The sequence below is a fragment of the Schistocerca gregaria genome, chromosome 7, assembly GCF_023897955.1.
Source record: "Schistocerca gregaria isolate iqSchGreg1 chromosome 7, iqSchGreg1.2, whole genome shotgun sequence".
Taxonomy (NCBI): Eukaryota; Metazoa; Arthropoda; class Insecta; order Orthoptera; family Acrididae; genus Schistocerca; species Schistocerca gregaria.
The window spans coordinates 261,198,732-261,742,730 of record NC_064926.1 but is presented as its reverse complement, the minus strand read 5'-3'; the positions used below and the strand labels follow the sequence as shown (position 1 = coordinate 261,742,730).

The 543,999-nt window shown below is 41.8% G+C and overlaps 3 protein-coding genes and 1 non-coding gene across 6 annotated transcripts; 2 read left to right on the top strand and 2 right to left on the bottom strand.

The window, feature by feature from the left end:
- Nucleotides 1–77,216: 77,216 nt before the first annotated feature.
- On the bottom strand, nt 77,217–377,082 carry LOC126281163 (uncharacterized). The gene is made up of 10 exons (XM_049979834.1): nt 376,979–377,082; nt 237,703–237,941; nt 228,749–228,981; nt 205,527–205,792; nt 172,643–172,860; nt 152,654–152,932; nt 134,800–135,029; nt 113,266–113,480; nt 92,510–92,723; nt 77,217–81,888 (listed from the first exon to the last, which is right to left on the bottom strand). The coding sequence occupies exons 1-10, from the start codon at nt 377,064–377,066 to the stop codon at nt 81,525–81,527; spliced, it is 2,346 nt and encodes a 781-aa protein (XP_049835791.1). The 5' UTR covers nt 377,067–377,082; the 3' UTR covers nt 77,217–81,524.
- An 83,268-nt stretch (nt 377,083–460,350) lies between these two features.
- On the bottom strand, nt 460,351–519,314 carry LOC126281160 (FAST kinase domain-containing protein 1, mitochondrial). Of its 3 annotated transcripts, XM_049979829.1 has the most exons (10): nt 518,176–519,314; nt 510,417–510,703; nt 498,752–499,119; nt 498,194–498,676; nt 492,599–492,838; nt 492,368–492,518; nt 488,631–488,754; nt 461,989–462,102; nt 461,295–461,367; nt 460,351–460,599 (listed from the first exon to the last, which is right to left on the bottom strand). In XM_049979829.1, the coding sequence occupies exons 1-10, from the start codon at nt 519,020–519,022 to the stop codon at nt 460,371–460,373; spliced, it is 2,916 nt and encodes a 971-aa protein (XP_049835786.1). In that variant the 5' UTR covers nt 519,023–519,314; the 3' UTR covers nt 460,351–460,370. The 3 variants fall into 3 exon arrangements, with proteins under 3 accessions (XP_049835786.1, XP_049835787.1, XP_049835788.1); XM_049979830.1 differs by lacking the exon at nt 498,194–498,676 and having other exon boundaries at nt 518,176–519,310; XM_049979831.1 differs by lacking the exons at nt 460,351–460,599; nt 461,295–461,367; nt 461,989–462,102 and having other exon boundaries at nt 488,637–488,777; nt 518,176–519,260.
- On the top strand, nt 500,992–501,066 carry Trnas-uga (transfer RNA serine (anticodon UGA)). The gene has a single exon. It is a non-coding gene; the product is annotated as a tRNA-Ser (tRNA).
- Nucleotides 519,315–519,396: 82 nt separating the features above from the next.
- On the top strand, nt 519,397–520,578 carry LOC126281162 (uncharacterized). The gene is made up of 3 exons (XM_049979833.1): nt 519,397–519,680; nt 519,762–519,989; nt 520,221–520,578. The coding sequence occupies exons 1-3, from the start codon at nt 519,528–519,530 to the stop codon at nt 520,347–520,349; spliced, it is 510 nt and encodes a 169-aa protein (XP_049835790.1). The 5' UTR covers nt 519,397–519,527; the 3' UTR covers nt 520,350–520,578.
- The last annotated feature ends 23,421 nt before the right edge of the window (nt 520,579–543,999 follow it).

Here is a 543,999-nt window from a genome sequence, read left to right as displayed (position 1 = left end):
GGATTCTCTTGTAACGTAAAAACGTTTACTGAATGGTGTCGTTTTCTCCAAATGACAAAAAATGATAGTAAACACCACAAGACCTGACATTTTACAGAAACACGTCGTATACCTATCCGACAGGTAGAGTTTGCTTCCCCACATTTTCAGCCAAATCGGTGAATGTGAAATGTAGGAAACCTATATGGAATGCAGTATCTGTAGTTTAAGAGAAAACCACACAGACGTGATGATAAATCCCAACACAGGAGAAGCCAATTCTATAATTGTTGCAAAATCTGAGCCACAAACGGCAAGAATCTTCAACACGTTTACTTTTGAAGCAAAAGTTAAGCAAAAATTAAGATTTGTGTGTAAAACTTTGTTAAAGTATAGTTCTATGTAATAATGTTTCAGGTAACAAATCTTAATGTTATAAAATTAGTAGTTTACGTAAAATTCACGTTTTGAAAGAAAAATAGGAGGCGCTAAATAATGACGCTAGGAAGCCAAAATTTGGTGAGAAGGTGCAGTAAGAAGTCATTAATGAGTGGTGCTGGTTTCCAAAACCATAAAACTAAAATTGACTCCAGAATCCGCGTTTTTCGGAAAAATCAGAGGCGCGAAATAATAGAGCTACAATATTGAAAATTGGTAGGATGCTTCAGTTCACCCTAATAATAATAATGGAAATACCACAATCAGTTACCTCTTCTAGTTTTTTAGTAATTTAGTAAAAACTACTTTTGTGAGTAAAATGTACATAAGCATTATAGATTAAGTACTTTAAATTTTAATGATAAAACAAATTCTTTAAGACCAATGATCAGATAGGACAATTAACAAAGCTACACCAAGTTTTAGTCTTGTAGCATAATTAACAGCTGATACAAGTCTTGATAAAGCTATGGTTCAGAGGTAACAATCTACCGTTAGTTCCATTGTAAAAATTCTAGAGAGTAAAGTTTTAATTTTAGCGGGTTGAGATTTTCTACGTGCTTCTGTACTGCTCAGATGTATGTATACAAAAATTGAGAAGTTTGTAAAGCTATTATTAAATGTGATATTTAAGATTATGTGCCTGAGATAGCGATCATTTTGGCTGCAGGCGTCTGCATAGGAACGAAAAGAACAGATGCTCTCTTGGCGGTACGCGCCGGAGCTATATAAAAAGAGCGGCAGAGGCAGTAGTAAGCTCACTCCGCATTAGACCAACGCCTAGTCCACGCGAGCTTAACGTCCGATCGCGCCTCGCCTCGGGTGACGTCATAGCGGGCTGTGACATGCGCGTACTTAGCAATGTAAACGGACATTAAAAATCGCGAGGACTGTACACCGTCCTGGATCGTTTAGACTTCGGTAACAAACTGTTATTGTGCCGTCCGTGTGAAGTATAATTCCGCGTGGCAAGTGGTGACTAACTCCACTTTTAAGGCGAGCATTAATCTTTTTTTTTTAACATTATTGCGAACTATTAATAGAGCACCGTTAGTTAGAGTAATGAACTATTCGGGAGGAACTTGCTGTAGAAGTAGCCTCTGAACTATTAAACGATTGGCTGAATTAACAATATTTAATGTCTTTAGCATTTTCAGAAGTTTCGAGTAATTTGTGTGAGCCTTTAAGATAATAAAATCTTGTTTGGAACTTTAAATTTTATTGAAGCAGCCCTAATCCCGTGAAGAACTATGGATATTTTTCGTTTAGCTGGGCTGTACAGGAATGTGGCCGTGCAGACTGGGAACTAAGGTCAGTAAGTTTCCCTTCGCTTTCTGACTGGCCACCAAATTAGTTGCCAGGCTCGCGTGATTTAAGGTGGCAATGTTCAACTTTCATTCAACATTCGACAACTTCTTCGCCGCCCCACATATTTACAAAAATATTCATGACTTATAGAGTTGAGTGAAGTGTAAAACAGGGTGGATCATAGAACTCCATAAAAATTTTTTAGTGTGTCAAGAAACGTGCTTTTGATAATAACAACAAACAACAACAAAATTATATGCTTCTCATGAATTAAATGTGTTTATATTCACTTACTTTCAGAGGAATTAGCTGCAAATATAAACATATTCCAAAGTATTTCTGTGGAGATTCTATGCTATAGAAGTGTGGACCAAGAAGGTTGGGCATGAATGGCAAATAATGTTTTGAATACAATCGAAAAATTTTTATATATTTATTGCGTCTATGGGGTTTATTACAGCTCTTTAATCAAATACTTCTAGGTAAACTTGACGCTACAAATAATAGAGGTTTTAAATAAATGGTTTAGGTCTTATCTACAGACAGAGTGCCAAGGATGGAATATCTCAAATTCCATGTGGCTCAAATTAAGTGGTGAAACGTCTTTCAGATCAAAAATATCTGAACACTGCAGTCCCTCAAGGGAGTGTGTTAAGCACAATATTTTTTCTCATTTACATTAATGACTTCCCCTGTAGGTCACGCAAGGAGAAACTTCATTATTTGCTGATGACACTAAAATAATAATTATAGATAAGACACCAGAAATGATAGAAGTAAAAGCTGGAAAGGCACTTAGGGCAGTCCACAACTGGTCAAATAACAATAAAGTTACTCTTAATGCAAAAAAAGGGTAATAGTATAAACTCCTACACAAATGAAAACCTAAAGTAGATAATGAAACCATACAGTGTGTAGCTGCTACAAAAAATTAGTTATGTATCGTGATAAACGATAAAAATGAGATGAGCATATCAGGGTACTTGGAAAAGGAATTAACACAGCATGCTATGCCTTATGAATATCAAAGACAGTGTGTAAGAGCTCATGCCTAAAGACAATATTTTTTGCACATATACATTCTATCATCACTTATGACATAATATCCTAGGGTGTAACGTTCAGAATGTGTAAAATATGTTCAAACTGCAAAAATGAGTCATCAAATAATAAGCATGAGTCACAAAAGGAATCGCTGCATTAAGCTAATCAAGAAATTAGGTGTTCTGACAGTGCTGAGAGAATACATGTTTCAGACAGCAGTTTTGATACAAAAAGATTGGACATTTATGCACAAAACATCTCCATACTTGATCATCAAACCAAATAATGCAATTGCCTGTACCTAGACAGGATGAACAGAGCAAAGACACAAACCACTATGTCTTACCAAAAGGTCAAGATAAATAATAAAATTGCCAAAAGAGATTAGAAACATAAAGTAAGAAAAGCATCTCTCTAAATTTAAGACATACCTTAAAGATGATAAATTCTTCTCGGGTTGGCAGCCAAGTCAATGCGTTGTTCTCCAGCAACGTTTCAGCAAGTTTCTTACTTGCCATCTTCAGGCGAAGTGACACTTTGCCTGAAGATGGCAAGTAAGAAACTTGCTGAAATGTTGCTGGAGAACAACGCATTGACTCGGCTGTCAAGTCGAGGAGAATTTATCATCAAGATTCGCTGAGAAAGCCTGCATTCTCATATACCTTAAAGATGAAATTTATTTCACGCAACCTAAAACCAAGATTCATTACCAGAGGAGTTTTATGATCTATTTCTTTTACTAGAAGTATGTTCTTTCTGCCTTATGTAATTCAGTACCTAACAGAACTTTTTATGTATATCCTGTTTTTCCATTATCATATGTACCTCTGCTATAAATGACACATAATGTGTGTCTAATGACGATATTCATACAAAGGAATTTGTCTACAGATGAATGAAGAAATAAATAAATTAATGACTATCATCAACAATTTCTACCACTAATCTGCTTTTTTATACTTATTTATTGTCTTCATCCCTATTATCTGAAATCTTAGTATCTTGCACAGAAGCAAGTTAATTCACTGGTATTTGTACTGTTTGTGAGGGGATTTATATGGGCAGCACAGAATGATAAACAAAACATTTAACATCCCACACTGCAACACAAAGCTCATCACAAGCAACTGTTAACACCATATCAATTGGAAAAATTCAGTATCCAAACATACTTTCACCACATGAAAATAATTACACAACATGTACCAAAAAGAAATCGGAATATGATAACAGAATTAAGTAACTGGCTATGATGAAGTCGATTAATAGCTAAAGCAAACTTCGCAATGAATGACCAGAAACCTCTCAGGTTTCCAGGTGCCTGAGTGCATCAAAATGATGCGACATTTCAGTAAGTGGTACTCCTATTATCTTATGGTGAGGTGTTGACACTACTTTTTTCACTTCAAGGAACAGAGCAGTTCATTATAGTCAAGTGTACAGGCGCTGACTTCATGGCGTCTGAGGGGGCCCAAGCCCCTCAAAAATTCGTGTGGGGGGCCAGTGCCCCCCCCCCCTCAATAATTTAAGAAAATTATTAGTTATATTACGGTTTGTGAAACCACAAAATTATGTTGGAATTTTTATTTTCCTGGTATGACGATAGTTACCTTTTAAAATGCATTCAGTAATGAGCTAAGACAAATGATTATTACCGAAGTAAGCAGGTTAACTGAAAACGAGTGGTGTGAATCATGATAGTGCTACAGTGCTGTGAGCACACTTAGCATTGTCTGGTTGAGCGAACCTTATGGGTTAAGTCTGGTGCTGAAGGGCTAGCACTGCGGCCACAGTGACATCAAAGGGACTGGAGCAGAAGCGCCTGAAACCCTCCACCTCATGTCACATTGACACTTCTAGAGATTACGACACAGTCGCTATATAAAGCCCACTCTGCTGTAACAGTCATTCAGTGTGGATAGTTTCGCTCAGTGCATGCTGCAGACATGTTTAGAGTTCTAACTTTAGTATCTAGTGGACTATTTTATGAGACTATATTTTATTCATTTACTTTAGTCTCTTAGTGCATTGTGAATTAAGTTTGCAGTGGATAAATTTGTTACCAAACAGGCGGGCTTGGAAGTTGACGATACTGCAAGTCAACCCCCAACAATTATTGTTTATTCAATTGCTTCGAAGTCTCCAGGCGAGAACCATTCACAGCCGAAACCTGGACAATCTAGTAATGGAAGATCGTTTCAGAAGTCTTGGTTGATCAAATAAATGTGGCTAGAATATGAAGCATCTACCAAAAACATTTTTTGCAAAACCTTCAAAGAAGCAGATGCTAAAAATCTACTACTATTTTCTTCAAAAGAAAGAAGATGGACTTACTTTTGAAGGGTTCTCTAACTGGAAAAAAGTTTTGGAAAAATTCTGTTTTTATGAAAATATATTTACACAAAAAGAACGTGTTCTGAAACTAAAGTCTATCACTAACCAAAATGTGGCCTCTCAATTGAATGAACAGTTAGATAGTGATATGAAGAAAGGCCGTTTATCTCTTGAGAGAATTTTTACTACCATGCAATTTCTATGCCGACAGGGACTAGCAACTAGAGGGCACGAAGATGTAAACTCAATTTTTTTTCAATTGTTGGAACTCAGAAAGAATGACATACTTGAGTTTAAAGATTGGTTAGGGCCTTCAGAGTATAAGTGGACATCCCATGATATTCAAAACGAGATCATTGATCTACTAGGAAAGTGTGTGTTGAGAAAGGTATTGCCTTCAATCGAAAAGACTGAACAGTTTCCTATTATGGTTGACGAAACAAGTGATTCTTTAATTCACTAACAAGTGTCATTTTGTATACGTACTGTTGGTGATTCCTTAATCATCAACAAAGACTTTATTGCTTATACGAGACCTCTAGCACTGATTCACAAACTCTGTTTAGTATTTTAAAAGATGTTTTTGCTCGTATTGATTTGCAATGGATAACTTATGAGGACAGTGCTATGATGGTGCCTCGAATATGAGAGGTACATTGAAAGGCCTAAAAAGGTTAGTTTTAGATATACACCCAAAAGCACATTATGTGCACTTCACTGCTCACAGTTTAAACATGCCAGTTGCAGACAGTTTCCACCACCTTACATCTACGAGGTGCATTCAAGTTCTAAGGCCTCCGATTTTTTTTCTAATTAACTACTCACCCGAAATCGATGAAACTGGGGTTACGTCTCGACGTAATCGCCCTGCAGACGTACACATTTTTCACAACGCTGACGCCATGGTTCCATGGCAGCGGCGAAGGCTTTTTAGGAGTCTGTTTTGACCACTGGAAAATTGCTGAGGCAATAGCAGCACGGCTGGTGAATGTGCAGCCACGGAGAGTGTCTTTCATTGTTGGAAAAAGCCAAAAGTCACTAGGAGCCAGTTCAGGTGAGTAGGGAGCATGAGGAATCATTTCAAAGTTGTCTTGGTGAAACAGCACACGCACAGCCATTCCCGGACGTTTTTGTTGCAGTACAGGAAGGAATTTGCTCTTCAAAACATTTCTGAAGGATGCACCTGTTACCGTAGTGCCCTTTGGAACGCAATGGGTAAGGATTACGCCCTCGCTGTCCCAGAACATGGACACCATCATTTTTTCAGCACTGGCGGTTACCCGAAATTTTTTTGGTGGCGGTGAATCTGTGTGCTTCCATTGAGCTGACTGGCGCTTTGTTTCTGGATTGAAAAATGGCATCCACGTCTCATCCATTGCCACAACCGACGAAAAGAAAGTCCCATTCATGCTGTCGTTGCGCGTCAACATTGCTTGGCAAATGCCACACGGGCAGCCATGTGGTCGTCCGTCAGCATTCGTGGCACCCACCTGGATGACACTTTTCGCATTTTCAGGTCGTCATGCAGGATTGTGTGCACAGAACCCACTGAAATGCCAACTCTGGAGGCGATCTGTTCTACAGTCATTCAGCGATCCCCCAAGACAATTCTCTCCACTTTCTCGATCATGTCGTCAGACCGGCTTGTGCGAGCCCGAGGTTGTTTCGGTTTGTTGTCACACGATATTCTGCCTTCATTAAACTGTCGCACCCACGAACGCACTCTCGACACATCCATAACTCCATCACCACATGTCTCCTTCAACTGTCGATGAATTTCAATTGGTTTCACACAACGCAAATTCAGAAAACGAATGATTGTACGCAGTTCAAGTAAGGAAAACGTCGCCATTTTAAGTATTTAAAACAGTTCTCATTCTCGCCGCTGGCGGTAAAATTCCATCTGCCGTACGGTGCTGCCATCTCTGGACGTATTGACAATGAACGTGGCCTCATTTTAAAACAATCGCATGTTTCTATCTCTTTCAAGTCCGGAGAAAAAAATTGGAGGCCTTAGAACTTGAATGCACCTCGTATTAGGGATATTATGGTTTTAGCCATGGACTTAATAAGCACCTTAAGGGAATCCAGCAAAAGGATGGGACTTTTCAGAAGCATACACTGTGAGAGCGCCAACGACCAAGCTGGTCTATGACACCATTGCCTGACTTGATGGAGCTTCTAGTATCTTGGGTATACTGAAAAATTTTGAAGAACTTCTAGAGTTCTTTGAAATATTTTCTACAGAGGACAAAACAGAGGCAGGTTACAAATGTGCAGGCTATCATGAGTCAATGTAACAATTCAAGACACATTTCTTTTTATGTCTTTATTGCCATGCAATGAACCCAGTAGAGGGTGTTAGTCAAAATATTCAGTGCACTCATCTAAGTGTTGCTGATCTGGAAAAAATATATGCAGCATTGATTTGTGAATTGAATGGAAGGCTTGATAGTTTTGAACAGTTTTGGGAATTGTGTTTAAAAGAAAAACCTTCACAAGTTGATGATCCTTCACTTCCGTGGAATCGAAGTATACCAAAGAAGTATGAAAGCAATGAAGCCAGCTCACTGCACACTTTCAAAAACCCAAAGGAGTACTTTAAAGCTATTTACATTGAAGTTTGTGAAATGGTGCAATCTTGCATTATTGAGCGGTTTGTTTCAATTGGATTCACACAGGTCATTGCATTTGAACAAGAGTGCTTCATTTTAGTAAACAGAGGTGAAACAAATTTGGAAAAATCAACTGAGTTTTTCAAAAATGATCTAGAAATTGAGAGACTGCACTTACACTTGAATATATTAGCCAATATCGCTAATTAAAAAAAACTGGTCTTAAAAACATGCATGATGTAAGAAAGTACATTGCACAAGAGCCTACAGTTGGAGAAATGTTACGTGAAGTATTGAAGTGCATTAAGCTTCTCCAAGTAGTTCCAATCATGACAGCAACAGCAGAACAGTCATTTAGCGTACTTAGACATCTGAAGTCATATCTCCAACCAACAATGGGACAGAAGTGATTGCACGACTTGGCTGTTCTTCATGCCCACCTAGATGTTTTGGATGAATTGGAAGTCTGACAAGTCATCAACTACTTAATATTCAGTAATCCAGTCAGACGGTCGACATTTGCACCTTTCTGAAGACACTCTAGCCCTAATAATGTCATTTAGAGAAATATTAAAAATCTTTGTACAACAGATAATTAAATACATACATAATGTTAAATTTTCAGTTTCAAAAGATTAGTACTAGTTTACTACTGTAATTCTGTATAAATTATTTTCAAACACTTAAAAGTTTTTAGGGTGTAAGACCCAATTAAAACCTGCTATTTGCATACTTTTTGACCAAAAGAATAAGGCATACTGCATTAATTTTAATAACTGCGCTAAAGAATTGACTTTGAGATATTGTTCTTATTTAATGAACCCTGAGCCTTATTCAAAGTAAGCTTAAATTAGCTATTTCACTTATTAATCAAAGTGCTATTTCTGTGTGATAGCAGTATTTCATATTTTATTCTTTTAATGATAGTTTAAGATTCATTTAAATATAATTTCAGTATTTTCAGACCTATATACTCATTGATCTCTAAAATGCCTAAAAACTTTAAAATTCACTATTTTTCATCTAAAATTTAGAAAATTTCCCAGGGCAAGACCCACAGTATGGGTCCTCACAATATTTTTTTTGAAGTCGGCGTCCCTGGTCAGGTGTCTTGGCTGTATGCACTACAGCAAGGCGAGCTACCCGCTTACTTGGCCCCTGATTAGGTGGTAGTAGGAGACTGGCAGCACTCAAGTCCTGGTGTGGGTGTTCACTTGTGTCTAGCTCCTGACATGCCACCACAGCTCCAAACATACAAAGCAAGCCGAGCTTAGGCAGAAAACACGAAATCAGTGATTTTAGTGTTCCACAAACATGAAGTTAACTTGACAGCTACACTGTGTTATCATTGAACGAATATGTTAACCTACTGCAATTAAATGTATTTGCAAAAGGAACTTCTTTTGCTATACATTTGTCACATACTCAATCTCTGCTGATGACACAAACTGATTTCAAAACTGTACTATACATAGTAGCTTCTTTCTCCATGTTGTTGGAACTCAAGCCACATACTGTCTTTTTTAATTGTTGTAACTAAGCTTTTAGCACAAATACAAAGTTTTAAGAAAGAGATAGAAACACAACACTGTGCAACATAAAGCAAAGCGTAAATATAAGTTCTCCAATAGAAACAACTTGTCCTTCCTGAATCAGATTTCCCACTGTCTTGTGCACTTTGGCTTCTCTTTCCCTTGATTTATTTTTTATTCATATATTTTTTCTCTATACTTTGTCAATGTACCATGAAAAATAGTTCTCCCTGGTTCTTCCAGCTGCAAAAGCCAAATATTATAAAATGAGATAGATAGTCAGATAGTTCGATATGTGTTCCATAGGTCACTTGATTGATACTCTTAGCAAAATGATGTGGAACAAGTGCTTACAGGAAATTTCATACATGAAACTTCCTGGCAGATTAAAACTGTTTGCCGGACTGAGACTCGAACTCGGGACCTTTCCCTTTCATGGGCAAGTGCTCTACCAACTGAGCTACCTAAGCACGACTCACGCCCCGTCCTCACAGCTTTACTTCTGCCAATACCTCGTCTCCTACCGTCCAAACTTTACAGAAGCTCTCCTGCGAACCTTGCAGAACTAGCACTCCTGAAAGAAAGGATACTGCGGAGACATGGCTTAGCCACAGCCTGGGGGATGTTCCCAGAATGAGATTTTTACTGTGCAGAGGAGTGTGCGCTGATATGAAACTTCCTGGCAGATTAAAACTGTATGCCGGACCGAGACTCGATGTCGGGACCTTTCCCTTTCGCGGGCAAGTGCTCTACCATGTCTCTGCAATATCCTTTCTTTCACGGGTGCTAGTTCTGCAAGGTTCGCAGGAGAGCTTCTGTAAAGTTTGGAAGGTAGAAGACGAGGTGCTGGCAGAAGTAAAGCGGTGAGGGCGGGGCGTGAGTCGTGCTCGGGTTGCTTAGTTGGTAGAGCACTTGCCTGTGAAAGGGAAAGGTCCCGAGTTCGAGTCTCGGTCCGGTACACAGTTTCAAACTTCCAGGAAGTTTCATATCAGCGCACACTCCTCTGCAGAGTGAAAATCTCATTCTGGAAACATCCCCCAGGCTGTGGCTAAGCCATGTCTCCGCAATATCCTTCCTTTCAGGAGTGCTAGTTCTGCGAGGTTCGCAGGAGAGCTTCTGTAAAGTTTGGAAGGTAGGAGACGAGGTACTAGCAGAAGTAAAGCCTTGCGGACGGGGAGTCAGTCGTGCTTGGGTAGCTCAGTTGGTAGAGCAAATGCCCGCGAAAGGGGAAGGTCCCGAGTTCGAGTCTTGGTCCGGCACACAGTTTAATTCTGCCAGGAAGTTTCATATCAGCGCACACTCCGCTGCAGAATGAAAATCTCATTCTGGAAGTTTCATACATGAGCTGGCTGGTGTGGCCGAGCGGTTCCTAACGCTTCAGTCTGGAACCACGCGATCACTATGGTCGCAGGTTCGAATCCTGCCTCTGTCATGGATGTGTGTGATTTCCTTAGGTTAGTTAGGTTTAAGTAGTTGTAAGTTCTAGGGGACTGATGACCTCAGATATTAAGTCCCATAGTGCTCAGAGCCATTTGAAACATACATGCTTAATAGCAACATTAACAAACACATTATTTATTACTGCTACTCATGCAACTCCACTTAAAAACAGTTTTTTCCAGGAATCAGCTTTTAAAAATAAAGTCGTCCATGGAATAGAGGGAGTTGTCCAGGAGAAATGATTTTTCGTTAGGTTTGAAATGTCCTTTGCTACCTGTCAGATATTGGGTAAATGTTCATCAACTTTTGTTGTTGCATAATAGATTTTTTTCTAAGCCACTGACAGTTTTAGTAATCAATAATAAATTCGTTTTCCCTCTAGTGGTGTATATATTATGGACACCATTGTTCTTCTCAAATTGTGATATATTATTTAGTATTAATTCCATTTCTATATATATGTACAGTGACAGTGAGTTTAAAATGTTTTACTTCTTGAAGAGATGTCTACATGACGACTACAGCTGAAGACCACCACGTATTACTCTTACTGCTCGCTTTTGGGCAATCAGTATTTTCTAAGTGATGAGTTACTCCAGAAAATTATTCTATGAGATACGAGGATTGAATGAAAAGTAATGCCTCCACCTTCGTAATTCTTCAACAGTTGGCAACACTGGTATGCGGCAGGTACTGGTTTGTTCTGTAGCCTCTTCTCTACAGCGTCAGCTGGCGGGAAGCCTCCGCATTGAACGGATGTGTTGTTGCAGTGTAAAGTAAGGAACCTTGCGCAGGCGGTCTGTCAATGCGGTTTAAGCAAAGTGCAGTCATTGAATTCTTGACAGTAGAACATGTCACCCCAAAGGAGATTCATCAGAGAATGAAAGCAGTTTATGGTGATTGTGTTTATGTGAGTACTGTGCGTCGTTGGGCGAGTAAGTTTGAAGATGGTGAGGCGGGAACATCTGACCTGCGTGACAAACAAGGAGTTGGACGTTCTGTGATAGCAACCACCGTGTTTCACAACCAAAATGTTGACAGATTGTTCAAAACGATCGTCGTATCACTCAGGGAGAAATTGGAAGCATAATTGGCATTCCACAAGAACGTGTGCGTCACATAATTGCTTTGCTTGGCTATCTGAAGATCTGTGCACGATGGGTACCCCAGATGCTGACTCCTGAAATGAAAGCACACAGACCTGAAATTTGGCAGGAACTCCTCTCGCGTTACAAGAATGAAGGTGAGGCCTTTCTCCATTCAATTGTGACAGGAGACGAAACGTGGGTACACCGTTACAACCTGGAGACGAAACGTTAGTCTATGGTATATCGACACAAAGACTAGCCCCAGTAAAAGAAATTCAAGATGCAGCCCTCAGCTGGAAAAATCATGGCCACAGCGTTCTGTGACGCAGATGGTGTTATCCAACTTGATTTCCTAGATCATGGAACAACAATAAATTCAGAGCGTTACATCACAATGCTGCGAACTCTGAAACGGCAGCTAACAAGTGTCTGAAAGGAAAAGGGAAATGTTTTCCTGCAGCATGACAATGCCAAACCATACACTTCAACTGCCACCACAGCAGAACTTCAGAGACTGAATCTCACCACCATACAGCATCCTCCACCAGTCCAGATTTAGCACCATCTGACTTCTGTCTGTTCCCGATAATGAAAGATGATCTTTGGGGACATCATTATGCTTCTGATGAAGACTTTGAGAGAACTGTGAGACTGTGGTTGCTGAAACAGAGTGTCGACTTCTTCCGTGATGGCTTCAGAAAACTTGTTCGTCGTTGGCACAAATGTATCCAATTGGATGGTGATTATGTGGAAAACTGAATACTGGTTACTAAAAATTACATTCGAAGGATTATTTCTGCGTTTGATTTATTACAATATTCCCATCCTAACCCAATTAACGAAGGTGGAGGCATTATTTTTCATTCAACCCTCGTACTATTGAGATGATATACGCAAAATTTGTCAGAATATCCATTTGCTTGTTCCCAAGATTGGCAATTACGCGAAAATCAAAAGTAGCTGAACTTAACTGTCTAAGAAACTCAGTAATATGATGCTTCAGTTCGAATTATCATCAGCACATAGGCCAAACATTTTGGGGCGTTCTACCCTATTTACTGAGTTCTGTTCATGTGCTACATCAGTTGTTGGTATGACTCAAGAATTGCAAAAGAACAGGTCTAACAACATTCTGCACATATCGACCACTGGTTAGTGTGCCCTCCAGAAACACCAAAGATGAAAAAGAGTTCTGGCTTGTTGCACCTCAGATCAGAAGACTTGAGGTGGAGCCAGTATGTCTTGGGCGAATGCACTCTATGAGACAACACTCACTAGGTCTACATTTTATCCGTCTTTCAAGCGACCCTCTGATGGCACCAGTCGAGCTGTGCACGTTGCTGACGTATCGTGAGTGGAAGATGGGCTAGAGGTATACACACTCATAGTCTCACTACTAACAACCGGTCCACAACAATCTGTATTGACATTCCTGGGCTCATAAGCCTTCTTATCTGTATTGAGTAGCTGTTCAGTCTGCCACTGCCGTGCATATAACCATCCTGGTGGGCGTTTGTGCTGCGAGGTCATCCAGAACATCATGTAAGGGGGCAGAATGTTCATGTGATCACTGACACCAGCATCATTGCACAAATGATTCAGCACATCCAACTAGTATGGCAATTTTCCGAAAGCCCATCCTGCCATTTGGAAGACCATAATTTGATCCTTTTCAATCTCGCTCAGTTGGCTGTTGAAAGCATGGTGTGTCTATGAGAGTAGTGGAAGAAAGCTGAAGCTAGGACAGACTGCATTGTTGCCAAATTAATTCAAGATAGCAGCTGTCTCCCACCCTCTCACCCTGGGAGTAGATAAGGCAATGTCACATTGTTGACATCACCAATCTCATACGTCCTCCTCCCACACATCCCTTTCCCTCCCCCACTTTCCCCCTCCCTCCCCTACTCCCCTTCCTCTTACTACTTGCGAATTGGTAGGAAAAAGTTTCAGGCTGTGCTGAGCTGCTGGAGAGGAAGGATGTAAGGTAGTAACTTTATTTATTTACTTTTAGTAGTTTTGGAGACATTTTTTTGCTGAAGTATTTCATAATTTTGGGGGGAAACAGAGCTGATAGTTGCCCCACAGCAGTGATGTTTAAAATTGGCAGGACGATAGAAAAACACACACCACTCATGAAAAAATAATGGGCTACACATAGAAAAACGCTCTGGAAATTGTTCTAAAACGATAACTGAAATAAAAGTATAAACTGGGTACACATCAAAAAACTCCGAAAAAGAATGCTTTATAAACTGTCTGATCATAACACAAGACAAAACCACGTATCACGTTAAAACTGCTACTAATGCAGTACACACAACCACACCAACCACCATTAAACATGATCATATTTTTAAATAAAAATCACTTGGGGAGCCTTGTCACCTGGCTGCCAGCATATGTCCAGCTGGATTCATGGCTCACTACCGTCTGACACCTGGGGGCCACCACTTTGTAATCGGATCTGGCGGCCGCTACCCAAACTAGCGCACAAACGGCAATTCGATTGGTCCGCTATGGACTGTAACGTGGTACCTGCTCGAGCCTTTTTCCCATTATCTGCTCGCGGCCAGCTAGGACACCTCTCGCCACATTCTGTACTTTGTCACCTGCTCAGGGCCACTTTGTCACGGCTTGGGCTTGTGTTTGTGAACCCCATCCTGTGAGACATCCGTCACAGTTGCTACCACAGAAGACCGCCGTATCCTCCCGCGGTTTGAAGTATACACCAAAAAATTGAAACACAGCAAAACGTTGAAGCTGATACCGATCTACTGCCTCCTTCTAGGAAGGAATATGGCGTTGGCTCCTTTACAAATACCCAGAGCCACCCTGGGAAAGTACGAATTTACTTCCTGTGTGTGTGGGAAGTAGCAGTTTTGTTTGAAACACGAAAACTTATATCGCTAGCAATCTACCTCAAAGGTTTCCAGATCATCCAACAGAAGTCGGTAGCACTCTGCTTGTCACACACGATGGGAAATTATGTACGTCTAGCATTCATCTGTAGACTTATCCTAACTTGTCCACTGTTCCTGCAATCCTATTGGCGTTGTGGAAATAGTGGGGTGAGCAGAGGTTACACAAACCCTCGTCCTGATGCACTCGCCCTCATTCTGCCTCTGTCTACAGTTCTGCTCATTTGGAGTTCTCACCATCTAGATGAAATTCTCACCTTCAACATCTTCAATCACTGGCAGTGCCAATGGCAAATGGTCGAGACTGGATAAAGATGAATTCCCATCTAAGTACATACTTTCATCTTCATTGTGGGTTTCCGTTCAGATTTAGAAACGGGTAGCTCTCATTAAAAAAACGACTGTTATTTCTTCGGATTTAGTATCACACGTTAAACAGGTGTTATTTCATTTTAAGGTTTTCCAGAAGAATTTCTTTGCATCCCTTCTACTAATGTCTTAGATTGGTCAGAGCTACTCTTTGGTCCTTCTTACTGCTGAAACTTCTATGCCTATACCCGACAGAAACTTCTATGGTCTCTCTTTCATCTAATTTAGTATCATCATGTTGGATCCTAGTAGCTCTCTCTCTCTCTCTCTTTCTCTCTCTCTGTCAATCTGTGTGTGTGTGTGTGTGTGTGTGTGTGTGTGTGTATGTGTGTGTGTGTGTGTGTGAGAGAGAGTGTGTGTGTGTTTTGAAAATAATCTCATTAAAAACAACTATGTTATTTGCACCATGCAGCTGCATGTTTTTGTGTTTAATATACTATATTCTCGTTCGGATTTAGCAGTACTGTGTTCTCCAAATATTTTTTTTCTTTTCATTCCAGCACACATTCATGAAGTGCAGGAGCATCTAATTTGTTAACTGGAAGCTGAAAGAGAAGTAGTGGTTGCACACCATCAGGAACAGCCTCCTCCAGCTGTGCTTCCACTGGTGCATCAACCTTGACACAACATAATTTTTTCGTTTTTACATCTTTAGTACATTTACATTAGAAGAAGAATGTCTTTACATTTCTTTTTCTTTGTGACAGTTCCTGTTGTTCTTGTTACAGTCGCCATAGATCAATGGCTACATGAGGGTGGCGAGCCACTGGAGGAGTTAGATGATTAGCAATGACTTTCTTATGGTTCAAACATGTAGGATGTGAGATGATCCTGCCAGGGGGGGGGGGCTTTGAGTTAGGTAACTGCTATACATAATCGATGTTCTTGCTTTCTTTGTAGTAGTAGTAGCATACACACATCCTTATTCTCTCTCTCTTCACAGCTACACCATCACAGTACATTGTGCAAAGGCAGGCAGTAACACCATCAACAAAACGTGGTCCCATAAGGCATGTCTCTCACTGCAGGATGAGGCCACCTCCACCTCCACCGCTCCAGTACCACTCTGGTGTCCATGGGTGATGCTAACTTCTCTGGCTGCCAGAGCACCACCACAGGCAACTGGATCTGGGGTAGCTACATCATGTAACAGTCTTGCATCGCTCCAGCCTAGCAGCTCCCACCAGTCTGATGCAGGTGAATCCACACCCCTATCATTCCAAAGACCTTCATCACCCAATCGCAGATGTTTTGACTGGGGTAACGAAGACTACCGACAGCAACCCATGACTAGTCACAGTGTTTCAACAGTTCGTAGCAGCTCCCTCTCCTTTCCTATTAGCGATGGGCATCGTGTCAGTAACGTCATGACACAGCGGAACTATGTGGTGATCGTGGATGCTTTTGATGAGCATATTTCTTTCTCCAGGATTGAGAATCTAGTAGAGGGGTATAGAGATCCAATAGAATTTCTAAAATCTTGCTTCCTCCTGCTGGTCAATCATTGGCCCTACTCCTCCATTATGTGCAATGCAGTGTTGTTTTGCAAAGTCACACATTGCTCAGAACAAAGTAGTACTGTACAGAAGAGCAACATTATTTACATTTGGGAGAGAACTGATGGAGCAGTAACACGGATCATGTCAGTCTCCCACATTGTTCAAAGATTTCACCCTGAATGCAATACGGGGAAGTTTTCAACGATGGGACTTAGAGGTTTCGGTAAGACACTCAGCTGAATAATACACCTCGACATCCATACAGTATCCATGAGCCAGTCAATGGTGGGTCCAGCTATATCAAACTCCCTGGTGATATAGTTAACAAGAAGCCATGTATTAATGTCAAAAATGACGATCAGTATTGCTTTGCGTCGTCACTCCTACTTCTAAGAGAAATTATAAGTTGCGTCTAGAGCCTTTATCTCTCGGTACAGTTGTAATATTGATGTTTCTGGTTTTTATAACTTTGATGGTCTTAACGTCTCTGTGAAACCACTGAAATTCCTAAATTTGAAGCACAGGGTCATGATATATCAGTTCATGTTTATACCCTGGACGATCGCAAGTCAGATGATGGTAAAGTTTCGAACAAAGTTGTCAAATCTGTCCATTTTTCTAAATTTACAGATCAGCACAAAATCCATGTGAATATGCTTCTCTTCTCAGATGGAAAAAATAAAGAGAAAGGTAATTATTATTACTGGTGGAACAGGGACATGTCACATCTTCTTTCGACCTAACTGAGTAAATGTGCCACAAACAACACTTTTGCTTGAAATGTCTCAAAGCTTTTTCCTCAAACGAGCAAATCATCAAGCTGACTGCTCAACCAAGAAACTGGTACATGCTGTAATGCCCATGAGGAAAACAAAATCTTAAAGTTTAAGAATGCTGCCATCAGGAGCGTTGCCCTTCTGTAGTGTATGTTGATTTTGAGTGCCTCCTCGCCCCTGTGACCCTATAACTTAACACCATCGTAGAGAAATCCATACCATATGTGGTAGAGCACCAGCTGTGTTCAAATGAGTCAACTCTTTGCTGCCACAAATCATACTTTGGGGATAAACTTGTGATTTGACTGCATACTGTGCTGGAAAAACTTTCATAGGGGGTTTATAAGCTTTACAGCACCAACATTCCCATGACAGAGTCAAAAGAGAATGATGATATGTACAAGAAGGCAGTTAACTGTCGTATCGTAGGCAGCTGTTTAGACAAAGTTGTAACTCCTCACATGGTCCTTTGCCATATAATGGGGAAGTTCTACTATGGCGCCCTTAACACTTACAACCTGAAGTATAAATTACCACTGCACACCACAGTCTAAGAGGATATGATGCTCACTTTCTTGTTGAGCACTTGGATGATTTTGGTGTAGAGAGGTTCAGGTCACTGCCCTGCCTGAGAGCACGGAGAAACATATTTTATTATCCAAACAAATGATATTGAGAATTACTCTCCGCTTCCTGGACTCATAACGTTTTATACAGACACTACTCCAGAAAACTGTCGGAACTCTGCTTCAGCAGGATATGCACACTACTCAAGGTGCATATTCCGATGACATGAAGTTTCAACTTGTGACAAGGAAAGGGTTTTTCCCATACAAGTACTTGGATTGTATGAGGAAACTCAACGAAACCAGACTGCCCAACATAACTGCATTCACAAGTAACCATACAGGTGATGCCATATTGGATGTAGAGTGTGAGTATGCTGCGAATTTCTGGCATTAGTTTAACATCCCAAATTTGGGAGAGTGTGCAAAACTTTACATGGACATAGACGTGTGCTTGCTTGCTGATGTTTTCGAAACGTTCGGGAGTTTATGCATGACCACCGATGCTCTGGGCCCTGGCTTCTACTACACAGCATCAGAGGAATAAGCAGAGATAAGTGCTACATTATCATAATCTCCAACGATGTTTCAGTTTAGGTATGGAGCTAATTGCAGGTAGGCAAGCTGTCTCCTTCAAGCAATCCCCCCAGTTGAAAGACTATATTGATTTGAACACGAAACAGATGGCATCCGCGAAAAATGATTTCGAGAAAGAGTTTTTTGAATTAATGAGCAATGTAGTTTTCGCCAAGACGATGGAGAATTTGAGAAAACATCGCGAAATTCCTATTAGAACGAAATGGGATGGGCGTTATTGTGTAAGAAAGTGTATCTCCAGACCAAATTTCAAATGGGTCACAATCTTCAATAAGAACTTAGTTGCTGTGGGAGATGGCGAAGACTACAGTGGAGTTCATGAAACCTGACTATATGGGAATGTGCATACTAGATCTCTCCAAACTCTGCATGTACAGATTCCACTATAAGTTGGCGGAAATACATTTCACTAATCCAAAGTTACTTTATATGGATACAGATTACCTATTGGGTGATGGGCTGCAATCCATATGAAGTAATGAAGTACCACCCCAATGCATTCGCCATGTCTTCCTATACAGCCGATATTCTTTACAATATTGTTCCTCAGAACAAGAAGGCTATTGGCCTTATTAAAGACGAGGAGAATTGGTTGTGGATCGTGGAGTTTGTGGGTCTTAGATCCAAGATGTATGCACATCGCACATTGGAATATGACATCCAGAGGCAGGCAAAGGGTGTGTGTCATGTGGCATCATGGGTCCTTGATGTCGAAGATACTTGCAGGGTCTACGGCCGCTGCAAATGGTGCAGCAAACTCGTATTCAATCTCGAGGGCATGAAATGTTCACTGCGCTACAATTTAGAATCAGTTTGTTGGCGTTTTCCAATGAATGCGTCATTTGTGAAGACGGCATTTAAACTCGCCCCGACTCACACTGTTCACTAGATAAGAGTGGTGTGTGTGTGTGTGTGTGTGTGTGTGTGTGTGTGTGAGAGAGAGAGAGAGAGAGAGAGAGGGTAGCATGTCTGTGGAATAGCATCGCTCATTTATCGCAGTGCAGATAATTTTAGTGAAAATAATTATTTTACACACTGTGTGTGTGTCTTTTGTTGTGTATTACGTGTAATATAAATATATTTGAACACCATGTGTGATTTGTTGTGCAATATGTGCATGTGTTAATACATGCCAACCGCATACTCAGATTACTTTGTAAGGCAGATACTTTTCAGTCCACTATGTCTCTGGAAAAACAATTGTAAAAGCTCTTAACCGGTCTAGTGAAAATTGTGACTATTCTCATCCAGTGCTACTGAAACAATTGCGAATATTCTCAAGTGGTCCTAGTGAAAAATTATGGGTCATATTTAATAACGTATCTCTGCATTGTAGTCCTAGTTATTAGTATCGTATCTGTGCTGCCCACTTGCATATCGCCATCATCAATCCTGTGCACTATATTGTTAGCGAATGTCTCTCGTGCAGCAATGGTAGTGGCGCTGAGGGGTTGCCGCGTTTGAATTTTGTATGGATAAAGGTGTAAACTGTGGCGCACGAGACGATACGTGGACGTTGGCGTCATTTGGACCGCAGCTGCAACACGGCGAACGGAAACCCGAGGCCGCTGTTGGATCACGTGCTGCACTAGCTGCGCGTTGCCCTCTGTGGTTGCCGTACGCGGTCGCCCTACCTTTCCAGCACATTCATCCGTCACGTTCCCAGTCCGTTGAAATTTTTCAAACAGATCCTTTATTGTATCGCTTTTCGGTCCTTTGGTTACATTAAACCTCCGCTGAAAACTTCGTCTTGTTGCAGCAACACTGTGTTCTAGGCCGTGGAATTCCAACACCAGAAAAATCCTCTGTTTTAAGGAATAAACCATGTTGTCCACAGCGCACTTGCACGTTGTGAACAGCACACGCTTACAGCAGAAAGACGACGTACAGAATGGCGCACCCACAGACTGCGTTGTCTTCTATATCTTTCACATCACTTACAGCGCCATCTGTTGTTGAAAATTGTAACTACTGTAATTTGGAATGTTTGTCCACCTGAAAATGTACTGTTGTCCCAAGCATATTGCAACAAACGGTGTATTTCTATCGCTACTCGTTTAGTTTTTATTGCCGTTTCAAATATACCGGTCATTTTTGAAACACCTTGTAAGACACAAATGACATTAGTTTTGAACATGAGTGCTGCTACTGTGTTTAAGACGGAGAATGACAAAATGCATGAACAGTTGCATAGGACTATGCATATCATGCAGAATGTGGGAGCAGGTGGCATGTGACCACATTAGTTTCCAGAGACATATAACACTTATGTCTAAAATTATGTCTCCTGTACTTGAGGACAGCCACAGACATGCTATTTGGGCAAAGTTACATAGTAAAAAAAAATGAGCTACATGAGAGGTAATTTTTTTTATTTTTATCCAACTTAAAAATAATTTTAGATTTTTTTAATTTTTTATTTTTTGCTAGCAGACAGATCATTATTTTCACACAACGTCTTCTTGTTGAATTGATGAAGAGGACACCTGTAGAATTCTAGATCTTGAACAGATGCAAACTTGAAGATTCAGTGCGTCCATGAGATCTTCTCCTCACATTTGACATAGATGATGGTACCCACATGGTCGAATAACGAAGCGATGTCACCATATCCTTGTAAGGTGTACCGGCATCACCCCACTGAATTCCTTGCCAGAAACAGGTTAACCACTTTGCACTCCTCCATTTTTAGCACACTTTACACCCTTTACCCTTCCCCATGAACCATGGACCTTGCCGTTGGTGGGGAGGCTTGCATGCCTCAGTGATACAGATGGCCGTATCGTAGGTGCAACCACAACGGAGGGGTATCTGTTGAGAGGCCAGGCAAAAGTGTGGTTTCTGAGGAGGGGCAGCAGTCTTCTCAGTAGTTGCAGGGGCAACAGTCCGGATGATTGACTGACCTGGCCTTGCAACATTAACCAAGTAGGTAAAAAGACGAGGGCTAGTAGAACTCCTTGGGTAACAGAAGAAATATTGAACTTAATTGACGAAAGGAGAAAATATAAAAATGCAGTAAATGAAGCAGGCATAAAGGAATACAGACGACTCAAAAATGAGATCGACAGGAAGTGCAAAATGGCTAAGCAGGGATGGCTAGAGGACAAATGTAAGGATGTAGAGGCTCATCTCACTAGGGGTAAGATAGATACAGCCTACAGGAAAATTAAACAGACCTTTGGAGAAAAGAGAGCCTCTTGTATGAATATCAAGAGCTCAGGTGGAAACCCAGTTCTAAGCAAAGAAGGGAATGCAGAAAGGTGGCAGGAGTATATAGAGGGTTTATACAAGGGCAATGTACTTGAGGACAATATTATGGAAATGGAAGAGGGTGTAGATGAAGATGAAATGGGAGGTACGATACTGCGTGAACAGTTTGACAGAGCACTGAAAGACCTAAGTCGACACAAGGCCCCAGGTGTAGACAACATTCCATTAGAACTACTGATGTCCTTGGGAGAGCCAGTCCTGACAAAACTCTATCATCTGGTGAGCAAGATGTGTGAGACAAGGGAAATACCGTCAGACTTCAAAAAGAATATAATAATTCCAATCCCAAAGAAAGCAGGTGAAATGGAAAAATGGATTGTGAAAATTACCGAACTATTAGTTTAATAACTCACAGCTGCAAAATACTAATGCGAATTCTTTACAGACGAATGGAAAAGCTAGTAGAAGCTGACCTCGGGCAAGATCAGATTGGATTCCGTAGAAATATTGGAACACGTGAGGCAATACTGACCTTACGACTTATGTTAGAAGTAAGATTAAGGAAAGGCAAACCTACGTTTCTAGCATTTGTAGAAAGCTTTTGACAATGTTGACTGGAATACTTTCTTTCAAATTCTAAAGGTTACAGGGGTAAAATACAGGGAGCGTAAGGCTATTTACAATTTGTACAGAAACCAGACGGCAGTATTAAGAGTCGAGGGGTATGAAAGGGAAGCAGTGGTTGGGAAGGAAGTGAGACAGGGTTGTAGCCTCTCCCCGATGTTATTCAATCTGTATATTGAGCAAGCAGTAAACGAAACAAAAGAAAAATTCGGAGTAGGAATCAAAATCCATGGAGAAGAAATAGAAACTTCGAGGTTCGCCGATGACATTGTAATTCTATCAGAGACAGCAAAGGACTTGGAAGAGCAGTTGAACGGAATGGCCAGTGTCTTGAAAGGAGGATATAAGATGAACATCAACAAAAGCAAAACGAGGATAATGGAATGTAGTCGAATTAAGTCAGGTGATGCTGGGGGAATTAGATTAGGAAATGAGACACTTAAGTAGTAAAGGAGTAAAATAACTGATGATGGTCCAAGTAAAGAAGATATAAAATGTAGACTGGCAATGGCAAGGAAAGCGTTTCTGAAGAAGAGAAATTTGTTAACATAGGGTATTGATTTAAGTGTCAGGAAGTCGTTTCTGAAAGTATTTGTATGGAATTTAGCCATGTATGGAAGTTAAACATGAACGACAAATAGTTTGGACAAGAAGAGAAGAGAAGCTTTCGAAATGTAGTGCTACAGAAAAATGCTGAAGATTAGATGGGTAGATCACATAACTAATGATGAAGTATTGAACAGAATTGGGGAGAAGAGGAGTATGTGGCACAACTTGACAAAAAGAAGGGACTGGTTAGTAGGACATGTTCTGTGGCATCAAGGGATCACAAATTTAGCATTGGAGGGCTGCATGGAGGGTAAAAATCGTAGAGGGAGACCAAGAGATGAATACACTAAGCAGATTCCAGATTCAGAAGGGTGTGGGTTGCAGTAAGTACTGGGAGATGAAGAAGCTTGCACAGGATAGTGTAGCATGGAGAGCTGCATCAAACCAGTCTCAAGACTGAAGACCACAACAACAACAACATCCTTTACATTCTATGCAACCGATTATATGGAAAATCGTCAGCTTCAATACAACAGTTTTGTGTCGCAGGAAAAACAATTCATTTAAATAGTACTCCTATTCCCTGGACGTCTTACAACTAGTTCTGTGAGAAGCACATCTGGTTCTGAGCACTCCTGTATCTCCTCTGTGTAGAACCATCCTGAAATATGAATACCTTTTAGACGTAAGTTCTGGGATTTGTTCTCTGCACTTCGGAAACAGTGAATAATCAGTTTGGGAGGTACGAGTCTTCATATATTGTATTGTGTTTTGAGACACATACCAAATCATCCACATTAACCCTTTACCTATCATCGGACCTCAAAGTCAAATCTGTGATGTTTAATATCTTCTCTGTTAGTAAATATACATTTTATTTTAATGAAACTTTATGGCTTTTGCTAACTTTTGAAGTTGGTCATATTTTGAGAAGAAATTATAAAAATGTATCTATGCATTTATGGTAAAGTATTTGTGTATGTTTCCTCCCATATGGGCCCCACAGGCTCATGCAGTTAGAAGCAATTTTTCAATGACAAGATATCTGTCTGTGCAGTATCTTTTATATCTTTTTCCATTGTTGGCTCGCATTATGATTTTTTCAGTGTTCAACAGTCCTCCTTATGATGAGCACATGTTTATTTTGGTGCATTATTTCATAACAGTTGTCTACTTGACAAACTGAAAATGTTATGGAGAAGATGGTTACCAGATGAGGACATACGGGAATCGTTGAAGTAGTCTTCTGATTCTGAAAAGGCACCTAGTGAATGTGAATCTTCCAGTGATGATGATAATGAGGTAGATACCGTTGAAAACTCAGAACTACACGAAGATGAGATCATGGAGGACCCCCAAATCAAATTGGAGAAGAACAATTTAGAGCAAATTCTGTTGAATGTGACTTATTGTTTACTCATAATAGATATGAAGTACGATCCACAGTTTCCCAAGCTGGAATTTCTGGTAGGCAGAGCAAAAAGGATATATTGAAAGAAGACCAAGGATTTAAAATTTATTCGCTTAGCTACTGTGATAATGAGGGAATCTTATTTTATGTTGTTCTTTCATGTACCCCTCACTGAAAAAGTGTATATGTGGACCAACAAGGAAGGTCGCTCGAAAACTGGCAGAAAATGTAAAGAGATTCTGGATGTATGCTAAGTATGCTAGCAGCAAGACACAATCAATTCCTTCTCTGCACAATAGCAATGGAAATACTATCGACGACAGCGCTGTCAAAGCAAAGTTACAAAACACAGCTTTCAAAAATTCCTTCGCCAAAGAAGATGAAGTAAACACTCCAAAATTCGAATCAAGAACAGCTGTCACATGAGTAACTTTCTCCGAGTAGTGAAGCAACTTGAATCACTTAATAAGATCAAGTCTTCTGGTCCAGACTGTATACCAGCTAGCCTTCTTTCAAGGTATGCTGATACAATAGCACCATATCTAACAATCATATACAACTGATAACTTAACAACGCATCTGTACCCAGAGACTGGGAAACTGCACAAGTCACACAAGTATTCAAGAAAGGTAGAGAGAGTAATCCACTAAATTACAGGCCCACATCATTGATGTCGATATGCAGCAGGATATTGGAGCATATATTGTGTTCAAACATTATGTATTGCCTCGAAGGAATGGTGGATTCAACACGGATTTAGAAAACATCGTTATTGTGAAACACAACTAGCGCTTTACACACACGAAGTGTCGAGTGCTGTTGACGAGGGATATCAAATGGATTACATATTTCTACGTTTCCAGAAGGCTTTTGTCACTGTACAACACAAGCGGCTTGTAGTGTAATCGTGGGCATATGGAATATCATCTCAGTTATATTAATGGCTTCGTGATTTCCTGTCAGATAGGTCACAGATCGTAGTAATTGATGGGAAGTCATTGAGCAAAACAGATGTGATTTCTGGCGTTCCTCAAAGTAGTGTTGTAGGCCCTCTGCTATTTCTTATCTGTATAACAGGAATTGGATTCTTGATTAATAGGAAGGCAGTGTAGAGAGTGTGTTACTGTGAACAGTTCAGTGATAGTGTTGTTCTTATCAGAATCGAAAGCAAACCCACACCAACAACGATAGTTCAGGTATAAATGTCGGCGTAGCAAGCTGAAGATGAAGAGATAGAGAAAGTGTATAAGGATACTGAAATAGTAATACAGTATGTCAAGGAATATGAAAATCTAATAGTCACGGAAGACTGGAATGCAGTTGTAGGGGAAGGAGTAGAACAAAAGATTACAGGAGAATATGGGCTTGGGACAAGGTTGAGAGAGGAGAAAGACTAATTGAGTTCTGTGACAAGATTCAGCTAGTAATAGCGAATACACTATTCTAGAATCAGATACATGGAAAAAGGCTGGGTGACACAGGAAGATTTCAGTTACATTACATCATGGTCCCGAAATCAGATACTGGATTGTAATGTGTACCCAGGAGCAGATACAGACTCAGATCACAACATAGTTGTGATGAAGAGTAGGCTGAAGTTTAAAACATTAGTCACAATGAATCAATACGCAAAGAAGTGGGTTACGGAAGTACTAAGGAATGACGAGATACAGTTGAAGTTCTCTATTGCTATAGATACAGCAACAAGGAATAGCTCAGTAAGCAGCACAGTTGAAGGGGAATGGACATCTCAAAAAAGTGCCATCACAGAAGTTGGGAAGGAAAACATTGGTACAAAGAAGGTAACGACGAAGAAACCATGGGTAACAGAAGAAATGCTTCAATAGCTCGATGAAAGGAGGAAGTACAAAAATGTTCCAGGAAACTCAGGAATACAGAAATACAAGTCGCTGAAGAATGAAATATATAGGAAGTACAGGGAAGCTAAGACGAAATGGCGCAGGAAAAATGTGAAGACATCGAAAAGGAAATGATCGTTGAAAGGACAGACTCAGCACATAGGAAAGTCAAAATAACCTTTGGTGACTTTAAAAAAATAAGGACGATAACATAAAGAGTGCAATGGGAATTTCACTGTTAAATGCAAAGAGAGAGGGGATAGGTGGAAAGAATACATTGAAAGCTTCTATGAGGGGGAAGATTTGTCTGATGTGACAGAAGAAGAAACATGAGTAGATTTTGAAGCGATAGGAGATCCAGTATTAGAATCAGAATTTAAAAGAGCTTTGGAGGACTTAAGATCAAATAAGGCAGAAGGGATAGATAACATTCTATCTGAGTTTCTAAAATCGTTGGAGGAAGTGGTAACAAAACGACTATTCATGTTGGTATGTATAATTTATGAGTCTGGCGGTATACCATCTGACTTTCGGAAAAGCATCATCCACATAATTCCGAAGACAGGAAGAGCTGACAAGTGCAAGAATTATCGCTCAATCAGTTTAATAGCTCAAGCATCCAAGTTACTTACAAGAGTAATATACAGAAGAATGGAAAAGAAGATTGAGGATGCGTTAGATGACCATCCATTTGGCTTTAGGAAAGGTAAAGGCAAGAGAGAGGCAACTCTGACATTGCAGTTAATAATGGAAGCAAGACTAAAGAAAAATCAAGACATGTCCATAGAATTTGTCAACGTGGAAAAAGAGTTCCACAATGTAAATGGTGCAAGGTGTTCGAAATTCTGAAAAAATGTAGGGGTAAACTATAGAGAGAGAGACAGGTTATATACAAAATATACAACAGCCAAGAGGGATTAATAAAAGTGGACAACCAAGAACGAAGTGCTCTTGTTAAAAAGGGTGTAAGACAACGATATAACCTTTCATCCCTAATGTTCAATCTGTACATTGAGGAAGCAATGATGGAAATAAAAGAAAGGTTTAGGAGTGGAATTAAAATTCAAGATGAAAGGGTATGAGTGAAATGATTCGATGATGACATTCCTGTCCTGGGTGAAAGTGAAGAAGAATTACATGATCTGCTGAACAAAATAAACAGTCTAATGAGTACAGAGTATGGATTCAGAGTAAATCAAAGAAAGACGAAGGTAATGAGAAGTAGTAGAAATGAGAACGGTGAGAAACTTAACATGAGGATTCATGGCCATAAAGTAGATGAAGTTAAGGAATTCTGCTACTTAGGCAGCAAAATAACCAATGATGGGCAGAACATGGAGGGCATCAAGAGCAGACTAGCAATGGCAAAAAGGACATCCCTGGCCAAGAGAAATCTACTAATATAAAATTTTTGAGATTTGGTGCTACAGACGAATGTTGAAAATTAGATGGACTGATAAGGTAAGGAATGAGGAGGTTCTGTGCAGAATCGCAGAAGAAAAGAGTATGTGGAAAACACTGATAAGGAGTAGGGACAATGAGATAGAACATTTGTTAAGACATAAGGGAATGACTTCTGCTGTACTAGAGGGACCTATTGAGGGCAAAAACTGTAGAGGAGGGTAGAGATTGAAATACATCCAGCAAATAATTGAGGACGTAGGTTGCAACTGCTAATCTGGGATGAAGAGGTAGGACAGGAGAGGAATTCGTGGTGGGCCATATCAAACCAGTCAGAAGACATATGTTAAAAAAGTAAATAAATAAATGATGTAGTAGACAATCTGAACAGCCATCTTAGGTTGTTTACAGTTGATGCTGTCGTTTATCGTCTAGCAAAGTTGTCAGAAGATCAAAACAAATTGTAAAACGATTGAGAAAAGATGTCTGTATTGTGTCTAAATTGGCAGTTGACCTTAAGTAATGAAAGTGTGAGGGGCTAAAAGGAATTCGTTAAACTTCGATTAAGTGATAAATCAGTCGAATCTCAAGGCTGTAAGTTCAGTTAAATACCTAAGAATTACACTCATGAAAAACCTAAATTGGAAAGAACACATAGAAAATGTCGTGGTGATGGGAAACCAAAGACTGAGTTTTATTGGCAGAACATTTACAAAATGTAACAGATCTCCTACCCTTGTCCGTCCACTTTTGGAGTACTGATGCACAACCTGGGATCCTTACCAGCTATATTTAATGGAGTAGATCGAGAGAGTTAAGAGCACCACGTTTTGTACTATCGCGAAATAGGGCAGAGAGTGTCTCTGACATGACACAGGATTTGGGATGTACGTCAAAATACAAAGCCGTTTTTCGTTGTTTTGGAGTCTTCTCACGAAATTTCAATCACCAACTTTCTCCTCCAAATATTTTGTTCACGCTGACCTGCATAGGGAGAAACGATCATCGCAATAAAATAAGGGAAATCAGAGCTCGCACGGAAAGATGTAGGTGTTTCTTTCTTCCTACGCTGTTCTAGATTGGAATAAGAGTGAATTATTGTGCAGATGGTTCGATGAAGTCTCTGCCAGACGCTTAAGTGTAATTTGCAGGGTATCTATGTAGATATATACGTAAAAATTGTCTCACAACCGATTCCATGCTACTCTGAGGGTGTCGTGCCTTGACAATGCAGCAGCCCGATGTGAACATAGGTCGGATGACAAATAAGAACCAGTCAGAGAAGTTTTTGAGAAGTGGGAAATTACCATTAGGGATGCCTGCATTCCAGATGGCGCATGACCGTGGATCAACAGTTGATCACATTTCAAGGTCTCTGTCCATTCCAACAATACATCCCATCAAAACCTGGTAGATGCAGAATAATATTCTAAGCAGTTTGTGACACTGGAACAAGCTACTGCTGCAAGATTGCAGTGTATATGGAGAAAGAGAAACTAACCCGAGCTGTGCGACTTGGAAAGAACGTTGGGGAAACCCTGGTTAGTGAACTTGAAAAATCTGGATGTAATAGTATATGTGATGATCTTTTCACACCTCTAGTTTTACCTCATTATTTGCTGTCAAAAGATTTGATACTAGTCGTTACTATCCGAAAAAACACAGGTGAACTGCCTCCCATTATTATTACATCTAAAGGACGCGCAGTATACTCCACATTATTCGGTTTCCAACCAGATGTGATGATAGCCTCTTACATTTCTAAGAAAAACAAAGTTGTTACCGCCTTAGATTTCTTCATTACCAATCAATGGTGCCAACATCACAAGTAAAGAAGCCTGACGTTATAATGACATACAATGTCCCAAAGGATGGCGTTGACACCATGGTGCAGAATATGTGATGCTACAGTGTGAAGAGAAAAACAAGACACTGGCCATAGGTGGTTTCCTTCAACAAGATCGATGTGAGAGTAATGAATATGTACATCATTTGGATGATGCTGGCTACCAATAAAAAATAGTGATGCCAGACTTTCATTATCCATTTGGAAAAGCAACTAGCAAAGGTAAATATGTCAATGAATCCATTAACAGTCATGGATCCAGGAAGTGCTGGGAAACCAACAGCTAAGAAACGGAGAAGATGTGCATATTGTGTAGAAAAGAAAGATAGAAAAAGTCAGATTACATATTGTAAGTGCAGCAAACCTGTAGGCTCGGAACATTCTTCTATTGTCTTTAGACACTGCGAGAATTTGCAATTAGAGCAAAAGCCACCAGTAAAAGTATAAAAATAGTGTCTTTTAAAATGTAAACTCTCAGTAAATAGAATTATTTTAAAAGTATTTATACTTCAAATGTCATTCACGACATAATTAGTCAAAATAATGCCAGTTTATGTCCATTTAAACAATACAGGCCAGAGAGAACCGACAGGTGGGCACCCCTGTACGGATTTTCTAGTAAGGAGAGTGTTAAAGATCTGTTTATACCGACCTTGCATTTTAATATGATAGTACAACGTTTCTATGAATCCATTATCATGAACATCGATAAGTCTCATTTTTATTGTATGACATTTTGTTCGATTTGACATGTGTGGTTATGCAGGGGAGGATATCTACCCATTTATGTGGATCACAGAGATTAAACTACATCAACATATTAGTTTCACTGTTGTGTTCACACAGTACTCAACTTCAGGTGGTTATATTCCATACTATTCCATCACACACTAGAAATATCTATTATAAAACTCACCACCATGCTCGGATTAAAAGTTGTCTGGATATTGTTTCATCCCTGTCTGCAACACTTACTCAAACACCCATTCAACAGCCCTCCCTGTTATAGTTTTAACTGATAATGCCCAGGCAAATTTAGAGTATGTATCAATGGACAGTAAAATATATTTGAATCCATTATTGGCCTGTGAATATTCCTGCACATTACAAGATCTGCCTGATATAAGTCATCCAAGCCTTTAATCGCTACATGTATATGAGGCTATGTTCGTGTGCTGGTTTGTGCAGTTCTCGAACTACTGTCTTACATTTATTCGATTATACATCTCTCTTTGAACTCCAAAAGCACTGAAACAACCCCATTCGAAGAAGCAGTATTATCAACGGTAACTGATGCCATAAGCAGTCATACTCCTTCTTTTAGCTCATTGGGATGTGCGTAAGGTATATACTGTGGGGGTCGATTGCTTACTCTTTTAACAGAATGTCAATACCATCACCAGTGCTATATCAAGCTTCTAATAGTAGTTTTTAACGGTTTTGTAGTTTTCATTTCTGCTTTCCTTTGTACGGTGGTCAATTGTTACATTTTAACACACATATCAAGATATTTGGGTGAATAATTTACAGTTTTTGCTGGTTTTACAGAAATGAGGTTCATTAGACCAGATGTTCTTTGAAATTCGCTTTTAAACTACTATTCTGTGTGTCCACCACGTATCGTTTTACAACACTGACAATGAATACTTTTACCTATCCTAACATCGCTGTGGCGGTTAATGAAATCAACAACCTCATCATCATTGTGTAGTTTCACCAAAGTTTCCCGAGAGATCCAGTAACTGATTAAAGGTTTCTATCAGTGTCTGCTCTTGATCCAAAAGTCCTGATCTTAGCAGCTTTCCAAAAGCCTTCCATCATTCGATGTCCTTGGTCGACTTCTTGTTATACACTGAGCAGACTCCTTAATAGACTGCAACTTACATATGCTCTGTCCAATTCCAGCAGCCTTTACAGTTAAGTCATGTACATTCATTTCAGTTCCATTAACGAAATCATATGCTTTCTTTCTCAGAATGATCCAGGTGTATGTCTCTATTTTCTTAACCCTAGTTATCGATCATTCTGAGAAGAGTCTGGGCATGCATCTCTAGGTCCTTAACTTTACATTCCTCTAGCTCCTTGACTTTACATTCTAGAGATTAAAATTTTTCATCTATGTATTGATGTGATCTCTGTCTATGTACACATATGATCTTGGACTGAGTGCCTGACACACATGTAAACTTGTCCGTGATGTCATGTAAACTAATGTATTCAACACTTTTTCCACAGTTATATACAAATAAACTCCTGGAAATCCATACAATGTGTGGTTCCAGAAATCTTCACATGTTTTTACAAATTCAATGAATGGCGTATCAGTTCCTACATACACTTGGTAAAAGTTTTAAATTGGCTTGTTTGGAAGCTATAATAAGGTTTAAATTATCTTGCACCATCTGTTTCAGAATTTTAGAATATGTCTGACTCAAATAAAATAAGTCTGCACCCATATGACGACCAAAATAGAAATGTTGTAGAATTTCATCCTGATTTTCCACAGCAATATCGTCAAATTGGAGCACAATGTTTGACTTTACTTTACCTGATGGGGGGATGTGACTGCTTTGACTGAATGTTGTTTATGTTACACAATTTACATCTTGAAGTATCTTCTGCAAGCGCTTGGGTTGAAACAGCGTTTTTCTACATACTTATATATGCTCAAAATGGACTTCATCTGGGGGTGTTAGCAATAATGTCAATGGAACACTGCTGGATGTACCTACAGTTATAATGCATGTATTATCAAGAAGGAGTATCCAATTCTTCTTCTTCTGGTCTCCTTCAGCATGATCACCAGACCAGGCACTTACAATAAATTGTTTGTGGTGAGGATGTTTCACTTACCCTGCCACGATACCGACTACATCAGGTATTGATGTGCAATGGGCTTTTATAGACAAACAAATATTGTTTGTAGCCACTACAGCGCAGTCAGTACCTAAAAACTGAGCTACAATTGCTACAGTATAATGTGGGTGGGTTATGAAGTAAAGAAAAGACATACAATAATATATTTTATTTTCTGTTCAGCAATCATACACAGTATGCAGTACATCATCATAAAAAAAATCCACTGGTTCATTCTTTATATTCACGCCAGTACGGTATTTAGTAAATAATGGTTTCTTCTATGCACAAAATTCAACACCTATTTCCTTCAGCTTGTTGGATGCAACATAAAACTCAGGTATTCTACCCTTGAATTTATCATGGGTGGCTTCTATGTGTGTCGAGGTCGACTTTGGCACTGCATTGATACATGAATTGAAACACTGTTCCAAATCGTCCACATGCACACTATGCACATACAGATAGTTCACAGTTTGAGTGTAGTCATCTTGAATACATGGCATAGATGTTCAGTATTTCCAACACAAGAGATGACAAGATACTTAATCCAACTAAGTTCATAACAGTGGAATGTTGTAGATTTAGGGACATGTCCCTAATTTCATCCAGAGCATAGCATCATCATACATTGCTGTGATGGACAGTGTCAGACCAGCACAATAACTATCAGGAGGAGAACGAGATGGATAATACTCCAGAGTCTTCTGTTGACTGATGTAGGGTTCTGCATGATACAATTCGTCCCATTCCAACTCAGTAAACAGCACTTTTACACTGTTGGTAACATTTTCGATCTCCATCACAACACACCTGACACTATCTGCTGCTGCTTCTACACCAGTACTTAAACGCTTTGAACCGCTAGGTGTCAAATTATAAGTTTAAGTCAAAAGCAGTAGAGCACTGGGAGCAATTACCACCTTCTCATCCATAGTATGTACACTCTGTTCTTCCAGTAACACTTGAGTGTTCTGGGATGGTGCATAAGTTAGAGCCCAATACTGACCTGCACCATGATACTTGAGACCCTAAGTGCTCTGATGCTGCTGAGACACATGCTGGGTGCCTTCATTACACAAATCGATGAGTGCCACCAACTTTAGTAACTCACTTTTCGCTTCAAAATGCTGACCAGGAGGATCCCACACATTGGAAGAGGGGGTAGCCACGCGGTCTACGGCGCCTTGTCACGTTCTGTGCGACTCTCCCTGGTGGAGGTTCGAGTCTCCCTCAGACATGGGTATGTGTGCTGTCCATAGCGTAAGTTATTTTAAGTTAGATTAAGTAGTGTGTAAGTTTAGGGACCGACGATCTAAGCAGTTTGACCCATAAGATCTTACCACAAATTTACAATTTAATTGGAAGAGGTTGAGGCTGCCATTGGTTCCAACATGCTGAAGGTCACTGTCACTGCTGTTGGTCCTGACAGACTGGAGCTTATCATCACTGTTGCAGCTTCCAACATCCTGGGAGCCGATGTCAAAGTTGCAGGTCCTGACATACCAGAGGCTGATGCTGCCACTGTTAGACCTAACACACCAAAGTTCACGGAACACAGAAGGCACAATAAGCATCCAAACACACACACACACACACACACACACACACACACACACACACACACACACACACTCACAAGTTGAACAAAGATACAGTGTTGCACAAACACATTTAATTTGTACTGTTTCTCTGCTTCTTCAGCATGCCTGACGATGATGGTATCACTTGCTGTTGGTGCTTCGTTCTTCTTCTTCTTCTTCTTCTTCTGCTGACTGACTGAATGCAACTGAGACTGGTGGGGCTACTGCATCAGCCTTACACCCCTTCAGGGGCATGGGGAAGGGACAGGGATTGCGTTCCTATTGGCTTCCAGGGGGAGTGGAGGGTTGACGAAACACCCTCTGTGGCAATTTTGTGAACTAACACAGTCGAGCTCCACACACCAAGGTGAGCAGTCACACCATCTTAGCCATTGGAATGGGATGAGGTTGTCTCCTGTAATGTGGACTGACTAGCCTTTTCAAAAAACATGAATAGCTCCAAAATGGGCAGTAGTCTCTATGAGTTGAAAAATGTGTCTTCAGTCCATACTAGTCCGTCCCGCTGCATCTTCATTATTTGCAAAAAATTATTCTCCTTATGCACAATCGGAAAAGTGGGGGCGGGCAGACAGTGGAAAGTGGAGGAGAGTGGAAGTGGCTGTAGGACAATCTAGTAGCAGATAACTCCCTCAAAACAGAATAAAGTATGTAAATAAAGAAACTATTTTACATCCTTCCTCTCCACCAGCTCAGCACAGATTGAGCATTTTTCCTACCAATCCAGAAATGGAGGAGGGAGGGCAACCAGAGGATGGGAGTGTGAGTGGGCTAGGGGAAGCGAGGGAGTTGCAGGAGCAGGGGTGGCCATGTCAATAGTGTGAAATTGCCACACCTCACCTCCCAGGGTGAGGGCAGCCAACATCTTGAATAAATATGGCAATGATGCAGGCTGTCCTAAATTCAGCTTTGTTCCATTACTTCCATGGCATCGTTGCCTGCTTGCTTCACACATCTGCACCACACAGAGCCATCTGGCTGTGAACATTTCCTGTCAAAGGGTAGACACAGATGGCATTCTGGTTGTCATGCCACTACTCTGTTGGCAAACAAAGTTCAAACATTTATCAGTACATCTCCTATCCTCTAAGTGACATATGCCTCCATCTCATCATAATCGATATCGTCTTTCCAGGTATACTGACTTATAATGTCCTGAATGGTGGCATAAAAAGAATTGCCGACTGACGGTATCTGAAGTAAGTATGATTCACACTTTTTTAATGATTAAGTAACATGTTTCTTTCAGTCTGATGCTTCTACTTACTGATTCTCTAGAAAAATTCGAATTCAGTCTCTTCTGAAATGACCGGCAGACTGTGTTTCAATTTAACGTGATCAAAACAGTATTTCTGAGAAACCACTGATAGATTGCACAATAGGTATTTTATTTTATCAGTCATTCTCTGATGCAAATATATTTCTTTTGTTGACATTAATTTATGATCTTGGTTAAACTGTTTTTCTCATAACCTACACTAATTTTTGAACTCTTAATTGTCGTGTGATACGCTCAACTTCCCTGGATTTCCTTAGATACCTTTTTTTATTAGCTTCATGTTGCAAGATTTGAATTTTTTATCTTCAGTCACCTTGTTTGGGATACTGCAATCATAGTTCGGATCAAATAAGGAGAATAATCATGCTCCACACCACAATAAGTTCATGGGATGTTAACAAAAGCTACTCAGTTAAGATGTACACAAAACAGATACCTTGCATTACAAGGCATTAATACTAAATCACTGAACAGCATGTGTTTACGTCTGCTGTCTTGTAGAGCTTTAGCTGTCCCTCTGAGAGATCAATTCCTTGCGCAGCAGTTATTACATGTAGACACCATGAACCAGTGCTCCAAGCCCTAATAGAAAGCACTGAAGTTCAAATAGTTATAGGTACAGAAAGCTGGGAAATAAGCTCAGCACAATTTTTTTCTAACCATCTATCAGGGTTCAGAAAGGGTAGATTAAATACGATTGGTGGTAGAGCTTTTATTGCCACCAATAGTAGTTTGCCTTGTATTGAAATTGAAGTATATAGTTCCTGCAAAATAGTATTGGTAAAGGTTATACTTGACATCGGACTAAACTATTAATTGGGTCGTTTTACTGACCCCCGGCTCAGAAGATGTAGTTGATGAACAGTTCAAAGAAAACTTGAGTCTCATTTCAAATAAGTAGCCACTCACACAATTATAGTTGGTGGTGCCTTTAATCTACCCTCGATATGCTGGAAAAATTATACGTGTAAAGCCGGCGGCAGACATAAAACGTCATCGGAAATTGTACTGGATGCTTTCTGAAAAACTGATTTTGAACAATTAGTTTGTCAGCCCACTCGAAGGGTAAATGGTTGCAAAAGCAATCTTGACCTCTTAGCAACAAATAATCCTGGACAAATAGGGAGTATCATGATGAATACAGGGATTAGCGACCACAAGGCAGTTGCTGCTAGGCTCAATACTGTAAGACCCACAACAATCAAAAAGAAACCCAAAGTACATCCATTTAAAAAAGCTGACAAATGTGCTCTTAACGCCACTTTAAGAGACAGTCTCCACTCACGCAAGCATAGAAAAGATGTGGAGTGATTTCAGAGAGATAGATGGATGGCAGTTGAGAGATATATACCACATACATTAATGTGATGGTACTGATCACACATGGTACACAAAACGGGTCAGATCACTGTTGCAGAAGCAATGGAAAAAGCATGCCAAATTTAAAAGAACCCAAAATCCCGAGGATTGGCGAAGTTTTGCGGAAGTTCGAAATATAGCGTGTGCATCAATGCGAGATGCTTTTAATAATTTCCACAACGAAAATCTGTCTCGAAATCTGGAAGAAAACCCAAAGAGATTCTGGTCATACATAAAGCACACCAGTGGCGAGACGCAATCAATACCTTCACTGCGCGATAACAAAGGTGAAGTCACTGATGACAGTGCCACTAAAGCAAAGTTATGAAACACGGTTTTCCGAAACTCTTACATCAAAGAATACGAAGTAAATATTCCTGAATTCCAATCTAGAACAACTGTCAAGATGAGAAACATAAAAGTAGATATCCTCAGTGTAACAAAGCAGTTAAATCACTTAATAAAGGCAAGGCCTCCGGTCCAGATTGTGTACCAGTCAGGTTCCTCTCAGAATATGCTTATAAAATAGCTCCATATTTAGCAGTTATATAAAACAGCTCGCTCACAGAAAGATCCGTACCTAAAGATTGGAAAGTTGCATAAGTCACACTAATACCCAAAAGGGGGAAATAGGAAATTAAACTTACGTCTCAGTGCTCACATATTGCCTTACCTCAAGGACCCACAGCCTAGAAATCCTGACTTATATTTTGTCTAATTATCATCTGGGGCAACAACACAATAACCGCCATATAACAAGCTAAATATATCCACAGGTGTTATGTATTTGAGATTTCTCGTTATTAATCATTAGAATGCATGATGTCTGTTCCTTTGAAAGACAGATACCACATTATTAGTTAAGAACTGAGGTAACACCATGAACACAAACAATAGGTAGATCTCTAGATGACAACAAAAACACCAGACTTCCAGGAAAAGAGACCATTGCCTGAATGAGCAGGCAATATCTTTCCATAAAATATTTTTCACCTTATCACCAAAATAGGTTGCACCTTTTCAGAGGAAGCCAACAGTAGCCCCCCCTCCCCCCCCCCCCATCCACAACACCTTTACTTTGTCACTGCCATCTTTTCAACTCAAAAAATTCTCTTTTATAGTTTTGCCAACCAAAGCCAAATTTGAAATCAACTCCAGTGTGCTAAACACCTTACTGTCATGTTCACAGACAGGTACTGTGTTCCAAACCTATCCTGCAAACAGATACCCTGTGTTATATCGACAAACACACCAACCAGGTTCTCTGTGAAAGCAGTCAAGTCATATGCCAATTCTCCTTTCACTTCTGCACAAGTTTTTATGTTGGCATGACCACCAACCCTGTGTCCTCCCAAATGAATGGCTGTTGCCAGACTCCGACCAAGAACAGATTTCACCACCAAGTGCAGAATGCAGTGGAACACAATGTACTTGACTTCCTTGGCTGCTTCTCAGCTTGTGCCATTTGGATCCTCTCTGCCTAAAAATTCACTCTGACACATTTCTATCCTAGCTTGTTTGCTTCCCTCCCCTCACTTGATTTGATGCAGCCCTTCGCCCAAGTTTCATGCTGCAGTGGTGAGAGAATGTAGTCATCTGTCACAACCTAACAGTAACTTCTCCAAGTCGTGACTTTGGCGCTGAAAAGCAGACAGTCGCCATTTATTTCTAAACTGCTCTCTGAAAACTGTCCCTGGCAATACAACAGTGTTCCTGCTGACGATGGAGGGTTCAATAGACTACGGTCACGGCATGGATATTAGTTTATAATTTCAGATAATTGTAAATACTAATTTTTATTGGTGTAGCCATTCATCAAATAAATAAAATATATCTGACTGTGAATAAGTATGTGTATTTTTTGCTTATTAGTTCAGAAGATGCACACTGTCTTTAGGTTCAATCAGATTTTCAATCTTGCTCAGATGTCTGTCAAGTGCTCAGTGACTGAACTGTGAAGTGAATGGTTATCATTACTTTTGCCATTATTAGTATTTCATTTTAGACCTTCCAGAATTTTATTATTGCTAAACCGATTCGTGCTGTATATGATCCACTTATCTTAAGAATCACCCATTGAGAATATATATGGCCTATTAGAACGGTATGAAACTTGGATGTAAGTGCAAGATATGAAGTCCAGTAGGTAATGCTACTGTTTTATTTACATCTAAAGTAAGTCATGCTGCTAGCGTTGCAGCATAAAAGTATCCTGTGCCTGAAAGGTCGGTTCAAACATGATTGAACATCAACTTAAAAAAAATGGCTCTGAGCACTGTGGGACTTAACATCTTAGGTCATCAGTCCCTAGAACTTAGAAATACTTAAACCTAACTAACCTAAGGACATCACACAACACCCAGCCATTACGAGGCAGGGAAAATCCCTGACCCCGCCGGGAATCGAACCCGGTAACCCGGGCATGGGAAGCCAGAACGCTACCACACGACCACGAGATGCGAGCGAACATGAAATTATTCCACCATGTATTTAAAACGTGCTCTTCAAACAGGCCATCAACAGAATGGAAATTAAATGTCAAAGTTTCTCAGGAAGAAATTTTTGCCATTGACGTGGGTGGGAGGGAGGTGGGTGGTGTCATCATCTGCTAACATCGGAATTTAAAATAATTTTCGTTGCTCATTCTTGATATCATAATGGAATTTATGCTTTGCAGTCTCCTTAATTTTTATTTCATTATGTTTTTGTGACACACTGCAAATGTTGCACGGCGACTTAGATATTTTTTCGCGACTATTTTCTACAAGAGAGGCCAACTATCTGCAACAGAAAAAGAATTTCGATTTTATAGGACCTGGACAGAGACAAAGCTTACACTTCATATAAGTAAGGACAAATACTGATGAAATGTTTTTTGTTAAATACATCTTTAAACTGTGAAAGGGTCAGCTCTATTGAATAAGAAAAAACAGTTCTTTTTGACAATATTTAGTAGTTAGAAAGTAAACATGAAGAAGGTAAAAAGGCTATATATTACACTCTAATGTTGTTTTATGTATTTGTATGTATATATTTTTTCTAAAAATAAATAATGTTTTGAAATATTTGAACTACACTTTTCATATTGTTTCACTATCTCTCGGTTTACATTACAAATACTATTAAGAAGATCCATTACGAAATTATGGTGGCTGCCAACGTAGCCTCTGAGTCGGAAGTTCCATGCGGCTTTTCGCGGATGATGCTGTAGTATACAGAGAAGTTGCAGCATTAGAAAATTGTAGTGAAATGCAGGAAGATCTGCAGTGGATAGCCACTTGGTACAGGGAAGTGGCAACTGACCCTTAACATAGACAAATGAAATGTATTGCGAATATATAGAAAGAAGGATCCTTTATTGTATGATTATATGATAGCGGAACAAACACTGGCAGCAGTTACCTCTGTAAAATATCTGGGAGTATGCGTGCGGAACGATTTGAAGTGGAATGATCATATAAAATTAATTGTTGGTAAGGCAGGTACCAGGTTGAGATTCATTGGGAGAGTCCTTAGAAAATGTAATCCATCAACGAAGGAGGTGGCTTACAAAACACTTGTTCGACCTATACTTGAGTATTGCTCATCAGTGTGGGGTCCATACCAGATCGGGTTGATGGAGGAGATAGAGAAGATCCAAAGAAGAGCGGCGCGTTTAGTCACAGGGTTATTTGGTAACCGTGATAGCGTTACAGAGATGTTTAGCAAACTTAAGTTGCAGACTCTGCAAGAGAGGCGCTCTGCATCGCCGTGTAGCTTGCTCGCCAGGCTTCGAGACGGTGCGTTTCTGGATGAGGTATCGAATATATTGCTTCTCCCTACTTATACCTCCCGAGGAGATCGCGAATGTAAAATTAGAGAGATGCGAGCGCGCACGGAGACTTTCAGACAGTCGTTCTTCCCGCGAACCATACGCGACTGGAACAGAAAAGCGAGGTAATGAAAGTGGCACGTAAAGTGCCCTCCGCTACACACAGTTGGGTGGCTTGTGGAGTATAAACGTTGATGCAGATGTAGCCTCGATTATTAGGCCACAATACACTCTAAGCACGTCCATCCAGGAGACATTTGTATGGAACATGAGATGGAACCTTATTGACCATCTACATCTATATCTACGTGATTACTCTGCTATACACAATTAAGTGCCAAGCAGAGGGTTCAATGAACCAACTTCAAGCTGTCCCTCTACCATTCCAGACTCGAACGGCTCATGGGAAAAACGTGCACTAACATTTTTCTGTGCAAGCCCTGATTTCTCTTATTTCATCGTGATAATCATTTCCCTCTATGTAGATGGCTGCCAACAGAATGTTTTCGCAGTCGGAGAAGAAAACTGGTGGTTGAAATTTCAAGAGAAGATCCCGTCACAACGAAGAGTCCGGCCAGTTAATGTGCATCCAGCACAGAAGAAAAAGGTCAATGGCCGGTTCTTTTAGGCACAACAGATACCATCTTGATAGTTAAGGCTAACTGGCCATTGATCACCCCCTATGCTGGATACACACACACTGCCCAAACCTTTTGGAACTCGGTAAGATTGTCTGCCACGAGTAATGAGTGTAATGGGCAGGGGAATTATGAATGTAGCGTGTGGACATTAGGTAGCGAATGTGGGTCTCACAGGAAGCGTGCAAGGGATGAATACCTGCAATCACACTATCCCCTGTGCCCTCGGTGGCTAAGATGGATAGAGCGTCTGCCATGTAAGCAGGGTTCAAGTTCTGGTTGGGGCACACATTTTCAACTGACCCCATTGATATATATCAACACCTGTCGACAGCTTAGGGAATTGATTTCATTATCATCTCATTTTAATAATTGTTATGTGGACTCGCTCGACTCCTCCATTTCCTTCAGAGTGTGCTGATGTAGTCCTTAACTGAGTTATTTGCATGAGCTTAGAAGTCTGTTTAAGTAATTCACTCATAAATATCATTCCTGGATCACTAATTATAATTAATGGTGATACAAACTTAAGAATCCATTCTTTTACAAAAACTTTAGCTATAGTCTCAGTGCTCTGATCAGGTATTGGTATCATGAGAAGGTATCTAGAGAAATGATCTAAAATTGTCAATAGGTATTTGTTTCCATCTTTAGTCTTAGGCAATGGTCCTACGACATCTAGTCCTACTCCTTCAAATGGTTCACTTGTCTCTGGCAGTTCTTTCAATGGTGCTCTACATTTTCCTACATCATTCCATCTGTTACAGGAACCACATTGTGAAACAAACTCGAAACCGTCAGCTTTGCGGCTCGCCCACCAAAACATTTGAGGTATTTTAATGTGTGTAGCATTTTTACCGCAATATACTTATAATAAAGAATCATATTGTTCTCTTATGATTTGCTTTTTCATGCTTTCTGGAATATCTAGGCGGTTTCCTTTACTAGTGATTTTGTACAATAATCCATCTATTTCGACAAAACTTTGATCATTTTTCAATTTGCATTGTGGATGTTCTTCTTGAGCTGTCTTTAACTCTTCTTCTTGAAATATTGTAGCACAAACATTGAGTTTTCGAACCACTGCATCAGCTTTCACATGTTGTTCACCCGATCGGTGAATAACCTTAACCTGGTACTCACTCAGTCTTAATGCCCATCTTGTTAATCTGGAACTCATATCCTTTAAGCTCAATAACCATTTAACTGCGGCATGATCTATAATAACTGTAAATTCTCTTCCTGTTAAGAAACATCTGTTATGTGTTATACCAAAACCAAAGCACAAAGCTCCTTCTCAGTAGTAGTATAATTACGTTCTGCTTTGTTTAATTGTCTGGAAGCAGATAGGATTGGATGTTATGACCATCAACTTCTTGACACAAGATTGCACCTATGGCAAAATTGGATGCATCTGTTGAAAGCAGAAAATTTTACTGAAATCCGGATAGGCTAACACTGGGGCTGTGGTTAGAGAAGTTTTAAGTTCTTCCATTGCCATTTTGCACTCTGTTGACCACTTAATGTGGCTCCTTTCATCAGTAGCTGTGTCACTGGATGTGATACGTTCACTTAACTGGCTGTAAATAGTCTGTCGAAATTTGACAGTCCCAAGAATGATTGTGGTTCTTTCAAGTTCTGTGGTTCAGAAAAATTCTTTACATCTTCTATTGATTTTGGATCAGGTCGACCATCTTCACAGGTTATAACATGACCAATATCGTTAATTTTACTTTCAGCAAAATGACATTTATCTATTGATAAAGACAGGTTTGTGCTTTTTATATGCTTTAAAACAGCTTGTAGTCTCTCAGTATACTGCTTCATGTTTTCACCAAAAAATGTTACATCATCAAGGAAAACAGGTGTCTGTGTGGGGTGAGCCCTTGTAAAACTGAATCCATGAGGTGTTGAAATGTAGCTGGAGCATTGCAAATTCCAAAAGCCATATGCAGATACTTGTATACTCCTGTTACTGTTACAAATGAAGTTTTTGCTTAATCATCTGGATGCACTGTTAACTGGTGAAAACCACTTATTAAATCACATACTGAAAAAATTTGACATCTGCTCACATAATCCAAGGTTTCCACTAAATTTGGTAAGCGGTAAATATCGGGTGTGGTCTCACTGCATTCAAGATTGGTAATCAACACAAAAACGGAACTGTGGTTCTCCAGAAATTGATTTTTTCTTTACAATTACAACAGTTGAACACCATGGTGGGTCTGAAGGATCTTTGGTTTTATAATTCTGGCTTCTAATTGTTCTTTAACCACGTCTTCTACCAACTCTCCTTGACTAAATGGTATTTGTAAGATATCTGTGTGATTGGGGTTGCATTCCCTGTGTGAATATGATGCTGAACTAAATGAGTGACAGGTGTATTTGCATGTTCTCGGAATAAATCTGCAGACACCAACAAAACAGGCCCTAAAATCTTCTGTTCCTCAGTTGTCAGATATTCTATGTTCTTCCAAATCTTGCGCTATAGTTCATTATTAACTTCGTCTACTCGTTACAATATTTCAGTACTGTTACAAAAATCTGTGTTTATAGCTACAACATTTGTTGCCTCATCTGGAATCTGTATCATTTCACTTTTACTTATGCTCAGCACTTCAGCGACTTTCGTTCCTTGTGGCAAAACAACATCCTCATTGCCCATATTCATTATTGTAACCGAGACTTTTGCGACATTCTGTCTCACCATTGTAGCGACACCTATACTGCTAGCAATATAACAATGCATTGTATTCAGTAACTCACTTTCCTCAGATCGCTCAATTAATAACAAAGTTCTTTCCTTGCATCGGGGTGACAACTTCAACGTATTGCATAGGGGTGACAACTTCAACGTAGATTGTTTTTCCTACTCTCTTGGGAATTTGATGAGGCTGATCAGTTTGAACATCGAGTGGGACAGTTTGAACTGATGCATTGTTAGGGCGGTCCATTCCCATGATGTCAGTACTGCTTAACTCTCTCCTTTTTAATAGCGGTAGTTTCAATTTTATCCCGTTTATCTATGCCACACCACATTAATGAGGTCTGTGCTCCTGTGTCAATAAGTAGTCTGATGTTTCTTCCACGATATACAGCACTTATAACGAAGTCATTTTCGGTCTGATTTCCACTGGAACTAACAAGAACCACTGCGTTTGGCAATAGGCGGACAGAGTGGTGGTCTGTGCGACCCCTTACTCGTTTAAAGATCTGGCAGGTTGTCTGTTGTTTGCATTTATTTTCTCCTTGTTGCTATAGTCTCTCGAAACATGACCCTGCATTCCGCAATGATAACAGATTCGATTCTATTTTCAATCCTTACGCTTGTGAGGCAGCTTCTTGCATCTGTAGTATTGTACTGTTGTGTTGAAAACTCTGCTTTCTTGTTTGTGCATCTCATTCGGTCTTCTTAGCGCTTCAACGAAACCAACAACTGATTCTTCTGCTTCCTGAAACGTTTTACATCGTGCCAATCAAACAGCTTTCCTTTCTTCCTCATCATGAAACTTCATGATTGAATGTGCCCAAGGCTCTCTGGTCAGTTTTTAACGACTGAATGTGATTTTCATTTTCTTCTACTAACTCGTACTATTGAGCGTTGATGTTTCGAATTCTGTCGGCAAACTGCTCGATAGATACGTCTTGTCGCTTTCGCAAACTGTAAAGCTGCTCTCTGTAAAATCTGATTGCGTTTTTACGTTTAAACCTCTCAACAACAATGGTCCTAAACTTATTGTGATCTTCTGTTTTCACACAAGTACGCTGCACACTAATGAAATCTTGTGCTGCTCCCTGATTTCTTAATTAGGCAACCACTATCTTATCGGAATCTGTTCATGATCCTAACGGGACGGCACCTTCAAGTTTACGAAAGAATACCTTCACATCATCTTCGGGTTTCCAGCTACACTTGTACTGATAGCAATAATGAAAAATTCTTTGTTGTAGTTGTACGTGTACCGCGTGAACTATCACTGGACAAGTCTTTTGAAATGCTGCGCTCGCTTCTTTCTGCTTTTAGCTGCCGATTTCTTCTTGCAGTTCATTAATAGCGAATAATTTGTGGATCGACAACGTTACTCTGACAGGATTGCGACATTTCGTCTAATTTAACGCCAATGAGCCACTCAAATGTAAAATAAAAATCCATCACTGCCTTTCGTATTCTAGCCATACTGGAGTAGACCAACCTGAATTGCAGCATTGGATGTCCCTGCATAGTTGAAGATGTTCATGCTGTTGCTGCTGCTCGAAGTTCAAATTGTGCTGCACCTCTTCAGGAATGTAGATTTTCCATAATTATCCCACTTCTGACACCACTTCTATAAGGGGGTTATTTGTTTTGTTGCCCCAGATGATAATTAGATGAAATATTTGTCAGGATTGTAAACAGTGGGCCTTTGAGGTATGGCAATACGCGAGCACCGAGAAGTAAGTGTTTTATTAACAAAGGCTGATTATAAAACACGCACGCTACGCGCAGTCATTACACTCGTATCGAAAGGCTGCATGGTGAGCTAAGGAAAGAGACATATTCGCACTTGAGGCCACGCTAGCTGATACGGCGCGCTGCGGACGGCGTCCAGACCCTTACTCCCCGCATCGCACTGCGGCCGAACGCACGTGTACCGACCAAGCAAATTGTCAGCATTCCATATCATAATTAATCGTTTATTTACGTTCCATACTTAAACAAGAACAAATTGATGCACTGACCAACTGAATATGTATTTGCCTCTGTGAGTCATTGTTGCCTGCTTCACCATAGGCAAAATTAATGTAACACCATCTTGTAATCACGTGCACCTCTCTCGAGCTGACCACAACAACCTCTCAAGCTGGGTGCCCACAGCCATGAAATGAATGCGTCTCCCTACTACTAACCTTACATACAAGTTAGCGTTTGCATATGCTGAAGATGCAAATGCTACTTACATGACTTTCAAGATGGCAACAAGTGAAGTTATTCGTTGGGAGAAGCTAGTGTCACCCAAACCTTACCAGTATACTTCTGATGAAGCTCGCTTCTTCCTTACTTATATTGTAGTAAATATGGGTGCACAGCTTTTATCCAAAGATCTTATATTGATGTTGATGAAGGAAAAAGACAGACTAACAAATGTTGGTAATGAAAATGGGTATCCCGCAGGAATAGTTTGTAGACATCCAGTATGCTAATAATGGAGCTATCTACTCAGGATGAAAACCATTTTTGAATGTAAAACCAATTTTTCATTCCTTTCGAACCACAATTCTCGCTCTATACAAAAATCTGTGCGAGATGCAATGGTATCTCATATTAAATTACAAGTAACTTTGCGACATCTGGGAACTGGAGACACTATCATCACTGCCGTACATGTATTGCACTCTGAAGACCACTATTTATAATTTTTTATATTAATTACTTGAATTCTGTCTACAATACACTGAAGGTACATCAACAAGTAAGGTTTTGTCTCAACAGTTCTGCTCCACTTTTATTTTTAGAGTTAGCCAAGAATCTCTAGGGTTTAAGGTGCTGCAACTAACATCTTTATGGGTGACGAACCTAACTTTGTAATCAAACTTTGTACTAGTGTAAAGCACAGTCATTACTTAGTGACTGTGACCACATGAACACTATTATTTTTATACAAGATTTTAATTAGGACCAAAAGTAGCTTTAAATCTCTAAAAACCCAAACAAATGTTATATTCCACTTCACCATAATATATACATTCAATAACAAAAGCAAAAAATAGTATCATTGTACTGTGATAAACATACATTTACAGCACTGACTGTTATACAGTAATTTGAAACTCAGAAAGACCATACTCTCAATTATAATACATTTCAAACCTGCACATCACTTCAAAAGATGCTATGTTACTTTATTACAAATAAGTGATTACAAGGAATTGCTGAATGCTAGAGTGAGATTCGTGTCACAGTTTAAAGACATTTTGTCACCATATAAAGCATTTATTTATTTAGTTGATGATTAAGCCCATTGTGTTGTGATGTCCCTAACAATTCACACACATAAACAGATGATTCAAGATAAGTAATTTCCAATGAATTGGAGCAAAATGTGAGCAGATATACCTAGTGGCAGTTGCTGAAGATCATAAGTGATGGTGTAACAAATGATATCATGCAAAAAGGTTAAACATCTCTTAAATTTCGTATCTCGGGTGTAATTTGCCATGGCAGTGTGCAAGTAGGGCGTTCCACAGGTTAAATTACATACGAAATTGTTGATGTGGGCTTGCACATGTAAATAATTTATGCCTGTGGAAACACAGCCTCACACAAGTATTGTGCAAGTTTAAACTATGCTGATGGCTGATAATACATACAGTTCGGTGCATCATAACGACATTGAGGATGCCTCATAAATTGGCAGCTCTGACTGCATGCAAATGGAGTTTATGGTGCTTTGATTGAACTGAGTTAACAGTGATGGAAAGGTCTAACAATACGAAGAAGGAAAATCATTATAAAAATGCGAAAATAAAGATCTAACATAGTGTTATCACGATGTACATCAAACGATCCCAGTTGATTAGAGGATTAAAGAACAGTGCTTCGAATTTGCCTAGGCAAGTATTATGAAAGTTATGAGTACCGGTATGTTTTTATCGATGTTTTCGCTAATGAATAGTAATTAATGCTTCCTCATTTAAGTGAGACTGGCGGCCAGAAAGGAGGTAATTTTATATCCTGCATCGCTTGAAATACATTAATTGCTTCAAAATGTTTTTCAATAAAGTGACGAAATTAACATGTGCAGATTTCTCACATCTGATTTTGCAGGATGATTTGATGTAAGCCATTACCCATCTAAGCTCCAACACCTGTTAAAAGAGCTGGGAATGAGCTTTAAAACTGAAATCAAATACGAAAAATGGAACCACATGAAGGAAGCTGATAATGTAAATGCAAGCAAAAAAAAAGCGATATGAAATGGAGTGGATAACGACAAGCAATTTTGTCTAGTGACAAAAATTGTGGATCTGGTACAACATAACCAATTTTTGCATTATAGAATTTAACACATGACAAAGAATAGAGATCAATTTGGAATAGATCGATTGTTCACAGTCAGTCTCAGATTAACGAAAGGCACACCATATTAATGAAATTTTTTCACAATCTTGTGTACAAATTTTTATTTGCTGCTAGCTAATTAGCCCCTCTAGGGGGCCCAATTTCAGGATAGAGTAGCATGAAGAGCTGCACGAACCCAGTCTGCGGACTAAAGACCACAACAAAACAAAAGGAAATTTCCACCATTGACTGCTAATTGTTCATTTATTTTACAAAATTATGATGTTGGCTTTGTAGCCATTCTCAAGTGTTTGTTGAAATGATAAAATATGTCTGACCTGTCTATAACTTGTCATCGTTGAAAGAAGGCACAGCTTGGATCACTTGAGTGGTATCATTTTTAGCCACAACACAAAAGTTAAAAGTGGTTTAATTTTTTGATGCCATTTTCCTTCTCCAGCTACCAATTAATCATCTTTGACAGTTTTCATATTTATAGTTTTATATTGCGAAAATATGTTGTTTCCTTTACACACCACATTCAGGACCCCTACAAAGTGAGTTGTTTTAATCATGGTTTATTGTGCTGCAGTGGTAGGCCAGATTTCCACATGCTTGAATTACTGACCCACCACCACTCACTAACTAAACTTACACGTGAAAACACTATTTACATTGTCATACCAACTTATGCATAAGTTACAAAAGGTAAAAGGTGTTTAACTTTCTTCCCCCAGCATCGCCTATGAACTTCAGCAACTACAAAAGGTGAAACTGCTCTCAGTCTGCTCTTGTTTGTTCGACAGTACAGATCTAGAATCACATGTTTATATATGTGAAAAATTCATGTTATGTCAGAATAATCGGCTTAGTCTTCAGATTAGTAAATCAATACTTCCTAAAGTGGCAAAATGGTTTTAAACAGTGCAACAGAAATATCATTCTAGCATTCACAATTACTTATAATCGTTTATCCGTAATAGAGTACTACTATCTACGAAATGGATTCAAAAATATAGTAATTGAGAGGATATACTCGGCGAGGTTAAAATTAATGCTGAACAATCAACACTGTAAACGTAGTTTTAGTTTCAGTGTAATGATAATATTTTTTTTGTTTTAGTCATTGAGTGTAAATATTACAATGAAATGGAAATTTATTGTGGCTTTAGAGATTTAAAACTACTCTTGCCAATATTGAAAGTTCTACATAAATATAACAATGTCTGTGTTGGCACCATCATTAAATAATAACTGTTCTGCACAGTAGTACAAAGCTTCCTTACAAAATTGTGATACTAGTAAAACAAACACGTGTTTACAGCATGTGTGACCGATCAGAACTTCGAATAACCCTGAAAATAAAAACGAAGGTAAAATTTTGGCCAAAAATCTTACTTTCCAATGTACCTTCAGTGTATTCAAGGCAACATAGAAATTTAGAAACAATTCTCTTTGGAATGCACTACATATTATATAGTAATGGCACAAGATTTCAAAATTTATCTTACTCGTTCGAAAATGATTGTCGAGCAACATGTGCTCTTTAGCAGACAACACTCTTATTAATGTATTGTATGTTCCGAAACGATACTACGATGTGCCCACTGCTATACCCAGAATTTGTAGCTCCGTTTTTTTGTTCATCAGCATCGCTATAAGTTCTTCAGATAGAATTCATATATGAATATTTTCACTTGTCACCATATTGAAAGTCGCATAACCAGCACTTCCAACTCTGGCGTGTTAAAGCCCTAACTTGCTTGTAAGGGCAGTGGTTTGGCTGATACACACAAAAGAAATTTGTGGCTGCAACTTTGGTAGGGGAAGGTTTTGACATTGCGGTTGTGAGAACATAATGGTTCATTTATGTGGTGAAAGTATATGATTTTTTATTGTGTGATGCATGGATAAAATTTGTGTGTGAGTGAAGATGTATTATTTAATTAGTTAAATGTGGTTTGTGATTCTGCAACTGCTCACTATATTTTAAAATGAATGTAAACTAATGGAGTGTTGGCAGTATATTCATATAATAGATACTAATACTGGAAAATTCAGTGCTCTTTAAACCTGTGCCTAGTGTATTTGAGAATAGTAGTAACAACAAGGTCCCCAGTAGCTGTGTTACATTAGATTGAGTGTAGCTTTTAATTAAGGAAATCGAGTGTATTACAGTGTCATTTAGTGCACTTGCACGAAGTGTATCTCCAAAATTTGGTTTAGGATAAACTTAATATTTCATGATATTTAACTGATGTTGATTGCAAGAGTTGAAATATTTGTTTTTAAATGATTATTTAGGGCAATATATATGGCATCCAACATATCACGCAAACACTTTGAAATTGCACTTTTGAGAACGTGGTATATGCCTAAATATTGGAAAGATGTAATTAATATATATCAAATATCAGAAGTATCACTTCTAGTTTTACTTGAGATAAGACTGCCTCTTAATGCGAGTATCGGATTTTTTAGTAGAGCTCGAAACACTACTTTTCCCATACTCGAAATTAGCTTTCATCATCTGAAAGTGATTCATGTACAGGTCTTCATTTAGGAGTGCCACATCTGTTACTTTGTTTGACACCACTGTGTCATAAGTGTGTAAATTCCAGTTCCAGATCCACTATTAGGAATTTCTGCTTTGCTTATTGGATTTTAGCTACAGTTCTAATATCATAACTCAAATGATGACTCCAATGTTCATAACATATAGGAATAACCCATCTAACCACATATTGTAAAAAGTGTCACCACAATTTTGGCAGGAGCATGTGAAAACAGCAGCACATGGCATCACTGCCCAGCCATCAAGCCACCTGCTGTGGCATCACTATTGTTGCACATGAAAACCTGGTTTAACCTACAGTTCGCGAGACTTCACACTCACATGATATCATTTTGACTTTACGCATATTGTTGAAGATAAAAAGAGCTGTCTGTTGACTTTCGTGTTTGGTTGGTTCACAAGACATTGGGTGGACATGTTATTCAGAACAAAGACATTTAAGCCAAGTATAGAGAACTGGATGTAACACTTCTTCTTTACTACTGGGTATATTATCCTCAAAGTTACATTGTTTTTAAATGTATAAAGTTCTACATTCATGTGGGCTGGGCAGAGATTAAGAGAGAGAGATGGAAGTGTTTGGTGGAATTAATTCCGAAACTTGTTGAAAAAATTGCATGAACTATTTTTTATTATTCATAAACCATGATAGTATGGGCCGAGCGGTTCTAGGTGCTTCAGTCTTGAACCGCGCGATCGCTACGGTCGCAGGTTCGAATCCTGCCTTGGGCATGGATGAGTGTGATGTCCTCAGGTTAGTTAGGTTTAAGTAGTTCTAAGTTCTAGGGGACTGATGACCTCCGATGTTAAGTCCCATAGTGCTCGGAGCCATTTGAACCATTTTGAACAATGAAAGTGTGATGACTTCCAGATTCATAGCAAACAACAAGCTGAAACCATCCAACATTGCGTCTAATAATGTAAGTACCCAGCAGTGTTTATTCACGTTCTCAGCAACATAAGTTTTTATATACAAACTGTGAAAACTAGTTTCTGGAGTTGGTATATAATTAGAAACAACAGGTAGCCATTCTAGCAGGCAAATTAAAGCAGCAGCTCATTCCTCTTATTCCCTATGTTTCAAAACACAAACACAATGAGGGTTTCTCGAAAAGGGGTTCATTTTGGTAAAATGCTAGTAAAAACTATTATACTTGTACGTCATGAGACACCACACATATAAGAGTGAAATCTGTGAAGTGCGTTTTATTTTTGTTTTACCAGATGATTACCATGTTTTGAATACTGTCTCGCATTTGTGTGCTTGATGCAAATTTGTAAGTTGTTTACACGAACAATTCACTCCTGAGTGTGTGTGTGTGTGTGTGTGTGAGAGAGAGAGAGAGAGAGAGAGAGAGAGAGAAAGTTAAGACTGAGACCACACTTATATGTACATAATGTCGAATATTACAGAACATACTTCTGTTAAATAGAAAGTCCCAACACCTTTTAGAAATGGGAAGGCGAAAAAAAAAATCCGACATGGCAGGACGCAAAAGAGCTACTCGATATTTTTTAACCCCACACTTATACTAACTACACCACAATGAACTCACACTTCAGCCTTTATGTCGTAACTTAGATCTCATGAAGGCTTTATCCACCAATACATTTAATTATAACAGTTTGCACCAGAAACATGTTTTCATAAATATTCAGTGTTCCATTGCCTTGCAACAGCATACTTTCATAACACACAAGTTATGATATGAAAACTATCAACTATGGAATCCATTATGGTGTTACCTAAGCACCCTACATCGAACGCTAATGAAAGTCCTTAGCAAATCCTGCCTTCATATACATTGAAGAGCCAAGGAAACTAATACATCTGCCTAAAGTCGTGTAGGGCTCCTGTGAGCATGCAGAAGTGCCGCAACATGACGTGGCATGGACTCCACTAACGTCTGAAGTAATGCTGGAGGGAACTGACACTATGAATCCTGCGGGACTGTCCTTAAGAGTATGGTAGAGTGCAGATTTCTTCTGACCAGCACGCTGCAAGTCATGCCAGATATGCTCAATAATGTTCATGTCTGGGGAGATTGATGGCCAGCGGAAGTGTTTAAAGTCAGAAGAGTGTTCCTGGAACCACTCTGTAACAATTCTGGAGTGTCGCATTGTTCCGTAGGAATTGCCCACGTCTGTCGAAATGCACAATGGACATGAATGGATGAAGGTGATCAGACAGGATCGTCAGGGTCGTATCTAGACGTATCAGGGGTCCCATATCACTTCAGCTGCACACGCCTACACAATTACAGAGTCTCCACCAGCTTGAACAGTCCTCTGCTGACCAGAAGGGTCCATGGATTTATGAGGTTGTCTCCATATCAGCATAGGTCCATCCGCTCAATAGAATTCTCGTCCGACCAGGCAATATGTTTCCAGTCAACGGTCTGGACTGGCAGGCCTAGGTGAAATATAAAGCTTTTGTCATGCGATTATCAAGGGTACACGAATGTGCTTTTGGCTCCTAAAGCCCATATCGATGATGTTTTATTGAATGGTTCACACGCTGACGCTTGTTGATGGCCCAGCATTGAAATCTGCAGCAGTTTGCGCAAGGGTTGCATTTCCATCAAGTTGAACGATTCTCTTATGTCTTCATTGGTCCCGTTCTTTCAGGATCTTTTTCCAGTCGCAGTAATGTCGGAGATTTGATGTTTAAGCAGAGTCCTGATATTCATGGTACACTGGTGAAATAGTCATATGGGAAAATCCCCACTTCATTGCTACCTCAGAGATGTGGTGTCCCATTGCTCGTGGGCCAACTTAAACACCACGTTCAACCTGGCTTAAATCTCGATAACCTGCCATTGTAGCTGCAGTAACCGATCTAACAACTGCGCCAGACACTTGTTGTCATCTATAGGCGTTACCGACAGCAGCGCCGTATTCTGCTAGTTTGCATATCTCTGTATTTGAATATGCATGCTTGTACCAGTTTATTTGGCACTTCATTGTGTAACTTCATGAGACATCAAAATTTCATGAGATGTGCACAAGGTGTAGTGAACTGTAGATTAGCCTGAAGCGATCATCACGTAACGAGGCAGCTAATGTTGATGGGCACATGGATAGGATATCCAACATCTCAAGTCAAAGCGACATCAGCACACAGGATGAGCTGCTTAACGTGATTTTGCGCTTTCAGCGCTCTCCAGCGGTATTTGTTGGATTTATTAGTTTGCAAACAATGCAGTTTGTTCACGAAAATCGACACATGTAAAATTCCTGCATTAACTCTATTAGTATGCAGATTTCATCCCTTGTCCATATGCTAGTCATGTTGTTCTGTCTCTGGTATAGATAAGTAAAAACATTAGTACCTATGAACATGTAAAAAGATGAAAAGGAATGACACATGTCATAAGTAAGGACATTGGCTCATAAAAGTTCACAAATTCGAACAAATTCACTCCTGACACATGTCATATTCACATAAGATAAAAAATCACAGAAGGTATTTCTATTGATTTCGTAATGAAGTCCCATAACCCTTTAGAAAGAGCGAAGATGACAAAAAAATAATATTGGATGCAGTAGGATACAAACCGTTCTAGGTACAAACCTTGTTATTCCATGATGTGCCACTTCTACAAACTATACTACATTTAAGTTCTGCGATTTTCGACCTTGAATTTCATTTTACAGTATTCTAAAGAGTTTAATCACGGATATGTTATTAATTGACACTTAATCATAACAACATTTTGACAAGAACGACACGTTTTTATGATCCTTCAGCGTGCCATTGCCTTAAAACGGCTTAGTTTCATAACAAACAACCTATAACGTGAAAATAACCAAATAAGATAATTCTTGAACCACCAATATGACATAACCCATCATTTTATCACTACAAATCGTATCTATAACGACGCGTTCTATACAAATTAAATGTTCTTGGGCTTAGAAACAGCATGTATTCATTAAACCCACCGAGTATGGGCGCCTAACAAACATGAAAAACACAATAAGATGTCTCACTTGTTCTGCTTGTGACATAAGAGCGTTCTTGCTTCTTATTTGTTCTACTTTGTGGGCACGGTGCCAAAACATCTTAGAACTTATTTTGTGTTTCGTATGATGAAATGTCTCCTCAATGTGGAACAGCAGTAAGTGAAGTCACAAAATTCGCAGAGCTTCAAATCAACATTAGCTAACGTGTCCCATGTGATGACGTCCTTAGGGATGAGATGACTGACAAGCAATACAAATAGTGTTTTCTCCAGTCAGTAAAATCTTAAGAAAACCATGAAATGCTGTAAAAACGTGGAGTAACAACAGTCAACGTCTGTAGCAGTTTGTGTTGGAGGAGGATACATTTTATAAATCTTCTGATTATGGGCAAAATAGAATATTACAAATCACACACTCTCCTATGGAGTTTCTGTGGCAAGTAATCCCTGTATTCGCTCATATAAGCGTTGTTTGACAATTCAAGTTTGTCTCAATTGTGTCTTAAAATGTACTTTTTACATGTGTATATCATATGAAATAATACATTTTATAAGCATTTGTAACGATTACAGATGAACTTCAAACATGAAGCTATATTATCATTAGACTATTATTTTTCCATTTAAACCACATGTGTCTTACCAGCATCATGAAACACTAAGTGAAATTATGGTTTTTGTTTGTGTGTAGTTAAATAAGGTAGACTACCTTATGTATGGAATTAGAACAGCTAATATTTTGATTCTTCTTGGTGTCAACATTGTTGATCAAATGGGGCACAGCAGGCATGACAATATAGTCATTGTTGTTTAACACCTCGCTTCATTTCAATGATATGTAATTTGTAGCTGTGAATATTATTTTTGCTACAACTCTTATGCTATTATGTATCCCCGATCTGACACAAGTAGTAATTATTCACTGTAAGAAAACCCTTGGAACAGTGGCTAACAAAGCAGTTGTTTCAGTATAAGTCAAAACACTGGGTACAACTTTAATATTCAGTTGTTTCCGGTCACTAACAGATATAGCTTTTAATATTGAATGTAAAACGTATCATCATTGAACGTCTCAATAAATTTAAAAGATCGCAAATTCAGTAACATACAAAATTGCTTCATGTTATGTCTGCTTTTATTTAGAAGTACATAGATGCACTGAACATAGCATAATCCGCTAGCTAACATTCACTGAATAAATGCATTTCTATATCTCAGAATGATTTGCAAAACTAACTTACATTATTTTCACATAATGTAACATATCACTTAACTGATCGATTTACAATTATTCCGTTTTAATATTCCCTTTTTTTCGTTTCTTTCTTTTAGGCGCTAAGGCTACGCAACCTCCAGGAATCTCCTGCAATGCCCCAGCCTAGTTACTCCCTTATTCCAATACTTCAAGCGGTCTGTGGCCCTCCTGGAGGGGCTAATTAGCTAGCAGCAAATAAAAACTTGCACACAAGATAGTGAAAAAATTTCATTAATATGGTGTGCCTTTCGTTAATCTGAGACTGACTGTGAACAATCGATCTATTCCAAATTGATCACAACAAGCGAAATCTCTATTCTTTGTCATATGTTAAATTCTATAATGCAAAAATTGGTTATGTTGTACCAGATCCACAATTTTTGTCACTAGACAAAATTGCTTGTCGTTATCCATTCCATTTCATATCGCTTTTTTTTGCTTGCATTTACATTATCAGCTTCCTTCATGTGGTTCCATTTTTCGTATTTGATTTCAGTTTTAAAGCCCATTCCCAGCTCTTTTAACATGTGTTGGAGCTTAGATGGGTAATGGCTTACATCAAATCATCCTGCAAAATCAGATGTGAGAAATCTGCACATGTTAATTTCGTCACTTTATTGAAAAACATTTTGAAGCAATTAATGTATTTCAAGCGATGCAGGATATCAAATTACCTCCTTTCTGGCCGCCAGTCTCACTTAAATGAGGAAGCATTAATTACTATTCATTAGCGAAAACATCGATAAAAACATACCGGTACCCATAACTTTCGTAATACTTGCCTGGGAAAATTCGAAGCACTGTCCTTTAATCCTCTAATCAACTGGGATCGTTTGATGTACATCATGATAGCACTGTGTTAGATCTTTATTTTCGCATTTTTATAATGATTTTCCTTCTTCGTATTGTTAGACCTTTCCATCACTGTTAACTCAGTTCAATCAAAGCACCATAAACTCCATTTGCATGCAGTCAGAGCTGCCAATTTATGAGGCATCCTCAATGTCGTTATGATGCACCGAACTGTATGTATTATCAGCCATCAGCATAGTTTAAACTTGCACAATACTTAATTTGAATCATGAGGCATGCTGTAATTCTGATGCAGGGCTTGTCTGACACCAGGGGAATGACATCATTAGTACGTAGAACAAAAGCACTAGCTTCAGCTGTAGAAGGGGGGTATTGCGCAGTAGCATTTGTGTGAGGCTTTGTTTCCACAGGCATAAATTATTTACATGTGCAAGCCCACAGCAACAGTTTCATATGTAATTTAACCCGTGGAACGCCCTACTTGCACACTGCCATGGCAAATTACACCTGAGATACGAAATTTAAGAGATGTTTAACCTTTTTGCATGATATCATTTGTTACACCATCACTTATGATCTTCAGCAACTGCCACTAGGTATATCTGCTCACATTTTGCTCCCATTCATTGGAAATTACTTATCTTGAATCATCTGTTTATGTGTGTGAATTGTTAGGGACATCACAACACAATGGGCTTAATCATCAACTAAATAAATAAATGCTTTATATGGTGACAAAATGTCTTTAAACTGTGACAGGAATCTCACTCTAGCATTCAGCAATTCCTTGTAATCACTTATTTGTAATAAAGTAACATAGCATCTTTTGAAGCGATGTGCAGGTTTGAAATGTATTATAATTGAGAGTATGGTCTTTCTGAGTTTCAAATTACTGTATAACAGTCAGTGCTGTAAATGTATGTTTATCACAGTACAATGATACTATTTTTTGCTTTCGTTATTGAATGTATATATTATGGTGAAGTGGAATATAACATTTGTTTGGGTTTTTAGAGATTTAAAGCTACTTTTGGTCCTAATTGAAATCTTGTATAAAAATAATAGTGTTCATGTGGCCACAGTCACTAAGTAATGACTGTGCTTTACACTAGTACAAAGTTTGATTACAAAGTTAGGTTCGTCACCCATAAAGATGTTAGTTGCAGCACCTTAAACCCTAGAGATTCTTGGCTAACTCTAAAAATAAAAGTGGAGCAGAACTGTTGAGACAAAACCTTACTTGTTGATGTACCTTCAGTGTATTGTAGACAGAATTCAAGTAATTAATATAAAAAATTATAAATAGTGGTCTTCAGAGTGCAATACATGTACGGCAGTGATGATAGTGTCTCCAGTTCCCAGATGTCGCAAAGTTACTTGTAATTTAATATGAGATACCATTGCATCTCGCACAGATTTTTGTATAGAGCGAGAAATGTGGTTCGAAAGGAATGAAAAATTGGTTTTACATTCAAAAATGGTTTTCATCCTGAGTAGATAGCTCCATTATTAGCATACTGGATGTCTACAAACTATTCCTGCGGGATACCCATTTTCATTACCAACATTTGTCAGTCTGTCTTTTTCCTTCATCAACATCAATATAAGATCTTTGGATAAAAGCTGTGCACCCATATTAACTACAATATAAGTAAGGAAGAAGCGAGCTTCATCAGAAGTATACTGGTAAGGTTTGGGTGACACTAGCTTCTCCCAACGAATAACTTCACTTGTTGCCATCTTGAAAGTCATGTAAGTAGCATTTGCATCTTCAGCATATGCAAACGCTAACTTGTATGTAAGGTTAGTAGTAGGGAGACGCATTCATTTCATGGCTGTGGGCACCCAGCTTGAGAGGTTGTTGTGGTCAGCTCGAGAGAGGTGCACGTGATTACAAGACGGTGTTACATTAATTTTGCCTATGGTGAAGCAGGCAACAATGACTCACAGAGGCAAATACATATTCAGTTGGTCAGTGCATCAATTTGTTCTTGTTTAAGTATGGAACGTAAATAAACGATTAATTATGATATGGAATGCTGACAATTTGCTTGGTCGGTACACGTGCGTTCGGCCGCAGTGCGATGCAGGGAGTAAGGGTCTGGCCGCCGTCCGCAGCGCGCCGTATTAGCTAGCGTGGCCTCAAGTGCGAATATGTCTCTTTCCTTAGCTCACCATGCAGCCTTTCGATACGACCGTAATGACTGCGCGTAGCGTGCGTGTTTTATAATCAGCCTTTGTTAATAAAACACTTACTTCTCGGTGCTCGCGTATTGCCATACCTCAAAGGCCCACTGTTTACAATCGTGACAAATATTTCATCTAATTATCATCTGGGCAACAAAACAAATAACCCCCTTATAGAAGTGGTGTCAGAAGTGGGATAATTATGGAAAATCTACATTCCTGAAGAGGTGCAGCACAATTTGAAATTCGAGCAGCAGCAACAGCATGAACATCTTCAACTATGCAGGGACATCCAATGCTGCAATTCAGGTTGGTCTACTCCAGTATGGCTAGAATACGAAAGGCAGTGATGGATTTTTATTTTACATTTGAGTGGCTCATTGGCGTTAAATTAGACGAAATGTCGCAATCCTGTCAGAGTAACGTTGTCGATCTACAAATTATTCGCTATTAATGAACTGCAAGAAGAAATCGGCAGCTAAAAGCAGAAAGAAGCGAGCGCAGCATTTCAAAAGACTTGTCAAGTGATAGTTCACGCGGTACACGTACAACTACAACAAAGAATTTTTCATTATTGCTATCAGTACAAGTGTAGCTGGAAACCCGAAGAATATGTGAAGGTGCAGCACAAGATTTCATTAGGGTGCAGCGTACTTGTGTGAAAACAGAAGATTACAATAAGTTTGGGACCATTGTTGTTGAGAGATTTAAACGTAAAAACGCAATCAGATTTTACAGAGAGCAGCTTTACAGTTTGCGAAAGCGACAAGACGTATCTATCGAGGAGTTTGCCGACAGAATTCGAAACATCAACGCTCAATCGTACGAGTTAGTAGAAGAAAATGAAAATCACATCCAGTCATTAAAAACTGACCAGAGAGCCTTGGGCACATTCAATCATGAACTGCATGGAGAGGAAGTAAGCAAAGCTGTTGGATTGGCACGATGTAAAACATTTCAAGAAGCAGTAGAATCTGTTGTTGGTTTCGTTGAAGCGCTAAGAAGACCGAATGAGATGCAGAAACAAGAACGCACAGTTTTCAACACAACAGTACAATGCTACAGATGCAATAAGCTGGCTCACAAGCGTAAGGATTGTAAAGAAAATTGAATCTGTTATCATTGCGGAATGCAGGGTCATGTATCGAGAGATTTTAGCAACAAGAAGAAAATAAATGCAAACAACAGACAACCTGCCAGATCGTTAAACGAGTAAGGGGTCGTACAGGCCACCACTCCAGTCGCCTCTTGCAAACGTAGTGGTTCTTGTTAGTTCCAGTGGAAATCAGACCGAAAATGACTTCGTGATAGGTGCTGTATATCGTGGAAGAAACATCAGACTACTTATTGACACAGGAGCACAGACCTCATTAATGTGGTGTGGCATAGATAAACGGGATAAAATTGAAACTACCGCTATTAAAAAGGAGAGAGTTAAGCAGTACTGGCATCATGGGAATGGACCGCCCTAACAATGCATCAGTTCAAACTGTCCCACTCGATGTTCAAACTGATCAGCCTCAGCAAATTCCCTAGGGAGTAGGAAAAACAATCTACGTTGAAGTTGTCACCCCTATGCAATACGTTGAAGTTGTCACCCCGATGCAAGGAAAGAACTTTGTTATTAATTGAGCAATCTGAGGAAAGTGAGTTACTGAATACAATGCATTGTTATATTGCTAGCAGTATAGGTGTCGCTACAATGGTGAGACAGAATGTCGCAAAAGTCTCGGTTACAATAATGAATATGGGCAATGAGGATGTTGTTTTGCCACAAGGAATGAAAGTCGCTGAAGTGCTGAGCATAAGTAAAAGTGAAATGATACAGATTCCAGATGAGGCAACAAATGTTGGAGCTATAAACACAGATTTTTGTAACAGTACTGAAATATTGTAACGAGTAGACGAAGTCAATAATGAACTATAGCGCAAGATTTGGAAGAACATAGAATATCTGACAACTGAGGAACAGAAGATTTTAGGGCCTGTTTTGTTGGTGTCTGCAGATTTATTCCGAGAACATGCAAATACACCTGTCACTCATTTAGATCAGCATCATATTCACACAGGGAATGCAGCCCCAATCACACAGATACTTTACAAATACCATTTAGTCAAAGAGAGTTGGTAGAAGATGTGGTTAAAGAACAATTAGAAGCCAGAATTATAAAACCAAAGATCCTTCAGACCCACCGTAGTGTTCACCTGTTGTAATTGTAATGAAGAAATTAATTTCTGGAGAACCACAGTTCCGTTTTTGTGTTGATTACCAATCTTGAATGCGATGAGACCACACCCGATATTTACGCCTTACCAAATTTAGTGGAAACCTTGGATTATGTGAGCAGATGTCAAATTTTTTTCAGTATGTGATTTAATAAGTGGTTTTCACCAGTTAACAGTGCATCCAGATGATTAAGCAAAAACTTCATTTGTAACAGTAACAGGAGTATACAAGTATCTGCATATGGCTTTTGGAATTTGCAATGCTCCAGCTACATTTCAACACCTGATGGATTCAGTTTTACAAGGGCTCACCCCACACAGACACCTGTTTTCCTTGATGATGTAACAATTTTTGGTGAAAACATGAAGCAGCATACTGAGAGACTACAAGCTGTTTTAAAGCATATAAAAAACACAAACCCGTCTTTATCAGTAGATAAATGTCATTTTGCTGAAAGTAAAATTAACTATATTGGTCATGTTATACCCTGTGATGGTGGTCGACCTGATCCAAAATCAATAGAAGATGTAAAGAATTTTTCTGAACCACAGAACTTGAAAGAACCACAATCATTCTTGGGACTGTCAACTTTCGACAGACTATTTACAGCCAGTTAAGTGAACGTAGCACATCCAGTGACACAGCTATTGATGAAAGGAGCCACATTAAGTGGTCAACAGAGTGCAAAATGGCAATGGAAGAACTTAAAACTGCTCTAACCATAGCCCCAGTGTTAGCCTATCCGGATTTCAGTAAAATTTTCTACTTTCAACAGATGCATCCAATTTTGCCATAGGTGCAATCTTGTCTCAAGAAGTTGATGGTCATAACATCCAATCTCATCTGCTTCCAGACAATTAAACAAAGTAGAACGTAATTATACTACTACTGAGAAGGAGCTTTGTGGTTTGGTTTTGGTATAACACATAACAGATGTTTCTTAACAGGAAGAGTATTTACAGTTATTATAGATCATGCTGCAGTTAGATGGTTATTGAACTTAAAGGATCTGAGTTCCAGATTAACAAGATGGGCATTAAGACTGAGTGAGTACCAAGTTAAGGTTATTCATCGACCGGGTAAATAACATGTGAAAGCTGATGCAGTGGTTCAAAAAGTCAATGTTTGTGCTACAATATTTCAAGAAGAAGAGTTAAAGACAGCTCAAGAAGAACATCCACAATGCAAATTGAAAAATGATCAAAGTTTTGTCGAAATAGATGGATTATTGTACAAAATCACTAGTAAAGGAAACCGCCTAGATATTCCAGAAAGCATGAAAAAGCAAATCATAAGAGAACAATATGATTCTTTATTATAAGTATATTGCGGTAAAAATGCTACACACATTAAAATACCTCAAATGTTTTGGTGGGCGAGCCGCAAAGCTGACGGTTTCGAGTTTGTTTCACAATGTGGTTCCTGTAACAGATGGAATGATGTAGGAAAATGTAGAGCACCATTGAAAGAACTGCCAGAGACAAGTGAACCATTTGAAGGAGTAGGACTAGATGTCGTAGGACCATTGCCTAAGACTAAAGATGGAAACAAATACCTATTGACAATTTTAGATCATTTCTCTAGATACCTTCTCATGATACCAATACCTGATCAGAGCACTGAGACTATAGCTAAAGTTTTTGTAAAAGAATGGATTCTTAAGTTTGTATCACCATTAATTATAATTAGTGATCCAGGAATGATATTTATGAGTGAATTACTTAAACAGACTTCTAAGCTCATGCAAATAACTCAGTTAAGGACTACATCAGCACACTCTGAAGGAAATGGAGGAGTCGAGCGAGTCCACATAACAATTATTAAAATGAGATGATAATGAAATCAATTCCCTAAGCTGTCGACAGGTGTTGATATATATCAATGGGGTCAGTTGAGAATGTGTGCCCCAATCAGAACTTGAACCCTGCTTACATGGCAGACACTCTATCCATCTAAGCCACCGAGGGCACAGAGGATAGTATGACTGCAGGGATTTATCGCATGCATGCTCTCCGTGAGACCCACATGCCCTACCTAATGTCCACACACTACATTCATAGTTCCCCTGCCCACTACACTCATTACTCGTGGCAGACAATCTTACCGAGTTCCAAAAGAGTTTGGGCAGTGTGTGTGTATCCAGCATAGAAGAAGAAGATGAGGAATGAGTGTAGGGTGTAGGGGCACTACGAATGTAGTGTGTGGACATTAAGTTGGAATGTGGCTCAGTGGATTAATCTTCAATGCCACACATTGTGATTTATCATGTGAACTGTTTGATATGCCTAGTGTACTGCCAACTACATTTCATGCAACTGGACAGTTGCCATTAACGAGAATGTTATCTGTTTATTACAATGATTCATACATGGAAATATGGATTCATATATGGAAAGCATCCCTTATCAAGTTTTGAATGTAAATGTTTTCATCTTATCTTCCTGAAGTAGGTGTGACTCTGGGGTTGGACACCCTTTCTTCAAATTTCATGTCATTCAGTTCCTTGAAAACAAAAGCTCCTTCAAGGAAGTAATGATGTAACTTGAAAGCATTACATGAGTGCTTGCACAAGGCGGAGTATCATCCTTATTCAGTAAACACAGAACAACTACTGTAAGTAAGAGAAATCTAAAAAGATGACACTACAGGAACAGGCCTCTCATTTCATAGAAGCACATGGAAACATGGCTAGGACAGCCTGTATCCCATCTTCTGTTACTAGTAGTGACAAAATGGTTGCCATGGCATGCTTTAGTTATTAAGCTTTCACAGTTTGACTTCCCTCTAGTGCTGCGATTTAGAAGAAATAACACAAGCTAATGTCTTTCACACTCATTTGATTTGATTTCTTTATTAATCCATGTAACAATTTACATTGTGTGGATTTCGTCAGCAAAATCATATACAATACAATATACCTACAAATTATGCACATAAAATTAATATTTACACAAATTTTTAAAGTATGTTACATTAGTTTTATATCCTTATGTAATTTTCTTATAGTACTGTAAAATTTTGGATTTCATATTTTAATTATTTCCTCATGTATTACAATGCAGGCTACTTTAATTTCACTACATGTTTTAATTCAGATAGTCCGTTACTGCACAATAACTTTTATTTAATAAAAATTTTTTTAGTTTTGTTTTGAACTGTCCAATTGTGTCAATATCTTTTATATTTTGGGGTAATTTATTATACAATTTAACAGCATTGTACAACAAGCTCTGCTGCGTTTTAACTTTATTTTTTCTCTCTAGATGCAGATTGTATTGGTTTCTGGTTCCATAGCTGTGTACTAAAGAATTTTTAACATAGCAGTCAATATTTTTCTTTACATACATAATACTTTGAAAAATGTATTCACAGGGGACAGTTAGGATTTCCAGCTTTTGGAAATGTTCAAGGCAGTGAGCCCTACTGCCATTCTTGGTTATTATACGAATTGCTCTTTTCTGTAATTTGAAAACTATTTGAATATTTTTACTGTTGACTCCCCAAAATATTATTCCATAGGTAATAACAGAGTGGATATAAAAAAAAATATACAGATCTGACACATGTAGTATCACACAACTGCAGTCAGAATTCTGAGAGCATAGCATGCTGTAGCGATTCTGTTACTAAGTATTTTAATATGTTCCTCCCACTTTAACTGATTATCAACATGCATACCAAGAAATTTTGTGTAGTCTACACATTCTATAGTTTCATCGTTTAACTTAAAGTTGTTATAGTGTGGTTTTTTGCAGACATAGAAGTTTACAGCATTTGTTTTTTTTTTTAATTTAGTGTTAGTTTATTATTGGATGCCCACTCACGTACACTGTTTAGTGTTTGTTCGGCTTTTTCTTTCAGTGCATCTGGTGATTTGTCATTGATTAGTACATTTGAGTCATCTGCAAACAATATTGTTTGTCCATGCTTGATGCTCTGTGGGAAGTCATTTATGTAAATGAGGAATAGTATTGGGCCAAGGACACTACCCTGTGGGATACCTGTATTTACATAATTTGGGTCTGAAGTATACTTTACAATATAGTTTGAGCGACTTGAAATATGTGAGATTTCAGTTATCTGTCTTCTATTTTTTAGATATGACTGGAACCACTTTTTCACAAGTCCCCTTATTCCCAGTTCATCTAACTTATTTAACAAAATGTTGTGGTCTACTGTATCAAACGCTTTAGTTAGATCAAGAAATATACCTGTTGTGTAGTTCCCTTTATCTAACGCTTCTAGAATGTGATTTGTGAGGTGTGCTGTTGCTGATTCTGTGCTTTTCTCTGATCGAAATCCAAACTGGTCAACAGACAGTAAGTTGTATTTATTTAAATAATTCATTAGCCTATCTTTCATAATAGTTTCTAATATTTTTGCAAAGCATGAGAGTAGAGAAATTGGCCTATAATTTTCAATTTTTCCTGCATCACCTTTTTTGAAGAGAGGTAGTAATTTAGCATATTTTAAATAGTCTGGAAAGTAGCCCTGCTTGAAAGATTGATTTATAATATCAACTAAAGGTGGAAGTAGGCTCTTGATACAGTCCTTAATTATAAAAATGGGGACTTCATCCAGATCAGCTGAGTTTTTGTTTTTCAGTTTGCTGACTGCTTTGTAGACTTCTTCCTGTGTTGTAGGGAATAACACCATCGAGTGTGATACACCATTATTTGGCTTTTTGACCTGAGGGGCTGTTAAAAAATTTTCCTGTAATTTTTTTCCTATGCTACTAAAATAATCATTTATTTAGGTTGCCAAATATATTGGGTCTTTTATTACAGTCCCTTCCTCTTTGATTTTCAGGTTTGACAGATTCACTTTCCTGGTACCAGTTTCCTGCTTTACAATTTTCCACACTGCCTTATTTTTGTTTTCAGCAGAGAGCACCAGTTTGGAGTTATGAGCTCTCTTTGCTGCAAGCAATATTTCCCTATATGTTTTCCTGTATCTTTTATAAAAGAGTGAGAAAGCAGGATTAGTTTGGCTGTGTTTAATGGAGCTCAGGTACTTTAGTGTTTCAGACGATTTTGTGATGCCTTTTGTGACCCACTTGTTTTTTCCTGCTGTTGATAATGGACATAACGCTTTGGGAAATGTTTCTTCAAAATTTAATTTAAACAATGTCATGAAATTTTTGAATTTTTCATTTGCATCTACCTCTGAGTATACTGAGTCCCATGTTAGTCCTGCTATCTGTTTGGCAAACTCATATCTATTTTGTTTAGAAAAAATTCGTCTGTAAATATGCCTTTTCTTTGTTTCTTCTGGAGCCACTTTTATAGTAATGATTTGACCTGAGTGATCAGATAATCCTAGCTCTGCTATCACCACCTCACAGTTTTCTTTACCTAAATCTGTTAATACCTGATCAACAGCTGTCTTTGAGTATTTTGTTATTCTTGTTACACTGTTAACCATTGGAACTAGATTGAAACTTTGAGCAAGACTTAGTAATGAGTCCCATGTAGCATCAGGATTCAGTTTATCTACATTTAGGTCTCCACATATGAGAATGTGGTTCTTTGGAGTGGATATCTTGTCAAGAACATGATTAAGTTTAGAGAGAAAGATGTTGAAGTCTCCACTAGGAGATCTGTATATACATAAGATAATCAAATTCCTACACCTGTATTTGTCTCTGATTTCAACTGCTGCCAGTTCAAAATGTTGCTCTTCACTGATTACACATAAGTCGCTTCTGGTCTAATACTGATAATTTTGTTTTACATAAATACAACACCCTCCACACTTCATAGAAGTCCTACAGTATGCACATGCTAAATTATAAGACTGCAAAACTAATTGATTAATTTCAGCCTCATTGCACCAATGCTCAGTGAGACAAACAAATGAGCACTCTGTAGACTCCAGCTCCACATCTAGCTGTTGGGTCTTGTTTGCTAGGGAACATATATTTTGGTGAACAACTGTTAAGTAATTTTTGCTAACTCACTGACAAAAGTGGATAAAGCTTTATTGTGAAAATAATCATTGCTGCTGCTACTAGTGAATCTCGACACTGGCACGACTTTAAGACTTATAAAAAATGATAGACACTCTTAAATATGCTTATGATCTGTTATGATTTGAGAAAAAATGGTAGAGTGAATTCAAGCATAGCAAAGTAATCTTTGCAGTATGATGCCTCTCATAAAATGTCAGCCACAATTATATCAATAAAAATAGACATCAGAGAAATAGTAATAACATTTCTACGAACATTTCAAGTATTAAATATTAAATAGTGTGGTTGATAACTAGGAATTCAGGTGGGAAGAACTGGGATCAGGTCACCCTATTGGAAGGATTGGGGTCACCACATAATGGGATATTTATTACATATCTTGATTTTATTAAAGTGAAACAAGTTTTAAAACAATTGATAGTAAACCTGACTGAGCAGACTTGAGAAAAATAACTTTCAAACAGCTGCCATTACTTATGAGCCATCAGCCATGCACTATACACCAAAGTACATAATTTTAAAAACAATTAACTACAGTTAGCAAAATTAATTGAGCAGTTTCTTTAACTAAATGACCTTTAAACAGCTTCCATTACTTACGAATCCACTCAGTAGACAGAAAAGGTACAGAATTTTAAAAACAATTAACACTCACTGAATACGCAGCTACAGTTACTCGAAGTTCACTGATCAGATTTTAAGCAAATGATTTATCAATTATGGACCCACTGTCATTCAGTACACACCAAAATATTGCTGTTGTGGTCTTCTGTGCAAAGACTGGTTTGATGCAGCTCTCCTTGCTACTCTATCCTGTGCAAGCCTCTTCATCTCTGAGTAGCTACTGCAACCTACATCCTTTTGAACCTGCTTACTGTATTTGTCTCTTGGTCTCCTTCTACAATTTTTACCCTCAACACTTCCCTCCAATACTAAATTGCTGGTCCTTTGATGGACCAGAATGTGTCCTATCAACCGATCCATTCTTCTAGTCAAGTTGTGCCACAAATTCCACTTCTCCCCAATTCTGTTCAGTGCCTCCTCATTAGTTGTGTGATTTACCCATCTAATCTTCAGCATTCTTCTGTAGCACCACATTTCAAAAGCTTGTATGCTCTTCTTGTCTAAACTGTTCATCATCCATGTTTCACATCCATACCTGGCTCTACTCCATACAATTACTTTCAGAAAAGACTTCCTGACACTTAAATCTATACTTGATGTTAACAAATTTTCTCTTCTTCAGAAACGCTTTCCTTGCCATTGCCAGTCTACATTTTATATCCTCTCTACTTCGACCATCATCAGTTATTTTGCTCCCCAAACAGCAAAACTCATTTACTACTTTAAGCACCTCATTTCGTAATCCAGTACCCTCAGCATCACCTGATTTAATTCAACTACATTCCACTACCCTTGTTTTGCTTTTGATGATGTTAATCTTATATCCTCCTTTAAAGACACTGTCCATTCCATTCAACTGTTCTTCCAAATCCTTTGCTGTCTCTGGCAGAATTACAAAGTCATAAGCAAATCTCAAGGTTTTTATTTCTTCTCCCTGGATTTTAAACCCTACTCCAAATTTTTCTTTTATTTCCTTTACTGCTTGTTTAATGTACAGGTTGAATAACATCAGTGATATGATGTCTCACTTCCTCCTCAACCATTGCTTCCATTTCATGCCCCTCGAGTCTTATAGGTGCCATCTCACTTCTATCACAGTCACTTTCGGTATTTTTTCTTCTTCATGGGCTATTATTATTTATGTATTGTTGCTGTTGTCTTCCAGGGATGAGCTGGTATTATCTGAAGCATACATTGCCATCAATGTGAGAATCAGTTTCTTTTGATGAACTTTGGCTATCGTTAGTTTTTTTAATATATTTGAAGATGGCTGTCGACATGCTCTGAAGTGCATCAGTTTTGGCCTGTTTTGTTTTTTTTTCTCCTGAAATACACTTTTTCTTTTAGATGTACCAACTCCTCTAGGCATATTTATATTTTTAAGGCTTTGGTACATGTAGCTTAAAAAAAGAATATTCTCAATTAATGTAAGGTTCTCACATATTCAAAATATATTTATCTGTAGGATTGTAGGTATACATTTCATAATAAACACATTTTTAACAAATAAATACACTACCCATGTTAACAAGTGACTGTTCTCCATAAGCATTAGTTGTTCATATGTTCTGTGAAAATTGCTTAAGTTACTTTGTGAAGACCATGTGCTGAAAGGCAGAGACAAACAGATACTTGTTAATGCTTTCAAGTTTCCAGGAAAATATTAGTGCATCTATACTTCATCCTAATTTCAAGACAGTGGCCTCTCATCAGGGCTACCTGTATTCCAACAAAAGGTGACTGTTTCTTGGGAAATTTCACTTACTTAGCCCAGCAGAAAGTTGGCTCACCTAGATGATTACTTCTGCAGAATGAAATGAAATTCTTCTTGCTACATGTATTAAGAAGCATAACACTACATACCATAAATAATATAGTAATATTACAACCAGTTTTGGTTGGCATAAGCCATCCATTTTTTAAAAAGTTACATGTTGTGATTTATGATGTGTGTGCCTGGATAGCATACATCTCATTCATAAACTGTAACAGAAGTGGTACTGTTAGCATGCACAAGCTGAACACAATGTTCTTAATTATCAAATGATTATGAACACTTCTGTTATGATTTATGTGTGTGACTGCCCATGCACTGGCAAGTCATGTTTTTTTTATGTATCCTTTGAAAATATATACCTTATCGTAACTGAAACTGACGTAGAATAAATTCCTTTCCAAGTACAACTGGTGACTATATTTTTCACTCTCAAATGCGTCACAGTTCCTGAAGCAATGACAGTCATGTATGTCTTACTGATATATTTTGTTACAAATTATTAAACTATGAAGTCAACTTATCTTGGTTTTAGTTTTATACAAAATATCTTTCAGCCCTTTTATAACACACTGTCAAAATAACAGTGATTCACATGATATCAGCCACAGTTCACAACATGAAAGAAACAAGAAATGAAACAACCAACAAGCAAAATGGTTTTGGGATGACCCAAACCAAGCCACAGAGCGTTGAAAATAAAAACAACACACAGGGTGTCCATTACAGTCTGTCCAATCTATAGTGAGCTCAAACACTGAAGTTTTATTCCACAGAATTTTCCATACTTCACGATTTCTATCACAGCTCTCAATTTAGTGATCTATTTCTCGCTATGAAGCATAGTTACTAGAATGCATTCCAGTAATGGGAGTACGAAGTATTGCATGTGAACTATGTGTGTTGTAGTACTGCCATATTGTAAAATATGAGCATCTTTAAAATGCACTTCCACAATTGTTGTAGTTCCATGAGGTGTTTCTACCATAGCAAATGATCTGATGAAAACTGAGCTGTCAGTATTGCACAAGACACTGTCACCCACACTACAGTCCTCATGTGGGAGGAAATGTAATCTTCCCCTCTCTGCACAAACTCCATTAAGATAACTCACTATAGATAGACAGACTATAAGTTTGGTTCAGAATTCTACCTACTCGGCGTGCCCTAAACAGAATGTCAAGCTTAAGAAAGAAGTAACATTGCTTAGTTATCGTATGGGTGGTACCTGTAGCTACACTATTGCATAGGTGAATACAGGCCCCATATCCACATCCTGCTTCATTTACATGATTTGCAAACATTTTGAAAACATTCTCATACTTTTTCATGGGGTAAAACTGGATGCAGACAGATGGTGTGCACAAATTCTAACCTTGGGGGAGGGGTAGAGGTGTCAGGAAGGGCATCCAGCTAACCTCCAGCACTACCATTGCCAAGTCCAAAAATTCAAAAGTCACCTTTGTGAAGATATGGGATTAAGGCTAGGAAACAGAAAGAAATAAGATTTTGTTTTGCCTTGCAGTACAGTACTACATATTGTTTCACTTCCTTTGACACTATCCAGTTCTTATGTATTTATTCTGAACATAAGGACATAATCTTACTGGTTAAATAAAGATTCTTAAAGATTCTTGTAAGAAACAGTTTGGTTGTGTGTTTAATTAAAATGTACCTTGTGTACTCCGCAGTATTTGTTATGTACAATTATGCATAGTCAAATGGCTGTTTTATGTGTGGATGAATTGGGGAAAATTTTAAATTATATCTTGCTTTCTCAGGTATTTAAAATACCGTAAAATAGGTTCTTTCTTTAGTTTTTTTCATTTATTTCAAGTTTGACTCAAGACCAGGTGAAGCTGATAGGAGAGAAGATATTGAGGCTGTGGATGAATTAAGGTAAAGTCTTGCACCTCCCTCATTACCCAGTATCAGCCTGGACTGGAACAGCTTAATCAAATTCTTTGGCAGGGCTTTGACTAACTTTCATCATGGCTTTTTCCAAAGTAGTATTCCTCTGCCCATCCAGTGTAAGAATGATTCTAGACCATCCCTATGCTACATCTATTCCCAACCTCTTTCCAGATTGCTCTTAATGCTGAGGAAGACGAAGGTGGAAGACTTGTGTGATGTACCAATACAGAACAAATTATTGCATGCATATACTACCCTGTCAGAGGCAGGGCCCCCTGTGAAAGCAGCATTTCTATAGTAGCTGTACCATAACTTCTGGCAGAAGTTTGAACTGAAGTGCCACATGGTTCGGTCTTAGGTCCGTTTCTGTTTGTCATTGCAGTTAACAATCTGCCTAATCATGTAGAAGCAGATTCCTTAGTGTGTTGCACTGATGACACAACACTGCTCAGTACCCACCATGACATGAAAGAACAGCATCTAGCAACACAGGAAAAATTATGCCTACCAATGAATTAGTTTTCTTCCAATGAACTCCTATGCAATCCTGATAAAACACAGGAACTTAGAAGCATGTGGCTACAGCTATGGGAAGTGAATCAGCAATGTTGTTAGTCTTCCACATTGATTTGAAGTTAAACTGTGAGTGACATATTAGCCATGTCTGCAAGAGAATAACAAGAGTAAGCTATTTCATCTGGATATTTACAGATCCAGTCACTGGTGACTTTCTGAAGGTTGCATATTTTGGTCTATTTCAATCACTTATATCCTGCAGCATACTGCTATGGGGATCTTCCAGCTGAGTCAGGATCACTGCTGTCCCCTCTTTATCAAGCTCCAGATATTAACTGTTGTTAATCTGTACAAATACTCAGTGTTGCTTTATGTCACGTGAATGAGTTCAATGCTAGAGAGATGATACACCCTTACAATGCCAGAGGCAAATCTTGGTATACAGAGACACAGACTCCAAAGATTGCAGGCTCACACAAAATAACACAAATTAAATTTTTTTTAATAAACTTCCTGCTACTTATAATATTTTCAAGAGAGCCAAAATATTTGAAATAAGCATGATTCACATTAGTACTTAAGGATATTTCTAAAAGATATGAAATTAAATTGTAAAAACTTCACTGTAAGATTTATTCTTAATTGTATATTTAATGTTCAAACCTATTTCACTGTAAGTGGTCAGTGGTGAATAAACTGAATACTGCATACCGAATACTGCAGTCTTTTATGTAGGCATGACTGCCAACAAGCTGTCCAGCTGAAAGGAAGGCTACTGCCAGGCTGTGGCCACAGGCAGAGTTCATCACCCAGTGACTGAACATGCTACCGGACACAAGGAGCTCAATTTCAATGTCTGATTCATAAATTTAAACCACTGATTTAATTTAAATGGGATTTAACATGTAAATTTTTTGAAAGGTCAACATAATATTAAATGAGGGAGGGGGAGTTGTAGGAACCCCCTGCTGTCTCACAAAAGCTTTCAATTTGGTAAGCTACACATTGACTATCCACAAATTAGACACATATAGTGTCTGTAGAGGAAAACCAGTCCTAGAAGATAACCATACTTATATGAAGAACAACAAATGCTTTGTGAAATTATGTGAATAGAAATCAGTAAACATCTTATTGTAATTTTGTTGTAAATTAATGACGTATTCAGAAGAATGTGTCTTGCGTATTGTACAAATAACTTTAATCATTACTGTTTCTTTGTACATGTGTAGTGTACCATTCGATGTTTAATAAAGCTATTATTATTATTATTATTATTATTATTATTATTATTATCTCCCTGTAGACAGGCTGTAATAAGAGCAACGATGCACTTTTCTTAGATGATAGTGATATCTTTTAAGATGAGACTGCACTTATCAGTTGGGCACATATTGCATAGGACTGGTTGAAAGAAGGTGGCGCAAACTGTTAGCATCTTGATTAGGTCTCCAGTTTCCTGAAATCTATGATACTGAACATGTCTCAGGTGTAATACAATGTGCACATCAATGAGTCATAACATTCCATGTTGTGAGTACAACAGGCTATGAGAATAGCACCTGGGTCTCTCTCTCAACCTGGAATCTGAGTAACCTGCCTCTTCCTCCTAAACTTCCCCATCCTCTCTCTCTCTTTCCCATCTGAGGAAGAAACTAATAGTTCCAGGAGTAAAGTGGAGATTTCTGCTATGATGTGTATATCTTAATACTTAAAATTTTACACACTGTAGGTAAATGACCATCCTGTCTTCCTGTAGTTTTACAATTTCCTCAAGAGAATTTTCATTGAGTTTTTGGCATGTTTTGTTCATGCACTTCATTCCAAGCTTGTATTTAGTGGCAAATGGAAAGCCTCACAGCCAACATAATTAGTTCATCGTAGGGTGCTAGTGCTCTGCCTGGAGGCTGTAAGTGGATCAATTTTTTTCTCTATAGAGTTTTACAATCAAGAGGAGTGGATATAGCAGTACAGAAGAGCCCCAATAATTTGAGCTAATTGGGGCCGAGGCTACCATGAAGTACAAAAAGCTCTGATAATATGGAAATATCACTAAATCAGTGTGTAAATAAAAAAAGTTTAATGAGCACGATAATGATTAAAAAAACAATATAGTACATACCTGTGTTGTATGTACATATATGGGCACATATTTCCAAGTTGCAAAAATATGTTAGATTCTACAGAAATTGTCCATAGTCCTTTGATTTAAAAAATAGCTTCATTTTTTAGCAGCAATGTCATGCCATCTTTAAAAAAGCATGGCATCAGTTGGGGTAGCTTCCACTTGTAATGCAATGCCACATCTAGCACTGCCAAACCCTATGTGTGAATGTCACTGGTACAATCTCTTCAGACAATTCCTCAACATCACTGTCTGTAGCAGTTTTGTTAACCAATTGCAAGATTACTCACTTCAAACTGTGCATCACTGTTCATCCATTTTCAAATATCACTTCCATTCAATTTGGCACATCCAACAAGCTTTTTCATCAGTTTGCCAATGGTAGGTCATCTTCGCCTGGACAGTGGATACCTGTTTCATCCTTTAGAATCTGGTTCCATGACTTTTTTTTAGTGTATCTGCCTTTATTTCAAACAATTAACCAACTATCCAGTACACTACATATTTTATCATCGTGTTTTTTTAGAAATTCTTTGATGGTTCCTTCACCTCTTGTTATTTGTAGAAGCATATGTAGCAAACAACAACGATACCTTTTTTTTCAGGCATTGTAAAACACCTTGGTCCATAGGGTGTATTAAACTCATCACATTAGGGTGTAAGAACAATGCATAAATACTGTCACATTGTAATTATTCCTCATCAGGGTGTGAACCAGCACTGTCAAGCATTGCTTTGGAAGACAAGCACTATTTCTTTACATATCTTTTGGTCTGTGGAACAAAATCTTAAAAAAACCACTTCTTAAAAATATTTTTGACCATCCAAGCAGATTTTTGGTGGAGAAATGTAACAAACAGGCAGTGCAGAAGCAGTGATATTTTTTAATGTGCTAGGCTTAGCAGACTTCCCTATTACCAGCAGCTTCAGCTTATGGCCTCTACTTACTTTCAATGAATTCGATGAAGCAAGAAGTGTTAAACTCTCTCTCCGTTTTTTGTAGCCAAGGGCAGCCTTTTCTTCTTTTGCAGCTACAATTTTAGATGGAAGCATTTTATGATTTAGCTCTGTTTCATCACAGTTATACAGTTGATCAGGAGTAAGATTTTCTTCTTGTATAATTTTCCTTAATTTCTCACAAAATTGTGTAACAATTTGAGAATCAGCAGGAAGGTTTTCACTGCAAATTTCAAGCTGTATTATGTTGTATAGCTTCTTACACCTATCCAACCATGCTGAACTTGCAATAAAATTGTCCTCATCTTCCTTTAACTCATTTATAAAGAATAGAGATTTTTTTTTGCAGAATAGGTCCTGAAATTGTATTTCCTTTCTGTTTTTGTTTTGCAAACCAAACAAACAAAGCTTCTCTCAGTTTTTCACACTCAGGTTTCTTCACTGACTTCTGCTCAAATGACAAAATAGAACACGTGTCTGATGAAAACCATACATACAACACTTTAAAATTAATGTTAAACAAGTGGCTTCATATTACAGCACAGATGTTACTACACAACCAACTACAGGACATACAGCAAAGGTCAGCCAATGTTGCAAGATGCATACTGTGTTTTACTTAGGTAAACTGTATTTTAATGACCACTGCTGCTGGGTAGGCACAACAAAGTGGAAACAATAAGGGTAGTACGCACTGTACAACTGACTGTCAGGTGGTCCCACTTGGTAAAGTGTCGACAAAGAAAGAACAACCACACTCCTCAAAACCTATTGTATCTGTTTGGTAATAGAAATGCATTAGCAGTCTGAGGCCAAGATTATTTTTGTATATTATGAACGAAAACGCTAAGTGGGGCAGTTTTAACTGTATTGCACACAGAAAATTTAAAGGAAGTTCTAAATGTAACACATTTGAATGTGTTTGAAACATACATGTGGACAATGTATGAAAATGGGTTTTTACTATAGTTCTATGTAAAATTTTAATTTTTTTAAGACCAGGTGTAATTACACAGAACATCGAAATACTGGGTCCTTGAAATATGGTGACTCTACCGTATACAATTGCTCATCATTAAAGGGTGCACCATTGTCCTGGTTTGAACACCAAAGTTATATCAAATATCTCACTGAGTAGGGACACATTTCACTGTTAATGTGAGCAGTATGATGCATGGAAACAGAAATCTTGATTGTTCACTTGGAGTTAATAAAGGGGAGCAGGCTATTTGTCAGCATCAGGTTTTGCCTGCCATTTTCATTACTTGCATTGCTTACACATGGATTACAATACACACACACACACACACCCACACAAAAAACACTATAGTGCACCAGAATTCATCATAATACATATACACATTCGACACAATAGTAACAAGTTGTAGGAAGGGAACAGCAAACAGTCTCCACTAGGACCAATGATTCCTTCATTCACCTTAAGTTCAGAAACACATGACTGATTCCAGTATGCAAATGATGAAAGGTGCTGATCATAGCAGTAAACATAATAATATTGATATGTAAAAACATGTAATAATTTCATCCAAGAAACATTATTTATTAAACATAACAGTTACAAACATTTTGAGACATAATTCAGTTTCACATGTTCCCATACAAATCTGATTTTATTCAGGGAAACAAAATGTAAAAAGAAGTCATGGTACCTCATAACTGACAGTGATTAATGTTTTAGGTAATAGTGTGTTTTTGCATATTTAGTGAAAAATAATAATTAATTATTGGTAGGTGACAAATTTGATGGTACAGGGTGTTGTGGCAGTGACAGTTTTATAGCAGTAACAATTTAGAGTGCTGTGTACTATGGGAGAGAACACCTTCAATAAACATAATGTAACTGGACAGATAAAAAATCTGCTCGCCAAGTGGTGCCAGAAGAACACACACATATAATGGTTAAGGAAATACACAACCTTTCAGAGCAAATGGCTCCTTCTTGTGGCAAAAATGCAGAAGACAAAGGAAGAGGGATGATGAAAAAGGACTGGTGAGGTTTAGGAAATAGGGAGTGTTTGAGAAAGTCGCCCAGAACCTCGGGTCAGCAGAGACTTACCGGATGGCATGAGAAGGATCCCGTCCTGTATATCTCCCTTGATCTGGGGTTCTGGGCAACTTACCCAAACTCTCCCTGTTTTCTAAATCTCACCAATACTTTTCCTTCATCCTTCTTCTTTCACTTTCAACCCCTATGTCAGGAGAAAAAGCCACTGGCTCCAAAGGCTTGCAGATTTCCTTAACTTTTATGTGTGTGTGTTCTCCTGCCCCCCCCCCCCCCCCTTTCCACACCCAGTGAGTAGATTTTTTATTTATCCAGTTACACTACATTTTCAAAAATTGACTATTTTCATTGATATGTTCAATAAACAGTTATTCTACCACTTATTCACAATTTGACAAAACAATACTACTTATGAAATATTATAGCTGAATCATTGGAAGCCGTTATTGAACTAGCTATGACGATATGTAAAAGTGATAATGCAGTGGCTTCTGGCACTTTTGATAGAAATGATCTAGTACCATCCATTACCAGGAAACTGTTATACTGTCACTTCCATATGTTTCTCAGTGACAAGTAAATTATTCAAAACAATATGCAGTTTTCAAACTTTTCATTTTACAATAGATAATGAATCCTGCAGTGCTGCAGCAAAATGTAGCCTATTCCTGGCATCCTATCTATCGCACAGTACCATTACATAAAAATATGTATTTCTGATTGTTTACCTCAGCTTTTTTGTCGGCTAAATTTATTGATTATAGATGGTCTTGTGATATTGGAAATTCCAGGATGAAAACAACAAACAAATAAACAAAAAATGAGGACAGACTTACGCACATAGATGATGTGCAGGCACATAGGTACACTTAATAGATCTCCCTTCTTTCTATGAAAACAAACAAACAAACAAACAAACAAACAAACAAACAAACACACACACACACACACACACACACACACACACACACACACATGGGTATCATTCCTTTCAGGTTCCATACATAAAATCAAGATTATTGTAAATATAGCCTTGCTCCAAACTGGAGATGACAGAGAAGTAGGAAAGATGGAGAAAAGATAGAAAGAAATAATATTTCATTCTTCTTATAATTTGCAGCTGTTGTTCCTTAACATCCACCTCACTCACAAACATCTTGAAGAAACTGAAATTTAATTTTAAATCTGCTATTGTAATAGATGAGATACTAAACATCTGCAAACGAAATCATCTCTAAAACAAAACTATAGTTTCTTTTAAGATGGATTCTTTTTAAAGTTTGCAAACTAGTGTTAAAACTGACAAGTGTCACAAGTGCAAGTGAGAAGAACTAGGGTTTCATTCATTCAGAAACAGAGTGTAAAAGATTTTTGTCTAATCTTGGCCTTCTGTCTTCTCACACTGTTGACTTCTCTATTATTACCAGTGTCTCAACTTTTTTAGTAGTTTGTAAAAACTTGCAGTGCAAAATACTCACTGCAGACACAGTACATTGTGTGTCTATTCAAACAACATGAAGAAAATATATCGAACACATATTTTTAATTGTATATTGAGCAGATACAAAAATTACAGGCATTATTATTTTTAAACTGTCTGTGCTAGAGCACCTGTATTTATTGGGAACATTATGAACTGAATAATGCTTCACACCAAGTAAAATTTCTAAAGACAAAGAAAAAACCACATGAAATTGCTGACATGTTGATCTGCTTTACCATGAGCTATAGAAAATATGTAGATACAGATATTCATTGAAGCATACTTTTTGCTGATAAATGAATGTAAATGAAACTGAAGCACTACCAGTAGGTATGTGGTAAGCATTTTGGGATGTAGGCTGCAGTAGAGTAATATGCATTTCCATTTTTCTGATCTACACAGAAACATGTTGTAAAATGTATCCACGTAACTTCAAAACACAAAAGCTATTCAAAGAAAATTGACATCAGCTTATAACACTGTTCATTACATTTTGTAGCTGTGGGATTCATTCATGAATTGAAGATGATTATGTACAATATTTACTTGGTCTCAGACACATGGTGTACAGTGATACTGTTAAAGAATGAACTGCATTCTCAACATATGGTACAATGTGGAATTGTGGGAACAGTGTATCACCCCAATCTTCCACACAAAGAGACCCAGTGTTCACATCTTGACTTACCATAATTGCAATCATAGGTCTGATGTGCAAGATGTTTTTAATTTGTTTAAAGTCATTTACTCCAAGATAAAATCTGGAGAGTAGCTACTAGAAAATGGTGTAATACAGTTATCATGGAAGTTTGGAAGTTTAGTTTCTAACTGGAAGTTCAGCAATCTCATGTAATAACATAATATTATCATACATTATGGTGTATAAGGTAGGTATGTTTCTGAAGTGGATGATACCTGGAAGAAGGACACTGACTAACTAATTCAACTTCCAACTCCATGTGAAGAGTTCAGTGTGTTCATATTTGTAGCCCAAACATACTTAAAAATTAATTTCGCATTTTTGTTAGGGGCAGTTTTTTCACATTAGGGATTCAACTATTACTGTGCAACACATTGTCTATTGATGATTATGTTGGGTATATTGGGGCAGTCTCTGATTGTAACAAAATACTCAAACAGTGAGTGGATTATTTCCCTTAACTGGATCAACCATAAAGAGCAAAGCCTCATTTGGAATCTACAAAATGTTAAAAGGTTGAGAAGCGAGAGCCTCTGGCACTACAGTAGATCTAATTTATTTATTTATTTATTCATCCTTTGTTGTTCCAACTATGACCCTCTCTTGCTGCTTGTTGCACCATGCTCTTGAAAGAGAGTTGGTTTTTACCTGCACAAAATAATGACTGTTTGAATGCAACTTGAATGTAGATTTATTGGACACAACTTATTCGTGAGTGGATGTTTCAAATTTCAGTTTTTGCTTGTGTGCTGTTTTGAACACCATGGAGAAACCCACACTTATGATACAGTGAAAAAAGAAATTTCTCATTTTAGTCTGTAGAAAAATTATATGAGTTGTAGCACAGGCCTCTTCACAGTAATAAGATTGTAGGTTGGTGTGCTGTTTTGAAATCAGGAATTGCTAGTTCTTACTTTTTTGAAGAAGTAAGAGCAGCTGCAGTAATGGTGACATGTGTGTTACAATTTTTTTATGTTCATGCTTTTTAAGGCTGTGGCTCTAGGAAGATACAGCCAAAGCCCACATCACAAGAGCTGTAACAAAGGTTGTTTGATAAAGGTTGTTCAGTAAATAGTTTCCCAACATATAATGACGTATTTTGGTAATCCTTATTAATATCTGACTTCAACAAATACATTGTTTATATAACTTCTAAATGAAAAAGTCTATAAAATGCAGTCTACAATATACAGTAGATTAGCTAGAAGTTGTCATTTTTATTGAAATTCCAGCTATATTGAAAGTAATGCTGAGGTATGGGATTTGAGTCTTTCCAAAGAGGCTCTGAGTCAACTCTCTGGTGTAATGGCCTAAAATCGAGACAATATGTGTATCTTTTGCCAATTATTCTGGTTTATTAATAAATTTTATCAATGAGAATCAACTGCAGTAATAAAAAATCATGCATTTAGTTTTACCTTCTTCATAGACACTTGCCTTATTTTTTCAAGTAACAACAGTATATTTAAGCCTACATTGTATAACAGATAGCACGTCTGAAAGTTTGGTGTAATTGTTTTGCTTCATGACAAGACACAGTCTTGTATTTCTGCTGAAACACACAGAAAAAATCTTGGCCTCTGTTGCTTGGCTCACTCTAAATGTGACAGTGCTCTAACTGTTAACTTGTCTAACAAAAATTACTTTCAATTGCTTACATTATTTGTATATTATGAAGAATTGTAAAAATATGTGAAATAAAGGATATTCCTTTAGTTATGAATGCTGTGAACCAAGGCTATGAAGTAAGAAGTGTGAGGGGATCTATGGCAAAAAGTGAAAAAAAGAATATTTATGGAACCGTATAAAATAATTTTTGTGCCTTATACTTTATTTTGTCATAATTTACTTTTGGTCCATATTTTATACCATATCTTGAACAACAGTTCCATACCAACTGTACCTCAAAAACCTAATATGCCTCTTTGTCTATGAAAGCAAGATCATCAACATTACTAAACATTTGAAGAGACATAATAATAATATACTAGCTACACTGAAACTAACTAACGTAAGTCAGAACAATATACAAGATTTATCTGTTTACATTTGGCAACTGCCTGCATTACTGCAGCATCTGAGGGTGTTTAAATTGTAAGGCCTTTCAAGTTTACCTATCAAATCTGATATGTGGGATGAAATTAATAAGTGTGCTTCAGTTATATACCATACTTATAAACATACCATCTTCTCATCTTTACTCTGCAATATTCATGCTGTAAAATTATTTTAGATGGGCCAACTGAGTTCATGTATGATATCCATTGTCTCTGTATTTGGCTAGCATATGTCATTCCCATCAAGTGGTATTTAAATTATGTTAGTTCAAATGTAACAATTTCAGTTGTAGCAACAGGCTCATGAAGAAATACGACCGTGAAATTCTTTGCTCTTTGACTATGCATCATGTACTAGGATCCTTGGGCTACGTTTTAGATGAAGTGCTTCCAGGAAGAGTAACAGGTGGCTGTGCACTGTCAGAAAACTTCTGCAGCTCCTCCTTTATGGCAGCAATGAGAGGTACAGCAGGATCAGAGGGTGCAAGTCGAGAATCACAGAGTACCAGAGCACAGTCCACCTCTGGAGCAGTTGGTAAACGTGGACGGTGGAAAGGACCAGCACTTAATGGCCTTGAACGACCTGCACTTGAGAGTGGAGAGTGTTCCACTGTTCCCCAAGCTCCACGTGGCCTGGCTGCTGCAGTTAGAGGTGTAGATGCTGTTGCAGGTCGTCGAAGCTCCGTGGTGTGTGGCCGCTGCGCAGATACACCCGGTGGCCCACCCACTGGCCTGATAAGATAGTAATACACTTAGTACTACACAGAGTTTGCTAATTAAATAAAATACAATTTAATGTAGTAATAATTCTGTAGTATATCTGTTGTCATTGGGTGCATAATTCCAGTGATAGTCTGAGATTTCATTAAAATGTAACACTGATAATAAACAGTAAGCATGACAGTTAAAATCAGTCAAGATATGCTGATAAATTCTGGGGAGAATGCCATGCCTGGGACAGCTTACAGTGCAACTGTTAACATACCTTTAAGAAGAGGGAAAAGGTTTTCCAGCTGAACTGAACAAATGATCAATTATTGGGGACTGCACATTGGTTGGTCATGATGTCAGGTAGAAAACACCACTGGAGTTCCCCAAAGTCTAATTTAAAACTGTGAATTCAATAACACTACCAAAATCATCTAATCACAGGGGCAGTAATCTTACTCATAATCTTACATAATGAAACATTTGGCAAAATGCAACTGAAGTGCATCAAGTCTTAGATAAATCAGAAGGTTACAGAATGTTAACTCAAAATGTTGTTATGAAGTTGTGAACTCTGAGCACATGCGTTCCTAATACATGACCCACTAAGCTAAAAATAATACTACAGATGGCGGCCCAGAAAAGAGGCTATATTTTGCTTTCTGAAAAGTGAGCATCCAGCATATAGCCTTTGCATCATATTTATGCACAAAACATCATCACAGCAGTAGACTACCATTATGATTATGAGTTAGCACTAGCACATATTCTCACCTCCACATTATCTGAAATGGTTATTTAACAGCTTGAAGGCACAGTAGCAAATATCCTCTGAGCTTTTATTCAGGCATATGATGAGTGTGACTGGTTATTTATTCTTTTTTATGGATAACAGTGCTCTTTATGGAGTGCATTGCTATAATGTGAGGGTATAATTTGAATGTGAAGGCATTTCTGTGTGTCAGATTTGTTTACACTGAATGACAATGGGGCGAGGGTGGTGCTGAAGAGTAATAATTACAGGAGTAAAAAATAAAAATTACTAAATTTTTTATTTGTTTATATGAACTGTAGCCAACAGAACATTACGTGCAATTAAATGCTAAAAACATAAAAGACCATATTTCCACACCTAGTAACAGAATCTCAAGTGTGAAATGCTATTAATAAATTAAAAATAAAATGTTTAGTGGTATCAACAGAATTCCAGACAAGGTAATCAAACATAATTCCATCAGTTTAGATTCTCAGCTAGCTGTTGTTGTTGTTGTCTTCAGTCCTGAGACTGGTTTGATGCAGCTCTCCATGCTACTCTATCCTGTGCAAGCTTCTTCATATTCCAGTACCTATTGCAACCTACAACCTTCTGAATCTGCTTAGTGTATTCATCTCTTGGTCTCCCTCTACGATTTTTACCCTCCATGCAGCCCTCCAATACTAAATTGGTGATCCTTTGATGCCTCAGAACATGTCCTACCAACCGATCCCTTCTTCTAGTCAAGGTGTGCCACAAATTTCTCTTCTCCCTTATTTTATTCAATACCTCCTCATTAGTTATGTGATCTACCCATCTAATCTTCAGCATTCTTCTGTAGCACCACATTTCGAAAGCTTCTATTCTTTTTTTGTCTAAACTATTTATCGTCCACATTGCACTTCCATACATGAGCACACTCCATACAAATACTTACAGAAATGACTTCCTGACATGTAAATCTCTACTTGATGTTAACAAATTTCTCTTCTTCAGAAACACTTTCCTTGCCATTGCTAGTCTCTACTTTGACCATCTTCAGTTATTTTGCTACCCAAATAGCAAAACTCGTATACTAATTTAAGTGTCTCTTTCCTAATCTAAATATCTCAGAATTAACTCATTTAATTCAACTACATTCCACTATCCTCTTTTTGCTTTTGATGATGTTAATCTTTTATCCTCCTTTCAAGACACTGTCCATTCCATTCAACTGTTCTTCCAAATCCTTTGCTGTCTCTGGCAGAATTACAATGTCATGAGCAAATCTCAAGGTTTTTATTTCTTCTCCCTGGATTTTAATTCCTACACCATATTTTTCTTTTGTTTCCTTTACTGCTTGTTTAATGTACAGGTTGAATAACATCAACGATATGATGTCTCACTCCCTCCTCAACTATTGCTTCTATTTCGTGTCTCTTGACTCTTATAGCTGCCGTCTCATTTCTGTCACAGTCATTTTCATTATTTTTTCCAGTTTGTCTTCTTCATGGGTTATTATTATTTCTGTATTGTTGCTGTAGCCTTCCAGGGATGAGCTGGTATTATCTGAAGCATACATTGCCATCAATCTTAGAATCAGTTTCTTTTGATGAACTTTGGCTATCGTTAGTTTTTTGAAAATATTTGAAGTGTCCTGTCCACCAATCCATTCTTCTAGTCAAGTTGTGCCACAAATTCCACTTCTCCTCAATTCTGTTCAGTGCCTCCTCATTAGTTATGTGATTTACCCATCTAATCTTCAGCATTATTCTGTAGCACCACATTTCAAAAGCTTCTATTCTCTTCTTGTCTAAACTGTTCATCATCCATGTTTCACATTCATACCTAGCTCTACTCCATACAATTACTTTCAGAAAAGACTTCCTGACACTTAAATCTATACTTGATGTTAACAAATTTTCTCTTCTTCAGAAACGCTTTCCTTGCCATTGCCAGTCTACATTTTATATCCTCTCTACTTCGACCATCATCAGTTATTTTGCTCCCCAAACAGCAAAACTCATTTACTACTTTAAGCACCTCATTTCATAATCCAATACCCTCAGCATCACCTGATTTAATTCGACTATGTTCCATTACCCTCGTTTTGCTTTTGATTATGTTCATCTTATATCCTCCTTTCAAGACACTGTCCAGTCCGTTCAGCTGCTCTTCCAGGTCCTTTGCTGTCTGTGAAAGAATTACAATGTCATCAGCGAGTCTCAAAGTTGTTATTTTCTCTCCATGGATTTTAATTCCTACTCCAAATTTTTCTTTGCTTCCTTTACTGCTTGCACAATATGCAGATTGAATGACATCAGGGATAGGCTTCAACCATGTCTCACTCCCTTCCCAACCACTGCTTCCATTTCATGGCCCTCGATTCTTATAACTGCCATCTGGTTTTTGTACAAATTGTAAATAGCCTTTCGCTCCCTGTATTTTACCCCTGCCATCTTCAGAATTTGAAAGAGATTATCCTAGTCAACATTGTCAAAAGCTTTCTCTAAGTCTACAAATGCTAGAAACATAGGTTTGCCTTTCCTTAATCTATTTTCTAAGATAAGTCGTAGGGTCCAAAATTTTATGGAATTCAAGCAGATCTTTGCCGAGGTTGGCTTCTGCCAGTTTTCCCATTTATCTGTAAAGAATTCATGTTAATATTTTGCAGCCATGGCTTATTAAACTGATAGTTCAGTAATTTTCACATCTGTGAACACCTGCTTTCCTTGGGATTGGAATTATTATCTTATTCTTGAAGTCTGAGGGTATTTCGCCTGTCTCATACACCTTGCTCACCAGATGGTAGAGTTTTGTCTGGGCTGGCTCTCCTAAGGCTATCAGTAGTTCTAATGGAATGTTGTCTGCTCCTGGAGCCTTGTTTCAGCTTAGGTCCGCTAGCTGACATTATTAATACTTCTTTCAGGACAGAGGTGTTTCCATCAGAACTAAAGTTATCCATTATAAAGCCACTCTACAAAAAGAATAGATCAGCTGACATAAAAACAATTATAGACCAGTGTCACAATAGACAGGTTTTTCTAAAGTATTAGAAAGAGTAATGAATGAATGGCTAGGCGATCTCCTGAACAAAAATAAAATACTCATCAGTGCTCAAAATGGGTTTAGGAAGAACAAATCAATGGCAACAGCAGTCTTGGATAGGAATGAACTAAGCTGTGGGATATTCTTGGATTTATCCAAAGCATTTAACCTAATCAGCCACGATTTACTGCTTGTGAAATTATATTGTTATGGGGTTTGAGGAATGGCTTTCAAATGGTTCAAATCTGATAGACAACAGAGAGTACAAATATGTTTACATAGGCAAGGAATACCTTGCAGCTTACAAAATACTAGATATGGAGTGTGTGAGGGCTCTGTATTAGGCTCTCTGTTGTTCCTGGTATATATAAATGATTTGCCAAACCATCAGAGTGCTGCAGACACACTGATGTTTGCTGACAACATGGACATTTTCGTGAAAGAATATATGGAGGATAACCTACAGCAGAATGTCTCTTAGACAATAGATGAGGCAGGAAAATGGTTGAGGGTTAATGCTTTGGCCATAAATAAGGAAAATGTGATATGGATAAATTTCTGTAATATTAGAAATTAAGCTAGAAGCAGCATAAAAGCTGAGTTAGGTAACTATGTTATCGCGTAAGCTCCATCTACAAAATGTCTAGGCATGTGGGTGGATAATCACTTGAGATGGGAGAAGCATCTAGAATTTCTGTACAAAACACTAAGTAACTGCTGTCAAGTGCTAAGAATCCTTTGGGACTGCTGCAGTGTTGAATTACTGTTGTGTGCTTATTATGCTTAAGCGAACAGCATCCTTAGATATTGTGTGATCTTCTGGGGAAATACAAGTACGGCAAGACAAACTTTCAAACTTAAAAAAAAAGTGTTGTTAAAGTAATGAAAGAAGTTCAGTGTAGAGAGTCATGTACGGAAATGATGACACTCCTGGCTGACACATGTATAAATGTATGTGCTTTCTGAAAATTCATCAGGAATTTTCAGCTCTGAAAATCAAGTTCATAATTAAATAACAGGAAACAGACACTTTCACAGAGACAACCACAGAAAAGCTCTTTACCAGGAAGTGTACATTATCAACCAACAATATGTTTTTTGCACATTGCCTGGCACAATAAACAAAATTGAAGAATTTCATAAATACAGAGTAGAGCTAAAACAATTTTTAATAATGCATAGCTTTCATGACACTGAAGAATAGCTGAATGTTAAAAAATAAAATTATTTATGTATAATGGTGTAAGAAGATTGTATTTTTATGTAAGACTGCAAACAACTTAAATATAAGAAATTTTATTGAAACTAGCCATAGCTATGTATTACCTTCATCCATACAACATACATTGTCAATCTGTGGATAAAGAAATTGAACTGGATTGAGAAAGGTGTCCCAGAAGAATTGTCAGTATTCAGGGATATGACAGGAATGATCATTTGGAGCAAAAACATCTACTAAACAAGGGCCCTAAAATATATACCTTAAGAGATACAACCATTTCTTCATCTTTCATACTGTGAAACAAATGTCTTCTTTGACAAGCTCTTTGCTTTCCATATTTTGGAAGGAGGTTGTGTGGACCAAAGTAAGAAAAATTTTCTAGTAAACAAGGGCTCTGAAATGCATGCCTTAAGGGCTATGAACACTTGTTTAGTAGACGAGATGTGTTTCATAGCAGCAAAGATGAACAAGTTCTCATACTTCTTAAGGTGAGTATTTTAAAGCTCAAGTTTACCAGACTTTTTTTCTTGTTTTGGTCCATACTACCACCTCTCAAAATATGTGAAGCAAAGAGCCTGCAGTAGAAGAGATCTGTTTCTTAGTATCAAAGATGAAGAAGTGTTCAGGCTCTTAGGATATGCATTTCAGAAACCATGTTTACTAGACATTTTTGCTTCAAATGATAATTCCTGTCGTAAACTTGAATATTGACTGTTCCTCCTCTGACTCCCTGTATAAATAAAAAAATACCGTGACCAGCATTTGGAATTTCAGCTTTAAAAATTGAAATTTATGGAAAGGTAATAGTTATAGCCTCAACAAAAGTCTTGCTACTTTTATAAGCTCTTTTACTTCTAAACTGAAAGTTGTTATACTAATTTCAATTATTATTTCCTCAATGATAATTATTAAAGAATTTTTTGTTATTTTGTATAATCTAATTCCCCTCAGAAACCCATACCAATGTTGTGAGAACCAGCTTCACCGATACTGACAATATTTTCTTAGATATATATCCACATTTCAGAATCATAGTTTAATATACAGTCTCAATTACTAGCTTCTAATATCAGTGCATGACATAAACAACAGCAAAAAGAGACAAATACATAATCACTGGCTAATATGAAATCTGTATGTTAATAGTCTTCATGGTTTTGCCGCTGGATCCCATAGTGCAAATTCCCCAACATTTCCTTGGCGCAACTGTCCGACATCTTCAGGTGGTTCAACCTTGCTGGTGGCTAGGTATGACTGAGAAGAAGATTATTTACAACACATCCACCAGGAAACTTTGAAGAGTCACATGAAATCTGTTGTTTTAGAATACTAATATCCATATAAGTAGATTAAACCCTCTTAAATCTTGTGTTGTAAGTGGCATCAGAATGTAACTGCTGAAATTACATTACAAATTTGGTTATAAAATTCTAAGAAAAGTGATGAAAAGTTTTTGTAACAGTGAGATAATCACTATCAGTGACATATCTTAAAATGTGACTGGCAAAACAAATGAAAGCAATTAGGAAACTGCATTAAATTTAAATAAGAGCTGGCATCTTATAGCCCTCAAAATTTCAGAGAATTTTAATATATTTTTTTCTCTCAGTAGAAGATAACTTACATTTGAACAGTTCCTTAGTGGGTAGTGTTCAGTTTTTACGAAGAGAGTCCCAGAAGATACCTGATAAAACTCTGCATATTAAATCTCCAACACAGTTGTATTTCATCATAGTCACCATATTGTGGCTGTATAGGACACTCCATCTTCAAGGTCATACAGGCACTGAACTGTTAATTTGTTACTGTGTCCAGTGTGAATCATGAGCACTTGACTTGGAGAAAACTGCTGCTACCAGAGAAAAGTAACACGAGGAACAATGTTTTTATGACAGAGGTTGTTGTCCACTATTGTAAACTGTAACAGTAAATAGACCAAGTACACTGCAGAAAATAATACACAATTCAGTACTGAAGAACTGATGAGGATCATGTTATCCAGTACTGTTGGTTCTAGAAACCACTGCCCCACATACAAAAAATCAACTCTTGCTCAGTCAGACCTCAACAAATCAATCAACTCTTCTAGACACATTCATAACATACTACAGTATATACATCAGCTGCAAAAATGACTTCAAAGACGTATAAATATTCAAGTCCTGTAGAAAAGAATCAGGTAACAGGCCCCACAGAATATGTAGTGAGGAAAGGATGTAGTGAAAACTTTCAGGATTCCACCATTCATGCTGTTTGGCAATCCTGAAAAGTCAGATTGCTGTATAAATGTCATATAGTGGGAGGCAGTTGACCTGGCAAGGTGAGATCTTGTATCCTGAAGAATGTTCACTGAAATGGCTTAAGGACGAAACGTATCCATCAGAGACAATATGCTTAAATAAAAGGTTAAGTTCTTCACTATTGGTCTTGTCACTGAAGGGTTCACTAACTTCACTAACTTTGAATAAGACATAACATTGTGTTTACAAATGTACAAAAACATAGATTGGTGCTTACCATAAAAATGATACATTAAGGCACAATTAAAAGACACTTACAGGCTTCATAAGTAAAAGAGAAACACACATCATTCATGCAAATAAGCAAGTACACCTCTTTAACTTGTGCTTATCTGCAACTTAACATATCACCTATATGGTAATTAGCAATCTATCTTTTCCTACACTGTTGATATTCCTACCTGGATTTTCCATTATTTGACAGTTTTTAGGAAGATTGTTGTAGAAATAATGAGTTTTGTTCATATAGTGTGTTTGGCTTGGAAAAAAGAACTAGGAAGCCAATTGGAAAATCACAATTCATGTAATGTGCTCAGTAATGATGAAAAGTAACTTTCTGAATGGCTTCTTGACCAACCAATGATCTCTGTAGACAAAAAAGTCACAGGGTAAAACATAAAAACTAAAACCATTTATGATAGCAAACAACCAGATCTGATTCCACCCTTGGCCCCGGAACAGGTAAACTCACAACTGGAAATGTTATTCATGTACATTCTTAAAATGGTGGTGGCCAATGGTGTATTTTCATCATTGGTCACTATAAAAAATGCACTTCACTAGGCTCACTTGGAGTTACTGAAGCAGAAAAATCACTGATTTACTTGCAAAATAAAATTGAATTTTTATTATGTGTTTTTGGCAGTTTATTTGCATCTTTGGTGTAAAATATTGAGAAAACAAAATTTGTGAGAAAGTGCTGGTAGAATGTAAATACTTTTGGATTAAAGAAGACCACTCACTGTAAAGCAGAAGCAGTAAGTCATGAACAGGTACACTCAAAAAGAAAGAAAACTTGCTAGCTTTTGGAGTAATCTTTTTTGAGATAAATAAAGCACACACACACTCACACACACACACACACACACACACACACACACATATGTAAACATACATATACATATGTGCTTACACACACCCATGCCACTACAAGAAGAGAGGGCTGCAAAAGTGTACATGACTTAGTAATGGTAGATGAAAAACTTGAAAACTTCATACAGATATCCCAGTAGCACTTCAATTATCATTAAAAAAAAAAATGGAAACTATGACCCAGTCACCCACAAAAAGAAAAATTCTTGGATTAACCCCAATAGGCATTAAAACATCCTCAGTAAAAATGAGGCTACTGGACAGTGAAAAGTTGGAAGAGTTTAATTTGCACTTTAAAAAATACTCATAGAAGAGTGATTAAAGCAGCAAAAAAGGATTACAATGATAACCCCTTTAGGAACTCCACTAACAAATGGAAGACAATATGGAGCATAATAAATGACCAAACTGGAAGAAAGAGACCTGTAGAGGACAAATTAAGTTGAACACAGAAGGACAAAAAACAGAAAATATACATAAAATTGGCAATGGTTTTAACAAACACTTTCCGGAAATTTCACAAATTGTATTGCCAGCCTGTTCAAACACCATGTACACTCTCATCCTAATAATGATATTCCCTTGAACTCTGTTTTCCTATCTCCAACAACACCTTATGAAGGTACAGGGAAAAGAATCAAAAAATTTTCTCTGCCAGCTGTGATATGGTATAGTGATTTTTACTTGAAAAGTGATCAAGTTTCATCTGTGGACCCCTGTCTAATATCATTAACACCTCTTTTGAGGAGGGAATGATTACTGACCAGTTAAAAATTTCTAAAATTATACCATTGTACAAGAAAGGAGAGAAAACTGCCATGGAAAATTATAGGCCTGTTGCAATATTATCCAAATTTTTGAATATTGTGTTTCCATAAAATTAGAAAGCCTTTCAAACTCCAACAACATTATAACATCTTCTCAATATGGATTTTGCAAAAATAGGTCAACCATAAATGCACTATATGAGATTTTAGAGAAGTGTTCAAGTCTAATTGATCACAAACAGCCTGTTGTTGGTGTGTTCCTTGACCAACCCAAAGCCTCTGATATAAGTTGCTCCTCGGAAAGCTTGAGAAATTTGGAATCAGGGGTACTGCCCACAGCTGGTTTAGTAGCTATCTAAGTGAAAGGAGAAACTATGCAGAAATCATAAACCCCCAGGATTCTACATACTGCAGATCAGATACCCTAAATATGACTTGTGATGTCCCATTGTGATCTGTTCTTCGCCCAGTCCTTTTCATGTTGTTCACTGATGACTTCCCAGAAAACATCCTTACTGCTAATTATTTTTTGTATGCTGATGATACAAACATTTTAATTTCCGACAGAGAAGATGCACTTCAAGAAACAGGCAATGAAACTACCTGTCACATAAAACCTTGGTTTGAGGCAAACAGACTGCTAGTAAACTGTCAGAAAACTGTAAGCATGAACTTTCACACAAGACAGAATGTTATCCCTTCAGTGCAGACATATATGCTGGCAAAGATGAAATTGTCAGTATGCAGGACGCATTCAGTTTGGTGTTAACATTTCTCCTCTGTGACCAGTTTGATTTTTAGTTGGGACACAAAATTTTTCAAAGAGTTACATTGTGACATTCTAACTGTGACAGTTTATTTCTTATTGACTTTATTTTTATGTGAAAGAAGGAAAGAACATGGAAGAAATTCTGGCAAACCTAACTCAGATCATCTATTGCATAGCAGCTGCATAAGACGTTGACTGTTATTCTTATATTCAATAATTTTAAGACTTTTGTTTTGTATTTCAAACTAGAGTCCATATTTTGTACTTTACATTGCTCCCTTTATATCAGTTGTTTGGCCTCTTTTGGGACATTTATAAATTTACCTGCTTTTGCCACGAGAGAAAAAATTATTTAAATTGTTGAGATTTCAAGATTATTAGCAACACTGAAATATTTTAAATGAGGTTGAATGAAGTCTTTTTCTGGAAAGATTGAGATGAGACCAAGTGTACCATTCATGCAAGAAGACAACAGTGCAATATACTATGATAATGAATAAAAAGTTATGTTGAAACAGTCTCATATCTTTTCTGCCACAAGTCATACACATTTTGCTTTGTACTTACATATTTGCATGCATCCACTTTCTGTACCGTTTTGTCTCACAGGTTTTTGCAGACAAATGGGTATCAATAGTGCTTTCTGTGATAAGCTAGTGTGATTTAGTAGGTGCATTAAGCTTACAGTGATACAAATTTGATTGCTATCCTCACCTGACAATTGCTGAATGGACTCTGTGCAACATAGGAGGGCTGCTGGTTCCATCTTCCAGTCCAGGACTTTCACTGCGACTTCCAAACAGGCTAAAAGCATCATCCAACAGCTCATGGAAACGACGCCTCATATGACCTACATTTGAACCTGCTGTCTCTGGCTGTGTTATTTCTTCAGGAATTTCTTCTGTATCTGTATTTTCTTCCGTGCCCCCTGGAATGTGAATGTGAATCTAAGTGATTACCTTTCCAGAGTCTGTGGTGTTCCACGTAATCTGGGAAGCTTTGATGCTCGAAACAAGATAAGTTTTGCTTTAGTGGTATGTTAATTTCAAGCAAGCGTGGCCTCCATTTCACCTTTAAAAACATGCATTCATCGCAAAACAAAGATAAATTAAGAATAAAATTTACACCCAGCAGAAAAATTGTGCAACTGCAGACAGCGTGTAATCAAAATTAATACAGCACAATGCTGTCTGTGAAGGCTGCAATATCTGTCAGAAATGAACTGAGAATACCGTATCATCACTGAAATTAACAGTGTCAATATGTGGCATTGGTGTCTTCAAATATGTGCATTTGGATCATCTTTCATGTGGCTATGCAACAGTGGGCTAAAAGTGCCTATAAATAAAGGTGAACTGATGAAAATTATGTTCAATAAGTTGTATAATGTGGCATTTTTCATTAAAAGCATCTGAGCCATTCAGAACAGCTGGCTGATTCAGTACACAGGAGAAGTGATGAAATGCAGAAAACTGTATTATCTGACCACCAGTCAGTTTACCATTGTCATCATACACTTTTGTCTGCAGGTTATTTGTGTAGGAAAATGGGAAGGTAAAGGAAAAGTAGAGGAAAGGGTGGGGAGTCGTAGGAAGTCCCATGATATGAAGGGGAGGACACAGAATATGTAAAATAAACAACTGAATGTGTTGAATGGATTACGAACTCCAATATTCCCAGAGTAACAATGGGTGAAATGTGAAAAAATCAATGAGAAAATGATACTGACTGCAGCATCTGTGTAAGGTGAGTTAAACGAACAAACAATAGCAACAATAAAAAGACATAAATGTTGTTGCCAAAAATTGCAAAAATTCAGAGTGATTTCCACAGATGATATTCTCGTAAATCACATATAATTCCACCAATGAATGTTTATGAAGCAAATCGCATGTTCATGATATGATGAAACTTCAGTTCTGTTTATATGACTTTGTCTCAGAATGGGGAAGGGAACTGAATATGCCGATTTTAAGGAATTTGGTTGGAATTTGCGTGCACTAACTCAGGGCAACTATTGAAAACTAAGAGAATAGCTGAACTTGGATGTGAATCACATGTCTCCTAAATGCAAGTCTTAATATTAGACAACAATCTTCTCAAACAGCATACACCCAATTCAATACTAATCTGTCCTGAAGACGCACATTGTGGGAGGGTCTTTCACATGTACAATTGTCAGATAATATTTGCATTAATGTATTAGGTAAAAATATGAAAGATAAGTAAGTAATGATGAACTTGATAGTACAATGGAAAAGTTGCACATTTTGTTCAATCATCACTAGAATGAGTCTGAATCAGACAGACTAACAGGAAAAGTATTTCACAAGCTTTCCTTAAGAAACTAAAGATTTATGATCTTGACTTTGATGGAAATTCCAAGCACACAGTTACTTCTAATTTACATTCTTGGAAGAAACTACAGTGTAAGTAGTGGCAGACAGATGCTCTTCCTTCTTTCAATTCACCAATGAAAAAGATACGGTTATGCAAATAATGTGTGATGATGCAAACATCTGAACATGTAATCAGAAGTGTGGACTATCTTTGTGACATGTGGCAAGATACCTAAAAGCAGATTTGGTTATGTTTAACAATGTTGATTCAGTTTCTCTACATTTTTTCCCCTGAGTTTTTACTCCTTTATTTTTGATACAGAAATAAAGTGTATAGTACTTGCAGTAAATTTATTCAGTTATGGATCATAGTGCCCACAAATGATGTCTCCTACCATGGGAGATGACAAGCAAATCAAGAGTGAAATCACTTTGCCAACTACATGGATATTTGTCGTGTTTTTTAGATGACCTGCAGACTATCCTACAACCAATGTTAATTTCTGGACAAGTGCTGGGCACTACATGTTTTAAGCAGCTCACTGACAGTTCAACACTATGCTACTTCACACCTCCCAGGTCGCTTAGCAAATTCATTGCACTGCTGTACCTGCGGCGACAGCTTGATCTTTGAGAGTGTGGCAGATATGATACACGAGTTGGGATGGAAGTCATTACAGCATAGACGTTTTTCGTCGCGGCGAGACCTTTTTACGAAATTTCAGTCACCAACTTTCTCTTCCGAATGCGAAAATATTTTGTTGAGCCCAACCTACATAGGTAGGAATGATCATCAAAATAAAATAAGAGAAATCAGAGCTCGAACAGAAAGGTTTAGGTGTTTGTTTTTCCCGCTCGCTGTTCGCGAGTGGAATAGTAGAGAGATAGTATGATTGTGGTTCGATGAACCCTCTGCCAAGCACTTAAATGTGAATTGCAGAGTAGTCATGTAGATGTAGATGTAGATGTAGATGATTCCAGCTCCTTGAACTTTTCTTTAAGGCCTGTGGCAACTCAGATGATAACATGCAATTCATCTGCACTATTGGAGCACTGGACTCACAAAAAATTGTTGTTATTATTAGATGATGTGCACAAAACATCTCTTGGGGCTAAATATACACACATCAAGAACAGTGTGCTTCACCGAGGGTGCAAACTTATGAACATCTACATTCAACAAGTGCTGCAAACTGAAATAACTGATGACAAGTTCCTTCCATTTTTTGGTATCACCTGAGATCACTGGTTTCCACGACTGAGGTTTCTGATTCAGCATACAAACAGATTTGGGTGAGCCATTTACATTTTGTGGTGAAAAGTGCACTGATTTCCATTACGTTGCAGTTACTGACTGCAGATCAAATTGTCATGTTCCATTACAAGATGATGCAATTGAGCCCTATATATGGACAACGTGACATCGTGGGTAAGGTTACGGCCACTACCACAAAGGAGCAGCAGTTTCCACTTGCAGAACAAGTGAATGTGCTACAATGCAGCTTCAGTGTTATCCAGTGGCAACTCCGAGGAGTGTGAGCCAATCCCAGCAGCACTCAACCTACCAGACAATGTGGCGTATGAAGTAATGTCAGCCAGTGCACAAAACTGTGTTCGTATCATCGACACTTCAGACAGCTGGAATGTAAATGCACACTGCCATGCAATTACTCAAATGGAGACAGCGACTGAAATTAAGCACAATTGATCACTCCACTCAGCAGTGCCTACCCACCACTATAAATGAGTCTGCCTCTGCTCATACTCCACCACATGGTAGAAACATAGTCCTTTGTACTGGCAATGTAACTGTCTCAAACACAGCTGACAGGCAGTCTATTCTTCACAGTGTTCCTACATCACATGGGTTGTGAGGACATGTGTAACAAGCTGTTTCATTTAACTGACGCAGGCTCAGACATCAGTGTCCTCCCTGCTACATAAGGAAAACCATGTCTCTGCAGTATCCTTTCTTTCAGGAGTGCTAGTTCTGCTAGGTTCGCAGGAGAGCTTCTGTAAAGTTTGGAAGGTAGGAGACGAGATACTGGTAGAAGTAAAGTTGTGAGGACCGGGCATGAGTCGTGCTTTGGTAGCTCATATGGCAGAGCGCTTCCCCGCGAAAGGCAAAGGTCCTGAATTCGAGTCTCGGTCGGGCACACAGTTTTAATCTGCTTGGAAGTTTCATAAGGAAAACTGTTAATCCATAAAATCATGGCCCACAGCATTGAACAATTTGGGAATTCCTACATTTGGTCACAAAAAGCAGTTGCGAATTTGGGATTCTCATAGAATTTTTGAAGGACTTTCCAGACCTCTTATGCCACTGAATCCATACTCAGATGGATTTTATCCACTGTTATAACTGTGTCCATATGGAAGGCTACATTTCACTTGAACAATGAAATCATACATAGTCTTGCAATAACTCTACGAGAAGCTTCTGTGTCGCCAATAACTGCACTCTCACCCAAAAGAACTCCAGTTGTTCAGTGGTAAATGCAAAAATACCACTGTTAAAGGAACTCTTTACCTTCTCTAATCCAATTTCAAAAAATTACAATAGTGGAACAATAGAAAATACACATCCTTGCAGACATTAAATTCTTACACACTAGTGCCACCAAACATGCTATGGCTCAAGGACACCTATGTGCTCAGAGATGGTGTAACTATTGGTAAAACACTTTATGCAACAAAATGCCAGTCCACACCACAATTCCAAGTACAACATAAAACAGCATGTCATATTCCCACTATGCCAAGGTTGCCAGATACTTACAAGGTCCATCAGTTAGCTCCTGGTAAGTATGCTGCTGTAAATAAAGAGTTTGAAGGATTTCTGGCTATGTGGGTTGTCAGATGTTCTGAAAGCCCTTGGGTGTCTCCTCTACATGAGGTTTCAGGTATAAACAGCATATTCCTACTAGAAGTGGTGACGGTACTAAGGGCTCTACTTATGCGGAACACCTCGTGCAAACGGCTCATGCGCCGAGCCCTCCAGTTAACATCGAGTTACTTCATGCCAAGGTCAAGGGCTTAAAACTGGATGTTTTGGAAGAAATGTAGATCTTTAAGCATCTGCAACATGCTAAGAACAATATACTTAATGACCAACTCCTACTAAGAAACAAAAATTTTTTTGAAGGTTTCGCAGCTTTAATTTGTTCTTCATAATTGTAAATCTGATGATCTGGGGATTTTCACATGCGTGCACTGATTGGCGAGTGCAGTTGGTGAAACCATTCATCTTCTTTCTTTTTATCTTCATTTTTCCTTTTATGATGAAGGTGATTTAGCCTGTTGAACACCTCATGTTTTATCCCTATATCTTTATTACCACGGCGTCTTTAGCTTCATATATGTTTTTTTCCTAGCATAAGCAACTGTGTGCAGTTATTTTTAGGTTTCATCTCCTATTTAGCTCGTCACTTATTCTATCCATTCCATTTTTTGATATACATTGATCCATGGTTGGGAATATATGGGCTATTTAGCCCCGACCCATGTATAAACTTTCTCGTATTTGTATGCGCATGTGCATTCAAGTAACTTCCCTTGTCTTGTGCATGTGCATAGGTAGTGGGTTGGGCTTGTAAATGAGTGACTGTTTGTAGCTGCAGTTTATGGCGGGTCATGGCCCATCGAACATAGGCCAGTGTGAGGTGGAGCATACACTATTAAGTTAAGTAATGGTTTTGACTTTGTGCATATGTACTGTTTGTGTTTCCTTTTCTTTTTTGTTTATAAATGTATAGCTATGGTGTTCTTTTAATCATTGACAAAGGTCTTCTTAGGCACTTGTGGGTTTTATTGTTGTTCTGAAGAAGGTGTAGTTATCTACGCCAAAACCTGGGTTAACACTAGGCGCTTTTTTCGAAATCGAGAGGGGTTTTTTAGTTTTTTAATATATTAACCAACTATTGCTGACACACTGCGATGTTGAAGGTCCTCTATATGAAGTTCAAAACAAAGACAGTTCATGGTGTCTGTGTGGGGACTATTGCACCCTAAATGCATGCACCATATGAGCTGCTATCCTGTTCTCCACTTACATGGTCTTATGGTAGCTAATATTTAATGTCACTGACTTCCAGAAAGCTTATCATCAAATTCCATTAGCATCAGTGGATGTGCAAATCGCAGAAATAATCACACCTTGCGGCCTTTTTGAATATGTGTGGATACCATTCGGCCTTAAGAATGCCATGCAAACAGCACAATATTTCATTCACTAGGTCCTCTGTGGCTGGAATTTCTGCTTCGCCTACATTGGCAACATGTAGATATTTTCTGCATCTAGTTTTGAGTGCAAAATTCATCTATGGGCTATTTTTGAAAGACTTTCTGATTATGGGGTGAAATTAAAGAGCAACAAGTGTGAAGTGTGTGCTTCACAGACACGTAGTGGACTCTTTGGGACATCGAGTAAATATTGAAGGTATTAAGCCCTTACATTCTAAAGTTGACTTGCTTCAGTTGATTCCCCTTCCTGAAACATATCAGCAATTGTGGCATTTTCCTACGTGTGGTTAATTTCTACAGGTGCCACGTCCCATGAGCAGCAGTGATCCAAGCACCACTCACAGCAGTGCTTTCAAGCATCACTTCATGAGGACAACACTCTCTTGCATGGACACCTGAAATGTCATCTGCTTTTCAAAAAGTCAAATCCTCCTTGCAAGAGTAAAACTTCTTGTTCACCCTCTGTCTTCAACATTACTGGCTGTGGTCATCAAAGCTAGTCAGACTGCTATAGGGGTGGTGCCACAGCAGAGGGTAAAAGGTTCAAGGCAGACCCTCGACTTTTTTCCTGTAAGTTGTCTGACACACAGACTAAGTAGGGTGCGTACCACCATGACCTGTTAGTGGTCTACAAAGTAATTAGACATTTCCAACCACAAACTAAGCCATGCTACTTCACTATCTTTTTCTTCTTTCTTCTTCTTTTAGTGTTCAAACCTGAGGTTGGTTTGCAGCACAGCGCCATTCCTCTCTTCTGCCTGCCTTCCTCTTTATTTCCACATATGTGTTACATCCAGTGTCATTAATGATCTGTTGCATGTATGATATCCTTTGTCACCCCCGCCACTTCCTTCCCTCAACAGCTCCTTCTGCTATTGTTCCAATGATGTAGTTGTGTCATAGGATGTGCCCTACAAGTTTGTCTCTTCTTGTTTGGATGTTCCTCCACAGAGATCTGGTTTCCTGTACTCTTCTAAGCACCTCTTCATTTGTTACTTTATCTCTCCAGCTGATCTTCATCATCCTTCTACAGCACCACATCTCCAGGGCCTCTAGCCATCTTCTCTCTTCTCTTCCAATTGTCCAAGTTTCACATCTGTACAGGGCCACACTCCAAATGAAACCTTTCATGATACGTTTCCTTATTTTCAGACTGATGTTGTTGCTGGCGAGTAAGTTCCTTCTCCAATTAAATGCAATTTTGGCCTTTTGTATTCTGGTTGAAATTTCTTTTTGGCTTCTATCATCTCTTGTGATTTTGCTTCCCAGGTAAGTAAATTCCTCTATCACTTCCAGCTCCTCTCTTTCAATTCTCATTCTCAGAGGTTCATATTCTGCTCCTGTACTGCATACTGTCACTTTAGTCTTTTTCTTGTTTATTCTCGTTCCGTAATGATTGCATAGAATTTTTTCCGTTGTCCTGAGGACTTCCTCTAGATCTTCTTTTGTCTCCATGACTATAGCAATATCATCTGCATAATGTAGCACATCTATCTTCTGCCCATTAATTTTGATCCCCGCCTCAGTAGTTTCTCGAACTTGGTCTATAGCTTCCTGGATGTAAGCATTGAATATAAGAGGAGAGAGAGTACATCCTTGTCTTACCCGTTTTCTAATATTTGCTTCTTGTTCTTGGTGACAGTTCCTAATCACTGCCACCTCATTCCTATAGAAACTGAGTATCACATGGATGTCTTTGTACTTTATTCCCCTTTTCCTCAGCACTCTGAACATCTCTTGCCAAATAATGTTATCAAATGCCCTTTCCATGTCTGCAAAGGCAATATAAGTGGGTTTATTTTTCTGTACTTGCTTTTCGATAATGAGTGTAAGTGCCAGAATTACCTCTCTTGTTCCAAATCCCCTTCTGAAACCAAACTGATCTCCACTCAGGATATCCTCCACCTTCTCTTCAATTCTCTTCATAACTATTTTTATGAGAATTTTGATGCATGTGATATTAGGCTTAGAGTTCAGTACTGTTCGCATTTTGTAGCTGCTACCTTCTTTGGTATAAGAACAATGATACATTTCTGCAAGTCTGTTGGTATCTCTCCTGTGTTATAGATGGACCTAATAAGTTTAAGCAGCATAATTGTCATACTGTCACGAGCATTCTTTATTAGTTCTGCAGGGATGTTATCGATACCCATTGCTTTGTTGTCTCGTAGTTATTTTACGGCTCTGTCAAATTCTTCTTGCAGAATGTCATCTACCTTGTCATCATCGTCTACTTGCTCCTCTCTTCCTATTACTTCCTCTGTAAGAGGTGTTCCGGCATACAACTCCTCTATGTCCTCTTTCCGTCTCTTCACAATGTCTTCACCAAACATCATTTTCCCTTCTTTATTTTCTATTGTGCCTGAGAATGTTGTTTTACATTTGTTAAAAAATTGATTTGCTGTTCTGTAGGCTAAATCAGTTCTTCTGTTTTGCATATTTTCTTCCACTTCTCTGCACATTTCTTCAAGAAAATTTTCTTTTGTTTTCCTACCTTCTCTATTAACTAAATTCCTTAGTCTTCTGTATTAAGCTTTTCCTTGTTCATCAGTTACATTTTTGTATAATTTCCTGTTTTCTATAAGCTCATCAATATCTGCTGTAATCCATTTCCTCTTGTTTTTGGGTTCAGTTCTTCTAACTACCTGTTCTGCTGCTTTGTATATACCAGATTTAATTTGATTCCAGTCTTCATTTACTCCACCATGTTGAAAATTCCTAGCTAGGTTGTCTGTTTCATGAACATAGCACTTTGACAGTCCCTCAGTTTTCAGTTTTTGTAGTTCCCATTTAAGTTTTACTGGCCTCTCCTTCAAATGTTCGAATCTTGGTGAACTTTTCATGAGAACCTATGTCTGCAGATGGATAGCTCCTGCAATCTTTTATCTGATTCCTAAAATGTGCTTTCACTAGAATGTAATCAATCTGTTGTCTCCTCAGGTCTCCAGGGGCCTTCCATGTGTATCTTATTTGTTTGTGATGTTGGAAAAATGTGTTTGCAACAACTAATTGGTTCCTCAAGCAGAACTTGATAAGTCAATCTCCTCTTTCATTTCTTCTTCCAAGTCAATATTTGCCAACAATTCCTTCCCCCAGTTCTTCAGCTACAATCATGTTCCAGTCACCCATAGCAATCAGGTGTTTTTACAGACACATCATCACCAGTGTTCTGCCTAAAAGCAGGTTTTCACATGGAAGTTCTCCAGGCTGTCCGGTCTTCTGCCATCCTCTTCAGGTCTGCATAATTTCCTCTTCCCTTTATGTCATCTATCATCTTGTATCTCCTTCCTCCTCTCAGTCTTCTCCCACAAACCAATCCTTCCAAAGCATCTACTAACAAGCACTCCCTTCTCAATGAATGTCCCAACCAGTTCTTTTTCCTTTCTCTTACAACCTTCAGCAGACATCTTCTCTCACCAACCCTTTCCAATACTCTTTCATTACTCACTCTTTCCACCCAGCTTATTCTCTCCATTCTCCTCCACATCCACATCTCAAACGCTTCTAACCTTTTTTCATCTTCTAGTCTCAGTGTCCATGATTCTGTCCCATATAGTGCCACACTCCAGACAAAACATTTGCCAAGCCTTTTCCTTAGTCCTTTATCTAATTTGCCACATAAGAGTCTCCTCTTTCTGTTAAAGGCCTCCTTCGCTATGGCAATTCCGAGTTTTCACCTCCTGGTGACATCTCAAGTCTTCAGTTATTGTGCTTCAGAGATATTTAAATTCGCTTACTTGGCTAATGGAAGATTGTCCTATTTTAATATTGGACAGTCTGTGTCTTGTACTGATGACCATACTCTTTGTTTTTGCTGTGTTTATTTGCATCCCATATCCCACACAAGCTTCATTCAGATCTTTGAGCATGTTATTCACTGTCCGCTCACGCTCTGCCTCTATTACCATGTCATCAGCAAATCTTATACATTCTATTCTCTTTCCATCAATACATATTCCTCTTTTTCCCATCTAAGATTTTCGAATAATCTTTTCAAGGTATGTGTTAAACAACAGTGGGGAAAGGCAACAACCTTGTCTAACACCTCGTCCAATACTGCTTCCTTCTGACATTTCATTTCCAATCCTTATCCTTGCTTTCTGGTGTAAATATAGATTCTGTATCAGTCATCTCTCTTTCCCATCTACTCCTTTCCTCTTCAAAATATCCATTAGCTTGTTCCACTGAACTCTGTCAAAAGCCTGCTCTAAATCTATAAAAACAGCAAAGATTTCTCTACCCTTTTCCATATATCTTTCCCCTATAGTTCTTAGCAGGCCAATAGCATGTCTTGTTCCTTTTCCTCTTCTAAATCCGAATTGCTCCTCTGCAATCCCTCTATCCAGCTTGCCATATAAACTTCTATTCAACACTCTCAGCAAGACTTTAGCTGCATGAGAAATGAGACTGATGGTCCAGTGCTCTTCACATTTTTTAGTGTTTCTCTTTTTCTCTATTGGTATCATAACTGTTGCAGTGAAGTCAAAAGGCCATTCCCCTTTATCATATATCTCGTTACAGAGGTAGACTATTTCTTTTATTGCTTTGTTTCCCAGACTCATCAACAGTTCTGCTGACAAATCATCTATTCCTCATGCCTTCCTATTCTTCATCTCCTTCAACACCTTTTCTACTTCTGCTTCCTAGATGGTAAATCCCTTTCCATCTTCTGGCACATATTGCTCCTCTTTAACCTTAATTTCTCTTCACATTTCATCCCCATTATAAAGACATTCAATATATTCTTGCCATCTGTCCAAAACCTCATGTGGTTCTTCTGCTAGAGTACCATTCGCTCTTTCTATTTCCATGTTCTTCCTCTTTCTTTCAGATTCAAAAATTATCTTACTAGCTAGTCTATACATCGTTTCAAACTTTCCCTCTCTCTCCATTTTCTCTATTTCTTCGCATTTCTGTTTCATCCATTTTTCTTTTGCTTTTTCAGCTTCTCTTCTTAATTCATTATTCAGTTTCCTGTATCTCTTTTTGCCTTCTTCAGTTTCTGCACTTTTCTACTTTCTGTTCTCTTCCATCTTTTTCAACATGTGTCTGTTATCCATTCTTTCCTGGTGCTTTGGGATACCCTAATTCCTAGTACTGCTTTGGCAGAGTCCACGAGTCCTTCCCTCATTTTTATCTACTTGTCATTAACACTTTCATCAACACCTCTTTGCCATTTTCCCATAAATCTGTTCTCCAAATCTGATGCCTTTCCTACCTCTTTGAGTCTTTCTACGTTTAGTCTTTCCTTTGCTTTACCTCTCCAGACTTTTTTCAACTTCACTTGTATTTCTCCCATCACTAGGTTGTGGTCTGAATTTATATCCACTTCTGGATAAGCTTTAGCATTCTTCAAACAGTTTCTAAACCTTTTTTGTATCAGGATGTAGTCCAGTTGATATCTTTCCCTATTCAAATTTGATATCCATGTGTAACATCTCCTTTTGTGGTGTTCAAATAATGTGTTACCCACTGCTGATGAATTTTCTTTACAGAAACTAATTAGTCATTCACCTCTCTCATTTCTTATTCCTAATCCAAATTATCCTACTGTATCTTCATCTCTTCCTTCACCTACCACTGCATTCCAGTCCCCCATGATGATAATGCAGGCATTTCTATTTTCTTTCTAGATGAGTTCTTGTATTTTCTCATAATATTCTTCCACTTCCTCATCTCTGTGCTGGCTGGTTGGCATATATGCCTGTATTAACACCAAATCTTTTGAACTACCCTTCAGTCGTATCATCATCAGTCTTCCATCAATATAATGTACCTTCATTACCTTATTTTTCAACTTTTGCCCTATCAATATTCCTACTCCGTTTTCACCACTCTTGATTTCCCCTGAGTAAAAGAGTTTATAATCTCCACTTTCTATCTCCCCATTCTCTCCCCATCTCATTTCACACAAACCGAGGGCATCTAATCTGTTCCTTTCCATCTCCTGTTTTGCATTCTCTAGCTTTCCTGTTTGCAGAAGAATCCTCACATTCCATGTTCCAATCCATATCTTTCCTCCCTTCACTGTCCCTTTCTTCCTTTCAAATATGTCTACTCTCAATGTGTTCCCCTCCCGGAGATCTGAATGAGGGGAAGTTTTAACTCCGGAACCTTTCACATGGAGAGACATACCATGTACTGCTTGGGAATGTAATGTGGTAGTTTCCTGTTACTTTCCACATAGGCAGTAGGATGCCCAGCCTAAAGTTATCCGCTCACCATGAGTCAGACGCTGTCTGTAGCTGCCCCTCTGGGGTTCAGTCGCTACTTGTACTCTTTTTGTACCCAAAGAGAAAAGGTGCCTCTTCTGCCAGCTCCGTCATACCAAAGCCCATCTTCTCCACTTTCGCTGTCGTTGAGACACAAAACCATTTCTTTGGCATTTAATAAACCTCTCTGTTCCTTCACTCCTTGGCAGTTTTACCATTTGGAGCTCATTGTGCAATTCACTACTGATTTCCTTCACCTGTAAGGAGCTGATAACGTGGTTGCCAACTATTTCGCGAGAATCAATGTACTCTCACCAAGAGTGGATCTAATCCAGCTAGCTGTGGCACAGGAAACTGTTTATGTTCCTTATGAAACAAATGATGGGAATGAAGTGGAAACAATTACCTATGGGCAACTTCCTTGCCTGGTGTGATGTTTCTCATTGGCAACGACAACCTTTTGTAACTTTCTATTGTAGAAATGGGTTTTTGACACCTTTAATAGCCTCACACATTCTGGATCCAACATAACTATTCAGATGATAACAGACAGATATTTTTGTCTGAGGGTATGACATGGTTGTCATTTATGGGTTAAAACCTCTTTACCTTGTCAACTGGCTGAAGTTGGATACCATGTCCACAACTCTCTCGATTCCTTTTGAGAACTGATATGCTTTTTTTCTCATGTCTCATAGACTTTGAGGGCTTCTATTCCTAGTGCAAGGATTCGAATATATTCTCACCACTACTGAGAGGTCTACCCACTTACTGAAGCTATGACAATTATGGTTATTTCAGTCAAATGACACTGCACAACAGCAGCTTCTCTGTTGACCATGCCTGCTTCTAGATCTTCCCCTGTTGGTCAGGCCTCCACTCCAATGGCCCCACCTTCCTCCTGCCATCATCGATCAATGGAGTCAGTTGTCACAGATGCCCACAGTCTACCAGGCTCTACTTCTAACAACGAGCCCCCTCAGTCACTGATACCAGTGCTGGTCCACATGGGACTGGGGAGGATTATTTGGCACGAGTTGCCTTTGATCCCCCAGGGCTCCAGTCTAGAGGAAGGGTGTGTGGGGACACAAGCATTCAGACATGTAATGAAAAGTGTCAGCTATCTTTGTGCCTTTGTGGCAGACTATCTAGTAGCATCTTTGGTTATGTTTAATGACTGTGCTTCAGTTTCTCTCTGATTTTTCTCATGAGCTTTGGTTCCTTGATTTTTGCATCTGTTACAGTACAGCACTTATACTACCTTTAGTTAATTGTGGAACTGAGTCAAGAACAGCTGCCAACATGAGTACAAGTAGATATCCTCGAACCAGACTGTGAACTAGTCAGGTTCCTTTCAGAGTATGCTGATACAATACCTCCTTACTTAGTAATCTTACACAACCACTCACTCTATGAAAGATCCATACCTAACACTGGGAAGTTGCATATGTCACAACAAAACCCAAACACATATACTGTTTTCAACCATCATGAATTACCTTGAAGAAAACTATTTATTGATAAACAGCCAACACGGATCCAGGAAATATAATTCTTGTGGAATACATCTAACTCTTTACTTTCATGAAGTAATTAGTGCTATTAACAGAGGATATCCAAGTGATTTCATATTTTGAGATGTCCACAAGGCTTTTGACACTGTTCATCATAAGCAACTTCTAATTAAATTGCCCAGCTATAGTTTCTTCTCAGATGTGTGATTAGATTCCTGTCAGAAAGGCCATAGTTCATAGTAATTGATGGCAAGTCATCAAGTAAAACAGAAATACGTGGTCCAGTCACATTAATGAGACCACCGCCTACATTCGACGTCAACATGCAATAACCACTCACAGGCGGCAAGTGGTAATGGAGGATGTATAAAGCATGTAGTGGGGATATGGGAAACAGTGCAGTCGTTATAGTAATGCAGAAAAGGAGTGATTTATCTGACACTCAAAAGGGCATGATCACTTTCTATCGAGCCAAGGGTGGAAGCATTTCCAAAATGGGTAAGTTTGTAGACTGTTCGCATGCTGCCTTGGTTAAAGTACTCCATGCATGGCATAATGACACTACCCAAAGCTAGCACTGAGGCAACTACATTGCACCATGGGCCACTGATAACAGGGGTGAAAGATGGCTGCAGAGATGAGTATCAGCAAATGAGCATACGACCATTGAGCAACTGACTGCACAGATAAACCGAGCATTTACCAACAGTGTCTCCTGCAGGACTGCTCAGTGAACGTTGCTGCTTATGGGCCTCTGCAGCAGGAACTTGGTTCCTGCACCCACGCTGCCTGCTGTCCATCTGCAATGAAGGCTGGAATTTGCATGACAGTACTGAAACTGTACATCCTGTGAATGGCGACAAGTGGCCTTTTCACATTACAGAAAACCATTGGCATATTCGGCATGAAACATCTGAAAGCATACACTCTGTATCAATTCCCAGAAAGAACCAGTTCAGAGAAGGGAGTTTTATTGTCTGGGGAATGTTTTTCTTGCATTCCCTGGGTGATCTCATCATTCTGGAAGGCACAATGGATCAACACAAGTATGCATATATCCTTGGGCAGGACACATAAAAAATGCAACAGGTCTGCTGAAGAGGCTGCTTGCACTATGCCTGTCTGTCCTCTAGGGGAGTAGTGTTGCATGATGTGGGATGCGCATCAGATAGGATAGAAGGGGGACATCAAAAAAGTTCAAAGAAGGGCAGTTATCTTGAGTAAAGGAGAGAGAGTGCCACGGTTATGATACATTAATTGGGGTGGCAATTTTTTTTGTGATGGCAGGTTCTCCTCATGAAGTTTAACACACTAACTTTCTCCACAGAATGTGAAAATATTTCCTTTGCACCCACCTACATAGAGAGAAATCATCATCGTAATAAAATAACAGAAATCAGAGCTCACACATAAAAATTTAAATGGTAATTTTTCCTGTGTGCTGTTTGAGAAAGGAATGGTAGAGAAATAGCTTGAAGGTGGCTTGATGAACCTTCTGCCAGGCACTTAATTGCAAATTGCAGAGTAATCATGTAGATGGAGATAGAGTACCCACAAATGGAAACACATACATTCTGGAGTACATATGTCTTTGTAAGATGGTTACACTGATCGTTCAGTAGTTATGACCATTGTTTGCACTATCAGTGAAAACTGTTAGGTCAGTAGTGAGCTAGTGCCGATGCAATTGGTTAGGCATAAGTGAGGCAGAATGGGAGACCTATCTGACTTCTGTCTTGCACAGACTTACATCAAGATTGAATCGACAAAGTAAGAGGAGAAAACTAGTTCACAGAAAGTGGGGTTGTCGAGTGATGAACAAGGCTGACAAGGAATCATACAGCTGATATCGCAATCTGATCTCCACAAAAGAACATTTCTGGCCACCAGGTATTGCATAAGAGTGACATGAAATCAGTTGAGACATTACACATGAATAAATGAAGACTGGAAGACAATAGGCCTAATACTAAGTGAACTGTCATCCTTCACATTGTTTTCAGTAAATTGTTAGACTGAGGTATAATGGATGCCTAAAAAAAAGCTTATACATCTAGCTGACTTCCTGACATAGTTAGGTTTATGAATTTGTAAAAATGCGTGCATCATGATCACAGTTTTTTGTTGTTTTTGTCAGTCAAGAAAGACAAACTATAACTACAGATTTGTAGGCATTTTACTGAGCAAGAGGATGCAATGATCAGGAAATGTATTCAGGAGCTGTTGGCTTTAGATACCCATTTGGACATGCTGATCTAAGTTTTCCAAAAACTAAACTAAACTCCGCCCAAACAGGTCAAGAGGACCCAGTGGTACTGACCGGCTGCTGTATCACCCTCAGCCCATAGGCATCACTGGATACAGATATGGTGGGGTGTGTGGCCAGCACACTGCTCTCTCGGGCATATGTCAGTTTACAAGACTGGAGCCGTTACTTCTCAATTAAGTAGTTCTTCAGTTAGTCTCACAAGGGCTGAGTGTACCTCACTTGCCAACAGTGCTCAGCAGACCTGATGGTGACCCATCCAAGTGCTAGCCCAGCTTGACAATGCTTAACTTTGGTGATCTGATGGGAACCGGTGTTACCACTCTTGCAAAGCCATTGGCTCTACATTTGCCATGATTTTTGTAAATAGCTTCCAATGAAAGCCAGAACAGTTCCTTGAATGAAAACATAGCAAAATTCCTGCCTCACCTTCATCAACATACGCTAGATCTTGGCCTATAGTGACATAAGGTAGTTGGTACATTAAACTCGAACCTACCCTCCTTTCTGACGAGAGATGGAGGAGTAGCTCAGAATGTAAAAGTGCGTAAAAGGGAGTATGTAGCTAGCTCATGTTCTTTTCAAAGAAACCGTCACACCATTTGGCATATGCAATTTAGGGAAACAGTAGTAAACTTAAATAAAACAACTGAATGGTAACCACTCACCCACAGTAGACATGTACTTGGAACATAGGAACAGTCACTGGAAATAGACATGTACATGGTACATAGGAACAGTCACTGGAAATAATATTCACACTACTGTATCTTTTGAGCTCTCGTGCTTTATCTACTAAAAGTACACACATTCACACATACAACCATGCAGATACCCAAACACACACTCCTGTGCCCACACTGAGACTGATATAATTTATTTTGGTGTCTTCGTGTACTTTTGCTAGAAAATGAGCAAGAGCTCAGAAGCTCGTGTGAGCGCTGTTGCTAGTTATGTGTTTCTCAGATCCACACGTCAGTCCATTGTCAATGAGTGGTTGCCTTTCCATTATTGTAAGTAGTGTTTCAGCATGGAATTTCCATTATTGTTGTAAAACATAAATCTTGACGGGTGCATGAGGATTTGAACCGCAGTCCTCCTTATCCAGTAAGCCACATCACGCAGTGCATCCAGTGTTACCAAAGACACTGCCTTCCATGATGACTATGCTCCATGATATAAAAGTGTATTTTGATCAGAATATGGGATAATAAAGTACTGACAAGTCTCTGATGAAATATTGAGAGTCATGCGATTTCAGCAGGCTGCTTGTGATTGTACCCACGTATTTAATCAAGTCATGTCTCAGTGGGCTCAGTGAAACTGACTGAATCCTGTTCTATTCTAGGCCTGCCTTATGAAATAAAAAATTGATGTGGTCAGAGGGAACTGAACTCGCGACCGCTGCACCAACTAGATACCGAAAGTCTACTTCAGTATTTTCGAGGTCTTGCACCCTATGTCATCCAAAATTAACAATATCGATTGTCTATGGTGTGTTTGATAAATTTTAGTACAGAGAAAGCCCAGCACAGCACTAGGAATTAAATACCTCCATGCCTGGTGAATGGCACAATATAAATTGACTCTGGAAAATTTTTAAGAGTTGTGTGCAAAGTTGCGTGCAAATACTGGTAATTTGTGCACAGATACAAGTGGAAGGAAGTCTAGCAACCGTTCAAAGTCATGATAGTCATGTTCACTGTGGCGTTCATTTTTTTTCCGATGTACATCTACGTCTACTTACATACCGCGAAAGCCGCCGTACGGCGAGTGGCAGAGGGTATCCTGCAGAAGTAATAGTGACTTCCTTTCCAGCTCCACTACCAAATAGGGGGAAAATGATATGCCTCCATAGAAGTCCTAATTTCTCATATCTTATCTTTGTGGTTCTGACGCAAAATGTATGTTGGCGGCAGTAGCATAGTTTTGCAGTCAGCTTCAAATTTCAGTTCTCTAAATTTTTTCAACAGTGTTCCTCGAAAAGATCATTGTCTTCCCTCCAGGGATTCCCATTTGGGGTTCCACGGCATGTCCATAATACTTGCACATTGTTCAAATCTACAGGTAACAAATCTAGCAGCCCACCTCCAGACTGCTTTGATATCTTCCCTCAATCTGACATGGTGCATATCCTAAGCACTCAAGCAGTACTCAAGAGTGGGGCAATCTAGTGTCCTATAAGCTGTCTCCTTTAAGATGAACCACACTTTCCCAGAATTCTCCAAATAAACTGATGCCGACCATTCGCCTTCCCTACCACAGTCCTTACATTCTCGTTCCATTTCATATCACTCTGCAATGCTACATCCAGATATTTAAAAGATGTGATTGTGTCATTCAGGACAATACTAATGCTTTCTACATTTAGCTTTAGTTGCCATTCATCACAGCAACTAGAAACGGTGTCTAAATCACCGTGTTTCCTCCTACAGTAACCAAACGATGACACATTACCGTACATCCCAGCATCATCAGCAAACAACCACAGATTGTTGCCCACCTTGCCCGCCAGATCATTTACATAAATAGAGAACAACAGCAGTCCTATCACACTTCCCTGGGGCACTCCTGACGATACCCTTGTTTCTTGCGAGCACTTGCCATTGAGTACGACATACTGATTTCTGTTACTTAAGAAGCATTTGAGGCGTTCAGACATCTGAGAACCTGTTACATATGCTTGCGCCTTTGTTAACAGTCTGCATTGAGGTATCCATGTCACATGTTCTAGGAAATGTAGGAATATGGAATCTACCTGTTGTGCTTCATCCATATATCATGTGTGGAAATGGTAAGCTGAGTTTCACAAGAGTGATGCTTTCTAAAGCTGTGGCCATTTGTGGACACAAGGTTTTTCAGTCTCGAGGAAATTTGTTCAAGGATTTAGCAGGAAATCGATGTTAATGAGATTGGTCTGTGGTTTTGCGTGTCTTTTCTTTCACCCTTCTAATATACAGGATTCACATGCACTTTTTTATGGTCACTTGGCACTTTGCGCTGGGCGAGAGATTCCCGGTAAATGCAAATTAAGTGAGGGGCCAACGGTAGAATACTCTGTAACACCAAAGTGAGATTTCATCTAGACCTCGCGACTTATTTTTTTTAAGCCCTTCAGCTGTTCCTCTACGCCAGCGATGTCTAATGACTATGTCGTCCATATGGGAGTCTGTGCGATGGCTAATCGGCTCTCCTGTGTCAACGATGTCTTAAACGTGAAATTTACAACTTCAGCTTTTCTTTTGCTGCCTTCTACATCTACATCTACATACATACTCCGCAATCCACCGTACAGTGCGTGGCTGACGGTACTCGTACCACAACTAGCATCTTCTCTCCCTGTTCCACTCCCAAACAGAACGAGGGAAAAATGACTGCCTATGTGCCTCTGTACGAGCCCTAATCTTATCTTTGTGGTCTTTCCGCGAAATATAAGTTGGCGGCAGTAAAATTGTACTGCAGTCGACCTCAAATGCTGGTTCTCTAAATTTCCTCAATAGCGATTCATGAAAAGAACGCCTCCTTTCCTCTAGAGACTCCCACCCGATTTCCTGAAGCATTTCCGTAACACTCGCGTGATGATCAAACCTACCAGTAACAAATCTAGCAGCCCGCCTCTGAATTGCTTCTATTACCTCCCTCAATCCGACCTGATAGGGATCCCAAACGCTCGAGCAGTACTCACGAATAGGTCGTATTAGTGTTTTATAAGCGGTCTCCTTTACAGATGAACATCTTCCCAAAATTCTACCAATGAACCGAAGACGACTATCCGCCTTCCCCACAACTGCCATTACATGCTTGTCCCACTTCATATCGCTCTGCAATGTTACGCCCAAATATTTAATTGACTGTGTCAAGCACTACACTACTAATGGAGTATTCATACATTACGGGATTCTTTTTCCTATTCATCTGCATTAATTTACATTTATCTATATTTAGAGTTAGCTGCCATTCTTTACACCAATCACAAATCCTGTCCAAGTCATCTTGTATCCTCCTACAGTCACTCAATGAGGACACCTTCCCGCACACCACAGCATCATCAGCAAACAGCCGCACATTGCTATCTACCCTATCCAAAAGATCATTTACGTAGATAGAAAACAACAGCAGACCTACCACACTTCCCTGGGGCACTCCAGATGATACCCTCACCTCCGATGAACACTCACCATCGAGGACAACTACTGGGTTCTATTACTTAAGAAGCCTTCGAGCCACTCACATACTTGGGAACCAATCCCACCTGCTCGTACCTTAGTTAGGAGTCTGCAGTGGGGCACCGAGTCAAACGCTTTCCGGAAGTCAAAGAATAAGGCATCCGTCTGATACCCTTCATCCATGGTTCGCAAGATATCATGTAAATAAGGGCGAGTTGCATTTCGCAGGAGCGATGCTTTCTAAAGCCGTGCTGATGCATGGACAGCAACTTCTCTGTCTCAAGGAAATTCATTATATCCGAACTGAGAATATGTTCGGGAATCCTGCAACAAACCTATGTTAAGGATATTGGTCCGTAATTTTGAGGATCTGTCCTTCTACCCTTCTTCTACTGCCACACAAGTCAGGTCAACGAGTGACTGGAAATAAGCCTTAGATCAGCTTAGCGATTTTACATAGAACTAATTGTTCGTGCACGGTGTACTTTGCAGTGCAATAGATTGTGTTTTGAAGTCTATAAAATAGAAATACGGTTCAACATTGACAGCCACTGAAAAAAGCACAAATGGCTTCTTCGTTAGTCCTCTTGCAGTCTGCGTAACACGCATGTTCTTGGGTACCTGGAGCTGATTAGAATGGGTGACATTTTGGGAATGTTGTCTCCTAACGTATCCAAGAGAGACGCTAACCATCAACAGGTGTCCGCCATATTGGTGAGGCGCGTACTCACCGTGCTGGTGCTGCTGCTGCTGCTGCTGCAACTGGCGGCAGTGCAGCTGCCAGACGAGCGGCCCCACGACGCCGGGGTCGCCACCGCCGGTGCTGCCGTGGCGGGCCAGGCGCCTAGCCGCCCCTGGGGCGACACCGCCCATCGCATCGCAGTCCAGGTGGCGTACGCTCACCGGCTCCAGGACGCGCGCCAGCGGCTCCGGGATGTTGGCACCCCTGTGGTGAATGTCAATCTTTTCAGCTTACACTACAGCCTCGTTGCTGACATTGTGGTGCTCGCACAGACATATACAAGGTGGAATTCAAAATTTTCGGGACTGGTGGTGCCATCTGGAAAGTAGGAGTAGTAGATCTTTGCACCGCTAGGTGGCGAGAGCTGCATATCTGATGAGGCAGTGTGCGGAGTGGCATTCAGCTGGGAGGACGTGCTGCATGCCCACAGTGATTTCTGTAATACTCTGTGTTTGGTGTGAGGCGATTTTACGATGGATCCGCGAACAGAACAGAGCGTGTGTGTGTAATTCGTCAGACCGCATCTGATGATCCAACCTTCTCGTCATGGTTTATCACCGGCGAAGTGAGCTGGATTTACAGTTATGACAGAGAGACAAAGCCGGCCGGTGTGGCCGAGTGGTTCTAGGTGCTACAGTCGGGAACTGCGCGACCGCTACGGTCGCAGGTTCGAATCCTGCCTCGGGCATGGATGTGTGCAGTGTCCTTAGTTTAGGTAGATTTAAGTAGTTTTAAGTTCTAGGGGACTGATGACCTCAGAAGTTAAGTCCCATAGTGCTCAGAGCCATTTGAACCCAGAGACAAAGCAACAATCGTCCCAGTGGAAGAGCCCGGGCTCTCCAAGACCCAAAAAAGCGAGACAGGTGAAGAGCAAAGTGAAGAGCACGTGATAAAATTTTAGCTACAGTGCGACGAGAGGAAATTATTCCTGTAACAGTTATAAACATTGTCTATTCGACATATGAAAAAATAGTGAATTAATTATTTATATAATATTCTATGATTGGATATATCGATGTGTATTATACAAAGACAATGATAATTGTAAATTCCTTTTATGATCTGCGATTGTCTTTTTTTGTTTTTACCTTTTGTTGGTTGGCTTTTGTAGGTTCAGCACGCAAGACACATATAAAACTGAGGTCTGTTAAGAAATTGTAATTATTTGTTAATTATTACTTGAAAATAGAGTTCATTATTATTATAAACATGAGCGAATAATTATTTGTAACTGTAATTCCTCTCTCAGTAAGCATTATCTGTGTTAATTATTTCTTTCCGCTGCAAGGAGCGCAGCCATTGATGATAGCGATTTGTATCGCGTTTTTGTCTGTGTTTTCCGTAGAAACAAATCAAATGTTCGCTTGATGAAGTCTAAATAGTGGACAATACGAAAGTAGAGTTTCTGTAAAGTTTAATAGGCAGTAAAAATACTTATTTAGTCTAACAATAGAAAGTCTCTATCAATTGTCTGCCGCCATCTTAACAATTGTCTCAGTGGCAAATTCAAATTACGCAACTCTGCAGACATAAATGCTGAACGTAATACAAATGTGTAAAAATAAATGTGCACCGGTGGACCCAAACTCATTTGAATGAAAATGATTCGAATCAGATTGGTTCTTAAAAAACAGTGCTCACAGCACAAACGTTATAACAAACTTTTCTAGCTGATGTATGGAGCCGAAATTAATCACGCACGAGTTGCGAAGAATATTGTTTCAGGTAACATACGTCAGTGTTGTGCGCGGCTGATATTCGGTGGTTTTAATGATCATTTTGCTGAAGATAACTGCTTCCATCTTAATCAATAGTTGTATAGAATCTGTTGTATGAACTGTGATTTAGTGACACTTACACAACTTACAGACAACACTTTAACACGACGTTAACTCGGAGTTCTTTAGCAACTAGATCAAATCTTTAGCTGGGAGAAAAATTACACTCCTGGAAATTGAAATAAGAACACCGTGAATTCATTGTCCCAGGAAGGGGAAACTTTATTGACACATTCCTGGGGTCAGATACATCACATAATCACACTGACAGAACCACAGGCATATAGACACAGGCAACAGAGCATGCACAATGTCGGCAAGAGTTCAGTGTATATCCACCTTTCACAGCAATGCAGGCTGCTATTCTCGTAGAGATGCTCGATGTAGTCCTGTGGAACGGCTTGCCATGCCATTTCCACCTGGCGCCTCAGTTGGACCAGCGTTCGTGCTCGACGTGCAGACCGCGTGAGACAACGCTTCATCCAGTCCCAAACATGCTCAATGGGGGACAGATCCGGAGATCTTGCTGGCCAGGATAGTTGACTTACACCTTCTAGAGCACGTTGGGTGGCACGGGATACATGCGGACGTGCACTGTCCTGTTGGAACAGCAAGTTCCCTTGCCGGTCTAGGAATGGTAGAACGATGGGTTCGATGACGGTTTGGATGTACCGTGCACTATTCAGTGTCCCCTCGACGATCACCAGAGGTATACGGCCAGTGTAGGAGATCGCTCCCCACACCATGATGCCGGTTGTTGGCCCTGTGTGCCTCGGTCGTATGCAGTCCGGCTTGTGGCGCTCACCTGCACGGCGCCAAACACTCATACGACCATCATTGGCACCAAGGCAGAAGCGACTCTCATCGCTTAAGACGACACGTCTCCATTCGTCCCTCCATTCACGCCTGTCGCGACACCACTGGAGGCGGGCTGCACGATGTTGGGGCGTGAGCGGAAGACGGCCTAACGGTGTGCGGGACCGTAGCCCAGCTTCATGGAGACGGTTGCGAATGATCCTCGCCAATACCCCAGAAGCAACAGTGTCCCTAATTTGCTGGGAAGTGTCGGTGTGGTCCCCTACGGCACTGCGTAGGATCCTACGGTCTTGGCGTGCATCCGTGCGTCGCTGCGGTCCGGTCCCAGGTCGAAGGGCACATGCACCTTCTGCCGACCCCTGGCGACAACATCGATGTACTGTGGAGACCTCACGCCCCACGTATTGAGCAATTCGGCGGTACGTCCACCCGGCCTCCCGCATGCCCACTATACGCCCTCGCTCAAAGTCCGTCAACTGCACATACGGTTCACGTCCACGCTGTCGCGGCATGCTACCAGTGTTAAAGACTGCGATGGAGCTCCGTATGCCAAGGCAAACTGGCTGACACTGACGGCGGCGGTGCACAAATGCTGCGCAGCTAGCGCCATTCGACGGCCAACACCGCGGTTCCTGGTGTGTCCGCTGTGCCGTGCGTGTGATCATTGCTTGTACAGCCCTCTCGCAGTGTCCGGAGCAAGTATGGTGGGTCTGACACACCGGTGTCAATGTGTTCTTTTTTCCATTTCCAGGAGTGTATTTAGTAATTACTCAATGTAATAAAATACGATTTTCATTTCCATTTACAAATTTGTTAAATACCAAACCACCGAATAAAACAGCGATCGCCACAGCATGATCATCGTTTTCTTTGATACCAAGGGATTTGTGCAGAAAGAATTCGTCCCGCCCAACCAGACAGTGAATTCCGAGTACTACTGTGACGTTTTGCGACAGCTCTGTGGAAACGTGCGGTGACGACGTCCCGTACTGACTGCTGCATCACGCCCTTGCTCACCAGGACGTTTTTGGCGAAAAACAACATGGCGGCTGTACCCCATCCACCGTACTCGCCAGATTTGGCACCTTGCCACTTCGCGCTATTCCCAAAACTGAAACTCAAGTTGAAAGGCCGTCGGTTCGATGCTCTACAGAGGATTCAAGAAGCATCACTGGCGGTGATAAACACCCTCAAAGAACGGGACATCCAGAAAACGTTTGAGCAATGGCAGAAGTGCTGGGATTCGTGTGTACGTGCGGATGGGAACTACTTCGAGAGTAATGGTGACCATTACACCAAAGGTAAGGTTTTCAACAGATGGCAGCACCAGTCCCGAAAATAGCACCTCATATTACTAGACTGGCAATACCGAATACAGTAAGTATCATTGGTGTCACTGAAGCCAGCACAGTAGAATCGTAAAATGGCGGCGTGCGCAAAGGACGTTTAAACAGCTTTTTGATTAGTGATAAAACAATCGTAATAAATGAGGGCAAACTGATATAACTTCTTTACCTTTAGAGTTTCGACGTAATGGTAAATACATGCATCATGTTTGACAGTAATTTTTCGTACAGCAGTCGGAAGACACAAGGAAAGGAACATGTCTCAATGCAAGCATAACAAGAAATATCTTACGTATTTTTGCTTTTGTACTGTATGTAAGCATAAATACTTACATTGCAGTTCGTCTTATTTGAGAACTGGCAGTGTTTAAATAGATCACGTATCTACATTTGAAGGTGTCTAATCAAATGTAGTATTAGCGGATGTAGCTCAGTGATGTGCTTTTAATCAGCCTGATGTAGGCCTACGTCTCGCAACACGACTCACGATTCTACAATGTAGGTGTTAAACTCAACTAGTATGCAAACATTTGCTCAACGGCAGATTTGTTTGCATCACTTCGTAAAGTTTACAACGTCATTTTGTTTCAGAAAATCGTAGTAGTACCGCTCGCATACTTCCCGACGCTGCCATCTTACTTCACCAAACATCGGGCTTCAGTAAACGATGAGTCTTCGCGAATCTAGTTACGCTTGTCTGTAGCTGTTCGTGGGGCTATATCCACAGACGTACATTACTAGGCAAGCAAAGATGGACCTTTTATAGGGAGTCTGATGTTTGGTGAGGTAAGATGGCGGCATCAGGAAGCTTGTATATGGTACTACTATGATTTTCTGAAACGAGATGTCGATGTAAGCTTTATGGGGTGGCCTAACAAGTTCTACAGCTGAGCAAATGTTTGCGTACTAGTTGAGTTTAACACATACATTGCAGAATCGTGTTATGAGTGAAACATAAAGTTACATATACACACGTTTAAAGCAGATATAGTTTTCGTAAGAACTCTCAAATGAAAAAATGCACCTGTTATCAACGACAAATAGCACGTTTTACTTAAAGAAGAACTTTCATAACAAGCATAATATTCGAAGAAAATCCGAAGTTGATCAAAAGTGGTTAACAATTCATCTTTAAGTTACGTCTGCAAATGTTAGATTTATTAAAGCCATTAAAATATACATCAACCATTTAAACATTGTCAAAGTATTCGTAACAAAGCTCCCGAATTTACTGCCCTCCAGGAAAGTTCCTGCGCTTAAATTATTCTTGGCTAAATCTCGAAGTGGAAAGCTCTGAGATATTTAGAAAGTCTTGCATCTTATATGGGGAAGACAGATTAGAGATCATAGGAGGGGGGAGTGTTCACTGCAGCTGACAAAAGTATTGTCTCTATTGAGGTCAAAGTTGAGTGTGAAAGTGAAGGTATCTGGTCCCATACAAAAGGTGTAGGTGAAACCAAGTTAATTGTTGGATGTTCTTACCGGCCACTCGATTCTTCCGTGACAGTACTTGAGTCATTCAAAGAAAGTCTACGGTCATTAGTGCATCAATACCCAGATCACAGAATAGTAGTTGGAGGTGACTTTAACCTAACGAGTATAGGGCGGATGTCTAAGGATTCATTACTGGGGGTATAGACAGACAGTCCTGCGAAATACTTTTGAAAGCGTTTTCTGAAAACTGTCTTAATCATCTAGTTCGGCAGCCCACACGCAGTGGAAATATCTTAGACCTTGCAGCTACAAACAGACCAGACCTTATCGACAACGTCAGTATAGAAACGGGGATTAGCGATCATGATGTCATTATAGCAACTATGGTTACGAAAGTTTGTGAATCGGTAGAGAAGGCTAGGAGAATGTTTTCAGGCAGATAAGCAGTTGCTGGCATCTCACTTAGACAGTGAATTGACATTACTTAGTTCAAGTAAGTTGGGCGCAGAGGAATCATGGGCAAAGTTTAAGCAGACTGTAAATCGGGGACTGGCCAGTAATGTGTCTAGTAAGAGAATTGAGGATGGAAAAGACCCACCATGGTTTAATAATGAAATACAGAAAATATTAATGAAGCAGAGGCTGATGCACTCTCGGTTGAAAAGACAATGCACAAATGATGACAAGAGATTCGTGCGTATGTAAAAAGGTCTAAGCGCGAATTATACAAGTACCACAGTTATACCTTGGCAAAGGATATGACAGAGAACCCGAGAAAATTCCGGTCGTACTTAAAATCGTTAAGCGAGTCTACGGCTGCCATCCAGTTCGTTGTTCAGCAGTCTGGTGCGGCAGTTCAAGATAAGGAAACTGAAGCCGAAGTTTTAAATTTCTCGTTAAAGAAATCGATCACGCAGGAGATTCGTACAAGCCTATCATCGTTTGATCATCGGACACTCTCGTATGGACGACATAGTAATCAGATGTAGATAATCAATTGAAAGATATGAAAGCAAGGCCCGGATGGAATCCCAATTCGGTTTTACAAAGAGTACTCTATCATTGGTCCCTCACTTAGCTTGCATTTATTGCGAATCTCTTGCCCAGCGCAAAGTCCCAAGCGAATGGAAAAAAGGCGCAATTGAATCCTATGTATAAGAAGGGTAAGAGAACGGACCAGCAAAATTACGGCCCCATATCTCTAACATCGGTTTGCTACAGGATCCTTGAACATATTCTCATTTCGAATATGACAAATATCCTTGAGACCGAGAAGCCTATTTCCAAGAATCAGAACAGTTTTAGGAAGTATTTCCCGTCCGAAACTCAGCCTGCCCTTTTCTCATATGATATACTGTGAACTATGGATGAAGGGCAACAGGCAGATTCCAAATTTCTGTATTTCCGGAAAGCATTTGATACGGTGCCCCATTGCAGGCTGTAAACGTAGGTACGAGCATACGGAATGGGTTCACAGGCATGTGAGTGGCTCGAAGACTTTTTAAGTTACAGTTTCCAGTATGTTGTCGTCTACGGCGAGTGTTCAAATGGTTCAAATGGCTCTGAGCACTATGGGACTTAACATCTGTGGTCATCAGTCCCCTAGAACGTAGAACTACTTAAACCTAACTAACCTAAGGACATGACACACATCCATGGCCGAGGCAGGATTCGTGTGCCCAGGGATAGAAAGAGACTGCCGCGAATGGACGAGAACTTGCAAGCGTTGCCAACTTTGCAAAATCACTCGCCACATTCATCCCCCAATAGAAAAGTTCCCGGACACTTATTCATGCTTCCCCCATGTTCATCTTGATGTGGTAGGACCACTTCCTCCATCGGATGGCCAGCGGTACATATTCACAATGACTGACAGATATATGCGATGGCCTGAAGCAGTAACTACGCACATCTCCGCAGAAACACTTGCCACCGCTTTCACATCAACCTGGCTGGCGAGAGTCGGCTGTCCGCTCCATATCACCACCGGCAGAGGCCGACAGTTCGAGTCAGATTTGTACACACAGTTGGCGAAGTTCTGTGACTACGTCCATCACAGAACGACCAGTTATCATCCGGCCAGCAATGGCATGCTTGAACATTGGCATCGAACGCTGAAGGCTGCGCTAATGTGCCCTGGGACATCTTGGACGTCTGCATTACTCATAGTCCTGCTGGGTCTACGAGCCACATACAAACCAGTTATAGAGTCCTCAGCAGCTGAATTGGTTTATGGCAAGACTCTGCGCCTACTAGGGAGTTTGTTGACACATGACTACTGTCAGAAACGGACGACCAACCGGAGTTCCTTCGCAAGTTACGGGAACAGTAAGCCAAATAAAACTCACAAACGCCTCCAGGCAAGATTGTCCAAAAACTTTTGTGCATAACAACCTCGAAAGCTGTTCGCACGTTATGTTACGTACCTACAGACTGCATCAAGCCACCACTGCAGCCATCGTATACTGGACCACATCGCGTCCTGCGCAGAGACGCACATGACGGTCATCATAGTAAACGGCAAGCAGGCCACCGTGTCTCTTAGCAGAGTGAAGCCGGCTTACATTTTCAAGGAGGCATCATCCACATTAAGGTCAAGAGCTGAACGCCCGACAGATGCAACACCTCGACTTCCAGCACCGCCGCCACAACGGGTCGATGCAGAGGCTGCACGCACCATCCGTTCCGGGCGACATGTCCACTTCCAGGCCAGGTTCAGAGAAGACGCACCACGCTCCGCTTTCATCAGTGCGGCTCCTTGTGGCGACCGCTACTCACGTCCACTGCTGTGTCCGCACACGTTAGTTCCGTTTGCGCCATCCGTAGATACAGTTGTGTCGCGAATTCAGTGACTACACGGCAAGAAATGAATTGCGTAAACAGCCAGGTTTAGTTCCGCCGCTTGGAGCGCTGAATAGCGTTGTTGCCTACTCCTTTACATCGCGAGGCGGCACGTTTCGCCTGCGCAAGCGAAATATCTTTGACTTCGCGTTGCTCCACGGCGAGCGTGGAAATGTAAGAAAATCGGTAAGTGACCAAACTTTGTTGCTAGATAGTATAAGGAGCAGTTGAACGGAATGGATAGTGTCTTGAAAGGAGGATATAATATGAATATCAACAAAAGCAAAACGAGGATAATGGAATGTAGTCGAATTAAGTCGGGTGATGCTGAGGGAATTAGGTTAGGAAATGAGACAATTAAAGTAGTAAAGGAGTTTTGCTATTTGGGGAGCAAACTAACTGATGATGGTCGAAGTAGAGAGGATATAAAATGTAGACTGGCAATGGCAAGGAAAGCGTTTCTGAAGAAGAGAAATTTGTTAACATCGAGTATAGATTTAAGTGTCAGGAAGTCATTTCTGAAAGTATTTGTATGGAGTGTAGCCATGTATGGAAGTGAAACATGGACGATAACTAGTTTGGACAAGAAGAGAATAGAAGCTTTCGAAATGTGGTGCTACAGAAGAATGCTGAAGATTAGATGGGTAGATCACATAACTAATGAGGAAGTATTGAATAGGATTGGAGAGAAGAGAAGTTTGTGGCACAACTTGACCAGAAGAAGGGATCGGTTGGTAGGACATGTTCTGAGGCATCAAGGGATCACCAATTTAGTATTAGAGGGCAGCGTGGAGGGTAAAAATCGTAGAGGGAGACCAAGAGATGAATAAGCAGATTCAGAAGGATGTAGGTTGCAGTGGGTACTGGGAGATGAAGAAGCTTACACAAGATAGAGTAGCATGGAGAGCTGCGTCAAACCAGTCTCAGGACTGAAGACCACAACAACAACAGTATAAGAAGAGGACTCGTATGAAGTGTGTGCAATGAAACAGTCATTCTTAGCCGCTTTATTGTATAATTTGTGTTTTTTGAGATCCACAAGTGGTATGTAAAGTTAATGTGTAGTTTAGTAACAGCCATAATATAGTCTAGCACATTTCAAAGGTAATTTCGTGTATTTAATTTTGATCAAAAGATTCTGTGATGAGCTGTAAAGTACGACAAGCTTGTATAGGGCTTCGAACATTTGGTGGGCCATGTTTGCTGTAGAACCTGCTTCAATAACAGGGGCATAAGCAGAGAGAAAGCTTTCTCTGCTAAAAACAAACTCATTTCACTCGCAGACAATCATCGAATGGCAGTATCCCAGTTCGAGAAGATCCTATAGAACTTTTCTTTCTCTTACATTTCAAGAATTTTACAGGCGACCGTCGGAGTCGGCAGCTGCTTCTACACAACGACAGTAACTTGTCTACGTGTACTAAATTACGCACGTTTTGTGAGTTGTCGATGCCGCTTTGGAAATTGATGTTGCCCTTCATGGATATGCAAACAGAGACACTACACACACTATTACGGTATACTGATAATTTTTACTTTATGGACCGTGTGACTACAACTGAATTAAACACAATTTTCGTGCCATACGCGTTTCGCCTTTATTTTCTGCAAGGCATCTTCAGTGGCCTCGAATATCTACAGGTATTTACATATGTCCATATATGTAAGTAAAGCTTGTCGTACGTTACAGTTCATCACAGAATCTGTTGATCAAAATTAAATACACGAAATTACCTTTGAAATGCACTAGACTGTATTATGGCTGTTACTAAACTCCACATTAACGTTACGTATCGCTTGGGAACCTTAAAAAACACAAATTATACAATATGGAGGCTAACAATGACTGTTGCTAGTGTAGCTTCTGAACAGTCTCACATGTCTGCTATTCAGGCGAAACTTTTAGCTGAGCATGCTAATACGTCTGCTGCTCAAGCGAATATGTCAGCTGTGCAGGCGGCTATTTCTGCAAATGTAGACACCATAACTATGAAACAGGCGATATAGTGGCTGAAGTAACAAATGTGACCACCACTTTGAGCAATTAAGTTACAGAACTGGCAGAGTTAGCCAAGAAAGTAAAGGGTATAACCAATAAAGTGAACGAACTGCCCACAAGGGCATTTGTTAAAGTATTATCTGATGTGAGTACTTTGACAAATCGACAGGAGAGAAATGAATAGTATGAAGGAAACACAAGAACAATTTCCGATCGAAATAAACAGAGTAAACAGTGAAATGGGTACCGGGGGGGGATAACAAAAGATAGACGTTGAGGTACAAAACGTGGCCTCAACATTAAAGGAAATAGCGCCCGGATGTGAAGGACGAATGGATCAATAGTTCCAAGAAAACACCCAGCAGTTTAAGCAACAATTAGACGACTGGGTAGTGGATAAGAAACAGCAAGTGATATTGTCTGTTAATAAAGGTATGAAAGAAGCGGTAGAGAATATTTGTGCGAGAAGGCCTACCCCTACCTCGCCAAATAGATCTAGAGTTGAAGTAAGTTCGCGAGCGGATAGGAAGCGAGTTCCAAAGATGGAAAGGAGAAGTTATACAGAATTTGCAAACGTGCATTCAAAGAATAGAAGAACTATGGGGGGCGTCTACTGAAGAAAGAAAGGAAGCCAGCCCAGAGTGGAGATCTAGGGGTAGAAATCAGGGCTCGATGTATACTTATGGGGGTGATGAGCTGTACCCAGACACAAGCCCAAACGAACTGATGTATGGAAGTATGTCACCTATGAGTGATTATACCAGATCTATCATGGAAGAGAAAATGTTAAAACATAGGCAATTCCAAATATTTTTTCCGGAAAATAAGACATTAAATCCTGCCGTATTTATCAGACAATTCAGAAGAGTGTTACCACGAGCTTGGTCTGATCGACAGAAAATCGAATATGTGTGAGGTTAGAACCAAGACGATGGTAGTCTGTGGATGACTGACGTAACAGACAAGTGTCACACCTACGAAGAATTTGAGAAGGCATTCCTAAATACATATTGGTCAAGAGGCATTCAGGAGAGATTGAAGAAGTACTTAACCCGGCACCCTTCTCTTACCGAAACGGCCTTTTGTGATACTTTGAAAAATATTTGAATAAAGCAAGATATTGGAATCAACCAACAGATCATAAAAGTGTGATAAGGTTCATCAAAAGTCCGATTCCGATGGAGATCAGGGAAAAACTGCTGCATGTTCCAGAAGGTGATCTAGATTCAATCGATTTGCTACAAGAGGAACAAAGAGGAAGAAATAATTACAATAAATCCTATCAAATGGAAAATAGGCAGACAGGTTATAACAGTAATAACGGAAGACTGAATGGAAGACAAATGGATAATTTTCGTCGAACCAATATGAATAATGGTTACAACAACAGAGCAAACTGTATGTAACAGCAGAATAACGGAAGAAATTATGAGCCGAACAGAAACAGAGGCGATATGAAAGGAGGTACAATCCTGTATATAATGACCGTAGAAATCAAGAACAAAGTAACAAACCACATACGAGGCGAGGCCAAACCCAACAAATAATGAAGCCTGGAAAGAACAACCACCGGTCATAGTCTAAGTAACCGATGACAACAACGGACCAGCTGGACCGGGCAATTTAAACTGGATCCGACCGGATTACGCCCCAGAGGTCCCAGAGATAACAGAACGCAGCACGTCATTCTCAATGGAGAGAAGTCTTCCGAAGTAAGAGTGATTTCAGGTGTGCCGCAGGGGAGTGTCATAGGACCGTTGCTATTCACAATATACATAAATGACCTGGTGGATGACATCGGAAGTTCACTGAGGCTTTTTGCAGATGATGCTGTGGTGTATCGAGAGGTTGAAACAATGGAAAATTGTACTGACATGCAGGAGGATCTGCAGCGAATTGACGCATGGTGCACGGAATGGCAATTGAATCTCAATGTAGCGAAGTGTAATGTGATGCGAATACATAGAAAGATAGGTCCCTTATCATTTAGCTACAAAATAGCAGGTCAGCAACTGGAAGCAGTTAATTCCATAAATTATCTGGGAGTACGCATTAGGAGTGATTTAAAATGGAATGATCATATAAAGTTGATCGTCGGTAAAGCAGATGCCAGACTGAGATTCATTGGAAGAATCCTAATGAAATGCAATCCGACAACAAAGGAAGTAGGTTACAGTACGCTTGTTCGCCCAATGCTTGAATACTGCTCAGCAGTGTGGGATCCGCACCAGGTAGGGTTGATAGAAGAGATAGAGAAGATCCAACGGAGAGCAGCGCGCTTCGTTACAGGATCATTTAGTAATTGCGAAAGCGTTACGGAGATGATAGATAAACTCCAGTGGAAGACTCTGCAGGAGAGACGCTCAGTAGCTCGGTACGGGCTTTTGTTGAAGTTTCGAGAACATACCTTCACCGAAGAGTCAAGCAGTATATTGCTCCCTCCTACGTATATCTCGCGAAGAGACCATGAGGATAAAATCAGAGAGATTAGAGCCCACACAGAAGCATACCGACAGTCCTTCTTTCCACGTACAATACGAGACTGGAATAGAAGGGAGAACCGATAGAGGTACTCAGGGTACCCTCCACCACACACCGTCAGGTGGCTTGCGGAGTACGGATGTAGATGTAGATGTAGATGTAGATCCCTTAATCGGGCAGGTAGGTTGTTGTTGTTGTTGTTGTTGTCTTCAGTCCTGAGACTGGTTTGATGCAGCTCTCCATGCTACTCTATCCTGTGCAAGCTGCTTCATCTCCCAGTACCGACTGCAACCTACATCCTTCTGAATCTGCTTAGTGTACTCATCTCTCGGTCTCCCTCTACGATTTTTACCCTCCACGCTGCCCTCCAATGCTAAATTTGTGATCCCTTGATGCCTCAAAACATGTCCTACCAACCGATCCCTTCTTCTAGTCAAGTTGTGCCACAAACTTCTCTTCTCCCCAATCCTATTCAATACCTCCTCATTAGTTACGTGATCTATCCACCTTATCTTCAGTATTCTTCTGTAGCACCACATTTCGAAAGCTTCTATTCTCTTCTTGTCCAAACTAGTTATCGTCCATGTTTCACTTCCATACATGGCTACACTCCAAACAAATACTTTCAGAAACGACTTCCTGATACATAAATCTATATTCGATGTTAACAAATTTCTCTTCTTCAGAAACGCTTTCCTTGCCATTGCCAGTCTACATTTTATATCCTCTCTACTTCGACCATCATCAGTTATTTTACTTCCTAAATAGCAAAACTCCTTTACTACTTTAAGTGTCTCATTTCCTAATCTAATTCCCTCAGCATCACCCGATTTAATTTGACTACATTCCATTATCCTCGTTTTGCTTTTGTTAATGTTCATCTTATATCCTCCTTTCAAGACACTGTCCATTCCGTTCAACTGCTCTTCCAAGTCCTTTGCCGTCTCTGACAGAATTACAATGTCATCGGCGAACCTCAAAGTTTTTACTTCGTCTCCATGAATTTTAATACCTACTCCTAATTTTTCTTTTGTTTCCTTTACTGCTTGCTCAATATACAGATTGAATAACATCGGGGAGAGGCTACAACCCTGTCTCACTCCTTTCCCAACCACTGCTTCCCTTTCATGCCCCTCGACTCTTATTACTGCCATCTGGTTTCTGTACAAATTATAAATAGCCTTTCGCTCCCTGTATTTTACCCCTGCCACCTTTAGAATTTGAAAAAGAGTATTCCAGTCAACATTGTCAAAAGCTTTCTCTAAGTCTACAAATGCTAGAAACGTAGGTTTGCCTTTTCTTACTCTTTCTTCTAAGATAAGTCGTAAGGTCAATTTTGCCTCACGTGTTCCAACATTTCGACGGAATCCAAACTGATCCTCCCCGAGGTCTGCATCTACCAGTTTTTCCATTCGTCTGTAAAGAATTCGCGTTAGTATTTTGCAGCCGTGGCTTATTAAACTGATAGTTCGGTAATTTTCACATCTGTCAGCACCTGCTTTCTTTGGGATTGGAATTATTATATTCTTCTTGAAGTCTGAGGGTATTTCGCCTGTCTCATACATCTTGCTCACCAGCTGGTAGAGTTTTGTCATGACTGGCTCTCCCAAGGCCGTCAGTAGTTCTAATGGAATGTTGTCTACTCCGGGCGCCTTGTTTCGACTCAGGTCTTTCAGTGCTCTGTCAAACTCTTCACGCAGTATCGTATCTCCCATTTCGTCTTCATCTACATCCTCTTCTATTTCCATAATATTGTCCTCAAATACATCGCCCTTGTATAAACCTTCTATATACTCCTTCCACCTTTCTGCCTTCCCTTCTTTGCTTAGAACTGGGCTGCCATCTGAGCTCTTGATATTCATACACGTGGTTCTCTTCTCTCCAAAGGTCTCTTTAATTTTCCTGTAGGCAGTATCTATCTTACCCCTAGTGCGATAAGCTTCTACATCCTTACATTTGTCCTCTAGCCATCCCTGTTTAGCCATTTTGCACTTCCTGTCGATCTCATTTTTGAGACGTTTGTATTCCTTTTTGTCTGCTTCATTTACTGCATTTTTATATTTTCTCCTTTCATCAATTAAATTCAATATTTCTTCTGTCACCCAAGGATTTCTAGCAGCCCTCGTCTTTGTACCTACTTTATCCTCTGCTGCCTTCACTACTACATCCCTCAGAGCTACCCATTCTTCTTCTACTGTATTTCTTTCCCCTATTCCTGTCAATTGTTCCCTTATGCTCTCTCTGAAACTCTGTACAACCTCTGGTTCTTTCAGTTTATCCAGGTCCCATCTCCTTAATTTCCCACATTTTTGCAGTTTCTTCAGTTTTAATCTACAGGTCATAACCAATAGATTGTGGTCAGAGTCCACATCTGTCCCTGGAAATGTCTTACAACTTAAAACCTGGTTCCTAAATCTCTGTCTTACCATTATATAATCTATCTGATACCTTTTAGTATCTCCAGGGTTCTTCCACGTATACAACCTTCTTTCATGATTCTTAAACCAAGTGTTAGCTATGATTAAGTTGTGCTCTGTGCAAAATTCTACTAGGCGGCTTCCTCTTTCATTTCTTAGCCCCAATCCATATTCACCTACTATGTTTCCTTCTCTCCCTTTTCCTACACTCGAATTCCAGTCACCCATTACTATTAAATTTTCGTCTCCCTTCACTATCTGAATAATTTCTTTTATTTCATCGTACATTTCTTCTATTTCTTCATCATCTGCAGAGCTAGTTGGCATATAAACTTGTACTACTGTAGTAGGTGTGGGCTTCGTATCTATCTTGGCCACAATAATGCGTTCACTATGCTGTTTGTAGTAGCTTACCCGCATTCCTATTTTCCTATTCATTATTAAACCTACTCCTGCATTACCCCTATTTGATTTTGTGTTTATAACCCTGTAGTCACCTGACCAGAAGTCTTGTTCCTCCTGCCACCGAACTTCACTAATTCCCACTATATCTAACTTCAACCTATCCATTTCCCTTTTTAAATTTTCTAACCTACCTGCCCGATTAAGGGATCTGACATTCCACGCTCCGATCCGTAGAACGCCAGTTTTCTTTCTCCTGATAACGACATCCTCCTGAGTAGTCCCCGCCCGGAGATCCGAATGGGGGACTATTTTACCTCCGGAATATTTTGCCCAAGAGGATGCCATCATCATTTAATCATACAGTAAAGCTGCATGTCCTCGGGAAAAATTACGGCTGTAGTTTCCCCTTGCTTTCAGCCGTTCGCAGTACCAGCACAGCAAGGCCGTTTTGGTTAATGTTGCAAGGCCAGATCAGTCAATCATCCAGACTTAGGTTAGAAAATTTAAATAGGGAAATTGAGAGGTTAAAGTTAGATATAGTGGGAATTAGCGAAGTTTGCTGGCATGAGGAACAAGATATTTGGTCAGGTGAATAAGGAAAGGGTTATAAGTAGAAAATCCAGTAGGGGTAAGGCAGAACAGGTTTAATAATGAATAAAAAAATACAAACGCGAGTAGGCGTAGTGGACGTATTATTATAGCCAAGACAGACACGAAGCCCACTCCTACCACACCAGTACAAGTTTATGTGCCAACTGGCTCCGCAGATGTGGGAGAGATCGAAGAAATGTAGGATGAGATGAAAGAAATCATTCAGATAGTGAGAGGAGACAAATTTAATAGTGATGGGGGACTGGTTCAAATGGTTCTGAGCACTATGGGACTTAACATATGTGGTCATCAGTCCCCTAGAACTTAGAACTACTTAAACCTAACTAACCTAAGCACATCACACACATCCATGCCCGAGGCAGTATTCGAACCGGCGACCGTAGCGATCACGCGGTTCCAGACTGAAGCGCCTAGAACCGCACAGCCACACCGGCCGGCTGATGGGGGACTGAAATTCGATAGTGGGAAAAGGAAAAGAACGAAAAGTAGTAGGTGAATATGGAATGGGGATAAGGAATGAAAAAGGAAGCCGCCTGGTAGAATTTCAGGTTTTAAAATGTAAGACATTTACAGGGTCAGATGTGGACTCTGACCACAAATTATTGGTTATGAACTGTAGATTAAAACTGAAGAAACTGCAAAAAGGTAGGAATTTAAGGAAATGGGACGTGGATAAACTGAAAGAAGCAGAGGTTGTAGACAGTTTCAAAGAGAGCATTAGGGAACGATTGACAAGATCAGGAGAAAGAAATATACTAGAAGAAGAATGAGTAGCTTTGAGAGATGAAACAGTGAAGGCAGCACAGGATCAAGTAGGTAAAAAGACGAGGGCTGGTAGAAATCCTTGGGTAACAGAAGAGATATTGAATTTAATCGAGGAAAGGAGAAAATATCAAAATACAGTAAATGAAGCACGCCAAAGGAATACAAACGTCTCAAAAATGAGATCGACAGGATGTGGAAAATGGCTAAGCAGGGATGGCTAGAGGACTAATATAAGGATGTAGAAGCATACATAACTATGGGCAAGATAGATACCGCCTACAGGAAAATTAGAGACACCTTTTGAGAAAAAGAGAACCACCTACACGAATATCACGAGCTCAGATGGAAAACCAGTCCTAAGCAAAGAAGGGAAAAGGGCGGAAGGAGTATATAGAGGGTCTATGTAAGAGCGATGTACTGGAGGGCAGTAGTTCGGAAATGGAAGAGGACGTAGATGAAGGTCAAATGGGAGATAGGATACTGCGTGACGAGTTTGAAAGAGCATTGAAAGGCCTGAGTCGAAACTAGGACCTGGGAGTAGACAACATTCCATTAGAACTACTGACAGCCTTGGGAGAGCCAGCCCTGACAAAACTCTACCATCTGGTCAGCAAGATGTATGAGACATGCGGAATACCCTCAGACTTCTAGAAGAATACAAAACGTCCAATCCGAAAGAAAGTAGGTATTGACAGGTGTGAAAATTACCGAACTATCGGTTTAATAAGTCACGGCTGCAAAATACTAACACGAATTCTTTACAGACGAATGGAAAAACCGGTAGAAGCTGACCTTGGGGAAGATCAATTTGGATTCCGGAGAAATGTTGGAACACGTTAGGCAATACTGTCCCTACGACTTATTAGGTAGATTAATGAAAGGTGAACTTACGTTGCTAGCATGTATAGACTCAGAGAAAGCTTTTGAGAGTGTGAACTGGAATACTCTCTTTCAGATTCTGAAGGTGGCAGGGGTCAAGTACAGGGAGCGAAAAGCTATTTACAATTTGTACAGAAACCAAATGGTAGTTATATGAGTCGAGGGGCATGTAAGGGAAGCAATGATTGGGAAGGGAGTGAGACAGGGTTGTAGCCAGTCCCCGACGTTATTTAATATGCATACTGAGCAAGCAGTAAAGGAAAAATTTGGAGTAGGAATTAAAATCCATGGAGAAGAAATAAAAACTTTGAGGTTGCAGATTACACTGTAATTCTGTAAGAGGCAGGAAAGGGCCTGGAAGAGCAGTTGAACGGAATGGACAGTGTCTTGAAAGGAGGATATAAGATGAACATCAACAAAAATAAAACGAGGATAATGGAATAAAGCTGAATGAAATCAATTGATGCTGGGGGAATCAGATTAAGAAATGAGACACTAAAAAGTAGTAGATGAGTTTTGCTATTTGGGGAGCATAATAATTGATGATGGTCGAGGTAGGGAGGATATAAAATATAGACTGGCAATCGCAAGGAAAGAGTTTCTGATGAAGAGAAATTTGTTAACATCGAGTATAGATTTAAGTGTCGGGAAGTCTTTTCTGAAAGTATTTGTATGGAGTGTGGCCATGTATGGAAGTGAAACATGGACGATAAATAGTTTGAACAAGAAGAGAATAGGGGCTTTAGAAATGTGGTGCTACAGAAGAATGCTGAAGATTAGATGGATATATCACGTAACTAATGAGGAAGTACTGAATAGAACAGGGGAAGAGGAATTTGTGGCACAACTTGATTAGAAGAAGCGATCGGTTGGTAGGACACATGCTGAGGTGTTAAGGGATTGCCAATTTAGTATTTGAGAGCAGTGTGGAGAGTAAAAATCGTAGAGGGAGCCCAAGAGATGAATGCACTAAGCAGATTCAGAAGCATGTAGATTGCGGTAGGTATTTGGAGATGGAGAAGCTTGCACAGGATAGGATAGCATGGAGCGCTGCATCACACCAGTCTCTGGACTGAAGACCACAACGACAACAACAATTGGTCGATTGTAAGATTTTTGCCTCTAAACAGTCTTTTTTATTTTTGGTCCTAATACGTCTTGAGGTCCCTGAAGAGTGATATAAAGCTGCGTAAACGGCAATCCTCTCATATTTATCTCTAGCATTATTGTAGAGGAATGTGTTGTAGCATTAATCGATCACACAATAGACTCTGTCTATTTTCGCCTTGAAATGATGAAGTGCGGCTTGCTCGCAGCTATAATTTATTTGTTCCTTTGGAAGTAAGATCTGGAAGCTGGAGAGATCTGGAGGGATTGAATAAGAGTCTCGGAGAGTTCTTCCCTTCAACCTTTCGTCTTCTGAAGTTGTGTCCCCAGTGCAGAAGACAGCTCGTCGGTCGTAGGATCTTTTTCGGCGGAGGCTGCTACGATGTAATTTCGAACCTGTGTTTGTGCTTTTTGCGGGATGCCACTTGCCCAGGTTAGTCTCGGTATGGACAGAGCGTTGTAACTGCGACCAGGACGGTGGCGGGGTTGAATGACGGAAAGAGTGGCGGGACCTGCAGAAAGGCCTGCGAACAACAACACAACGGGAGAGGACGGCATGACCACCGAAGGACAGAATGAACAACAACGAGATCGAACAGTGGAGTCATAAGGAAACCTAACAACCACGTCCTCTCGTACACAGAACAAGAAAGTAAGTAAACTGTCTAACGCGACGCGATGTGTCCACAGCCGTACGCGAGATTAGACTGGCTGGCTGAACTTTTTTTTCCTTTATTGTGACTTCACTTCCCTGCCTCATATGGGCAGTGGAGGGTTGTCATCGGCACAATCCGCTGCTCTTCAGCAGAGTGACATGACAACTAAAACAAGAATAAAATGATACATACATAAGGAGATAAAAAAGGGGAACATAAAACAGAGTAAGGGGAGAAAATGGAGGTAAAAATACACGGAGATGGAGACATTCATGGGGGACAGGTAAAAAAGTCACCAGAAAGTTAAAAAACACAGTTGGCGATTTTTAAGACACAGAGAAGACACTGAATGCGCATGCACAGGTTAAAGGTCGGCCACAGTATTAAAAACACTTCGGAACAAGACACTGAAAACCCACTTGGAGCACACACGATGAAGAATAAAACTGCCAGGTGGGACCTGCCGAGGGAAAGGTCAGAGAGGATGGAAAAGGAGGGGAGAGCATGGGGGTTCTGGGGAAGCGGCGGGATGAAGAGAGGAGGGGCATCAGTGGGTTCAACGAACAGGCAGGAGACATGTGGGGTGGGAGAGGAAGAGGGAAGACAGGGCAGGAGGGAGCGCAGAGACACTGAAAGGAGGCACAGGAGATGGAGGGGGAGTAGGAGGGGAAAGTCGCTCAGGAGGAGGGAGGGGGAGGAGAGGGAGCCCTGAGGAGGAGGCAGGAAGATGGGGTTAGAGTTGGTAGGAAGGGTAGATGTCAGGGCAAAGCTCACCATCCGGGAGTGGTAGACGGTGGAAGTTGTGTTGGGAAAGGAGATGGAGGGTGTGGAGATGGAGAGTGCGTGGAACACAATGGTAAAGGCGCAGCAACTAGTTGGGGGTGGAGAGGAAGGGAGACACCAAGGGGTGAGGGGGATCAAGGCGGCGGACAATATGTAGTGTGCGGATGTGTTCAAGGAAAAGGAGAAGGTGGGGGAAGGGGATGAGGTCGTAGAGGATGCAAATGGGGTACGGAAGGCGGATGTGGAAGGCGAGGCGGAGCGTATGGCGTTTGAGGATTTGGAGGGCTTTATAGAACTGGGGAGGGGCGGAAATCCTAGCGATGCTGTCATAACAAAGGATTGGGCAGATCAAAGATTTGTGGGTGTGAAGGATGGTGGAAGGATGCAGACCCCACGTCTGGCCGGACAGGAGTTTCAGGAGGCGGAGGTGGTTGTGAGCTTTGTTTTGGATGGTAAGGAGATGGGGAGTCCAGGTGAGGTGGCGGTCGAGTGTGAGGCCAAAGTATTTGAGGGTAGGAGTGAGGTGGACAGGACAGCCATAAATGGTGAGATAGAAATCATGGAGGCGGGTGGTGCGGCCTATGGTGATCACCTGGGTCTTGGAGGGATTAACACGGAAGAACCACTGGTTGCACCAAGCGGTGAATTGGTCAAGGTGGGTTTGGAGGGTCCGTTGGGACCGTTGAAGGGTAGAATAACATGCCAGGAAGGTGTTGTCATCAGCAAACTGGAGAAGATGAACAGGAGGGGGAGGTACTGGCTGAACGAGAGGCAGGCGCTTAAGTACTCTAGGGTTGGGGGCGGCGCTATTAGCCGCTGGAACCACATTTTCCACTGTGGCGCCCTCACACTAGAAGCGGGCCAGGAGGCGCGCGCTGCCACGGCTTACGGCTCGATGGTGCAGAGAGATCTACGGATCTTCGACGTCCATGACGTCTGGCGGGGATTGAAATTCCGCTGCGCGCGGTACCAGACAGAGGGCAAGATCTGTAGTACTGTCAATGATGGTAGGCTACACTTCTCATTAATTTATCCTGTTTGGTTATTATTAAAATATTCACACATTTATACTGCCTTTTACATCACTCGTCATAGATTTCTTAATTGTATGGTAACTTTTCCATTCAACTTCCGAAATATGATACACGGATTGGACTGTTCCCTTGTTAGACGTTGTACAGACCTCCACATTCTGCGCACTCACCTGGGGAAAGCCTTAATGGACGGCATGGAGAGGAAGGAGTTGGGGCTGACAGCGCTGGAGATCCGGACGAGTTGCGCGGGCAGGTCCTCCGGCACGTCTGCGGCGGCCTCGTCGCCCACTGGGCGGGCCCCGCCGTCTGCCATGTCCTCCGCCTCTGGCTCCTCCACACTTGTTGCGGCGGGGCGTGGCCGCTTCTTCGCAGCTCCTTCTACCGCCTGCTGCTGCTGCTCCTGCAGTTGATGACAGTAAAAATACTGCGAATGCAGTCTCCGTGTTACACGACGTGAGATGAACCCATGAGGTCTGTGATTACTGTGGACAAGCTCACGGGAAAAAAAATATTAGTCACCCTCTTACAAGAGCACACTGATAGATTTGAATAGCCGATATGAGGGGGGGGGGGGGAGGGGGGAGGTGGAGGGAGGAGAACTACACTTTAAGACAAGAAAAGACGACGCACCACGAACACATTATCTGAATGAGACGGCAATTGGTTTGTATGATGTATGTGTACAGACAAACAAATGTCACAATTTCAGAAAAAATAAATGATTTGTTCGAGAGGAAGAGTTTTACAAATTGGGAAAGTCAATAAAACATTGGTCCATCTCTGTCCCTTATGCAAGCAGCTATTCGGCTTGGCATTTCTTTACATACGAGGATCATTCCAAAAGAAATGCACACTATTTTTTTTAAATCCATTTTTTATTCTACATGTTCGAAAGTTTTACAGTGTGTAGATACATCCTTTAGGAACAATATTTTCGTTTCTCCACATAATTTCCATCCCTCTCAATTGCCTTACGCCACCTTGGAACCAGCGCCTGTATACCCGTACGGTAAAATTCTGGACCAACCTGTTGGAGCCACTGTTTGGGAGCGTGCACAAGGGAGTTATCATCTTTAAACCTTGTTCCATGAAGAGAGTTTTTCAGTTTCCCAAAGAGATGATAGTCATATGGAGCCAGGTCAAGACTGTAAGGCGGGTGTTTCAGTGTTGTCCATCCGAGTTTTGTGATCGCTTCCATGGTTTTTTGACTGAAATGTGGCCGTGCATTGTCGTGCAACAGCAAAACATCCTCCTTTTGCCGATGTGGTCGAACACGACTCAGCCGAGCTTGAAGTTTCTTCAGTGTCGTCACATATGCATCAGAATTTATGGTGGTTCCACTTGGCATGATGTCCACAAGCAAAAGTCCTTCGGAATAAAAAAACACCGTACCCATAACTTTTACAGCAGAAGGTGTGGTTTTGAATTTTTTTTCTTGGGTGAATTTGCATCATGCCACTCCATTGACTGCCTCTTCGTCTCTGGTGAAAAATGATGGGGCCATGTTTCATCACCTGTCACAATTCTTCCAAGAAATTCATCTCCAACATTTTCGTACTGTTCCAAAAGTTCACTGCATACCATTTTTCTTGTTTCTTTGTGAGCCACTGTCAACATCCTGGGAACCCACCTGGCACAAACCTTTTTTAACGTCAACACTTTTCTGCAAACACTTCCTTCCCCTATCCAACGAAGGGTGACAATTCGTTCACTGTGATGCGTCTGTCAGCAGTCACCAATTCGTTAAGTCTCTGCACATTGTCTGGAGTGTGTGCTGTACGAGGCCTGCCGCTGCCCACTTTCATACCACGTAACCTGCTTGCCCACCGACTAACTGTACTGCGATCGACAGCAGCATCTCCATACACCTTTTTCAACCTCTTGTGGATATTTCCCATTGTCTCGTTTTCACAGCAGGAATTCTATGACAGCACATTGCTTCTGGCGAACGTCAAGTGTAGCAGCCATCTTGAAGACATGTTCTGACGGCGCCACTCATGGCAACAGGTTGAACTAAGTTTGAAAACAAGCGGGAACGATGTAAAACTGTATTTTTACAAAAATAGTGTGCATTTCTTTTGGAGTGACCCTCGTAGTTGCTGGATGTCCTCCTGAGGGGTATCATGCAACATTCTGTCCAGTTGGTGTGTTAGATAGTCAGAATCCCGAGGTGGTCGGAGAAACCTGTCCATAAACCTCTAAATGTTCTCAACTGAAAAGAGATCCGGCTACATTGCTGGTCAAGCTGGGGTTTGGCAAGCACGAAGACAAGCAGTAGAAATTCTCGCTATGATGTTGGGGTTTATCTTTCAGGATTGTAGCCCCAGGTGAGCCTACCATGAAGGTGAACAAAACGGGACACAGAATATCGTCTACGTAAGTGTTGTGCTGTAAGAGTGCAGCAGGTGACCACCAAAGGGGTCCTTCCATGAAAAGAAATGGCCTGGTTGTCTGGTGGTATGGTGCGGGCGACAGTCAGGCTGATATTCGACCACTGTCTGGTGTGTGTTGGGAGACATATTCGCTGGTATCAGGTCTGTTGGAGGCGTGACGTATCATTCAAGACATTTCTACTCCAGTCAATAAGATGCCAGGCCGACAGCTGCGGGATACCAACCTGACTATCGCCCGCCATATAACCCGACAGCCATGAGTGGCGGTCTGAGGTGGTACTTCATTTCGTAACAGGACCTCTTCTGATGTCAGCCTCTGCACCCTTACAGCACAGAGGTAGGTCGACAATATTATATGCCCCGTTTTGTTGCCCTTCATGGCAAGCCATCCTCAGCAACGTTTCAGAAAGATACTGCAAGCTCGCACAAGGTGAGCGTTCCTAGTGCTTGTCTTTGTACTTGCCAAATCATACCTTGGCCAGCGAGGTCGCCGGATCTCTCCACAATTGAGAACGTTTGAGCATAATGGGCAGGGCCCTTCAACCAACTCGGGATTTTGACTATCTAACACACCAATTGGACAGAATTTGGCAAAATATCCCTCAAGTGGGCGTCTTACAACTCTGTTAATCAATGCCAAGCCGAATAATTGACGGCCAGAGGTGGAAGCTCTTTCTTTAGAATAAATTATCCAATTTTTCTGAAATTGGTGTCATTTGTTTATCTGTACATGTACATCACATCTACCGATTTCCGCCCATTAGGATAATTCCTTCTTGGTGCGACCTTTTTTTGTCTTAATGTGTAGTACCGGGAGGTCATGTGCTCATCCACGGTGGACATAGATCATGGTAGTGAAGCAGCATGTATGTGTTGGTCGGTTGTGTGGAATCAGATCTTTCGACTTGAGGACATGACAGAAACGAGCTATTGTGTTTGGACGGGCTGAGGACAATATCGTCGTATACTCCTAGCTCACTCATTTGTTACATAGTTTAATTCTTAATTTCTTTGCGTGTTTTTGGTACTTGCATTGTTTAATTCATAAATTTCGGGCGTATTATAGTATTTGAGAGTTGTAGCATCGCGTTTTAGTACCTGAATAATGTAAAATTGCGTAGTCTCCTTCCGCCGCTGAGCAGTGTGTCAGCAGTGCGCAAGTAGCAGCATTAGTGCATTTACTAGGCAATCTTGTATTTTAATAACCGTTTAAATTTTGTGTCGATTTGTTTGCGCTCTCTGTAGATTATTTCAGATGTTCTTTGCACAACAGTTTTTAGCATGGATAGGGACTGCAACTGCTGTGTTCGGATGCAGGCTGAGTTGGCATCCCTTCGCTCCACCTTCAGGCAGTGTTGGCTTCGGTCACACAGCTTGAGGCGGTTGCCAATGGGCATCACTGTGGGGTCCGGATGGGGGTTTGTCGGGGACGGCCAGCTCGTCCCACGCATTCCCCCGATCGGACTACGACTGGTTGCCTGGGATACTGCCCGCATTGACGCTGATCCCTCACTTGTGGTAGAGTGGGACGTCGTCTCAAGGTGTGGCAGGGGGCGAAAGACATTCCAGAGGGCTGAACGGAAGGCCTCTCCAGTTTGTCTGACGAACCGGTTTCAGGCTCTGTCTGTCTCTGGGCGGTCGCAGAGGGTGGGCTTACTGGTAGTTGGGAGCTCCAACGTCAGGCGCATAATGGGGCCCCTTAGGGGTATGGCAGCAAGAGGTGGGAAGAAAACCAATGTGCACTCCGTGTGCATACCGGGGGGGGGGGGGGGGGGGGAGACATTCCAGATGTGCAAAGGGTCCTTCCAGATGCCACGAAGGGTACAGGGAGCACCCATCTGCAGGTGGTCGCTCATGTCGGCACCAATGATGTGTGTCGCTATGGATCGGAGGAAATCCTCTCTGGCTTCCGGCGGCTATCTGATTTGGTGAAGACTGCCAGTCTCGCTAAGCGGGATGAAAGCAGAGCTCACCATCTGCAGCATCGTCGACAGGACTGACTGCGAACCTTTGGTACAGAGCCGAGTGGAGGGTCTGAATCAGAGGCTGAGACGGTTCTGCGACCGTGTGGGCTGCAGATTCCTCGACTTGCGCCATAGGGTGGTGGGGTTTCGGGTTCCGCTGGATAGGTCAGGAGTCCACTACACGCAGCAAGCGGCTCCACGGGTAGCAGGGGTTGTGTGGCGTGGACTAGGCGGTTTTTTAGGTTAGATGGCCTCGGGCAAGTACAGAAAGGGCAACAGCCTCAAAGGGTGCGGGGCAAAGTCAGGACATGCGGGTACCAAGCAGCAATCGGTATTGTAATTGTAAACAGTCGAAACTGCATTGATAAAGTACCGGAACTTCAAGCGCTGATAGAAAGCACCGAAGCTGAAATCGTTATAGGTACAGAAAGCTGGCTGAAGCCAGGGATAAATTCTGCCAAAATTTTTACAAAGACGTTAAAGTAACCTCTGGCATGCCACAGGGGAGTGTTATGGGACCATTGCTTTTCACAATATATATAAATGACATGGTAGATAGTGTCGGAAGTTCCATGCGGCTTTCCGCGGATGATGCTGTAGTATACAGAGAAGTTGCAGCATTAGAAAATTGTAGCGAAATGCAGAAAGATCTGCAGCGGATAGGCAATTGGTGCAGGAAGTGGCAACTGACCCTTAACATAGACAAATGTAATGTATTGCGAATACATAGAAAGAAGCATCCTTTATTGTATGATTACATGATAGCGGAACAAACACTGGTAGCAGTTACTTCTGTAAAATATCTGGGAGTATGCTTGGGGTACGATTTGAAGTGGAATGATCATATAAAATTAATTGTTGGTAAGGCGGGTACCAGGCTGAGATTTATTGGGAGAGTCCTTAGAAAATGTAGTCCATCAACAAAGGAGGTGGCTTACAAAACACTCGTTCTACCTATACTTGAGTATTGCTCATCAGTGTGGGATCCGTACCAGATCGGGTTGACGGAGGAGGTAGAGATGGTCCAAAGAAGAACGGCGCGTTTTGTCACAGGTTTATTTGGTAACCGTGATAGCGTTACGGAGATGTTGAGCAAATTCAAGTGGCAGACTCTGCAAGAGAGGCGCTCACCAGGTTTCAAGAGGGTGCGTTTCTGGATGAGGTATCGAATATATTGCTTCCCCCTACTTATACCTCCCGTGGAGATCACGAATGTAAAATTAGAGAGATTCGAGCGCGCACGGAGGCTTTCAGACAGTTGTTCTTCTCGCGAATCATACGCGACTGGAACAGAAAAGGGAGGTAATGACAGTGGCATGTAAAGTGCCCTCCGCCACACACCGTTGGGTGACTTGCGGAGTATAAATGTAGATGTAGATGTAGATCGTGATTTAAGTTGCTCGATTTGCTGTTGTCCAACACAGAAGAGGAGACGGTCCACTGTGTCTACAACGAATGGTGCATCACTCTCAGCCATGTAACACTGCGTTAGATCAGTGGTCGTAAAAAGTTCCTAAACCTAGAGACCAGAGACAAATGACAGACTCGACAGTGATTGGTGTGGCCAGTGAATGTAGGTCCGTATCAACCAGTTTCCGAGCAAACACTATGCAGGGAACTGCTTGCCACGGACATCTGGATGCATGTAAAGGTGCCCAACCAACACAGAAGCTGGATAGTAGCTGACAGCAGGCGTGTACTGTGGTCCAGTGAGTTGCAACGTTTGTTGTTCTTTCAAACGGTGGAAAGCGTCGAGTGCACCGTGGTCCTATGTGGCATGTAAAGCGCGGCTTGTGGAGCGTCTAGTTTAGGACGTTGGAAATTCTTTGATGTTTTGGGAGGACTTTTAGTATCATGACTTGGACATTCTCATTCATGTTACCGTGAAAACAAACCTGGCTGTTTATTTCAACATTCTCGGTGATCAAATGTTACCATTTTGTCTAGACATACTCATTGTCTGCCTCGGTCACTCCCATCTTGCAAGATGACAATGGTGTGTTCACAGGTAAATACGCGCACGATCCAAGTTTCACAAATACTCCGCGAGCTTACACGTGTAGAAAGTAAGCTATCTGGGAGTATGAAGAACATGAAGTAAAACGTAGATAGCTATACGAGATCGGCAAAATATCTTGCATTCAGTTCCGAAGATAGAACGAGCACATAAGACCGAGAACTATCACATAATCAGCTTCACAGCCGATGCATGGAAGTTGCTGACAAGGATAATGTACAGAACAACAGAAAACAAAACTGAGAAACCGTCAGATGACGATCAGTTTAAATTTAGGAAAGGTAAAGGCACTAGAGAAGCAGTCCTGACGTTACTCTGACAATAGAAGCAAGACTGAAGACAAATCAGGACAAGGTCGTAGGACCTGTCGATCTAGAAAAAGCGTTTGACTATGCCAAATGGCGCAATATGTTCGAATTTCTGAAGAAAATAAGAGTACGCTATATAGAAAGACGTGTAACATACAATACGTACAAGAAGCAAGACGGAACAATAAGGTCGGAAGACCAATAACGAAGTGCTCGGATTAAAAACGGTGGAAGACAGCGATGCTGTTATCGTCCCTGCTGTTCGGTCTATACATTGAAAAAGCAACAACGGAAGTAAAAGACAAGTTCAAGAGTGGGATTATAACTCGGGGTGAAAGGATATCAGTGATACGATTCGCTGATGATATTGCTATCCCTCGGTGAAAGGGAAGAAGAATTACAAGATCTCTCCAATGAGTACAGCATATGGAATGAGAGTAAACTGACGAAAGACAAAAGTAAAGAGAAGTTGGAAAAACGAGAATACCGAGAAACTTAACATCAAAATCGATGATCACTAAGTGCACGAGGTTAAGCATGTTTGCTACGCACGAAGCAATAGTAATGACGGAAGAAGCAAGGACGACATAAAAAGCAGAGACAACGTAAGGAAAGACGGGATTCCATACCAAAATAAGTCTACAAACATAGTTGTTAATTTGAGGGAAATATTTGTGAGAAGGTACGGTTAGAGCACAGAATGGTACGGTAGTAATTCGTGGAGAGTGGGAAAACGGGAAAAGAAGAGAATCGAAGCGTTCGAGATGTGCTGCTGAAGAATATTGAAAATTAGGTGAACTGATAAAGAAAGGAATGAGGAGGTTCTCCTCAGACTCGGCGATGAAAGAAAGAAATGGAGAACACTGACAAGAAGAAGGGACACGTATTAGACCTTAGGGAATAACTTCCATGACACTAGAGAGAACTGTTGATGTTAAAAGCTGTTGACGAAGACGGAGACTGGAATACATCCAACAAATAATTGAGGATACAGGGTGCAACTGTATACGGCAAACCTGAAGAAGCCTGTGAAGTCGAAATGCTTTACTCGGTATTAGCTGGTGTCTCCTGGAGGTGACAATTTTCTTTCTGACCTGATTAAGTTTTTATGTTCTCGGACTGTTCTCAGAGGAGATGTACGCTTTTTGACACGGTACAGTCGATTTCACAGACAAATAAAAGCCCAAGATAGTCAAAGTTGCGTAACTCTACTCTAAATGACTAATAACTGAATTTAGATACACTAATGTTCAGAAAAAAGTGTAGTTTTAGTAGTGCAGCTTTGGTGTTTTATAATACAGAAATGTCTACGTTTACAGAGCCGTACACTACCTTTTAGAATTCTGTATGGGCCGCAGCCTCCACGTACTGTAATTATAGCCTCTAAACTTCGTGGCCGAGGATCAAACATGGCTTGGATATGTTAATACGAAATTTCCTTTGTACTGGAGTCCTTAAAACATTAGCAGTAGTTAGTGGAGAACCATGACGAATAAGTTACTGACCGACTATACTCCAAACACGTTCGACTGGCGACATGTAAAGTAAATGTTCTGGCCATGGAAACACTGATACTGGTCGTTCTTTGAAGACCTGCATATTTATCGTCATGTGCGGTCGCGGTTTTGAAATACAATCTGAATTGTTGGCCAAAGAAGGCGCAGGGACTAGGGCTATAATACATTCTTGACGTATAACTGTGGTTCCCTACTTTTCTAACACTATTACCACTGACCCAGACCATGTATCACCCAATATCCCCAAAAAAAGAGTAGGGTCTATCTAACAAAAAACTTTTTTTTTTTTTTTTTTGAAAACTCGAATTTTTATCAAGATGAAACGCATACAAGATTTAGTTAACCGTCAAAGAAATAAAACTCACTTATGTGTAGCAGTATCATTAAATAATACATCTTCTTTTGTGACACTCTTATCTTATATTCTGCTTGGATTCCGCCGATGTACATCGTTGGATTCCAAGTTCGTCCAGTTTCATTTTGTTGGTTGCCGACTCTAGTCAATCACCGGCACACAAGTGTAGATATTTTTATTCTATGTACAACAGGTTACTCAAGTTAGGTCTCAGACTGAAAGCTTGAAAAAGGAAATTGATATTATCATGCAGTTTGGCCGTGCCAATGATTATTCCGATACCTTTATGCGTGACAGTGAAAAAAAAAAAGTCTCCGGCAAAAGAGATTTTCAGTGTAACCCAGCCTCAGAAAGATCACTATATGCTTCTGTCTCTTATCCAGGACCACATAGTGAGACTATTGCACGGACATTTAGGAAAGTGAAATATCAAATTAGTTTTCGTACGTGAAAAAATTAGGTGTTTAGTTGCGAAATTCTGTTTATGTCAAAGGTGACTGTACAAGTCAGGCGTCTTCAAAATTAAATATGGTTCCTGTGATTCAATTTACGTGGGTTAGACTAGAAGAAACTTAGTCGATGGGTTTCGTGAGCACACGTATAAAAATAATTCTGCACTTCGTTGCCATTCATCAAAGGGTTGAGGGCCAGAGAACCTTATGTTACCCAGAAATAAGAGGCCCTTCGGATACTCCACGTTGAGCCGAAAAGGGTGAACTGGAAAGATTAGAGAAATTAGAAATCTTTATACACCAACAGCGCAACCATCTTTAATTTTGAACGAACAGCTGTCTCCTAGACGCAAGTGGTTTTTTAAAATATTCAGTGAATTATTGGGCCTGTAATTCCAAGCATTACCGCATATATTATCCTGTTGCTTATCTCTCTACCTGAGTGTAGCCGTTTCCTATGCTTATCGCTTTTGTTATATGTGTTTCTTGAGGGCTCGAGTAACCGACATCCTTGACACCTAACTGATAACAATTAATACTTACGTGCCGAATAGGTTGTTGTTACCACTTAGCCTAATACTTACGGAAATTTTAATACGTCTTCTATTTCCCTTTGCGTCCCTATGATCTATTATTATTACATTATGTATTTTATCTTTTAATGAGTTTTACTTGCACGATCTGCCTCACATAATCGTGGGAGTGTTTGACCCCCTTGTCCTATCTTAGGATTGCCTTTATTATTTCTGTTTTATTGTACCTTTCTAAATTGTTTTCCTTTACTTGTTTTATTTATTTAGTTTTGTTCAAAAATGGTTCAAATGGCTCTGAGCACTATGGGACTCAACTGCTGTGGTCATCAGTCCCCTAGAACTTACAACTGCTTAAACCTAACCAACCTAAGGACATCACACACATCCATGCCCGAGGCAGGATTCGAGCCTGCGACCGTAGCAGTCGCAAGGTTCCGGACTGCGCGCCTAGAACCGCGAGACCACCGCGGCCGGCTTTAGTTTTGTGTGAAAATATGAATTTATGTAACTGTTCTGGAATTTTTAATCCGTTTATCTGTCAGTTTACAAATATGTCTTTTTGTCAATGGTACTATTTATGTAATTGCGAATTTCCCTCACTCTGTAAACTTTTGTAAATGTTTAATTTTTTGTGCTTCAAGTCTAATGAAAATGACAATTTTTTCTGCTTTTGTCGCTACGTGGCGCTACTATCTCATCTTTTTGGGGCTGCATACTGAATGAATCTATTGAAATACCAGTGGCGGACTGGCTGATCAACAGAGACACTGGGTTTACGCTCAGCAAAGCTTGGGATCCAGGACTCAGCCAACTAAAATCACAGCCTGGGCCGACAGCAACTTCCGTGCCCGACGCAGGCCACAGGAGTACTGAGGAACCAGAGTTAGTGCCCAGCTTCCGTCCGCGCCGTCGCCCCCCCCCCCCCCCCCCCGTCCCCCTCTTCTCATCCCCACCACCTCTCCACCCGTCGTGGTGTGCGACCGGCAGTGGAGAAAGAGTTGGGGAGGGGGCGGCGATAAGGGAGGCGGGATGTAGTAAAGATACTCATCCACAGGTGTCACCTGAAGATGACGGCATGGGACGCTGTCGAAATATCGTGTTTCGAAAACGACTGCACCCGGCTGGACACCTGACAACAGTATAAACATTATGACACTAGTTTGGACAAACATAATTTTATCTAAATTTATGTTTACACAGCCTGTTTGCACATGTGGGACCCACTTGTTTTTGAAGCTACTGCCCTGGCAAAGTCTGTAACTCTTAGGATTAGGGCAGCACGATGACGACGACGAAAACCTGGACTTGTTGGGTTCGACCGTGGCTGGGGAGGAAAGAAGGGAGGGACATACATCCTCCACTAACGAAGAACTGAGGCAGAAGGTCCGCAGGAATTAAGGGACTTTACGAGAATGGAAGCGTCTTGTTATGACCAGCTACTGCCGATAATGCAGGAAGAAATTCGCTCAATTGACACAGTAATGTAGAAGGAAATGTCAAACAGGCGGAAGTAAGCATTAAACGATTTCTTTATTCATTTCGTGCAGTTTTCTCCTTCCTGGCATGATGAAATAAAGCAAAAGCTGCAATCAAACTAAACGCGAACTTTCGTCAATTAAGGTGCGCGAAAATCACACACCTAAAGTTATATACATATATTTACTCGAAATAAACGACTGCCGACGCAACTCATTATGATACAATGGGTCGCGAGGATCATGCAGACGCCTTTCCTCACTAGCCTACTCGATTAGGACGCTTGATGATTGTTTGCTCCGGTCGATTTCTGAATGTAGAACACGATGCGGTAGTGAAAAAAAAAAGTGTTGTGACGGACAAAGAAACACTTCAGACATTCCCGCCGGAATAGCAGTAGGTTCTAGCAAGCCTAGATTTACTTTTGGAAGAGATCGAGTGGATACTACAACACATATAAGATATTAGATCATTTTATGAAAACCTGAACAAAATACACACATCAAAAAAAGTTTTGCATCACCCTGGTTCCCAGAACAACTGAAGACAGACGTTGACTGTGGATATTGTATCACAGACACAGTCCCTTTGACTGTTTAGAGATGTCACTAAACCCACCATAAGATGTAAATAACCATGCATGAGCAGCGCCTATTAGACGGAGAGGGTCTGACAGCTGATCGGTTTCAGTCATTCCACCAGGAAGGAGGTACACGGCTCGTGTTGTCTGTAGTTCAAACATGCCTAGACGGTCAATAACGAGGCTCGATCGCTTACGCATTGTTACTTTGTGCCAGGAAGGGCTCTCAAGAAGGGAAGTGTCCAGGCGCCTCGAAATGAACCAAAGCGATGTTGTTTGGACATGTAGGACATACAGAGAGACAGGAACTGTCGATGACATGCCTCGCTAAGGCCGCCAAAGGACTGCTAGTGCAATGGATGACCGCTACCTACAGTTTATGGCTCAGAGGAACCCTTACAGCAACGCAACCATGTTGAATAATGCTTTTAGACAGCCACAGGACGTCGTGTTACGACTCAAACTGTGCGCAATAGGCTGCATGATGCTTAACTTCACTCCCGACGTCCATGGCGAAGGCCAACTTTGCAACCATGGGCATCATGCAGCGCGGTACAGATGGGCCCAACAACATGTCGAATGGGACGCTCAGAATTGGTATGACGTTCTCTTCACCAATGAGTGTCGCATGTGCTTTCAACCAGACAATCGTTGGAGACGTGTTTGGAGGCAACCCAGCCAGGCTGAACGCCTAAGACCCACTGTCCAGCGAGCGCAGCAAGGTGACGTTCCCTCCTTTTCTGGGATGGCATTATGTGGGGCCGACGTACGCTGCTGGTGGTCGTGGAAGGCGCTGTAACGGCTGTACGATACGTGAATGCCATCCTCCGACCGATAGTGCAACCATATAGGCAGCATATTGGAGAGGCATTCGTGTTCATGGACAACTGGCGCCCTCATCGTGCACTTCTTGTGAATGACTTCCTTCAGGATAATGACATAGTTAGACTAGAGTGGCTAGCATGTTCTTCAGACATGAACCCTATCGACCATGCCTGGGATAGATTTAAAAGGGTTGTTTATGGACGACGTGACCTACCAACCACTCTGAGGGATCTACGCCGAATTGCCGTTGATGAGTGGGACAATCTGGACAAACAATGTTTTGATGAACTTGTGGATAGTATGCCATGACGAATACAGGCAAAAATCAACGCAAGAGGACGTGCTACTTGGTATTAGAGGTACCGGTGTGTACAGCAATATGGACCACCACCTCTGAAGGTCTCGCTGTATGGTGGTACAAATGCAGTGTGTGGTTTTCATGAGCAATAAAAAGGGTGGAGCCGGCCGCAGTGGCCGAGCGGGTCTAGGCACTTCAGTCCGGTACCGCACGACCGCTAAGATCGCAGGTTCGAATCCTGCCTCGGGCATGGATGTCCTTAGGTTAGTTAGGTTTAAGTAGTTCTAAGTTAAGTCCCATAGTGCTCAGAGCCATTTGCACCAAAACGGCGGAAATGATGTTTATGTTGATCTCTCTTCCAATTTGCTCCAGTTTCCGGGATGCTCGGAACCGAGGAGATACAAAACTTTTTTTATGTCTGTAGAATACTTGCAAACAATCAATGTCTAGAGGATGACAAAATGTATTTCTTATTGTTGTTGAACTCTATGACTTTTATCCCTCGAGACAATACAGAACGATAATTTCATATTTCAGTGTACACTAAAGTTGACTATGAACTTCGATACGGTGCTGACTTCTAATACAACTCGTGCTGCTGGGTCTGAAGTTAAACGATGCTGTCGTCAGCGATGGTGCAGATTCAGCTGAACAGCACTACGCTCTGACGTAAGTAATCTTGCGATCTTGCGGCAGCGGCGGTGGCTTATGGAACCTCCTGAGGCATTTGTTGCTGCATCAGTCAGCGATTGTCCTTACTTGTGGTTCCGTCGTGAGGTACTAATTTTGATGTGGGACCTCGTTCTTCGGACAACGCCACAGAATGCTTTTCACAAACAGCTCGTACAATAGAAATTTTGCCGGCAAAAAATATTTGTTTTGTGCTGCATTTGTGAATATTTACTCTGAAGAATGTTCAAAAGCTCCAGTATGAAAACCTGAAGTTAGCTGCTGGGCACATTCTCAAAAATAAAATCAATAATTAGCAGAAAAAACAACTGGAGTACTCCCTACTTTACCCGAGCCGCGTACCGCCGTCCATTGCGCATGCGCGGATTCACGGGAGTTCAGAACTGATTTCCTTGCGCAGATGATCTACCGCTAGGTGTCAGTCACGCTAGACCCATTTCGTTTGTGGCGGATCGTCGTGTTATAGCCCCTCTGGGCCCACGACAGGTACAGGCCCCACAACGAACTTGTGACGTCATACTAGTTGCCTAGCCCGCCAAACTTCGCGAAAGCTCTGCTCCGTGCAGGGACTACGGGAAACCTACAGGGGATAGGCAAAATAATGTGAACAGTGGTAGTAATGGGATGGTTGTGTTTCACGATCAACAACGTAGGTAAGGCACGTGCGCGATGGACTGTGCGTGTTCAGTACAGACTAGGCACCAGTGCACACTTCGTATTTGCATTAAGAGGCCGTGGTCGACATGCAATGAAAGACCTAACAGAGTTCCAGAGAGGGCAGATTGCGGGGTGTCAATTAGCTGGAGCGTCAGTAACCAAGGCAGCCAACTTATTGAATGTTTCAAGAGCAACTATTTCAACAGTCATGACAGCCTACACAAAACATGGAAAGACATAATCGTGTAAACGTAATAGTGGGCGTAAGTCCAAATTAAATGACAGAGATCCACGAATTGTGTCAAAACAACACAAAAGCACGCCTGCTAAAGTGACTGCAGAGCTCAAGAACCATTTTCGAGACCGCGTATCCATCGACACTGTCCGCCGTGATCTCCATAAAGCGAATATTCATGGACGAGCTGCTATACCAAACCATTAGTGACGACAACCAACACAAAGAAGCGTAAAACGTGGTGCCAGGAGCATAAATCCTGGACGGCTGATCAGTGAAAACACGTCATCACTTATAAACTCATAAGGGAAGTATTTTATTTTTATTAAATATAATCTACACGGGCTGAAAATTTTAAAATTTTTAAGTGCATTGCTTCAAGATCTAATAAAATTGGTAATTTTTTTTATATAGTCGGCTGTGGATTGCAGTGTTATAAAGGTCATGTCCAGAAGAGGATGTGCACCAGGTTGAGGAAGCTGAAACGAAGTTTGAGAGACAAGAAACTTTCTGATGGTAAAACCATAAGAAGCAGGCTGATAGACAAAATGATTGATGAACTACAGCAGTATTACGGGATGGCCATTAGAAATAATACTGAGGATCTGTTGAAAATGAAGCAGGCAGTATGGGCTACCTTCTTTCACAGACTGACAACTGATGAAAAACCATTACACCACCTTTGCCCTCCTGGACCTGATTCACGGTGCAATCACCGCAATGCCCAGTACTCAAACAATTTATACAGCCATAAACATTCCATCTCAGCAGCAGTCATAGAGATCATAAAACCTATTTACAGAGACCTGGCAAATCCTGAATTACTGGAGAAGTTTCTGCATGGTCAGACTCAAAATACCAATGAGTCGTTCAGTAATCTTATATGGACTCGCTTACGAAAAACGTTTTTGTTGGAATGAAGACACTAAAGTGGGGGGTCAGTGATGCTGTTATTGCTTTTAATGACGGCAGCATTGGTAGGGCGAAAGTGCTACAGCGTATAGGAATTAATCCTGGAACAAACCGCATCAAAGAACTTGAACGGATGGACAAGGTCCGCATTGATAAAGGGGAGTATGTAGCACAGTTGGCAACTAACGAGTCCCGAAAGAAGGGCAGAAAAAACTTGGGAAAAGATCAAGAGGATATATACAGTATGGTGCAGGGTGCTTCTTAGTGATTAAAAATAAAAAACATAAAGCATGTATTAAGTGAGTTACAGTCTTTTGAAACTTTAGACCGTTCCTGAAAATTTACATTGTCTCTTGCATTTTTCCCTATATCTCAGAAACCACTTCGAGCAAAGTATTCAAATTTTCAGGGAGTAAAAACATACATATCCTTAGTCTACTGAACTAAAAGAAGAACGTAATGTTACGTATAATCAAAATTATTTAGGATAACGTACAAAAAAGTACACAATATTTTAGCTGTGTAATTAAAAAATTGTATTTCGAAAAGTAGAGGTTGAAATGCAATTATTGTAGTTCAGTAGACTCAGAACATGTAGTTTAATGTCCTGTAAAAGTTTTATGTAAATGGCTACAGTGTTCCTGAAATACAGGGAAGACAAGTCATTAAATTTAACATTGTCAGGACAGGGCGTTCCAATTCTCCTCAAGTATGGAGGCGGAAGTGTGACGGTGTGGCCAGTCATGTCATGGTATTCTGCTGGACCCATTATGACTCTCATAGGCCGTGTTAGAGCCAATGAGTATGTGAACATTTTAGGTGATCAGATGCACCCCATGATTCAAATGCTGTTCCCCAACAATGATGCCAAATTTCAGGACGATAATACACCCAGGACAGTACAGTCGAGGAACGAGAAGCATGCAACTGAACTGCAGCGTCTTCTCTGACCAGCACAGTCCGCGTACTTGAACATTATCGTACCCTTGTGGGCGGCATTGGAGTACAGACTCCGGAGCAGATTTCTGCCTCCCCCGTCACTGCAGGATTTAGAAGAGGTTCTGATCGAAGAGTGGCATAGCATTCCACTGGAGACTATATGATCATTATATGCCAGTATTCCAAGAAGAATCGTAGCTGTATTACTGGCAAATGGGGGTCCAACCTCTTATTAATAAACCACTCCCAAATAAGTACAGGCGTTTACATTATACACTCCTGGAAATGGAAAAAAGAACACATTGACACCGGTGTGTCAGACCCACCATACTTGCTCCGGATCACACGCACGGCACAGCGGACACACCAGGAACCGCGGTGTTGGCCGTCGAATGGCGCTAGCTGCGCAGCATTTGGGCACCGCCGCCGTCAGTGTCAGCCAGTTTGCCGTGGCATACGGAGCTCTATCGCAGTCTTTAACACTGGTAGCATGCCGCGACAGCGTGGACGTGAACCGTATGTGCAGTTGACGGACTTTGAGCGAGGTCGTATAGTGGGCATGCGGGAGGCCGGGTGGACGTACCGCCGAATTGCTCAACACGTGGGGCGTGAGGTCTCCACAGTACATCGATGTTGTCGCCAGTGGTCGGCGGAAGGTGCACGTGCCCGTCGACCTGGGACCGGACCGCAGCGACGTACGGATGCACGCCAAGACCGTAGGGTCCTACGCAGTGCCGTAGGGGACCGCATCGCCACTTCCCAGCAAATTAGGGTCACTGTTGCTCCTGGGGTATCGGCGACGACCATTCGCAACCGTCTCCACGAAGCTGGGCTATGGTCCCGCACACCGTTAGGCCGTCTTCCGCTCACGCCCCAACATCGTGCAGCCCGCCTCCAGTGGTATCGCGACAGGCGTGAATGGAGGGACGAATGGAGACGTGTCGTCTTCAGCGATGAGAGTCGCTTCTGCCTTGGTGCCAATGATGGTCGTAGGCGTGTTTGGCGCCGTGCAGGTGAGCGCCACAATCCGGACTGCATACGACCGAGGCACACAGGGCCAACACCCGGCATCATGGTGTGGGGAGCGATCTCCTACACTGGCCGTACGCCTCTGGTGATCGTCGAGGGGACACTGAATAGTGCACGGTACATCCAAACCGTCATCGAACCCATCGTTCTACCATTCCTAGACCGGCAAGGGAACTTGCTGTTCCAACAGGACAATGCACGTCCGCATGTATCCCGTGCCACCCAACGTGCTCTAGAAGGTGTAAGTCACCTACCCTGGCCAGCAAGAACACCGGATCTGTCCCACATTGAGCATGTTTGGGACTGGATGAAGCGTCGTCTCACGCGGTCTGAACGTCCAGCACGAACGCTGGTCCAACTGAGGCGCCAGGTGGAAATGGCATGGCAAGCCGTTCCACAGGACTACATCCAGCATCTCTACTATCGTCTCCGTGGGAGAATAGCAGCCTGCATTGCTGCGAAAGGTGGATATACACTGTACTAGTGCCGACATTGTGCATGCTCTGTTGCCTGTGTCTATGTGCCTGTGGTTCTGTCAGTGTGATATGTGATGTATCTGACCCCAGGAATGTGTCAATAAAGTTTCCCCTTCCTGGGACAATGAATTCACGGTGTTCTTATTTCAATTTCCAGGAGTGTATTTCCTATTTCCTGTAGACATCCATGAAAAGGTACACACTGAAGGTCTTGACTTTGCCATGTGCTATCGAGAGCTCGCGTGCATTTAAACGCACGGTTAAAAGAGTTATTAAGGTCTCCCCGTCGGAGACTGCTACTGGCACTCTGCAGTATCACACGGTGTGAGGTACGCCTGCCTTTGCTCGAGCAGTGCGCGGTGGCCTACCTGCGCCTGCCGGCGGCGGTGGTGCTGGTCGTGGTGGTGGCGGTGCTTGCGGTGGTGGTGCGCGGGCTGGGCGCGGCGCCGGACCAGCGAGGCCCTGGCAGAGGAGCAGGCGCCGCTGCTGGAGCCGCTGGAGCCACTGGCGGGCCGCCGCGGAGTCTGCGTCTGCTCCTCGCGCACGGAGGCGGCCACTGGGGGCGGAGGACCCGGGGGCGGCGCCACCCCGGGCAGGCGCGGCGAGGGGCGTCGGCGGCCGCTCTCCTCAGCGCGCTCCTCCGTACGCTGTCAGCAGACCGTACGGCGGCGGTCGAATCAAAAACACGTGTCTACATCTACACGTATCTGATTACTCTGCAATTCACGATGAAGTAGGGGAAGTCTGACTCAAATGAAATGCCGTTTTGTTTTTAGGTCATTATTACGCCATAAAACATGTTATTAAACAAAATTTGTATCAGGACCGTGCCTCATTTACTTGTAGATATCTCCAACTTGGTGTCATGTTTTTAAATTGATATAAACCGTATGTTTTTGACATTCTGGTAATAAGTGCATAATATGTCATTTTATATCGATGTCAGTGTAAAATGACATAAGAGTAAGAAAAGTAAGAATCCACAGAAGTTAACAAGTTTCAATGTACGCCTCACATTATTAAGTACATCACCAGAAGTATGCTCTACAACTATTTTGCTGCAGCTAGTTGCGATTGTGTCGTCATTATCTGGCAGGCTAGTCGGGTGTGGTCGTCTAGTGTGGTAAAGCGAGTGCCTTAACCCGAGATTAGTCTACAAGAACATTACATATTTGATATATTTAATAGATTTATATTTAACAAATAAAAGACTACTCCTGAAACAATTCTTCAACAGAATCAATTAAAGTTTCTGTTGTGTACATAGTTCCGCGTAGTCAGCGCGTACACAACTTTCCCACTAGAGCACGCCCCGCTAAGCACAACAGCGCAGGCGCAGCGCTCGTCTGTCTCCGCACTACGAGATGGCGCTGCCTTAGAGAGGGACCAAATTCTGCTTCCGCTGATCTGCGTATTAATATGTAACTCAGCCAATGAGATTGCTGCTAACGTAGAACCTTTTCTCCTCGCGGATCACACTTGCGTAGTGACACCTGAACGTGCATGGTATTATAACAAATGTATAGACCTCCGATTAGTCAGTCTGCATTTGTCTGCACCAGTCTGCATTAGTCTGTACCAGTCTGTACTCGAGTTTCAGTCTGAACCTAAGAAGATTATCATATTCCTGTATATAGCCATGAAGATAAATGTATAGACACTTTGGCAAGTATCAGAGATATATGTGAGAATAAGATTAATGTACCAAGACCAAAGGAACTTCAGATTGTCAATTGTAAATAGCATCCAGAATCAAGTTATGTAATGTTTATGCTTGTTATTATTTTAATAAATGCGTGTGAAAATTAATCAAGTTCGGTTTAAAGTTGGTCACCATCAATCTGCTACTCTAAGCATGCAAGTGGCGTTTCTATCGTCTGACCTAACGGCAGAAGATAAACACGCCACGATAAGACCACGAGACATATTGCTGACACTCGCCTACTTCGTTAGACCGACAAGTCAAATAATCTGATGGTGTGTGTACCGATGCTCTTTCAGTATGCACACCACAGTTTCTTAGTTCAGTCGTACAAAAAGTGAAGACTGAAGGTACAATTACGAACGCGAGTCCATGAAGTTGGATGAGGTAATTCTCACCAATCCTACATATTTGAAGACATCATAAATAAAGTTTTTTATTCTGTGGCCTGTTCCTGCACATTCAGTGTGTGTCCACAAATTACACTGCTGAAACGTTAACCAGCGTTCTCCGGGTTTTGATCGCGAGTATAGGTCCAAACAGTACAAACAGTGACTATCTACGGACGCAGCATTGCTGTCACCAAAAAGGTCTTGTTTGTACGATATTTCTTTCCCAAAACAAAGTTACCTCTTTGCTTTCCTAGGCTATTTGGAATGCGTGTTGCCTCACCTCCTTTATAGTCATACCAAGCATGTACGACTCCAATAGTTTCAGGTGTCATATCAGTTCACGCTCCAATACAGTGTTGAAAGTTGGCTGGAATCTACCCAGTACTTTCTGAACATCGTTGAAAATTTTGTTCGTATTCTCAGTTCGTCTTCTAAGTGTAGCTTGGGGAGCTCGAAGGCTTTCGACCCCCACAGCCACTCCATCCCACCGCTGGTAGCAGCATCCAAAGCCTGCTGCATCAGCACGGCATCCCAAGACTTTCTTGACGTGTTCCTTACTTTATTGCCTACCATTGGAAAGGGAAAAATTCATGTTCTCGTATCTGTCCTACGTAAATTCATTGCATTTGTGTATCATCGCACATTTATATACTCATGTTTAGTACTTCGTTTAATTTCTTTTATTACAGAATTACCTGCTGCTATTGATGTTAAATTTAAACAGATACGTACAACACGTAGCTTAATTAATGTCAAAGATCACACAGAATAGAACTAGAGTCCACATGGTATGTCACTGTAGCCTGAAATGCCTTCTTTGATGCATTGGAGAAACGTTCAACTGCTGCGTGCTCTAGCAGAATCTTCTATCTCTAAAAAAATGTTCAAATGTGTGTGAAATCTTATGGGACTTAACTGCTAAGGTCATCAGTCCATAATCTTACACACTACTTAACCTACAAACACACACACACCCATACCCGAGGGAGGACTCGAACGTCCGCCGGGACCAGCCGCACAGTCCGTGACTGCAGCGCCTCAGACCGCTCGGCTAATCCCGCACGGCTTCTACCTCTTAAAACATAGCTAAAAGTATGCTTTACAAGACAACTTGTACTTTCCTCATACATGCAATTATCTATAATACTAATGAAGGAATATGTGTGAATAAAATAAAATATTAGAGGCTTGCCTATAAGGTTTTCGTTCACAGTACCAAGACAAAAGCTGGCATCTCGTCACCGTGAATGTTGGAACAAAGATGCCTATAGACTTTTCTAAACAGCTTATTGCAGATGCCACCACTCAACTGTTTCGTCCATAGCCTTGCTATGTCATTTTACCCGGGCATATCATTATAGCCTGGCTTCCATTACTTATGAATTTCTTAGCCAAGAAGCTATATTGTGGATAACCGGTTCGGTAAAACTAAATTACCATCTTCAGAACTTCATAAAGGTTATTAGAAACAGCTTGTGCCAGCTACACAAAAAAAATATTTCCGTATACATTGGCACGTCAAAATTATAATTACTGCGTACATCACAATTCTCCAAAACATCATTCACATAACATAGCACGTGATGCCTACAACGACAACACAAGACTGTTGTTAAACTCGTCTGAAATAGCAAGATGCGAGAAAAAGGCCAAAGCTCAGAAGTCCATGTGATGCGTAATGTGGGTTAATGATGCCACACTAACAACAAATTTCACCACAATTCTGCCCAACGCCAGCGCGAACGTGTCACACGATGGGGAGGACGTCACAAGCAGTCTTACCAACATTTCACACCTTCTTCTGAAGCCTCTGCAGAATCGCCCAACACCACCTTGGACGTGTCACAGTCCCTCTTAGCCACATTTCACCCCTTCTCTTCACGCCTCTGCGATGGCGTCACAACCGAGGCGACCTGCGATTAAATCACGCGGTGTTCTTATGAGTGGCCGAGGAAATTATTTTGGACAAACTGCAGCTCACAATCTACAAAAAATGCCACAGACGATGGGATAAAGTGCGTCAATGAACCACCCATTCCCTAGTGATGTTGATTCGGACACATTTCGCAGTGCGATGGGCAACAGGGCGACGCTCTTGGTAACCTTTGACACTGTTTACACATCCTGGGCGATTCATTCCTTCTCTACAGATGTCATGAGGCTACAACCCTAATGACTGCATTCTGACCTCTTTGGAGTGTAGAGCGATCGCAATTTTTGCTCTGCTGTACAGGGTGGGACTGCCAGGAACCGTTCAAAACCATTAAACGAAACTGGAGCGTGATATGAAGCAGCAAACGCTGTTTACACGTTTTCCGCCCTCCTGTCTGAAGCCCTAGTGGCTCTACTGCATACACCAGAGCAGATATGGCGGTTACACTGCACCTTGCTGTCTGAAGCGTTGTCGAGCCCGAGGGTGACGTCACAGGGCGCTACGCTGTTGAACCGTTACAGAGGACGTCTGTGAGCACCTTTGAGTCAAATTTGCCGGCTGGAGTGACCGAGCGGTTCTAGGCGCTACAGTCTGGAACCGCGCGACCGCTACGGTCCCAGGTTCGAATCCTGCCTCGCGCATGGATGTGTGTGATGTCCTTAGGTTAGTTAAGTTTAAGTAGTTCTAAGTTCTAGGGGACTGATGACCACAGCAGTTTTTTAAGTCCCATAGTGCTCACAGCCATTTTTTGAGTCAAATTTCAAATTCAAGTGTTGCAAAAGGAGACAATTATGGGGTTTAGAAAAATTGATCCTTTAATCCTGCTGTGCAGTGTAATCACAGTTGCAGTGTTCTGTGTGCGGCAGAATGGCTACCATGGTGGAGAGTACGTGTTTAGTGTCGTTACCAGGCCTAGTAGTGTATACAGGGATGCGAAGAGCGCTTGAATGGTCACTGTGAAGGACGTAGAGTTGCCACGTACTCGTCTGAGGCAGCATTATCAGCACCTGACGACTTTGAAAGGACCCTCATAGTGTGTCTCCATCTGGCCGGATGGTCGAATTGTGCATTATCCAGGTTTGTGGGGCATTCGGATGTCACAGTGGCCAGATGTTGGATTGCAGGGAAAGGGTACGCATACTGGTCATCAAGGTTCTGCTCGACCATGTCTGACCATCACAAGAGAGAACCGCTGTATTGCTCACCAATTAACACTGTAAACTCCTCACATCTGCGCCTGCCATTAGAGAACAAGTAATGTACTGCCACCAACATTCTGAGTCATCCTGCAACAATGGTCGGAGACTAACAACAGTCGGACAGGGGAATTAATGTCCTAAGCATAGCCGGCCGTTAACACCACAACACAAGCGGGTGCATCTGGCGAAGTTCCGTGACGAGGAAACATAGGCCGATGATAAACGACGTCGCTTTGTGTCCTGTCACAAAATGGTTCAAATGGGTCTGAGCACTATTGCACTTAACTTCTGAGGTCATCAGTCCCCTAGAACATAGAACTACTTAAACCTAAGTAACCTAAGGAATCACACACATCCATGCCCGAGGCAGGATTCGAATCTGCGACTGTAGCGGTCGCGCGGTTCCAGACTGTAGCGCCTAGAACCGCTCGGCCACTCTGGCCGGCTGTCCTGTCACAAAATGCGGTTCTACACTACCCCAGATGACCATTGTTGGCGACTATGGCTACGACCTACTCAGAGGTACCATTCTTTCGATGTTTTCGAGAGGCACAGTGGTGCTATTCCTGGCGTCGTGGGGCGGGGAACCACCGCATATGACTTCAAGTCTGTTGGAGACTGATGGAATTCTGATGGCACAGCAGTACATCACGGATATTCTGCATCCTCACACGACACTATCGAGGTGCCCTCTCTTCAACAGGACTATTCTTCTCCACACTTTCAAGTGTTTCTATGATGTTGAGATACTTCAGTGGCTAGCAAGATCCCCAGACCTATCCTCAATAGAACATGTGTGGAACCAGCTTGGACGTCATTTCTGCCCCAGTGCTAGTATCCGGGATATGACGGACCAGTTACAACAGTTGTGGGGTAGCTTGCCTCAGCAGAGGATACAATGGCTTTATGACACGCTTCCCAATCAAATCAGTGCTTGCATCCAGGCCAGATGGGGTACAACGTCATACTGGTTGGACTTATACTGGCAAGTCTTTTGTAAATTTGACTCGATTTAGTAATCACTGAAATAACAACTGTAAATGTGAAGAAGAAATAATTAAATGTGGATTCCAGGAACCTCCAAGAAGGGAACTGGGAAGGCCATGAACTACAGAAAGTGAGAAGTGAGAAACGGCTTTATAGGTAAATACCTTCCAAACATCTGTATACAATTACTGAATGCTTAGATACCTCAAATACTTTTATTCAGTTATTCCCCTCTGCGAATGTAAATAATTAATTGCTATTAAAATTTGTTACTTTAACAAACAAATAATGTAGAGTGCTATCACATTTTCTTTGTTTACTTCTCGATCAGCAGTCTTTCATGTATCCCTAGTACTGGTTCCCATGGCTCAACGCTGTTTCTGTTTGTTAATGTGCCGTGAATTAGGTGTGAAATGGCGTGCTGTTACAATGAGGAGCAGTCTGGCATACAGACGTGATCCAGCAGCATCAATGTGGAGCCAGCACTGGGCGCCCTGGGCAGCAGTGGAGGAGTCTTCGAGTTCATGGCACTCTGGATGAGTCTGTGTCCCGGTGTGGCTGGCCCATGGAGTTAGCGATACTGTTATGGAGTTACTGGCAGCAGCCCTTGTACGCAGGATAGGGCGGCCGTTCAAATCATCAGAGTGGAGCCTCGACGGAGCAGAGCGAATTGTTGGAAGATAGCCAGTGAAAAGATGACACTTCTAGCAACTTTCGAGGAGAGTGGCCTGCTGGATGTAGTGAAGCGGAGACTAGTAGAACAAAGCATCGAGGCAGCGTGATGGGTCTGGCGAAGGCTTTCTGTCAAAATGGGGTGACGTTCCAGGCTAGAGCAGCTAATGGTGCTTCGTCTCATAGATCCAGTAAATGCAGCGTGGCCAGGAGTCTAGTATTGTTAGGTGTTATGTGATTTGAGCTATGACAGTTAAAGGAAATTGCGCTGGGTTTGATCAGTGAAGTCTTGTAGCGCAGATGGCCTAATAAAGTTACCAAAAGATCACAGTTTTCAACTATGACAGGACTGTTGTAATGACTAGAGGGGTTGAAGTTGGAGAAGTCAATTTTATTGTTGTTCTCTTCAGTAAAACTTTAAGGCTCATTGTTGCTGATGTTCATTGTTTTGTTATTGTCATTTATTGTGGCCAGCAAAGAGTAACATGGGTTGGCATATTCGATTGCTGATATTCACTCCTTGTTAATAGGTGTGTCCGCTTTGATTGGGTGTATTTCAGGCTTTGATATTACGGTCTAATATTATTGTGCATTTTTTTGTTCTCATTATTCTGTTGTGCAGTTATTTAAGTTTAATATTTCTTGTCTCCTATATTACAAAGTTGGTGAAATTCAAAGGGGCAGATTACTGCATAGTGTGTCCTATTGTGTTAGATATGAAGTTCCATATTTCGGTAAACTGTGCGCTGAATACCTGACCTGTCGTCTGAAGACGCTCAGTGTTGCTGAAATTGGTTAGTAAATACATTTAAATATTTTTGAGTATTTACGCCCACATCAGCCCCAGCCGATTTCCACTGCCTCCGTTTCCTGCATCACAGTAAAAAAATTATTAATGCTAAGGCAGGGGAATGATAAACTACACTGACAAAATTTCTGTGAATGTTCAAGGATATTTTGTTGGCTCTCACACAAAAAAAAAAAATATTTTCTGAGTATTTTGATGGAAGGTACCGGTGGCTCATCAGAGACCACTAATATAATTATGATTTATACGGTTTGTTACACAATTATTATTTTCTGTGAAACTACCCTCACCACAGCGAAAAAGATTGTTACGTGCAATCACTATAATATACACAACAAAACGCAAGTATGTAGCAGTCCTCGAACGAAACACCTACACTTTTATCACAGTGTGTTCAATGTGTCCTGTGCCATTTTACAGTACAATAGATATAAGAAGTCTACACCAGCCAACTCTCTATCAGTAAACATACACATACTGCTGTATACCACTATTAATGTACCGGAATAACAAACCTGAGACAGAAAGAAGCAGCACTGAATGCATATTTCAAGGAGAGGAGTGAAGTGGGTATTAGTTTTACCAACAGCAAGTACTATGAACGCAGGTGGCAAGTTTATCTGCAAAGAAGACAGGAAGTATACCATCGACTGTTTTGCAGATAAATTCACTGAAAAAAAGGTGAAGCACCCAGAGATGGAGAAGGAAACGAAATGAAACCTTGCAAATAGAGGGAATCTGTGATGTTATTTCAATGATTACAATATCAAGTCAAATTTACAAAGAATTTGGCACAAGAGTACCTAAATATCAAGCTGACAGTTCTTAGAGACATATGTGGTGTGTGGACGAGCATTCATCTACTGAAAAATGGCATCATTATAGTCTCATATAAGAGGTAACACACGAGGACAGTGGATGTCATGATATATCGTTGTGTCAACAGAGTTCCCACATTCATTACCAGCTCTGACCTGAAATTATACAGCCGGCCGCTGTGGCCGAGCGGTTATAGGCGCTTCAGTCCGGAACCGCTGCTGCTACGGTCATAGTTTCGAATCCTGCCTCGGGCATAGATGTCTGTGATGTCCTTAGGTCAGTTAGGTTTGAATAGTTCTGAGTCTAGGGGACTGATGATCTCAGATGTTAAAGTCTCATAGTGCTTAGAGCCATTTGAACCATTTTCAAACCATACACGATGGTCCCCACACCATGATAGCTACAGTAACACTGGTGTGCTGCTCAAAAATATTTGAAGAATGGAATATCTCCGTAGTTCGCCTCCACACCCGCCAACGATGGTCATCCAGGATAGTGCAGAAGCGCGATTCCTCTTTGAACATAATGTGACGCCATTCGCCAGCAGTCCATGCTTCCCAGTCATGGCATCGCTCCAATTGCAGCCATTTGTGATGTGGTGTTACCAGCAGCTTACACATGGGACAGCAATTCCGTTGTCTGGTTGCTGCTAGTCTCGAATCAATAATATGGAATGAAACACAGTATTGCAGAGAGTCGATTATTTGTTCTCAGGTGGCGGATGCAGATGTGATGGGTTATGATGTGCTTGGAGCATAATATGGCGATTCTCCATTGCTTTGGTCAGGTGAGATAGACTGGAACCTTGCCTGCTTTCAGGCTTCCATTGTCACATCCGAATGCCTCACAAATCTGTATACTGCACAGTTCGATCAACCGGATAAATGGAGACACACAATGAGGTCCCTTTCAAACTCTGATATATGTTGACAACATTTTCTCACACGAGTATGCAGCATCTTCATACCCTTCATAGTATTTATTCAACATCTGATGCTGTTCAAGACCTTTATGTACCCTAACAGTTTTGACAACAATACTACACACAAACAACAGTAAATATACCTAGTGGCTGTTCTGCTTTTCTCTCTATGGCCATATATTTCCCCCTCCTCTCTCAGACTATATCCTCCTTCCCCTTTCTCTTTCCATCTACAGCTCCTCTACCTCCTTTTCCATCTGCCCAGTATCCTATACACCTTTCACCTACCTCACACATGTGCCCCCTTCTCCCCTCTCTCTGTCCATTTCCTCCTCCCCCTCGCTCTGTACATTCTTTCCTCTATCCATCTCAACCTGTCTCCAGCTGTGCTCATTGGCACCAGTAACCCCTGCAATACAGTTCAATAAAGCAAGCTGATAATGCTCCAACTAGACGTCTGTCATACAGGGCTGGCTACATCAGAGGTTATAAAATCATTTATTTGCCCCTTACATACAAGCTGCCATGCAAGATCGATAAAGCAGACTGATACTACTTTGACACAAAATGCACCTCATGCAGGGCAGCCTACATCTCGGACTGAAAAATCATTTCTTGCCTTTACATGTAGATTGATTTGTCAGGCCGATACTGTTCCCATGCAACATACCTGTTGTTCAGGGCGACCTACATACCAGGGGCTGAGTGAAACACGTTTTCCCCCCATCTCCGCCGCTATTGGAGCTGATACATGCAAGGACTGTTGTTACTGTGCCAAATTTGCTTGAAATTGGTCCAAAGATTTGGGGAAGATCCCAGACATACACACATACACTCTGCTTCGTATTTATAATAGACAGATAAAGAAATGGATGTATGTGTATCTAGTGTATGTATGTACGAATTTATGTTCCACATCTCCATAAAAATAAACTTATTGTTTCTAAAGAAGTCATGTGAAAGGAGGAACTACCTAGCTCCTATACAGGTGGGATGGTGGTGAAAATGACTAGGAAACAAAACAAAGTAAGTAGGTTACAGTACGCTTGTTCGCCCACTGCTTGAATACTGCTCAGCAGTGTGGGATCCGTACCAGATAGGGTTGATAGAAGAGTTAGAGAAGGTCCAACGGAGAGCAGCGCGCTTCGTTACAGGATCATTTAGTAATTGCGAAAGCGTTACGGAGATGATAGATAAACTCCAGTGGAAGACTCTGCAGGAGAGACGCTCAGTAGCTCGGTACGGGCTTTTTTTAAAGTTTCGAGAACATGCCTTCACCGAAGAGTCAAGCAGTATATTGCTCCCTCCTTCGTATATCTCTCGAAGAGATCATGAGGATAAAACCAGAGAGATTAGAGCCCACACAGAAGCATACCTCAATCCTTCTTTCCACGAACAATACGAGACTGGAATAGAAGGGAGAACCGATAGAGGTACTCAGGGTACCCTCCGCCACACACCGTCAGGTGGCTTGCAGAGTATGGATGTAGATGTAGATGTAGAATACTTGATATCTAGGCTGCCCTGCATAACTGGTTTGTTGTGGGGGGCCCATCGTAATGTATGTGTGTACATGGTCATGTCTAAGTATAGAGAAAGGGAAGAGGAGGAGATGTACAGACATAGAGTGAGGAGGAGATGAACAGAGAGAGGAAGAAGGAGATGTAAAGAAAGGAGGAGGAGGAGGAGGAGAAGGACAAAGGAAGAGATGCAGTATATATGCAGGGGCGAAGCCATGGATAAAATCGGTGCAAGCCACTGTACAGTGCATGATGGAAAATGCTCTCTGTTCTACGTGACTCAGATATGATTCGAAGAAAAATGTGCTTTCGCCGTACTTCCATGTGATTACTTAATATAAAGAGATCCCAAAAATGTCAAAAAATAATTTATTATGATCGAACTACTACACTGGAATAAAAGAGAAATAATTATTATCCTTGTACTATTAGTTATTGTTAAGGTAATTAAAATCCTAGTTAAACGTACTACAGAACTTGTAAGATTTTCCACATAGTAAGTCTGTGAATAAGGCTGTACTGCTGTACCTACAACAACAACAACGATAATAAATTTGATCAGAATTCTTAAATATGCATTAAAAAAAATTAAACAAGAAATTTAAGTTTTTAAACCTGAGGCTGTTAACAGAAATATGCTTTTAACCAGTTAATATTTATGTTTCTCATCTTTAAAAAGAAAGACTATCCACTATCTTCTACTCGTTTTCTTCTTCTTTCATAACATACTGCCATGGAGGTCCTACAAAAGCAGATGCGTTAATAACCAGTTACGAATGCCTTTACTTTCCGTAGAGTTACGGAACGGAGACTATTCGTTGTTCCCAGACTGACGCGATGCACGGCAATGTGAGCATACTTGGATCAAAGCGAGAGCGTCTCCTGTTCAGCATTCGGCAAGCACGCATAGCGTGCTCGACGAATGCTGCATGTCTGTCGCCATGTATCCACCCATGGCCGAGCCGTTCACAGTGGCTTTGAAGGATATATCCGTGCGCAGCATCCTGTGGCTTGTAGCCAATGGGAATGGCGATTTCGATGCCGGCAGGTGTTACAACGCTAGTGAAGCTTCGTCTATTAGTTGGTACCTCTCGTCAGTCAAAATAATTTATTCTTGGTCAGTTATAGCGTTTTTCATCTTTATATTGCTAAGAACAAAAATTATGGTAGCTATCCTGAAGAGTAAATAAGTTCTAGAATTGTTATGGACCTGGCTCATGATTTTCTCGGCACGGGTTATTACATTCAACTCGGTAGCCGGTACACTAATCAAGATTTGTTTGACAAACTACAGAGTAAAAATACTGACGTTGTCGGCACACTGCTGCAGAACAGGAAGTATTTCCCTGACATCATTAAAATTGAAAAACTCAATGGGGACGAATATGTCATGTCGTCCAGAAAGAAGCAGCTGTTGATGAAGTCGAATGACAAGCGAGACATCGTATGGCCAGCACATTCCATGACGAGACATTTCAAGACTTAAATTAAAAGAATGCCCCCGTGCAAAAGCCAAGTGTTGTGGATTACGACAAGAATACGGAGATATGTATAGGAGCGATTCTCAATTTCAGAGCCGCCGAATGGACAGGAGCAGAAAGAAAAAATATTTTCAGGAGATTTTTCGCCATGTATTGGACGTTTCACGCTTCAGTGCAGACGATCTTGGAATTCTTGATCAGTCTCGGGAAACAGTTGGCCGTATTCTCTCCGCAACATCGTCAATTGTACACCCACTTCGAACACCAAAATAGACTCGTCTCATAGCCAGCAGTTTTCCAGTATTTGTCCCAAACTCAACGAAGGAAAGACCGACAACAAGGTGTGGAGTATGCACGAGAAGAGGTATTCGAAAAGAGATATGTTTCTGGCATGCAGAATGTGAAATTCCTCGCCGTGAAGCTCCATGTTTTAAAACATTTCACACAGAAAACATGTAACTAAGTGAAAATAAAATGTCGTTCTCTTTGTTAGTACGTAACATTCGATCCTAATATAATTTAGTTTAGGTCCTTAATTCCTCAATCTCGCCCTTAGACTTCATCAAAGAAAAACTTATAATTGTGGTAAATGCACTGTTCTAGGACTAAATACGACTAAAATACTAAATTTAAAAAGTGGATGTGACTCGCAAAAATTAAGGACTTGTTGTCTGTGAATCTCTACTTATGTAGAGTAGTAAATAAGTAAAACAAACTCAGCACTCATAAAGGTCAGTAGTAAACACTTGAAAATTATGAAAGCAACGCCAGCGGAAAGTGAAGGTATAGATCGTTGCGGAATGTAGACCCAAACGTACATGGATAGAAATTAAGTCCCTATATTGTTGTGATGGAAGAAGAAATCATTTACTCGACAGTGTATAGGGTATATTGGCATATAACAGCGTACACACACACACACACACACACACACACACACACACACACACAAAATGGTTCAAAGGCTCTAAGCACTATGGGACTTAACATCTGAGGTCATAAGTCCCCTAGACTTAGAACTACTTAAACCTAACTAACCTAAGGACATCACACACATCCCTGCCCGAGCCAGGATTCGAAACTGCTACCGTAGCAGCAGTGCAGTTCCGGACTGAAGCGCCTAGAACCGCTCGGTCACATCGGCCGGCCGTGCGCAAAAAAAGAGATAATGCACGGAAAGAATATGGTGTATAATATACTCTGTTCGTTCTAAAGTATCGAGGAAGCTATTATCCTGTCTGTACTAGGTCAGAACAGATCTCGGAAGACCCAACGGTACCGATGACTGTTGTGTCGTCATCAGCCGATAGGCGTAATTGGATGCGGATATGGAGGGGCATGTGAACAGCACACCGCTCTCCCAGCCGTTGTCAGTTTTCGTGACCAGAGCCGCTTCTTCTCAATCAAGTAGCTCCTCAATTGTCCTCACAAGGGCTGAGAGAAATCCACTTGGAAACAGCGCTTGGCAGACTCGGACGGTCACCAGTCCAACTGCTAGTCCGACAGCACCTAACTTCGGTGATCTGACGGGGACCGGTGTTACCACTGTGGCAACGCCTTTGGCGAGACAGCTACAGTGGACATTAATATCGGACGTGTTCACCCTTCGCCTTTATGATGACTTGCACTCTGCTGGGGACACTTTCAACGATATTTGTGAATTTATATGGAGGAATGGCAACCAGTTCTTCCTCAAAACTCGAAACCAGAGAAGGTGGTAATGTTAGACGCGCAGGATCTGGAGGGAAATAGACGTTCTGACTCGTCCCAAAGGTGTTCCAACGAGTTCAAGTGAGGACTCCGGGTCGGCCAGTTCATTTCAGGAATGTAGTGTCCACAATCCCTAGCCTCATAGATACTACACTCCTGGAAATGGAAAAAAGAACACATTGACACCAGTGTGTCAGACCCACCATACTTGCTCCGGACACTGCGAGAAGGCTGTAAAAGCAATGATCACACGCACGGCACAGCGGACACACCAGGAACCGCGGGTTTTGGCCGTCGAATGGCGCTAGCTGCGCAGCATTTGTGCACCGCCGCCGTCAGTGTCAGCCAGTTTGCCGTGGCATACGGAGCTCCATCGCAGTCTTCGACACTGGTAGCATGCCGCAACAGCGTGGACGTGAACCGTATGTGCAGTTGACGGACTTTGAGCGAGGTCGTATAGTGGGCATGCGGGAGGCCGGGTGGACGTACCGCCGAATTGCTCAACACGTGGGGCGTGAGGTCTCCACAGTACATCGATGTTGTCGCCAGTGGTCGGCGGAAGGTGCACGTGCCCGTCGACCTGGGACCGGACAGCAGCGACGCACGGATGCACGCCAAGACCGTAGGGTCCTACGCAGTGCCGTAGGGGACCGCACCGACACTTCCCAGCAAATTAGGGTCACTGTTGCTCCTGGGGTATCGGCGACGACCATTCGCAACCGTCTCCATGAAGCTGGGCTACGGTCCCGCACACCGTTAGGCCGTCTTCCGCTCACGCCCCAACATCGTGCAGCCCGCCTCCAGAGGTGTCGCGACAGGCGTGAATGGAGGGACGAATGGAGACGTGTCGTCTTCAGCGATGAGAGTCGCTTCTGCCTTGGTGCCAATGATGGTCGTATGCGTGTTTGGCGCCGTGCAGGTGAGTGCCACAATCAGGACTGCATACGACCGAGGCACACAGGGCCAACACCCGGCATCATGGTGTGGGGAGCGATCTCCTACACTGGCCGTACACTTCTGGTGATCGTCGAGGGGACACTGAATAGAGCACGGTACATCCAAACCGTCATCGAACCCATCGTTCTACCATTCCTAGACCGGCAAGGGAACTTGCTGTTCCAACAGGACAATGCACGTCCGCATGTATACCGTGCCGCCCACAGCGTGCTCTAGAAGGTGTAAGTCAACTACCCTGGCCAGCAAGATCTCCGGATCTGTCCCCCATTGAGCATGTTTGGGACTGGATGAAGCGTCGTCTCACGCGGTCTGCACGTCCAGCACGAACGCTGGTCCAACTGAGGCGGCAGGTGGAAATGGCATGGCAAGCCGTTCCACAGGACTACATCCAGCATCTCTACGATCGTCTCCATGGGAGAATAGCAGCCTGCATTGCTGCGAAAGGTGGATATACACTGTACTAGTGCCGACATTGTGCATGCTCTGTTGCCTGTGTCTATGTGCCTGTGGTTCTGTCAGTGTGATCATGTGATGTATCTGACCCCAGGAATGTGTCAATAAAGTTTCCCCTTCCTGGGACAGTGAATTCACGGTGTTCTTATTTCAATTTCCAGGAGTGTATGTTATGACGGGGTGTATCGTCATGCTGGTACAGACAATTAACATATGCGAACTATTCCTCTACTGTAAACAATGCAGTAAAATGTGTTCATATCCTTCCGCATTAAGCGTTTTCTTGATGGCAATAAGGGGTCCGACGCCTGACCACGAAAAACGCCTCCATACCTAACACCAACTCCTCCATGCATCATTGTTCGCACTACGCTTGATGGCAGGTAACGTTTTCCAAGCATTCGCCAAACCCAAACCCTTCCATCGGTATTCCACAACATGATTCATCACTCCAAATCATTTGTGTCGAATCATCCACCGTCCAGTGGCCTCGCTGTTTACACCATCTCATCTGTCGCTTAGCACTGGCTATAGAATGTAAACAAACGTCTGGAGCACAGCATTGTATGGTAGTGGAGAACAGAAGAGAATTGGAGCATTTAGATGTGATGATAAGGTAAGGAATGAGGAGGGCTGCGCACCATCGGGACAGGAAAGGAATATATGGAAGACACCAATAAGAAGAAGGGACATCTGTTATGACATCAGGGAAAAACTCCCATGGTTTTAGAGAGAGCAGCAGAGGGTAAAAACTGTAGAGGAAGGCAGAAATTGGAATACATACACCAAATAATTGACGACGTAGGTTGCAGGTGTTACTTTGAGATGAAGAAATTGCCAGAGGAGGAGAATTAGTGGCACGACGCGCGCGGCATCAAACCAATCAAGAGGTTGATGACTTTGATTTTTTTTTAAAAAAAAAAACTGCTGGAGTATATCCAGTAGCATTTTGGAACTCGCGAGTGATTCCTTCCGTTCATTTCATGTGATTTTTTTTACAACCACCCTCTGCAATGCTCGATAGTTCCTGTCTTGTCAGTAGATGAGGTCTGCCTGGTCGCGGTTTACCTGTGATTGTTCCTTCGCGATTCCACTTCACAGACATATTAGCAGCAGTTCACTTGAGCAGCTTTAGAAGGGCTGAAATGTCCCTGATGGACTTGTTACTCAGGTGACATTCAATGACTAGTTCACGTTCGAAACCATTAACGTCTCCTGACCGATCCATTGTGCTGTCGCAGCTTCTTTGCTGACAGCACAGTACTTACAGCGTCCATTATGATGGCCATTCTATCTCTCGTGACATCTAGCGGCCAATTCCGCATCACCCAGGCGTGTGCGTACGCTACTGATCAGTCAGTGTATGCTACAGGAGTTGAGAGGTTAGTTTATTTTCTAAGCTCGAAAAAAGTAATAAAAGTCAGATGTAACGTATACGCTACATAAGGATAGAGGAGTATAAACGAAAATCAGCTAATAAGGAAACAGTTCTAAGTGTAAGTTGATGGCCTTGATGAAACTTAACTGGTGTGTAGAGGGAGCAAAATAATGCAGTACGTATTTTATTGTTATGTCCAATTTAAGTGTTTTTTAGTTTACCATTTCACGTACGTTTGTTTCGTTAACTGAAAATAATTAGTAACTCATGATTACGATACAAAATCATTACAATAATGCCAATCTGTAAAGAAATGGTTAAAACATAATTTTTGAACGAATTTTCTTCACATAATACACACGACGGCGATCATAATCAAAAACAAAATTCTAAAGGATCGCAGGTGCCCCTGTAAGTATCCTGATTTGTATCAGACATATTTCAGCATGAGTTTGGATCGGGAATTCGAGAATCTCTTTTTAAATCAAAAATGTCCTGATAACGGCATCGAAATTTATTAAACGACCGTCTGGCGAGGTCAAAAGATATGTGAAAGACGTTTTCATGCCTGTGAGGGAGAAAAATCTGTATTATTTTTAGATTCTTGGTGTGGTCGATATGAAAAAAATCGCTTAGAGCATCGTACCTGAGGACAAGGAACTCTTTCATTTGGTGATCTCAAAGAGCTCGACGGAATAGGGACGTATACGGCTTTCGGTGTTGGAAGTATTTTTTGAGAACATTTTCAGTTCTAGTTTTGTTGGATAATTGTGCCGTCAGGTTCCGCTTGAGAGGCAATATAATCAAGCTGTAACCACTAGTACATAATCAATCCTTCTTTTCGCCAAGGTTTTCGAACGTACTGAAATATATCTGATACAAATCAGGATATTCAGAGTATAACCTGTGACAAGTTGCAATCCTGGCCAATTTCGTTTTATATTTTGCTCTCTGTCGTGTATATTACGTGGAGAAATTTCCTTAATTTCATATGCATGATCTTAAAAAAAGTTATGTCTTCAGCATTATCATTATGGCAATTATTTTCTATCATCATAATGAGCTAAGTGTAATCTTCAATTAACAAAATACACGTCTGTCAAACGGTAAGCAAAAAAAAACTATGATCGTAATACTAAAAAATAATTTAAAACATATAGCAAATATAAGTAAAATAACTAATTAGAATAGTAATGAATGTTTAGATATTTTAATTAGGTATGTTGAAAGTGCTCCTGTGTACAATTTAGTTTCCAAAAATGGTATTTCAGAAACCTGCTTTTTACATATGGATCTATATGACTTGAAAGTTTATTTCATATATGTTGCAACAAAAGTTTTCATATTTTCAAAATTAATTAATTGTGGTGGAGTATTTTACAAAATTTCAAGTTATTACTAAAGTTGATTGCACAATTTTTAAGAACGTTAATCACACATCATATTTTATACGAAAACAATTTGTATAAAGAAACAGTCTCATCCGCAATGTTATATTTATTGTAAAGAAAATAGTTTTGCAAATGAGACTGTTTCTTCGTGCAATGATGAAAAACGTTTGCTGTACAGGTTCATGGAGTGGAATGACCTTAAAAAACAATTTTTATGTATCATCGTTTCGAGATATTGCCTGTAAACCTAACATGCCACCTTCTTTTCTGGGTGTCTTTTACCCTTTAAAAGTGAAATTGAACACAAACGACAAAACACATATCGCATTATTCTGCCCCCTCTACACACCCGCTAAATTTCATCACGGTAGTTTATTCACACTGAGGTGACAAACATCGTAGGATACCGCCTAATATCATTTTTCCCGGTGCAGTGCAGCAACTCGACGTGGCATGGACTCAACAAGTCGTTGAAAGCGCCATGCAGAAATATTGAGCCATTCTGCCTCTATAGCCGTCCATAACTGGGAAACTTAACGGTGCAGAAATTCGTGCACGCAGTGACCTCTCGTTTATGTTACGCAAATTTTCGATGCGGTTCACGTTGGGCGATCTGGGTGGCCAAACCATTCGCTCGAAATGTTCAGAGAGTTCTTCAAACCAATCGCCAACAAGTATGGCCCGGTGACAAGGGAGATTGTCATCAGCAAAAATTCCATCGTTGTTTGGGAACTTCCTGTCCATGAATGGCTGTAAATGGTCTGGAAGTAGCGGAACATAACCATTTATAATCAATCATCGGTTCAGTTGGACCCGTTCCATTCCCAGTAAACGCAGCCCACACCGCTATGGAGCCATTACCAGCTTCACCGTACCTTGAGGACAACTTCGGTCGATGGCTTCGTGCGGTCTGAGCCACACTCGAACCCTACCAGCAGTTATTAGCAACTGAAATCTGCACTCATCTGACCATACCACAGTTTTCCAGTCATCAAGAGTCCAAGTAACATGGTTACGAGCCCAATAGATGTGTTGCTGTGGATGCCGTGCTGTTAGCAAAGGTAGTTGCGTCGGTCGTCTGCTGCCACACTGTGCTAACGGATACGTTCTTCGTACGTCCCACACTCATTTTTGCAGTAATTTCACGCGGTGACAACTCTACGCAAACGCCGCTGCTCTCGGTAGTTAAGTGAAGGCTGTCGGTCGCTGTGTTGTCCATGGTGAGAGGTAATTCCTGACATCCTCGGCACGCTCTTCGCACTGTGGATCTCGGAATATTGAATTCCCTAACGATTTCCGAAATGGAATGTCTCATGCGTCTAACTGCACCTATCATTGCGCGTACAAAGTCTATTATCTTCGTAGCCGCGCGGTCTGAGGCGCCTTGCCACGGTCCGTGCGGCTCCTCCGTCGAAGGTTCGAGTTCTCCACGGGCATTGGTGTGTGTGTTGTCCATAGCGTAAGTTAGTTTAAGTTAGATTAAGTAGTGTCTAAACTTATGGACCGATGATATCGGCAGTTTGGTCCCATAAGGCCTTACCACAAATTACCGATTTCCAAATTGTCGTCGTGCGGTTGTAATCACGCCGTAAGCTTTTTCACGTGTGTCATCTGAGGACAAATGACCGCTACGCCAATGCACTGCCCGTTTGTATCTTGTGTACGCGATACTACCGCCATCTATATATGTGCATATCGGTACCCCATGACTTTTGTCACCTCAGTGTTGTTCAAATGGCTCTGAGCACTATGGGACTTAACTTCTGAGGTCATCAATCCCCTAGAACGTAGAACTACTTAAACCTAACTAACCTAAGGACATTACACACTGTAGCGCCTAGAACCGCTCGGCCACCCCGGCAGTTCCCTTTTGTGAAAGGTGTTAATAAGTGAACGAGGCACGTGGCGCGATAGGCGAAATCAGCCACTGAAAATACCAAGTTTAGAGGTAAAGGAACGCTGACGTACCTATCGAGGTGCTCTGGAGGAGTGGCCGGTGCGGTGGTCAGAGCGGAAGAGTCGGCGGCACTCACCTGCGCGCCCTCCGAGTCCACGAACGCCCTGTTGTCGGCGCCGCCAGCCCCGGGCGCCTGCGCGTCGCTGACGACGCGCCGCTTGCCGCGCTTGCGCTTGCCCATGCCGAGCGCGAGCAGCACGGCGAACAGCAGCAGCAGGCACGCCGCCGCCGCCGCCGCCCCCGCCAGCAGCCACGTGTCGCCCACCAGCGGCTCCGCCGCCGGCTTCAGGAACGCTGCACACGCCGGTACGTCCACGTCCACGTACACTCACACACTTACACGTACACGTACACCGCATCGATCACAAGGGAAGGGGGCAGGGGGTAGGAGGGGGTGCGAGGGCGGCGACGGCCCGCGACGTCGCCGACCCTATTTATCTCATCTATCGATGGCCTATCGCGACACTACCTCACGATGATGCGGTGATTTTCCGGCGGAAGGAGAAGGTCGTATTCTAGAGACGACAGCCAGTTATTGGGTATCGCACGCAACAGTGAACACTATTTACCAGAGCATCTGGCCTCCCTGTAAAGAGCTTCATTTACGAAAGGCGCAAAGGGAAACGGACAGAAAGAAATTGGATGAGAACACTTCTTCAAACGCTGCCGCAGTGTTAGAAAACATCACACCTACCTACCAAGAAAATATTCACTCGGAGAGTGTTGTGGACCTACAATCGCGGTGCGTATAACCAAAATGTTCGTGTGGAATGAAACTACCGTCAGGAGGTGTTCACAGAAAACTGGCTCGCCGCGCGGGGTTAGCCTTGCGATTTAAGGCGCTGCAGTCATGGACTGTGCTGCTGGTCCCGGCGGAGGATCGAGTCCTCCTTCGGGCGTGGGTGTGTGTGTTTGTCCTTAGGATAAAGCTTAGGGACATGACCTTAGTAGTTAAGTCCCATAAGATTTCAACATTTGAGCATTTTTTGAAACTGGCTCAAGGTTAGTCAGATATCCGAAATAGTGAAATATCCCACATCAAAGCACTGACAGCAGCAGTTGTCGAAACAAGAAACGCCATATTTGAAACACTGGATGTACATCACGAGGCAAAATCAACATACACTCATATGCCGGGACATTATGACTGCTACCTAATAGCCGGTATGTGCACCTTGAAAGGTCTCTGTTGGATTTCTTTCATGTTAATTTCTTAAATATGTTGTCATTTACGGCATAAATTCCACTTCTAAATTTACTGTGCTGTTTCTGACTCCATCTGGCAGGAGACTGAGCAGTGCAACGTGTTACTTTAACACATAATGAAGAACAATCTGTCACACTACTACACTTTAAAACACAGTTTATATGTAATTCAGGTCACACAATCTCATACGGAACCTACATCCGCTTTCTTTTATATACTGTATGTGATAAGATACTGTCATCCCCCTTCCCTTCTGTGTGAAAGGATGAATGAGCAAATGTATTTCTAGTTGCATGCTTGATTGTAACAGACAAGCCTGTCTGCTAGAGAACAGTAGGACCAACGTCGGAACAGATAGGTTCAAACGGCTGTGAGCACTATGGGACTCAACTGCTGTGGTCATTAGTCCTCAAGAACTTAGAACTACTTAAACCTAACTAACCTAAGGACAACACACACATCCATGCCCGAGGCAGGATTCGAACCTAAGACCGTAGCAGTCGCACGGTTCCGGACTGCGCGCCTAGAACCGCGAGACCACCGCGGCCGGCGGAACAGGTAGCTACGCTTTCTAAAAGCAGAGAGGTTTCTGTTCTTAGTATGGTCCTGTTCGTCCCTTGTCATGTTGGTACAGGAAGCTGCCTCCCTGGTCACTTCCGTTTGTATCTCTGAAGCACCCTCAGTAGGGGCACAGGCAGTGGGTCCGCGGCGAGCGTCTGAAGTGGTAAGATCTCCGGCTAAGCGCGTCTCTCCTAAGTCCGTAGGACAATATACTCGTATTTCTTAAGTTCAGCCTAACTGAAAATTTAGATCTAATGTTATCTTAAATTGCAACACAGTGTAATTCGAGTGTGAAGTTCAGAATATCTTCCAGTAGTTGCTTTGTCACTACTTTGTGAGTAAAGTGGAACCACGTGTGGATGATCCGTAACTCTAACTGAGATCATCAATCTTAAATGCGAATGTGCGTGAAATTATAACATCTTGTCTTGACAATATTTTTCAATATAGCAACTTTTCTTTATGTTCAATCCACGTGGGGAGTACTTTGTGAGACCAGTACCACGTGCTTATAGAATTGTTTAACCCATCAGGTTAATAGTAAGACGATAGTAACCAGTTCGAGGTTTTTCTTTTGTAATTTGCGTTTCGATGTAATTTATTTTAATTATCAAAATTATTGTGGAGTTACACTCTTTGTGTAAACCAAGTTGACCACTTGAAGCATGTGGTGTAATCATCAAAGTAGCCCTCAGCTATTCTTTTCGGGAACATTTCACAGAGAGTTAGTATGAATTTAGTATATCAGTGTGTGATAATTTCATGACGGACAGGATTGCGCTACAATCGTAAGTTCTTTGGGTGAAAATTGAATCGGTTGGTTGTGGTTAATTTCCTCTTGCATATGTTTCAACGTTCTTCGTGTGTTATTTTATGAATGCAGTGTTGTATGCAGTCTCCCAATCTTGGCTCCATAAATGGTTCAAATGGCTGTAAGCACTATGGGACAACTTCTGAGGTCGTCAGTCCCCTAGAACTTAGAACTACATAAACCTAAGTAACCTAAGGACATCACACACACCCATGCCCAATGCAGGATTCGAACCTGCGACCATAGCGGTCGCGCGGTTCCAGACTGTAACGCCTAGAACCGTTCGACCACTCCGGCCGGATTGGCTCCATTTTTTATGTGTTCCGTAAGATTACAAACTCACATTTTCACAATCCTAAATAAGGTACCAGTTTAGTTATGAATCAAGTTTAATATGCTGAAATTTTAACGGAACAATGATCAATGTTCAAATAAATGTCCAAATATAAACTGATTTATTTTTTTAATTTAAATTCTCTTTTTACATATATATCACCGGTTATTGTAAGGTGACTACTAAAAGATTATAATTAATGTTAGTCTGGTTGGGAATTTGGTAAGCTAGACTGGATACCTGGTGAAACAGTTGCTTAGTAATGCAAGGTTAACTTCCCCAGATAGCTCACAGCTTTGAACCCACTTTTATGATCTTGAATATCAGCACCGCTTTCAGAACAAATTAAAGCATTAACTTACAACCTTTGGCAAGGATAACAGCGACGTCGCGTCGTGGCAAGGAAGCAATGGGACCTTGGTAGGTCGCTGGAGGGAGCTGGCACTGCATCTGTACGCACAATTCCCGTAAATTCCGGGGAGGGCGGCGATGAGCTCTGAAGCCAGGTTCAATCACATCCCAGATGTGTCCGATCGGGTTCAGATCTGGCGAGTTGAGAGGGGGGGGGGGGGGCGGGAGAGGGGCACCACATCAATCGGAACTGGCCACTGCGTTCTTCGAACCAGTCCATCACACTCCTGGCCTTGTGATATGACGCATTATCTTGTTGAAAATGACACTCCAGTAGGGAAACATGACCGTCATGAAGGGGTGTACATGGTTTGCAAGCAGTGTACGATACTCCCCGACCGCGCCACTACTACGGTCGCAGGATCGAATCCTGCCTGGGGCATGGATGTGTGTGATGTCCTTGGGTTAGTTAGGTTTAAGTAGTTCTAAGTTCTAAGGGACTGATGACCTCAGATGTTAAGTCCCATAGTGCTCAGAGCCATTTGATACTCCTCGGCCTTCATGGTGTCTTGCACGAGCTCTGCCGGGCCCACGCATGCCCACGTGAATTATAAAATTATAAAGAATGTAGCAACCAGTCGCGGAAACATAATTTATTTATCTTGTTGCAAATCGATTTCGACTGATACCAGTCATCATCGGCGCATTTTTCGAACCGGTACTTGCCATAAGCAGAAGTACTGTCCTTGTCTGATTTCTATCACGAATGTTCCCCAGAGCATAGTGGAGCCGCCGCCCGCTTGTATCTGCCCCGCAGTACGGGTGTCAAGGTACTGTGCCCCTGCAAGTCGACGGATTCGTGCTCTCCCATCGGCATGATGAAGGGGGGTACCGGCATTTATCTGATCATGCAACGCTCTGCCACTGAGCCAATGTCCAGAGAGGATGGTCACATATCCATTTCAGTCAAAGTTGCCGATGTCGTGGTGATAACACTTGCAAATGCATGCGCCGTCGGCTGCGGAGGCCCACCGTTAGGAGGGTTCGGTGACTGTGTATTCAGATAAACTTGTATTCTGATCAGTATTTAAGCCTGAAGTTAGTTCCGTCACAGTTCGCCGCCTGTCCTATTTTACTAATGTACCCAGCCTACGTCGACATCTGTAATGATAGGTGGCTGCACAGATCCATAACGCCTGGACTTGCATACAGTACAAAGAGAAAAAGAATAAGTAAACAACAATCAAACTTTTGGAAAAAAAAGTTAGTAGGGTGCACTCAAACAAAATTATTACTCGCTTAACAAAAGTAAAAATATTTCAAGAAATTAAAAGAAAAATAGTCAAATAAAATTTAAAAAGAAAGAACGCAGGCCTATTATGACCACAAGAACTTTTCTATTGTTTATAAATAAAGACAAATACTGAACGTGTATTCCAATAAATGTGTTATATTATCGTCTTTTACCGCGCGGAGTGGCCGCTCGGTCTTGGGGCGCAATGTCACGGATTGCGCGGTCCCTACCGCCGGAGGTTCGAGTCCTCCCCCGGGCATGGGTGTGTGTTGTTCTTAGAATAAGTTACTTCAAGTGAGGTTAAGTAGTGTATACGTCTAGGGACCGATCACATCAGCAGTTTGGTCCCTTAGGAATTCACACGCATATTGTCTTTTGTTTCTTACTGTCTTGGCTGCGCCACGTGTTGAAGACACTCTTCACAGCACTCCTCGAACACCCGACAAGTCGTGCAGTTTCCGAAATGCTCGTGTCGAGCCTCTGGACTATCTCAATCTGCCCTCGGTCAGACTCAGATAAATTGCACGCATTCCCTATTCTGTTCACTGATACTCCATACACCGAGTGTGTGTCTGACTAGCAGTTATTACTCGTCAGACGATGCGTCTATCGCCTGAACGGATTTATATCGACAGTAGTCGGTGGTCATAGCGTTCTGGCTGATCATTGTATTGACACACTAGATGAAAAGTTCCTTGAATCTGGTCATAGATACAGGGTGATTCAGTTGTCCCTACCGATGTCATTTTATGTACCCATCAATGTTATACCTGACACTGGGTTACGTTTCATCTATGATAATAGATACAGGTCGAAGCAATGAATTAAAATTTGTACCAAGGCCGGGATTCGAACGTGGGTGTCCTGCTAGTATTTCGCTACAGGTAGTGGCTTTCGAGTAATTCAAGAAAAACGAACAGAAGTGCTCTTGAAACGCACTCCCACTCACACACTCAGCGCCACCTGGTAGGATTTCTAGTATGTTGCTCATGCACTTCCTTCTGTCACTGTACACAAATTTGCAACTGCACGAGTTATTTCCCACATTCGACCTTTTTTATCTTCAGTCAGTACTCGAGTATTTACAAATTGTGAAACTGACTATTGTGTAAATTTTACCCGACAATTTTGTGAATTTTAACAGAATAAAATAAACAATTACATAGTTGTATTCAATAGGTCTTCTGGCTGCGAAACTGCTGTGCTTCTAAGTTTGGATCGAATTGCCAACGTAATTAGTTTTAGTGAAACGTTCACAAAAGTCTTTTTCTTTCATTGTCCTCATGGGCACATTTAAATTAATAATGTTAACGAAACAGCCTAGTATGCTGACTGTGTAATAGCCTTACCAATAAAGAAAAAATGGGTGGAATGTCGGGAATAGTTTCTGTAGGCATACTAGAAATGGTGGGGGATGGTGAGGGATGAGTGTGGGGATGGAAGTTCGTTTGAAGGTCACTTTTGTATATTAAATATCTCGAAAACCGTGGCCTTCAGCGAAAATGTATTCCAGCACTAAATTTAACTATGTTAAATTTTCAACAAAAAGGTCCTGTCCATTTTTTTCTGTAGAACTAATAGCTTGCGCGTAGCAAGCAAGGGAATGGCAAAATCTCGTGCCTCAATTTTGAAGACCAGATATAACATTGCACGTTACATAAAGGCCCATATGACTCACCCTGTATATAAAAAGAACAAACTTGCTGTTTGCGGCATCGTGTGAGACAATTCAGAAAGCTTTTTGTGGATTTTTTTTTGAAAGAATTCCTTTCGTTCTGTTTCAGGTGGTACCAGAAATATCTATATTTCAGGAGAGAGCGCTCTGTGTGTATGGTATGGTATGCAGAAACAAAGTCACACTTTGCTGCCTGAAGAGATTTCGGACGTGACTTTCAAAGGAAGCCACCAGACGTTAAGACTGTTAATGCTTGGTATGGTAAGTTGTTAACCACTAGAAATGTGAACAGTCGAGTTCTTGAAGGAAACACACATCTGATGGAATGGTAGAAGAGACCAGGGAGATCTTTCAAAGAAACCTGTCAAAGTCAGTTAACCGATTATCACGAGAGTTAAACATCCTTAGCTCAACAGCTCACAAGGTGTTGCGTAACGACTTCGTTTGCGTACTTACAAAGTTCAAATAGTACGAGCATTGAAGCGAAACTTGGAAATTTTGGACCTGCATGGCAAAACCCCTAACTATCTAGGAAATGTCGTTTTATCTGACGATCGATACAACATTCGCATGTGGAGTTGGGAAAACCTCCATAATTTTTGAAAAATATCAGAGACAGAGAAATGACGAACATGGGGTGCGTGCTGATGAAACAAGGCATAGTTTTATCGTTTTTCATCATCGATAATACAGTAACAGGAACCATTTTTGGAATTGCCTGTGGAATTTGCTGTCTCTCGGCTGGTTCCCCTTGAGCTAATACCGATCTTCCAGCAGGATGATGCAACTTAGGATTGTAGTTTACGTGTTCGTGGCTTCCTGGACCGAACATTTCCATAGCGGTGAATACGACATGTTGGACCAACCATTTGGCATCGCGATCACCGGACACAATCCGCCTGAATTTCTTCCTGTGGGATTATCTGAAAGACATTGTGTATGCCTCGCCTGTACTTGATCTTGTTGACCTCCTTGGGCGTAACATTGCAGAGCGATATGAAGTGGGACAAGCATGTAATGGCAGTTGTGGGGAAGGCGGATAGTCGTCTTCAATTCGTTGGTAGAATTTTGGGAAGATGTGGTTCGTCTGTGAAGGAGACCGCTTATAAAACACTAATACGACCTAGCCTTGAGTACTGCTCGAGCGTTTGGGATCCCTATCAGGTCGTATTGAGGGAGGACATAGAAGCAATTCAAAGGCGGGCTGCTAGATTTGTTACTGGTAGGATCGATCATCACGCGAGTATTACGGAAATGCTTCAGGAACTCGGGTGGGAGTGTCTAGAGGAAAGGAGGCGTTCCCTTCATGAATCGCTTCTGAGGAAATTCAGAGAACCAGCATTTGAGGCTGACTGCAGTACAATGTTCTGCCTCGTGATGGCTGGGTGTTGTGTGATGTCCTTAGGTTAGTTAGGTTTAAGTAGTTCTAAGTTCTAGCGGACTGATGACCACAGTAGTTAAGTCCCATAGTGCTCAGAGCCAGTTGTACCAAGTACAATTTTACTGCCGCCAACTTACATTTCGCGGAAAGATCACAAAAATAAGATAAGAGAGATTAGGGCTCGTACAGAGGCATTTAGGCAGTCATTTTTCCCTCGTTCTGTTTGTGAGAGGAACAGGGAGATAAGATGCTAGTTGTGGTACGAAGGCCGGCCGGAGTGGCCTTACTGTTCTAGGCACTACAGTCTGGAGCCGAGCGACCGCTATGGTCGCAGGTTCGAATCCTGCCTTGGGCATGGATGTGTGTGATGTCTTTAGGGTAGTTAGGTTTAATTAGTTCTAAGTTCTAGGCGACTGATGACCTCAGAAGTTAAATCGCATAGCGCTCAGAGCCATTTGAACCATTTTTTTGTGGTACGAGGTACCCTCCGCCACGCACTGTATGGTGGATTGTGGAGTAGGTATGCAGATGTAGATGTAGAATTGTGGATGTAACAGCCCCCATCACCCCCGACATGATTTTGCGCATGTGGGTTGAGATATCGTTCAGATATTTTACGGATTAAAAAAGGATCCTGCGTAAAAGTGTTCTAATCCCTGTACAGAAATTTTTGAGTTACTGTACATGATGCCGCAAACGGCGCGTATCTATGTCTCACAGACATTTAAAAAAATATTGGAATTGGATATCAGAGAGGTTTCATGTGGACATCCCGTATCGCATAATTTTATAAAACTGGTATGAGGATCTTCGATGTTCGCAACAATAGTATTTACAGTTTTTTCGGTTTTTAGGTTATTCATTACAATTGCTTCAGACCGAGAATCGACAGTCGTGCAGCAACAGCTGATTAAGTGTAGGCAGCACTGAAAAATAATATTTGCCTGTTGATAATGGTTTATGAATTATCACTGTAGTTTTTGTTGCGTGCGCGTGAAGAAAATACACCCATTTCGATCTCATGCTCGGTTTGATAATTCACGCCGCGTTTCCAATACACCTGTCTTTTCGGTGTGAAGGAGCTATGGCATCTACACCAGCCAACGCTCTTATTGTTGAAAACAACGAACCCTCCACTATACTTGAGAAGGAAATAACTCAGCCATAAATTTATTGCCAAATGTGCGCCATTTTCTCAGGACAAAGTGGTAGAAGACTTACACAACCCCTCATTTAGGCGCCTGTCTGAAAGATACTGGATGAACAAGAACATGCCGTCCATTCCATATACATGCATGGATACTATGAACGATATACTCAACAAAATTTCTCTGTCGCGAATACCACTACAACAGTTCGATCTTAGAACTAGACCAGTCATTGACTCTAAAACCAACAAATTCTTTCGACATAGAAGAACTAGTATCTGGTTTTCATAGTACAACCTTTATTTATATAGATGGATCCAAGAATGAAGATGGCGCAGGCAGCGAATATTGAGAGAATTATATAAGGCAATATGGTGCAAAAATTTAAACTAGCAAAGGACAACATAATCAGCACAGTTGAACTAAACAAAATCCTGGAAGCTTTTCTTTCTATTCAATATACTTCTGGAAAAATACCATTATTCCATTATTCTAAATAACTCCATGACTGTCTAAAGATCAACAACACCTGAAAAGTGAGTCATCCCATAGCACACACAATAGTTGTTGTATTGAGATAGATTCAAAACAATAAATGGCGAGTCAAAATGTATTAGCTGAAAGACCACTGTCGGATGAAAGGAAGCGCAACTGCAGATAGTCTGGCGAAGAAAAGCATCCTAAAATAGCGGTAGACGACTTTCTACAAAAATTTAGACGACTAACAAGAAATGAATGGAATAAAGAGTGGGCACTACCCTCGAAATCAAGAGGGGGTGCCGAAATGTAATGTCTCCGTATCTTTTTATCTGAAAACTCTTAAAGCGTTTTAAAGAACAAGCTTCATTAACATCCTACTTTTTTATTTTTCGTGTCTACATATTTATTTATCAACATTGTCACCCTGGCGACGAACACATTCCTCCCAACGAGGGACCAGTTTGACCATACCGTCACTGTAGAAAGTTTGAGCCACAACCTCACCTCTGCTTGCGCGGCTTCATCGTTATTAAAGTGAAGTCCTCGAATGTGTTTTTGAAGTTTTGGAGACAGATAAAAAGCGGAGAAGATCAAGTCGGGACTGTATGGAGGATGCTATCTTCACGTTGAGTGTCAGCGCATTTGCTCACATCAACATCCGCGGTTACGAAGAGGGCACACACGCAGATACATACAGAAGCCGAGAGCGTCGACTAAAATATCACAATTTTAAACGTGCCTGACGGCAGCAACAACAAATTTTCAATAAATAAGACATACCGTCAACTCGTTGTATAAACTATTTAAAAGTCTTGACAAGTTTCAATCCACTAAGGATATCATATTCACAAGGAAAGTCACCTATAACCTTTTAAACATATTTTTTTTATTGTTATTTCGCAACCCCCCCCCCAGCGCTCCATATGGGCGGGAGGTGGGCTGTGAGAGGTACAGACAACCCGTTCTTCAGGCAAAGGATAACAAAATGCTAAAGTAGACGAAAAAACAACAGATAACGCAGAGATATACACTGATTTTAAAACTTTTTAAAAGGAAATGGAAATTTTAAGATAAACGATGGATGCCTTTATTTACTGTTAGTTAAAACCAGTAATAATAAAAGGTAAAATGAAATACAACAAGCGAACGTTTAAAACATGTTGCCGAAACAGTGATATGTAAATGAAGTACTTTCCCGTCACTATAAATTGAAAGGACCTGCCACGGGATCGCGCAGTTTTAGATGGGGAAAATGTTGGTCGGTGAAGAGGGTAGGTATGTGGTGCTATAAGGATGGAGGGTAAGAGTGGCTGTTGGGATAGGAGAGGGGGTGGAATAAATGGGAAATTGGAGACACTAATAGTTGTTGGAAAGAAGGGGGTGGGGAAAGAAATGTTAAAGGGAATGAAAAGGGTAAAGATATGTGGAGATAGGAGGCAGAGGAAGCCCTGACACGATGTGTTGGGTGGGGTTAGTCCTATAGCTGATATGAAGGGTAAATGTTGCGATGGACTTCATCATCTGGGAGGGGGAGATGGGGTTTCTTTGAGAGAGCATGTGGATGGTGCGTAAGTGGAGGGTCGGTGGACTGTGTTAGTAAAGATGCGGCAGTGTATGAAGATTGGAAAGTACTGAGAAAAGGATAGTATTATTGGAATCAAGTTTGCGGATGGTGTAGATTGTTTAGAGGTCTTCAATATGAGTGAGGAGAGGCGGGAACGTGGTGAGTTGGTAACGGATCCTTGTGGAGGAAGGTAAACGGATGCAGAAAGCGAGGTGGAGATGATGGCGTTTGAGGGTCTGGATGGACACATAGAACTTGGGACGGGCGGATATCCATGCAACATTTGTGTAGCAAAGAGTGGTGCGGATTAGAGATTTGTACGTGTGAAGAGCAGTGAACGGGTGCAGTCCTCATGTTCAGACATTTAGTAGTTTTTGACTATTGTGGGCGTTCTGTTGGATGATTAGTAGGTGGAGTTTACACGTTACTTGCCAGTCGAAGGTTAGTCTAAGGTATTTTAGTGTGTTAGTTAACTGGGACGGTGAAAAACAGTGAGGTAAATGTCATGGAGACGGAAGGTGCAGGTAGTGCGTCATTAATTATTGCCTGGGTTTTGGTGGGGTTAATCTTAAGGAGCCATTGGTTGCACTAGGAGGTAAGGTGAGTGATATGGATTTGAAGGGGTCGTTACGATTTCTGGAATGTATGATAGAGGGCGAGGAAAGTGGTGTTATCAGCATACTGAAAGAGGTGCATGGGAGTTAGTGTTTTCGTCATACCAGCAGTGTACAAGAAGTGAAGGAGGGGAGAGAGAACGGAACTTTGCGGCACTCCTGCAGTGGATGGAAGGTACGGGAATTGGTGTTGTTAATATAGACATAGGATAGGCGATGGAATAGGATGGATGCAATAAGGCGGACATAGTTGATGGGACTCTGGAGTTCGAACAGAAGACCGGAATGCCATACAAGGTCGTATACTTTCTCTATGTCAAGGGAGACAAAGGTGGCGGATTTGCGGTTGTTGAGCTGTTGGAATAGGAAATGGGTGAGGTTCAGGAGTTGATCATTAGCAAAGAAGAAGGGACGGAAGCCACGCTGGGCAATAGGAAGCAGATGATGCTGGTGCAGATGACGGTGGATGCGACGGGAGAGGAGGGATTCATAGACTTTAAACGTACTACAAAGTAAACGTCTAAAATACTTAATACTTCAGACACTGAAATGGCGTACATGGAATAAAACTGGTACTTACGTAAATTACATGACGTTAAAATTGTAAACAAACATGATGATCTAAGATCAAGTCACACAGCAGAAAATGTAGACTACATGGGAACAGTAAAAATTGTAACACAGGTACAACTTGTTAAAAGAGAAGACTTTGGACCGAACGTGTGGCAACTAACTGCGATGCCAGTGAACGTGGTGTAGAGTGCGCCAGTTACTGAGCGCTAATAGCGTGATAAACGCTCAACCGTATAAAATACGCATCTGTTACAGTAAGACACCAGTATGATATATATTTAGATATTTTAAACAGAGTGAACTGTGTGTAGTATAAAAGAAAGGCTGTATAAAAGACACAAAAAATAATATTTATAAAAATGACTACGACAACAGGTAGCATAATCTGAAAGAGTTGTTAATTACAAATATCTGTTGAGAATAAAGGACATACTATAGTAGTGGTTTATCAAGTTCTTACAATATGCTAGAAGGGGGGAATATGCTTCACATAAAATCTGCGAACAGAATTGGTACTGAAACCTAGTCCAGATTTTTACAGTACGCTTATGCAATCGGTTGGCTGTATATCTTATTTATTGAAATCGTTCAGAACATACAATTATCATTTGAAAATGTACAGTAAGATAATAATCGGCCTCACTATTCATAGAGGAAAGAAGTACACTACTACAGAATGTATATATGTATCTTAACAACAGAATCAGGCGCCATACATCAGCGCACAAAGTAGCTGCTACTCTACTTGAATATACCACCTGTCCAAAAGGTTCCGACAATGATTATACTCCTGGTGTACAAGCGACGTTAACGCAGTAACTACGATGGCATCTTCAACTGACAACAGTAAACAAGAGATGTGCCTTCTACAAGTCAGTTGTGAGGAGGCAGTGTTTAGTAGTGAACGTGCCGTCGTGGTGCCTCACGTCATAAATCGCACTGTCGTAAGTCGCAACATCCCTAAATCAAGTGTTCAAGACATTCTCAAGAATGCAAAGAGCAAAAATACACACGAAGGATAAACGCTTTGACGACATAACCGACGTTCAAGCCAGTGTGACGCATGAGTTGAACAATATTCGAAAGAGAGCTTCTCTGAACGGTTCACATGGTTGTACAAATTTTCTGAGAGTTGCACTCTAGTGCGGAGAGGTTACGTAGAACACCTGATCAGTAAAACCACCACCTTAATCTTTTCTGCTTTTTATTAATCCAGTCTCGAAACTTTTTGGACTGAGCATGCATGTTTTTCCAGTAATTTCCGCTGTCTCTGCATAAAAAAATTTCTTATTGTTCTGACTTTCTCGTATACGGCAAGTTTACCACGACTGTACTGCCAATGAAATACTTTCCTTCCGAGCCCCGACAGCGTCCCGTGACAGGAGGTACGTGCAACAGTAGGCGGAAGCCTCCTGGACTTGCAGCATCGCACATATTGTCTCATTTCCTGCAACCACGTCATCTCTATTACGGAGACATTACCACTCACATACTGTTGTCACACAGGTAAATGAAAAATTATTTCTGGCACCTGCTTTACAAAGTATCTCTCGCTATAGCAAAACGTTGTTGGCAAAAATCTTTGCACAAAATAATTTTTCAGGTTCAGTCATTTTTATGTACCAAAATTTATTGTTAACGGCGCGTTTTGGCATTATGCTGTTTTCATTAAGTGTTTCACAGCCTGTATTCTTAGTGTACGTGCTGTCTTAGCAAATGGCAGGTTTTATCTTAGTAGTTACGAATATCCGAAATGTAAACAATAGTACGCGAAAGTGTGAAATGACGGAGTTGTTTGTTTTTGTGCAGTATGTACCGGACAAGGATTTATTCAGCAACAACGTAAGTAGAGATATCACTGAGGTTATCTGAATATGCAACACTCTTAATGGTGCACACAGAAGTACAATGTGTCCGTAATTAAAGTTTCAGTTTCAGAACGCTATAGAAAGAGAACCACTTCTCATAATGACGTAAAATTTGAACAGCATGTTATTGACGAAGGGGTAAAAGACATGAAAAAAAAAACAATTTTACCTTTAGATGTCACTGTAAGCGTTTGAATGTAAATGGGGTCGGCTACAAATGACAAATGAGTAGCAGTATGGTTTGACTTGCACATTATACCATCCGTACTGTTCAATGTGCATGACTGCACAATTGTAGCACTGTTAGTGAGGTAAGCCCATCCATCACGGCATGGTCGTACCGCATCTGATGCGCCATCTTGCATAAAAATGATCTTACATACACACTCACGCTGTTGAAGGGTTGGAATAACGTCGGTTCGCAAAAAACAAAAACACTCACAGCATTTACCACTGGTGGTAGAGGAGCCGCAGACCTCATGTCTTCGGATGAATACGGTTCCACGACAAACGACGGCTTCAACCCGCACCACAAAGTCAAAAAATGGTTCAAATGGCTCTGAGGACTATGGGACTTAATATCTGAGGTCATCAGTCTCCTAGACTTACAGCTACCTAAACCTAACCAACCCGAGGACATCACACACATCCATGTCTGCGGCAGGATTCGAACCTGCGACCGTAGCAGCAGCGCTTTTCCGGAGTTAAGCGCCTAGAACCGCTCGGCCACAACGGCCGGCTCAAAGTCACCTTTGCAGAATGTAGTGGTACCGGCTGATGAGCATGCAGTTTATCCGTTGCCCATATTCTGTAATTCTGTGTATTGACATGTCCTTGGAGATGGAAATGGGCTTCGTCTGTCCACATAATGTTCTATGGTCATACATTGTCTGTAGAATGAAGGCTTTCACGACCGGGTGACATGGCTGTTGATATACTTTCCGGGATGTGAGGTCGTGGTCCCAGAACTTTTCTGCTCCTTACGTTTCGTCCAGGACTGCGCTGGACTTCTTCAGAGGCGCTGCTCTGCTGAGTCTTGCCGACTGACTGGTCGGGTGTCTGAGGGCGACTGAAAGAGTATAAAAGTCTTTGTCGACTTGGAAAAATAGAAAAATCAGCTGTAGCGGAACATGCTCTTCAACCAGGCAACCACCAAGTGAAGTTTTCGGATACCGAAGTTTTATCTACAACGTTAAATTACTATCCACGGCTATACAGAGAAGCTATTGAAATTTATAAACATCACGATAATTTTAATAGGGAAGAGGAGGCTATGAAACTCAGCGATATATGGACAGTGGCTCTACAAAATTGGTAACAATTTTTATCTTGACAAGGTGGTAATCGATAGTCAACCTTATCTTTGCTATCGATTATCACTGCTCATCACGTGCACCTGAACCACGCCCCCCTTTCTCACAATATGTAAGTCGCTCTCAGACACCCGCCCAGTCAGTCGGCAAGACTCAGCGGAGCAGCGCCTCTGAAGAAGTCCAGCGCAGTCCTGGACGAAACGTAAGGAGCAGAAAAGTTCTTGGACCACGACCTCACATCCCGGAAAGTATATCAACACCCATTCATTGTCTACTTCCAAGCGAGCAAAAAATTCCAGAGCGAACATTTGTCTTGCTCGCAAGTCAGCAATAAGCAACTTCTGAACATGGGTGGTTTTGTATGGATAGCAATGCAAGATGTTTCGTAGGATTTTATACACCGTGCTCCTAGGCATGTCTGACGTTCGGGTAATTCCCCGTGCACTGCAAGCTTGCACACCACCGCTCTAACCGCCCTGAAATGCTGTGGTTACGTCTTCGACAGACGTCGTATCAACTGTTTTCGTCTCTCTGCTACGTAGCACTTCAAAAGAATCCGTCTTTTCGAATTTTGTAACCATTTTCCCCAGACCCTCAGCAGGCATCAGTCCAAATCCTTTTTTCATACTCTTGAGTGTCCGGAACTTCTGCGGGGTTACTGACACAGTTTCACCGTAATTGTAAAAGAGCATTCCCAGTAGCGTGCGATCCTTCATGGAGCTAGTCATGTTGGGCGTTTTGGACGCAAACTGAGGAAGTGCCGTGTGCCGTGCGTCTGTTGCTGTGCGTATTCTGTCACTTACAGCTTTGTCTGTTGGTCAAATTTTCTTTAATCTTTTTTCTTCGATGATGTTTCCCACTACGTGAAAAATATGCTGTTCAAATTTGACGTCATTCCGAGCAGTGGTTCTCTTTCTACAGCGTTTTGAAAGAAAAACTTTAATTGCGGACGCCCTGTAAATAAATCTTTCTGAACAGCGACAAATTTCTGTATATTGCCTCTTGAGCACATTGAGCAAACAGACATCACACTTTTAAAAAATCTATAATAAAAAATTTGTGTGTGTATGGCACCTGATGACGCCAGCATGCTGCCGAAACGCGTCGTACATTTAAATATGGCTTAATTAAAGTGACTGAAGATGTAAAATCGTTTCATAAAATTTGTAATACAATCTTAGATCTTAAAAAATGTGAATTAATTTCAGTTTAAAATTGTTTTTCCTGATATGTAATAACTAGGTAAAAAAATGATAATTTCAGTATGTAAACCTGCTCAAAAGAATTAGTGGAACGTGACTCGGGGCGTCTGCCATACTCCACTGAGCAATAACTTAAGAGTGAGTATTTTACCATATTATACCTTTTCATTCACAGGTTGCGTACACAACAAAACATAATTACATCGTCGAACGTTTGCATACAAAAGGACTGAAATTTCCGACAGGTGTCAGAAACGAAGTGGAAAAATCATACAAGTTATCCTCGGTGCTTTTCATCTTAGAGCTTCAATAACGTGTATGCCTCCCGTGAGTATTTACCATTGACTCGCGACTACTTGGCACGCTCCGTATTATTCTATGGAGGTCACCCTGCGGTACCCGTTCACATTCTTCAACGAGAGCCCGTGTGAGCTTTTGGAGAGTCTGTGGTGGAACAAGACGACCACGAACACGTTTATCAAAAGTGTCCCACACATGCACGATGAGGCTTAGGTCTGGTCTCACTGCCAGCCCGTCCATTAGTTCAAGAAACAGGCTTTGCAAGAGATCGCTGCTGACGACCCGACAAGATCTCTTCGTTGTACTGCCTGGCAGTAAGGCAACCATGACAACGACAAGATATGTATGGCTGTCAACACGGATGCCTCCCCACAATACCAAGGAAACGTGGAAATTTATCGATTTCCTGCACTAAATTTGGCAGATACCGCTCACCACGGGTCTCCGCACACGAACAAGGCCATCACCTTGTCTCAGCGGATACCTGGACTCAGCGTGAATAAATGTTACGCCAGTGACGATGTTGGTAGTCGATAAGGGAGCTGCAGAACTAAAGGCGAGCTCAAAGATTATGTCGTGTCGACCGGGGTACTCTGGCTCTTAGGGTCGCTTCTCGTAACTTGTTCGTTGCAGTCTATAGTGCGTTTAAGATCAGATGCGACTTTGGACAGTTCAGTTCAGAGTGAGTGAAGGGAACCGTAGTTGCCAGCGTGTGTTGAACGCGTCAGCAGGCAACGGTAAAGCCAGGCCTGCTCGGCGAGTAACCCGCCAGCCGCGCTAGCTGACCGATCTGCAGTCTTTCTCTAAAGATTAAAAACATTTTTTTAAGGAAAATGTACGCTAATAAACTCTGAGTCTTGCACATCTCATAGCTTCATTCGCCAGCTTCATTACCTACCATTTCAATAATGGACACAGTAATTGTGATATTTAGGTATTAGCTAAACTACTGCGAGAAATTCTTAAAGTTTACAGTGAAATACAGGTGTCGCTATGGGTGTGCGCTTGGTGTATCTTAGGACATACTTTGCTGTAAATGAAATTTAGATTACACATTAAATTGTTCTTTAAACCTCGAAGGACATCGCTATCCATCTCCAATGTCGAGAAAATGGAATATGTGCAAAGGGCTCCGTCACGAAAGCTAGAATGAAATATTCACGACTCCCTCGTATCTCCTAACGGTCTGAGATATCGGAACAAGATTTAAGCAAATGATAGCACGCAAAGAGAACGGTATTTTTCCATATGATTAATATGCGAAACTTCCACATCTACCGCGATATTCAAGCAACTACATATTTTTTTAAACGAAATATTTTAATTTTTAAGGGGCATCAATAGACTGTGACACGAGAATTGCTGTGGGTTTTACAACAATTTAAGAGAAGAAGCTGCACATTTATTTTTATACTGATAATGAGCTTCCCCATAACTGTTGGTAAGTCTCGCACTCAGTTAACAGTTTAATAATACGCTGTTTTAGGATTCTGCAACAATTTCAACTGTATTAGAATGTTAGTGAGATGTCTATCTGCAAACTCTGCTGTGTTTAAGCAAAACAAGCAGATGTTAACACAGCAGTAAGAAAATTAACGTGTTCCTTCAAAACTCAACACTGCCCTTCATGAATCCGTGTCTCCTCATCTGCTTTCTTGGTATGGCTGACAACTTGAGACCAGTCCTCTGATGTAACATTTGCTACGACTTCTTTTGTCAGCGCTTCAGCCACGCTGAGCTTAAATTTCTTGTTGTTTTTTGGCACATTACTTTTCACCTATGCCATATATTCTAGTCGGATTTAAACGAGCATGATGCGGGGGAAGCCAGTTTAAACTATGCTCTTTAGCGTTAGCCATTTCGACGATCTGATATCGTGGAGTTTCTAGCTTGTACAGTACTACAAGTTCCATTAACTTCGCCTTACGCAAGCTAGGTTCAACTTTATCCAATCGAAGATTTCTTTGTACCCAAAGAAAAACAAACGCTTTCCCCCGCTACATTATTGGAGCTTCATCCATCACAGCCGAGTGGTATTGCGCATTGACCACTACTGTTGTCGAATTCGAAAGAATATTTTGGAACGTAACGGTATCTTCACAGCCGGTAAACGTGCTCTTAGACGCCCACTTATATTGAGAACCTCGTGTTCAGACATGCTGCGCTGTTATTATTAACGCAGCGCCAAAACGAATACGTGACGACTATAGAACGCTTCAACGGCAGAAAATATCATTTTGCAACGTGAGCTAATGAACGTAGGTGCCTCTAATGCGTGACACCACGTGGTACTGTGTATCCACGGCGTAGCAACTTGCGCGCTTTACCAACCAAACTGCTGGCGACGTGGATGGGAAATCCGGCTCGCCATTGTTTTACCTGGTCAACGGCGTCAGGTCACCTCCGGTGAGCCAAACGTCAAAACTCGCAACTAAGTTTAAACGCACAATAATCGGACACAGCGACTCGCGTAGCCCTTCTGAGATAGTCTTGCAGTGTTCTGGTGGTATATGTATCACACCTCAACGCATAGATGGCCAGTACCAGAAAGCACAGTGATAAGCTCACGGAATTGGGGCGGAATGACTTGTTATCCTACTGTCTGGTAGGATACAGATCATGGATAATTATTTTTTCGTCCGGATGTTCACTTCCTCAAACGCACATAAAGAACAATCTTTACAAAACACTGATCGCCTGGACTCCTAGCAATAGATGCAATAGATTCCGATGAGCGCTAGTGTGGCTTTATTAGGCGGATTTAAAACTGTGGTGTTAGAACGAAGGTTAACAACGTAAATAATGGAAGGCTTATAATTTCCTGACGAATTATTTGTACGTTAAAGGGGTGTCATAAATAATTTTGGTGAATTCGTTTCAAAGTGAATTTGCAATCCATTTAACTGTCCGTACTGAGCAAAGTAACATACGGGGGTTATTCGGAAAGTAAGGAACGATCGGTCGCAAAATGGAAACGACAGTGAAAATCCGATGAAGTTTTGCGCAGGTGTGTTGGGCACTGTCTCTAGTACGCCCGTCGATCGCGTTACGTCGTTCTTTGCAGTTTTGAGCACACAGGGAGCACTCGTTCTTTTCAGTTTTGAGCACACAGGGAGCACATAAAGATACCTAGAACAATAGTGTCTCCCTCCAAGTACGAGGGCCTGGTGAGAAATTTCGCCTGAAGCTATGCAGCCAACATTACATAACTGTCGTGCGTTTTCTTCTTCAAGTCAGTTCCCAGCTGCACTCTGCTGGGGCAATGAAAGTGCTCCTGCATCGTTTTCAATTGGAAATGTTTCATTACCCACAATGGAGCCCGTAATTGTCTTCGTCTGAGTTTCATCTCTGCTTACATGAACCGCTGGCTATGAAGACAACATTTTGGCACAGACAACGAGCTGTAGGCCAGCGTAGAGAATTGGCGGAAATCAATGGCAGCTGCCTTCTATAACGAGGTATTGTAAAGTTGGTAGAACGTTACGACCAACGTCTAAGTCGGATCGGCAACTAAGGATATAAGTAGCTGCAAGTTGTAGCTAACTGTTGCAGATAAAACAGTTTTGATTTTCACTATTGTTTCAATTTCGCGACCTATCGTTCTTTTTTTTCGACCAGCCCTCGTATATCAGTACGTCGGTCGATAGGGGGAAAAAATTGTTCAAATGGCTCTGAGCACTATGAAACTTAACTGCTGTGGTCATCAGTCCCCTAGAACTCAGAACTACTTAAACCTAACTAACCTAAGGACATCACAAACATCCATGACCGAGGCAGGATTCGAACCTGCTACCGTAGCAGTGATGCGGCTCCAGACTGTAGCGCCTAGAACCGCACGGCCACGATAGGGAAAAACTGGTAGTAGGAAGTGGGAGAGTAACAGCTATAAAGTCACGAAAGTAGTGATGCTGAGATGACCAGAAAGTGGAATTAATACAGTAGAGCAATTGAAGCAGTCATACAGTTACACACTGAATGTTAAGTGATATCGAAGTTGAGGTGTTTAGCGTGACGTACGACCTGAAACAAAATTCAGGTTATCCAGCTAGTTAATACAGGAATTATTGACGGCAATGGGAATTACACGCACCGTTAAAGTAGAAGAAGTTGTAACAGTAGTAGATGTTGTGTTACTTCTATCCCGATCGTTTAGATGGGTATTAATCATCACCAGATTGTTCGTCACTAATCGCTACGATTTTCCTCATGATCGTGAACCTAGTACTACTTGTTATGTCCGTTGTTTACGAGGTAGCTTAAAACATATGAAATAAATAAAATATTCAAGCATTTATTACAGTATGTACAAGTTGAAATATTGCTTGTGCATCAATCTGAATGCTACGAGTCCTTCAGCAGTGCTATGATAGGTCATCTTCTGAATTTTCCTTCTTACAAACTGGTTCACTAGCTAGCGGTTATAAAATACAATACAATCACTGGCTATCGGTTAAGATTAGTCGCATCGTACTGTAAGTGTGAGGTGATCCACATGAGTTCCAAAAGAAATCCGTTGGAATTCGATTACTCGATAAATAGTACAATTCTCAAGGCTGTCAATTCAACTAAGTACCTGGGTGTTAAAATTACGAACAACTTAAGTTGGAAAGACCACATAGATAATATTGTGGGGAAGCCGAGCCAAAGGTTGCGTTTCATTGGCAGGACACTTAGAAGATGCAACAAGTCCACTAAAGAGACAGCTTACACTACACTCGTTCGTCCTCTGTTAGAATATTGCTGCGCGGTATGGGATCCTTACCAGGTGGGATTGACGGAGGACATCGAAAGGGTGCAAAAAAGGGCAGCTCGTTTTGTATTATCACGTTATAGGGGAGAGAGTATGGCAGATATGATACACGAGTTGGGATGGAAGTCATTACAGCATAGACGTTTTTCGTCGCGGCGAGACCTTTTTACGAAATTTCAGTCACCAACTTTCTCTTCCGAATGCGAAAAGATTTTGTTGAGCCCAACCTACACAGGTAGGAATGATCATCAAAATAAAATAAGAGAAATCAGAGCTCGAACAGAAAGGTTTAGGTGTTCGTTTTTACCGCTCGCTGTTCGGGAGTGGAATAGTAGAGAGATAGTATGATTGTGGTTCGATGAACCCTCTGCAGAGCACTTAAATGTGAATTGCAGAGTACTCATGTAGATGTAGAACGATGTATTCTGACTGCAGTTTTCCGAGACCTGGGAGCGGCGGTCAGTGCGCGGCGTCTTAAAAAGGACTTGCGGAGGGAACGAATGAATGCAGACAGTGATGCTAAGACGACGTCCTCTGGTGGTGTCCACGGCGCCGCGCATAGGAGACGGGGAGCGCTGGAGAGACCGCGGCTTGCGGTGTCGGAAAAAAGGCTATAAGCACTATGGGACTTAACATCTGAGGTCATCACTACCCTAGACTTAGAACTGCTTAAACATAACTAACCTAAGGACATCACACACATCCATGCCCGAGGCAGGAGTCGAACCTGCGACCGTAGCGCAGCCACAACGGCCGGCAGCTGGGTCACAAGTGTAAGGATTGTAAAGAGAATCGGATCTGCTACCATTGCGGGATGCAGGGTCATGTTTCGAGAGATTGTCGCAACAAGAAGAAAAGTAATGCAAACAACAGACAACCTGCCAGATCTTTAAACGAGTACGGGAACGTAAGGGCCACCAGTCCCGTCCGTTCCCCACCAGATACAGTAATTCCTGTTCGTTCCAGTGAAAGTCAGACCGAAAATGACTTCGTGATAGGTGCTTATAACGTGGAAGAAACATCAGACCACTTTTTGACACAGGCGCATAGACCTCATTAATGTGGTGTGGCATAAATAATCGGGATAAATTGAAACCGCTGTTATTAAAAGTGCGAGGGTTAAACGGAGGAAAAACTACTTAACTATGGAGAAGATGAAGTAGAATTATTTCTTGCCCAAAGACAAGATGAAGATGAAAGTAAAGATAAATACACAGTAAGGGTGCAAGTAGTTTCAAATAACGAAACGCGTTATGACGGTGTACTTGGATTTGATTTCTTGTCCGCTAACGAGGCAGAGATATTTGTCGCAGAAAAAAAAAGATCAGTCTAGGTCGTAGCAACTACAACCTAGGAAACTGTTCTTCAGATCGTACTCAAAGAAGCAGCAATACTGACGTCGTGGGAATGGACCTCCCAAACGAAGCATCAGTTCAAACCACCCGAGTCGATGTTCAAATTGATCAGACTCAACAAATTCCCAAGGGAGCAGGAAAGACAATCTACGTTGAAGTTAAGTCACCCCAATGCAAGGAAGGAACTTTGTTATTAATTGAGCGATTCGAGGAAAGTGAGTTACTGGGTTCAATGCATTGTTATGTTGCTAGAAGTGTAGGTGTCGCTACAATGGTGAGACAGAATGTCGCAAAAGTCCCGGTCACAATAACGAATATGAGCAATGAGGATGTTGTTTTGTCATGAACGAAAGTTGCTGAAGTGTCGAGTAAAAGCGACGTAAAACAGATTCCAGACGCTGCAGTTATAAACACAGACTTTCGTAACAGTACCGCAAAACTGCAACGAGGAGACGAAGTTAATAATGAAATAAAGCGCAAGATTTGGAAGAAGATAGAACATTTGAAGCTGGTGAACAGACGATTTTAGCGCCTGTTTTGTTGGAGTATGCAAATTTATTACGAGAACGTGCAGATTTACCTATCACTCATTTAGTTCAGCACAGTATTCATACAGGGAATGCAGCCCCAATCACACGAAAACCTTACCGAATACCATTTAGTCAAAGAGGGTTAGTAGAAGACATGGTTAAAGAACAATCATAACACGGACTTATAAAACCAAGAGATCCTTCAGACCCATCGTGGTGTTCGCCTGATGTAACTGTAAAGAAGAAATCAATTTCTGGAGAACCATAGTTCCGTTTTTGTGTTGATTACCTATCTTTGAATTATGTGACCACACCCGCCATTTACGCATTACCAAATTTAGTGCAAACCTTGGATTACCTGGGAGATGTCGAATTTTTTCGGTGTGTGATTTAACAATTGGTTATCACGAGTTAACAGTGCATCCAGATGATCAAGCAAAAACTTCATTTGTAACAGTAACAGGAGTATACAATTATCTTCATATGGCGTTTGGAATTTGTAATGCTCCAGCTACATTTCAACGCCTGATGGATTCAGTTTTACGAGGGCTTATCCCCAACACAAGCACTTGTTTACCTTGATGATGTAACAATTTTTGGTGAAAACATGAAGCGCCATACTGAGAGACTACAAGCTGTTTTTGAGCATATAAGAAGCACAAACCTGCCTTTATCAATAGATAAATGTCATTTTGCACAAAGTAAAGTTAACTATCTTGGTCAGGTTATAACCAGTGAAAGTGTTCGACCTGATCAAAATTTAATTGAAGATGTAAAGAATTTTCCTGAACCACATAAATTGAAAGAATTACAATCATTCTTGGGATTGTCAAATTTCGACAGACGATTTATAGCCGGTTATGTGAAAATAGCGCGTTCAATGACACAGCTACTGAAGATATGGGCCACATTTAATTGGTCAACAGAGTGCAAAAAGGAAACAGAAGAACTTAAAACTGCTCCAACCACAGCCCCAGTGTTAGCCTATCCGGAGTTCGGTAAACCCTTTATTCTTTCTACAGATGCATCCAATTTTGCCATACGTGCAATCTTGTCTCGAGAAGTTGATGGTCATGAACATCCAATCTCATTTGCTACCAGACAATTAAACAAAGCAGAATGTAATTATACTACTACTGAGAAGGAGTTTTGTGCTTTGGTTTTTGGTATAACACATAAAAGATGTTTCTTAACAGGAAGAGAATTTGCAATTATTACAGATCATGCCGCACTTAAATGGTTATTGAGCTTAGAGGATCCAAGTTCCAGATTAACAAGTTGGGCATTGAGTGAGTACCAATTTAAGGTTATTCACCGACCTGGTAAAGAACATATGAATGCTTATGCAATGAGTCGAAACGTCTGTGTTTGTGTGACAATAAGTCGACAAGAAGAGTTAAAGGCAGTTCAAGAGGAAGATCCACAATGCAAATTATGGAAAATTTATCAACGTTTTGTTGAAATAGATGGATTATTGTACAAAATCACTAGTAAAGGAAACCGCCTAGTTATTCCAGAAAGAGCAAATAATGAGAGAACTACATGATTATTTATTATCAGGACATTAGGGTAAAAAGGCAACAAACATTAAAACAGTTCAAATGTTTTGGTGGCCAAGCCGCAAAGCTGACGTTTTCGAGTTTGTTTCACAATGTGATTCCTGTAACAGACGGAATAATGTAGGAAAAAGTAGAGCACCATTGCAAGAACTGCCAGAGGCAAGTGAACCATTTGAAGGAGTAGGACTAGATGTCATAGGACCATTGCCTAAGACTAAAGATGGAAACAAATACCTATTGACAATTTTAGATCATTTCTCTAGATACCTTCTCATGATATCAATACTGATCAAAGAGCTGAAACTAAAGTTTTTATAAAAGAATGGATTCTTAAGTTTGAAATACCATTAAGTGTAATTAGTGATCAAGGAACGAATTCTATGAGCGAATTACTTAAACAGACTTGTAAGCTCATGCAAATAACTCAGTTAAGGACTACACCAGCACACCCTGAAGGAAATGGAAGAGTCGAGCGAGTCCACAGAACAATTATTAAAATGGTTATCCATTATGTGAGCAGCAAACACAATTGGGATGTCTGTTTACCATACTTGGCAAGTTGATACAGTGCCAAAATGCACTGCTCAACTGGCCTCAAAAGTCCACATGAGATCGTCTACGGAAGAAAGATGCATTCGCCCTTGGACTTCGCACGATCGACTGCAGGCATCAGCAATGAACATGTAAGGGACCTAGCATGCAAGCTAAAGGAAACATGGAGGGGAGTGAAACAGCGAAATCATCAATCCTTTCTTCAACAAGCAAGATAACACGACCGCCAAGCAGCACTGCCACAGTATCGAGATGGAGATCTTGTGTATCTGAGCAACATGGTGTTAAAGAAGAATCAAGTCAAAAAGCTTCAGAAGTGTTAAAAAGGACCATCTTAGAGGTGTTGTCGTCAGTCACTCTTAAGCTCCAATTGCCCTTTCGTTCGATTGTCATTCATGTCAATCGTGTAAAGCCATTTCTAGGTAGATTTCCTGTAGTATCGCAAGACGACGAGGACCGACTGAGAGGCAGACCTGCTGTTCTCAAACCCAGGAAGCGAGAATCGTGAGGGCGCAGTCCAGACTTCGAGGCCGAGGCACCGCCACGTTCCGAGCGATCCTGTTACAGACACCCCTACAATCTGCGTAAACGTGGGTAGTGTGTGAGAGTTCAATGCATGTGTTTATTTCAGCCTTGTGATTATGTGAATGTTTTGTGAAAATTTAGTATTGAAGCCATTACACGAATGCACACAGGTTACCGCAAGAAACTCATTAATTTTATGTTCATTGTTAACTCTAGTATTTAGAACTAATTAACCATGTTCATTTTTATTCTAATGTTTGGTATGATACAGAGTACAGATGTTTTGTTTGAACCCCACTCAAATATGGTAGTTTCAACCAGAAATGCCAAACTTGTACTCAAGTACAATCTGAGTGAAATCCAGCAGCAGTTCAATTCGGTAAGAAACAAATTTATCTAATTCGTTTTGTTAAGGTAATGATACAATTTTGGAAATGGGTACATCTTAGCGTAATAACTGGATCACAGCCAAAATGCAGATAGAGTCTACATTTGCTAATTATGAACAAGAGATTTACTGTTTTTTAAAGCTTTGCCATACAAAACTTTAATTAGGCGTCAACGTCCCTGGTTTGATTTTGGAGGGAGTATTCTTCGTACTGTATTTGGTGCTTTAACTAGCCCAGATCTACGGTAAGTTAAAGGCAAAATATTAGCTCTTGAACAACAGTCCAGTACAGATTCAACTAACCTCTCTAACGAAATTATCGTATTAAAGAATATGCAAAGAACCATTACTATATTTTCTTAAAGTTTTATGAGCAAAATCGGTATAGCTTTTACATTCGACTGCAGGATACAATTCGCATCTCATTATTTTGCGACGTCCAACGAAGTGCACTACCACCGATCACAAATGATAAGCAGAGATACGTCCAACCCGAGGAAAAAAGTCAGGAAAAAATCTTCGACTATTTTGCTGCGAAAATTACCGACCACCGAAAATGTCCTCGAAACTGTCATCGGAGTAAAGAAAAAGCGAGAATTTAAACTTCAAAGAAAAACCATCTGTATTAAGCAACTTCTTTCAGCTTTATGCACAAATTAGACGACCTGAGAGTGTCTCTTGCGTTCAAATCAGTGTCTGTAAATAAACTGTCATGCAAGTGTGTATTACAAACATTTCAGACACGTGAAATAACATTAGAGAATACAATCTTTCACCCCATTTGCTCAGATGTCTTAAAAAACCACGATCGAATACAATCGTTCACCCCATTTGCTCAGATGTCGGAAAAGAAACCACAATCATTTCGCATTCAACAATAACAAGCTACAATTCAAGAGGACGTAGCTGTTTTGCACACTATCGCAGATCTCTATGTACCAGTGCAGTAGTATGTCACACTGGCGTTAACATTAGAAATCGCGAAAGCATGTCTTATAATAGAACCCCCTGTAAGATTTTACCACATGTCTCTCCCTCCTGCAATATCAAAACCAGTTACCGTCTGTAGGCTTACATTTGACATTCTTGACGCGTAAATCACCTCTACCGGCATGTCTGTAAAGTTTCTATCATACTGCAGAAGCATATTCTCGCATTCTAGTTTTGTTAGCAATTTGATCATCACAGTCTGTTTCATGCAATCCGCTCACATGTCGGGAAAAAACTATCATTTCTAGGTTCTATAACGAGCTAAAATTCAAGTGATGTCTACTTTATAATTGGAGGTTATCAAGTATGAAATAACATAGGACGTGCCGTAACACCTAATTTTTAAACCGGCTGTCATGATTCCGCAAGAATAGGTACAGCCGATTCCTATTAGTTTAATGAGCAAAATCGGAGTAGTTTTGAGAGAACTATCTCCATCCAAACTTAAACCAGTTACAGCACTCCTTGTAGTAGAAACTTCTACAAGAATTTATTGTGTCTCTCTCTTTCGATATATCGAAAAACTATTACCGTCTGCGCGTTGGACATCTACGTCACAAAATAGCGGAATGGGGACGATTATGTTCCATCATCGTGGATATTTAAGAATATACAAGCAGGCGTTATAGGCACAACAGGATGCCACGGTTTGTTGTTATTACTGGAGAATCTCCATAATATTGTTACGAAATATCGGTAATATAACATGCATCGGAGATTTATTCGCTTTAGAAGGATGTTTAAATGTGCTTACATTGCCTACGAATCACTCTGTGAAGTGTTTTTCGCTATTTGCTGGGCTGCAGCACAGTCGAAAATAACGTACAAGCGGTTGAAATCGAGACTTCGCGATTGGTTACAGGCATGGACAGTCTCTATATGCATGTGTGTAGTGCTGTCAGCGAAGGATGGTTGCAGTTCGAATGCATAACTTGCTAACTGTTCGTCTATCAATTACACTGCCGGGAATGAGCACTCTGTAGTTATGGGGAGGGGAACCTCTCACGGTCCAGAAAGCTAAGTGCAGTCGACACACTGTCAGCTACCGAATAACTTATTACTAGAATAAAAAATACCCTAAATCTACAGTTTGTAGATGTCCTGACGTGGTTGTGGGGGCGTATCAGAGCTGGACGGTGCGAAAAAAAAAAGTAGCGAAGTTTGACGGTGATATATATAGTCCTCAGCTGTATGCTTACATATGATACACTTGCATCACGTCAGTTGAACATATTTCCCTCCAAAAAGAATGAAGATTCTACCTTACACCGCAATCTTTTTCCCGCCAGTTTGTAGGTGAAGGATAGAGTTAGAGTGTGGCTGTCACTAGTTTGGGTGGTATTAAAAAAATTTTCCCAGAAGGATAGCACCAGTTGTATGGTATCGTCCATTTTTGAGCTGCATTACGATTTAGGCAGTCCTTGCGTGGCACTATGGGTACAGTTGTGTAATTAGGATGGTTTGTATGATTAATTACGTAATTAGGAGCGATATGTGCGTCAGTTTCCCAACCAAAAAAAAGTACACTAACCTGAACTTCATCTCCTTTTTCTGGACAGTTTCTGTATGTTGGGTGGTGCACTTGGGATTTCTATCCAGAAGGACCAGAGTTCTAGTCCCAGAAAAGGCAACGCTATTTTTAATTTCACGCCAATTTCAAGCGCCTCTGCTTGTATAATTGCATTAGGGGAGTGCACTTGGGCTTTTCTTCCAAGAGTACCACGGTTCGAGTCCCAGAAAGAGCACTGCCATTTTCAATTTTCCACCAATTCCCAGATGAGGGGTTGTGTGCAATGTGAGTACAACCCTGGAACAAAGAAATTTCCGCCAAAATTCGAAATTGCCATCAAAATTTGAAATTGGCACAAAAATTCGAAATTCCCGCCATTAGGGTAGGTGGGGAAATGGTTGGGTGGGGGAGGGAGCTGGGACCCAGGAGAAGGCTGACGAGAAAACATTATGTCATACGGGGGTGGGGGTGGGAATGGCTGTGGGGTAATTAATTGCTCAATTTAATTAATTTCCATATCAATTTGATATCAAAAGTGGGCTTGTGCCCCCGTCTCCTTACTACTATAACCATGCAGAGAATGTTTTTTTACTCTCTTGGTAAGATGCTAACTGATTATGCTCTCAATGAGCGAAGTGTCATGTACATCTGTCAAGGTCACCGGAGACTAAGCCAACTGTCTAAGATGGCCTTTTTGCTCCACGACAACGCCCCTGCACATTCTACATGGGAAACAGTGAAACATGCTGTTGGCTTAGTCTATCAGGTTTTGCCTAACCTCCTCCTCCTCCCCCCCCCCCCCCCCCCCAGATTCACCAGACACGACGCTGAGTGGCATCTTCCTCTTTCCCTGGGCGAAAAAAATCATTGCATGGCAGGCATTTGCTGAATGACGTCGACGTGATTTTCGAGATGGATCTTTCCTTAAACGACCGGTGCCTTCCAACAAGTCATCCACCGATGGGACAAATATGTACCGTCAGGTTTCACGGTCAAGGCTTTTTTGTTTGTTCGAGTTGGTAATTAAAACCACTCATCATATTCCTGAAAGGCATAGGGCGCAGGAATTCATAATAGCAACGTGAAATGTGGGCAAACTAATGGGAAATGCCTCCTTTGAAGCAAAGGAAAATGCAGAACGCACGTTGGGAAACCCTACAGGCATTATGCGAGCTCGTGAAATAATTTAGGGATTGTTATTTGTGTATTCCGAGATTTTGCTACCAAAAGAATGGAAAAGAAAATTGAGAATCTCTTAGTTGACGGTCAATTGTGCTTTAGGGAAGGTAAAGGGGTTGGAGAGAGTATTGCGCTTGGTAATAGAAGCAAGATTTAAGAAAACTTAAGACATGTTCATAGGAAGCGTTCGGCAATTTAAAATGGTCCAAGATTTTCAAAATTCTGAGGAAAGTAGACTAACCTATAGGGATATACAGGTAATATGTAATCGGTATAAGAAGAAAAATGGGATCAAAAATGGTTCAAATGGCTCTGAGCACTATGGGACTCAACTGCTGTGGTCATCATTCCCCTAGAACCTAGAACTACTTAAACCTAACTAACCTAAGGACATCACATACACCCATGCCCGAGGCAGGATTCGAACCTGCGACCGTAGCAGCAGCGCGGCTCCGGACTAGAGCGCCTAGAACCGCACGGCCACCGCGGCCGGCGAAAATGGGATCGGAAGACGAAGAACGAAACACTCAGAATGAAAAGGGTGTAAACCAAGAGTGCAGCCTTTCTCCCTTACTTTTAATATTTACATCTGAGAAGCAAGAAGAGAAGTAAATAAGAGGTTCAGGAAAGGGACTAAAACTCAGGATGAAAGAATATTAATGATAAACTTCGCCGATGACGTTACTATCATCAGTGAAACAGAGAAAGAATTACAGGAGATACTGACTGAACGAACAGTATATTGAGCGTAAATTGAAAAGAGATGAATGTAATGACGAGTAGCAGCAATGATAATAGTGTGTAAATTACCATCAAAATTGGGAACAACGGAGTGGACGAAGTAAAGGAATTCTACTACAGTACGTTGGAAGCAAAAAAATGTATAATGGAAGAAGAAGGAGGACCTAAAAGGAAGATTCGCACCGCAAAGAGGGTATTCCTGGCCAAAAGCAGTAAAGTGTTATTAGACATTGGCTGAACACAGGTGCAAGCAGTTTGTGAGAATGTGCAGCTGGAGCACAGCATTACATGGAAGTTATCATAGAATATGGGAAAACCGGAAAAGAAGAAAATAGAGTCGATTGAAATGTGTGCTATAGCAGCATGTTGAAAATTTGGTGTGCTAATGACATATGAGGATGTACTCCGCAGAATCGGCAAGGAATGAAATATGTGGAAAATAGTGACAAGAAAACGGGACAGGGTGATAGGAAATGCGTCATCGGGTAATAACTTGTACGGTACAAGAGGCAGCTCTATAGTTGTGAAAGCAGTATGGAATCACAAAGATTTGAATACACTACTGGCCATTAAAATTGCTACACCACGAAGATGACGTGCTACAGATTCGAAACTTAACCGACAGGAAGAAGATGCTGTGATACGCAAATGATTAGCTTTTCAGAACATTCACACAAGGTTGACGCCGGTGCCGACACGTGCAACGTGCTGATATGAGGAAAGTTTCCAACCGATTTCTCATACAGAAACAGCAGTTGACCGGCGTTGCCTGGTAAAACGTTGTTGTGATGCTTCGTGTAAGGAGCAGAAAAGCGTACCATCACGTTTCCGACTTTGATAAGTGTCGGATTGTAGCCTATCGCGATTGCGGTTTATCGTGTCGCGACACTGTTGCTCGCATTGGTCGAGACCCAATGACTGATAGCAGAATATGGAATCGGTGGGTTCAGGAGGGTAATACGGAACGCCGTGCTGGATCCCAACGGCCTCGTATCACTAGCAGTCGAGATGACAGGCATCTTACCCGCCTGGCTGTAACGCATCGTGCAGCCACGTGTCGATCCCTGAGTCAGCAGATGGGGACGTTTGCAAGACAACAACCATCTGCACGAACAGTTCGGCGACGTTTGCAGCAGTACGGACTATCAGCTCCAAGACATGGCTGCGGTTACGGTTGACGCTGCATCAGAGACAGGAGCGCCTGCGATGGTGTACTCAACGAAGAACCTGGGTGCACGAATGGCAAAACGTCATTTTTTCGGATGAATCGAGGTTCTGTTTACAGCACCATGATACTTGCCTCCGTGTTTGGCGACATCGCGGAGAACGCACATTGTAAGCGTGTATTCGTCATCGCCATACTGGCGTATCACCCAGCGTGATGGTATGGGGTGCCATTGGTTACACGTCTCGGTCACCTGTTGTTCGCATTGACGGCACTTTGTACAGTGGACGTTGCATTTCAGATGTGTTACGACCCTTGGCTCTACCCTTCATTCGATCGCTGCAAAACCCTACATTTCAACAGGATAATGCACGACCGCATGTTGCAGGTCCTGTACGGGCATTTCTGGATACGGAAAATGTTCGACTGCTGCCCTGGACAGCACATTCTCCAGATCTCTCACCAATTGAAAACGTCTGGTCAATGGTGGCCGAGCAACTGGCTCCTCACGTTACGCCAGTCACTACTCTTGATGAACTGTGATATCGTGTTGAAGCCGCATGGGCAGCTGTACCTGTATACGCCATCCAAGCTGTGTTTCACGGCCAGAGGTGGTTGTTCTGGGATTTATGCACCCAAATTGCGTGAAAACGTAATCACATGGCAGTTCTAGTATAATATATTTGTCCAATGGATACCCGTTTATCATCTGCATTTCTTCTTGGTGTGGCAATTTTAATGGACAATAGTGTAATTCCAATAAATAATTGAGGTCGTGAGGTGTAAGTGCTACAGGAGAGCAAGTCGTCGCGGGGTAGATCAAACCAGTCGGAGGTCTGGTGACCTTAAAGAAAAATGAGTAGTAATTGTGCCAAATGCTATCTACTCAGTGCATCGGGAGATGTGGTATGTCGTGAAGCGTACAGCGTCGTGAGAAGCGTGGGCGGCGCGGCGAGTGAGTGCAGAAGCCAGGCTGCGGACAGTAGCGGCGGCAGCGGCAGCGGCAGCGGCAGCGGAGGACGGTGGAGGCGCGGACTCACGCTCTGCCTTGGTGAGCACGGGCATGCCCAGCTCGGCGGACACCTCGGCGTCGGAGAGCAGCCGCATGTCGTAGGCGGCGGCGACGGCGGGCACGGGCCGGCCGCCCACGCTGACGGCGTACACGAGGCGCAGCGGCGCGTCGTCGCCGGCCAGCGGCGCCGCCTCCAGCAGCCGCACCGACACCGGCCCGGCCGGCGCCCGCCGCAGCCGACCCGCCGGCGCCGGCGCCGACGCGTTCCCCAGGCCCAGGTGCCGCTCCTGCTGCCTGCGCACAGCCACACGCCATTTACCTGCCGAGCCCTTCCGCATGTTACGTATTCTGTGAATCTACGACAGCAGAGGTACGAAGTGGAAAAATAAACTGAATGAAAAAGTGAAATTACAATGAAATGAACACACTTAGCTGCTTACAGGCGTTGACATACGTCAACGGGGACAGATGAAAATGTGTGGCACCGGGACTCGAACCCGGGGTCTCCTGCTTCCATTTCATTGTAATTTCATTCTAACGAGCTGCATGGTTACCGATGGTACAGGGTGTTTCAAAAATGACCGGTATATTTGAAACATCAATACAAACTAAACGAGCAGCGATAGAAATACACCGTTTGTTGTAATATGCTTGGGACAACAATACATTTTCAGGCAGACAAACTTTCGAAATTACTGTAGTTACAATTGTCAACAACACATGGCGCTGCGGTCTCGGAAACACTATAGTACGGTATTTTCCACACATCCACCATGCGTAGAAATAATATGGCGTAGTCTCTGAATGAAATTACACGAAACCTTTGACAACGTGTCTGGCGGAATGGCTTCAAATGCAGATGAGATGTACTGCTTCAGCTGTTCAATTGTTTCTGGATTCTGGCGGTACACCTGGTCTTTCAAGTGTCCCCACAGAAAGAAGTCACAGGGGTTCATGTCTGGCGAATAGGGAGGCCAATCCACGCCGCATCCTGTATGTTTCGGATAGCCCAAAGCAATCACACGATCATCGAAATATTCATTCAGGAAATTAAAGACGTCGGCCGTGCGATGTGGCCGGGAACCATCTTGCATAAACCACGAGGTGTTCGCAGAGTCGTCTAAGGCAGTTTGTACCGCCACAAATTCACGAAGAATGTCCAGATAGCGTGATGCAGTAATCGTTTCGGATCTGAAAAATGGGCCAATGACTCCTCTGGAAGAAATGGCGGCCCAGACCAGTACTTTTTGAGGATGCAGGGACGATGGGACTGCAACATGGGGCTTTTCGGTTCCCCATATGCGCCAGTTCTGTTTATTGACGAAGCCGTCCAGGTAAAAATAAGCTTCGTCAGTAAACCAAATGCTGCCCACATGCATATCGCCGTCATCAATCCTGTGCACTATATCGTTAGCGAATGTCTCTCGTGCAGCAATGGTAGCGGCGCTGAGAGGTTGCCGCGTTTGAATTTTGTATGGATAAAGGTGTAAACTCTGGCGCATGAGACGATACGTGGACGTTGGCGTCATTTGGACCGCAGCTGCAACACGGCGAACGGAAACCCGAGGCCGCTGTTGGATCACCTGCTGCACTAGCTGCGCGTTGCTCTGTGTGGTTGCCGTACGTGGTCGCCCTACCTTTCCAGCACGTTCATCCGTCACGTTCCCAGTCCGTTGAAATTTTTCAAACAGATCCTTTATTGTATCGCTTTTCGGTCCTTTGGTTACATTAAACCTCCGCTGAAAACTTCGTCTTGTTGCACCAACACTGTGTTCTAGGCAGTGGAATTCCAACACCAGAAAAATCCTCTGTTTTAACGAATAAATCATGTTGTCCACAGCGCACTTGCACGTTGTGAACAGCACACGCTTACAGCAGAAAGACGACGTACAGAATGGCGCACCCACAGACTGCGTTGTCTTCTATATCTTTCACATCACTTGCAGCGCCATCTGTTGTTGAAAATTGTAACTACTTTAATTTCGAAAGTTTGTCTGCCTGAAAATGTACTGTTGTCCCAAGCATATTGCAACAAACGGTGTATTTCTATCGCTGCTCGTTTAGTTTTTATTGCCGTTTCAAATATACCGGTCATTTTTGAAACACCCTGTATCTGTTCTTACGGACATGTCCGAGAGACCAGATACCATCTTAGTATACATATATTAATTAAAAAGAGCGCAACACGAAAAAACGTAGGGTAGTGAAATTTCGGCAATATGCAGGGTGCATCAAAAAGAATGATCCGATTTGGCACGTCTCTATTTCTGAAACTGAGCCGTAGTAAAGTTAGCTTTGAAAAGCGCAGCGCGTAGCGTGAAGCAGTCGCCGTCCGTTCCTGGCGGTGGCGCCGTTGTCGCAATTGAAGGCTTCGGTGTCTCCATCTAGCGCGAAAGGGGAAAAGTGGGCTGTTCGCATGAATGTAAGAAGTGCCTGTATGGCCTCTCGTGAAGAGTTGGCAGTTGGGGGCATCAAGAAGCCACTTCTCTGCCGGTGCTAGAAGGACAGCATGCAGACCGCGGCATCAGCGTAAGCGGCGCGAGCAGCGGCTCCGTGGCATGGGGCGTTAACTGCTCGTCGCGAAAGGAATCTTCCTGAGCGTGGGTCCGCAAGGGGCCTAATCTGCAGTTCGGCCGTATGCTGTCGACCGGCGAGGAGGTTCTGAAAATCGGCGCTCCTTCCTTCGTCCGTTGAAACGGCTGGCAGCGGGCGGCTCGGCAGAGCATTTGGAGGTGATGCGTTGGTTCAGTCCTGGGAGTCGTAACGCACCAGAAGTTGGGTATTGATTGTCAACAGATTTTATGAAGTTTAATTTAATTCAATTTACTTATTCCTGCTAATTATACCAGCCGTATTTCTTTTTTTTGGGGGGGGAGGGAGGGGGGGTTTACCGCCATTCCTTTGCGTCTGCCACACGCGGGAAGGTGGTAATATTAGAAAGGGTGGTCCATTTCTCCCATTTTGAGGACGAAAGGGGGGAGTCAGAGTAAATCTATGGTTCAGATTGCTTCTTTCCCCTCTTATCTTACCTAAGGGTTTATTCGACTGTAGCCTTTGCCATGTCTGTGAAAGTCTAAGGCACCAATGACTGTACTGTTTAAAATGCAAGGCACTAAGACCTGATCCTTTCTCTCACCTGCCATAACTAGTATTCTTAGACTCACGTGTATAAGGTACTCAAAGAAAGAAGAAAAATTCCTTTTGCCTCGTGGTGAGAAGTAGTCAATTGCATAACGAAGTCCTGCTCATCTGGAAGCTGTAACTTACGTAAATTTGTGTTTATGTATATTTGGCTATAATCAAGCAAGGTTAATGTACGCCGAAGTGGATTTTTTATATTGTTTCTAGTCAGCAAAAACTGTTGTGTGTCTTTCAAAGCCGGTCGGGGTGGCCGAGCGGTTCTAGGCGCTACAATCCGGAACCGCGCGACCGCTATGGACGCAGGTTCGAATCCTGCCTCGGGCATGGATGTGTGTGATGTCCTTAGGTTAGTTAGGTCTAAGTAGTTCTAAGTTCTAGGGGATTGATGACCTCAGAAGTTAAGTCATATAGTGCTCAGAGCCATTTGAGCCATTTTCGTTTTTTCAATTCAATACCTTGGAATTTAAGGAGATGGGACCTGGATAAACTATAAGAACCAGAGGTTGTACGGAGTTTCAAGGAGAGCATAAGGGAGCAATTGACAGGAATGGGGGAAAGAAATACAATAGAAGAAGAATGGGTAGCTTTGAGGGATGAAGTGGTGAAGGCAGCAGAGGATCAAGTAGGTAAAAAGACGAGGGCTATTAGAAATCCTTGGGTAACAGAAGAAATATTGAATTTAATTGATGAAAGGAGAAAATATAAAAATGCAGTAAATGAAGCAGGCAAAAAGGAATACAAACGTCTCAAAAATGAGATTGACAGGAAGTGCAAAATGGCTAAGCAGGGATGGCTAGAGGACAAATGTAAGGATGTAGATGCTTATCTCACTAGGGGTAAGATAGATACTGCCTACAGGAAAATTAAAGAGACCTTTGGAGAAAAGAGGACCACTTGTATGAATATTAAGAGCTCAGATGGAAACACAGTTCTAACCAAAGAAGGGAAAGCAGAAAGGTGGAAGGAGTATATAGAGGGTCTATACAAGGGCGATGTACTTGAGGACAATATTATGGAAATGGAAGAGGATGTAGATGAAGATGAAGTGGGAGATACGATACTGCGTGAAGAGTTTGACAGAGCACTGAAAGACCTGAGTCGAAACAAGGCCCCCAGAGTAGACAACATTCCATTGGAACTACTGACGGCCTTGGGAGACCCAGTCCTGACAAAACTCTACCATCTGGTGAGCAAGATGTATGAGACAGGCGAAATACCCTCAGACTTCAAGAAGAATATAATAATTCCAATCCCAAAGAAAGCAGGTGTTGACAGATGTGAAAATTACCGAACTATCAGTTTAATAAGTCACAGCTGCAAAATACTAACGCGAGTTCTTTACAGACGAATGGAAAAACTAGTAGAAGCCGACCTCTGGGAAGATCAGTTTGGACTCCGTAGAAATGTTGGAACACGTGAGGCAATACTGACCCTACGACTTATCTTAGAAGCTAGATTAAGGAAGGGCAAACCTACGTTTCTAGCATTTGTAGACTTAGAGAAAGCTTTTGACAATGTTGACTGGAATACTCTCTTTCAAATTCTGAAGGTGGCAGGGGTAAAATACAGGGACATATTTACAATTTGTACAGAAACCAGATGGCAGTTATAAGAGTCGAGGGACATGAAAGGGAAGCAGTGGTTGGGAAGGGAGTGAGACAGGGCTGTAGTCTATCCCCGATGTTATTCAATCTGTATATTGAGCAAGCAGTGAAGGTAACAAAAGAAAAATTCGGAGTAGGTATTAAAATCCATGGAGAAGAAATAAAAACTTTGAGGCTCGCTGATGACATTGTAATTCTGTCAGAGACAGCAAAGGACTTGGAAGAGCAGTTGAATGGAATGGACAGTGTCTTGAGAGGAGTATATAAGATGAACATCAACAAAAGCAAAACGAGGTTAATGGAATGTAGTCGAATTAAGTCGGGTGATGCTGAGGGAATTAGATTAGGAAGTGAGACACTTAAAGTAGTAAAGGAGTTTTGCTATTTGGGGAGCAAAATAACTGATGATGTCGAAGTAGGGAGGATATAAAATGTAGACTGGCAATGGCAAGGAAAGCGTTTCTGAAGAAGAGAAGTTTGTTAACATCAAGTATAGATTTAAGTGTCAGGAAGACATTTCTGAAAGTATTTGTATGGAGTGTAGCGATGTATGGAAGTGAAACATGGACGATAAATAGTTTGGACAAGAAGAGAATAGAAGCTTTTGAAATGTGGTGCTACAGAAGAATTCTGAAGATTAGATGGTTAGATCACATAACTAATGAGGAAGTATTGAATCGGATTGGGGAGAAGAGAAGTTTGTGGCACAACTTGACCAGAAGAAGGGATCGGTTGGTAGGACATGTTCTGAGGCATCAAGGGATCACCAATTTAGTATTGGAGGGCAGCGTGGAGGGTAAAAATCGTAGAGGGAGACCAAGAGATGACTACACTAAGCAGATTCAAAAGGATGTAGGTTGCAGTAGGTACTGGGAGATGAAGAAGCTTGCACAGGATAGAGTAGCATGGAGAGCTGCATCAAACCAGTTTCAGGACTAAAGACCACAACAACAACAACACCTTTTAAGGCTTTTACCCAACGTGCTTATGTGTTTTATACGGGTAGTTGGTTATTAGTGTGTCTTCTTGCCATGCAAAAGTTTGGCAGTTCCTTACGGATAGAAATTGTTGCCTTGAAATGAGAACGTTCTAAAAGTTCGCAAGTCCTACCTGGCGAGCGCGTGTGTTTGTCAGTTAACTGGCAGAAGATTGTAAAATTCGTTTTTTTATATATTTTTTCGATATTTTAATGCTATTAACTGTGAATGTTCCCCCGTGTGCATGTCTCATGCGTTTTGGTACTTCTAATTTGAGAATTTTTGTAAACAGGATTGTCTTTATATGTTGCAGACAAGTTAGATTCTGCGCCATTTAATGAATGGAGTGAAATTCACCTGTAATTTAGCTGAGCTTGAAATATTATACAGCGTCGGGTTGTATACGTTATATTGCTTGCCTGTACTTGCCTTTTACTGGCTTGAAATTTTTTATAATAATTTAAAAGTCCTTTCCTATCGTAAATTGTGACTTATTTGTTAAATGATTGTTATTTTTTTAAATATCGTAAAGTCTTGCACCAAATTTGAATAAAGAGTGTTACTCAAAGTTGTGTGCAATTTCACCAGTTATTCCTTGGCCCTACTTCCACTTTACATTTTGTGTACTGATCGAGATTAATAACCTTTGGCGAACCAGTAGTAATTTTACGGTTCAGAAACTAATTAACATATACAATGAATTTTGTTTTTCGATGAACGGGAAACTCAAAAAGGCTTTTTGTACCTTTTCATAGATGTTCAATATGTCATCTTGAGATGCACGGCACACACTAAGTGATCAGAAGTATCCGGACACCCCCAAAAACATACGTTTTTCAAATTAGGTGCATTGTGCTGCCACTTACTGCCACGTACTCCATATCAGCGACCTCAGTAGTCATTAGATATCGCGAGAGAGCAGAACTGAGCGCTCCGCTGAACTCACGGACATCGAATGTTGTCAGGTGATTGGGTGTCACTTGTGTCATACGTCTGTACGCGACATTCCCACACTCATAAACATCCCTTGGTCCACTGTTTCCGATGTGATAGTGGAGTGGAAACGTGAAGGGGAACGTACAGCACAAAAGCGTACAGGCCGACCTCGTCTGTTGACTGACAGAGACCGCCGACAGTTGAAGAGGGTCGCAATGTATAATAGGCAGACATCCATCCAGACCATCACACAGGAGTTCCAGACTGCATCGAGATCCACTGCAAGTACTATTACAGTTAGGCGGGAGCTGCGAAAACTTGGATTTCATGGTCCAGCGGCTGCTCAAAAGCCACAAATCACGGCAGTAAATGCCAAATGACGACTCGCTTGGTGCAAGGAGCGTAAACATTGGACGATTGAACCGTGGAAAACGTAGTGAGGAGTGGAGCATCACGGTACACAACGTGGCGATCCGATGGCAGGGCCTGAGTATGATGAATGCCTGGTGAACGTCATCTGCCAGCGTGTGTAGTGCCAACAGTCAAATTCGGAGGTGGGGGTGTTATGGTGTGGTCGTGTTTTTCATGGAGGGGGCTTGCACCCCTTGTTGTTTTGCGTGGCACTATCACAGCACAGGCCTGATTGATGTTTTAAGCACCTTCCTGCTTCCCACTGCTGAAAAGTATTTCGGGGATGGCGACTGCATCTTTCAACACTATCGAGCACCTGTTTATAATGAACGGCCTGTGGCGGAGTGGTTGCACGACAGTAACATTCCTGTAATGGACTGTCTTGCACTGAGTCCTGACCTGAATCCTATAGAACACCTTGGGATTGCTGGAACGCCGACTTCGTGCCAGGTCTAACAGACCGACATCGATACCTCTCTTCAGTGCAGCACTCCGTGAAGAATGGGCTGCCATTTCCCACGAAACCTTCCAGCACCTGATTGAAGGTATGCCTGCGAGAGTGGAAGCTCGATGGCTAAGGGTGGGCCAAAACCATACTGAGTTCCAGCGTTATCGATGGAGGGCGCCACGAAATTGTAAGTCATTTTCAGCAAGACGTCCAGATTATTTCGGTTATAAAGTGTATGTAAATTCGGTATTCAAATTTTTCCCACACTGCAGCGAGTATGGTATTTAGATTGTTCCCACACTGCAGCGAGAATGTCTTGAGTCACAGCTTCCACAGCTGCTGTTACGTCAGTTTTCGGTTCACTTATTGTTGTTGGTAACGGAGACACATAAACAGTCTTTCATCAGCCTCGACAAGAAATAATCACATAAAGTCAGGTCCGGTGACGCTGAAGGCCTGTAACGCAAGGCTGAATCATTTAGTCCTGTGCGACAGATCCATCGATCAGTAATCCTTTGATTTAAAAATTCCCGCGCTTCCAGATGCCAGTTTGACGGTGCCTCATCCTTTTGGTAAATGAAGTAGTTCGAATCAGTGGGGGAAGGAAGTTCTCAAGCATATCGAGATATGCGCTTCCTGTAACAGTGTTCTCGGCAAAGAAAAATGGCCCGTACACCTTCTCACGTGAAACTGCACAAAAAACATTAAATTTTGGATCGTCCCTGTCACGTCGTACAACTTCATGTTGTTGTTCCGTACTCCATACTCTCACATTATGACAGTTGACCTGTCCATTGAAATGAAATGTCGCCTCGTCACTAAACACTAGGCATGGAAGAAAACTGTCATCCTCCATCTTGCCAAGTACGAATTACAGAACTCCACACATTGTTGTTTGTCATCTTCACGAAGAACTTGTAGTAGCTGAATTTTGCATGGTTTCATGAGTAAACGTCGACGCAACACACGCCAGAAGGAAGTCGGGAACATGTTGAACTGTCGAGCTGCACGACGAACGGATTTCTGCGCATTCCTTGTGAAACTATGGCGGACCGGCCATTTGTCTTTACACGAACAACCTGTTTCTTGTAACTGTTCAGCCATCGTCGAATTCTCTGCGCTGTAGGAGGATCCACACCGTACCTAGCACGGAAGTCACGCTGAACAGTTATTACTGACCCGTACTGCGCAAAACGTAGAACACAAAACGCTTTCTGTTGTCCCGACACCATTTTTACTAGAACTGAGGTTGACGAACACTGCTGCTACCCTGCGGGAATCTTGTAAAACTCGAGAGTTTGCTCTTTCCAACAGTACATTGTTCACGCACATGTCTCAAATAACATAACAGTTATGTTTTTTTAAAAACGGATGATCCTTTTTGATACACCCTGTATTTGTCTAGGTAACACATTTAAGTGATTAACAAGGCAAGATCACACGATAGTGTAAGAGCGAAATAATCCACTACAAACGTGAAAAGCTGGTACATTAATAACCAACGTAACCGCCAGAATGTTGAATGCAAGCATACAAACGTGCTTGCATTGTGTTGTACAGGTGCAAGCTGTCATCTTGTGCGATGGAGCTCCGTGCCTGCTGCATTTGGTAGTTCACTACAGGAGTGATTAATGCTGACTGTGGATGACACTGGAATTGTCGTCCGATGATGTCCCATATGTGCTCGATTGGAGACAGATCTGGGTGTTATCCTGTTGGAAAATACTCCCTAGAATGCTGACCCAAGAATGGCACCAAACTGACGTATAAATTTGCAGTCAGGGAACGTGGAATAACCAGGAGAGTGCTTCTGCAGTCTAACGAATCGCGCCCCAGACTATAACTCCATGTGTAGGTCCAGTGTGCCTAACACACAGACAGGTTGGTTGCAGGCCCTTCACTGGTCTGCTTCTAATCAACACATGGGCATCAGTGGCAACGTAGCAGAACCAGCTTTCCCCATAAAACACAACAGACCTTCACCCTCCCATCCAGTGAGCTCTCGCTTGACATCAATGTAGTCGTAAAATGCGGTGGTTTGGGGTCTGTGGAACTCACGCTACGGGGCGTCTGGCTCGAGGTTGTCGTTAAAGTAACCGATGTAACAGTTTGTTGGTCACCGTAGTGCCAAATGCTGCTGCAGATGCAGTACGATGCGCAAGAGGTATAAACCCAACACGGTGGTCTTCCGTCCCGGTAGCGCCAAATGGCCGCCAGGAGTCAAATCTTATTGCGACCACACATTCCCGTGACCACCAAATGGTTCAAATGGCTCTGAGCACTATGGGACTTACCATCTGTGGTCATCAGTCCCCTAGAACTGAGAACTACTTAAACCTAACTAACCTAAGGACATCACACACATCCATTCTCGAGGCAGGATTCGAACCTGGGACCGTAGCGGTCACGCGGTTCCAGACCGAAGCGCCTAGAACAGCACTGCCACAGCGGCTGACCCGTGACTGCCGCTGCCAGCAATCATGTACAGTGACTGCATTCCTGCCAACCCTTTCTGCAGTATTAGAGAAGGAACATCCAGCTTATCGTAACACTATTACACGACCTCGTTAAAACTCAGTGAGGTGTTGATAATGCTGTCTTTGTCGCTTTAAAGGCATTCTTGACTAACATCAAGTCAGCACGTCCAATTTCAAGGGTAATAAACGCTCACCAGCGTTATGGCGTGTATTCATAGCAAACTTGATTTGCATCCTCATAGTGCCGCTATTAGCGCCGTTCTTATGGGACTGGCGAAAAAAATGAATATAAATCGTCTTTCAGGTGTAGAAACACGCCTGCCAACTTTCGTTTGTGTCGCTTTTTTTTCATGAGTGTAGTCAGAAATTTATCTGTAACTAGCGGCATGTTCCGGCTTCAAACAGGTAGCACTGAGATTCTATGGCCAGTCGATATGCGTACTGTAGGGGTGATATTGTGTACAGACTACTGCGTAGAGTTAGGGTTAAAAGCCAGAGGAAAATATTAGGTAAGCGAATTTTATCACTATCATATAACTTAAACGCTTAAGCAGACTGTAGCGCCTAGAACCGCACGCCCACTCCGGCCGGCAACTTTCATATCAACACACACTCTATTGTACATAGAAAAATACTGCATTCTGTATACGTTAGCAGTCCTCTCTCCTGCAGTGCTCTTTACTCCCATTAATTGTGGCCGAGCGGTTCTAGGCGCTTCAGTCCGGAACAGCGCTGCTACTACTGTCGCAGGTTCGAATCCTGCCTCAGTCACGGATGTGTGCGATGTCCTTAGGTTAGTTAGGTTTAAGTAATTCTGAGTCTAGGGCACAGATGACCTCAGATGTTCAGTCTCATAGTGCTCAGAGCCATTTGAACCATTTGAACTCCCATTAAACCAGGGCTGGCCACACTGTGCCAAACCGCTCGCGTGCCGAGTGTGCAAGCTGCGGTCGGGCCGAGGCTCGGTCTGTCTCGGCTTTGCTCAGCCCTTCTCGGAAGTACCCCGTGCAGTGCGACATTTCATTTAATGCAGCTATGTGGCATATTCCGATCGGCACAACTCTCTTCATTTCGCCAGAATCGTAATGACAGCGCCGTTTTCCCTTCGCTGTTTGCTCGTGGTATGATAGACATTCACAGGTTCAGTAGCTGTTTACATAAAAAGAGGCACTCGACCGGTCTGTCGCCAAAAGCCTTCACAACTGAATGGGAATGACAAAAGAGATGGATGAGAATTATCAGTATGTATTACGGAGTCACATAATCGACGATTATTGCTGATATCATCTATTCATTCTTTCAGCAACCGCACCGGCACCGAAACGGAAGATAACAGAGAGAAGGCCGAAATACTGAATTCGGTCTTCCGTGATTTTTTCACCGTGGAAGATTGTAACACTTTATTTCAATCGTCGTGAGAACGTCGAAATGGCAGATATTGAGATAACCGAGCGCGGAATTGGAAAGCAGCTACAATCGCTTAGTATTCGAAAGGTGTCAGGACCAGATGTGATACTTAAAAGATTCTATAAAGATTTTGCGATCGAACTTGCTCCCCTTCTAGCAGTAATTTATCGTAGATCGCTTGAGCAACGAAAGGTACCTAACGACTGGAAGAAAGCGCAGGTCATTCCCGTTTTTAAGAAAGGCCATAAGACAGATCCACACAATTATAGACCTATATTGTTGATGTCCATCTGTTGTGGAATTATGGACGTTTTTGGAATATGAACATCTCCTCAACAAAAATCAACATGGATTCCGCAAACAGAGACCCTGCGAAACTCAGCTCGCTCTGTTCCTCCAGGAGATCCACAGCGCAGTGGTCAACGGCGCTCAGGTTCATGCCATGTTCCTTGATTTCAGTAAGGTGTTTGAGACCATCTCGCGGTGCCGTTTAATGAAAAAAATAAGAGCTTACGGAGTATCGGAGCAGACCTGCGGTTGGATTCAAGACTTTCTTGCAGACAGAACTCAACATGTCGCTCTTAACGGAACAAAATCGAAGAGTGTAAATGTAATATCAGAAGTACCACAGGGAAGTGTGATAGGATCGTTGCTGTTTACAATATATACAATAAGGTGAGTCACTAACTATTGCCACCAAGAATAACTCCGAAAGTACGATAGGAGCTGAAAAGTTTGTGGGACAAATGTTGCATAGGACAACGGGGACCATAATATGACGTTAGTTTTTTGTTGCTAGATGGGTTCGCTTCAGGGCTATCGAGACGAGATGTGTAATAGTAAGGTCTTTGAAGGTCAACGAAGTTCACAAAGGTGGCATGAACGTCCATTTACAGAAGGTGTTCGAAGTGATGACCATTGGTATCAATGCAGTGCCGCAATTTTCTTATCATAGATTGAGTGGTATACCTTATCACCTAGCCTTCAGAGTACTAAGTGGGGTCAGTCGAGACGCCAAAGCTATATTTGTTCTTATATTGACGTGAAATCGGAAATCATACTTGATGACACGTTTTGTTTTGTCAGGTACGCTCCATTTCTTCATGTATCTTGTGTTCGTTACATAACTAAGCGAAAAAGATCAAAATAATATTTATTTTTATCGAGTGGGGTTCTCAGTACCACGGACGTACGACGTTAAAGATAGAAGTGGCAACACAGTTTCGGGAAGAACAAAAGATATGGAAATTTATAAGGAAAATTTTGAGGAGCTTTTAAATGCTGAAGATAGAAGTACAGAAATGGGGGAGCAACGTAAACATCAGAACAGAGAATCCTTAGTAGCACCGCCAACACTCGAAGTGACAATAGAGGCAATCAGAATACTAAAAAACATGAAAGCTCTAGGGAGATATGGAATAACAGCTGAGCTACTTAAGAAGGGAGAAGATACAATTGCTAAACAAGTACACGAACTAGCGACTAACATTCTAAATGAAGAAAGAATGTCATGTGTGTGGAAAGAAGCGGTCGTAATACCAATCCATAAAAAGAATGATAAACAAGCATGCAGAAATTATAAAGCTATCGCGTTAATTAGCACAGCCTACAAGGTGCTCTCTAAGATTCTTCACAAAAGTATGGAACCATATTTAAAAGAGATAACCGATGAGAAGCAATCGGAATTTACGAAAATCTGTGCACCATTTATCAGATATTTGTAATGAAAAAAGCCATATCAAAATATTACGTTCAAAATGGTTCAATTGGCTCTGAGGACTACAGCACTTAACTTCTGAGGTCATCAGTCCCATAGAACTTAGAACTACTTAAACCTAACTAACCTAAGGACATCACTCACACCCATGCCCGAGGCAGGATTCGAACCTGCAACCGTAGCTGTCGCGCGGTTCAGGACTGTAGCGCCTAGAACCGCTCGGCCACCCCGGCCGGCAAAATATTAGGAATACAGCAAAATAATAGGAATATTGTTTGCTGATTTATAATAGCCTACGACAGCAAAAAAGAGATAAGTAACGGGAGAAAATGCAGCAGTTCGGAATACCAAAATTACGCTGAAAGTCTCAACAGGTGTAATGAAAATGGGTAGAGAATAATCCCGACTTTTAACATAAAAACAGATGTCAGACACGGAGATGTAATATCACCCCTCTTGTCAATATAATAACACAGTAAGCACTGGATGCAAGAAGTGAAGCAGAGGAGGGAATTAGCTTAGAAATAACAATGAGTGTTTTGGCCTTTGCGGATGATGTAGTATTAATTGCTGGAACTCCAGATAATCAGGAAATACTGGCGAGAAAGCTATTTTAAAAAGAAAGAGAAGTTGGATTAAAGGTAACTGAAGAGAAAATAAAATTCACAAGGATAGAGAGAAGTTATAAAACAAAAAGGCGGGAAACCATACAGATTAATGACCAAGTGTTTGAAGAATTAGAAGAGTTTAAATACCTGGGGGTTAGAGTAAATAACAAAACTGATTAAAAAACAAGAAACAAAAATGCGGCATCCAGACCATCATATTTATTAAACAAACTATTTTCATACAAAATTTTACCAAGATGAATCAAAATAAGGACATATAAATCTATAATCAGGCAAGTATTCCAATATGGAGCAGAAATCTGGAGAACAGATAAGGATACAGAGAGAAAGATAACGGTTTTCAAAAATAAGATCCTGTTGAAGGTGTTTAGACCAATTTGTGAGGGAGAAGAAAGGAGAAGAAGAAAAAAAAAACAACGAACCTTAGGGAGGTATATAATGATCCAAATACTGTTGCGGAAGCCAAGATAAGGAGGCTGAGATGGATTGGGCACGTCTACAGAAGAGAGGAGGGGTAAAAATTGAGAGGCGTCGGAGAAGAAACCCGAACAACGAAGACCTTTAGGCAAAAACAAAATAAGATGGAGAGGCCAGCTGGCCAAGGATCTTCAGATATTTGGAGCAAGGGAAGAACATGCCGAGGAGAGAACGGTGTGGAGGAGACTACTTGACGAGGCCAACTACCGACTGTGGTTCGTGGGACCAAGGGAGTACGAGTAACTACGAGTGGGTCTCTGTTTACCCATTTGGTAGTCGGCGTTATGCATAAAGTTCTTTATCAGGATAGGATTTCTTTTCCTTCCGTTGGTAATAATCAGGCCGCTAATAATCATTCAGTATGTCAATTGTTGGCAGCATAAACAGTCTGTGTAGTTTTGTCTGATTTCGTTTAGTTGATTACTCGGCATTGTTGTGAGAGGTAACAAGGGCTGTTCGTGCCAGTGAAATAAAAAAGTAAGAAAAGGAGCGTGACAGGGATCTAAATAACCCAGAGCATTTCCGTGATACAGAATGTTAGTGTCTGTAAAGAACAAAATAGGGACAATGAATCAGAATCATCAGAAAATGTGAATGTGTTAGACGTAGAAGAACAAACAGCACATGAAATAGAGATGAAGATGATATTGATAATATAGCAACTGATAAAAATTATGTAAGTAAATATGGAATAGCTTGGTCTATAAACCCAATAAAAGCTATGTGTCGAGCAATTCATAACCTTACTGACGGACTTACAGGAGCATCTAGTGCGGTGGTCCCCAACTTGGGGACAATTTCTCCCTGCGGGATACAGTGAACCTTTCTGAGGGGTTGAACCAAAATGGGTTCAGTGATGATTTAGTAACCATTCTAGATCATTCTTTTGGAAGTAATCACTATTATCACTCTTACGTTGGACTCCAATAAGTAATGCATCATTATCATAAAACATTTAACATCAACTGCTGGAAAAAGGCTCCTCTTGGTATTTCCAGGCATTACAATCTTCCACACTGCGAATCCCTGCTGCTCCTCCTTATTTTATATTGCTATCTACTTGTTTACCTTTCATTACATCCTCTTCTGCTATTTCTTTGTATCCAGAATAGAACATCCTCTGGCTACGTACCATCCCTCTTCCAGCCCACCTCCACTTTTGTCACCACTGCCATAGTTACGTCTTTCGTTCCAGTCTATTCCTCAGTCCATTTGTTTGCTTTTCTGTCTCGCCTACTACTCTGAAACATGCATGTCATCATCGACCGCTGGGCTGCCCTCTTATTTTGAATGGTTTTCGTATTAAAAGGTTCTTTCTCACTGTCGTGGAATAGTAAAACCGTTAACACAACTGTTTGAAAACGTTCAGTTTCACGGACAGGAAAAACTTCATTTTAAAATTTTATTTACTTTATCAACAGCATTCGACACGATTGTTACTCCTATTTATTTCTTTTGGTGGTCATCCAGAGGTAGCAGTTACCACTCGCAGTCATTAATAAATTGTAATGGCAACTATTTTTCTGATTTGGAGAACGGACAAGTAAATAGCCGTGTTCTCTAAGACCAGTTTCTGTGAATGAAAGAATATATTCAGAGCGTGAAACTGGTGCGAAAACACAATTTCTTGAACCTCGAAGAGGCAACACACTCCAAAATGTATTTCCCTGAAACGGCACTGATATGATTAGAAACTATTATTGGAGGAACATTTAAGAATACCAATTCCATCCACAACATACAAGTGTGTACGTAGACTCTCCATTACGGTAGCACACTGGACTCGCATTCGGGAGGACGACGGTTCAATCCCGTCTCCGGCCATCCTGATTTAGGTTTTCCGTGATTTCCCTAAATCGCTTCAGGCAAATGCCGGGATGGTTCCTTTGAAAGGGCACGGCCGATTTCCTTCCCCATCCTTCCCTCACCCGAGCTTGCGCTCCGTCCCTAATGACCTCGTTGTCGACGGGACGTTAAACACTGATCTCCTCCCCCCCCCCCCCCCCCCCTCCATTACGGTAGTAATGAAAACAAAAATGAATAACTGAATGAACTTTGCGCGTGACTTAACGACGTGCAGTGGTGAACTCCAGACCAGATATAAAAAAAAAAAAAATAATGTTGGCAATAAATACAACCCAACACCCCATTCAGGCATTATTTCTCGGTGCAGTGAAAAACGTAGGAAACGTATGTTTCATTTGTTTGATTATTAACTAAATATTATAAACAATTTGTCACTTTATCATTCTAATGCTTAATTAGATCCCAAATGTTGTTAGGGGATACTGGAAGTCATCTGATCTCGTTCAGGGGTAATGGTCTCACAAAGATCGGGAACCATTGATCTAGTGGGATTGAATCAGTAAGTGATGCTTTCAAGCTGTTATTTAATGGCAGTATTTTAAAAATTATTGTGGACTGTACTAATATAAAGGCACAGCCATATTATGAGGAATGGAACGTGAGATATCCAGAAAAGCAGAAACAATGATTGCCGACAGATCTTGATCAGAAGAACTCATCTTTACGGGTCCTGATAAGTATGGGTGTTCTGAAAGCTAAACAGCTGTTGTGGACCACTGATCCTGTCTCCAAAGATGACATTTTCCTTGCTTCATTGTCTCAAACTCGATTTCAGCAGTTATCTAGGTTCATCAGATTTGAGGACATCACAACAAGTAACTAAAGGAAATGAATGATAAACTCGCTGATATCAGAGATGTTTCCACATTGTTTGTCAACAACGCCAGATCTGATTACAATCCTCATTCGCATCTTATAATAGATGAACAATCTATTCCTTTCCGAGGGAATGTCTGTTTGTTGCTTCGATGAAGTCAAAACATGCTGAGTACGGATTGAAAGTATGGGCATTCGTTGATGCCAGATAAAATTATGCACTGAACTTATAAGTGTATACTGGAAAACAGAGGAATGCTTCAGAAAAAAATCAAGGACCTAACGAGCTGTGTTAGAGGAGGTTACGGCATCAGCACTGATAATTTTTTGACGTCACTTCCACTTGAAATTGAACTTTCCAAAAGAAGTTTGACTCTTCATTAAACGATGAGGAAGGATAAGCAAGACATACTTGAAGTTTTGTTGCCGAACTCTATCAAGAAACTGTCATCTGTCTTCGGTTTATACTAATGACGTTATCTTGGTGTCCTATGTCCCGAAAAAGAGTAGTGCTATGGTTTTACTTATCACCGTACATCATGACACGAAAGTAAGACATTATACTTAATGTTACAAACCAGATATCATTTTGCATTATAACACCATAATTGGCGGTGACGATAAAATGGATAAGAGGGTCAATGAATATACCGTGAAAAGAAACACAGTATGGCCTTACGTCTAACCTCTCAACTTTGTCAACACAGTGGCTCTGAATGCTCATATATTATGGAAGACAAAAAAATTATCACCTTCTTTCAATTTCCATGCATGGGAGGATAAATTTTCTCCTCAATCTTGGCAAGGAGTTAATCATTCCGCAAATGAACCGAGGACTTGAACGACCCTTAGGACTTACGAAGACGATAGTAACAGCAATGAAAAATCTTGTTTCAGAAGCAGGAGCTACGAGAAAATAAGATGGTTCAAATGGCTCCGAGCACTGTGGGACTTAACATCTGAGGTCATCAGTCCCCTAGAACTTAGAACTACTTAAACCTAACTAACCTAAGGACATCACACACATCCATGCCCAAAGCAGGATTCGAACCTGTGACCGTAGCGAGAAAATAAGATGGTGAACCTCTTCTAAAGTAGCTTTCAGAAAGAAACCGGTGAAGCTGTGTGCAAGAAAATTCGTCAGATGCTGTGTAGTGTATGAAGTGAGTCATGTGAAAAATTTATAGGCACAAAACATTTGGAAAATAATTACAGAAACTGTATGTGTTCCATGCAGTGACGACATGACGTAGACAAATGCTTGGAAATTTGATAGCATCTTTTATATTCAGTTTGTTCTCATTTTCTCATTTTTGTTTTGTTTCGATGGGAAAAGTTTAGTTATTATGAGATTTTTTATAGACGTAATTCAGTTTTTAAGTATTTGTAGAGGAGAGAGGAAAAATACCGAAACAGTTGCTATCTTAACCTTTGTACTCACAGCACTATATCCTTAATCAATTATTTAAATGTGTTATATTAACAAATAAAGCATATTTGTCATTTGATTCTGGTAATTGCTGTTGGTCCTGGAACTTGGCAAACCAAAGGCTAGCTAAGTGCTGAGGTATTTTGGCACACATAAAGAATATATTAATTAAGTGAACTGATCGTTTAAAGGTGATAGAACTTTATGACAACTATCGTAAATTAGATGTTAGTAAATTTCTCTTTTCCAGAAAGTATTCTCTTGCAGTTGCTAGTCTGAATTTTATACCGTCCGTCGTGAGTTATCTTGCTGCCAATATAACAAAACTCATCTTCTACTTTTATTTTCTCAAATCCTAATCCAGTCGGCGGAAATAATTTTACTACACTTCATTCCCCTCAATTACTTTTGTTGATTTCGTTTTATAACCTCTTTTCAGGGTACTATCTGCTCTGTTTAACTGCTCTTCCAAATCCATTTCCTTCTCTGACATAATTATAATGTCATCACCAAACCATAAAATTTAAAAGTTCCTGTCTGTGAACTCTTTCAATTTTCTTGGTTACAGCCTTGTCCCACCCCGTCTCAGTTATTCTTTCCCTTCTTTTGAATGCAATCAGTTGTGGATACGTACTAAGGGATTCTTCTCGGGAAATAAAACGAGTAATATTTTCTTAGGCAGATGAAAAGTAAGAAACCTGTCGAAAAGTAGCTCTGAAACGAAGGTATTACTCGGGTGAATTCCCAAGAAAACTCCATCAATGCAGTTCGTTGAACAAGCCTGAAATCACACAAGTTTATAACCTTTCGCTTGTTTAAGCATATCCTTGCTACCTTCTAAATTTCAAATTGTTGAAAGCTTTCTCTGTACCTACACATGCTATAAATGTAGGTTTGCGTTTCTTGTGTCACGTAAAATAAGTCAGAGGTCAATACTGCCTCGCGTGATGCTACATTTTTCCAGAACTCAACTGATAATCCCCAGAGTCAGCAAATAGCAGTATTTCCATTCTTCTGTAAATAATTCATATCAGTGTTTTGCAGCTATTATTTATTAAACTGACGATTTGGAAATGTTGAACCCTTCAGCCTTCTTTTTAATTATGTCGTTCTTACTGAAGTCTGCTGGTTTTCGCCAGTCTCATATTTATTTAATATCAGGTGGAATAGTTTTCTCATGGTTGGTTCGTAAGATGCTTATCCTAGTAATTCTGATGGAATGTCGTTCAATCCATGTTCTTGTTTCGACTTAGGTCTTTCTTTTCTCTATTAGATTCTCACAGCAATATTTTGCTTTCCTCTAACTTTCGTTTATATTCTCTACCCTTTTCACAATGTTGTCTTCAAGTTCTTTTCTTCTGCACGCATCTCCTACATACCCCTTCCGTCTTTCAGCCTTCCCTTTTCTTTGAACTAGCTTGTCACCTGCACTCTTGATTCTGATACAGCTGTTTTTCTTTACTCTACCATTAGAGCAGTTTCACTTTTGAAATCTTTTTTTAAGTTTTGCAATATACATGGTGAGTACAAAGTCTTGCCCTGATTATAACAATTTATTACAGAATAACCGCTTGACATAATAATTTACATTTGATGCCGTTACATAGGTTAGTGTTACTAGTTTTTTTTTTAAAGACCACTTACGTTAGGAAACCTCAAAGTGTGTTCCCTTGGTAGCTCGGAGAATGTTGAGGCGGTATTCCAGTCCCCCCCCCCCCCCCAGGTGTTTCTTAACATGTGTTCTGTCACAGTACCCACAGCAGCTTGTATCCTAGCCTTCAGTTCATCGACGTCAGCAACTCGTGTGATGAAGACTCTGTCCTTGATATAGCCCCAGAAAAAAAAGTAAAGGGGCGTAATGTCTGGAGAGCGGGGTGGCCAGCAGGGTGTTGGACCGTTCCTTCCAATCCACCTATCCGTAAATGTTTCATCCAGGAAATCACGCACTATCAATTACACATACGATTTTAACCAACAATATTACATAATGATGATGTTATTTGCAGAAGATCAGGTTTTAATCTTGAATAGTGAAGGCGGACTACGGAGAGAAGTCCATGAACTACCCAAAATATGTCAATATCAATACAAAAACAAAAGAGAGAAATGCGCACGTCGTTTTTGAGGCGCGCTTGTGCGATACCAATAGCAGCCGCTCTGCACAGCATACGGTAAGAGAATCTGCTTATTGGAGGGACAATGTGCTGTCATATACCTTCCCAGTGGTTTTTATCATGGGAGCAGAAGCGGCAGCCTGGTCTGACAACTGCTGGTGGTCAGATTCCTATCTGAATTCGAGCCAATAGCAGTCAGCCATTTGACGGATGGGAACCTGGCCTGGAATTTCTTCTCATCTAAAACCTGTTCGAATCTTTACGGCGAGCACCCAGCTCCATCACTGGGCAGCTATTTGAGCTTGTTAAACAGGTGTCCCGAGCCGCTGTCACCCTGATCATATGGCACCTTGCAATTGTGTTTTCTGTGGCGTGCATACAGGCAGTATTTTGTCTCTGGCGAAGCAGGCTTAAACCGTGAAACGTAGGTACGCATGTAAGTGAGGATCAATTTGATGACGCAGCAAGAACTATTGGCTGAAAACGTCATGAGGCCCGAAGTCAGCAGGAGTCAAAGCATCCACTTTCTGTGGATCGTAGGAGTGTAGCTGCATTTCCCGTACCACTCACCACGCAGTGCTCCGTGAAAGTGATCCATTACTGATTGAAGGCGCGTAATTCACTAGAGCAAGCACTGCATTTTCTAAGTCGGGAGACCATGTAGTTTGTCATCCTCCACTGTCACTGTTCTGTGATACCACTTTCTCTGCCCTGTCTCACATAATTGTTGGAACAGTCTTGGGAACGAGGTGTGAGCTACTGGTACAGCCTTTCCGCTTCTCTGCTACTTCCATTTGCTTGCTCAAATACGAAAATCCTATCTACAGTTTCCGTCATTGGCAACAACTCTTTCTGGTTATGGCCTATCGGCGTCAGTACTTCTACTTGTAAACACATACACTGCACACCAGGACTGCTGATGTGGGTATGTAGTAAGCCATCAATCTCCACATCTAAGTGCTCGTTGGTTTTCCCTACCGTGCACTCTTAGCAACAACATTACTGGTACATACAAGACCAGGCACATTAACGGGACCACCTCCTATGTGTGGCAGAAACCTGCAACAACCACTCACAGACGGCAGATGGCAGCATTAGCTGTGAAGAGTGTATAAAGCGTGTCGGAGGGACGCGGAAAATGGTGCAGCCGTTGTTGTAATAGAGAAACGGAGTGATTTATCGGACGACCGAGAGAGCACGATCACTGGCTTTCAGTCAAAGAGCCGGCCCTGGTGGCCGAGTGGTTCTAGGCGCTTCAGTCTGGAACCGCGCGACCGCTACGGTCGCAGGTTCGAATCCTGCCTTGGGCATGGATGTATGTGATGTCCTGAGGTCAGGTTTAAGTAGTTTTAAGTTCTAGGGGAGTGATGACCTCAGATGTTAAGCCCCATAATGCTCAGAGCCATTTGAACCATTTCAGTCAAAGAGGGAAGCATTCTCGAAACGGCCAAGTTTGTAAACTGTTCGCGTGCTGCCGTGGATAACGTGCATGGCAAAATGGGCGATGAGTCAAATGTGTCACACCAATACTGCTGCGCAGATGTGTATGGCGGAATAGACCTGCAACTGCTGAGTAACTGAACGCCGACATGAACCAAGTGGCTACCAACAGCGTCTCCCCTACGACCGTTCTGCGAACTTTGCTATATATGGCCCTCTGCAGCGGGCATCTGGTTCGTGCATCTATTCTGCATGTTGTTCATTGGCGACCAATGAGGGGCGACAGGTGACCTTGTCCGGTGAATCACGTTTCATGCTCCATCGGACAGATGGCCGTTGGTGTATACGGCGTGGGACGTCTGAAAGCAAACTGTCGTCGACCGGAGGAGGGATCGTTCGGGTCTGGAGCACGTTTCGCGGCATTCCATGTGTGATCTCGTAATTGTGGAAAGCACAATACTATTCATCAGGTACCCTAGATTCAGAGGCTGTTGCACGCAGTGACTGTTACTGACTTGTAAATAATAGATTTCAGCTGTCAGTCGTCCTTTTGAAATTTTATTGGCAGATCTAGATTTCAGCTAGAAACGAGCCATTCTCAATGCACTATCATTTTTTATCAATGCATGTAATGCCTGTTGGTCGGGCTTCATTCACAGTTCATTGAATACTAATCAATAGTATTCAGTGAACAATGAGTGGCCGGCCGGGGTGGCCGAGCGGTTCTACGCGCTTCAGTCTGGAACCGCGCGACCGCTACGCTGCGGTCGCAGGTTCGAATCCTGCCTCGGGCATGGATGTGTGTTATGTCTTTAGGTTAGTTAGGTTTAAGTAGTTCTAAGTTCTAGGGGACTGATGACCTTAGATGTTAAGTCCCATAGTGCTCAGAGCCATTTGAACCATTTTTGATTTGAACAGTGAATGAAGCCCGACCAACAGGCATTACATGCATTGATCAAAAATGATAGTGCATAGAGAATGGCTAGTTTCTAGCTGACATCTAGATCTGCAAATAAAATGTCAAAAGGACGACTGATAGCTGAAATCTACTATTTACAATAGTATTCATCTATCCTTGAGGACCACATCGTCAGAGGTATCGGAACGATTTTCGCATCGCCTAGGTCGTTTCTGGACCAGGGCTCCTTACTTCAGATTGATACGTTTACTCTTCCCAATCATCCCATACTCCGCAAGTAAAAGATTCATCGGAAAACAATGCATGACTCAAGAAGAAGAAACGAAGTCCAGCTCACAGCGCCCAGGTCGTGAGCACCTGCATACGGGAGGCAAGAATCGACTGAATGGGAGGAAGACTGCAGGTGCAGTGGGGCCAGAGGACAGAAGAGAAGTGAAGTCACCTGTCGAAGGCGATGCGGTAGAGGCGAGCGAGGCGCGCCTCCAGCTCCCGCAGCGTGGGCGGCGGCCGGCCCGGGGGCTGCTTGACCACGGTGAGCAGCCAGTAGCGCTGCTCCGCCGTCCAGCCGGGGTCGGGCTCCGTGGGCGCGGGCGGCGGAGGCGGCGGGGGCGGCGGCGCAGAGCTGGAGGGGCCGCCTGGCGCCAGCGTCGGCGTAGGGCGGATGCTCGTCGCTGGCTGATCACACCACAAGCGTTTCAACACTTCCTTCACTCCACCTCATCAGGGCTTTCAGGCCCTCTCTTACATCACAGTAAGGTTTTACACAAATCGTACCTTTTAAGTCGTAGTTACTAAAGACGTGACAATAACAATTGTTTCCATACACATAATAAAAATGAATGTTTATATTCGCGTATACTGGGCAGGCTGTATGGTATTTGAATCCGTTTCCGTTGAGACACTACAGGATTTTATGGAAAATTTGACTGTTCTTTTGCGCCACCTCCGTACTGCCGGTGGTGGACATTCCGAAAAGGTTGTGATATGACTGCAAAGACTGCTTGCAGAGGACGAGTTTAATTATGCACGCTGATGCTGTATGAGCTGCACAGCGAACAGCGCCATCTGTTAGCAGCTTTTCGAACTATTTCGGAACTTCTGTAGAGCTTTGTATAACATTTTTACAGCTTTCGCAGTAAAAATATCTTTCGTTGAAGTCGTACATCGAATTCAGTTTTCGAGATACTTAATTTTGAACTCAGGGGCTCCTTCGTTCGTCACTCTCTATAGTAGTCAAACAGCCTGTATTTTGATTAGCAGCAGCAGTATTAATTGTTATAGAGATTGTAATTAGTTACATTAATATCACTCTAATTCTATTAACACCATTCTATTTTTATTCATTTTTCTCTGAATACCCCGTTTTGCCTGGGTTTGTATTAATTCCGATCTTCTACAGTCCACCTCCTCCTCCCTCTTTGTGTCCATCTACTCCTCACTCCCCGCCCCCCATCTCTGTCCATCTCCTCCTTCCCCTCTCTCTGTCAACTGCCTCTGCACCCTCCTCGTCCATCTCCACCTACCTGTCTCTCTGTCCATCTGATCCTCCCCCTCTGTCCGTCTGCTCCTTCCTCACTGTCCATCTTCTGCTCCTCCCTCCCTTGCACTTCCTCCACACTCCTCCCTACGTCCATCTCCTCCTCCTTCTCCTCACACTGTCCATGTTCTCCCAATCTCGAGGTTCATCTCCTCCTGCCTCCTCTCTCTCTGTCTCTCGTTCTCTTTTCATTCTCTGCCCGTCTTCGTCACACATCTCTCTCTCTCTCTCTCTCTCTCTCTTTCACTGTGTCTCTCCATCTCCTCCTCTCTGTCCATTCCCTCATCTCCTCTCTATATCTTCTCCTTCCCCTTCTCTGTCTGCCCATCTCCTCCTACCCCCACCTCAATGAAAGGGTGGTGGTCCTTAGTCACGTAACTAATATGTGTCTCAAATTTGGTTGAAACTGTTCCAGATATTTATGATGAACTTTTTGTCCATGGCTTTGCCCACATATGTACATGTCAAATGTATTTCACATACATTTACCACGTTTCATTCGTATTTCGACACATACTTCTCCTGTATCTGTATGGCATTATTCGCTGCTGTTTCATTTTCACACATTTCATTATTCATGAGGTGGTAGCTACTGAGCTTTATGTCGTAGTATCATATTCTTCTGTTGATACATTCAGTGGAAGATGAGAATACTGTGTGCAAAATGTGTCATGAATTCAGTTAACAGTAAAAATGTAGTAAGCTAAAATGTCAGCTGCCCCACACCGAAACCAGGATTATTGTGCGGTTCGGCCCCCAGTAGATCCCCCCCCCCCCCCTGGAATGTCTCATTCCAAACAAGTGTAATCCCAAATCTCTGCGTGGTAGAGTAATTATGGTGTACACGTGCATGGAGACAGTGTTTGTGTACCACTTGCCGACATTGTGTAACAGAGGCAGAATATGAGGAACCAGCCCGCATTCGCCAAGCCAGACGGAAAACCGCCTTAAAAACGATCCACAGGCTGGCCTGCCCATAGGACCTCGACACTATTCCGCCAGGCGGATTCGTGCCGGGGACCAGCGCGCCTTCCCGCTCGGGAGACAGCGCGTTAGACAGCGTGGTTAGCCGGGCGGGCTCATGCGGCAGTTACTGAGACAGAGTAGTCAGCTACACTGCTTTTTCACCCTCACCCACGGCTCTTTGATAAGTAGATGGTTCTTACCCCTAGTGTGGTTGAAATCTGTTCATTGTTTAGGAGGATATATAGAACATACAATAATAGAATAAAGAACTGCTTCAGTTGCCGGTAATTTCTTGATTTATTCCAAGACCGCTTTCAAAGCACGAAGCTTCATCTTCAGATGCCACCAAATAATAACGGGAACACAAATGTGTGGCGGTCGGCCTGTCAGTCATGAGGGATCACATCCATGTCAAACTAACACCTGGGAGCGTAGGACCAGCAACCACAGCACCCACCTGGACAGCACGGCATACCGACCACCGACCGCCACAGATTTATGTAGCCATGCCACCTGAAGATGAAGCTTTATGCTTCGAGATTGCTCGTGGAATAAAACAAGAAATTACTGGCAACTGAAGCGGATTTTTATTCTATAAATAAACTTCAGAACAATTACATTGCAACAACTGCTCCGTAGGTAGTTTTCAGCACGTTTCCTCATTAATGCCTGTAGATGTTAAAAAATACCAAGCGTGTAACAAATCCTTCACAACCACACACCATGCGTTCCCAGAATTCATCAACGCTTTCAACAGGGCTGGAATATACCAAAGTTTTAAATATCCACATACACAAAAATCGAATGGTATCAATTCAGGGGAGCTGGGAGACGATGGTATTGTCGATGCATGACTGATAAATTTGTTACTGAAAATTTGTGGTACATATTCTAAACCAACAAAGGCAAAATGTTCTGATGCATCATCACGTATGTACCCCATATGCATTCTTTCACCATAAGGAACGTCATCAAATGCTTTGTAACATTGGCACAACTGCACTTGTGCATTCTCAGTATTGGGGGAAACCATTGGTTTCCAGACCTATTTGTATTAAGATTATTTGCTTGTTTGATTGTCCTCTATTCGCCCCTTTCGTTTGTACCCCTAGAAGGCAAAGACCAAAAAAATGGTTCAAATGGCTCTGAGCACTATTGGACTTAACATCCATGGTTATCAGTCCCCTAGAACTTAGAACTACTTAAACCTAACTAACTTAAGGACATCACACAACACCCAGTCATCACGAGGCAGAGAAAATCCATGACCCCACCGGGAATCGATCCCGGGAACCCGGGCATGAGAAGCGAGAACGCTACCGCACGACCACGAGCTGCGGACAGCAAGACAGTATTATAGATATAAAGCAGAATATACATGTGTCTGTCCAGGGTCTTCTCCTAAACTCTTCAATAGATTGCAACAAAATATGGGATGGGAACAGTATCAGCAGTATGGGGTTTATAAACTCCTAGCCCCTATAGGAGTGGAGGTGTGGGCAAAAATGTGTTTTTTCCAGCTTCTAGCTCATAGGTTGCTTTGCATGACAGGCATGTTGTGTGGGAACAGTATCAGAGTGCCAAATCAACCTGATTTGCAGGGCACACTACATGTAAGGCACAAGAAACGATTTTACAGACCCTGACATGTAGGCCTCCCTGCTTGAAAAGCGTGTTGTGTTGGAGCACTATCGACCCGCTTAGTATGGCGACCTTATGTCAGGGTCAAATAAATGATTTTCAACCCCTGATGTTTAGCTTGCCATTGCATGACAAGCATGTGAGAAAATTACCAGCGTGCTTTACTGAAGTGACTGACGGGGATACGTGTGCTGATGAGCATCGCTGGAAACAGATTGAGAGGGATAGAGGAAGGGATGGACAGAACGAGAGGGAGGAGGAAATGAACAGAGAGATGAAAGGAGAGGGAGATGCCTTATGCAAGTGGAACGTACAGAGGGGTAGTGGGCAGATGGAAAAGAAACAGGGGGAGGAGGAGATTGAAAAAGAGTGGGGAAGGAGAGTCTGGTTAGAGGGAAGGCGAGGAAGATATCGTCAGAGAAAGGGAGTGGAGGAAATAGACAGAAAGAGGGGCAAAGGAGATGAAGACAGAGAAAGAGAGAGAGGAGAGAGAGATAGGTAGCGGTGTTAGGCTTAGGTAAACAGAGGGAGGAAGGGGTGTACACAGAGAGGAGGAGGAAGAGGTGAGTTCAGTATACATGTCCAATGTATACATGGGCAAAGCTGCAGGGGAAAGGCTAGTATATATACACTGAAGAGCGAAAGAAATTGGCATACCTGTCTAACATCGTTTAGGTTCCCCGCGAGCACGCACAAGTGCCGCAACACGATGTGGCATGAACTCGACCAACGTCTGAAGTAGTGCTTGAGTGGATTCACACCATGAATCTTGCAGGGCTGTTCCTAAATCCGTAAGAGTACGAGAGGGTGGAGATCTCTTCCGAACAGCACCTTGCAAGGCATCCCAGATATGCTCAATAATGTTTATGTCTGGGGAGGTTGGTGCCAGCGGAAGAGTTTAAACTCAGAAGAGCGATCCTGGAACCACTGTGTAGCAACTCTAGACGTGTGGGGTGTCGCATTGTCCTGCTGGAACTGCCCAATTGTCGGAATGCACAATGGACATGAAAGGATGCAGGCGATCAGACAGGATGGTTACGTATGTGTCACCTGTCAGAGTGGTATCTAGGCGCCTCAGGGGTCCCATATCACTTCAACTGCACACGCCCCACGCCATTACAGAGCCTTCACTAGTTTGTACAGTCCCCTGCTGATATGCAGGGTCCATGGATTCATGAGGTTGTATTCATACCCGTACACGTCCATCCGCTCGATACAATTTGAAATGAGAGTCGTCAAACTAGGTAACATAGTTCCAGTCATTAACAGTTCAATGTCGGTGTTGACGGGTCCAGGCGAGGCGTAAAGCTTTGTGTCGAGCAGTCATCAAGGGTACACGAATGGGCCTTCGGCTCCGTAAGCCCACATCGATGATGATTCATTGCATGGTACACATTCTGACACTTGTTGATGGCCCAGCACTGAAGTCTTCAGCAATGAGCGGAAGAGTAGCACTTCTGTCACATTGAACGGTTCTCCTCAGTCGTCGTTGGTCCCGTTCCTGCAGGATCTTTTTCCGGCCGCAGCGATGTGGGAGATTTGATATTCACGGTACACTCTTGAAATGGTCGTACGGGAAAATGCCCATTTCATCGCTACCTGAGAGATACTGTGTCCCATCGCTCGTGCGCCGACTAGAACGCCAAGTTCAAATTCACTTAGGTCTTTACAACCTGTCATTATAGGAGCAGTAACCGATCTAACAATATGGATACGCAGAGTTTCTTTGTCGCTTCAGTTATAAAAATGACTTGGTTTGTGTAGTTTTTTCAGAATTGCAACAACATACCGAATATTTCATTTTTCAGCAGACACCACCTTACTGGCGCCCACATATGAGTATTCCTTAACAGAGAGCTGCTTCAACGATAGATGGACCCTAAGAGATGTACTCCACAGTTGTCATCTAAGGTCACCTGATATCATGGTATATCGTTTTTGTATGGGTTTTTTAAACACTCAATTCCCCCCCCCCCCCCCCCCCCGCCGCCCTCGCCACCCCATCGCGCAGTAACTACGCTCCTGGAAATGGAAAAAAGAATACATTGACACCGGTGTGTCAGACCCACCATACTTGCTCCGGACATTGCGAGAGGGCTGTACAAGCAACGATCACACGCACGGCACAGCGGACACACCAGGAACCGCGGTGTTGGCAGTCGAATGGCGCTAGCTGCGCAGCTTTTGTGCACCGCCGCCGTCAGTGTCAGCCAGTTTGCCGTGGCATACGGAGCTCCATCGCAGTCTTTAACACTGGCAGCATGCCGCGACAGCGTGGACGTGAACCGTATGTGCAGTTGACGGACTTTGAGCGAGGGCGTATAATGGGCATGTGGGAGGCCGGGTGGACGTACCGCCGAATTGCTCAACACGTGGGGCGTGAGGTCTCCACAGTACATCGATGTTGTCGCCAGTGGTAGGCGGAAGGTGCACGTGCCTATCGACCTGGGACTGGACCCCAGCGACGCACGGATGCGCACCAAGACCATAGGATCCTACGCAATGCCGTAGGGGACCGCACCGCCACTTCCCAGCAAATTAGGGCCACTGTTGCTCCTGGGGTATCGACGAGGACCAATCGCAACCGTCTCCATGAAGCTGGGCTACGGTCCCGCACACCGTTAGGTCGTCTTCCGCTCACGCCCCAACATCGTGCAGCCCGCCTCCAGTGGTGTCGCGACAGGCGTGAATGGAGGGACGAATGGAGACGTGTCGTCTTCAGCAATGAGAGTCGCTTCTGCCTTGGTGCCAATGATGGTCGTATGCGTGTTTGGCGCCGTGCAGGTGAGCGCCACAATCAGGACTGCATACGACCGAGGCACACAGGGCCAACACCCGGCATCATGGTGTGGAGAGCGATCTCCTACACTGGCCGTACACCTCTGGTGATCGTCGAGGGGACACTGAATAGTGCACGGTACATCCAAACCGTCATCGAACCCATCGTTCTACCATTCCTAGACCGGCAATGGAACTTGCTGTTCCAACAGGACAATGCACGTCCGCATATATCCCGTGCCACCCAACGTGCTCTAGAAGGTGTAAAGTCAACTACCCTGGCCAGCAAGATCTCCGGATCTGTCCCCCATTGAGCATGTTTGGGACTGGATGAAGCGTCGTCTCACGCGGTCTGCACATCCAGCACGAACGCTGGGCCAACTGAGGCGCCAAGTGGAAATGGCATGGCAAGCCGTTCCACAGGACTACATCCAGCGTCTCTACGATCGTCTCCATGGGAGAATAGCAGCCTGCATTGCTGCGAAAGGTGGATATACACTGTACTAGTGCCGACATTGTGCATGCTCTGTTGCCTGTGTCTATGTTCCTGTGGTTCTGTCAGTGGGATCATGTGATGTATCTGACCCCAGGAATGTGTCAATAAAGTTTCTCCTTCCTGGGACAATGAATTCACGGTGTTCTTATTTCCATTTCCAGGAGTGTATTATGAAGAGCAGCCCCTCATATTACCTCATATTAACAGCAACGAATGCTGAACCTCCTGAGATGCTTGTGAAAGTATAGGATGTTTTTGACTATTGTTCGAATGTCTGCATGCATCCATGGAGGGCACATTGAACATCCGTGAAAGGTAAGTGAAAACTGTCGTTTTGAATGTACTTGAAAAAGTATTCCAATGTTTCACAGGCAGCATGAAAACTTGTATCACTGTAACGATTCTTTTGAAATTAAATACCATTTAGTCGCAAATATCTATGCATAATGCTGCTTGGGCAAGTTAAGTGAATGATGAAATAAACTACACTACTGGCCATTAAAATTGATACACCACGAAGATGACGCGCTAGAGACGCGAAATTTAACCGACAGGAAGAAGATGCTGTAATATGCAAATGATTAGCTTTTCAGAGCATTCACACAAGGTAGGCGCCGGTGGCGACATCTACAACGTGGTGACATGAGGAAAGTTTCCAACCGATTTCACTTACACAAACAACAGTTGACCGGCGTTTCCTGGTGACACGTTGGTGTGATGCCTCGTGTAAGGAGGAGAAACGCGAGGAGAAAAACGTTTCCGACTTTGATAAAGGTAGGATTGTAGCCTATCGCGATTGCGGTTTATCGTATCGCGACATTCTTACTCGCATTGGTCGAGATCCAATGACTGTTAGCAGAATATGGAATCGATGGGTTCAGGAGGGTAGTACGGAACGCCGTGCTGGATCCCAACGGCCTCGCATCACTAGCAGTCAAGACGACAGGCATTTTATCCGCATGGCTGTAAAGGATCGTGCAACCACGTCTCGATCCCTGAGTCAACAGATGGGGACGTTTGCAAGACAACAACAATCTGCACGTTAGTTCGACGACGTTTGCAGCAGTATGGACTATCAGCTCCAAGACATGACTGCGGTTACGCTTGACGCTGCATCACAGACAGGAGGGCCTACGATGGTGTACTCAACGACGAACCTGGGTGCACGAATGTCAAAACGTCATTTTTTCGGATGAATCGAGGTTCTGTTTACAGCATCATGATGCTCGCTTCCGTGTTTGGCGACATCGCGGTGAACGCATATTGGAAGCGTGTATTCGTCATCGCTATACTGGCGTATCACCCAGCGTGATGGTATGGGGTGCCATTGGTTACACGTCTCGGTCACCTCTTGTTCGCATTGGTGGCACTTTGAACAGTGCACGTTACATTTAAGATGTGTTACGACCCTTGGATCTACCCATCATTCGAGCCCTGCGAAACCCTACATTTCAACAGGATAATGCACGACCGCATGTTGCAGGTCCTGTACGGGCCTTACTGGATACGGAAAATGTTCGACTGCTGCCCTGGACAGCACATTCTCCAGATCTCTCACCAATTGAAAACGTCTGGTCAATGGTGGCCGAGCAAATGGCTCATCACAATACACCAGTCACTACTCTTGATGAACTGTGGTATCGTGTTGAAGCTGCATGGGCAGCTGTACCTGTACAGCGGTACCTGTACAGAGGTGGTTGTTCTGGGTACTGATTTCTCAGGATCTATGTACCCAAATTACGTGAAAATTAATCACATGTCATTTCTAGTATAATATATTTGTCCAATGAATACCCGTTTATCATCTGCATTTCTTGTTGGTGTAGCAATTTTAATGGCCAGTAGTGTAAAAGACGCACAATAATAAATAATTGCTGTGTTTGCCTTCGATGCTGTACAGTAACTCTGGTTGTCTTTTCTACTAGTGTCAGATCATCATGCATTATTTCTGGCTGGAGATTTTCGCCGGCGCACTTACCGGGCTAACTACCGGCGAGCTGGTAACGACGACGACCACGAGCGTGGGCGTGCTGGTGGGGAAGACGGTGGTGAGCACGGTGGTGGTGCGGAACACGGTGGTGGTGGCGGGTGCGTGGGCGCCGGAGGCGGCCGGCCCCTGGCCGGGGCCCGGGGGCAGCGCGCCGTCGCCCGACCCCGTCCACAGGAAGTCCTCCAGCCGGTAGGCGCGCCGCATCGGCCACTCGCCCTCCTCGCCCTCTGTGAACCGGACCACTCTGCTCTCACCTCTACTCGCCTTTTCAAGGGGCACACTGTACGATGACGAAGTAGAAAAAGTGGCTCTGAGCACTATGGGACTTAACTTCTGAGGTCATCAGTCCCCTAGAACTTAGAACTACTTAAACCTAACTAACCTAAGGACATCACACACATCCATGCCCGAGGCATGATTCGAACCTGCGACTGTAGCGGACGTGCGGTTCCAGACTGAAGTGCCTAGAACCGCTCGGCCACTCCGGCCGGTCCGACGAAGTTGAATTTCTGTCATTAGGCGTGACACCGAAGTAAATTCGATGGTGACCGTGAACATTTGTGTCTGACTGGTACTCGAGCTCGAATTTTCCGCTTTACACGAGCGGTCACCATAACAACTACGGATATCTGAGCACACTTCACGTGCAATCCAGTTCCCCCACACGGCCCACACTACACATGTAGCATCTTTTGTCCGTTACCGTCGCACTGATTACCTAAAGAGGTTTGACGTAGAGTTTATCTGCACTGAATATGTGGAGGAAGAGATACCACACATATAAACATATGCACCTTGATGCCATTAATGATCATTCACTCTCATCTGACCGCTTGCAACAATCAGCGTGAGGCTTCGAGCAGTGAGGGTGGTGAACGGGGGACCCCCTACATATGAGTATGCAGTGTGGAGATGTTGGTGAAACTGGGTTGGAGCGAAGCATGCTCAGATAGCCAAAGCGATTACTCGCGTCAAGTGGGAAATCTTCCTACGACTCCCAGTCCGGCACAAATTTTCACTATTCTCCATTGAATTTAGCCTGATTCCTGCTAATATTGGAATAGAGAGGTACAAATTGACACACATGCTAGGAATGGCATGGGGTTTTATTAGAACCAAAAACATATAAAAGTTCAAAAAATGTCCGACAGATAGCGCTTCATCTGATCAGAATAGCAATAGTTAGCATAACAAAGTAAGACAAAGTAAGGATGATGTTCTTTACAGGAAATTCTCAACATCTCCACCATCATTCCTCAACAATAGCTGTAGTGAAGGAATAATGTTGTGAACAGCACTGTAAAGCGTGTCCGGAGTTATGGTGAGGCATTGGCGTCGGATGTTGTCTTTCAGCATCCCTAGATATGTCGGTCCATCACGATACACTTGCGATGTCAGGTAACCCCAAAGCCAATAATCGCACGGACTGACGTCTGGGGACCTGGGAGGCCAAGCATGACAAAAGTGGCGGCTGAGCACACGATCACCACCAAACGACGCGCGCAAGAGGTCTTTCACGCGTCTAGCTATATGGGGTGGAGCGCCATCCTGCATAAACATCGTACGTTCCGGTAGGTGTTTATCAGCCAGGCTGGGGATGATGCGATTCTGTAACATATCGGCGTAGCTCTCACCCGTCACGGTAGCTGTTAAAATCCCAGAATCACTCATTTCCTCGAAGAAAAAAGGTCCAATAACGGTAGATGTGGTACATCCAACCCATATCGTGACTTTCTCGTCGTGCAATGGAGTTTCCACGACAGTTCTAGGATTTTCGGTAGCCCAAATTCTGCAGTTGTGGGCGTTGACAGACCCTCGCAGCGCGAAATGAGCTTCGTCGGTCCACAACACGTTACTCAAGTGGCTTCGAACTTCGAAATCATTCTCGCCACAGCTGCTTTTGTCAAACGGTTCTAATGGCTCTGAGCACTATGAGACTCAACATCGATGGTCATAAGTCCCCTAGAACTTAGAACTACTTAAACCTAACTAACCTAAGGACAGCACACAACACCCAGCCATCCCGAGGCAGAGAAAATCCCTGACCCCGCCGGGAATCGAACCCGGTAACGCGGGCGTGGGAAACGAGAACGCTACCGCACGACCACGAGATGTGGGCCTGCTTTTGTCAACGGACCTTTACCCGTTGGAATCCCCTTCCTATGGCGTTTGGATCGTAAAGCTGAACTAGCACATTCTCCATTCTGTTAATACAGCTTGACTAAAAGCGCCTTTTCAGGTAACGTTAACATGCTGCGACTGCTGGCGCATCTGATTCTCTCTCTCATTACAGCTCCTTTTAGACACGATTGTCATGCGGAGTCACTGACGTTTTGCTGTCCAGCGCCATCTGTCGGACATTTTGTGAAGTTTTTTTAGGTTCTAATAAAACCCCATGTCATTCCAAGCATGTGTGTCAATTTTTACCTTTCTATCTACATTATTCCGTGGTTTATTAAGTTTTCAAATTTATACTGTCTTTTTGATCACCCGTTATATAAAAAAAATATAGCACACTTTATGCCAATTTGACGTCTCTTAGGTGCCACCTTCACGGTAATGCACTGTACAAGGTTACTGTAGGTCACTGAAGAGACTTCATAAAGTTACTGTACCTACATTAATTGACATATTGTCAAAAAACTAAACACTCATATAGATAAACTCAAAAATATAGGTATTATTGCAGCCACACTTCAGATTTCTACCACGTGAGTGTAGCAGTGAGCAGAAAGTGTATGTTGTGCTTGAAATGCAGGACGAGGAGGAGGAGGAGGAGGGGGGAGATTAGTGTTTAACATCCCGTCGACAACGAGATCATTAGTGACGGAGGACAAGCTCGGATTAGGGCAGGATGGAGAAGGAAAGCGACCGTGCCCTTTCGAAGGAACCATATCTGCGTTTGTCTTAAGTGATTTAGAGAAATCACGGAAAACCTATATTAAGAGACGCGGGTTTGAACCGTCGTAATCCCGAATACCCCTGAAATGCGCTCATGTCATGGCCTCAATTCTCTACCGACCTAATCCCGCATGACTTCTGTGAGTGAGGTACATTGAAAAATACAGTGGTCATGCATCCACAACCAACAAACCTACCGCATTAACAGTGCTTTACAACAAACTAACAGGGACATGCTGCTTTTGAACAACTTGACAGGGATATGCTGCGCTGAAGATCGGAAGAACTTGGTTTTCGACTTGATATCTGCAGAATCAGTATGGGAGAACATATAGTGCACTTGTAATGTGTCTAAAAAAGACTTTATTAGGCTTTCTATATCTCTATGATAATACACACATCAAAAAAAGTTTTGAGTCACCCCTGTTCCCAGAACTCTTCAACATAGACGTTGAAACTAAACCCGCCCAAAGATGTAAATAACCATGCATGAGCAGCGCCTATTAGACGGAGGGCGCCCGATAGCCGATCAGTTCTAGTCATTCCACCAGAAAGGAGGTACACTGACCGTGTTATCAGTAGTTCAACCATGTCCGTGTTGTCAGTAGTTCACCCATGCCTAGACGGTGAATACCACGGTCCGATGTCGTCCGCATTGTTACTTTGTGCCAGGAAGGGCTCTCAACAAGGGAAGTGTCCAGGCGTCTCCAAGTGAACCAAAGCGATGTTGTTCGGACGTGGAGGAGATACAGAGAGACCGGGCTACGACTTCAATGGATGACCGCTACCTACGGATTATGGCTCGGAAGAGCTCTGACAGCAACGACACCATGTTGAATAACGCTTTTCGTGCAGCCACAGGACATTGTGTTACGACTCAAACTGTGCGCAATAGGCTGCACGATGCGCATCTTCACCCCCGACGTCCATGGCGAGGTCTATCTTTGCAACCACGACACCATGGAGTGCGGTACAGATGAGCCCAACAATATTCCGAATGGACTGCTCAGGACTGGCATTACGTTCTCTTCACCGATGAGTGTCGCATATTCCTTCAACCAGACAATCGTCGGAGACATGTCTGGAGGCAACCCGATCAGGGTGAAAGCCTTAGGCACACCGTCCAGTGACTGCAGCAAGCTGGAGGTTCCCTGTTGTTTCGGGGTGGCATTATGTGGGGCCGACGTACGCCACTGGTGGTCACGGAAGGCACCGTAACGGCTGTACGATACGTGAATGCCATCCTCCGACTGATAGTGCAACCATATCGGCAGCATATTGGCGAGGCATTCGTCTTCATGGACGACAATTCGCGCTCCCATCGTGCGCATCTTGTGAATCATTTCCTTCAGGATAACGACATCTCTCGTCTAGGGTGGCCAGCATGTTCTCCAGACATGAACGCTATCGAACATTCGTAGGATATACTGAAAAGGGTTGTTTATGGACAACGTGACCCACCAACCACTATGAGGGATCTACGCCGAATCGCCGTTGAGGAGTGGGACAATCTGGACCGACAGTGCATTGATGAATTTGTCGATAGTATGCCACGACGAATACGGACTTGCATCAATGCCAGCGGACATGCTACTGGGTATTAGAGGTATCGGTGTGTACAGCAATCTGGACCAGTACCCCTGAAGGTGTAGCTGTATGGTTGTACAACATGCAATCTGTGGTTTTCATGAGCAATAAGAAGGGCAGAAATGACGTTTATGTTGATCTGTGTTCCAATTTTCTGTACAGATTTTGGAACTCTCGGAATAGAAATGATGCAAGACTTTTTTTGTTGGGTGTATGTCAAATACAGAGAGCTGACAGAAGTCATGGAATTGCGATATGAACATACACAGTCAGCGGTAGTATGGCGTACGTAGAGTATAAAAGGGCAGTGCGTTGGCAGGGCCGTCATTTATACTTAGATGATTCATGTGATTAGGTTTCCGAAGTGATTATGGCCACACGAAGGAAATTAACACACTTTGAACGCGGAATGCTCGTTGAAGCTAGATGCATGGGACATTCCGTTTCGGAAATCGTTAGGATCCACCGTGTCAAGAGTGTACCGAGAATATCAAATTTCAGGCATTGACTCTCACCACGGTAACGCCGTGTCCGACGGCCTTCACTTAACGACCGAGAGTACCGGCGTTTGCGTAGAGTTGTCAGTCCTAACAGACAAGTAATACTGCGTGAAATTATTGCAGAAATCAATGTAGGGCTGAACGACCAACGTATCTGTTTCGATAGTGCGTAGAAATATGGCGTTAATGGGCTGTGGCACCAGGCGACCGATGCGACTGCCTTTGCTTAACAGAACGTCATCGCCTGCAGCGCCTCTCATCCGCTCGTGACCATATCGGTTGGAACCTAGACCTTGGAAAATCGTGACCTCCTTAGACGCGTCCCGGTAGTTGGTAAGAGGTGGTGGTAGGGTTCGAGTGTGGCACATACTCTATGACGTCGTGGACCCAAGTTGTCAACGAAGCACTGTGTAAGCTGGTGATGGTTCCATAATGTCGTGGGCAACTATTTTATAATTACCTTTAAAACATGCAAATTCTCTTTCTTAAAATAATATTTCGACTACGCTAAAAGTGTCACTGTGAATCTTACTACTTATAATTTACGACATTCTCAGAACAGTAACTAAATGCCGGCCGCGGTGGTCTCGCGGTTCTAGGCGCGCAGTCCGGAACCGTGCGACTTCTACGGTCGCAGGTTAGAATCCTGCCTCGGGCATGGATGTGTATGATGTCCTTAGGTTAGTTAGGTTTAAGTAGATTTAAGTTCTAGGGGACTGATGACCACAGCTGTTAAGTCCCATAGTGCTCAGAGCCATTTGAACCATTTTGCGGATGCGGATACGGAGGGGCTTGAGGCCAGCACACCGCTATCCCGGCCGTATGTCAGTTTCCGAGACCGGAGCCGCTACTTCTGAATCAAGTACCTCCTCAGTTTGCCTCACAAGGGCTGAGTGCACCCCGCCAACTAACAGCGCTCGGCAAACCGGATGGTCACCCATCCAAGTGCTAGACCAGCTCGACAGGTCTTAACTTCGGTGATCTGTCGGGAACCGGTGTTACACTGCGTCAAGGCCGTTGGCTATACAATCTAAGCAGTCTGACAATATAACAATAATGCATGTCATTATTTTTATGTAATTAACTGATGGTTTAGGACAATTAATCTCAAAGCCTAAGCCTTAATGTACTTTTAAAAGTAATTTTGTCCAGTATTGAGACTCTTTTAAGGTAGACTTCAAGAAACTTGAGGAAACGAATTACTAAAGACTAAGATATTTTAATAATTTGTATCTGCTTTCGGCAACAACTATAAGTATGGTAGGTGGTCTTCCATTTCGCATTTCATCGTCACCATTTTAATAAGCTATAAAGCATTTTCTTATCGTTTTATTACTCATAGTGTTTTCTCCATAAACTTCACTAATCTGCCGATGAATTTCGATTGCCTTGGTACAACTCGCCTCACCTCTACGTCCTCTAGCAAATGGAACCCAAAAAAGTTGATGTCGTACAATGTCTCCTTGGAAGTATCTGACTCGATCGTACGAGGGCATGCTGAAAAGTGAAGTCTCCGAATTTTTATGTGAAAAATCTTAAGGCTTTTTAAATAAAACAAGCCATATTAGCATTCTAAATCTTTATTCTTTATGTCTACATATTTGTAGTCCTCTGCCGCTAGAGGGCTCCGAATCGTAGTATGCAAAATGGCGGTGTGTCATGAAAACAATATCTGTGCGTGAGAAATAGCGTTGTGTAATCGTGTTTCGAATTCGAAGAGTTTGTACACACATGGAGGACCCTCTTCTTCGGCATGAGAATGTCACCACAGGCAAGCGCTGCGACATCTGCAACAATCCGACGCCTTGGGTTCACTATTACAACTATCCTCTATATAGTCCCGACTTGCCCCCAACCGATTTTCAGCCCTTTCCAAAACTTATAACATCTTCACGGACTTCACTTTGATATTGATGAAGCAGTGCAAGCACAGGTGATGTGGCCCTGTCAACAAAGTCAAACATTCTTTAGTGACGGTACCGAGGAACTGGTCTGTCGGGAAAAAGTGTTCGTCGCCTGGGTGACATGAAGAATAAACATGTAGACTGTTGATAACCTTTGTTTTATTTAGAAGGTATGAAATGTTTTTACATAAAAAATTCGGACGTATTAATTTTTATCGCACCCTCGTACTTGCAGTCGTAAATCAAGCAGTTAATATCAATTATCAAAGCTTGTCTTGGGTATGTGTGAACTTGCCTCATTAATTCCACATTTAAGATTTACATACAAACAGTAAAACGATTATTTAGGAACAAAGTCAGGAAGTAATGATGCACTATCAATATGTAGCATCAGGTTTCACATGTGATAAAGCATCGGTTAAAAATAAAAGTTACAAAATGATATTCAGGTAGCCACTATAGGATTGAGACGGCCGATAGAGAGAAATATACCAATGAGGAACTGACTGCGCTGCCCCTCCTGCCGGAGGTTCGAGTCCTCCGTCGGGCATGGGTGTGCGTGATGTTCTTAGCATAAGTTAGTTTACTTTAGTTTAACTACTAAGTAGGTCTAGGGACCGATGACCTGAGCAGTTTCGTCCCTTAGAAATTCACACACATTTGAACATATTTTTCAGGAACAATGGTGGAGCTCGATGACGTGATACCTAGCCTACATGGTCTAGCATCTCACCGTGTTATGCACACGGCGGCCGGTGGTTGTCTTTCGATCGCGTGCACAACGCGGACCACTTACGGCTAGCTAATGGGAAACGTCACACCCGATTTTCAAAGGCTCTAACTACGACTATTAAGTGCGTGAGGACTACAGCCATACCTCCGTCAATAAGGCACCTTGCACGATTCTTCTGTAATGGACGCTGACTACTGCTCGTAACGCGTCATTTTTCGGAGAATGATGGGTTACGCTTGCGGTCCTTCTAATTGATGAAAGATGATAATGACATTTAATTAACGTTTTTATTAGTGGTTAAGTTTCGAACTGCATATTGTCAGAGAACTGGTTTATTATTAAGTGCGGGTAATACGAGTTACATGGATGCAGCATATCTGTAAGACGGGACGACAGGTTTTAGCGTGTCCATCTGCTGTAGGCCGCTTGTTCTTAGACGTCGCGGCTTGGAGGTGTGTTACGACCAGGGAAGAACGGCGCTCACAGTAGGAATAGTGACATAGAAGCAAGCACAAAAGAAGTTGTCATTCTGTGTTGGGTTCTTGGTCGATTTTCTTGTCAAAATACATTCTTGTTGTGCTAGATATTTGTATCCAACCATTTGTGATACGACTGTAATATTCTTACCTTATGATAATTACTTGAAAGTACTAAGAAGAATAAACAGATTGGTGTTGAAAGAAGAAATGTTGATGGTCAGTATATAAAATCGAGAAGGATTCCATATTTCTTTCAGCGTCTAACACTGAAAAGAAGTCTGCTAGCACGAGCAAAAGAAACGTGTTTATCCAGATTTCTACCAGTTGGTCCAGACAGTAGTTAATTTTATGAAATAGACGACTGCGGAGGACATACTGCACAACGAGATGGAGTAAACCCAAAAATATATACATTACACTCCATTTTATCTCAGTTTCGCAACAGGGCTGAGTAAAATAGCTAGCACCTGTGACAGGACTGAGTAAAGAAATTTACACTCCACTACCTGGATCATTAGTGCTGACTGCTCCGGGACACCGACAAAAGTGAGGCTGAGTGACCCACCTGCACCCCATTTAAAGACTCAGGCCCAGCAAGAATCCAATGGACTCTCATGGTAGGCAATATCATCCATTGTCACACTATACGGGTCTTCCTACAGAAGATATGTCTGTCTTAAAAGCGCATCCTGAGGGAACTCTCCAGTGACGTTTCAACCAACTGTCTCATGCTAACCACCAACTGCTTCCCCCAATTGTGTCGCTGCCCTTCTGGGGTCCTTCTTCAAACCAATGAGCCCCTATAATGGTCATCGCCATCTTTCTGGCCACCTATAATGTAAGAGTTTTTATTTTAATTTACAGCTTAATTCTCCAACGGAATAAATGCAAAAAAAATTGTTCAAATGGCTCTGAGCACTATGGGACCTAAGGACATTACACACATCCATGCCCGAAGCAGGATTCGAACCTGCGACCATAGCAGTTGCGCTGTTCCGGACTGAAGCGCCTAGAATCGCTGTGCCACCAAGGCCGGCAAGGAATAAATGCAGTACCACTAAACCAACGACTGCGCTTGTTTCACATTCGCCAAGAATTTTTACTAAATGAGATAATCTAAATACAAAAGAAAAACTCGGAGTAGGAATTAAAATCTATGTCGAAGAAATAAAAACTATGAGGTTTGCCGATTACATTGTAATTCTGAGAGAGACAGCAAAAGACCTGGAAGAGCAGTTGAATGGGATGGACAGTGTCGTGAAAGGAGAATATAAGATGAACATCAACAAAAGCAAGACGAGGATAATGGAATGTAGTCGAATTAAATCGGGTGATATTGAGGGAATTAGAATAGGAAATGAGACAATTAATGTAGTAGATGCGTATTGCTATTTGGGGATCATAATAACTGATGATGGTCGAAGTAGAAATGATATAAAATTTACATTGGCAATAACAAGGAACGCGTTTCTGAAGAAGAGAAATTTGTTAAAATCGAGTATAGATTTAAGTGTCAGGAAGTCGTTTCTGAAAGTATTTGTATGGAGTGTAGCCATATATGGAAGTAAAAATGGAAAAATAGTTTAGACAAGAAGAGAATGGAAGCTGTAGAAATATGGTGCTACAAAAGAACGCTGAAGATTAGATGGGTAGATAACATAACTAATGAGGAGGTACTGAATACTATTAGGGAGAAGAGAAATTTGTGGCACAAATTGACTAGAAGAAGGGATTGGTTGTAGGACATGTTCTGAGGCGTCAAGAGATCACCAATTTACTATTGGAGGACAGCGTGGAGGGTAAAAATCGTAGAGGGAGACCAAGAGATAAATACACTAAGCAGATTCAGAAGGATGTAGGTTGCAGTTGGTACTGGGAGATGAAGAAGCTTGTAAAGGATACAGTAGCATGGAGAGCTGCATCAAACCAGTCTCTGGACTGAAGACCACAACATCAACAACATTTTAAATAAGCGCAAACAACCATAAATATGGACTAATGCTTGCGCTATGGTGTCTGTGAGCGGACAATAAATGAAAATGATCGTAGTAGAGCGGTGACCATATTTTAAAACGATATTTACGTAAACAACAACTTTCGTAGAATCCAGAGTGTTATATCTACACCTACATCTATATTCTGAAAACCTCTGTGAAGTGCATGATAAATGTTCTACAGAAACTACATTACCTCTGCGAAGCGTTACAGGACCTGTTATGTTCTCTGTCCATGTGAACGATTTATCAGCTAGGGTCAGTAGTATTATCAGCTGTGTCTACAGTCAAGTGTCACTTTTAAGTAAGCACAGCGTAACTTACATGGAAATGTCACTGGTTTACTGACTGGAAATTAATTTTAAATATGGATACTAGATAATCCCCATTAAAAATTGAGACAACCCGGTACTTTTAGATTTTAGGGTTACTGACAAACTTCTGGAGCCTGTAACATCTTTTAAATATCTGTGGTTTTATTTACAAAGCTATGTCACAAACAATGAATACGCAAAGTCAGTAATAGTGAAGGCTAATGAAAGACAGATTCTTTGGGAGAGGTTTGTGATAGAGTATTACAGCAGTAAATGAAACCCCATAAAAAAACTTTACTGCGACTACCTGTAGCATACTGTTCTTGCGTTTGGAGTCTCTACCAAGTAAGAATGGCACACGACACGGAACACATTCAGAAATGCCTTACTAGGCCCATAATACCTTGAGGCGACAAAGAAGCTGGTACAGGCATACAGAGAGATGCAAACAGGTAGAATACGGCGCTGCGCCTATATAGAGCAACAAGTGGCACAGTTGTTAGATCGGTTACTGCTGCTACAATGCCAGGTTATCACGACTTTTAAGTTTCAGCGTGGTCTTATAATCGAGGCACGAGCGATGGGACACAGCGTCTCTCAGATATCGACGAAGTGGGAATTTTCCCGTACGACCATTTCACGAGTGTGCCGAGAATATCAGGAATCCAGTAAAACATCAAATCCTCGACACCGCTGCAGCCGGAAAAACATCCTGCAATAATGGGACCAACGACGACTGAAGAAATCGCTCGACGTGACAGAAGTGCAGCCCTTCCACGAACTGCTGCATATTTCAGTACTGGGCCGTGCGTGGGCCAGCGTGCGAACCATTCAACGAAACATCATCAATATGATGTGATTCTTGAGTTTTTCCCGGCGTATTTGATAATCAAAATATCCACGGGTGTACTGCCGGTCTATAGTGTCCAACGGGCACAATATTTCGGCGATCAAACATGTCGCCATCATCAGGTGAACTGACGGACTGAGCTCCTGTGAACGCGCCGGCACGAAGATCCGTACGCTATGGCTGCTCAGGGGGAACTGGGTTCGGTGTCAATGTGGCAAGTCGTATATTGGTCAGACGATACGTACCATCGAGGATCGATGCCGTGAACACCAGAGGCACACTCGACTGATGTATCCGAGCAAGTCGGCGGTCGCTGAACATTGTTTGTCGGAAAATCACGCTATGGAGTATGACCGCATGAGGATTCTGGTACAGACGTCGAGATACTGGAACAGCGTTGTTAGAGAGGCCATAGAAATTCGCACCAATGACGACCTCATAAACCGTGACTGTGGCTATAATCTTAGCAAGGCTTGGGAACCAGCGATTTGGTTAATCAAGAGTAAATCGAGCAAACGCATAGTTGTGACGACCACGGCGGACAGAGCCATCACACCGACGTCATCTCAGACGCCGTCGCAATCTGTTCCACCGCGCTACCGTGGCGCGGGGCGCGGACGGCGGAGTGAGCGCGCCGCGGTCGGAGGGTATTTAAATCGGCCGCCGCCGCGACCGAACCCAGTTCACCCTGAGCAGCCATAGCGTACGGGTCTCCGTGCCGGCGCGTTCACAAGAGCTCAGTCCGTCAGTTCACCTGATGATGGCGACATGTTTGATCGCCGAAATATTGTGCCCATTGGACACTATAGACCGGCAGTACACCCGTGGATATTTTGATTATCATCAATATGAGTTTTCAGAGACGAAAGCCCACTCGTGTACCCTTGATGACTGCACGACAGAAAGCTTTGCGCCTCGCCTGGGGTCGTCGACATTGACGTTGAATTGCTGATGACTGGAACCATGTTACCCAGTCGGACGCGTCTCGTACAAATTGTATCGAGTGGATGGACGTGTACAGGTATGGAGACAATCTCACGAGTTCATGCACCCTGTGTATCAGCAGGGGAATGGTCAGACTAGTGGAGGCTCTGTAATGGTGGAGGGCGTGTACAGTTGGAGAGATATGGGACAACTGAGGCGTCTGGATACGACGCTGGCAGGTGACACTTACATAAGCAACCTGTCTGATCACCTGTATCCATTCATGTCCGTTGTGCATTCCGGCGAACTTGGGCAATTCCATCGGACAATGCGACACCCCACTCGTGTAGAATTGCTACGCTGTGCTCCAGGAACACTCTTCTGAGTTTCAACGCTTCCGCTGCCCATCAAACTCCCCAGACATAAACATTATTGAGCACATCTGGGATGCCTTGAAAGGTGGTGCTCCGAAGAGATCTTCGAGATTTCTGGACGGCCCTGCAGAATTCATGGTGCCAATTCCCTCCACCACTACTTGAGACATCAGTCGAGTCCATGACACGTCGTGTTGCGGCACTTGTGCGTGCCCGCGGGGGGCCCTGCATGATATTAGGCAGGTGTACCAGTTTCTTTGGCTAGTAATTGTATGTTCATTTTTGTAATATTACTGACAGAGGAGAACAGAGAGGACATTACTTCTCCTACGTTTTTTTTTCTCCTGCCTTCTCTCTATCGACCTCTCTTCTATAAACATATTAAGTCATGCGCTGCGGTTTCTGTCTTTGTGTTCAGGCTAATTTCAGGAACTTTTTGGGGATTTTGATAAGGTTTTCACTAACACACAGAATATTTCACTAGGAAAGGTTGTGTGTACAATTTATAATTGTTTCGTGTAAATTAGCTGAACTATGACGAATTAGAGTCCTCCACGACTGTCGAAACAATGCCAATGCCATCTATCGATGAATGACAGGATTCCTCTGAATCATTGATACTTTATCTGTTAGCACCGCGCCATGACAGTTGTCAAAAACAGTATAACCTCGATATTTCATGGCAGACGGTACTTCGATCCGATGTTACATGGCAGAGGGTGCTCCGTAAGAACGTTATGTAGCGAAGGATGCTCTGTACTGATGTTGCGTAGCAGAGGGAGCTTCGTAACAATGAAGCATGGCGGAAAGTGCTTCGTACTGATGTTGCTTGTCAAAGATACTTCACACCAATGTAGCGTGGCGAAATATGGTTTGTACTGAAATTTCGTGGCAGTAGGGGCTTCGTATCGATGTTGCATGGTGGACTGCGCTTCATACCGATGTTGCGTACCAGATGGTACTGCGTACCATTATTGCGTGGCAGAGGATGTTGCCAGTACTTTGTAGTACAAGGCGCTTTGTACCAAGGTTGTATGGCGGAGTGTGCCTTATACCGATGGCGTGTCCCAGATAGTACTTCGCACTAATGTTACGTGGCAGAGGGTGTTTCGTACCAATACTTCGTGGTACAGTTGTTTTGTACCACGGTTGTATGGCGGATGGTGCTTCACACCGACGTAGCGTGTTAGATGTTAGTGCAACAACAAATATTATTGCAGTCGAACGAGCACATAAATTGTTTAATGTCTAAATCGCTTTCGACTGATATAAAATTTTCCGTACCCTCACAAATAAAAAGGATGAACTTGTGATCAGTTTCATGCACACATTCAGAGTTATAACATTCATGAATTAAATAACTAAGTCACTAGTCGGCACACAAATTAAAAGTGCTACCAAAGGCACATTAGAATATGGGTTCCGACTGTGTATAAACACAGACGTACATGTATGTCTGAAGAAAATTGTACTGTGAAGATGTAGACTTTGTATTAACACAGTCATTGTAACTATCAATGATGTACGATGCTGCAGTGCTTGTGTCTTGTGTGTTTCAAAGATGTATCCATGCACTGTAGGGCTAAAATGAAGATAGAATATTTGCCTCCCTATGCAGGAATCACGAATTGTACGAGCGTAAGGATTGTGACTACGTGACATACGCAAGTTTGGATCGGTCCAGGAGGTGTGCTCTGCTATACGATTTTGTAGAAACGAACATTACCATTTTTCGTTTTTTAAAACGAGTAAATAAAAATGTAAATATTTATGAGTTCAGAACCTTATATCTTCATAAGTTCTTCACCGATTACTATGAAATTATGACACAACATTGCATTCGATTACGTGCGTGGTTTTATATACTTATTTTAATATATGTAATGTATAAATAAATACGTAATATATAAGGGGAAACGTTATTACCAAAAATTTCGAGAAGCTCTTGACCGATTTATTTTAAATTTTTCGCAATGCTCTAGTGAGCATTCGGGGTAACATAGACTATATATTTGTAATATATATGATACAGAAAATACGTAATAATGAAACGTTGTTAGCACACAGTTAAGTACTGTTTACGACTTGTTGGCTTATGATTATAACACTACTGCAGAAATGGAATATACACTAACAACAAACAAGGCTCAAGACCAGAGAGTGTGGGGAAGATGATATGGACGTAGGGGTGGATGGAAACGGAGATAGAAAGCGGAAAGGGGAGATGGGCTGAGAGAAAGAGAGGATGGAGAGAGAGGAGTAGGAGAAGATGTACATAGAAAGGGGGCAAGGAGGTGCTGTACAGGCAGCTGGAGATGGAGAGAGATAAGGGAGGACAAAATGGACAGAAAGAGGGGGCAGAAGGTGATGGAGAGGAAAGGGAAAGGGACGAGCAGGAGGAGAAAATGGACAAAGGGAAGGGGGAAGAAGTGTTTGATTGGAAACAGGGAAGGAGGTAGAGGAGGATAAAGAGTGAGGCGAAGGATATGGACGTAGACGTGAGAGAGAAGAAGATTAGGACATATATCCAATTGCGACACATATTAGAAGCGTGTGCTTTCCCTTTTCTTTGTTTTCCATTTAATCAGACTCAGCCACAGCAACGCGTGGCTGGAAACAGCTAGACGATAACGAAGGTTAGTTGGCGAGAAAAATAAAGATGAAAAGGTTACTGAAAACATCACACTAAACTGAAAGTGTTATGTAGCAAGCAGGGGTGGGGTGGGAGGGTGACGTATCACACGATTCGTCCGTTGGGAGAGGACTTGAAGCTAGTGGCTGATCTGATGCTGTTCGAGACGGGTAGGCCATGTCCTGGAATAGGAGTTTCATTCCTTCTCTTCTCTCTCGGCATCATCAACAATAAAATCAATGATAAACACTAAATTACATTTCTTGCGTGATCATCAGATTCACCGTAACCAAACAGTGACACTCAGAGGATTTTTGGCACGCAAACTTCCACAATGGCCTCGCTAGAAAGGCTTTCATCAGGCACATAGGAGCAGAGGAGCAATCAGCAAATTCACAAAACATTGCGATATGGCTCTAATGGCAGCCCAGGAATATTTCATGATAGCAAAATGCCTAATAAATCTAACATTGTTGCTTACAAGACTCCGTTTTTAATATATCTCAGAACCCCGCTGCTACCAATAATTAAGAAATGCTGGAACATCGTTTGCTTGTCTTGCAAACCACAAATTAATCACCGCGGACGGAAATTAACGCAGCCCGACGGGAAAGCACTGAGGGAGCGGTTACGTTTGCGTGTCGAAATGGGCTGCGGATAACAACACGCAATGTCGGAAAATTAAGGCAGACTTTCAGCTACGAGTAACTTACGACCATTTGTTAGAGAGTAATCTCGGTGAGAGCCTCATGTCTCCGTTGCGTGGATTCCTGGGGGCTGCCAACGGGGGAGCCACAATGCCACGTGGTCCCCTCTGTCCCATGCAGCGACATCTCGGGCAGTACATCCTTGCTATTGATTGTACCTACGACCCCTCCCTCCGAAGGCACGACATCTCTCCTCGAAGTTTTCGTCGAGTTACTTGGACGACTCGTATCGTAAATGTTGACAAAACCCTGTGACTACCTTGGGTAGGGATTGTTTATTAAGAACACTACTAACTGTACCGTTAACAGCAACCACTAATCAATATAGTGGAAATACTTGAACTAACATGATCAATACGACGTCGAACAAACTTTAAAATGTCATAGGCGATCAGCTTATCACGCAGTGGGTACATACTGATAAGGTGCAGTCAAATGAAAACCGACCCCCCCCCCCCCCCAACGGAACCATGGAATGGTTCCAATCAAAAGTAATCACCACATGCGTTACCCCATTGGGAGAAGAGACGATCAATTTCTGTTTCGTAGAACGCGGTCGGCCGCTAACCGACCCACAACCGCACCCACTCTCGCTCTTCCTGCCGGCCGCTGTGGCCGAACGGAACCGCGCTGCTGCTATGGGCGCAGGTTCGAATCCTGCATCGGGTATGAATGAGTGTGATGTCCTTAGGTTAGTTAGGTTTAAGTAGTTCTAAGTCTAGGGGACTGTTGACCTCAGATGTTAAGTCCCATAGCGCTTAGAGGCATTTGAACCATTTTATGAACATGGAAACGAACTATTTCCGGTCATAGGTTCCTATGCAAATCTTACGGGCTTTGCCTCCGCCTACAAATAAGTGCGAAGTTGCTAGGTTCACAGGCATGGCGAACTGTTTTAGGCGTTTTGTCCCAAATTTTGCTCAGCTGGCGGCACCCTTGAACGAGTTGGGCCGGAAGGGCGTGCGTTTTGAATGGGGACCCGCCGAGGAGGCTGCGTTCGAGCACATTAAGGCAGCCATACCCGGTCCTCCGGTCCTCGGAGTACCAGACTTTAATAAAAGGTTTGTTGTCCAAACTGACGCATCTAATGCTGGTATTTCAGCTCTTCTCCTCCATGAGTTCGAAGGGCAGAGGCAGCCATTAGCTTACGCGTCTCGTCGGTGAACTAGTGCCGTACTTAAGTACTTCGTCCACGACTGCGAGGCGATGGCCGTTTAGTTCCCATTGGAGAAGTACCGCTTCTACTTTGAACATCGAGGTTTTCAGCTAGAAACCGACAATCAGGCATTGAGCTGGTTGTTGGCTAGGCCGCGTAAAACTGGCCGTATTGCCAGGTGGGCATTACGCAATTCGGCATTTCAATTTGAAGTTAAACACGTGAGAGGCTCTGCAAATATTCTTGCGGATGTCCTCAGCCGGATGTTCTCCGAATCTACTCCTAGTGAGGGAACCCGGGAGACAGAAGGAGACAGTCTTAACTGTATTGTGTTGGGTGAAACTCTCCTCTTGTTCGATGATGTCGCTCAGCATCAGGATCAGGACCCTATCTGGGGCTCGATTAAGAAACGCCTGTTGGCAGGAGAGCTGTCGGATGAGTATGTTGTTAAGAGTGGTGTTCTCTGTAAGAGGTTGGGGATGCTAAGGAGTGCAATATCTATTTGCCAGTAGCTTTGGTGCGTCCGGTCGTTCGTTCTACAGCGACACCTTCAGAGGTGGAGGTCCAGCTTGCTGTGCACGCCGGTACCTCTAATACCCAGGAGCATGTCTGCTTGCATTGATGCATGCCTGTATTCGTCGTGGAATACTATCCACAAGTTCATCAAGCCACTGTTGGTCCAGATTGTCCCACTCCTCAATGGCGATTCGGCGTAGATCTCTCAGAGTGACTGGTGGGTCACGTCATCCATAAACAGCCCTTTTCAGACTATTCCAGGCATGTCCGATAGGGTTCATGTCTGGAGAACATGCTGGCCCCTATAGTCGAGCGATGTCGTCATCCTGAAAGATGTCATTCACAAGATGTGCACGAAGGGGGCGCGAATTGTCATCAATGAAGACGAATGTCTCGCCAATATGCTGCCGACATGGTTGAACTATCCGTCGGACGATGGCATTCACGTATCATACAGCCTTTACACCGCCTTCCATGACCAACAGCGGCGTACGTCTGTCCCACATAATGCCACTCCAAAACAGCAAGGAACCTTCGCCTTGCTGCACTCGCTGGACAGTGTGTCTAAGGCGTTCAGCCTGACCGGGTTGCCTCCAAACACTTCTCCGACGAATGTCTGGTTGAGGGGGTGAAGAGAACTTGATGCCAACCCTGTGCGGTCCATTCGGCATGCTGTTGGGCCCATCTGTAGCGCGTTGCATGGTGTCGTGGTTGCTAAGATGGACCTCGCCATGGACGTCAGGAGTGAAGTTGCGCACCATGCAGCCTATTGCTCACAGTTTGAGTCGTAACACGACGTCCTGTGGCTCCACTAAAAGCGATATTCAACATGGTGGCGTTGCTGTCAGGGTTCCTCCGAGCCATAACCCGTAGGTAGTGGTCATCCACTGCAGTCATAGCCCTTGGGCGGCCTGAGTGAGGCATGTCATCGGTAGTTCCTGTCTCTCTGTATCTCTTGTATGTCCCAACATCGCTTTGGTTCGCTCGGAGACGCCTGGACGCTTCCGTTGTTGAGACCCCATACGGGGGGCACACAGCAACAATGCGCTCGCGATCGAACCGCGGTAATGAGCGTCTAGGCATGGGTGAACTACGGACAAGACGAGATGTGTACCTCCTTAATGGTAGAAGGACTGGATCCGATCGGCTGTCGGACCCACTCCGTCTAATAGGCGCTGTTCATGCATGGTTGTTTACATCTTTGGGCGGGTTTAGTGACTTCTCTGAACAGTCAAAGGGACTGTGTCTGTGATACAATATCCACAGTCAACAACTATCTTCAAGAGTTCTGGGAACCAGGGTGATGCAAAACATTTTTTGATGTGTGTCCAGAAAGCTGAAATATGTAAGCATAAAAGAAATAAGCAAATAGGTCAGCCTAAGCATAAAACATCTAGGACATAGAACATTTTTAGTTATATCAACAGCAAAACTCATTTGTTATTCCTTGCTCGCGAGAACGCACGACATTTGTTCAACAATATATGAAGGAAAATAGTTACTGACTGCTTCGCGAATGAAACTGTTAATGTAGACAAAAATTTACGTGTATAGTACACAGCTAAATCTGTCGCTGGATCTGCTTCTAGCTCCAGCTTTAAAATGAAAATAATTCTTATTATAATATTAACTTAAAATCAGTTTTAACTGACTTCATAAACTACACACGAAAGAGAAGCACGACCCACAAATCCGCCTAGTGCGTGGCCGTAACGTTGAATGTTGCGTGTCGTTGTTCGTCACGGCCAAACGTCAAAATATTTCACTTATTTAATTCAAATGGTTCAAATGGCTCTGAGCGCTATGGGACTTAACTTCTGAGGTCATCAGTCCCCTAGAACTTAGAACTACTTAAACCTAACTAACCTAAGGACATCTCACACATCCATGCCCGAGGCAGGATTCGAACCTGCGACCGTAGCGGTCACGCGGTTCCAGACTGTAACGCCTAGAACCGCACGGCCACTATGGCCGACTCACTTATTTAGTCTGATTGTATTCTTCACTGTAGACTTATCAAAATATACCTAGTGGTTTACTTATTTGGAAATATCTCCGTAACTATGAGCTGTAACAAAAATAAAACCAGTTCACTATCAAACGGTAATGTCCGACTATAAGCTACTGAAAAATGAATTTTTTGCCTAATATTTTCATAAAAATGGAATGTGAAAGACTGAAAAGCGGAGAACACGCGCTGGCCGCTGTGGCCGAACGGTTCTAGGCGTTTCATTCCGGAATCCCGCTGCTGCTACGGTCGCCAGTTCGAATCCTGCCTCGGGCATGGATGTGTGTGATGTCCTTAGGTTAGTTAGGTTTAAGTAGTTCTAAGTATAGGGGACTGATAACTTCAAATGTTAAGTCCCATAGTGCTTAGAGCCATTTGGAGAACACGCGCGAATCCCAAAACAGTGGTTTTTAATTTCTTACGCCAAAATTTTTAATGGGGAACTATCTACCGAGACGGACGTAGCCTCATCTACACAAAACAAGTTTTTTAGGCACATCGGATAACTTTAAATTAATGGAAGCAGCAACGCGGTACTTGAACGTCTCCGCGAGGCATCCTTCCGACGCGCTACTCGTGGCGACAAACCGACGGAGCGGGCCATAAGCTACCCGTTCCCACAGCGCGTTCTCTCTGTGAACTGCTTCACCTGTTAACATGAAAGTGGCGTGAAAGAGTGCCACGTCCCAGCCATACGTCCGCGTCTCGCCATTTCTCTGCGAATTGAGTCCAACACGTCGGGTTTCTTTTTGAGCTGAATGCGCAGAGGAGACTACTTCTCGTTTGGACAGTTTTCGAGCCGGCCGCGGTGGTCTAGCGGTTCTAGGCGCGCAGTCCAGAACCGCGCGACTGCTATGGTCGCAGGTTCGAATCCTGCCTCGGGCATGGATGTGTGTGATGTCCTTATGTTTGTTAGGTCCCATAGTTCTCAGAGCCCTTTGAACCATCTCAACAGTTTTGGATAGGTTTTTTACAAGAGAAACTCGCCATCGCATCCCTTCAGATTTAGAGGTAAAATCGCCCAGTGAATAGCCCGTCTAAAAATGATCACAGATCAAGCATGAAAACAGGAAAAAGATGTCATAAACTGTGAGAAAAAGGAACAAAATCGAAACAGTGAGGGATCCAAGCTGAAGATGTGTAACATCGAGGGTACTGTAGGAACCACAGCGTCGTGGTTGTGTGGTTACGGTTTTGAACTGCGAAACGGGAGATCCGTCTTCAAATCTCCCTCGTGCCCCATTTTTTTTCACAAAATTATGAACTTTCCTTAGTCTTGGCATTTGTCATACTATACATTGTTATAGAATATGAGTCAAGTAAATGTCATGAATAGTGAGAGCAGGTGAGATGCAACAGGGATCTGTCACAGAAATAAAACAACAAACAAAAAGATGTGATTTATGTTACCATAAAGGAATTCAAGAATCAAAAATTCCAAAACGGAACGCAAGAACATGTGGTAGTTATGTAGGACAAAGAGGAGTTAACCTATGTCTGGTGGTCCCTTCATTACATCTCGCTGTTGTAAGACATAGACACAAATTTGAATACAGCGAACAGACACGTCAATGACCGGAAGGACAGTTCATAATCTTGTGAAAAAAATGCATATGGGGCACGAGCGAGACTTGAAAGAGGATCGCCTCCTTCGCAGTCCGCCACCATGACCGGATAATCAAGAAGCCGTACTGGTCGAATTTGCTCGATGTTGCACACCTTGAGCTCGGACCATTCACTGTTTATATTTTGTTTCTTTTTTCACAATTCAGTGCACCTTCTTTCTGTTTTCATGTTTGATCTGTGCTCAGTTATTTATGGACTATCCACTGGACCATCTTACACTAAATCTGAAGGGGTTGCCATGTGGAGTTTCCCTTGTGTGTGACGTTTGGTTGACAATAACGTCTTCCAATTGCCGCCAGAACCTCTTGCCTAGCACCTCCCCAGTGTATTCACGTGCGAAGGTCTATTCAAACTGCGCACGAAGATCTCCCTTACAATCAAGTAAGTCGTCAAGGAGAAATTCACTAACATCTGAATTACTTAAGAACGGAACCAGCAGAAATTATAGACAGTAGCTCTACATTGGGGAATCATTACTGTCTTGGTATCTCATGTTGATGCTCGTAAAGTACACACAATCATGAATCAAATCATAGTCAAAATTAATGAATATCATCGCTACCCTCAAAGGCTTGTTACTCTGTAATTAACTTAATACTGAGGTGACTGTAATACTTTGCCGTCTCTGTAGAGTGCGGCATCGCAAGCTCTAGACAATTGCAGCAGTCTACAGGCATTCGAACTTACTTTCTGTGTTCAAGCCTTGCTCTACCCCTACAGCTTTTACCTGACATTTCCTGCAATTACCAAATTAATCGTTTCTCGGTGTACAGAGATGAGCCTTACGCCCTGTCCGTTCTTTTAGTGAAGTTGCATTATAAAGTTCTTTTCTTCTCGGTTTGATTCAGTACCGCTAAATATGGTACTAATACTATTCATATTATTTTTGGCATTTTTCGTAGTAAGTACTGCACAGCCACCAGATACGCAATCGCCTTATACGAGAAGGGAGTCAAACGAAAAATTAAAATACTTTTTATTTTTTATTGAACGAAAGTGTAACAAGTGTATAATTTTTTGACATAGTCTCCCTGTTGTTCAACACACTTCCTTCAACACATAGAAAGCGCACCGATTTCCGCGAGAGGATAAAAATATATATATTTTGCTCGTATGCGCAGCCACATGTGCACCGCCAGTTGCACCACTCGGCCGGAACGAAATTCCTTTCCTCGCATCGCCTCATTGAGTGGTCGAAACACGCGGTAATCACTCGGCGCGAGGTCTGGAGAGCATGGCGGATGTGACAGAACATTAATCTTCCAATTCTGGAGTGAGCAGCTGTGGCACACACTTGCAGACACTTTGAGAAACTTAACCACTTTGTGAATGATGTGATGTGCTGAGCCATGGCTAGTGTTCAGATTTGCGGCTGTTTCATTCACCGTCACACGGCGATTTCCCATCACACCGGTTTCAGCTGTTGCAGTAGACGATGGTATCACAACACCTGGGCGCTGAGCGTCTGTCGCCGAAGTCACGCCATTTCCCGACTTCCTACTCCACTCATTCACTTACTGGAGCGACATACATGCATCACCATACTGGACCTTCATTCGCCGATGGATTTCACTAGGTTTCGTACCTTCACTCCTCAGAAAACTCATGATACGAGCTGTTGTTCTTTGGTGCGCATCACAAACCGGACAGTCACTTTGAACTGGTATGCTTATTGCGTTTCGGTTGTCTGTAGTACGCTACCGCTTGTAGAGCCTTACTTATACAATTCGTAACAGTTCTGCTAACTTACAGAAGAAAGGTGCGAAAAATAGATTTTTAATTACACTTTTAAGGTTTACGTTTGATTCCTTCTCGTACATGAAACGCAAACGGAAACTTTGCTGGTTTGTTTGAGATAATTTTCAACAGATTTTACTTTGGAAACAATTTTTTGGTCAGTTGCATTGTTTTCACCAGAGATATTGTTCTTTTAGACTTTTCGTTAGTCGATGGAATTTCGTGTAACAATAAACTGAATATAACGACGCACCAAAGAACACACGCTCGGCAACTACCTGTGCAATAAGAAGATTATCGGTGGGAGGAAAGAACGAACATTTTGGTTTAACTTCCTGTAAATGATGAGCTTAGTAGGAGCGGAACATAAGCTCGTGTTGGGAAAAGACATGAAAGGAAAAGGACCGTGACCTGTTCAAAGGAACTGTCTCTGCGTTTACCCTAAGCGATTCAGGAAATCAGGTCCTAGTTGGCTCTGATATGTGCAGACCTGTAGATCTGCTCTCCGACGGAACATTTGATCGTGTGCACATAGAGTACTATTCCTTGCAGCAGAATTAATGGCACGGTGATTTTTGCGACCTGATGCAAGCCCGGCTGGACCTTGGAGACGAGGAGGACCTTCGATTGCAAGCAAGGCTGGGATTTGCCAAACGATTTCTGCTGCAAATGGCTTATGCATGGGCCGACTTTGCAGCCATAGAATGTAACTCGCAATTGTTGCAAGGAAAATTACTGAAACTGCATCCAATAGACTTAGGAAGTAAATGTGGGAATCAAATTGTCTTGACGTCACGAGTGTAACGAAGCATTGCACGACGCTGTTTGAACTCTAGTTTTCTATAAATGTTGATTGAACAGACACTTTAAATTGTATGGATGACACATCAATGCTGCCACTGTCATAATGTATATGTCAAAGTGGAGCTGAAGCATACAATAAACACGCACTAAGCTAGTTTAGCTGGAACTTAACTAGGATTTTGATTACCACTACTCTCTTAAACTGACCGAGCTCAGAAGATTTCACAAAAACGCGTACCATGATGCCAATACATGTTACACTAAAAGTTTCTCCCTAAATGACGAGGGCGATGATGACCCTTGTTTCTGAGCCACTGAGCAATATTGACAATGTAACGGAATTACACTGATTTCTAAAGCACTGCCGAAGACTAAGAGAACACGAATAAACGATTAATGAAATCACTTTATTTTAAAATGGGCTCGTGGCGAATCTGGGAAGTACTGCGGATTCGCCTATTACATCATAGACCGGGGAGTTATGGAGGAACTGTTTTATTGATCGAGCGCCACAGTGCGATAGCTAAACTGCAGCAGGCAATTAAAACTGTTGGTGAAACCCCTCCTGTGTGTGAGGCTCGCTTAAAAGTCGGAACAGCACGCAGCCGCGCCCAGTGGGGAGCCGATGAACGTCCCCTGAACACGCACTTGCCACTGCGTAACGCACTCCACGCATTAAACGACCGGCCACGGGATGGAATCTAAGGGATTAACATTGAAGGAGACGCCGGGCGCTTTTGGCTTATTTCGTCTTTAGTGTACCTGAAAATACACAGGAGAACCAAAACGTTATTACCACTGCCCGCGACGGGACTGACTGCCTCGTGGTGACGTTGCGGGCGACGCCCACGAGAAAGACAGGCCACGGCGCGCACGTCACAGCACCTGGCACTGCAGGTCTTACCAGGGCCAGCGGTCGAAAAGCCATCTCCTGAGGTAAGCGAGTTCAATGACTCTCTAAATGAAACAACGAGTTAACTGTTACCAGTCACTATTTATCTCCACGACGCTTTTCAAAGGTTTAAACCTCCATCATAAGGTGGATTTACATTTGTTAATATGACATTTGTGTGTGTGTGTTGTGTTACGATTTTTTGGCACTGTCTAGTGGAGAAACAAAACACTATATCAGAACATGCTTTTGGGTTTCTTTGGACAAAAAATTAAACGTATATCTAACGGTAAACATAAAATAAGTGAAATGAAGTACTTTCAGTGGTCACAGGTTCCTTTAACAGTCGTAACACATCACATGTATACTATCATATTTTGTAAACAAGTATGACTTCGGAATCTATTGGGTGCATGGATCGCATAGCAGAAGAGAAAATATTGTCACAAAGTCCAAAGAATATACGTCCTAACAACAAGGGGTAAAAGCTGTTGGTGTGATGATATACCTGTAAATCATCACACCAGCAGCTTTTACCCCTTGTCAGGTTGAAACTATGTGTACAAGTACTGTCACAAACTGCACATCCATCTGCCATATTTGTTTACAAAATATGATGGTATACATGTGATGTGTTACAACTGTGAAAGGAACCTGTGTCCACTGAAAGTACTTCATTTTACTTATTTTATGTTTACCGTTAGATACAAGATTAATTTTTTGCCAAAAGAAACCCAAAATCATGTTATGAAATAGTGTTTTATTTATCCACTAGACAGTGCCACAAGTTCCTCCAAAGAATCGTAACACAACACACACACAAATGTCACATTAACAGATGTGCGTCTAAACCTTTGAAACGCGTCGTGGTGATAATTAAACAGTGACTGGTAACAGTAAACTTGTTTCATTTAATGTCGATAACAGTCACGCCTTTACCCAAAACTAAAATGTTCGCATTCGAAGTTAATAACTCTTAATTGTGTTTTTACATGCTTGCAAGCTCTCAATAGCAAAGTTAAGACCTTTAGTCGGTATCTTTTTATTGACATATCGATTTTACGTGGGCCCTGCACGGACCCGAGCGTTTGCGGACAAGGCGACTAGTGTGACATCACAAGTTCGTTGCGGGTCCTGTATTTCTAGTGGGTCCCTGTCGCGGGCATGTGACGCAATAGTATAGAGGTTGTTTAACAATTCATTTTGCACACTTCCAGAAGTTGAAGAGGGGACTTAGTTGATCAAGATTTGCATAGGAACCCCTGTGCTTCGTTTCCATGTTACAAGGAAAACAAAAGATAATCGCGCGCTAGATGTTTCTTACGCAGTTTGCCTGTTAGGCTACTCACATTTATGAGTGGTACAATGACTCGATGTCATGTGATGTCCTCTGTTTCCATTTGCTTCCGTTTTCATGCTTCCTGGTAATGCGTCAGTTGACATTACGGAGACTAGTACAGCAGTAAACAGATGCCTGAGTACATATTCGTAGAGATCACCCTTCTATGTTGTTAGTTTACGGTGAAGCTCGTAGTAATGGAAAAGGAGCTCAACGACTGTACCACGAGTACTTTCCAAATCGTGTGAATGCATCTCATCCTACGTTTGCAAGAGAAGATTAACGGCTGCAGGAAATTTTGATATTCACAAGCCATAGAGCAAACTGTGATGCTACAAGAAGGTGAAGCAGTGTCGTATTGGAAGAGGAAGTGCTTCATCAAGCTGAAGAGAACCCATCGAAGAGTACTCGAGCCGTTGCACGTGACTCGCATGTGTCTCACTCTGGTGTGTTCTGTAAGAACAACGACTCTACCGATGTCACCCTCGGAAGTTACACGTCATGCTCCCGGAGAATTTTGTGCCACATGCAAATCTCTGTACTTGGTTTGGTGTGGATTTTCCTCAGCTCCCAAAGCGAATTTTGTTCACCGTATTTCAACAGCGAAGGTGTTTTGAACGCTCTAAATAGCCGCAATGGGATCATGAAAACCCATAAGTCACGTGCACACAAAGATTTCAGCACACATTCGACATCAGTATCCGGGAAACGATATCTGCAATGGTCGTGTGATTGCAACGTACATTCTTCCTCCCAACCTAACTGCCAGGTACTTGATATACCTGCAACACGTACTGGTGGGTTTTTTGGCAGATGTTCCACTGGACAGTGGGCACGAATTGTGGTTCCAGCATGCGCGGCAGTAAATTTTATAGTTCGCGTCCGAAATCATCTGAGCGTGGTCTACAGGGACGGGTGGATCGGTCGAGGTGGACCACCAAGATCCCCGGATTAAACTCCAATGGACTTTTCCTTGTGGGGCCACATTAAGAGTCTTGATTACGAGATCTATGTCCAGTCGGAGGAAGATCTGGTTGCGCGGATCACAGTTGCAACCCTGCACTATGCCTGTTGGAAAGAGTTTACGCGAACTTACTGCAAAGATATACTGTGTGCACCGAACTTGGTGGTCGTCAAATCGGACAGCTGTTGTAATACCACAGTAAACAGGAGTGAAATCTGTACATCATACTTTCCTTGTGAGATGGAAATGAACTGTTTAAGGTCATGGGTTCCTATGCAAATCTTGGTGTACTAAGTCCCCTCTACAGCCTCTAAAAGTGTGTAACATGAATTGTGAAACATCCTGTGTAAACTCGACACTACACGACACACGTATCATATACAAGTCTGCACCAGCAGCATCCCAAGTGTACATGGCGGAAATCATAAACTTTTCCATTAGCCCTGTTACACGATACACGTAATGTCTGAACCAACGCCCAATGGGTACATTTTCGGAAATGCAGACTTTTTTATGTCGATAAGCGTGAAATTTTATATTTTTGTAAAGTTGATATCTACTCATATTGAAACTTCTGAGAGATCTGAGTTCGTATTTAGTAAGCAGTAATTGTTATCTGCCGGACCGAGTGGCCGAGCGGTTCTAGGCGCTTCAGTCTGGAACCACGCGACCGCTACGGTCGCAGGTTCGAATCCTACCTCGGGCATGGATTTGTGTGATGTCCTTAGGTTAGTTAGGTTTAAGCAGTTCTAGGGGACTGATGACCTCAGAATTAAGTTCCATAGTGCTCAGAGCCATTTGAACCATTTCTGAATTGTTATCTCCTGCAGCTAGAATCAAATTACGTTATGATTATACAGAATTATGGACTGAAGTGGCAACGGCCTTGCCGCAGTGGATACACCGGTTCCCGCCAGATCACCGAAGTTCAGCGCCGTTGGGCGTGGCCGGTACTTGGACGGGTGACCATCCGGGGCACCATGCGATCTTGCCATTTTTCGGAGTGCACTCAGCCTCGTGATGCCAATTGAGGAGCTACTCCACCGAATAGCAGCGCCTCCGGTCACAGAAAACCATCATAACGTTCGGGAGACCGGTGTGCTGACCACACGCCCCTCCTATCTGCATCCTCATCTGAGGATGACACGGCGGCCGGATGGTCCCGATGGGCCACTTGTGGCCAGTAGACGGAACGCATGCACTGAAGTATTCGCTTTGCGTCATGCTCCTAGAAGCAAATGGTTATCTATGCTTATGTTTCACAGCAATACAGACCTGGAGGATGCAGCTGTCTATGCAGCATTTCCCGTGGCAGTGTCCGCCTTAGTCGTTAGGGAGACGGGCACAACGACAACGTAATGCCAGGAGTAGTAATTGGATCGTCTCTGGCCGGGAAGAAGGGTTGAAGACAGGTTCATACACTCCTCGTTAATGAAGGAGCAGAGGCTCAAAGATCCATAGAAATTTAGGGACGTGGATTTGTATTGTTTTGACAAGCTGCTATCGGTCGTACATGACGGGATTCGTGCAAGTGACACGGTAATGAAGAAAGCTATGTCACAAAAGTGTGGTGTCACCGCCAGACACCACACTTGCTACGTGGTAGTCTTTAAATCGGCCGCGGTCCGGTAGTATACGTCGGACCCGCGTGTCGCCACTATCAGTGATTGCAGACCGAGCGCAGCCACACGGCAGGTCTAGAGAGACTTCCTAGCACTCGCCCAGTTGTACAGTCGACTTTGCTAGCGATGGTTCACTGACAAAATACGCTCTCATTTGCCGAGACGATAGTTAGCACAGCCTTCAGCTACGTTATTTGCTACGACCTAGCTAGGCGCCAGTATCCGTACTATTGATATTGTGAATCATGTACCATAAAGAGCGACGTTCATCATTAATGGATTAAAGTTAAGTATTCCACCAGCTACGTCCGTTTTTCTCAATTCTAATTCCCTTGTCATGTTCCAGACCTCACGCCAGCCTGCGTGAGCTGAGACGCGTACATTTTGGCCTCCTTTAGTAATACGGTGTTGGCTCTCCTGCCAACCACAACAAAAAGTACGATCACAAAGATGCAAAACGCCTTTTACAGTCCTCGCCGCACGCGGACAGCTCAAATGTTCAAATGTGTGTGAAATCTTAGGGGACTTAACTGCTAAGGTCATCAGTCCCTAAGCTCATACACTACTTAATCTAAATTATCCTAAGGACAAGCGCACACACCCGTGCCCGAGGGAGGACTCGAACCTTCGCCGCGTCCAGCCGCACAGTCCATGACCACAGCCCCTCAGACCGCTCGGCTAATCCCGAGCGGCAGTCGCGCACAGCACAACTACTCGGAGTCTCATAGCTATTCTCACAAATAAACTCTGAAATAGTACAAAAGATGCAATAAAATCAAACACGTACGGTACTTTCACCATTTAAGGTAACACGAGGAGTGTTCAGTAACTAATGCAAGATATTTCTTTCTGAAAGGAGACTGGTTTTATTCAGTATTCCAATACACCATATTATTTCACACTCTTTTGGTTACCAATCCCCCCTTTTTTTTTTCAACATAATGCAACGGCCATATGGCACGCATCTGAGATGGGATGTATGCTCGCATGGTCAACAGGTCGACATAGGAGCCAACGTCTTGCTGCATCAATAACCTTACCATCGTCAACGTACTGCTTTCTGTGGGGTCCATCCTTCATTGGGCCATACAAATGGAAGTCAAAAGCTGCGAGGTCTGGGATGTGGGGCGGATGAGGAACAATAGTCCAGAAAAGTTTTGTGAGCGCCTCTCGGAGGTGCAGACTTGTGTGAGGTCTTGCAATGTCATGAAGAAGGAGAAGTTCGCTGGCACTTTTTGTGGCGACGAACATTGATGTAAAACATATGAACTCAGAATCAGACATTTGTAGGCATTCCTTATTGTGTTACAACTTGTCAAGAGGATCACATCGACACCCATCCTTGCTGTATGTCTCAATAAGCATGCTTGTAGCTTCTTTGTTTCATTCCATTTCTACAACAAGAAGCAGTCGTTAGATACACAGCTGGTCTCAACCAAAATACAAAACAGAGAATTTTAGTTTGTTTTATTAAGATATTTATAGAAAATTGCTCAGTGAAAATGTGTTTCTAGTCTGCTGACCATAAGTGAAAATAAATACAAGCATAAAGACCACGCAAAATGCTGTGTACTCTTACAGCTCGCGTACGGTTCTTGTATGTGCACGCATGGATTGATGACAGAACACAGGAGTTCCTATTTCGTGTAATTTGAAGATAGAGGTGGAAAGGGAAGGGACTAGTGATGTCAGCTGCATCGGAACTTACGCAGAATCAGCGACGACAAACGAAAATGTGTCCCACACTGGGATTCAAACTCTGCGTCTCCTGCTTACTAGGCAGTTGCGTGAACCACTGCACCACTCAGACACACTGTTCAACTCACCTGCGTGAGCTACATAGTTCCTATTTCTCCCGGCGAATAAACCGTCTTCTAAAATCGCACCTTCACCCGTTCTGCTACTAGATGGCAGTCCGTCTACACATGACTTGTACACGTTAGGTGCTTTATGTAATACCCGCTTAAGCGGAGCAGAGACGCATGGGGAATCATTTCTGGGGACGGTACGGGTTGCAAACGGGAACACTCAGTGACATATATGACTTTGATAAAGAGCAGATTTCGATGGCCAATGCCACATAACAAGCATCTCGGAAAGGATGAAACTGGTATGTTGTTAGTGTGCCACTTTCACAAGCAGCTGTGGACAGTGATTGAAGCACAGTGAAACCCTGAGTAGGAATGCTCACTCTGAAAAGCAGGACAGGAAGCTCTGCTATAGACACCAGTGTTTCAGAGAGCGCACCATTTAGCACACACTGTTGAACACAGAGCCACGCACCAGACGATCCGTGTGTGTTCCCATGGTGACCAACGACACTGACGACTGCTCTTGCAGTGGACAGGGTGTAAGGTGTCAAACAAGTAACACACCTTGCACTGAATCCCTGAAACAATTCCGGTTAACTCGATATGTCACACGACATAGTTACGTGAAATTGAATGAATTTTATTAATCTGCAGATGTAATAAATAAGCCAGCATTTCATGAATATAAACCACTAACACTGGTAATTGCATGCAAATGATTTCTTCGACCCGAGCTACAAGGCGCAGGTTTGAGGGAAAGCAGAATTTTACCACAGCACATCGTCCCGCACAGCTAAAAAACTCACCAAGGGATACCTAGCAGACATAATGAGGCGTCGCACATACAGCGTAGGCCACCGGCAAAAGTAGTCCTTCAAATGGCTCTGAGCACTATGGGACTTAATATCTGTGGTCATCAGTCCCCCTAGAAAAAATGGTTCAAATGGCTCTGAGCACTATGGGACTCAACTGCTGTGGTCATTAGTCCCCTAGAACTTAGAACTACTTAAACCTAACTAACCTAAGGACATCACACACAACCATGCCCGAGCCAGGATTCGAACCTGCGACCGTAGCAGTCACCCGGTTCCGGACTGAGTGCCTTAACCGCGAGACCACCGCCGCCGGCAGTAGTCCTTGTCCCTGCCTTTAATGAAAACCCTCCGGAAATCGTTTCTACAGGAACACCGTGGGAGACCCCAGATAAAATATCCGGAGAAGCCCAACTCAAAACATTGGTGACTCACTGTAGCCATGTCCATTAAAACTCGCATGAAAGAAAAAGCTGTTTATCTCAGTATGACATAGCAGAAGTTAAGCTCTACCCTAAGAAAGAAACGATACCTGTGGTATGCTGCAAAAACTCTAATGGGTGGAGTTACAACTACGAACGCCCTGATTGGCCAGACAGGAAACACGTGGCCACTAGCTTTAATATGGGCATATTGCAGACAGAGTAATTAGCTCTTCTCTTGCAGAAAATTGTCGTGTGTTTGAGCAAGGCGACTTGCGCTGCACTGAGACGATTGCGAGAGTCAGTATGAGAACACTTGTTTACAGGCTCGTCTTAACTCGTAAGGCGTTAAACTGCAAAGCCTCCTGGAATGGAGAATCCTCCAAGCACTGACAGTTAAAGATTGCGAATGATTTGAGAGCAACGACATATGCGCTGTTCCACCGAACAGCGTGTACCATGCCAATTAACTTACCAAAGGAATAACTAGGGGTCTCGGCTTCACCGAAGGCGTAGGAAATGTATCCGACTGGTGTTTAACAGCCGAGAGAGATTTAGAATAGATTCTCGGGTTAACAGCTCGCGCGGACAGCCGCCCGTCTCGCCACCGATGCAGGGTAAACACACGCGCGCTCGTACCACGCCAGCAAGTGATAGTCAATTGACACTCAGAAATGCAATCGTCTCCGTCTCTCCTACTTTTTTTCTTTTTTTTGTACAATCAACCATGACCTGCAGTCAAACATATTCACGATTGTCGGGCCTAACTGAAGCAGAAACACGAAGTGTCCGATCTAGTGAAAAGGACTGATCAGCCACTGAAAAGTTATGAATTGTTTTAATTGTGTACTACTTTCTGATTGCTCTTTATCGACCCCCATTCAGTTTTGGGTATTTTAATTGTGCATTTTAGCGTAATTGATATCTTTGGCTCCAACTGTATTTAATTTGTTCGTATTTTTACCGACCCTCAGACGTGGTCACCAACCGTCTTTCCATTAAACAACTAAAGTTACGAATTTCTCTTCACAGTTGTGAAAACCCAGTGTCAATATTTTACCATACAGTATCTAATTTTGCTAACGTTGCTACGTCATGAAGTCATACTTAAGAGTAAAAATAAACCTTAATAACGAAAATCTAAGATTTTCATTTTTGGCTAACACACACCTTAACCCATACACTAATTTCTGTTAGCGATAACATTTACACTCCTGGAAATGGAAAAAAGAACACATTGACACCGGTGTGTCAGATCCACCATACTTGCTCCGGACACTGCGAGAGGGCTGTACAAGCAATGATTACACGCACGGCACAGCGGACACACCAGGAACCGCGGTGTTGGCCGTCGAATGGCGCTAGCTTCGCAGCATTTGTGCACCGCCGCCGTCAGTGTCAGCCAGTTTGCCGTGGCATACGGAGCTCCATCGCAGTCTTTAACACTGGTAGCATGCCGCGACAGAGTGGACGTGAACCGTATGTGCAGTTGACGGACTTTGAGCGAGGGCGTATAGTGGGCATGCGGGAGGCCGGGTGGACGTACCGCCGAATTGCTCAACACGTGGGGCGTGAGGTCTCCACAGTACATCGATGTTGTCGCCAGTGGTCGGCGGAAGGTGCACGTGCCCGTCTACCTGGGACCGGACCGCAGCGACGCACGGATGCACGGCAAGACCGTAGGATCCTACGAAGTGCCGTAGGGGACCGCACCGCCACTTCCCAGCAAATTAGGGACACTGTTGCTCCTGGGGTATCGGCGAGGACCATTCGCAACCGTCTCCATGAAGCTGGGCTACGGTCCCGCACACCGTTAGGCCGTCTTCCGCTCACGCCCCAACATCGTGCAGCCCGCCTCCAGTGGTGTCGCGACAGGCGTGAATGGAGGGACGAATGGAGACTTGTCGTCTTCAGCGATGAGAGTCGCTTCTGCCTTGGTGCCAATGATGGTCGTATGCGTGTTTGGTGCCGTGCAGGTGAGCGCCACAATCAGGACTGCATACGACCGAGGCACACAGGGCCAACACCCGGCATCATGGTGTGGGGAGAGATCTCCTACACTGGCCGTACACCTCTGGTGATCGTCGAGGGGACACTGAATAGTGCACGGTACATCTAAACCGTCATCGAACCCATCGTTCTACCATTCCTAGACCGGCAAGGGAACTTGCTGTTCCAACAGGACAATGCACGTCCGCATGTATCCCGTGCCACCCAACGTGCTCTAGAAGGTATAAGTCAACTGCCATGGCCAGCAAGATCTCCAGATCTGTCCCCCATTGAGCATGTTTGGGACTGGATGAAGCGTCGTCTCACGCGGTCTGCACGTCCAGCACGAACGCTGGTCCATTTGAGGCGCCAGGTGGAAATGGCATGGCAAGCCGTTCCACAGGACTACATCCAGCATCTCTACGATCGTCTCCATGGGAGAATAGCAAGCTGCATTGCTGCGAAAGGTGGATATACACTGTACTAGTGCCGACATTGTGCATGCTCTGTTGCCTGTGTCTATGTGCCTGTGGTTCTGTCAGTGTGATCATGTGATTTATCTGACCCCAGGAATGTGTCAGTAAAGTTTCCCCTTCCTGGGACAATGAATTCACGGTGTTCTTATTTCAATTTCCAGGAGTGTACTTTACAGGGAGTGCAGCGGAACTGACATTGAGATCATTGCCTGATTACATCACTGTTCATACTGCTGCACTCTTCTGAACTTAATATGTGTGAGATGGTATCTTCCTACCCTGCAGGCCGTAGGTTCAACACCAAATTCCTACAGCACTCAAAGAGGTGTTGTGTGCCGTCTTTAGGTTAGTTAGGTTTAAGTAGTTCTAAGTTCTAGGGGACTGATGACCATAGATGTTTAGTCCCATAGTGCTCAGAGCCGTTTGAACCATTTGAACCACTCACAGAGCGTCCTTGCCCAATTTTGGTAGGAAGACAGATCAGAACCAGCCCCATACGTGTTAGAAGAAAGATCATCAGGATAGGTCCGCGGACGAATGGAAACGTGTCACCATGGTTAAATGCATCACGTTTTTATTACAGCAGGTCGATGGTCGTGTCCAGATATAACATCATCTAGGAAATGGCTGTTCGAAAAAACACAACGTGCTCTGGGCAGGCCTGTGGAACGGTATCATACTACAGGGGTGCCATGGTACACTACTGGCCATTAAAATTGCTACAACACGAAGATGACGTGCTACAGACACGAAATTTAACCGAGAGGAAGATGATGATGTGATACGCAAATGATTAGCTTTTCAGAGCATTCACACAAGGCTGTCGCCCGTGGCGACACCTACAACGTGCTGACATGATGAAAGTTTCCAACCGATTTCTCATACACAAACAGCAGTTGACCGGCGTTGCCTGATAAAAAGTTGTTGTGATGCCTCGTGTAAGGAGGAGAAATGCGTACCATCACGTATCCGACTTTGATAAAGATCGGATTGTAGCCTATCGCGATTGCGGTTTATCGTATCGCCACATTGCTACTCGCGTTGGTCGAGATCCAATGACTGTTAGCAGAATATGGAATCGGTGGGTTCAGAGGGGTAACACGGAACGCCCAGCTGGATACCAAGGGCCTCGTATCACTAGCAGTCGAGATGACAGGCAGCTTATCCTCATGGCTGTAACGGATCGTGCAGCCACGTCTCGATCCCTGAGTCAACGGACGGGGACGTTTGCAAGACAACAACCATCTGCACGAACAGTTCGGCGACGTTTGCAGCAGCATGGACTATCATCTCGGAGACCATGGCTTCGCTTACCCTTGACGCTGCATCATAGACAGGAGCGCCTCCGATAGTGTACTCAACGACGAACCTGGGTGCACGAATGGCAAAACGTCGGATGAATCCAGGTTATATTTACAGCATCATGATGGTCTCATCCGTGTTTGGCGACATCGCGGTGAACGCACAATGGAAGCGTGTATTCTTCATCGTCATACTAGCTTATCACCCAACGTGATGGTACGGGGTGCCATTGGTTACAGGTCTCGGTCACCTCTTGTTCGCATTGGTGGCACTTTGAACTGTGGATGTTACATTTCAGATGTGTTACGACCCGTGGCTCTACCCTTCAACCGATCCCTGTGAAACCCTACATTTCAGCAGGATTATTGCACGACCGCATGTTGCAGGTCCTGTATGGGCCTTTCTGGATACAGAAAATGTTCGACTGTTGCCCTGGCTAGCACATTCTCCAGATCTCTCACCAACTGAAAACGTCTGGTCAATGGTGGCCGAGCAACTGGCTCGTCACAATACTCCAGTCACTACTCTTGATGAACTGTGGTATCGTGTTGAAGCTGCATGGGCAGCTGTACCTGTACAAATGCCCAGGTTTATCAAGGCCGTTATTATGGCTAGAGGTAGTTGTTCTGGGTACTGATTTCTCAGGATCTATGCACCCAAACTGCGTGAAAATGTAATCACATGTCAGTTCTAGTATAATATATTTTTCCAATGAATACCCGTTTATCATCTGCACTTCTTCTTGCTGTAGCAATTTTAATGACCAGTAGTGTATTTACATCTACATCCACATCTATATCTCTACATATCCATTACCACTCTGCAATTCATACTTAAAGAGCCTGACAGAGGGTTCTCCAAACCACGTTCACAGTATATCTCAACTGTTCCACTCTCTGACAGCGCGTGAAAAAACTGAGTACTTAAATCTTTCTGTAAGAGCTCGATGATCTTTTCTCCCTATGTGCTTTGGCAACAATAAAATATTTTCACATTCACAGGAGAAGACTGGTTACCGAAATTTCGTGAAAAGATCTCGCCGTAACGAAAAACACCTTTTTTTTAGCGATACCCACCTCAGCTCGCCTATCATACGTGTGACGCTCTCTCCCCTATTTTGCTCTAATACAAAACAAGCTGCCCTTCTTTGAACTTTATCGATGTCGTCCATCAATGCTATCAGGTAAAGATCCCATACCGCACATCAGTACTCTGGCAGAGGACGAACAAGCGTAGTGTAGGCACACTCTTTAATACACCTACTGCCTCTTAAATATGGGGTCCTGCCCACTCGTCTCGTATAGGGCGCCTAAAGGATGCTGCGCTCTCGGAATGCTACACAACAATTCAAGCAAATCACATTAATAGTTTTTATTACAATACTTAACTTTTTATCTATAAGAACGGGTCGCAAGCGATGGGCATCATGCAAGCAAGTAATGTTCTTCGTTATAGGCAATGTCCATGTAAGCTATGGATATGGATGACTAATAGCTGCTATCGTAGTGTCGGTCTACAACTGTGCTGGTCTGCTAGTCCCTGTCTGGTAATGTGCGGCTAAGGCTGGCAGGAGCAGCACTTACATTCTCTTCTTGTAGATGCCGCTCCTGTCGGTTGCGGTCCTAGACAGCAGGCTATTGGCTGACGTCGTCTCGCAGCCTTCGCTCCTCTTGTGTTCATCTTCGTGCAGGAGCTCAGTTCGTCCGCGCACCTGACGATGGCTACATGTCTGATCGCCGAAATATTGTGCCCGTTGGACACTTTGGACTGGCAGTACGCCCCGAACTGTTCGAGCAAGAAACACGCCGGGAGAGACAAGAATCACATACCTGCGCCCCTTCACGCTTGTACGTTTCCGATGGTGATGATATCTTCCAGCAGGAAAAAAAATGGCTCTGAGCACTACGGGACTTAACTTCTGAGGTCATCAGTCCCCTAGAACTTAGGACTACTTAAACCTAACTAACCTAAGGACATCACACACATCCATGCCCGAGGCAGGATTCGCGCGGTTCCAGATTGTAGCGCCTAGAATCGCTCGGCCACACCGGCCGGCAATGGCGAGTGTAGCTTACGTCTTTGCCTCTGTTCTGAACGCAACGTAAAACATCTGGGACACTATCAGGTGTCAGCTCCGCGCTTGGAAACCATAGGCCGGTAATTCACTGGTATGGGAGACCTGTGCGCAGACCTGTGATCTCACGTACCTTCTGAAACCGACTAAGGACTGGTCGAATTCATGCTGTATTGCATTCCTAAGATAGTCCAAGTAGACGCCCATAATATTTTGACTCATGAGTGTATCAGAATTATGGCATATTAGCATTGCATCAACGACTGCCGCCAGACTACAAAACATGATAGTTAAATCAGTCAATGGTTTCTGACATCGTAAAAATGTAGCCTTTTTTTTTTTTTTTTATTGAAAACCCATGAAGTCGGAACACACATGTATGTACGATCTTGAGTCCATGTGTTTTCAATCCCTGAGATAAACAAATTCTTCAGTAGTTTATAGTTGTGAAAAAGGTATTGTGGGCACACAAATTTTCTGGGGTAAGGCTCCGCAATGGAAGCTAACCATTAGAGGGTCGCGCAGCGTAAATGATGGGTGGTTATAATTAAAGTGCAGCTACTCACAGAGGTCTAGTGTGGGCTGTACTTACTGTATGGCGGCGAAACTTGGTAGATATCCTAATGCATTAATTCGGAACCGATGTCAGGTGGAAAAAAAATGGTTAAAATTTTGCCCAGCATGTGCAAACCGGGTGCTGTGAATGCAAGAAAGACGTACAGAAATGCGTCATTTGTAATGGATTAGGATCGGCACATGAGCAAACAAAATTCAAACAAGTGAGAAAGGCATAATGTTGATTTTATTATTAACCTAAAACATCCGTAAAACGACAAGATCAACAGTTGCTCGCAGCAGTTCCGGTGGAATCTGAGCAACGTGTTCCTGTATACTGGCCTTCAGATCAGTTAGAGGTCGAACGTATCCCTGGTAAACGCATTCTTTTATATATCCACAAAACCAAAAGTCACATGGATTCAGGTCAGGTAATCTTGCAGCATCTAGAAAATCTCTGGGGTTAACACGATCATGGAAGATTCCATTAAGCAGATATTCCACTGGCCGAGTGACACTATGCGTTGCCCTATCTTGCATGAAAACAGTGGTTCTCACACAGTTGCGCTCTTCCAAAGCAGGAATCACGTGCCGTACAAGGTCTGGATAACATGTAGACGTCACGGTACACCTGACAGGCCCTCTGGGTGTATTCTCTTCAAAGAAGAATGGACAGAGAATAAAGGTGCTTGTGAATCCACAACACACAGTCACATATGACGAGTGCTATGGTTCTTCTTGCGTAACACACGGTTTAACCAAAATCGGCATTTCTGTGTATTCGCTGTACCCTATAATAGGAAATTCAGAACGTTGCTGCGGTTCATGAAGTTTCAGTTGCTGCGGCATCTGGATCTTCTACAGGAACCAGTGTGAAAACGACCGCAAAATTTTCCGCACTGTTGACCCGGGGTTGGACAATTCTCTCGACATTCCACGAGCAATATCACTACACGGCGCAAGTGGTGCAATGTCAGTTACAGCAACAGTAACCTCGTCAATCTACATCTACATCTACATCCATACTCCGCAAGCCACCTGACGGTGTGTGGCGGAGGGTACCTTCAGTATCTCCATCTGTTCTCCCTTCTATTCCAGTCTCGTATTGTTCGTGGAAAGAAGGATTGTCGGTATGCCTCTGTGTGGGCTCTAATCTCTCTGATTTATCCTCATGGTCTCTTCGCGAGATATACGCAGGAGGGAACAATATACTGCTTGACTCCTCGGTGAAGGTATGTTCTCGAAACTTCAACAAAAGCCCGTACCGAGCAACTGAGCGTCTCTCCTGCAGAGTCTTCCACTGGAGTTTATCTATCATCTCCGTAACGCTTTCGCGATTACTAAATGATCCTGTAACGAAGCGCGCTGTTCTCCGATGGATCTTCTCTGTCTCTTCTATCAACCCTATCTGGTACGGATCCCACACTGCTGAGCGGTATTCAAGCAGTGGGCGAAGAAGCGTACTGTAACCTACTTCCTTTGTTTTCCGATTGCATTTCTTTAGGATTCTTCCAATGAATCTCAGTCTGGCATCTGCTTTACCGACGATCAACTTGATATGATCATTCCATTTTAAATCACTCCTAATGCGTACTCCCAGATAATTTATGGAATTAACTGCTTCCAGTTGCTGACCTGCTATATTGTAGCTAAATGATAAGGGATCTTTCTTTATATGTATTCGCAGCAGATCCTCCTGCATTTCAGTACAATTTTCCATTGTTACAACCTCTCGATATACCACAGCATCATCCGCAAAAAGCCTCAGTGAACTTCCGATGTCATCCACAAGGTCATTTATGTATATTGTGAATAGTTACGGTCCTAGGACACTCCCCTGAGGCACTCTTACTTCGGAAGACTTCTCTCCATTGAAAATAACATGATGCGTTCTGTTATCTAGTAACTCTTCAATCCAATCACACAATTGGTCTGATACTCCATATTCTCTTACTTTGTTCATTAAACGACTGTGGGGAACTGTATCGAACGCCTTGCGGAAGTCAAGAAACACGGCATCTACCTGGGAACCCGTGTCTATGGCCCTCTGAGTCTCGTGGACGAATAGCGCGAGCTGGGTTTCACACGACCGTCTTTTTCGAAACCCATGCTGATTCCTACAGGGTAGATTTCTAGTCTCCAGAAAAGTCATTATACTCGAACATAATACGTGTTCCAAAATTCTACAACTTACAGCGGGATAGGACGCCTCCCTCTTCCAGGTGCCACACCAATCTCACCGGTGTTTTCGAATTTCATGATCATCTTCGTTAAACCACTCAATGACTTCGAGGCTGTCCTCAGTCCTTGTAGTCGGCGGTGCTCTCGATGCGGCACTGTAATTGCTACCATTTGCATAAACAAGTTTCACTAACAGAGCACGGTCTCTCTTCTCGATAGCCATATTCTTCACTCACATTATGACTGGTCAAATAGTGCGGATCTCATTTTCTAGTCTCAAACAATGAACAATGAGGCTACAGTTACTACTTATATTAACGAGACAGACGTGTGAAACATACATGTGGAAAGAAAAAACACGCAGAGTCCGGTGCAGTGCAGTGTTGGGCGAGGCGTCACTGCATGAAGCCACAGTCAGACCGATTGTGTGGGCGGCCACCGTGGGAAACTGCCGACAATGGCAGCGCGGCTGCAGCGCGGTCCCGCTACCAGCTACTGTAGCCGTTCGACTCCCACCGGTACATCGACAGCGTCCCCGTTACGCCATCGCGTCTCCGTCGCGGAAAGGTTTCATAACCAGCATAATTTCCGTAATAACTGTTTTATGACACACCGCATATTTCTCGATACCCTATGTGAACAACTTCGAGTTAAAACATTTATGCAAACGTGTGTCCAGTATCTAATGGATGTTCAGTTATAGTTGCCTATGTGTTACTCATAAACTAAATTTCATAAAACTATTTTTGTGCAGGATTTTTACATTTAGATTATCTGATAGAGTTTTTACGAAGCGTGAATTGTACATAAGGCGAATGACCAATTAGTCCTGTGTGCGTATAATTTTTCTGTAAAGTCTTTCGTCCTTTAAAACTGTATCTCCATTGCCGAAAAAAATTCAGTACCCTCAAGAACAAGCTCATTTTATTGGCAAGTGAGGTCACAAGCAGTTTATCGTTGTAGGAGTATGTGATAACACATTCAGACCACATGAAACACACGTGTTACAGCACAGGGCGCTTAAACATAGCATCAGTACGCATTATATCATCTCTGGCGGGACCGCAGGCGTGTTTTCTTGCAAGCAAACGATCGTAAAGATGCGGAATAGCATTCGGCGATAGATTGCCCCAAGCGTCTCGCACCTTTTATTGAATTGCGACACTGGTTCTCGTAGGACCTGGAGAACAATTAAGATCTCCCTTCCTCATGTCCCATGCGTTTCGTCGATAAACCTGGTGATGCACAGCAGGAAGAGCACGTCGTGTCGTAACAGTCCTATGTGGACGTGCATTGTCCTGCTGAAAAAAAAGCATATCACCTTCCTGACTAGGAAATGGTGGTAGAACGGAGATAACTGTCTGAGCAATGTAGGAGACAATGCCTTGAAAGTCTCTTCGGGTTTGCTGCCGAATACTAAAATCAACTCTATTCAATATTTTGGCGATCCAACTGTTCATCATCTTCAGGATGCTTCTGCTGCTCAGTCCTGCTGAGAACTGGTTACTTCGCGCCCACCGAGAAGCCTGAGATGGGACCTGGGTGTCGCGGGCGAATGCTCGCTGGGACAGACAGCTCACCAGGTCTACGCTGTACACTCGTACGTCCATCCGTTGCATGTAGATAGATCCTGCTCTCATCACTCCATTCCACTCTCCAGTCTTTTACGACACGAGCCTAGTCATGATTGGAGGTATCGTGGTGTCAGCAGTAGGCTGACCAGAGGCACACGTGATCTTTATCCTGCTGCAAGCTGACGTTTCCCAATGACCACAGATGACACAGCGTGTGCAACACGTGCCCGGGTTCCTTTCCTAGATGATGTTCAGCCCGCCACCACTGCCCGCACAATGCTTCGATTTTGATGTGCGTCTGCGTAGACGTCCAGAACCTAGTCTACAGGTGTAGGCATGTTCTACAGATCACTGCTCATAGCGGCGATACATCACGACCACACTGTGCCCAACAAGTGCAGAAGACCATCAATACATCCATCCAGTTTCCTGCAGATCCACAACGGGATGTGACCCCATTCAAATCAATGAAGGTGTTCGAGATGAGTAGTTACTTGTTGATGGGGCATGGTTGCACCCTAGAATGACTGACACACATTTCGCCTTTACACTTACCACAGTTACTGCCTGCACAGTCAAAACAGAGGGTGCACTGACATGCCTCCTGAGCCCCATCTGATAGCCGATGACAATGACAAGTGAATCACTAGCACCACAACTGCTCAGTTCAAATGGCTCTGAGCACAATGGGACTTAGCATCTGAGGTCATCAGTCCCCTAGAACTTAGAACTACTTAAACCTAACTAACCTAAGGACATCACACAACACCCAGCCATCACGAGGCAGAGAAAATCCCTGACCCCGCCGTGAATGGAACCCGGGAACTTTCTGTCATGTTGTTCCGACATAAGCGTTAAGGATGAGGAGAGATATGAGGACAATGTACATTTATAAGGCAGTAGATGAGACAGAGTGTATGGTAATCTCTGCGTTTGTCTGCACGCAGCCAGGACAGTTTTGCATATGCTGGTGAAATGTGATCAAAAAATTGAACTTCACAGATATATCGGACGCAGGCATTCATAACCAGTTCCAGACATCGCGAATTTTCCTGAGAGGCCTTGTAGGATAATATCGCTGTAGTCAATGATTGGGAGTATAAGCGTGCTCAGAGCCGTTTGAACCATGACAGAAACACACGTTCCCATCATAATAAAATCCTCTCTGTTCCACTGCATCGCTCAGTCACCTTCTACAAGTCCTCTACAGTAGCGGGAACCCGACTCTGGAATAACCTCCCTCGTTATGTTAGAGAACTTAAAAACATGTCCGGCTACAAAAAACATTTAATGACGTATCTACTTAAAAAACAGTAATGCCTTCCTCTGTACATGAATGGACTTAACCTCATTACTTCCCTCTTTCCCCCGCCTTAAATCTCCCTTCCCCAAAACTCGCTATATTAGTAAACATCTACTTTACACACCAAGATATTAATGTACATCTGCACATATCTTCATTACTATTCCCAATTTTTCTCATGTTTATCATTATTATTTGATTTTGTCTTTTTACTGTTATTATTATTGCTTGTATCATAATGTGTATGTATAGCATCTGTTGTAAAAATACTGTCAGCATTTACTTTATTAGGTCTTAGCCATTACTCTTTATTCATATTGTCACTAGAGTAATCTAATTTTCTTATTTAAACTATTGTCATGATGTAACTCTGATGTGTGAAATGCTACATGTGTGTAACACTGGTCCGATGTAAGACATGGCCCTAATCAAATCACTCGCTCCCAGTAATACATTGCCCTGTTTCAGTGCTTTTTACACAACTTCAGCGCCACTTATCAGTGAGTACAGGTATGTGTTGGTTTTTAAGGAGCTGCTCGACCATAACACTCCATTCCTACAGCACATCTGTTGTGCTAACTGGGCTGCTGGTAGCACTCGTCTGTTTCTCTCCGTCAGTACACGAGGAGGTCTCATCTTGGTGTAGGTATGGTGTTCCCCCGCGTTTCCATTTCACAATCACATTATCAGCAGTCGACCTGGGGAGTTTTAAACTAAAAACTGAACTCCTGCCGAACAGGCCATGAAGGCCCAACAGTATCGACCGGCTGCCGGGTCATCCTCAACCCACAGGTGTCACTGGATGCAGAAATGGAGGGGCATGTGGTCAGCACACCGCTCTCCTGGTCATATATCAGTTTCCGAGACCAGAGCCACTAATTGTAAATCAAATAGCTCCTCAGCTTGCCTTACAAGGGCTGAGTGCACCCGGCTTGCCAACAGCGCTCGGCAGACCGGATGGTCACCCATCCAAGTGCTAGCCCAGCCCGAGATCGCTTAATTTCGGTGATCTAACGGGAACTAGTGTTACCACTGCGGCAAGGGCGTTAGCCTGGGGAGTTTTAGAAGGGTTAAAATGTCCCTGATAGGTTCGATACTTTGGTGCTATCCTTTGTCGAGTCCACATTCGAAATCACTGTACTCACCTGATGTACCCATTCTGCCGTCACCGCTGGTCTAATGAAAACACAGAACTCCCCGCCTCCATTTATACTGGCTGGCCCGCCTCTCGTGACCTCTAGTTGTCAATTCAGCTTTACATAGGGTGTACAGGTATTTTCAGTCTGATACTATATGGTAGAGGCGGATAGGTCTTATGTTTATGTTTCTCACGGACAAGGTCGTATCCCTCAGAATAATATTTCGATGGCCCCATTTCAAGTGAAGCGACTGTGGCGTTCGCAGAATTTGGCAGTTGGCCAATAACATAAGAGGAAATTGCAGGGCACGCGCTGCTAATTTCCGTGCATCGGCGCACGTCAGACCTCTGGCGCTGTACCGGCGAAAGTGGGGCGGAGGTGGAGGCGGCGTCGGCGTCCCCGTGTCAGGCGGAGACTCGCGGCGCCTAGCGGCCATCGATCTAGGCATCCACCCCCAACCCCCCCGCCCCTCTTACCTGTTCGGAACAGTCGCGCACGCCGCCCGCTTGTAAGTCGCATGGGTCAGCAGACCACATCCCGGCGTATAGGTTCTGTAAATACACACTGTCCAGTCACATTAATGAACCCACTTATCAAAAGACAGAACCACTTTTTGCAGTGCGGACCACTGCCAGACTTGCAGGGAGTGAGTAAATGACGTTCTGGAAGGTATTGACAGGATGTGGAGCTATACCGACTCGAAAGCTGTGACCAGCTGCCGTGGGTTTCCCGGATGAGGATCCAGACACTAACAGCCCGACAGAAGTGGTCCCACAGATTCTCGATTGGGAAGTTTGGTCGCCAGGGGCGTCCGGTCAACTCATCCTGATGCTCTCCGAACCATGCACGTACACTGTGAGCTGTGTGACACGTTGCATTGTCTTGCTGGTAGATGCCATCGTGCCAAGGAAAAAAAAAACTGCATGTAAGGGCGGACACGGTCCCCAATAATAGACGTTGGCCCGTTGTAGTTTCCAGAATGACGAGATCACCCAGGGAATGCCACGAAAATATTTCCCAGATCGGGCTGGATGCTTTGCTTTTAGAAGTTTCATGCTTCATCTAAACAGTCAGTTGGTCAATGGTTGCACTTCTATTCGCCCGTACACAGCTGCGCAGTCGTCGTTCACGCCTACACAAAGGGTGTACATTTTAAGTTGACAAACCACGATAACTCGAAAAATAAGCTTCACACTTAAAAATGTGCAGAATCCAAAGTTGATTGTTTTCGAGGGGGACATCTGCTGGTGCAAAAATTAGCCCGCTACCCCAGCTCCTTGGGGGTGGGGCGTGGGGCAACTTTAAAACGTTGACCCGATGTGAATCTGCGGAAAAAATTAATATTTAGGTCAGCATTTGTAAAACTCTTAATTCCTATCTCTCCAACTCCATCCTATGGGCAGAGAGAGAGAGAGAGAGTTTTAGTTTTAGCAAATCAAAATTTACGAAGTAAATAAGAATTTTTTATTCATCCGTAACCATTTTCCACTCAAAAATGAGAACATGGATTTTCTTGAATTACAGAGCCAACTACCAACAATCAAAACAAATGTTTAACACAAAATGTACGTAGTTTTTTATGTAGAATCTGATTCTGCAATAAAAATGGGGGCTCCCACTTGAAATGTCAAAGTTGCCTCCAGCCCCACCCCCAAGGGGCTGGGGTGGCGGGCTAATTTTAGCACCAGCAGTTGTCCCCCACGAAAATAATCAACTTTGGATTCTACACATTTTTTTCGTGTGATGCTTATTTTTCGAGTTAGTTTGGTTTGTCTACTTAAAATGTACACACTGTATACTGGATGGCACCGATAAGGACCGCATTTACTCACAGGCATTTACTCACCCGCACCTTAAAAGGGGACTCACAACAAAACATTTTTTTATTACGGAATTTGGCCAATTGTAGATCGCTTAGGACCTAAGACAAAGGTACAATCTTTTTTCCTTTTATCTTCCCAGAACTTTTTCATGCGTTGGCTGATGGTCTGCCTCTGTTCATTTTACATCACCGTTCTAGGTAGTGAATTTCGTTGTTGGACAAGTAATTTTGCTGCATTGATCAGTAGCCTGAAATTTTCCATATTGTGTATGGCGTTTTCTGCGATGTTTAGTTTTCTCAAGTCCTTTCTTGTCTCTTCCAACCATCCTGTGGCGTTTTTTCAATTTCGAAATGAAGTTAAAAACTGTTTTTGTTAGTCTGTTGTCATTCATTCTGTACACGTGTCCGTAAAATCTTAATCTCCACTTGTGTCTGTGATTGTTTCCATGTTTCTATACAGATCTTTATTTCCCCTCTTCATCCAGTTGTTACCTTTGTGCTTTTGTGGTCCTAAAATTGTTCGGACTATTTTCCTTTCTTTCTTTTCCAGTTCTTCTTGTTCACCTCTTTTATTCTGTATTAGGCTTTCGGATCCGCAAAGTGCTTGCTTTTTAATTACTATTGCGTAGTGTTTAATTTTTGCCTGGAATGATACTTATCTTTTATTATAACGGTTTTGAGTTTGTATGCTAATTCTGTTTTCTTCGATCTTTCGTGTTATCAAACCCTTTTGATTGTATCTGTTCTCCGTAATATTCAAACTTATCAACTCTTTTGAAGTTTCCGTGTTGCGTTTGTATATATTTTTCTTTGTTGTGTTTATGTTCAATGCACTCCGTTTTTTCGTATGATATTAGTAATCCGGTTTTAGCCTCAATTTTGTGACGTGTTTTGTATCATTATCTTTGCAATTGTTTTGTCCTTAAAATTACTGTAATATCGTCAGCAAAAGCGATACATTGCACCTTAAATCTTCCTCTTCGTTGTCCTAGATGGATTCCTTGGATGGTTTTCTTTTGTAGTTCTTTACCCCACTCTCTCATGACCTGTCTAAAGCCAGGTTGAAGGGAATTGGCGAAAGCCCATCGCCCTGCCAAACACCTGTGTTAATTCTGAAGGTTCTGAAACTTCTCCTAGAAATTTATTTTTGAAGTTGTGTCTGTGAGTGTCTGTTCGACTAATTGTCTGGTGGTTTTGTCGATACCTGCTTCTTCCAGTGTTAGGAATACTGTCTGTCTGTCTTTCTTTCTTGAAATCAATGAATCTAACGACTGTGTTAAGGTTCCGCAATGTCCTGATCCTGAGGATAGTTATCAGGTTAAAAATTTGCTCTGGGCGCGCTATTTTTTTTTATGAACCCTGCTTGGTACCCGCCAGTTGTGTGTTCTGCTTGATCTTCTATCTTGTTCAGTAGGGCTTTGGACATAATTGTGTAGGTGACTGGAAGTAGAGATATACCTTGGTAACTGTTGGTGTCTGTCCTGTCACCCTTCTTATCTAGCTGATGGATTATGGCTTGTTTCCAGTCGTCCGGTATTCTTTTTTTCTTCCAGGAATCTTTAATAGCCTCATAAATGGTTTCAGCTGCCTTTTTCCCTCCCAGTTTCCACATCTCAGCTAATACGCCGTCTTCACCTGGCGCTCTGCTGTTTTTCAACTAGAAAATGTATTGTTCAGTTTGATGCAGTGACGGTGACTGTGAAGGTGAGTTTTCCTTTTGAGGCTGTCTGCACATTAGTCGTTGAATTAGTTCCTTAAGAAGATTTTTGAAGTGTTTAACTAGTAAATGCTTTTTGTTTTTGTCGTTGGTAATCAGTTTGCCTACTGAATCATTGGCTTGTAACCTGTTATTTCTTCTTAGAAAACTTTGTAGAAGTTATTATTGTTGTGTCTGAAACTTGTATCTATTTCCTCTAATCGTTTTTTGTCATATTTCCGTTGCTCTGTTCAAATAAGTTTTGGTGCCTGCTTTCTGATCTCTGATTTCCTTTTTGCAGGAGTTCCATTTTATCCAGACAGATAGTCTATGCCCTATCGCTTCGTCACATAGCTTATTCCGCCATCAATGTTGCCTTCTTCTTGGTTGTTCTAGTTCTTTCGCAGTTTCTATCATTGCTTCTCTCATTTCATCCCAATTTCTCATCTTCTTTGCGTGAAGATTTTTAACGAATTCGTTCCTGTTTTCTGACAGAAATTTTGTGTCAATTCTATGGACTTTTTTAGTTCTAGGGTTTGGTCTTTTAGGTTGAAATTTGTCTTTGATTTCAGTTAAAAAGTGGTCCGAGTCTATGCCTAGGCCTCTTCTGACTCTTACGTTCATGATTTCTCTATGGTTTTGTTTAGTTATTGCCACAATGTGCATTGGGAGAAGACTAGGTCTTTTTACTACTTGGTAATTCCTGAAAAAGGTTGACATTAGTTTTAAGTCAAACTGCAGAAGTTGATGAGCCTTTCTCCATTCTTCGTGGTAAATTCCTCAGGGACCAAACTGCTGAGGTCATAAGTCCCTAGGCTTCTACTACTTAATCTAACTTAAACTAACTTACGTTAAGGACAACACACACACCCATACCCGAGGGAGGACTCGAACCTCCGGCGGGGGCAGCCGCGCTGACGGTGGCAAGGCGCCTCAGACCGTGCGGCTCTCCACTCTTATTGGTGGACTTGTGTGCAGAAAAATTTCCTACTATTGCCTTGTATTTCTCTTCTCTGCCGATCTGTACGGTGAAGTCGCCTCCGAATAGTTTTACGTGGTGATTTGGTTATTTCTGATGTCTCATTTCTAGTGTCTCCCAAAATTGTTCGACTTTTTATGGATTTTTTTTCTGTTGTCATTGTTGGTAGGTGCATGTGCATTTATGATGCATGATGCTGACATAAGCGAGAGGTGTGATTTCTCTGCGATGGGGACGCAAAATTCGTTGTGGACTCTGTTAGATACCGTTTGACCATGAAAGCTGTTCCAAGCATAGTGACTTACTGTTTATCCTTTTCCTTTATATACCCTGTAGCCCTCTGATTCAAATGCATTCTCATCACCATATCTGGTTTCCTGAAGTGCTAGTTTGAGTATGTTGCGTGTGTTTAACATGTCTGTCAATTGTTTAAGTTTCCCAGTCTTTAGTAAATTTTTAATGTTCAATGTGCTTAGCAGATGCTTCTTCTTAGGCCGTATCCGAGAAGCTCTAGGAAGCTCCGACTCTTCCATACAAGATGTAACTAGGCTCTCAAGAATGAGACAGTCTAGTTGCATCATTGTTTCCAGCGAAGAAGGATTGTTTGCCTACTGGAGTACTTTTCCGTTCAGTGTTTACCATATGTCTTGGTTGAAAGTAAATTAGGAACGGGTGTTGCCCTTCGTGGAATGTTACATCTGTGATCGAAGCGCCAAATTGATCTTAACAGGCCGCCCAATATGGGAACGGACGCCTTTCGTAGCCGACCACTTTGGTAAGAGACGTTACTGATTTTTGCACCCGCTATCAACATGAAGAGAGACGCTAGCCACGAAGCCATTTGTAGCAAGTCAGACGGGACTTGGATTTTTATTCTGCTTGGTCGGTTGCTCATTCCACTATATCCGCCGTACTGAGGTCCTTCCTCTCCCCCTTTACCACCGCTGAGGTATCACTGTCAGGAAAAGATGACTCGTCCGCCTTCTTTACCCTTGAGATTAATATCTCCATTCGCCTCAGAAACCGTTGATCTTCTTCATCTCAACTCCCACGTTGCTGAATAATTGGCTTCCTCTCTTCTCTTACCATGCGACCAGCTATCAGAAATAGACTGCCCTGCATTGGTCGTCTACAGCATTGAGTACTGAGCCCTCCACTACGTCACGGCTTAGTCCTTGGGGAGGGGGGGGGGGGGCAACATAACTGTGAAGTAATAATAATAACAATTCCGTGTGGTACAACTGGACGCCAATAATCGTGGTCTGACTACCATTCTACCCTGCCCTGTGGCACACGATCCGACAACATTTAAATGAAAAAGTTCTTTTTAATACCTATAATAGTAAAAGAGGCAGACGAAATTATATCGTGTGGTCTTAGTCAGTTGAATTTATTAGTGGACGGCAGATGTGTGTTAAATCAACATTTTACTCAAACCTAGCGCTCCCTTCACGTCGAATTTCCACAGGAACACGGTCAAATGCGTCGTACTTGAGCTGGCAAAATCGCCACTACTTGCAAAAAGAGTAATTCAAGGAATTTTGGAAGTCTTAAATTAGTTATGTTTTTCAGAAAGCCAATATCTCCCATACTTCGCTTCGTCCAAACCTGTACCCACGGAACGTCAAATATCGGATTCGCAATAGAGTAGTACGTATAAGAAGGAACTGTCACTTGCGGTCATAAACGGAGGTGGAAGAAGGTCATCTTCAGATTTTAAATAGATTGAAAACAAGATTACATCTGAAATAGATTGAAAACACGATTCGAAGTTCTGTGTTAAAATATAGGCTTAATATTTCGGCTTTGTTCCGTATTTAAAGCGTAGTTCTCTGACAACTAAATTATGAAGATACTGCCAGTTGTAGTGTACGTCGTTAGAGTTAAGTAAAGCAGCAAACAATTTAGCAATCAAGATTTTAAAATTGCATTTTAACGCTGATTCTTTGGGAAAGTATTGTATTTGAGCAAACAATGTAGTTTTTGGATTATATATAGATAATGTTATTCAATCTATACATTCAGAAAGCTGTGAACGAAACCAAGAAGAAAGAGTGTTACGGCACATCTTCATTAAAAGATAGTATCGCCTAATAGGGCATACCAGATGTATTGTGGAATAATGTATTTTGGTTATGAGATGTAGGTGGGGTAAAAGCTGTAGAGGTCTGGCAACAGTGAATTCCATCAAGTGGATGTTGGTTGAAATAGATATGCAGATATGAAGAGACTTGATGTCACACGTTAGTATGGAGAGCTGCATTTTATCTATTTATTTATTTATTGAGTCATCAGTCTTTAAAGTGGTTTGATGCGGCCTGTCACAAATACCTCTCTTTCGCTAACCTCTTTCGCGGGTGTCTAACCCGCAGTTTTCACCGGCTACAGTTTTCTATCGACAACTAGGCTCAACTTGAGGTGCTGGCCCAACCTACTTTTCAGTCGGGCACACAGTTTTAATCTGCCAGGAAGTTTCATATCAGCGCACACTCCGCTGCAGAGTGAAAATCTCATTCTGTTTAGCAAATGTTTTGTAAACCACTTCTCTCTGGATGGGTTACATTTGCTTAAGATTGTTCCAATGAATCTCAGTATCTTATCTGCCTTTCCTGCTACTTATTTAACGTTGTCATTCCACTCTATTTCACTCCAGGAGGATCCTCAAGGAGTTTTACGGCTGTTACTGTTTCCATTGAATGTCGCCAATAGTATTACATTTCTCCAACTATTAAGTGAGACACGTCACATTTATTTAAATACAATATCTTTTAAATGAACACACCGCCATTTGACTGCTTTTTGTTTATTTAATTACGACCCAGGTTTCGGCCTTTTATGCCATTTTCAAGTAATTGAGTTTATGCCATTAACATATACTGCAGGACATCAAGCTGAAAATTGGCCATAATTTAAGAATATTCCCTCTCCATGAAATGCCTGATGATGATTTTTACATCTGGCATTTCGTGCAGAGCGAATATTTTTTTTAATTTATGGCTAATTTTCAGCTACATGTCCTGCAGTTTATGTTAATGACATGAACTCAATCATTTGAAAATGGCATAAAAGGCCGAAACCTGGGTCGTAATTAAATAAACAATAATACATTCAGATCTCAGTGTGATCATGAAAAGGGAGGTAATGACAATGGCACGTAAAGTGCCCTCCACCACACACCGTCGGGTGGCTTGCGGAGTATAAATGTAGATGTAGATGAAAAACATTTAGTTGAGTTAAAGTCAGCTGTACGTCCCTTCACCAAACACTGGTCCTCTACAGATCTTCCTGAATTTCACTACAGTCTTGTAGTGTTGCTACCTTTCTGTTAGTAACAGAGCAATAAGGTCATAGGCAGAATACGACGATGGAAAGTGGCCTTTGCCTTTCCAAAGGTTCTATCCCAGTACTCACATTAAGCATTTTAGAGAAATCTCAAAAAACCTAAATTTTTGCGTGGTCGGACTAGGATTCGAATGCATCTTCACTGCCTTAAACTAACTCGGTTTCAATGTAAAGTGTTACGCGCCAGTGAGGCCTTGGTGAACTGCTGGAACAGCCCAGACCAGCGAATTTCTGGCGTTTATAGTCAGTCGTAAGAAGACGTCGTCAGCCTGACATTTTCGTTTTGATAAAATTTGCTAAAACAGTCTTGATCGCATAAATATTTTATTTAAACTGGTGACCGCTCTCAATACGTTGTACTTAGATCTTCTTCAGACCTTGAACTCCATGATGGAGACAGTAGCCGACTAGCTAAACAGACTGCTCTAGAGAGATGTAATCGACTGCATCTTTCTAGAGCAGCCAACTCAGCCAGCCCAGCTCATGTCACTGTAATGGAGTACAAGGTCTGAAGATGATGTAAGTACAAGAGATCGAAACCGGCCACCAGTTTAAATAAAATATGTACGCAATCAAGACTGTTTTAACAAATTTTGTTGGTATCCGTGAGATCGCTGTTTTCCTAAAACAATATTCCAGAAAATATTTCCGTATTGATTATTCAATTGCTGTACAGTTCGTGATTTATGTCAAGAACCAATCTGCAAGTTCAGTGTTTGTCTCAATGGTCAGACTCTCGTTCGCATCCACAGAAGTCTCCGTATTACATCGATTTCACTTTAATTACGGGATTCCTAGCACATCACCCAAATTCCAACCATTTCAAGGCACCATGCCTCCAGGTGACCATGATCTCTCAGCACCAATTAGGTCTTTCTGTTCTCGATCGCGCTTTCTCACCTACGCCGGCCGCGGTGGTCGTGCGGTTCCAGCGCTGCAGTCCGGAACCGCGGGACTGCTACGGTCGCAGGTTCGAATCCTGCCTCGGGCATGGATGTGTGTGATGTCCTTAGGTTAGTTAGGTGTAAGTAGTTCTAAGTTCTAGGGGACTGATGACCTAAGATGTTAAGTCTCATAGTGCTCAGAGACATTTTTTCTCACCTACTATCTACTGACTGACTACGTATTATTATAAGATAAAGGAGTAAGTGACGATATTTTTTGGAGCATCCCGTCACCAATCCGTTCTATTTACAGATAGGCTACATGTCCATACTTATCAGTTAGTCCATACAATTCAAAGGATAAATAGCATTGAGATAAATCTGAGAGCTGCCCTTATTAGCTGCAACTTAGGCACGTAATGAACGCATAAGAATATAGCCCAGTAGTCTACTTGCACCTCGCAATGTTCTCTGTGAAAGTTAAATTCATTTCAGATTTCAAGAAACATAAGAATAAACGGAAGATGCAATGAATACCTATTCACTGAAATATGTGAATCTATCATCTCGAACCAGCTTCTAGGAATAAAACAATCATAGTGCTGCAAACTCCACATACAGATGCTCTCAAATTAAGGAAGACACTCTACAACGAAACATAAAAAAATTACAGTTACACTTAATGTTGGGAACCTACACAAACACCACACGTCCTGCCACCTATCGATCAGGTACCTCTAATAAGGAATTGCTTTCAAACGCTAATTGATGGAAGCCTAAAGCCTTTCGCGGACGATCAAAAACTACTTCCTAGGATACAAGTCGGATATAGGAACAACTATGCTCAATTCGATCCCGTCTTACGCATACAATGCCATGTCAAAGGAACACTTTGACAAATTTTACGACAGTGCTATGCTTGGGAATGTAGAGAGATTTTCGTAGGCTATGACTTTCCGGATTGCACTTAATCAAGCTCGGCATCACCATGCAACTCATACCTCACTATCAAGCTAGGCATGTGGAGGATTAGACAAGAAGCTACTAACAATATCTCCGTCACCTTCTTTCCAGAAGCAGGCGTGCCGCAGGCTGCAATAATTCCCCGCAGCTGTATAACCTTTTTACGGCTGGTATCCCTCAACCAACACGCCGAAACGGAGACCTTGGCCTATATGCAAATGGCACGATTCGTTGATGCCACTTCAACACAATAAAGAAGATCAATTGTCTGATCGCAGAATATGTGCCAATAAATAACAAAATGGCTGCCCACTAACACGTTAGGTCAAATACTCCCAAGGCTCAGCTCGCGGTTTTCGAATATGGCCACTCTGCTCAGAAAAAACCCTCGCATTTTCACTCGCAGAAACGTAATAAAAACGACATCGGCAAACGCATTTTCGAGCTGGGCGATTTGCGAAAATTAAAACCAACAATTTCACAAGTAATATACCTCTATATGGAATGACAAATAAAAAAACTGTTACAAGAAATATTAATTAATGTACACTGCTGGTTATTAAAACTGCTACACCACGAAGATGACGTGCTACAGACGCGAACTTTAACCGTCAGGAAGAAGAGCATACACACAAGGTTGGCGCCGGTGGCGACACCTACAACGTGCTGAGATGAGGAAAGTTTCCAACCGATTTCTCATTTGCCTGGTGAAACGTTGTTGTGATGTTTCGTGTAAGGAGGAAAAATGCGTACCATCACGTTTCCGACTTTGATCAAGGTCGGATTGTAGCCTATCGCGATTGCGGTTTATCGTATCGCGTTGGTCGAGATCCAACGACTGTTAGCGGAATATGAAATTGGTGAGTTCAGGAGGGTAATACGGAACGCCGTACTGGATTCCAGCGGCCTCGTATCACTAGCAGTCGAGATGACAGGCATCTTATCCGCATGGCTGTAACGGATCGTGCAGCCACGTCTCGATCCCTGAGTCAGCAGATGGGGACGTTTGCAAGACAACCATCTGCACGAACAGTTCGACGACGTTTGCAGCAGCATGGACTATCAGCTCGGAGACCATGGCTGCGGCTACCCATGACGCTGCATCACAGACAGGAGCGCCTGCGGTGGTGTACTCAACGACAAACTGCGTGCACGAATGGCAAAACGTCATTTTTTTCGGATGAATCCAGGTTCTGTTTACAGCATCATGATGGTCGCATACTTGTTTGGCGACATCCCGGTGAACGCACATTGGAAGCATGTATTCGTCATCGCCATACTGGCGTATCACCCGGATTTTGATGGTATGGGGTGCCATTGGTACTCGTCTCGGTCACCTCGTGTTGGCATTGACGGCACTTTGAACAGTGGACGTTACATTTCAGATGCGTTACGACCCATGGCTCTGCCCTTCATTCGATCCCAGCGAAACCCTACATTTCATCAGGATAATTCACGACCGCATGTTGGTTGTCCTTTACGGGCCTTGCTGGATACAGAAAATGTTGGACTGTTGCCCTGGCCAGCACCTTCTCCAGATTTCTCTCCAATTGAAAAAGTCTCGTCAATGGTGGCCGAGCAATTGGCTCGTCACAATACGCCAATCCCTACTCTTGATAAACTGTTGGATCGTGCTGAAGCTGCATGGGCAGCTGTACCTGTACACGCCATCCAAGCTGTTTGACTCAATGCCCAGGCGTACCAAGGCCGTTACTACGGCCACAGGTGGTTGTTCTGGATACTGATTTCTCAGGATCTTTGCACCCAAACTGCGTGAAAATATAATCACATGTCAGTTCTAGTATAATATACACTCCTGGAAATTGAAATAAGAACACCGTGAATTCATTGTCCCAGGAAGGGGAAACTTTATTGACACATTCCTGGGGTCAGATACATCACATGATCACACTGACAGAACCACAGGCACATAGACACAGGAAACAGAGCATGCACAATGTCGGCACTAGTACAGTGTATATCCACCTTTCGCAGCAATGTAGGCTGCTATTCTCCCATGGAGACGATCGTAGAGATGCTGGATGTAGTCCTGTGGAACGGCTTGCCATGCCATTTCCACCTGGCGCCTCAGTTGGACCAGCGTTCGTGCTGGACGTGCAGACCGCGTGAGACGACGCTTCATCCAGTCCCAAACATGCTCAATGGGGGACAGATCCGGAGATCTTGCTGGCCAGGATAGTTGACTTACACCTTCTAGAGCACGTTGGGTGGCACGGGATACATGCGGACGTGCATTGTCCTGTTGGAACAGCAAGTTCCCTTGCCGGTCTAGGAATGGTAGGACGATGGGTTTGATGACGGTTTGGATGTACCGTGCACTATTCAGTGTCCCATCGACGATCACCAGAGGTGTACGGCCAGTGTAGGAGATCGCTCCCTACACCATGATGCCGGGTGTTGGCCCTGTGTGCCTCGGTCGTATGCAGTCCTGATTGTGGCGCTCACCTGCATGGCGCCAAACACGCATACGACCATCATTGGTACCAAGGCAGAAGCGACTCTTATCGCTGAAGACGACACGTCTCCATTCGTCCCTCCATTCACGCCTGTCGCGACACCACTGGAGGCGGGCTGCACGATGTTGGGGCGTGAGCGGAAGACGGCCTAACGGTGTGCGGGACCGTAGCCCAGCTTCATGGAGACGGTTGCGAATGGTCCTCGCCGATACCCCAGGAGCAACAGTGTCCCTAATTTGCTGGGAAGTGGCGGTGCGGTCCCCTACGGCACTTCGTAGGATCCTACGGTCTTGCCGTGCATCCGTGCGTCGCTGCGGTCCGGTCCCAGGTAGACGGGCACGTGCACCTTCCGCCGACCACTGGCGACAACATCGATGTATTGTGGAGACCTCACGCCCCACGTGTTGAGCAATTCGGCGGTACGTCCACCCGGCCTCCCGCATGCCCACTATACGCCCTCGCTCAAAGTCCGTCAACTGCACATACGGTTCACGTCCACGCTGTCGCGGCATGCTACCAGTGTTAAAGACTGCGATGGAGCTCCGTATGCCACGGCAAACTGGCTGACACTGACGGCGGCGGTGCACAAATGCTGCGCAGCTAGCGCCATTCGACGGCCAACACCGCGGTTCCTGGTGTGTCCGCTGTGCCGTGCGTGTGATCATTGCTTGTACAGCCCTCTCGCAGTGTCCGGAGCAAGTATGGTGGGTCTGACACACCGGTGTCAATGTGTTCTTTTTTCCATTTCCAGGAGTGTATTTGTCCAATGAATACCCGTTTATCATCTTTATTTCTTCCTGGTGCAGCAATTTTAACGGCCAGTAGCGTATTACAAGAAAGATGAATTAATGTAACTGTGTGTTGTCTGTTCTGTGAGGCATTACTGTTGGACAAGTCTTACAGAAGAGACAATACTGGGTTACATTAATAAAAACGACCTTGACGGCTCTGCGACATATGTTTCGGTATGGGTGCACAAATATCGTTCAAACCCCCAAGGAGATGCAATGCTGCTGCCGGTAAGTTGAGAGTGTGGATCGGATGGGAGGGGTGTCCGGCGTTTAAGGCAACCGTTCTAGAGAAGCGGAGCATCCAGAGTTCTAGTAACGATCCGGCTGTTGCTATTCCGCAGTTCCCGGTGCAGCTGGGAGTCGTGATTTCCCACCTACCACTTTACCTTTCTTTCCCCTTCTTCTATTTCAGAAAAAGAAAGATTAATAGCGAATAATATAAAAATACGTTGCCTGATGCACCCAAAAGAGGAGGAAGAAACGAAAGGAAACTTTAAGGTTTGAGAGGGTATTTAATGGTAACGGCCTTGCCGCAGTGGTAACACCGGTTCCCTTCAGATGACGATAGTTAAGCGCTGTCGGGCTTGGCTAGCACTTGGATGAGTAATTGTCCGGGTTTGCCGAACGCTGTTAGCAAGCGGGGTGCACTCAGCCCTTATCAGGCCAATTGAGGAGCTACTTGATTGACAAGCAGCGACACCTACTTGACTGAGAAGCAGCGAAAGCACATCGCCCGGGAGAGCAGTGTGCAGACCGCATGCCCCACCATATCCTCATCCGTTGACGCCTAAGGGCCCAGGATGAAGCGGCGGCCGGTCATCAAGGCCTGTTCGGGCAGTGTCTGCTTGTGTATGTAACGTTTTCGGTTATTACAAAATCGAGTCAAATTTACAAAGAACTCGGCTGTATGAGCCCCCACATGTCAGTACAACATGGCATCCCCTGTGGCCCAGATACACGCGCTGATTCTGTTGGGTGGAGTGTCAAAGGCGTTGTACCCTCTCATGAGGCAAGTTGGGTAACAATTGTTGTGACTGGTCCTTTATATCCTGGGTACTGGCACAGGGACAGAGTTGTCCGAGTTGGTCCCACACATGTTCTGTTGTCGTCAGAACTGGGTATCTTGCTTGCCATAAGAGAGTACCAAAACATAATGAAGGCAATCATAGAAATACGTGCCATGTGTAGACGAACATAATTCTTGTGGTGTCACCGCTAGACACCACACTTGCTTGGTGGTAGCCTTTAAATCGGCCGCGGTCCGGTAGTATACGTCGGACCCGCGTCTCGCCACTATCAATGATTGCAGACCGAGCGCCGCCACACGGCAGGTCTAGAGAGACTTCCTAGCACTCGCCCAGTTGTACAGCCGACTTTGCTAGCGATGGTTCACTGACTTCTACGCTCTCATTTGCCGAGACGAGTTAGTATAGCCTTCAGCTACGTTATTTGCTACGACCTAGCAAGGCGCCAGTATTCGTACTATTGATATTGTGAATCATGTACCATAAAGAGCGACGTTCGTCATTAATGGATTAAAGTTAAGTATTCCACCAGCTTGTCATGTTCCAGACCTCACGCCAGCCTGCGTGAGCTAAAACGCGTGCATTTCGGCCTCCTTTAGGAACACGGTTGGCTCTCCTGCCAACCACAACAAGTCTGTTGATTGATGACACCACGGTACTGACGCTTGAGAGGTAACGTATGAGGATATATGATGTCCACGACTTATCGCTGTGCCGTTACAGTTCCCTCAAACACTATGCGCCATGACCTGAAATCATCCCCAGTGCTTCCCATACCATGACGACGGGAGTAACATCACTGTACCTCTGTAAAACATCGCTAGAATGGGACCTCTCTCCAGGTCACCGAAGTACTCGCCGGGGTAGTGCAGAACATTGATTCAGCGTTGATCACAATACAGCGCCATTCATCAGTGGCCATGCTTCCCGATCGTGGCACCACTCCAAATGCAGCAATTTGCGTTTTGGTGTTAATGACAGCCTACACATGGGATGGTAAAATGGTTCAAATGGCTCTGAGCACTATGGGACTTAACATCTTAGGCCATCAGTCCCCTAGAACTTAGAACTACTTAAACCTAAGGACATCACACACATCCATGCCCGAGGCAGGATTCGAACCTGCGACCGTAGCAGTCCCGCGGTTCCGGACTGAAGCGCCTAGAACCCCACGGCTACCGCAGCCAGCATGGGATGGTAATTCCCTAGTCCGGGTACTGCTAATCTTTCACCATTGGTGCAGAATGACACAGAATATTGCTTGTTTTCACACGGAAGGCGAGGAACTGAAGAGATCAAGATATGTTCTGTGAACAACACTGCAATCCTCCCTTGTGGAGGTCAGTCATGGTCGATCAGAGCTTGGACGAGTCCGCCTGCCCTCACGTTCCCGTGCAGTGCAACATCGCATTCGAATACCCCACAAACTTGGATATTGCACGATTGGAGCAACCGGCAAATGGAGACCGACAGTACGACCCCTTTCAGACTCCGTCAGATGCTGATAAATGCTATCTCCACGAGTATGCAGAATCCCCGTGTCCTTCAGTCATCACTCAATATATGATTATGTTCACGTTGTACCTTATAAACCCTACTGACCTGATAACAACACTAAACGTGAACAACATTACTGCACTCTGGTACCAAACCCACCTGTCACAGAGAATTGCAGCTCCGAACATTTACGTGTCCACCGATGGTGAGTCCGTGAAAAAGTTACTAACGTCCGGCCACGGCTTGTAGGAAGCTAACCACCCAACTCCTTAAGAAAAAGGTAAGAATATTAATTAACACTATCTAGAACTATCCAAACAAGTGTCAAATTATTCAACCATCAAAAATAAACACTTCAGTGCCACCACTGAAACGAATCGATCACTTACAATAGGAACTGTACTTGCTAAGGAACTACTGGTAAAAGTAATAGTGACTGACTGTCATTCAGCCTCCAACAGTGTTCTTGAACTGAGAGAACTTTTACTTTATAGATCGACTTAAAGTCAGGGGGCGATTAATGCCCACGGAGAAATGTTGAGTTCGAGATCTGACATAAAAGTAAAGAGAATGAAAATACGACTACGATCATTTAGGAGTTGGGTTGGCCGGACTGCTGTGCCTAAGTATGTAGAACTCCTCTAAGGGGGATGGGGGTTTATCAGGCAGGCTCTGAAAAGGAGGAATATCGGTGGTTGTGGAGAGATGACGAGCCCATGAAGACGGAAGGAGCCTTAGCCTATGTGAAAAGCGTGGAGCCAAGCGTGATAGCTCGGCGAGAGGCAGGTGGCCGCCTAGACTGTTTTTCTCTTACTGTGCAGGTTGAATTTGTCTCAGTCCGTGCCCGAGCACTCTGCAGTGAACTTCGGTCGTGATTTAGCTGTTGGTTTATCTTTCTACCATTCTATGATGAAACCAGTGCAGATAAGTGTATCTGATTTCAATTTACCGTCCTTTATCTATGAAATACACTCATGTTCATAAATTAAGGATAATTGCAGAATGTAGTGCCACACAACGTGGCACTACACAAAACTGGCGCTAATAACATGGGCACATAGAGAACACACACGACACAGATCTGTAAGTCCACAGTTTTGGTGATAAGTTGAGAAAACCGTCCCGAAACACATCTGCTACAAAACGTCACTGTTTCCTGCGCATGTACCCCAATATCAATATGGGACACGATCACCATGCACACGTACACAGCCCGCACAACGGGATGGCATACTCTGGATCAGTGGTCGAGCAGCTGCTAAGGTATAGCCTCTCATTCTTGCACCAGTGCCTGTCGGAGCTCCTGAAGTGTCCTAGGGGTTTGAAGTCGTGCAGCGATACGTCGACCGAGAGCGTCTTAGACGTGCTTGATGAGGTTTGGGTCTGAAAAACAGACAGGCCACTCCATTCACCTGATATCTTCTGTTTCAAGGTACTCCTCCACGATGACAGTTCGGTGGGGCCGTGCATTATCATCCATCAAGAGGAAGGTGAGACCCACTGCATCCCTCAAAAGGCGGTGCAAAATGACGTCCCGGTACACTGACCTGTTACAGTTCCTCTGTCAAAGACATGCAGGTGTGTAGTGCACCAATCATAATCCCACCCCACACCATCAAACCACAACCTCCATACAGGCTCCTTTCAAGTACATTGAGTGGTTGGCATCTGGTGCCTGGTTCACGCCAGATGAAAATCCGGCGAGAATTACTGTTCAGACTATACGTGGACTCGTCCGTGAACATAACCTTGGACCACTGTTCCAATGACCATGTACTGTGTTCTTGACACCAGGCTTTACGGGCTCTCCTGTGACCAGGGGTCAGTGGAATGCACCTTGCAGTTCTCCGGGCGAATAAACCATGTGTCTTCAGTCGTCTGTAGACTGTGTGTCTGAACACAACTGTTCCAGTGGCTGCGGTAAGGTGCCGAGCAAGGTTACCTGCAGTATTTCTTTGCCGTCTGCTGGCACTGATGGTGAGATATCGGTCTTCTTGTGGTGTTGTACACTGTGGTCGCCCCGTACTGTAGCGCCTGGAGACGTTTCCTGTCTGCTGGAATTGTTGCCATAATCTTGAGATCACACTTTGTGGCACACGGGGGCCCCGTGCTACGACCTGCTGTGTTTGACCAGCCTCCAGTCGCCCTAGTATCTACCCCTCATAACGTCATCAATATGTGTTCTTTGAGCCATTTCCAACACTCATTCACCATCAGCACGTCTGAAAACGTCTGCATACTTACTCGCTGCACCGTACTCTGACATGCACCAACACACCTCTGCGTATGTGGACTGCTGCCAGCGCCACCGTGCGACGACCGCAGGTCAAATGCATGGCATGGTCATACCCCGAGGTGATTTAAACCTGCAAACCGCCCACCAGAGCATTGTTTCACCATGTACCAGCATTATCCTTAATTTATGAGCATGAGTGGTAATTATTTTTAGCGTAATTACACACAAATTTTATTTTTATAGGCATGTCTCAAAACACATTTAATTTATACTTATTACAAATTGACCCTCAACAGGAAATAATTTCTTCGTACATCCACTCCTGTTTTGAGACAGAACACGCTACGCGTGGCGTCGACCACCTGCCGTTCCCCGAGCTATTATCACGCCTGGGCACCGAACGTGTTCAGTTGCCCGACAAGAGAAATGTTAAGGCAGCTCCTGGTTAGTGGAAAGTCTGTGAAAGGTACCGTCATTGGCCAATATTATAGGCTCCTGGTCGAACATTAACTTATGGTGCACCGGTATCAGATTGCTCGTCCTTGTGCTTAAAGTCTTGTCTTTTGTGGACTGTGCAGCATTTGACTTAGAGACTATACGGCTGTGCTTAAGAAAATCATGAGGTGGGAGTTGTCACTAATTACCGAATTAGTTGATGTTCATTTGTTTCTGGTTGGTTATTAATTACGCTGATATTCAAATGCTGAAGTGTGTGTGAATTCTTAAGGGACCAAACTGCTGAGGTCATCGGTTCCTAGTCTTACACACTACTTTAACTAAGTTATGCTAAGAACAACACAGAAACCCATGCCCGAGACTCGAACATCCGGCAGGAGGGGCCGCGCAGTCCGAAGCATGGCGCCTCAAACCGCGCGGCTGATTACGCTGATATAAAGGCCGTTACAGATTGCTCTTGGTGGTAAGTGGCTGAAGCTGAAGCTATTTTCTTTCTAAAATTATTGTTTCTGGCGTCTGATACTAAACTGTTTCAGATACAAGAGCTATCATTCTCTCGTACTGATATGAACTAAGGTAGGCGGCAGGAGAACGTCATTGGACAAGGTGTGTGTGGTGGAGAGACGGTCGTGACAAAGACAAACCTTCCTAAAAGGGAAGTTGCGAAGCGCTGTTCCATTTCTAATTGCATCAAAATGAATGTGAGTGAACATTAAGATGATTTGGTTACCATCAAGTCTTCTGTAAGTCCTAAACAAAATAGGTGTACTCATTTGTACATTCTCATAAGTTAAAAGGTTACGTAGTTGATTTCGTTATGCTTATTCTGCCTCATGAGTAAATGTGGAAGATTAAGGTAACTGAAATGTCTACGGTGGCAATAATTAAAATATGTGCACAAAAGATTTAGTTTTTAAGATGTTAAATTTTCCTTGAGGAAATAGTTTCATTGTAAGTGTTTACGCTATAATGGATAATTGTATTGAACATTAATATCGGGTAATCAGTGATCAAATCTGTTGTGACTGTAATTTCCAAAATCAATTTTTAAAGTGTTAATGTTGGCTCTACTGAATCAGGCGCTGCACCCTTTTCCGTTGAGGCCTGGCGATCTTTAACAGTACTTTCCAAATTCTCTTGATGTACATGCTGCTTGTGAGAAGGAAGTCTTTCGCGACGGTACGGATATGTAAAACATTCTCGGTGTTCTTGCCGCGTCAGTTTGGGATAAAATCTCAAGCTTTCGACGATAGCCTCCATCGTCATCGTCAGGAGCAACTGACCGTCTTCACTCTTGCATAGCCCTGGACGGCTTTTGATTGGTCGGCTTGTGATTGGTCGGCAGTTACGTACTGCTGTCGCATGCGGTGTCAATGTATGCGCTGGTGGCGCCGCCGCTTCCGTGGGAAAGTAAACCCTGAAGGGAATGTGTCTTCTGCTTCTCTGCATCGAGCGCTCGTTTCCATGCACCGCTCAGATAATATCTGCTATCACGGTTAAAGTTCTTATCGCTCGTTCTTATTTCAATAGCCTCCTTAATATTAGAATCCCAGTGTATGGAGGCAACGGACAAAATTTTTGTTTCATCTAACAGTATTTTATGTTTATTACTGAGGCTGCGCTCCGCAATTGCCGATTTCTTTATCTAGGTATCTATTTTTATCATGCCTTTGGTGTTCTGCACAACGGTCGGAAACGGTACGAATAGTCTGACCTATATAATTGCTTCCACGTTCGCAGGACACATTATAAATTCTAGGGACCCTGAGGCCGAGACTGTCCTTAACAGGGTGCATCATCTCCTTAATTTTCTTACGAGGACGAAAAATCAGTCTGATACCCCATCTACCCAGGACTCTTCCTATGCTTCTGTGGCCAGATCATAAAAGTATCGTGAACATAATGATAAAATAAGGACGGACGAAGAGGTGCCGAATTTAATGCATGTTCCTCAAAATTCTCCATAAAAACATTAGCCAATGATGGAGACAATGAAGAGCCCATCTCCATACCGTTCGTTATTTCATAAAATTTACTACCCTACAAGAGCCCGCCCGCTTGGCCTTGCGGTCTAACGCACGGCTTTCCGGGCGGGAAGGAGCGGCTGGTCCCCAGCGCGAATCCGCCCAGCGGATTTGTGACGAGGTCCGATGAACCGGCCAGTCTGTGGATGGTTTTTAGGCGGTTTTCCATCTGCCTCGGCAAATGCGGGCTGGTTCCTCTTACTCCACCTCAGTTACACTGTGTCAGCGATTGCTGTGCAAACAAGTTCTCCACGTACGCGTACACCACCATTCCTCTACCACGCAAACATAGGGGCTACACTGGTCTGGTGTGAGACGTTCCTTGGGGGGTCCACCGGGGGCCGAACCGCACAATAACCCTGAGTTCGATGTGGGGCGGCGGCGGGGACAGAGCCTCTCCGTCGTTTCTAGGTCCCCGGTTAACGTAACATAACATAACAGAACCATACAAGAAGTGGGTGGTCGTCATCAGATGCCGGAACAACTTAACAGTTTCAGGAAGAAAAAGATGGGACAGCATTTTCAAAGTGTCCTCCACAGGAACTTTCGTGAACAGCGATACCACATCCAGGCTGATTAAAATGTCATTTGGACCAACTCTAATCTGACTTCCTCACTGAACATTGGGAGTTTTTGATGTGACGCATACCGATTTATGTCTTAATGCACAGAATTTTCGTCATCCTATACACAAGACAGCCGTTTTGAACACATTGGTATATAGAGAAAAGACTGTTTCTGACGCCAACCACTTGAAGTGTACGTATTCCGAAAGAATGGCTATGGTGCACGCGATATAAACGCAACCGTTCTCCAAGAAAAGGAAATGTGAAAATGCTGCACACTCACAGGATGAACCAGCGATTGCGGTTCTTCCTGTTTGTGGCACTATATCTAGTAAAATAGGAAGAGTCCTGGGTAGACTGGGTATAAGACCTGTTTTTCGTCCTGAGAAAATTAAGGAGATGATGCCCCCTGGTAAGGACAGTCTCGGCCTCAGGGTCTCTGGAATTTTTAATATCCCCTGCGGCTGTGGAAGCAGTTATATAGGTCAGACTATACGTACCGTTACCGATCGTTGTGCAAAGCACCAACGGCATATTAAAAATAGAGAACTAGATAGAGAAATCGCCAATTGCGGAGCACAGCCTCAGTAACAGACATAAGATACTGTTCGATGAATCATAAATTTTGTCCCGCACGTCCACATACTGAGATTCTGTATTAAGGATGCTGTTGAAATAAGACTGAGCAATAAGAACTTTAACTATGATAGCGGACATTATCTGAGCGGTGCATGGAAACGAGTGCTCGGTGCAGAGAAGCAGCAGAGACATTCCTTGCAGTGTTTTCGTTCCCACGGAAACGGTGGCGTCACCAGCGCAGACACTGACCCTATCTGCGGCAGCAGTACTAACTGCCGAACAATCAGAAGCCGTCCAAGGGCTATATAAAGTCATCACAGCAGGAGTGAAGACAGTCAGTTGCTCCTGACGATGCGATGGAGGCTATCATCGAAAGCTCGAGATTTTATTCCGAATTGGCCATCCGAAGTGGCCGAGCGGTTCTAGGCGCTTCAGTCTGGAACCGCGCGGCCTCTACTGTCGCAGGTTCCAATCCTGCCTCGAGCATGGATGTGTGTGCTGCCCTTAGGTTAGAGGGGTTTAAGTAGTTCTAAGTTCTAGGTGACTGATGACCTCAGATGTTAAGTCCCATAGTGCTCAGAGCCATTTATTCCGAATTGACGCGGCAAGAAAACCGAGAATTTTTTACATACAAGCTACTTATTAGGAAATAACGTAAAGCAGAGGCAGGTACAAACAACACGCGAATAGAATATTATATAAAAGTCGACCCAAGAGAATTCTGATCTAAACTCCACGAGGACGGGTCGTCATATAGTGACAAAGGAAATGGCAAACATAAGCTTTTGAGTTACAGCGACTACCCATCACACCTAGGTAAAGGCAATCAAAACCTAATGTTGCGAAACAAAACATGTAAAAAAAAAAAGAAGGGTGAAAAGGACAGATGAAATAAATGTCATGCAACGAATGAGAGCAGGAGTTTCTCTCATAGCGTTTTTAAAATTTATAAGGGGCAATCAAAAAGTTTCCATTCGAAGGCCGCACAGACCAGAATCGGTATGCCAATGAGACAAAATCGCCGTGAGCACTAAGGCAATCATTCACCGATCCACCAGGTTGAAGAAACTCATTTGGTAAAACACGGTGTCCTGTTTCGTGGAGAAGTCCATAACTGCTTCCTGCACATCCTCGTCCGACAGAAATCGTCGACCCACCAAGGCCTTTTTTAAGGAACTAGTACAGGATAAGGGTACGGGAGATATTAGTACTACAGGGCGGATGCTGGAGTGGCTCCCTCTTGAGATGTAGCTTCTGTGTTACGTCTGCGATATGGGGACGGACGTGTGTGTCGAAGATAATTGGTAGTAGTTTCCATTAATGTTATCGGAACTGCAGGGGTAAGTGGTGCGTTTGAGTCGGTGTGGGGCGCAGCTGCGATGATGAGCAGATAGCAGCATGTTGGGGAGCTGCGTAATTTCGCAAGAGCGTTTTGCAATCGGGCTTTGATCAGTACGAGCCATCGCTGTTTAAAGCGTGGCGGAGTGGGTTACCAATCGCTATTTCCCGATCTTCCGTAGGAGCTTATCTCCTATTTTTATTAACATTGCACTTATGGTGCAAAAGGTAATCGACTAATATTCCAAACATTCAATTACAGCTATGCTTTCACAGTAACAGCGCTCAATTCCGTTTATCCAGCTTGTATATTGGGTTGCCGTCACCCTTCGATTGGGGGCACAGTGGAGGTCGCCGCTTTGAGACCCGCTTCATATATGAGTATGGATTTTAAATGATCCTTTGCTGTGTATGTCTGGTAAATACTTCATAATTTAGTTCCAAATATACGTTGCTTCGAATTCCAATTGTGCTGAAGTATCGTACACTCCACAAAGAAACTCGTTGAGTAATTGTACTTAAGCTTAAGTTGTTGATGTCCAGTTAAAGGGATTCGAAGAATAAATTTAATAAAACAGCGTTTTTTGTCTTCATTCTTTTGACTGGTTTGATGGAAGCCGCCACGAATTTCTCTCTTGTACCACTTGAGCCCTAAGTCAATAATTTTTGTTGGATGTACTCCAAACTCTATCTTTCCTACAGCTCTGAGCTTCTATATCTCTCTCGAAGTACCATGAAGTTGTACCCTGATGTCTTAAGTCGTGTATCGTTCTTTCTTCTTCTAGTCTGTATTTTTACCGATTGTCATTTTTTATTTGTGGTTCCCTGTTGGTATTTCAGTTTACCTATGGTTATTTTGTCATTTGCAGGTAGTGAGTGGAACTGTGGACTCTAGAAAATAGAGCCCCAAGTGGAGAAATCGAAACATCTCCGACAATTTCTTCTGTTTGAGTTCAATAGAGGAGTGACAGCAGCTGAGGTAGCCAGAAATATTTGCGCCATATATGAGGATAATGCCATTGGACACAGCACGACAAGAAATAGGTTTCATTGTTTTAAGGAGAATCGTTTTAACGTTAGTGACTCTCTATGTTCAGGAAGACCTTCGGGGCTAGATGAAGATGGTTTAAACGCATTAATTCGCAATTTTTTGCATGATAATTATTGAATGATCATGTTACTATTTATTATAATAGAGAATGTTTCGTAATTAGTTATTTTAGTCCATAAAATGAAGCATGTTTTGCGAACAGGTACATATTTTTGTGTAAATCTTGCATCTAAAATCATTAAGAAGTCACCTGTGAGCATTACCACATAAAGAAAAATTTTGCTTCCTCTAGAAAAAATACATGTCTGAAAGAGATAACAGAGGCGTCGTGTATCACGGAGTAGGTTACTGTTTAAATTGCGAGGGCAATATATTTTTTCCTGGTACAGCTGTCTACAGCGAAAAAATTAGAGAAATTGAAGTTTATAAAGAAGTTAATCGACAGCTGTTCTTTCCATGCACCAATAGCAAGTGTAACAGCGAAGGGGTAAAACATTAGTTACCCTTCGACACACACCGTAAGCTGGCTTGCGCAGTATAGATGTAGATGCCATCATTTTGCCTATTTTGAGTGGTATATGGAGACACAATGTTCCTTGCTGTTTCACGTCATCACTTCATTTTTGTATAAATGTAAAAATCGAACAGTGCTATGCATGCTGTGGTACAACTTGTGTCTTTACTTTGGATAATTGCTTATCGTCGTTGCTGCTTTTTTATTTAATCGCACTTGTATTTTTTTCACAAGGCGCCTGCTTTGGTGAAAAGAATTATGTAAATATCAGAAAACGTTATTCATTTAGCACGCAATGTGTTCGCTACGTGATTCACAGACAGTTTAGCAGTTAGTTGTTGTTCATTTATTATTATCTAATAAGCACGAGTAGCATTCCGCTAAGGATGCGAACAGTTTTGCCAACGTTATATTGTAGCCTTTCGTACTTCCTTATTCCTTCCTTGCAAAATATTTAAATTCAGACAAACCGAAGCATCAGAAAACAAATGAACTTGTGCACCTAAACTACTGATATACTCTGTAATTATATACTTCTCTCAAGCTTTTGCAAGTTTTACACGATTATAATAATGAGTTCTGCTGCACATGTCATAAGAGATTCATGAACAACGCAAAAAACGGTGTTGAAACTGTAGTATGTTTTATACAAATTATTCGAAATTGTATGTAGGCTGTTTAGGTTTTTATGCTGGCAACGCCACGTAGTGCTCTGTATGAAAATCGCTGACTGCGGTGTGTGCAGTCTGTGGCTGGTTGGATTCATTGTTGGAATATTCGCTTGTGTAGTGCTGGGCAGTTGGATGTGAACAGCACGTAGCGTTGGGCAGTTGGAGATGATCCGCCAGCATTTGTGGATGTGGAGAGAGAGAGATGCCAGAGTTTTGAGAGGTTACTATAAGCGGACGATCTGGACGTGTGTCCGCCAGAAAAACGAAATTTGTAAAGATGGATGTCATGAATATATATATATATGATGACTTTTGAACATTGTTAAGGTAAATATATTGTTTGTTCTCTATCAAAATCTTTCATTTGCTAACTATGCCTTTCAGTAGTTAGTGCCTTCAGTAGTTAGAATCTTTTATTTGGCTGGCAGTATTGGCGCTCGCTGTATTGCAGCAGTTGTTCGAATAACGAAGATTTTTGTGAGATAAGTGATTGGTTCAAATGGCTCTGAGCACTATGGGACTAACATCTATAGTCATCAGTCCCCTAGAACTTAGAACTACTTAAAACCAACTAATCTAAGGACATCACACAACACCCAGTCATCACGAGGCAGAGAAAATCCCTGACCCCGCCGGGAATGGAACCCGGGAACCCCGGCGTGGGAAGCGAGAACGCTACCGCATGACCACGAGCTGCGGATTGAGATAAGTGATTCATGAAAGGCATAGGTTATTGTTACTCAGGGCCATTCTTTAGCATGCATTATTGAATGTGAGATTGCGTTGCTCTAAAATATTGTGTGTCAGTTTTGTGATGATCAGAATAAGTAAAGAGAGAAATGTCTGAGTATGTTCAGTATTGCTCAGCTGTTTGAAAATCAAATAACGTAAGAGTTTTTCCAGCACTGTCATTCTTAATTTTTCAAAGGGACGTTATAAAATATCACGCATACGCTTCTTAATCAAACGGTTGTAAACACTAATGCGCTCAGTGTACTTTTAGTGTAATCACTTTCGGAGGATGGCAAAGCAGTCCACATGACGTTCTGCGTAGACTCGTGACCAATGATGAAACTTCTTGGACCTGGCAAAAAGCTCCTGAGTGCCAGCAACAATTAACACTCAGGAAAAAGCTTTTTAGCTTGATGGCCACAGATGATTTTGGATTATCATCATTTCATCCTGAGAGAAACTGGGGCAATGTCACAACCATAAATGGGTCGCTTCATTACGGGAATGTTTAAAGCACAAAGCAGGCTGAAAAGCGACAACTTTCGCCACACAGGGGAGGTCTCGTCCGTTAGGAAAACCTCCCAGTCAACATAAAGGCACTCACAGTGGTGAAAAGGCTTCTTTAGGTTTTTCTTTTTTTTCAGATTCTTCATCGACCTTATTTTAACTTCAGGCTTCTGCTTAATTAGCGAGAGACAAAATAATTACCTACGTGTCGAAATATTTTGTTCATCCACAAGACCCAGAAGGCAGGAGATACCGGTGTCCACGTACAGACCGATATCCTTGTACCAGGAAGACGTTAGATTAAGTTCCGCACTGTCACCTAATGAATAAAATATGAGTGTACGGAACATCAGATGAGCTGTCTTATTGGATTGAAAAGTCTACAGAACACAGTATATCATTCTTAACGGAAAAATAAATCTTAAGGGGTAAAAGTAACTGCAGGGGTATCTCAAAGGAGTGTTATAGGACCATTACTTTTCGCAATATATATAAACGACCTAGCGGATAACTGAACTTTCTTGAGGCTTTTTGTGAATGATGCTGTTATATACAGAGAAGTCGCAACGCTAGAGAATTGTAGCAAAATGCAGGAAAAGCTGCAGAGGATCGACTTTGGTGAGGGAATTAGTGGTTGGCCCTCAGCTTAAATTTATCGTTTTGTGGAGATATATACTGACAGAAAGACTCATTACTACATGATTACACGATAGCAAACAATCACCAGAAACATTCACATTTATTAAGTGTCCGAGAGCATGTGTAAGGGGCGATTTTAAATGCAACGACCACACACAGGTAATCGCAGGTAAGGCAGGCACCAGACAAATCCATTGAAAGGATCGAAAGGAAATGTAGTCCAACGAAAAAGGAGCTCACAGAACGCTCGTTTGAACAACACTTGAATACCAGGTAGTACTGACAGAGGATACAGAGAAGAGCAAACAAGAGAGGCGTGTTTCATCACACGTTGTTCATTCACTAAGCGCGAAAGTCTCACTGAGACGTTCATCCAACTCTAGTAGCAGACGTTTCACCAGTCATTGTTTATCATGGTAGGATTGCTTTGCAGATCCCGATAGTGTACATCCCTAGAATAACCACCCGATATATAGCTTCCTCCTAAGTATGGCGAGAAGATCATGAAGGGAAAATCGGAGATTGAATCTCACACGGAGGTTTACCAAAAATAGTTCTTCAGGCGGACCATTCGCGACTGCAACAGGAACTGGCAGTGGTATACAAAGCAGCCACCACAACGCACTATAAGTTGCTTGCAGAATATAAATGTAGATGCAGACGTAGAGTCTGAAAAATTAAATTCATTATGGCTTAATAAGCATAGTCTTAAAAATGCCTTTCAAATTAGTCCACTTTTTTAACACACTTATCCATCTATATTTATATGTAATTACAGTCAGCGTCCTTATCTTTCTCGATGACAAAATTTCAAGATTTAAGACGACTAAATAGGTGCTTGTGGACACAAAAAAGTTTCTAGACAACTTGATATTCAGCTCGTGTTTTGCTAATTTCTATTTGCAATATAAATAAATAAAGTTACCTCGAAGCAGGAACACGCATATATTGCAGCTGCACGGGTTGGGTTAGCGCCGAGCAGTCGTTGCGTGGGCAGCTGATGGCTTCTGTCACGCGAGCCACGCTGTCTGTGTCTTCAGTCTGATTGCGTCAGTATTGCTTCCATTCTGCTTTCACAGCCCCCACGCAAGATTCCATTTACGCGAAATTCTGCGAAATTTTTTGAGCGTAACGTGCATTCACGAAATAGTCGTAGAAGAATTTTATTTCAGTCCTAGACGGTGCCTGATCGCACAAGGCCTCATAATGCGACCCACTTGCTCCGACGTTGCTCCATAGTATAACTTCGTACAGTCATTCGGCCATGACTGTGAAACTGTCATTCCCTTGGTGTGTCCTTCACTACAGTATAACGCTTTGTTAGCACCAAGTCCATGTTTATCAGGCAACAGAGTCCGCATTTAAATACAACACCAGCAACAATCATCACACTTTTACTGCTGTTTCTTACTGAGGCCTACATCTGCCAGTTTCCATATGCCTAACGAATTTATAGGAAAAAAAAGGAACTGAATCCAAAAAATCTACGTTGCCGAGTAACAGTAACTTAAAAAAGCTTTTTCGGTAAAATGTTGGTTGCTGTTGCTGTAAAACTACACCTATTATAAAATGTGTGCTCATGTATTGGTGCGAAGTTATTAACTAGATTTGCATATAGTGAGCATTGTAGTCCATTTTGGCGTCGAAAACCATTCAGAATATTTCATATTAACATGGAACAAAATTACGAAGACTTGTGTCCTGATCTTTAGAGTAAATCATGCGGGACCATTATTATTCTTCTTTTTAATCGAGCAACAAAATACGTGCAACAATGTGTTCGTGTAATTTAATATTCGTGAGAAACAAGTTTCTTAGACATATATATACACTCCTGGAAATTGAAATAAGAACACCGTGAATTCATTGTCCCAGGAAGGGGAAACCTTATTGACACATTCCTGGGGTCAGATACATCACATGATCACACTGACAGAACCACAGGCACATAGACACAGGCAACAGAGCATGCACAATGTCGGCACTAGTACAGTGTATATCCACCTTTCGCAGCAATGCAGGCTGCTATTCTCCCATGGAGACGATCATAGAGATGCTGGATGTAGTCCTGTGGAACGGCTTGCCATGCCATTTCCACCTGGCTCCTCAGTTGGACCAGCGTTTCGTGCTGGACGTGCAGACCGCGTGAGACGACGCTTCATCCAGTCCCAAACATGCCTAATGGGGGACAGATCCGGATATCTTGCTGGCCAGGGTAGTTGACTTACACCTTCTAGAGCACGTTGGGTGGCACGGGATACATGCGGACGTGCATTGTCCTGTTGGAACAGCAAGTTCCCTTGCCGGTCTAGGAATGGTAGAACGATGGGTTCGATGACGGTTTGGATGTACCGTGCACTATTCAGTGTCCCCTCGACGATCACCAGAGTGTAGGAGATCGCTCCCCACACCATGATGCCGGGTGTTTGGCCCTGTGTGCATCGGTCGTATGCAGTCCTGATTGTGGCGCTCACCTGCACGGCGCCAAACACGCATACGACCATCATTGGCACCGAGGCAGAAGCGACTCTCATCGCTGAAGACGACACGTCTCCATTCATCCCTCCATTCACGCCTGTCGCGACACCACTGGAGGCGGGCTGCACGATGTTGGGGCGTGAGCGGAAGACGGCCTAACGGTGTGCGGGACCGTAGCCCAGCTTCATGGAGACGGTTGCGAATGGTCCTCGCCGATACCCCAGGAGCAACAGTGTCCCTAATTTGCTGGAAGTGGCGGTGCGGTCCCCTAAGGCACTGCGTAGGATCCTACGGTCTTGGCGTGCATCCGTGCGTCGCTGCGGTCCGGTCCCAGGTCGACGGGCACGTGCACCTTCTGCCGACCACTGGAGACCTGACGCCCCACGTGTTGAGCAATTCGGCGGTACGTCCACCCGGCCTCCCGCATGCCCACTATATGCCCTCGCTCAAAGTCCGTCAACTGCACATACGGTTCACGTCCACGCTGTCGCGGCATGCTACCAGTGTTACAGACTGCGATGGAGCTCCGTATGCCACGGCAAACTGGCTGACACTGACGGCGGCGGTGCACAAATGCTGCGCAGCTAGCGCCATTCGACGGCCAACACCGCGGTTCCTGGTTTGTCCGCTGTGCCGTGCGTGTGATCATTGCTTCCAATTAAAAAAACGTAGGTTTGTGTTAAAAAACATACTTCCATGCATTTTTGTATGGTTTGTATTAAGCAATTACACTAATCCCCTCCTCACGTTCGGTCTGTGGAATCGGTTCGTCAGTATTTGATGTTGTTTTACGAAATACATCCAGCGGTAACGTTAGGTGACTCACTATATATATATATATATATATATATATATATATATATATATATATATATATATATATATAACCAGATCTGAATATAGTGAGCATTGTAGTCCATTTTGGCAATTCGGGGATGGCGGTTGCATCTTGCAACGCATTCGAGCACCTGTTCATCAAATGGTTCAAATGGCTCTAAGCACTATGGGACTTAACATATCAGGTCATCGGTCCCCTAGACTTAGAATTACTTAAATCTAACCAACCTAAGGACATCACACACATCCATGCCCGAGGCAGGATTCGAACCTACAAGCGTAGCAGCACAGCGGTTCCGGACTGAGGCGCCTAGTATCGCTCGGCCATAGCGGCCGGCGAGGAGTCTTAAAAAATAATTATGGTCGTCATGTTGACTCAAATGAGAGATTTCAAACAACTGTAAGTAATTGAAAATATCTTCGTTAACTCTCAAATAATTTGTGTTCTGCCGGCACAGAAAACATGAAAATCCTGTAATAACGTTTGAATAAAAAATATTTGACACGAATAAAGCAAGAATATTTTTCATTTGAAATCAGAATCCTCTGGTCTCCTCTCAACAGTGTGTTTCAAACCTTTTGGGTCAAAGTGAAACAGGTGATTTTGGATACATAGCCGCTTGTTTTGAGATAGGAAACCCGTTGTCGTAAATTCATTTATATTGTGTTATAGACATACACAGCATAACAACGACGTACCTTATGGTAACAGTTCAAAGTGACGAGCACCAGTCTCAGTGCATGCATGCCGTGAACGGTCCTACCTCTCGCCAGTTGGTATCCACGGAGATGTACGTCTTCCAGTTAGAAGGATGCCTGTTGGGAACATGTGTCCTCTGTATAGTCCTGCTGCTTTTCGGTTACGTCGTCCTGCTTCACCGTACATTAAATACGTGTTTGCCAATTCTCGAAACGAGTAACGTTCCATCTTTGACTAGGCGTCAAGCTGTCTGATGCAATGGACAACTGACATTAGGGATAGTAGTGTGTGTGCGGCACAGGTTAATGCGCCCGTGTGAAGCGTGCGGTCGTCACATGAAACACGTGTTACGTGCTAAGTTGTGTGCCGAGTGTGTTGGATGGTCAAGTGTTAAAAGTGCACAGCAGACATTCGGCAACTCTGCGAGAGTGCGGCACAACTGTGTGCGTCGTTGAAATATATGCACTGAGACTGGCGGTCGTCACTTCCAGCAATTACTGTGAGCTACGTTGTTATGCGGTGTACGCTCTGTACATCCGTAACACAATAAATATGCATTTCCGACTATTAGTTCCCTAGCTCAATATAATAGGTTGTGGACCCACTATCACCTGTTTCCGTTTAACTGGAAATGTTTGAGACAACCTGAATAAAGAAAATCCTTAGATTAAAACCACTCCAATCCAAGAATACCACAGTGGCACCGGCGCAGCAGCCATAATAACGTAACTTCTATTCAAATGGCTCTGAGCACTATGGGACTTAACTTATGAGGTCATCAGTCCCCTAGAACTTAGAACCACTTAAACCTAACTAACCTAAGGACATCACACACATCCATGCCCGAGATAGGATTCGAACCTGCGACCGTAGCGGTCGTGCGGTTCCAGACTGAAGCGCCTAGAATCGCTCGGCCACTTCGGCCGGCGTTGCTTCTGTCTTCGTTGCTTTATGTTCTTACTATAAAAAAAAGAAAAATTAGCTGTCCTTTATCCTTGCTCGCGCCCCGTCATTTGCCACAGGTGTATTAGCTTAGCCATTATATGACCATATTTTGCATTCGTGAGTTTCTTCTGCTCACTGAATATGCCGATTTGTCTAAGTTAGGTACCCCTTGCACGCTACATTAGTTTTCTTTCTCCTACTGTTATTACCTTTTTTTTCGTGTTGCTACTAGGTGTTGTAATGAAGCATTGACAGTGGCTGTCTTACTGTTACTTCCCAGTTCTTCGGGAGTCTTAAGCACGTTTGACGCGTCGGCTATGAGTAGAAAGAATTTTATGGATGCATTGAAGAACTGATTGTGGCTATCTTCCTGTTACCTCCCAGTTCTGCGGGACACTTAATTACTTTCGACGTCTCGATTACGAGTAGTAAGAATTTTTATTGGTAAGGTCAGTTCTGGTGCAATATTTTATGAGTTAAAATTTATACCGCTCACCACCCCATACAACACTAATGTAGCCCTGTGCTCCATAAACCAACCGGTGTATGTCTTCCTCGTGTCATTTTTAAGTTGGTTGGTAGGTTGGTTTGGGGGGTCTGTCGTAGATATTACATCAGTTCCCGCAGCTGCAATGGTATGTTATCAAGATTTAAGTGAGTTTGAACGTGGTGTTACAGTCGGCGCACAATCGATTGGACACAGCATCTCCGAGGTAGCGATGAAATGGGTATTTTCCCGTACGACCATTCCAGGAGTCTGGCGTGAATATCAGGAATCCGGTAAAACATCAAATCTCCGATATCGGTGAGGCCGGAAAAAAATCGTGCAAGAACAGGACCAACGACGACTGAAGAGAATCGTTCAACGTGACAGAAGTGCAACCCGTCTGCAAATTTCTGCAGATTCCAATGCTGGGCCATCAACAAGTTTCAGCGTGTGAACCATTCAAAGAAACATCATCCATACGGGCTTTCGGAGCCGAAGGCCCATTCGTGTACCCTTGATGACTGCTCGACACAAAGCTTTACGCCTCGCCTAGCCCGTCAACGCCGAAATTGGACTGTTGATGACTGGAAACATGTTGCTTGGTCGAGCGAGTCTCGTTTCAGATTGTATCGAGCGGATCGACGTTTACGGATATGAAGACAACCTCGTGAATCAATGGACTCTGCGTGTCATTAGAGGACTGTTCAAACTGGTTGAGGCTCTATAATGGTGTGGGGCGTGTGCAGTTGGAGTGATGTGAGATCCCTGATACGTCTAGATACGACTCTGACAGGTGACACGTACGTAACCATCCAGTCTGATCACCTGCATCCATTCATGTCTATTGTGCATTCCTACGGACAATGCGACACCCCACACTTTCAGAATTGCTACCGAGTGGCTCCAGGAACACTCTCCTCAGTTTAAGCATTTCCGCTGCCCACCAAACTCCCGAGACTTGAATATTATTGAGCATATCTCGGATGCGTTGAGACGTGCTGTTCAGAAGAGATCTCCACCCCCTCGTACTCTTACGGATTTATGGACAGCCCTGCAGGGTACATGGTGTGAATTCTCACCAGCACTACTTCAGACATTTGTGGAGTCCATGCCATGTCGTGTTGCGGCACTTCTGCCTGCTCGCGGGGGCCCTAAACGATATTAGGTAGGTGTACCATCTCCTTTGGTTCTTCAGTGTATGTATATTGTAACATTCTTTATAAAACTAAGCTTTTGAAGATTACGTTGAATGAATGTCTGAATAATGGAATGGATACAGAACTCGAATTGTCATGTTGCGTGTTGTAAGTGCAAGTGGTGTGCTTTCTCTGTGTTGTTACCAAGACTTTACAGAAATTGATTGGGCAATGCAACTTCCGATATCGATAAAGGAATACAGTTACTGCAAAATACATTCAGCCCTTTAAGCACTGAATCCGGAGGCCCTATTCAAAAGCAATAACTTGAGTCCTTGGGCACATAACGAATAAATTAAATTGTTTTACCTCTAGAGCAGCAACGGTGGAACGCGATATATTTTGCTCTCTCTCAAAAATATAAATATACTAGCTACAGGCTCCGCGATGTGCAGTGCTGGCTGTAATGCTTTGAAATGCACATGAAATTGTTTTGGCTGATAAATGAAAACATTTATGAACATCCAACTTCTTTGAAAAATATGTGAACTGGACAGGGAGGCGGTACTGACTGTGGTGAATTACTAACACTGATTTTTTTTGGCAAAATTATATTGCAAGTTAAGTTTATCTTTTCAAAAAATCTGACAACTGAAGTTACATTACTCGCAACTGATACACAAACAATGAGATTTAAAAAGCAAGTATTAACTAACTTCATTAACCCAACATAAATGCAAATCACCAAATTAAATATAGTTCTGTTAACAAATTTTAGGAACATTACAAAGTGAAATGTCTACCTAGCCTTTTTATCAACATGGTTTACTTACATTCTGGGGTTACTCAACAATTACAAATTACTAGCCAAACCATCCATACTAACGCGATGGCAAAAACAGAAATCATAATTTTACCTTATTTGCATGAAGATTTCTGCTTGGTGTTCAGCAATATTGACATACCTACATCAATCTAACTCTTGGTGGCTTCACACAGCACACCACAACAACTGCCTACTCCATCGTCTTCCCCTCAAAGACAGCTACCTGCAACTGTGCGCCAAACGCTCTCTTACTCTAAAAAGGCAGTATCTTTTCCCCTGCGGTCGTGCACAGTCAGTGATCAGCATTATCGAGACTATCTCGAGACAATCATCGTTTATAGTAAACTAGTTCTATTTTAATTTATTAATAATCTTATCTTATTCTAGTGCCACATACAAGTGTGCCCAAGTACACTCCTTCCAATATTTTACAAGTACATATCTTTATCCCTAAAGATAACAGAATAAATGGTCTCATTTCACGCTACACTTTTAGAAACAGATACATTACTGGCCATTAAAATTACTACATCAAGAAGAAATGCAGATCATAAACGGGTATTCATTGGACAAATATATTACACTAGAACTGACATGTGATTACATTTTCACGCAACTTGGGTGCATAGATTCTGAGAAATCAGTACCCAGCACAACCACCTCTGGCCGTAATAACGGCCTTGATTCGCCTTGGCATTGAGTCAAACAGAGCTTGGATGGCGTGTACAGGTACAGCTGCCCATGCAGCTTCAACACGATACCACTGTTCATCAAGAGTAATGATTGGCGTGTTGTGGCGAGCCAGTTGCTCGGCCACCATTGACCAGACGTTTTCAATTGGTGAGAGATCTGGAGCATGTGCTGCCTAGGGCAGCAGTCGAATATTTTCTGTATCCAGAAAGGTCCGTACAGGACCTGCAACATGCGGTCGTGCATTATCCTGCTCAAGTGTAGGGTTTCGCAGGGATCGAATGAAGGGTAGAGCCACGGGTCGTAACACACCTGAAACGTAACATCCACTGTTGAAAGTGCCATCAATGCGAACAAGAGGTGACCGAAAAGTGTAACCAATGGCGCCCCATACCATCACGCCTGGTGATACGCCAATATGGCGATGACGAATACACGCTTCCAATGTGCGCCAAACACGGATGCGACCATCATGATGCTGTAACCAGAACCTGGATTCATTCGAAAAAAATGACGTTTTGCCATTCGTCCACCTAGGTTCATCGTTGAGTACACCATAGCAGGCGCTCCTGTCTGTGATGCAGCGTCAAGGGTAACCGCAGCCATGGTCTCCGAGCTGATAGTCCATGCTGCTGCAAACTTCGTCGGATTGTTCGTGAAGATGGTTGTTGTCTTGAAAACATCCCCATCTGTTGACTCAGGGATCGAGACGTGGCTGCACGATCCGTTACAGCCATGCGGATAAGATGCCTGTCATCTCGACTGCTAGTGATGCGAGGCAGTTGGGATCCAGCACGGCATTCCATATTACCCTCCTTAACCCACCGATTTCATATTCTGCTAACAGTCATTGGATCCCGACCAACGCGAGCAGCAATGTCGCGATACGATATACGGCAATCGCGATAGGCTACAATCCGACCTTTATCAAAGTCGGAAACGTGATGGTACGCATTTCTCCTCCTTACACGAGACATCACAACAACGTTTCACCAGGCAACGCCGGTCAACTGCTGTTTGTGTATGAGAAATCGTTTGGAGACTTTCCTCATGTCAGCACGTTGTAGGTGTCGCCACGGACGCCAACCTTGTGTGGATGCTCTGAAGAGCTAATCATTTGCGTATCACAGCATCCTCTTCCTGTCGGTTAAAATTCGCGTCTGTAGCACGTCATCTTTGTGGTGTAGCAATTTTAATGACCAGTAGCGTATTTTAAAAAAACGAAACCGAACATCCTATCGTCGTCGTCGTCGCATCATAGACGAGCATACATTGCTCTGCCTGAGCGCAGGGTAAACATCCAAGTGGTGTTCCTGCTTATCATCTTGGTGTTGCATTACTGTGACCTCTCGTGATGGGTTGACCTCTGGTGGCGCGAGAGGGAGTTGCTCCTCAGTTTCTTGCGGGAACTCCGGCAACAGGTCCCGCCGACGTGTTGTCGGGCGGTGTGTTTAGTCCCCGCACCACTGCCGTGTACTCTCTGGTCTGACCAGCGTTAGAGCGTGGTGCCGTGGTGCGGAGGTAGCGCCGACTCGAATTTGTACAGAGGGTCTGCCTCTGATGTCTTGTACGCACAGCTCCCTCGTGAGTCGCTGGTTGATTTGGACCCTGAGATAGCTCTCAGTCTGAGTCTACACCTCTTCGGGATGTAAGTTGGCGCCAATCTGGCAACAGCTTCGTTTCCGTGAAGCTGACAGCCTGGCTCCATCTGGCATTAAATTTGAGCCATCACTTCGTCGATCAGGCACTTTCTTACTGCGCGTGAACAACGGTGTATCGTCGGCGTAAAATGCCATCTTCACTCGGGCCACCCGCGATGCAATGGCCGTGTTCAGGGAGTAGAGCAGCGGGCCGAGGACAGACCCCTGCGGTTCTCATGCACGAACAGGATGGCGCACGAAATCTGTCACCATTTGTTTTTTAATAGCACTTTACTATTAAGAAAAATTCAATACTACTATGAAAAACGCTCACTGGAGAATTTCTATAACTCAGCACACGCTTAGTATGTCCGGCATTTTGATTCCTAACTTCCTTCACACGAACACTGGTGTTAGTGATAAACCTACTGCACATGTCTTCCGTGGTTTCACTGCAAACTTGAAGAACAAGGCGTCTGAGCTCCATTAAATCGTGCGGACTTTCAGGAAAATTGTTTCCTCAGGTACCGCGAAATAAAAGAAGCGCATGGGATGAGATCTGGGCTACTGGGAGGAGGGCGGGGGTGGCAAAATTCTCTGTCCTTGAAACGACCTGGAAATCTGACTGAAATAGCTCGTACGTCACAACGATCGCGTGAAAATCAAACACAGTGTTTGCGGTATGTGTGCTCGGTCCATCTTTCATGAACCACTGCTCGATGAAAGGTAAGGCAGTAGCAAGAATCTGTAGAGCGAAGTTGTTGAAAAGCATGGTCACATAACGGGAAGTGTTCATAGTTTCTTAAAAAAAAAAAAAAAAAACTGGTCCCATAAGTCCGTGACGGTAAAATGCGACCCACACAGTAAAGTTGTCGTACATGCAGCACTTGATAATTTTCAGTAGCGCAAAAGCGTACATTTCGTTTGTTAACCACGCTGTCAAAATGAAAATGCTCCTTGCCTGAAAAACAAACGTTGTTGAGAGTTTGCTCCCCAAACTCCAGCCAGCGGGCAAACAATAGTCTCTGCCGCTTTTGTTCTGTAGAGAAGTTCTGATCAGAGTTCATGTTTTAACAGTAGTCTCTGCCGCTTGTGTACTGTAGAGAGCTTCTGAGCAGATGTCATCTTTTACGGATACATCCGGGGGTCACTTTTGATAATCCGTTGAACGGGGTCTCTGGATACGCTCAGTTGCACTGGTGCCCTCTGCACGTATTTGCTGTGGCTTCCCTGTAGGCTTGTACCGTTTCAATAGTCTCCGGCGAAGAAACAGGCACAGGCGTCGGCCGAAGTCGCTTCGCTTCCAACACAGATCCTTCCCGTACAAACTGATCATACAGCCTGTGAACGATTCCCTTGCAAGAAGCCCACGGAGTGCTAAACTGCTGTCGAAACCGCCCCTGAGTCGCAACAGGATTTTTCGTTTCGTGAATAAGTAACACAACTGCCAATCGCTGCTGCTTTGTTAGCCGTCCATTGTTGGTCATTTTGTAAACACTTGTCTCCTGACAAATTATGTGTGAAACAAACGATGACGCATTTCTGGCACCATCCTGTATCAGCCTCTCAGTGGATGTCCGATGTTCCACCCTCACTGAAGCGTCCTGCTGGCAAGGCAGGACCGTAGAAGGACCCCTTGTGAGTTCGGTACCCGGTGTACGAAGAGTTCGTAACGCAGCCATCAAGCCAGACGACGTGAAAGGTCCTGGACACGTCCAGAAGTACCGCCCCAAGGCCTCGTCTCCAGCACCGTCATTTTCCGCTCCACCAGCTGCTTGCCGTGGCTCGTTGTTGGTTTTCAGGATGGTCAGCACTTCCGCATGTTTCCAGAGGGAATGGTAGGCCACAGAACGAAGAATTTTTGCTCAAAGGCCGATGAATCCCGGTGGCAAGCTCTTCAGTAGGTCGTTCATTATCCCATCTCTGCCATCCATCCTCCTGATGTTGAGAGTCCGAAGAAGTTCTTATGTACAACCCTCTACGAAAATTATTTAACATCTTTAATCATTTTACAAATGATTACAAATACTGTTTGCTTTAATACCATACGTCATTTTCAATTTCACGGCTTTTTTTGGTTACACCGCCTCACATCTGGGATGGCCAGGATGAATAATTCGTCCAACTGTCATTACAAAACACTGTCGTCAGCTTCGGTAGAAACTGAGCGCCGACCGCTGTGGCCGAGCGGTTCTACGCGCTTCAGTCCGGAACTACGCTGCTGCTATGGTCGCAGGTTTGAATCCTGAGTGGGGCATGGATGTATGTGATGTCCTTAGGTTAGTTAGGTTTAAGTAGTTCTAAGTCTAAGGGACTGATGACCTCAGATGTTAAGTCCCATAGTGCTTAAACCCTTTTGAACCATTTTTTTAGAAACTGAGCAGAAAATATAATTATATTAATATTTATACTTATCTGCCTCTCCACTTATATCTGCTCCCAAAAAATTATTATTCTCTGTAACGTACATGTTTTTGATGACCGTCAGCATTCAAATAAAATTCAGTTTGTAGCCGTAAAGAAAGAAGCACGCTAAGAAAGCAAGTGAAACGATAAACACCATCTTCGAAAATGAAATATAGCCGTACAGTACATTATTTCAGGAGCGTGTATATTCACCAATATACATAACTACATGATCATCCCTCCATCGTAAACAGAAAAATCTGAAGTTTTTAAACTTTGGGATTCCATGTTTATACGACAGGCGTTTAGGTGATCACTTAAGTCGGTGCTTCAGTGCATCCTCCCCTTTGATGTAAAATATACTCTGTGCCATGAAATTAATCGTTACAGATTCCCCCACACGTCCAAAGAAGAGCACGAGGTCCGAATTGGCGCGTAATTCTTAGTGCGTAATCAAGAAAACATGAGGAAAAATCAGACTGTAACGCCTCCATATTGTTCAACAACATACCTCATTCCAGCTAGTTGGACAGAACCTCATGAACAACTGATTAAGAAACAGTTCGTGCCTTAGAGGTACAACTATCTCCACAGTGAATAGAATTGTTGGGCGTGCCATGTGACAGGCATGTTGGAATTGCGATGCAGACTAACGTATATCGAGAACAGCGTGTAGAAGACGCGTGCTATTAGCACATATGATCAATGTGCTGCCTTATCGTGGATACTCCTACGCAAGGGACACGCATTTGATTTTATCACTTGTAACCGAGCAAATCTACTGACGACACTACGCACTGAGGCGGGCAATGTGTTGGTGTCAGGGCTCCCATTCAGTTAGTACGGAATACTACAAGGACAGACGAGCCTTGATGCAACTAATCACCAAATCACTAGCCGCTTCAACGCTGAATAGTAATAAACGAGGGGCAGAAATATCATCAATATGGAGCACAGACGCTACTTGCCACACAATGTACCCCTGCGCAGTGCGCGGTGCACAGCACTGATTTACCGAGGCGTTACAGTAACGGAAAAAAATGACCTGGAATTATGGGTCGACGGTACATGACGCTGGCAGTTACGAGCACGGTGGAAATCACATGAGACGATCTATTTCGATTGCCAACCGAGCATCCTTCAGACAGGTTCAAATGGTTCTGTGCACTATGGGACTAACACCTGAGGGCATCAGTCCCCTAGAACTTAGAACTACTTAACCCTAACTAACATAAGAACATCACACACATCCATGCCCGAGGCAGGATTCGAACCTGTGACCGTAGCAGTCCGCGGTTCCGCACTGAGGCGCCTAGAACCGCTCGGCTACCGCGGCCGGCTTTCAGACAGGTGGTCGAGATATTCTCACCTTCGTGGAACCCATGATACCACGAATATTGTCTCTACTGAGATCTAAACTGAGTGTGACAGTGAAATTAGCTGGTCGTGTATAACAGGTCTAGATGAAACCAAGCTAATTGTTGGAGGGATTTATCGGCCACCCGATGCCGCTGTGACTGTTCTACAGTCATTCAAAGCCCGTAAATACCCAGATCATGTAACACTAGTAGGAGGCGAGTTTAATCTACCTAGTATAGATAGGGACGTTTATGGATTCATTGCAGGGGATACAGCAGACAGTTTTGCGAAGTACTTTTGAACATGTTTTCCGGAAACTGTCTTCACCACCTAGTTTGGCAGCTCACACGCAATGGAAATACAAGGGTTGTTTGACAAGTCTGATAAAAACGCAAGAAAAAACGACTTTTTCGTAAACAACTCGCCTTATTTCTAGACACAATTTTCTTTAAGGGATACACAACTGGTGTAGCGATCCTCCAGCTTTTTCATCCAATGGTAAAAATAGATTCCGTCAAACTCTGCAAAATACTTGTTGACTGCAACCATCCTTTCTCATTTAATGAAAACTTCTTCCCAGCCTAGTGGCCGGCACGTGTGGCCGTGCGGTTCTAGGCGCTTCAGTCTGGAACCGCGTGACCGCTACGGTCGCAGGTTCGAATCCTGCCTCGGACATGGATGTGTGTGATGTCCTTAGGTTAGTTAGGTTTAATTAGTTCTAAGTTCTAGGCGACTGATGACCTCAGAAGTTAAGTCGCATAGTGCTCAGATCCATTTGAACCATTTTTCTTCCCAGCAAACCAAAGTTTCAAGTTACGGAACAGGAAAAACTCATATAACTGCCTAGGCTTCCGCGGCCAGAGTCAGTCGAAATAAAAGTACTCTGGGTATGGTTCCGCGTCATAATGTATAAAAGTACTTCTTCTGGGTCTGCTGAGCCAGAAGAAGGCCGTTGCAACCGTGGCAGATACGTTGGTTTTTCTCCAGCAGCAGTAGTTTTATACATTATGAGGCGGTACCATACCCAGACAACTTTTATGTCGAGGAGAAAGTCACTTGGGGCTGTGTCTGTTGAACAGAGTGGACCAGGAATCTATCCAAAGCCCAATTCATGCATTGATATCGCTGATGTCTGAGATGGTGCTTTTGGAATGTCAACCTTGGCCTTTATTCAGCCAACGCAAGTTTCAAACGATCGAACAATGAAACATAATACGGTCAAGTTATGTTTCTGCCTTTTTCCAAGTAATCTATGATGGTTATTCCTTGGAAATCCCAAGAAACATTGACCATCACCTTACCGGCTGACAAAACGGTCTTTGCGTTATCCGGTGCACTTTCATCAGCCTTTGTCCATTATTTTGACTCTCGTGTGTAATGACGAATCCAGATTTCATCAACAGTCACAAATCGGTGTAAAACGTCTTGTGGATTGATTAAACATTCCCAGACACTGTGATGAAATATAAGAATTTTTAGCGTATTGCAGCTCCGTCAGCAACTGTGATAGACTAATATTTTGAAGAGTCAGCCTCAGTTGCACAAATTTTCTGGTCTTTACCAGGTTTAGGCTAAATTAATATAGCCTACTTCAGAAACATAAAATTACTATAACTGAGTAAGGCACAGTCAACATTGAAATTGAAACCTATGGTACCGTGGTAACATGTCGAATGAAAACTACTTAACTGAGGTCCAGCCCGGCATCTCTACACCACGCGGTCGGTTGGCAGCGGCAAGTACGTTGGCACACACTATGTTGAAATGTTGCGCAAGATGCGTTTTTGATCGACTGTGAGGAGTCCCGGCATCCGCCTCGCACACAGCTTCTTCACAGCCAATCTTCCGTGAAGGATATTATGTGCTCACTCAGTTAAGATGCCTACAGTATCAGAAATATCACGAATTTTTATTCGGCAGTCTTGCATTACCATATCATGGATTTTGTCAACGGTTTCCTTTGTGATTACATCGGTTGGACGTCCAGAGCACACTGCGCCTTCAGTGCTTGTGCGACCACCTTTAAATTTATTAATTCGAAAGTAAATGGTCTTCAGCGATGGTGCTGAATCCGCATGAACTTCATCCAGTTCTATTTTCTTATGGGCGGCAGTCGAACCCTTTAAATGAAAATATTTCGTAACAGCATGAAATTCGGTTTCCTCCATTTTCAATCGCAGTCGACACATTGGCCAATGCAGACGGCTGTCAACAATGAACACTTGAACAATGCTGAGACTATTTATACGACCCTTGGAATAATAGACCTTACCAACCATAAAGGCGCAACAAAAATGTTTCATTCTTTCATAGGAATTTACCAGACATACGGAACCACCCTCGTATCTTAGACTTTGTAGCTACAAACAGGCCAGAACTTATCGGCGGTCTCAGTATAGAGATGGGGATTAGTGATCATGTCACCATAAAGACTACCGTGGCGAAAGTCAATAAATTAGTCGACACGGCTAAGGGAGTTCTTGAGGCAGAAAGAGCAGGTAAGCAGTTGCTATCATCTCACTTAGAGAATGATTTGACATCATTTATTTCCAATACGATGGACGTAGAGGAATTATGAGGAAAGTTTAAATATACTGTAAACTGTGATATGGAGAATTATGTACCTAGTAAGTGGATTAAGGACGGAAAAGTCTCACCGTGATTTAACAATGATATTCGGAAAATGCTGAGTAGATAAAGGCTGTTGCACTCTCAGTTCAAATGAAAATATCTATGCGTGAAGCATACAGCAACTACCACCAACACACCTAAACAAAAGATCACGAGAAAATTCTGGTCCTACGTAAAAACCTGAAGCCTGTCTAAGGCTCCCATCCACTCACACGTTTGACCAGTATGGCGTGGCAGCAGAAGATAGCAAAACGGAAGCAGAAGTTTTAAATTTCGGGTTTAAAAATTCGTTCACGCACGAGAATCATATTAACATACCGTCATTTGACCGTCACGCAGAATCCCGTATGGCCCAAAATGGTTCAAGTGGCTCTGAGCACTATGGGACTTAACATCTGAGGTCATCAGTCCCCTAGAACTTAGAACTACGTAAACCTAACTAACGTAAGGACATCACACACATCCATGCCCGAGGCAGGATTCGAACCTGCGACCGTGGCGGTCGAGTGGTTCCAGACTGAAGCGCCTAGAACCGCTCTGCCACACCGGCCAGCGCGTATGGCACAGAAAACAACCGGAAGAGTAGAAAACAAGTGAGTCGCCAGGTCCAGATGGAAATCCAGGTCGTTTTTACAAAGAGTTCATTACGGTATTGGTCACTTACTTAGATTGCATTTATCGAAAATCTCTCGTTCAGGACAAAAACCCAAGCGACCGGAGAAAAGCACAGACTCCTGAACAAGAAGCGTAAAAGAATGGACATGCAAAAATACAGACGAATATCTTTAACATCAGTCTGCTGCAGAATTCTTTATCATTCTCTGAGTTACGATACAACAAATTTCCCTGAGACAGAAAAACATTTATCCACGAATCAGCCTGCGCAGCTGGTCCCGGCGGAGGTTCGGGTCCTCCCTCGGGCATGTGTGTGTGTGTTTGTCCTTAGGATACTTTAGGTTAAGTAGTGTGTAAGCTTAGCGACTGATGAACTTAGCAGTTCAGTCCCATAAGATTTCACACACATTTTTTGAACACGAATCAGCATGGCTTGAGCGAAACTCAGCTTGCCCTTCTCTCACATGATGTACTGCTGGCTAGTAATGAAGGGCAACGGGCAGATTCATACTTCTGGATTTACGAAAAGCATTTGACACCATCCCCCACTGCAGACTGTTAACGAAGTTACGAGCATGGGGAATAAGTTCCCATATATGTGAGTATCTCGAAGGCTTCTTAAGTAATAAAACCCAGTGTGTATTCCAGCTATTCTTCAGAGACAAAGGTGTCGTCACGAGTGCCCCAGGACATACATGATACGGAGGACAGGGCAAGCAGCAATCTGCGGTTGTTTGCTGATAATGCTGTCATGTACGGGAAGGTGTCTAATTTGAGTAGTTGTAGGACGATACGCTACGACTTAGACAAAATTTCTAATTGATGTGATTAATGGCTGATAGCTCTAAATGTAGAAAAACGTAAGTTAATGCGAACGAATAGGAAGAGCAAATCTGTATAGTGTCCTGCTGACACAGTCAAGCCCTTTAAATATCTGGGCGTAACGTTGCAAAGCAGTATGGAATGGAACTAGCATGTGAGGATTGTGGTAGGGAAGCCGAATGGTAGACTTCAGTTATTTTGGAGAATTTTAGGAAAGTGTTGTTCATCTGTAATGGAGCCCGCATATAGGACATTAATGCGACCTATTCTTGAGTACTGCTTGAGTTTTTGGGGTCCCCATCATATACAATTGAAGGAAGACATCGAAGCAATTCAGAGACGGGCTGCTAGATTTGTTACCAATGGGTTCGAGCAACAAGAAAGTATTATGGAGGTGCTTCGAGAACTTAAATTGGGAATCATTAGAGCGAAGGCGATGTTCTTTTCGAGGGACACTATTGAAAAAAATTTGAGAGGCTGACTGCAGAATGAATCTACTGCCGCCAACTTACACTTCGCGTAGGATCAAGAAGATACAATAAGAGATGTGAGAGCTCGTACAGAGGCATATGGACGGTCGTTTTTCCCTCCCTCTATTAGCAAGTGGAACAGGAAACGAAATGACTAGTACAGGTTACTCTCCGTCACGCACCGTACCGCTGCTTGTTGGGTATATACACTCCTGGAAATGGAAAAAAGAACACATTGACACCGGTGTGTCAGACCCACCATACTTGCTCCGGACACTGCGAGAGGGCTGTACAAGCAATGATCACACGCACGGCACAGCGGATACACCAGGAACCGCGGTGTTGGCCGTCGAATGGCGCTAGCTGCGCAGCATTTGTGCACCGCCGCCGTCAGTGTCAGCAAGTTTGCCGTGGCATACGCAGCTCCATCGCAGTCTTTAACACTGGTAGCATGCCGCGACAGCGTGGACGTGAACCGTATGTGCAGTTGACGGACTTTGAGCGAGGGCGTATAGTAGGCATGCGGGAGGCCGGGTGGACGTACCGCCGAATTGCTCAACACGTGGGGCGTGAGGTCTCCACAGTACATCGATGTTGTCGCCAGTGGTCGGCGGAAGGTGCACGTGCCCGTCGACCTGGGACCGGACCGCAGCGACGCACGGATGCACGCCAAGACCGTAGGATCCTACGCAGTGCGTAGGGGACCGCACCGCCACTTCCCAGCATATTAGGGACACTGTTGCTCCTGGGGTATCGGCGAGGACCATTCGCAACCGTCTCCATGAAGCTGGGCTACGGTCCCGCTCACCGTTAGGCCGTCTTCCGCTCACGCCCCAACATCGTGCAGCCCGCCTCCAGTGGTGTCGCGACAGGCGTGAATGGAGGGACGAATGGAGACGTGTCGTCTTCAGCGATGAGAGTCGCTTCTGCCTTGGTGCCAATGATGGTCGTATGAGTGTTTGGCGCCGTGCAGGTGAGCGCCACAATCAGGACTGCATACGACCGAGGCACACAGGGCCAACACCCGGCATCATGGTGTGGGGAGCGATCTCCTACACTGGCCGCACACCTCTGGTGATCGTCGATGGGACACTGAATAGTGCACGGTACATCCAAACCGTCATCGAAACCATCGTTCTACCATTCCTAGACCGGCAAGGGAACTTGCTGTTCCAACAGGATAATGCACGTCCGCATGTATCCCGTGCCACCCAACGTGCTCTAGAAGGTGTAAGTCAACTACCCTGGCCAGCAAAATCTCCGGATCTGTCCCCCATTGAGCATGTTTGGGACTGGATGAAGCGTCGTCTCACGCGTTCTGCACGTCCAGCACGAACGCTGGTCCAACTGAGGCGCCAGGTGGAAATGGCATGGCAAGCCGTTCCACAGGACTACATCCAGCATCTCTACGATCATCTCCATGGGAGAATAGCAGCCTGCATTGCTGCGAGAAGTGGATATACACTGTACTAGTGCCGACATTGTGCATGCTCTGTTGCCTGTGTCTATGTGCCTGTGGTTCTGTCAGTGTGGTCATGTGATGTATCTGACCCCAGGAATGTGTCAATAAAGTTTCCCCTTCCTGGGACAATGAATTCACGGTGTTGTTATTTCAATTTCCAGGAGTGTATGTACGAGGGTCACTCCAAAAGAAATCACACTATTTTTTTAAATCCATCTTTTATTCTAAATGTTTGAAAGTTTTACAGTGTGTAGATAAATCCTTTAGGAACAATATTTTCTTTTCTCCACATAATTTCCATCCCTCTCAACTGCCTTACGCCATCTTGGAACCAGCGCCTGCGTACCCGCACGGTAACATTCTGGAGCAACCTGTTGGAGCCACTGTTTGGTAGCGTGCACAAGGGAGTCATCATCTTCAAACCTTGTTCCACGAAGAGAGTATTCCCAAAGAGATGATAGTCACATGGAGCCAGGTCAGGACTGTAAGGCGAGTGTTTCAGTGTTGTCCATCCGAGTTTTGTAATCGTTTCCATGGTTTTTTTGACTGACATGTGGCCGTGCATTGTCGTGCAACAGCAAAACATCCTGCTTTTGCCGATGTGGTTTCGAATTTTTTTCTTGGGTGAATTTGCATGATGCCACTCCATTGATTGCCTCTTCGTCTCTGGTGAAAAATGATGGAGCAATGTTTCATCACCTGTCACAATTCTTCCAAGAAATTCATCTCCACCATTCTCGTACAGTTGCAAAAGTTCGCTGTATACCGTTTTTCTTGTTTCTTTGTGAGCCACTGTCAACATCCTGGGAACCCACCTGGCACAAACCTTTTTTAACGCCAACACTTTCAGTGTTCTACAAACACTTCCTTCCCCTATCCCAACGTAGTGTGGCAATTCATTCACTGCGATGCGTCTGTCAGCTGTCACCAATTCGTTAACTCTCTGCACATTGTCTGGAGTGTGTGCAGTACGAGGCCTGCCGCTGTGAGGACAATCCTCAATATTGCTGTGCACGCTTTCATCACGTAACCTGCTTGCCCACCGACTAACTGTACTGCGATCGACACCAGCATCTCCATACACCTTTTTCGACCTCTTGAGGATGTTCCCCACTGTCTAGTTTTGACAGCAGAGGAATTCTGTGACAGCACGTTGCTTCTGACGAACGTCAAGTGTAGCAGCCATCTTGAAGACATGCTGTGCCGGCTCCACTCACGGGAACAGGTTGAACTAAGTTTGAAAACATGCTGGAAGGATGTATCTACACACTGTAAAACTTTCACACATGCAGAATGAAAACTGTATTTTTTTAAAAAAAAAATACTCTTTTGGAGTGACCTTCGTAGATGCAGATGTAGATTCGTCTGCCGTCATCTCTCACCAGCTGTAGCAACCTACTAGCCAACCACACGCATTCATTCGTTCGTCTTTTAACACGCTGCAAGCAATGTGTCACCCCATCGCTCTCGAACTCCATCAAAGTATTGTTTAAAAAACACTTAACGGGCAGTAGGGGCCTGTGTCTCGAAATTACCTGGGGCCGATCTTATTGAACATCTCCCAGTTGTCAACGAATGACAACTGCCTCCTTGGTATAGGGTTGCCATCCATCCCAATGTACCGGAACCGTTACCGTTATGGACCTTCTTGTCCAGACATCCCAACAAGAACCGATTTTGTCCCGACTTTGCAAAATACTGTTACGACCTTGGCTCAGGTACTGAAGTAACGTCATCTTTTAGCGCAACCAGTAAACGTAGCCTCAGTTAGTTTTATTTATGTCAACAAGAAGATACCAATTGCTAAAATTATGCGGGTATTTATTTTCTAATCCCGCACACAGCGCCACAGAAGAAAGAGTATTTTCTCTTATGTCGGCCGAGTGGACTGATGAAAGAAATCGACTGCTGCCAGGGCCTGTGGAATCTATGTTAGAGTGCAAGCTGACTTAATGTACTTTTATAAATATGTAAAAGGGAAAAAAGTCTTGCTGAAAGAGGTGAAATCTTCCGAAAAATATGGTGTACCAACTACTTCTGCCGGAACAAATACCATACAACTGTGTTCTAGATAAAACTTAATTATTTTAAATAAATTTTTTACTTCATTTCTAAACCCCCATCTCAGACTGTCCCGACGAGGCCCCAGCAAGATACGGCAACCCTACTATGAAGTCAACTTCAACCAGTTTCTCAATTATGGAAACTGTTGAAAGGCATGAATTAGGATGGTTTCTAAACGCCTTGGCTGTCTAACGGAGTTCAAAATTTCACGTAGTGCTATCGCCATCATGGAGAAATGCAGTACTACATGCTACGAGAGAGATTTATCTCATTCACTTACTCATGAATAATCCGTTTGAAATGGTGGCAGAATCGGGGTGTTGCTTTGTTTTTCTTGTGCATAAGAATAACTACGAGTGCCATTCGGGAAGTGAGTTCCGTTAATTTATTTAAAAAAAAAGTCAATGAACTGACAGCCATCTTAATGTTAGTGTGATGTTAGGAGAAAAAAACCATAAAGGCTAGGAAAAATAATATCAGAGACAATGTAAACGTAATTCATGTTCAAAACCATGAAATGGATAAGAAAATAAGGACACTATCATGAAATTCACGAACATTTAATTATGTATGTAGCGGCCCATTCTTGTAATCAACGAAGTGGACTGTGATAAATAAATAAAAATAAAAAAGTACATCATGATCTTTTTATTATATACAACTTACAGCTACAACTGGTAGCTATTTTTCTACATAATAGGGTGCTTATTGAGGAATGAAAAGCCTAGAAGTTTTCAATGCCATCGTTCTGCTGTCTTTGAACTAAAACGTGTTTCGACGCTCTCCTTTAACATTTAATTGCTCATCTTTTACAGTGCACTGTGATTCTTGTTGTGAGTTGTGGAAACTGTTCAAAAATGTTCAAATGTGTGTGAAATCATATGGGACTTAACTACTAAAGCCATCAGTCCCTAAGCTTACACACTACTTAACCTAAATTATACTAAGGATGATGCGGTGTTATGTGGCAGAGCGCTGTCGTGCACAAAATCGATGCCGAAAGTAAAAATCGCACTCCTTTTATTGTGGGTGGCCCCTTTGAGCTTGTTTAAGGTTTCCCAATAAACTTCGGAGTTTGTTAGAGTACCTCCCGCTATGAAACCAACAAGGAGTACTCTCTTTGTGACCCAAAAAACAGATGTTGTTAGTATTCACGCAGAGGATGTTTGGCGGCACTTTGGGACTAACGTGGTGAGCTAACGTGCGTGTGTGACGCCAGTCTATTCATTGATTTTCTGTCTCCACGTTGACGAATGCAATCCTTGTTTTATCCCCTGTCACACTGTGATCGACAAAATCATCTTTTTCCGATTCGAAACGTACAAGAAACGTTAATGCAGCTCCCGTCCTTTTCCATTATTGGACGTTAGTCAGAAGTTTTGTGCACAACATTTGTGATAACCAACCTTATCAGTCACAAGTTCATGAAACAAAGTCCGTGATACCTGAGGGATACTAATTGATAATCCTGTAATCGTGAACCGACGAACAAGGTTGGAACTTATACTTTTTATCGATAGTTAGAAGTCGCCATCAGTCTTCCAAAATATTAAAAATACTACATACCCCCAGGTCTTGCCCTCTCCCATGCAGCCCATTTCCACGAAGTATCGTATGGGCGCCCTTGTTCTGTCATTAACCTTTACAACAGGTTCATTTGTCACAACAGATGGTCGTCAGTTTCTTTCTTCCTGATGGACGTTCGTGCCACCTTTCAGAGACAGGCGGTACAATTTTCTTACGTCACTATCACTTACAATGTTCTCTCCGTACACCGCAAAAGGTTCACTGTAAAGCAGTAAAACTTTCATGTTTTCTTGCACAGAAATCGTATTACAGTACGTAACTTATTGGAAGTAGGATTTCCGATGATATCGGCTATTTTGATGTACAGTTCCGGCTCCAACAACAGTTCAATATCTTTTCCAAGTTACTGCCAGACTCAGCGACATGCCATTCTGAATTCACTCCGCCCCTCCCCCCCCCCCCCCCCAAACCCCTGCCACCAAAATATGTTGATCTGAGGTACGCTGTGTTTCATAGCAGAACTTTAAGATTACCCGACGATTTACATTATTTTCCATCGCAAAATTGTGATTGAAGGCTTACTTCTACATCACGAGAACTTTTAGAGCTTATTAAAGAAGAGAGATACTGAGATGGGGTAGAAGGGCAGCTGGGTGGTATGATAATGTGGACTGGTGATATAAACTTTGCTGTTTACACACACATTATATATATATATATATATATATATATATATATATATATATATATATGTGTGTGTGTGTGTGTGTGTGTGTGTGTGTGTGTGTGTGTGTGTCAACAGCAAAGTTGTGACACACAGTCGATTGAAAGCTTATGAAAGACGTCTGAGTACGCAAGACTTACATAATTGCGAAAGAACACACAACAGCATAATAAGAGACATAAAAAGTAAGTGTTAAATCATAATACTCTTCTCGTAAATACAATAAATATTATGGCAACTTAAAACTTTCATAAAACGCTGTCTTAAATGAAAATATTTAATGTAAATCGTCTCATTTTTTTTCTTAGCGGGCCACTGAAAATGCCAAATACATGTTTGGTTAAAAGATGATTTAAAAAAATTAGTCGTAATATGGTACTAGTTAAACAGTAATGGAGCTGGTATTGGGATGCAGTAGTTGCGAATATTAACAATACAATTACGGATATGTTTAGTGTTAGTAATAATGAAACTGTTTCATAATTTTAATAACTGTGAATTAAAAAAAAACATGCAAATATTTCATCAATTTCAGAGCTGCCTGTAATGCTTTATATTTTCATATAACGCTTGGTTGAAAAGCAGGAACATATCAAAACATCAACCTCGCTCTTTATGTGCTTTCGGATTAGCTGTGAATCCAAAATGTCATGTTTTTAATTCCTATCGCTAAGATTTTTGGAATACACCGTATATGTATTAGAGCGAAATGACAAAAAGTTATGGGATACCTCCCAATACCGTCTCGCACCTTCTTTTGCCGGCGTAGTGCATTAGCATGACGCGGCATGGACTCAACAAGTTCTTAGAGTTCCTTGCAGATATAATGGGCCATTCTGCTTCTACAGTCGTCCAAAATTGCGAAAGTATTTCTGGTGCAGGAATTTGTGCACGAACTGACCTCTCGATTAAGACCCATAAATTTTCAATGGGATTCATGTTGGGCGATCTGGGTGGCCAAATCATTGGTCTGAACTGTCCAGGACATTCTACAAAGCAATCGCGAACAACTGTGGCCAGGTCACACGGCGCATTGCATTCATAAAAGTCCCATCGTTGTTTGGGAACAAGAAATCCACGAATAGTTGCAAATGTCTCCAAGTAGCCGAACATGACAATTTCCACTCAATGATCAGTTCAGTGGGACGAGAGGACCCAGTGCATTTTATGTAAACGCTGCTCACACTAGTATGGAGCCACCATCCGCTTGCACGGTGTCTTGTTTACGACTTGGCTCCATGTGATTTGCGCCACACTCGAACCCTACCATCAGCTCTTATCAACAGAAATCGGGGCTCCTCTGAGCAGGCCACGGTTTTCCAGTCATCTAGAGCCCAACTGATATGGTCACGAGCCCAGAAGATGTGATGATAGCAAAGGCTCTCGTGTCAGCCGCCTGCTCCCATAGCACGCTAACGCCAAATTTCACCGCAATTTCCTAACTTATACGTTCGTCGTAGGTCGCACATCGATTTCTGCGGTAATTTCATGCAGTGTTGCTTGTCTGCTAGCACTGACAACGCTAAGCAAACGCTGGTGCTCTCGGTAGTTAAATGAAGGCCGTCGGTCACTGCGTTGTCCGTGGTGAGAGGTAATGCATGTAATTTGGTATTCTCGGCATACTCTTGACACTGTGGATCTCGGAATATCGAATTCCCTAAGAATTTCCGAAATGGGAAGTCCCACACGTCTGGCTCCAACTATCATTCTGCGTTGAAAGTTTGTTAATTGCCGTCGTGCGGCAATAACCACGTCGGAAACCGTTTCACAGGAATAACCTGAGTACAAACGATAGCTCCACCAATGCACTCCGCTTTTACAGCTTGTGTACGCGATACTATTGCCATCTGTATATGTGTGTATCACTATCAAAAATGGTTCAAATGGTTCTGAGCACTATGGGACTTAACATTTATGGTCATCAGTCCCCTAGAACTTAGAACTACTTAAAGCTAACTAACCTAAGGACAACACACAACACCCAGTCATCACGAGGCAAAGAAAATCCCTGACCCCGCTGGGAATCGAACCCAGGAACCTGGGCGTGGGAAGCGAGATCGCTACCACACGACCGCGAGCTGCGGACGTATCACTATCGAACGACTTTTTCCATCTCAGCGTACTTTATCAGTTATTTCGTGGATGTACCGTGTCTTCATCATCAAGGTCAGTTGAACACTGAGTACTATTTTTTATAATGCAATTTCGTACAGGTACGAATGCGCTGACGCTCAAAGCTGAATATCAGAGCTCTTGAATAGAAAACAGTGACGCATGAGTAAGACGCTAGACCAGTTGGACAAAGAGGTAAAGCACCTGTTGCCCAGCAAATCGCACCTACTATAGTTTCATTTTCATACTCAATACACCAACAAAGTAATAGTAGAATGGACTGTCTGCAATCGTAATACTGCTTTGCCTTGAACGCTCCATAGGTTAACAGAACGCTCTAACGATTTATTCTTAGAATGTTAGAGATCGGGAGTCCGGTCATTAACCCTTCATGTGACACTGGTAAATATAAATGTATCAGTGGTCTTAAATGTTGTTCATTGCTTTATTTTTACGAACAGTTTATTGTATCGCTATTAATATGTTCACAATAGTTTCGCTGATAAGCATACAGATCATTTTTATGTTTCTAAGTCAGTAGACTTCAGATATCAGCGAACAAATGAGTAATGGTATTAATTTTTCCTGATGCGCTTTGAGGCACTTGTCGTCAGAGCTGGTGTTTGTGTTCAGGCATCATCCAGTCACCTGTGTATTTACTCTACTGATTTCAACGACGATAATATCAGCTCACACTAACGTTTCCTACATTATAAAGTATAAAATCTATCCGGGAGTCGTTTGTAAGCATATTTACAGCTAGTTTTCTTTCGCGCCCTGCATGTAATCAAATAAATTGTCGTGGATTCGGTTACTAGTTGCGAGAGGAGTTTGATAAGTAATGCAACTCGTTCTTTTTCTTAGACAATTTCGGTTGAAAAAATGCGGAATTGGTTGTGAGATATCGCCGGATATTCCCACATCAGCCCTTACAGTTTCAGGAAATTCCTAAAGTGGCAGTGCTATACGTTGCCTTTAAAGTGGCGTCTGTAACGGAGATACGTTCCACACAGAGAGTTTTCATTAAGATTCTTTTGGCGGAAAACCAGAGCATTGCAGATATGCAAAGACGCTTACAGAATGCCTATGGAAACATGGCAGTGAACAAAAGCACGGTGAGTCGTTGGGCGACGCGTCTGTCATCATCGTAATAAGGTCGCGCAAACCTATCAGATTTCCTGCGTGCCGGCCGACCGCTCACAGAAATTTTGGACACGCCCTCTCAGTAAGGTGGCGAAAGGCTGTTGCACTGAGCGGAGATTGTGTTGAAAAAATAGGGTTTTGTAGCGCAAAATGTGGGAAAGAACGTGGTGTATTGTAATTCTGAATAAAACCAACCTGGTTTCAGAAAAAAATGTGTTGCATTACTTATTGAACGCCCTTCGTCCATCCAATTTTAAAGGTTACGAGGGGCGTTTGAAAAGTCAGTGCAAAAATAAAAACTACGTACGTGTTTGGGGTAAACCTTTTTTATTTTTCGACATAGTCTCCTTTTAGGCTTACACACTTCGTCCAACGCTGTCCTGATTTCTTGATCCCTTCCGAAAAATAGGAATTGTCCAAATTTGCAAAATAGCTATTAGTTGCTGCAATCACCTCCTTGTTTGAATAAAATCTTTGTCCCGCCAGTCATTTCTTCAAACTGCGAAACAAATAGCAGTGCGAGGGAGCCAAGTCTGAAGAATAGGGGGGATGTGAAACGAGTTGGAATCCTATTTCCATTAATTCTACGACCACAACTGCTGAGGTGTGTGTTGGAGCATTGTCGTGATGGAAAAAGACTTTTCGCGATCCAATCGCCGGCGTTTTTCATGCAGCTCGGTTTTCAAACGGTCTAATAACGATGAAAAATATGCACCTGCAATAGTTTTACCCTTTTCCAGATAGTAGATGAGGATTATCCCTGGTGAATCCCAAAAGACAGTCGCCATAACCTTTCCGGCCGACGGAATGGTCTTCACCTTTTTTGACGCAGATTCTCCCTTGGTAACCCATTGTTTAGATTGTTGTTTGGTCTCAGGAGTGTAGCACTGTATCCATGTTTCATACACAGTGAGGAAACGATGCTTAAAGTCCTGTGGATTCTTCCTGAAGAGATGCAAACCATCTTTGCAACACTTCACACGATTTCGTTTTTGGTCAAGCATGAGCAATTGCGGAATCCATCACGTGTGAGGTGTCGCATTGTCTTCTTAAGATTGCCAAGTCCGTCGGAATGCACAATGGAGACGAATGAACGCAGGTGATCAGGCAGCACGCCTACGTACGTGTCATCTGTCAGAGACCATATCAGGGGTCCCATACCACTGCAACTGTACACGCCCCACACCATTACAGAGCCTCCACCAGCTTGGACAGTCCCCTGTTGACTTACAGCGTCCATGGATTCGTGAGGTTGTTTCCATACCCGTACACGTCCATCCGCTCGATGCAATTTGATATGAGACGCGTCCGACCTGGCAATATGTTTCCAGTCATCAACAGTCCAATGACGGTGTTGACGGGCCCGGGCGATGCATAGAGCTCTGTGTCCTGCAGTCATGAAGGGTACACAGGTGGGCCTTCGGCTCCGAAAGCACATATCGACGATGTTTTGTTGAAATGGTTCGCACGCTGACACTTGTTGATGGCCCAGCATTGAAATCTGCAGCAATCTGCGGAGGGTTTACACTTCTGTTGCGCTGAACGATTCTCCTCAGTGGTCGTTGGTCCGGTTCCTGCAGGATCTTTTTCCGGCCGCAGTGATGTCGGAGATTTGATGTTTTATCGAATTCCTGATATTCACGGTGAACTCGTGAAATGGTTGCACGGGAAAATCCACACTTCATTGCTACCTCGGAGATGCTGTGTCCAATCGCTCCTGCGCCGACTGTAACACCCCGTTCAGACTCACTTCAGTCTTGATAACCTGCCATTGTACCAGCAATAACAACTGCGCAGACACTTGTTATCTTATATAGGCAGGCGTTGCCTACCGCAGCGACGTACTCTACCTGTGTACATATCTCTGTATTTGAATACGCATGCCTATATCAGTTTCTTTGGCGCTTCATTGTATTTCCGTCAACATTCTAACCGGAGCTGACTTGAAGCGATTCGAATGACGTAAATACATTAAATTGTTTTTCCTCCTCCGTGCATAGATAGCATCATTAGCTACTGTATCAGCAATTTATTAATATAGTGGAGCCTCTTTTACCTCGACTAGGTGGGACAGTACGTCAGCGCAATTATCGAAAATCAAGATAATCAAGAAATTCACAAAACGAATAGAATGATATCAGTTAAATGCCATAAACACTGAAGTTGAAGTAATTTCTACGTAAGCTTATAATTATACAGTGCTTTCATATAAATTTTAACGAGTTGTTACAAAAACACAGGCAGTTTTATACATGAAATAATCAGTAAGTTCATTTTTAGCCGGATTCCTATGTCGTTTACGTGCAATACGATCGCTCTGGCGTGTCACGAGAATCAGTTTAGCCGAAGCTGTTTCCTCCGGGCATTTAAAACAAAGTATTGCTTTGCCTAACAGTTTTGTTGCCTCTGAATGTGACATAATGTCTTCATATTGAGCCGCCAAGTTCGTCAGCTTATCCGTCATCAATATCTTCATGGTCTGTAGATGAAGAAACGGCGATAATTTCGTCATCAGTATCATAATTTTGAAGCAAAAGTATTCAGTTTCAGCTATTCTTCCAATCTGACAAAAGTCCCAATATGAAATACAGTAACACTATTTCAAAAATATTCCTTTATCAGTTCTACACAGTGCACCCAACTTTTTGCGCACAGGTACTGCCACCTTCGTTTTCTTTGATGTAATTTCACACTAGCAACAAATAAGCACAGCAAAGTACCGTACAGCTCGATATTAAATTGGTAACTGACAATGTTATGGTTGTCGTATCTAGCTGGGACCTCGTTGGACACTCTTGAGATGGGGGTGTAGAAATGAAGTAAAAAAATTAATTTAATATAATTACTTTTTATTTAGAACATAATTACATGGAATACGTTGTGACAGTTTGTACACCATATTTTTCGGAAGATTTCACCTTTTTCAGCAAGTCTTCTTTCCTTTCACGTATGAATAAAACCTCACGCAAATCAGCTTATAGCTAAAGTGATGGTGTAAGACTGATTCCACAATCCCTGGCAGCAGTAGGTTTCTTTCATCAGTCCACTACACCGACATCAGCGAAAATACTCTCTCCACAGTGGCATTCTGTACGTGAACAGAAATTTCTCATAATTTGATTTTCGGTTTTCTTAAGAAAGTAAATCCATCTTTCTTCCACGGAGTGTCTAGACCTTCATTCTTCCGAGTTACCCTTAGTTTATAAAAAGGTCTTCAGACACATTCATTCCTGAAAACAATTGTCGCCTGAAATCTGCACGCCATTTTTAGTCAGGTATATAAAGCGTTTTGAATCATCACGCAGTCTGGGGTTTCAGATAGCGTTATCGAATCAAATAGTTGATATTTATTAAAGGAAATAGCCATTTCTCTAAGTAATCGAATTCTATGGTGTACTCGTAGAAAGCCATTGTCTCTTTCTAAAATTTCGAAATCAGATTCATTATTTCTTGGTTAGGATTCTGATTCTTTAATTTGTTCAAATTGATCTTGGTTTGCATGCCAATAAAACCAGTCATCTTCCTTCATTCACACATCTTTCAGTGTCGATTAATATATTTTTTGTTTCAGTTATCGAGACATTATTCTTCTCCATGCTTTTCATATTTATTTCGAACGGAGCCACGTTTACCTGCAGAAACATGAAGTAGATTTCGCTGACCGGACTACTGAAGAAATCTGAAATTAATTTTGGTGGGCTGTCTTCCGTGACAAAAAATTGTTGTAATTGACTCCAAAGCTTAAGAATTCTCTCAACTGTTGCCATTAACAACAGCCATCTTATTTTTGAGTGAGATAGAAGAGTATAATGACTGACATCAACGTATAAGCAGAACTCTTTCAGCTTTCCTGTTCTGACAATGTACTCGTTTATTGAAAAATAATATAATATTTTCATGACGATTATTTCAATGTCGATAGTTAAAATTCCAGCAGCGCTTGATATAGTAATATGGAGAATATGTCCAGGGTATCCAGTTACTTCTACATTTTTTCCTTGTTGTTCTTTAATTTGGTGAAACACATTTCGTTGACCGCGTCGATGAAATTGGTATAGGTATTGTCTCCACAAAAAGTGATTAATTTACCTCATGGAATTTGCAGTTATCTGTCTAGACAAAACATTGCAATTGTCTCCGATGTTTCGCTATTCAGCGAATCAAACTTCAGTAGCTTCAGTTTCAGTAAAGTAGCTTGTGGTGCCTATACCGTAAAATGAAACTTCTTGCAACTGTTTTGTGCATTCGGACACGGAGTATGGTGCGATAATATTTTTAACAATCCCTATGGCTATGGTCCTGGTTGTAGATTGCTTTGCGACGTCTTTGGAGTCAGGATACATTGTGGCATTCAGTTTTACGGGTCAACGGTATTGAAGGACTGGTGGTGCTTGACAACTTATTAAGCTGCTATTAGTTCTGCAGCAGCAACGAGCAGTTCTTCCTGGGTACCTTCTTTAATCATGGGTGTAGAAATAGGCTTTGATGTCGATGCTACCGTGAATCTAGTTGTATGATTCTTCGTAGAAATGTGATGACTCACATCTGCCTTACCTTCGTGAGTTACTGAGATGAAACAGCTACAAATCTCACCCAACGCTTCCTGATCCGTACGTGCTTTCTTGGCAAAAGACCACTCTTTTGGGTAATCCACGAAAAAGGGACACTTTCTCTCTCCATCCTTAGACATTTTTGTAAGCTGTGGTAAGATAAGTTTTTTATCATGTTATTAATGTTAAACAGTTATTTCAGCTTGATGCCCTTATGATTTCTGGAAATAAAAAATGGAAAGGTGCAGCTTCAATCTTAAACAGTCGATAATAATCCTTTAGTCACCGAAGTACACGTCACCATACGTTTCACAGTATATATACCCGTAATAAATACTTCTAACATTACTGACTTAGCACTGAAAGACCTGAGTCGAAACAAGGCCCCCGGAGTAGACAACATTCCATTGGAACTACTGACGGCCTCGAGAGAGCCAGTCCTGACAAAACTCTACCATCTGGTGAGCAAGATGTATGAGACAGGCCAAATACCCTCAGACTTCAAGAAGAATATAATAATTCCAATCCCAAAGAAAGCAGGTGTTGACAGATGTGTACATAACCGAACTATCAGTTTAATAAGTCACAGCTGCAAAATACTAACACGAATTCTTTACAGACGAATGGAAAAACTAGTAGAAGCCGACCTCGGGGAACATCAGTTTGGCTTCCGTAGAAATGTTGGAACATTTGAGGCAATACTGACCCTACGACTTATCTTAGAAGAAAGATTAAGGAAAGGCAAACCTACGTCTCTAGCATTTCTAGACTTAGAGAAAGCTTTTGACAATGTTGACTGGAATACTCTCCTTCAAATTCTAAAGGTGTCAGGGGTAAAATACAGGGAGCGAAAGGCTATTTACAATTTGTACAGAAACCAGATGGCAGTTATAAGAGTCGAGGGACATGAAAGGGAAGCAGTGGTTGGGAAGGGAGTGAGACAGGGTTGTAGTCTCTCCCCGATGTTATTCAATCTGTACATTGAGCAAGCAGTAAAGGAAACAAAAGAAAAAATTGGAGTAGGTATTAAAAGAAGAAATAAAAACTTTGAGGTTCGCCGATGACATCGTAATTCTGTCAGAGACAGCAAAGGACTTGGAAGAGCAGTTGAACGGAATGGATAGTGTCTTGAAAGGAGGATATAAAATGAACATCAACAAAAGCAAAACGAGGATAATGGAATGTAGTCGAATTAAGTCGGGTGATGCTGAAGGAATTAGATTAGGAAATGAGACACTTAAAGTAGTAAAGGAGTTTTGCTATTTGGGGAGCAAAATAACTGATGATGGTCGAAGTAGAGAGGATATAAAATGTAGACTGGCAATGGCAAGGAAAGCGTTTCTGAAAAAGAGAAATTTGTTAACATCGAGTATAGATTTTAGTGTCAGGAAGTCATTTCTGAAAGTATTTGTATGGAGTGTAGCCATGTATGGAAGTGAAAGATGGACGATAAATAGTTTGGACAAGAAGAGACTAGAAGCTTTCGAAATGTGGTGCTACAGAAGAATGCTGAAGATTAAATGGGTAGATCACGTAACTAATGAGGAAGTATTGAATAGGATTGGGGAGAAGAGAAGTTTGTGGCACAACTTGACCAGAAGAAGGGATCGGTTGGTAGGACATGTCCTGAGGCATCAAGGGATCAGCAATTTAGTATTGGAGGGCACCGTGGAGGGTAAAAATCGTAGAGGGAGACCAAGAGACGAATACACTAAGCAGATTCAGAAGGACGTAGGTTGCAGTAGGTACTGGGAGATGAAGAAGCTTGCACAGGATAGAGTAGCATGGAGAGCTGCATCAAACCAGTCTCAGGACTGAAAACCACAACAACAACATTACTGACTTGTACTCGTTGTCTGTATTACGTTTATAAAGAATCATCTTATCAAACCACTACTGAAATGGGAATTGCCTGATTCTTCCGCTTGGCGCTGCTTAAATAGTTCCAGCCTCGTGCTACTGGAAAAGGCTGGTTTTTTCTCGAATGATGGCGCTAGATCCAGAAGATGCTTGCATTGTCGGTACAGGATATGCAACATGAAACGCCATATGTGTGACGACCTCGTTAATATAAACTCATTAACAAAATAGATGTAACTGAGGCTGCATTTACATGTTGTGCAAACAGGTAGCGTTACTTCAGTACTAGAACTAAGCTCGTAACAGTATTTTGCAAAATCGGAACAAATTTGGTTAGCGGTTACCGCCGTTATTACTTCCCGAGCATCAAAAACTGTGCAGTTATTGTATTTAAAACAATGATCCGGATGAACCGAAGATCAAGAGGTTCAACTGTACTGATACTGTGTATGCAAAACTAGCGAAATGTGTATTTTATTCCGATAGAAGTTTCGTTTAATTCAGATAAAAAGTCACCAGAGCCAGGGTTTTCTCAACCGTTCCTTGTTTACAATCTGAACCTGATTTTACTACACATTTCACCAGAATTTTCTTCTTTCTGATTTGAGCTCCACGTAAAAAGTAGAAATTTGGATGCCATAAACTGCGAGCAATAAAATGTTGAAACATGACAATGGTGACAATATTTTTCGAATGGCCAATTACACAGAACGTGCGGAACCGTGGAAGGACTCTCCCTCCCTCCCTGTCTCCAGTCGCTACCTTATCCCTCGCAGGCATTCTTCTCAGGTGCATACTATACTGTGACGTATTAATGCAGGCAACCTGTTACCGTAATTCGGAAATACAACGGCCATGACAATGTCTGTACAGTTTGGTGGCTTCTTTACCACATAATCGGGAGATGGCTCTAGATAGATTCTTGTCCACTGTATTTAGCGGCGGCCGTATTCCTCGAATCGGGATTCTCACGATGCGTTTGTGACAGCGTGGCACGTGTGAAGTGATGCGGCTGTACGACAACCGTTTTGTTGTGTGTGACGCGGCGTTATCATGGAGCAATATGACTTTGTATTGCCTTTTCCATATTCTGGTCGTTTTTCACTTAATGCTCGATTTAAATAGATCATTTGCTGTTGGTAGCGATCAGTGTGAACGATTTCACCAGGTAATAGCGGCTCATAATAGATGACACCCTTCTGATCCCACCAGACGCAAGGCATTGTCTTCTTTCCAAAGCGATTTGGTCTTGCAGTGGTTGTCGATGGTTTGCCTGGATTCACCCACGATTTACGACGTTAAGGATTCTCAAAATGTATCCATTTTTCATCACCTATCACTATTCGATTGAGAAACGACTTTCTTTTGTATCTGTCGAGCAGCATTTCACAAGTGGCCTTTCGATTTGCTTGTTGTCTTTTATTCAGTTCCTGCGGAAATCATTTTCCCACTTTCTTCGCCTTTCCCATAGCTTTTAACCAAAGAGAGAGGCGAATTCCTGTTGAGTTTGATTATCATCTTCATCCAACAAGGCCTGCAATTCGTCGTCTTCGAACTTTTTTCGGTGGTTTTTCACGCTCTTCGTTTCTCACGTCAAAATCACCACTTTTGAATTTTTTGAACCACCCGAAACACTGTGTTTCCCCAAAAGCAGGTTCGCCGAAAGCTTCGACAAGCATTTGATGCGATTCTGCAGCAATTTTCTTCGAATGATAACAGAAAACCAATGCATTCGCAAATCGTATTTCGTAGGCACAAAACTCGACATGTTTACGGGTTTGAAATGGATACCAACGTATGGAACTTGTGTTACTATGTGTTGATATTTGTCGTCAGCCGTTTACAGGAAGCAGATGACGCTGCAGACTCGTTCTCACGGGCCCTACACTGACAGCTAGTACCATCTATAGGGAAATTTCGGTTTCATACTTCAATAACTGGTATAGCGAGTCTAGACTGCCACACCGAAGATCGGTACTAGGTCTCACGACACCCTAGTCCAGCGACACGCCGAACTATTCACTCGCCTTAGCGACAGGAGTACTCTCCAGCACATTCAGTTACTCATAAGTGTGCTGCACGCGTTTGTAAATGGAGCTGTAATACACTCACTCCTTTGATTACGCACGGCAGACACATTAGAAACTGTAGTCTGTGTTACAACATTTACTTTGTTAGTTTTAAAGTAACATAAATAAAACCTTGCCTCCCGATTTTCTATGACATTCCCATATGAGAATGAGACAGAAGTTACATATCTTCATTCCCTCTGCAAGGAATACTTGAAAAAAAGAAATCCACTAAGACTAGAGGGGCACACGTAATTGAGACCCTGTATCAACAAAGGAGAATACTTGCTGTATAATTACACCTTTTCACAGTTTTTGATTGTGAGCGTAATAGAATTCTTATAAAGGAACTGGCCTGCGACGACATAAAAGAAAAAGCTGTGGTTGTTATAAAAGCATTTGTGGAAAACAGGCAACAATGTATTGAAATAAAACATAAATCTGGGAATAAAGAGCAGAAAAATATGAAGTAGCTCAGGGGTCAGTTCTAGGACCCCTGCTCTTTACCCTGTGTGTAATGATACGCTCACAGTAGTAAATGAAAAAGTGATTATGTTTGCTGATGAAACAATTTTACTACTATGTAGGGTGTCTCAGTGAAGGATTTGGGCCGGCCGGTGTGGCCGAGCGGTTCTAGGCCCTTCAGACTACGCTACGCTCACAGGTTCGAATCCTGGCTCGGGCATGGATGTGTGTGGTGTCCTTAGGTTAGTTACGTTTAAGTATTTCTAAATTCTAGGGGACTGATGACCTCAGATGTTAAGTCCCATAGTGCTCAGAGCCATTTTGAAGGATTTGGAAAATAGGGCCGATGAAAATACGCAAATGGCAGAAAGGTATTTTAGAGAAAATAATCCATTGATCAACAGGAAGAAAACAATACGTACGAAATTTGAAACAAACAAAAGTAATAGCCCACAGTATTTTATTCTGAGCAGTGCGAATACAAACACATAAGAAGTGATTTGTTACAGGTTTCTGGAAATAAAAGTAGACTAATTTATGACATGTTAAAATATCATTGATAAGATCCGCTCGAAAACAAGTACAAATATAAGGTTAATCAAGAAAAATCCTGAACGGTGGGCACAGAAATCTTTCTAAAAAGGTATTATAGACTTATCTTCTGACACATATTGCACTGTATATCAGTATGGAGAGGTACAGGAGATGTACACATTCAGAGGATTTACAACTTCAAAAGAAAGCTATAAGATAGATAGCGAAACTAACAACACAGGAATCCTACAAAAATATATTTAAAAGATTTAAAATATTAACTGTACCAGCTTTGTATATGCATGCACCAATAGTTTAAATGATTTAAAATATTAACTGTACCAAGTTTTTACGTATATGAAACAATACTTCTTTTAATGGTAAGTTGTACAACACCTCTAAAAACAGGTTTTCATGACTACAAGAACCAGATAAAATTAGATGTCTCCTGCAAAAGGCTGAATATGACTGATGGGGACCCTATAAGTGCAGGAAGTTTATTTTATAACTGACAACCACTTAGCACTGCGTAAAGGAACTGAGCACCTTCAAAAGAAGACTAAAGGCACATCTCATCTCTGGATGTTGGTATAAGACGAAACAGTACTTGGGTGTAAACTCCCAGAACAAAGGTCAATTCCGAACTGCAAATGGAGTAAAACACTTCCTTTTTCAAGTGGAAACCAACTTCCGTAAGAAGAAAAGAAAGACAAAATGTAGTATTGAAAATACAGAGGAGAACACATAGACTAATTGTAAGTGGAAAACTGTGTACCCGATTCTGTGTTTCAGTGCAAATGTGGTTTTAAAAAAGTTTTCAGTGCGTATAAACGTCTAAATATTATCTGCAGCTATCTTACATATATGACTAAAAAGAAATTAGTTTCAGTTTGTGCAAATGTATTAGTATTTTCTGCAGTATAGCATACATATTGGACTTTGTCGACTTTCATTATGTATGCAAAATTGTTGCGTCAATTAATGCAGACTAATAGTATTTATCGTTACTGTATATTATTTTGAACTGATTTCTCTTTCTTTTGTTCGTTGTATCCACAAAATCTGGTTAACATTAATATCTATTATTATTATTGTTCAAACTATTTTGTTTTTATGTATCAATGATAAATGTTTAAGATATTTTATTAATATAAAAGTGGCAAGATGACTTATCTAATGTCATAGTAAAATGTAACCAGTGGTCTAAAATAAACTAAAGCAAACTAAACGGAATTTTGGACCACGTTAATCTTAATGCAACGCCTTTCAAACCGTAATTATTGGTGGTCACCGTGATAGCTATGATCGCTAAGTAGGCTCCTTGGTTTGAAGGGCACCAGGAGCGCAGGTGTACGTTTGTCAGATGTAGCTGGCGATATGGAACAGATGGCAACCTAACAGATCTGTAAAGTTCCTCAGTACTCGCTTGTAAGACAGGAATAGCTCTTTTTTTAGAAACGGAAATTTAGGGTGGCAATAGAAAATAGTCCTACCATCGCACTCTACTGTTTTATTTCTGGTACCGAGTTTTTTAATAGGACGTGGCAGGGTCACTCAGTCTCGCTTTTGTCGGTGTCCTGCAGCAGTCTGCATGTAGTCAGCATCCATCACAGAGGCGCCCTTTTGGCGAAAGTCTAGCTCTCAGGCCTCACTCACTTGTATGAGTAGTGAGACCCTTTGAAAATTGGGCACAACGTTCAATGTTAGCGAAACGTAAAAGGTCTACGTGATTCACGCGATCGGAAGACAATAGCTGGCTGCCGTCTGTATAACACGGTAAGATGTGACGGCTATAAGTAACACGCCATCATGCTCCGCTGTTGTTTCTCAATGCTAAAATTTCGCTCTCTTGTTCTTCTCAACTCCATCGTAGCTTCCTTGAAATCATTTTGATACCCTTATTTTTGACCCATGTTTGGTCATATGTGAAATCTGCTACTGAGTACTGATACACTCTTTCCTCCCGATTTCTGTGCTTAGTATATGTTTTCCTTTTGGTTCATAAATATTTAATACAGAATATACACACATCGAAAAAGTTTTGCATCACCCCGGTTCCCAGAACTCCTCAAGGTAGAGTCCCTTTGACTGTTCATAAATGTCACTGAACCTGCCCAAAGATGTAAACAACCACGCATGAGTAGCTCCTATTAGACGGAGTGGGTCCGACAGCCGATCAGTTCCAGTTGTTCTGCCAGGAAGGAGGTATATGGCTTAGGTTGTCTGTAGTTCAACCATGCCTAGACGGTCAATACCGCGGTTCGATCGCGTCCGCATTGTTACTTTGTGCCAGGAAGGGCTCTCAACAAGGGAAGTGTCCAGGCGTCTCGGAGTGAACCAAAGCGATGTTGTTCGTCATGGAGGACATACAGAGAGACAGGAACTGTTGATGACATACCTCGCTCAGGCCACCCAAGGGCAACTACTGCAATGGATGACCGCTACCGACGGATTATGGCTCCGAGGAACCCTGACAGCAAAGCCACCATGTTGAATAATGCTTTCGTGCACCCACAGAACGTCGTGTTACGACTCAAACAGTGCGCAGTAGGCTGCAAGATGCGCAACCTCACTCCCGACGTCCATGGCGAGATCCATCTTTGCAGCCACGACGCCATGCAGCGAGGTAAAGATGGGCCCAACAACATGCCGAATGGACCGCTAAGGACTGGCATCACGTTCTCTTCACCGATGAGTGTCGCATATGCCTTCAACCAGACAATCGTTGGAAACATGTTTGGAGAGAACCCAGTCAGGCTGTACGCCTTAGACACACTGTCCAGTGAGTGCAGCAAGGTGGAGGTTCCCTGCTGTTTTGGGGTGCCATTATGTGGGGCCAACTTAAGCCGCTGGTGCTCATGGAAGGCGCCGTAACGGCTGTACGATACGTGAATGCCATTCATTCTCCGACCGAAGTGCAACCACATTGGCAGCATATTGGCGAGGAATTCGTCTTCACGAACGACAATTCGCGCCTCCATCTTGTACATCTTGTGAATGACTACCAGCAGGATAACGACATCGCTCTACTTGAGTGACCAGCATGTTACACAGACATGAACCCTATCGAACATGCCTCGGATAGATTGAAATGGGCTGTTATGGACGAGGTGGCCCACAAACCACACTGAGTGATCTACGCCGAATCGCTGTTGAGGAGTGGGACAATCTGGACCAGTGCCTTGATGAACCTGTGGATAGCATGGCACGACGAATACAGGCATGCAATAATGCAAGATGGAGTGCTACTGGGTTTTAGAGGTACCGGTGTGCACAGCAATATGGACCACCACCTCTGAAGGTCTCGCTGTATGGTGGTGCAACATGCAATGTGTGGTTTTCATGAGCAATAAAAAGGGCGGAAATGATGTTTATGTTGAGCTCTATTCCAATTATCTGTACAGGTTCCGGAAGTCAACGGAACCGAGGTGATGCAAAACATTTTTTGATATGTGTATTTCAGTTAATGAGATAAATTTTGGCTCTTCCTACTACTATGACTGCTGCATTGCCCTTCCCTTTTCACCAACATCTCCTTGATAAGCTTTTATTAATCGATGTTCAAATTGACTGATTACTTGACGTCTATAAGCAGGATCGATTACAGACTTTCCAAGGCTAGCACTTCTGTAACCTGAGCTCAATTGTCCACCATGTTTCCCCCATAGTATAGGATATTAATACTTGTTTACATATGAGTCACGATGTGAGTGGAGATTCCTAATTAAATGTACTGAATTCGTCATAAATATGGGTGGCTGCTCAGCTGTGAACTGCACTTATCATTGCAAAAATAGTTGTCGCGTGTTTGCCGTAGAGGCAAGTGGGAACCAAACCTGGCGCACGATTGTGTATTGAATGTTTATAATGATAAAAATAGTGATAAACGTGTACACAATTTATGCAGTTGGTTTCTTCTCCTAGCCGTAAAATATACTGAAACAGTTTGTCTCAAAATTTTTCTATTTCTGAGATATCTTGAAGGTATGCATGAGGCAGGCTTGTGAGCTTTTATGGTACAGTAGACATGTTCATTTTGGCGCCATATGTTCCAGAAACCCTGTTATTTGCTTATGTTATACCTAGACAGACGATAGGCTGTAAAACTAGTTTCTGGAACTTCTCTAAACTTCTTCACTAAGTTTTACTAGCTCATCATGAAATACACAAAATGAATATTGATTAAATGACAGATGAAACTAATAAAAATTCGTTTCACTGTAACATGAAACTATATTTTCTCCCCTCTGTTCAATAAAAATGCCACATTTCTTAAGGTAGCTTCTTATAAGTAAAAAAAGAAACAAATTTTGAAAGTGCCTATATACAGACAAAAGCTAGTAAGTAGGTACACGTTGTTACTATGTATCACCCATATCCGAAGAGACTTGTACCGAGTTCTTAACTCATTACGTTTAGTACCTACAAACCAACACACAAGTTTCTAAGCCTACTTTTTTACAGACGTGTACTACGACATTTGATTTTTTCTATAATACGAAGAGGTCATTCTAAATATCTCTACATACATTAATTAATGTTAGATACACTTCATACAAGGAATATCAAATATTTTATAAGAAATTGTAAAAAGAGCTCTGGAAGACTCAAAATCAAATAATGCAGAAGGAATAGATAACATTCTATCGGAATTTCTAAAATCACTGGAGAGAAGTGGCAACAAAACAACTATTCATATTGGTGAATAGAATGTATGATATTTGCGATATATCGTCTTACTTTCTGGAGATTACAAGAGCCGACAAGTGCGAAAATTATCGCATAATCAGCTTAACAGCTCAAGCTTCCAAATTGCTGACAAGAGTACCATACGCAAGAAAATTGAGGATCTGTTACATGACGATCGGTTTGTCTTCAGGAAAGGTAAAGGCACCATAGAGGTAATTCTGACGTTGCGATTGATAATGGAAGCAAGAGTGAAGAAAAATCAAGACACGTTCATTGGATTTGTCGACCTAGGAAAAGCGTTCGACGATGTCAAATGGTGCAAGATTATCGAAATCCTTAGAAAAATAGGATTAAATTACAGGAAATACGGGTAATATACAATCTGGATAAGAAGCAAGAGGGAACAATAAGAGTGGGAGACCAAGAACTAAGTGCTCGGACTAAAAAGGGTGTAAGAGAGGAATGTAGTCTTTCTCCCCAACTGTTCAACCTATACGCCGAAGAAGCAATGCCGCAATTAAGGAAAGGTTCAACAGTGGGATTAAAATTCAAGGTAAAAGGATTTCAGTGCTAACATCCGCTGATGACATTGCTATCCTCAGTGAAAGTGAAGAAGAATTACAGGATGTGCTGAACGGAATGAAAAGTCTAATGAGCACAGAATGGGGATTGAGAGTAAATCGAAGAAAGACGAAAGTCATGAGAAGTAGCAGAAATGAGAACAGCGAGAAACTTAAAATCAAAATGGGTGATCAAAAAGTAGATGAAGTTAAGGAATTCTGCTACGTAGGCAGCAAAATAAGAAATGACAGACGGAGCAAGGAGGATATAAAAAGAAGACTACCACTGGCAAGAAGGATATTTAAGGCATAGCAAAGTCTTCCAGTATCAAATATAGGTCTTAATTTCAGGAAGATATTTCTGAGAATGTACTTTTCGAGCACAGCATTATGTGGTAGTGAGATATGGATGGTGGGAACGCCGAACAGAAGAGAATAGAAGCATTGGGATGTTGTACTACAGAAGAATGCTGAAAATTACGTGGACTGATAAGGTATGTAATGAAGAAGTTCTCTGAAGAATCGGTGAGGAAAGGACTGTATGGAAAACGCTGACAAGAAGAAGGGAGTGGTTGATAGGACATGTGTGAAGACACCAGAGAATTACTTCCACAGTACTAGAGGGAGCAGTAGAAGGTAAAAACTGTAGAGGAAGACAGTATTGGAATACATCCAGCAAATAATTAAGGTCGTAGGTTGGAAGCGCAGCTCTGAAAAATGGTTCAAATGGCTCTGAGCACTATGGGACTTAACTTCTGAGGTCATCAGTCCCCAAGCACTTAGAACTACTTAAACCTAACTAACCTAGGGATATCACACACATCGATGCCCGTGGCAGGATTCGAACCTGCGACCGTAGCGACTGTAGCGCCTAGAACCGCTCGGCCACCTCGGCCGGCTCGCAGCTCTGAGATGAAAAGGCATAGGAGAGCAATTCGTGGCGGGCCGCATCAACCCAGTCAGAAGACTAATAACTAAAAATATAAAAAGTTGCGTGAATAGTATAACCACCCACAAAGTAAACATTGTCGAAGCCTCAGCGTTGGCGAAGACAGGACTGACGATCCAGCCTATAATAAAGAAGCACTGTCCAAGCCTCAAGGTATGGATCAATTTCGGTTCAACTAATTAGCGGAAGTGGTGAGCAGGCGACGTATACCACCACAACTGCAGTTAATATGTAAGTAACAAGCTCCCATTCAAGCTTGGCTTAAAAGCGGCTCGTGTGCGTCTGTGCAGTTCCAAGATAACTGCGCAGTTTATACGAGGCGCTTAAATCACGCAGCCTTGTAGATGAACCAACATCATATCCACCTGATAGCCTCAGACATCGCGTGCTCGTGAAGAGGGGCGCTCGGCCACGCGACAAGGCGTGGAGCAGGTGCTTGCGCCTGGCAAACAGCGGCTCTGTGCAGATTAGTGCCCCGTTAGTGAGCCAGCTGTAGTGTGCTGGTGCTGTGACGTGACGTAGGCAGCAGCGGTCGCTGTAATTGGCTCTGGCCGCCGTACGCACGCTCCACTGCGCACCGCTTCCGGGCCTCCATAGCGCCCGCACGGCACGCACTTCGCGTGCTAGCAAGCAGTCGCGCCACAGCGTCCCGGCACAGTAGGCGACCGTGAAAGGACTCAGCCAGAACCTTAATCAGGTTGCTCCTTAACTAAGAGCCTGCTTTGTAGGTGTCGTAGACCCTTCGTTTTTTTTTTTTTTTTACTTCTACGTACCAGGTTTTTTTTTTTCCTTTTCTCTCTCTTACTAATCAATATTCTCACTAATCAAAATATCCACGGGTGTACTGCCGGTCTATAGTGTCCAACGGGCACAATATTTCGGCGATCAAACATGTCGCCATCATCAGGTGAACTGACGGACTGAGCTCCTGTGAACGTGCCGGCACGGAGATCCGTACGCTATGGCTGCTCAGGGGGAACGTTCCCCCTGAGCAGCCATAGCGTACGTTCCCCCTGAGCAGCCATAGCGTACGGATCTCCGTGCCGGCACGTTCACAGGAGCTCAGTCCGTCAGTTCACCTGATGATGGCGACATGTTTGATCGCCGAAATATTGTGCCCGTTGGACACTATAGGCCGGCAGTACACCCGTGGATATTTTGATTATCAAATACGCCGGGAGAAACTCAAGAATCACAATATTCTCACTGGTCTGATGCTATGAGGCGGCCCGCCACGAATTCCTGTGCCAATTTTTTTCATCTCAGGAGTAGCACTTTCAACCTACGTCCATAGTTACTTGCTGGATGTATTCCAGTCAGATCCCCGATCGTAGCTACAGCCATCCACCTCTACATCTTCATTTCTTACCCTCTGCAGCTGCTTCTAGTACCATAGAATTTATTCCCTGATGTCTTCACAGAAGCCACATCTTTGGTTGGGGTTGTTTCGGGGAAGAGACCAAACAGCGAGATCATCGGTCTCATCTGGGTAGGGAAGGACGGGGAAGGAAGTCGGCCGTGCCCTCTGAAAGGAACCATCACGGCATTTGCCTGGAGCGATTTAGGGAAATCACGGAGAACCTAAATCAGAATGGCCGGACGCGGGATATGCCACATCCTCTTGGTTTTCATATACGGTAGTGGAAATCTGTATAAAGTCATGAATATTTGCAAGAAAACACTGTCGCTTGGAGTAGTTGTGCACAGTGTATACGCAATAGTATGAGATCCAGAATACTGGCAAACGCAGTCAAATGGTATGGCATTTGATATCAGTAGTACAGTATGTAACAAGACATCAACGATTCAGATGGCAGAGGGTGGAACTTGGTATAAAGGCAGTCGGCTTGCGCGATGACAGAGCATGTTGTGTCCGTAAGGCCATTCTTATACTATTATATTTTTTGGCAAAGCTTTTATGTCAAATATTAATGTCAAATAAATTTGGTAGTTAAATAGAACTTTTGTCAAATCTCTCCTTTCGTCAAAGAAATATGGTCAAATCACGGGTCTCACCGTAGTTTTGATCATAAAAGTTGTTCATCTTTTGTTCGCTGCATTGTAAAATGTAATCGCTTAAAGTGCTGGGAACGTACAACTGTTTGACGTCTGTAGTGTGTTTGGAAACAGGACTGAGAAGTTTGTATGGTGTGTTCCTTCGACTCTTTTCAATAACCTTACTTCGACTGGGCCTGGGAGTGAGCAAGGACACAGTGAATGCTATTAATCGTATGCTGACAGGCCGATGGGATATGCTGATGACGACTTCAAATCCACGATCTCAGCTCCAGCCATCCACCTCTACGTCTAGAATTATCAACGCACCTTTTCAGCAAACCAGAATATATGAGGAGGGCACACTCTAAAATAAAAAAAAAAAATTATTGGCTCTCAATTCTACTTGTCTAATTTTTAATTCTGGATGCCACAAGTTAAAACGTGCTTATCTGTTTCGTACTTTTTAGTAATTTTGTGGTTGTTGGAACACTAATCCTCTCAACTAAATTATTCAGAATTAAAATAGTTCTTATTGCCCATATATTGTACTACACATTTACTTGCAGATATTTCTCCTTCAGTGCTTTATAAATCGCTTCAATGAATTTCTTTTTGGCTAATGTGCACTGGTATTCGAGTGCTGTATTGTGAGTTAGAGTTGCTCTCTCCCCTGTAGTAAGAAATCGCAGTGTTAAGGTGAGCCTGTCCTCTGCACATATACACTACGGGCCATTAAAATTGCTACAACACGAAGATGACGTGCTACAGACGTGAAATTTAACCGACGGGAAGAGATACCGTGATATGTAAATGATTAGCTTTTCAGAGCATTCACACAAGGTTGGCGCCGGTAGCGACACCTACAACGTGCTCACATGAGGAAAGTTTCCAACCGATTTCTCATACACAAACAGCAGTTGACCGGCGTTGCCTGGTGAAACGTTGTTGTGTGTCTCGTGTAAGGAGGTTAAAAGCGTATCATCACATTTCCGACTATGATAAAGGTCGAATTGTAGCCTATCGTGATTGCGGTCTATCGTATCGCGACATTGCTGCTCGCATTGGTAGAGATCCAATGACTGTTAGCAGAATATGGAATCGGTGGATTCAAGAGAGTAATAAGGAACGCTGTGCTGGATCTCAACGGTCTCGTATCAATAGCAGTCGAGATGACACTCATCTTATCTGCATGGCTGTAACGGATCGTGCAGCCACATCTCGATCCCTGAGTCAACAGATGGGGACGTTTGCAAGACAACAACCATCTGCACGAACAGTTCGGCGACGTTTGCAGCAGCATGGACTATCAGCTAGGAGACCATGGCTGCGGTTACCCTTGACGCTGCATCACAGACAGGAGCGCCTGCGATGGTGTACTCAACGTCCAACCTGGGTGCACGAATGGCAAAACGTCATTTTTTCGGATGAATCCAGGTTCTGTTTACAGCATCATGATGGTCGATCCGTGTTTGACGACATCGCGATGAAGGCACATTGGAAATATGTATTTGTCATCGCCATACTGGCGTATCACCCGTCTCGGTCACCTCTTGTTCGCATTGACGGCACTTTGAACAGTGGACGTTACATTTCAGATGTGTTGCGACCCAAAGCTCTACCCTTCAAAGCTCTACCCTTCATTCGATCCCTGCGAAACCCTACATTTCAGCAGGATAATGCACGACCTCAGGTTGCAGGTCCTGTACGGTCCTTTCTGGATACAGAAAATGTTCGACTGCTGCCCTGGCCAGCACATTCTCCAGATCTCTCACCAATTGAAAACGTCTGGTCAATGGTGGCCAAGCAACTGCCTCGTTACAAGACGCCAGTCACTACTCTTGATGAACTGTAGTATCGTGTTGAAGCTGCATAGGCAACTGTACCTGTACACGCCATCGAAGCTCTGTTTGACTCAATGCCCAGGTGTATCAAGGCCATTATTACGGCCGAGGTTGTTGTTCTGGGTACTGATTTCTCAGGATCCATGCACCCAAATTGCGTGGAAACGTAATCACATGTCAGTTCTAACATAATATATTTGTCCAATGAATACCCGTTTATCATCTGCATTTCTTCTTGATGTATCAATTTTAATGGCCAGTAGTGTAGCTTTTCTTAAGTGAGTACTCTGCTTTGTAGTAGGCTCTAGTAACAAAGATTGCTGAATGATTTTATTATGTCGACGCAAAACTCGCGGCTTGACCCGAGTATGTTCACCTCTTTTACACCCGAGTATGTTCACCTCTTTAACCGCCGGTTCTCTTCCAAACTTTCACACAATGCAACTGTGATACAAGCAGCTGCAGCTCATAATGGCAAGTTGTTGTTGTCTGCCATATTGAACTTTGATGGAAAATACGATAACAGTGTAATACCGTTTTTAACGCCACATCAAAGATCATTGTCGAAGAAATTTGAGGAATATTTGATCATATTTCTTTGTCAAAGAAATACAGTATGATAGTGTAATACCGGCCTGCACCACGACTGTGACAATGCGACGGGGAAAACGATTATCATGTGATAAAAAAGCAAAAGTCGGTGCGTAGAAAGAAATGGGTCTCTCTAATCATCAAATCGCCAAGTAGTTGAACCGCTCAAGTACAGTGATACACACCCTAGTTAGATTGGACGCGCGTGAGGACAGAAAGGAAGATATGGGCAAAGCAGAAAATTATCTTGATGCATTCAAATGGTTATTATCGTGCAAAGCGAGGGTCACAAATCGTTATTTTTCTCAATTTGTTGCTGATTTACAGTTTTCAGTAACTACCAGATGTGTACAACAATTTTTGTCAAATTACAAATATTCAGGAAACGAATGCAGAAACCTGCTATAACACCCAAACATAAACAGGCTATATTGGAGTTCGCTGAAAAACGTATGTCATGGGCATGAGAATGGAGTAAAGTAATCTTCGCTGATGAGAAGTTTAATTTAGATGATTCGGGTGGATTTCAATAAGAATGGCATCAGTGAACACAGCAGCAGGTAAGGAGGAGAAATTCGAAGGTGTAAATGTTATAATTTTGGCAGCCTTCTGCATTAAAGGTAAGTCACGCATAGCTTGGGCCGTATATGAGCTGAAATGAGCGACACGCGAACTTTTGGTGACAATTTTACTGCAAGAACTACGAACCCTAACAAAATCAGTGCCGAAGACAATTTTTGAGGTAATTAGGATCCAGGAAATGCAAACGCCTTATTTTGTTACTTTTGTAACTCCGTCATATTTCCGTCATTTTTAACTGTTTTCCGTCTTATCCTTTAGTTGCTTTAAATTCGTGGAGGTATGTGCCGTCTATGCAACTAAATGAAGGCAGTTTGTTTGTTGCCATACGTGTTTCGCTTCATTTATTTGGGAAGCATCATCAGTGGCCTGAAATACATGTTTCTTTTTATATATACAATAAGCGTATTATCTACTAGGTATAATCTGTTGATATATTACATTTTGTCGGTTTTTTTTAGGTTAGAAGCAACTTTTTTAGCACAAGTTCCATAAGATGATGTATCTTTCGTTTTACTTACGATTTCCAGCGCTGCTAACACATATATGTGTTTCTGGACATGTATTTGCTGGTCTTCATGCTCCAGTTAGCCGAGTAAGGTGTTGTTTAGCCATTTGTCACATCACATTTCACTTTCACTGACATTTGGCGATCAACATATTTGTGTTTGCAGGGTGTAGTGTTGCCAACTGTTGTTATGTGTTTGTCTTTTGTTTCTGTTGTGTTTTGTGGTTTTCATTTGTTGCGTGTCTGTGTGTGTGTGTGCAATCCTCACTTTTTTTTGTATGAGTTTTTGTATGTGTGTGTAATTTGCTGAGTGCATTACTTTTTTTGTGTGTATGGGGGGGTAGGAGGGAGAGAGAGAGAGAGAAGAGGGGAAGGATATTCATTAATTATTTATCCTGGTTGCACTTCAGTTTGTTATTGTTTTGGTGGCTAGCATGATCAGCGAGTTATTGTTTTATGGATTTGGTCATTTTTTTTCTTTAGTTGTGTTTAAAAAAAATTAAAACACAACTAAAGAAAAATCAAATCAAGCAGAGATTACAGAACCCCACAAACACTACAGCACACACAGAAACACAAAACAATAACACTCATGACATGAATAACAGAAAAAAATGGTATACTCTCACATACAAACACAAAACAACACACAAGATAGCAAATATATTAAAGAAACAGGGATTACAAATAGCTTACAGAACAAGAAACACACTCCAATCACATTTACAAACAACAGAAAAATCAGACAAATACCAAGGAGCAGGTGTATACCAGCTAGAGTGCCAAGAATGTAAATCAGTATATCTGGGAATGACAAGCAGGAACTTTAAAACTAGGTATAAAGAACATATAAGAAGTTGGAAATATGAGAACAGTCATTCTACCTTTGCCGAACACCTGATAAAACATGGACATGAACCATCCAACATGGAATGTGACATGACAGTTATCAGAGTGAATAATCACAACAAAAACCTCCTGACATTGCAAGAAAACTTCCACATACAAAGAGCCATTGCAATGGAAAAGAAGGTACTCAATGACCAAATCCATAAAGCAATAACTCGCTGATCATGCTAGCCACCAAAACAATAACAAACTGAAGTGCAACCAGGATAAATAATTAATGAATATCCTTCCCCTCTTCTCTCTCTCTCTCTCCCTCCTACGCCCCCCCCCCCCCCCCCCATACACACAAAAAAAGTAATGCACTCAGCAAATTACACACACATACAAAAACTCATACAAAAAAGTGAGGATTGCACACACACACACACACACAGACATGCAACAAATGAAAACCACAAAACACAACAGAAACAAAAGACAAACACATAACAACAGTTGGCAACACTACACCCTGCAAACACACATATGTTGATCGCCAAATGGCAGTGAAAGTGAAATGTGATGTGACAAATGGCTAAACAACACCTTACTCGGCTAACTGGAGCATGAAGACCAGCAAATACATCTCCAGAAACACATATATGTGTTAGCAGCGCTGGAAATCGTAAGTAAAACGAAAGATACATCATTTTATGGAACTTGTGCTACAAAAGTTGCTTCTAACCTAAAAAAAAAACCGACAAAATGTAATATATCAACAGATTATATCTAGTAGATAATACGCTTATTGTATATATAAAAAGAAATATGTATTTCAGGCCACTGATGATGCTTCCCAAATAAATGAAGCGAAACGCGTATGGCAACAAACAAACTGCCTTCATTTAGTTGCATAGACGGCACATACCTCCACGAATCCGTCATATTTCTTTATGTCTTATATGTATCTACCATATCCATTATAAATTCGATGCATGTATGCTTCAGATAGCATATATTACTTTGGTAGGAACCTTGCCTTTATACTGATTTCTTCCACTATATTCTTTTTCCTCGCCGACTGTACGGAGAACCACCTCATTCCTTACCTCATCAATCCACCTAATTTTCAAAATTCTTCTGTAGCACCACATCTGAGATACTTCGATTCTATTCTGTTCCGTTTTTCCCACAGTCCATGTGTCACTAAAACACAATGCTGTGCTCCAAATATACATTTTCCGCAATTTATTCCTCAAATTGTCTATGTTTGATACTAATAGAATCCCCTAAGTCAGGAATGCTCTTTTTGCCAGTGTTAGCCTGTTTTTTATGCCCTCCTCTCTCCTTCCATCATGGGTTATTTTGCTGCCTAGATAGTAGAAATCATTGAATTTGTCTAATCCGTGATTCTCAATTCCAATGTTAAGTTTCTCGCTGTTCTCATTTCTGCTACTTCTCATCACTTAAGTCTTCTCCGATTTACTCTCAGTCCATATTCAGTACCCGTTAGATTTCCATTCAACAGATCTTGTAATTCTTCTTAGCTTTCGCTGAGGATAGCAGTGTCATCAGCGAATCATCACCCTGAATTTTAATCCCGGGCTTGAAACTTTCTTTTATTTCCGTCATTGCTTCTTCGATCTCTATATATTGAACATTAGGAGTTAAAGACTACATCCCCGTCTTTCACTCTTTTTAATCCAAGCACTTCGTTCCTCGTGTCCCACTCTTACTGTTCTTTGTTCTTCTACATATTATATATTACCCGACTTTCCCTATAGCTTATCCCTGCTTTTCGCAGAATTTCAAACATCTTGCACCGATTTAAATTTTCGGACGCTTTTTCACGTTGACGTATCCTATGAATGTGTCTTGATTTTTCTTCAGTCTTGCTTCCATTATCAACCGCATTGTCGAAACTGCCTCCATGGTGTCCTCACCTTTCCTAAAACCAACCTGATCGTCATCTAACAGCCACAATTTTCTTTTCCATTCTCTTGCATGTTATTCATGTCAGCAACTTGTATGCATCAGCTGTTAAGATGACTGTGCCTTAACTCTCGCAGTTGTCCTCTCTTGCTATCTTCGGAATTGTGTGGACAATGTTTGATGGTATATCAATCGTCTTATATGTTCTACTCACTAACGTGATTAGTCGTTTAGTTGCCAATTCCCCAATTACTTTTGGAAATTCCGATGAAATGTTCTCTATCCCTTCTGCCTTATTTGCTCCTAAACCGCCCAAAGCTATTTTGTGTTCTGACTCTAGTACTGGATCCCATCTCTCTTCCCTATCGACTCCTGTTTCTGCTTCAACCAAGTCCTTCCTCTCACAGAATCGTTCAATGCACTCTCTACACCTATCCGCTCTCTTCTGCGCATAACAGTAGAATTCCCATTGTACTGTTCATGTTACCGCCCTTGCTTTTAATTTCACCGAAGGTTATTTTACTTTCCTATATGCTGATTCAGTGAGCCGTGTGTGGCTCGTGTTCATGCCGTTTCTTCCTTGACAGCTTGTCTTCACAGAACTGTCGCCTCGTTTCTTATTTGATTTTGTGGCGTCATTAAGTTGCTGGCTTGCCTGCCGTGAGTGTCAGCAGCAGCGCGTATCGATAAGAGCACTGTCGTATTATCTTTGAAGCGACCGCTAGTATTTCCGGCTCATCGTGTGTCAGGAGTTCAGTTGGGACGGAGCGACAGTAAAGCGTCGACAGCCAGTACTCGCCGACCGCAGGCGACACACATGCACTATCCGACGGAAGGAAACTGGAGCGGGAACGACTGTGTGTTGATCTTTCGGTCGGCCGTCTCATCGGGCGACGTGTATTTGGTCTTTTGAGCGTTTCTGGGCCTCGTCAGTTGGTCATCTTGCCGGACTTGGGTCGGTTCCTCCCTCGTGCAGAGAAGTTGGGTGGCCAGTGGGCGGGTGCGCCCTCTTTATGGTTGGATCCGAGCCAGTGTCTACGGGACGTCGTCCGTCCGAAGGTAGTCGGGACGGGAGCAGCAGTGATGTCCGGGCAGCCATGACTCGCCCGACCGTCGCCGGCACACATGGCTTCAGTGGGGACGGCCTTGGTTGGTCGTTCAGTCCGTCGTCTCATCGGGGACGTGTTCAAAATGGTTCAAATGGCTCTCAGCACTATGGGACTTAACTTCTGAGGTCATCAGTCCCCTAGAACTTAGAACTACTTAAACCTAATTAACTTAAGGACATCACACACAACCATGCCCGAGGCAGGATTCGAACCTGAAACCGTAGCGGTCGCGTAGTTCCAGACTGTAGGGCCAAGAACCGCTCGGCCACTCTGGCCGGCTCGGGGACGTGTATTTGGTCCTTCGATCCCTTCTGGGTTCTCTGTGTGTGTCGACTTGTTATTCGTCCTTGTTGTTCCACAGTGATTGCTTTTAACATTGTTCGAGTTCTTGTGGAAGTGCTTTCGTGGAACTGTGTCTTGCTTGTGTGATTTCGACTGAGCAGTTAATTTTAATACTGTCTGCGTACTGGAGCAGGCACTCGGTCCGTTGGGACACAGCAGAGAGGAAGTCTCCGTGGTGTGGTCACTTAGCGTACCGTTCCGTAGTGTGTTTTTCTTCGCCGTATGATGCTGTCTGGCTCGGTGTGTAGTTCGACAGCCCTTGGTGTTTGCTCATATTTTGTCGCTTGGCTGTATTTAGACGCCAATATTTGAAGACGTAGCGCTGCTGGAATCTTCGTCCTCGCTGACATTTTTCCTTTTCTTGCCGTTGGCCGGCCGGAAGGGAATTGATTAGGTTGTTGGTCGGCCCTTCAGCCGTCCCTATGGCAGGTTCCCATCCTATTATTTAATCTTACGTTTCGCTGCCTGTCTTACCTAACCTTAGGTTAGAGTTACCTCCTCAGACCAACCCTTGAAACACTTCCGAGCACCACTGTTCCGTTGTTTTTAGATTGCAATTTTCTTTTAGTTTTAAGAACTGTGCTAGGCCCCGCAGAGTGGCCGCGCGGTCATGCCACGGACTGCGCGGCAGCCGGCCGGTGTGGCCGAGCGGTTCTAGGCGCTTCAGTCCCGAACCGCGTGACCGCTACGGTCTCAGGTTCGAACCCTGCCTCGGCCATGGATGTGTGTGATGTCCTTAGCTTAGTTAGGTTTAATTAGTTTTAAGTTCTAGGGGACTGATGACCTCAGATATTAAGTCCCAGTGTGCTCGGAGCCGTTTGAACCACGGCGCGGCACCTCCCGCCGGACTTTCGAGTACTCCCTCGGGTAAGTAGTGTGTAAGCTTAGGGACTGATAACCTTAGCAGTTAAGTCCAATAAGATTTCACACACATTTGAACATTTTTATTTATTTATTTTTTGTGCGAGGTCTTCAGCCGTCTATTAATTTAGTTTGTTTTAGTTTTAAGATCAGGCCTTCAGCAGTCTTAAATTAAAATTTGAAAATTCACTTTTAAAACTTTTTCAAATTTCTTCTCTATTGGAAATTCTTGTTATCCAGGCTTGAAGCCTCAGTTCTTCTATGTCTAGTGTGTGACCTTCAGCCGAGTATTTGTGCAAAAAATTTTGTAACTAAGGCCTTCAGCCGTGTGTATTGCTTAAGGCAATTTTAATAACTTGTGTTCGGACCTTCAGCCGTATTGTTTTTGAATCCTTTTAAGGGCATGTGTGATGAAGTGTTTTTAGGAAAATAAAGTTTGTGTGTTTTGTGCAACTAACAGTAACCGATCTTGAGCCCTCTCCACAACCAAAACCTGACCCGCTCTGTCCTGCGAAATCCAGATTTCAGTCAGTTCGTCCAACAATCATTTCTTTTTCGATTTATTCACATTGTTTCAAGGGTTTCATTTTGCCTTAGCTGCTCTGCACTTCCTGTTTATTTCAAACATAAGTAGCTTGTATCTCCGTATTCCTGAATTTCCTTGAACATTTTTGTACTTCCGTCTTTCGTCGATCAACTGAAGTATCTCTTCTGTTAGTCATGGTATCCTCGCAGTTACCTTTCTTGTACCTATATTTTTCTTTCCAGCTTCTGTTATTGCCCTTTTCAGATAAGCCCTTTCTTCTTTAACTGAACTGCCTACTGAGCTATTCATTATTGCAATACACGTAGCCTCAGAGAACTTCAAGGGTATCTCTTCATTCCTTAGTATTTCCGTATCCCACCGCTTTGCACGTTGTTTCTTCCTCACTAGTCTCTTAAACTTGTTATACTATACTGACTAGAACCTCTGGAGTCCAAAATCCGGCCGCACCTAGCAAGTGTTGGCGGTCTTTCCTCTGTCACTAGCGCCTCCGGTCTTATGGCGCTCACCGTTAGTTTAGCATACAGCGGATTGACTCAGTTCTTTACGAACACTACAACCAACTATGGAGGGACTTGTGGTCAGCGCACCGCTCTCCCGTCTGTTGTTAGTTTTCGTGATAGGAGCCTCTACTTCCCCATCAAGTAGCTCCTTAATTGGCCTCACAAGATCTGAGTGTACCCTGCTTGGCAACAGCACTCAGCAGACCGAGATGTCATCCATCCGAGTGCTAGCCCAGCCCAACAGCGCTGAACTTCGGTGATCTAACTAGAACCGGTGTTACCACTGCGGCGAGGCCGTTGGCACGACCAACTATTGGGTATGCAAATTTCGTGTATTGACATATTTGGTCATACAAGCTATGCAAGGCCATGTATTAATCTGTTTCTAGGTTTACCATTATAAATGAAGTCTCCAATTAACTGATATGTCCATTCCCAGTTCCCGACCAGTTCGTTATTGGTGAGTGTCTTAGATAAGGTTTATAACGTTAAAAATTTTTAATACTTTTGGTCTTTCATGTACATTCAGTGTGCACATGGATGCACACGCAGGCGTAATAGCTTAACTCCTTACCGACAGTCAGTGTCGTAACTGAGCTACTGTAAGCACTTTGGAACTCACGAAAGATTCATTCTGCTGATTTTATGCGATTTTTTACAAACACCCTCTGCAGAGACCGACGCTCCCTCTCCGTTAGTACAATGAGATCTGTCAGGTCTTGGTTTAACTGTGATTGTTTCTTCGTGTTCCCACTTCACAATCACATCACCAACAGCCGAAAATCGAAAATGTCCCAGATTGATTTGTGTTACTCAGGTGACGTCCAATAAACAGTATATGTTCAAAGTCACTGTGTTCTCCCGGCACATATTTTATTGTTTTTGATTTTCTACTGACAAGACTATATTCTAGGTCTACTTTTATACTATAGGGTCCATAGCTCGTGACAACTCCGCGTTACATGGGAGAGACCGGAAACTTTTGATCAGATAATGTATAAGCTGGAATCCAAATCCTGTCTCCGGCAGCGTGTTATAATTAAAGCAATCGATTATAGATTATCGTAGCAAAGTCGATCACATCTTGCAACAGACTCTAACCTAACCCGATACCGAGCGAGGTGGCGCAGTGGTTAACACACTGGACTCGCATTCGGGAGGACGACGGTTCAATCCCGTCTCCGGCCATCCTGATTTAGGTTTTCCGTGATTTCCCTAAATCGTTTCAGGCAAATGCCGGGATGGTTCCTTTGAAAGGGCACGGCCGATTTCCTTCCCAATCCTTCCCTAACCCGAGCTTGAGCTCCGTCTCTAATGACCTCGTTGTCGACGGGACGTTAAACACTACCCACCACCACCACCTAACCCGATATTCCGTAATTTCTATTTTTGTTATACACAAGACACGTTTTCACCAACAACTTAACATTTGTAATTGCTTGATGATTACAGATTCCACACAATCTTTCTGAAGTTGTTTCTTCAGATTCCTGTAAGGAACACATATTTCGAATTTTCATACCACGTAAATTCATGAGCCCATATTTAGCTACCTTGAATTTAGGATCTAGTCGTATAACAACTATAGCCCACGTTATGATAGTTTCCATGGAGGACCTACCTTTTGGGTACGTATAAAATTGTATCACGTATTGACAGAGGCATCTGCTATGCGACATCAAAATTCAATTAAACGATGTTTTCAGAAGCAAAGTTCATTCAAGTAACGTTCGAGGCCAAAAGGTAATATTTCACACATATAGCTGGCTCCCAAACGTATCACGTGAATTAATATCAATAAAATTCAATTCAAAATTAATAAAATTCAATTCCGCATAACTTTCGAAGTATGGATCTCTCGCACAATGTAAGACATTTTGCAATCACCTCAGCAAATGCTTTAAGATGAGACGCTTTACACATCGTTTGACAGTCATTCCAAAGATCGTGAAAATTACGTTTGTTTTATGGTAAGGTGGCAGAACGAGTCATGGAAGGAATAACTAATTCAAATATTACTGCTGCCACATTTGCATTTTTTATGTTAAAAGTGTTATAAATTAAAACAATGTTCCCCACCAGGTAGCTTAATTACTCTATGAAGTGCATATTTATACTTCTGTTTTAGGAGTTCACATCCGTTAATACTGTGGGAAGGTACATGTGTATACACATTTGCCACAACTGCGCTGATGTTGAGGTAGGTCGTTAAAACCTCCAATGCTTTATTTTTGTGAAGGCATGCGAAAATTGAGTTGGAAACAATGGAAAACATGGTAACCAAGTAATTTGTAAAAATGTTTTTATTTTTTACTTGATGCTTGGAACAGCACCATTAGCACAAGTGAACGCTGGGGCTCATCTCATACAATGGACTGCAGTCAGTTCAATTCACTGTTTCTATCAACTATATCCATTGTATGGATCTGCGGCGTAATTTTATTTTATTTTATTTCTTTTTGGTGAGTGGGGGGGGGGGGGGGGAGGAGGGAGTGGCTCAGAATCTATTTGTAGGCTTCATGAGATAGTTAACGCCATAACACGAATTTTCAAATCGGCGCATAGTTCACGAAAAGGCGAAAGGTTCATTACAGAAAGAATGACCTAGTCTGTGATTAAGCCATTTCTCTGCACATTCAGTGTTGCAGAAGTGCCTGGATTTTTCAGCTGGTAAGGGCATTGCCCACAGATGGCAATGTTCTGATTCGAGTTCCAGTCCGACACACAGTTTTAATCTGGCCAGAAGTTTCTATCCGTTACATAGTTACGATGTAGCACTTTTCAATGTGTAGATTTACGATTCACACCTTCTTCATAGCAGAAGGTGCTCTTTTAGTGAAAGTGTGTTTTTTGCGAAGGAAGGGTTAAAATCTTTAAAAGAATTTATGTTAGTCAGACATTGCATCTCCTCAGTTATTACTGAAATCAGTAGTAATAAATTAGAGCACGCTGGAATACACTAAAAAACGTAGATCCTATTAATGAACGAAGAGCAACTTGTGCGAGATGGTGCTAACTTTATACCAGCGTTTGATGTGTTATGATGCAGCCATTGCCGTACTATGTAAGTGCTACATCTGATTATTAAAACAATTTTGTGTATGTTATTTCAGGTTCAAATGGCTCTGAGCACTATGGGACTTAACTTCTGAGGTCATCAGTCCCCTAGAACTTAGAACTACTTAAACCTAACTAACCTAAGAACATCACATACATCCATGCTCGAGGCAGGATTCGAACCTGCGACCGTAGCGGTCGGACGGTTCCAGACTGTAGCGCCTAGAGCCGCTCGGCCACTCCGGCCGGCTGTAATTTCAGGCTTTCCCGGGGTATTCCAATGATGAAATATTAGCGGGCGACCAGCTGATGGGTTTTGTCGCAACGTTTCAGTGAGTTTCGTACCCACCATTCGGCCGATCCTATGAAATGATTTTATCAATTTTGTGTAAGTCTTACACTGCGTAGGCTGTAATTTCAGGTAACAGATCGTAATATCATATACAGGTAACAGGCAACAAATACAGTTCTCTTTGATTATTGAAAAATTGCGGTTAAACAAATATGGCACTAACGTCACAAAAACAGGCAAAGTTATGATGCAGGATCTCTTCGTAGAAATGAGTGGGCAAGTCCATCATTTTTAAGTTGCGTTTTCTTAAGCGAACTTAGAGGTGATAATAATGAGAAAGTGCATAGTTTCGTTTATATGACTGATAGCGGTACCACAGATACATACAAACCCGCGAACCAATAATGTGTGGCGGAGGGTACTTTATGTATCACTGTTACTTCCTTTCCTGTTCGTATCAAATCGTCAGCAGGAAGTGTGATTATTGTTAGTCTCCGTATGAGCTCGATCCTCTCTAATTTTTTCTTCGTGTCGCCAAACGTGTTCTTCATTTGGTTTCCTAAAACCGAAAACGAGAGCGATTCAAAAACTGGACATGGGACAGTAGTAAGGTTCGAATCCGAGCCAGAGGCTGGGTAGTCTCGTGCGCTATCGTCTATACTTTAGCAACAACTGACAAACTGTAGCCACCTGAATCTGCGTGCGCAACGGCCTGACTAGCTAACTTCAGTGCTAATTAGCTCTAAAACAGCGCAACAATCTTACTTTTACTTAACAATTATTTCTCTGCACATCCTAACCTGCACCACCCTTACAAGCTTTTCGAATTGTTTCTGACCACCCTGTATATACGTGAAAAGCAATGATCCAGTAACACTCCATTGGTGGTAGAATGAAGTGCAGTGTTCCATTTAATAAGAAGTCTTCAGTCCAATCAAACAGGTGATCTGATATTCCGTACGCTTGTATTTTATTCATAAGGCTGCGGTAGGGAATTGTAACGAAGCACTTTTGTAAATCAAGGAACACAACAACCTGGGCACCGGTAGCCTCTTCTTTCTGGATCTCGTGGATGAACAGAGCGAGCAGAGTCTTGTGCGATGAGTGATCCCGCAAGTCATGTCGATTCGTACAGATCAGACTTTTGGACTTCCAGAAATGTAATTATAAGCGAACGTAAAGCGTGTTCCGGACCGGAGAACAGACCGACGTCAGTGATATAGGCCTATAGTTTTGAGCGCCTCTTCAATGACCCTTCTTTTAAAACGGGAATGAAAAAAATGGTTCAAATAGCTCTGAGCACTATGGGACTTAACATCTGAGATCATCAGTCCCCTAGAACTTAGAACTACTTAAACTTAACAAACCTAAGGACATCACACACATCCATGCCCGAGGCAGGATTCGAACCTGCGACCGTAGCAGTCGCGTGGTTCCGGACTGAAGCGCCTAGAACCGCTAAGTCACCACGGCCGGCAAACGGGAATGAGCGGTGCTTTTTTCTAATCGTAAAAACGGTTCGCTCCTCCAGCGCGAACAAGTTGCGGAGTCTCTAACGCCTATTCTGCGAAGGTAATTGGGTTAATTTTTAATTGTAGATAGGAAGCACATCCTTATGGTGGCACTGTCAACCGCATGCCCAATACGTAAGCTACAATCTCCTGTGGAAAACGAGATACAAATTGTAGTGCTGGGGGCTTCTCTGTTGTCGTGTTTTCCCCCTATTTTCCTTTCCTGCCGTATACACCCAGACTTTAAACTCATGAGTGTAGTCGGCTCCACTGAAGGTGACAGGTGAGCGCTCCAACCGTTTGAGGTCCTAGTGCTGTTACATCGTAAGAAACTAAACTAAAACTAAACTCCTCCCGAACAGGCCATGAAGACCCCACGGTACCGACCGGCCGCCGTGTCATCCTCAGACCACAGGCGTCACAGGATGCGGATATGGAGGGGCATGTGGTCAACTCACCGCTCTCATGGCCGTATGTCAATTTCTGAGACCGGAGCCGCTACTTATCAATCAAGCAGCTCCTCAGTTTGCCTCACAAGGGCTGAGTGCACCCCGCTTGCCAACAGCGCTCGACAGACCGGATGGTCACCCATGCAAGTGCTAGCCCAGCCCGACTGCGCTTAACTTCTGTGATCGGTGTTACCACTGCGCCAAGGTCGTTGGGACACATCGTAAGAAAGTTAACCGTATTTACATACCGCTGTATCTCAACTATTTTCTGCATTATGTTCCAAAGATGAAGAAGAATCTTTCAACAACTACCGAAGGAGAAAATTGTCGAAAGATCTCCCACAAAAACTAAAGAAATTTTGGGCGTATGTAAAGACTGTAAGTGGCACCAAAGCTAGTGTCCAGATACTCGTGGCCGGGAAAGGAACTGACACGGAAAGTAGCAAAGTGAAGAGCAGAAATGCTTGACTCTGTTTTCAATAGTACCTTTACAAAGGATAATCTACAAGGATTGCCACAATTTTTAATTGTTGGGCCACTGAAAAGATGAGAGAAATAAATATTAGTGTCAATGGTGTTGAGAAACAGTTGAAAACATTTAAATTGAACAAAGCTTTAGGGCTCGATAAAATCATTATGAGGTGCAGACTTTGTGGCCCACTTAACCCCTGTTTTAACGATAATATACGGTGTATCCCTCGAACAAAAGAAAGAAAAAAAAACCATGCACAGTGTTTAGAAGAAAGCACGTCTACCTACAATAAGGGTAGCAGAAGTGATCTACAAAACCATCGCCCAATATCCCTGACATACAGTTGTAAGTTCTTAGAAAATATTCTGAACTCGAAAAAATGAGGTATCTCGAATACAATGACCTGCATGCCACCCAGCATGTATTTCGAAAACAACCTAACTCGCTCTAGTATCACATGGCTTTCTGAAAGTCGTGGATTAAGGCAGTCAGGTAGATGCAGTATTTCTTGATTTCGGAAAAGCATTTGGCTCAGTACCGCACCTACGCTTATTATCTAAGGTGCGATAGTATTAAATAAAATTTATGACTGGATTGAGGATTTCGTAATAGGAGAATGCAGCAACTTGTCTTGGATGGCGAGTCATCGACAAATGTAGTCGTAGAATATGGTACACCCCAGGAAAGTGTACTGGGTCCCTTTCCTGTTCATTAACAATCGTGCAGTGAATATTAATTAATACTAACCTCAGACTTTCCGCAAATGATGCATTTATCTACAGTGCTCAGTCACATTAACGTGAACAGCTGTCAAAAGCTTTAATAACAACCTTAGGCAGCGCGACAGATGCGAGATGTGCAGGAAGAGAATCACCGACGTTCTGTGAGGCACCGAGATGGATGTGGAGTCATGCCGACTTCGGTGCCTCTCTGTTGAGGATCTATGACGACAACAGGCCGATCGAAGAGGTCCCACAGATTCTCGATTGGTTTTAAATGCGGGGATTTTGGTGGCCAGGGGATTTCAGTAAATTCTTCCTGATGCCCTTCGAACCACGCACATACACTGCGAGCTGTGCGACACGTTGCATTGTCCTGCTGGTACACGCCATCGTTCCGAGGAAAAACAAACTACATGTGGGGGTGGACTTGGTCCGCAAGGGCAGGTGCATACTTGTGTCGATCCGTTGTGTCTTCCAGAATGACGATATCACGCAGGAAATGCCACGGAAACGTTTCCCCGACCACGGCCCTCCCTACTTCGACCTGGACACTTCCGACGATTTTTGCAGAGTGTTTTCTTTCTGTCAGATGTGATTCATCCGGAAAGATCACCCATCGCCACCTAGTGGACGTCCAGCTCCGGTACTGTAGTGGAAATTCCAGTCTTAGGCGAGCAACAACTGTCAGCATGAACCGAGCGTCAGCTGCGGAGGCCCATACGGAGCAACGTTCGCTGATGGTCGTTGAGGAGACGCTGTTGATAGCAACTTGGTTCATCTGGGCGGTCAGATGCTCTACAGTGTCATGTCTATTCACACATACGAATCTCTCTAGCCGTCGTTCACGCCTTTCATCTATGGCCAGAGCTGCACCGAAGTTGCCTCGGCGCCGGTTTTGAATAGCATCATTTTGCCATGAACGGTATACTTTAACCACAACGGTACGCCGAGTTTACAAACTTAGCCGTTTCGGAAATACTTCCACCCTTGGCCCGAAAGCCAATGATTATGCTCTTTTCGACGTCAGATAAATCGCTCTGTTTCCGTATTACGACAACGACCGCACTGTTTTCCGCATCTCCGCAACACGTTTTATATAGGGTGTTTCAAAAACGTACGGCCAAACTTTCAGGAAACATTCCTCACACACAAATAAAGAGAGGATGTTATGTGGACATGTGTCCGGAAACGCTTAATTTCCATGTTAGAGGTCATTTTAGTTCCGTCAGTATGTTCTTCCAACTACGATCAATGGAGAACGTTATCATGATTTCATACGGGATACTCAACCTGTGCGGTAAGAACATATGCCTTTACAAGTACGACACAACATGTGGTTCATGCACGATGGAGCTCCTGCAAATTTCAGTCGAAGTGTTCATACTCTTCTCAACAACAGATTCGTTGACCGATGGGTTGCTAGAGGCGGACCAATTCCATAGCCTCCACGCTCTCCTGGCCTCAACCCTCTTGACTTTCATTTCTGGGGGCATTTGAAAGCTCTTGTCTACGCAACCCCGGTACCAAATGTAGAGACTCTTCGTGCTCGTATTGTGGACGGCTATGATCCAATACGCCATTCTCCAGGGATGCATCATCGCATCAGGGATTCCATGCGACGGAGGGTGGATGCATGTATCCTCGCTGATTGACATTGAACATAGGCGGAGGTCACAATAATGTGACTGGACCGTGCATAAGGAAGTACTGTCTGAAAGAGCTTCAGAAATATCCAATTAGATCTTGATAAGATGACAATCTGCTGCTAAGATTGGCTATTTACATTAAAAGCACAGAAATGTAAAATTGTGTCAATCCATGTAGCGAAAAAAACGTATTATCCTATGACTACAGTAGCAATGCTTGTCAATTACAGTGAATCAACGTATACAAACACCTGGGTATAACAGTTTGTAGGAATGTGAAATGGAATGACCACGATTCATAACTAGAACCAAACTTCCATTTGTCGTCGTCCATGTGCCATAGCTGTACTCGCACATTCCAGCAACGTTATTGTCGCACAGTGGTGATATTTGATTTGTAAGTCGCATGCATGTATGTCAGAAGGCACAGGGCATCTCACTTCTTCACAACACATGCACTGCTATTCCGTATTTATGAGACTTACAAATAAAATCACTCGCCCATACGTGAATAACATTAATGGAAGACGACGATATATGGAAGTTTGGGTCTGGACGTGAGTCATGGCCGGGTAGCCGAAGTGGTGAAGCCTACCTCTTGCATAAAGTGGGAATCCAGGTTCTAGTCCTTTTCTGGCAGAAATTTACGTTCTTACCGTTCAATTACATAGCTGGAGTTGGTTCATATTCGCAATTGCATGTCTCTCACAGCAGCTGTAGTCCCCGTAGTATCAGAAGGAATATTGCATCGTACTTCTTCACAACATAGGCACTGCAATTTCGTATTCGTAAATAAGAAGCTGTCCACATATGTTCATGAGCAATTTTCCACCCATCAGTGAATAATTTCATCGCATCTGGGCGCTGTGTACGCTTAGTTATTATAAATACAAGGGATATTCGGAAGGTAAGTTCCGATCGGCGGCGAAATGTAAACCACTGTTAAAATGTAAAATGTTTTATTTTCAACAGTTAGCTACAACTTCCAGCTACTTATCTATTTAGTAGCCGTTCGGACTTAGACATTCTTCGCAGCGTTGTACCAACTTTCCAGTACCCTCGTCATAGAAGGCTGCCGACAGTGCTTCCCACCGATTCCCTGCACTGGTCTACAACTCGTTGTCTGTGCCAAAATGTTGTCGACATAGCCAGCGGTTCATGTGAGCAGAGATGTAACTCAGAGGGAGCAAACTACAGGCTGTGTCGTGAGTGATCAAACACTTACGATCAGAAACGCTGCAGGAGCATCTTCATTGCCCCTGCAGAATGCGGCTGAGAATTGTCTTGAAGAAGGAAACGCATGACAGTTATGTTATGTGGGCTGCATAGCTTGAGGCGAAATTTCTCACCAGGCCCACGCAATTGGTGGGACATGCTATTTTCTAGGCGTCTTTATGTGCTCACTGTGCGCTCATAACTGAAAAGAGAGACGTGACGCGATCAACAGACGTACTGGAGGCAATGCCAAACAAATCTGTACAAAGCTTCATTAGATTTTCACGGTGACTTCCATTTCGCGACCGATCGGAAGTTACTTTCCGAATAGCCCTCGTATTTTGTTAATTTCTACATTTTACTTTTGGGGAGCATATGGGCATCGCAAAAAGTAAGTAGCTGAGAAAAAGGAATTTTGAATTGTTCGTTCGTCCAGTGATCTGGATAGTAAGGATGTATCCCTGGTCAGTAGTCATCACTACTCAACTCTGAACTTTTTGTTTCAGGAGAGAATGGCAGAAAGCTACCGTAAATAAGTTAATTTCTGTAGAATGCAGGCTCCACAGTTTGTATTCTCCCCAACATACACTCATCCCTCAGAAATTGTCGCCAAGCAAGAAAATCCATTTCCGCTGCTTTCAATGCAGATACATTCAGTCACTGATTATGATGTGACACCAACATCATAAAGCCGAAAAAAGCGGCAGTGATGTTTGGAGAATATGGCATTCATTCGGCATAAAGAAAACCTTTTCATAGTAATGTGTTACATGAACAAGTTCTCTGTCGCGGTGAACCACGCACGATTTTTCTTGCTACATATCGGATGATTTTCTGTGAACTGATCGACCCACAACGATTCGTTACTCACATAGTGCGCAGCATTGGCTGTTTCATGTTCGAGAAGTCATTATGGTGGACAATTGGACGGAAGAAAAGTAAATAAATAAAACCCTGTCAGCATTTATCATGAATCGTGCTTGGACAGATCAGTCTATGGGGCAACAGCCCGCGAAAGGCAAAAACCCGAGGTACGAGTCCCGGCCTGGCATACAGTTTTATTCTGTCAGTAAGTTTCATACCATCGCACACACCGCTGCAGAGTGAAAATTCTTTCTGGATACACAGATCTACTTTATTTCTGGTATCAATATTAATGATTCTGTTTGACTCCTCCCTTTGACATTTCTTTGAAGCGTTATTCCGAAATCTGGATATGCAATTTTGCTTCTTACATATTACTCGTGACTCATAACAGTGTTGGTAGACCACATACTTAAAGCTTTAATTGTGTATGTGTGAGAGTTTCATTTTTTTGAAATCACATCTTCATCTATACTCCACAAAACACGTTATGGTGCATGGTGGACACTTCTATTACCACTATCTCACCCCACCCCCCCTCCACTCCGCTTCTCCCGTTCCATACATTAAGGCCGCCGGGTGCGATGAATGACTATCGGAAAAACTCCGTATGATCGCTAATTTCTCTGATTTCGCCTTGATCATTTCTCGTGACGAATGTGTGGAGGAAGTAATATGTTGTTCGACTCTTCCGGTGTGTAATCTCTCGGAATTTCAGTAGTAAATCTCTCCGTGATGCACAACGCCTTTCTCATAGCGTCTCCACAACGCACTCGCGCCAGGCAAAGGATATCGCTACAAAACGCGCTACTCTTTCTCGGATCTCCTCTAATCCTCTTTGTAAGGCCCCTGACTTACGAACAATATTCAAGAATCGTTCGAACAAGTGATTTGTAAGCCACTGCTTTCGTGCATGTATCACATTTCCTTAAGACTCTCCCAATGGATCTGAGCCCGGCATGCGCTTTTCCTGCCTTGTCTGATGTTGTTATTCTACTTTAGGTCGCTCCGGATTGCTACATCCAACTATTTTACTGTTGTTACTGTTCCCAGTTATTTTCACCAATAGCGTAATCTAACTTTTGTGGATTTCTTTGTCTGTTTATGTGAAATACAGTACATTAATTTACGTTCAGGTTAGCTTGCCATACCAGTTCCTGCGCCAATCATCGGTTCTCTGCAGGTCTGATTGTTCCGCAAGTATTGTTGTTTTTATCCCAGTCACACTTTAGAGCTGTAAAACTGCTATAGTCAGTAAGCATACACTACGGTAGTTTCCCTAGTAGTCTTGGTCGATGAAGGTCATACACATGTTACGTGTAAGTTTGGTGTCTTGCATATCTATTGGAGTTACCTCATAACTATCGTTTTCTTTACCATCAGTGTGTTACCAGATTCCCTTAAAAAACGGAAGCGGTGAAACGTCTAAAAACTGAATGAGAATATATAAGGCCAGTAACCTACGGAACATTTTTGTTCTTTATAGTTATCCTGTCTGTTTCTTAAAAGTAAACAGTATTTATAGCAAAACTGAAACTTTTTTTTTATTCGAAAACTGTTGATTTGTAACGTGAACCAGAGGGAATGTTCTGTTGAGTGCAAAATAACAACAATAATCATTTATACATCTATTTCTAACGTTTGGGCACGTAAACTGCACTCGCATCAAAAGTATTTGCTTTGGTTACATAAAAGCGCAGAAGTTACGTGATCAACTAATTTGCATTACTTATAAAATGCAGTTCTATATTTTGCCATGATATAGAATACACAATGGACAAACACTGAATAATGTAGAAATCAAACAACCAAGCAAAGAGAAGTCATCGGCTCCCAGTTGCTTTCTTACCCACTCATTTATGTTTCTTTCCTTACCAGTGCTACCAAAGCTACTGAGAAACCTACCATGTACTACATATTTATGTATTGTACAAAAACTACCGAATCGTAGTTTTGACAGAACGCAACACTAATCATATAATAGTCAAAATATAGTATATTACGCATCCGACATGAAGAATATAACCGTCCGTGGTGGCCGAGCGGTTCTTGGCGCTTCAGTCCAGAACCGCGCGACTGCTACGGTCGCAGGTTCGAATCCTGCCTCCGGCATGCATGTGTGTGATGTCTTTAGGTTAATTAGGTTTAAGTAGTTCTAAGTTCTAGGGGGCTCATGACCACAGGCGTTAAGTAACATAGTGCTCAGAGCCATTTGAACCATTTTGATTAAGAATATAAATACTACACTACACTCCTCACATATTCATTAAAGTTTTAAGTGCAACTTGCTCATGTATCAGCGCATACGAAGTGTTTGACGTTTGTTAACCGTATCGGAATATTCACTTGTTCTTGTACCTGCGTGTAAAAAATATTTGACAATGACACTGGAATCAGAACACTCTGATGATCGGCTAATGCAGAAAGCCGAAACCGGTCGTATTGTCAATGGGATAATAATGTGCGATGAAGTTGGTCAGTTACGAATAACATACCAAATATGATCACTGGCTTGTACACAGACATTGACAGTAGATTTTTTGTGACAAAAAACAAACACAATTTTTAATTTCTGTCTGAAAAAAATCCCACAATAACAAATCATTGCATCCAATGATTTATGGCTGACTGACGTGAACATCCATGTATTCCAGAATTTACATCTTCATCCAGATGAGACATCCATGGGATGGTAAAGCGCTGGTCAGTATGACCCTTTTTGAAACGATAGGAGCATTTTTTTCCATCTTTTGCTTTTTCTCCTCCACGATGATAGCGAAATCTTCCAAACTCATTTACTCCTCATCTCAAAAAGAACAATTTGCCAATAACGCATTCTTCACTGGACAATGAATTCGTTTAGCACGCGAATAAAACAGACTGGCGTGCTGTATTTCTTTGTGGCTTCGCTACAGACATGGTATCATAATTAATGATGAATCTAGATTAGTATATGTAACAGATTTGAAATATGTCTTTGCAACAAGTTATTGCACTGACGAAAGAAAATTAGGAACTTATGCATTAATCTTTTTTTTTTTTTTTTTGTCGGTATGCGTTCAGTCTTGCAATTTCACCACTGACAAAGTTTATCTAAAAGAACATTGCGAGATAAAACATTAATTTGTAATACCATTAATAACAATGGAATTTTGTTTTGCGATTATGATTTTTGACTGTGGGAAAGCGAACTGGTGGCGGAGAAACAATCGCTATGCTGTTTAAATAGCGTGCGAATAAAAAAAATTACAGAAACCGGGAGCGATTTGTCACACTAATTGCTTAACTGTTGCTCCACAGCTCGTTTCCATCATATAACGGGTTTTCCCATCTTCAACGTTGACGAATGATAACCTTTTCGTCTTTCGTCAATGATACAGTCTTATCAGCTACAAATGGACGTGTTACAGGACTGCCAATTTCTGTGTCACATGGTCGACTGCACCAGCCAACAAACGCGTAATTATCTAACGCTTCCAAATCTTGGTCAGTCAGAGAACTGCGAAAACAAAACTGATATGCACATGGCATTGTTTACAACGCCGTTGTCCAGGGCAACGCTGGGTCTGATGTCCTATTGACTAATTACAGTGACAAAAAACACGATGAATGACCACCACGCAAAACCGCGACCGGAAGCCACAGCTGAGCGCGACTCACCTTTCCGGTCGGGTATGGCGAGTACCGAAGGCACACGGTAGCAGTAAGTGGCGAGCAGCGCCAACAGCGACACAGCTACCACCGCCATGTTTCGCTTCCAAAGGTACACTGACGACTGCCGCCAGCGACTCCGCCGACCAGCGTACGATCTGACATCTAGCGTCGCTCAGACGAAATAGAGCATCGACTCGTTTCGTAATACGGAGCGATTCGCTTACAGAACAAACAGGCGCGAATCCAGGTAGATTCCTGAGGGACGGAAAGTGGGAAGGGGGGTTTGTCGCCGCTTGTTACTGCCGCACCCTCCCACAAATAAAACTTACAGTTACGCTCGTTTTCAGCGTACAACAGTGACATGCGGTTCTAATAATAACACCAATAAAATAAATTTGTGACCTGGTTGGTAGGTAATCAGAGAGAGCACAGGATAAGCTTAAGGTTGTGGATGGGGAAGTAAACATTTACTGTGGGTTGCACAATCAAACACACGACTTTATTGTCTAAGAACCACTTATTTCCACATTGGCTTAAAGGACCACAATTAAACAATTAGGCAGAAGGCCTAGTTAAAGAAATCTTGAGATGCTTTCCGGACTGAAGGCCCCAAAACCACAGCAAACACAAGAACGGTTGAAGGCCTGGATTAGAAATCAAAAGCAATTTAAAACAGAAGGTAAAAAAATTAAAAAACAGCATGCAATGAAAACAATTAACGGCTGAAGGCCTACACTACACGTCTGAAGGACAATTATAATTAAGGCACATTAATAACAATTTTTTTTCTAAGCAAGAAAATTTCGTTTTGAACTCACAACAGAACGGCCGAAGCCTGATCAACTTATTGCACGGCTGAAGTCCACAAACAAATTTAAAACAACGGCTGAAGACCTGAACAACAAGTCAGATAAATAATTTAGAATAAACCCGTTGCGCATTGTAAAAAATTTTCCTTTTGGAGAATACACACGGCTGAAGGCCTTATTGTAAAATTTTTTAAAAAAACTGAATTAATACACTGCCAAAGACATCGCACAGTACTTCAGCTAAAGTGAAAATCACAACTTAAAACAAACAGAACAAGTGGTGCTCAGAAGTGTTCCAAGGGTCGGCCTGGGAAGGTAACTCAAACGTAAGGTGAGGCAAGACAGGCAGCCAAGTGTTGAAGTTAGGTAATCGGATGGCAACCCAAACTAGGGACGGCCCAAGGGCCGACCAACAATTTAACCAATTCCCTTCCGTCCAACCAACGACACAGCGATGGGGAATATCGGCCGAGGACGAGAATACGAACAGCATTACGCCTCCAGAAATTGGCGTCTAAAAACTGATAGGGTTACAATAACTGGTCAGTCAAAACCACAAGCTACACACGGTCCCGAGGAAACACTTCCACAAACAACTCGACCGATACTAAAACCAATCACTGAGGAACAACAAGGACAAATCACAAGTCGACACACACAGAAAATCCAGAAGCGGTCGGCGACCAAATACACGCCGTCCAATGTGACGACCGATCGATTGACCAGCCAAGGTCGTCCTCAAGTCATATGTGCCGGCAACAGTCAGGCGAGTCATGGCTGTCCGGACCTCACTGCTGCTCCGTGCCGACTCCCTTGATGTCTGTTCGCAACTCGGACACACGACGACCCGGAGGCACTGGTTCGGACGCAACCATGCAGAGGGAACGCCGGCCCATTGGCCACCTGACAACTCTGCACGATGAGGGAACTGACCCAAGTCCCGCAAGATGACCAATTGAAGGGGCCCAGAAGCGGTCGGAAGACCAAATACACGTCGCCTGATGAGACGACAGACCGAACGACCAACCAACGGTCGCCCGTTCTCAAGTCTCCTTCCGTCGGATAGTGCATGTGTGTCGCCAGTGGTCGGGCGAGTATTGGCGTGTAGACCTCACTGGAGCTCCATCCCAACTGAACTCACTGTACGCCACGACCCGAAAATACTAGTGGTCGCTCCAAAGATAGTACTACAGTACTCTTATCGATAGCACTGCTGCTGCCACTCACGGGCAGGCAGGCCAGCAACTTAGTCACGCCAGTAAATCGAATAAGAAACGGGACGACAGTACCACAAAGACAAGATATCAAGTAATAAACGACACGAACACGAGTCGCGCACTGCTCAAAATTAAATGTTTAAATATAATAATTATATCAACGATCTGTTTACATCAGTACTTCGCAGACTGCTTGAGCAAAAGTGACGGTAATTCAGTAACACATAGGGTGTCCCAGGAGAAATAGTCAATATTCAGGGACATGACAGGAACACTCATTTGTAGCAAAAACCGCCATATGGACATATATCCCATTCAGAATGGTTGCGGAGATAGAACACATCTAATGAGCATTTGTGTTTGAGCTAGTGGCGCACACGTACGACTCTTACCTTAATCGCTAGATTAGTCGTGGCTGTACAATTAACTGGCCACCAAGATCAACAGACCTTACGCCATCACATTTTTTTTTTTTTTGAAAGGGTTGTATGAAGTTTGAGGTGTGCGAAGTCAAGGTCAACACACGAGACGAAGGTTTGGATCATGGCCGTTGCTGCCCTCATTATGGAATGTGCTGAGACATCCAGTCTAGCAACACAATATGTTCTCCCAAGAGTGTACAAATGCGTTGAAGTTGCGGTGGGATATTCGAAACTTTATTGTGAACTGTACAACAGCTATAAAATAACGTGCATGAAACGCTTATGGTTAGAGGAAAAAGTGTTAAAATTACGTATGTTTCATTTGGTATTTTGTTAAACGCCATGTTGTAATGTTTTCTAACTGTTGTTCGTGTGTGCATGTGTGAAACTGACAATGTAGTGAATAATGTAAAAAAATAAATAACAATGTAGATGAAATACGTTCTGTTTCGTAAATCATTCGAAATAATGCATATGTCCATATAATTTTTTTTCTTCACATCATCGTTCCTATCGTATCCCTGAATATGGGATATGGGACACCATATACCATGTAATAAGCATTCTTTCGAAAATTTGAAGAGAATAAGTGTAGTGCAATTGATTTAAGAACTATAATAGCAATGAACTGTCACCAGACTGACGGACTCATAATTTACACAACGTAAAATGGAAGGGGTATTGACCAGTATTTTACTAAGCACTATGATTGTGAACACTGGTTTACAGACCATCGTGTAAATAAGGAGGACTGTATTTCTTTCAGTCGTTACTACCCATATTTCCGAATTTGGTCTCTCTGTTTTATTTTCTTTTTTTCTTGGTGGCGGGCTTTCCCTTTCTGTCTTTTTTGTTAACGGAACGCAACATTCTGATCGAAAGTATCCGGACACCTTTAATGGAAATTATAACGAGATGTGTCTACATTTCACTTTTATAACGGCTTGAACTCTGCTTGGGACACTTTCATTGAGGTTTTTGAATATCTGTGGAAGAATGGGAGTCCATTCTTACTTACACTATGTGGTCTAAAGTATCCGGACACCCACAAAACATACGTTTTTCATATTAGGCGCATCGTGCTGCCACCTACTGCCAGGTACTCCATATCAGCGACCTCGGTAGCCATTAGACATCGTGCAGATTAGGGCGCTCCTCGGGCCGCCCCCTGTGACCGAGCGGTTCTAGGAGCTTCAGTCCGGAACCACGCAGCTGCTACAGTCGCAGGTTCGAATCCTGCCTCGGGCATGGAAGTGTGTGATGTCCTTAGGTTAGTTAGGTTTCAGTACTTCTAAGTCTAGGGGACTGATGACCTCAGATATTATCCCATAGTGCTTAGAGCCATTTGAACCATTTGAGCGCTCCGCCGAACTCACGGACTTCGAAGATGGTCAGGTGATTGGGTGTCAATTTTGTCGTACGTCTGTACATGAGATTTCCAGACTCCGAAACATCCCTAGGTCCACTGTTTCCGATGTCATAGTGAAGTGGAAACGTGAAGGGACACCACAGCACAAAAGCGTACAGGCCGACCTCGTCTGTTGACTGACCGAGACCGCCGACAGTTAAAGAGGATCATAATGGGTACTAGGCAGACATCTATCCAGAACATCACACAGGAATTCCAAAGAGCATCAGGATCCACTGCAAGTACTATGACAGTTAGGCGGGAGGTGAGGAAACTTGGATTTCATGCTCATAAGCCGCACATCACGCCGGTAAATGCCAAACGACGCCTCGCTTGGTGTAAGGAGCGTAAACATTGGATGATTGAACAGTGGAAAAACGTTGTGTGGAGTGACGAATCATGGTACACAATATGGCGATCGGTTGACAGGGTGTGGGTATGGTGAATGCCCGGTGAACGTTATCTGCCAATGTGTGTAGTGCCAACAGTAAAATTCGTAGGCGATGGTGTTACGGTGTGGTCGTGTTTTTCATGTGTGGGGCTTGCACCCCTCTTCCAACACGATAGAGCACCTATTCATAATGCATGGACCTGTGGCGTAGTAGTTACACGACAGTAACGTCCTTGTAATGAATTGGCCTGCACAGAGTCCTGACCTGAATCCTATAGAACACCTTTGGGATGTTTTGGAACGCCGACTTAGTGCCAGGCCTCACCGATTGACATCGATATCTCTCCTCAGTGCAGTACTCCGTGAAGAATGAGCTGCCATTCCCCAAGAAACCTTCCAGCTCCTGATTGAAAGTATGCCTGCGGGAATGGAAGCTAAGGGTGGGCCAACAGGATATTGAATTCCAGCATTATCGATGGAAGGCGCCACGCACTTGTAAGTCCCTTTCAGCCAGGTGTCCGGATACATTTGATCACATAGTGTGTTTGCCAAAACAGGGAATGTAGTGATGCTGGACGTGGGGCCGAGGGCGAAGTTGACGTTCTAAGTCAAATGCTGATTACGACAGGTTGCACTTTCATGCTGATGCAGTTGTCTCCGAACTGTTCAATCGGAGTCTCCGAAGTGTTTCTGTACATGACGTAGTACACAGTGCATTTAAACGCGTTCATATCCTTCCGCATTTAGTATTACCTTAAGTGTAATAACGGGACCACACCTTAACCACGAGAAACACCCCAACATTATAACACTACTTCCTCCGTAGTTTACCGTTGGCGCTACAATAACGGCAGCTGAAGTTCTCCAGGCACTACCAAACCCGAACCGTTCCGTCGGACTTCCTGGGGGTACAGCGGGGCAATCACTGCAAGTCACTCGTTTGCAGTCATCCACTGTCCAGTGCCGTCGCTTTTTACCCCAAACCAAACGTCACTTAGCACAGGCTACAGGTATGTGGCTCACGAGATCATTGTACCCCATTCTTTTTAACTCCCTACACACAGTCATTACGCTAGCTGGACTGCTGGCAGCATTTTGGGACCCACGAGTGATTCTTTCCGTTGATTTAATGTTATTTTTTTATATCCACCCTCTGCAATGATCCCTGTCCAGCCCCTGGTCTGTGGTTGTACCTTGGCATTTCTACTTCACAATCACATCACCCAGAGTCAATCTGGACATGTTTAGAAGGGATGAAATGAAATGTCCCAGAGGTAGTTGTTTCACTCTGGTGACATCAAATGACTAACCCACGCCTGACTTCACTAAACTCTCCTGACCGATCCACTCTGCTATTACTACTTCTCTACTGACAACACTCACCACTTCCGTTTATACTGGCGGTTCCACCTTTTGTGATACCTCAGTTCCGCATTACATGGGTGTGTTCCGATACTTTCGATAGATAGTGTACGTTTATCTAATGATTGTGCACTGTACCTGGCTGTAATATTACAGGTCAAGCTGAAAGCCCACCCACAGGTGTAGACCCCCACCCGAGCAACTGCAAAGTATCTTACGTTAGGCGCCTAAATTCTACAACTCCTTGCCATTTTCGAGCCTAGTTGTCATACTACTTTATTCCCCGAAAATAAGCTGAGAAATTTGTAAACTGATGTATGTTAAGGGAGGAGTTGTCACAGCTGTCAGAACTTTTAATTTCAAGAATATTGATAATAGTTAATTTTACTCAGAGTAGCCCCTAAAAGCTTGTGCAATGAAAGCAATATCTCGTAAAAAATCCTTTATAATAGTAAGATATACAGAGCACATCCAGAAAACTTTAACTTCTTCATAAAAAAATCTGGAAGTTCTGCTGTACCATCTCGCTGTAAAGAACAGGAAATAGTGGTTGCTGATGATTTTAATTTGGATTTATTGAAAACTTCTGTCAGTAAACAATTATTGCAATGAGTAACACTGTCGTTCAATTTAATTTCTACTGTGAACTTTGCAACTAGAGTATGGAAATCATCTGTGGCTGCTATTGATAATATCTTTGTAGACAAATGTAGGGAAAAAAGCCACATCACGAAACCAATCACAAATGGGATACCTCATGATGGCAAGCAACATCTTATGTTAAATGTTCAAACTTGTCAGCATATAAAATTCATTAAATCTGAATGCAGGAGAGTAATAAATCAGTCAAAAATTGAGAATTTTAGAAGACTGGTCAATGATATGAACTGGGTAGATGTTTACAATACTTCTGTCTCAATTGGAAAATACAAGGCATTCACTGATAAAGTTACTTCCTCATTTGAAAACTGTGTTCCCCTAAAGGTAACTCAAATCAAACAGAAATCTCAGAATAAACCATAGATGACATAAGGAATAAAAGTATTATGTGGGACAAAAAGAAACTGTGACTACTATCTAGAAACAGATTGATGTTAGCATTGTAATGCAGTACACAGATTATTGCGTAATATTGAAGCAAGTAATCCAGAAACCTAAGCAGCTTTGGTATGAAAAAAATAATAACATTAGGTAACAAAAAAAGCTGTATGAGATACAGTAAAGACAGACAGGTGTACCACAAACTAAGAAGAACAGATAGATCTAAAAACAAACAAGACATTGCTAACGAATGAATGTAGTGTTGTAAACCTCATGAACAAGTACTTTGTTTCTGTTATTGACAGCTTGCTGTTATCAGGTCCAGTAAATAGTGCAATGGAATATCTAAGACCAGTCTCTACAAATAACTTCAGTAAAATGGAAATGATATTCACTTCTCCCAAAGATGTAGCAACCATCATAAAATCAAAGTATTCTAATGGTTATGATGATATATAACAAAGTTGATAAAAGTGTTCATGTGAGTTAAAATTTATCTTAAGTCATTTGTGTAATCAACCTCTTATCTGCAGAACATTTTCAGATTAGCTAAAATATGCTGAAGTTAAAACTCTTTACAAGAAGAGGGTTAAAGAGATGCTGTCAAACTATCGACCAATTCCACTTTTGCTGGCTTTTTCTAAAGGTTGAACAGGTTGTGTTCAGGCATCTTCTTAAACATCTGGTTGCAAATAATATATTGTCTAAGGTACAGTTTGGTTCTTAAGGGTTACAATATAGAGAGAGCTGGTTACACACACAGTGAGAATGTACTTAATTCATTAGTCAACGAATTAGAGGCTACTGGCATTTTCTGTGACCTGTCAAAAGCCTTTGACATGTGAATCACAGCATTCTGTTTAGTAGATTAGAGTATTATGGTGTTACTGGCAACGCTACAAAATGATTTGAGTCATACCTAACTAACAAGTAATGAAAGGTGTCATTGAGAAATACCTGTGGAGTAAGCAATCAGCCTTCATCTGATAGGGAATTAATTACATGTGGTGTTCCTCAAGGTTCCATCTTGGGTCCTTTGCTTTTTCTTGTGTACGTTAATGACCTCTCGCCTATTACATTCCCATATGCTAAGTTTGTTTTGTTTGCAATAAATATCAAATCAAGTACAGATTTAGAAAACGCTGTTAATAAAATTTTCACTAACATTAATAAAATGGTTTAAAACTAATTCACTGTCTTTAAACTCTGAAAAGATCCACTATATGCAGTGCAGAACTTGTAAGAAAAGTACTTCCAGCATGTTATAGCATTTGAAGAAATGCAGATAGAAAAGGTTGAAAGTGCTAAATTTCTGGATTACAACTCGGTAAGAAATTCAGTTGGGAATGGCATACCACAGAATTGCTGAAGTGCATAAACAAGTCTGTATTTGCAATGCAAGTGATATGAGATGTAGGATATACAAATACAAAAACAACTTGCATACTTTGCTTACTTTTATTCTATTGTGTCACATGAGATCGTATTTTGGGGTGACTCGTCAAACTGAGCAAAGGTTTTTAAGTAAAAAAGCTTGTAATAAGACTCATTTGTGGTGAAAAGTTATGAACATCATGTTGAAACCTGTTCAAGGAATTGAGTATTCTAACCACTATTTCTCAGTATATTTATTTCTTAATGAAATTTTTTGCACATAATATGACTTTATTTCCAACCGATAGCTCTGTACATAGTATCAATAGTATGAATAAGAACAACCTACATAAAGACGTAGAATCACCTACCTTGGTCCAAAAAGGGGCCCATTATTCGGGAACACACATTTATTTTCAATAAATTTCCAGCAACAATTAAAAACTTGCTTTCAGATAAAGCACAGCTTACACAGAATTTGGAAGACTTTTTGGTAGGCAACTCCTCCCACTCTGTAGATGAATATCTTAATTGGGGCCATTAAATCAGCTGAAGTAAAAATGTATGTTAGATTTTAGTTTTGACAGCACTTGCTCAGAAGAATCAATATTAAGTATTTTGTGCGTTATAAATTCATTAAAAGCGCGTAACTATATTTCATTCTGACACTTTATTAATTCTGTAAATATTAGCAGTTCCAGTTTTATTGACATATCTTGACTGTCTCCTCACAAACGATCAGGGAAGTGAGTATTATATTCAAATGTTCTACTTTTTTACATTATACTTACTGCTATGTTCCACACCCACGAGAATCATCTCATTTTTGTGTCTATCAAACACAAACTGAATCTAATCTAATTTAATCTAAAAATATCGTTACATGTCGAACACGCTTTATAGTACAGACTACTCATTTCCAGAACACGAAAATACCGTTAAAATTTTGTTACAGCGTTCCATTCGGAAAAAAATTCATATGCCCCGACAGATAAAGAACATTATAGTACTAACGTCCGCCGGCCGGTGTGGTCGAGCGGTTCTAGGCGCTTCAGTCTAGAACCGCGCGACCGCTACGGTTGCAGGTTCGAATCCTGCCTTGGGCATGGATGTGTGTGATGTCCTTAGGTTAGTTAGGTTTAAGTAGTTCTAAGTTCTAGGGGACTGATGACCTAAGATGTTAAGTCCCACAGTGCTCAGAGCCATTTGAACCATTTTTTACTAACGTCCAAAAAGTACGGTCTTCTTTGCATTTTATCGTATTGTAGCAAACAGTTTCGATGCGCTGAAGTGTGAGTGAAATAACAGCGGTGTCCATGTTTTCAGAAGACTTGAGACGGTGCAATGTGAAAACCGTGGCCTGATGAGATGAGTCCCAAATTCAGTTGGTATGGGCTGATCGTAGGGTTCGGGTGGGGTGCAGAGTCCACGAAGTCATAGACACAACTTATCAATAAAGCACTGTGCAAGCTGGTGGCGGGTCCATAATGATGTGGGCTGCGTTTTTATCGAATGGACTGGGTCCTCTGCTCAAACTAAACCCATCATTTGACAGTACGAGTAAATGGTTATGTTCGCTTACTTGGAGACCTTTCGCAGCTCTTTATGGAATTCATGTTTTGATGACAACGCCCCGTGTTACTTGGCCACAATCCTCCACGATTGGTTTGATGAACATTCTGGACAATACGAGCGAATGATTTGGTCATCCACATTGGCCAACATAAATCCCTTTGGACATTTTTGGCACATAATTGAGAGGTCAGATCGTGTACAGAAACCTGCCCTAGCAGCACCTTGGGAATTACGGAAGGCTATAGAGGCAGCACGGTTCAATATTTCGGCAGGGGACTTAACAATGACTTGTTGATTCCATACCTGTATTAAATCGGGCAAAAGGAGGTACGACACGGTATTATGAGGTGTCCCATGACTTTTGGCACCTCAATGTATAACATTTCATCAGTTAAGCTGGCACAGAAACTAACAACACAATCATTCGGACAATTTGTTACATGTTTTTATATTACAAGAGATGACTCAGAAACGCTGACAATAATAAATATAATGACATCGAGGGAGGATTGCCAGATGAGGTGCGTAAATCCATTAGAAGTATGAAGAAAAGTAAGGCGTTGCCGATGATGGTAAATCAGTAGAAATGGTTAAGGCTGAAGGAAAATAATATAAGTGGAATGTGTAAAATTGTTTAGGCAATGACTGTGGAGGAAAACAACTGCCTACAATTGGAACAGAGATATAACGGTTGTGTTTCACAATAAGATAGCAAGTCATAAAAAGCTATAGACTTGTCAGAAACAAAATATTCGCTAATGTTATGGGTAATCACAAAGGAAACAAAATTGGATTCCAATCAAGGAATAGGACAAGTGGTTTAAGAAGCGAATATAGCACACCTGATCAGTTTCATGTCGTGAATTAAATTATATTTGTAGAACAGTGAATTAAAAGCAATTTACCATTCTTCGTGAATTCAGAGATTTCAATAAAGCTTTCTATTCAGTTTCAACAGTGTCCATACAGAAAACCTTGACAAAAACAGATAATTATTCAGTCTATTTTAATCATCAAAATCATCACCCTATCAGCGATGGGGTCCTTCGAACTGTTCTGGCTTCACTCCATCTCTGCCTCGGTCTTCATGGCTCTCTTCGGCCAATAGGTCTGAACGACAGTGCTACTTTCGGAATCCTGCTATTGTCCGTTCTTTCTGAATGCTCTCCCCATTTGATTCCCATTTGCGTTTTATGCCGTGTCTTAAATGTTTTTAAATGTCATCTTGAATAATAACAGCTTCGCTGATCTTGTAAATAATTTATTTAACGACCTGTTTCGTAGCCTAGAAGCACCTTCATCAGCTTAAATATGGTGAATCTTGACATTAAAGTTGCAACATGGACGGGACCGAACGTTATTTTCAAGAGCAGCCAAGCGGTTATTATTCAATATATGTATTAGGTTGGTGCGTAAGTTCGTAGTGTTTTTGTTTTGCATGTTGGTATTCCCGTCGCTGTGGGTTTAATTGTCGATTATCACATTTGTTTGTAGTTCTCCGGTGGTGTTTGAGTTTACAATTGTCATTTTTAATTTGGGGATAGTGAGCGTACATGTGGCCACTAGAAAATGGACTGCCAAGGGAGAAATCGGAACATTTCAGACACATTATCCTGTTTCAGTTCAGTGGTGGGGTGACAGCAGTGGAAGCAGCCAGAAACAATTAGGCCGTGTATGGGGATAACACCACTGGACAGAGCACGTTAAGAAAATGATTTTCTCGTTTTAAAGACGATCTTTTTGACATTAATGACTGTCATCTTTGTGGTGTGATGAAGATCGTTTAAACGCATCAGTTCAAAATGATCCACATCAGTGTATCTTAGATCTGAAAATGTGGCTAACTGTGATCATTCCACCTTTGTGCTACATCTGCAGTGGGAAAGGTTCAGAAATCGAGTGTATAAGTACCGCACGCTCCATGCCAAAATCACGAAAATAATAGGGTGGCCATAAATGCAACTCTGCTTGCTCGTCATCAGTTGGCTAGTGAACAAGACCGACCATTCCTATACTGTATCCTTATTGGTTGAGCCCAAACAAAGCAGCAACTGTGCGTACAAAGGCCTGCGGACATACACGAAGGATTACGTTCTGCATCTACTGGAACAGCGGAGGTGTAGTGTACTACGAATGGTACGGATTGCTTCCCCGAGATGTAACAATCATTGCTGACATTTACTGTCAACAACTGAGAAGTCTTGCACATGCAGTCCAAGAACAACGACCGGGAAGACTACGTGAACTTATGATACTACATCATAACGTCCGCCCGCATTTTGCTAGGCTGACGAAAAACACTACACAGGAGTTGTGTTGGGAAGTCATTCCGAACCCCCCTTACTCACTTGATCTTGGTCCGGCAAGTTTTCATCTTTTCCGCTCTCCATAGTACAACCTTCAATGAACTTCCTTTCCTGGTGAAAATACTCTCCGAACGTCGCTCTACGGGTTCCTCGCCTAAAAAACATGTGATTTTACAGGCATGGAATTGAAAAGTTATCCCAGAGTTGTCAGGCTGCTGTAAATAGTGAAGGAGAATATACATTCATCAAAAAATGTTTTGCATTGCCTCAGTTCCGAGAGCACTATCGGACACAACATCTGAGGCCATATCAGTCCCCTAGACTTAGAACTACTTAAACCTAACTAATCTAAGGACATCACACACATCCATGCCCGAGGCAGGATTCGAGCCTGCGACCGTAGCAACCTTCAATGAACTTCCTTTCCTGGTGAAAATACTCTCCGAACGTCGCTCTACTGGTTCCTCGTCTAAAAAACATGTGATTTTACAGGCATGGAATTGAAAAGTTATCCCAGAGTTGTCAGGCTGCTGTAAATGGTGAAGGAGAATATACATTCATCAAAAAATGTTTTGCATTGCCTCAGTTCCGAGAGCACTATCGGACACAACATCTGAGGCCATATCAGTCCCCTAGACTTAGAACTACTTAAACCTAACTAATCTAAGGACATCACACACATCCATGCCCGAGGCAGGATTCGAGCCTGCGACCGTAGCAACAGCGTGGTTCCGGACTGGAGCGCCTAGAACCGCTCGGCCACAGCGGCAGTCATTTCCGGAAACTGTGCAGAAAATTGGAATAGAGATCAACATAAACATCATTTCCGCCTTTTTTATTGCTCATGAAAACCACACATTGCATGTTGTACCACTATACACCGAGACCTTCAGAGGTGGTGGTCCAAATTGCTGTACGCACCGTTACCTCTAATACCCAGTAGCACGTCCTCTTGCATTGATGCATGGCTGTATTCGTTGTGGCATACTATCCACAAGTTCATCAAGGCACTGTTGGTCCATATTGTCCCAATCCTCAACGGCGATTCGGCGTGGATCCCTCAGAGTTGTTGATGGGTCGAGTCGTCCATAAACAGCCCTTTTCAGTCTATCCCAGGAATGTTCGATAGCGTTCATTCTGGCCACCCTAGTCGAGGGGTGTTGTTATCCTGAAGGAAGCCATTCACAAGATGTGAACAATGGGGGCGCTAACTGTCGTCCATGAAGACGAATGCCTCGCCAATATGCTGGAGATATAGTTGCACTATCGGTCGGAGGATGGCATTCACGTATCGTACAGCCGTTACGGCGCCTTCCATAACAACCAGCCAGCCCAAAACATCAGGGAACCTGCACTTTGCTGCACTAACTGGACAGTGTGTTAGGCGTTCAGTCTGACCAGGTTCCCTCCAAACACGTCTCCGACGATGGTCTGGTTGAAGGCATATGCGACACTCATCGGTGAAGAGAACGTGAAGCCAATCCTGAGCGGTTCATTCGGCATGTTGTTGGGCCCATCATGCAGTGTATTGCGCACAGTTTGAGTAGTAAAAAGACGTCCTGTGGCTGCATGAAAAGCATTATTCAACACGGTGGCGTCGTTGTGAGGGTTCCTCCGAGCCATAATCCGTAGGTAGCGATCATCCACTGCAGTAGTTGCCCTTGGGCGGCCTGCGCGAGGCATGTCATTAACAGTTCCTGTCTCTCTGTATCATCTCCACGTCCAAACAACATCGCTTTGGTTCACTCCCTTGTTGAGAACCCTTACTGGCCAAAGTAATAATGCAGACGCGATCTAACCGCGGTATTGCCCATCTAGGCATGGTTAACTACAGACGACACGAGCGGTGTACCTCCTTCCTGGTGGAATGACTGGAACTGATCGGCTGTCGGACCCCCTCCGTCTAATAGGCTCTGCTCATGCATGGTTGCCGGCCGCGGTGGTCTCGCGGTTCTAGGCGCGCAGTCCGGAACCGTGCGACTGCTACGGTCGCAGGTTCGAATCCTGCCTCGGGCATGGATGTGTGTGATGTCCTTAGGTTAGTTAGGTTTAAGTAGTTCTGAGTTCTAGGGGACTGATGACCACAGCAGTTGAGTCCCATAGTGCTCAGAGCCATTTGAACCATGCATGGTTGTTTACGTATTTGGGCGGGCTTAGTGACATCTTTGAACAGTAAAAGGGACTATGTCTGTGATACAGTATCCACAGTCAACATCTGTCTTGAGGAGTTCTGCGAACTGGGGTGGTGCAAAACTTTTTTTGATGTGTGTTATTGATGACTAAAGTCTCTGTTATGTGTATCTGATGTGTTCATTAAACTTATGCAAAAATGCTACGAACGTATGCATCTACCGACACTTACAGCTGCCGATTACCCTCATACAAGAGGGTAAATGATTCTGTATTTCCTCGTGTCTTATTTTTCAAGGCGTGTGTGTCACAGTAGTGCCCTACGGAATTTATTTTCTCTGGCTTTAATGTGACTGTGGTCCGGCAATCCTAATCGCAGTGATTCACTGCCATACAGAGTAAACGGCACTGTCACCATCTTGTACAGTTTTAGCTCTGTTTCGGTCCGCGCCGTTTTCAGTGTCCATCGAATAGTTCCTCACATTGCCTGGTATCTTTATGTTACAGAATCATGTAGTTGAAAGAGAAATCAATACCAGATTTCTGTCAGCAACTATTAAACAGATCTTGATAGAAAATGAAACAAAGAAAGATCTTCGTGAAGAATGGCAGGGGATAAAGAACTGCGTGAACAGAGCAGCGGATGAAGTCTTGAGCAAGCAAACCACCTGGAAACGAAAGAAAAGTTTCAGAATTTGAAATGACGGAACGGGAAAGGAGGCCTTGGATAAGCAATCAGTGTAAAAACGGAACAAACTAGACAACAATATACTCTTGAGTTGCTAGAACTGTTATAAAATATCTAAGAAGAAGAGCAAAAAGAGACAGCTTGGAAAATTCGTGAGTAATGTGGAATACGGCGTACATGAGAGACAAGACTTTATCTACAAATTCTTAAAGAATTTAGTGTACTGAAAAATTTATACATCAAGCCTAAAGCTTTGATTAGACTTCATTAGTTAAGTGGATGATAGAATAGAATGATGAGTAGAACATGGAAACTCCACATCAGTAGAAATATTTTCGGCAGTCCTAAAGGAGATATTTAGATCCTTGAATTCCTATGGGTGTTATTCAGATCTTTGAACTGGAAGAAAGAATACGTGTTAATGAGATCATTTTTCGTGTTCTGAGATCATTTATAACGTTCATCTCTTCAACAATAAACAGAAGAACTTTCCAGAGACAATTTAAAAGAGAGTCTAAGACTCAGTTAAGATAACACAGAATTAATGTATAATCGATATAGTAGAAAGATAGCCTAAATTGACAAGAATTAATAGAATCAATTGACTTTTTTACTTACGCTACTTATAGACAACTAGACTAATGAAAACAACATTTAGTGAAATTAAAAGCTATGGTATCAGCATTAAGAGGGCAGAAGAAATTCCGCAATTAAAAGTGAGGAGAGGATAGATAAATAGAAAGATACATTGATGGCCTCTACTGAGGGAAAGAAATTGTTGGTTTGGAAGACATGGGGTATCCAGTATTACAGTCAGAATTTGACAGATTTTTGGAAGACTTGATGTCAAATAAGGCAGAAGGCATGGATATTCATTGGAAGGCAGGAGCGGCAACCAATCGAGTATTCAAGTTGGTGTGTAGAATCTATGAGATTAAAGTCATATCAACAGACTTTTGGAATAATGTCATCCACATAACCCCAAAGATAAAAATGACAGATAACTGCAACAACTGACGGACAATAAACTTGACACCTATTGTATCCAAGATGCTGACAAGAATAGTATACAGAAGACTGGGAAAGAAAATTGTGGCTTTGTTAGAGGACGCTCAGTGTGGCTTCAGGAAAAGCAAAGACACCAAATAGACAGTTCTGTTGTTGCACTTCGCAATGGAAGCAATACTTAAGAAAAACCACGGCACCTCATTACGATTTGTCGACCTAGAATAGGCGTCCACAGTGTAAAATGGTGCTTAAATTTGACCCCAGAATTCATAAAGACTCACGCCATGTGTGGACAATCACTGTACTGTTGAGAAATGGCACCACGATACCGTCACATGAGAGGTAACACATGAGGACGCAGGACGTCGTTGACGTACCGTTGTGCCGTCAGAGTTCCCTCAATCACTACCACCCTTGACCTCAAGTCTCCCCACACTATGAAGCCAGAAGTAACACTGCTGTGTCTCTGCAAAACATTGGCAAAATGGGACCTCTCCCCTGGTCGCTGCCATACACGTCCACACTGGTCATCTGGGGTAGCACAGAACAGCGAATCATCAGTGAGCACAATACGATGCCATTCGTCAGCAGCCCATGCTTCCCAGGCACGGAACCACTCCAAACGCAGCCGTGTTGTGGTGTTAAGGGATGCCTATGCATGGGACGGTAATTCCCTGGTATGGCTGCTGCTAGTTTCTGACCAGTGGTAATGTAAATGTCGTGTGACTAGGGCCTCACGTCGGATAGACCGATCGCCGGGTGCAAGTCTTTCGATTTGACGCCACTTCGGCGACTTGCGCGTCGACGGGGATGAAATGATGATGGTTAGGACAACACAAGACCCAGTCCCTGAGCGGGGAAAATCTCTGACCCACCCGGGAACCGAACCCGGGCCCTTAGGATAGACATTCTGTCGCGCTGACCACTCAGCTACCGGGGGCGGAATGAACAATGATGCAGGATGACGAAGAATATTGCAGGGAGTCCATTGTTTGTTTTCGGATAGCAGACGCATATGTGAAGAGGTTACAGAGTGCTTAGTGCACAATACGGCGATCAATCTACATCTACGTGATTGCTCTGCTACTCACAATAAAGAGCCTGGCACAGGGTTCAATGAACCACCTTCAAGCTGTCCCTCTACCGTTTCACCCTAGCGGCGCGCGGGAAAAACAAGCACCTAAATTTTTCTGTGCGAGCCCTGATTTCTTTTATTTTATAGTGATGATCATCTCTCCCTTCCTGAGGTAGTCAGACGTGATCGTCCTGAACCTTGACGAGTATGCTTGCCTTCATGTTCCCATGCTGTCCAACATTGGGCCACTGTCACTTCCGAATGACCCACAAATCTAGGTATTGCACGATTCGACCAGCCAGCCAAATGAAGACCCAGAATGAGGTCCCTTTCAAACTATTTCACATGCAGATAAAACTGTTTCAAAAGTGTTCGTGGCAGCTCCGTGTCCTTCACAATGATTTCCCACCGTGTGAGCTGTCTATGCCCCTTGTTAGAAACACCAAATACAAATAACGCTGGGGCACCCTGGCGGCCGTTCTACCTGTTAGAGAATTGCACTCTAAGTGTTTATTACAAATACTCTCCGACGATATGTACGTGTACGAAGTTAGGTCGACATCAGACTTTGTCATTTGGATGAGTCACATTTTTTGTCAAGCAGTATATAATACGTGTAAGAGCCAAGAAGAAACAATACGAATGTGAGACGAAGAGAAAATACTCGGATTAAAAAGGGTGTAAGACTGGGACGTACTCATTCTCCCCTATAGTTCAATATGTACATCGTAGGAGCAATGATGCAAATAGAAGAGAGGTTCAGAAGTGAGATTAAAATTCAGAGTGTAACAGTAAAATGATAAGATTCGCTGATGATGTCGCTACCGTCAGTCAGAACGAGGCATTATTACAAGATAAACTGAATTGGATAAATAGTCTAATGAATACGGAAAATGGATTGAAAGTAAACCGAAGAAGGACGAAAGTAATGAGGAGTAGCAGAAATAAGAACAGCGAGAAACATAGCATCAAATTTGGTTACCTTTGAAAGATATGTGTGTAAATTTTCGTAGAAATTTTTCTTGTTTTGGATGATTGGAATCGCGCTTGTAATGTTTGAATTGCTTAGACATGCCTCACGCACTAAACCACAGACATACATTGTTACACTGGCAAAGACGCACCTTTTGAAGCCTGATGCTTGGAGAAGTAAGGTGGCGGCATCTGGGAGTTTACGTTTGGTAGTACAACTACAATTTCTGAAACAAAAGACGCTCTAAGAATTACGTGATGATCTACACAAGTTCTGCGGTTGAGTTGGACGCTTACATTGTAGAATCGTGTTGTGAGAAAAACATCAAGTTACCTGTACACACGTTTAAAGCAGACAGAAGTTTTCACAAGAACACTCAAATAAATAAAGACACTTGTTATTAACTCGAATAGCACGTTCTACTTCTGGGAGCACTTTCGTAACGAAAATAGTATTTGAAGAAAAAACAAAGTTGATGAAAACTGGTTAAAAGTACATCTTCAAGTTACATCTGTTAATACTAAACTGATTAAATCCCAAAAAATATACGTAAACACTGCTGATAAGACAAACTGTGATGTAATTGTTTAGGCTTACATATGGTACAAAAACAAAGTATGTATGATGTTTCTAGTTATGGCTGCATTACAACATATTCCTTTCTTTGTATCTTCCATCTGCTAGGCCAGTGTTTTCAACCTTCTTGAATGCGCGACCCCTTTCCAAGTAAAAATATTCTGGCGACCCCACAACCATAACAAAAGTTTGTCAGCGATTTCAAAGACAACGTATTTAGTTTTCTTTCTATTCATACTACACTGATCGAGAAGTCGAGTGCAATGTCGAAAGAGGTCGCAGTGCTCTGCGGGCAGAGATATAATTGTATTCTTTGCTGCGGTAGAGGCGTGGGGTGAAGAAAGGGTCAGCGGGAGCATAGTCGCGCGTTTTCGGTCTCTAAAATCTAGAGATGGGCAAACTGAAACAAGTAACTGTTTCGAAGCAAATGAAACAGTACAATGTAAAGTTTCGATACGGCTGTTTCGAAACAGTGAAACAGTGTGTGTTTTGTAATCTAATAAACCTACACATTTTATCATCTTGAATGTCTACTGTATACGTATGTCCATATAAACACAAATGAGGTGCGAGAGCGGTAATCATATTGCAGAAAGTATGAAACTATCACTTAGGTGCCTTGGCAGTTTCGTATTTCCTGCAGCAAATGCGCTGCTTTCGTGTCGTGTGACTTTCATACTTTTCAATTTGCTGAGGACAGCCATAGCTGAAGACAGAAGAACCACCACGAACGGATCTGGGGGTGGGAGCAAACTGCAGAAACAACGGATTTGCTACTGGGATTCTTACATTCCGTTAGTATGGGTAATATACCCATCCTGCTAATTTCCCTGCACACAAAGGGAATCATTGTAGATAACAGGCACAGTGACTATAGACTCACAAATAACACCAAATAATTCTAATAAATAACAAAATATAACAGAAAAAAATTTTGTCTTTCAAGGTGTTTCGAACCGTTACTATAAATTCACCATGGTGCTTCCTGTTCACCATTACACTATCAGTGATATGTCAAACAGATTTCTTGCAATTATACCTATATATAACTGTCACTCTACGCCTTTTTTTTATCCAAAATACGCGTTTCTTAATATGATTACTGCACATGAAAAGAGCACTGTATGTTATAAAAAAAGTGCAATTTAACTTAATGATTTTCACATATTTATTATTATTTTGAATGTGAATAGTATGCGTTGTTTTATTGTTTGGTTAGTGTTTATAAAGCAGATGTTACGCCATTTCGGAATAGGACAGTCAACTAGAAACGAAGCTTTATTTTCGGATATTGTAAGCTTCACGCAATTGCTTGTCAAAAAGATTTCGACTCTCTTGAATGCGTTTCATGAAGTGATATGTTGTGTTTCTGTACCTGTGCCGAGCCCGAATCTCGTCCGACACAGAGCGGAATGAAACATCACTATTTCGATACAATTAGTCCGTTCCAAGCCTTATTTTGAGACAACGATACAGTTTCTGTGTCTGGCTCGAGATAGAATCTGGTCCGGTTATCCGAGACAGGGGCGGAATAAAACACCACTGTTTCGAAACAGTGATCCACAGCCGTTCCGAAACACTGAAACAGTTCCACGTATCGATACACTGTATTGAAACATAGGAACAGTGGCCAAGTCTACTACAATCAGTTGTCCGAGTATGCCAGCAAGTACGGACGTGATTATTTTCTTCGCACTTCGCTCTGATCGAGCATAAAATGGACACGTATCTCAAAAAATCTGGGCAGCCGTCCATGTCTGGTGCAAGTTGCAGTGGTGGAAGCGAATCAAAATCGACAAGAAAAGACAGTTATCTGAAACTATAGTTTTACTGTCATGAACAATAACCCTCAATGTGTAATTTGCGGCGAAGTTTTATCACGTGAGAGTATGAAACCATCAAAGCTTTGCATCACCTCTCAACAAAACATACCAGGGAAGCTGTTAAACCGTTGGGTTTCTTCGAAAGGAAACTGAAAACACTTACCCAGCAGCAAAATAGTATGATTCAGATAATAAAGTAGTAATGTTATTTGTTGATTTGAAATGGTATTAATATTTTTCATTTTCATTCACGTTTCTCATTTAACAATATTTTTTATCTGATTTTACATATCAAGTGTCAACCAGAAAGCGTTACTAGCTGGCTACCGAGTCCCATTCCGAGTCGCTAAATCAGGGAAGCCGCGTGAAAATGCAGAGACTTATTTTACCAGCCGCCCAGGATATGGTTGAATTTATTTTAGATAAGCAAGAAGCAAACAAGCTAAAAAGCAAACCACTTTCTGATAATATCACTAATCTAGGCGCTAGAGTCTGAAACCGCGCGACCGCTACAGTCGCAGGTTCGAATCCTGCCTTGGGCATGGATGTGTGTGATGTCCTTAGGTTAGTTAGGTTTAAGTAGTTCTGAGTTCTAGGGGACTGCTGACCTCAGAAGTTAAGTCCCGTAGTGCTCAGAGCCAATAATATCACTGAACGCAGAATAAGCGGTATGGCCGGCGACATTCGAGAAGAGTTACTAGAAAAATTAAGGAAGAGCCCACATTTTGCTTTGCAGTTTCATGAATCTACTGATGTTTCAGATTGAGCACAATTTATAGTATTTGTGTGCTTTGAAGCAAATGAAAGTATCATGAAATACATTTTATTTTGCAAAGCACTTCCTGCGAACTGTACTGGCCAGTGTTTGCATGGCATAATTTTAGAAAGCACTCGCAACTACGAGACTAATTGGACAAAATTTGTCGCCATTTGTAGTGATGGTGCTAAAGCAATGACTGGCAGTAAATGTGGGCTCGTCGCGAACTTAAAATCAATAATGCCAAATTTGTCGTGGACACACTGCTTCCTTCATCAACAATCTCCGGCAGCCACGACATTAACTTATGATTTAAGTGATGTGCTTAAAGAGGTGATCAAAGTTGTAAACTCTATTTAAGGTAAAGCGTAGCACAGTCGACTGTTTAGGATCATTTGTGAAGACACGGGTTCGCTCCATGAGAATCTCCTTTATCCCACAGAGGTCATGTGGCTTGACATGAGTTCTTGAACTAAAACGTAAATTGTTAATGTTCATACAAGATTCTAAATCTGGATATGCGAATTACTTTTGTGAATCTGTTTGGCTATTAAAATTAGCATTTCTAGCGGATCTTTTTAACTACTTAAATATTTTAAACAGGAGCCTCCAAGGGAAAGAAGAAAACATTGTAACAGCTAAGGATAAAATCAAAGGAGTCCTCGCAAAACTTAGTTTGTGGTCACCGTTTTTACAAAAGAAGATGTTTAATGAGTCCTTCCCTTGTATTCAGACGATTGTCGAAGAAATTGCAATGGACCTGTCTGTGGTATTACATTCTCACATTCCTTGCATGATACAGAGCTTGCATAATTTGGAAGAGAAACTGTTAAGTTTCTTTCCAGAGCTGAATTCTGACGCTGAAAACGGTCACAGATGGCCACTAATCCTTTATTTAGATATGTCAGTACAACTGGATAATTTGAGCATGATGACGAAAGAAGCACTTATAGATTTAGCAGATGACCAGATGCTGAACATGAATTTAATTCGCAAAAGATTGACGTCTTCTGGATGAAGAGAAAAGAAGAGTACCCATAGCTGGCAAAGGAAGCTTTGAAATTATTAGTACTATACGCAACATACTACCTTTGTGAATTAGCGTTCTCTTCAATGGTGAACATAAAAACTAAGAAGAGAAACAAACTTCAACTAGAAAATCATTTGGTGTTTTTTTTTGTCTCAAAAAGAGAACCACGATTTGACAAATTATTAATAAATAAACAGGGGCACAGCCTTCTCATTAAAACTGTTGTGTTTTTATTGTAGTCTAGGCCGTATAACCCTTGCTTACTTTCATCCGGCTAAGTGGCACCTGTGGCATATATCGCTGGTGTCGCCCTATGAATAAAAACTGTTCAAAACAATAAAATCTTAAAAAGTGTCAAGTATGCCCATTAACAATACAAATGAGAGACATTAGTCATGAGGCACCAAAAACCACTTGTGGCGATAAAGCGCTGTGCATTTGCGTATAATCGCTGTATCGACCACTGTTGTTATTAACATTACTCTTGACTCTTGACATTACTCCGCGGGAAAGAAATGACAGAAAACGCGGAGGAAGAAAAAGCGTAATATTTTACATCAGAGTTATTATTATTATTATTATTATTATTATTATTATTATTATTATTATTATTACGACGAACGAAGTACATTAGACTCTCCGTCAAAGACAACGCCACCGACAACGCAGTATTCAGATTTATTGTTAGCGACACTCATCGCGTTGCAATTATTGTATCGTCTCCTCGACGAAACTGCAAATTTCTCTGTGACGTCGTTGCAAGCAAGACTCATGTTACTTCATGTCCTTGAAATAACTCTGTATGAATTCCATTTTAGATTTGTCGTCGTTAACCAACACAAATTCAATTCAGCTGTGCATTAACCAATATGTAGGCAGATATTTCATTCAGCGAGCTGTGTTTATGACTCATTTTAAAGAAAAGGTAAAAACAAGTGTCTTTAGACGACTTCTTCTAAATTTTATAAACTGTTTTAGAGTTTTTTCGGAATGGAATGCATTATCCTTTTTTATGCGAATTCCAACAGAAAAATATGTTCCGCATAACGAATGTTTCACAATGCACTAAGACCAGGGGTGAATTATCCTTGTTAAACGAGATCCCACTGTACAGTCAATTTGTAATCAAGAAGATCTTTTTTCGAATTTCTCACAGTTACTTATTGGACCTTCTTTATTTTCCCAGTTTTTGCATTTATTTATCGTTAACACTGTATATTTATTATGAAACAATCTACATTATGCTCAATTCATAATTAATGTTAAACAAGCAATTACGTAATTCTAAGAAAAAATAAATACTATTTTCCATAGGCCTATGTTTTTGTATTACAGAACCTCTAGTTTTGAGACATGTAGCAGGATGAGTATTTTATTTATTTCCATTCAGTTTCAAAAGAGGACAGCATTTCTTTTTAATTAGTTGCGAGAATATGTAGTATATATTTTTGCTAATGATAGCACTAGTTTTTGTAAGATATTTTTCAATTCTCTTATAAACCACTGTCATAAAAAGAATAATTCACTTCACGGTACCACAGTTAACTACACGAGGGATATGAGAAATTAACATGGTGACCAGCAACGACGATTGTGTGGGAACTCTGATGAAGCCACAGAACTAGGAAAATAAAAGCAACGACAACAAGCAGTATGTGAATTAATTAAAGTCTGAGTTGAGCTCTGGCATTCTAGATCCGCTCGGTAGACATTGCTGTACTTCGTGACTTGTCTCACTGCTGCCAATCCTAGCGATCTATTTTTTGGTTCGAAGCTTGTTACTGAAATGCATTCTAGCAACAATGGTGCCAAATCTTGCACGGGAGCTGTGTGCGTGTTGTTGCAGCTCTTTTGTATCACTTTTGAACGTGAGCGTCTTTTAAATGCGCTTTCATAAATTGTTCTCGTCCCATGTGATACTTTTATCACAGCAGATGACTGACACTTGTCAGTAATACACAAGACGCTGCTATTACACCACTATTCCGGCCCGGAAATTGATGTTGTCCTTTCCCTCTCCCTGCAAACCTCTCAGAGATAAATGCTATATATACAAGACTAAGTAACTCTCGCCGCCCTAGTTCTATTCCGCAGAAGTGGGACGAGATCGACTGACATCGTATTGCTTCTCACGGCTGCAAGTGTTTGTGTATTTGAACTCTTCAACTGGTTTCAATTAAATTCGTATTCATTATTATTATAAATAAGTACCAGATGTCAACGTGAGCGAATTTTCAAGGCGCTTTCATAAAGCTTTGTCCCTTCCTTGTGATATTTGTATAATAGCACATGATCGGCATGAAACATGGGTTACCAATCATGCTACAACCTCTTTCTCCTGCGACCGCGACTCTCTCAGCAAAGACTTGCGACCCACAGGTTGAAAAACGCTATGCTATAGTATACGAAAAATTACAGTCACATACGACGTGTGTATTGACCATTATGTCGAACCTCTAAAGGTTGTTGTTGTTGTTGTTGTCTTCAGTCCTGAGACTGGTTTGATGCAGCTCTCCATGCTACTCTATCCTGTGCAAGCTGCTTCATCTCCCAGTACCTACTGCAACCTACATCCTTCTGAATCTGCTTAGTGTACTCATCTCTCGGTCTCCCTCTACGATTTTTACCCTCCACGCTGCCCTCCAATGCTAAATTTGTGATCCCTTGATGCCTCAAAACATGTCCTACCAACCGATCCCTTCTTCTAGTCAAGTTGTGCCACAAACTTCTCTTCTCCCCAATCCTATTCAATACCTCCTCATTAGTTACGTGATCTATCCACCTTATCTTCAGTATTCTTCTGTAGCACCACATTTCGAAAGCTTCTATTCTCTTCTTGTCCAAACTAGTAATCGTCCATGTTTCACTTCCATACATGGCTACACTCCAAACAAATACTTTCAGAAACGACTTCCTGATACATAAATCTATATTCGATGTTAACATATTTCTCTTCTTCAGAAACGCTTTCCTTGCCATTGCCAGTCTACATTTTATATCCTCTCTACTTCGGCCATCATCAGTTATTTTACTTCCTAAATAGCAAAACTCCTTTACTACTTTAAGTGTCTCATTTCCTAATCTAATTCCCTCAGCATCACCCGATTTAATTTGACTACATTCCATTATCCTCGTTTTGCTTTTTTAACGTAGTAATATTACTTTATACCCTTTCTTTACGAGTGTTTTATCAGCAAATAAACAGCTTCTATTCTCGTCGCCATACTAAGATTCTAAATCAGTAATAGTGTACACAGTATTTTCCATGCAGGTATTACGTCACAAGCTTTAAACAGCTGTCTGCCATCATAACTAGCCCATAACATTAGGTTCACGCATTCAAGAATAGGAAAACGTTCGAAATTGCCTTCTTGACACTATGTTATTAATGTAAGCTCAACAATGTTTCGTATTTAAAACAGTTATTGCGCGCACAATACAGAAACAATGAACAAGAAGCACTCGTAAACAGTAGCCTGCTAATGTTTTGGGCTTCTTAAAATGGCGCCCACTCTGGCTTCAAAACAACGTACAGCTTAAGTATGAAGTGCCACCTCTCTTCTTGTTTGCCTCCATCGTATTACCAGTCTAGTAATGTATGTCTGTGTGCTAACTAGAAATGAGTCAGAGGTGATCTTTGCTCTGCAAATATGAGCGCCAGATCTGTCACTTGACCGCGAGAAGAGGAGAGAAGACAGACAACTGAGCATTGGTGTTAGATGTGGACAGTCAAGTTTTCGTTTTGTAACAGTAAGCAGCATACAGTGAAGATATTCGTGAATTGTATTATGGATTAATGGAAGATTTATAGTCAAGTGAAAAAGAATTGATTTTTGCACTGGTACAATTATATTCTTTGTAAAGATTGGATTACTGGTAATGATGTAAGTTTGTTTTATTTGTGGCAGCAGTTTGATAATGTAGCATTCTTGATTTGTCATACATCCAGTTCAGGAATCCTTTGGTTTTTTTGTTAGGATTTATCCCTCATTGTGAGAGAAGTGGATTTAAGAATTGGAATTTTGTTTAAGAAAATATAATACATATGAAGTTTTGTTTTGTAATTATTGGATTATAGTGACGTGATTTCAGAGAAAGTTAAACTGTTATTGAAGTTTCATTGAATGTTCTTAAGTCAAATGATATGAGACTGCTTTTGAGCTCATTTAATCCAGAGTCATTGACCATATCACAAGAGACAATTAAATTTCAATTTATTTAAAACCATCATCAAAAATCATGAACCAAGGATGATAGCAATGGTTTTTTTGTGAACGCACTGCACTTCTGAGTATCTCAGTCGTTAAAATTTGCAGCTGTATTATCAAGACGCGAGGTGATTACAGGAGCAGTTTGCACGACGTAATCCAGTGCGACCCAGGTAAGCCAATTAGCGTAGATAATAGATCAGATTCTTTCTTTAATTAAATTTCACAAGAACCAACTTTACTGTCAAAGTAATTTCATAGGCTCATTTTATGATAACAGTAAGTTTCAGACAGGGCAAGCTCTAAGAACTGCCACAGTTAGATTTCTGTATACATTCTCGCAGTGTAATTTTCACACCAACAGTTGACATTATGTAAGCTATCAGCTTTAAAGTCTTGTATGCGCACAATTCAAAAGAGGAAGTCCAAAGTTAAGCATCTAACAGACAATTAACATTAAAAACACAACATTACAGATCCATTACACTAAAATAAATCTAAACTAGGCGACATTGCTTCTATGTTCGGTCGCCGGGGAATTTTATGAGGTCTTTTTTATTATTATTATTATTATTATTATTATTATTCAAGTAGTCAAACTGCACTGATCACGATCGCTGTTTGCTTGTATTTTTGTTTTCTGATGCGATTTTTACTAATCATTTGCGTTTTCTTACGGCTCATTGGGATACTTTCTTTAAATTTATTTGTTTTGAATATTTTTCTTTGCTATTATAATTACCATGCAGCGCAAAGCATTAAACAGCAAGTCGCGTAGCAATCATTCTCACACAGCCAATATGCAAAAATGCTTCAGAGATTAATTCTCACACAACAGCGCTTGAGGTAGATGCTCCCCTCCCAGACAGTCAGATTACACTGAGTATAGAGTGGGGACAATACACAAAATTCGGGAATTTTTGCGAGCTTAGATATTTATTTTGATGATGAGACCCGAGACTCGAGATTAAAACTTTCAGACTGTGCACAGTCTGACGGTGTCTCTCATCGCTACGAGTCAGCGAGGACTCGGGGAAGGTCGTTGTTATCACCAAGCCACATTGTACTCGGCAGGAATAAAGGTGTTATGAATTAATAATGTTTCTTTGGCGTTTCTGACGCTTCTACAGCCATTTCCTAGCATCCTGACAACTGGAGGGGTCACCTCTCGGCCTCCAGACCACAGTAGGCGACTGGGACCACCGGGGCGCCTACAGATTTGGTGTCAGAAGTGTTCGAACCGCCCACCGCCTACACATGGTAACTACAGAACCAACAATTGACAGAACTGCAGTCAATCTGCTTTAATCGAGCTGAACTTCGAAGATCCTTAGGTGTTTCCTTGCTGAGAGGATATCAGAAAGAATAAATGCATTCCGTGACGTTTTACAATTGTTTAAGATTCGATAGTACGAATGTAGGTACAAAAACAAGAACTTCTATCAGAAAAACCGCAGTTACAATGACAATCGGGACAGAGGACAATTCAGATTATCCCGGCCAACAATGCCATACGATCGTTTCCATTTTTTTCAGTGACAACAGAGGCAAAAGATATGGACATAAAAGCTTGCGCCAAAAACATTGTCAGTGACATTTTCAATAGACCACCATAGTGTGATCAGCAACAAAACCCGAATAGTTATCATAACAACCAGCAAAATTCAAGAGGCAGCGTGAACAATCTACCACAGCATAGGCAGCAACCACAGAATCATAACGGTCATGACAACACACAGGAAAACCATGATTTCCGAGGAAATGAGACATATGGGAAAAGGAGAAATGAAAATTACAGACAACAGCAAAGTTTTGTTTTGAAAGAATCGCACAGTCGTTTACACCCACGAAATTTAATTCTAACAATGCAGAACCAAGACGAACTGTACACATAGCTGATGTTTCGCAACCTATTTCACAGCCATGCGACGATGATGGACAACAATAAATACAGAAGAAGACTACAGAAGATTAACACACAGAGACAACACAATGCAGTACCAATCCCACCGACATTACTAAAAGTACATTTGTTTAGAAGGCCTCATGGACACGTTGTTACAAGAAGAAGAACTTCAAAAACAAATTAATCATACAGTCAACAGCGTACAAATTAGAAAACTTACTTCAAATACTGTTTTAGGTTCATGATCTCCAGTTTAATTAATTAGTGATGCAGCATTAAATAAATGTAAATCAGATGAAACTTTCCCTGCTTCAGATGGATGGAAGTTAGGAAAGCTGTTGCAGGGAAAAGTTTCGATGTGAAATCACAAACACGTTTATAATTTACTCTACAAGGTCACACTTTCTTTGCAAACTTCTGTAAAATTAATGAGTCTCTTCCATGGTATTGCAATTTATGTTCAAGGCATACGAAAATAGAGGAACAGGAAGGGAAGATTAGAGCCCTTCAGGCTCAACTGGGGAGGAACTGATGAGGTTAAGGGGGGGGGGGGGCGGAGGGTGAAGACAGGTGGGAAGTGGTAGCAAGGAACAGGGGCCACAGAAAGAGAACAGTATCATACAGTTTCATCATTGTCACAAACAACAGATTTGCCTTGCTACCTCAGTTAGCTAAGCAAGAGGCTCAAGTAGATATAAGTGTAGTCAGCACTCAATAGACTCTCACTAGGAAACCAACTGTTGCAAAAAAAAGTAGAAAGTAGGAGGAAAGTTCTGTTGTTAGGTAGTAGCCATGAAGAGGTGTGGGCCAGATTTTGCAGGAAAAATTAGATGGCAGGTACCAGGTCACAAGTATTTTCAAGCCCAGTGCATGTCTTAGCCAAGTGATAGAGGATGTAGGATCATTGTGCAAAGGTTTTACAAAGCAGGATCATGCTATGATAGTGGGTGCAACAGGAAACAGTACTGATAGGGATGAGGGCTCAATACTGAGTGTGACCTGTTAAAATAGCATCTGCAACGAACCATACAAATGTTGGCTTAGTTCCAGCTTTCACACAGTATAACCGGCCCCAATTGAACAGCTCTGTCAGGAGGGTCAACATGGAGCTATATCAGCTGCTTCGGGCGGCTACTTTGTCAGGCATAGGTTTGGTTCCTGTTGATGGTATTGGTAGGTGAGACTTCAAAGACATGGCCTGCATTTCATTAGGAAAGGGAAGGGTAAACTGGCTGGGATGATAGCAAAATCGTTAAAGGGGGGGGGGGGCACTGAAAGTCATGGGAGTACTTTTTTAGGCTAAGATCAGTATCCAATCAGCCTACAGTGATTGAAATTAAGCTTAATGAAAAGTTCAGACAGGCAGGCACTAGTGATGTGAAAATACCACAAGATTCTCATAACAGTACAGTGAAAAATAATGTTAGTATGTCACAAGATTCACATAAAAGCACAGTAAAAAACAGTGTTAATATATTGCATCAGAATATCAGGGGATTAAGAAAAAAAAGTAGATGAGCTCCTTGTTTTTATAGAAGATTTAGAAACTGAGGGTGGAATAGATGTACTATGCCTGTCTGAACATCATATAGTTACAGGTATGGCAATGGTAAATGTAGGTGGTTATAAGATTTCAGCATATTTGAGTAGAGACACTATGGTGAGAGGAAGAGTTCCCATATAAGTTAAAATCTGTTATAGTGTGAAAAATTTGGAAACTAAAAAAAATTGCATACAGCAACACATGAAAGCATGTGCATGTGAGCTTAAACTGAATAAAGGCACTTTTATAATTGTAGCCCTATATAGGTCCCCAATGGGAAATTTTCAACTATTTTTTAAAAACTTGGATTCTTTGTTGTGCTACCTGTGAGACAAAGGAAAGCAAATTATTGTTTGTGGGGATTTCAACGTAGATTTTCCAAAAGTGTCAGATAGAAAGCTTGACCTTGGAGTATCACTTGGTTCTTTCAATTTGGCATCAACTATTGATTTTCCTACTCAGGTGGTACAGTAAAGCAGCACACTGATAGATAACGTTTTCATAGACCAAGATAAATCCAATAAAATAAAAACTTTTCCTGTTAAGAATGGTCTGTCTTATCACAAAGCACAGCTAGATATGGTATATGACATAGCTCCTTACAATAATGCAAAACAGTCCTCCAAAATCATTAACAATTTAACACTTCAAAATTTTAGGAAAGCTTGCAACAGTTAGACTGGGATGAGGTATACAGGGAACATGATGCTAATATAGAATTTAACCTATTTCATGATACCTTTCTAAGTATATTTGAAAACAGTTTACCTAAGAAAACAGTGAAATATAACTGTAAAAAACATGTAGAAAGCCGTGGCTTACTAAAGGAATAAAAATATTTTGTAAACAGAAAAGGGAAATGTATCTTATAGCTAGGAGGAGTAATGATCCCAAAACAACGAAACATCATAAAAACTACTGCACTGTATTAAGAAAAGTTATTAAAAAGTCCACAAGTATGTGCATTATGTCTGAGATTAGCACATCTGATAATAAAATTAAAACAATTTGGAATATTGTCAAAAGGGACACAGGGCAACCGAGAGCACAGGAAAACTGTATTTCTATCGAACACAATGAAAAGTTTGTTAACAAGAAGTCAGAAGTAGAAAACATTTTAATAACCATTTTTTAAGTGTTGTAGAGAAAATATGTTTGAGGTATTCATTAGAAAATGCAAGGCAGAATAAGGAAGAGGCAGTACCTACGCAATGTGAAAATTGAAATTCAACCCATCTCTCCTACTGAAATTGGGAAAATAATAAATTCACTCAAGAGTAAAAGCTCACATTGAATTGATGTCATTTCCAACAGAGTACTAAAAGCTTGTTCCCAACAAATAAGTAGGATTCTCAGCCACATACACTCCTGGAAATTAAAATAAGAACACCGTGAATTCATTGTCACAGGAAGGGGAAACTTTATTGACACATTCCTGGGGTCAGATACATCACATGATCACACTGACAGAACCACAGGCACATAGACACAGGCAACAGAGCATGCACAATGTCGGCACTAGTACAGTGTATATCCACCTTTCGCAGCAATGTAGGCTGCTATTCTCCCATGGAGATGATCGTAGAGATGCTGGATGTAGTCCTGTGGAACGGCTTGCCATGCCATTTCCACCTGGCGCCTCAGTTGGACCAGCGTTCGTGCTGGACGTGCAGACCGCGTGAGACGACGCTGCATCCAGTCCCAAACATGCTGAATGGGGGACAGATCCGGTGATCTTGCTGGCCAGAGTAGTTGACTTACACCTTCTAGAGCACGTTGGGTGGCACGGGATACATGCGGACGTGCATTGTCCTATTGGAACAGCAAGTTCCCTTGCCGGTCTAGGAATGGTAGAACGATGGGTTCGATGACGGTTTGGATGTACCGTGCACTATTCAGTGTCCCCTCGACAATCATCAGAGGTGTACGGCCAGTGTAGGAGATCGCTCCCCACACCATGATGCCGGGTGTTGGCCCTGTGTGCCTCGGTCGTATGCAGTCCTGATTGTGGCGCTCACCTGCACGGCGCCAAACACGCATACGACCATCATTGGCACCAAGGCAGAAGCGACTCTCATCGCTGAAGACGACACGTCTCCATTCGTCCCTCCATTCACGCCTGTCGCGACACCACTGGAGGCGGGCTGCACGATGTTGGGGCGTGAGCGGAAGACGGCCCAGCTTCATGGATACGGTTGCAAATGGGCCTCGCCGATACCCCAGGAGCAACAGTGTCCCTAATTTGCTGGGAAGTGGCGGTGCGGTCCCCTACGGCACTGCGTAGGATCCTACGGTCTTGGCATGCATCCGTGCGTCGCTGCGGTCCGGTCCCAGGTCGACGGGCACGTGCACCTTCCGCCGACCACTGGCGACAACATCGATGTACTGTGGAGACCTCACGCCCCACGTGTTGAGCAATTCGGTGGTACGTCCACCCGGCATCCCGCATGCCCACTATACGCCCTCGCTCAAAGTCCGGCAACTGCACATACGGTTCACGTCCACGCTGTCGCGGCATGCTACCAGTGTTAAAGACTGCGATGGAGCTCCGTATGCCACGGCAAACTTGCTGACACTGACGGCGGCGGTGCACAAATGCTGCGCAGCTAGCGCCATTCGACGGCCAACACCGTGGTTCCTGGTGTGTCCGCTGTGCCGTGCGTGTGATCATTGCTTGTACAGCCCTCTCGCAGTGTCCGGAGTAAGTATGGCGGGTCTGACGCACCGGTGTCAATGTGTTCTTTTTTCCATTTCCAGGAGTGTATGTAGTAGCTGACTGAAACAGGGCATTTTTCCAGACAGACTGAAATATGCTGTTGTTAAACCATTGCATAAAAAAGGGGATAGATCTGATGCTAACAACTACCGCCCAGTCTCACTTCTGACAGCTTTATCCAAAATTCTTGAAAAAGTAATATATTCAAGAGTAGCATCACATATTTGTAAAAGTGAAGTATTAATAAGATGTAAATTTGGTTTTCAGAAAGACTTTTCAACAGAAAATGCTATATATGCTTTCAATGATCAAATATTAAATGCAATGAATAACCGAACATCACCCATTAGGATTACTTTGTGATCTCTCAAAGGCTTTTGATTGTGTGAATCATGAAATTCTTCTAGATAAGCTTAAGTGTTGTGGTATGAGTGGGACAGTGAACAAATGGTTTAATTCCTACTTAACTGGAAGAATGCAGACAGCTGAAATTAACAGTATAGATAGTCTACAAAAACCAGCTGAGTCCTCTAACTGGGGAGGTATCAAGAATGGTGTCTCGCAGGGTTCAGTCTCGGGTCCCTTATTGTTCTTAATATATATTGATGACTTGTCAGTCTATATTCATGAAGAATGAAAGTTAGTTCCTTTTGCTGATGATACAAGTATAGTAATTACACCCAAGAAGCAAGAGTCAGCTGAGTAAATTGCAAATAATGTCTTTCAGAAAATTATTAAGTGGTTCTCTGCAAACGGACTCTCACTAAATTTTGAGAAAACAACTCTGTACAGTAAATGGCATAAAACCATTTACAAATATAGACTATGAATGGAAGTCTGTTGCTAAGGTAGAATACTCAAAATTTCTGTGTGTGTGCATTGATGAGAGGAAGAAATACATAGATGATCTGCTGAAACGGTTAGGTTCAGCTACTTATGCTATTAGGGTTATTGCAAATTTTGGTGATAAACATATCAGTAAATTAGCCTACTATGCCTATTTTCATTCACTGCTTTCATATGGCTTCATATTTCGGGGCAATTCGTCATTAAGAGAGAAAGTATTCATTGCACAAAAGTGTGTAATCAGGATAATAGCTGGAGCCCACTCAAGATCAACTTGCAGACATTTATTTAAGGAACTCGGAATATTCACAGTACCTTCGCAATACATATATTCACTTATGAAATTTGTCCTTAATAACCCATCCCAGTTCAAAACAACAGTGAAGTGCACAGCAACAACAGTAGAAGAAAGGATAATATGCACTATTCTAGATTAAATCTTACTTTGGCACACAAAGGGGTGAATTATGCTGTCACAAAAATCTTTGGTCATTTCCCAAATAGTATTAAAAGTCTGACAGATACCCAACCAACATTTAAAAGCAAATTTAAGAGTTTCTGAATGGCAACTCATTCTTCTCAATAGATGATTTCTTAGATATGAAGCAGTAACTGAAAACATAAATTAATTATTTTGTGTAAAGAAAACTTATGTTAAAGTGACACGTTCCACATTATCACGAAACATCGTATTCATGATCTATGGAACAAGGATTAATGTATGTATGAATGTATGTCGCTCCACTACTAACAACAGAGATTATGCTTGGTATAGATTTCTTAAATAGACAAAAAGTAGCGATAGATTTTGAAAATTCAAATGATACGCAGATTACATTGAATTTCAATGGCGAAACAGGAGTTTAACACCGTAAAGTTTTTCAAGTCAACCAAAAGCGTGCAATGGTATATGTCATTCTTCATTGATGCCAAATTTTCTATTATTAGTAAAAGGAAGAATCAAATTTAGATACTCCTCAAACAATACAAGCAAAAAGTGACGGGTGTGAAGCTGCAACAGGCGGGAATAGGAAACAAATACAAGTGGCTCTACATACTCATTCTCATGTTTTGGGCAATGTTCCCGTAACTGTGCGCGGATTTGTTTACGAATTTCGTGTGAAACCCATGTATAGTTTTATTTGTAGATATTAACATTCCATTCATTTATAGAGACAAAGTAAAACAGGAAACTGAATGCATCTCCAACAGGGCATAATTGTAACAGCAACTAGCCTCATAACAGTACATTACATGTTGTTCCAAAAAGGATGGTTCTCTGAGACTTTGTTTAGATTCGAGACTAATTATTGACATCTTAGTAACAGAAGCAGACAGACAGCTAACATTAGATGAGTCACTCCAAAAATTTCATGGAGTCACCGTGTTTTCCATACTCGATTTAAGATCAGGATTCTGGCAGATTGAATTACACCTCAATTGTCGCAAATGAACAGCCTTTTTATGCTTCGGAATTTGTTATCAATTTTGCGAACTAACTTTTGGTCTTAATGTTTCATTTGCAGCGTTCATCAGAGGTTGGAACATGAGTAGTGATTCTGTCCTTTAAATGTGTTGAGACAATGGAGTTTAGGCCATGTTAGTTTTTTTCGCTGTTTCATTCGCTTCAAAGCTCTGGACACACTAAGATTATGTCAGTTAAGTGGTAAAAATTCAGATTGCTTTTGGAACCAACAAGCACAAAAAGTGCAATCTGATAAATTAAAACAAAGTTCGACTAAATCCACCTTTACTATCGCACCCGGACCTTCCGCGTGATTTTTACATCGCAACTGACAGGTCCAAGAAGGCCGTTGTCTTTCACGTGTCTAAAGAAATGAAGGAAAATGGTGGTATTGTTTTCAACAGTACTGCATTTGGCATCCACGTTCTCTCCATATCTGAACGAAATTATTCAGCCACAGAATTTGAGACATTAGCTGTCGTTTGCGCTTTTACAGAATTTCGATATTTTTTATTTGGGAAACATACAAATGTATACTCAGCCTACCGTGCATTACAGTTACTTATGACAGACAAATTATCACATGATCGGGTGGGAGATGGGCTTAATATTTACAAGAATTCCATATTATTATACACATTCCTGGAAAGCTGTATATTATTGCTGACGCCTTTTTACTATCTCTTGATGGCTCACAAAATGATACATCCACTGAATTCTGTAAGTCCAATTTCAGCCTTGTATAAATACAACAGGTTGTTTGCGGAAATTATGTTTTTTCTGCTTTAAAGGACATTGCGAAAGAACAAGATAAACCTCCAATATTGAAGAATATCTCACAGTTGCGAGACACAAACCAGTCGACATTTAGGTATTATTATTTGGTTAGGAACAACATCCTCTTCAAACGTTTGAAACATGACAGCAGTACCCGGCGTGTTTGCATGCGAGATAATTTGGTCAACGAGTTAGTTTGATACATTCATCTTATTTATGCGCACCGTGATGTGAGCAAATGTTTTTACATACTTCGTCAGAGCTCTTACTTTCTCAACCTGGATAAATGCATTTGACGCGTTCCAAGCACATGTAACCTGTACCAAAAGCTAAAACATCCACCACTTCACATTTTGCTCTGCTATTTCCTATCATTCCAATTAAATGACGTCATTCAGCAGCCGTGAACCTGTATGAACCTGTTCCAACGAGCAGACAAGGTTTCTCGTACATTTTTGTCGCAGTAGGAGAACTTACATCAAAAAGAGTCTCTTTCACACCACTTTGTAAAGCAACTGCGAAAACTGGTTCTGCAGCATTTACCAAGAATTGTGTAAAAGAAGCTGGACTTGTCGACAATGTTATCTCTGACAATGGACCTCAATTTGGACCAGCTCTTTAGATATGCATATTGAAATATTACATCAGTTTTCATTTCCCTGTACCATGCTTCATCCAACCTGTCTGAAAGAATCATGAAAGCAACAGGAAAATTATGCGGCCTGTACTGTTATAAGAAGCATGCAGAATGGGATAGGTATTATATACAGTTCGTTCAGGGCACCATGAATTCTTAATGATTACACTTTACTCTCTCCACATGTGGCACTAAAAAATAAACAACTACCTAATAAAATCAGAGAAATGTACCTTTTCCAAAGTCACGGTGCTTCAGACACCATGAAGTCATTGAGGTAGCTTTTAAAAACATAAAACATGCAGCAGAGAAAAGAAAACGGCTACAGAAGAGGAGATGCGACAATAAAGAATTCAAAGTAGGTCAAAAGATTTTAGTTCACCCTCTCCAGTTGTCATGCAAATCAAGGAACAAGTTTCAAAAATTCTTCTTAACCTACAATGGACCATTCCGTATTCACCGAATAGCCCATTCGAATCCGACTGAAGTCGAAACATTGAGCACAAAAGATCTCGTGATCTACACCACATTTCTAATGTAAAACATTTCGTACAGTAATTCTTTGGGCATTTTTTTTAGTCAGCAGACATTTCTTAGCATAGCCATGTTGTGATGCACGTTATTTCCCCATTGACGAGTGGATTGTTGTAAATATCTTGAAGTTAAGTCGCCTTATGTATGGGTAGATCGCAGTTTTTTCCCTCCCTATATACGGTAGAATAGGTTGGCCATTTCTTTGCATTTCTTTCATTTTATGCATTTTTGTTGATATAATACGCTTTACTTTACAGATGTAAGTTACAAAGTCACCAATAGTGAAACTTTCTAGCGGAATGTGTCACACAAAGATTTTGGCAAAACAACACTGCAAAAAAGGAGCAGCAACTTTTATTCGAGTAGAAATGCGTAATGGCTCAAAACCGAGAGTCTTGGATGGTAACATCTGGAATTGCGTAAGATAATGGAATTTTTCTTATAGGACGAGTCATGCAAAAGTTGGACGGTATTTGACAAATTTGTGTATTACGTAATTGTGGAACAGGTGGAGACTTTTGGCTGAATTTAACATCTTTTGTTACCTGTACTAATCGTCGAGGGTTAGGGGCTGGTAGAGATTACGTGATGATTTGCTTGTAGTGAATTCTTTGAGTTGTGGTTTAGTAATTATTGTCTGTGGTAGGAGGTTTCTTATCAATGGAAGCAAGAAGTGTTGGGAAAGTTGCTGCTTTATTTGATGCACTATGATGACGACGTTTTGGCTAGTAAGCATTTTACTGTGTGGGTAGTTGTATTTATATGAGGTGACGCTTCTGTTCATGTGCTTGATTTATTAGCTGTTTGGTTTTGCTTGTCCTAAAGACTTTTCTTTCTCGCTTAGCAGATTAATGACTTTTTTACGTTTTCAGCTCATATTAATAGATTTAAATGTGTGTATTAACCATTTAGCACAACTAATCTTTATCTTATTTATGTATAGCTCTAAGGTACATTTATATGTCATTTCACCCTTCGTGTTTTGGGGTATGCTAAGCATTTTTTTAGATGACAATGATTAGTTAGTATCTGCACAAAGTAAGCATCTGTAGCCACATTTTCAATTTAATTGGGTTTTGTAACGGACTGACGACTGATGCTTTAATGTATTTAATTTCTTTCGACAGGTACAACTATAATTTTGTGCACAAACCTTCATTTCCTTCCCTCATCCACTTTCCTTCTGAATAGTTGCTCGAGCTAGACATTTTTGCAGAAAATAGTATTATGTTTATGGTTACTGTACACTGTAAGACTCCCTTACGGAAGCTTTTACTTTTGTAGCTGTATTATGATGGATACTTGGTCCGCTAATGCTATGGTTTTTGTTTTCAATTCCTATTTTTATATGCATACTATGTTGTACTCACGTTTTATTACCAGAATTCTGTGGAGCACTGATGTCAAGAATTTCATTTATGTGTCCCTAAGCCACCTTTATGGTAATTTGTCAACTTTAGCTATGTATTGTGGACTGCTCTTAAATGCCATCACACAAACTCATTCTCTTATGAGAACTTACTTTAGGTATTTGTTTGCGTAACCTTTTGGTAAAAGACACACATTTTTATTGCAATGGTGGAAAAAGTGTGATATTTTAGTGAAGTTGTATCTTCAGAGTTTTGACGCAACAAATTTCTTAAAAGTGGACTCACGTACTAAGTGCAGAGTAAAACAATCAACCCGTTACCGTGAATGATATTACCACATTTGTTTTCGTACTGATGCTTTGAGCACGGCGATATTTATGGGATTGTTGGTGCGCCTGTGCACAATCATTTAAAACAATTTGTCAGGGACCATCAGTGCACCTGTGCACAGCAACTGAAAACAGTTTGTAAATACTGTGAATCATGTTATCTTTTTATGCTATTACGGTTCCCATTTCCTTATTTCTCCTTACGTATTTTGTGTTCTAACTTCGGTAGCGGATTTTGTAGTGTAATCTTTGTTAATTGCGTGTCTCATCCTGCACGGGCCGAGGGGTAGTAGAAGGCGTGTGTGTAAATTGTCGAAGGGATTTCTCTTGATGGTGTTGAGACAGCAACCAGCCACAAGTTCCTTTATTCAATAGGTACCGTTACCGGTCTCGAATCATTACGATTAATCGTCAGACGGCTTTCATTACAACATGTGCTGCGTGGTTTACTGATTAGTTACCCTAAAATATAAATAATACATAATTACGTATAAGCACGTTACAAAGATCGTTGAGTTACAGATTTCCACTGGGATGTGACTCACTTGAAGATTATACGTTGCAGGAAGCCTACGCTGAAGAGTGCTTAAGCCGTACTCGGTGTTAAGAATGATTCACACGATTTGAAAATAACTGGACGGAAGTTGAAGATAAATTGGTTCAAATGGCTCTGAGCACTATGGGACTTGGTCATCAGTCCCCTAGAACGTAGAACTACTTAAACCTAACTAACCTCAGGACATCACATATATCCATGCCCAAGGCAGGATTCGAACCTCCGACCGTAGCAGTTAAAAATAACCCTCGTGCAGGATGCTCTTCGGCGTCTACCGACAACGCTCATGTCAGGAATGTCAACGAAACTGTGCGTGCCAATCGAAGATTGTCCGAGAGGTTGCAGTAGAACATAACATTTCAGTTGGATCACGTCATGAAATCCTGACACAGTATCTTGGAATGCATCGTGCTGCCGCCAAGTTCGTTCCACGGCTCAAGATCGAAAAGACCTTCGCCTCGTAATCTGTGAAGAGCTTTTGGATCGTGCAAATGAGAACTAGGTGTTCCATAAAAGAATCATAACTGGTGTTGAGACGTGGCTCTACGGTTATGATGTTGAGACCAAGGTTCAATCTACATCTACATCTACATGATTACTCTACAATTCACATTTAAGTGCTTGCCAGAGGGATTATCGAACCACAATCATACTATCTCCTACCATTCCACTCCCGAACAGCGCGTGGGAAAAACGAACACCTAAACCTTTCTGTTCGAGCTCTGATTTCTCTTATTTTATTTTGATGATCATTCCTACCTATGTAGGTTGGACTCAACAAAATATTTTCGCATTCAGAAGAGAAAGTTGGTGACTGAAATTTCGTAAATAGATCTCGCCGCGACGAAAAACGTCTTTGCTGTAATGACTTCCATCCCAACTCGTGTATCATATCTGCCACACTCTCTCCCCTATTACGTGATAATACAAAACGAGCTGCCCTTTTTTTGCACCCTTTCTATGTCCTCAGTCAATCCCACCTGGTAAGGATCCAACACCGCGCTGCAATATTCTAACAGAGGACGAATGAGTGTAGAGTAAACTGCCTCTTTAGTGGACTTGTTACATCTTCTAAGTGTCCTGCCAATGAAACGCAACCTTTGGCTCGCCTTCCCGACAATATTATCTATGTGGTCCTTCCAACTGAAGTTGTTCGTAATTTTAACACCCAGGTACTTAGTTGAATTGACAGCCTTGAGAATTGTACTATTTATCGAGCAATCGAATTCCAACGGATTTCTTTTGGAACTCATATGGATCACCGCACACTTTTCGTTATTTAGCGTCAACTGCCACCTGACACACCATACAGCAATCTTTTCTAAATCGCTTTGCAACTGATACTGATCTTCGGATGACCTTACTAGACGGTAAATTACAGCATCATCTGCGAACAGTCTAAGAGAACTGCTCAGATTGTACCCAGGTCATTTATATAGATCAGGAACAGCAGAGGTCCCAGGACGCTTCCCTGGGGAACACCTGATATCACTTCAGTTTTACTCGATGATTTGTCGTCTATTACTACGAACTGCGACCTTCCTGACAGGAAATCACGAATCCAGTCGCACAACTGAGACGATACCCCATAGCTCCGCAGCTTGATTAGAAGTCGCTTGTGAGGAACGGTGTCAAAAGCTTTCCGGAAATCTAGAAATACGGAATCAACTTGAGATCCCCTGTCGATAGCGGCCATTACTTCGTGCGAATAAAGAACTAGCTGCGTTGCACAAGAACAATGTTTTCTGAAACCATGCTGATTACATATCAATAGATTGTTCCCTTCGAGGTGATTCATAATGTTTGAATACAGTATATGCTCCAATGCCAATCTTCTAAATGTGTAGGGAAAGGTTCTCCAAGACCAAAACGAGCGCGTCAGATCAGGTCAAATGTGAAAGCCATGCTCGCAGTTTTCTTTGACTTTGAACGGTTAGTTCATATGAATTCGAGCCACAGCGAAAAACTGTTAATCGATGGTGCTATCGGGACGTACTGCGACGCCTGCGAGAAAATGTGAGAAGGAAACGGCCTGAAATGTGGCGAGACAAATCATGGCTCTTGCATCACGATAACTCACCCGCACGTACATCCCTGTTGGTGCGTGACGCACAAAAAAACGAAATGACTGTGCTGCCTCAACCTGCGTACTCTCCAGACCTGGACCCTGCGGATTTTTTTTTTTTTTAATTTCCAAAGTTGAAAACCCCATTGAAGTCTCTCTCAGGAAATTTGCGACGTCATGAATATTCCGGAGGTAAAATAGTCCCCCATTCGGATCTCCGGGCGGGGACTACTCAAGAGGACACCGTTATCAGGAGAAAGAAAACTGGCGTTCTACGGATCAGAGCGTGGAATGTCAGATCACTTAATCGGGCAGGTAGGTTAGAAAATTTAAAAAGGAAAATGGATAGGTTAAAGTTAGATATAGTGGGAATTAGTGAAGTTCGGTGGCAGGAGGAACAAGACTTCTGGTCAGGTGACTACAGGGTTATAAACACAAAATAAAATAGGGGTAATGCAGGAGTAGGTTTCATAATGAATAGGAAAATAGGAATGCGGGTAAGCTACTACAAACAGCATAGTGAACGGATTATTGCGGCCAAGATAGTTACGAAGCCCACACCTACTACAGTAGTACAAGTTTATATGCCAACTAGCTCTGAAGATGACGAAGAAATTGAAGAAATGCATGATCAAATAAAAGAAATTATTCAGATAGTGAAGGGGGATGAAAATTTAATAGTCATGGGTGACTGGAATTCAAGTGTAGGAAAAGGGAGAGAAGAAAACGTAGTAGGTGTATATGGATTTGGGCTAAGAAATGAAAGAGGAAGCTGCTTGGTAGAATTTTGCACAGAGCACAACTTAATCATAGCTAAAACTTGGTTTAAGAATCATGAAAGAAGGTTGTATGCATGGAAGAACCCTGGAGATACTAAAAGGTATCAGACAGATTATATAATGGTAAGACAGAAATTTAGGAACCAGGTTTTAAATTTTAAGACATTTCCAGGGGCAGATGTGGACTCTGACCACAATCTATTGGTTATGACCTGTAGATTAAAACTGAAGAAACTGCAAAAAGGTGGGAATTTAAGGAGATGGGACCTGGATAAACTGAAAGAACAAAAGGTTGTACAGAGTTTCAGGGAGATCATAAGGGAACAATTGACAGGAATGGGGGAAAGAAATACAGTAGAAGAAGAATGGATAGCTTTGAGGGATGAAGTAGTGAAGGCAGCAGAGGATCAAGTAGGTAAAAAGACGAGGGCTAGTAGAAATCCTTGGATAATAAATAGTTTGGACAAGAAGAGAATAGAAGCTTTCGAAATGTGGTGCTACAGAAGAATTCCGAAGATTAGATGGGTAGATCACATAACTAATGAGGAGGTATTGAGTAGGATTGGGTAGATGTTTGTGGCACAACTTGACGAGAAGAAGAGATCGGTTGGAAGGACATGTTCTGAGGCATCAAGGGATCACCAATTTAGTATTGGAGGGCAGCGTGGAGGGTAAAAATCGTAGAGGAAGACCAAGAGATGAATACACTAAGGAGATTCAGAAGGATGTAGGTTGCAGTAGGTACTGGAAGATGAGGCTTGCACAGGATAGAGTGGCATGGAGAGCTGCATCAAACCAGTCTCAGGACTAAAGACCACAACAACAACAACAATGAATGCCTGTGTCCGATATATGTGTGACGTTCGACTTTTTGATCACTTTTCACCAGCATATGCAAAATTGTCCTGGCTGCGTGCAGACAAACGCAGAGATTTCCATACACACTGTCTCATCTACTGCCTCATAACTGTACACTGTCCCTCATATCTTTCCTCGTCCTTAACGCTTATGTCGGAACAACATGACAGAAACACACGTTCCCATCATAATAAAATCCTCTTTGTTCCACTGCATCGCTCAGTCACCTTCTCCAACTCCTTTACAGTAGCGGGAACTCGATGTTAGAGAACATAAAAACATGTCCGGCTTCAAAAAACAGCTAATGATGCGTCTACTTAAGCAACAGTAATGCCTTCCTCTGCACATGAATGCACTTCACCTCATTACTTACCTCTTTCCCGCTCCTTAAATCTCCCTTCCCCAAAACTCGCTATACTAGTAAACATCTACTTTACACACCAAGATATTAATTTACATCTGCGAAAATCTTCATTACTATTGTCAATTTTTCTCATGTTTTTCATTATTATTTGATTTTGTCGTTTTACTATTATTATTATTGCTCGTATCATAATGTGTATGTATAGCACCTGTTGTAGAAATACTGCCAGCATTTACTTTATTGGGTCTTAGTCATTACTCTTTATTCATATTGTCACTAGAGTAATTTAATTTTCTTATTTAAACTATTGACATGATGTAACTCTGATGTATGACATGCTGCATGTGTGGAACACTGGTCAGGTTAAATTAATTAATTAATTAAAAAATAAATAAATAAAAGACGAAGATTTGCAACGATAGACCAGATAAAAGAAATTTCGCAGAGGGCGCTTCGCCCGATCCAGCAAGACACATATAAATCTGCTTCCGGAAGGGGGAAACGACGTTGGGAGCGGTGTATCTATTGTGGAGGAGAGTATTTCGAAGGAGACCATCTACAATAAGTAAAAGGTAAGTGTGGAAAAATTCTGCGGAGAAAGTTCGGGAATTTTTTGAACAGACCTCGTACAGGCCACTGTAGTGGAGCGTTATTTGTTGAACGACCGCCATAATTTTTTTCCGGCTACGTGCTTCAGCTTGTGGCGGCTACGTAGCGGCCTGTCGCAACCGCCAAGTACCACCTGGGCCTCGGCCGGCGGAAGCTAGCGCCATTTGGCCGCCATTGTGCGCCAGGTGACAGTGGACGGCCGCAGCGCGTGTCAAAGCCGGGCGCGCCGGGGCGTCGCCCGCCATTGTAAGCTGTGGACCCGCCTGCGACTGCGACGTGCACTCAGTACTCTACGCTGCTCTCGCTGGCCAGTCTGCGGTTGAAGCTGTCAAGCGAGACTCGTCCCTACGCTAGGATGACTGTCGTCTTACATTCTTTGTAAGAAAAGGGAAGTGTTCACGATCATGCCTGGTTTTTTGGTTTAGATTAGATTAGGTTTACTTTCATTCCAATTGATCCGTAGTGACGAGGTCCTCCAGGATGTAGAGCATGTCAGAAATACAACAATACATGACAAATATTTACAACTAAAACAAATAAGCTAATGTATCATTCCAAAGGTCCAAAGTAGAATGGTCGTCTTTTTTAAATGAACACTATATGAAAGAGTCATTTTACAAATACTAATGCACTGAATTTAAAATAAAAAAGTTTGTTATTTATTTATAAGGTAATAAACATGTAATACAACTACTGCTCTGAAATGGTGCAGAAGTTAGATTGTACTTATACACACACACACACACACACACACACACACAGACACATATATACAATGAACACATTACTGCACTAAAACCGTGCAGAAGTTACATTATATATATACAAACCAGTTGGTTTTACTGAGAAATTCATCAATGGAGTAGGAAGAGTTGGCCACAAACAAATTCTTTAGGCTTCTCTTAAACTTAATTTCATTGATTGTTAAGCTTTTTATGGCTGCTGGCAAGTTATTGAAAATGTGTGTTCCTGAATAATGCACACCTTTTTGTACAAGACTAAGTGACTTTAAATCCTTGTGAAGATTATTCTTATTTCTAGTATTGATTCCATGAACTGAGCTGTTGGTTTGAAAAAGTGATATATTTTTAATGACAAATTTCATTAAGGAATAAACATATTGGGAAGCAGTAGTTAGTATCCCTAGTTCCCTAAACAGGCTTTTGCAGGATGTTCTTGAGTTCACATCACACGTAACTCTTACTGCACATTTTTGTGCCTGGAAAACTTTAGCTTGACTTCATGAATTACCTTAAAAAAATAATCCCATATTACATTATGGAATGAAAGTAAGCATAGTATGCCAGCTTTTTCGCCTTTATATCCCCCGTGTCTGACACAATTCGCATTGCAAATAGAGATTTGTTAAGAGGCTTCAGCAGTTCTGTGGTGTGCTCCTCCCAGTTGAATTTATTATCAAGCTGTAATCCCAAGAATTTAACGCTGTCCACTTCTTGTATCTTCTTGTCATCGTATGTTAGACATATACCCGTGGGACACCCCTTACAAGTTCTGAAATGCATGTAGTGTGTTTTTTCGAAGTTTAGTGACAAAGAATTGGCTAGGAACCAGTGATTAATGTCCACAAATATTTTATTAGCTGATCTGTCTAAGACAACACTTGATTTGCTATTTATTGCAATGTTTGTATCATCGGCAAACAAAACGAACTTGGCATCTGGTAATGTTACTGATGAAAGGTCATTGATATACACAAGAAAAAGTAAGAGCCGCAAAATGGAACCTTGTGGGACCCCACATGTAATTAGTTCCCAGTTGCATGATGCCTGATAGCTTTATACATGTCTCTTTCCTAATAACACCCTTTGTTTCCTGTGAGAGGTATAAGATTTGAACCATTTTGCAGCATTTCCTGTTACACTATACTATTCTAATTTACTTAAAAGGATATGGTGATTTACACAAAAAAATGGCTCTGAGCACTATGGGACTTAACATCTGTGGTCATCAGTCCCCTAGAACTTAGAACTACTTAAACGTAACTAACCTAAGGACATCACACACATCCATGCCCGAGGTAGGATTCGAACCTGCGACCGTAGCAGTCCTGCGGTTCCGGACTGAGCGCCTAGAACCGCTAGACCACCGCGGCCGGCTGATTTACACAGTCAAATGGCTTTGACAGATCACAAAATACACCAGTTGCCTGAAATTTTTTGTCTAATGAATTAAGCACATTTTCACTGTAAGTGGAGATAGCCTTCTCAATATCAGAACCCTTTAGAAATCCAAACTGTGACTTTGACAGTATGTTATTTGAGATAAGATGGTTATAAATCAGTTTGTACACTACTTTTTCTAAAATTTATGAGAATTTGGACGGAAATTTGATGCTATTTCTTTATCTCCCTTCTTAAACAGTGGCTTAACTTCGGCATATTTCAACCATTCAGGAAATATTTCACTGATAAACGACTGGTTACACAGATAGCTTAATACGTTACTTAACTCAGAATCACATTCTTTAATTAACTTTGTTGATATTTCATCATACCCACTAGATGTTTTTGATTTTAAAGATTTTATGATGGACATTATTTCTGCTGGGGTAGTGAGGGTCAAATTCATATTATGGAAGTTTCTTGAAATGTCTGGTCTGAGGTATTCCATAGCAGCATCTACCGACCCTGACAATCTCATCTTTTCAGTAACAGTTATAAAATGTTTGTTAAAAAGTTCTGCAACACTATACACATCTGTCACCAATGTATCATTTACTCTTAATGCTATTTGTTCCTCTTCACGTCTGGTTCTACCGGTATCCTCCTTCACTTTTTTGGGGGAGAGGAAAGGAATATGTGGAAAACACTGATAAGAAGAAGGGGCAGGATGATAGGACATCTGCTAAGACATGAGGGAATGACTTCCATGGTACTAGAGGGAGGTGTAGAGGGCAAAAACTGTAGAGGAAGACAGAGATTGGAATACGTCAAGCAAATAATTGAGGACGTAGGTTGCAAGTGCTACTCTGAGATGAAGAGGTTAGCACAGGAAAGGAATTCGTGGCGGGCCGCATCAAACCAGTCAGCAGACTGACGACCAAAAAAAAAAGGAACTAAACAGAGACGTAATCAGTCTCCTTCGATCAAGAGATAGTGTGTCTGGGATTAGTGGTGTCAGTCAGAAATTTTAATGAATTGTGATAGTATGTAGGAGTGGTAACATCGAGGCACTGAAAGCAATACTGATGCCACAGATGAGAATTTAAAGGGGACTAGAAGCCAATTCACACAAGCCTCACGGCACCGTCACGTCAGGGTGTATTCACACCGTCCGTCACGCCAACTCAGTTCAAGTCACGTGATCGTAACTTGCATGGCTGCCCTCAACAGTTATTTTCGCGGGAACTGCGATATTCGGGAGATTATTTTCAACTGAAGTATACATACGCATTACGGTGGCATATATTACGTATGTGTGGATGCCGGAATCCGCATTTACACGAAAATGACATTTATAGGTCTAAAATGGTTTGCAGCCTACAGGGATAGCTTATATATTGAATCTCAATGTAGACAAGTGTAGTGTGCTGCGAATACGTACTACAACATAGCAGGTCAGCAACTGGAGTCAGTTAATTCCATAAATTATCTGGGAGTAGGCATTAGGAGTGATTTAAAATGGAATGATCATATGAAGTTGATCATCGGTAAAGCAGATGCCAGACTGAGATTCATTGGAAGAATCCTAAAGAAATGCAATCGGCAAACAAAGGAAGTAGGTTACAGTAAGCTTGTTCGCCCACTGCTTGAATACTGCTCAGCGGTGTGGGATCCGTACCAAATAGGGTTGATAGAAGAGATAGAGAAGATCCAACGGAGAGCGGCGCGCTTCGTTACAGAATCATTTAGTAATCGCGAAAGCGTTGCGGAGATGATAGATAAACTCCAGTGGAAGATTCTGCAGGAGAGACGCTCAGAAGTTCGATACGGGCTTTTGTTGAAGTTTCGAGAACATACCTTCACCGAGGAGTCAAGCAGTATATTGCTCCCTCCTACATATATCTCATGAAGATACCATGAGGATAAAATCAGAGAGATTATAGCCCACACAGAAGCGTACCGACAATCTTTATTTCCACGAACAATGCGAGACTAGAACAGAAGGGAGAACCGATAAGAGGTACTCAAAGTACCCTCCGCCACACATCGTTAGGTGGCTTGCGGAGTATGGATGTAGGTGTAGATATTAGAGAAGACAGAAGTGTAAAACTACGAAAAAAAGAGTGTGGGTCTGAAAAATATCATTACATGGTACACGTGGGGAATTTCACACATTATATGTAGACCTCGAGGAAGAACAATCAGGGTTTATATGTATTTTAGAAAGCTGAAGCACCAGTTTCTTTCATTTGTTACGTCAAATTGGACCCAGAATTATTAAAAGAAACACTCTTTACGAGGTGCCACCACATCCTATCAAAAATTGGTTTGTTTAAAGTGTAAATTTTTGTGGAGTAGTCATATCTCCCTCAATGCTCTCCCCTCCAAGGTTTATAGGTTTTCTTTACATCTTGTATTTGGCTTTTAATAGTTCAAGTGCCTTATTTGTAGTTCGTTGGTGAAACCACTTCAACATTGACCACTGATGCTTACAAAACTGTTTCATCCACAATCCAAAGATATACATAACAGTACGTAAGCCTGCCATAAACACATATATAGACAATCAACTCTAATATGTTACTTGATGTACCTGTATACTTCACAATAGTAGCATTTTTCCACTGTTGCAGTGTCTGAAGGTTTCAATCCATTACTTTATGAAACTTCAAAAATGGCTAACAACATACAAATAAATTCCACTTACTAATCAATGTGATTCCATCCACAGTACGTTTTCCAGTTTTGCAGCCGTATTGCAATTCATTTCGTTGTAAATGTTAAATGCGGTACCAGTATGTATAGAGATCCACTTCGTAAACGTAGTAGATGACAAGTAATTTAGTGTGCCCGTGTCGTCCATTTCAGACTACTGCCTCTCTCCTTCAATTAATCTTTCGTCATTTATCGTAAAATTATAAATTTTAACAACGCAACGAAGCAATTTATTTCAAACAACTAAAGTAACGAACAACGAACAGCTGATGCAGACCACGGAAACCATGAGGAAACGAAATATGATGTGTGCATGACCATCTATGAGGAGCAAATGAGCTTGGGGGTCAAAAAATGTTTCAAATGGCTATAAGCACTATGGTACTTAACATCTGAGGCCACCAGTCCCCTAGACGTAGAACTACATAAACCTAACTAACCTAAGGACATCACACACATCCATGCCCGACGCAGGATTCGCACCTGCGACCGTAGCAGCAGCGCGGTTCCGGACTGAAACGCCTAGAACCGCTCGGCCACAGCGGCCGACTGGGGGTCACGTGATAAACAATAGACAGATGACGTCAGCTCTCAGAACTTTTTTCCCGAAGAACTTGGCGGCGCTGTGATGTGACAGGACTGCCAGTGTGGATGCAGCTATTTGGAACGCATTGCAGAATGTTTTGACAGGACGCGACGTGGGATGAAGTGATACGACGTGAGGTCAGTGTAAATTGGCGTTAAATGTATATTGGTTTGGAGGGTATGTAGGTCACTGAACAGCTGATTGTTGCCCCAGAGCTCATCTGTGGCGACAGACACCTCACCCGCATCTGACCCCACCCACCCCACCAGTTTGATATAGGGCTAAGATAGTACCTAACAGAATAAATAACGCCTTCTCTTAGTGAGATTGGTAACAGCAAACGTGAGAAGGATAATAAGATAATGAACATAAGAAGGACTAGCAATAATAAAATAAAGTGAGAGAAATAATTAGATCAGTATGTGGGTGGACACAGTCGAGTCTCCCCCCAGCGATCAGCATGTGATGGAGGCCAACCCTCCCACAATCGTCCCAGCCCCGATTCGTCATAGTCAAGATGAGGACAGAGCCCTACCTCTCGGGGGAAGCATAGAAACCTGTTGAACAGTTCTTTCGTCAGCAGCTCGTATCAGAGACAGGTCTAAGCGAAAAAAGTCTGGCCTTCATCAGGATGCTACTCCTAAAGAGTGAAATTGGATGTGGCAGAAAACGGGGCGAACAGCATGTAAAAGCAATTAAAGCAGAGTAAAAGAAGGCTAACCAAGGGACTGGCAGAAGAGGGAGTGTAGTGTGTCTCGGGCCAACATGTGATGGGAGATACCCCAATCCCAGCCATCCTCCCGACACCCCGAAAGCTGTTTAAAATGTTATATGTAAATACTTTAGGATTAAAGGAAACCACTCGCCAGAAAAACGAAGCACTGGGTTGTCGATAAGAACTCAGGAAAGAAAGGAAGCGTACTAGCTTTTGAGGTTATCGGTTAACGATGCACATGCCTATGCCCCCACATAGTGCTGACTACAAACTAGCTCCTCAAAAGACGGCTCCGAAAGCTAGCAAGGTTATCGACATCTCAATGCTTTTGCTTTTCGGAGAGTAGTCTCTTTTAGTCCTTAAGTATTTACATTCTTCAAGAAGTTTCCTAATATATTCAAAACTTTGTACGTTAAACTACTTTCTTGTACGAAATGAAGAACCACTTCCACTGTCCATATTTTACACAATGAAGTATCTGTCTGGCATTTATCAAACTTCGTGGACCTGTTTATCATATGTTGTTGTTGTTGTTGTGGTCTTCAGTCCTGAGACTGGTTTGATGCAGCTCTTCATGCTACTCTATCCTGTGCTAGCTTCTTCATCTCCCAATACCTACTGCAACCTGCATCCTTCTGAATCTGCTTAGTGTATTCATCTCTTGGTCTCCCTCTACGATTTTTACCCTACACGCTGCCCTCCAATGCTAAATTGGTAATCCCTCGATGTCCAGAACATGTCCTTCTAGTCAAGCTGTGCCACAAGCTCCTCTTCTCCCCAATTCTATTCAATACCTCCTCATTAGTTATGTGATCTATGCATCTAATCTTCAGCATTCTTCTATAACACCACATTTCGAAAGCTTCTATTCTCTTCTTGTCTAAACTATTTATCGTCCACGTTTCACTTCCATACATGGCTACACTCCATACAAATACTTTCAGAAACGACTTCCTGATATTTAAATCTATACTCGATGTTAAAAAAATTTTCTTCTTCAGAAACGCTTTCCTTGCCATTGCCAGTCTACATTTTATGTCCTCTCGACTTCGACCATCATCAGTTATTTTGCTCCCCAAACAGCAAAACTCCTTTACTACTTTAAGTGTTTCATTTGCTAACCTAATTCCCTCAGCATCACCCCACTTAATTCGACTACATTCCATTATCCTCGTTTTGCTTTTGTTGGTGTTCATCTTATACCCTCCTTTCAAGACACTATCCATTCCATTCAACTGCTCTTCCAAGTCCTTTGCTGTCTCTGACAGAATTACAATGTCATCGGTGAACCTCAAAGTTTCTATTTCTTCTCCATGGATTTTAATACCTACTCCGAATTTTTCTTTTGTTTCCTTCACTGCTTGGTCAATATACAGATTGAATAACATCGGGGAGAGACTACAACCCTGTCTCACTCCCTTCCCAACCACTGCTTCCCTTTCATGTCCCTCGACTCTTATAACTGCCTTCTGTTTCCTGTACAAATTGTAAATAGCCTTTTGCCACCTTCAGAATGTGAAAGAGCGTATTCCAGTCAACATTGTCAAAAGCTTTCTCTAAGTCTACAAATGCTAGAAACGTAGGTTTTCCCTTTCCTTAATCTATTTTCAAAGATAAGTCGTAAGGTCAGTATTGCCTCACGTGTCCCAACATTTCTACAGAATCCAAACTGATTTTCCCCGAGGTCGTCTTCTACTAGTTTTTCCATTCTCCTGTAAAGAATCCGCGTTAGTATTTTGCAGCCGTGACTTATTAGAGTGATAGGTAGCTAATTTTCACATTTGTCAACACCTGCTTTCTTTGGGATTGGAATTATTATATTCTTCTTGAAGTCTGAGGGTACTTCGCCTGTTTCATACATCTTGCTCACCAGATGGTAGAGTTTCGTCAGGACTGACTCTCCCAAGGCTGTCAGTAGTTCTAATGGCATGTTGTCTACTCCCGGGGCTTTGTTTCGACTCAGGTCTTTCAGTGCTCTGTCAAACTCTTCACGCAGTATTATATCTCCCATTTCATCTTCATCTACATCCTCTTCCATTTCCATAATATTGTCGTTTATCATATAGCAGACATTAAATGATTTAACTTTCACTCCATTTGGAACTGATGTCCACTCTCAACATCAGTGTGAGATGTCATCCCCATGGGCACGAACACACTTTCCTCTTCACTGTAGCATGGAGACGAACGACTTCAGAATATCATCTTGAGGAATTTCTTGTCATGCTTGAAACGTCTGTTGTCCCTTTGTACGTTTACTGATCTGCCAGTTGTGTCCCTCGGTAGATTTCTTCTTTTCATAGTTCATTCGTCGAGTGAAAGGATTTCAAAGTGATTTTTAAAATAATTGCACGTAATATTGTGGGGATCGGGATTCGACCGTCGATCAATTGAAAAGTGTCGGCTCTTGGTGTGACTCACAGTTCTGCTACACTACGTCGATGGTCGTCTCCATAAAGGCCGTCATCGAGGTGAACGGCGGCTCGAATGTGCATCGCGCCATGGACGCAAGTTGGCGGGAGACGTCCTCCGGCGCTTGCATAGGACCTGTGGTAGTAATAGAGAACACGCTGACAGCTGCAGACCACTTGCGTCCCTTCATACTTGATGTCTTTCCCGATGGCGGTATTATCTCTCAGCAGTATAATTCTCCATGTCTCGGAGCCAGCCTGCGTCCATGGCGCGATGTACGGTCGAGCCACTGTTCACAAGCGGTTTGAGGAGCATTGTTGTGAACTCGCCTTGATGTCTCGGCAGCCAAATTCGCCTAATGTAAATCGTACGGAACCCATCAGGGTTGCTATCCGGCGTCATCACCGCGTACGCAAATCAGCGGCCCGCTATTTACGCGAATTACATGACCTGTGCATAAATCTAATGCCACGTACCTCCACAAACGGATCCCTCATATGCAGAATTAGTGAAGAATTTAGTTCCAAAGACGGACAAGCAAGCTAAGGTGTTCATAACATTTGGCTTATCGGTGTAGATATTTCCAAATTGGGTCTGGTTCCCACAATGTTATTCCACAAGTGTATAGGTAAAGAACCAATGTGCCGAACACGATTAAAGCACTCCATATTAAGTAAATCACTCACCTAAGTACAGGTAATGTGTACGTGCACGAAAAATAAAATTGGAAAGTCAAGAAACGAATACTGGGGTGTGTGATGAAGATAACAGCCATAAAGGAAGAATATTAACTGCAATTGGATAAAAGAAGTAGATGTTGGACATGTGCAACCGAAGTTTACATGTGGCTTTAAACACAGTGTATTATGGTGAAATCTGGGTACGACTGGGGAATATAAAATATCTGTATTTACAATAAACAGCACTAGAAAGTGGTCATGTGTTGGAGTGCTGGCCGAAATCAGTGGAATTGGGAAGGTTTACTACATTAAAGGATACACGAATTTTTTTATAAATTTTCATTCTTATTTGGACTGTCTTAAAAATGGTTATATTATATCTAAATGTGGCTTGCTGAATGTTGTGCACCTAGCAACAGGATAGTCACGTGCGGCGTTTAAAACCAATGAAATATCTGCATTTAATGGACACTCAGTTGCTAAAGTTGTGACCTTTAAGTTCTGTTCAGAAATTCCTCAAGATGTGTAGGAGAAGAGCAGTTGGCATACACACAGGAAGATGTGGAGTGCTTTAACAATAGTGTCACGGAATAAATACGAGGTAAAATTAAAATCCCTAAGTGGTCTCGTCTAGAAGAACTGCAAGAAGAAACAGAGCTAATAGTTAAAACCATGAAGAAGATAGTTACAGGTGCAACAATAGGTATGTATTGAGTTCGAGATCATAACTTCTTTGTACATTTCAAATCAGAGGTTGTAGAAAGACATATCTTACACAGATGTGGTTTTTGCTTACAGATTTGTGAGTGATTACTTATTTCAATTCAAGCACTGATCCACAGTAAAGGAGGAATCGTTATGGAGAAAGAACTTTAATCTACATACGAAAACACTTCTGCTTTCGTTGATACATCCTCTAAGACAAAAAATCCGAATGAGACGAAAATCGGTAGATGTGACGTACAGCTACAGAAAAATAAATGATTGCAGATTCAGAAAAAATAGATGATTTATTCAAGAGAAAGAGCTTCATAAACCGAGTAAGCCACCTCTGGCCCATACGCAAGCAGTTATTCGGCTTGGCACGCACTGACAGAGTTGTTGGATTACCTCCTAAGAGATAACGCGCCAACTTCTACGTTAAATTGCTGGAAGACCTGCCCACAAAACTCCATTCTCAATTTGGTAGAGATCCGGCGACCTTGGTGGCCAAGGTAGTAGGGGTTGGTAAGCACGCAGACAAGCAGTGGAAATTCTCGCCATGCGCGAGCGGGCGTTATCTTGCTGAAATAGAAACTCAGGATGGCTTGTCATGAAGGGCAACAAGACGAGGCATAGAATATCGTCGACATACCGCTGTGGCGTAAGGGTGCTTCGGGTGACCACCAAAGGGACCCTGCTATGGTACGAAATGGCACCCAAAGCCATTACTCCTGGTTGTGGGGCCGTTTGGCCGGCGGCAGTCAGGCTGGAAACCCAATACTGTCCGGGGCGGCAGACCGAAGTGGCCGAGTGGTTCTAGGCGCTACAGTCTGGAACCGCGCGACGGGTACGGTCGCAGGTTCGAATCCTGCCTCGGGTATGGAAGTGTGTGATGTCCTTAGGTTAGTTAGGTTTAAGTAGTTCTAAGTTCTAGGGGACTGATGACCTCAGCAGTTAAGTCCCATAGTGCTCAGAATCTTTTTTTGTCTGGGGCGTCCCCAGATACATTTTCACTGGTCATCGGGGCTAAATTCGTAGCGAGACTCATCACAGAAGACAAGTCTACTCCAGTGAATGAGATTCCATGCCTCATGTGCCCAACACCACTGCAAACGGGCTTGTTGGTGTACAGAGGTCAATAGTCGTTCGGCACAAGCTGCGCTGTGAGCTCAGCCTCCTTTCTGTGAGCCGCTTAATAATAGTCCTTGGAGTCACTGGAGCAGCAGTTGCACGTAGAATCGATGATTATGATGAATCCGGGGCCCGAGTGCTCGCTCAAGTTCTGTCGTCTCTCTAGGTCGACCGCTTCCTTCAAGACGCAGTATTCGGCCATGGTTCACTCATAGGCTGATTACTTCAGTCGGCTTCTTTGAGCTCAACTGCACATCCTCTTACAAACGCAGAAAACTCCCAGCTGAATACACGGAATGAAATTCGTCGTGGTACCGACTTGTCTCCTGTTTAATATCCTTGCCAGCCGCAGGGTGAAACTGCGTTGCAGCGTCACACATTCATCTATCGGCTGCCAAAGTTTACAGTTTTGCAGTTTTCAATACCCGTATTGAAGTCAGTTTTTACCAATTTGCGTAACTCCTTCGTCATGCGTCGCTTTTTTATCTTAGAATGTACTTTATTCCATGGACAGATAATGAAAGGGTTTTATAGCTTTATATTTCACTCTTTTATGTAGAAAAAACCGTGCATCTGTTAGAGTTCATAAAGCAAAATGGATCGCTGTATGGCTCAATGGACCGCAATGTATATATAAGTGTGTGTGTTCCTTCCATCTGAATTTTTCCTTTCACTGTGCCACGAACGTCTCTAGTGTTGTTAGCTGGAGGTAAGTGCACACTGTTGTTTGACGTACCTGAATATACAGAATATAATAGGATAATTCAGTTACAACAAAAATAATATAATACAACAAAATAGAAAACATTTATAATGCTTTCTGAAATATTAGTTGCGATAAAATATTAAATAATAATACAATGGCTATACAAACATGCCTGCTATTGACAGAGTAACATTGGTTTGCAACTTCTCCGTTTTCTCTTGTCCAGTAGTTACAACATAGCTGTCTGAAGAGTCACTGATTTCACTGATGGGAGGGATATACTCCTCATCATCAATAGCGCTTGCAGCGTCATCTTCTCGTAATTCATAGGCTTCACAAACATCACGAGGATCTTCTCCTTTGGATTCACCATCTGAAATTGACATCAAATATTTTAAAATTTCTTTATCAGAGAAACCGCGTCTTTGAACCGGCATTTCGAAACAACTGAAATGTGGACAACACAAACTGCGCCACTTGAGCAACAGAGCTTCGTTGCTCATCGGCGATGGGTGTGCGGAAGACAATTATCAAATTAGGGTGGTAAACAACAATAGCTTTGGACATGTCCGAAAGCTATTTTTCACATTTTCGGTGTGGTGTCACTGCCAGACACCTCACTTGCTAGGTGGTAGCCTTTAAATTGGCCGCGGTCCGGTAGTATACGTCGGACCCGCGTGTCGCCACTATCAGTGATTGCAGACCGAGCGCCGCCACACGGCAGGTCTAGAGAGACTTCCTAGCACTCGCCCCAGTTGTACAGCCGACTTTGCTAGCGATGGATCACTGACTTCTACGCTCTCATTTGCCGAGATGATAGTTAACATAGCCTTCAGCTACGTTATTTGCTACGACCTAGCAAGGCGCCATGATCAGTTTCTATTGATATTGTAAATCATGTAATGTCAAGAGCGACGTTCATCATTAATGGATTAGAGTTAAGTATTCCACCAGCTACGTCCGTTTTTCACAATTCTAATTCCCTTGTCACGTTCCAGACCTCACGCCAGCCTGAGTGAGCTGAGACGCGTGCATTTCGGCCTCCTTTAGTAACCCTGTGTTGGTTCTCCTGCCAACCACAACATTCGGTACCCGTCAAAAGGACGGATTTCGGTCCTTGTAATCGGAGTTGTTTGAGACACTTTTCAAAATGGTCCTACTGGGTAAATTCTTTGCAGACGTCTACCTAACAAATATTTATGAAAATGGGACCATTAAAAGAATCCTTTTAGGGGAAATAAGTAGAACACCCGTCAAAATGGCGGGTGCGGACCTTCTATTGCTAACGCACCCTTCTTCTCTTTTACTGTCTCTGTTCACACGTAGACGTCCAAAGTCCGTAAGGTGGCAGCATAATTTTGCCCCTTAACATACTATTTTGAATGTAGGAGCGCTGATTATATCTTGAGCTTGAAAGGGAGCAACGACGGATGCAGAATGCTTATAAGTAGGCGCGAGCGGCAGTTTCAAATGTGGCGCCAGCTCCTCGTGCCACCTGACATCATTCGGTCCGGCGGCAGGCCAGAGCTGCTATGAACTGCCCAACCCACCTTCTGCACACGCATCGTTTAGACCCTATCTGGTTGGTGCCAGTGGCCATGATTGTAGGCATACAGGGTGTTACAAAAAGGTACGGCCAAACCTTCAGGAAACATTCCTCACACACAAAGAAACAAAATATGTTATGTGGACATGTGTCAGGAAACGCTTACTTTCCATGTTCGAGCTCATTTTATTATTTCTCTTCAAATCACATTAATCATGGAATGGAAAGACACAGCAACAGAACGTACCAGCGTGACTTCAAACACTTTGTTACAGGAAATGTTCAAAATGTGCTCCGTTAGCGAGGATACAAGCATCCACCCTCCGTCGCATCGAATCCCTGATGCGCTGATGTGTCCCTGGAGAATGACGTATTGTATCACAGCCGTCCACAATACGAGCACGAAGAGTCTCTACATTTGGTACTGGGGTTACGTAGACAAGAACTTTCAAATGCCCCTATAAATAAAAGTCAAGGGAGTTGAGGTCAGGAGAGCATGGAGGCCATGGAATTGGTCCGCCTCTACCAATCCATCGGTCACCGAATCTGTTGTTGGGAAGCGTACGAACACTTCGACTGAAATGTGCAGGAGCTCCATCGTGCATGAACCACATGTTATGTCGTACTTGTAAAGGCACATGTTCTAGCAGCATAGGTAGAGTATCCCGTATGAAATCACGATAACGTGCTCCATTGAGCGTAGGTGGAAGAACGTGGGGCCCAATCAAGACATCACCAACAATGCCTGCCAAAACGTCCACAGAAAATCTGTGTTGATGACGTGGTTGCACAATTGCGTGAGGATTCTCGTCAGCCCACACATGCTGATTGTGAAAACTCACAATTTGATCACGTTGGAATGAAGCCTCATCCGTAAAAAGAACATTTGCACTGAAATGAGGATTGACAATCAGCTGCTGATAGTGCCTGCACACGCTGTACATGGTACGGAAACAACTGGTTCTCCCGTAGCACTCTCCATACAGTGACGTGGTCAACGTTACCTTGTACAGTAGCAACTTCTCTGACGCTGACATTGGGGTTATCGTCAACTGCACGAAGAATTGCTTCGTCCATTGCAGGTGTCCTCGTCGTTCTAGGTCTTCCCCAGTCGCGAGTCATAGGCTGGAATGTTCCGCGCTCCCTAAGACGCCGATCAATTGCTTCGAACGACTTCCTGTTGGGACACCTTCGTTCTGGAAATTTGTCTCGATACAAACGTACCGCGCCACGGCTATTGCCCCGTGCTAATCCGCACATCAAATGGGCATCTGCCAACTCCACATTTGTAAACATTGCACTGAGTGCAAAACCACGTTCGTGATGAACACTAACCTGTTGATGCTTCGTACTGATGTGCTTGGTGCTAGTACTGTAGAGCAATGAGTCACATGTCAACACAAGCACCGAAGTCAACATTACCTTCCTTCAATTGGGCCAACTAGCGGTGAATCGAGGAAGTACTGTACATACTGACGAAACTAAAATGAGCTCTAACGTGGAAATTAAGCGTTTCCGGACACATGTCCACATAACATCTTTTCTTTATTTGTGTGTGAGGAATGTTTCCTGAAAGTTTGGCAGTACCTTTTTGTAACACCCTGTTGTTGTTGTTGTTGTTGTTGTTGTTGTTGTCTTCAGTCCTGAAACTGATTTGATGCAGCTCTCCATGCTACTACAGTAAAGCTGCATGCCCTCGGCAAAAAATTACGGCCGTAGTTTCCCCTTGCTTTCAGCCGTTCGCAGTACCAGCACAGCAAGACCGTTTTGGTTATTGTTACAAGATCAGATCAGTCAATCATCCAGACTGTTGCCCTTGCAACTACTGAAAAGGCTGCTGCCCCTCTTCAGGAACCACGTTTGTCTGGCCTCTCAACAGATACCCCTCCGTTGTGGTTGTACCTACGGTACGGCTGTCTTTATCGCTGAGGCACGCAAGCCTCCCCACCAACGACAAGGTCCATGGTTCATGGGGGAGTAACACCCTGTATAAGCGGGAAATAGTGCCAACCCCCCCCCCCCCCCCCCTCCCCCCAGTTAGTAATCCTGATGACGAAGGTGGAGAAGTAGCTCGAGAATGTTATTCAAATTAACATTGTATGTAAACTGAGAAGATTTTATCCATTATTAGTAGTATTAGCAGTGACTGCAGTTGTATACATGTGTTCATAATCATAGCTGCTATACAGCAATTGTTGCATACTATCAAACTTATCTGAATCAAAAAACTTATGAACATCAAAAATGCATACTCACGAGCTGCCACTGGTTGGTAGAATAGAAGGCTATGTAGTAATGGAATGGGAACAGTGAAGGGGCAAGAAGGGTAAGGATAACGACTAACACAGTTTGAGACCAGGAGGATTGTGGAAATGTAGGATATATTGCATGGAGAGTTCCTGCTGGCGCAATTCAGAAAAGGTGGTTTTGGTGGGAAGGATGGCACAGGCTGTGAAGCAGTAATTGAAATGGAGAGCATTGTTTTGGGTGGGATGCTCAGCGACAGGGTGGTCCAGTTGTTTCTAGACCACAGTTTGTCAGTGGCCATTTATGGGGTCAGCCAGCTTGGTGGTTGACATGCGCATGTAGAACGCAGCCCATCAGTTGTAGCTTAGTTTGTACATCACATGACTGGTTTCACAGGTAGCCCTGCTGTTGATAGGATGGGTGATGTTGGTGACCGGACTGGAGTATGTAGGGGCGGGGGATGTATGGTACAGATCTTGCATCTAAATCTATTACAGAGTTATGAGCCAAGAAACATGGGGTTGGGAGCAGGCACTGTGTAAAGATGGACGAGGATATTGTGTACGTTCCGTAGGTGGCGGAATACCACTGTGGGAGGGGTGGGAAAGATAATGGGTAAAACATTTCTCATTTCAGGACAGGAGAAGGGGAGGTCGAAAACCTGGCAGAGAATATAACTCAGTTGCTCCAGTCCTGGATGTTATGACTGACAAGGGGGATGCTCCTCTGTGGCCGGACAGTGGGACTTGGGAGGTGGTGGGTGACTGGAAAGATAAGGCATGGGAGATCTGTCCATATCAAACCTACCAACCACCAGCAATACCTCCACTTAAACAGATGCCACCCATTCCATACCAAGAGGCCCTTCTATACAGCCTAGCTAACCATGGCCGTCACATCTGCAGTGACGAGCAGTCCGCTCAAAACATACTGAGGGTCTCATTGAGGCCTTTACAGACCATAGTTACCCTCCCAACCTTGTACAAAAACAGATCTCCCATGCCTTATTTTCCAGTCACCCACCACCTCCCAAAGTTCTGCAATTTGGCCACAGAGGAGCATCCCCCTCATGACTCAGTACCACCCATGATGGGAACAATTGAATTACATTCTCTGCCAGGGTTTCAACTACCTATTGTCATGTCCTGAAATGGGAAATATCATACCTAATATCCTTCCCACCCCTCCCACATTAGTATTCCGCTGCCCACCAAACTATACAATATCCTTGTCCATCCAGAGACAACCCCTGCTCCCACCCTCTTGCCTCATGGTTCATATCCCTATAATAGGCCTAGACGTAAGATCTGTCCCATACATTCTCCCACCACCACCTACTTCAGTCTGGTCACAGACATCACCTATATCATCAAAGGTGAAACCAGTCATGTGATCTACAAGCTAAGCTAAGTTAAGCTGGAACCATGTGCTGCATTCTATATGGGCACGACAACCCACTAACTAGCTGTCTGACCACATAAATGGCCACCAATAAACTAGTGAAGAAATAACTGGAGTACCCTGTTGCTGAGCAAGCCATCCAACACAACATTCTTCATTTCAATGAGTGCTTCATAGCCTGTGCCATCTGGATCCTTCCCATGAACACCACCTTTTCAGAATTACGCAAGTGAGCACACTCCCTGCAATATATCCTACTTTCCCATATCCCTTCTGACCTCAAACTTTGTTACTCATTGGGGCCATATGAATAAAACTGAAGCACAAGCTTGAAGCAAAAGGTAGAAGTAAGAGCATTCACTTGGAAGCAAAAGGTGAAAGCAGAAGCATTAGCTTCTGATTGTAAGAATAACCTTTTGCTTTTCCTTTCTACCTTTTACTTCTAACACCGTAGCAAAAGCTCCTAGCCGCCTGCTTGGTATGCATTGTAAGCGAACCATTATTAAGCAAGAGCAGGCTTCATCACTGTTTCCTTTGCCGTGCAACTACGTTTTGCTTCATTTATTTTCAGTGAGTACTGTCACTCATCGACTGAAGATGTCTTCGCCTGATTCAGATGAAAGCATGGTATGTGCAGAAAGTACAATGTTGGTTTTAGTCACGGCTTTAGAAAATCATCCTGAGTTATCAGAGAAGTCACAACTTCCAGAAGCAAAAAGAAAGAAAGAAAGAAGAAGCAATCCTAAATGTTATACATTCATTTGAAACTAATATCGGCATTAAAATTGACAGGAAATAATTGCTAAGGAAAGTTAGTAACATGAAAACGAGACTAAAAAGGAAAATGGAGAAGAACAGAATGGGAAATAAACCGATTGTTTTAAATGTTTGTGAGAAAAAGTTTTACAGCTTGATCAAGGAGATGGGAATCCTATGATGAACCAGATACCAGGTAAGATAAATTATAAGCTCGTGTGATGTTAATATATATATATATATTTTTTTTTCAAATCGTCGACCCTCAGGGGCAGTGACACTAGGGGTTGCACCGTCCATATCTACACTACTGCCAGTGGAGCACTTGAAGTCGTCTGGTAACATTCAGTTCTAGTTTTTGTTAGTCAAACAAAATTAATTACTGCTATTTATAAAGATACTAGCGGAAATTTGTTTTTCACGAGAGTAGCGAAATGTTCTTATTACTGTATCGTAAGTACTACTACTACTATTACTATTATTAGTGGTGCTAGCAGTAATATGATATGTAAGAGCCCTGTTTGCTATTCAATTTCATTAAGTGCCATGGCTAGAGTTAACTTGGGCCGCCAACATTTCGTAACCCTTTGTGAAGGAAAGCTTCCACTGTTACCTTTGTAAGGTAAATCTTCATAAAAATGCAAACACGCATTAAGTTCTACCATATAATACATCTCTGGCATACATATGAGTTTCTAGGAACAGATGTTACACCTCGTGCTTGCCCACCATCCTCTTGGTCTAGAGCAAGTCCATATGCCAGGCCACCACCCATGAAGAAAGGAGAATTGCCAGAAACAGACGAGACGAAGATGCTCAGTACCACAGAATTACATAGGCTGGTGCTGTTGGAGCAACTGATGCTCACTTCACTGCAAATGGAAAAAGAATCTATGTTAATGACTTTCTTAATATAAAGATGAATAATGTAAACAATTTGCAACAGTAGGAAAATGAAAATAGTTTAAATGTATATGCTGTTTTATAGACTGTGTTATTCCTTTTGTTGTAGATGATCAATAGTTTTGCATCTTTTCATAAATAAAAAATTAAAAATCCTGCATTTTGTATTAGAGCTGCAATTTCTTGTCTTCTTTGACGTTGTCTCCGAAGAATATCCGCTTCAGTTACAGGCTCCTTCTCCTCATTATCACCATCTTCATGTAAATCCTATACCGTGTCTTCAAAATCTTTATCTTGTAGATGTTTCGCAACATTATTCAGTATAAAGCAGCAAGCTATTATTGTTGGAACATTTGGTAAGGCAACCCTACACATATACTGCAAAAGATGAAACTGCCTCTTCAGCTGTCCAAAGCAACACTCTATCACAACTCTTTCTTTTTTAAAGAGGTTATTGAATGACTTGTGACTGTCCTCAGGTGGATTACAAAAGGGGGTTATCAGCCAGAGCTTTAGGCCATACCCTTCATCACCCAAAAGAACAGTGTTCTTACATTCACTCAGCACTTTCCAGACACTAGTGGACTGTTCCTTCACATTGCATGTAGCCTGCACATTTATACTAGCAAAACCCTTTCTGTTGATATATTCATCACCAAATTGCACAGGTTTTGGAATTCACATATGTACAGTCTGTTAAACCAATAGCACTCGGAAATTTACATTTTTGTAGCCACTCATTTTTAGCCACAGTAACATCATGTGTTGATGATGGAAACTTGATCCACAAATCAGCTTTTTCCATTATCTTTTTAGAAATGCAACTCACTGTAGTTTGATGAATTCCCATTTCTTCTATTGTTCCAGACTGAAATCCTGGATCAGCTACATACCGAAGCAAAATCTTCATCTTCTGTTCTGACGATAGTGTTCCACCTCTTCTTTCCCCGGTCAGAAAATGCTTTGCAATCCACTTAACATTTTCTTCGTTGAAATGATACAGAGTTTTATAATGCTCTCCAGATGGACATCGACGTGGTCTGTAGCATTTTTCTCGCTGTAAACATGCTGCTATTTGAGCCATATCTACACTCTGCAAATGTGAGCCTGCTACTGGCCTTCAAGTTTTACAAGCAATTTCTTCGAGAATGAAGGTAGAGCTTCTCTTTATTATTATAGTTCATCTAATACCGAAACAAGAGCTCAAGAGGAAAGCAAGAGCTTTCATTATTCTTTTTGTTTCCACAAGCAAAAGCTCTTGCTTCACATTTTATTCACAAATTCCAAAGCTTTAGCTTCAAAATTCGAAGGAAAAGCATTTGTTTCACTTTATTCTTATGGCCATTGTCATTACCCATCTAGCTCCTTCACTGTTTCCATTCCAGCACTAAGTAGCCCTCTATTCCACCAACCAGTGGTGGCTTGTGAGTACACATTTTCAATATGCACAAATTTTTTGGTTCACATAAACTTCAAAGTATGAAACATTAACTGCTGTATGATTATGAACAAATGAGTAGGGAATTTGTGGTAAGGTCTTATGGAACCAAACTGCTGAGGTCATCGGTCCCTAAGCTTATGCGCTATTTAATCTAACTTAAACTAACTTACACTCAAGACAACACACACACCCATGCCCAAGGGAGGACTCAAACCTCCAACAGGAGGAGCCACCCAGACCTTGACAACGCACCTATACTGTGCAGCTACCCCATACAGCAACAAATGTATACAACTGCAGTCACTGTCAATACGGGGTGTTTCAAAAAGGAATGTACAACTTTAAAAATTCATATAAATTAATTCATTGTACCTACAGAGGTGATGGTAGTGTCAATTTGTAGGGAAATACATCAACTTTTGTCTCATGTAGTTTGCTAGTGTCGAGTTGCACTGTAAGGAATGCTAGCAGCAGTTACGTTAAAGATGGCTGCCTTCACTGGCCTCGAGTGTGCTAGCTGTGTGTTTTGGTTTGAAGAATCAAAATCGGCGACAGCAGTAGAATTTGGGAGAATGAAAATCCACATCAAACATTGCATCATGTTTGTGGTAGCCACAAACTGAACATTTTTTGTGCATTGAGCTAGAACAAAGTGTTCAGCTCCTTTTTTTCCATGAGAGAACCATCAACCTAATAGTGTACCTGGATATGTTACAACAATTTTTGATACCACAGGTCGATGCGAATATGAAGAATGAAATGTTTACATCATGCAAGATGGTGCACCACCCCACTAACTGGCTGACATTCAGGTTTTTCTCAGTAACCGCTTTCCAGGTCAATGGATCGACAATGATGCACCAATTGCATGGCCCCCATGGTCCCCAGACCTGACACCACTCGATCTTTTTTTATGGGAATTCATCAAGGATTTTCTGTTTGTACCTCCTGTGCTGGTTTCTCTACCTGAACTTAGAGCAAGAATTTATGGCGCCACTGAACAAGTTACACCCGCAATGCTACAGTGCATTTGGGAAGATATTGACTTCTGATGGGATGTGTGTAGGATAACCAACTGAAGCCACATACATCTTTAGCTTAAGGTAAAAAAAAAACTTTGTTTCCCAACAAAATAACACTAAATCCAGCTCTATATCTTCTTTCAGTAAATTTATATTAATTTTTAAAGTTATAAGTCCTTTTTGTAACACCCTATAATATTAATAATAGTAATAATAACATATCAATGATGTCCAATCTAATTTTATTATATAGTGAGTGAATTGATATATCTGAGGAGGGTGCTACCATCTAATGGATTTTATGCCAACTGCCAAAAGAACCAAGATCACCGTGTGCTGCAGTATGTACCACCTAGTTGCACAGACTTAAACTTGTAGTTGAGTGGTAAGGGGTAGCTGTGCACATCATGACCCGTGCACATTATTAATCAAATCCATATGTATTTGACCCATAAGGCAATTACGTCTTGCCACCTATTCAAGTGCAAAATCTCCTTAATGCGTCTTCAGATTACCTCATCTACAATACATTTAACAACATTCAAAGAACTATAATCAATAAATCTGCAAGGTGTCAAAAGTTAGGGTATTCATGTGCTCATTGCTCTGACATAGCAGCCGCCGTTTCCACCAATGCACCCAGTCAGTTTACTTATGTCCTTTTCCACTACTCCTCTTTCTCTCCCCTGCCCTCCATCTAACTTCCCAGCTGTGCCTAGCTGCCTACCCTCTTTCCACCTCATCCCTGCACACGCACAGTAGCAGCACTTTACCTTCTCCCACCCCTACCCTGCTAACCCTCCAATTCCCCACCTCAGCCTCCTCCTTAGCTCACTTGGTTGCCTCCCCCATCATGCGCTGCTCTTCATAGTCTGGCTTCAGCTGCCAGAGTCTGTGGTCATAAGTGTGTGACTTGCATTCATGTGTGTGTGTGTGTGTGTGTTTTCTTTTTTTCAACAAAGGCTTTGTTGGCCGAAAGCTCATTTTGTGACAGTCTTTTTGTTGGGCCTACCTGCAACCCAGCATCTCAGCTATATTGTGAGTAGCAACTATTCTTTTCATAATACTATTACATTCCATTCTGGATTTTCCACTGTATATTCGAATTACTACATAGTTTGCTCTCAACTGATTTTTCAGATATTTTTTTTTTTATTTTATAACAGTTTATTATAAGTATAGACAATGGCCTTGCCGCAGTGGTAAAATTGCTTACCATCAGATCACCGAAATTAAGTGCTGTCGGGCTGGGCCTTTTATTTTATTTTTTTTTTAATCCAAATTTTGAAGCTTGGGTACAAGAGCTGATATGGGTAAAGAGATAAACGGGAATGGTTGTGATATTTTTGACTATTCTGATGCTGATTTTGTGGTAGTTAACAATCTCTATGAAATAGAAGGTGATACCAGTGAAGAAAATACTTTACTGGAAGAAAAGCCTGGTGTGATCTATACCACAGATAATTCCTTGCAGCAAACACACTACTACACCAATGTTCTGAGTATATTTTGTTTAAAAAATCTCAGAATAACTTTTGACAGGCGGAATGCCTGGATTAAGGGCCAAGATTTGATCTCTGGGGCAAAGGCCTACTAAAACTCAAATATTTGTAGGGTTTATGTGATGACAAAATGTTAGAGGCATACCAAATTATAGAACGGAAAAGAGAAAGGATTATATAAAGTGTTCTGGGTCCAAGAAAAGGAAAATGGAATACAAATGCACCAAATGAGGTCAACCAATGTATCTGGAGTATCGTAGAAAGATATACTTCGATTATTCAAAAGTGTTGCGATTTAATATTTTCAGTTCATTTGATCATTAACTTCACTTACATTTTCTGTTATTTTTTCATTTCATGACTGCTGTAACAATGTTAGCAGCACCCAGCAATAATGTACTTCTTTATTGACAATAAACCTAAACATAAATGGGCATTTTATTACCATAAAACAAAAGCAAAAGCTCCTGTTGCTTAATATTGCATTATTCAAAATAAATAAACTAAATGAATATATTACAACGAAACAATAAACCATTTAAATAGGCAACAGCCATAAGATCAGTTGTAGAGTAATATGATAATATGAATTATTTTCTCATTTTCAAAAATTCTTATCTTTCTTCGCAGTCAGATATCAGTGTTGAAATTTTTACAGTACGTTGCTATCATATAGGTGTAAAAATTGTGCAAAAATCATATTTCTATATTCAGTCACACTGGAAATAACTAACCCCAAACTTAACAAAAAAAAAAAAAATGAAAATTTTCAAATTTCAGAAGTTCTAAAAAAATTAAGGAAACATTTGTAAGTGTTATTGCTCAATATGAGGCTAGTTGTGTATTATATCTAAATATAGGAAAAAATAGAGTCTCTTAAATCAGTCCTTGTTTGTTATTTTTGGGCCTAAAAAGTGGATTTTTGAAAATTTGGAGGTCATTTTGACTGGTTATTGTTGAATTTAGGGTATTTTGTGTAACAGACAATGTTGTAGAGGACACTTTTCTAAAAACAATCATGTCAATTGCAATGTTGTAACTTGACCCAGTGCAAAGATATTCAAATTTTCACTAATGTCTCCAGACTGAAAAACCCTCGTGCACCTACAAATAAAAATGGCTTTCATCCAGTAAAGGTGCAAGATAAATTATTTTAAAACTGTTTTCAAATATAGGGCAATCACATTAAAAAAATTAAAATATTTAAAAATGTTCAAGCAACCATTACTGGACCACTTCATATGGATTGACCCCAAAGTAATTTTACACACAGTATTTAATATAGTGTGTGACTATTAATGTCTACTTTTGATGCTGGATTGTGGATTATGGTTGTCTGAAACAGCATAATATGAGTCTTTTATCAGTTATCCATTCACTGCGAGATAAAGGCTTGAAATTTACAGTGTGAACCAGTTTTAGTAACTTACAGCTATAATCTGAGTAGTTTCTGGTGAGGAAGAGTTTGGAAAGTTGATTTGTTTGACTGCATTATGAGCCAAAATTACAGGTTTTGAACTGCTCTTTGAAGGCACTGGTAGGTAATTCATTTTGGTTAATGACAAGAGGGGACCCCAGACATGTTAAATTCCCCTGTTCTGAGGTGAGTTTCATCCCTGTGATGCAGTCTGTTAACGTACTGCTCTGCCTTATGCATCCATCCTTGCTAGAGGCATGTCATTACTGTCCTGTTTTAATCTACTATGTAGAATTTTGTTATCCACATAATACAGTACTTCAGCAAAGCTACAGAACACACCAAAAAATAGGATAATCTGTCTTGTTTAGTTTTGCAAGTACAGTACAGTAGTGTGTTGATTATCCAAAGTAATTGGAGGACATGGGTGTTCGGAAAACTGGTTTGTTTGGATAATCGAACTGTACATGTTTATTTGCCAAAAAGAAGTACTGTACAGTAAATTTATTCATAAAAACAGGCATCTCTTTTAGTATTACAAAGTAACATGCAATGGCAACTTCAGTAGGAATATATAGTATGTGGCACAGTTTATTAAACAAAAATATATACATATTACACACGCATTTTGCATGAAAAACAGACACAGTATACAAAATTAACGTTTTAAAAAATCCTTTATTTTGGTCTGTCTAAGCAAGCCTACATGCTTACAAGCAGCTAAGTCGCGTACTTTTTTCATTACAGATATCTGAAACTAGTCACTTTCATCTTGAGCTTCAAACCATCGCAAGGCAGTATTTAAACAAGTGAACACCTCAGAAGCTGTTGATATACTTTCATCTTCACTTTCTGGAGCACTGATTGATGAGATGCTGGCGGCGTCATCTTTATCAGTGACGACGTTTACAATCTCGCTGTCCTGCATGATATGGTGTCCTGGATCTGCATCATCGATATTCATCCATTCATGAACGTCTTCTTCATCACATTCATGGCAATCTATTGCTTGGTTTGGGAGTGAGGGGGATGATGGACGGTAGGGTGGGAGAGTAACAGGTGCGAGCAAGTACACAGTTCGGATAAGCGGTCGTTCAGTTGACTGATGTTTGGATAATCGACGCTCTACTGTACTTTGTTTGGGAGGTCTGGTATGGATTTATATGTGGAGATTTCTATACAAAATTCTAACAAGAGGGAGTTAACAAGTTCAGCTCAGAAAAATGTGTCAGTATTCTATCACAGCTCACACATTCTCAATAGTTTCTGAAAAGATGAGATGGAGTGGATGTGGGTCTGTAATTCAAGACAGTTTCCATATCTCCAGTTTTGGAGGAGGGTGTTATAACAGCATATTTAAGTGTGTCAAGAAAAGTGATGTGAACCACTGACCAATTACACATCATTTAAGAGCAGCATAAGATTTTATTAGATCACAGACAGCAGAATTACTACTACTACTACTACTACTACTACTACTACTGACTGGTTTGATGCAGCCCGCTTTGAATTCCTCTGTGTAAACCTCTTCATCTCAGAGTAGCAATTGCAACCTACATCATCAATTATTTGCTGGATGTATTCCAATCTCTGTCTTCCTCTACAGTTTTTCTCGTCTACAGCTCCCTCTGGTACTATGGAAGTTATTCCCTGGTGTCTTAACAGATGCCCTGTCATCCAGTCCCTTCTTCTTGCCAGCGTTTTCCATATATTTCTTTCCTCTCCAATTCTTTGCAGAAGCTCCTCATTCATTACCTTAACAGTCCACTTAATTTTCAACATTCGTCTGTAGCACCGCATCTCAAATGCTTTGATTCTCTTCTGTTCAAGTTTTTCCACAGTCCACATTTCACTACTGCACAACACTGTGCCCCAAACATGCATTCTCAGAAATTTCTTCCTAAAATTAAGGCCTGTGTTTGATACTACTAGGCTTCTCTTGGCCAGGAATGCTCTTTTTGCCAATGCTAGTCTGTTTTTGATGCTTGCTCCATCTATCATTGGTTATTTTGCTGCCCAGATAACAGAATTCCTTAACTTCATCTACTTCATGACCAGCAATCTTGATGTTAAGTTTATTGCTGTTCTCGTTTCTGCCTCTTCAGATTACTTTCGTTTGTCTTCAATTTACTCTCAATCAATATTCTGTACTTATTAGACTGTTCATTCCATTCGGGATATCATGTAATTCTTCTTCACTTTCTTGAGGATAGCAATGTCATCACCAAATAATATCATTGATATCCTTTCAGCTTGAATTTAATTCCTCCCTAAACCTTTCTTTCATTTCCCTCGTCACTTCTTCAATCTACAGATTGAATAGTGGGGGTGGAAAACTACAACCCTGCCTTACACAGTTTTTAATTCAAAGACTTCAGTCTTGGTCTTCCACTCTTATTATTCCCTCTTGGCTCTTGTATATTACTTGTCTTCCCCTATTTTCTTCCGAATGTCAAACATCTTGCACCATTTGAGCTTTCAAATGCTTTTTCCAGATCAACAAATCCTATGAAATCATCCTTCCATTACCAAGCACAACATCAGAATTGCCACTCTGCTGTCTTTACCTTTCCTAAAGCCAAAGTGATCTTCATCTAACACATCCTCAATTTTCTTATTCATTCTTCTGTATACCATTCTTGTCAGCAAATTGGATGCATGAGCTATTAAGCTGATTGTGTGATAATTCTTGCACTTGTCAGCTCTTGCTGTCTTTGGAATTGTGTGGATGATATTTTTCTGAAAGTCAGATGATGTATCGCCCAACTCATAGAATCTACACACCAACATGAACAGTTGTTTTGTTGCCACGTCTCCCAATGATTTTAGAAATTCTGATGGAATGTTATCTATCCCTTCTGTCTTATTTGATCTCAAGTCTTCCAAAGCTGTTTTAACCCTACACTGAATAATGTAGCATTTTTGCTACATGTAAGTTATTTGCTTGTAAATCTGTAGAATTCTAACAGATGACAACAGTGCTTGTGTCAGAGTGTCTCGTTGACTTCTGTGAGCTTATGTGTAACATTGTTGTTTCTTAACTCTCTTAAATTCTGTTTTATTGTCTGTTGCATCTTTGACAAACGTGTTCTGTGATCTGTAATGGCGACTGTCTACTGATACTGAATTAGTGTCTTCATTTACGAAGCCAATAAGGAATTTTGAAGTCTTCAAAAATCATTTTTCTACATCAAAGGTATGGAATTGTAGATATCAATGTTGAATCTGTGTTTTATTTTGGTTCTAGTGTGGAAAATATGTCAAAATATAAGTGTAGTGTTTTTGCTATGACATGCAACAAACGCTTTTTTTACTGTGTACAATAATTGCCAGATTCATTTATTTCTAGTTGTTTCTTACACAGAAAATCACTATTTGAATCTAAATAAAAGTTTTTATTGCTAATGGAAGTAGTAATGGATGTGAATTATTTTTATTTGAGAGGTATGGACATACAATTCATTGACAACAAAGGTCAGAAAAGAGAGGTAGAGGAGGATGATATTCTTGCCATTCTTGAGATGCCTTCTGGAAGTGAAGATGATTTCTTATCTGATGACTCAATTGCTGACCGAACTGTAAACATAGACACAATAGTTAACAATATTGAAGAGTATTGTCCAACAGACTCTGAATCTGACAACTGTAATAATAAAACTTCACATGTCTCCACAATCCCAGCACCAGATTCCTTGCCTCATATGCCTAATATGAATGATAAATCTGAGTCATCAAGAAAAAAGCTGAGGAGAGATCATGTAACATGGAAGCAGCATAGTTTTGATTTTCTGGTTGTTAAAAAAATATTCAAGGGAAACCTCCATCTACCAGATGAAGTTTGTGCTTTGGAAACACCATTTCAGTTCTTCAAATATATGTTTACACATGGTTTACTGAATCACATTGCAGAACAAACAATATTATACAGTGTTCAAAAAGGTCCAACAAAGCCTTATAATACAAACTCTGAAGATCTTTCAAAATTCATAGGAATCTGTATCTTATCATCAGTCATATCATGAAGAAAGACTAGGCTGTTTTGGAACCCAGCTGTGAGGTTATCTGTGAAACAATGTCAGTGAATGAATTTGAGAAATTGAGGCAGTTTTTTCATTGCAATGACAGTAGCAAGGAAATTACTCATGATCAGCCAAATTGTGATAAGCTGCACAAAATTTGCCCAGTCATAGAGTCACTAAAGAAGCAGTTTTCCACAATACCACTTGAAGAGAATCTTGCAGTAGATGAGCAGATGTGTGCAACAAAATCAAGGCACCATCTAAAGCAATACATGCCTGATAAGCCACACAAATGGGGCTACAAAATTTTTATGTTGTGTGGGATATCTGGCTTCACTAATGATTTTGAAATCTATACTGGACAGGAAAATTTTCCAGCACACCGCTTGCAAGATGAACCAGATTTGGGCGCCAGTAGCAATGTGGTTGTCAGATTAACACAATCTATTCTAAAGCATGTGGGTCTTGTCGTACTTTGACAACTACTACACATCCATACCTCTAATGACATTCTTAGCTTCTCAAGGAATTTTGCTTCTGGGAACTGTTAGGAGAAACAGAATTCCAGACTGTACCAACAGATGATGATTTGCAAAAGGAGTCAAGGGGAACATCTGTGGAGTATGTGACAGACATAAGTTAAACAGATGTATCCTCTGTAGTATGGAAAGACATTAAAGGTGTAACATTACTTTCAACATATGCAGGGGAGCCACCGAGGTGTGCAGCCAAAAGGTACAATCGCAAGAAGAAACAGAGGGAAGTGATAAGTGTTCCTTATGTGATACAGGAATATTACAAACAAATGTGGGGTGTGTACTTCATGACAGTCTGCTTGGACGCTACAAAACTGTAATGAGGAGCAAAAAATGGTACTTTAGACTATTTTATCATCTAATAGATGTTGCAACCACCAGTGCCTGGATTCTCTACAAGTGTTTTGCTTTGCAAAACACTGGTTTAAAAACACTAAAAATGTGTGAATTTCGGATGGACATTGGGAGAAGCCTCTGCAAAGTAGGAGGAACACAAGGAAAGCGAGGCAGACCAACGTCCAGTCCACAGAATGAAGTTAAAAGGTCTCCTGTTGCAGCTCAGCTAACAATTGATGTACGGAGAGACGGTGTTGGTCATTGGTCAAAAATGACAGAAAAGTGTCAAAGTTGTAAGTGTGCCAGCTGCAAGGCATTTACAGTAGTCCAGTGTGAAAAGTGTGGAATAGCTCTGTGTGTGAAGAAGAACATTGATTGCTTCAAAATTTATCACATTGAATAAGGGTCATTTCTTACAATGTTTCTTTTTAAATATTTGATGGTGACTGACAGTTTTGCAAAAATATGACTATTTTTCTATACTGTGCTGAATTACATCTTAGAAGCTACGAAATATTGATTGTACAGTTTGTTAAATGGTGTTAATCTAACCCATTTCATGTCACACTGCATGATGTAGCATTTTTGCACAATATCAAACATTAGTCTCACTGCATGATGTACCATATTTACTCAAATCTAAGCCGCACTTTTTTTCTGGTTTTTGTAATCCAAAAAACCGCCTGTGGCATATAATCGAGTGCAAAGCAAGCGGAAGTTCTGAAAAATGTTGGTAGGTGCCGCCACAACTAACTTCTGCCGTTAGATTAGAGATTAGATTAGTTTTTCCTTCCATAGATCCGTGTTGAGGAGATCCTCGTGGATACGGGACATGTCACCTTTTTTTTTTTTTATTTTCATTTTTTTTAAGCTGAAATAACAATACTAATAGTATAAATATATACAACACATCATTTGTTTCTATTATAAAATTTGTCAATGGAGTAGAAGGAGTAAGTCTTTCAGGCTCCTTTTAAACTGATCTCTATTTGTAACTAAATTTTTTATGTTTGCTGGCAAATTATTGAAGATGAGTGTTCCTGAGTAGTGGACCCCTTTTTGAACTAAAGTAAGTGCTTTTAAGTCCTTGTGCAGATCATTTTTGTTCCTGGTATTGTATGTATGAACTGAGCTGTTTGTTGGAAAATGAGATATATTATTTAGGACAAATTTCATTAAGGAGTAAATATACTGAGAGGCAGTAGTTAGTATACCCAGTTCTTTGAAGAGGTTTCTACAAGACGTCTGTGAGTTTACTCCACAAATAATACGTATTACACGCTTTTGGAGTCTGAAAACTTTTGTTTGACTTGAAGAGTTACCCCAAAATATTATACCATATGACATTATGGAATGAAAGTAGGCAAAGTATGCAAGCTTTTTCACACTTCTGTCGCCTATGTCTGCTAACACTCGAATTGCAAATACGGATTTGTTAAGGCGTTTCTGCAGTTCTGTGGTGTGCTCCTCCCAACTGAATTTATTATCAAGTTGTAATCCCAGGAATTTAAGACTGTCAACCTCTTCTATCTGCTCTTCTTCGTACTTTATGCATATGCAGGGTGGAAAGCTCTTACAGGTTCTGCATTGCATATAGTGAGTCTTTTCGAAGTTTAATGTCAGTGAGTTGGCTTTAAACCATTTATTAATATCCATGAAAATATCATTAGCAGATCTTTCTAGAACTACACTCGACATACTATTTATTGCAATACGTGTGTCATCTGCAAACAAAATGAACTCTGCTTTTGGCAGTGTAACTGATGAGAGATCATTAATGTACACAAGAAAAAGCAATGGCCCTAAGATGGATCCTTATGGGACACCACATGTAATTTCTTCCCATTCTGATGATGACTGATGACTTAATTCACTAGACACCCTTTGTTTCCTGTTAGCGAGGTATGACTTGAACCATTTTGCAGCACTGCCCGTGACACCATAGAATTCTAATTTATTTAAAAGGATGTTGTGGTTTACACAATCAACGGGACGTTAAACAATAACCACCACCACCACTACACAATCAAATGCCTTTGACAAATCACAGAAAATACCTGCTGCTTGTAACTTGTTAACTGAATTAAGTACATTTTCACTGTAGGTGTAAATAGCCTTTTCGATATCAGAACCCTTCAGAAATCCAAACTGTGTTCTTGATAATATGTTATTTGTGGTCAGATGGTTGAGAAGCTGCCTGTAGATTACTTTTTCTAAAATTTTTGAGAATGCTGGCAAAAGTGAAATCGGTCTGTAGTTTGATGGCATCTCTTTATCCCCTTTCTTGAATAGAGGCTTAACATCTGCATATTTCAGCCAGTCAGGAAATGTCCCAGTTGTAATTGAGTGGTTACACAAGTAACTCAGAATTGTACTAAACTCACAAGAACATGCCTTAATTAACTCTGCTGATCGTAACCACTCGAATGCTTTGTTTTTAAAGATTTTATTATGGAAGTTATTTCTTTTGGTGATGTGAGTGACATATTTCTGTACCTGAAGCTATTTGTAAAGGCTAGTTTCAGATATTCAAGGGCATTTTTTACTGATCCTGACAATCCCACTCTATCAGTAACGAATATAAAGTACTTGTTAAATAGATTTGCCACACTATGCCCATCGGTTACTATTGTGCCATCTACCCTTAGTGCTATTTGCTCCTGTTCCTTTCTGGTTCTACCAGTCTCCTCTTTCACTATATCCCATATTGTTTTTATTTTGTTCCCCGACATTGCTATCTTCTTCTCGTAGTGTATTTGTTTAGATGCCTGAATTACTTTTTTTAATATTTTACAGTATTCCTTGTATTTAGCTAAATCATCAGCATTGGAGCTATTCTTGGTCGACAGATACATTTTCCTTTTTGTCTTACAGGAAATCTTTATTCCTTGGGTGATCCATTGTTTTATTATAGACTTCTGTTTCATTTGAGTAGCTTTTAGAGGAAAACAGTTTTCAAACATGGTACTGACATTGTTCATGAATGTGTTATATTTTTTCATTAATGTCATGAGCACTATAAACATCTTTCCAGTTCATATCTTTGAGCAGTTTTCTAAAACACTCAATTTATGGTTGATTGAATACTATCCTGTACTCAGATTTAGCAGTCTTGATAATCTGCTTAGAATTTACATCTAAAACAAGGAGCTGAATGTCATGATCTGATAGTCCATTTATTACAGGTTTTATGATATGATTTTGTTCCTTTGATTTGTCTATAAAAATGTTATCAATGGCTGTCCTTGAGGATTTAGTGATCCTAGTTGGAAAGTTTACAGTGTGAGTTAGATTGAAAGACAACATTACCAACTGCAGTAAATGTTTACTGGAAGATTGAATTAGAAAATCTGTATTAAAGTCACCAGCAATCAAAATTTCTTTGTTTCTTACTGTTAAATAACCCAAAAGTGCTTCTAGATGATTTATGAATAGATTATAATTTCCTGCAGGTGCTCGGTAAATAGTTACTATTATATAGGATCTGTTATGGAACTCTACTTCTGTTGCACATGCTTCTAGATGCTGCTCTAAACGGAATTTATTAATGTCAATGTTCTTGAATTTAAATGTGCCGTCGAATATATGTAGCGCTACACAGCCATGCTTTGTAGGCACAAAGATAAATACTGGCGCCAAAACCTCTGCGTCAGTAAATAAATTTTTTAAAAAAGGTGGTAGACGAGCTTTTATTCTCCGTCCTGAGTTTCGACCACTGCATTTTCATACATTATCCAACGAAGTAAATACAAATTCCGTATTGTTCATCTTCGAATGTAGCAGAATTTCAATTTACTACGGAAATCCGACTGGCAAGACTGTTTGGGATGTTTGTCAATATGGCCAAGTCCACGTTCTGAATTTTTTCCTACCTATGAGAAGAGATGGTTGCTAATAGGAACCTGACGAAATGTGAATCACATGCAGTATTCTCTTCACCATAAGAAACAATACGAATATAAACATTTTGCCATGTATTCTTTCGTGTTTGCTGCTATCTCATTTAAATCCTGTTTGCCTAATGAACTACCAAACTAGAGTGAGACAACAGCAAACGTGGAAGAATATACATATCGTGTCATGTTTATATTCGTATTATTTTTATACCTAATAGTGATACAGTCAGAAATGAAGCACGGCAACTGACTAGATTTTAAAATCTAAGATGACTCTAATTTCTGTGTACTTCGCCTAACTCTCGTTCAGAACATCTTCTATCATACGCAGTCTATTATTTGGTTCTTGTTAATCATTATCAAAGAAAGCAGCAGTGTAAGAACAAATAGCAGTCTCTTGCCATTGTTTCGCTAATTAGACGATTCCACTCTTTTTTTATTGTAAGCGGCGGTAGCGTGCACAAAAGCAAGCCATGCCGCGATCGGTGACAGGCCGTAAACACGCACTATCAGAATGCGACAAACAATGCATGACACAGTACAGTAATGCATTTTCAGCTTAGAGTGACGTGAACACCTATAACAAAGAAAACGGCACTTATCAGACCAAAGCAAAATAAGCAATCGTTTCAAACCAGACGAAGCACGTGAAAAAGGAAGGGTACCCGTATAAATACGGACGGAGCGCCCGACGCATAGCAATGGCTGCCTGGTAAAGCTTAACTGTTAAACTTACGACTCGAACTAAACTACTGTAGCTGTATCGTCTTTCATTCGACCTGAATTGTGTCTCGTATTACAATGGACCAACTTTGTTTCGATTTGGAGGTGCGGCCTAAAACTTTTCTCTCCCCTTGTATTTCGAGTCTTAAATTTTACGTGCGGCTTAGATTCGAGAATTTTTTACTTTATTTCCAGTCTCATTTTTCAGGTGCGGCTTAGATTCGAGTAAATACGGTAGTGTTTCTGCACATTTTCCGTTTTGTACCCATAATGCAATAATAAATGAAAATTTAAGGTATCTTAAAAGTTATAATTAATTTTTTCTGCTCAAAATTACTAAAATTATTTTTTTACCACAATTTGATAACTAAACATAAATTCAGGCAGCGTAGGGTTAAATTCTGATTCAAATGCTGTATCTCCTATCTCCTCTAAGTCGACTCCTATTTCTTCTTCTATCACATCAGACAAACCTTCCCCTCGTAGACACCTTCAATGTACTATTTCCACCTATCTGCTCTCTCCTCTGCATTTAAAGTGGAATTCTCATTGCACTCTTAATGTTGCCAACCTTGCTTCTAATTTCACTCTTAATGTTACCAACCTTGCTCCTAAATTCTAAGGTTATTTTGACTTCCCTATATGCTGACTCAGTCCTTCTGGCAACCATTACTTTTTCAATTTCTTCACATTTCATGTATCCATTTCACCTTAGCTCCTTGCACTTCCTATTTATTTCATTCCTCAATTTCTGTATTCCTGAATTTCCCTGAACATTTTTGTATTTCCTTCTTCCATCGATCAACTGAAGTACTGTATTTCTTCTGTCACCCATGGTTTCTTTGCAGCTACTTTCTTTGTACCTATGCTTATCTTTTCAACTTCTGTGATTGCCCTTTTTAGATATGTTAATTCCTCTTCAATTGTACTGCCCACTGAGCAGTTCCTTGTTGCAGCATCTATAGCCCTAGAGAACTACCAAGTGTCTCTCTTCATTCCTTAGAGATTCCGTATCCCACTTCTTTGAATATTGATTCCTACTAACTGATTTCTAAAACTTCAGCCAACTCTTCATCACTACAACATTCTGATCTAAGTCTATATCTGCTTCTGGGTACGCCATACCACCCAGTGTCTGATTTCAGAACCTCTGATCATGATGTAATCTAACTGAATTCTTACACTATCTCCTCACCTTTACCAAGTATGCCTCTTCTTATTTTCATTCTTGAACAGAATATTTGCTATTACTAGCTGAAATTTATTACAGAACTCAAATAGTCTTTCTCCTTTCTCATACCTAGTACCAAGCCAATATTCTCCCATGAGCCTTTCTTCTACTCCTTCCCCTACATCCACATTCCAGTCCCCAATGATTATTACATTTTTATCTTTCTTACATACTGCATTACCTATTCGATATACTCATATATTTTCTCTGTCTCATCAAATACAGCTTGCAAAGATGACTACTTTTTCATGACATGGTAAATTTGGTTACCTCCTTAAGCCTCTTCAACATGGTACAGTTTTTGCACTATAGAAAATTTCCTGCTGTACAATAGCCCACAGTGTTATGGTAAATGGGGGTTTTCAAATGTTATGCCAATGGCCATAACACAGCAACTGTATTCTGGTAATCATATGCCACTATGCCTTGCCACTCGAGAGGCTACCCACTGTATGGTGGCATTGTCACATCTACCCGTAGTGGCCTAAGTGAGGTCTTCAAACAATATGGTGAAAGCTTGACGATGAGCTGTGGTTGAGCAAAACATTGTGCAAATATTTGCATTCTTTATTGTTTGTACAGTGTTTTATGGGAAAATGGTGTTGAAATCAATATGAAGAATTAACTGCTACAGTAAAGATGCTGTGATTGAACTGTCTTAGTGGCACTTATGTCTGCATGAGATACATGTCAACAAGGAATTACACACAGAGGTGACAAAAGTCACGGGCTACCTCCTAATATCATGTCAGACCTCCTTCTGCCCAGTGCACTGCAGCATCTCAACATGGCATGGACTCAACAACTCACTGAAAGGCCCCTGCAGAAGTGCTAAGCCACGCATCCTCTATAGCTGTCTATAGTTGCGAAAGTGTTGCCAGTGGAGGATGGTTCAAACGGCTCTGAGCACTATGGGACTTAACATCTTAGGTCATCAGTCCCCTAGAACTTAGAACTACTTAAACCTAACTAACCTAAGGACCCCACACAACACCCAGCCATCATGAGGCAGAGAAAATCCCTGACCCCGCCGGGAATCGAACCCAGGAACCCGGGCGTGGGAAGCGAGAACGCTACCGCACGACCAGGAGATGCGGGTTTGTGGACCAACTGACCTCTTAATTATGTCCCATAAAGGTTCCATGGGATTCACATCTGGCTATCTGGATGGGCAAATCATTTGCTCAAATTGTCCGGAATGTTCTTCAAACTAATTGTGAACAATTGTGGCGCATACAGTGGAACTTTAGTTTTCTGATTGTACATTTTTCGCGATTCTATGCCATAAAATTTGTAGCCCCTGCGAAAAACCCACTAGATCAATATTAAAAATTCCCTAATTTAATGTTTCTTCCTAGTAAGTTTTACCTCAATTCTAAATTCTCACTCGACGTCTTGCTTGGCTTCATCCCATTTTCTGCCTAATGACATTTGATGTGACTGATTGAGTTATACGAGGGTAATCCCAAAAGTAAGGTCTCCTATTTCTTTGTACATACATGGACCTGTTTATTTCTACAATGGTTTACATCAGTTTACAGCTTGAACACTCAGCTATTTTTCGACATAATCATAATTTCTGTTGATGCATTTTTGTAGATGCTGTGGCAGTTTTTGGGTGCCCATGTCATACTAGCTCGCCGCCATGCTGTTCAGAAAGTTATGAACCTCTTCTTTCACCTCGTCGTTGGAGCTGAATAGCTTTCTGGCCAAATGTTCTTTTAACCTAGAGAACAGGTGATAATCACTGTATGCCAGGTCAGGACTATAGGGTGGGTAGGTGATTATGTTCCACTGAAACTGTTGCAGGAGAGCAACAGTTTGCCAAGCAATGTGTGTGCGAGCGTTGTCATGGAGAATGTGTATGCCTTTGTTCAACATTCCTCTTCTCCGGTTCTGATTTGCCGTTTGAGTTTTTTCTGAGTCTCACAGTACCTGTCAGCATTAATTGTGGTCCAAGCGATTCAGCTCCGATGACGAGGAGAGAGAAGAGGTCCATAACTTTCTAAACAGCATGGCGGCGAGCTGGTATGACATGGGCATACAAAAAACTGCCACAGTGTCTACATAAATGTATTGACAGAAATGGTAATTATGTCAAAAAATAGCTAAATGTTCAAGCTGTAAACTGATGTAAACCATTGTAGAAATAAACAGGTCTATGTACTTATAAGTGGCACAAAGGACAAGACGGTTTGCATCATGAGTGGTGACAGAGTTAAGGGAATATTTTAGAACGATGCTGAGAGGGGAGACATGGCAGAGGAAATGTTGACATGACCTGCTATTGGCGTTATAAACACAACTTGGTACTTTTAGCTTCACCATGCAGTTATGATACAACTACTGCTATGTTGCGGCAGCAAGGGAAAAACAGGACAGCTGATGGGAAGTGCTCAGGACTGACCCAATATGTGATGAAGGGGCCCAGAGGCCAGATATTCTTGTGCCATTTACAACTCGGTCTTGTCTTTTTACATGCGTTTTCGATGTACTGTATTCAGCAACAATTATCTATCATCAATCTTTTAAATTCAAACGAGTCTCAAAACGTATGCTTGGTCAGAATCAAGGAAATATCAGCCATTTCCAGTTAGTGAGGAGCTCTTATTGGCTGACAACTTGTTATGTCACTTGACAGCCAGCACAGCCACAACAGAACACTAACACTTGTAAAATGGTCTCACCTGCTAGATGTGTGGAGAGGGGGAGTGGCCCTTCAATGACAGGAGTACAGGTAGGGTGAAAGCATTTTGTTTAGTGCTGAAAATATACTTTTCATGCAGATCATGTGCTATGGCAGAGATGTCACACAGAAATAGAATAAGGGTTTTTAAAGACTTTCATTGCAAATCTAATACGATACAGCTGCAACAACTACATACACCACTCATGTATATACTTTGCGCCACACACTGTATATCGTAAAGGTTGGCAGCAGTGATAGACAGCATGAAGCGAAACTGTAGTGCCTGAGTTTTCTTTTAAATTTACATTTTACACTGTGTATAGAAATTCACCAAGCCAACTTCTAATAAGCTTTAAAGTAAATTGGGGAAGTAAACACATTTTTTCACTTCTCTGTTTCTCTCTTCAAGCCTAAAATAACACTTTGACAGGATGGAGCATATGAAGTGTGGTGAGCATATGATGTGCACGCCTCATAAGAAAAGTGTTAAACAATAATAGCAATGGTGACAAATTTGTCATTAAGCAGATGCCTGCATTTTTGCTTATGGTTTAACCACTTAGCTGCTGTGATATTTTATATTTTTCCTTGCTGCTTTATTTTAGTCATATACAGTACATAAAATAAAAATTACTGTACCTCGTAACTTATTCTACAGAACTAACAAAGACACTTTAGCTAGTAGCTGCTGAAAATTTGTGTGTCCAGACTGATTCCTTTCTGCCAAAGTCCTTCTCATTGCATCACATTTACAGTAATTCTTTTATTTAAATAGAACCCACCAAATGTGTAAACTTTTGTTCTTTGACAAATAGTACCCAACATTTATGCTGTTCACTACCAACCTGCTGTTGACAGAATGTGGAATATATTGTGCCACTACTGACTGCAGCCAACATAGGCTGCTCCATTTGCTACACGCGGCAGTGAACAGTTGTGCGATGGCATTTGCATCTTTGTTGTAGTCCTCAGTGGTGTTCAATGCATTGCGATGGCAGTTTACAAGCAATACACTAGAGGTCACTGTGTTCACATCAGCAGAGTACGCTGCACTGCCATTGGCTACAGAAGGAACACACGCGCCCACACATTAGATTTCAATGCCTTTCGTTGCACTTCACAGTTTTTGGTTTAATTTAGAGTGTTCATCAATTTTTGATTTTTTCAGGGCGAGAACAAACGAAAAATTTCTCAGTTACCTTGTACCCAGACACCAATTCAAATTTTTTGATGAGTTTTACCTGTGATTTTTTAAGAACTGATTAAACTCATTACCACATATTATATAAACATGGTATTGTACATTTAATTTCTTCCTCTCATACAGATTTTATACAATGTATTGGATATGATTACGATTTTTAATCATGTATGCTTATTACATATGTTTTTGCTCATATTTTGGTGGTATTAACATTTTCCTCAATTCTAGATTATCCTCAATTTTGTGTTTATTAAATCCGGATCACACGAAAATGTAAAATACCAGTTTCCCTGTAGCTATTCAGAAAAAAATTCCACGAATAGCTGAAAATCGTCTCCAAGTAGCCGAACTCCGTCAATGATTGGTTGAGTTGGATCGGAGGACCAACCATGCAAATGCAGCGCACATCATTATGGAGCCACCATCAGCTTACCCAGAACCTTGCTGTCAAATTGGGTCTGCGTCAAACCCAAACCCTACCATCAGCTCTTACAAACTGAAATTGGGACTCATCTGAACTTTCCATAGTTTTCCTGCTGTCCAGGGTGCCACTGATAGGGTCACAAGACCAGGAGAGATGCTGCAGGGGATGTCATGCTATTAGCAAAGGCATTTGCATTAGTCATCTGCTGCCCTAGACCACTGATGCCAAATAACATCACACTACCCTAACAGATATGTTCATCATATGTCCCACTTTGGTTTCAGCAGTTACTTCACACAGAGTTTCTTCTCTGTTAGCACTGACAACTCCACAGAAACGCTGCTGCTCTCAGTCATTAAGTGAAAGACGTTGGCCACTTCATTGTCCGTGGTGAGAGGTAATACCTGAAATTTGGTATTATCGGCACACTCTTAAGACAGGGTATCTCAGAATATTTCCGAAATGGAATGTGCTATGTGTCACATGAATCACACGAGTATGAATGACAGCTCCGCCCATGCACTGCCCTTTTATATCTTGTGTACGTAATACTACTGCCATCTGTATATGTGCATATCGCTATCCCATGACTTTCGTTACCTCAGTACACATCCTCATTTCTCTCTCATTTTAGGATGCTGCTTTTCAGATGAAGAGTCTTGCAACTTCACACAAAAAATGCACTCCCTGAAACACTCTACTCATCTCGTGGTGAGGTAATGTAATAATTATTGAGACATAAAGTAATAGAATATTTGTACTCTGCTCCCTCCAAATTATAGAATGAATAAAAACAGGCACTGTTTCTTTATTTGATGTATAATTCAGACTGTTTAGTAGTTTGTTTCTGAAAGATACAATCTTCTAGGAATCTAGCTTTAGCCTCTGGCTCTGCCATGAACATTGACTGCCACAATCGTGCTGCAATGCCAACCACACGATAGCCCAACATCTCAAGGTGTCGTCGTTTCATCTGCTGGGGCCCCTTCAACCGCTCTCCACTGAATGCATCTTCTCTCAGCAGCAAAACGGCAATTCTGAAAATAGTAATCACACTTAATAATTGGGTACAGCAACTGCATAATTATTTTTTATTCAAAATATCATGTCCAAATATTAAAACAAATCTTGAGTCCAAAACTGCAAGTACTTCATGTGAATTCACGAGCCAACAGTTACTGGACTAGTTGGTCTCTTTTGTTTATCAATAATCTCCATTACATAATTAAAGAGCAATAGGATAGGGAACATTCACAAAATGTGTTCAGCATTATCTCTATAAAGCACTCTTCTCTGTGTTTTCTCAGTCCACCACATCTGCAGCAAAATAACGGATTCAGAAAATTGAACAATGTAAATGTTAGATCTGCATTTGACAGCACTGCTTTCAAGACCAAAATGAGTAAGCAAAACAAAAGAAAGCTAGCAACAGGAGATGTTTACATACTAAGGATTACACAATAATGTTAGTATTGGGAATAGAAGAAGTACTATACAGGATTATCTTGTGTCAATCATATGGCTGCCAAAATATATACCACGAAAAATGGTAAATTATTAAAACCCTTATTTGTATTCTTCATTGAAGACCTTTGAACAGCTTCTGACAAACTTGCAACAACAGATTATGTTGCTATCACGTATGTTTATTGGAAGTGAGACAATATCAGTCCTACATCTTTCACAGTGAATTTCATAAAAAAGGCAATTTATTGAAAGTGTTTCTACTTACTTTGATATTTGATGATCTGGGATGAATTTGGTGTTGACAGGATTGTTTTCAGCATCCAACAGCAACAAGAAATCTGAAACAAGTGACTAAATAATATTAATATTCATTGTAACTGAAAGTCAAATGTTATCAATATCTAGTGGCAACATGAAATCTGATACATGACATCATAATATTACGAACTCCATCATTTTTAAAGGTTTCATTTTTAGTTCTTTGCATCCAATAATAATTTATTGTAAATAAACTTAAGTTCACAATAACTAACTAATGTTGTTACAAGAAGACTGGCATAGTCCCACTCTAGACACTTCATCACTCCTTGTTGTCATTAAAAGCTTACCTTCCTCGGGTGTATTGCCAGTACTTGATGTCCAATGTGCACAATATTTGGGGAAGCAGCCCTGTCATTGCCAATAAGTGGTGTTGGTGACAGCATTGTTCACCAAAATATTGTGCCAATAGTATACCAAGTACTGACAGTACAACTGTCAATAATTACATTGGGATCATCTAAAGAAGCACAATGTGAAGATTTTTCACTTTTTGATTACTTTGTGTGTACAACCACAATGGAAAATTATTCCCTACTGAAAAGTTTTTTCTGTCCACGTGAACACACACTCATTTACACAAATGCTTAAGGAACTGAAAATACATAGGTTTTCACATAACATTAAGAAGCACAGCTTACCAATTTTATATGAATATGGTGAAAACACATCTGATTCTATGAACTGTTTTCCACCCACAATTGTGATGAGATGCTTCAGCACATCCTGCTGGAAAACAGACTTCAGTTTTGGTTCTGGAAAAAAGTAATGAAGTAACAACATTATAACAGCACATAGCTATCCTGCCTCAGAACATCATTCCTGCAAAAATTTATTAGTACCAGCTCGAAGATCATAAAATTGTGGGGAAAATAAATATCAACAGTGACTGACACACACTGGAAAAATCCATTAACAAAGAGACTGTAGAAATCATCTATACTCTGCACAGAAAGAACACAGCAGAGGAAAATAAGTATGTTGCTTAAAATAATGCTTTATTGAGCTACCTGTCAGACAAGATGAAACACTTGGTGGTTTCTGGAGATTTCAATGTAGATTTCTTAAAAGATAGGGACAGAAAAAAGGACTGGAGTCATTACTTGGGTGTTTCAATCTAATTTCAGTAATCACTTTTTTGACTTGAGTGTAACGAAATAGTAGGACTCCGATAACATTTTTGTCTACAGTGCTCAGGCTGAAACAATTAATATGTGCCCATTTGTTAATGGAGCATCTGATCATGATGCAAAATTAATAATGGAAATAAGAAATATACAGTAGCACCATAGAGAATACAAAGCAGTGAGGCATGTTAATGAGAACGGGATACATCGTTTTAAGAGTGAGTTAAAATGAGTGATGTGGGATGAGGTATATAGTGAAAGAAATGCTCATGTCAAACTCCAAATTAAATTTTTTGTTGGTACCTGAAAGTTGGCTTTCCTAAAAAGTTAGCCAGAAAATCCATTGAAAAACATAAGTCAGCTATGGATAACTCGAATAACTAAAATCTCATGTAAGAGGTAGAGGGAAATTTGTTTAAAGGTCAAAATAAGTCAAGACCCAACATAACTTGCATACTAAAAGAAAAAGTGTAATATTTTAAGGAAAGTCACTGAAACATCAAGAAGTATGTATATTCCCGACAGAAATTAATAAAGCAGAAAGTAAGATTAAAGCTACATCGGATACTGTCAAATGGGAGACAGGACAGCCAGTCAATGTACGAGATGCCATAACAATTACACTAAATGTTGTGACTAATAATTCACAAGCTGTGTGAACTTTTAACAGTTTCCAAATGTAGCATCAAAAACAGGATTTAAGGGTCCAGTTAAAGAAGCAAGAGAATATATTAAAAATGTCATTTCACTAAACTTTAAGCAACTAGAAGTAAACCAATATCCATCACTGAAGTTAACATATTTATAAAAATTCTAAAGAACAAAAGCTCATATGGTGATTATAGAATTTCAAACAGAGTTATGGAATGTTGTTCTAACTTAATAAGTGATACATATCAAGCATCACTGGCAATGACATTTTTCGAGACAGATTAAAATATGCCATTGGGTGCCTCTTTACAAGAAAGTAATTATTGTTTAAAAATATAATGTAATTGTACTTATAAAACAATCTATTCACCAAGCAGCAACAGGAGAAAACATGTACAGAGGTTAAGTAAATGTGCAAGCTTTCCAAGCCAGTGGCTCCTCCTTCTGGCAGATAGGTTGAAGGACAAGGAAGAGAGGGATGAAGGAAAAGGACTGGCACGATTTAGGAAGGAGAGTTCGGAAAAGTAACACAGGATCCCGAGTCAGGGGAGACTTAGCAAACAGAATAAGATGGAAAGACTGATTGCTCTGGGATTCTGGATGACTTTTCCAAACTCTCTCCATTTCCTAAGCAATACAAGTCCCTTTTCTTAATTCCTCTTCCTTCCACTAGAAGAACTGTTGCCCGTTAAGAAGCATAACTTATCTGCATGACATAGTTTTCTCTGATGGCAAATAAACGAGAGTTTAATTGATGGACTGCAAGCAGTCGGCACGTAACTCGGGCAGCTCTTGCCGATGGGAACTGTCTGCTGTGGTCTCTTGGTTGGCTTAAATAGTCACTCTACAGGAAGAGACATGCTGCATCCAGGTCACTCATAATCAGATGGAGGCCAGTGACCTCTGGCTAGATGCTCAGTGATCCTTAGCTCTCGGTGCTCTATTGATATTCCTGTGTGACTATAATGGAACGTTCAAGCATCACCCACATTGACCCAAGCATCAAACTGTAGTGAGGATAGCAACTGGTGGACAGCGCCGGCCGAGATTTGAAAACCTGAGAGCTTACAGGTGGAACACAGGATAATAAGCAAGACAGAGAATACAGACAAAACACCATGAAAGACTTCATAACAGCAGAAAGTTAAGTGCACTGTACATGGTATATTGAACTTATTTTAATACCTTCAGCTGCTGATAGGCGTTGATATATATCAACGGGGACAGGTGAAAATGTCTGCCCCAACCAGGACTTGAACCTGGGATCTCCTGCTTATATGGTAGATGCTCTATCCATATGAGCCACCGAGGGCACAAAGGATAGTGTGACTGCAGGGACTATTTTGTGCATGTATCCCGCAAGACCCACATTCTCACACTCATTACTTTTGGAAGATCTACATCTACATCTACATCTACATTTATACTCCGCAAGCCACCCAACGAAGTGTGGCGGAGGGCACTTTACGTGCCACTGTCATTACCTCCCTTTCTTGTTCCGGTTGCGTATGGTTCGCAGGAAGAACGACTGCCTGAAAGCCTCCGTGCACGCTCTAATCTCTCTAATTTTACATTTGTGATCTCTTCGAGAGGTATAAGTAGGGGGAAGCAATATATTCGATACCTCATCCAGAAACGCACCCTCTCGAAACCTGGTGAGCAAGCTACACCATGATGTAGAGCGCCTCTCTTGCAGAGTCTGCCACTTGAGTTTGCTAAACATCTCTGTAATGCTATCACGGTTACCAAATAACCCCGTGACGAAACGCACCGCTCTTCTTCGGATCTTCTCTATCTCCTCCGTCAACCCGATCTGGTACGGATCCCACACTGATGAGCAATACTCAAGTATAGGTCGAACGAGTATTTTGTAAGCCACCTCCTTTGTTGATGGACTACATTTTCTAAGGACTCTCCCAATGAATCTCAACCTGGTACTCACCTTACCAACAATTAATTTTATATGATCATTACACTTCAAATCTTTCCGCACGCATACTCCCAGATATTTTACAGAAGTAACTGCTACCAGTGTTTGTTCCGCTATCATATTATCATACAATAAAGGATCCTTCTTTCTATGTATTCGCAATACATTACATTTGTCTATGTTAAGGGTCAGTTGCCACTCCCTGCACCAAGTGCCTATCATCTGCAGATCTTCCTGCATTTTGCTACAATTTTCTAATGCTGCAACTTCTCTGTATACTACAGCATCATCCGCGAAAAGCCGCATGGAACTTCCAAAACTATCTACTAGGTCATTTATATATATTGTGAAAAACAGCGGTCCCATAACACTCCCATGTGGCACGCCAGAGGTTACTTTAACGTCTGTAGACGTCTCTCCATTGATAACAACACGCTGTGTTGTGTTTGCTAAAAACTCTTCAATCGAGCCACACAGCTGGTCTGATATTCCGTAGACTCTTACTTTGTTTATCAGGCGACAGTGCGGAACTGTATCGAACGCCTTCCGGAAGTCAAGGAAAATAGCATCTACCTGGGAGCCTGTATCTAATATTTTCTGGGTCTCATGAACAAATAAAGTGAGTTGAGTCTCACACGATCGCTGTTTCCAGAATCCATGCTGATTCCTACAGAGTAGATTCCGGGTTTCCAAAAACAACATGATACTCGAGCAAAAAACATGTCCTAAAATTCTACAACAGATCGACGTCAGAGATATAGGTCTATAGTTTTGCGCATCTGCTCGATGACCCTTCTTGAAGACTGGAACTACCTGTGCTCTTTTCCAATCATTTGGAACCTTCAGTTCCTCTAGAGACTTGCGGTATGCGGCTGTTAGTAGGGGGTCAAGTTCTTTTTCGTACTCTGTGTAGAATCGAATTGGTATCCCGTCAGGTCCAGTGGTCTTTCCTCTGTTGAGTGATTCCAGTTGCTTTTCTATTCCTTGGAGACTTATTTCGATGTCAGCCATTTTTTCGTTTGTGCAAGGATTTAGAGAAGGAACTGCAGTGCGGTCTTCCTCTGTGAAACAGCTTTGGAAACAGGTGTTTAGTATTTCAGTTTTACGCGTGTCTCTGTTTCAATGCCATCATCATCCCGGAGTGTCTGGATATGCTGTTTCGAGCCACTTACTGATTTAACGTAAGACCAGAACTTCCTAGGATTTTCTGTCAAGTCGGTACATACAATTTTACTTTCGAATTCACTGAACGCTTCATGCATAGTCCTCCTTACACTAACTTTGACATCGTTTAGCTTCTGTTTGTCTGAGAGGTTTTTGCTGCGTTTAAACTTGGAATGAATCTCTCTTTGCTTTCGCACTAGTTTCCTAACTTTGTTGTTGTACCATGGTGGGTTTTTCCCGTCTCTCACAGTTTTACTCGGCACGTACCTGTCTCAAACGCATTTTACGATTGCCTTGAACTTTTTCCATAAACACTCAACATTGTCAGTGTTGGAACAGAAATTTTCGTTTTGATCTGTTAGGTAGTCTGAAATCTGCCTTCTATTACTCTTGCTAAACAGATAAACCTTCCTCCCTTTTTTTATATTCCTATTAACTTCCATATTCAGGGATGCTGCAACGGCCTTATGATCACTGATTCTCTGTTCTGCACACACAGAGTCGAAAAGTTCGGGTCTGTTTGTTATCAGTAGGTCCAAGAAGTTATCTCCACAAGTCAGTTCTCTGTTTAATTGCTCGAGGTAATTTTCGGATAGTGCACTCAGTATCATGTCACTCGATGCTCTGGCCCTACCACCCATCCTAAACATCTGAGTGTCCCAGTCTATATCTGGTAAATTGAAATCTCCACCTAAGACTATAACATGTTGAGAAAATTTATGTGAAATTTATTCCAAATTTTCTCTCAATTGTTCTGCCACTAATGCTGCTGAGTTGGGAGCTCGGTTATTGAGTGTAACCTCCACCCATAATAATTCACAGGAACTATCCACTTCTACTTCACTACAGGATAAACTACTACTAACAGTGAAGAACACTCCACCACTGGTTGCATGCAATCTATCCTTTCTAAACACCATGTGTGCCTTTGTAAAAATTTTGGCAGAATTTATCTCTGGCTTCAGCCAGCTTTCTGTACCTATAATGATATCAGCTTCAGTGCTTTCTACCAGCGCTTGAAGTTCTGGTACTTTACCAATGCAGCTTCAACAGTTTACAATTACAATACCGATTGCTGCTTGGTCCCCGCATGTCCTGACTTTGCCCCACACCCTTTGAGGCTGTTGCCCTTTCTGTACTTGCCTGAGACCATCTGACCTAAAAAACTGCCCAGCCCACGTCACACAACCCCTGCTACCCGTGTAGCCGCTTGCTGCGTGTAGTGGACTCATACCTATCCAGCGGAACCCAAAACCCCACCACCCCATGGCGCAAGTCGAGGAATCTGCAGCCTACACGGTCGCAGAACCGTCTCAGCCTCTGATTCTGACCCTCCACTTGGCTCTGTACCAAAGGTCCGCAGTCAGTCCTGTCGACGATGCTGCAGATGGTGAGCTCTGCTTTCATCCCGCTAGCGAGACTGGCAGTCTTCACCAAATCAGATAGCCGCCGGAAGCCAGAGAGGATTTCCTCCGACCCATAGCGACACACATCATTGGTGCCAATGAGCGACCACCTGCAGATGGGTGCACCCTGTACCCTTCATGGCATCCGGAAGGACCCTTTCCACATCTGGAATGACTCCCCCCGGTATGCACAACGGAGTGCACATTGGTTTTCTTCCCCTCTCTTGCTGTTCTTACCAAGTCCTGTAATAGTTCAGGGAATATGTGTGCATCCACACAGAAGAAGGAGGTCATGACTGGTATTGCTAGAACTATATACTTATATGGATATGGTATAAGTTGAGGGCGGGCAAACATGGACAGGTCAGAAAATAAAATACATAGAAAACTGAAAAGGAGTGAAGACAGGAATAGTTACTGAGAAGAAATGTTGAGACCAGAGAAATTACCATAAATTAAGGCTAGGAGGGTGGCAAAAAGCAAAGATATGTTGTAACGCCAATTCCCACCTGCGGAGTTCTGAGACACTGGTGTCTGGGATAATAATCCAGATGGTAAATGTGGCGAAACAGGCACCATAGTCATAACTGCCCGTTTTTAGAGCATTCACTGCAACAGGAAATTGCATTTGGCCAGGATTTACCTTCTGATAAATTGGTGGTAGTCATACCAGTGTAAAATGCACAACAGTGTTTATACAACAACTGTAAATGATGTGTCATTTCACAGGTGGCTCTCTATTTGACAGTATATGCTTCGCCAATTACAGGATTGGTATAGATGCTGGTAAGAGGATGCATAGGGAAAAATCTTGCAGCGGGGATTGTCACAGTTTTAGAGGCCGTAGGGTAGGGAAATGGAGCATAAGGAAATGGAGCACAGGGTCTTACCAAGGTATTGTGGAGATTTTGGGAGGGATGCCATGGATTGAGAGGCTAGAGATGCAATAAAGCTATTCTAGGTGGGCAAAATGAACCTCATTTCAGGGCACTATTTTAGGAAGTCATAGCCTTGTCAAAGTGGCTGATTAATACGAGGGTCAGTCAAAAAGTAATGCCTTCTATTTTTTTTTTTTCTACGTTTAATTGTCAGGAAATTTAAATGCAATTACATAGGTTGAAAACCACAACATTGAGGATCATTTTGTCATTTTTCAATGTAATCTCCGCCCATCTCTACAGTTTTGGTCCATCTTTGAACAAGGGCATGTATCCCAGCACGGTAAAAATCACAGCTCTGCTTCCTAAGCCATTGACGCACGGATGTTTTGACGGCCTCCTCATCTTCAAAATGAATCCCACGATGAGCTTCTTTTAGTGGCCCGAACAGATGGAAGTCTGATGGTGCCAGGTCAGGGCTGTATGGGGGATGAGGCAAAACTTCCCATCCAGTTTTGACAATCTCGTCAGAGGTGTGACGACTGGTGTGTGGTCTTGCATTGTCATGCAAAAGAAGAACATCTGCCATTGATTTTGTTGGGAGAACTCGCTGAAGACGTGCTTTAAGTTTTTTGAGGGTTGTGACGTATTGAACAGAATTTATTGTGCATCCCTGCTCCAAAAAATCAACCAGAATCACACCCTCTGTATCCCAGAAAACTGTTGCCATAACTTTCCCTGCCGATCGCATAGTTTTGAATTTTTTCTTCCTCGGCGAGCTTGTGTGACGCCACTCCATTGACTGCCTCTTTGATTCGGGTTCAAAAAAATGCACCCATGTTTCGTCCCCGGTCACAATTTTTTTCAGAAACTCATCTCCCTCCAAACGGAAGCGCTGCAAGTGTTGGGAGGCTATTGTTTTCCTTGCCTCTTTATTCTGATCGGTTAACATTCTTGGAACCCACCGTGCACAAACTTTTGAGTACCCCAATTGTTTAATAATCGTGATCACACTGCCTTTACTAAGAGAAATAATGCGACACACTTCATCTGCAGTCACCCGACTGTCACCACGAATGATGTCATCAACTTGCTGAATGTTGTGTGGAGTCACTGCACTCACCGGCCTGCCGCTCCGCTTTTCGTCAGTCAACGGTGTTTGCCCTTCAGCTTCCTTACAACGACGAACCCATCGTCTAACAGTGCTGACATCCACTGTCACAACACCAGACACCTTCTTCAGTCTTTCATGAATGCGTATGGGCGTTTCACCTTCTGCATTCAAGAATTCAATCACACAACGCTGTCTCAAACGAACAGCGATGTCGGCCATCTTACAAACTTCTGCTGTGCTGCCACCTGTTGACACAGAAAGTTACTACTGCAGTGGATTGCAGAAGAAGGTTTGAGGAATGGCGCCAAATTCAAATTTTTCACTTAACTTAATTTTTTTAAGTAGAAAAAAAATGGGAGGCATTACTTTTTGACCGACCCTCGTACATGCATGACCTGAAAAATACTGAGAGATAAGAGATTGCTCTTAAGTTGTTTCTGGCGGGATGAGCAGTACCAGGACTGGATGTGACAGACCAGAGAAATCTGCTTTTGAACTAGCCTGGAGGAGTAATTATATCCAGTGAAGGCTGATGTGGCAATAGTGGTATGTTGCTATGAAGAGTCTGCATCTGAACAAATACACTTGCCTCAAATACCAAAGCCGTATAGGAGGCAACATCCGACATGGAAAAGACTGCAGCAGTCAGAAAGTAAGCATTGTTGTTTGTTAGTATGTTTAATGTGAACAGAAATGTGTAGTTGACCCTCTATGAGGAAGAGGTCAATGTTAACGAAAGTGGCATGGGATCCAGAATAAAACCACATGAGATTTGATTGGGAGAATGTCTATAGAAATCCAGAAAATTTTTAACAGGTCAGCCTCACCATCAGTCCAAGTGGCAAAGATATCACAATGTATCTACACTAAACCATGGACTGAAGGCTTATAGATCCCAGGAAAGCCCCCTACCAGTGACCCAGGAACAGGTTGTCATAGGAAGTAGCCATCAGAGTTTCCATGGCTGTGCCTCTTATTTGTTTGTATGTCTGCCCTTCAAAAGTATAATATTTCTTGTTAAGTATCAAGTTGATTAAGGTGAGCTTGAAGGAATCATAGTTTTACAATCAGATAATGTTCAGCAGCGGGCATTGAACTTTGCCTTGAAAAGTTCTGAGATGGATCTCAAAATGATTCACCACCATTACCTCAAAATCATCCCTAACAAGCTTTCCAAGTATCCCTAATAAGGCACTGCTTCACAATCCTCTCTTGGGTACCTACATGTCCCTAACCTGAAACTTCCTGGCAGATTAAAAATCTGTGCCAGACTGAGGCTCGAACTCAGGACCTCTGCCTTTCGCGGGCAAGTGCTCTGCAGGCAAGTTTCGGGAGAGGAAAACATTCCACGTGGGAAAAATATATATAAAAAACAAAGATGCTGCGACTTACCAAACGAGAAAGTGCTGGTAGATAGACACAATAAAAAACACACAAATTTCAAGCTTCCCGAACCCAAGGTTGCTTCATCAGGAAAAAGGGAAGGAGAGGGAAAGATGAAAGGATGTGGGTTTTAAGGTACAGGGTAAGGAGTCATTTCAATCCCGGGAGCGGAAAGACCTACCTTAGGAGGAAAAAGGACAGGCATACACTCACACACACACATATATATCCATCCATGTCTGTATATGTGTGTGTGTGCGAGAGTATACCTGTCCTTTTTCCCCCTAAGGTAGGTCTTTCCGCTCCTGGGATTGGAATGACTCCTTACCCTCTACTTTAAAACCCACATCCTTTCATCTTTCCCTCTCCTTCCCTCTTTCCTGGTGAAGCAACCTTGGGTTGCGAAAGCTTGAAATTTGTGTGTGTTTGTGTTCACCTTCTTCCAATGATCCACAAACCCAATCGCCACCCAGAGTGTCCCTTAGTTGCTGGCCTCAAAGCACCCACTGAATGTATATCTGCCATAGTTGATCAACATCTGCAGCCCTTAGTACAAAGACTTCCCTCCTACGTTAAAGACACCAACCATTTCCTAGATCTTCTGAAAACTGTGCCTGTCCCACTCCCATCACACATCTTGTTTACTGAGCGGGGTGGCGCAGTGGTTGGCACACTGGACTCGCATTCAGGAGAACGACAGTTCAAATCTGCCTCTGGGCCATCCTGATTTAGGGTTTCCGTGATTCCCCTAAATCTTTTCATGCAAATGGTTCCTTTGAAAGGGCATGACTGATTTCCTTCCCAATCCTCCCTAATCCGAGCTGGTTCTCATCTCTAATGACCTCATTGTTGACAGGATGTCCACATCTTGCTTGTCGCCTTTGATGCCACTTCCCTCTATACCAACATCCCCACCTACATCATCTATCTGCTGCTAAACATTACCTCGGACAGTGCTCACTGACTGCAAACCTATGACATCCTATGTGCTCATCTTAATCAATTTTATACTTACCAGCAACTAGTGTATCTTTGAGGGCAAGGCATGCAAACAAATCAAGGTTCCACCCATGGCAACCAGGATGGTTCCCTTCTACGACAACCTTTTCATGGTCCACTTGTATGGGCCTTTCCTGTAATCCATAAACCTTCAGCCCATGGTTTGGTTTAGATGCACTGATGACATCTTTGCCATATGAACTCATGGTGGGGTCACCAGCTAAAGTTTTGGAATCTCTAAATACATTCTCCCAATCAAATTTTACATGTTTCTATTCTGAAGCCCTTGCCAATTTCCTCAATGTTGATCGCATCCTCACTGAGGGTCAGCTACACACTTCTGTTCAAATTAAACCTACTAACAAATAACAGCACCTATATTTTGACAGTTGCAATCCTTCCCAGGTCAAATATTGCCTCCTACAATGCTTTGGCATTCAAGGGAATAGCATTTGTTCAGATGCAGTCTCTTTACAGCAAAGCGCTACTATTTTCACTTCAGTCCTCACTGGAAGTAATTACCCCACCAGCCTCAATCGAAAGCAGATTTAATGGTTAATCACATCCCACCCTGGTACTGTTCATCCCACCAAAAAACGGCTTGAGAGTATATTTCTTGTCACTCAGTATTTGTTTGGTCTTTAACGTATTAATCAGCTACTTTGACAAGGCTATGACCTCCTAAAATCATGCCCTGAAATGAGGTCCATTCTACCCAGCATTTTTCCCACCTAAAATATCTTTATGGCATCCATGCCCCCCTCCCCAATCTCTGCAATACACTGGTTAGATTCCATGCTAATTCTACGTTCATTTCCCAACCCTACAGCTCCCAAACTTGTGACAATCCCTGCTGTAAAGACTTTACCTATGAAACCTTCTGCCATCACCTATGCCAGTCCTGTAACTGACAACGCATATACTATCAAAGGAACAGCCACCTGTGAAATGACACGTCATGTACAGCTATTATATAAACATTTTTTGGCCTTCTACAGTGGTACTGCTACCACCAACCCTTACCAAGAGGGTGTATACTAGTCACACACAATTTCCTGTTGTACAGCATGCTCTACAAGTGCTATCTGTGTTCTTCTTCCAGACAACAGTTTCTCTGAACTACACAGGTTCTGGCAGTACACCATGTCCTTGGTTCTCACCACTCACCTTGCCTTAATTTGGGGCAATTTCTCCAGTCTTAGCATTTCTTCTTAGTAACTATTCCTTCCTTCACTCCCTTTTAATTTTTTATATATTTTATTTTCTGACCTGTCTATATTTCCCTGTCCTCAACCTCTATCATATACAATACACTTAGCCTTCTGCTATTATTAACTTTTGCACAGCATTTCGTCGGCACACTCTGTTTGCCTCTTACCCTATCTTCCACTTGTAAGCTCTCTGGATTTCAAATCCCGTTCCAGTCAGTACTCAACAATAAGCCTTTCCTCCTTATCTTGTCCAGTAAGTCTCCCTGGATCCAGAGTTCTGGGTGATTTTTCTGAACTCTTCCCATTTTCTAAACCTTTTTAGTTATTTTCCTTCATCCCTCTTCAACCTTCCTGCTTGAAGAAGGAGAAAATTTACTCAGCACATCACAGTTTGGATTTCAGAAAGGTTGCCCTACTGTGAACACTATTTATGCTTTTACTCACCAAATATTACATGCGTTAAATATCAAAATATCATGAGCTGTTATTTTTTGTGATCTTTTCCAGGTGTTTCATTGTGTAACTTTTTAAAAAAACACAGGTTTTAAAGAAATGATGGCTTTACATACAACTGGTTTGATCATACACTCCTGGAAATGGAAAAAAGAACACATTGACACCGGTGTGTCAGACCCACCATACTTGCTCCGTACACTGCGAGAGGGCTGTACAAGCAATGATCACACGCACGGCACAGCGGACACACCAGGAACCGCGGTGTTGGCCGTCGAATGGCGCTAACTGCGCAGCATTTGTGCACCACCGCCGTCAGTGTCAGCCAGTTTGCTGTGGCATACGGAGCTCCATCGCAGTCTTTAACACTGGTAGCATGCCGCGACAGTGTGGACGTGAACCATATGTGCAGTTGACGGACCTAGAGCGAGGGCGTATAGTGGGCATGCGGGAGGCCGGGTGGACGTACCGCCAAATTGCTCAACACGTGGGGCGTGAGGTCTCCACAGTACATCGATGTTGTCGCCAGTGGTCGGCGGAAGGTGCACGTGCCCGTCGACCTGGGACCGGACTGCAGCGACACACGGATGCACGCCAAGACCGTAGGATCCTACGCAGTGCCGTAGGGGACCGCACCGCCACTTCCCAGCAAATTAGGGACACTGTTGCTCCTGGGGTATCGGCGAGGACCATTCTCAACCGTCTCCATGAAGCTGGGCTACGGTCCCGCACACCGTTAGGCCGTCTTCCGCTCACGCCCCAACATCGTGCAGCCCGCCTCCAGTGGTGTCGCGACAGGTGTGAATGGAGGGATGAATGGAGACGTGTCGTCTTCAGCGATGAGAGTCGCTTCTGCCTTGGTGCCAATGATGGTCGTATGCATGTTTGGCGCCATGCAGGTGAGCGCCACAACCAGGACTGCATACGACCGAGGCACACAGGGCCAACACCCGGCATCATGGTGTGGGGAGCAATCTCCTACACTGGCCGTACACCTCTGGTGATTGTCGAGGGGACACTGAATAGTGCACGGTACATCCAAACCGTCATCGAACCCATCGTTCTACCATTTCTAGACCGGCAAGGGAACTTGCTGTTCCAACAGGACAATGCACGTGCCACCCAACGTGCTCTAGAAGGTGTAAGTCAACTACCCTGGCCAGCAAGATCTCCGGATCTGTCCCCCATTGAGCATGTTTGGGACTGGATGAAGCGTCGTCTCACGCGGTCTGCACGTCCAGCACGAACGCTGGTCCAACTGAGGCGCCAGGTGGAAATGGCATGGCAAGCCGTTCCACAGGACTACATCCAGCATCTCTACGATCGTCTCCATGGGAGAATAGCAGCCTGCATTGCTGCGAAAGGTGGATATACACTGTACTAGTGCCGACATTGTGCATGCTCTGTTGCCTGTGTCTACGTGCCTGTGGTTCTGTCAGTGTGATCATGTGATGTATCTGACCCCAGGAATGTGTCAATAAAGTTTCCCCTTCCTTGGACAATGTACTCACGGTGTTCTTATTTCAATTTCCAGGAGTGTATTTAATAAACAGAATGCAAAAACTTGAATATTTCAAACAATGTTGGGAGGGCAGAAAAATTTAGTGACTGTGGAGAAATCACAAATGGAGTTGCACGGGGTTCAATCTGGGTCCAGTACTATTTCATATATATATGTGGACAAGCTTCCACTTAACGTTCAGAAGAAGAATTGGTACGTTTTGCAGACAATACTAGCATTATGATAAATTCCATTGCAGAGAAAGCAGCTGAAGAAATTGTTAATGATGTTTTTCAAAGAATTATCAAATGTTTATTTGAAAATGGACTCTACCTAAATTTTGAAAAAAAAAAAAAAACAATATTCAGTTTCATATAAGAAAGAGAGTTATACCAACAACTGGTGCAACCTATGAACAGGAGTCAGTCAACAAGATAAAATGCTCAAAATGTTTGGGTGTACATACTGATGAAAACTTTTCCCTCGAAGAAGAATATTACTGAGTTTCTCAAACAATTAAGTTAAATTAGTTTTGCTCTTTGTATAATTGCTACTTCAAAACAAATGAATCAGCCTCCTAGCAAATTTTGCATATATCCATACAATAATGTCTTGCAGGATAATCTTCTATGGTAACTCACCACTCAGAAAGAAAATACCGATTGTATAAAAGCAAGCAGTAAGAATAATACGTGGTGTTCACCCACACTTGTCATGTTAGTGTCTCTCCATGAAATTATGCATTTTCACTGCACTATCACAATTCAATTCATGTATTCACTAATGAAACTCGTCTTAAATAATCCATCACAATGTGAGAAGAACAGTGATGTCTACACCTACAACACTAGTAAAAATGACCTTTATTACCCATTACTACAACTTTCAGTGGGTCAGGGAGGAGTTTAATATGCAACATCAAAAATTTTGATCATTTTCTCAATAACATAGAATGTATGACAGGTAGCTAAGCAAGGTTTAAATTTAACATAACATTATTTATCTTGGACAATGCATTCTATTCCATAGATGAATTTCTATTTAAAAACTGGCTGTTGCCTGTAAAATAAACTTGTTTTTAAATTTACGATATTATGAAGAGGATAAATTGCTACTCACCAAAGCTTTTGGTCACAAGGCCTTCTTTCGAAATAAACATGTACACACACACACACACACACACACACACACACACACACACACAGATATTTATGCAAATGCAGCTCACACACAAGACAGTGATCATTCATCTGCCACTTGATGAATAGATCTTCCTCAATAATATTACATCATTTATTTCAGATCACGGCTTATTTTATAGGGGGATCCACAAAATTTTTATTTACTTTTATAACAGGATAATTGATATTCTCGTATTTCCTCACACATTTGTCCTAAGAATTTCATTCCATTAATATGATTTAATCTGTTTAATTTACATATTGTATAACTTCTTACACTCATACAAAACCATCAACTGCAACAACATGACATATATGAGGGGTTCAGAGCACAAGTGACGTAACTCCATATTTCGTTGAAAACAAGTTACGGAGATATTCGTTAACAGAGAGACATTTACAGTTCAGAGCTACACGCACATAACTCTGAGTTTCATCATCTGTGCACAGAGTGCAGCACTGTGTTAGTGCTTAACCGTTTCCTGATTTTGTTCAGAGCACAACGTATGTATGCCAGTAGAAGATGGAATATGAAGGTTCTTGTAGTGACCATCTTATGGAGTGCTGTTCAGAACATCCACCAGGTAGTGAGGAAAACATTCCTATGAATGATACTATGGCAGGTAGGCCACACCAATAATAATTAATAATATTCTATATGTGGCAAAAATAAATAAGATACTGTTTCTAACCTAACCTGTCAACGGGTGCTGCATTTTACCACTATATATGCACCTGAACAGAAGTGCAGTTTATAACAATTACATATTGTGTATACTATGAACATACAATTAACGCATTCTAACACGGAACAAGAGTATTTGACATAACTTTATTTATCATACTTTTAGATTCTGAGGAAGTGCATAGGGGATATAAAAGGTTCAAATGGCTCTGGGCACTATGCGACTTAACATCTGAGGTCATCAGTCCCCTAGAGCTTAGAACTACTTAAACCTAACTAACCTAAGGACATCACACACATCCATGCCTGAGGCAGGATTCGAACCTGCGGCCGTAGCGGTCATGCGGTTCCAGACTGTAGTGCCTAGAACTGCTCAGCCACTCCGGCCGGCGATATAAAAGGACGCGAACTCTCAATGCATGGAAACGGAACATCCGTAAGAATAACAGGAACAGAAGACAATCGTATATATCTCATTTACAAAAGGCACTGCCCTTTCCAAAACTGCAGACATCTATTGCCTACTATAAGAGAAATTTATATGTGTATAATCTGGGATGCCATACATACAAAGTAATAACTGCATATTCTGATTCATGTACAAGGCAGAACCATAATTGTAACAAAATTAGAATTATATTAATACCTTCAGCTGCTAAAGGGCATAGATATTTATCAACAGGGACAGGTGAAAATGTGTGCCCCGACCGGGATTCGAAACCGGGATCTCCTGCTTACATGGCAGACGCTCTATCCATATCCATCTAAGCCACCGAGGGCACAGAGGATAGCGCGACTGCAGGGACTATCTAGCACACGTCTCCCCCAAGACCCACATTCTCACCTTGTATGTCCACACACTACATTCATACCCCAAGACACTCATTACTTAAGGAAGACATTCTTACAAAGTCCCGTAAGAGTTCGGGGAATATGTGTGCATCTGCGCAGAAGAAGGAGGTCATGGCCGGTGTTGCCAGAACTATATACTTATATGGGTATGGCGTCTGTTTTTTCGGACATGTCGCGAGAACAAGCACCATATCAACATAAGTATAATTGTAACATGCGTGGTTCCTTGATTAAATTAGTGCAAGATGCAGACATGAAAGTGGGAGTAATAAACAACAAATTTATGATACCTGCCCAATAATGCACATTTTGGTGTGATTGAATTAGCCAGCTGCAAAAAACAATATATTTACTCAGTTGGTGACTGCATAGATATTATCCAAGGGTGTAAAAAGAAAAAGCCTTTCATTGTTCGCATAATGAAGAATGACGACTTTGTATCAACAAAGAAGCTGCTAGGCAGCACACTGATAAGGAAAGGAGCTACTGACAGGAATCCATTAAATTGGCAGCAAGTCACATGGATGCAATTAGAACAGGCAGTGCCATTGTCCATGTGGTTTAAATAAACTTTCAATCAAAGTGAAGAATTTCATGAGGTGGACTTTCATAAGCACACGTTAGGCACACCTCTCCAGAACCTTGCATCAGTGACACAAGGGAGACTTTACAAGACCAGGTGGACTGTGACAACCAACAAGAAGGATGTGCTTGATCTTCTAAAATTTATTCCTCCTGTGTATCATGCATTCTTCAAGAACTTGTCTACGAAGACATGTACTTGACGTTCAGATTCTCAGGATCAGATTTTGGACAAGGAAAACAATGAACCTGTATCCACACAAGGTACAGTTACAGTGGATGACTGACAAAAGTGTTCAGTGAACAAACTAAGTAACTCATTTCTTTTTTGTTTAACAAGTCATTTCCTACACATTTTCTGCATTATATTCTGTTTTGTTAATATATTTAGAGAGACTTTTGTGCATATTATCCTGTATTTATCAACACAAATAAATTATTAACATTAATAATTGTTTCTACACTTCTTAATGAATATTCCTATTACTCAAAACCCCATAGGTGGATTTATGCCACTTATGCTCTGAACCCCTCATATTTTTGCTTGTTAGATTTCTGAGTCATCAAATAGCTCTATTGGGTGGTTCTAATGCTCCAGAGATCTGTAAATGGAAGCCAGCTCTGCATTGTATCTTGTGTTTTAATAATCCAATAAGTGGGCATTTATAAAACACTGTTAATGAAACATGCAGCAATATGAATAAATCATGAGTTAATGTAGATAGCATACAGACCGGAATAAATAATGAATTAATGTAGAAAGCATGCGGACTGAAGCGTTACAGTCTACTAAATGCACATATCAGATGATTCTGAAAGGTTCTATCCAAGTTTAAATTTGATTAGTATCTTGGCTAAGTGGATGGATGGACTGACTGACTGAGACATGGTCAATCAGTGTCATGAGAGGATAGACCAGTAAAGAAGCAGTCACTGTTATACTGAGAAGAACTGCTGAACACTTATTTTCATTCTCACGTGGGCATACACATTCGCACATGCAGTAAAGGAAGCCCTGAAGTAGGGCTGTGATTGTACTTGTAATTCAAATCAGCTGGTATTCTAATTATAGCTCATGTACCAGCACACTTGTACAAACACCATGGGTCTTCATTGTGTTATGCACGACATGGACCCCTAATCCCAATCATGAGCCTGATTAGCACCATGGGCCTCACATCAACTTCTGTTTGTCTCTCCTGTTGTTACCTTTTTTACATTCTTTCACGTTTCTCTCTTGTACCCATCAACTTTCTGCATGCTTTTTTTTTTTTTTTTAACATTGACCACAAATTTCCCTCCTTTTCCTTGAGTTTCCATGTAATGTTTTTGAGTGTTATTACCTGTCAAAACAGAGTAAAAGTAAAACTGACACTCACGAATGAAACATCAGTGTAATGAAAATCTTCTTCTTCTTTTCTTAACATTGGTTTTCCCCCAAAGGGAAGGTACACAAGATGCAATAAGGATTTTATGTCTCCTACATGTTTTCTGTATTGCTCAATACATCCTGTAGTTCTACAACTTCTTCAATAACAATATCAGCAGTAAGTAGACAGAAGACTGCTGAAGCAAACTTCGCCAAGGAAAAAGTGTATTTGTGGTGTCACCGTCAGACACCACACTTGCTAGGTGGTAGCCTGTAAATCGGGCGCGGTCCGGTAGTATACGTCGGACCCGCGTGTCGCCACTATCAGTGATTGCAGACCGAGCGCCGCCACACGGCAGGTCTAATTACGCTCTCATTTGCCGAGACGATAGTTAGCATAGCCTTCAGCTACGTTATTTGCTACGACCTAGCAAGGCGCCATGATCAGTTTCTATTGATATTTTAAATCATGTAATGTCAAGAGCGACGTTAGTCATTAATGGATTAAAGTTAAGTATTCCACCAGCTACGTCCGTTTTTCACAATTCTAATTCCCTTGTCATGTTCCAGACCTCACGCCAGACTGGGTGAGCTGAGACGCGTGCATTTCGCCCTGCTTTAGGAACACGGTTGGCTCTCCTGCCAACCACAACAGTATTTCATGAAGCAGTGAGTGATACTTAAGCGAAATGGTGTGACTGAGATGACACACAAATGTATATGTGTGTAGTTGGAGTATAAATTAGAATAATGTTGCAGTATAAATGTCATGTAATTAAGTTTTTACTATGCTTATTTGGCAAAATTTTGGGATATCAGCCTAAACTCAACACTGGCTTCAAGCAATATTTCAATCAGTTTCCTACGTCATTTTCAGGTGATTTTGTTTTAGGATATCATGTAGGAAACTCACTGAAATGTTGTTCTGAGATGGCACTGCTATTTGACTGATATCTTGAGTAGATTTCATCACAGATATTTGCCAAGAAAAGGCATTCTCATTTGTTTCTGTATACTTGCTAAGTTTAATACTACAGGGTAATTCAAAAAGAATACCACAACTTTAGCGTCAGTTGATGCTAAGATGGCGACCGCTCAACAGAAAGCTTTTTGTGTTATTGCGTACGGCAGAAGTGAATCGACGACAGTTGTTCAGCGTGCATTTCGAACGAAGTATGGTGTTAAACCTCCTGATAGGTCGTGTATTAAACGTTGGTATAAACAGTTTACAGAGAATGGGTGTTTGTGCAAAGGAAAAGTTCTGGACGGCCGAGAACGTGTGATGAAAATGTATCACGCATCCAGCAAGCATTTGTTCGCAGCCCAGGAAAATCGACTCGCAGAGCTAGCAGAGAGCTGCAAATTCCACAATCAACTGTATGGAGAGTCCTACGAAAAAGGTTAGTTATGAAACCTTATCGTCTGAAATTGGTTCAAGCACTGTCTGCAGCTGATAAGATTAAAAGAATCGATTTCTGTGATTTTATCCCTGCTCAAATGGAAACAGATGAATCTTTCGTTTCAAAGATTGTGTTTAGTGATGAAGCAACTTTCCACACTAACGGAAAAGTCAACCGTCACAATGTCTGTATATGGGGCACTGAGAATCCGCGGGAAACAACTCAGTATGAACGTGACTAGCCTAACGTGAACGTTTTCTGTGCCATTTCAGCCAATAAAGTTTTTGGTCCCTTTTTCTTCGAAGGTGCTACTGTAACTGGACTATAGTATCTGGAGATGTTAGAGAATTGGCTGTTCCCTCAGCTCAAACAAGAAGCACAACAATTCATATTTCAGCAGGATGGAGTGCCACCACATTGGCACTTATCTGTCTGTAACTACCTGAACGTCAACTACCCGAGGCGATGGATCGGCCGCCAGGCAGCCCGTGACAGAGCACTTCATCACTGGCCTCCAAGAAGCCCTGATCTTACCCCCTGCGATTTTTTCTTATGGGGGTATGTTAAGGATATGGTGTTTCGGCCACCTCTCCCAGCCACCATTGATGATTTGAAACGAGAAATAATAGCAGCTATCCAAACTGTTACGCCTGATATGCTACAGAGAGTGTGGAACAAGTTGGAGTATCGGGTTGATATTGCTCGAGTGTCTGGAGGGGGCCATATTAAACATCTCTGAACTTGTTTTCGAGTGGAAAAAAAAAAACCTTTTTAAATACTCTTTGTAATGATGTATAACAGAAGGTTATATTAAGTTTCTTTCATTAAATACACATTTTTAAAGTTGTGGTATTCTTTTTGAATCACCCTGTATTTTGTAAGATGCTTCATGGATAACTACATGCACAATAATAATAATAATAATAATAATAATAATAATAATAATATTTCGATTAGTTGTATAATATCCCCGTGGAGGCCGGGAAAAGAATAGGCCTCCGGTATGTTCTGCCAGTCGTAAAAGGCGACGAAAAGAACAAACCACTAATAGGGCTAACCCCCCTTTTAGTGTGATTAGTTGGTTCAGGACAGAATTAAAGAAGCTTTGGACAAGTTCCGTCATGGTCGGGGACGATGCTTGAACCCTATGCCCGTCCACAATGGTAACGACACTGCTAGCCAACTGGAAAATGATTTAAATCCAAATAGAGATGTTTTGCAGGATATGCTTCCTGCAACCACCCTAGAAGGAAAACAAAGACAGAGGATGAGATGGTCAGATGAAGTTAATCGACACCTCATGTTCTTTTATTACCAAGCAACAAACCTAGGAACCAACACAACTGGATACAGATCACAAGTATACACAACATTTATTACCAGATACGCAAAATTAAAATTTTGAACAGAACAACAACTAGCTGATCAGATCCGTGTAATAATAAAAAATAACAGGATACCCCAGTCAGAATTAGAAACCATCAAACAACAAGTACAACAAATACTGGAACAAAATAATGTGCAATCAGAAGAAGAAGAAAATACAGTAATGGACTCAAACAACCCAGAGCAAACAAACAAAGAACAACACACATCAATTAAACAATCAGAGGAAAACGAAATCTTAAGACTACCACCAGAACAAGTACAAATAGAACACGAAGTGACACACATGTTAGATATAGAAGAAAAATTTCAGCTGACATATATAGAATACAAAGACACAAATACAGACATTAGACCATTCTTGGATAGACCGCCAAATAACCCACAAGTCGAAACAACAATAAAAACTATCAACACAATCATACACAACAAAATAAATGAAAGTACAACTATGGAAGAGTTACAACTAGTGGTTTATATAGGAGCACTCACTACACTAAATATAAACACTAGGCAGAGATCAGAACCAACCGACACACAGAAGAAACCCACAAAACCAGCATGGCAACAAAGGCTACAGATCAGAATAGAAAAACTGAGAAAAGACATTGGACAGCTAACACAATTTATAAGAAAAGAAATATCAGACAAAAAACGAAAAAGGTTAGGTAAAATCTCACAACAAGAAGCGATAGAGCAATTAGATGAAAAGAAGCAGAAATTACAAGCATTGGCCAAACGACTTAGAAGATACAAAAAAAGAGAAAATAGAAGGAAACAAAACCAAACATTCAACACAAACCAAAAGAAATTTTACCCGACAATAGATAACACACACATTACAATAGACAATCCACCAAACATAACAGACATGGAACACTTCTGGAGCAACATATGGTCAAACCCGGTACAACATAACAGGCATGCACGGTGGATAGAAGCAGAAACAGACACATACAGCATGATACAACAAATGCCTGAGGTGATAATTTTGCAACATGAAGTCACCAACGCAATTAATTGGAAAGCCCCTGGAAAAGATAAAATAGCAAATTTCTGGCTAAAGAAGTTCACCTCAACACATTCACATGTAACTAAATTATTTAACACATTAAAAACAAAGATTCCAAGACTTACCAAGAGGGAAAGCGCCGGTAGGCAGGCACAATAAAATAACACACAAACACACACACACACACACACACACACACACACACACCAACTGCTTCGTCGGGAAAGATGGAAGGAAAAGGAAAGATGATCTTTCATCTTTCCTTTTCCTTCCCTCTTTCCTGACGAAGCAGCCGCCGGTTGCGAAAGCTCGAAATTTTGTGAGTGTGTGTGTGTGTGTTTGTGTGTTATTTTATTGTGCCTGTATACCGCCGCTTTCCCGCTTGGTAAGTCTTGGAATCTTTGTTTTTAATATCTTTTCCCATATGGAAGTTTCTTTCTATTTTATTTACATCATAAATTATTTAACAGTTACATTGCAGACCCATACACATTCCCTGATACACTTACACATGGCATAACTTATCTGAAACCTAAAGATCAAGCAGACACAGCAAACCTAGCTAAATACTGCCCCATAAAATGCCTACCAACAATATACAAAATATTAACTTAAGTCATTACACAGAAATTAATGACACATAAAACCCAGAACAAAATTATAAATGAAGAACAAAAAGGCTGTTGCAAAGGAGAACGAGGATGTAAAGAACAACTGATAATAGATGCATAGGTGACATACCAAGCTAAAACTAAACAAAGGTCGCTACACTACGCGTACATTGATTACCGAAAAGCTTTTGATAGTGTACCCCACTCATGGTTACTACAAATATTGGAAATATACACAGTAAATCCTAAATTGATACAGTTCCTAAACACAGTAATGAAAAATTGGAAAACCACACATAATACACAAACAAATTCAAATAATATCACATCACAGCCAATACAGATTAAGCGTGGAATATACCAAGGAGACTCATTAAGTCCTTTCTGGTTCTGCCTTGCTCTGAACCCACTATCCAACATGCTAAATAATACAAATTATGGATACAATATTACTGGAACATACCCACACAAAATCACACATTTGCTATACATGGATGATCTAAAACTACTGGCAGCAACAAATCAACAACTCAACCAATTAATAAAGATAACAGAAGTATTCAGCAATGATATAAATATGGCTTTTGGAACAGACACATGTAAGAAAAATAGCACAGTCAAGGGAAAACACACTAAACAAGAAAATTACATATTGGATAACCACAGCGACTGCATAGAAGCGATGGAACAAACAGATGCCTATAAATATCTATGATACAGACAAAAAATAGGAATAGATAATACAAATATTAAAGAAGAACTAAAAGAAAAATATAGACAAAGACTAACAAAAATACTGAAAACAGAATTGACAGCAAGAAACAAAACAAAAGCTATAAATACTTATGCTATACCAATATTGACCTATTCATTTGGAGTAGTGAAATGGAGTAACACAGACCTAGAAGCACTCAATACACTTACACGATCACAATGCCACAAATATAGAATACATAACATACATTCAGCAACAGAGAGATTCACATTAAGCAGAAAGGAAGGAGGAAGGGGATTTATCGACATAAAAAACCTACATTATGGACAGGTAGACAATTTAAGAAAATTCTTTCTAGAACGAGCAGAAACTAGCAAAATACACAAAGCAATCACTCATATAAATACATCGGCTACACCGCTGCAATTTCATAACCACTTCTACAATCCTTTAGATCATATAACATCAACAGATATGAAGAAAGTAAATTGGAAAAATAAAACACTACATGGCAAGCACCCGTATCATCTAACAGAGCCACACATCGATCAAGACGCATCCAACACACGGCTAAGAAAAGGCAATATATACAGTGAGACGGAAGGATTCATGATTGCAATACAGGATCAAACAATAAACACCAGATATTACAGCAAGCATAGTATTAAAAATCCCAATACCACAACAGATAAATGCAGACTTTGCAAACAACAAATAGAAACAGTAGAGCACATCACAAGCGGATGTACAATACTAGCAAATACAGAATACCCCAGAAGACATGACAATGTAGCAAAAATAATACATTAACAGCTTGCCTTACAACATAAACTTATAAAACAACACGTCCCACATACAAGTATGCACCACAAAATGTACTGGAGAATGATGAATACAAATTATACTGGAACAGAACCATTATAACAGATAAAACAACACCACATAACAAACCTGACATCATACTCACCAATAAAAAGAAGAAATTTACACAACTAATCGAAATATCCATACCCAATACAACAAATACACTCCTGGAAATTGAAATAAGAACACCGTGAATTCATTGTCCCTGGAAGGGGAAACTTTATTGACACATTCCTGGGGTCAGATACATCACATGATCACACTGACAGAACCACAGGCACATAGACACAGGCAACAGAGCATGCACAATGTCGGCACTAGTACAGTGTATATCCACCTTCCACAGCAATGCAGGCTGCTATTCTCCCATGGAGACGATCATAGAGATGCTGGATGTAGTCCTGTGGAACGGCTTGCCATGCCATTTCCACCTGACGCCTCAGTTGGACCAGCGTTCGTACTGGACGTGCAGACCGCGTGAGACGACACTTCATCCAGTCCCAAACATGCTCAATGGGGGACAGATCCGGAGATCTTGCTGGCCAGGGTAGTTGACTTACACCTTCTAGAGAATGTTGGGTGGCATGGGATACATGCGGACGTGCATTGTCCTGTTGGAACAGCAAGTTCCCTTGCCGGTCTAGGAATGGTAGAACGATGGGTTCGATGACGGTTTGGATGTACCGTGCACTATTCAGTGTCCCCTCGACAATCACCAGAGGTGTACGGCCAGTGTAGGAGATCGCTCCCCACACCATGATGCCGGGTGTTGGCCCTGTGTGCCTCGGTCGTATGCAGTCCTGATTGTGGCGCTCACCTGCACGGCGCCAAACACGCATACGACCATCATTGGCACCAAGGCAGAAGTGACTCTCATCGCTGAAGACGACACGTCTCCATTCATCCCTCCATTCACACCTGTCACGACACCACTGGAGGCGGGCTGCATGATGTTGGGGCGTGAGCGGAAGACGGCCTAACGGTGTGCGGGACCGTAGCCCAGCTTCATGGAGACGGTTGCGATTGGTCCTCGCCGATACCCCAGGAGCAACAGTGTCCCTAATTTGCTGGGAAGTGGCGGTGCGGTCCCCTACGGCACTGCGTTGGATCCTATGGTCTTGGCGTGCATCCGTGCGTCGCTGCGGTCCAGTCCCAGGTCGACGGGCACGTGCACCTTCCGCCTATCACTGGCGACAACATCGATGTACTGTGGAGACCTCACGCCCCACGTGTTGAGCAATTCGGCGGTACGTCCACCCGGCCTCCCGCATGCCCACTATACGCCCTCGCTCAAAGTCCGTCAACTGCACATACGGTTCACGTCCACGCTGTAGCGGCATGCTACCAGTGTTAAAGACTGCGATGGAGCTCCGTATGCCACGGCAAACTGGCTGACACTGACGGCGGCGGTGCACAAATGCTGCGCAGTTAGCGCCATTCGACGGCCAACACCGCGGTTCCTGGTGTGTCCGCTGTGCCGTGCGTGTGATCATTGCTTGTACAGCCCTCTCGCAGTGTCCGGAGCAAGTATGGTGGATCTGACACACCGGTGTCAATGTGTTCTTTTTTCCATTTCCAGGAGTGTATACAAAAGAAAACAGGAGAAAAAATTGAAAAATACATCCAACTGGCTGAAGAAGTCAAGGATATGTGGCATCAGGATAAAGTTGACATTATACCAATTATACTATCAACTACAAGAGTAGTACCACACAATATCCACCAGTACATCAATGCAATACAGCTACATCCAAACTTATATATACAACTACAGAAATCCGTAATTATTGATACATGTTCAATTACCCGAAAGTTCCTAAATGCAATATAACATATAGCGTGCAGTTAAAAGAAAGTCACGCTTGATCAAGGTCCGCGTCACTTTCTACTTTTGACCAGACATAACGTCTGAGATAAGAAAGAAATAATAATAATAATAATAACAATAATAATAATAATAATAATAATAATAATAATAATAATAATAAGTTTGATTGCCGCATGAAGCCCTGTCACAGTCACATTATAGTTTCACTGTGCTCCACTAAAACTCATCAATGTTGCTCATCATGTTGACTAGAACACTTCATAATCATTCATGAGGATTGCTCAACTCAACAGGGCACTGTACTGTAGCAAATAGTAAAGTAAATGTAGAAATCAGTAAATGGTTTGATTGAGGTAAGAACAATATTCTTTCTAAGGGACACATCTGTGATAAATTTTAAGAGAAATCTTCTACAAGGAGCAGATAAAAACTTTCAGTCTGCAAGTAATTACAATAAAATTCATAACTTACAAAAATAATGTCATTCAACACTGTAATTCCACTGAGGGTGACACAATTTACAGGATTATCCCAGTGATTGAGGCCAATTTGAAAAGCAAATGTGGATTTTACAGAAATACTTCAATGAGAAATGGCAGTTTTCTGGAAAATTTTAAAACAGTAATATCAAGAGGGATTATTCACCAAATACAGGTGAAACTGCATTCGAATCAAAAGAGAAATTCTAGAATATTTTCAACAATAGCTTTAAGATTGGGTCAGGCTCATTTCAGACCAACAATTCCTGCAATATTTTGGAGAATATAACCCATAACCTGAGCTTCTTGCATTTCAAACCTTTCTTGAAGATAAACATTATTATTGCAATATATTTATGCGGGCAAACTTCTTTACACATTTTTTAACACGTAAAATGTTCTTTCTTCACTGGGTAATGGTTTTTCTTTAAGAGTAAGTCAATGTTATTTGATGACATATCCACCAGGTATTAAAAATTTTTTTGTTGAGTAAATAACTCACCTGAAACAGCAAGTTCCTGGCAGTATTTTTTATGAAACCAAGGTACATCAGCATCAGGATAATCCAAACAAACTGCACGGTTAAGCTCCATCAAATTATGACGAACACGGACAGGATAAGTATCCTGCAATTCAGCAGAATCACCAACTGTAAATGTAGAATGTATCATCTTCAAGGAATATTACTAGAAATTGACAAAATTCTTAAATAATGATCCATAGCTGATTCGTTGCATATTATAAACTCAACTACAGCATAATTAGTGCCAATCAATCTTTTCATTCAACAATGGAAAACACGCTGGAAATACAGACAGTTACTTTGCTCTGTATGTGGACAAAGTAATAAAAGAATGTGGATGAATTTTTCTTCTTTTGCATGGTGTTAACAATCGCCCAATTTGATTTGCAATAACAAGAGTGACACGAAAGTGTATAAAATATTTAAATAACTTATGGGAATGCAGCCAGGTGATGCCTTCAGACACTGGCAATATTTTGGCATGTGCACATCTTATCATTTTCAAGGCACAAATTTAATGATAGAGATAACCTAAATCTCAGTATGTGGGACATATGCAGGTAGACAACACATCCGCCATAAACTAGCACCTACACACAACAAAAGGTAACTAAGCCCAAAGTTATCACTAAAGTAGTGAAAATTAGTTACGAACAGAAAGGAAGTAGCATTAACCCTGTTGTTTGGCTAAGGAGGATCTGACTTCACTTGATTGAGGCATGAAGCTTTATCAAGGACATTGTTTACAGAACAAAGGTTCAAGATTTGGTAGATTTGAGACAACAGATGTACACTGCCATTCTTAACGACATGCGGCAAAAAGTAGAGTACCATATTGATATCTTGTACGCTACAAACAGTGCCCATACTGAACTGCACCAACATGCATAAAATGTTTGAGCTGCAATGTAAAGTGTTGGACAGATAAAGTTGTAAACCTAAACAAGTAATAAATATAAACAAGTGTTTTTGTATACTTCTAGCCCAAAAATGCTGTCTTCCAGGTGTCAAAGTAATGTTCTGCAACAGCGGATTTGCTCATCTGCTGTGAGCACATGTAAAACTTATGCTTAATACACAAGTCCACCACAGTCCGGATGGTCTGACCAATGAATGACATGCAACAACTGCAAGGGATACAGAAGACACTCCCTTACACAAACCAAGACCATCCTTTACTTACCCTAAAGATGACCTAATCTTAGATGGTGGTCAAAAACACCCTTCATGCCATTTTTCCACATAATACAAAAATCCTACTGAAGAGAAAAAGACCATAGACTTAGATCTACTACAATATTTCACACTCACCTGATTTACAGCTGGTCAACAGTGCAATGTGGTCTGATTTGTCTTTCACTATAACAAATCTGGTAAAAGGTGAAGTATGTGGCACAGCATCAGTGGCATTGAAACCTGTACATTTTTTTCTGATATGTACATGATACTTTCGTTATTTGGTCTCACTGAAGTGAAAATTTCATTGTCTTTCTAGAATGTCTGAATTCAATCCATCCAAATATTCCTTTCATGGTGGAGATGGAAAAGGATGGCTGCCTTCCCTTCCTTGAAGTGTTGCCCTGGAGGAAGGCTGATGGTATGTTGAGGTGTGCCCTTTGAAGGAAGCCAGATCACACTGATTTGTATCTTCAGGCTGATAGCTGTCACCAGCCATCTCAGTGGGAAGGGATGCTTTGTATCCTGGCACAGAGGCCCCACATCACCTCAGATCCTGAAAGTTTGTCACTTCAAATCACCTTTTGCCAGAATGGTTATAATGAAGGACATATCAGACACACATTACATCAATCAACCATGAATGAGTGATGAATATAATGAAGTAGCACCAAAGTTTAAGGCCTTTTCGTCTTACATGAGTAGCATTTCCAATAGGATTAGTCATACTCTGTGAAAATGTGGCATGAAATGTGTTTTAAATCACCATCTAATATTAGGCTCCTTTTACGGGTCTGTGAAGTATGATCTTGGTCTGCATAATGTGGGTGTCTACCAAATCCCTTGCAGATATGGCATGTCATACATTGGTCAGACAATCAAGACCACAGAGGCCCAATGTAACAAGAAAAAGCATCTTACACACTTACAACGATAGAGTAAACCTACTATTGTAGAACATGACCTTGCACCGGTCATCCTATGGAATATAACAACATGGAGATTATTAAGGAAGCAGTGAGATGAAATTAGCAAGTGGCCTTACAGATAGATTTGGGGTTTATGCTCGAATTCTGCTTGGAATCCTGCTCTCTCCATGAACAAACAACAGAGAGACAGAGTTAATGTTACCACACCCATTGGTAATTAACATACACTATCAGTAACTTTTGACTTTAATCATCTTGATTGTGTGATGGCACAACCTGTTTACAATGTGTGTGTGTTGTCTTCTGCAGATGTCTCACATACTAATGATTTAAATCTCCTATATAGTGTGCTGTTAATGAATCTGTGCCTTGAACAGGACACTGTGAGCACTTGTCACAATATTGACGGTTGTCAAAGATATCACCAAGATGAATTCCTGTGAGTTGCCAAGACAACACAGCTAGTAAATAATGACCTATGGCAAACAATTCATTTCCCAATGAACAATTTTGCAATTTCCTTTAAGCAGGCTGAAGCTAACCCACGAAAAGGAGTAATATCCTGCTGAATAAGTTTGTCTTCATTATGAGAAAATACTACACCAGATACACTAAATATATGTTGAACACTTTACACAGTAATGTGCTGATTATTTCTGATATGTAAGAAAAGAAAACTTCTGACCATTCATGTCAACAGGTGCTGCGCAAAACGAGAGGCAGGAGTGAAATTTGGGACACCCATTTTGAAAATTTATTTAATCCGGAGCCTATAAGTGAAGTAAGTTAATTCTGGTTACGAATTGATAGTAGCCATTTATAACCCCTATATGAATTTATCACAATGTGATCTATAGCAACAATGGGCTATTGTGAAACTTGTTAACAGACTAAAACTGGACAAGATCAAAACTCATATCCTGACTCCTGCTTTTTCCAGAGCAATCCTCTTACTAGTAAACTATTCAGGTATGAGTCATTCGCAACTATAATAAATCAAATACTGTAAACTGTACACTTAATTCCTTTTTTCCCCACTTAATTAAACCATTTATTTAGAACATAACTACTTTCCCTGTCTGTCACTGCTGGTTACAAATGTCACAAAAATCATTTGTTGTGAAGTCATAACAAAACATATTACAAGCTATTGTTGTACAGAAATATCTGGGTGGAGGATATGAATGGAATAATTGACAGTTTACATGAATGCATGCAGCCATAAAAGAGTGAACTCTATTGAGCCATGGAAATGATGCATAAACATTTGCACTTGAGAGAGTGAGAGCTGCCAAAATCATGTATACTGAATATAAAACACAATGGCACAGCCACAGGTGGTTGTTGAGGCAATAGTTCTCGTGTGAGGGACGGTATATCGTAGCAGAGTTGCCACTGACATTTATGAAACCCAGACAACTTTTTATTACTGAATTAATATTCAAAAGACATATGTCTTGTTATATACAGTAGAAGTTGTTAGTTCTTTGAAATGAACAATAATCTGTGATGAAGCACAGGATCTCAAAGTAATTCAACAGGCCACCGTATTTATGGCACAGGTAAATAAAATGTCGAAACTACATTACAAAAGGACACATAAGTACTTACCTTCGAATAGCACTGTGACAACTCTGCTTCGATCCGCTCCAGAAAGTCAACAGTGAAAATATAATGAATTAAAGCCTTTGGCAAACTGTTGTAAAAGCAGAGAGCAAGAGATGAACGAATGACTGCTAGACTAACCATGAAATCTCTGTCCCTAAAAGGAAATATAAATATGAGGTATTAACAGTAGTTCAAAATCAAAATAAGAAAAAAATGCTGATGACACATACATACCTGAGAATAAGATCTATCATTGCAGAAAAAAAAGAACCTGCACCTGTGGGTGTATAGCCATGCACATAACAAAGGGTGAGCAATTTTTCTGCAGTTTCAGCAAGTACATGTGCCTTATTATGTGTAATATAGTCCACCATTCTGTCAACTGTTGTAGGTGCCAAGTAGTCGAAGCTGCGAAAGTTCCATACTGCATCTCGTATTATCCTTGATGATAGTGGATCATTACATTTTTCGTATCTGGAAGTATTTTTTAATAAATAGGTGTGTTTACAAACATAGTGTTCAACATACATTGTAATAACAGCAGTAAATGCATAGTTTTAACTGAACAGACAAATCTTTTCAGTTTTAAATGATGGTCACCAATGCGATATTTTTTCTTAAATATGTTATGAATGGTTAATACTGAAGTCTAAATACTTAATTTCAGTGGTAATTTCTAAGTACATCTGCAATGAGTGGTGTTCAACAAACCCTCTCATTTTTCAACGTGGTTTATAATGCTGATAAATTGCCCTCTACTTGCAAAGTTAATACTAAATATTCAGTTATTTATTTCAATATGAGAAACATACTTTCATAGCTACACCACAGTAGTTACATGGCCCTTACTGTGCCGTATCTGCAAACCATATTCCTTAATCATGTTAAATTACAATGAGTACAAGAGTACAGAAAGAATGACATTTGGGAAGCCAAGTTTTACATTACATATTTGACTAGCTGGAGAAGATTAGTGGACTAGTGTAGAACTAGATGCTTATTCTTTTACAATGATGTTCTTTATGCAGAATGAAATTTTCACTCTGCAGCGGAGTGTGCGCTGATATGAAACTTACGGACGAGGTACTGGTGAAATTATAGCTGTGAGAACAGGTCGTGAGTCATGCTTGGGTAGCTCAGTTGGAAGAGCACTTGCCCACGAAAGGCAAAGGTCCCGAGTTCAAGTCTCGGTCCGGCACACAGTTTTAATCTGCCAGGAAGTTTCATGCTCTTTATGATTTGCGATAAGATTAAGGGTGCTCACAATCAAGACCTATAGTTTCATTACTAGAATAAATAAAATTCATATAATGGAAATTCCAGGTTGGAATATCAACAATATTATGAAACACATAGAGTGCTACTTCGTTAAGATGACTGTTGAGTTGCAGACAGGCACAATGAAAAGACTGTTACACACTGAGCTTTTGGCCAAAACCTTCTTCAGAGAAGAAAAGAAAACAACACACATACACACAAGTGAGACACCTCACGCACATCTGGCCACTATCTCCAGCCACTGTGCCTAGAGTGCAACTCTTACGTTGGATGAAAGCATCAACCACGTTTGTGTTGGGGAAGGGGGAGGGATAGCAGGGTACAGATGGGAGAGAGGAGGGAGGAGGGAGGGGGGGGGGGAAAGAGAAGAGCACTCTCTGGCACAGCATGTCAGCTGGACAAAGCCACTAGGCACAGCATCCAGAGGCTGTGGGATAGGGGGGACGGTGGGTGGGTGGGATAACAGGGAGAGGAAAAGATGAGTAGGTATGTTGGCAGAGAACTGTGCACAATGAGAGTGATAGGATGTGAAACAGGAGGAGGTGATAGGACAGAGGAGGCAGAAACTGTTGGATGTAGGTTGTGGGGCAGTAGGTTATTATAGGTTGAAGCCAGGATAATTTTGGGAGCAGAAAATGTGTTATAAGGATAATTCCAATTTGCAAAATTTCAGAAAAGCTGGTGGTAGATGGAAGGATTCAGAGAGGCCAGGTTGTGAAGCCGCTACTGGAATCACTTCCCTACACACCAGCATCTCTCATGCCCATGGTCTTGCCACTACTGAACACTATCCCTCCCAACGTCCTTGAGACTCAAAACCCACCACCTAATTCCTTATACACCTTACTAACTTTATCCCGACACACAGCTACTTCTTCTTTGAAGGAAAGGTATATAAACAAATCCACGGCACAGCCATGGGCACCTGCTTAGCCCCCCCCCCCCCCAAAAAAAAAAATAATCTGTTTATGGATCACTTAGAAGAAACCTTCCTAGACTCTCAAAGCCCCAAACCCCAAACCGCTGGTATGGTTCGGGTTCATCGATAATAGCTTCATGATCTGGACTCAGGGTCATGACACCCTACCATAATTCCTTCACAACCACACCACCTCTCCCATCCGCTTCACTTGGTCCTCCTCAGTCCAGCATGTCACCTTCCTGGATGTAACCTTCTCTCTGGTGGCTCCATCCATACCTCCATTCCCATTACACCCACCAACCACCAATATCTCCACTTTGCCAGCTGCATTCCTTCCACGCAAAAAAATCCCTCCAGTGCAGCCTGGCCTCCTGGGGAAAGCAAATCTGCAACGACAATAATTCCCTTGCTAAGTATTCTGAAGGTCTCACAAGTTCTTTATAGACAGGCACTGCCCCCGGACCTAGTCTGTGAATAGGTTTCCCGTGCCATTCCCATGCACCTCCAAATCCTCCCACCACCCTGACCAACCTGCTACAAAGCAGCAACACATTTGTCACCCATTACCACTAAGGACTGGAACAGCTGAACCACATCCTTCTCAAGATGCTTCCAACCCTTCCTGAAGCGGTATTCTGTTGCCCACCCAACTTCCACAATACCCTAGTTCATCGCTGTGCCACTCCCACTCCCAAACCCTAGCCTCAGGGATGATATACCTGTGGAACATCCAGGTGCGAGACCTGACCAATCTGCGCACCCAGCACTTCCAGTCCTGTCACTGGCTTATCCTCTCACATCACAAGCAGGGCCACCTGTGAAAGAAGCCATGTCATATCCAGCTCTGCTGCACTCTTTGCAGTTTTTTTTTTTTTTTTTTTTTTTTTTTTTTTTTTTTTTTTTTTTTAATATCGGTTAGATTATCAACAAGATGACCACCAGGGCAAATGATCACCACTAAACTATCCCAAAACATTCTCCACTCCCAAAGTTATCCCAGTCTCAACCTACGATAACCTGCAGCCCCACACCCTACATCCAATAGCTTCCGACTCCTCTGTCCTATGACCTCCTCTCACTTCATGTCCCCTCACCCTCACTGTGACCTGCTCGCTGTTAACACACCTGCTAATCTTTTCTGTTTATCTTGTCCCCTCCTTGTCCAATCATCCCCCCCCCCCCCCCCCCCAATACCTACCCCACAGCCACCAGACACAGCATTTTGTCCTGCTGCTATCTAGGGATCATACAATATTACGAACATAACAAATCTATTGACAAGCACAGTGATAACAGTATAAAAAGTGGCAGTGGCACCATATGGAACAGAGATCATATGGAAAATACTTAAGATCAGAAATTTTGAAAACAATACAAGAAGTCGAGACAGTGTTCAAGAAATGGATCCTAGGACTGGGTAAAACATCATCCCTTACATATGAACTTATCATAGAGATTTATTTTGAAGAGAACATCAGATTACAAGACTTACTATGTTCCACAGGACCATATCTGAAACTAACTGACATTATGAAGCAGATGAAGAGGGAGATAGACGTTGAACTCTACAGCACACCAGCCATGATGGATGAGAGCTGGACCAGATAATGTAGGAAACAAGCATGTCACATCAAGACTTGAAACACCTGGATTTCATTATAAAATACATTCAACAACAAAATTACATGAATCAACTGGAGACGGTACACTGAGATGACAAGTCATGAGATAGCAATATACACATACACAGAGGGCTATAGAATCACTTACACAAAGCATAAAAGGGCACTGCATTGTACGAGCTGTCATTGTACTCAGGTGATTCATACAAAAGGTTCCTGATGTGATTATGGCTACACAATGGGAAGTAACATACTTTGAACATGGAGTGGTAGTTGGAGCTAGACACATTGATATTCCGTTTTGGAAATCATTAGCGAATTCAATATTCCGAGATTCACATCTCTAAACTGAAGCCAGCATGGTGCTTACCATTGTACTATCTTTGATCTTTTAATATTTCCTATCCTCTGCTCTTCATCTCTGTGTCACTGCATGTGGGGGGCCCCCTCAATCACGAGTCTGAGTGGTCTGTTCCCATTTTCCAACCTTTCCCACTCTATCCCTCTTTCCTTCCTTAAGGAAAGAATTAACATTTATGAAAGATATGAATGGTTTTTTTCCTACTTTTAAATGTCTATCAGCAGTGCTTGCCACTTCACCTCCTGAAGATAAATAAGGTCAGCCCATGCCCTCACCCACTCCTTTGGGTCAATTGTCATTAGGTGTGTCACCAATAACACTAGCAAACCTGAATACCATGGATTCAACAGTGACAGTGTCCTTTATTATTTTTACATCACCACCTTTCCATGCCACCACATCCCCTGGGGTGAAACATCATTGCATTCATACATCATTGGACCCGTCATCGAGCAGCTTAACAACATCAAATTATATGGTTTCTGATTAGTTTCCTTCCCTCCCCATCGCAACTCTTAGCTGAGCTAGTGGTGTCTTAAACCCAAAGTATTTATACATATCCTAATCCTACAGGAATCTCCCCTCTCCCCCCCCCCCCCCCTCCCCGGACTGAAAGCCATACATATTCCAAGTCTGGGTGAAACTGTTCCAGGTGTTCCAGAGTCATCCTTTGCATGTAAACCCTTCCTATCAACTCTCCAACAGCTAGATATTAAAAGCCATTGGAACTAACAGTAATCAGTGCATCAACCCCAAAAGTTACGGATTAAATATTCATACAGTCTGTTTTCAGTTATTTTAAAATGCTATCCTCTTCAAATTCTATAATGATCATCTTTTAAAGTACCTTATTCTAAACAACTTATTACTAAATTACTGCACACAATTAAATATAAGGGACAATCAAAAAAAAAAGTTCCGTTTCAGGGAGCTGTACATGCAAAGCAGCGTGACTTCAATGCGGGTATAAGCACCAACAGGTTTAGTGTGGGATTCATGTCTTTCTACAATATGTGTGGTAAATGTGAACTATGCCAATGTTATTACCAAATGAGTCCAAACAGGACCAACATGCAGATATTCTTTTTTCTGGCTGCCAAAAGACAAACACTGACAGACATCTGTCAGAGAATGAAGAACAGGTGTGTGGCAGCAAGCCTGTCGAAAACCACCACTGTGGAATGATGCACCAAGTTCCGTGCTGGTTGCTTTGTGATAATGCATGTCCCCGTATCGCAAATGTTGTAGATCACAAGTTATGCCAACTCAAGTGGAAGAGACTCAAGCAACCACCATATAGTTCTGATCTTTCCTCAAGTGATTATGATGCCTTTGGTTTGGTAAAAGAAGCCCTTAGGCTGATGATTCCTGGCAGATAGGCATGTGCAGCAGGCAGTTACAGACTTCTTCCTGCAGCAGGACACACTGTTTTATTAAACAGATATCTTAAACCTGGTGTGTCGGTGGGATGATTGCGTCAGTGCTCCTTGCGATTGTGCCTGATTGGCTCATTGATTCTGGACTGTACTATGAACTGAAATTTTTAATAGTCCCTTATAGATAACAATTTTTCTGACTATGAATGAAGTACAACAATGAAAAGTCACTAAATCTTAAATTTTAATTCTAATAAACTGAAAACATACCCATCAATGATGTGTTCAAAAATATCAGTCTGCGAGCTGCTTCTAGGATTAACAAATGCTCTTCCTATCACATTAATAGTTACAATGTCCAAGTTTTTCTCACTCAAATGCCTCTGAGCACAAGTATTAAGTACAGAATTAACTTTTGCATACTGAGTTAATAAAATTTTATGAGCACCCTTCTTATAACACATTTCCACTCCACGCTGAAATCCTCTAGATATATTCAAGCAGTCAACTGAAGTAAACTGTGGTGCCATTTCAACCAATCTGTCAACTACTCTTGCCATAAAAACCTCATCAATAACTTCTCCTTGGAAAGTGTTTCCAAAAGCTAACAAAAATGCTGCTATCATTGCAAATTTTGATGGAATTATACCAGACACACCATTTTCCATTTCATGCAGTAGCCACTGAAGCAAGCTTCTTTCAAACTCAAAATGTCTATACTTTCCACCAAGACTGTTACTGAAATGTATGTACCTGCAAAATAAAGACACAATGATAGCATTCACTTACACACACAAAATTTCAGGTAACATTCAAATATATAAATACCTATATGCAGTTCTCAGGAGCTGGGAGCCTTCCCTTTCTGCTTCAGAGTTTTCTAAATCTTGGAGCATTTTATTCCAAAAGGCATCACACAGACGTGTGTCATGTGTTTTCAGGTGCCACATCAATTTGAAAACTGTTGGGAGAGAAGATGAGAAGACACCATCTTGAATATGCTGCCTTGCCAGTTCTTCAAAAACATTTTTCTTTAATGGTGGTGAAAAGGGAACCACACAAGAAAGAAGTTTTGCAGTTGCTTCCAAAGTTGCTGCAGACCTGCTGTCATCATTACTTATTCTTGAAAGAAACTTATTCGCACATGATTTTATTTCTTCCAAGAGATCAGCAGGCTCCAGATGACTGACAAAAACCTGAGAAAGATGATGCATTGGAGTTTGTTCTTAAAGATGCCATGTGATGGGAAATAAATACACAGTAAGTGCAAAAATGTAGTTCCAAAACCTTGGTCATCTCATCAACAGGAACAATGTTTAAATAAGCAAACAGACTGACATGTCTGAGGCACACAAATACTTTTTCTTTATGAACACAGAACACTGAAGCAAATATGAGAGTACTCTATGACATTCTCTCATTGTTTGCAATTATTTCATTTGTGGAAAATTTAACATTGTATTTACAAGTTTAGGTTACTCATCACAGACAGACAATTAATTCTGCTCATAAAATGAATGACATGAAAGTAAAGCATAAATAATGAACACAAAGAAATTACAGATGTTTCCAGAATGAGATTTTCACTCTGCAGCGGAGTGTGCGCTGATATGAAACTTCCTGGCAGATTAAAACTGTGTGCCCGACCGAGACTCTAACTCGGGACCTTTGCCTTTCGCGGGCAAGTGCTCTACCAACTGAGCTACCGAAGCACGACTCACGTCCGGTACTCACAGCTTTACTTCTGCCAGTATCCGTCTCCTACCTTCCAAACTTTACAGAAGCTCTTCTGCGAACCTTGCAGAACTAGCACTCCTGAAAGAAAGGATTCTGCGGAGACATGGCTTAGCCACAGCCTGGGGGATGTTTCCAGAATGAGATTTTCACTCTGCAGCGGAGTGTGCGCTGATATGAAACTTCCTGGCAGATTAAAACTGTGTGCCCGACCGAGACTCGAACTCGGGACCTTTGCCTTTCGCGGGCAAGTGCTCTACCAACTGAGCTACCGAAGCACGACTTATGTCCGGTACTCACAGCTTTACTTCTGCCAGTATCCGTCTCCTACCTTCCAAACTTTACAGAAGCTCTTCTGCGAACCTTGCAGAACTAGCACTCCTGAAAGAAAGGATTCTGCGGAGACATGGCTTAGCCACAGCCTGGGGGATGTTTCCAGAATGAGATTTTCACTCTGCAGCGGAGTGTGCGCTGATATGAAACTTCCTGGCAGATTAAAACTGTGTGCCCGACCGAGACTCGAACTCGGGACCTTTGCCTTTCGCGGGCAAGTGCTCTACCAACTGAGCTACCGAAGCACGACTTATGTCCGGTACTCACAGCTTTACTTCTGCCAGTATCCGTCTCCTACCTTCCAAACTTTACAGAAGCTCTTCTGCGAACCTTGCAGAACTAGCACTCCTGAAAGAAAGGATACTGCGGAGACATGGCTTAGCCACAGCCTGGGGGATATTTCCAGAATGAGATTTTCACTCTGCAGCGGAGTGTGCGCTGATATGAAACTTCCTGGCAGATTAAAACTGTGTTCCCGACCGAGACTCGAACTTGGGATCTTTGCCTTTCGCGGGCAAGTGCTCTACCAACTGAGCTACCGAAGCACGACTCACGTCCGGTACTCACAGCTTTACTTCTGCCAGTATCCGTCTCCTACCTTCCAAACTTTACAGAAGCTCTTCTGCGAACCTTGCAGAACTAGCACTCCTGAAAGAAAGGATAATGTGGAGACATGGCTTAGCCACAGCCTGGGGGATGTTTCCAGAATGAGATTTTCATTCTGCAGCGGAGTGTGCGCTGATATGAAACTTCCTGGCAGATTAAAACTGTGTTCCCGACCGAGACTCGAACTTGGGACCTTTGCCTTTCGCGGGCAAGTGCTCTACCAACTGAGCTACCGAAGCACGACTCACGTCCGGTACTCACAGCTTTACTTCTGCTAGTATCCTTTCTTTCAGGAGTGCTAGTTCTGCAAGGTTCGCAGAAGAGCTTCTGTAAAGTTTGGAAGGTAGGAGACGGATACTGGCAGAAGTAAAGCTGTGAGTACCGGACGTGAGTCGTGCTTCGGTAGCTCAGTTGGTAGAGCACTTGCCCGTGAAAGGCAAAGGTCCCGAGTTCGAGTCTCGGTCGGGCACACAGTTTTAATCTGCCAGGAAGTTTCATATCAGCGCACACTCCGCTGCAGAGTGAAAATCTCATTCTGGAAACATCCCCCAGGCTGTGACTAAGCCATGTCTCCGCAGTGTCCTTTCTTTCAGGAGTGCTAGTTCTGCAAGGTTCGCAGAAGAGCTTCTGTAAAGTTTGGAAGGTAGGAGACGGATACTGGCAGAAGTAAAGCTGTGAGTACCGGACGTGAGTCGTGCTTCGGTAGCTCAGTTGGTAGAGCACTTGCCCGCGAAAGGCAAAGGTCCCGAGTTCGAGTCTTGGTCGGGCACACAGTTTTAATCTGCCAGGAAGTTTCAATTAGAGATGTTCTTTTCAATGCAACTGTTGTGAATCTTATATATTTGAAATTAGAAGAGCAACTGTGGGGGCAGGTGGAGTGAAATCCTCTGAAATTTCTGTTACATAGCAATTTTTTTAATGTAATTAATTCAAATATTAAATGTTTGGTGAATGGATAGGCAAGTAAGGGAGGTACAACCTCATTTCCTGAATGTTTTGCCCACGAAAATTTCCTAATCCTACCTGCAGTAGGCAGAGTCACACATAGCCATTCATTAACTCCACATATCACTTTTACTCTTTGAATAAAAGGGGGGGGGGGGATATGGATTCCATTTCTTCTGTTGGCAACATGAGCAAGATGGGGGAACAAAGCTGTGTGCATTGAGAATAGTGTTGTGCCATATGTCAAGCCAGTGAAAGGTTGTTGAGGACTGAGCAATATCTCCTCATCCCACAGTGGAAACAAAACGGCAGTTTTCTGGATTCTAGGTCCCAGCTCATACGTTCGTTAGCCATACATTCCAGAGTCTTTGCCACACACCTCATGAAGTGTCTATTCTATGATAGCTATCTAGTAATAATAGCTCCAGGTTGGGGAACGAGGCTGCTTCACTCCATGAGTCAGGAAAGTCTTCAGTCTGCCAGATTTCATCCAAAGAAGCTAGGAGGATGTCTTTCATATTCTTTTTAACACTCCATACAATGCTATAATGGATCTGTCATTTTTTGTAGTGTACATGGTCTCCCGACATTTCAAAATCCAGATTTCACATAGAAGGAGCAATTCTTCAGGAGTGTTGGATTGGAAGTCCCAGTTGCCCCACTCCATTAAAGCCTAAGGGATGGAGGAACTCGGTTCCCTTCAGAAGCATTTACCAAAGCGATATACACTATCACTGCCAGGAGAATATCTAAATATTTGGTTTGGAGACAACACATAGCTCAATACAGCAGAAACTGGAGACTTGCCTTGTTTGCTAGTAATCCTCCTGAACGCTTCCCATATCTTTCAAGAGTACCCAACATTATGCTGTGTGCATGCTGCCTCTTAAGCTAATCTAAAAACTTTCTGATATATACACTGGAGGGACAATGGATCACACATAATGTTAACCTCCTAGCACTGTGTATTGTTCTGAGGTTCAAAACTTATAAGTTGACTGCACAGCATTTGTCTTGCTCTACTGAATATTCATCATGGAGGCTTGCTTATGGGAACTGTTCTAGCAGAGAAGTGGATTTAGATACACAGATGGTCACTTGAATGCAAATCATTAACTGCTTCAAACTGAGCAATACCTGCAATAGCAGGAGAGAAGAACGAAAGGTTAATGACAGAGATTGATATCACTGCATAACTAAAGCAAGTATTATCATCCTTATTTAGAAGTCATAGCTTTTGTGACACAAGAAGACCCTCAAAAATTTGAATAATTGGATAATCTGACAAAGAACTGCACAGTACATTGAAATCTCCTACAAGTATGAATGGTTAAAGAGTGTCATGGAAAATGTCTTTGAACAAGGCTTTTTGAGGTCACAAATTACTGTACGTAGGATAACGTTACAGATAATGTGCATCTTTCAGTGCCTGGTTGAACAGTACTGGAAAAGGGACAGAAATGGTCTGTATCATTCACATGTAATATCATGCTACCTGGCAGTATTCTTTCAGTGGAGTGAGTATTGCTTCAACATAAGGGCATCAATATGTCTGCTGTTGACACATGTACAAGGCTCTTTTACATGGTAAAAGCTTCAATTTCTCCACATGTGTACTGAACTCATTGTAGTAAAAGAGTCATTTATCTATCACAGAGGTTTCTGATTCCCTCTTTTGTACTTAGAGCCAAAGAGCCCATTCCAGAAACCTCAAAATCCATTACATTCTTCATCATGTTGTGTAACAGGTGACTTAGTTATGATGTGATTGTTTTCACTGTTTTCTTGCCATTTCACTATTTCCCCTCGCCTACTTGTCTTTCCAGTTCAATGGAGACAATTTAGGCTGAGGTACAGGTACATTTAAGTGGTTTCCCTTCCAAAGGTGTTCACATGTCGCAGGCTGAGACTTCTCTGATCACAGGAAATCACTTTGGAGTTATCAGCAGGCTCATGTGGAACTTTATTTGCACTGGCACAAACACTTTGTTAACTCAGGGTCCAGAGTTCAAGTGTGTGTTGATTTCTGATGTTCTTCTCCAGCAATATTACGAAAGAGGTTGAATTGTAAGAGCCAAGGAGGCTTGTACGCCTTTCCTCCCACAGTATACAAATAATTGAGGACACTGGATGGAAGTGCTACCCTTGGATGAAGAGGCTATCACAGGAGATAAATTCATGGAAGGCTGCATCAAACCAGTCAATAGACTGATGAAAAATAAAAATAATATCTACTTAGTCACCTACAGTTCTTGGATTTTCAGAGAAGGAAGATTTAGAGTTCAAGTTGTCCAAATCAATGAGGTCTTTAGGGATAAAGCACAAGCTTGGATGCAACAGGGTCAGAGATTTAATTATTTATGTCTAGTATGAACAAGAAGTTGTTATGAGTGTTTATTAATTGCAAGAATCCAGAAAATCAAAACATGACAGTAAGTTCATAAACACTCCAGAATTCACTTAATAGATTTGTGGAAGTCGCGGGAAATCGAATTCTAAATTGTGATCTGAAGCTCCCTCTTCCTGAAAGTGAATGCTATGTCTTAATCACTGCACCACTTCATTTCATTTGATTTTTGGCACTTCCAGGCAGGTTAAACACTTTCCGCTTCACACTTCGTGATAAACTGAACAATTACAGAAACAGAGGTTGGGAGAAGTACTTGTTGTTCCTTTAGCAAGAGTGGCTATACTGTAGCTCCTTTTCCAATCCTGTCCTTTGGTACCCGAATTTCCATTGGTTGTAACACCTTGTGGGGTTCAAGCCTAAGAAACTGATATTTAATAGACCTGAAAAAGCTAGTGGTTTAAATGTATGTGTTTCTTCTAAGTACTATTCACACATCACATTGTATTTCACACTTCAACAACCCCTCAACCACCCAATCCTCCCGAAACTCTGCGTAATCTGTTCACATAATATCTCTGCATTTTACCACATCCTTCCTATACTTAATAGTGAGGTGTAGTTGCAGGACGGTGGGGTACACTTCAGTAAAGACTGATTTCAAGAGGCTTTGTGAATTTCTCTACATCCACACAAATATTCTGTATGCTAATGTTTGGTGTGTGGCGGAAAGTACCATGTGCCGCTACTAGTCACTTTCTCTCCTATTCCACTTGCAAACAGAGTACAAAAGAAAAGTCTAAAGTCTCTCATCTTGTCCTCACAGTCTTTATGCAAAATGTATGTTGCTGGCAGTAAAATCATTCTGCAGTCAGCTATAATTGCCTGTTCTCTAAATTTTCTAAACAGTATTTCATGAAAAGAATGTTGCCTTCCCTCCAGCAATTTCCATTTAAGTTTGCAAATCATCTCCTTAACATTCACATATTAACTGACTCGACCACTAACAAATGTAGCAGCGTCCCTGTCAACTGCTTTCATGTCTTTCTTTAATCTAACCCGGTAGGGATCCCAAACACTTGAATAGTGCTCCAGAAAGGGTTGCATAAATGTTCTATATGTGGTTGCTTTTGTAGATGAGCAACATTTTCCTAAAACTTTCCCCATAAACCAAAGTTGACCATCTGACTTACCTTGCCTTCCTTGTTCATTCCATTTCACATCACTTTGCAACAGTGCAACTAGATATTTAATCAACATGACTGTGTTAAAACTTTAAAGTGCTGTTTTTCCAACACATCTGTATTAACTTCCAGTTTTCTACATTTACAGCATGATGCCATCCATCACACCAAATTGAATTTCTGTCTAAGTCATCCCATAACCTCCCACAACCACTCAACAATGAGTGCCACAAACACAGTGTCATCAGTAAACAGCCACAGACTGATGTTCACCTTATCCATTAGATCATTTGCATATACAGTGAACAAAAGTGGTTCTATCATGTTTCCCTGAGGCATTCCTGACAATACACTTTTTATGTCAATACGGTGTCGAAACAAAAGAACTGACGTCATTGGTGATCTTGCAGCTATCAAAGAATTAAATTACATTGAAATCCAGGCCTTTTGTAGCTGCTTACAGGTGTTAATAAATATCAATGGGGACAGTTGAAAATGTGTGCCCAAAACAGGACTCGTACCCAAGATCTCCCATTTTACATGGCAGACGCTCTATCCAACTGAGCCATTGAGGACACAAAGCATTCCATCAGAATTTCTAAAATCCTTAGGGGAAGAGACAACTATTCATTTTAAGAAAATGTCATCCATACAATACCCACGGTTACGAGAACTGACGAATTACAAGAGCTTTGGGAGACTTAAAATCAAATAAGGTCGAAGGAATAGGGAACATTCCATAAGAATTTCTAAAATCCTTTGGGGAAGAGACAACTATTCATTTTGGTATGCAGAATGTATGAGCCTGGCGATATTCCAATCAGACTTTAGGAAGAATGTCATCCATATAATTCCCAATGTTACAAGAGCTGACAAATGCACAATCAACTTAACAGCTCCTACATCCAAGTTGCCGACAAGGATAATATACAGAAGAAAGGAAAAGAAAATGGAGGATGTATTAGATGATGACCAGTTTGGCTTTAGTAAAGGTATGGGTACCAGAGAGGCAGTTCTGATATTATACTTCATATTGGAAGCAAGAATGAAGACAAAACAAGACATGTTCATAGGATTTGTTGATCTGGAGAAAGTGTTTCACAATTTCAAATGATGCAAGATGTTCAAAATCCTGAGAAAGGTGGGTAATATACAATAAGTACAAGAATTGAGACGGAACAATAGGAGTGGGAGACCAAGAATAAAGTGCTAAGATTAGAAAGGGTGTACGAAAGGGATGTAGTCTTTTGCTCATACTGTTCAAACTATAGATTGAAAAAGCAAGAACAAAATTAAAATTCAAGGTGAAAGGATACCAATGATAAAATTTGCTAATGACATTGCTGTTCTCAGTGAAAGTAAAGAAGAATTACAAGATCTGCTGAATGGAATGAATAGCCTAATGAGTATAGAATATAAACTGAGAATAAATCGAAGAAAGATGGAAGTTTTGAGAATTAGCAGAAAAGAGAACAGCGGGAAACTTAACATTATAACTGGCGATCATAAAGTAGATGAAGTTAAGGAATTCTGCTACCTAGACAGCAAAATAACCCATGACGGATGGAGCAAGGTCATAAAAAGCACATCAGCATTGGTAAAAAGGTCATTCATGGCCAACAGAAATCTACTAGTATCGAACATAGGTCTTAATTTGAGGAAGATTTCTGTGAATGAATGTTTGGAGCACAGCATCGTGTGGCAGAGAGATTTGGACTGTGGGAAGACCAGAACAGAAGGGAATAGAAGCATTTGAGGTGTGGTGCTACAGAAATATGTTGAAAATTTGGTGGACTGATAAGGTAAGAAATAAGGAAGTTCTCCACAGAATATGCGAGGAAATGATTATATGGAATACACTGGCAAGAGAAAGGCACAATATGATAGAACACTTGTTAAGACTTCAACAAAACACTTCATGGTCTGTAAGGGAAGACAGAGATTGAAATACATTCGGCAAATAATCAAGGACAGAAGTTTCAATTGCTACACTGCGATGAAGAGGTTGGCACAGGAGAGGAATTCACGGTGAGCCACATCAAACCAGTCAGATGACTGATGACACAAAAATTCATTTGAAGGAAAAAAGTCTAGTGAACATAGCCTGTAAAATGCATACCTGAACAGCTATGAGATGTGATTCACAGTAGTGAAGAAAGGAAAATACAATCAGTCTACAAAGTATACTGCTCAAAAAACACTTGTGTGATTGATCCTTGAATAAGACTTTTATCCATTGTGGATGTGGAACACTGCGACTGTGGTGTGAAAAGGTTTTCAGAAATTACTGCAACCAGTCGCCTTTTATGTAGATGTATTTTATTTAACCATGACCGGTTATCCTGTATTCGTATCTGTGGCTAAGTGTGTTCAGCGATGTTTACGAAAAACAAGATATATGTTTCCAACAGTGCCTCATAAAAGTAATATACATCTAGTGAAAGTTTTTACTTGTGAAATTGTGGAAAACAAGACACAATGGTTTCAAAAATACGTCCTAAAAGAGATATATATACCTGCAGAAAGATTTATCTCCACAGATACTCAACCACCCACACAATGGGTACAAAAAAGCACTAAATGTATATACCATCTGATGATGAGTTGCTAGGCAGCTCGAAACCGGTCATGGTTAAATAAAATACATCTACATAAAAGGCGACTGGTTGCAGTAATTTCTGAAAACCTGATCCTTGAATATGTGGCATCTGTATCACTTGAATATGTGGCATCTATACCTTTTAGGACTAACAGGGGAAACTGAATACATACTACAGAGCTAGCGTATGCTTTAAGATAGAAGCAAAATATGCTATGAAAGTCTACCTGGAATGTTTCCAGAACCAGTTTTAAATCAGGAATCTTATAATATACAACAACCCCCATACTTATCATCATATACGGATTGCTACGCCAAGATTAGACTACTATACACGAAAGCAGTATCTGTTCCCAAAAGAACAGATACCATTGATGACTGTGCAGCTTCTCTAGAATGAAATAATAATTAAATCGACACTGAAGCTTATAACGATATGTTTACGTAATGTGTATACATAAACATACGTTATAAACGTCCCCATTCGTAGTCGCTAATTATAACAATATGTTTCTTTTGTGCTGCAACATATAGCTATAATCAGCGGTCGAAATATATTTGCAAACGCCGACCGTGTGCTGCTGCCTCTTGTTGGATCGTCTGATCAGTCGGAAGTTGCATTGCAGAGGAGAGTAAATGCCTATTCAAAATATAATTACTTTTGGATAGCTCAACATGAATTTCCTAAGGGACCGTAGTTTATCATGCATTTACCAGTAGAATGTGGTGCGGAGAAAATATTTCGTCGCATACAACTTCCGTCTGATTTCAACGAAAGAATTCGTGACTGTAACCTCTCTATTTGGCAGAAACATAAAGAAAATTGAATAACTTCATGAAGGAGTGAGACATAGATTCTACACTAAATAAATAGTCCATACACCAATTCCATTTAAATCTGAATTTATGACAATTAATAGAAGAACTTACACTGCAATGAAAGATTTAACATGGATGCCGTTTTGACTGGCACTTTTCTTCTGGTAATGACAATAATTCCTTTGACATTTTCACATACACGTCGCACAATAAATTTACTGCTATGCAGTATTGCACTTTTACTTTACACTAAAATAATATTGTTTTTAATGATAATAATAATACGCCGCCAAGATATGCACATCAGACACAAGTTACAAGAGACAAGAGAAGAATGAGTAACTGTTCATCGAGAATATCTCGTACATAAAAAAAGAAAATGTGTAAAAGTGTTCTTCTTCTGTCCGTTTTTCGCGCCGCAGTTTTCAAAGTCAATAACTCACTGCATCTCTGACGGTGCTTCGACAATAAACAAGTTACGTCACAGGTTGTTCTCCTTTTACAGTCTCACAACATTATTTGCTAACTGTAGCTGTTGCCGAGCGACTGCTCAATTGGTGAATGATTTAAAATGATAAGGCAATCACATAATGTTACAAGTTGCAAACAGGCGTTGATATACATCATTGGGGAGATGCTGAAAATGTGTGCCCCGACCGGGACTAACCCGGGATCTCCTGCTTACACGGCAGACGCTCTATCCATCTGAGCCACCAAGGGCACAGAGGATAGTGCACCTGCAGGGACTCATCCGTTGCACGCTTCTCGGGAGGCCCACATTCCCAACATGTCCACGCCACTACATTCATGGTGTGCCTAATAGATGTTTGCCCATAACACTCATTACTCGTGGCATATTAATATTCCAAGTCCCATACGAGTTGGGGCATACCGTGTGCATTCGCACAAGAAGGTCAATGGCCGGATAGCCAAATTTTTACTATATATGAAGGTAGTATCTGTTCCCGAAAGAACAGATACCATTTATGACCGTGCAGATTCTCTAGAATGAAATGATAATTAAATCGATGCCCTAGTTGCAAACAGGTGTTGATATACATCATTGGGGACATGTGGAAAATGTGTGCCCCGACCGGGACTCGAACCCGGGATCTCCTGCTTACATGGCTACCCGGCCATTGACCTTCTTGTGCGAACGTACATGCTATGCCCCACTCTCGTACTGGACTTGGTAGATTAATCTGCCAAGGGTAACGAGAGTTACGGGCAAACATCTATTAGGCGCACTATGAATGTAGTGGTGTGGACATGTTGGGAATGTGGGCCTTCCGGGGAGCATGCAACGGATAAGTCCCTGCACATGCACTATCCTCTCTGCCCTCAGTGGCTCAGATGGATAGAGCGTTTGCCACGTAAGCAGGAGACCCTGGGTTCGAGTCCTGGTTGGGGCACACATTTTCAACATGTCCCCAATGATGTATAAGAACACCTATTTGCAGCTAGGGTGTCGATTTAATTATCATTTCATTTAAGACTAGACTAATTACAGCGTGCACACAGCAGTCATTCTTCCCACACTCCATTCGCAAGTGGAAAGGAAGATCCCTAATAAATGGTACAATGAGAAATACCCTCTGTCATGTACTTCACAGTGGTTTGCTGAGTATAGATGAATAAGTAGAAAAAGAAAACTGTTACAACTGAATTCCCGTTATAATTAACTTTATGAGAGCCTACTAACTGTTCTCTAACTGGACCTATTTTGGTGATTTTTAAGTATCCACTTTTCATCTGTCTGGAAATTATTTTTATTAAATTAGCTACAGAGCATTATTAGAAATAGAGTTATAATGGGAACTGAGGCTTAATACCCAATGGCATCAACAATGAATGGCTTATAAGAGCTTAAAGCTAACTCTTTCTCCTGAAGCAGTGATCAAAAATTTATAAACATACAGAAATTACCTTATGGAGCATAAACAACTCCTCTGGAGTTAGTTCTGAGACTTTTCCCTTCAAAGACAACAACAGAATCTTAATTGTTGAAGCGTTTTTTTGTGACCATTGTGGAAGACTGAGAAATACAGCAGCCTTAAGAATTGTCCTTGTCCCCTGAGCTGTCATTTCTCCTCTTGACACCAGTCCCTCAGCTATTTCCTTGTATAACTTTATAAAAGACCAGTTCAGCAGAGCATGTGCATTTTTCATGCACACTGTTATTAAGTGGAAGTCTTGTATATTTTCACATCTATCTGGGGAAAAAGTAATTGTTCTAATTTATCAAAGGAGTTGGAAAAAACAACAAAATATATACAACTTTACATTACTATAAGCTTTTGTTTTACTGGGAGAACTCCACATTAACCACACATTACACTTTCTTAACATTAATGGCAGGATGTTTCCATTCTGTGATTACTATGGGTATATAACACAACTGATAGATGTAAAAAGAATAATGAAGCCTTACCAAAAGCAGCATTATTTCTCTTTGAATGTTAACGGATTTCTGCTGGATGCAATCCAGTTGGGCATCACAAGCATAAAAATTTAGTAATACTATTGAACCAGAACACTACTGTAACTGATATTGTTTTATTGCTATAGTAGCAATAGGCCTGTTTCAGCTCTATGACCATTTTCAGGTTATCTGCTGGCAAATACACATTGTTAACAGTTGTAAAATGATAACTATTTTATTTGATTATGTCAGTACTTATATCCTTATTGCATCACACTACTCTTCCTGTCTTACGTTCTTATTGCTGCATAAGGATCTTCAATTGCATCGTAATTTTATTTATTAATCATCTAATGTAAGTTTCACTTCTGACTGCTGTTGTTAAAAAATGTCAGCTTAGGTCTTATTGATGGTATGTACTATTGTAGTTCTGACAGCTACAACTGACAACTAATCCAGCAATTCTGTAGAGTTATAACTTGTTTGATTATCTGTCTATTTACCATAATGATCTATGGCATGGTAGTATAATCTTATTCTGTTGGATTAGTTGTCAATTGTAGCTGTCAAAACTGCAACAGTTTATACTATTCATAAAGGACCTAGACTGATATTTCTCAATCATAAGTGAACCATGGACCTTGCCGTTAGTGGGGAGGCTTGCCTGTCTCTGCGATACAGATAGTCGTACCATAGGTACAACCACAACGGAGGGGTATCTGTTGAGAGGCCAGACAAACGTGTGGTTCCTGAAGAGGGGCAGCAGCCTTTTCAGTAGTTGCAAGGGCAACGGTCTGGATAATTGACTGATCAGGCCTTGTAACAATAACCAAAACGGCCTTGCTGTGCTGGTACTGCAAACGGCTGAAAGCAAGGGGAAACTACAGCCGTAATTTTTCCCGAGGACATGCAGCTTTACTGTATGATTAAATGATGATGGCGTCCTCTTGGGTAAAATATTCCAGAAGTAAAATAGTCCCCCATTCGGATCTCCGGGTGGGGACTACTCAAGAGGATGTCATTATCAGGAGAAAGAAAACTGGTCTTCTACGGATCGGAGCGTGGAATGTCAGATCCCTTAATCGGGCAGGTAGGTTAGAAAATTTAAAAAGGAAATGGATAGGTGAAAGTTAGATATAGTGGAAATTAGTGAAGTTCAGTGGCAGGAGGAACAAGACTTTTGGTCAGGTGACTACAGGGTTATAAACACAAAATCAAATAGGGGTAAAGCAGGAGTACGTTTAATAATGAATAGGAAAATAGGAATGCGGGTAAGCTACTACAAACAGCATAGTGAACGGATTATTGTGGCCAAGAGAGTTACGAAGCCCACACCTACTACAGTAGTACAAGTTTATATGCCAACTAGCTCTGAAGATGACGAAGAAATTGAAGAAATGTATGATCAAATAAAAGAAATTATTCAGATAGTGAAGGGGGATGAAAATTTAATAGTCATGGGTGACTGGAATTCAAGTGTAGGAAAAGGGAGAGAAGGAAACGTAGTAGGTGTATATGGATTGGGGGCTAAGAAATGAAAGAGGAAGCTGCTTAGTAGAATTTTGCACAGAGCACAACTTAATCATAGCTAAAACATGGTTTAAGAATCATGAAAGAAGGTTGTATGCATGGAAGAACCCTGGAGATACTAAAAGGTATCAGACAGATTATATAATGGTAAGACAGAAATTTAGGAACCAGGTTTTAAATTTTAAGACATTTCCAGGGGCAGATGTGGACTCTGACCACAATCTATTGGTTATGACCTGTAGATTAAAACTGAAGAAACTGCAAAAAGGTGGGAATTTAAGGAGATGGGACCTGGATAAACTGAAAGAACAAAAGGTTGTACAGAGTTTCAGGGAGATCATAAGGGAACAATTGACAGGAATGAGGGAAAGAAATACAGTAGAAGAAGAATGGATAGCTTTGAGGGATGAAGTAGTGAAGGCAGCAGAGGATCAAGGAGGTAAAAAGACGAGGGCTAGTAGAAATCCTTGGGTGACAGAAGAAATATTGAATTTAATTGATGAAAGGAGAAAATATAAAAATGCAGTAAATGAAGGAAGCAAAAAGGAATACAAACGTCTCAAAAATGAGATCGACGGGAAGTGCAAAATGGCTAAGCAGGGATGGCTAGAGGACAAATGTAAGGATGTAGAGGCTTATCTCGCTAGGGGTAAGATAGATACTGCCTACAGGAAAATTAAAGAGACCTTTGGAGAAAAGAGAACCACTAGTATGAACATCAAGAGCTCAGATGGAAACCCAGTTCTAAGCAAAGAAGGGAAGGCAGAAAGGTGGAAGGAGTATATAGAAGGTTTATACAAGGGCGATGTACTTGAGGACAATATTATGGAAATGGAAGAGGATGTAGATGTAGATGAAATGGGAGATACCATACTGCGTGAAGCGTTTGACAGAGCACTGAAAGACCTGAGTCGAAACAAAACCCCGGGAGTAGACAACATTCCATTGGAGCTACTGACAGCATTAGGAGAGCCAGTCCTGACAAAAGTCTACCATTTGGTGACCAAGACGTATGAGACAGGCGAAATACCCTCAGAATTCAAGAAGAATATAATAATTCCAATCCCAAAGAAAGCAGGTGTTGACAGATGTGAAAATTACCGAACTATCAGTTTAATAAACCACAGCTGCAAAATACTAACACAAATTCTTTACAGACGAATGGAAAAACTAGTAGAAGCCGACCTCGGGGAAGTTCAGTTTGGATTCCGTAGAAATACTGGAACACATGAGGCAATACTGACCTTACGACTTATCTTAGAAGAAAGATTAAGGAAAGGCAAACCTATGTTTCTAACATTTGTAGACTTAGAGAAAGCTTTTGACAATGTTGATTGGAATACTCTCTATCAAATTCTAAAGGTGGCAGGGGTAAAATACAGAGAGCAAAAAGCTATTTACAATTTGTACAGAAACCAGATGGCAGTTATAAGTGTCGAGGGTCATGAAAGGGAAGCAGTGGTTGGGAAGGGAGTGAGACAGGGTTGTAGTCTCTCCCCGATGTTATTCAATCTGTATATTGAGCAAGCAGTAAAGGAAACAAAAAAAAAAAAAAAAAAAATTCGGAGTAGGTATTAAAATCCATGGAGATGAAATAAAAACTTTGAGGTTTGCTGATGACACTGTAATTCTGTCGGAGACTGCAAAGGACTTGGAAGAGCAGTTGAATGGATTGGACAGTGTCTTGAGAGGAGTATATAAGATGAACATCAACAAAAGCAAAATGAGGATAATGGAATGTAGTCGAATTAAGTCGGGTGATGCTGAGGGAATTAGATTAGGAAATGAGACACTTAAAGTAGTAACGGAGTTTTGCTATTTGGGGAGCAAAATAACTGATGATGGTCGAAGTAGAGAGGATATAAAATGTAGACTGGCAATGGCAAGGCAAGCGTTTCTGAAGAAGAGAAATTTGTTAACATCGAGTATAGATTTAAGTGTCAGGAAGTCATTTCTGAAAGTATTTGTATGGAGTGTAGCCATGCATGGAAGTGAAACATGGACAATAAATAGTTTGGAAAGGAAGAGAATAGAAGCTTTCAAAATGTGGTGCTACAGATGAATGCTGAAGATTAGATGGGTAGATCACATAAATAATGAGGAAGTATTGAATAGGATTGGAGAGAAGAGAAGTTTGTGGAACAACTTGACCAGAAGAAGGGATCGGTTGGTAGGACATGTTCTGAGGCATCAAGGGATCACCAATTTAGTATTGTAGGGCAGCGTGGAGGGTAAAAATTGTAGAGGGAGACCAAGAGATGAATACACCAAGCAGATTCAGAAGGATGTAGGCTGTAGTAGGTACTGGGAGATGAAGAAGCTTGCACAGGATAGAGTAGCATGGAGAGCTGCATCAAACCAGGACTGAAGACCACAACAACAACAAGTGAAAATTAAATTTAATGACTAACAAATAAAATCAGGCTGCAATTGAAGATTCTTATGCAGCAATAAAGATTATAAGACAGAGAGAGTGCCATGATGCAATATGGATGTAAGCACCAACACACAACCAACTCCAACACTCTGTGCTGTAGTGAGGTCACACATCACTACACTATTACGTCAAGGGTCAAAGCAGAAAGGTTTAATTGGATGCTCCCATTGACCCTTATAATCTACAGCAATAAAATAAGATCAATTACAGCAGCATTCAGTTTCAGTATCATTATTAAGATGTCATTACAAGACATTTACCATGCTGTGGGCCTCATCGAAAATAAAATAAATAGATAAAAAACACAAATCTACAGATTTGAGCTACCACACGACACTTTCTTATCAATCCCTGAAACTCAGATATAATAAAATTTTAGTTAAATTATTATGACTGCTCTTAATGATAATGCCAAAGACTAACAGGAAAAGCAGTACCGGTACACACGCTCATGGACAAACAACATGACTACCGGTAGTGCATCTTCCATTGTAATCCCATCTTTTCAATGTCTCTCTGTTATTAATGAACATTCAAAGGGCATAAATAATTTTGGTCTCACTTCCTGTGTGTTATATTACTACTTCAAGCATGCATATCATCAAGCAATAAAACACAGAGTGTGCATAAAATACTACAGCCTGTGATGCAACAGTAACAGACTACAGATTATTAGTGCTTATACATCACCACGCTTGAACCTGGTATTAAAAAATAATAATAATAATAATAATAATAATAAACTTGCACTAATTTTAAAAAACTCTAGGAGCTCTAATTTTGCTGGCATGCAGATGAATTATGAGCACACAAAGAGCTGGTTCTCTTGTTTCTGGGCTCATGTGAAACTACTGATGTTTTTTACCTTATTTACAATCAATACCTCAGGCCATAATTAAGTTGAAAATGCCATCTTTGTTGATAAAGTTTTCAGCCTGCGAATCCCAGTCACCTCTGTGCACTGTCTCATAAACCTAGGCATATATGCCATGATTCCTATTGCATTGCAGCTCACGGAACTCCAAATTCTGCGAGAACTGATAAGCAACTGGTAAGTTGGTAGTATCAGTGACGTGTTGTTTGTGCTGCAGGTATTAGACCTCTTAGTTGTTAGGCCAACATACTACATAGCAAATGCAAACATAATGCTGCAAATTCCTAAGCATTTGTCATGTTTCATGTTTCTGAATAGGTTGATTGCTTCCAATGGGCATGTCACATGCTTGTTATTTCTTAAGTATGTATCAGACAGTAGGCTATTGGCTTTGGATTTTATTCTTACTCTCTTCACATATTAGCTTCACACATGAGTTCCCTTTCAATTTGAAATCTGGTATATCCAGTTTTGTGAAATGCCTTATGTTCTGCACACCAAAGTATATAGACCACATGTTTTCCTGATGGACAATGAAAGGTGAACCATATTACCTCACTTAATAATTACATATAAGAATTTTACCTGTCCTTTCTCTCTCTAATTCCATAACAAACTGGACACTGGGATGGCATGAATGGAAATATTGCAATAACTTATTTAGTTTTTGTATTCCAAGTGGTTATATGGCAAGCATGCCATTCAGGTAGCAAGACTGCAATGCTTCTTCCTGCAAATGTTCCATAAAGAAGTTTGCCAACAATGACTAAAATAGGCTACCCCTTTAGTTCTTTCAACATAATACAGAATAAGTAAGTCAGCAAAAACCTGAACAGGGCCATCAAGCTTCCCACAAATAATATTTTCTTTAATGAGCCACTGGTGTGGCTGTGTTTTCTTCCAACCAACAAACACCCACCAGGAGTGTCTGAGCACCACATCGCCACTGATTTAAAATGCTCACTGCACAAGAGTTGCTATGAGCTACTGGAGAAGCCTGTAGGTACTGTCAGTGATGTAGCTGGGTTCTGAGAGTAGGTACTTGCCTGCTCACTCTTCAGTTTGTGTTTCTGAACTATCCATACCAGGTTGTTGTTGGCTTCTGATCTGGTAGTTTCACTTACCATACATTGAATATCAATGCCCAGTATTTGCTGTTACTTCATGGAGTTCACTACAGACCTGACTGCTTGCAGTATACTGCAGCAGAGAATTTTAGTGTCATCAGAGAGTGCTAGAGAATCAAGTTTATTTTTTAAACACATGCCAATATTTATGCTTTTAGTTTCAATCTGCCATTTTTAAGCTTGTTTTCCTAGGACTTAACTGAAAAGTGATTAGGACCACTCATTCCTTTAGCCAACGCAAGCCTTTATTTCAAAATTTCACTTCAGATGTTGATTTCAGCTGTTTGGCTGATCCCCTCGTCTTTTTATCAATTAGAAATTCCTCTGACATGTAACACAGGGGTCGTAGCTTTCTTGCCACATAAGATCTCAGTGTGAGTGCAACATTTCAGAAAGGCTACTCTCTTTTTCCCATCTTCAAAATGGTTCAAATGGCTCTGAGCACTATGGGACTCAAATGCTGTGGTCATCAGTCCCCTAGAACTTAGAACTACTTAAACCTAACTAACCTAAGGACATCACACACATCCATGCCCGAGGCAGGATTCGAACCTGTGACCGTAGCAGTCGCACGGTTCCGGACTGCGCGCCTAGAACCGCGAGACCACCGCGGCCGGCTTTTCCCATCTTCAGCTGAAGTCACTTCACTAGAAGATGGGAAACGATAGTAGCCTTTCCAAAATGTCATGCTCAAGGTGTGATCTTATACATCAAGAAACCCATCAAGATTTTATCACACATGCCGCGAAAACTTTCACAGGCACACATCATACAATGTTTGTTTGTTGATGGATTTATAAGCCTATGCCAACTTTCTGGCCACCACAATTTGAATTTGTGTCTGAGACTTGGTGTTAAGACCTAGGACTTGTCCTACACATAAGCTCCTCTTTTGGATCTTGCCTGACATTATCTACGTAATAAGACAATATTTTTGTTTATCTAAGCTATTAAGTGAAGCCTTGGTATGAATTTTACAGTGAATAGGAAGGAAAAAAATTCTTTTGTACTTGTTTAGGGTAGATTTCTGCCGTTTCTTATGAGGCAGGTCAGTTAATGTTCATTTCCATTCTTTGGAGATGTTTGGCAACATTTCCTCAGCAGATTTGTGTAAGTTTATCACCAGCTCATTGACTCAGTACCCTATACTGGATACAGTAAAATAGCTGCTTTAAACATAGGAACAGCTGTAAAGTTGATTGACATCTACCAAATGATATCTACATTAAATAACGAAACAGGTATTAGCAGCAAATAGAAGGAAAAAATCCATATATAACAACCTCTTGACTTACCTAGTGCACTGTAAATGAGCGGAATAACTTCTTTTAGAATCATGCATGTCCAAATACTATTTGGTATATAAACTGCCACTGTAAACCTGGATAAGGCAGTAAGTGGGAAATGTGTTGATAACGACTCAATGAGTGAAGCACAATATGCTACTAAATTTTGCATAACTGGATGTGTCAAGCGTACGTCCATCTTTCTTAAATACAGTAATGTACATGTTGCAGCATCAGGTGTCATTTGAAGATAAGTTCTATTTACAAGCTCTATCAAATGCTTAAAATCTTCATGATTACTGACAACATTAATATAATGTCTCAGTGAATCTGATGTGCCTACTGCTGGGGTATAAAACTTAGCCTCGTCTTCTTCTTTGGCATACACCCTGTAAAATATTTTCTGTAGATCCCACAGCACTAACACAGCTTGGCTCACATGTTGGGAAGTAAGTTGAAGCTCAGTGGGTCTAATAATATTAAATACTTCTTGTACTGACATACAGGTCTTCAATTTGAGCAACAGAGGGTCTTCAGAATCTGGATACAAGAAGTTTCTCAAAGATTCACTCATTTCCTTAAGTTTTTCATAGTCTGGATCATCATCCTGTTCACTAAATTCATCTGATTCGCTGCCATCGGTGTCTGCAGAATGTGCTAAATATCTAAGAGAAACATTCTTGCTCATAACTTCAACTGCAGTCTGATTGTTACCCATGTGAATTCGGCAATGTGGTGATTTTACAGTGCTCAGAACGGCACATATTCTCATACATCTCTCATGGAGTAAATTATATGTCAGGCGTATGTTTCTTTCCATTATTGTTGAACCAAACCTCTGCCATGCACACATCATACAAATCTCTTAAGTGATACATGTGAATAACAACATATAGTTCGTTCCCTCCTCTCCTCTCTGCTAGTGTTGTATCTTAGATCTACAATTATCTGAATGCAGCGAGTCCCTCAAATAACACTGGTTAGTCTTCTCCTTACAAATAACATCCTAGTCGATTTCGAACAACAATCGAGCGAATGTCATCACTGAAATGCAGCTTTGTTTACTTTTCATCTTCACCATGTTTGGAACACCACGAACACACCACACTTCACACAATAACTGTTACTGTTTACATCGGTCTCTGCATGCTATAATATCTTTGCATGTGTACAGGTGATTGTGTAATATCTGCAAAGATGTGTTTACTGAAGAGATCTTCCGTGATTCTTTCAGTTTGAATTTCCTTGGTGACAACTTATGTTAGGCGAGCGGTTTCTGTAAACACCTTGTTACTTATTCGCGTGGGCAGCTACGCTGTGTTTTGTTAATTTCGTGGAGTGGTTGGCTACTACACGGTGAGATGAGGAACGTAGAGATAAAAGCTAAAGTCAGGAACCTCGCAGAACTCATCTCGAGGGCAGAACAGCTTAGTAACTCAAAAGGCGAAGTTATAAAACAGGAAGATACGTTTTATAATGTGCCTCGAGGAAGACTGAAACTTAGAAAATTTGAGGTATTTCGCTAAGCGGTAAGTTACCGTTCACTTATTACTTTCGAGAAAAATATTTCATTTTTTGTGTTGTTTGCGTCGTAGGATGGAACATCACAGTTAATATGTTACGAGAGAGCAGATACTGAAGGACCTAAAGTATCTGAGTACACGAGAGTTGATTTTCCACCTGGTTCGAACCCAGGACCAGTATTGGCTCAAGCATTGGGAATTAAAGGAACTGTAAAGAAAACACGAAGGCTTTACCTTGTGGGTAACACAAGAATACACATTGATGAAGTCTTTGGCTTAGGAAAATTTATGGAGTTGGAGGTTGGTTTTTTTAATGTGTTAAGTATATAATGCTTCATTTGACAGAAGTTTATAGTATTAAAGTACTTTTAACGAGTTTTCAGCTGCCATGTATCATGTTGAGAGACATAAGGAAACAAATAGTTGTGAAGACTTCATTTAACAAAGAAAGCATTCAAACGCAGCAATCATTTTTCAGGTATCAGAGCAGGTTTATTGAAAAACTATTAATTGTGTCTCTTCACTGTACAGGTTGTTCTTACCGAAGACCAGCGCATTGAAGAAGGTCAAGCGGTGGCTGAAGATATTAGGAGGAAATTAGGAGTTGAAGAAACTGATCTCTTATCTGGTGCATATATGGATATGTTGTTGAGACGTTGATATTCTATGTTGTTTTAAGAGGATCAGGAGTTAATTGTAACCCCATACAAAGTCTGATAGATTAACAAAAGTGATATGAATGTTGAGAGGTTTGTGGCTTACAGGAACACTGATCTCATTGATGTTTCGTTAAGGCCTTAGTTGTATTTGTAAGTATGATTCATTGTTGGAAGTTTTGTAAGCAGTGAAGCATTTAATGTGTGAAATAAAGCTTATTTTTTGTAAATGATGTTATGCAGTACTCTTATTCCCACTAAATAATCTAAACTTTTGTGTACTAGGTCTGTCTGTCTGTCTCCAAAATTTCGCTTTCCTTAGACAAGGCAGATGAAAATAATTTGAGAGACTGTTTTTCGTGGCAATTAATTTTGTTGCAGTAAATTTGTGACAAGGAGATATTTTGGGAAGAAAAGCAGAAAATGTATGCTTCTGAAACATACTATCATTGTGTACAGCAAGAGAAAAATGTGTTGAAAAGTACTACAGACCCTAGGAAATGTTTGGATAATTTTTTGTTCCCTCCTTTAGTGAGAAAAACTGAGAATAGCAAAAAAATCTGGTGCTTCAGTTTTAATTTGTCCTTATTATAAATGTGTTTAATGTGTGTACATAAAAAGAAATCTCACCCCAGTGCCATTGCAGTACTAGATGTGCACATTTCCTATGATCGAGTTACCCAACTGGTATGCTAAGAAATTTAGATAAAGGGTGAAAGTTGTTGGGGAAACAGAGGTTGAAATACCTATATCGAACAAAGTAAATGGGTATTTTGGATGCAAGTGCCACGAAGATCGAAGATGAATTCTTGGTGTTTCAGAAGACTGATTTGGTGGGGGAGGGAATATTGAAGTGTGCAGCTAAACTTTATGATTGAAATTTTTTAAAACAATAACATTTATGCTTCAGATAATAAATAAACAAAAGTTTCTGGTATATCAGAGAACAGCTGTTTTTTTTTTCAAAGTAGAGACTTGTTTCCTACTTTAACAACTTGTTTCTAAACAGCTTTCCTGTTAATATAGTAAGTCAAATCATTTGAGTGAGCACAAATAGTTGGTAGCAGTTGAGCAGGAGTTAATCATCAGTGCAGCCTTTAGTTATCTCTTTGATAATCTATACATTAACTCGCTCTGCATTGCTGAAGGTTCACCCTCATAGTTCAATTTATGCAATGTGGAAATGAATGCCACTTTGATCATGTGTAAACACAAATAGTATATAGCAATACAGTTATGAGTAATTACATTAGATTAGTTTGTCAGCTTCTCATTGCTTGAGGTATGCATTGACTTGTTCCATATTCACAATGGAATCTAAGAACATGATAAATGAAGGGAATTTAATCTTTTTGACTAATCCAGTACTGCACTTATTTTTAACTGATAAATCCAGAACTTAAATGATGTGCCAATTTAAACTATAGGTTCCCCCTTCCTCTCCTTGCATTTGATGAATTTATGGGAAATACTTATTTTATTTCTTTACTTATTGTCCTTACACCTTTCAGTTTTACAGTATCATACAAGTCAGATACATTACAGAAAAAAGTATATACAAAATAAGATAGGATTAGGCAAGGATAGGGCAGGGAGCTGTTTAGTTTGCTGTCAGTAGGTATGCAAGTTGCTCAACATTTGAACACTTCTCAGTAGAATAAATACAGGCATATGTTTAATTTTTGATGTATGTTGCTTGTACGAAAACTACATAGAATGGGTGTGCCATTTTTTATCTTAACAATGTTATGAAGTTGTATAGACCTGGCAGCCATAAGAAACTATATGCATTATAATCTAAAATTTATTGTCCAGAGAACACACAGAGCGATAGATGCAAATATGAAAATTTCTTCTGCAACAAATTTGATTGGGGGGGGGGGGGTGTTCAACTGAAGTTTGCAGTTCAGTCTATCTGCTGAGACAAGTGACTTTACAGCGTGGTGGTGTGTCAGTTTTGCGGTGTGGATTATGTGAAATAGGTTATGCTTGCAGACAGCAAGTTGGAGTATGTGGTGTCACACTCTAGTGTAAAATATTTGTTGCTAGATTGTTTTCGGATAGTGTTAGTGATTCATTGGACTTGTGGAGGGCTGTTTGTGAGAATAATGTTGGAAGAGTTTGAAGCAAGTCATTTTGACGTTGGCAGTTATGGGCAATAGATTCATTTTTAAGTTTAGAATTATTAGTACAATGTGGTGTTTTTGCTGATTTAATTCTATGTTTAGTTTTTTGTTATAGATATTTTGAAACTGACTTCATATCTAGCTATGTGGAATGAAAGCATAGCCTCTTTAACAGCAGACTCCAGGTTACAATTCCCATCTTTGTCTTTAAAAAAAAAGCTCATATGTTTTGTGATGTAGTGGCATTAATAGCACTCCTGTATTTAGCTGTGGTCTTTAGCTTCACCGTTTCCTTTATGTGTGACAGAACATTTTCCAATTCATAGTGTGCAATAAACATGTTTATTGTTAGTGTCATTATGCAGTTTCAAAAATTGGTATATCTATTGTAAGGTAACATTAAATGCAGACTTTCTTTTGCATGATGGTGAGTGATCAGACTAAGAAGGAATTGAGAAATGATGATGAACATTTAGATGAGTTACTTTACTCCCAAAAACATCATTAACACTTTGCTCATACTGTGTTGCCAAATCACAAACAGTAAGTGAGAAGTTGTGGTAGTAATGGCAGTCACATCTGACCATTGACTTCAGCACTTGCTCAGAGAGAGGCCCAGACATAATGGAACATTGAAGAATGCGATGGAAATTTTTGCAACACCAGACGTTATCTGGACAGTACTAAAAAAACAGGGTGGATAGTAAGCTTACATTTTTTTGCTGTATAATAACATGAGGCAGGGCAGCAAATGTGCATATGAACAGAAAGAATATAAATCTTGACAGTATATTTGAAACTGTCATGTATCTCAAATTAAGTTGTACACCAATGCTAAAAAGAGAATTACACAATTATAGCACAAGAGTCAAAGGTGACTATCACATAAACAGTATCCAACTACAACTGGCTGCAGGGCACTCATTATACAACAGACTACAAAGTAGTTTAAAACATATAAAAGCACTACCAGTTTGCAAAACAACTTAAAAACAGCATGTTTCAACAATGGTAGGGGATATTTGTGAGACTAGTTCAAAAGAATTTGCAGTACTGAAACAGTATCATTAGAACTGTGCCATGTATACTGTAACAGCGGAAAATAAACATGAAAATTTTCTTGTGTTTCTTCAGTACCCTAGTACTGCAGCAGAAATTGAAATTAGTTGGCTATATCTAGTAAATTAAATTAGTGTTAACGTTTTTGTTTTTCATATGTTTTCATTATTTATTATACATAATTGTGTATAATTCTATTTTAAAATAATAATATATGTGCTCAAATTGTAATTTTCCCTGTATCTGTAATTGTAAATGTATATTGATGTATCCAGTATATTTCTAAACAGGATCGAAGGATAAATTAATAAATGATAACAAAGTTCACAAGTAGGTCCCTACAGGCTGTAATGGGGGATGACATGTTCACCATGATAAATTTCTATTATTATTCACTTTAATCGCCAAATGTGTGAAGTGTTAGGTTTGTGGAAAGGGTAGGATATTGACCGAAGTTGCTGCATCTCAGTCCAGGGACCAGTATATGTGGTATAGTCAGTGAACAACATATGACATTCTATCCAGAAGCGTTCCTGGTTTGAGAAGTCTATGCTGCCCGTTTGAAAGATTGTGTTGATGACACATTTTTGCTATCACTTGGTTTTTAGATTTGTGTGTCGGCTGTATTGGTTGATAAGTTTCTATGCTTTTTTTTGTGTAGTATTTTTGTATATCAGAATTGGTGTTAATGCAATTTATTCTGACTTTTTGGGTTTTGTTCTTGTTTGGTAATTACATTGTACTGTGATTAATAGGTATTGTGGGGTTTGTTTTACCTAAATTGCTGAGATTTTTGTTTTCAATATTAGTTATATGGACAAGTTTTGGTTTTGTGTACCATAGACTTTGTTATAGCTGAATGGGTCTACTGAAATTCCTGGTACCAGTTTTAGAAGTGTGTGGGTACATGGTATCATGAACTTCATTTGGGTTGTATATAGTGTTGCTATCCTAACAGTTTTGAGTGGGATTGGCCCAGAATTTAAAATACTATCCATGATCCCAGGTAAAGGGACTTGGGGCACACTTTTCTCACACCTTGTGCTGAATTTGTGAATCATCAATCGAAGAGAAGGAATAATTCGTGAGTTCCTATATATGATTCAAAATGCACATTTTCCTATTAAATTAGGGATTGTTGCTTATCAAAGTCGCCTGTATGTTTCACATCCAGTTTGAGCATTTTGGAATTAGAAAGGATCAGCATTTGGAAAAAAGTTTTGTTCTTCCTCTGATGATGAAGCATTCATCTGTTCCAAAGAAGGAAGTTAAAAGATATAAGGTATTCAACAATATTCAGAGCAGAAAAGGGTAAAAAATTAATTTTTCTGGACTTCACTTTAGCACAGCCACAGGCGACACCAGGCAGAGTGGGTGGCATATCAATGCATTGGAAAGAAACAATTGACACTCTGAGTCGGTCATATACATGAGCATACGTTGCTACATTGGTACCAATCACAAGAGAGAGGCATTTGATAGCCCTGGTGCCTAAAAGTGCCTGCAGTGATGATCAGGAACAGCGGTACCATATGGCCCTCTTACCCAGTTGTGGTGGTGGTGGTGGTGGTGGTGGTGGTGGTGGTGGTGGTGGTGTGAGTGCGGTAAGCACTGCGAGATTGACTGGTGTTGGAAGATCCTCAGTCTCCCTGTCATTGATGTGATAAGCTGCAATCAACATGAAGTCCAATTATTGGCAGGTCACGGTTGCTTGTATGTTGCTCTCTCAGGAAGTGCAAACAGCATGTTTATGAAGAGTGCTGGGTCATCCAATGCATGCATGCCACTGCATAATTACTGACTGAATTGATAGCTGGAGAACTGGGGTATTTATGGAGATTGGCATGGGGTTATAATGGAATGTGGTGTGCATTTTTACTAGTTGTCAGTTCTCATTTTGCTGTTGCTGGTTTTTAACAACACTGGCAGGTGTCTGAAATGTGTTGTTGTGTCTGAAATAAAACACTTGCCAATAATTGGGCTTCGTGTTGATTGCAGCTTATCACATCAATGACAGGGAGACTGAGGATCTTCCAACACCAGCCAATCTCGCAGTGCTTACCAGACTCACATTACCACCACCACCACCACTAGGTGAGAGGGCCATACAGTACTGCTGTTCCTGATCATCACTGCAGGCACTTTTAGGCGCCAGGGCCTACCTGTCCAGTGGGGCCAGGATCATCCAACTACATGACTTATGACAGCGCAGTAAAGCTGATGGGTCTTTGTGAACCACAATCATCTTCCAGGGTGGAGTCAACGATGCTATAAGTAGTGTGATGCGCACTCTCATGGTACAACTTCACCTGCTGACCACCAAATGGCAGCCCGCGAAACTTCAGCGGACCTGTTAGAGTAGCAACCTCGGCAACCAGCTGAGCCAAGCCAACAACAGGAGGCCATTGAAATTCCACCATTTCACTAGCATGAGGTGTCAGCTGAGGCTGATGAGCAGACACTGAAGTATAAATCTGAACCAGTAAATCTTAACATTGGAGCTGAAAGATGCTCTACAGGTCCCCCATCACCATCTTGACAATGTAGAGATGTCTCTGCCAGGCACCTCAACCATTTAGTATCAGAAATGGTTTATGGGTGACATCAATACAACACTGCTGTCCAGGAGTGATTGATGAACCAGGGGAGGACATCACAGCACCAGCAACAACAATCTGATCTCTTGAATGGCATCCACATGCCTCAGGTGTGACCATAATGTGGTGATTGCAGATAACATTTGCTATGGGCCTTTTTCATTTTGTTGTTTTGTTATGGCTGGGATTGGACATGGATATTGGTATACAATGTGGAAAGCGACTTTTCTCAATTGAAGAACCTGTATATCTGTCACATAGGGATCAGACATAGTGATTGGTTAAGATTATTGGTATGGGTTTTGGGTGCGACTGTCTATTACGTTTTTCTATTGCTTTTAAAACAGGAAGTGTTTTCTTCATATTACTCTTGTGAATGTAAAAGTAGTAATAAATAGCACAAAGGTGCTAGAAACATGTTCAGCTAATATGAGTGATACTTTAGCCAATCTGATACAACTATTGAAATTGTTAGATGATAAGGGTCAGCAGAAATTGTGTAATGATAAGTTAAGTAAGCAACTAGAAACTTTGCAAGGTGTGTAACAGTCACATTCAGATGAGATTAAGGCAGCAGTATATGTACCCTCCTCCTCCATAGATCCTTCAGCCACTAACCTAATAACACCCTTCTCCAGAAAGATAACAGAGGAACTGGTATTATTCATAGATAATGTTTTAGCCATAGCCAAACTGAGTAATTAGTTAGATGGAATGAGTCTGCAGTCAGTCAGTCTATGACTAATGGGTGAGGCTAAAATGCATGGGATGTATCATGAGACGCATAGCAAAGCATGCTCTTTCAAATAATTAGCAGAGGTTGAACAGACCATGGGTGTACTGCTCATCCATAGTGCCCAACAAGCACAATATCGGACGTGAGATTTTAGCTGCAGTCCCAGTTAATAAGATTAACTGTGATCCAAATTTCAATGGTTTCTTCAACAAAACTGTCCCTGTATCTAGAAGCCTGTGCCAAAAATCCCGGTACATTCATAATCTATCACATGATTCTGTGAGAAAGAGTGCAATGCAACCAACGACTTTTTGAGGTACATTAGTCAAGTGCGCCACTGGTATTCTCAAGATCGATCATCAGTGGTGTACACTGTTTGTCCAATATATGTCTAGCCATGCTGGCACAGAATCTGCTATATCCTGGCCTTCCACAAACTGAAGTCATCTGTGACGCTCCCCAACAGTGTCCGTGTTTTACTGAGTGGGCAAAAGGCAGTTCCTGCATGGTGCTTTTTCAGCATGTGCCCAACTTTTTCCAATAGCATGCCATTATAAGTATAAAGGCTGTGCCTACCTCTTCCTCCATGATGTCTTCCATCTTCCCATGTTGTACTATAGTGTTAGGATGAAGAGATTACTTAATCTGCCATTCTGAGTATCCATCTTTTTTTGGAGCACATTTCTGAGGTTTTCCTGTTGTTGGAGCAGCCTCTCTGCATCTGAGGTGGTGTGTGCCCTGTGTACTAGTATTTTTAGTACCCTGTTCCTCTGTGCAGGGCAATGGAAGCTATCTGCATGCAAATATAGGTCAGTGTGCGTTTTCTTCCAATACACACCATGGCGTAGGGTGCCATCAGGTTTCTCTTGATCATGATGTCCAGAAATGGTAGTCTTCTTTCTTCTTCGGTCTCTATAGTAAATTTGAAGTTTGGATATATGGAGTTCAGATGTATAAGGAAGTCAAGCAGTTGGTTCCTTCCATGGTGCCATACAACAAACATGTCATCTACATAATGGAAAAAGAGGTGGATTTCCATTTGGATGATGTCAGAGCCTTTTCCTCATAATGCTTCAAACATAAATTTTTGACCATTGTTTAGAGTGGGCTGGCCAGTGGGACTCCCTCCATCTGCTCAAAGTATTCTCCATTAAATAAAACATAAGTTGAGGTTAGGACATTCCTGAAAAGGACAGCAATCTTCTCATTAAATTTCTGACCAATGAATTCCAATGACTCACCTAGAGACACCCTAATGAATAACAAGGTGAGATCTGAGTTCTTCAGCCAGAAGTTGTTGAGGCAGTTCACAAAATCCACATAATTGTGGATATTATATGGGGATGTACTCACATAAGGATTTAATATGTCTCTTAGGTATGTTGCCATTAAATATGTAGGAGCTCTGATGTTGCTGAATATGGTGTGTAATGGCAGCCCATCTTCATATACGTCCAGGAGTCCATAAAGTCTTGGCAGTACAGGTCCTGGTGGTGAGAATTTCTTAATGACCCCCTCTAGTAAATCTGATTCCTTGAGAAGCACCCTGCTCTTAGGTGAGGTCAGTACTGATCTCCATGTGGGAGTCATCATTTAGCAGGTTCTGCATCTTCTCAGTGAAGTCCTTGTGGGAGAGAACGACAATAGCAATTGCCTTTGTCAGCAGGTAAGATAATGATCTGAGAGCACTCTCTCAGTTTCAGAATGACTGCCCTTTCTTTTCTGGTAATTTTTACTTTGTAGTCTTAGGTCTCGTCAGAGCATGACAGGTTTTACAATTCAGCTCTTCTGCTGCTCCAGGCTGTAGTCACTCAGAGACCTGGCAACCAGGGTGCACAGAGCAACTATATCGACACTACCAGATACTGATGCAAATGTACCTGTGACTGCTGATGTGCACACTCTGACACAGACCACATAGAGAACGGTTTGTGGTGGGAAGGGTATAAGTCGACCATGTGGCCTCACACACTAAGGACATCAATGCAACAGATGATGAGGACATGTCTGATCGCAAAAATATCATGCCTGTTTGACACTATTAGCTGGCAGGACACCTGTGAACTGTTCAATCAACAGATATTGTGGGAGAAACTGAAGAATCACAATTAACAGAGGATTTACAGCAGAGGTACTGTAAACAGAACAGTGCTAGGTGATTTCGGGCTTGCAGCCGGTCGTTGTAAACTTCATTGCACAATATTTCGGCTGGACAAATGCCAGCCATCATCAGGTGAGCCAAACAAAGCTGATGAAGACGTTCTCCACTTCGTCTTATATAGTGCGCTGATAGTACTGCCATGAATGTGTTGCAGTCGCAGAGACAGAAGGGCAACACTGCCCATTGACAGCGCCCTCGCTGGTGGAACTGTGATACTTAGTGGCCGTCAGTATTGTCACTGGCCACAGCACAGCTATCAAAGTCTTCTGGTGTCTTTGTCTCGAGCAAATTTCAGAGATGACGGGATTCCATGCGTTATTCAATTGCTAACCACTGTCATGGTTCATTATATTTCCTGAAAAGCGTCTTTCAACGGATTCTTTGATAATGGAGTCCCAAAAAGTTGTTGCTGTGGCCGAAATCAAAGTTTTGTCATACTCCATTGAATGTCCATTAGAAATACAATGTTCCGTAACTGCAGACTTTCTGGGTTGCAGTAGGTAAGTGCAACACTGATGTTCTGTGCAACACTCTTCCACTGTACGCGTTGTCTGTCCTATGTAGGCCATACAACATTGACACGGTATTTTGAAAATTCCCACCTTCTGCAGTAACAAATCGACCTTCACCGATCCCAGAAAATCCGAAATCTTAGAAGGTGGATGAAAAACCACTTTCACATAAAAATTATTAAGGATCCTCACTATCTTGAAGGAGATATTTCCAACAAAGGGAAGGAAAGCTAGGGACTTGGCTGTCACTTTCTCCTCTTTATTCACTTCCTGGTTCCTGGCTCTAGTTGAGAACACCCTGTTAATTTGCCGGCTTGAGTATCCATTGTCTCTGAACACCGTCCGTAAATGTGCAAGTTCCTTAGGCAAATTCTCTGCATCTGACACCGTATGTGCTCTGTGCATAAGGGGTTTAAGTACGCTCATGGTCTGGGATGTATGATGGTAACTTGAAGAATGCAAGTACAAATCAGTGTGAGTGGGCCAACGATAAACAGAATCTCCAAAAAATATGTCAATGATATTTTCATAGTGTGGCCCCAAGGAGAAGAAAAATTAATGGAGTTTTTTCATCATCTAAACTCCCTCCATGAGAATATTCGATTTACAATGGAAGTAGAGAAAGATGGCTGCCTTCCATTCCTAGAAGCTTTGGTTAAACGGAAGAGTGATGGGTCGGTTGGACATTCTCTTTGTCGTAGGCACTCTCACACTGATCTGTACTTGCATTCTTCAAGTTTCCATCACCCATCCCAGACCATGAGTGTACTTAAAACCCTTGAGCACAGGGCACATACAGTGTCAGATGCAGAGAATTTGCCTAAGGAACTTGCACATTTAAGGATGGTGTTCAGAGACAATGGATACTCAACCTGGCAAATTAACAGGGCATTCTCTACTAGAGCAAGGAACCAGGAAGTGAATAACGAGGAGAATGCGCTAGCCAAGTCCCTAGCTTTTTTGTTCGAGATAGCGAGGATTCTTAATAATTTTCATGTAAAGTGGCTTTTCATCCACCTTCAAAGATTTACGATTTGCTGGGATCGGTGAAGGATGATTTGTTACTACAGAAGGCGGGAATTTACAAAATACCGTGTCAATGTGGTATGGCATACATAGGACAGACAACACATACAGTGGAAGATTGTTGTACAGAACATCAACATTGCACTCACCTACTGCAATCCAGAAAGTCTACAGTTGCAGAACGTTGTATTTCTAATGGACATTCAATGTAGTATGACAAAACTTTGATTTTGGTCACAGTAACAACTTTTTGGGACTCCATTATCAAAGAATCCGTTGAAATACACATTTCAGGAAATCTAATGAACCGTGACAGTGGTAATCAATTGAATAACGCATGGAATCCCGTCATCTCCGAAATTTGCTCAAGACGAAGACACCAGAAGACTTTGATAGCTGCGGCCAGCAACAATACCAATGGCAGCTGAGTATTGCAGTTCCACCAGCGAGGGCGCTGTCACTGGATAGTGCGGCCCTTCTGTCTCCGCGACTGCAATGCATGTGCGGCAGAACTATCAGTGCACTATACAAGAAAAAGTGGAGAATGTCTTCGTCAGTCCTCGTTCGCCTCACCTGAGGATGGCTGGCAGTTGTCCAGCTGAAATATCGTGCAATGAAGTTTACGATGACCGGCTGCAAGCCTGAAATCTTTTTGAACAGTTTACTCGCCGCGAAGATTTCAAATTTTACTACAGAACAGTGCTAGATTATTTACATAGAAGTTGAGGTGATTAATACAGAAAGCTAATGAAACTGTTGAAGCCTTTTCTCATATAATTCAAAAAGTGAACACACAGATGTATGAGTTGGCACACAATCTAGAAGCGATCCGAGTCATGTTCAGGAAAGTGGAAATAGAGCTAAGATGTCTTTCTACAGGGAAGTCCTACAGAATTTTCATTTAGAATCTATGTGGAAGATCCAAATGAGTCATCTGCAGCGCTTCACATTGCCATGAAGTTGCAGATAATTGATAATGCCACAAAAGTACGCAATGATCCATGTATATTTACTTCATAGAAGAATGTTATTGTTGTGGGAATGAAGGACATTTATAGGCATAATGTCACCAACCTCATTGTTACAGTTGTGAATATTTTGTGCACAAGGCATTCAAATGCAGAAACAAGAAACAGATCAAACAAAACAAATAGAAGCAAACATTAAACACAAACAGGAATGTTTCTTCCATTTGGAAACATTCCCAGTAAACAATAATAGCTCAAATACACATGCAGAGACAGATTGCTCCTTGATCGGCTTAGCGCTGGGCAGAGAAAACAAATTATTACTAGACACTGAGGCATCTATGTTGATCGTTAGTCTGGACCTCATGGGCAGCACAAGAAACTCCAAGATACAGATTACATGTAGTAAGAAATAATGACATGGACTCATTGGGGACAACACAGCTCTTCTTTGAGATAGTAATTAAAAGATTTTGTGACCATGTGGAAGTGCTGCCAACTGTGGGACAGGGATATTATGTGATTTTCAGATTTGACTTCCTGAATAAGCATCATGCCAAAATCAATTTTTCACAGCAGATAGTTGAACAAAGCAGAAATTCATTTCCAAAATGTGCAGCAGCTGCAATGTTTCAATTTAACATGTTATGTACACCAGTTGCCAATGTGTCACCAACAGCACTTCAAACATGTGCACTGAAGATAGTTTCGCAAGGCAAAGTACTGGTGGGTCAGTGAACCACAATGAGTATTGTGTGGTTGTGCCACTACTGAAAAATGAAGCATTAGATAAAAGGCACTGTTTTATGTGCATAAGCACAGCATGCATAAGCAGTGATATTGGCTAATTTATGGTTCTGGTAAGCCTGGATAATTTTGAAATGGATGAAATGTCTCTCCAGAAAGGATTAATAACAGCAACTTTAGAGATACTCGATGAGGATGATCTCGACAGGTCAACAGATGGTCACACCCTCAGACAGACTGTCAATGCATCTACACTACATGCCAAAGTTCATCATTGAAAGACAGTGAACAGGAAACCAAGGCAACATTGCCATTAGAATACTCAGATTTGTTAAACTCAGATGGTCTGTTGCCAGCAACGCACATAACACAACATTGTATTCCAACAGGTGACAATACACCAATCTATAAGGAGGCACATAGAATATCAAAGCAACTGTAACCACTGGTAGATGCATTTATGTTCAACAGCTAACTGAAGGCATTGTCGAACATGGCAATAATCTCCAGTGAGCCAATATTGCCATTGTACAAAAATGCCATCCAACAGTATAAAGAAATACGGATCCTGTTCCAACTACCACTACCTAAACACACACACTATAAGAAATGCATATCCAATGCCGAACATAACAGAAACATTGGACAACTTGGGATGATGTAAATATTTTTGGACAATGGATCTTTGAGCTAGTTATTGCCAGCTTGAGGTATTTAGAGAAGACAGATCTAAAATGGAATTCAAAGGCCCTCATATAGCTATCGATACCACAGGATGCCGTTTGGATTAAGAAATGCTCTCGCTACATTCCAACATTTGTTAGACGGGGGTACTTCATGGACTGAAGCCGAAGATATATGTGGTATATCTAGATGATACAATAGTTTTTTCAAGAAATGTAGAATTAAACACTTGAACAAAGTTTTCAGCAACTGAGAAGAGCATGTCTCAACAGAAGGTAAATTACCTTGGAATTATTATCAGTCAAGAGGAAGAGTGAATGAATCCTTGTCTCACATACGCTATGCATAATTGTGCAACACCACTGACAACAAAGCAGTTGCAATCATTTCTTGATTTATGTTACTATTATCATAAATTTATAAGGGGATTTGCTGAAATTGCACAGTTCCGATTACTCAATTACTTCAGAAAGGAGTTAAGCTTCAATGGACTGCAGAATTTTCTGGAAGCATTTCATAAACTGAAGGAAATACTGATATCAGGTCCTGTTTCAATATTCCTTGATTTCGAGGAGGAATTCATACTTTCCTGTGATGCTAGTAACAGTGCATTAGGCTGTTTTCGAACTCAGAATTGCAGTGGAAAGAAACATATGCATCCAGACAGTTGAATATGGCCAAGTGAAATTACTTGATAACTGAAAAAGAGATGTTGGCTGTAATATACGGAATATCTTATTTTTGTTGTTGTTTGTGTGGCTGGAAATTTAAAGTGACAACATTTCATGTGTCCTTGAAGAGGTATTTAGACCTAAAAGACCTTTCAAGTCAGTTAACAACATGGGCACTCAAACTGAGTGAGTTTGATTATGAATTCAGATACCCTAAGTGGAAAGTAGTGGTATTATGGGCATTAGATAGGAGTCAAGCAGATTGGAAAAAAGCACAGGCAGCTGGCAGAGAATGTCAACTGTTTAAAGCACATCCTCAGTTTGTAAGACAATTGATAAACAAGAAACAGAAAAGCTTTGGCAGAAAACACTGTGTAGTGATGTAGAGAAGTACATCAAAAACTACATCTTGTGTGCACAAAGAACAGATTTAAGTCATCAATAAATATTGTTACAAATGTTACCAGAAGCTGGAAAACCATATCAGATGTTCTGGGACCTTTCAACAGAACTGCAGCTGCTAACAAATATGTACCATAATGATATATGACTTTTCAAGTTATCTAATAATGGTCACAGTTCTAATCAGGAACCTAGTAAGTCACATAGGCAACGGTAAACAACTTGTTACTAAAATTTGGCGTACTAGAATTCATAATCACAGATCAGGGGACTAACTTTGTGTCTGATTCGATGAAACAGTTATGCCATTCACTGTGAATCAATGAGTTACATACCATACACAAGCAAATGGATGAAAGGAAAGAGTTCACTGCACAGTATTCAAAATGCTAACCCATAACATGAATAGCCAGCATGTAGACTGGGTTGCCTGTTTAAATTTTGCAGTGAGTGCACATAATTTGAAAGTTCACACAGGAACAGGTCTTTCACCATGCAAAGTAGCGTATGGGTGGAAAATGCCATCACCTTTTGATGTGAATCAATCAAAATGAGAGGCAAAAGATGAACCACTAAAACAGCTTGCTAAACGGTTAAGAGCAGTTTGGCAAAGAGGAAATTATGCCACCACTAAGGATTTGGAAGTTCAAGAATTTTGATGGACAAAGTGTTAGTAAACTACAGCAATACAGGCTAGAGCAGCAGGTATTGTCAGCAAGCCCTTACACCCCAAAGGGCAAAACAAAAAAAAGTTTTTAATGAAGTATCAGGGACCATACCAGTATGCTGAAATGACTTTGCCAGTAAATGTTAGGGGTGATTGTCATTAAAGTTAAAGTTTCAAACTGCTGTAGAAATAACAGCACTGGTCAGAATGACATCAAATTGCAACAGAATATTATCCAAGAAGTGGGAAAACGTATGGCAGGAGAAAAATAAATAGTTACAAAATGTAGCAGTAGATGGCACTGTAAACATCACAATTTAATAGTGATAGACTAGAAATGACAAATGACTCATACAACAGTGCGTAAGGTGTACGTTTGATTTTGAACAAACTGTACTACTCAGTATGTGTGGGTGTACAGGTGTGATACTGTTAGTTGCTTAAGCCTATCCACCACAGTAAGGCAGTGGCGGATTTACATACAGGCCTATTAGGCACAGACATCGGGGCGGCGCCTTAAGGGGAGCGGCATTTTTTGCTCTGTGCTCATTTTAACCTTTTACGTTTTGAAATAACCACGCTTACAAACATCAAAAAAATTTAATATTGTTAAGCAACATGCTAATTTAAATAAGCCTTAAGAACAAAGTCTGACAATACAAGCTTGGAAATGTACATAGTTTACTTGGTGACTGAATAGAAATTTAACATTGGGTTTCTGTCTGGTATAATCTTCACGATTCTTCAAAATATTTTGAAGTAAGCTGTCAAAACACCAATCTACAATACAATGTTTTAAACATTATTATTCTGAGAATGTTGTTGGCTTCTACTTAAGCATACCAATTTTCCCCATGAAATACTGGGACCCCTGAAAAGTTGGATAAACCAATCAGCTGTTTCTTATATACTATAATTTATGTTTATTTTTTTTTTATTTATTGAGTCCTTTGATCATATGTAGTACAGTGTACAGAATGATGTTGGACTTATTACTACGTTCAAAATGATACATATTTAAATAATCATTTTTCAACATGCTACCAATTTCAATAGTTGTAGTTCTTACAATGATACAATGTTACAAATTACAGTAGCTTTAGTTCTTAACAGTTATTCTGGTCCAAGTATTCCTTTACTGAGTAGAAACAGTGGTATTGTAGATATTCTCTGACAGATCTTTCAAAAGCACTAATATTTTGTAAGCATTTTATACTATTTGATAGTCTATTATAGAGTTTAATACCCAGATAGCTTGTACCTTTCTGATACAAACTGGTACTGGCTGGGGGTACATACAAGTTATATTTTATTCGAGTACTATGATCATGTACATCTTTGTTTTTTAAAGTATTATCATCATTTCCAATCATATACTTTTTTATGTACATTAGTGTATCAACAATAAACATACACGGTAGAGGTAGTATACTCAGTGCTTTAAATATGGGTTTGCAGGACCGTTGAGCACCAATCCCCGTCATAATCCTAATAGCTCTTTTTTGTATTCTGAAAGTCCCTTGAGCTGCTGGGGAATTTCTCCAGAATATGAGTCCATACTTGAGATGGGCATTGAAGTACGCATAATAGGCACACAATAGTGCCTGTTCATTTATGCATCGTTTGAGAACCCTAAGGAGATAACAGCCTGTGCTCAGCTTGGCATTAATTTGTTCTATGTGTTTGTCCCATTTTAAGTATCTTTGTATCCACATGCTGAGAAATTTGGTAGCCTCATCATTTGCAAGAGGGTGTTGATTGATTTTTATTTCTAGATATATCAATGTGGTGTTTTGGTGGTTATGGAAATTTAAGGTTACTGTTTTGTTGTAGTTTATTATGAGCTGATTTTCTGCTGTCCAGTTACTTAGATGTTTTGTAACTGTGTTTACTTCTTCTTGTATATCTTAATTTTTTGCTGCTTTTACCAGTATTGTTGTGTCGTCAGCAAACAGTATTACTTTGTGGGAATCAATATGTATATCCAAACCATTGATATATAACAAGAAAAGTAGGGCTCTCATTACCGACCTTTGTGGTACCCAGTAAGTGATTGGGCTTTCTGATGATACATATTCTGTGATTATTCGTGCTTTATCATCTATATGTCTGATGGATACTTTTTGTTTACGGTCGCTGAGAAATGAACGAATCCAATCATTTGCCAACCCCCTAATTCCATAATGCTCTAGCTTCTTCAATAGGATTTTGTGATTTACCATACCAAAGGCTTTGGATAGGTGCAATAATATACCTGTTGTTTGTTGTTTTTCATCTATTGTTTTTAATACAGTAGATATGCATTCTTAGATTGCTGTCTCTGTTGATTTCTTGCTTCTAAAGCCACGTTGAGTATTAGATAACACACTATTTTTGTTTATAAACTTTAACAACTTACTACACATAATTTTTCTATCACTTTTGAGAAACAGGATGTTAATGTAATGGGATGATAGTTTATTACTTCATCTTTGTCACCAGCTTTGAAAATAGGGATGACTTTCGATGTTTTTAGTTGATCTGGAAAGATACCTGACTAGGGAACAGTTGCATAAGGGAGTCAATTATATTTTGGATACAGAGTTTTAGGATTCTATTCGGTATACCATCAATTCCTGGTGAGTATGTTGTCTTTAGTTCTCTGACAGCCTTCAATGTCTCATCCCTGCTTACTTGGTCCACAAACATTGAAAATTTATTACTGTTGCTTTTGTTTCCACTTGATGCTGAGTTGAACTAAAATTAGTTTTTATTAAATTTTCAGCTATCCCAGTGAAGTATTTGTTGAATATGTTTGCTGTTTCTGTAGGCTGTAAAATCTTTTTATTGTTGTGTGTCAAGAAAATGTTCTCCTCAGTTCTCTTATTTTTGCCAGTTTCTTTTTTAATGATGTCCCACATAGCTTTCACTTTATTTGTAGAATTATTTATGTAGTAATCATTGAACATTCTTTTTCCTGTTTAGAGACCTTTTGTAGTGAGTATGCATTTCCTCAGTGGCATTATTTTCTTTGCAGATTCTGTGGAGCTCCCTTTTTTTCAGGCAAGAAGTTCTAATTCCCTTAGTAAGCCAACCCTTTCCTCTTGTCTTCTCTCTTATAGTTACCATTTTTTGAGGGAAGGCTGTATCAAAATGCTTTACCATTTTTTCTAGAAAAATATTGAATTTCGAATTCAGATTTTGCTTTTCATAGACATCAGACCAGTCTTCAGTATTCAATAGTGAGTTAAAGTTGTCAATGCTTTTCTGCCTGTAGATCCATCTCTTGACCTTTAGTAAGTTATTCTTAACCAGTCTTCCTTCCTTTGTGGTGGTAAGTATTTGCGCTTTGTGGTCACTGTATCCTGTGTTAAACACTTTTACTGACCACTCCAGTTTCTCTTTATCAATCAGAATTTGCTAAACCTGTCTGACTGGTTGGTGTTATTCTTGTTGCAACTTTAACTGTGGCTGTAAGGTTATGTGTTTTAATGAGATTGCCAAAGGCGGTTGTCTGTTTAGATTTACTAACAAAATCTATGTCAAAGTGACCACATACTAAAACATCACACCTTGTTTTATGCAGCTTATTTAAGAAAATTTCCATTTTTCTAAAAATACCTCAAACTTTCCCGTTGGAGAGCCGTACACTGTAGCTATTATCAAACCTAATTTTGGAATTTTTATCACTGTCATCTCAAAGTCTTTTTCACAACTTAGGGAGGTGATATTATCTATTTTAGTAACCTCTATATTATCTTTTACATTTATGGCTACACCTCCACAGTATATAAAACTCGAGTCTACTTAAATTCATTGTAGTAATTGCGGGGGAAGTATCAAGTCAAACCTCCATTACTGTAATTAATATGAAAGCTCTGTGGTCTTCAATATCTGAGCTTTGGTTTAATGAATGACACCCGTTTAACAAAACGTGTTGATACTGGGAATGCTATAAATTTTTAAACACATGCTTATACGAAAACAACATAAGCAGCGTATCTAATAATGTGTGAAGCACACTTCACAACAATTTGAAAATTTTATTTATTTATTTACTCAGTTACTTTTTGGCGAAAAAAGAAGAAGAAACTAACTTTCGCTTGTCTCATGTCTTGCGCTGCAGCCTGCACGATACCAAAGTTCCCACTCTGTGCAACCGAATAGTACGTGGCATTGCAAATTTTATATTAAACTTCTTAAATAAGCTTTTTTCCTTCGAGGGAAGGTTTTTTTTTTAATTTTATGTTGGAACAAAAGGTGCATTTGTGTGCAGACATAAGAGCAGTGATCACACAAGTACCAACGCACCACATCAACTTCCAACAGGATTACTTACACTCGGTAGTCTGTCGTCTCTGCCCACAGAAACTGCTAAAATGTAAGAATAAGTGGGATAAGAGTCGCTCCAGCACACCTCAATACAAGGAATTGTAAAAATTATTTGCTTTTTGAATTAGAAAGACAGTATCAAGAATATTCAGAATACATTTGCGCTCCATTTCCGCCCGGCAACGCGGGAAACAGAAGCAAAGAAAGGGACTGTCCCGTTTTCTTTACGAGACGAATTCCGGCCGGCAGGTGTGCGTCTACCGTTCACTGACAACAGACAAACAGGCATCAATGAAATTAAATTATTCTGCATTGTCGTTCTTTCATAGCACAGCTACGCCGGGTAATCCGAGTTGTCTTATTTATTTTATTTATCCATCCGTTGACAATAAATATTATATGGATGTTGTCAAGGATACATGTAAGCCATTTTAAAGAAATAGGACACAAACAATATATACGTAAAAAAGTACAAAACAAAATAATATAATGAAGTTAATAATAATACAATGAAATTAATATAGCCTATATACATCCCTGCTTGTTATTTTCAATGTATAGTCTGTTTTTCATAAGGCTTTAGTTTTGTCCTCCCTGAACGGCAAGGCCTTATACACACAACACTGCTAAAGTATACATTTACATCACACAACAGCTGTCCTTTAAGTATGTAAATGTAATGAATGATTAGGTAAGGAATGATTTGGTACAGATAGAGTATTTTCCATTTTGCCTTTATAAATATCATCAGAAAAAATTTATTGACCTACATAGTCATTTACAGAATAAAAACAATGTGCTACTAGAAATTTTTTAAATTCAGTTTTAAATTTGTTATCGTCTTCTAACTGCCTGGTGTTGACTGGCAGTGAATTGTACAGTTTTGCGCCGATATGGCTCACATGCCTTTGTGTATCCGTTCTGTTTGTTCGCTGAGTATGGAGTGCTGCACTATTACGGGTATTGTAGTTATGAAAGTCGGCATTTGTCTGAAAATCTGCAATGTGGGTCCTGACATACAATACACATTTGTATACGTATAATGATGGTATAGTAAGTATTCTAAGCTTTTTGAATATGGGTTTGCAGTGTGTCTGTGGATAACTGTGAGTTATTATGCGGATGGCCCTCTTCTGCAACAAAAAAAAATTGTCTTAGGCGCCCTGTTGTGGAACCCCAAAATATTATTCCGTAAGTGGCAGTTCATTGCTCCGTGTTTAAAGGAAAAATCTTTGTGCTCGTGTGCTGTGTTTAAAGTAAAAAGCTTTGTGCTCATGTGCGGTGTAGTACGATTGGAACTGGATACAGTCTTTCTTTCTTTACTTTTACAATTTTTTTCTTTTGTTTTGACTGGTGGTTGATAATTTTGCAAGTGCCTTTACATGAATAACAGTGAAAAAAGCAAACATGCAAAATTAAGTGGGACGGCATTTCGGAAATTATCGAAGGAAAGGCGACAACGAGAAGCCAATGTTCTAAAAACGCTTGGCAGAGTAAATAAAGTTTTCGCAAAAATGTAGCTGGTTCGAAATTGGAAATTTGTGGTAAGTTCTATGGGACCAAACTGCTGAGGTCATCGGTCCGTAAACTTACACACTGTTTAATCTAACTTAGACTAACTTACGCTAAGAACAACACACACACACACACACCCATGCCCAAGGGAGGACTCGAACCTCCAACGGGGGAAACCCTCACGAACCGTGGCAAGGCGCCTGAGACCGAAAGGTTACCCCTGGCGGCTTGTTGGTTCGACTTCAGGTAGTAGGGATGATATTTCTGGCACTGCGGCCGCTGTGGCCAAGCGATTCTAGGCGCTTCAGTCCGGAACCGCGCTGCTGCTACAGTCGCAGCCTCGAATTGTGCCTCGGGCATGTATGTGTGTAGTGTCCTTAAGTTAGTTAGGTTTAAGCAGTTCTAAGTCTAGGGGACTGATAACCTCAGGTGTTAAGTCCAATAGTGCTTAGAGCCATTTGAACCATCTGGCACTGCAGCTCATGTAAAAGAAGTAAATACAGACGAAACAAAGGTTAAAAACGAAAAAAATGCAAGTTGTTCCTAATTTCGAGTTTCACGAAAAACTAAGTGTCGAGTCAGACATTACATTAGTGATGATCCGGCAGAATGGCGTGTCAATGAATCAACAATCGACATTCTCTTAAAACGTTGCATTAATCAGAATTGTAATGGTGGTTTCCTCTAATTCAAGAAGATCAATAGGAGATGAAACCAGATATTTGAGCAAAAATTTATTTTACCGTAAACTTTTAAGTGGTGAATCAACTTTGTGATTTTCTAGTATACTCCTGTAGCACTAGTGCTGTTTTTTGTGCACCAACTAAACTTTTTGGTGGTAAGGCCTTAATTGCTACTAATGGTATTTCAGATTGGAAAAATATTTCTAATATTTTATCTCATCATGAGAATTCACTTGAACACAAAAATTCTGAGTTATCAATCTTAACAACAAAAAAGTCACTTGGAACAATAGATAACCATTTCAAGTCATATGTTGAGAGAGAGAAAATGTACTGGTGCAGTGTGTTAAAACGGTGTTTGCAGTAGTGAAGAAGCTAACAAGTCGTGCACCTTCCCCACGTGGACACATTGAAAGATTCCATTACACATAATTTATGATGTATCTTGAACTTATTGCCGTGTTTGATCCTTTTCTCGCAGAGCACACTGAACAATAAGGAAATCCAGGGCACGGACATACAAGTTATCTTTCTTCAACAGCCTGTGATGAAATAATAGAGCTTCTTTCTGAACGGATAAAAATAATTATCATCAAATAAAACAGGCCAGATATTTCTCTATAATAGTATATTCTACTGTGGACATTTCAGACGTTGATAAATTATCTTTCGTATTAAGATATGTGAACGAGAATGGTGAACCTGTTGAATGTTTCTTCTGTTTTTACCAAACCTGGGACACAAGTTCGTAAACTTAGCTGAGCCCGTACTAAAAGTCCTGTCTATGAATTCCACTGATGCTACCGACTGTAGAGGCCAGTCATATGACAACACAAGCAATATCTCAGGTACCTACACTGTTTTGCAGGCACGCATTAAAGAACGAACCCGAAAGCGCATTATGCGCCTTGTGCAGCACATTCGTTGAATTTAGTCAGCACTAGTGCTGCAAGCTGTTGTCGGGAAGCATGTTCATTTTTCAATGTAGTGCAGAAGCCTTATAATTTTTCTCTGCTTCTACACAGCTCTAGGATAAACTTCTTTCTTTTTTTTTTTTTTAAACCAGGAAGCAAAATGGTAATTTTTTTATCATAAATACGTTGGTCAGCAAGAGCGAAAGCATGTGCAAGTATACATGATAATTGTGAGGGCTTTATCAGTGCCTTCACACATATTGCCAATAACACGTTTAAAAAACCACTTTTGCGCAATGAGGCTTCAGATTTAATGAGTCAGGCTAGAAACACTATTCATGATGACAGTTTAAGTACCTACTCTAGAGATTAATAGTGTAAATCTGAAACTGCAAAGTGTAAATATTGACACTGAAGTAGTGCATGAATTATATGAATCACTTGTTTTGTTTATTTAGGCCACAATTAATCGGCAACAAAGGTCACGATAATTGTAATTTATGGGCAATATGGCGGCCTTGGTTTATGTTTACTCAGCTGTTCAATGGTTTTAGCTTATAATGCCACTGTCATTTTTAGTCATGGTAATTTATGACCCAAAATAATGACCCCCCCCTCCCTCTGTGCTAATATTGGTTGTTCTCCCACTAATGCCTCGCCGCTCCTTAGCGTCCCCGAGATTGTAATTCTTAATGTGAACCTTCTTCGAGCGATATTACCACCATCAAGACCTATCAGTAAATTCAGGTGATACTGCAAATTTCCAGCACACAGTCTTGGCCTAGTTTTCGCCAATATTGGGCACCCAATGCTACACTACTGGCCATTAAAATTGCTACACCAAGAAGAAATGCAGATGTTAAACGGGTGTTCATTGGACAAATATATTATACTAAAACTGACATGTGACAATATTTTCACGCAATTTGGGTGCATAGATCCTGAGAAATCAGTACCCAGAACAACCACCTCTGGCCGTAATAACGGCCTTGATACGCATGCGCATTGAGTGAAACAGAGCTTCGATGGCGTCTACAGGAACAGCTGCCCATGCAGCTTCAACACGATACCACAGTTCATCAAGAGTAGTGACTGGCATATTGTGACGAGCCAGTTGCTCGGCCACCATTGACCAGTTGTTTTCAATTGGTGGGAGATCTGGAGAACGTGCTGGCCAGGGCAGCAGTGGAACATTTTCTGTATCCACAAAGGCCCTTACAGGACACGCAACATGCGTTCGTGCATTATCGTGCCGAAATGTAGGGTATCGCAGGGCTCGAATGAAGGGTAGAGCCACGGGTCGTAACACATCTGAAATGAAACGTGCGCTGTTCAAAGTGCTACCAATGCGAACAAGAGGTGACCGAGACGTGTAACCAATGGCATCGTATACCATCACGCCGGGTGGTACGCCAGTATGGCGATGACGAATACACGCTTCCCAAGTGCGTTCACCGCGGTGTCGCCGAACACGGATGCGACCATCATGACTCTGTAAACAGAACCTGGATTCACCCGAAAAAATGGCGTTTTGCCATTCGTGCACCCAGGTCTGTCATTGAGTACACCATAGCAGACACTCCTGTCTGTGATGCAGCGTCAAGGGTAACCGCAGCCATGGTCTCCGAGCTGATAGTCTATGCTGCTGCAAACGTCGTCGAACTGTTCGTGCAGATGGTTTTTGTCTTGCAAACGTTCCCATCTGTTGACTCAGGGATCGAGACGTGACTGCACGATCCGTTACAGCCATGCGGATAAGGTGCCTGTCATATCGACTGCTAGTGATACGAGGCCGTTGGGATCCAGCACGGCGTTCCGTATTACCCTACTGAACCCACCGACCCCATATTCTGTTAACAGTCATTAGATCTCGAC

Coding starts and splice junctions, on each gene's coding strand:
- LOC126281162 (XM_049979833.1), top strand. CDS start 519,528: ATGAGGAACGTAGAGATAAAAGCTAAAGTCAGGAACCTCGCAGAACTC. Junction 519,681..519,761: donor TGAAACTTAGAAAATTTGAG/GTATTTCGCTAA, acceptor TTTGCGTCGTAG/GATGGAACATCACAGTTAAT. Junction 519,990..520,220: donor GAAAATTTATGGAGTTGGAG/GTTGGTTTTTTT, acceptor TTCACTGTACAG/GTTGTTCTTACCGAAGACCA.
- LOC126281160 (XM_049979829.1), bottom strand. CDS start 519,022: ATGATGTGTGCATGGCAGAGGTTTGGTTCAACAATAATGGAAAGAAAC. Junction 492,839..498,193: donor TTTGAACACATCATTGATGG/GTATGTTTTCAG, acceptor AAATACTTCCAG/ATACGAAAAATGTAATGATC. Junction 462,103..488,630: donor CCAGGAACTTGCTGTTTCAG/GTGAGTTATTTA, acceptor ACTTTTTTCCAG/AACCAAAACTGAAGTCTGTT.
- LOC126281163 (XM_049979834.1), bottom strand. CDS start 377,066: ATGGCGGTGGTAGCTGTGTCGCTGTTGGCGCTGCTCGCCACTTACTGC. Junction 237,942..376,978: donor CGCCATACCCGACCGGAAAG/GTGAGTCGCGCT, acceptor TCCGGTTCACAG/AGGGCGAGGAGGGCGAGTGG. Junction 135,030..152,653: donor ACCGCCGCCGGCAGGCGCAG/GTAGGCCACCGC, acceptor CATCAACTGCAG/GAGCAGCAGCAGCAGGCGGT.